Genomic DNA, 445,975 nt, shown 5'->3' on the forward strand with positions numbered 1-445,975 from the left:
CTATGGTTTGAAGACATATTATGCTTTGAATTTCAGTCTTACATAGCTTTTCTTCTATAGGTATCATTTATTTCAACTACTGGCACGTTATTAACAAAGAGTTTTACTGAGTACAGACATTATGTATAAACAACAGTAACCCCTTGGTAAACCAGTAGAGGGAAACCTCACACCTCTGCATACTGATGATAGGTTTTTGTTCAGTGAAACAGCCCACAGTTGAAATGTCAGCAAAGCTTAACAGGATAAGCTGATGACACAGTACAAAGACAGTTAACTGAACAGGAAATAAAATGCTGTCAAAGATTGCTTGAAATATTGATAGAAACAGGCCAAAAATAACCACAAATAATATTTTTGTTAGCAGATAATTAATAAATTCATATTTTATCAGTAGTATTCTGTCAGGAAAAGCAAAGCAATTTAAAGCTACTTTGATATCAGAAAGCACTGCCATAAAGCTCCTCGCCCGTCAGTTAATAAGTGCATCTATCCTTACAGTCATCTGTCAAAGCTGTGCTTATTTCATCTCATAGCAAAGTGTAGCGCAATCTGGTTACTGTGAATGATAACTGGAGCTGGGCAAACTGAGAGGTCAGTAACGTGTTCCTGGTCGTTTGCGCATGTACTTTGTAGATAAACTTTTGGTCTGTAAACTGATGGTAGATCTGCTAGAAGCTTGCCACATAGGCTTCCAGTGGCTCTGCTTTCCCTGTTCTGAGATCAGTTCTGACCTGCACTTCATATGGAAATACAGGTAGCATCAGGAAGTAAACAAGCTTTTTTTTTTTTGAAAAATCAAGATATAGGCCTGTGTTTCTGAGCTAATAAACAACTGTCACTACAAACACAAAATATGAAGCTTCACATTAAACACATAATAAAGTATTTAAAATTAGCTCAGCCGTATACAGCAAAAATATTAATCAATTTAACACTGATGGGAAACACTTTTATGTAGACTAATAATTATTATTATTGTTATTATTATTATTATTATTATTATTGATTTAAATTAAGCAATTATCCATCAATTATTTAATTTAATTTAAAAAACAACAAAAACTGTAATGGTCCTTGTGTCTCTTACCCAGCGTTTAAAGTTGGTTTTGGACTAATGATTCTTTCTGTTAATTTATGACTTAAGTGTTACTTCTTTATAGTTTAGTATTTTTCTAGTGTGTACTTTTAATATTCATTCTGTTTATCCCCACACATGTGTGTGTCTGTTAGTCCCTGTTTAATTTTCCTTCTTCTTCTTCTTCTTCTTCTTCTTCTTCTTCTTCTGTCGGTTTTAACGGCAGCTTGCATCCAAAGATGTTGCACTACTGCCATCTCCTGGCTTTTACTCTCACTTCACTTAAAAATCATTGTAGCCTCTTCTTAAAAAACAAAAAAAAACACAAAAAACAAAAAATGTTCCATTCCACCATTCATCTCAAACCTCAGCACTCTCCTTTGACTTACATACTTCCTGCAATTAATAAACACATGTTCAACCGTCTCCATAGCATTACACCAATCCCATAACCCAGTCGGATGTTTCCCAATCCTAAAAAGAATACCATTTAGAAAGCAAAGGCTCTTCACTTTCCTCTGACACTGTAGCCACGTTCGCCTTTTCCCTCGTTCAGCCATTTCTTTGGCAATGCACTCGAACACAGCCCGGAAAAGAATTGTCTCCCTATGGTAATCAAGTCCAAAACCTCAGTTTCTGTCCATTGACTCCCTCCGTCTCCAGTTTCCGCCGCCATGCTTTCTCGTTTGTCTTTGCTGATAATTGGTGTCTGTCTTGTGTAAGTGACGTAAAAGATGGATTGAATGATCATGACCATGAACATGACCATCCAAACAGCAGTCGCTTTCTAAAACATCAGATATGTATCGGACTCAGTACCACATACGAAAGTGACATAGGTGGGATTTGAAAATATCGGATTTGTGCTGTCCACACTGTCATACCATGATCGTATATGGGTCGCATAGGGTCAAGAAAGTCGGATTTAATGCGCTTTCGCCTGCAGTGTGAACGTAGCCTAAGTCTTGTGTCCAACCTCTGGCACCCACACAGCCACCATGATAAAAAAATACTAACATATGTGCTTAATGTCTTTTTGGAATATATTTCAAGTAGACAGATGAAATGCAATTGCAAAATAAATAATACATGAAAGAAGGAGACAAAGATCTTTCTCTGATTTTCCACTTCGATTATATTTTGCTGGATTGCTGTTCTTGAATAATAAAAACACAAAAAACATATTGACATATACTAAAAATATACTAAGCTGTCAATAAAATGTGGAATGAAAAAACCCCCACTAATGCTTATTTACAAGCCTATGAGGACACATGAGAAATGTACAACAGGTGAAAAGTGACACTATGTGTTGGAGTGAGAACTCAATGCAATCATCAAAACAGAGTTATCTGGATATTCCATCCTTTGTGGGACAGCAGGGCCCTCCAATATTGTTTTTTTCTTCCAAGCGAAATAGAGCGAAATTCCACTTAATGATATAATTACCACAGCGGCTTTCAAACCAAACACGAACCAGGAAGCACCTGTGCAGAAAAACAAAATATTTATGACAAGTTAGAGCGGTGAAAGAAGAGTCATTGTAGAATTTTGCTTATATACCATACTTTATAAGACAAAGGGAAAAAAACCATGAATTAATCCCCTTCATCAGAGTTAATCTTCCCTCTTTAATAATACCTTGGGTCATTATTGATGGCAGTTTAATCAAAGCGGATTATTTGACACTATGTTATTCTCCTTACCCACTGCAGTTTGTGTGGCCGTGGAAGGGTCTCCTGTTGGTTCGGGACAAAGGGTATTACTGGACTTGTGCACCCACCCTGACATCTGTGTCCCATTAAATAATGAGCAGCTGATGAAAACAAAGCCTATGAGCAGATAAAGAGATAACTTTTAAAAAAAAATTACACTAAGAATCAGCTTTTATCAGTATTGTTCTCACTCACCACAGGTAGATATCCTCTCTTCTTTGAAGGCATTACTGACATTGTTCCTGACTGAGCAGACCAGATGTCCTGAGACGTGCTGTTTCAGAGTGATGATGTTTGTCTTATTATTTCCAGAAAGGAGCTCAGCGTCTGTCAGTGTGCGTCCATCCAGAGTCCAGCTGTACTGAGGACTGTCCCCTCCCTCAGAGGAGCAGGACACCCTCCTCTCTCCCTGGGACAGACACTCAGAAACCAGCAGGACAGAGGACACAGGAGCTGAGAGAAACACACAGATGAGTTTAGATTTTAAATCAGAATCTCTGTCTTTTTCTATAGTCTCTAAAAAGAAACAAGGAAAGAACAAAATACATGTATTTGATATTTTGTGATATATTATTTAGTTTGCCAACAGAACAGAAAAAATACCTTGAATAAACAACTGTAAAATACGCTCGTCTGATTTTCTTCCATCTGAATCAAAGGCTTGAAGAGTATAATTATCACTGTCACTCCTGTTTGATACTAGGGCTGCTCGATTATGGCAAAAATGATAATCACGATTATTTTCACTGAAATTGAGATCACGATTATTTGACGATATTTATTTAACCCTTTAAGACCTACTATAGAACCAAGTCCACCAGAGCTTATATTATTTTTTTTACATGCTGCAGTGCCATTTGTGGGAGCATTTCAAGTTGCTATACATCAATACAACTGTTATAGCCCATATTTTAATAATATGTATGCATTAAGTCCATAGTAATTACATAAATTGCAAAAAAGTGCAATAAACTACAAAAAAAATTGAAAATCGCTTTTGTTTTGTTTACATATATTTCTACTTGGAGAAATTTAAGAGGCTTATCCCTCAAAACTTTAAATACAATAAAGTTGCAAAAAATAGTTTACAACAACAGGAAATTTATTTTGAGTGTCTTCATAGTTTTATTTTGGAGATACAGTTTTTATATACTGCAGGAAAAACAAAAAACAATCCTATGATGCAAATTTGCAAAGAAAACAGCATGTGCATCAACCTTTATTAGTCCCACACGTTGGAAATTTGTTTTGTCACAGCAGGAAGTGGACAGTGCAAAAGTTATGAGGCAAAAATTAGAATACAATAAGAATAAATACAGTACACAACTGTACAGAATAGAATAAAATAAAATACTATATACAGTAGAATAAAATAAAATAAATATACAATAAGATAAGAATAGAATACAAATACAAATACTATATACAACTGAGTAAAAATACAACGATGACAGAAAGGATTATTGCACTTAGTATTATTGCATATGTATGGATGTGTGTGCTTGATCAGTTAAAGTCTTTATTATGGAGTCTGACAGCAGTGGGGAGGAAAGACCTGCGAAATCTCTCCGTCCCACACCGTGGGTGCCGCAGTCTCCCACTGAAGGAGCTGCTCAGTGCTGTCACAGTCTGCTGCATGGGGTGGGAGATGTTGTCCATCAGGGATGACAGCTTAGCCGCCGTTCTCCTGTCACTCACCACCTCCACTGGGTCCAGAGGGCATCCTAGAACAGAGCTGGCCCTTCGGATCACCCTGTTCAGTCTCTTCCTGTCCCCAGCAGAGATGCTGCCGCCCCAGCAGACCACACCATAAAAGATAGCAGAAGCCACAACAGAGTCATAGAATTTCTTCAGGAGTGGGCCCTCCACTCCAAACGACCTGAGTCTCCGCAGCAGGTAGAGCCTGCTCTGCCCTTTCCTGTAGAGGGCGTCTGAGTTATGAGTCCAGTCCAGTCTGTTGTTCAGATGAACACCAAGGTACCTGTAGCTGTCCACAGCCTCAATGTCCATACCTTGGATGTTCAGTGGTTGCAGTGGAGAATGCTTGTGCCTGCGGAAGTCTACCACCAGTTCCTTGGTTTTACTGGCGTTGATCTGGAGGTAGTTCAGCTGGCACCAGTCCACAAAGTCTTGGGAAGTGTTACGAACAGCTGATGGATCGGCAAAGCGTGTTTCTGGAATATTATGTTTTTGTTCCTGCAAGCGCTTTTTATGCAATTTTTGCAAAGCTATATGTGGAAGGAAACCGTGACCGAGGACAAGCTGATGGCATCAGATGTAAGTACAACTCCTCCGGTTTCATATGCAAAACAAATTATTGTGCTAGCTTACACGGTTCAGGTTCTACAGGGATTTAAAAATAGTTACACAACACGGAGCGTGCTGCTCTGACCGGCTTTAAAGGGTTAACAATGACTTTAAAAAAATAATATAAAATAGTGTGCAACACCACTGAAGTTTTTTTTTTTTTTTTAACTCTCTTTTCAACCAGCGGCAGTCACTCTCCAAATAACTTCTGCTTAGCTTTCCGAGCTTCCCTCGGGTCCTCTTAATCAGCGGTCTCCAACCTTTTTTGCGCCACGGACGGTTTATGCCCGACAATATTTTCACGGACCGGCCTTTAAGGTGTCGCGAATAAATGAGGGAGGGGCTAATAATCGGCTCAGTCATTTTTAATGATCGTTGAAATTCCAGATCGTAATCGTGATTAAAAATTCGATTAATTGAGCAGCCCTATTTGATACTATACAGAGTTGGAAAGTATTTGTACTTTGTTATTGTACTAAAGTAGAATTCTCAGGTATCTGTGCTTTACTTGAATAGTTTTTAAAAAATTTTGTTCTACTCCTTACATTTTCAACACAGGCTTTTTATTATTGGTTTAACATATTTGAGAGGAGTTATTATTTCTCATCAGTACATGCGTTCAAACATCAAACCGATTTGTGCCTAAGCAGTAACGCATGGAATACAATCCTGTTTGTGTGTTAATCACCAGGGGATGTCGCATAAAAAGAGATCAAAGAGGAAAAACTGTGTGCCACAGTCAAGGGTTCAAGTGGCAGAGGAAGAAGAGATGTTAGATATAAAGTCAAGGACTGCTCAGTGGTATTTACCCAATTTCGCTGTGCAAGAAACTGCACAATGACAATAAAAAGCTCTAAGTCTAAAAAAGCTCTAAGTGTATTTGATCAACTGGAAATTAGAAGTTTACATGCAAGTCCTCATGTTTTTAAATCAGATTTATTAGGTCTTTGTATTATAATGATGATTTAAGTTCAAGTTTATACAGCTTTAGTCTTGTGTTCTTGTTTAGTGAGGCTCCTCTTGTGTCTTTGTCACACTCCTGTGTCGCTTGTGTGAGCCTGTGGTCTTATCTGTCTCCTTGTTTCTTCCCCCGCTCTTCTCCAGGTTTCTGTGTCACGTGTTTGTGTACTTCCTGTTTCATTTTGACAGTTGTTCGTCCCGAGATCAGTGCATTTGGTTTTGCTTCCCATGTGTTTCTTCTTCCCTAATCACCCTCATGTATATATTACATCCGTTTTCAGTGCGTTTGCTTATCCTTCCTTGTGTCTTTGTGTTTCCTTGGTTATTCCAAGCTGTTTTGATGTATTCCCTGTGTTTTAGGTTTTTTGTTTGTTTAGTTCTAGCTTCACAAGTTAAAGTTTTGAATGTTCTTCAAGGAGTTGGTGTTACTTTCTTACTTTGAGTACATTTCAAAGCTAGTACTTTTTTAAGCCATTTTAAATGTAGCAGGTTCCCAGTGTTTTTCTACAAGTCAGAACAAGTTTTTACATTTCATCTGTGAACTACATTTTAATGGTTTAATAGAGGTTGTTCAGTTGTTTTCCCAAAGGAAGGTGACTGTGCAAATGCAAGCTCTTTTAATATATTACTTATCTATGAATTTACTATTTATTAACCGATTTACTATAAAGCATTACCTACATTTTTTGGAATTACAAAGGTGCCCATCAAAAATGATGTCACTGAGTTTGTAACACAATATGAAACAGACACTTTTTTATAAGGCTGAAGCATCAGGTTACAAGTGCAAAAAATAATGCATCTGGCACTTTTTCAGCTACCATTGCACAGTTAACATTGTGGCTCAATACTTGATTAACCATTTCAGTTGTCAGGAAATCCAGATTGATACACTCCAAGTTGGTTTCTTCACTGAGCTTTGCTTTTTTATGGTTTCTGATTTATTATTGTGCTTATCTGTTATTCTTTCCAACCCTTTCTGTGAATAACCTTAATAAATGTTAATAAATGTGCCATGTAAATAAAGTTTATTGTTCTTATATACACGGTGTGCCATTTATATGGATACACTGTAATAACATGGGAATGGTTGGTGATATTAAAGTCCTATCTGTGGCACATTAGTATATGTGAGGGGGCAAACTCCTCAAGATGGGTGGTGACCATGGGGGCCATTTAGAAGTCGGCCATCTTGGATACAACTTTTGTTTTTTCAATAGGAATAGGGCCATGTGACACATCAAACTTATTGGTAATGTCACAAGAAAAACAATGGTGTGCTTGGTTTCAACGTAACTTTATTCTTTCATGTTTCTCTTTGTTCACAGCCATTGACATGTCAAAGAGGTTAACACGTGAGGAGCGGATCGAAATTGTGTTGATATCTGGTGAACGCAGTAACCGGGTCATTGCAGCAGATTTCAATGCAAGACACCCTACGAGACGACCCATCTCCCATGCTACAGTTAGCAAACTGCTTGCTAAGTTTCGTGAAACTTGTTCAGTGTTGGATTTGCCAAAATGTGGACGCAAGAAAACTGTCACTAATGAAGAAACATCAGTGGCTGTCCTAGCTTCATTCAGCAAGAGCCCACAGCGTAGCACTCGCTGCATGTCACTGGAGAGTGGCATTAGTCGAACATCCCTTCGGCGGATTTTAGCTACTCACAAATGGCACCCTTACAAACTCCAGCTACTGCAGCGCGTCAACGAGGATGACCCAGATCGGCGCACAGAATTTGCAGAATGGGCAAAACAAAAATTGGAACAGGACCCTCAGTTCACGCAGAAAATTTTGTTCAGTGATGAGGCAAACTTTTATGTGAATGGTGAAGTTAACAAACAAAACCACCGCTATTGGTCTGACACTAACCCACATTGGACGGATCCCTCCAAGACTGTTGGAACAACAAAAGTGATGGTTTGTCCATAGTGGGTCCATTCTTCATCAATGGAAACCTCAAGGCCACTGGATATTTGAAATTGCTACATGATGATGTGTTTCCCTCTTTATGCACTGAAGCTGGCACGTTCCCTGAGTTTTTCCAGCAAGATGGTGCACCACCACATTATGGGTGCCAGGTCCGAGCATTCCTAGATGAACAGTTTCCTGGAAAGTGGATTGGTCATCGTGGGCCAGTTGAATGGGCCCCGAGGTCTCCTGATCTGACCCCCTTAGACTTTTATCTTTGGGGTCATCTGAAGGCAATTGTCTATGGTGTGAAGATACGAGATGTGCAGCACCTGAAACTACGGATACTGGATGCCTGTGCTGGCATTTCTCCTGCAGTGTTGCTATCAGTGTGTGAAGACTGAGAGAAGAGGGTTGCATTGACAATCCAACACAATGGGCAGCACATTGAACACATTTTAGGAGTGGTCAGAAACTTGTAAATAACTCATGAAAGAATAAAGTTACGTTGAAACCAAGCACACCATTGTTTTTCTTGTGACATTACCAATAAGTTTGATGTGTCACATGGCCCTCTTCCTATTGAAAAAACAAAAGTTGTATCCAAGATGGCCGACTTCTAAATGGCCCCCATGGTCACTACCCATCTTGAGGAGTTTGCCCCCTCACATATACTAATGTGCCACAACAGGACTTTAATATCACCAACCATTCCCATTTTATTACAGTGTATCCATATAAATGGCCCACCCTGTAGATTAAACCTCAGCACACCACCATAGCTGGTAGTGTCAGACACCAATCAAAAAGACACACTGAAAACGTATGATACTTATATAGTTCTGTTTAACTTTATAACAATTTCATAAATATACAATAAAGAGTAAGTTGCATAACTTGCCTTCAACTTTTCCATTGTCTTTAACATCCAGCGTGAAATGAATGTTTTTCTCTTGGACTCCATTTGAATTAAAGACCTCAATGCTGTATCGACCTGAATCATTCCTCTTCACGTTTGTGATCTTGAGTGTCCCGTTCTTGATTATAAACGTGAGTCTGTTGCTAAATTCCTTGTCTGTCGTTATTTTTTCTTTCTTCAGATTGAACACAGTTATGTTCCCCCTCGGAAGCACCTTCAAACACTTCATTTCACGGCCACTAGCATCAGTCATCACTTGGATATACACAGTTCCTTCAAGAATAGGAGAGCATGGACATGTGTTCGTCCTGAGGTCACATGTAGTCTCATCGCCTGGAATGAGAGCTGGAGAAGACGCATTCAAATGAACGTGAGCTTAAGTTATTCACACTTCAAATGGAAATGATTGGCTCCGTTCCTGGCAAATTTTCTACTATAATACTTCTTCTTCACTGCTTAAAGTACTAATTTAGTGCAGCTAACACTAATCAATGACCACGTTTAACAGTCCAATGTCCCTTTAAAGTTAAAGATTAAATTATGAGTATGGATACCATGTGTGGTGAAAATAACTGGAAATACCAATAGAAAGACAAATACTATATCACAAAATTTTTCATTCATTCTCTTCAAGAATTTGAAAACATTGAGCAGCATGAAACATTTGCATCTGTCTTTGTAGTTTTTTTCCTCAGATCTTCTATCATTTGTTGGACAAGTGATTTGTACGGTTTTGCAGTTTTAGTGCAACATGATGCTTATATTTCTGATTAACTTTATAATAACTTCAAAATATATAACTTGCCTTCAACGTTGCCATTGTCCTCAACATCCAGGGTGAAATGAATATTTTTCTCTTGAACTCCATTTGAATTAAAGACCTCAATGCTGTATCGACCTGAATCATTCCTCTTCAGGTTTGTGATCTTGAGTGTCCCGTTCTTGATTATAAACTGTAGTCTGTTGTTAAATTCCTTGTCTGTTGTTATTTTTTCTTTCTTTATATTGAACACAGTTATGTTTCCCTTGGGAAGCACCTTCAAACACTTCATTTCACTGCCACTAGCATCAGTCATCACTTGGATATACACAGTTCCTTCAAGAATAGGAGAGCATGGGCATGTGTTCGTCCTGAGGTCACAAGTAGTCTCATCAACTGAAACGTGAGCTGGAAAAAAGGCATTCAAAAGAACATGAGCTTAAATTATTCACACTTCAAATGGAAATGATTGGCTTCATTCCTGGCAAATTTTCTACTATAATACTTCTTCTTCACTGCCTAAAGTACTAATTTAGTGCAGCTAACACTAATCAGTGACCATGTTTAAAAATTCAGTGTCCCTTTACAGTTTAAAGTTAAAGATTACATTATGAAAATGGATACCAGCCCATGTGTGGTGAAAATAACTGGAAATACCCATAGATAGACAAATACTATATTGCAAAATTTTCCATTCATTCTCTTCAAGAATTTGGAAACATCAAGCAGCATGAAACATTTGCATCTGTCTTTGTAGTTTTTTCAGTAGATCTTCTATCATTTGTTGCACAAGTGGGTACTGTTTTGCAGTTTTACTGCAGCATGATGCTGTCAGGGTCCCTGTTTCTAACCGGTCGGTTCAGTGTGACTACACATGTTTTTGTTTAGATTTTTTGCTCCTGCTCTCTCTCTCCCTCCCTCACTGTCCCTCCTTCCTCCTACTGCCTGGGGAGAGCTCACCTGTGGGCTCCCTCCCTTGGCCCACGCACCTGTTCGTAATCTCACACCTGTGGCTCATCACTCGACAATGTTCCAGTAACTATATAAGATGTCAGCTCTGTGTTTCTCGTCACTGGACCGTTGCCAACTCTTGTCAGTGTTAACCCCGGCCTTGTTTATTCTCGTATCTCTAGCGATCTTCCCGTAGTAATCTTCTCGTATCTTTGTGAATAGATTTCCCTGGACCTGTCCACGTGTTACCTGTGTGACTGAGTGTGTGAGAATTGGAGCCAGCTTTGTGTTTCTTGTGGATTGGTGGAGAGTGAAGAGGAGCATGTGGCGTGGAGCGTGAATGGAGTGTGGACCTAGGAGCGTGGACCTAGGAGCGTGTGTTGGTGCAAGTGTCTTTCCCTGTTCGTGTGGATTCCCGGAATCTGTCTTTTCACTCACTTTGTAAATAGCTCAACTGGTGTTTCTGTAAATAAACACTCTTTATTTTTCACGACCCAGAGCCTGCGCTTGAGTCCCTTCAGTCCCGTTGTGACAGATGCTTATATTTCTGATTAACTTTATAATAACTTCAAAATATATAACTTGCCTTCAACTTTTCCATTGTCTTTAACATCCAGGGTGAAATGAATATTTTTCTCTTGAACGCCATCTGAATTAAAGACCTCAATGCTGTATTGACCTGAATCATTCCTCCTCATGTTTGTGATCTTGAATGTCCCGTTCTTGATTATAAACTGTAGTCTGTTGTTAAATTCCTTGTCTATCATTATTTTTTCTTTCTTCAGATTGAACATAGTTATGTTCACACTGGGAAGCACTTTCAAACACTTCATTTCACGGCCACTAGCATTAGTCATCACTTGGATATACACAGTTCCTTCAAGAATAGGAGAGCATGGACCTGTGTTCATCCTGAGGTCACAAGTAGTCTCATCAACTGCAACGAGAGCTGGAAAAAAAGCATGAAAAAACACAAGTTTAAATTATTAATCCTAAAAATGTATATGTTTGTCATCTTTATGAGGAAAACCTTACCGAGTGTTCCTCCTGCTAATAGAACAATGATAAGAAACTGCTCCATGCTCTTCATTTATTGACTGGAAAATTATGAACAAATCCAGATATAAATCTGCAACAAACCTAAACCCAAACTGACAGGAAAAAGTAAATCGGTGACAACACATGATGTTTTCACTAAAACAGAAAAGAAACTATCACTTCTACTTGCCAGCACACAGAATAATGATACAGGCTGCTGTAGCAAACCGAAAGAAATATGTACCACATGTGAACAAATCATTTTCCTCCACTATTTCAATAACTAAGTTTAAACAACACTGAATTGGTCTTCACATAATGTATACTTTTGAAAACGACACACAAAAGCTAAAATCACAAGTTCATTCATAAGTATTACAAAAGTTCTTGTGAGGAGAGCTATACTGCTTAGTAAGCTTCATGGGTGTGCTGAAGAGACATTTTTATTCAGAAAGGATGGGACAATAATATTTCACTCAATACCTAGCCTGTATTAATTCATTAGCGCTTCATCAGTGTTACATAAACAATATATAAAGAATAAAATGTAGACAACCAGGTAAAAAGCAGCTTGTTAAAAGGATGCAAATCTTTGCCCCAACATGAATCTGTGAAGCAATGCTGTCCAGATAATATTAAAACACAGATATCCATCAAAGCACACTGTAAAAATATTATTTTGATAAAAGGAAATTAAAATGTATATTTTAAGCTTTACATCACTTGAAATGTGCTAATAGAATAGAATAGGCATGTAATAACACAAAACATTGAGTTAAATGTCAGACAGTCTGTATGAATGTAGTGTAATTAAATACTCCAGACTCTGTACAGTTACACACAGTAAACATAAAACGTGATGGTGAACGTCAACAAAAGAAGGATGCATATAACTTACTTACATTTGAATGGATGACCAAGCTAAGGCAGTAATACACATGCAACCACTTAACTGGAACTGAGAAAAACTCATTCGTGAGAAAAAAAACAACCTACATGGGTACTTCCCGTATTACAGAGCAAGGATGGGATCTTCTATTCTGAAAGCGGTAATAAAAGTTACAATTATACAACTATGTCTATGCACATGTCAGGCAACATACTTGTGTACAGCTGGGCATCTCATCAGTTTTTACCCTGGGACAATCTGGCAAAAATACCAGTTTTTTACAAATAATCAGGCCAAAATATATTAAGCATAGAAATTAGGGTTTACGTTTTGGAGGAGATGTAAACAGAACATACAAACGCACACACACACACACACACACACACACACACACACACACACACACATATATATATATATATATATATATATATATATATATATATATATATATATATATATATATATATATGCATTAATGAATGATGAAGTTTGTAATGTGACATTATAATCACAGATGAATCAAAACTCTGTCACTGCGTCCCAGGGTGGCTGTGGCTACAATGTAGCTTGCCATCACCGGTGTGTGAATGTGTGTGTGAATGGGTGGATGACTGGATATGTAAAGCGCTTTGGGGTCCTTAGGGACTAGTAAAGCGCTATATAAATACAGGCCATTTACCATTTGTGAAATAATCCTTACCAGTTGATAATAAACACACTAGTTTCCACATACTCACAGCTATAGCTTATAAAATGGAACCAGCCAATATTTTTGAACTTATAATGTTCATTTTGGTAACACATTATAAGCAGTATTTTATTCAAGCAGATCCAAAATAATAATAATGAAAACATCACTAGAGCCGGTCAGATTTTCTCTTTGGGAGACCAAACATTTACCTGCAGCTAGGAGATCAATCTTTTACAAACTTGACTCCTTGAGTGAAAACACATCTTCATAAGTTCCCACAACAATTTATTTACATGAATTTATTTATAGTGGATTAAAGCTTAAGATCAACACTTGCAACGTCCTGGTCTCACAGTACACAGGAGTATGCTGTGACCAGGGTGTGTGTGGCAGAGAAGATAAGCTAACAGTAAGGAGCTGGTGCCCTACATCAGTTGAGTTGAGTGGACAACATCAGAAGCATTGTTCATAGTTTGTAATAAAGAGTTACTCTGAGCTGGAAACGCTGCATCCTTTGCAGGTATGTTCAGGGACCAGATCAAGAAGTACATCACACATCACAGATAACATTTTTGTTAGCACTTTATTCTTAAAACAAATTCACAGTTTACTTTTTTACATTCTAAATCTACTTTTCTTGCCCCACTGATATAATTACTTATAATCTTGTGCATGCTGGACACTCAACTGTAAATCTTGATATTGTCAACTCTGCCACCTCCAGCTTTGTCTCTTGTTTCTGTCTCCAAATCAGCACTCCATCCATCATAGGAGGTCTTACTACCATCTTGGAAACTGTCCCTTTCATTCTAGCTCCAATATCCTTCTTTCAGAAATCACCCTGACACTCATCTTCACCCTCTCCACCCTGCCTGAACTTTCACCTACAGCTCTGTTGTGCATTGTCCATTGTTTTGAATGGCTGATTCAAAGATTTAAATGAGTCAAAGATCCTTTGGTGTTTCCTTTATTACGCAGTCACATAACGGAATTGCATGTGGTCAGCTTAATACCAACTAGTATACAAAGCACAGAAAGATACATAATATATAAATATACAGAACAGGAAAATACGGTAGCATTGTAGTTACATGTTCCAAAGTGCAGTTGTCCTGTGTGTGTGTGTGTGTGTGTGTGTGTGTGTGTGTGTGTGTGTGTGTGTGTGTGTGTGTGTGTGTGTGTGTGTGTGCGCACAGGGGGTGATAGAGTTCATTGTTCTAGGGGAAAGAGTGTGCTTCAGTCTAATGCTTCTTGCTTAGTCCTAAACCACCTTCAAGAAGGCAGACGGACAAACAGTCATTTACTCAAGTGCGTGGGATTTGCACCAAAGCAGCTGGCTTTCTTCTGGACACAGCAAGCATACACAGAGTCCCAATCTGGGAGAAGATTTCCCACAGTGCCCTGTGCTGTTCTCACTACCCTGGCCATGTCATTTCTGTCCTGTGCCGTGCAGCTGCCATGCCATACTGTCATACTACAATAGATGATGCTTTCTGTTGCATATCTATAGAAGTTTGCCAGCAGTCTAAAGAGCCTTTGCTGGGCCTTATTTACATTGATGCTTTATCACTGTTTCAAGTTTTTGCTGCACAGAAATTCATAGAAATGTTCACCACACTTTTTACTTTAATCATTTTCATTTAAAGGATGACTACAAACATGACCTTAATTCTATCAGAGCTTTAACACAATGCAAATGCAGACAACGCACATATTGCTTGTAATTAAACACGGAAGGAACCTAAAACTGGATGCATTGATGCTCTGTTTTAATCAGCTGAGCTTTGTGTATTTGCCTGATAATTAAAAGTGTCTTTAGGTGTCTTGATGTCACCTCCTCATGTGGACCTTCAGTGGTGCAGTCTGTATAAAGACACCGACCATTTAAATCACCTCATTTTACGGACTGTTGCATATAAATAATTATCTCCTGTTGGTTGAGTGTGTCGAGGTTGCTTTGGAAACTTGACCTGGGCATACTCCACTTCCACCTTTTTCTCTGCCTCTGTCTCACCCTCACCCTCATCTTCACTCTCAATCTCGACATCGAACTCCAGCTCAATCTCGGCCTGCAAATTCACTGCTGCTCTGAGCTCCACTTGGTCATCCTCTTCGTCTGCAGAGTAGTAAGATCAAATTAAAACATTAGTTTGACTTCTGATTTTCACTGTCATTTCTGATTCTGACTAAAAATCACAAACACAATGCCTTTATTATCCATTTCTGAATTTACATGACAGCGGCATCAACATAGTCTTAGCAAAAATATGATACTTCTGAGTGAAGTAAAAATGAGGTTTTGTACCTTTTTCTTTTGTAGGTTTGTAGTTTTGTTTTTTCCTCTGATCAAAGATGATTGCTATACCAATAACTAATAAAATTAGCAGTGCTAAGAGAACACCACCGATCACTTGCAAAATACCTGCTTCTGAAATAAAGTGACATAAAAAACAAACAAGTAAACAAATGCATGTTTTTACTAATTTACTAATATACCATTACAGCTGACCACTTGATTTACTGATGTGATATCACTGTTTTACTGATTGCTCATTTTAATTGAATGTACCTCAAACAGTCTGAGGGTTTATGAAAGTACAAATAATCAACAAAAACTAATTATCAACCTTTTTTCATCACGTTCTCACTCACCACAGGTAGATATCCTCTCCTCTTTGGAGACATTACTGACGTTGTTCCTGACTGAGCAGACCAGATGTCCTGCGACGTGCTGTTTCAGGGTAATAATGTTAGTCTCATTATTTACAGAAAGGAGCTCAGCATCTGTCAGTGTGCGTCCATTCAGAGTCCAGCTGTACTGAAGACTGTCCCCTCCCTCAGAGGAGCAGGACGCCCTCCTCTCTCCCTGGGACAGACACTCCAAGACCAGCAGGACAGAGGACACAGGAGCTGAGAGAAACACATACAGATGAGTTAAGTCTTTAAGTTGGCCTTTAATGAAAAACAGCAAAAGCAGAAAATTCTAAAGCTTACTAAAGCAATATTACATTTCTATTAATTAAAAGGAATTACCTTGAATAAACAACTGTAAAGTCCACTCGCCTGATGCTCTTCCATCTGAATCAAAGGTTTGAAGGGTATAATTACCACTGTCATTCCTGCTCATGTTAGCAATCCTATATGTTCCATTACTGGGAGAAAAGACAAATCTTTGTCCTTCAGCATTAGGAAGAACTTTATTATTTCTGACATTTAGTATTTTTAATGAATTTTTCATCAATTGGTATTTTGATGTCTTTGAGGTATTGTCCATCAGTTGAATGTCCACATTTCCACCTAAAGATCCATAACACTGAGCTCCATGCTGTTTAATGTCACAGCAAGTTTCCAAACCTGCAAATAAAAAAAGTAAACAAAAGCAAAACTGTAAACTTTTGGAGTATTCAGTCCCTACCAGAAGGATTGCAGCAGCTTTTGCAAATGTTTACCTAAAACAATCGTCGATGTTTTGTGCCTACTGTCTGTCTCACTTCACACTATGTGAAGAAATATTTAGTGCTCATGCCGATGAGCACTACACAGGTTTATGACTTAAACACAGCAAGGGTTCTATTTTACTTGTGCTGATCTTTTTCAAAATGAAAATTTGGAAATTCTAACTGGAAAATCGAAACTCACAAATGAAAATGAAAAAAAAAAGACTGACTCTTGTAATCTTTTGTATTTTGACCTTTTACAGATTATTTAATGATCTAATTTCTCAAAGCTGTTTTTACTGCATATTCATTTTGAAAGGATCTCAGAAAGAGGCATCAATATTTAAAGAAAAGCAAGCAAGTAAGTGGAAAGGTGCAACACACATCACATTAGCTGACACAGCACTTGGGCACTGAGCATGCAGTGATGGGAAGGTTACTTTTAAAATGTATTCCAGTAGCCCAAACCAGGATCTTTTCCTAAAATGAATCAAGTGGTTTTAGTGCTTGAAGCAAACAAAGAGCTGGTGAATACAGAGCTAAATGAACCGCCCTACTCAAAGTTTACTAAAACCGTCATTGTCTTTTACAGCTATGTGCAGCTTAATAGTAACAGTTTGGTTCAGTTAAAAAAATATTAGCCTGTATGTGAAGATGATTAGACTTTTATTCAAACACAAACTAAGTCTATGTATTTGCAACATAGAAGTTTCAAATGTGAAACGAGCCACTTGGTTTTGAGGCTGCAGAATTAGGTTAAAAATACAACAATCATAATGCCTGTGTGGTTTTCTGAGGTACCGTTACGCAGTTTACATTGGGGTCGAATACTTTATTAACTGACCCCAATTCGGGTGTCAGGAAATCCACGTTGATACACTCCAAGTACATCTTTTTCAGTGAGATTTGCTTTTTAAAGGTTTCCAATTTATTATTGTTCTCATCTGTTATTCTTTCCAACCCTATTTTGTGAACCCAGTTATTGAGAACTTCAGCTTTGTTTCTTCTTTGCTTTTTAATGGTTTCTGATTTACTTGTGTTCTTATCATCTGCTACAGTGCTTCTTTTTCCAACCTTAATGTTTAAATTTAATGCAACTAATAATAATCAATGACCAAGTGGAAAGTTTCAGTGTGCCTTTTAAGTTTACGTGGTAGTTACTGGGAAATAAAAGATGATTAATTTATGAATATGAGTAGTGGTCCACATGTTGCAAAAATAACTGGAAACATCAATAGATAGACAAATAATATATCAGGAAATGTTCTGTTCTATTCTGTTCACTGTACATTTGCTCTGTGCATATGCTTATTTTTTGTCATTTCATCTTCTATCATTTTGTTGCCCAAGTGATGGATACTGATTAACAGTTCTACTGCCACATAATGTTTACATGTCTGATTATCTTTATAATAACATCAAAACTATGCAATAAAGAATAAGTTATATAACTTGCCTTCAACTTTGCCATTTTCTTTAACATCCAGGGTGAAAACAATGTTTTTCTCTTGGACTCCATTTGAATTAAAGACCTCAATGCTGTATTGACCTGAATCATTCCTCTTCACGTTTGTGATCTTGAGTGTCCCGTTCATGAACTGTAGTCTGTTGTTAAATTCCTTGTCTATCATTATTTTTTCTTTCTTGAGATTAAACACAGTTATGTTCACCCTGGGAAGCACCTTCAAACACTTCACATCACGGCCACTAGCATTAGCCATCACATCACATTGGATATACACAGTTCCTTTAAGAAGAGGAGAGCATGGACATCTGTTTGCATTGAGATCACATGTAGTTTCATCAACTGGAAAGAAAGCTGAAAAATATGCATTCAAAAGAACATGAGCTTATAAGAATCACACTACGAATGTGAATGTTTGGTGTTTTTTATGAAGACAATCTTACCATGAGTTCCTCCTGCTAATAACACAACAATAAGAAACGGTTCCATCCTCTTCATATATCAACACTGTGGATTTAATCTTAAAAGAATAAAGATAATAGAAAAATATTAACAAATGCTGAACCTCCTGTGAACCTCAGGCAAACTGACAACAAACAGTAGATGATACAGACAGGGTGTTTTCACAAGAGCAGGAAATAAAGTGACTCACTTCTACTTGCCCACACAAATAGAAGTGACATAGAGAGAAGTGAGGCAGGCTTTTGCTTGTGTGCTGTAATGAACTGATCGCAAGAAATATCCTCAAATGTTAATGAATCTTTTTCCCTCAACTGGTGTAGTTTGGGGGAATTACCTATGCAATCTATAGACAATCTAGGCAATACTCTTTACTGGGGGAAAACTTTCAAGTGTCAATAAAGCCTTCACATATGGTCTAAGAAAAAAAACAGGAAGTAATTCAAAATAGACCAGAGGTTTCTGTGGGGAGAGCTTTGTTGTTTCATGGTCTTTACAATGTGTGCAGGAGAGACATCATTTTATGTTTGCAGGTTTGCGTAAGTTTGCTTTTTGAAAGAAAGAGAAATAAACAATAAAGAAAGAGTGTAAACTGTAAATACTAAATGGATGCAAATCACTACCACAACATGAAACTGTGAAACAATGTCCTCTAGACAAAAACAAAAAACATATTTTTTTTTACCCATCAAAGCAGACAGACTCAAAAGTAATAGAACTCGCTTACAGTATTTGAATAAAGAAAACAAATGAAAACAATGCAAATTTAAATCTCTCTCCGTAAACGGCTCGTAATGTGTTTAGAATGAATGTGTAATAACACAGGTTTTCAGTGGTAAATAGCAGAATGTCACTGAATGTATTTAAATTAAACACTGCAGACTCTGCACACTGGAGGCTTTGCAATTTTTCACTTACTTTTGATTACTCTCAGTAAGCACGAGGAGTGATGGCGAACATGCATAGAAGAAGAATCATGATCAAGAAACATAGGATGTAAATGATATACTTATGTTGCAATGGATGCACACATCAGCAAAGCCTAAGTAAGCAACATATTCAATTCAATTCAATTCAATTTTATTTATATAGCGCCAAATCACAACAAAAGTCGCCTCAAGGCGCTTCACAGATACAGAGAAAAACCCAACAATTACATGACCCCCCTATGAGCAAGTACTTTGGCGACAGTGGGAAGGAAAAACTCCCTTTTAACAGGAAGAAACCTCCGGCAGAACCAGGCTCAGGGAGGGGCGGCCATCTGCTTCGACCGGTTGGGGTGAGAGAAGGAAGACAGGATAAAAGACATGCTGTGGAAGAGAGACAGAGGTTAATAACAGATGTGATTCAATGCAGAGAGGTCATATATAAGCACTCTACTGGAAATGTGAAAAATCATCTAAGGAAATCATGGTTCACATACCCTAACTCCATCAATGCACTGAATACATCTATGAGAAAAGCAAACCCTGCATAAGTACTCTCTGCATTATAAAACAAAGCTGGAACCTTCAACTCTGAGGGGGTTGCAATGAAACTGTCCGAATGTTATGGCAGGACTATTGTTTTACATACTTCCTCTTACTCTGCCTTAAAAATGGAAGTAAGAACTATGTTTATGCACACGTGTCGACAAAACGTCCTGTTTTCTCAAATAAGAAGTTGAAAATATATTGAGCATAGAAGATATAGAATTGAGATATGAGATATACAATTTATTCATTTCATACTCTTCAGTTTGAAAAAATGTAAACAGAGTAGTTAAGAGGACAATCCCAATAAAGGAAATTAAGTTTGGTATATGTCATTACAATTGATGTCATGCTGACAAAACCACAGAGAAAAGACTGGAGGAACAGAAAGGAATCACAAAAGGGAACTACTGAACCCAAAATAATCCAAAACTCAGCACGAAACTAAAGAAACAAAAAACAAAGAAACCCAAAAAGTATCGGTGAATATGAATGAACAGAAGACCATAACCAACACAGAGTTAGAACAAATCCCTCGTCAAAACCACAAGAAATCATAAACTCGCAAAAACTCAAAGCATGGCGTTCTGAACTCAAATGTTTAGTTTCTTGACTGTATCCCAAATCCCATTTCATTTCTGCAGGAAGCCAGTGCGTGCATAGTTATACAAAGGTTTGATATTGTACAAGATCTCCAGCCTGGGCGATTCTTTTCCTTCACTGATGGCTTCCAACACATTATCCCCATCAAGCCTCTCAGTGAGGGACTCATCACAACCTGATAATCCCATTAGTGTGGGGTACCAGTCAGTAATGTGTACTGCTTTGCTCACCCTCCTTTTTGAGCGTAACGTGATCAGGCAGTTGGGCTGGAAAGGTCAGATCATGGATGGATTGTCAGATGAGTGTTGGAGTCCACTGTGCATTTTGTCATGTCTGTTTGGATTAAAGGGAGTGTATGGGGGAACTCTGCAGCACTGCAGACTGACACACGGGAGCTTTGTTAGAGGGGAATAAAGTGATTAAATGGCGTCCGAAAGGTCGATTTAATTAATTTTAAAAAGCCAGTGGGTGGTTAACAGTCTTACTTGAGTTGGGACTGAATGGAGCAGTGGAGGTAGTCTAAGGTCACCTAGATTAGCAAGGTTTCTGTGGAAGTACAAAGGAAGTAACTAAGAGAACTGAAAAGAGAACTGGTTAGCCCAAAACAGGCATTTGCAGGCAAGGTAACAGAAATGACTTAATGTTCCCTATTATGGCAACTATTGAGAGAAATATGTCTCAAACCTAAATGAATACTAATCACTACCCAGAATGTATTAAGTTCAAGTACTTTAAGCAGATCTGCCCCTGGTATTTATTCAGGTTTGGATGTATGCATTTGTAAAATACTTTTACATGTGGCCAAATTGCTTCAGATTTGTATGTGGATTGAAGCACGCACATGTGAGTCCTCAAAAGTTACACATGAATCATTGTACACATTTGTAAAGCCTAGTTTACGCTTGTGGGTCATATCGTACACATTTACAATGCTAATGAGACATATTTCTCTTAATAGACAATGATCCATGATCTATGATGAGAACTGCTGCAAGCTTCAATCTGAAATACTCCACAGTTGATTACAATATGCAAGGCAGGTGTGGAAAGCGCTGCTTGTGTGAGACAACACAGGAAGTCTGCACTTGTTACCAGACATGTTTAATTTCCTCGCTGATGTCAGCTTTAACTGACACCTTATAGTTTCTATTTGTTGTTGCGCCATCATCATTACTGGAACAACAGTTTATACCCCCGCACAAGGCCAAGGCATCCTCTCCCTTTCTGTTGTGTAAGCGTGTAGCAATTTCACCTAAAAACACTCAACTTTCTTACCTGTTAACCCTTCACACCATGGGATGCTTGTATCCTTCTAATGAGGAGTGTATTAACTCTATTATCAGTATAAATTGCAATTAATTTAAAAATGAAACATAATTAAACTTATTTCTAACAATTCCTTCCTTTCACAATGTCAGTTGTGAATCCCAATCATGCTTATCGTTTAACTCCTCCCTCCAGGATTCCCAGCCAGGTGTGATACTGAGCCTGAGGCCTTTCTCTCCTTAACTTGTACTGTGTCTCCCTTTCAGACAGGAGAGTTACCCTAAGAAGTTCAAAAATGTTGTTTAAGCATACTCAATAATTAAATCACTCACTGCCACCTTGTCCCTAAATGATGTCTCTACTGTTCTGTGGATCCTACCCACTCATCTTCATCTGAATCGCCACCCTTTTTATTATTACTGAGTCTTTTTCTTTCTTAAGCCTGTACTGCCTCTCCCTTTCAGACAGGAGAAATCTGTCTGATATAATAGCATCAATAACATTGTGATATTTAAAACATCCTAAAGGTATTTACAGTGCACTTTTGAAAGAAGGTTTAATCTGGTGGTTCAAAGCAAAATCATTTGTGAAATGACCACAAAATTCTTTTTAAGAGTTTCAAAGTGTCAGAAATCAGTAGATATAACAAAGGAACTTACAGCTAGTTGTTATATTTACAAGGGAAATGAGGATGATGCTCAAGTTTCTCAGGTGTTAGGAACTGGCATCACTGTATGAAGCAGTCTAGCTGCTATACAGAAGTGCAGGAGTCCAAAAGAATTTGTCAGTCAAGTAGCTGTGAAATTTGTATACTGAACCACTGCTGATAGTGGAGCCTGTCGCACAACATATTTGGGCATCCACTGTCAGCAATATGATCTTATGTCCAAAACTGTCTTTGTGATTTTGGAATGGACTGAATCGCTGCAGTCCTTTTTATACAGAGGGACTTACCATCTAATGTGATTACATGTCCCAAATAGGTTAATTACTCCGAAGCCCACTGTAATTTGGAGAGGCGCACTTTGTGACTGTTCTCAGTGAGGTGTTTTACAGCACTTTAGCAGGCCTGCTTATAAGGAGAACAGATTAATAAATGATGACATATGCAAAAATGTCTACCCCTCTGGAAGGATGAAACCTGACAGGTTTTCTTTAGGCGCCCTGGTTTAGGACATTTCATGTACATCCTGTTGAAGGACAGGACACCTGCCGATAAAAGTTGGATTTTTTTCCACCTGCTTAGGGATCATCAGATCACAGGTCAGGTACAGGCTAAGCAGGCTCATGATTGAGAAACTGATCAGAGCTGTAATGCCATGGTTCCTGTGACGCTTTAAACCATTTAAACTTGCTTGTATTCAGCATACTGTCTCTAAATCAGTGTGCAGTGAGACTCAGAGTGGTAAAAACCCTCATAAGATGTTGCAAATGGCCCCTTATGCACTTATTTGGCATGTTAAGGAACCTAAAAAACTAAAAAAAAAGCTACACCTCCATCCTCGCTGAGGCTCCAAACTGCCTGCGTCATTTGTGCTGTTGTAGTGTAGATCAGATTTGTTTTAGCTTTAAACCTTGAATCTTTTGAATAATTCAAGGCCATTAAGGTCAAACATGGCTAGATGACAAAAAGCAAACAACAAAATGTCACAGTTTTGAGTATTCAGTTCTTACCAGAATGACTGTGGTAACAGATGCAAATGTTGACCTAAAACAGAAATAGTGGTTTTGTGGCTCCCATCTGTCTCAGTTTAGACCATACAAACAAGTATTTATTGCCATACAGACACACACAGGTCTTAAAAACTTTCTCTCTCCTTCTCGCCACCCATTTTGGTAATAAAGGCTTATAATCATCTAAAACACTCTTAGTTCAATCTAAGAAATGCAGTGAAGCTTGATTGAAATGTGTTACCATCACTTCCACACTCATCGCAATGTGAAGCCATGTCCTTATTTAAACATTGTTTTTGAGATGTTTTATTTTTTGGAGTTGTGGATTCCCTGGATCCCTCCCTGGAGCACTGTTTCACATGCTACTTTGTTAATGTTAAATATATATTACTCCAGTGTAAATAAAATGCACTGAAGTGTGATCTCCTGAGTCCCTCTTCCCATTAGCCTTGACAGATTCAGATCATGTGAGCAAAGTACATATACAAAATAAAAGTAAATACTCTGATGGCCCACCAGAGGGCTCCACTCACACCCAGGTCGGGAGGAGGGGTTTCGCTGTGTTCAGTTCATGTTTTGTGGTGAATAAAGTCAGAGGAAAAAACTAGAGCACCCGTGTCGTCTGTGCCTTCATCCCACAATACAGCCACACTGTGCTGCCATTTCACACTTGTCTAAATGTCATGCTTTGTCTCTGTAATGTTCCTGTTGTGAAGCTCCCCTCAGTTGCTCTCCTCTGGTTAAATCATCCGATACTATTTATATGATTTAGAGAAACATGATGCTTTGCATGTAGGTTTTGTGAAGCTTTGCCCTGCAAGCACTGTTTTCATAATAATAAGTACACGTTTTTTTTAATAAGAAAGAAAGTAAGAAAGAAAGAATAAAAGAAAGAAAAATAAGAGTTTCTCTGACTCACTCACTGAACTTATTTGTAAGCAAATGCAATACCTCTGTAAACCAGTAGAGGGAAACCTGACACCAAAAAGTCTTACTGGGCAAACAGTTCAAATGACACATTAAATGACAATTTTCTGAACGGTTTCTAAATACAAAAATAACAGGAAACAACTATATTAAAGCTCCTGTTTTTAATACATCTCTTCTCACTGGTCAGTGTGTGCTGATGCAGTCAGCCGTGTCAGAGTGCTTCCTCACTAGTGACAGTTTAAGGAGAAAGAGTGATTATTCATAAACAGTTAAAATTACACCAAAAAAACATCCTCTTCCTTTGTACGTCAAAGTAAAAATTATAATGAATTGTTAATGCAGGGAGTAATCAAGTAATGCAGCATTATTTTTAAGGAAAATAGCGAGTAAAGTGTAATATATTACTTTTTTTGACTTATGACTCTAACAGTCTACATCAAAATCTATACAGGGGCTGTTTCTAATACCACCGGGGTAATTAAAGGACTCCTAATAGCATCAACTACAGTCCAAACACGGGTTCCTTCAGACAAACTCTCCTTTACACAGATGCAAACAGGCGCACCCTACACTGACCACGTTTCCTGTTCGTGACCAGTTTCACATCACAACATGCAAATTTAGATCTGGTAGGATGTGACTACTTTCACAGTATTTCAGTACTAACTGAAAGCATTTGTCATTATTGCCATTTCTTGTTATTACTGATCATCTTCAGATAAGAATGTGTGAACTCAGACCAGGCAGGATGTGACTAGAATAGAAATGCAGAGAAAGAAGCAATAAATGTTTAATTATTTTAAAACCTTTTTTTTTTTATCAATTATGTTGATGAACAATTGAAGTGAAAAAGACTCCAAAGAGATGAGAAACAACTAATTAATGGCATCATTCAACCATAGCAAAGTCATCAGTATTTATAAATATATGTCTGTGCAAAAGCAAACTGTATTAATATATAGTAAATTAAAATTCAGCAAATATAAAACAGAAGCTTTATTTTTAATGTCATAAAGAGATTTTAACACCAAGAATAATGGCACTGTCACTACATTTATGCTTAAATGTGTCTTTGGTTGTTTATCTAACATATGAACTGAACAAAGAAAAATCTGCAACATGATTACAGACACGGGACTGGGCTCCATAAATGTTGTTCTGCCTTTGAACATTTCTTTGATATTTGTACTGATGCTGATTTAAAAAACACTAGCACCTCTGAACAACAACAAAACTGTGTTAAACTTGCCCCAGGGGTATTGTAAGTCCAAATAAACTACAACAGTGTTGAACCTGTGCTGCCCCAGTGATCCCAGCCTGATGACCAAGTATCATAAATGCTGTTGGTATTATTATCTCTATAACAGGTAGTTTGACAGTGCTCAAATTTAATATACTCTAATGTTTTACTGTGTGATATTACTTGAGATGCTATGATTTGGCGCTACATAGTGACATCTGATCTGAACTGAATTTAAATTATGAAGCAAAAAGTGTTATGCAGCAATGAAACTAAATAACATGAAACAAAATGTACTTTGTTACGTCAAGTTCAAATTAAAAGAAAATTACAATCATAAACTTTGTTCTAGCAGAGGTTCATAGCAGGAACATAAGACTGGATGCATTAAAGCAGAATTCAAAATGTGGAAGAACAGTGAAATGTATGAAATTCAATATTTATGAGCTTTGATAATTTGTCTGATAGGAAATCTCATTATTTAATAGACCTTTCAGTATCTCGACATCACCTCTGTGGACCTTCAGCGGTGTAGTCTGTGTAAAAATGCTGATCACTTTAATCACCTGATTTTATGCATGCTGACATACAAACAATCGTCTCCTGTTAGTTCCTACCACAGGTAGATATCCTCTGCTCTATGTAGACATTACTGACATTGTTCCTGACTGAGCAGACCAGATGAGATGAGACATGTTGTTTCAGAGTGATGTTGTTAGTCTCATTATTTCCAGAAAGGAGCTGAGCCTCTGTCAGTGTGCAAAGTTCACCACAAAGAACTTCACACTATATGGCCCCACAATATAAGAAAAGACCCACCAGTAACAGCTCTCCTTACTAAATAGTGACTGAGAAAGAAGAGCATTTTTTATTACTTTAAATGAAAACAGCGCAAATCATGATGTATGTACAAAGGAAAGTATAGCATTAAAACAAAATTATATATACACTTTAAAAAGACAGGAAAAAAAATACCTTTTTTCAGATTGAGCAACAAAAGAAACTAAACAGAGGGAAATCCTTTTGACAGAGTTACTAGCATCCTGGTAACTCATATAGTGGTTAAGAGGTGGAAAGTAACAGAGTAAAAATACTTTGTTACTGTACTTAAATTTTTTTTCTGAGAACTTTTACTTTTACTCTCTACATATTTTAACATATATCTGTACCTTCTACTCACACAGACACACTAGGGTAGCTGTCCATAGCACTAAAACCCATGGTGTAGCTGTCTATGGTGCTGAAGTACATGGATGCATTGGTGTAGCTATCCATCGTGCCAAATCACGCAGATCTACATCAGATCTAGAACAATCTACATGGCTATCCGTGGTGAAAACACTCACTGTTGCTTTAAATAGCTAACTCTATGCACTACAAACCACCTACCTTGGGATAGCCAACCAGTCTGTAAGGGTCACCTCTAAAGCATCAAATCCACAGCAACAGTGGGTAGCTCTTCCCAACAGTCTGCGGTGCCGAATGATTTTAATGTACAGAAAGGGGTTTTTTTTTGTTGTTGATGTTTTTTTTTAATATATGGCTGTTTTGAAATCACAGGGGTACAGAGATGAGCGATTGGAGTGGAAAACAAAGCTCATTCTTGGGTGGAAGGCATCATGTTTAGTTTTATGAAGTTCATGAAGTTTTTCACTCTTGTTAGACTCAAAGAACACACTGAACTCATAATTATAAGAAGAAATGTGGGGGTGAAATGTATGTTTTATATTTAACTAATAATAATGAACTTCACTCAATACAGACGTTATCATAAGCAACAGTAACGCATCTGTAAACCAGTAGAGGGAAACGTCACACCTTTTCATACTTATCTGTTCACTTCTTACCTTTTCTTGAACAACTGTTTATCAAAATGGCAGCAAAGGCTTAAAAAAATTAATTTGTGGAGGACATCAGAAGGACAGTTAACTGAAATGTTTTAAATACAGAACAAGAAAAAACTCAATTAAACTTCCTACTTTAATTCTGTCAAATGTTTCATGTCATTACTGATTAAAATAATGATACTGAAAGGCCTACATCTGTAATTAGAATCATATGAGACAAATACATGAGTATATAATTGTGTAAAATTGTGAGGTTTCAACTAGTTTAAAATGGATAGTTACATATTTTCTATGGCTATGCTTATATTCAAGTATTAAAAATAACCGCAAATAATATTCTTGTTAGGACTTTGAGTAAAGTAAAGTAAAATTGTATTTATATAGCACCTTTCAAGACAAAAGATCACAAAATGCTTCACACAGAAATACCAAGGCATAAAACAAAGACAGATAGAAAGTTAACCAAAAGCAATTCTAAAAAGATGAGTTTTTAGTTATTTTTTTAAAAAAGACTACTGAGTCCACAGATCTTAAGCTCAGAGGGAGAGCGTTCCACAGTCTGGGGGCCACAGTGGCAAAGGGTTTCTCAGGGTGAAGTTTTCCCCTGTCTCCCTTAGTTCTCCGTCTTGTATGCTGTGTGTGCTGTGTTTTGAACAACCTGCAGACACTCAAGGGAGTTTTTGCATAGACATATAAACAGTGAATTACTATGGTCTAAACGTGATGAAATGAATGCATGTGTAACAATCTCCAGCTTGGTGTGAGATACAATAGGGCTTAATTTAACAATGTTTCTTAGATGATAAAAGCAAAACCGAAGCAGAAATTTGACATGAACATCCAAAGTGAGAGCCAAGTTAAAAGTTTACCTCTAGGTTGCTGATAGACAATTTCACAAATGTCAAAAGGGGACCAAGAGCTTTCATTGTCTTAGGTGCAAATCTGTCAGGAGCACATTCAAGGACTTTAGTTTTTCCTTCATTAAGTTGAAGGAAGTTGTCAGCCATCCAACCTTTAATGGAGTCTAAGCACTGATTTAGAATCTACAGCTTAGAAACATCTTGGGGCTTAAAAGAAATGTATAACTGTATGTCATTTGCATAGCAGTGATAGCAAATGTCCTTAAAGGGGTCAAAGTATGCTGAAGAGGAAGTAGATATATTAGAAACAATAAAGGTCCCAATACAGAACCACGTGGCACACCATAGGTAATGGAAGTGGAAGATGACCTGTACTTAGAAACCACCAAAGAAAAATAATTAAATAATAATATGGTCCATCTTATTTATTTCATACTATAATGGACTAAAACACAGTTCAGACTGTTTATTGAATGCATATGGGCAAAATCTTGGAGAAGCTAATGGCTCTGCAATGGGAATTGAGAGACCTGGTGACTAGTAATGGAGATTAGACCAACTGTAAAATTGGATGCAGTTTGTTCGCACTAACCAAAACAACTACCATCCTCAACTCATGCGGCCCCCCTGGCGCCAGCTGGTTGCTCAAGGCAAAAACTGGCAGAAATAACAAAATTCTCCCTTAGATAACAAGATTGTTGTTCTGACTCTCTTTCCCCCTCCCTTAAGGCCACCCCACGTCGACCAAAGATTGTTGACTTTTGCCTAACTGGGTGAAGGGACACTTTCTCTCAGCTGAACACGGAACACACACACACACACCCAATTTCCTTCAGGGCCAACCTTGGACCTGGAACCAGGATTAATACAATTTTATTGCATTGAATTGAGTTCAGCCAGAATTTAAAAACGGAACTCTGAAATAAAAGTAGGATTACTGCCTGTGACCATTTTATCCTTTCTATGCAGTAAATCATAACCAGCACTTCCTGTGACCTTCTATTGTTGGTGCACTGTTTCTGTTGCTTTACCGGGGAAACAAACACACACACACCCAAGGTAAACACAAATTTTAGCTTTGTCAAAAAGAAGAAGCATGAATTTTCCCTTCCTGTTTATGGGAAGTTTCCTTTCCTATTTCACAGGGTGATGATTGTAGATTGAAGTTATTGACATATCTAGTGTGGTCCTTATTAAAAATGTGCAAGTACACCACTTTAAGGAAAATAATGGGATAAAAATGGTTGCAGGAATAAACCAATGCAAAACAAGTAAAGCAAAATAAACCGTTAAGGTATAAGTGCAGGGCAACATGAGAGGAGCACAAACAAGAGGAGTGTAGTGTGAAAAATTGAGCTTGGTGTCATAACAGGAACAGAGAAAAAAAAAAACACGAGTTTGTGAACAACCTTCTTTTTCTAAGACGTACGTAAACCCAGGTAATTGTGATAATGATGACTAATAATGAATAATAATGAGGGTTTTTTTCTTTAAATGGCCAGCCATCTCATGGTAGACTGAAGTGATATAGCTCAATCACCACTAATGTTACAACTTTCAAGATGAGCTAAACAAATTTCTGATGTATTTTGTGATAACAACCATCTTATAAAAAGTGCACAACAGCGGACCAGCAGGTTAACAATCCCCCTGTTCTGAGGCTGAAAAAGCCTGGAAGTGTCCCTCTGTTTACTAATATCAGTGGCCAAATCCAAGTAAAATCCAACTTGCAGCAATTTGAAACATGTTTAGATGAAAAAGTGACTCACACACCTGTCCTTTATGTAATTTGAACATCAGTGTTTTTAATGAGGACACTTGCCAACTAAAGGTGAATTGTTGATATCTGGATGTCTTATAAACATCCAAATGTTCAGCCTTTTTACTTTATTTGTGTTTTAAGGATTCTTCGTATTATTGTAGGGTCTTTACCAAATGATATAAAGCTCCTTGAGGCAACATGTTGTAATTTGGTGCTATATAAATAAAACTGAATTGAGTTGGATGATCTGGTCCAACTTCTACCAAGTCAAAAACAAGTCAAATTCAAATGGAAAGAGAAAAATACAATACAATACAATACAATACAATTTTATTTATATAGCAAGTTTAAATTCAGGGGGTACACCAAAGTGCTTCACAGTAAGGAATAAACAGTAAAATGATTACACTAAACAGTAAGTCATTAAAACAAGGTAAAATAGAGAAACAAACAAAGGCATTAGTAAGTAGGGGTAGGGAGAATTCATGATAATCCCGAGAAATGAGTAACGATACAGCAGTTAGTGAGCGGTGAGAATTAGCAAGTTGGAAAAGCCAGGTTGAATAGGTAAGTTTTCAAGTGTGCTTTAAAGAATTGAATGGACTCAGAAACATGAATGGTAGCAGGAAGACTATTCCAGAGGTTTGGCGCTACAGAGGCAATGGCACAATCACCCGTAGTCACTGACCAGATGATAACAAAGAACAGCTGGGAGTATAAAGACTGAGGAGGTTGGTGAGATAGTCGGGCGCAAGGTTGTTTAGGCATTTGAAAGTAAGCAGCAGAACTTTATAATCAATACAAAATTTAATAGGCAGCCAATGTAAGTCAGAGAGCACAGGAGTAATGGAGGCAAACTTTCTAGTTCCGGTTAGAAGACGAGCTGCAGCATTCTGAACAAGCTGTAACCATTGGAGGTGAGCGAGCTGGAGTGCAGAGTAGAGAGAGTTACAATAATCTAATCTGGAGGTCACAAAGGCATGTATAAGTTTTTCAAGATCTTTGTACGGTATTAGAAGTTTGACCTTGGAAATTTGGCGCAATTGGAAGAAGCCAGATTTAACCACAAAGGAAACCTGTTTATCCAGTTTAAATGAACTATCCAGGAAAACACCTAGATTACTTACAGTATCGTTAAAAAGCAAGCAAAGGGACCAAATCAGGCAGCTAGCTGATCTTGTGGAGTGTGACTATCAAACACCATAATCTCAGTTTTCTTCTCATTTAAAATGAGAGAATTGGCTGACAGCCACTGGGAACTCTCTCAAGCTGTCAGACAAACGATTCAATGAAGCTGGCAGGTCATCAGACAATTGGAAATGGATTTGAATGTTGTCAGCATAACAGTGGTAGGAGATCTGATACTCCAAACAGTAGAGGGCCCAGCCTGCCGAGCACACTGGCGCCATCTTGGATTAACGATTAGATCCTCCCCTCAATAACCTAAATAACAATGTTCTATGAGAGCTTCCACAGAATATATGCAGAAAACACTCACAGTATTTGTGCAACATACTAAATCAAGATATTGGAAGTGCAATGAAAGTAAATATCAGTAAGTATTTATATCAGTAAGTATCACCTTTGATAGTCTATTTTTCTGATGGGAAATCACATTTAACGAAAAATAGTTAGACATCTTGACAGCAGCTCCTCACTGATCAGCTTTCAGCTGTGCAGTCTGTGTATAAGCACTGACCACTTAAATTACATGGCTTTATGGACGTTGCCATACAAACAAGCATTTCCTGTTGGTTCCGTCTGCCGAGGACGCTTTGAATACTTGACTTTGCCAAACTCTAGTTCAGCTCTTCTCTCCAGTTGTTTCGCCTGCCGTTTCACAACCCTGATATCAGCAAAGATTTCTTCCTGGTCATCTTCTTCCTCTGAGGAATAGCAAGTAGAGCGGTGGGCCGGCAGAAAAAGTTGGTTAGTTTTATCACAAAGACTGGAAATAATGTAAAATGATTCACACAAAATATGACTTTTGAAATGGGTTCATTAGCAAGCTTTAGACTTTATGGTAGGGCAGATCTGTCTTCTGTGATAAAGGTAGCTGGTTAAACACTATCCACGTATCTAACTGGCATATCTTGCTAAGTCATCAAAAAAGTTTCATTTAAAAATTTCCAATAATTATTTATTTTTATAAAAAGAGAAAAAAGCAATCTGAGCATTGTGAGTGAGGAAAAAGATGAAGTTTTGTACCTTTTTGTTTTTTATGTTTGCTGTTTTTCTTTTTCCGCTGAGCACAGATGACTGCTATACCCACAAGTAAGAAAATGATGAGCGTCGTGAGAACACCAATTAGTGGCAAATTTCCTGTTTCATAAATTTTTAAAAAAGAGCTGTTATTTGAGTCAGAAAACACGATTTTATGAAAAAATTAAATGGGGATAAATAAGAAAATGACACCAGTGGATGTAGTTAGTTTTCAATTTCTAATACACCATATGTCATCACTTATGGCAGCTCCGTTCTCCTTACCCTTAAAAATCTGTGCTGGTTCAACACACAGGGTGTTACTGGCTTTATGCACCCACCCCGATATCATTGTCCCATTGACTGTGGTGCAGTTAATAAAAATGAACCCTATGAGCAAAAGAGATAATTCATGACCATTATAAAAAGTGACATTAATTGTCAAAGTTGTGATTATCGCCTACTATCACTCACCACAAGTAGATATCTTCTTTTCTTTGGAGACATTACTGACGTTGTTCCTGACTGAGCAGACCAGAGTTCCTGAGACGTGCTGTTTCAGAGTCATGATGTTAGTCTCATTATCTCCAGAAAGGAGCTCAGCATCTGTCAGTGTGCGTCCATCCAAAGTCCAGCTGTACTGAGGACTGTCCCCTCCCTCAGAGAAGCAGGACACCCTCATCTCTCCCTGGGACAGACACTTAGAGACCAGCAGGACAGAGGACACAGGAGCTGAGGAAAAACACACAGATGATCTTTATTTTAAAAAAAAATCAGGATCTTTGTCATTCGTTGTAGTCTCTAATGAAAACCAAGTATAAAGCATGAAACACAAATATCTAAAATGTGAGATTTGTGAGATATTTAGATGACCAAAACAAGGTTAAATTCAGACCTTTTAATGGCTTAATTTCCCAACAGGGAAGCATTTACCTTGAATAAACAACTGTAAAGTCCGCTCGCCTGATGATCTTCCATCTGAATCAAAGGTTTGAAGGGTATAATTACCACTGTCTGACCTACTCAGGTTATTGATCCTAAATGTTCCATTACTGGGGAAAAGATATCTATGTTCTATGGTATTAGAAATAATCTTATTCTTTCTCACATCTAGTATTTTTAATGAATTATTTAACACTTTGTATCTAGATATTTCTGAGGTGTTGTCCATCAGCTGGATGTCCACGGTTCCTCCCAAAGCTCCGTAACACTGAGCTCCATCCTGTCTGCCATCACAGTGAGTTTCCACACCTGGAACTTTTGAAACATTAATAAAGAAAAACATTTGTAATTCGTTAGTTTCTGTAAAATAGTTGTACGTGTTACAAATATTTCTGAACTACCACATTGAAACATAATACCAAACTGCATATTTGAATAATCCATTATTTTGATTGAGTGTGTATAAAATGATGAGCATTGTACTACTGCCATAAATATATAATCTCAGACTACTTTGCAGAAGTAGTTTTCCAAGGTGCAAGTAATCACCACAGTAATGTTTCCAAGAGTGCAATCATGTTAATAACCAAGATAAACAGTTAAACAGATCCTCCACAGTTTTGGCCAAAGCGAACACCATAAAATTTGTTGGGCAATTAAAACTAAAACATGGATACCATGTCTATAGAAGAACTTTTCAGACTCTTTTCACCTACAGATAGTTATAGAGAGTTCAGTAGGTCAGTTGAAATGCTAATATTTTCATGAAAAAATACAAATAGATACAAAAATGGCACAATAACATAAAGTGCTTATATGAACAAAGTAACATTTAACAGAAACAACAAAAAGAAGAAAGAAGCAGAAACAAAGAACAGTCTTAAATTTTTAAAATCTCATTATTATGTTTATCTTACCACTGCTACTATCCATCCATCCATTTCCTTCCACCTATGCAATTATTGCTCAAATTTACACTGCAGATAAAGTAGTGTCACCAATTAACCTAATGCCTGTTCATCCATTTTCTTCAATTTATCCAATTCAGGGCCACTGCTACTAAAATTAGAGACATGTCCATAAAGAAACTAAAGCTCTTCTCAAAGGGTTACAAACTGTAGATTTTGCCAAAAAGAATATAACCTGATTTTTTAAAACAAATAAAAGCACAAATCTCTTTTTTCAAGTATTAGTAGAGCTGCTTTAACATCCCTTATTTTAAAAAATGGTATTGGTTCAAAACACATTGCTTATATGTAACATATTATTAATAATTATTTATATTTAAAAAAAAAACCTTGATCAGCTCACCATGAGGCACTCCCAGTAGAATCACCATCAAGCCAAGCACAGCTTCCATGTCTCCTCACTGTTCAATGTGTGTTGACATAGTTGGAAGTTGTCAGAGTGCTTTATTAAATGGCATGCACATATCTCCAATACTTATTGGTCATAAATGGCTCCTTGGAAATTGTGTTCTCACTGCATATGTGTAAATCTAAAAAAGGAAGTGAAAGCAACATATACCTTATTTGGCATAAATAAAAGGAAGCTCATAGAGCTTCCACAGGCTTTTTCAGTCATTATTTACATTGTCACTGGACTATTTTTAGATCTGCAACCAACTACCACTATCCCATCACATAGTGTCTATTACATTCAGCCACTGGCTTAATCCAATTCAACAAAAGTCTCATTTAAAGTTCATATTTTAGTGACTTACATGTAGTTTATGTTCCTCATGCAGGTAAATGCATTTACATCCACAGTGGAAGCAGAAACACCTTAAACCATTTTTAAAAATTAACCCTTGGATAGCCGTCAAAATTTACACCCTTTCACGGTCGCCGGGACCCAAAATGGTCCCCATCCAAAAGGTGATATAGCAATGGATTTTATGAATTTTTTTTCATTTTTTTTCACATCAGATCTTTTAAACAACTTCAGACCTATCCACTGATATAAAGTTTTTCATAATTTTTTTTTCATTTTTTAGGTTTTTATGGCTTTATTGTCATAAAAACCCCTGTTTTTTGGGGGGTAAAAAACCATAATATGCAATATTTTTAAAAAATGAGTTGCAAATGGAACTACTTGGCATGAGGTTATTAGAGCCTTGGATAGGTAAAAAATTCATAACAGAATTGATTTGGATACATTATTATTTTTGGAGCAATAAGAGTTTTTCAAATTTACACCCTTTTATGGTCCTCGGGACCCAAAATGGTCCCCATCCAAAAGGTGATATAGCAATGAATTTTATGAATTTTTTTTTCATTTTTTTTCACATCAGATCTTTTAAACAACTTCAGACCTATCCACTGATATAAAGTTTTTCATAATTTTTTTCATATTTTTTAGGTTTTTATGGCTTTATTGTCATAAAAACCCCTGTTTTTTGGGGGGTAAAAAACCATAATATGCAATATTTTTAAAAAATGAGTTGCAAATGGAACTACTTGGCATGAGGTTATTAGAGCCTTGGATAGGTAAAAAATTCATAACAGAATTGATTTGGATACTTTATTATTTTTGGAGCAATAAGAGTTTTTCAAATTTACACCCTTTTATGGTCCTCGGGACCCAAAATGGTCCCCATCCAAAAGGTGATATAGCAATGGATTTTATGAATTTTTTTTTCATTTTTTTTCACATCAGATCTTTTAAACAACTTCAGACCTATCCACTGATATAAAGTTTTTCATAATTTTTTTCATATTTTTTAGGTTTTTATGGCTTTATTGTCATAAAAACCCCTGTTTTTTGGGGGGTAAAAAACCATAATATGCAATATTTTTAAAAAATGAGTTGCAAATGGAACTACTTGGCATGAGGTTATTAGAGCCTTGGATAGGTAAAAAATTCATAACAGAATTGATTTGGATACTTTATTATTTTTGGAGCAATAAGAGTTTTTCAAATTTACACCCTTTTATGGTCCTCGGGACCCAAAATGGTCCCCATCCAAAAGGTGATATAGCAATGGATTTTATGAATTTTTTTTTCATTTTTTTTCACATCAGATCTTTTAAACAACTTCAGACCTATCCACTGATATAAAGTTTTTCATAATTTTTTTCATATTTTTTAGGTTTTTATGGCTTTATTGTCATAAAAACCCCTGTTTTTTGGGGGGTAAAAAATCATAATATGCAATATTTTTAAAAAATGAGTTGCAAATGGAACTACTTGGCATGAGGTTATTAGAGCCTTGGATAGGTAAAAAATTCATAACAGAATTGATTTGGATACTTTATTATTTTTGGAGCAATAAGAGTTTTTCAAATTTACACCCTTTTATGGTCCTCGGGACCCAAAATGGTCCCCATCCAAAAGGTGATATAGCAATGGATTTTATGAATTTTTTTTTCATTTTTTTTCACATCAGATCTTTTAAACAACTTCAGACCTATCCACTGATATAAAGTTTTTCATAATTTTTTTCATATTTTTTAGGTTTTTATGGCTTTATTGTCATAAAAACCCCTGTTTTTTGGGGGGTAAAAAACCATAATATGCAATATTTTTAAAAAATGAGTTGCAAATGGAACTACTTGGCATGAGGTTATTAGAGCCTTGGATAGGTAAAGAATTCATAACAGAATTGATTTGGCTGCATTATTATTTTTGGAGCAATAAGAGTTTTTACAGTATACATCCATTGGTATCCCTTGGGACCCAAAGGGGTCCCCATCCAAAAGGTGATATAGCAATATCATATATGAATTAATTTTTCATTTTTTTTCACATCAGATCTTTTAAACAACTTCAGACCTATCCACTGATATAAAGTTTTTCATAATTTTCTTTTACATTTTTTTAGGTTTTTATGGCGTTATTGTCATAAAGACCCCTGTTTATTTTTTATTTTGGGGGGTAAAAAACCATAATATGCAATATTTTCAAAAAATGAGTTGCAAATGGAACTACTTGGCATGAGGTTATTAGAGCCTTGGATAGGTAAAGAATTCAGAATAGAATTGATTTGGATGCATTATTATTTTTGGAGCAATAAGAGTTTTTCAAATTTACACCCTTTTATGGTCCTCGGGACCCAAAATGGTCCCCATCCAAAAGGTGATATAGCAATGGATTTTATGAATTTTTTTTCCAGTTTTTTTCACACCAGATCTTTTAAACAACTTCAGACCTATCCACTGATATAAAGTTTTTCATAATTTTCTCAATATTTTTTATGTTTTTATGGCTTTATTGTCATAAAGACCCCTGTTTATTTTCTTTGGGGGGTAAAAAACCATAATATGCAATATTTTCAAAAAATGAGTTGCAAATGGAACTACTTGGCATGAGGTTATTAGAGCCTTGGATAGGTAAAGAATTCAGAATAGAATTGATTTGGATGCATTATTATTTTTGGAGCAATAAGAGTTTTTCAAATTTACACCCTTTTATGGTCCTCGGGACCCAAAATGGTCCCCATCCAAAAGGTGATATAGCAATGGATTTTATGAATTTTTTTTCCAGTTTTTTTCACACCAGATCTTTTAAACAACTTCAGACCTATCCACTGATATAAAGTTTTTCATAATTTTCTCAATATTTTTTATGTTTTTATGGCTTTATTGTCATAAAGACCCCTGTTTATTTTCTTTGGGGGGTAAAAAACCATAATATGCAATATTTTCAAAAAATGAGTTGCAAATGGAACTACTTGGCATGAGGTTATTAGAGCCTTGGATAGGTAAAGAATTCAGAATAGAATTGATTTGGATGCATTATTATTTTTGGAGCAATAAGAGTTTTTCAAATTTACACCCTTTTATGGTCCTCGGGACCCAAAATGGTCCCCATCCAAAAGGTGATATAGCAATGGATTTTATGAATTTTTTTTCCAGTTTTTTTCACACCAGATCTTTTAAACAACTTCAGACCTATCCACTGATATAAAGTTTTTCATAATTTTTTTCATATTTTTTAGGTTTTTATGGCTTTATTGTCATAAAGACCCCTGTTTATTTTTTATTTTGGGGGGTAAAAAACCATAATATGCAATATTTTCAAAAAATGAGTTGCAAATGGAACTACTTGGCATGAGGTTATTAGAGCCTTGGATAGGTAAAGAATTCAGAATAGAATTGATTTGGATGCATTATTATTTTTGGAGCAATAAGAGTTTTTGCAATATACTTCCATTGGTATCCCTCGGGACCCAAAATGGTCCCCATCCAAAAGGTGATATAGCAATGAATTTTATGAATTGTTTTTTCATTTTTTTTCACATCAGATCTTTTAAACAACTTCAGACCTAACCACAGATATAAAGTTTTTCATAAATTTGTAAATATTTTTTATGTTTTTATAGCTTTATTGTCATAAAGACCCCTGTTTATTTTTTATTTATTTATTTTGGGGGTGGGGGGGGGGGGGGGAAACCCGTAATATATATTATAAATATATTCTCAATCACATTCACACCACTCTCTTATATCAGTTCCACTACATCGAGACTATTTTATGGTGGTCAGCTGTTTTATTGTCATGTATTTTGCATAATAAGATAACCATGTCCTGCATTCAAAACCACTGAAAATGTCTATGGTGGTGCTGTACCTAATATTGTGCTCATTGGATCCGAAACATATTTTTCCTTTATTTTGAAGCCTGAGGCTTAGATCCATTAGGTATTCACGAGAAAAAAATTATCACATGTCAGGATTACAGTATATCGAAAATATGTGATTATAATGGGAGTCAATGGGACCCAAAATGGTACGAGGACCACAGATGGTAACACTTATGTGAATCTCCTTTACTATACACAACACCATAGAGGGGATCAATGAATTTTAAAAATAATGCTAAAATGCAACTCCTAGCCAAGTTTCATGCAACTAGTCTTTAAAATGACTGATATATTGAGAATCAAAAATCCAAGGGGACCCAAAAGGGTCCCTATTTTGACGATGACCATCAGAGTTAACATCACCATTTTAAGGATTGTAGTTTATAGGGTGAATAGTGGTTTTCATGACTGTTGTTGCCAATATTCATTCATACCAGAATCTGAATACAGCCCTGCATTCAGTGGGAGAAATGTTTCATTGCTCATTCTCAGCTGTAAACACTACAGCTACATGATGACTGAAACTAGCACCATTGCCTGCCACAAGATCAGTTTCATGATCATTAAAATGTAAAATGTAACAACCCTGTCATAGTCCCTCAGTCCTCCCTGGCTGACTTCACCAGGTTGGCCTTCTGTCTGTCTCTTGTTGTTGTTGGCTGTGCTCAGGTGGGACTTATCCTGGATGCAACGAAGGCAAATATGTCTCAAAAGGATTCCAAATCTGTATGACATAATCCTCAAGCGTAAACTAAGCTTTACAAATGTATTGGAGGTAGTGTGTAGGCACCTGGCAATTATCAGAGAGTTGGGGGAGAAGTCCTTCTTGTGACAGTTTACAGAGAATTGGTGTCAGAACAGAAAATAGAGATAAATGTTTTTGCAAGCAGCAGTTGTCCAGATTGGCAAGGTTTCTGTAGAAGTACGGGGAAGTAACTAGGAGAACTGAGAAGAAACTGGGTTAGAACAAACAGGCATTTGAAGGCAACAGTTAACAGAAATGACTTAATGTTCCCCATAATGCTGGAAACTATGGAGAGAAATGTGTCTTTAAAGGGTTACACATGTGTATGATATGATCCACCTGCATAAAATAAGCTTCATAAATGTGTGCTATGATTTGTGTGTAACTTTTGAGGAGTCACGTGCATGTGTTTGAATCCACACTCAAATATGAAGCAATTTGACCACAAGTGAAACTATTTTACAAATGCGTACATTAAAACCTGGATAACTACTCATTATTTTATTAAGTTCAGCTCACCTATCAAAAACCTTTCTGTGTGTACAAATAATTAACATTGCTCTTGGTTAAAAAAAACGTTAAATTTGTGTGGACAAATAGCTTGAGATGCACATCACATTGCATGCCCAGTGGGGGTTTTGAGTAACATTTAATGCTGCCAGCTTCCCACAGATCCACAAATGTAAGCTGCTTTCAAGTTGCAGTGTAAACCTGGGACAACCAGGCTTCCACTATATACCTGCTGTCTTTTTCTCTTTTTTCCAGAGTGTAGTGTCTGCAGTTGATTAATCCATGTTTTTGAAGTAAAGGGCTATGAGCTGTTGTGTTCGTTTAGAAAGAAACGTCCATTTTATTTAAAAACAAACAAACACACAAACAAACAAACAAACATGTATTTGGATTATTGGATGCTTGTATTCCTTTCCCTTCCTCCCTGGAGCAGGATTTCCCCTTTTTGCACTGTGTTTAACATTATCGACTTCATTGTGAATAAACACACTGAACTTTTACTTTGAGACGTATGTTTGAGTTGAGCCTGCCTCATTGGCCATGAAACTTTGTTTAATTTTGGCTGTTTAATTATGAAAAATGTAACAATTAAATTAAATATTTTGGTGATTAAGTTTTAAAGCCTGACTATATCTACATCTGTAATTGTTGAAAATAAATTAAATGAGAGAAATAAATACAAGTAAAACATGTTGGATTTTGGGTTCATCATTTAGTTTTTTCCTTTGGAGCACAGGTGACTGCACAACTAGAGAGTACACCCGTCATCACTTTTTCTTTATGCAATACCAAATCTGATAAGCATGTGTCGGTAACCAAGCTCACTGGTCATGCTCGCCCTAACTTAAATGCATTCTTATTAAAAATATATCTTTGCCTTCTCACTGTTCAGTGTGTGTTGACACCGTCAGCAACAGCCTCCAACAGCATCCTGTTAGTGAGCAGCCTCACAGGAGGATGTGTGAAAACTCTGACCAAAAAGAGCATTGTTATATTCGGTGTATTGTTTGAAATGGGGTAAAAGCAGTTGACACATTACTTCTTCTTTAAACTTACAAGAATTGGAGATTTCTGAGACACCCATTTGGACTGACATGAAGAGAGGGAAATGATCTTCATGGTTGAGAAAACAAGAGCTGGCATTTTTAAAAAAGATCACACTACAATCACATCTGCATGTCTTTAAGTGTGCAGTTACATTTCTTTAGCATATTGGCAGGAAGTCAGATGCGACTCTTGTTACTGTTGTCTAGGGCACCAGTTTAGCTCACAGGGGTGAGGAGGTAACTATAAAACAAACCCTCACCCTTTGCTGAGTGTCCTCTGCACACTCCCTGCTTGCCTTTCTACTCTCCAATAAAGGCAAAAACACCTGATTTTGTTTGTTTGTTTTGTTGTTGTTTTATTTAAGGCTTATGTCAGTTATGAGACTGTTCACTTTGAATGAGTGTGACTGCAGAACCTCAATGAACCAACAGAGGGAAACATTACACCTACTACTGTTACAGGAATTTTACTCCAATCTAAAAAAAAAAATGCTCAACATACAATTAAGCTACAATTTGTGATTGTAAAAGTAGCTCATGAAAGCTAAAAACACCTGACAGGTCTCTACTCCTTTTTTTTAATGTTTGCTTTGAGAAAAGGAAAATAGAATTACACACTAGTAAGGGAACAACCTTTAAATATATAGATTTTTTTACGTTAAAAATGACAACTCTTATTTATATCAGTGAACAGTGGGCTATCATTGTTCACTGTTGTAAATTAGACCTAAACTCAAAAGGCTAATGTTTTAGTCGATTTTACACAAGTCTGTTGTTTTTTTTTTTTTAATGAAAGAAAAGCCCCTGACATCTCAAGCATGACCTAACTTCATACTGCTGACCCTTTTCATTTAGCTTTTTTATTTTTATTTTTTTAACTTTGCACTGTCCTGGTTGAATTAATGTATAAAGCTCCTTAGCCATTCCTAATGTCTTCATATATTGCTAGGATAATGAGAAACAGGTGCAGTGACTTGTTGAAATATGTGCAAACATGCGCTGAGAAAGCAAAGACAGTTTGCACAATTCTAAAGCACTTAAAAGTCAATTTTTTGGTATAACCACCTAAAGAAATGAGGGATAGTTCAAGACCTTTATATCGTACTGTATTTCAGCTCATCAACAAAGATCGGACTGCAGAAAAACAAATTACTAATGCATAATATGACATTATCAGACCTAATTTATGAGAGTTATTATAGGAGTTAAATAGTCACCAAAGTTTGCTACTGGATGCAGCAATAGATGCATGTCAATAAACAATCTAGTGCTTTTTAATGGATCCTGTGTCCCTGAATCACATGTTCACAGCCATATCACCAGGCTTCAGCGCTGATGTACTTAAATTCTTGATTTTGTATCAACTGAATAACCTAAGATTGTTGGGAATCATGAACTGAATTGCAGAGCAACAAAGAGCGTCCCCCTGTAACAATATTTATTTATCCTTGCATGGTAATGTGTGTAGACATTCTGAGAACACAAAAGGATAGCGACCATGCTATTGTTTAACCAAGACAAGCATGGTGTTTTCATAGTGACAGATATCTGGTTGTTTCTTGCCATTTCTTTCTTGCTAATATAGAAAAATATTTTTAAAAAAGTTTGTGTTTCAGTTACATGAAAAATAGACATGTGAAACAACATGAGAAGTGTGTGAATCCTTAGCTCAATGTGTGACTTCTATCAAGAAACATTCTAGAAGCACCGAGAGCCTCAGTGTCATGAAATGATCTGCCAGACCTAACGACACGCCTGGTTTCACCATACAAGGAGAAATCTTTATTGTACCCAGAGACTATATAAAGGAAGTGAAACACACTCACAAAAGGTCAACATAAAAACTGCAGTCGCACATGCAGTTTTTTCTGTTATGTCTTGAAATTTTAGTTAAAAAAAAATCAGTCAGTTAAAACCAGACTCATTAACATGCAGTCGTGATAGTTATAATTAAAACAGGTGTACTATCTGCATAAACTATTTTACAGTGTTATGCAAAAGTTTGGGCACCCCTGATAATTTTCATGATTTTCCTTCATAAAACACTGTTTGGATGAGCAATTTCATTTAAATATATCATATAGCAGACGAACGCAGTGATATTTGAGAAGTGAAATGATGTTTTTAGGATTTACAGAAAGTGTGCAATAGTTACTTAAACTAAATTAGGCTGGTGCATAAATTTGGGAACTAAATCTGAATCACATGATTAGTTCATTACCAGGCCTCTGGAGAACTGCAGGAGCTAATTTAGCCATTTAAATCAGTTGTGTTGGTTCAAGGACACATCTAAAACCTGCAGGGACACTGGCCCTCGAGGCCTGGAGTTGCCCACCCTGCCCTAAACTATGATGTTGAACAATCTTTGTTTTCAGGTCATTCGAGAGTTGTTTTAAGGCTGCTACTCAGAGAAGATGCAAAGAGGAGAAAAACTTGCAATTGGCCACCTTAAATACCCTTTCTTATAAGTGGATTCACCTGTGTATGTAGGTCAAGGGTCAATGAGTTTACCAAACAAATTTTGTGTTCCAATAATTAGTACTAAAGGTATTCAAATCAATAAAACGTCATGGGTGCCCAAATATACGCACCAGCCTAATTTGGTTTAAGTAACTATTGCACACTTTCTATAAATCCTATAAACGTTTGACTTCCCAAATATCATTATGCATGTATGCTATATGATATATTTAAATGATCCAAAAAAACAATGATTTATGAAGAAAAATCCTGAAAATTATCAGGGGTGCCCAAACATTTGTATACCACTGGATTTGGTTTCCTCACTGAGTTTATTGTTACTTAGAAAATGAAATAGAGGGGAAAGTTTCCTGACTGAAAGGGAAAACACTGAGTGAAATACATTTTGATTAATTTATCAAAAGAATGTTTCACTTAAAAAGATCTCTTCATAATGTCTATTTTGTTAATGTTTTTTTTATTCTTTTTATTCTTTCTTTGAACCATCCTGTTAAGTAAAAAAGTGCTCAGTGAATTAAGTTCATGCCTTCTTTGTTGTAACTTGCTAAACCTCACCATACTGCACCCCAGCTGGTTAGACACCCATGAAACGAGCGCAAATTTCCTGTGACAGAACCACACCAGCTATAATACATCATTTTCACAGCTTGTTGCACACATTCAGTGCTGCTAATAATAATCAGTGAGTGGAAAGTTTCAGTAATGTCAACAGTCATTTTGAATGTAGTAAAATTAAAAACTGCAGATTCTGCACTGATAGAAGCAAACTTACTCCTAATGAGGCTCACTGAGCATTATGAGTGATACATTAACAGAAGAAGAATCCTCATAAAATATAGAAGGATGTACCCGACTTACATACATTTTCATGGACACACAAAAACAGACTAAGACAGTATTACACAAATAACAGCTGGAACAGACAAAAACTCATCTGTTAGACAAAACAACTCCTGCATCACAGAACAGAAATGGAACTTAACACCTCTAAGAGGCATGCAGTGAAACTGTCTGAATAATACAAGGCTGTAAAATACTTGACTTTATTTTGAGTACTTTTTCTTCCCCAGCTCTAAAAATGGAGGCAAAAACTGGTTATGTGTCCCCAAGTGGCCTCTCCCTACTTCCTTTTTGTTAAAGTTAAGTTGAGCTGCTGGTTTTGGCATTGGAGGTTTCGGATTTTGGCCTTTTAAAAATTTGTGACATTAATGAATTAATATTTCATACCATCAATGATATTACTAATTTCTTTGTTTGTTTTGTTTTTGTTGGTTTTCTTTTGTTTGTTTTTTTAAATCTGTTTTCCTTTGTCTCATCATTTGATTTACTTCAAGAATAAATAAACTATTGGAATTTTTATTTCACACCTACTGTCTGCTTTGCTATAAATATAATATAAATAAGGCTTGGGCTTGATAGGCTTGAAACAAATAGTCATCACTGTCTGCCCTGCTTAGTTTATTGAGATGTTCCACACCCAGTAACATTTCTTTTAAGTAATGACCCAACAAGTCAACTAAAATATTTAATGTTTAATTATTATAAAGATGTATACATTAATAATGATAATAAAACATGGAAGTGAAACAAATGATGAACAAAGTTAAATTGAAAAGAGAAACTGCTCCATTGCAATCATATAACATTTGTTCAGAGCTTCAACAGAATAAAAATGCAGAAAACACTGACACTGGTAGTATTTAAACATAGAGGAAACTTAAGACTTGATGCATTTTCTCAAAATATTCATCAGTTTTAATATTTTGTATTCCTCTGATAGGAAATCACCTTTAGCTATATTGACACGGACCTTTTGTGCTCGTGGAATAGATACAATCAACTCCTGTTGGTTCAGTGTGTCGAAGTCGCTTTGAAAACTTGACTTGGCCGTACACCTCTGGCTTTGCCTCCACCCTTTGCTCTACTTGCTTCCCCTGCTGCTGCAGCATAACCCTGACATCAGCATACGTGACTTCCTGGTCATCATCTTTCTCTGCCTCTGCAGAGAAAATAAATTGAGCAAATAAAGTCAGTGAGTCATCAAAACAATAGTTTGACGTTTCATGAAACTTGATTTCTTAACAAGAGTTAAATAAATTAGACACACATATATATTACTGGTCACTTTGAGAATGAAGTCGAAATGTGCAAATTACATTTCTTGTTTCAAAACAATTGCCACGGCTGCTATACCCTCGACAAAATACCTCGTTTAGATGAGTCTTGTGATACAACAAACATGCGCTTTATTGCACAAGGGTGGAACCATCGCTATCCTTGCATCTGGCCATTGCCAACCATTTAAACCCAGTTAAAGACAGCGGGTATCAAAAAGATCAAAAAGAATCACAACTTTCTTGGTAATATTAAATAAAGGAAAATATTTTTTGTCAGACTGAAGTAAGTTAAAGGAAGTTTTGTACCTTTTTGTTTTGTAGAGAGTTTGTTCTGTTTTTTCCTCTGAGCACAGATGACAGCTACACCCACAAATAAGAGAAATACCAGTGCTGAGAGAACACCACCGATCAGGGGCAAAGCTGCTACTCCTAAAATGAAAGACATACAAAAACAAAACAAAAAAACTCAGTAAACACGTTTTTTGTTTTCGTTTGTTTTGTTTGATGGTTTTACAAATGTATTTGGAAATACAGTGGAAAAAAAGAGCCATTCACGTTAATGTCCCAGGTGCAAACAATGGGGAAAAAATGCAGCAAACAATTAGATGAGTTATGACATTTGTACAAAGTGTTCATAATCAATACAAACCGAATATTACCTTTTGTTTATAATAATCTCACTCACCACAGGTAGATATCATCTCTTCTTTGGTGACATCACTGACGTTGTTCCTGACTGAGCAGACCAGACGTCCTGAGACATGCTGTTTCAGAGTCATGATGTTAGTCTCATTATTTACAGAAAGGAGTTCAGCATCTGTCAGTGTGCGTCCATCCAGAGTCCAGCTGTACTGAGGACTGTCCCCTCCCTCAGAGGAGCAGGACACCCTCATCTCTCCCTGGGACAGACACTCAGAAACCAGCAGGACAGAGGACACAGGAGCTGAGAGAAACACACGCAAATGACTTATGTTACTATCATAGGATATTGATAATAATTTTCTGATCACCTGCTAAATTTGCAAGTTTGCTCACTTACGGACCCAAGACCTGCAGGACACGATTAGTCTCTAATTCTTATGGTAGTTTTATTATAATGAAGAGAGAACCAATCATCCAGAAAAAAACACATTACATGTTAGAATTTGATTTAAATTGATCGAATGTCATTCATAAGTATTTGATCTTCAAGCAAAGCATGACTTAGTACTTGGCGGAGAAACCCTTCTCAGCAAGCACAACAGTAATTCATTTCTTACAGTTGGTCACCAGGTTTGCAAACATCTCACAAGGGGGTTTTGGCCAACTCCACTTCACAGAAACTCTCTAAATCTTTTAGGTTTGTTGGCTGCCACTTGGAAACTGAAAGCTTCCTGTCATTCCACAGATATTTTATAGTAGTGAGGTCTGGATACTAGGCCACTTCATGACCTTAGCATTCTACTTTAGCCACTACTTTGCTGCCTTGGTTGTATGTTTTGGGGCATTGTCTTCCTGACAGACCTATCTCCTCCAAAACTTTATACGTTTTATTCATGTGCTTTTTTCTGAAATTTTTTTGGTTCAAAAATTCACACAAAATGTGTGTGAACAGTGAATAGTCTCTGGGCCAATAAGCACATGTTCAAATGTAACAAGTTGTGAGTTGTATTAAACATATCTGTTCTCAGAGTGTATCAACTACATAAAATTGTCTGTCTTTGAAATTCACTGTTCCCTAACCACAAATGAGAATATCAGTGCATAATTTAGTATTTGTAATTCAAGATTCTGCTTTTTCATTAATTGATCAATATCATTTTTAATCCAATGTTAAAAAATATATATAAAAAATTGTTATTTTCCACCCATAAAGGTATTTATAAATGTCTTTATTATATTCAACAATAGCCTTACAGTACTCATTTAAACCATGTGTCTGACCTGAATTCCAATTTTTGTTTCAAACTCAAACCAATTATGCTGTGTGCATTCATTTTTTGTTTGCATAAAATCGTCTGCAAGCATTTCTTTGTGTGTATCTTGTAGGACCTTTAATCATGCTCTACAATTTTTATTTTGATGTAATAATTTTAAGTTTCTGCCTATTTGCTTTGTTTAGTCAAATTGTATTCAATTAAATTGTATATAGTTTCATTACAACAAGAGTATATATTACATTCTCGAATTAAGAACAGGGAAAGTCCAAAATGCATGTATCTGAAATTTATTGGCATATATTATATACATAGTAAATAAAAATTTTAATTCGTGCTTCGTTTTCCAACAAGGAAAACTTACCTTGAAGAAACAACTGTAGAGTCCGCTCACCTGATGATCTTCCATCTGAATGAAAGGTTTGAAGGGTATAATTACCACTGTTATTCCTGCTGAGGTCATTGATCCTAAATGTTCCATTACTGGGAAAAAAGAGATATCTATGTTCTATGCTATTTGAAGAAAACGTATTATTTCTGACAGTTAGTATTTTTGATGAATTCTTTGACAGATCATATCTAGATATTTCTGCAGTGCTGTCCATCAGTTGAATGTCCACAGTTCCTCCCAAAGCTCCATAACACTGAGCTCCATCCTGTCTGCCATCACAGGAAGTTCCCATACCTGAAAATTTTGAAACATTAATAAATATTTGTCTCAGTTCACACTATGTGAAGAAGCATTTATTGGCATGCAGATTAACATTAACATTACACAGGTCTGTGAGTGAAGCACATTGTGTTAAGGCTCAGCTAGCAGCACTATTTTAGAATTAGTGTCACGTTTTGACATTTTTGTCTGGAAGTCCAAACAGTAAAATGATTTTAATTTAGCTTGTACATGCTGGCTTATCATTACTACTGAATCATCTACTGTGATACTTCAGATAGTACAACAGAGTATTATAGCCACATTAAGAAAATATATATATTGGTGATCAATTATAGTTGTTGCTACGGTTGCAAGACTCTCTACAAAATGCCTGGTGTAGATGAATTAGTGAAACAAACTAATCAGCCGTATAACATCACATAGCATACATCCTCTTTATTGCACAAGGGTGTAACCATCGATAGCCTTGCATCTGTCCATTACCAGCCATTTCCTTTCCAGCCAACTCCAGCAAGTTGGATTGTTTTTCCATCAGATACAACTTTCTGCACCATCTTTTCAAAGTCCTTATACTGATCACCACACTGTGTTTATGAAATAAAAGAGGAATCATTTCCTTCCTCGATTCTAAGGTACGATTTCACTAACTCAGTGAGTATAGCTAGTCTAGCGGTTTGTCTTAAAACAAGTGTACTCTCTTCATTTGGATTTGAAATAGATTTTGATATACCTTTATTAGTCCCACAAGGGGAAATTTCATAAGGCTGCCGACCTATTGCACGCAATGGCGGCGCCATCTTACCCTCCGACCATACATACATTACACAAAACATCACATGGGGAAGACAGGTCAGAGAGGTATAACAATGGAAAATGCACCACATGAGGAAAGATAAGGAGAAAAAAATAACTCCCCCCAGACTGAGCTCCAACAGGGAGATCAGTTTGAGAACAGAAAAAAAACACCTCTGCACATAGCACATGAAAAAATACACCAAAGAAACACATGACAAGCAACAGCGACCGCGACCGCCTTCGTCAAGAGCAAGAGCAAATGGTTTTCCACTTTAATCTCACAATTTGGACATTATTCTTGCAATGATCAGTAATATTTTTTTCATAATGTGGCTCTAAGCACTCCATCATAATACAGCCATTTTAAATGGTTGTGGTCTTTCTGCAAAATGTAAAGATGCCTGCTGTGACAAAAATGAACAGTTCCGACACTTTGATGTTTCAGTTAACTTGCCCCCATAATTATGACAAGTTGTTGTTAATGTGAAATCTGTTCACATATACCACAGTTGTAGTAGATACCCAAAATAAAAAATATGATATATTCCAATAAACAGTGTTTGCACTGATATTACACAGACAGTGTCTGAAAACTGCATTTAAAACACATTTATATTGTAGATAACTGAGGGCTTTTCCAAAATCTAAATAGATTAAATAAATAAAAATTCTAAAAATGGTACATCTTCCATCATATTTGATTATTAATAAAACTGTGATGGAGCTAATTCAGGTGATTAAAATTAGTTATATATTATTTAAACATTTCTTCTTCCATAACTGTATTTACTTTAAGTGCATATCCACATGAAATTGATATCAGAATTTGATATTATTATTACAAGGAACCAAACAGTGTAATTTAAAAACAGTTAAAGCATTCTGTAATTGTAATTATATTCAACAGATCTATTGTTGATTTTTTTCTGTGTTTGAGATTCTTCATCCATAAGAAAAAAGTCAAACTTTTTCACTGACTTTACTGGATCCCATAGCTGTAAAACATGTTATTCTATTTTGAAATGTAGAATTAAGCATTAATTTTAAAATGTTACTTGGCTCACCATGAGACACTCGAAAGAACAGCAACAATACAACAGCTTCCATGTCTGTTCAAGGTTCAGCTTCTGTTGATCCATACAGTGGCTTTCAAGCTTCAGCTCAGCGTATGCTGCTCTGAACAGACTGCTGTGTCCTGTTAGTGAACCGCCTCACAGAAACCCTTTGTGTTAGGTTTTATTGATGAGGGGATGGAAGGAGGTGGCATCAGTTTTTCTTCCTTTTTAGCTTTCAAGAAGAGAGGGAAACATCTCATTGATACTAAAAGGGGTTTTGAGAATAATTTCTTAAATTCCTAAGAAATCAGTTCACCTGTATTACAGAATTTAGATTTTAGTTATAATAATTTAGTTTTTATTAATAATAAATTTTCTCTCTCTTTCAACAAAAAGTCACTCCGGATGACCACTAACTTTTTAAACACTATGCAAAGAATTGATATATTTTATACTTATACAAATAATTATAGGTCATCTTTAAAGCTTGGCAAATCTCAAGTTTTAATAGTACAAATCTTAAAGTCCGATAAGCCACTAAAACACAGTTAATCCAGTAATAGCATGCTGCAAAATAGCACCATCTCTTGGTAAAGAATAATGTCAATGCCGCTGAGGCCAAGGGGCAGAATGGACCTAATATACAGATGGAAACACAGAGGCTCAAAAAATGGTGTGAATAACATTTATTTACAAAGATGTAATTTTTAAATATAAATGACAAATACTAGTGCACGGGAGCAGGGAACTGTTTACAGGGGCTATGTATATGAAGCTATGTATATCAGTGAAGGCAACAAAAGATCCTCAGCACTTAGCTCTTGCATTTATATACAGTGTTATGAAAATGTTTGGGCACCCCAGATAATTTTCATGATTTTCCTTCATAAAACATTGTTTGGATTAGCAATTTATCAAATAGCAGACGAACACAGTGATATTTGAGAAGGGAAATGACGTTTATAGGATTTACAGAAAGTGTGCAATAGTGCAACAGAAAAATCACATCAATATTTAGTAGATCCTCCTTCTGCAGGATTAACGTGGTGATTGTGGCTCAAGAGTTAGGCGTTCACCTTGTAATCGGAAGGTTGCCGGTTCAAGTCCCGGCTTGGACAGTCTTGGTCGTTGTGTCCTTCACCTGTTGCCTACTGGCGGTGGCGCCAGTGTCAGTGCGCCCCAGGATGGCTGTGGCTACAATGTAGCTTGCATCACCTGTATGTGGATGACTGGTTGTGTGAAGCGCTTTGGGGTCCTTAGGGACTAGTAAAGCGCTATACAAATACAGGCCATTTACCATAGTTGTCTTGTTGAAATATCCACCCCTGGCACAACTTCAACTTGGTGACTGATTCTTGAACATTGTTCTCAAAAATCTGCTGATTTTGACCAGAACCCATTCGACTCTCAACTTTAACAAGGTCCCAGTACCTGCACTGGCCACACAGCCCCACAGCATGATGGAACCACCACCAAATTTTACTGTGGGTAGCAAGTGTTTGCCTTGAAATGCTGTGTTCTGTTTCCACCATGCATACTGACTTTTGTTATGTCCAAATAAGTCCATTTTTGTTTCATCAGTCCACTGCACCTTATTTCAAAATCAAGCTGGCTTGACCAAATGTGTGTGAAACAGTGACTCTGTTTGTGCGAAAAGGCTTCTTCTGCATTTATCTCCCATACAGCATCTCCTTGTGCAAAGTGTGCTGAATAGTTGAACAATACACAGTGACACCATCTGCAGCAAGATGTTGTTGTAGGTCTTTGGAGCTGCTCTGTGGGTTGACTGTGACTGTTCTCACCATCCTTCACCTCTGCTTATCTAAGATTTTCCTTGGCCTGCCATTTTGGGCCTTAACCAGAACTGTGCCTGTGGTCTTCCATTTCCTCACAGTGGAAACTGACAGCTGAAATCTCTGAGATAGCTTTTTGTTTCCTTCCTCTAAACTATGATGTTGAACAGTATTTGGTTTCAGGTCATTCGAGAGTTGTTTTTAGGCTGCTACTCAGAGAAGATGCAAAGAGGAGAAAAACGTGCAATTGGCCACCTTAAATACCCTTTCTTATAAGTTTATAAGATTCACATGTGTATGTAGGTCAAGGGTCAATGAGTTTACCAAACAAATTTTGTGTTCCAATAATTAGTGCTAAAGGTATTCAAATCAATAAAACGACAATTTGGTGCCCAAATTTACGCACCAGCCTAATTTTGTTTAAGTAACTATTGCACACTTTCTGTAAATCCTATAAGTGTCATTTGACTTCCCAAGTATCACTGTGTTTGTATGCTATATGATATATTTAAATGAAATTGCTGATCCAAACAACCAATGATTTATGAAGAAAAATCATGAAAATTATCAGGGGTGCCCAAACATTTGCAAACCACTGTATATAAATGCAAGAGCTAAGTGCTGAGGATGTAAATCATAAAGAAAGCTATATACATGAATGTGAGCTAACGCTGATAGCAGACAATCTGGCAAAGAGTAGTGGTCAACACTGGTCTTAAATACAGCCGTGATAATGAGCTCCAGGTGTGATTCAAGGTAGGAAATGAGGTCAGCTAGAGGTGGAGACACGTAGCTCTATGGAAAAATGCTGCCACTCACCTGGACCATGACAAATAATACTGCTTCAGACTGATTTGGTGACCCCTTACACCTTTCTTAGACTTTATTTTGAATATTATAATAATCTCTTTCAGTGTGTTTTTATTTTATTTATATAGTCCGAAACACAACATATGCCACCACAAAATACCTTAATCACTAAGGCCTCCCAGACATAGACAACCTACAGGTCTCTTTATTAAACAGTATGGACCATAGTGTCTTCAGAGGTGGCAAAAGTACAGTTATTCTTTACTTAAGTAGACGTACTAATACATGCGTTAAAAAAACACTCTGGTTTATGTATTGATTCAACTTCTTTACTCGAGTAAGAATGAAAAAGTACAGGCAGCACAGGCTGTGGAATGTATTCAAAGTGAGAAAGTAAAAAGTGCCTCTTTGAAGGACATCTGTTTTTGTACAAAGATAACTGAACCACATGCTAGAGAAATCTAATGGGCCTATTAAACAAATACAAACATTTTTTGTTTGCCTACACACCTACACAGAAAAATGAATATAGTCATGAGCTCTGTTTTTGCTGCTCTAAGATGTACTGCTCTTTATGGATTTACATTATGCATTACGTTCTTGAAGGTTTTTTTTAGTCACAAGTTTCACTTGGAGCCCCGTCGGGGCGCAATTGTGTGCATCCCTGACCAAATTGCATGAATTACCTACCTTGTTTAAGAATTTGATTGGGCAATTCAACATCATTCACACATTGTCACAGCACAAGCATTTATGAAGACGAACTGGAACTTACTCATTAGCTCTTGACAGGATGGTGACTTCAAGTGCTGCTAATACAAAGTTAAATTCAGTTGTTCAGTTGGTATAAAATGGCTACTGGACCTCTTTAGGTTTCCTTGAAGATGTTTCACCTCTCATCTGAGAAGCTTCTTCAGTTCTAAGAGAAAGTGATGGAAAGTTCCAGATTGGGTAGTACCAGGGGAACAATATGAGAACAGCACCACCAAGGCTTTTGGTGGAGCAATACAGGAAGAGCATATTGGAGAAGGACCAACCCTTAACAGCAATGTTCAGTGGCTAGTGAATCTAAAAACAGATCACAGCAACCACCCTGAACAGGGTCCAGTAATTATCACAGTGGTAGACATCCAAGAAAGGGTCTCCAGTATCAAGAGTTGGACAGCACCAGGCCCCGACATAGTTCACGCCTAGTGGCTGAAGAAGCTAACTGCACTCCATAAGCATCTGGCAGCACAAATGAACTAGCTAGTCGATGGGAGACACTCAGAAAGGCCGGACAGCCCTGATCCTCAAGGACCCCCAGAAGGGACTGGTCCCATCCAACTACCGGCAAAGTTGGATGGGACCAGGCCATTTAAGATGAACAGGCACATGGCAAGAATACCAGAGGCCCAAAACATTAGCTCCTGGTAGACCGAGCAGACAGCCAAGATTGCAAGATTAGGCTAACCAACCTGTGCACTGGATTAATTACAAGAAGGTTTATGACTTCATGCCTCACACCTGGATTTGTCCTGCAGACAGACAAAATGGTGTTGGCTAACCAACCAGAAATAGTGGATGTAGAAACAGAAGAAGACAGCCGTAGTGATAGATGTAGCGATGACAGTAACATCCGAAAGAAGGAGAATGAGAAGTTTGAGAAATACCAAGGGCTTAGAGAGGAGTTTGAGAAGATGTAGGGGGTTAAGGTAACAGTGGTCCCAGTGGTAATCGAAGCACTAAGTGCAGTGACTCCCAAGCTAGGTGAGTGGCTCCAGCAGATCCCAGGAACAATATTCGAGATCGCTGCCCAGAGAGAGAAAAAAAGAAAAAAAAAAGAATACTGCTAGCATAATGGACAGGTTTTTGATGGGGGCTCTCACATAAAAGCAAAGCAGAGGTTGAAGCATCGCAAAATATGCTTCCAAACCAACTTTCTTCCAAGCCAAAGGCTAGAAAATATGATGATGCATATCTTGTATTTGGCTTCACCTGCACAACGACGGTGCCAATGTAGGTATACTGACAGAATTTGTTTTCCCTGCGTCGGGAGCACGCGCTGGGCTGTCCAAATCACGGACCAACAGTATCCCACATTATGGATTTTCAGTTCACAAACACTTCTAATAATAACATTTTGGCAATGTTGTAAAATAAAAGGGGGCCCAGCAAAAAAAAAAAAAGTTACAATGGAACCAGAGAGAAAAAAAGTACACTTTCTCCAGTCTGGAATCATTGTAATCTCATAATGTCAAATAAGGTATATGTTTTTCCGCTCCTATGCTTTTGTATTCCTGCCTCATCAGTACCATGTGGAAGAGTTTTTTCCAAAGCAGGAGAACTGATCTCAAACAAAAGCTTCTGATTTCTTAATAAAAATCTGCCTTTTCCCCTTACACACACAAGTACACAAGCACTCCCACAGTCAAAAGCACTTATAATTCCTAAACCAAACTTCCCCTTTATTTCACATTTTTCTCTTATACTTCCTTGCATAACAATAAAGTATAACGTATTTTTTCTGTTCTAAACATTACATACTGTATTAGTCAATTATATTATTTTTATTATATTGAAATTAATTGGAATATATAGACTTCTCTTTCATTTGGATTAGCACTTTATCATCAGCTGGTTTTGTAAACAGGAAAACAGATGTCAGAATAAATATACCTAGTTCAGTTTCTTGGCACAAGCTTTAGCCACTTTGCCGGCAATACTTCTTTTGTCCTGCAGATGTCGGTATTGAACGATACACTCCACTAGAAGTAATCTACCCATCATTACTCTCCGCCATATGTTAAAATAGCTAAGATAGCTCACTAAATGTAAAGCTATAACAGTTTTTTTTATTACACATTAAAACAACTAAATAAAAAAACTTTAAGTTTAGTTATTTTAATAAGGACTTGGACTTGGGCCCCTGATCGGCACCGGGCAAAGTGGTCTGGTGCGGACCAGGAGAAGGCCCATGGTGGATGTTGGCACAATGTGAATTCTGCCCAGTGCTCTGTCAAAGTGAAGAAATTCAATGAAGTGCGGGTAAACGGCGATAGTAACTATGATTCTCTATAGCCAAATGCTTTGTCATCTAACTAGTGAAGTGCGTTCAATTCCAGAGAGAGTTCAATTCCCACCATCAGGCTGGGGTCTTGTTGTGCTAGTCTGCATGTTCTCTCAGTGTTTCTCTCCGGGTACTCCAGCTTCTTCCCACAGTCCAATGACATGGAGTTAGTGAGGATAGGTTAATTGGAAACTCCAAATTGCCCATAGGTGAGAATGGTTGTCTGCTGGCGACCTGCCCCTGCACCCTGCCTCTCGCCCTAAGACAGCTGGGATAGGCTAAAAAAGATAAGTGGCAGAGAATGGATTGATGTAGTTTAATAAATTTTTGGCAGTGACAATAAGCATGAAACAGACTGAGTACAAAAATCCTTTACTGTTTAATGCATGATTATTTAGTCAACTAAAATATTTGTTCTCATAAATATTACTGAGGTGTATAACTATGTCTGTAAATCACCTAATGTACACTATAAATGTTAATATGTTATACAAAATTTTTTTGCAGTGTAGAAGTAGAAGTTAAAGCAAAGTATACAATATGAATATTTACTCAATTAAATGCAATCTTTAGTACAATGTAAACTTATTTTATAACATCGTATTTCGATATAGGATTTTCACTTCAGTAAGAGAAGAGTATTTACATCTTTATTTATTTGTCAATACACTGGCAAAAACATATTTAACTCTTCAAAATGCTGAATACATTTTTTCAACAAATTCCCAAATAAAAGGCAGAAAGCATCATAAAAAAAAACAGGTTTAAGATTCCTGAAATAAAATTTCGTATAAACAGCAGTTACAAGTGGGCTGATTCTTTTTGTTTATAGCATTATCTAATTTCAGCTTTACCTAGAAAAAAAAGTGGCAAATGACTATAGACTACTTTTCTTACATATTTTTTTCTATTAGTTTCCACAGAATCCAAATCCAAAAATACTCATCGCTTCACCAGATGAAATTTGCAACTTAGTGTTGGCCTAAGTTGCAGAACTTCTCATTTCGACCATCAAAACAGAGTTTTCTGGGAATTCTGCTTGTAGGGCAGCAGAGGCTTCAGCTTTTTCATTTTTCTTTTTCTTCCAAGTAAAGTAGATGGAAATCCCAATTAGTAAGACAATTACCACAACTGCTCTCAAACCACATATAGGCAAGGAAATATCTGTACAGAGACACAAAAAACACAAGCAAAGTTAAAGATGTGACAGAAGAGTTATCTGTTATATACTGTGGTTCATATCAGGTAAAATCAACTTTTTGCTGACTCCTTATTTACAAAGACTCACCACACCAGGTAGTGGCATGTATTTGATTTGTAAGATTTTTTATCATTCCAGATGCCCTTCCTAAAACAACCCTAAAGGAGTTTTGTTTCTTCTCAGGAGCCAAAGGTCTTTTGGTCATTAGAAAAATGTGCAAACTATTACACTAATCAGCCACTACCATTGTTCACATTAGTTAAATCCTTTTCTACCACATCAGTTGTGAAAGAGGTATTGTCCTCACCCTGCAAGGTGAGCTGCACAAATTAATGCGATTATATGAGAACGGTGAAACAGATAACATAGGTGTGGCTACTGGGAGGATGAGGGGTTCTGGTGGTTGCCAGTATGTTTTATTATTTGGGATCTTGAAGATTTGCAGACACACAGTCTATTGTTAGTTTAAGACAGTCTGTTTATGGCTGCAGGTGCAACACAATAAATTACACATAATATAATCATTAAGTTTTTCTCACTCACCACAAGTACATTTGCTTTGTTCTTTGTAGACTTCACTGACATTGTTCCTGACTGAGCAGGTCAGACGTCCTGAGACATGCTGTTTCAGAGTGATGTTGTTACTCTCATTATTTCCAGAAGAGAGCTCAGCATCTGTCAGTGTGCGTCCATCCAGAGTCCAGCTGTACTGAGGACTGTCCCCTCCCTCAGGGGAGCAGGACACCCTCATCTGTCCGAGGAATAGACACTCAGAGACGATCAGGACAGAGGTCACAGGAGCTGAGAGAAACACACAAATATGACTTTTGATACATCAAATGATACACTTTCATGCACTATGCACCTCAGCACTTGATGTCCCTACTGTGTGACTTCACATTGTCTGCCACTTAGTACTGAGTTTCTGTAGTTCCTGAAATCTTCCGCTCTCTTACAGTTGATTATGGAATATGTGGGAGGGAAGAAATATCTCAAAATAACTTGCTGAAAAGGTAGCATCCATGTTACACTAACATACACAACTTCAGTGTAATCTTTAGTACACTTGAGTACACATGTTCGCAAATGTTTGTAGAGGCAGACTGCATGGGTTTCACACATCTGTGGCAATGGAAGTGAAAACATCTGAATTTTAAGATTAAGAGATGTGGCCCAATACGTTGGTGTATGAAGTGCACATCATGTAGATTATATTTATTTCATGCACAAAATATATGTATCTTAAAATATGTGCTCTATATTATAAAGATTACCAAAACAATATTGCATTTACATGAATTAAAGGCTGCATTTCCCAACATTTACCTTGAATGAACAACTGTAAAGTCCTCTCGCCTAATGATCTTCCATCTGAATCAAAGGGTTGAAGGGAGTAATTACCACTGTCATTCCTGCTCAGGTTATTGATCCTAAATTTTCCATTACTGGGAAAAAATAGAGATCTATGTGCTATAGTATTATGAAGAAACCTGTTCTTTATGACATTTAATATTCTTAATGAATTCTTAAACAGTTGGTATCTAGATATTTCTGCAGTGGTGTCAATCAGCTGGATGTCCACAGTTCCTCCCAAAGCTCCATAACACTGAGCTCCATCCTGTCTGCCATCACAGTAAGTTTCCACACCTGCAAAATTTGAAACATTAAAAAGAAAAACATTTGTGATTCATTAGTTTCTAGCAAACAAATCACAATAAAAATTACATTAACATTGTCAGCAATCCAAAATTTACTGATGTGAGGACTTCTACTTGTTAAAAATATTTTTAGTATTACCATGTTTAAACCTAATTATGTTTTGGATAACCCAGTGCTTTGATTGATTGGTATCACATACAGTGGGGCAAAAAAGTATTTAGTCAGCCACCGATTGTGCAAGTTCCCCCACTTAAAATGATGACAGAGGTCAGTAATTTGCACCAGAGGTACACTTCAACTGTGAGAGACAGAATGTGAAAAAAAAATCCATGAATCCACATGGTAGGATTTGTAAAGAATTTATTCGTAAATCAGGGTGGAAAATAAGTATTTGGTCACCTCAAACAAGGAAAATCTCTGGCTCTCACAGACCTGTAATGTCTTCTGTAAGAAGCTTTTCTGTCCCCCACTCGTTACCTGTATGAATGGCACCTGTTTGAACTCATCATCTGTATAAAAGACACCTGTCCACAGCCTCAAACAGTCAGACTCCAAACTCCGCCATGGCCAAGACCAAAGAGCTTTCGAAGGACACCAGGAAAAGTATTGTAGACCTGCACCAGCCTGGGAAGAGTGAATCTACAATAGGCAAGCAGCTTGGTGTGAAAAAATCAACTGTGGGAGCAATCATCAGAAAATGGAAGACATACAAGACCACTGATAATCTCCCTCGATCTGGGGCTCCACGCAAGATCTCATCCCGTGGGGTCAAAATGATCATGAGAATGGTGAGCAAAGATCCCAGAACCACACGGGGGGACCTGGTGAATGACCTGCAGAGAGCTGGGACCAAAGTAACAAAGGTCACCATCAGTAACACACTACAACGGCAGGGAATCAAATCCCGCAGTGCCAGATGTGTTCCGCTGCTGAAGCCAGTGCATGTCCAGGCCCGTCTGAAGTTTGCCAGAGAGCACATGGATGATACAGCAGAGGATTGGGAGAATGTCATGTGGTCAGATGAAACCAAAGTAGAACTTTTTGGTATAAACTCAACTCGTCGTGTTTGGAGGAAGAAGAATACTGAGTTGCATCCCAAGAACACCATACCTACTGTGAAGCATGGGGGTGGAAACATCATGCTATGGGGCTGTTTTTCTGCCAAGGGGACAGGACGACTGATCCGTGTTAAGGACAGAATGAATGGGGCCATGTATCGTCAGATTTTGAGCCAAAACCTCCTTCCATCAGTGAGAACTTTGAAGATGAAACGAGGCTGGGTCTTCCAACATGACAATGATCCAAAACACACCGCCCGGGCAACAAAGGAGTGGCTCCGTAAGAAGCATTTGAAAGTCCTGGAGTGGCCTAGCCAGTCTCCAGACCTCAACCCCATAGAAAATCTGTGGCGGGAGTTGAAAGTCCGTGTTGCTCGGCGACAGCCCCAAAACATCACTGCTCTCGAGAAGATCTGCATGGAGGAATGGGCCAAAATACCAGCTACTGTGTGTGCAAACCTGGTAAAGACCTATAGTAAACGTTTGACCTCTGTTATTGCCAACAAAGGTTATGTTACAAAGTATTGAGTTGTATTTTTGTTATTGACCAAATACTTATTTTCCACCCTGATTTACGAATAAATTCTTTACACATCCTACCATGTGGATTCATGGATTTTTTTTTCACATTCTGTCTCTCACAGTTGAAGTGTACCTCTGGTGCAAATTACTGACCTCTGTCATCATTTTAGGTGGGGGAACTTGCACAATCGATGGCTGACTAAATACTTTTTTGCCCCACTGTAAGTTGTAGTAGCACCACTACCGTAAATCTGTCAGCTCTTACTGTTTTACTCAGAGTAGGTAGCAGTTTTGCAAATTGTAGGTAATAGAGGCTGAAGAACAAAATGCTGCATCCATAATTTCAAACACGAATGTGTCCAACATTTATTAATATATTAAGAACTAAGAAACACAGGTAGATACATTCTCCACATTTTAGACGAATGCAAACACTACATTCTTTTCATGAAAAAAAAGAAATGGGTGTTCATCAAACAGAAAAAAGGAAGCTATATTTCAGAAAAAAGAATCCTCAAACAAGCAGGATGGAGATGTTTATTTATGAAGGTAGCATTAAAATTGAAAGAGGAATGCAACCGAAACATTGTTCAGCATATCTGTAGTGACTGCATGACTTAAATAACTTAAGATGTGGATTCATAGTTACAGCCAAGCAAAAAGTTGAGACAGTTTCTTGAAAATTAGGCAGTCCATCAAAGTGAAAAATAAGCTTGATTTCTCTGATAAGGAGGGAAGAATAAAGTCCTCTAAAATGTCAGAACTCACTTAAACACACTGCAACAAGACTGCCAAGGTGCATAGTGATCTAAGATTTTACCACTGTTACTTAAACTGATAAAAAGAAAAAAAAGGAACTGAAGCTCTTCTCAAATTGTCACGTACTGCAATTGAAGCCAATAGATTCTTACATTAATTTATTAAAAGCAATCAAAGTACACATATATTAGCTTTTAAATTCTCTGATGATGATGTCAGATATTTTGTAAGGGTTAAAAAATAGATTCACTTGTTGGTTTAATAAACAAAGTCCTGTTGGTTTCATACTGACACCTGTGTCCTAAAGATTGAGGTGCAGTTGATAAAAATGAAGCCTATGCGTAAAAACAAATACTTCATGAATGAATGTACAGAATGACCGTAATGAACAAAGTCATGATTATTATTTTTAAATCAAAAATGTTCTCACTCACCACAGGTAGATATCCTCTCCTCTTTGTAGACATAACTGACATTGTTCCTGACTGAGCAGGTCAGACGTCCTGAGATGTGCTGTTTCAGAATAATGTTTTTACTCTCATTGTTTCCAGAAAGGAGCTCAGCATCTGTCAGTGTGCGTCCATCCAGAGTCCAGCTGTACTGAGGACTGTCCCCTCCCTCAGAGGAGCAGGATACCCTCATCTCTCCCTGGGACAGACACGCAGAGACCAGCAGGACAGAGGACACAGGAGCTGAGAGAAACACGCACAGATGACTTTGATAATATAATGAGATGCACTTTCATGCACTATGCTTCCTTCTGTGTAACTTTACATGGTCTGTAACTTAATGGCTGATTTTCCATAGTTCCTAAATTCGTCCGCTCTGCAATAATATCACTTTACATCAATTAAAGGCTGCATTTCCCAACATTTACCTTGAATGAACAGCTGTAAAGTCTGCACGCCTGATGATGTTCCATCTGAATCAAAGGTTCGAAGGGTATATATACCACTGTCTGTCCTGCTCAGATTATTGATCCTAAATGTTCCATTACTGGGAAAATAAGCTCTCTCTCCTATGGTATTAGAAATAACCTCATTCTTTCTCACATCTAGTATTTTTATTGAGTTCTTCAACAAGTAGTATCTATATATTTCTGAGGTGCTCCCCATCAGATGAATGTCCACAGTTCCTCCCAAAGCTCTATAACACTGAGCTCCATCCTGTCTGTCATGACAGTAAGTTTCCACACCTGCCAATTTTGAAACATTAAAAAGACAAACATTTGTGATTCGTTAGTTTCTGGCAAATAAATCACAATAAAAATTAAATTATGAGGACTTTTACTTGTTAAAAAGTATTTTAGTATTACCATGTTTATACCTAATTGATCCTAACCGATCATCACGATTAACGCGATTAAAATTCTTCTCACACTCATCCCGTCTGGAGCGTAGAAAGAACAGCCTTCGTACAAACTGCTTGAAATGCGTTAACAGAGACATTCCAGGGATTTTGAGTCAGTCTGAGCTCCAGGTGAGTTAAATGTTAATCGCGTTAGTCGCGATGATGGCGTTACCGTGCTTAATCAAAGTACACATATTGGAACTTTGTGTAAGTATTTGTCCTGCTTTAACATCCCTGAGTATGATGTCAGATATTTTGTACAGGTTAAAAAAAATATTAAGCGATAAGTGCCACATTTAAGAAGAACAGCTCACCATGAGACAGTCCCAGAAGAATCACCATCAATCCCAGCACAGCTTTCATGTCTCCTCACTGTTCAGTGTGTGTTGACACAGAGTATGTTAAAAAATGACATGCAAATATGTCCAGCAGTTAACAGTCAGAAATGGGTCCTGCTACTGATCTGTCTGTTTTAAAAAGCTCATCACATTAAAAAAGGAAGCAAAACCAACATACTTAAAGAACCAATAGAAAGACTGTTCTTGCTCTGTGTGTGAATATGTGAAAAAGGAAGTACAACTAGCATTTTCATTACTTAGCAGAATTTATTTTTTATTGTTATTATTACTCACACTGTCAATTGACTATTTTTACATCTGTAACAAACTAACACTATCCTGCCCATCACTCAGATCTACCTCAATTTCATGTATTTTAATGCAATTCAACAGCAGCCCCATTTATATTTCATCTTAAGTAATTTTGGTTCTGATCCAAAGTATATGATGTGCACATCTATGAAGAAAAAAGAAACACTTTCAAGCAACTTAAAGAAGTCCAGACGCTTTTCTTTGCAAGCTCCTTTGACTAAAAGACAGGAAGTGATTAGAACAGAGCTAAAGAGAGAGAAAAGAGAGAAGTTGTTTTTCAGTTTAGAGCAGTGATGTGCGGATCGATGCTGAAATATCAATTCCTCCGATACCAATCATTTATGTTCTAGAATTGATTCTCACATTAAAATATCGATATTTTAGTAATTTAGGTTAAATTTGTAGTTTATCATTAACAGGAACACAGTGGAAAGAAACTATAACATTCGGATTGTCTACATTCAAAGGAACTACTTCCTCTTCCGCCTTTCATAGTCATGTGCGAAATACGGCTGTATAAATATTTCGCAGCCCCTTGACATGCACACTCACAACAATGGCTGACCGTAATTGTGCAGAGGTATTTTACCTCCACAAACAGCTGAGACGTGGTTTGCGATACATGTGGCAAAAAAGTGAGGTGTTGTGGCCATACTTGCCAACATTGTGACCTCAGAATTAGGGAGAAATTCAAAAGGGCTGTTGGGGGGGGGGGGAGTAGAAATACATTTTATAGTGTTTATTTATCGGATAAAATACGCTAAATGTCACCGTTATTATTGGCTGGCCCGGAAACAGCGGGGGTGTCCAAATTCAGAGGCTGCTTCCACCTGAGGACCGGCCTTCGCGGTCTAAAGAAAGCCGGGTAGTACGTCATGAGCTCCCTCGGTGGAGTGAAACTCTGCCGTCTGCTCCTTGCTATCTAAAATATAACTGGGCGCTGACTTAAACTCTCGACTTTGTTCTTTGTTCATTTGTCTCTTTTAATTCTATTTTGTTGTACTTTTTCAACATGTTCAAAATAAAGATTCAATCAATCAATCAATCAATCGACCGTCTCACACTTTGTTTAATTAGTTTTCTGTTTGATGTTTATTCAGCTGTGTGAAAACCCTGAAGGAACCCTCCCGAGGGATTAATAAAGTTAAATTTGATCTAATCTAATAACTTTAATCTCAGCCAAACCGATTTACTCACGAACAAATAAAACACTGAAAAAGCCAAACAATAACATTTAACATTAAGTTATCAAAGTGACTTATATATCATGTTTAACCCGAGTAGTGAAAGACCGCTGGGGTTTGAAAACGATGTGTCGGTTGGCTCAGATATTTGAAGTTTACACAGCTACATTCTCACCTGAAAATATGTTAAAAGTTTTTTTGCGACCCAGAAAGAAAAATAAGAGTAATATTAAAACTAAGTAGCTGCCGCCATTGTTGGAAACTGGAATTGGCTGCTCCTCTCTAAAACAGCAATAAGGATCATTATTAGGCCATATGTAAATAACAAAATAACTTTATAACTTAAAGCAAAATTGGGAAATGTAAAGTCTGAAACAAGTCTTTATATTAAGGGCCATCAGTCAAACAATACTGTTTGGTCTGGGTCTAAACAGAGCGCGTTGTGTGTGACGTCTTCTGCGGGCTGCTTTGAGGGTTCACACTAGAGCGCGTTTGCTGTCACATTCTATTTGTAGTGTGAACAAGCAGACAAAAGAATCGAATTTGGTCAAAAAAAAGGAATTGAGCATTAACACCTGCAGTGTGAACGTAGCCTAAGTCTCAACATACAAACCACAAGTGTGCATGCCACTATAGGGATGCACCGATACCACTTTTTTGGAAACGAGTACGAGTACTTGCATTTCAGTACTCACCGATACCGAGTACTTAATAAAAACATGATTTAAATTTACAGGTAACAGCTTTAGTCCTATAATTTAACAAAAAAAAAACAAAAAAAAAAACAAAAAAAAAACAAAGGACTGGTTTGGAATTAAGAACATTTATTTAAAATGAAAAGCATGTTGTATGCAACATATTACAGAATAAATAATTATGAAAAAAAAATTTAAACAGTGACAGTGCAACTCAAGTATTTTTTTCAGTTTATTGTAAACTCTGCCGCTTTGGACAACACAAGGGGTATTAATAAACATCTTTGCCATTTAGTGCACAATATTTGAATAAACTAACAACATCGACCGACATAAAACTGTGGCAGTCAGTGCAATTGAAGTAGGTATTAACATCAAGTCTAAGATGACTCACTTAATGGAGAGAAAAAGTGAGTGGCAGGGTTTTTTTTTAAGAAAAGTAGCTTTTCTGCATTATCAGCAGTCAGACTGTTTCTGTTTTCATCTATAATGTGTGACACTGAGCTAAAAAGCCTTTCACTTTCCACACTGCTACATGGGGCTGAGAGTTATTTACGGGCTATTTTAGCCAAAGTGGGGAACCTGATTTTGTTGACACCCCAGTACTTCAGAGGACTGTCTTCACGAGGGCTTGGGGCCTCTCCGAGGTATGTGTCGAGCCTGGGTCTGGGCCTTGAGGAACAGTTTAGCAGGAGGTTCTGCAGCTTCTGCCCAACTCCCCTCTGCCTCAGCTCTGGACATCATCTGCAGCTCCTGCTTCAGGTGCAGCTTGGCCTCTGGAGCAGTGTTGTTGGAGAAGAAGCAATCTTTATACCTGCACAAAATTCATAAATGTATTAATATGTGGAAAAAAAGGACTGATTTTAGTTTCCCCTAAACCACTGTGACAAATGCCAGCCATTTGACTTTCTGGTAATAATAAGGGAAATGTATTTCATATTGTATATATTGTATACATTTGTATTTGTGTATTTTAGTTACAAATATATAATATTTCAGATGTAAAATAATCTTACATTTAGTACTGTAGCTATACTCATTGAATTAGAAGTCTCACTAGCACAGTCACAGCTGGAATGACATCAGAGGCTAGTGCGTCGTAGCTGCTCACTTTTTTAGTTAGTTCCTCAAAGGGGGCGAAGATGGCAACAGTCTTCTCCATAAGAGCCCATTGGTAAGCGGTGAGATAGTCAGGGAGTTCATACTCGGACACATACACGCCCAGCACTCGCTTTTGCTCAATGAGGGACTGGAGCATGTAATACGTGCTGTTCCAGCGCGTCTGTACATCCTGCTGCAGTCTCTTTATTGGCTGGTTGAGCTGTCCCTGAATGTCCTCGAGGCGGGAGTAGGCTAAGGTGGAATGTTTAAAATGCCCAACTATTTTCCGTCCCACTGCATCAGCTATGCTCCTCTGTGCTAATAAGCATGGGTAAATAAGCGTGGGTAAACTCTTTGTACTCGTTGTCGTGTTGGGATTTTAGGTGCTTGATTAAATTACTTGTGTTAAATGCGCTACCTTTTGAGCCTCCTCTAGACAATTTCGCTGAGCACAATTTGCAGTCCGCCTTTGTTTTCGCGTCTTCGTTCACTTTGAAATAGTTCCACACGGCTGATATGTCTCGCTTCGCCTTCTCCCAGCTCTGAGATGCAGCCGGGGCCTGGGGGCGGGCACTCGGTGCCTGTGATTAACCCCTTACATGCCGCTCAAACATAGACAGGTCTCAGACCGTGGTATCGGTCCTCGGTATCGGGGGACTTTTAACGAGTACGAGTACTTTAGAAAATGTGGTATCGAGGCCGATACCGGTATCTGTATCGGTGCATCCCTACATGCCACCTTTACCATGCAGAGCCTCTCTATGATTGTTCTTGGTTATATTCTGCTCCATGCCAAAACCTAGACTTGTCACAGCCAGCTTGGAGCTAGGAGCAAAGGAAGGATGACCTAAATTTCATTGTCAACCCCCAGCTCACAATAAAAACTGCTGGCTGGGTTCGTCTGAGCCTCCAGCTGGCCCAGATACGTGCTGTGCGAGTTCATGTGAGACCATAGTGGGAGCTGAAAGACTGAAAGACAATCTTAGTAATTCTGTTAGGTATACCTGGGTACATCATTTTGGATGTGTTGATGTTAGAGCCATTGTGCTGCAACAAAAATATGTTATTGTTGTTGATGTAAAAGGAATTCATTTTATTTATGTGTTATTCACATTATTTATTGTATAATGCTTTGGTGCCGCTGGTTTTTATCATGTCTCAGTGTCTCACACAATCAGGCTACGTCCACACCAGCTGGATAGATTGTTTTTCGTTTGAAAACGCATTAGTGTGGACGTAGCCTCATGCTGTTAACAGATAGTATCTCCGGAAGTTGTGGGGGAAGCATTCACACACAAAGACTCTAGAGTGGGGGGAAGAGTCTTTTGGTTTCAACTACTGTAAGAAGTAGCAAGGGAGTGTGAACTTTCTTTTTGGGGAAGACCAAAGGTGTGAAAACAGCTGTGTACAGCCTATTATTCCTGTAGGAAGTATTTAACCCAGGACTGTTCTGGGTTCAGGAGAGACTGCTGATCATTTGCCCTGTGCGATGGCTGCTCCCACCAAGCTTGGGTTTTTGTTTTTTTTTGGTTAAGGGATGTTAGCTGCCGCTCACCGTTTGTCTGCAGGCTTTATTAAATAAAAACTTCCAACACTGATGTCACAACATACGACTTATTTTGACAATTTATTGAAGTGAGAAGGAGTAATGGGAGGAGAATAATTGCATTTTTGTTCAGCGGTGTTTGTAAATTAAGAATTTTCCCAACTACATGTGCTGCTAGCCTGTGACCTTCTTTTTATGTGCACAGAGCCCAGAGGAGTCTGTGGAAACATGCAGAATTGAGGCAGTGCAAGGAGCTACAGATGGTACGTCTTCAGATAAAGTAGTGTATTATCCATCTATTATGTACATTACATCTAATATTCTGATCCAACAACCGCACTTTTTGTGTGTTTTAGAGGCCTCTTACTTTTGCTGCATCTGTCATGCTCATTTCAACGACAAGAGGAAGAACTCTATGAAAAATGGTGCGAGTGGTGTCAGTGTAGTGCATGTCAGCTGTGGTCACACATGGCATGTGGTTTTAAAAAGAACGTGTATTCATTGCCAGCATTAGACACCTTAATGTGCACTTGTAATTATGAAGACTCACAGTTGTCTTGCAGCTCTAATTTGCTTTAAGAAAATGTACTGCCAGGATGTGACTTTCCTAAATGTCTTCTCAAATTGTTCTAAATTATAACACATAACAAATTTTGTCTGCACAACACACAAACACCCTCTGTCCTTTCATTATGTGTAAAAACATGTTAAGTGAATTACAGTTTGAAGTTCATTTAAACCCAGTACATATGAACATGTTAATCCAAAAAAGTTTTAGACAACAGGAAGAAGCATGTCATTAGGGGAACATGTAACATTTAAAATATGTTACTATAACAACTGCACAAATGAAGGAAACCGGACTATCACTTTAATATTGACATGTACATGTCTGTATATGTATATATATATATATGGTTCCTCGGAGGAAGGCGAGGACCCATCATGGAAGGACAGGCCCCTGCACGGTATGTACCACCGGCAGATAGAGAAGGTGGCTGATATCCAGAAATCCTACCAGTGGCTGGACAAAGCTGGACTTAAAGACAGCACAGAGGCACTAATCATGGCAGCACAAGAACAAGCGCTGAGCACAAGATCCATTGAGGCTGGGGTCTATCACACCAGGCAAGACCCCAGGTGCAGGCTGTGTAAAGAGACAATCCAGCACATAACAACATGAGAGGTTTTTGGACCAATTTTGTGTTCTCCATTCTTTAAGCACCGGTTTGAGCACCGTTTGAGCACCGGCACCGTTTCAAAAGTACCGATTTGGCACCGGTATCGGATAAAACCTAAACGATACCCATCCCTATTTATTATATTTCACTACAGAAAGTAATTTAATCTCAAATGTAAGGGTTTATTTTGAAAAACTGAGTGGTGATGATCAGCACTCTCAACTGGTTTAGGATACATTCCAGTTCTGTTTGTAAAACCCAACAACTGTGATCTGTTTACAACTTCTCCAAAAAAGTTACTGTAAAATCAATATTTTTGTCTTTTGAAATATCAGTTTGATTGTGATTGATTAATCTATCATGATCAACTGTAATCTAAAGAAGAAAATCATATTTTTATTAGCTAAAAAGTTACATATCTTCTTAGTTTGAATTTTAAAAAGGGAAAAACATTATGAACTAAAACACAAAGTGTTTTGACCCAAACTCTTAACAGTCTGCTTTTTAAATAGCAGAGGTACAGTGGTGTCTAACACCACACTTTGGAAGGCAAATCTGTTCTTGACTAAAGATTCTTTAACACATTGTAGATTTGATTTTTTTTGGACACTTCCCCCCTTCTTTTCTCTTCAGGTGCACAGAGTGCTGAGGAGCACAGGTGGTACTGTAGTAATGCCGGCAGAGGGTATGTCTTCAGATTGAGTAATCTATAATGTTTGACATGTTTTACATTTAAATCTTAGTAATTCTGTTAGTTATACCTGGTACAAAATTCTGGACGTGTTGAGCCATTGTGCTCCAAAAAAATATGTTATTGTTAGCTTAAGATTCTCTGCTCACATTGCAGGTTTTCTGTTTGATTTACTAAGTTGGCATTTTTTTTTAGTATCTGTCAATTAAATATGCCATATTTTCATTGTATAGGAACTTATAAAAAAAAATGTGTGATACTTTCATTAAGCCTCCACAATTACACATATTGGTTAATTGGTTAAACATTCTGTAAGGAGAGACATTGAAAACAATGTCAACAACATATTGTAATTTTGTGTTTTATTTGGATCAGGCAGGGAGAGTGGACTTCGGACAGAAATTGTGGAAGATATTTTAGAGGCAGTGTTTGGAAACAAGTTTCTTGTATGTTTGTTTATTACTACCTTACATGTGGAAAAACAACAAATGACACGGTGGACCAACTGGCACCCATTTTAAGTTTCTTGTGACAGCACGTTATAAAATTAGAATTGTTCTAACAGCATTTTGAGTAGGAAAGGTTACTATTTAATCACCAGCTCAGCTGATCTACACATTGACATCTATCAGCAATTTCATGAGATGAAGTCATCAGTAGAAATTTGTTATATTCTCTAAATTTGTGATAAATTTCATAACGTTAGGGCACTGGTTTAGCTCACTACTTGACAAGATGACCATATGCCACATGGTTGAATGTAGTGGCCCAGGTTTGAGTCTGACCTCAGACCCTTCATCATTTAGAACACTAAGTAGTATACGGGCAGTATAGTACAATATGTGTTACTGTAACAGCATCTTTACAGGTCTACCTAAAAAATCAGTCAGACAACTACAGCTCATTCAGAACTCTGCTGCTCGAGTCCTCACTAAGACCAAAAAAGTGGACCACATCAGTCCAGCTCTGAGGTCCTTACACTGGCTGCCTGTCCGTCAGAGGATAGACTTTAAAGTTCTGATGCTGGCCTATAAAGCTCTGAATGGTTTAGGACCAAAATACATCAATGACCTCCTGACCCAGTATGAACCATCCAGATCCCTCAGGTCATCTGGATCCGGTCTTTTATCAGTTCCCAGAGTCAGAACCAGACACGGAGAAGCTGCATTCAGCTTTTATGCTCCTTATATCTGGAACAAACTCCCAGAAAGCCTCAGATCAGCTGAAACACTCAGTTTATTTAAATCCAGGTTGAAGACTCACCTGTTCTCAGCTGCATTTGAATAAAGCACCAAATCCACACTTTAAGCTTAAATTTCAAAACTTACATTTAACTACTGATTTTATCTACTGTTCTGATTTTATCTGTTTTGATTTTATATACTGTTTTGTTTGTTTGTTTGTTTGTTTGTTTGTTTGTTTGTTTGTTTGTTTGTTTGTTTGTTTGTTTGTTTGTGTGTTTGTTTGTTTGTTAATTAGTTAGTTAGTTTATTTGCTTGTTTTAATCAATTTTAAATCATGCTTTTTATTTGTTCTTGTTTCTAATGTCTCTGTAAAGCACTTTGAATCACCTTGTTGTTGAATTGTGCTATACAAATAAACTTGCCTTGCCTTGCCTTGCCTTACTTCCTTACCTTATTGGCTCTCTGTGTTAGGTTAGTGAAGGAAACAACACATTTTACTCAAGTGAGTGACTCAATATGCAATTAGTAAGTAGTTGCTGATGTCACAACATACTACTTATTTTCACAACATACTTACCTGTGAATCATACAGGGCAATTTCTTGAAGTGAAAAGTACTAATGGGAAGAAAATAATTATATATTTTGTGCAACTGCTGTTTGTAAATTAAGAATTTAGAGGAGTCTGTGGAAACATCCAGAATTGAGGCAGTGCTAGCAGCTAGGGATGGTATGTCTTCAGATAAAGTAGCGTGTTATCTGTCTTTAATATTCATTACAGCTAATATCCTGATCCAACAGCTCCACTTTTTGTGTATTTTAGAGGCCTCTTACATTTGCTGCTTCTGGCACGCTCATTTCAATAACAAGAGGAAAAACTCTGAACTATGAAGAAATGGCGCGAGTGGCATCAGTGTAGCGCATGTCAGCTGTGGTCACATATGGCATGTGGTTTTAAAAAGAACATGTGTATTCATTACCAGCATTAGACACCTTCAGCTGCACTTGTAATTATGAAGACTCACAGTCGTCTAGCAGCTCTAATTTGCTTTAAGAAAATGTACTGCCAGGATGTGACTTTCCTAAATGTCTTCTCAAACTGTTGCTACTTTGTTCTAAGTAGTTCTTAATTATGAAAGATATAACATTCATTACAATGGGAAGTAACATCTTGTCTGCACACCACACAAACACCCTCTGTCCTTTCATCCTGTGTAAAAATGTGTTGAGAAGATATATAAAATGTACCATGAAAGGATACAAGTGTGAATTGTTCTAATAAAATGAGACAGTTTTGTAAGTGGATTACAGTTTGCAGTTCATTTAAACCTAGTGCATATGCGTGTTGCTAGGACTGATCAGAAGCAAATTTCATTTCAAATGACCACCCAACAGAAGCCTTGATAAAAGTGTGGTTTTGTGCAAACTGTGCAAAAAGGAGTTGGCATACCATCGAAGCACTTCAACCTTACGGTACCATCTACCATCTAGACCACTATTAGTGGTAGAAGATGGGGGTTAAAAAACGTGCTAGGTGATCCAACTTTCCAACTGCTGTGCCGAAAGACTATTTCAAGTAAAATCAACAGGAGGGCAGGGGTGAGCCTCTGCCTGCATCTGTGAGTATTGCTTTCCCACTGTTGTGCGTCAGGTGCAGCTTTGCCGGGGGAGGGTCGCTGCGGCCGGGCCAACAACGTTGCTGACCCATGTCTGTCTGTTTCAGGGCGGTGCTACGAGGGAGGCAACATTTGCAGTAATCGAGGGCCCAAGTGTGGAGTGTGGCTGGACTGCGCGGCGATGCACCGTCAGGAAAAGACAGCTCCGTGATGGTAGCGTCGTCCTTTGTTTTCTGGCTGGCGTGGTCCCCATCTCAGAAGTGGAGTTCCTCTCCTGGTTTTAAACATAAGGAACATTTGCCCGAGTGTGGCTGGACAGAGGGATGACGGGACTGTGTGGGGAATTTTAGATAGTGTATATTCATTTCTGCCGACAGGGTTTGTAGCATATTGAGAAAGTTGTTTTTATTGTATAAGGGTATTTTAACATTTTATCTGTAATTGTATTTGTGTTCTGGTTTTTCTTCCTCCGCTGGAATAAATGGTGTGTCTAAGACCTGTTTAGTCTCTGTGCCCTGAGCGCTGATTCGCTTGCTCCTCTCGTCCCTGTATGCGAAAGAACGTTCAGGTGGGATATTACATACCCCTCCTCTTTGTGGTGCTCCGACATGTTTTCGATTCTCCACCCCAAAGCAGTCGGTTTTCCTCCCCAGGTTCCCTAACCCAATTTGATCTCCCACACTAAACAGTGTTCTTCCATGTGTCCTCCCCCTCCTCCTTCCACTGTGGTTTTCTCTCCTCCCCACTTTGGACTAGTCCAGTTACAGTCAGTTCTCTTCAGCTTTGTCCTGTGTAATCCAGCTGTCTTTTCCATTGCCATTTCACTCCAAATATGGCAATTATGAAACTCAGACAGTCTTCCCAAGGTCCATTCATGCACAGTGAAGTTGCCGCTTGTTGGAAATGCATCTCCATCCATCCAGTCCTGATGATGGGGTTTTCTCCATGCTGATGCCGTTTGCACATACTGCTGGTGCTGGACCTCTCACTGCTCAGGATACTGCTGTTTTCTCTTGACCTGCTGTCAGCTCTTGATGTCCGAAAACTGCATTACTTGTCTTTTCCTTTCTCTCCAACTGCTCTTCTACTTTTCAGCTGGTTGATGCTGAGTGATCCCTTTCCCACACAACCATTCAACCTTCTCTGCCATCTTACAACATACTTTTACCTACAGTTCTTACCATACAGTTACAACTGCCCAGAGCTTCTCATCTGGCTGAAGTGTAGTGCCTGCCCACAGCTGCCTCTTTAGCCCGCTAAGTTGGCTCAGCTACTTACTGGATCCAACTTCCCTTTACATTCAGAGCGTCCTCTGCAATGGCCTTCTTCCCTTCCCTATGTTCCCTTCTGCAGAAAAGTGATAAAATACCATCACTCCACGCACTGTAGTACGCAGAAATGATTCCCGACACTGGACTCGAACTATCATCCCTGCGATGGACCTGAACAGGTAAATAAAACTATTTTTAACTTATTTTTACTGTTTCTTCAAAAAGCTCTATAGTTGACAGTTACTGTGTAGATCTATAATGACTTTCCTGAATTGTCTACTACGGGTTTGTGACTGAGCTTCTTGGAGGTGAGACATATGTCTCACCTTGAGATTAGAGCTGCTGCCCACAAATGCAATGATTGCATTTAGACGGGCAGCAGGTGAGTAAGTGACGGAAGTGACGGACAAGGTAAGCGACTCATGTTGTAACTGACGTCAGACGCCGGAGATTTTGGCGGAAAATTAAAGCAAATGGTAGTTTAGATTTGAACAAATTCATTTAAGCTTCAGCATTACCAAATACACTTATCAATTGTCTTATAACTAACACTATTTGTCTAAATAATCTCCAACACCCTGGAGAACAACGAGGAGAGTTTAGAGACTCTCCAAGATTACATCGATCAGTGCTTTCAGGATCTCGTGATGAAGAAGACCCTGTGTGCAGCTTCCCCAGCCAAAGCTGAGACGCCGTCGTCGAAAAGACAACGCCCGGCAGATTCCCCCGGCTCAACATCGCCAGCCGGCAAAGATATTGCCGACATATTGGAGTCAATCGACAAGCGATTGTCCAGTTTCGACGCAAGGCTGTCCTTGGTGGAGATTCTTCACCGAGAATTTAAATGCTTGCGAGAATCCCTGGAGTACAGCCAGCAGCAGGTGGAAACGCTTGCTGCTGAAAATGCCACGCTAAGGGAGTCGGTGAAATGTCTCACAGATAATGTTACCCAGCTCAATAGAGAAAATAAAAAAATAAAAGAAACAGTTATCGATCTACAAGCTCGTAGCATGCGTGATAATCTGGTATTTTCTGGTATTCCAGAAGCCGCTGGAGAGGACGCGGAGACCACGGTAAAAAGCTTCATCAAAACCCACCTGAAGCTGCCGGAGGACACTGTGAAAAACATCGTCTTCGATCGGGTACATCGCCTCGGCCCCATTCGGGCTACGGCCGGGAGACCACGTCCTATCGTGGCCAAATTCGGCCACTTCAAACAAAAGCAACATGTGAAAAGCCGCGGCAGGGAATTAAAAGGAACGGACTTCAGCGTGAACGACCAGTTCCCCAAAGAGATCTTGGAACGACGCAGGGTCCTCTTCCCAATCCAACGCGGCTTCATCCAGAAGGGCTCCCGCGCTGTCATCGCTGTGGACCGGCTGTACGTGGACGGACAGCTCCACCGGGACCCCAACATCACTCCGTGGCTGTATTAACCTCACACCAGATAAGAATCAGCTACACCATTTCCCTATCCACTCACACTAACTTGCATTAACATCTGTTTAACTTACCAGTATCAAATCGCATCTTAAAGTGTGATTTCATAGCAGAATTAACACCGTCACTCTCCGTCAGTGATTTAATTGGAATGTTTACGTTTTGTTTCTGTTTTTTTTTTCTTCTCGTTTTTTTTATTTTTTTTTTATTTTTTTTATTTTTTTTTTCTCCTCCTCTCTTTTCCCCCTCTTGGTTTTATGCTGCTCACCCCTGTCCTTGGTTTCTTTCTTTATTCCTTTCACTGCCTCGATCACCTGCTTCGACACTCATCCACAAACATCCTTTATTTCGACACATACGCACCATGCGCTCAACGGCAGCACATTTACATCAGTCAGACAGCGCACACAGTCATATAAGATACACACACACTTAAGCCAAGCCTACTCATATTAGTAACTATGCATACACAAAGTCAGACTCAGGGAGCATCTCGCCACACATTTTTTCTCTCTCTCCTTCTCTTTATTTATGAACAAGTGACGTATTCTCTCCACCTGTCTAAGCGACGCACACAGCATACATCCCTAGTTATACACAAACATCTATGGGTACACTGAGGTTCATTACATGGAATATAAATGGAGCTGGCTCCAGAGAAAAGAGGTTAAAAATATTTAACCAACTCAAAAAACTACAGGCAGATGTTGTCCTATTACAAGAGACCCACAGACCTCTTAGAGGTTCGAATGAACTTAAAACACCTGAGTTTCCTAATGTGTTCTCAGCTTGTTATAATTCTAGACAAAGGGGAGCAGCAATTTTAATACATAAAAATATTAATTTCACAGTACTCGATACAGTTATAGATCCAGAGGGCAGATTCTTAATCATTAAACTATCTATACGTGATAAAAAGCTATGTATTGCAAGTGTATATGGTCCAAATGTTGATGATCCCTCATTCTTTCACGGTTTTTTCAGTGCACTCTCTGAACACTTAGATGGCACACTTGTTCTTGGAGGTGACCTCAACCTTGGACTAAATGAAGACATGGATAGGCTCAATACAGCGGGAACTCAGCGTAATTGGCAGTCCACAAATATAATCAAACAATATATGAGCGACTTTGGTCTTTGCGATGCATGGCGCTCCCTTCACCCCACCAGTAAGGAATATACTTTTTTCTCACATGTCCATCACTCCTACTCTCGTCTGGATTATTTTTTGGTCAGCAGCTCACTGCTGAACGACATTTCAGACACTGAGATTCACCCTATAGCTGTCAGCGATCATGGTCCTGTATCTTTAACACTAATGCACAAGAATAATACTACGCCAAGAAAAAACTGGAGATTTAATATATCACTACTTAAAGATGAAGACTTTATTAAATATTTTAAAAAAGAGTGGACTTCATATTTGGACTATAATGACACTCCCGAAACATCAGCTTCTGTTCTATGGGAAGCAGGGAAAGCTGTGATGAGAGGTAAAATAATTTCTTTCTCATCACATAAAAAGAAAAAAGAAAACAAAAATATTCAGGAATTAGAAAAAAACATCAAATCACTAGAAGAAGCCTACGCGTCCCACCAAGATCAGGAAACATTGAACAAAATACGCAAAACAAAACTAGAATTAAATGAGATAATTGATAAAAAAAAACAAAATTCTTAGTACAAAGACTACGCCTACAAAATTATGAACATGGTAATAAATCCGGTCAATTTCTAGCAAACCAGCTAAAAATAAATAAAGAAAAACAACTATATGTGCTGTTTAAGATTCATCTGGGAACACATTATATGAACCGATACAAATAAACAACATTTTCAGGGATTTCTATAAAACGTTGTATTCACCACAAATAAACCCATCTAAAAAAGAAATTGATCAGTTTTTGGACAACATAACTCTTCCAAAATTATTGGACACTCAAGCAATGGCACTGGATTCACCACTGACACCAGGTGAACTCCAGGAAGCCCTGATAAGTATGCACAATAATAAGGCTCCAGGTCCAGATGGCTTTCCTGCAGAATTCTACAAAGAATTCTGGTCGATTCTAGCACCAGTTTTCTACAGAACGTTGTTGGAAATTAAAGAAAAGGGCAGACTTCCATCAAATATGAATTCTGCAAACATTAATCTCCTGCTAAAACCAGGCAAAGACCCTGTATATCCCTCAAGCTATCGTCCAATATCCCTTATAAATGTAGACCTTAAAATAATCTGCAAAGCTCTCTCAAAGAGACTGGAGAAAATAACCCCCCTCTTAATTCATCCTGACCAAACTGGTTTCATAAAAGGTAGGCACTCATCAACAAATACACGTAGATTACTTAATTTGATAGACTACTCATACAGTAAAAACCTAGAAACTACAATATTCTCTTTAGACGCAGAAAAAGCATTTGACAGAGTTAACTGGAAATTTCTATTTGCAACTTTACACAAATTTGGTTTTGGATCCTCTTTCATAAACTGGTTAAAAATATTATATAATTCCCCAACAGCTTGTGTTAGAACAAATGACCAGACATCCTCCAGCTTCTGTCTCTTGAGGGGCACCAGGCAGGGATGCCCACTCTCCCCTTCACTATTTGCAATTTTTATTGAACCACTAGCAGCAGCAATTAGACAGAATTCAGTAATTAAGGGCATAAAATGAAAGAACGTGGAACATAAAATCAGCCTTTATGCGGATGATGTGTTACTCTTTCTCCAAAATTCACAAACCAATATCTCTGGGGTGATTGAATTGATAAACTCTTTTGCAAGAATATCAGATTACTCAATTAACTGGTCAAAATCTACAGTCCTACCGACTAATTGCTCCTTCCATAATTCCTCTTCTACACCACTGCAATCGGGAAATATAAAATATTTAGGTATTAATGTTTCTCCCAAGCTTGCAGATCTAACTAAATTGAACCATATCCCACTTTTAAAGAAGGTAGAAGATGATCTGGCTAGATGGAAATGTCTACCCATATCACTCATGGGAAGGGTTGCCGCTATAAAAATGATGGTCTTACCAAAAATAAATTATTTATTCTCAATGATCCCAACTAAACCGCCACAAGATTGGTTCAGATCTCTAGATTCATGTATGTCCAAATTCCTTTGGAAAAATAAACCCCCATGTATAAGCTTAAAAACACTACAAAAGACCAAGGATAAAGGAGGACTAGAACTGCCTAACTTTCAGCACTACTTCTTAGCCAACAGGCTTCAGTTTATCTCAGGATGGCTAAAACACACCCTCTTAGATGAACCTTGGCTAGATGTAGAACAAGCACTCTGCAATAATCTAGAGATCTCAGACCTACCATTTATCAGCTCAAACATCCAACGACATGAATGCTTTAAAAGCATCAACATCAGCTCTTCTCTGACAGCATGGTGGGAGTTTCTAAAATTGACGGCGTCTTCATTAATCCCATGCAAACGTACACCTATCTGGAACAACCCTGACATATTACAAAACAATAATATGATAAACTTTTCAGATTGGAGTGATAAAGGAATCAAATATTTAGAACATATACTAGAAGGAACAGAATTTATTTCATTTGACGGACTAGTTACACAATATGGGATCAACAAGAAAAGATTTTTAGAATATCAACAAATTAAATCCATAGTAAAAAAGAAATTTAAACCGGGTCAAGTTGAACTACAAACACCACCAAGTGTGGTTCAATTTCTTACTCTTAAACCCCCCAAATTACTATCCAAAATATACAGAATGCTTTCTAAAACAGATGAATCAATATCACTTCCTATTGCAAAATGGGAAGCGGATTTATCAGTTAACTTAGACCTAAACTTCTGGTCTCAGATTTGCTTAAAAACCTTTCATCTAATTAGAAATCCCAGTCTTCAATTAATTCAATACAAAATATTACATAGAGTACACTATACAGGTCATCGGATGTTCAAGATGGGCTTTACGTCTACCAACAACTGCTCACACTGCCAAACCAATTCACCGGACAATTATATCCACGCTCTTTGGTCCTGTCCACCAGTTCAGAAGTTTTGGCGCGAGATATGTGAAGACTTATCGAAGTGTCTGAAATGTAACATTCCAACTTCCCCCTTAGTGTGTTTGTTGGGCAGCTTAGATAATGTCACTTCAGAAAAGAATATCGCCCATATGGTTTTCACTGCCCTATGCATAGCCAAGAAAACAGTCCTCATGAACTGGAAAAATAAAAATAATCTTAATTCTAACCAATATAGAAATTATCTATTAGATTACATTAGTCTTGATACAGCCTCTGCCACCACATCAGATCAATTGCTCTGGGCTCCTTTGATCAGCTCCATCACCTAGTGGGGGTGGGGGGTCATAGTTTGGTCCCGCCTTCACTGTTGTGATTGGTGTGGGGGTAGGGACAGGCTTAGGGCGTCGGGGGGTTCCCCGGAGGCATCTTCCTTGGGGGGCTCAACCCGGGGTAGCGGTCATGTCCGGTTAGGGGCTCTGTTGGCTCTCCGGTGACTGTTTCCTTGCGGCTGCGCGCAGCGGGGCTAGGGGAGGGTCTGTGCTGACGGACGTGGGTTACTGACCTGGTAGCCTGGCTGCCCCTGGGTGGGTCCGGGATGGGCGTGAGGTTCTGGGGGCGCTCCGTCTCTGGGCTGGGACCCGGACCGGGCCTCGGGGGCTTGGGTCCTGGTTGGTGTGTTGCCGGGGTTGTGGGCGGGTGGGTGCATGGGGGCCCAGCCCTGGAGCAGGGTGCCGCCGGTGCGTCGAGCCACCTGGGGGGCTCTTCAACTGGTGGGGGAGATTGTCACATCTTGCAGGAGCTTTCCTCTCCTCAGGAGCTCCCTCTGCAGGAGGGGGAGATACAGGAGAGGTGGAGGAAGATCTCAGCCTGGGTGTTTATTGTCTTATGTAGTCTGGAAGATGAGTGGATGGTGGGGTGGGTGCAGTTTTCTCTGTGGTGGGGTTGGGTGGACTGTCCCGGGCTCTGTGGGGCCGGGCGGCGCTGCTGCACTGGGCCCGGTCTGGATGGGCCTGGGCCCCCCTTCCCTGGCGGGTCGCAGAGTATGGGGGTGCCTACTGGGGTCAGCGGGGGAGCTGGCCCCAGGGAGGGGTCACTTGCCCCTCCCTTCCTTCCCTCCCCATCTCCAGCTGCCTCCCTCTTCCCGCTCCACCACAACCACCCACACATGCAGGGCCTTGGAGTAGGGGTATGTCACCAGGGTGCAGAGGAGGCTACCCCCCCCCCCCCCCCCCCCCCCTCTGTCCCCTTCTGGCTGCCTCTGCCTCAATTTTATCCCACAACTTAGACATTCACATTACTCACACTCTCATTACACATACATATAGGATCTTGGGGGTGGGCACGATAAACGGAGTCCAAAGTACCATCAGGGTGTACACCCCACCCCTGGCATCGTTACCCACCTCTCAATTTTAAATACACGTAGACATTGAGGGCTAGCAGGAGGGACCATGCGCTTACCTGCTGCTCTCTGGCAGGTAGCTCCAAGCCCTCCTGGGTTTTAAATGCACCTTAGAACACACATGCATCAACATTACAATGAGCGGGTGGAGGGAGGTTTGGAGTCTTCTCTCACCCCCGTTCTCTGCGACCTGCTGGAGCAGGGGGGCTAGGACTAGGAGGAGGAGTTGGCCGTCCGACTGCGGTCTGGAGTGTGGAGCCTTCCTGCTGCTGCGGAGTCGGGGCGGTCTGCCTCCCCCCCACCGCAGGGAAAAGGGAAACACCACCTGGGTCTGGGTGCAGTTCCCCCCTCCAGGGGCGGGGGCACCTAGACCCGGTTTGTAGAGTACGCTTGGGGAGTGTGATCGTGTGTACAGCGTCTCTTTATGTCTGTCTCCACGTTGGTTGAGTGTGGAGTAAGTGCACATGAGAGCATGAGGGTGGGAATGGATGTTTGTATCTGTGTGTGCCTGTATGTCTGTGTCTATATGTCAGGTTGGGTGTCAGGCGCCACCTCTCTGGGGACATCTCAGGCCCTCCAAGGTTTGGAGGCCTATCTCCCCCTACCACCACTTCCCCTGCCAGTGGCGGACCCCCTCAGACATCGGTGCGTTGGTGGTTCTTTGTGTCCGGGGATGGGCGTCCAGGTACACACCGGCTCACTCCTTGGCGGCCGCTTATCGGGGCCTGGAGCCTGGGGCTCGCTCGGGCCACTTCGGAGGTGGGGTGCCCCCGGCCTCTCGGCCTGGGGCTCGGTCACTCAGGCGCAGCTGGCTGCCGGCGGAGCTCACGGGCGCGTCACTGCAACTCCCCCTGGCTTCTGCTCCGCGGCTGCTGAGTGAGCCCTCATCTGGGACTCTCCTCAGCTCTTTCCGGGACAGTGGCGCAGCTGCCCCTCTGTTGGTCTTCCTTAGTCTCTTGTGTTCTGGGGGCCTCTGGATGTCTGGAGTTTTGATCTCCTCCACACCTGCTTCACGCCCTGGAGGACGGGGCTGTGGCCCCCCCACACTCCCTAGCAGATTATTACATGAAGGAACCTTTTAAAAAACAAAAAACAAGCGCGTCCATGCTCACAGGTGTACACACGGGTGATCACACCCACAAACTACACCCTTTTTGGCTCCTACCTCAAAGCACACTGTGTTCTGTTGATCTTATGTGCTGCACAATAATGTTTAACATTTAGTATTTACTGTCATATTCCCATATATCATTGTGATGTTGTTTATTCTATTACTCTTGTTTTCTTCTGCTTGTTTTCTTTTTTCTTTCTCAACAGGTGATCCAGGTGATTGATATATGCATTTTTTTTTTCTCTGCCCGTTCTGTTGGTTTTTGTCTTTTGCCCTTCTCCCCCGTCCCTCTTCTCAGCTGTTTCTCTTTCCCTCTTTCTTTCTCCCCTTCTTTCCCCCAGTCAAGTCTGTCCCGTATTCAGTAAGTGAAAATAAAATAAACAATAAAAGGTGAATCAAATGGACCATTACGGCAAGGCTGGGATGGTCAGTTTGGTAAAGTAAATCCGTTGGGCATCTTTCTTTGCCTTTAGACAACAATTCTGATGGCAAAAGAGCCAAACGGAACAGGCCAAAAAAAAAAAAAAAAAAAAAAAGAGACATATGTCTCATGTTCAGTGGTTTTACCTGCTTCTAACACCTGCATCACCCCACGGAGATCTCTGATGATGACTCAAACTACATGGTAAAATTTAATACTGCCTTCACAAAGGACCAATCTCACCGTGTAGCTATACTCAACCATCAATGGCTCAAGATAGCTACTGTGCTTGACCCATGCTTTAAGGATTTAAAGTGTCTTGTGAGGGGAGAGCGAGAAGAGGTTTGGACCGGCCTTGAGGCCCTGCTGCAGGAACAGTGTAGATACAAAGGAGCCAGCAAAGACAAAGAACCTTCTCCTCTTTTGATTGTCATCAGATTCTGATTCAAATGGACAGTAAATAAGAATGGAGATATTGTGAGTCCAATAGTTTTTTTTGGGGTTTTTTTGGGGGGTTTTTTTGTTTTGTTTTTTGCACTAAAATGTTCGATAATCAAACTGTTTTAGCCTAATGTACAAAATAATTTTGGTTAAGGTCACTCAGAGTTTAAAGGTGAAGCTGGTCAAATAACCTGTTATGATTCTGTCTTATTTTTTTAGGAAGAAAAATGGCACTTTATGTTGAAAATTGTATTATTATTATTTAAAGACAATACCATTTTGAAAATGTACTTAAAATAGCACTTTATTTTTAAGACTGTCCAATTTTGGCAAGGAATAATTTTTTTTGTTTCTCTGTTTTGAATTGAAATGCAGTTTAAATGTTTGTTTGTTTTTGCAGAAATTAAAAGAGCTTGAGTTTACAGTATTCATGTCCATGTCTATTATTTGATTTTGTCGCCCACTAAAACCCTTTTAAATTAAAAAAAAAAAAAACATTTGTATTTTGGGGCAAATTTTCTTGTGCGATTAAATGCGAATAATTGAGATTAATTAAAAAGCCTATTATTACTTTAATTTTTTTTAATCGAGTCCCACTCCTAATCTGCTGTAAAAGTACGTGATATCAACATATGTGCAGATTAGGAGGATTTTCTTAATATTTATTTTTTATTACAGATTTTTTGTTCTGTAATAGGACTAACTAATATCTTTAAATGACAAGTTATGAAAATAAAAAGTCAGACTTTCAAAGGCCATTAGAATTGGTGTGTATCTCTATAGAAAGACTTGCAGTGATGCTTGGTGTATAATTCTTTCTAATCTATTAACATGGAAATCTTCCTAAAAATCTTGTTTACTGTTGCATCAGAAGGGGTCAAGCAGACCACTTGTTGTTGTCTACTGAATCATGAATTCTACTTTATCATTTTCTTCAAATGTGATGCTAGCTTCCAAGCTACAACACACCTTTACATCTAGTGACGGCAGAATAGCTACTCCATAAGATAAGAATCATAAGCCTCACAGGATCAGAGATTAAAACATTTTCAACAAAGAGCCGAACCAGACTTTCTGTATAGGCGAACTGGGCCTGCAAATTGACAATATTGCTTTTAAAAAAAATGTGCAAAGATATGAATTTCTCAATCCACCACATCCCAAAAATAGTGGTGGAGAAACTGAGATCTGGTGACGGCCTTAACAGTCACCAGATCTTCAGTATTTTCATGAGCCCTTCCAGTCCTTGTCTTCAGTTTCCTGTTCTTAGCTTACAGGAGGAGCATCGCAGCGACAACAGGTGTAGCAGAGTGGCTCCAGCAGAGTCCACAGGCAGGATTTTTAGCGCATGTTCTTATGAAGCTGAATATGCAATGGATAACAGAAAAATATCTTTTACTTAATTCCACCATAAGATATAAAAAAAAAAAAAAGATTTTCTGCCAATTGTCAGTTATCAAATCTGTATCTGATCTCTTCTCACACTTTAACAAGGTTAAAGTTTTGTTGGCATCAATTTCCCAAAAATTAACTTCTATTGTCCGACACTACACCATTTGTGAAGCACTTTGTGATTTTTATCTGTGAAAAGCGCTAAATAAGTTAATTTTACTTAATTACCACAAAGAGAAAAAGATATTCACTTTTAACTTCAATGTTTAAGTTTAACTTTTGTTCTTTTTTTCTCTTTTCATCTAAAGCACCAAGTTCTTACTTCTGTGTTCTCCATGGTCTCTTTTCTTTGACTCTTCCTGCATAGTTACCAGAAATAAACTCTTTTATTGGCACTTTATTCACACACTGACATCACATTGTCAGCTATATGGTTGATTATTTTAAAATGCAGCAACAAACAACAAATGGTGAAAACATCTGTACACAAATGTGTCCTTCAGCACTACAGATGAAATGTAAACACAAAATAAAAACTATGAAGGACAGAGAGTTTTTCCCACTTTGATTATATTTAACAGGACCTAAATATAAAATTACAGAAAGAACCACTATTTATGGAAAATTTATACACACTTGTTATCTTGTGAAAAAAAATGTGGAATGAATGAAAAGGAAAGGATAAACTCTAATCCTTATTTCCACACCTACACGGATATGTGACAAATGTACAGCAGGTGAAAGGTGACACTAGGTGTTGGAGTAAGGACTCATTTCAATCATGAAAACGGAGTTATCTGGAGATTCCACCTTTTCTGGGACAGCAGGGCCTTCCAATATTGTTTTTTTCTTCCAAGTGAACCAGATCCAAATCCCACTTAATGACAGAATTACCACAGCGGCTTTCAAACCAAATATGAACCAGGAAGTACCTGTGTTAGACACAAAAATGTTTATGACAAGTTAGAGCTGTGAGAGAAGAGTCACAGTAGAGTTTTCACTCATGTACCATAGTTTATAGAAAGGGGAAAAAATACGTGAATGCATCCCCTTCATCAGAGTTCATTTTTATTCATTTATATACCATGTGTCATCACTGATGGCAGTTTGATTAAAGAGGCTTATTTGACATGTTAGTCTCCTTACCCACTGCAGTTGGTGTGACTGGTGTAGGTTCAGTTGTTGGTTCAATACACAGGCTGTTACTGTCTGCATGCACCCACCCTAATATCTGTGTCCCATTGATTGAGGTACAGTTAATGAAGCCTGTGAGCAAAAAACAGATCATTCATGAAAGACCTTCAAAAGTGAATTAGTCGTTATTATCGACTTTTATTCAAAATGTTGTCACTCACTACAGGTCTTCTGTTCTTTGGAGACACTATTGACATGATTTCTCACTGAGCAGACCAGATGTCCTGAGACTTGCTGTTTCAGAATAATGTTGTTACTCTTATTATTTCCAGAAAGGAGCTCAGCATCTGTCAGTGTGCGTCCATCCAGAGCCCAGCTATACTGAGGACTGTCCCCTCCTTCAGAGGAGCAGGACACCCTCATCTCTCCCTGGGACAGACACTCAGAGACCAGCAGGACAGAGGACACAGGAGCTGAGAGAAACACACACAGATGACTTTTGGTACTATAACAAGATGCACTTTCATGCACTGTGCTTCCTTCTGTGTAACTTGGTCATGGTCTGAAACTTGGTAGCTGATTTTCCATAGTTCCTAAAATCTACTACTTTGCAACACTATCAGTTGGTTATGGAATATCTAGGAGGGAAGAAATATCTCAAAATTATTTGCTGCAAAGGTAGCATCCTGTTACAGTAACATACACAATTTCAGTGAGCTCTTTACAATTATTCATTAATTCACAAATGTTTGTAGAGGAAGACTGCATGGCTAGCTGCTTGGTTTTCATACATCTGTGCCAGTGGAACTATAAACATCAGAATTCAAAGATTAAGAGATATGGCCCAATACTTTAGTGAATGTAGTGTGCATCATGTAGATTATCATTATTTATGGTTTGCTAATTCAAAACAGGGGATGCACAAAGTGTACTTATTTGAAATTCTGTGCTGTATGTTATAAAGATTACCAAAACAATACTGCATTTACATAAATTAAAGTCTGCATTTCCCAACATTTACCTTGAATGAACAACTGTAAAGTCCGCTCGCCTGATGTTGTTCCATCTGAGTCAGAGGTTCGAAGGGTATATTTACCACTGTCATTCCTACTCAGGTTATTGATCCTAAATGTTTGATTACTGAGAAAAACGAGAGACCTCTGTGCTATGGTATTAGAAATAACCGTATTATTTCTGACATCTAGTATTTTTAATGAATTCTTTAACAGTTGGTATCTAAATATTTCTGAGGTGTTGTCAATCAGCTGGATGTCCACACTTCCTCCCAAAGCTCCATAACACTGAGCTCCATCCTGTCTGCCATCACAGTGAGTTTCCACACCTGCAAATTTTGAAACATTAAAAAGAAAAGCATTTGTGATTTGTTAGTTTCTACCTAATAAATTACAACAACAATTTGATTAACATGGTCAGCAATCTAAAATTTACTGATGCGAGGACTTTTACTTGTTAAAAAGTAGTTTTTGTATTACCATGTTTATACCTAATGCCTAATTATGTTTTGGATAACCCAGTGTTTTGATTGAATGGTATCAAAGTATTTGAAGTAGCACTACTGCCATAAATCTGTCAGCTCTTAATATCTAACTCAGAGTAGGTAGTAGTTTTGACAATTGTAGGTAATAGAGCCTCAAGAACAAACATACTGCATCCATAATCCCAAAGTTATCACACGAATCTGTCCAACATTTACTAATATATTAATAATTAAGAAATACAGGTAGACACATTCTCCACATTTTAGCCGAGTGCAAAAACTAAAGTATTTTCATGTAACCAAAATAAAATAAATGTCAAACAGAAAACAGGAAGCAATATTTCAGAAAAAAGAATCTGCACACAAACAGGACAGAGATGTTCATTTCTGAAGGTGGCATTAAAAATGATAAAGTAATGCAACCTATACATTCTTCAGCATATCTGTAGTGACTGCATGACTTAAATAACTTAACTGGATTCCTAGTTACAGCCAACCGATAAGTTGAGACAGATTCTTCAAAATCAGGCAGTTTATCACAGTAACAAATAAGCTTGACGTCTCTGATAAGGATGGAAAGAATAAAGTCCTTTAAAAAGTCAGTTTAAAACTCACTTAAACACACTGCAACAAGGCTCCCAAGGTGCATAGTGGGCTAAGAATTTACCACTGCTACTAAAACTGGTAAAAAGACAAAAAAAGGAACTAAAGCTCTGCTCAAATGGTCATGTACTGCAGATGTAGCCAATAGATTCTAACATTTAATTAAATAAAATAAATCAAAGTGCACATATTGTAACTTTGGGTAAGTATTTGTGCAGCTTTAACATCTCTGATGACGATGTCAGATATTTTGTACAGGTTAAAAAGGTATTAAATGATAAGTGTCACATGTAAAAAGAATATCTCACCATGAGACACTCCCAGTAGGATCACCATCAATCCCAGCACAGCTTCCATGTCTCCTCAATGTTCAGTGTGTGTTGACACAGTCGGCAGCCGTCAGAGTACTTTATTAAATAATATGCACATTTGTCCAACAGGTAACAGTCAGAAATGGCTCCTGCTACTGATCAGCCTCGTTTGAAATGCTGTTCTCATTCTGTGTGTGGAAATTTGAAAAAGGAAGTACAACTAGCATATTCATTACTTTGCAGAAATAAAAGGAACCTCACAGATCTTCCACAGACTTTGTTTAATTATTACTCACACTGTCACTGGACTATTTTTACATCGGTAACAAACTAACCATATCCTGCCCATCACTGTGTCTACAACATTCATGCAGTTTAATGCAATTCAACAGCAGCCCCATTTATATTCCACCTTAAGTCCATATTTTGTTGCTGATACAAAGTACCTTGTATACACATCCATGAAGAAAAAAGAAACACTTTTAAAACATTATAAAATGTACACTTTGCCCATATGGAAAACATATATATAAATCTTATAAAGTTTGTATCTGTCTTGTGTGAAACTTGTATGAAAAGCATACAAGAGTGAAAAAAAAATAAGATCCCTAGAAAAAATATATAAATGAAACTTGTATGTTTTGGATACTTACTAAAACAATATATGAAAGTGGCCACTTTCATGAGTAAATCATATAAGCCTTATATGATTCACTATATGAAGTAGGCCACATCTGATGCAAGTCTTTTATAAGTTTTTTCTATTTCTTTTCTATACGGGTGACTTTAGGGATTGTGGTATTTAGGCTAATTGGTGGTTTGAGTGGTTGTTTTGACCAATGCTCATTCAAACCAGTACAAGTTCTGAAAAGTGACACTATTATTCAAAAGTATGTTTTAAATACTGCATTCTCAATAATCCAGATATAAACATTTAAGAAAATTGTCTTAATCTGCACAAAGCATTTTCAGTGAGCGAAACATTTTGTTGCTCATCTAAGTGTTCATCTGAATCATAGGCCTGCTCAGATTGTCTGCCTGCGCAGGCTACTGATCTTAAATGTGAATCCCAACCTCAAAGGACAGTGTGTGAATACTTTGACGAAAAGCATTGTTATAATCATCTTATTATTCTTTGAAATGAGTAAAATAGTGAAAAGGTGTTTCTTTCTTTTTGTGATTGGTTTCATTTTGTGTTTGTTGGCCAAAGAAGACTGTTCAGTTTCAATTTGTTTAATACTGTGAAAGTAGAGCCTCAGTGAACCAAAAACTTTTTATGGGCATGCTGTGACTGCAGCATTGTGTTAATACTTTGACGAAAGCCATTGGTATACTCATCTTATTATTCTTTGAAATTCGTAAAATAAAAGTACTCTGCATATTTGTTTCTTTCTTTTTTGCTTTGTTTCATTTTTTGTTTGATTTTTTTTATTTCTGTAACTGCAGAGCTTCAGTGAAATAACAGGGCAAATCATCACACCTATGATGTCAGACGAAGTCGTTATTAAAATTATAAAATTATTTAAATCTAAAACTCTTGGGTTTGAAAGCTAGCTCACTAAAACTAAAAACAACTAGCTGTTTCTCTTCATCATCATTATTTTTTTCCACAAGGAGGAACCTGAATTAACATGATCAATAATTAACTATTTAAAATAGGACTACACTACTGATGATTATGAGCATGACAGTATGACAGAGTTTTATAGGAGCTCCCGCGTTCTGGCAACCTTCAGATAAACTACTCTAGTCTAACTACTGAAAGCAGCTGTCATTAGTGATCAGTTTCAGATAAGAATGTGTGAACTCAGAAAGAACGGAAGTGTTTAGAATGGAACTCAAGAGAGAGAAAAGACAGAAGTTGTCTTTCAGTTTAGAGATACTAATACTTTGAAACCAAATGTGTAATTTTCTTGTTCAGCTAATCATGCAGTTTCACTGACATTGTAATATTTAAAATTTAAAATAAATGCAATAACTAAAAAAAATTAAAATTAAAACAAGTAAGAGGTTTATATGTATTTTCAAGCCAGTTCAACACATACATGATAAAAAATTCCAATTTATGTTCAAGTTTAAATTACAGATTATTTCAAATCTCAAAACACTTTCATAGACATCAATGATTGTTCTGTTGTTCACTGGTTTTAAAGTGTTTTCTGAAGTTATGTATGTTGAGGTTACATGTTAGTTAGTTTCACCATAGAAGATATTTTGCACAGAAGGAAGTGAAATTGACTAGACTAAACCCTAACCCTAAAATTAACTCATTCACTGCCATTGACGTCTATAGCCGTCAATTGCAAAAAGATCCTTCTTTGACAGTTGACTTGAAATTCTCCACAAATTCCTCTTCTCTGAAACTAACACTACATGTCTGCAACTTCCGCTTCAACCACTGAAACATTTCTCTTGTGAACTCAAGACAGACAGTAAAGTGGTGCTGAGCACCCCAATACAGGAAGTAGGGATTGGCTGTCTGTTTAAAGAGTCCAAATCTCTGATCCTATCGATCTTACCCAGCAAACAGTGCAAAGCTTTGATGAAACCGATGTGTGAGGGGACTCACCCAGCTGTAACTGCCTCAGAAACCCAAGTTGCCCTGCTGTTGCCCTGCTGTCATCTGTTCTTGTAAAGTATAACCAAACTTTTGAGCGTTTGTGCCACTTAGTCGTTATGTTTCCTGTCGGCTAAATGACGCTATGCAACGTGGCGACGTCATTCAAAGGGACTGGAATCGATAGGGGAATCGTTTGCAAAAATGGCAAACAATTCCAATTAATTGAAACAGTGGGAACCGGTTCTCAACAAGAACCATCCGTACCTAAGGGTCTGTTAGTTTGGCTGGAGTAACCTGTAACATGGATAACAACACTCTGCTGGGTGCTTGGAATATTGTACTCAAAGGATGAAACACTGAAGAACTAGAACATAATTACAGTAAATATATAAAACCAAAGTAAATCATGAACCCACATAACTCAAAACACTTAGTCGGCGACCCAGGAACCATGACAGTTAATTCTAAATAGTATAAATAGCTCTTACATGTTACTCCAGCCCTTTGAAACTAACAGACTGTTAGTGCTGTTTTCCAATGCAGTGCATGGGGGTAAGTAACAGTTAACTTACCCCCATAATTATGACAAGTTGTTGTTTATGTCAAATCTTTTCACATATACCGTAGTTGTAGTTGACACCCAAAATAAATAATATATTCCAATAAACAGTGTTTGAATTACACTGATAGTGTCTGAAAACTGCATTTAAAATAAACTTACATTGTAGATAACTGAGTGCTTTTCCAAAATCTAAATAGATTAAATAAATACAAATGGTAAAAATGATACATCTTCCAAATAGGAATAGGTCACTCCGGATGTTGACCAATAACTATTTACAAACACTGTGTACTAAAATGATTGCTTTCATGTTTAAAAACTGAGGTTTTGTGAGAATATATACAAAAATATAATTAAAATAGTTACAGTTCATCTTTAAAATTTTAATAGTACAAATCTTGAAGACCTCTTCTTTACAATAAAGTCAGATAAGTAACTAAAAGACAGTTAAAACAGTAACAGAATACTGCATAATAGCACCATCTCGTGGGAATAAATAATAATACTGCTTCAGACTGATTTGTTGACCAGATACACCTTTTTCCCCTTTTTTGGACTATCATAAATTGTTTCAATAGGCTTTTGTTTTATGTATATAGTTCAAAGATATGCCACCTCAAAAGATAGCATCAGGTCTCCTTTTAAAGCGTCTTATGAGTCACTACCTGAGGTACTCAGTCACCGCTGGATCATTGAGGAACTTCAGTTAGTGTAACTCCGGGTCTTGTGCTGGTTTGTTGTGCTTCTTGTCATCTTGTGAAGAAACGTACCTGTCTCCTCTTGTGCACAGAAACCAGTGGAGAGCAGCCTGTTGAAGAGAATCACTGGCATCATGGAATCTGGATCATCGAAGCTGTGTATCGAGTTTTGGGATTGTTTGTTGCACATTTTGAAGCTTCTAAATAAATTAATTGTCCATCAAGTCCATCCAAGTCCTGCTTTGCCATATAGCAAACCTCACAGTCTCTTTCAAGTGATTCTCCAAATGGCAGCAAATACAAAGATGGTGACTCACACACCTTTCCCTTGAGATGTCTGGAGTTTTGATCTCCTCCATACCTGCTTCACGCCCTGGAGGACGGGGCTGTGGCCCCCCCACACCTTCGAGCAGATTATTACATGAAGGAACCTTTTAAAAAAAACAAAAAAACAAGCGCGTCCATGCTCACAGGTGTACACACGGGTGATCACACCCACAAACTACACCCTTTTTGGCTCCTACCTCAAAGCACACTGTGTTCTGTTGATCTTATGTGCTGCACAATAATGTTTAATATTTAGTATTTACTGTCATATTCCCATATATCATTGTGATGTTGTTTATTCTATTACTCTTGTTCTCTTCTGCTTGTTTTCTTTTTTCTTTCTCAGCAGGTGATCCAGGTGATTGATATATGCATTTTTTTTTCTCTGCCCGTTCTGTTGGTTTATGTTTTTTGCCCTTGTCCCCCGTCCCTCTTCTCAGCTGTTTCTCTTTCCCTCTTTCTTTCTCCCCTTCTTTCCCCCAGTCAAGTCTGTCCCGTATTCAGTAAGTGAAAATGAAATAAACAAAAAAAAAAAAAAAACAATAAAAGGTGAATCAAATGGACCATTACGGCAAGGCTGGGATGGTCAATTTGGTAAAGTAAATCCGTTGGGCATCTTTGTTTGCCTTTAGACAACAATTCTGATGGCAAAAGAGCCAAACGGGACAGGCAAAGAAAAGAAAAAAAAAAAATAAGAGAATGTCATCTGAATATCAGTGTCTCTTGTAAGGAATCTGTGAGGAAAACTGTTTATACTAGTGTGTTTTATCACTGTCCAAAGGTTTTGCTGCACTGAAATTTGTACAAACATTTAGCCATTTACTTTATTTATTTCTAATTTAAGGATCATCTGTTCCAACTTCTACCAAGTCAAAAACTAGACAAGTTCACATGAAAAAAGAAAAACTCCCACATCAAAATAGTCTATCATCATGTCTGCAGAATACAAAAGCAGAAAACACTCACAGTGTTTATATAACATACTATCTTTAAATCAAGAGATCATAAAAGAATACATGTGTTCTGGTATAATGCAGATTAAAGTAAAATAAATCAGTAAGTATTAGCTTTTTATATTTTTCTGATAGGAAATCACATTAAATTAAAGACCTTTAGACATTTTAACATCAGCTCTTCTCTCCATGGATCTTCAGTGATGCAGTCTGTGTGGAAGAACTGACCACTTAAATCACCTGAATTTATGAACGTTAGCATACAAATAATCATCTCCCGTTGGTTCAGTCTGCCAAGGACACTTTGAATACTTGACTTGGCAGAACTCTAGCTCTGCTCTTTTCTCCAGTTGTTTCGCCTGTTGTTTCACGACCCTGAGATCAGCAAAGATTTCTTCCTGATCATTTTCTTCCTCTGCAGTCAGAAGAAGAAGAAACGGTTGCTTTAAAAATAATAAATGAATAATTAGAGGAATAGTCGCACTTTGTATTAAACTTCATTTGCGAGCTTTAGACATTATGTTGGATTTTGTTAAGCTGTTTAACTTTTTTCTTTTTACATTTACTGTGTTAACTGTGGCTGCTTAACAATATTTAAGTGACATATAACAGAGATATAAATAAACTGTTGTTGAGACTGCATTAATTAAGTATATTTATAAAAAGAGTAAAAAAGCAATTTAAGAAAAGTGAGTAAGGGAAAAGAAGTTTTGTACCTTTTGTTTTGCTGTTTTGCTTTTTCCGTTGGGCACAGATTGCTGCTACAACCACAACTAAGAAAATTATAAGTGTTGAGAGAACACCACTGATCAGTGGCAAATGTCCTATTTCATAGAAAGAATTAAGTCAAACATGAAATGAAGAAAGGAGAAAATGATATCAATGGATCTAGCTGTTTTTTCAATTTCCACTGTACCATGGGTCATTCCTCTTACCCACTGCAGTTTGTGTGGTTGTGGTGGGTTCACTTGTTGGTTCAATGCACAGGGTGTTATTGGCTTCATACACCCACTCTGACACCTGTGTCCCATTGATTGAGGTGCAGTTGATGAAAATGAACCCTATGAGCAAAAAACTAATAATTTATCAAAAATGTAAAAAGTGATATAATTATCAAAGTTGTAACTATCACCTTTTTCACTCAACACAGGTAGATATCCTCTTTTCTTTGGAGACTTTACTAACATGGTTTTTGACTGAGCAGACAAGACTTCCTGAGACGTGCTGTTTCAGAGTGATGATGTTAGTCTTAATATTTACAGAAAGCAGCTCAGCAACTGTCAGTGTGCGTCCATCCAGAGTCCAGCTGTACTGAGGACTGTCCCCTCCCTCAGAGGAGCAGGACACCCTCATCTCTCCCTGGGACAGACACTGAGAGACCAGCAGGACAGAGGACACAGGAGCTGAGAGAAACACACACAGATGAGTTTAGTTTTAGATTTTAAAATCTCTCTAATAAAAAAAGGAGATATATAGATTACCAAAACATTGTTAAGTTTCTATCTACTAATTAGTGTCATTTCCCAATAGTAACCTTCAACTTTGAATAAGCAAGTGTTAAGTCTAGACATCATTGCTTATACTCTCCTAATAAAGAACAGGGTATGCACAAACTATATGTATCTGAAATTATGTAAGATATATACATTACGAAAACAATGTTAAATTGGTTATTAATTAATTTAATTAATTACTTATTAACATAACATTTACCTTGAAAAAGCAACTGTAAAGTCAGCACACCTGATGATCTTCCATCTGAATCAAAGGTTTGAAGGGTATATTTACCACTGTCGTTCCTGCTCAGGTTATTGATCCTAAATTTTCCATTTCTGGGAAAAAAGCTAGATCTATGTACTACGGTATTAGAAATAACCTTATTATTTCTGACAAATAGTATTTTTAATGAATTCTTTAACAGTTGGATTCTAGGTATTTCTGAGGTGCTGTCCATCAGCTGGATGTCCACAGTTCCTCCCAAAGCTCCATAACACTGAGCTCCATCCCGTCTGCCATCACAGTGAGTTTCCACACCTGCAAATTTTGAAACATTAAAAAAGTTTTTTCTTTTTCAGTGTTTCATGTTAACATGTTGTGAATCCAGTGTTTTGGATTAGCTTTGTATAAAATGATAACGTTTATCAAATTATTTTTAATAACACTACTGCCATGAGTACACGAGCTCTGATTATTTCACTCTGAGTAGGTGCAGGTAATAGAGCGTCAAGAGCACACACATTTAATCAATAATATACTCCCAAATAGGGCTGGGCGATATGGCCTAAAATCCATATCATGGTATAATTTGAAGCATATGCGGTAACTATATATATCATGATATATTCTTTTCTTCTGTATAACGTATTTTACACACTGTAAGGCACACTTAAAATCCTTTAATTTTCTCAAAAATCAACTGTGTGCCTTATGTATGAATTCTGGTTGTGCTTAATGACCTCGAACCAATTTTATGTAGTACACGGCGCGCAGAAATCTGTCAAAAAGTGTTTTAGTACGACTTTGGTAAGCTATGAAGGCACACCGCTTGATGGCTTGCCGCAGCATTAGGCTGCCGTAGTCAGGAGCCTTGCTGAGTAATCTGAGTCCAAAACTCCGTCTGCTTCAGGTCCCAAAGTCAAAGGAACACTGTGGCATCACTGAGATTTAAAAACTGTCTAAATTCTTTCATCTTTAATAAAATGATCAGTGTTGCTGCTTAACCACGTGTAACAATTAAGTTTAACATTCAGGCATCCATGAAAACAGATTTATTAAATTCAACGGAGTTAGAAGTTAGCAGGAAATTAGCTCGCTAGTTTCCACCTAAACATCATATGCCATGTTCTGACTGAGAGATTTCTGAAAAAATTAAAATGTACAGCAGGGACTTTTGTAGGGTTACTGAAGTCGGACTAGCTGGTATATAATGATGTCCTACGTGATCACTAGCAAAACAGCTACGTTAGCATAACATTAACACAGTGAAGCTGAAGGATGAACGCTAACTTTTTTCCACTTGATAAAAGTTAACGTGAGGGTTTCTGGTGGTTAGGGACAAATGCAATCGCATGGCAGGATGTTATAAACGGACCAAACACAAGCATAATGTGTTTACATGACAAAAGTACAGAAGAAGAAGATTTATGTTGACACCAAAGAACAAAACTAAAGAACAGACCAACAGTCGCGTCTCAAATAATGAAACTCATTGCCTTTTTACTTTACATTGAAGAATTTCTCTGTTATTTTATATATAATTTAACCATTTTTGCCTGCTGAAATATTTCTGTCCAATTTATTGCCTATAGTAGCACAGAAAAGGGCAAATTCAATGCCACGACATACAGCTACTGGACAAATTAACCTAAAAAGCTCCTGCCATCTCAACCAAAGTAACTAGTGCTGATCCTTTCCTGTTAAAGTGTAAAAGTGTAAAAGCTTGAATGCAATCACTTTATGAACCAGTAGAGAGAAACCTCACACCTACCAATATGTTTGTCCAGACGTTAAAAGTAATGTCGTTATATTGTTTACACAGCAATAGGGTCTCTCTTCTTCATAGCACCATTTCTAGTGCAAAATCATAACTAATGATTCTGTTTGACCTATTTTTAAGTGCAGAAATACATGTTTCTGTTTTTGACATATAGTATTTCCACAGATTCAATCATAGTCATATAAAGGTCCTCTTGTTTGACAGTAAGTTGAGTTATGTGCACTGTATAAAAATTAGATTTGAACTACATTTTACCTTAAAAAAACAGCTAACATATAAATATAACAATAAAGTTAACGCTTTTTTAAAAATTTAATTATTAATCGTAATTATTCATTAGCACCACTTACAAAGTGGTGAAATAAATTGGAGAAAGCTTTTGTGTGATGTCATAATTCACTTACAGTCAACTTCATTAAAACAATGAAGCTGACTGAGTGAATTCTGTTCTTCAGTTGCATGAGAAAATAGACGTGTGAAACAATGTAGAAGTTTGAGAATATTTTAGCAACACTGAGAGCCTCAGTTTCACCCTGAGGTCTCACCATATGAGGAGATATGTTCATTTTACACCGCTACTATATGAAGGAAGTGAAACGCAGACAATGGTCAACATACAAGCTGCAGGGACACAAGCAGCTTTCCCACAGAGTCCATCTTCATTTTATCCTGTCAATGTCCCTAGAGTCAGATCCACACTGATGAATATGTGGCCCTGTTAGTTATAATTAAAACAGTTATATTTATTTTCAAACTTCTTTAGGTTCATTCAAAGACACACTAAAGTGATAAAGCCAAAACCCACAAGGTTTGATATATCTTTTACTATATTTCTAACTACAGCAATATATTTATATATTTATATATATATATATATATATATATATATATACAGTGTTGGGGAGTGTGGTAGGACTCGACTTAAGCGGTCAAAGAAGTGCAGGAGACTGATGCTGTCCAGTGTAGCAAGTGATTTATTCACCATTCTGTGGCCCAAGAATATTTACAAAGAAACAAATAAGAAACTCAACTCTATAATAAACTCAATTCAAATAAACATAACTGAACTTAAATCAACGGAAATTAAGGTCAAACTGCACACAGCTACACTGACCTGAACCCTTCTCCTGAAACACCTGAGTTCGTCTGCTTAAATAGTCCCCTTAATCAAACACTTTCTCCTCTGGACTATTCCATTCAGTAGGTAGGTGAGATGAACATGATTATATTCATCCTCTACTACTCCTCTTGACTGGCAACATAAACTCTGGTGTAATCAATACATATCACAACATTAAATCTATTTCTTTATAAACCCTTTAAAATCAACTTTATTAAATTATAAGAATTCTTCCCCTCCTGCCCTTGGTCTCTTCCTGTGACCTCAGATGAACCCAGAAGGTATAAAGCAGGAAGTAGAACTACATTTCCTCCTTTTGCTTCTGGAAGACAGGTAGGTAAAGGTAAGTTCAAACAATACAAATTAACAGTTGAAATAAATAACATGTTAACTTAACAAACTTGCATGAATTGATTTAAACCAAGATGTTATATTATATAATCTGTAAAAGTGCAGAACATAAACAAACCCGGGATAGTAGATGTTTGCCTATTGCAGATTACATGTGAAATATGGTTAAATCAAAACAAGAATGTTAACTAAGAATGTAGACAAATGGTCTTCTCACCCACTTTGTCACAGGGAGTAACAGAATACATGTCCCGCCGTTACGTAGTTAAAATACAAATTATGAGTAACTGTATTCCGTTACAGTTACCGTTTAAAAACGTGGTATTTAGAATACAGTTACTTTGTTGAAATAAATGGTTTACACGGCGGTACTTCCCTGTTTCATATTGTGGCGGGTCAGGACTGTTTGGGTTTGTTTGACAGGTATGTTCTGTTGTTCCAGGCGGCAAGGTTACGGTTGCCATGGTTACAGGGTGACGCTCTCTCTCTGCGTGTTTCCTGGGTGCGAGAGCGCCTTTTTGTTGTTGTTGTTGTGCTAAGCTAATAGGCAGAATGCTACAGGTATAGCTCTAAAGAATGTAGCATCATAGGCAGTGTAGTCCATGCTGCAGGGAGAATGGACTGCCATACCTGTTATGTGTCTGTGAGCGAGGGAGGGAGAAAAAGGAAAAGTACGAGTTGTCATCGAGCAAAAACGGGAGCTGGAAGCATATAAATATAATAATAACCACTGCAGCCAAGAAGAGTGCCTGACGAGCCCAGTTGTAAGTAAGCTATTAAGACTCAACTGTACGCTGTGTTTGTGTTTTCCTCCGAAACAATAAGTTCCGTTGGAGCAGTCTTTCAACGCCTCTCTTTGTCTCTCGCAAGCAAAGTTGACCCAGACAACAAAGTAAAGCTATTTTTCAGCTACGAGCCCGACACGGAACCTGACGTATTAGCCAGAGGTCCCTTTACTACGGTTCGGAGCTGCGGACCTTCAGTAACAGTAATAAATCACAGCAATAGTACATTCACGTACTTGTAAACAGCATGATAATATATTAAGTATTCCAAAGTATTCAGAATACGTCACTCTCATCGAGTAACGTAACGGAATACGTTACAGAATACATTTTGGGGCATGTATTTTGTAATCTGTAGTGGAATACATTTTAAAAGTAACCTTCCAAACACTATATATATATATATATATATATATATATATATATATATATATATATATATATATATATATATATATATATATATATATATATATATATATATATATATATATATATATATATATATATACTTTTTTTATTTTTTTTAATCCCTACTAACTCACTGAAAAAGACTTCCCATTCATTTACAAAGTTTTTATTGTTATTTAAGGAATTTTGAATCAGGATAATATACATGACTGTATATTCTTATCTGATCTCCAAAATATGATTACAAAGCTGCAAGCATAACATTTTTAAATTGTTTTTGATACAATATGAAACTTCCACAGTCACCTCCTAACTGTTTTCATTTTCATTGATCCTCAGTTCAGTGTCCAGTGCTGCAGTGCTGATCATGAGTGAGTTCAGTTCACTAAAGCTCAGACTCACACTTAAGGTTTATGTTCTCTGTTTCACACCTGAGGCTGTGAAAGAAAAAAAATCAATTATAGCAAAATAAATACTTTTACAATTACCCATCAAATTATGGCACTGAAATGATGTAATTGTATATCAACCTCTTTTGATCATGGGCCGCCTTTTTAGAAGTCTTCTTAAGATGCTTCAGTTCCCGATACACAACACAGCATGACACTGCTATCAGGGGAGATCCCAGTGCAGCAAAGACTAGCCTCAGGTAAGGAAAACTGTGTGCTGATGAGAACACAGTGATAATTATAAGTACAGTACTTACAATTTATTCAAGCGTAAACTTTGGTAAGACTTTGGTATTATTATGGTTAACTAACTGTAAATATATAAACGTTTGGGCACAACCCCCACACACTAAACTATTATTTAAACTAAATAAAGAGATGGTGAAAGAAAACTGGAACAAAGGGGGAAAACACTCAAACGTGTAGCGTGGTCCTCCAGGTTCCTCCTTAATAAACGTGTACAATATTTATAGATGCTGTAGACAGAGTTTATTAACATTGTTTTAACGTTACTATTATGTTATAAAAACAGTTTAGATAATGTTTACAAATCTGTTAATGTTTTGTGACATTATAATTTTTATTGTATAAAAATTAACTTAAAAGTACTTGACTATGACTTTACTAACTTATTAACCAAGGTATGATGAAGTATTACCTACATGTTTTTATTTGGCTTTGACTAAAATGAAAATTCAAAGTAAATGTAAAATATGTTGTCAACCCTGTTTGCAACATAGAAGATCCCAATATGAAACAGGTCATTATCTGACCTGACCCAGTTCCTGAACACGTCACACCTTGTGATGAAAGCCAAACAAAGGCTATTATTCCCCAGGAAGCTAAAACGGACTGGACTCGCTTCTCTGCCTCTTATGAACTTCTACAGAGTGACAACAGAAAGTGTCCCCTGTCTTAGTATGACGGTGTGCTTTTAATAGTGTCTTCTTTGTGCTTATATGCATGTGTGTGTGTATATATGTGTGTATATATATATACATAACAACAATAAAAAGGATTCTTCTTCTATTATAATGCATACATGTCACAAGTTAATATGGTCATACAGTGCAGCTCAGGATATTCTATCACCAAGTGGAAAGTTTCAGTGTGCCTTTAAAGTGTAGGTGGTAGTTAAAGTGTAGTTACTGGGAAATAAAAGATTATTCAATCATAAAAAGTAATAGCAGCCCATGTGTGGCTAAATAACCAATAATACCTATACATAGACAAATACTATATCAGCATAGACTGTTCACTGTACACTTGCATCTTTCTTTCCATATGTTTTTCTGCATTTCTGCTTCTATCATTTGTTGCACAAGTGATGTGTACTGTGTTTAACAGTTTAACAGTTACATGTCTGATTATCTTTATAATAACATCAACACTATTCAATAAAGAGTAACTTACATAACTTGCTTTCAGCTTCATCATTGCCTTTAACATCCAGGGTGAAATTAATGTTTTTCTCTCGGACTCCACCTGAATTAAAGACCTCAATGCTGTATTGACCTGAATCATTCCTCCTCACGTTTGTGATCTTGATTGTCCCATTCCTGATTAGAAACTGTAGTCTGTTGTTAAATTCTTTGTCTATTGTTATTGTTTCTTTCTTCAGATTGAACACAATTATATTCACGGTGGGAAGCATCTTCAAACATGTCACTTCACGGCCACTAGCATCAGTCATCACTTGGATATACACAGTTCCTTTAAGAAGAGGAGAGCATGGACATGTGTTCGTCCTGAGGTCACATGTGGTCTCATCGACTGGAATGAGAGCTGGAAAAAACATATTTAATAGAACATGAGGTGAAATTATTCACACTACAAATGTGAATGTTTGGCTTCTTTATGAGGACAATCTTACCTTGAGTTCCTCCTGTTAGTAGCACAATAATAAAAAACTGTTCCATGCTCTTCATTCACCCACACTGTGGTTTCAATCTTTCAAAGATTCTAGAAAATTATGTACAAATCTGGATGTAAATCTGCTGCAAACCTGAGTCCTAACTGACAGGAAACAGTAAATGATATAGACAGGTTATTTTCACAACAGCAGGAAATGAACTGCATGTCTACGTGTTGTAGCGACCTGATTTCAAGAAATATCCATCAAATGCGAATAAACAATTTTCCCCTTGCTCTTGTAATTAAATACACAAAACTGAATCTAAACAATACACACTTTCAAATGTGTGTCAGGCACGCACTATTTTTTCTTCACGTTTACTTTTGAGAAAAAACGTGCAACATCTGAAGTGATAAGTTAAGTTACAAATCGTCTAGAGGTTCCTGTGGTGAGAGCTTTATTGCATAACAGTCTTTACAGGATGTCCATGACAGATGTCTTTTTATGTTTGGAGGTTTGCAGAGTTTGCTTTCTGAAATGAAGGGAGCGAACTCATGTAGAAAGAATAAAATGTAAGCAACCTGTGAAAAAGCAGCTTATTAAAAGGATGCAAATCATTAGCACAACATGAAACAGTGAGGCAATGCTTTCCAACAAACAAAGGAGCCTTTTATCTACCAAAAGAGGCTGAATTCAATATGAGAATTTCAGCTACACAACTCACAAGTATTTGGTAACAAGCACAGATAAAACTGTAAATTATATTTCCAGTGGTAAGTCACCTGTGGATAGAAAAACTGTGTAATAACATAACAAGATTTGAAATGTCACTGTGAATATAGTAAAATAAATAAACATAAATAAACACGGCATGATTCTGCAATGGAAGCAAACATTACAAATCTTCACTTTGTAATGTTTTCAGTAAGAACAAAGAGTGATGGTGAACATGAATAAAAAAAGAATCAAGAAAATCTGTGTTTCGTCAGGGAAAAGAAGGATGTAATTAGCTTACTTACATTTGAATGGATGCACATAGCAGCACAGGCTAAGAAAGTAACATGTAAGTGCTCAGCTGGAAGTGAGAAAAGTTCATCTGTGAAAAAAAAAAGACCCGTGTATGGGTACTTCCTGCATTACAGAACAGAGATGGAACTGTGTGTGTGGTCCAGGGCTTTTATAGACACTGAGGCTGCGCTGACTTTTATTTTGCATACCTCTTCTTATTCTGCCCTAAAAATACAATCGACAGCTAGATCTATGAACACCAAGATGTATGAATGTACATGGGCATACCCAGCTGGGTGGGCATCTCATAGGTTTTTACTCTGCCAGAATGTAATGCCACAACCAGTTCAACATATATTGAGGATAAAATTTTGATTTACATTTTGTAGGAGTTTCAGTATTCTATTCCATTCTATGATATTCTTATATACAAACTTTAATAGGTTATTCATATGTTATTAAATAGAAACGGGCAGTTTTGCATTTTGCAGCGCTGTGTCCTGCTTATTACACAGAAACTACCACAGTTGTTTCCATGTAAAACTTTTTAAGTTTACTGAAATTTTTAGGTTTGCAAGTATCAGGCTTGTAATGTGCTCCTCTGTCTTATAGTAATTCCAATTTGGATTCAGGAGACAAGAGTCTATCTCTAATTTTAAAATTAGAGATAAAACTTTCCTTTTTGCTAAAGCATATACTTAGGGCTGGATCAGGTGACCCTAAATTCCAGCGGCTCCCCACAGACAGCCTTTTTTACCTGCACAAATGCCACCTGGCACAGCCCTGTCCACTGGACCAGATCCAGAGCACCCTTTGGTTTTTAAAGCATATATGTGATGTAACAGTCTTTTGCATTTGATGTTTAGTTGAGCTGTATGTCCAGATTTTGCTCTTTTGCACCCTCTGGTGGTGAATTATGGAGGGTACAGTTGTTTGCAGTTTGGGTCTCCACCCAAATACTTTTTTGCCAGTGCAACTGGAGTCTGCATGCTGCAGCTCGTGGTTAGCTCCACACATAGAGAAAGTAATGTTCAAAGTTAGAGAAAGAGAAGAAATAAGTGAGAAAGAAGATGGAGAAGAAGATAATAAGCTCATAAACGAATATTATCCCCTCCTGGATGTCAGCTCACGGGGTTTGTGTACTGTAAATGTTTTATTTTCTGTGATTAATGACTTTTGATTGATTGACACCAAGTACAAGAGTGCATTTTGATGTGATGATTTTTTTTGTTGTTTTCGTCGGTAAGTAGTGCTCACGGGTTTTATAACTCTACATCATAGGTGTCACACTCTGGCCATACCAAATTATTATTAGAGCTGGCCTACTGATATTATACAGCTAATGTATATATTGTTTAGTATTAAGCTTTGCTTGTTCCATATTCAGTTTTTCAGCGAAACTTGTTTGAGTCCATAAGAAGAGATTCATTCTTAAATCTGGAGGAAGATTTTTTTTTTCAATAAATATTAATGTTAGCCCGCGACCTTGTTCCAGTTTTGAATTTTGGCCCACTGTGTATTTGAGTTTGACACCCCTGCTCTACATCATCCCTATGTCAGTCCTTGAGGTTGCTACATGTCATTTGATGTTTGAGCTAATGAATGGTAGGTCTGAAATCTCTATATTATCGCATGGTGCCTGTTCTACGTCTGGCCAGGGCTCATAAGAGGGTATGTTTTAACCATCCTGAGATGATTGTAGGCTGTTGGCTAAGAAGTAGTGTTGATATCAGATCTAGTCCTCCGTTATCCTCGGCCCTTTGTAGCATTTTAAAACTAATACGCTGGGGTTTATCTTTCCAAAGGAATTTAGAAATGAACAGTTCCAGAGTGCTAAACCAGTCTGGTGGTGGTTTACTTGGGATCATCGAAAATAAAAAATTGATTCTTGGCAAGACCATCATTTTTATTGTGGCAACCCTTCGATCCCATTAGTGATTTGAGCCTTCCATAATTCTTTTTCTATCCCAGTGCAATCTACAAATATAAATATTTAGGTATTAATGTCTCTACTAATCTTGCAGATTTAACTAACCTAATCCAAACAACATCCCACTTTTAAAGAAACTAGAAGGAGCAATTAATCAGAAGAACTGTAGATTTTAACCAGTTTGTCGAATAATCTGAAACTTTTGAGAAAGAGTTTATTAATGCATTTACCTCAGTGAGAGTGGTTTGTGAGTTTTGGAGAAAAAGCAACACATCATCCACATAAAGACTAATTTTATGTTCTACATCCTTGCATTTTATACCTTTAATCGCAATAGCCATCTGATGTGGTCTGAAGTGGAGTGTGGCCATCCCTGTCTCTGGAGACAGAAATTGTCGGATGTTTGGTCATTTGTCCTGACACATGCTGTTGGGAATTGTATAATATTTTTAACCAGTTTATGAAAGAGTTTCCAAAACCAAATTTGTGTAGAGTTGCAAATAAAAATTTCCAGTTAACTCTGTCAAACGCAAACATTAATAGTCTATCAAATTAAGTAGTCTACGTGTATTTGATGAGTACATACCTTTTATGAAACCAGTTTTGTCAGGATATATTATTAGGGGGGTTATCTTCCCTAATCTTTTTGAGAGAGCTTTGCAGATTATTTTAAGGTCAACATTAATAAGGGATATTGGACAATAGCTGGTGGGTAATACAGGGTCTTTGCCTGGTTTTAGTAGGAGACTAATGTTGGCAGACATGTCTTGATGCATGCTCAATCATCCAGGTAAGTAAATCTCCAAACGTTGATTCTGTTCATCTGGACGTAGGGTAAAATTGGGGAAACCTGCTTGAGTGACGAAACGTTTCTCCCACTGAAAACACTACGTCCAGATGAACAGAATCAACTTTTGGAGATAATGTTGGCAGAATTCATATTTGGTGGTAGTTTGCTATTTTCCTTGATTTCCTGCAACATTCTGTGGAATACTGGTGCCAGAATTGTCCCGAATTCTTTGTAGAATTCTGCTGGAAATCCATCTGAACCTGGAGCCTTATTATTGGGTATACTTCTCAGGGCTTCCTGGAGTTCACCAGATGTCAGCGGTGAATCCACTGCTGTTACTTGACTGTCTGGTCATTTCAGAAGGGCTACGTTGTCAAGAAACTAATCAGTTTCATTTTTTGGTGAATATAAAGTTTTGTAAAAATCCCTAAAAGTGTTGTTTATTCTTTCAGGGTCATATACTGTGCTCCCAGATAAGTCTTTAATGGCACCTATAGTTGTTGTTTCTTTCTTTATTTTTAACTGGTTAGCAATAAATTGACCAGATTTGTTACCATGTACAAAATTTTGCAAGTGAAGTCTTTGTACTAAGAATTTAATTTTTTTTCTATTAATAATTTCATTTAATTCTAGTTTTGGTTTATGTATTTTATTCAGTATTTCCTGTTCCTTGGAGGACACATAGTCATCTTCTTAAGATTTTTCTAATTCCTGAATATGTTTGTTTTCTATTTTCTTTTTATGTGATGAGAAAGAAATAATTTTACCTCTCATCAGAGCTTTCCCTGCTTCCCAGAGAACAGAGGCTGATGTTCCAGGCTGGTCATTACAGTCTAAATATAAAGCCCACTCTTTTTTTAAGTATTTAATAAAATCTTCAACTTTAAACAATGATGTATTAAATCTCCAGTTTTTACTTGGTGGAAAGTGTTAGAATCAAACACACATTAGCAGGATCACTGACAGATATAGGGTGTATCTCAGTGTCTCAAATGTCACTCAACAGTGAGCTGCTGACGAAGAAATAATCCAGATGAGAGTAATATTTTTGTGTATTAAAAATGCTACTCCCCTTTGTCTAGAGTTATAGCAGGCTGAGAACACATTAGGAAACTCAAGTTTTTGAAGTTTATCTGTAGCTGTGTCAGGTCTATGAGTCTCCTGTAATAACAAAAAAAGCGTGTTTGTGATCGTGCCGTGTAGATGTGTAAAGATTGAGGGTGTTGTAGGTGACTGCGTAGGAAAACAAGCGCAGTAAAAGAAGGGAGAAGGAAGAGAACCGTGAAAAAGGGCAAGCGGGAGGGATGAATGAAAAGGAAGAGGAGAATAATAGAAAAATGAAGCAGATTCTGTTGTTAATACAACCAGGGAGTGTTGCTGGGGTTGCAGTAGCGCTCTTCGAGCTCTTACTATCTCATCAGAATACTGATTGTTGTGTCGGACTTCTCATGTTATTCTTGGAATGTTGACAAACAGAATTCACACTTTTATATCAGAATTCTGGATTTCATCCCAGACTCTATCCTGGTTCTTAGAATTCTGAACTTTACTTAAGAATTTTCACTTTCTTCTTAGAACTTTGCCTCTTAGAATTCTCACTGAGTAATAGAAGCTCACACAACCATTATGTACTCCCATGTTATCCCAGCAATATGATCACCATAGAAATACAGTCAAACAGATCCTCCACAGTTGATTCCAAAGCAAATGCTGTAAGATCTGTTGGCCATTAGGACTAAAACACTGAAGTCAAGTCTATAGAAGACACATTAGACAGAGCAAAAATGCTATTTTCTTTAACCTCAAGGTAGTTTGTATGGAGGGTGTTTATGTAAAAAAGAACAAATGTGAATTGACACAAACTGCAGATGTAGCCAGTAGATACTTACATGAATTTATTAAAAGAAATGAAATAAATAAAGAACAAGTATTTGAGCTGCTTTAACATCCCAGAGAACAATGTGAGAATTTATGCATTTTTGCTTAAGTATTGCTGATGTATAGCATATTATTATGATTAAAATGAGATTAAAAAAAAACCCAAACAGTTTACCATGAGACACTCCCTGTAGAATCACCATCAGTCCAAGCACAACTTCCATGTCTCCTCCTTGTTCAGTGTGCGCTGACAAAGTCAGCACACTTTATTAAATGGCATGTACATCAAGGAGTTAAAAGTCACAATTGGCTTCTGATAAACCTCTAAGACAGTTCTTTCTGTATATGTGGAAAGCTGAAAAGGAACACCAGCACATATTTCACATAATCTACGTGGTAGAAATAAAAGGAACCCCTCAGAGCTTGTGCAGACTTTTTACTTATTGCTCACACTTTCACTAAACTACTTTTAGATCTGTAACAAGTTAACACTATCTTGCCCATCACTTAGTGTGTACTAATACAGCACTCCCCTTTCTATAATTCAACTGTTTATATCTCATCTTAAATGGGAAAATAAATATTTGATGGTCCACAGTATCAAATGGAGCAGATCATCTACGAGCACAACTGACTGAGCAGTATCAGGGTTACATAATAGATCATTACCCTCTAAAGTCAGAACTATGAAAATATTTTTTAAATTCACATTTTTTTAATCTATTTGCATTCATGACTTTCAAATTAATAATATTTACTGCATGCAGTATTTTTTTCTATTTATTGCTTACAGTAGCGCTGCATGTGTCTGATTTAATACATCAGCTTATTTGGGGAAAAAAGTCATCCTTATAATATCGTGGTCTCAAAACCCATGTACCAAATATTATACGCACGGCCTTAAAAGGACAAATTCCCTGCTGTGACATAATTAAAACTACAGTTGCTAGAAGACTCATCTCAGGTCAAGAGTTCATCCAAATTTAAATGCAACACCTCCATAAACCAGTAGAGGGAAACCTCACACCTACCCATATGTACAGGTCCAGATCATTAATTTAATTTTAATGTTTACACAACAATAAATGCTCCCTTCTTCTTACCTTGTTGAATTAATTGTATTTCTTGTGCAAAATCATAAGTATAATTCTGTTTGATCTATTTTTAAGTGCAGAAATACATATTTCTGTTTTTGGCTTATAGTATTTCCACAAATTCAGTCATACTCATCCTAAGTAAGAAAGTATTTCTGAAGGTCCTTTTGTTTTACACAGTAAGCTGAGTTATGTGACTAAGTAGGAATTGGATCTGAACAACATTTTACCTTAAAAAGCAACTAACATATAACAATAAAGTTACATTACCACTTCTTCTTAATGAAATTATTATTATTATTATTTACAGTCAACTTTATTAAAACAGTTACATTATTCTTCAGTTGCATGAGAAAATAGGCGTGTGAAACAATGTAGAAGTTTGTGAATATTTTAGCAACACAGAGCCTCAGTTTCACCCTGAGATCTCACCATACAAGGAGATATGTTCATTTTACACCACCACCATATGTAGGAAGTGAAACGCAGACAATGGTCAACATACAAACTGCAGGCCCACAAAGAGCCCAGCTATTGTACTTTTATTTCTCTTCATTTTTTCCTGTCAGTTTTCCTAATGTCAAATCCACACTGATAAATATGCCATCCTATTAGTTATAATTAAAACACAATTTTCAAACTTTTTTTATTCATACAAAGTAATATATGAATTAAATGAGGCACTAAACACAAGGTTTGATATATCTTTTAATATATTTCTAACTAGAGTGAAATATTTTTTTAAAAATGCCTACTTACTCACTGAAAAATACTTTTCCCATTCATTTACAGTGTTTTTATTGCTTTTAAGGAACTTTGAATCAACATAATATACATGACTCTATATTCTTATGTGGCCTGTAAAATATGATCACATAGCTACAAGCATAAAATTTGTATTGTTTTCAAGTCTTTTTCAACATTAAACACATACAATATGAAACTTCCACAGTCACCTCCTGATGTTTAAGCAGCTTGGAAAAGAAAGCAACTGGACTTCTTTAAGTTTCATGAAAATGTTTCATCTCTGGTCCAAGAGGCATCTTCACTTCTAAAAACAAATGGTGGAGAGTCCCAGGTGTTTAAACCCTGGTAGGAGTTGTCCCTTATGAGCGTCATTGACCCACGATTGATCGTGTGCTTCATTGCATGAGCCAAGGTGTTTAAAAAAACAAAGCATGAGTCCTTACCACCAGAGGTTTTGAGTGAAACCACCCTAAGCCCTTACCTAAAACTATTATGTGACCCATCACTTGACAAAGCAGGGATTGAGGAACCTGGGAAAGGATCTAAAAACTGGGTTGTAGGTGGCAGACACTTGGTGTTGTAATGGTAATGACTTACACCTTGGGTCATATGATGACGGACATGATTATTAGTGGGTCAAAGACCTTCTTAAGTGAAACACTCCACCATTTGGTTTCAGAACTGAAGAGGTTTGTCGGATGAGAGGTGAAGCGTCTTCAAGAAACTCAGCGAAGTCCAGTTGCTTTCAAGCCAAGCTCCTTAGATTACCATGACCTGGATGACTGAGAACCTACACAAACATACTCCTGATTGTTGTTTTTGAATTTCCTTTTTATTTTTATTTCATTGATCCTCAGTTCAGTGTCCAGTGCTGATTATGAAAGAGGTCAGTTCACTAAAGCTCAGACTCACACTTAAGGTTTATATTCTCTGTTTCAAACCTGAGGCTGTGAAAGAAAGAAAAAACAATTATAGCAAAACAAAGACTTTTACAATTACCCATCAAATGATGGTATTCACTGGAATTATGTAATTGTTTATTAACCTCTTTTGATCATGGGCCGCCTTGTTAGAAGTCTTCTTAAGATGCTTCAGTTCCCGATACACAACACAGCATGACACTGCTATCAGGGGAGATCCCAGTGCAGCAAAGACTAGCCTCAGGTAAGGAAAACTGTGTGCTGAGAGAAGAGAACACAGTGATAATTATAAGTACAGTACTTACAATTTATTCAAGCGTAAACTTTGGTAAGACTTTGGTATTATTATGGTTAACTAACTGTAAATATATAAACGTTTGGGCACAACCCCCACACACTGGGTACCCTTAAGCCTTGTTTCTTAAGATGTAGGGATGTGAGTTGATGTATTTCACGTCAATCTTTTTCTAAAACTAATCAAGTAACTTTAGTGACTAAACTAAATAAAGAGGTGGTGAAAGAAGACTGGAACAATGGGGGAAAACACTCAAACGTGTTGCATTGCCCTCCAGGTTCCTCCTCCTCCCTGCCGGTCTACCTGTCAGAGTCCTGGGTCTGTGGCCCAGTATGTGGAGTTGTTTAGTATCTATTTTCCATGTTATGGCTGTCTATGTTTTGAGTTTCTATTTGTAGGTCCTAGGTTTTGGCCCCGTTGCACCTCATGTTATCCTGTGCTCCCTCTGCTCTGTGTCTTGTCATTCCCTGCTGGTGTGTTCCCTCTGTGTAAGGCCCGTGTTTCTTAGTCTGTGTCTTTGCATGTGTGTTGAGTGTCCTGTTTTATTGTGAAGGTCTGTGTCAGTGTATTCAGTTTGCATCCTCCCTGTCTCATCAGATTCATTAGGTTCAGCTGTGTCTCCCTCCTGTGTGCAGTTTCCTCATTTCTTAGTTCTGTTTCTCACCACCCTCGCTATTGGTTGTATGTCATTCTCCTTCAATAAAGCTCACTCACACATCAGCCAATGCCTGTGCTTTGGGTCCTTCACAAACACCACATGACACTATCCATGAGCTCTACAAACATCTATAATATTTATAGATGCTCTAGACAGAGCTGATTAGCATTGTTTTAAAGTTACTATTACTTTACAATAACAATTCAGATAATTTCATAAAAAATTAACATATTTTTACACATTATAATTTTATTAAAAAATAAAATAGTTAAAAGTATTTAACTATAAGTTTACCATTTATTAACCAAGTTATGAAGTAATTTATGTTAAAGCAAATGTAACTGCATTTGCAACAAGGAAGATCTTAATACTCGTATGAAACAAGTCAGCTTGTTATGGGGTTGAGGATTCACTACTATATAACTAATAGTTAACATTATTACATGTTATTTAATACTTCATTAAGTGACCTCCATACAAGTATTAAGAACTTCAGCTTTGTTTCTTCCATAGCCTTTGCATGTTAACACTTTCTGATTCACACATGTTCTTATCTTTTATTCTTTTCATTCTTTTTGTGAAGCACATTGTGAAGGAAATTGGTAGATAGATAAATATTATTCTTTTTTTTATCTTTCACTAAACCTGACCATACCACACCAGAGCTGGTAGTGTTACACACTGAAGAAAAGCCACACTGAAAACTTGTGCTGAACAAGGGCAGAAATATTTTAGCAGATGCGGTTTTGTGACAGGAAATTTCCTGTCACAAAACCGCATCTGCTAAAATATTTCTTCTTCACAGCTTAATGTTCTCATTTAATGCAACTAATAATAATCAGTGACCAAGTGGAAAGTTTCAGTGTGCCTTTAGAGTTTAGGTGGTAGTTACTGGGTAATAAAAGATGATTAAATCATAAAAATGAATAGCAGCCCATGTGTGGCTAAATGACCACAAATACTAATAGAGAGACAAATACTGCATCAACATATACTCTGTTCTATTCTGTTCACTGTACATTTCCATCTTTCTTTCCATATGTTTTTCCCCCATTCTAGCTTCTATCATTTGTTGCACAAGTGATGTTTACTGTGTTTAACAGTTCTACTGCCACATGATGCTTACATTTGTAATTAACTTTATAATAACATAAAAACTAGGCAATAAAGAGTAACTTACATAACTTGCTTTCAACTTTGCTGTTGTCTTTAACATCCAGGGTGAAAATAATGTTTTTCTCTTGGACTCCATTTGAATTAAAGATCTCAATGCTGTATTGACCTGAATCATTCTTCTTCAGGTTTGTGATCTTGAGTGTCCCGTTCTTGATTATAAACGTTAGTCTGTTGTTAAATTCCTTGTCTGTCATTATTTTTTCTTTCTTCAGACTGAACACAGTTTTTGTCTCATTGGGAAGCACCTTCAAACACTTCATTTCACGGCCACTAGCATCAGTCATTACTTGGATATACACAGTTCCTTCGAGAAGAGGAGAGCATGGACATGTGTTCGTCCTGAGGTCACATGTGGTCGCATCAACTGGAAAGAGAGCTGGAGAAGATGCATTTAATAGAACATGAGGTGAAATTATTCACACTACAAATGTGAATGTTTGGCTTCTTTATGAGGACAATCTTACCTTGAGTTCCTCCTGCTAGTAGCACAATGATAAAAAAAAAACTGTTCCATGCTCATCATTCATCCACGGTGTGGTTTTAATCTTTCAAAGCTTCTAGAAAATTATGTACAAATCTGGGTGTAAATCTGCTGCAAACCTGAGTCCTAACTGACAGGAAACAGTCAACGGGAGATGATATATTTAGTTATTTTCAAAGTTAGGAAATCAACTTTCACTTCTGCTTGCCAACAAAAAGACTCAGATGAGTTGTTTGCGTTTTGTAGTGACCTGATTTCAAGAAATATCCATCAAATGCAAATAAACAATTTCCCCCTCACTTTTATACGCAAAACGAAATCTAGACAAAACATACTTTCAAAAGTGTGTCAGGCACACATACTTTCTTCACATGTACTTTTGAGAAAGAACATGCAACATCTGAAGTGACACGTTAAGTCACAAACAGTTGTTCCTGTGGGGAGAGCTTTATTGCTTAAGAGTCTTTACAGGGTGTCCAAGAGAGACATCATTTTATGTTTGTAAGTTTGCAGAGTTTGCTTTCTGAAAGGAAGGAAACAAATTGGCATAGAAAGAATAAAATATAAACAACCTATGAAAAAGCAGCTTACTAAAAGGATGCAAATCATGAGCACAATATGAAACGGTGAGGCAATGCTGACCAACAAACAAAGAAGCCTTTTGTCTACCAAAGGAGGCTGAATTCAATATGAGAATCTCAGCTACACAACTAAATAATAAACAACAATAATCAATAAATAAATGAACATGACGTGATTATGCGATGGAAGCAAACATTACAGATCTTCACTTTTCTAATTAGCCTCAGGTTAATTAGCAGGCCTTTAGCATGAGGAGTGATGATGAACATGAATATAAGAAGAATCAGGTAAACTATTGTTTAATCAAGGTAAAGATGAATGTAAATAGTTTACTTACAGTTAAATAGATGCACAGAGCAGCACAGGCTAAGGTAGTATGTAAGCACTGAGCTACAAGTGAGAAAAGCTCATCAGCCAAAAAAAAAGACCCATGCATTGGTACTTCCTGCTTTACAGAGCAGAGATGGAACTGTGTTTGGTGCAGGGCTTTTATAGTCAGTGAGTCTACTTTGACTTTTATTTTGTATACATCTTCTTATTCTGCCCTAAAAATAGAAGTGACAACTACATCCATGCGCACACGTCCATCAGAATGTACATGTTGGCATTAGTTGGGCATCTCATAAGTTTTTACTCTGCCACAGTGCAATGCCACAAAATAACCAGTTCAACATATATTCAGCATAAAATGTAAATATACAATTTCCAGGAGTTAACCAAGAGCTATTCTATTCTGTTCTGTTGTATTCTATTTTCCAAATAAAGTTCATGAGCCATACCATGAAGATATGAGAAAGAGTTGTTGAAGCTAGGTTAAGAGGAGAGGTGAAAATCAGTGAACAGCATTATGACTTCATGCAAAGAAAGAGCACTATAGATGTTTGCTTTGAGAGTGTTGAAGCGGTATAAAGAAGGTCAGAAGGAGTTCCACTGTTTATTTGAATATCTAGAGAAAGCATATGATAGGTGAAAGAAATCTCCGTCCCGGGTCATCCGTGGATCGGGTTTACCTCCGAGGCGTGGGCACCCATAAGCAGAGTTTTGTCTTTACCCTATAAGATTCAAAATTATTCAAAGTAACACTCAGGTATGCCGTTCAGCAGGTTAGTTACGACGTCGGGAGTAGCTTGGGAGAACAAGGAAACACAGACTGCTTCAGGTTGCCTTCCCAAACCAACTCAAAGTTTATTTGTCATACAACAGTTTATATAGAGGAAAAAGGTTCGTGTCTCAGCAGATTCTCAGTTCAAACTGGTACAGACCAAATAAGGAAGCGTCTTCCTGCCCTCTGAGCAAAGAAGTATCCTTTGTATAGTTTATCAGTTCAGCTACAATTTGTGATTATCCCAGCGAAATACACTCCTAGACATAGAATACAGAGTTCTTTCATTAGTGAATTCTGAAACAAACCACCTGGCCTTTAACAAGCCTTTTTCTAAGAGATAAAGAAGGGAGGATGGGAGTAAGGAAGTGATCTCTGTGGTGTTTTCGACCTTGAGGTACCAGCCTGTGATTCTTACACATTAATTCTTGGGTCACAGAGAAAGAGAAAAACAACTAGTAAATGGGCCTTATTGAGTAACAGTTTTCCTGTATAATATCACTATAAAACAATATCCTGTAAATGCTACCATGGTATCAAAATATCACAACAATAGGGTGCTAAGAAAAGAACTGCGGTATTGCAGGAGGAAGTCAAAAGTGGCATACAAATATGTGATTATGAGAGGGTGATGCGATGGATAAAGAAAGCAAGAGCGTGGTGTGCAGGTGTGCAGGTGATGAGATAGATGGGTTCAAGGTAGGGGTGGGATTGCATCAGGGATCAGATGGGAGCCACCTATTTGTGAAGGTGATACACAGGTTGATAGATGAGGTCAGGCAGGAGTCTCTGTGGATTTATGTTGTTCGCAGATGACATTTTGATCTGTTTAGAGAGTAGGGAACAGTCAGCCTGGAAAAGTGGAGGTTTTCTCTAAAGAGAAGAGGAATGAAAAGTCAGTAGAAGCAAGACAGACTAAATGTGTGTAAATGGGTAACAGTGACACTGCAACAAGTACAGGTAATGAAGGTGAAGTAGTTTAAATGTCTCAGGTCAATCATCCAAAGCAAACAGGCAAAGCATGCAGGCCAAGTGGAGTGGGTGGACATGACTGTGTGGGGTTATTTGTAAATAGCAGCAAAAAGGAAGGTTTATAAGGTTGTAGTGAGACCTACTATGATGTATGATTTGGAGACTGGCAATAACAAAAACAAAAGACGCAGAGTTGGAGGTGACAGAGTTTAATATGTTAAGATTTCCATTGGCAGTGACCAGAATGGACAGGATTAGAAATGAGTCTCTCATTTGGACACCTTAGACTGTCCAGTTTGGAGACAAAGTTAAAGAGACTGAGATCGTTTGGACATGTCCAGAATAGGGCTAGTGGATACAATGGACAAAGATAAGGAGCTACCAAGCAGGAGAAAAAGAGGAAGACCTCAGAGTAGGTTCATGTTTGTAGAGGAGGACGATATACACAGGGATCGTGTGACAGATGTTACAGGGATGGGGTGAGATGGAGGAAGATGATCTTTTGTGACTAAAGAGAGCAGCCAAAAGGAGAAAATAATACTAAATAGTCATATGATAGCTAAGTGTAAATAGTAAACATCTACCACAGTGATTCCCAAAGAGTGGTGTGGGGGGGCCTGGTGGGCCACAAAGGTAATGCAGGTGGGCCTCAGTAGTAACAGAAATTCTTTTTGAACTCCACTCAGAAAGATCTCAGCCTGATGGTGGAATTAAACACAGGACCTTCTTGTTGTGAGGCAACAGTGATAACCACCATGTTGCCCATAAACAAATATATGTATAATATATTATAATATAATAATATGTATTTATTTATATAAAAAGGTGAGCTAAAACTGGTGACAGAAGGTGATCATTTGGGGATATTGTTCCCCTGACCTAAATGTACTGCTCTGTAGTAGTGAAGTTTGAGTAGTGAAAATGTCTATGGTAATGTTTTTTATTAATGTCTGAGTTTGATAAGATAAGAACTAAAATATAAACAACTAAAATAATTTTTAAGATACAGACCTAACTCGGGCCTAGCTGACAACCTGTGTAGAATTGGCCTTGAAAGATGTGAGAGTGTGTGTGTGTGTGTGTGTGTGTAAAGACCTGGTAAAATCTGTGAGTCTTCAGTGTTAAAGGAAAAATGTAACTTTTGATGCCTAAAGTGGGGGTATGGGTGCTTGACTTTATCCTTTTAGAGGGAACCATCATTTTAAAGTAGTGTACGTTTTTTTTTTCTGATCAATCACCTCTTCAAGGTGAATTTAACATTTACAACGAAGAGGGTGAAAATAATGTAAGATGGCAGTGCCACTGCTGGCACTGACATCTCATGTGAGGCCCACTTTAGTGTTTAAGTAGTACACTAAAGTGTTATAAGTTATAACCACAGATTTGAATGACTGTCTTGTAAAAAGGTTTATCAGGAGTTAACTGTCCACTGAGGAATTATCTTTTTTAAAGACACAAATATAACAATATATGATTATTATCTAACAGTATCGAGAAAATTCCAGTCAGCTCGCTCAAATATTGTATTTAAAACAAGAACTATCATAAGGTGAGGTTTTTGATCATTTCAATCAATTTTTCCCTCTTATGAGCTAGTCTTTCTTTTCTTTTGTTCTCTTATGTATTTCTGTTTTTTGCTTTTAATTTTCTTTCCTTTTTCAAATTTGAAGTGATTTGTAGTCATTTAGTAACTATAATCTGTCTTATTTTATCCCACATTTTCTTTTTCTGGTTTCCATCTGGTATGGTGCTGTCACAGTGCAACAATCTGGTAGTCATACCTTTTTTATTCAGTAGTACTTCCATGGTGTAATGGTTAGCACTGTGGACCTAGAATCCAGTGATCTGAATTCAAAAATTGGTGAGACCTGCTTTTTGGAGATGAAACCATTCTGCATGTCTTCTCTGGCACACCAGAACTGTGCTACAATTGTGTTTTCAGTGAGAGGTGTATAAAATCAAGCAGCTAAACATGACGTCTGCCTTTACAAATACTTGTCAATCACTATGTGGTGCTAAAGAGCGGTCTGAAATTCAGTTGTACACCACACAAAGTTACACGGTGGGGTGTCTGAGTGCTGAGTTGTGCTTGTGCGTAATAGTCACAAACACTCTCCTGACTCACTGACTCCACATCTCTAAACCTCCTCTGACTTTAACATCAGCATGAAAACTGGGAACTGCGAGCTCCCTCTTTGGATGTCATCACATTGACATTTTTCATTTTTTATCATGAATCCCATCTCATTGTTGAAACTCACTTTTGGCTGGGCCTTGACCTCTTCTGTGCTCTTCTGTGTTGTGCCATCCTCTTCGGCAGAGGTTGTAGATAGGTAGGCAAATCGACCCATATCATATTATTGTGAAGATGAGCGTACTCCCTAAAATCCTCTTCTTATTTCAGAATATTCCTCTACTAGTACCTGTAGGTCTTTTTCTTAACTTAAAGAAAATTATTACCAATTTTATTTGGCAAAATCATCGCCATCGGCTTCGGTTAATTCTATTATATCTGCCATTTGACAGGGGTGGGCTTAAGGGTCCTAACTTTCAGTTGGACTATTGGGCTGCACAATTGCGCATGATGATATACTATTTCTCATCTGATCCACCTCCGACATGGGTTTACATGGAACCGTTCTTACTTAATTCAGAATACTTTTTGACAGGTTGCCACGACCTGACAGTATAGCCACTACAACAGGGGTTCCATGGTGTAATGGTTAGCACTCTGGACTCTGAATCCAGCGATCCGAGTTCAAATCTCGGTGGGACCTGATATTTGCGAGGTGAAACCATACTACATATCTTCTCTGGCACTTTGAATTTCTGTATGAATTGTGTTTTCAGTGAACGCTGTATAAAATCAAGCAGCAAAACACTTGTCAATCACTAAAGAGTAGTACTAAAGAGCTGTGTGAAATTCAGTTGCACACCACACCAAGTTACAGAGTAAAAGTCACAAACACGCTGCTGACTCAACAACTGTACAGCACTAAACCTCCTCTGTCTTTAACATCAAAAAACAAACAAGCATGAACATCGTGGTATTGGTTTCCATGGCTGAACAGCAGCTATGTGTTTTGTGAAGTATAATATTTATGTCTTCCAAAGTAAAGTTTTAAGCCCCACTTGTTTTAAATCTGTAGCATGTGTAACAGCAGCATGAGATGAAAATTTGATGATAACACGTGCATGTTTATGGTCGCCAAACAATTATGTATGTAAACAACACTTATCTGACTAAACCACGTTGAGCTAATGCAGATTTTATTCTTATTTTATTGGTGAGGAGAGAGGATGGAACCAAAAATGCATTTATCCCCGTGTTCTGTGTTGATGAAAATCACCCAACAGGAAAGCAGCTGGGCATTCATTTGAAACCAGTTGGGCTGCGGTTCCCCCTCTAGCGTCTCAGCTTGAACTTTCAACTGTGAACCTCTTAGATCCAACCTTCCCAACTGCTCATCTCGCAAAAGACAAAATGGAAGAACCCAGAATGTCTTTTTTTTACCTAATTTTTATACCTGCTCACGCTTTTTCACGCTTCCCTCACAGGACGTCACATTTCACACTTTGGCCGTCCAATCAAGTTGTTGACATCTAATCATTCCTGTCCACCCACACCTGATCTTTCTATTTCGATCTGACTTACAACATTTAACACAAACTTTAAAATCAATATATTTTCTTTGTAATTATTTTTTATTTGTTTTTGTTTATTACATGCACTTAACATACAAGTATGTCAAATGGAAATCAGCAACTGCGCGGGATTATTCAACTAGTAGTAAGTTTCAATATGTCAGGATGGCCGAGCGGTCTAAGGCGCTGCGTTCAGGTCGCAGTCTCCCCTGGAGGCGTGGGTTCGAATCCCACTTCTGACAATTGAATTTTTGCACTTCTTTCTTACTGGTACTCATGGGTCTTTGATCAATGGTCATGAGAATTTGCATAATCATGATGAAGGAACTGACCTCCGAGCCCACTGTTCCTTCAGGGGGCTGCTTTCAGTCATTATGCAAATATACTGTTTATAAGATTGGGGAAACCTGCAGTCAGCTGAGACTGAAGAAGTCACTTGGATGAGTGACGAGACGTTTCTCCCACTGAAAACGCTACATCCAGATGAACAGAATCAACCTTTGGAGACTTCTTACTGTTGTGACAAAATACACTTGAAACTGGCAACTATGAGAGTTGTGCACTGTTCATCCCTGACAGCAGTGGATTTTGTAATCATGCACAGTGTAACAACATTCTAGATAATTGTAATAAAATTCACTAGAGAGTGGATTTGTTCACACTGACACTGATGTGCTAAAAACCTGATTTTGTGAAGTCAAAACTTTCAGCAAGTTGAAACAATCTTTATCTTTTACTCCAACTATCCCAAAATAAGGACTGGTCCTTCCCATGTGATGGTATTAAAATATGAAAGGCTGTCATCATTTCGGATGTTTACTGTGTAAATGTTTGTTTGTTTGAATGTTTGTTTGTTTTTTTTTGTTTTTTTTACCTTGCCTTGCTTGGTATCATTCTTTTCAGCACAACCTCACGTGTCTGAATTTACAGTTATTTTTTCATTGACATACTGTATTAACACAACTGATCTGAAATCACACAAGAACATAAAATCCTAGTAGTAGTAATATTTTCTTCTTACTGTAAAAACCACAGACATGTTTAGTAAATTATCTTCATAACTTGAAATGCAAATAGAAATTGTGCATTTTTAAAACGTATGCAAAGATTTTGTCCATAAGTTTACAAATTTTGTGAACAACAAAGTTTTATACGACTATTAATCTTAAAATGCAGCCAATGCATCTGGCGTTCTTTTTCTTGTACAGCCATTTAAAAATACTACGACAATAATGCTGATATGATTTGTCGTGGTTCCACGGTGCAATGGTTAGCACTCTGAATCCAGCGAATCCAGTGGGATTTGCTTTTGGGATATGAAACCATAGTGCATGTCTTCTCTAGCACATTGTGCTTTCAGTCAGAGGTGTATAAAATCAAGCAGCTAATCATGACGTCTGCCTTTACAAAACACTTGTCAATCACTAAAGAGGTCCTTCACTTGTCAGTCACTATGTGGTACTAAAGAGCTGTCTGAAATTCAGTTACAACCCACACAAAGTTATAGATTGGAGTATCCGAGTGCTGAGGTGCGCTTGTGCGCAAAAGTCACAAACACTCTGCTGACTCTCTAACTGCACAGCTCCAAACCTCTTCCGACCTCAAAGTCAGCACAGAAAGTGGGCGCCACGAGCTTCGTAGTATGTGTTTACATGGCTGAATAGCTGCTATATTCAAACAAACGCCTCCAGAGAAGACTGCGACCTGAATGCAGTGCCTTAGACCGCTTGGCGACCAAAAACCTGCACAAGTTATCATTACGTGACATGCAGTATGGTTTCACCTCCCAATAAGCAGGTCCCACCGAGACTTGAACTCGGATCGCTGGATTCAAAGTCCAGAGTGCTAACCATTACACCATGGAACCGATGCGAAAGTGTGTGAACTGTCAGGTCATGGCAACCTGCCTAAAAGTATTCAGCCAAATGATCAATATGGATGACATTGTAGATTATTCGCACTACGTTTCCATGGCTGAACAGCTGCTATATGTGTTATGAGAGGGATAATGTTTGTTTCTTCCAAAGTATCTAACAGTGGTAACCTCCACCAAACTGACACTGCAATGTCAGAATGGCTGAGCAGTCTAAGGTGCTGCGTTCAGGTTGCAGTCTCCCCTGGAGGCGTGGGTTTGAATCCCACTTCTGACATTGAAGCGTTACTCTTCTTGATATTGTGACAAAATCCTCTAGGGTTAACCACGAGCTTTCTAAAAACTTGCATATAACAACTGTGCACCATTCATTCCTCATCTTTGCTGCCCATCATTACGACTTTGCTAATGATGGGCAGCAGGTTAGTGTCATGATGTCACCTCAGACATGGTTAAAAGCCCTGTTAACCTAAGTGCTTCTCGCTGGGTGCGGTGGCGTGTGCCTGTAATCCAAGCTACCGGGAGGCTGAGGTTGGAGGATCATTTGAGCTCAGGAGCTCTGAGCTGCAGCAGGCTATGTCGATCGGGTGTCTGCACTAAGTTTGGCATCGATATGGTGATCCCGGGGGAGCCCGGGACGCCCAGGTCGGAGACGGAGCAGGTCAAAGCCCCTGTGTCGCTCAGTAGTGGGATCGCACCTGTGAATAGATGCTGTAGCACAGCCTGAGCAATACAGCGAGACCCAATCTTTATACACATCCTTATACCTGTCTCTACTTCACACAGCAGCCTCATCAGCACGTCTTGGTCTTTTTAATTCAAGTCCAAAACACTCACAAATCTGCTGCTCTGCTTGTCCTGCACCACCTCCTCCTGCAGGACAGCTGCAACTACATCCTCCACTCTAAACACGCCACCGCCCAGCAGGTGGAGACAAACTTATACGTGTTGGTATAAATGAGCTTATGAGTAAGGTGAAACTTAAGTCACATGGTTTCTGGGAAATCATGTGGTGTAGCCATTCTACTTTGACTTTTGTTTTTTTTATTACTCATTTGAAACTCATGTACACTCCTTATACATCTTATATGACATCTCAGTTATTGGGAGGAGTTTGGGAGGAGTTTGGGAGGAGCAGAGCAAAAAAACTTTTTTGTTGCAAAGTCCGTGTGTTTGTAGTGATGTGGAAGGAGTGTTCTCACACCGGCCTGATTGAAGTGCCCAAGAGAAGCATTGATTAAACAGTACAGCGTGGATACGGCTTTACTCCAGTCTTAACCCTAAAGATAGAAACTGAGTTTTCAATTCCAGAAAAATAAGCAACTTTCACTCTAAAGCCTTTACTGTTTGTGTTGCAGCTAAAACCACTTTAAGAATAATACTGGAACAAATTTAGGTTACACTGGATTTTGGACTGCAGACAATCTATATGTGATAGCATTTCATGTTGAAATAAGTTCGGGCTTTGAAATACTGCTATTAAATAGATTAAATGGTGCTATAAGCAATATTTTTTAAATGTAAACAGAATACGGATAAAAATTTTGGTTCATAATTTTTATCGACACATCTTTACCACCAAACTCATTATAACTGGGTCAGCTGGGAGGAGTTTGTGAGGGGCAGACCTTTCATCAAATACTGATATCTGATCAGTATTTAATGATCTCTATATAAAGAACAGTGTCTTGTAGGATTCATAAGAAGGCAAGTGGAACTACAAAAAACAGAGGTGAGTTAATTATTATTTGGTAACATTTCTGTTGTGCGTGCGTGCGTGCGTGCGTGCGTGCGTGTGTGTACCTGTGTTTTGCCATCCCTAGTTTCTCTTCCAAAACTGTAAGAAGATGCATCAGAGCCAGCAAACCTGCAGCAAAGATAATTAATCACCTACATCATGTGATCTTCAGTCAGTTCTTCTTCCTGACATCATCACCTTGTGTCTGTTTAAGGTGCTGGAAAATAACCTTACTGTTTGTCATAACATCCCTCTCTGAGCCGATCTGATACTCACCTCCTCTCACCCTCACCGCCACCACTGTGTGACCGGAGCTCCCGCTCTGATGCCTGCAGGCGTTCCGCTGCAAAAGATGAGGTGTAATGATTTTAAACTGTCATGTGTGCTCCAGACAGACAGCGACATGTTGCTTTTACCCACTGGATTCTGGATTCGGGCAGAAGGCAGAAGCTGGGATCGGGGAGACAGTGGGAGAGACTCTGGCTGAAACACTTCGCTTCTGTTGCTCGATTATTTCCAGCAGTTGACCTTGGGCTGCAGCGCTCTGCCTGTTCAGCTCCAGGAGGCATTGCTCCACTCTGTTTGCACTGAAAGTGTTGAGTGATGTTGCCTAAGCAAAAAAAAAAAAAAACCCAGCAAAAAACAAGACACACACTGCATGTGAATCATTACTATATCTGAATGAGGAGAACACCTAAAGGCTCAGCGCAGTTCATTCCTCGACACACCTGTCGCATCACGCTATGAAGGGAGGATAAGAGCAGCCACTACTCCACTTCTAAAAGGTGAGCTGCTCTCAGAGAGCTTCAAACAACCCCTTAAATCTTACCTGTTGAGTCAGCTGTTGTTCTTCAGGAGTCCACACATGCTGGCTCCGCCTCTCTTTACAGCTGGACCCAGACATCCTGCTCTCTGCAGCGCTCTGAGGTGTTACTCTCTGCAGCTCAACCCTCTTCTCTCATTGCCACTGTCGAGCGATTCTCTGACCCCTGACCCGAGGCCCTTTGCCTGGCTGAGTTGAGCCCTGATAAGATCGGTCTCTCTGCTCAGCTGAGCAATCTCAGCTAGATTTAAAGACTCTCAGATTTAAAAACTCTTGTTAATGCTTCCATCAAGTTTAACAGTCTGCAGTTTATGAACTAACCTCAGCTGACACTAGCTAACAATGTTAGCTTGGTGGCGAGTAACCTTCAGTAATAGTAATAAACCACACAGCAATAGTACATTCATGTTGTTGTAAAAGGATGACAATATATCATATCACCAGTCTCCCTCTGTTCTTTGTCGTGTTCTCCATTTTTCCTATGTGGTGTTGTGTTAGTGCTACGTTCTCCAGTCACATCAAGTCGTTAGTTGTCAAATTCAAGATCCTTGGGTTTAGTTTAGCTTTTGTTTGTTTCTTTCAGCCTTGATGTTGTTTTAGTTCATTTTTTCCAGCAATAAAGCTGCCATCTTTAGTTAAGTGTTCAGTCTCCGACCCCTGTCTTCCACACAGCTTACCATAAAAATTATAGAGATTACTCACTGAAACTTTAATAATTATTTATTATTATTTTATCATAACAAAAAAGGCAATTCAACTGACATTTTAGAAGTGTAATTATTTCTAAAAGAGTAAATCATTAACGGTGATAAAACATGTAAGTGAAACAGACTCTAAAGAGATAAGAAACAAAGTAATTACATCATTTAGTCATGTCAAAGTATCAGTTAGTCAGAGAAAAGGAGACAGATGGGCTGATAATCAGGTGATCAGTGAGAGCAAAGCCAGGAAGAAAAGCTAAAAAACCTCATCAAGAAAAACTGAACATGAACTGAACTGAACTCTTTAAGCCTGAATCAAAAAAACAAACTGATGATGTTGAAGTCTCAGAAACTCTTAAAAAAACTGAACATGATGCAGTTTGTCTTTAAACGGTTAAACAAGAGCGTAACTAGAGGAAGCAGACAAGAAAACAGCATGAGCGATGTCGACAGAAATGAGGAAACACTGAAAGAAAAGGACAGAGATAAGACAGAAGGAGGAACACACTGGAAAGGGGAACTAACTAAATTTAAAGTCATCAGAGCCAAGAACCGATGGCACAAACGAAAAGGCTAGAAAAAAAAAACATATACAGACAAAGGAATAAACTATTATGTGAACAGAAAACTAAATAGTAAAAATAACGGAAACCTAATCCAAAGATAACCTAAAATCCAAACTTCAATACCGAGACCCAGGGACCATGGCAATTTCTGTAAATCACCAAATGCACAAAAATCAATGTTACAAATATGTTGTGACTGTGTAACTATAGAGAAGCAAAATATATAAAAAACCCAGTCAATTAAAATAAAACAAAAAACATCTTTAGCATAATAGAAGCATTATTCACAATACTATATTTTTGATTTAGCATAAAGAGATTTTTACACCATAACACTAACGAACACATATGTAGATCCCAGACTGATGACAAAACATTATCAATATGGTATTATTGTCACTATAACAAGTAATTGGCCGTGCTCATATCTGTATTATTGTAGGGTTTTTTGATATTTTATGATTTAGTTCTATATAAATAAATCTGAATTGTCTTTAATAAAAAGGTGGTGTGTCTTTGTTTACAGAGTAAAAAGTATTAATCATTGATGAAACCAAGTAACACGAAACAAAAGGTTTTCTCATATTCTGTAACTGTAACATCTGGATGTGTTGTCATGCTCAAAGCTGTTGCTCCACTTTAATTCATACAAAACTTCAGTGTTCTTACTTGAATTATTTCCATTTAAATGATGAATTTATGCTCTGTTATAATACAAAAGTAAAGATGAAGCAAAGAAAATCGCTTTGTGATAGAAAAGATGTTTAGGGATTTAGCATCACTTCCTCCCTCTGTGGGCATTTAGTGGTGCAGTCTGTATAAATGCACAGACCATCTAAATCACCTGATTTTAAGGATTTTGCGACACAAACAATCTTTCTGTACAATCATCACGTTGGTTCAGTCTGATAAGATCACTGTGAAAGCTTCACTTGGCCATACTCCACTTCCTCTTCTCTTCCCTTCACTTGCTTCTCCTGCTGCTGCCTGATCCTAACATCAGCGTACATTACTTCCTGGTCATCTTCCTCTGCATAGAAGCAAGATAAAATTAACATCAGTGATTCATTAGGGTAATAGTTTTTGTGAAACATGCTGTTCTGACCTGTTTTGATCATGTTTTTACTGCAGTAGAGCTGACTGGTTAGCAATACCAACATATTTCAATGAAATTATAACATTATGAAGAAATCATTAGCAAGAAAGCAAAAAAGTGTCTTCAAAAAAGAAGCATAATGTGATTCTGTATATCTACAAGAAGAGCAAAAGGCTGAGTGAGGTGATTGAAAAGCAAGTTTTGTACCTTTTTTTGTTTTGTTTTTTCTCCTCTCAAAACAGATGACAGCTACACCCACAACTAAGAAAATCACCAGTGCTGAGAGAACACCACAGATCACTGGCAAAATACCTCCTTCTAAAAATAAAAGGACACAGGAGCCAAGAGAAACACAAACAGATGACTTTTGACGCTAAAACACAATCTTGGACATACTTTATAGCCTCTAATGAAGAACAGCAAAAGCACAAACTACATTTATCATAGATAAGATAGAGAAGACAGAGAGATTATTTATTTATTGAATAAGTGACCAGTTTTTGTAATATATTTCTAGCACTATTGCCGTGAAATTCTCACCAGATGTCAGTGACAAGCCCGTCCAATCCACACACGCAAAGAAATCAAACCACAGATTTCCATAAATTAGGATATGTTTAATAAAGAGAAATGACACAGAGAAAACACACTTACTGAATTTACTACTTTGTACAAAAGCCTTTGTTGGTGCGTCCTGTATGGAGAAACCAGTTGCATGCTTGCTCATGAGTGATTTTGCCAATTCTTCCACACAAGAATCTCCCTATTCTATGATCTCTGAGCTTTATTTCTTTCCATAGATTTTCAAAGTGATTCAGGTCAAGTGATTGGCTGGGCCACTCTAGATTTTCCGTGGCTTTGTGTTTGAGATCATTCTCTTGCTGAAACGTCCACCCTCGTTTCATCGTCATCATCCTGGTAGATGGCAGCAGATTTTGTCAAAAATGTCTTGGTGCATTTTCCAGCATGCCAGTCCCGTATGCTGAACAACAGCTCCACACCATGATGTTCTCACCTCCAAACTTCACTGTTGATATGGTGTTTTGGGGGTGATATGCAGTGCCTTTTGATCTTCAAACATGGCATATATTATGGTATCCAAAGAGTTCATTTTTGGTTTCATCTGACCAGACATATTTTCCCAGTATTTCACAGGCTTGTCTAAATTTTGTTTAGTAAACTTAAACACGCTTCTTCAGCAATGCAATCTTGCATGGTGAGTGCACATACAGGCCATGGTGGTTGAGTGCATTACTTATCGTTTTAAACAATTGTACCTGCTGATTCCAAGTCTTTCTGTAGCTCTCCTCAACTGGTCCTATGAGAAGGGCCAGCTATCAGAACTCAAAGGATTATTCTTTTCACTCCTCTGTCTGAAATCTTCCGGGTGAACTTATTTTCTTTCCACTTCAGGATTATGGCTTCAACAGAGATCAGTAAACTTCAGTAGTTTACATTTTTGTCTGTAACCAATGCTATCAGTATGTTTTATTTAAAAAAATAAGGTTGTGAAGGTCTTGCTCATTTGTTTTACCCATTATGAGAGATTTCTTGTGTGACACCTTGGTAACAAGACACCTTTTTATTGGTTAGCAGTTGGAACTGAACCACCTAAAATTAATTTGCACTAAGTGACAGGACTGCTTTATTATTGCTGACAGATCTCAGCTGGTGTCATGATTTTCAATGCTTTTTTGCACCTTTTTCCCTTTGTCATTTCTCAATATTACACATAACATAATTAATGGACATCTGTGGTTTGTTTTTTTTTTACGTGTGTGGATTGGACAGGTTGTTACTGACATCCGGTGAGAATTTTATGTCAATACCACTTTTAAAATTAGATTTACTTAGAAAATTGGTGTTGTGTTCAAAACTTCTTTTTACACACTGTAAATATGCATATGAATTACCAGAACAATGTTAAATTTCGATCTAGTAATACAGGGAAAAATTACCTTGAATAAAAATTTGTAAAGTCCGCTCAGCGGATATTTTTCCATCTGAATTAAAGGTTGAAAAGTTATATTTACCGCTGTCTGTACTGCTCAGGTTATTTATCCTAAGTGTTCCATTACTGGGATAAAACAGAAATCTTTCATCTGTCGTATTATATCTAGAACTGTTGCTTCTCCTGAATTTTATTACTGATGTATTTTTTAATAGTTGGAATCTGAATATTTCTGAGGTGCTGTCCGTCAGTTTGATGTCCAAAGTTCCTCCCAAAGTTCCATAACAATGAGCTCCATCTGGTCTGCCATCACAGTAACTTTCCACACCTGTAAATAATAATAATAATGAATTAAAGAAAAGATATCACTCATTTCTGTGTTTAGTCGCCACCAGAACATTTATGGCAGCATTTCCAAATGTTTATCTGAAACAGAAATAGTGCGACCTATCTCAGGTCACACAAAGTGAATGAGCACAGTTAGTCAACTGTGCTTTTTTTTTTATAATTATATAAATTATAATTTATGTCCAAATAATAAAATAATTTGATGTTTCAGGTAACTGTTACTGCTGATGTTGCCCTATCATCATAACATCATGACCTATTGTGTTACTTAAGCTAGACCCATTTAAAATGTAAATAGTTCGGAGCCCCGCAGCGGACATGGGAGAAAAAAAAATTAAGACGGACTTTTGCAAGATCTCGCAAAACAAACTCGGGATCTCGCAAAAGTTTTATACATCTCCTAAAACGTCGGAGCACTTTTGCGAATATGTGATGTCTTGTAAACCGAGCCAATATCAACTTTTGCGAGATCTCGCAAAAGTTGAATTAGCTTTTCTACAAACAAAATAAATTTAAAAAAAATTATTATTCAAATATAAATTAATCAGCTCAACGGTCATAACTATATCTACTTTCAGCATCTGCAAGGATGTCAAGATCACCCACAATAATTATTTTATCTGAACTGAGCACTAAATCAGAAACTCTGAGTAAGGGCTATGTGGATGATAGATAATAACAAATAATTTATGTGTTGTGAGTTTAACAACTGATTTATGAGAGTTTTGACAATTAGGGTGGATGAGGCTAAGTATCAGGATTTCTAATGAATGAAAATTCTGTCTCTCTATGGTTGATTAATTAGCAAGAGTGGAAGATTGCTGCTATACAGACTGCAGCACACTGCATCAGTGTGCTCTAAAATCATTGGCCTGCCTGTCAAAAATCTGGCACAGGTTTTCAGCCAACAGGCCCTTAGACAGGCAGCCAAAATCATCAACGACCCCTCTCACATTCTTCACCCCACATTTCAATGGCTCCCCTCTGGGTGACGCCTCCGCTGGTTAGTTAGTAGAGTTGCCAACGGCTCCTTAAAAAATGGAACGGTAATATTACGCATTTCGTATTAAGCTGAGAAGAGACGCAGTTTGTCCCGTACTTCAGCTAGAATGAAAAAAAGACACAAAGCTGGAGTTATTCTGTGTGTTTACGCTGCACAGCTGCCTCTTCTTCTCTCATTCTCTAGGAAAGTTTTGCCAGGGGGCCAGGTGGGGCATTAACAGGGAAAGGGGGGCACAAAGAAATACTTTTCTTTCTTATTCTCATTTAAAATATCTAGCTCTTATTAAATAATTATCTGAATCTTGCAAACAAAAGTTTTATCTGACGTAAAATGTATAGAGCAGCATAGAAAGTATTTACTTGCTTTCAGGTTTCATTCAAATGTTAGTCTTTTCATTTGTTTCCCCACTTTTTTCCTTTTCAAAATCAAACACCAGTTTGTGAGAAGATTATCTTCTTTTTTTAATAGGCAGATAAAGTTTTGCATTGGCATTGGCTAATTTGCAAATTGTATGTTAAAAATGTTCGTATTTTAAAATTCAAAACTGTTTTTGCCCAAAACATATGTGCGCTATATGTCAGTAAAAATACTATGCAAATATTGCTGTACTTGAATGCTGAATAAACACCAACAAAGCACTGATTGTATCTCTTGTACTTTATCAATGCAGTATCTAAAACCTTTGCACCGTAGTGGTTAAAATCTCATTCTAATAAGAGTTAAAAGTGCGTTCGGTTATTAGGTTTATAGGGTTATTGAATTATGGTTAACAGTTGTTAAGATATTTTTTTAACATTATCTGCCAATTACATCTGCCACCCTTCTCCAAGTCTGTGCATCTACCTGCCCCCCCCAACAAAAATTTTCTAGACACACCACTGCCTGGAAGACATGTGACTGTGGTTCTCGCTGTCTCGAACTTCACGTTTCTCAAAGCAGCATCGCCAATAATCAAAATAATATTTACCCCACGGGGTGTGTACAGGGAGGGGACGGGGGTGTTTAGACTACAACAATATCCAGCACTGTTGCAATATCAGACTTTTTTAACTGATTGTACAGGATCCCGTGGCTGATTTAAAACAACAACAACAACAACACTTTGACTACAAAACGAAGTATTAACGAAGGACTACATGAGAAAATTTGAACAGCTCACCATGACAGACTCCAAACATCATCAAAAACAATCCAACTACAGCTTCCATGTCTGCTCACTGTTGATCCACTCGGCAGCTTTCAAAATAATTAAAAACAGACGCGTGTGCGGCTCTGAACTGAAGCCAAGCGTCAGTGATAAGCCTCGGACAACGGGTTTTCAAAGAAAGCTAGTTTCAAGTCTTATTGAATTTCTGTTTATCCTTTCATCTGCTGAGAGGATAAAAGGAAGTGACAAGTTCTTGTTCCGCTTTTTAGTTTGACGAGAATAAAAATATATCGCGATTAACAGGGAGGAAGAGAACGAAACATTCGTCATTTATTTTGAAATAAGTCTCAAAACTGACAGATTACGTCAACGAGAAAGAGAAATGCCTACTAACAGATATGTGGATAACAAAATAAGCACAGGATCAATTGTGGCTTATATTTTTCATCTTTAAGCGCAAAGTAAAAAGTAAAAACATGTCAGTCAGCATGGTGAGCACTGAGTGAAGAATATGTTTGCAGGAATATAAATATATAATATAAGTACAGCTTGTAACATACTATTATTTACATATACATATGTAGCAAGAGTGTGCTACATAATATGTGGTAAAGAATAATGATACTGCTTCACACTTTATTGTTGACCAGTTACACTTTTATTGCCTTTTTTTAGACATTATTTTTATTGTTGTTATGATTTAGTTTATTAGTTTTATTGATGTAGTCCCCAAAACATCAAAATATGCCATTTCAAAGGACGTGAAAAGGGAAAGACCATCTCTTCACCTACTCAACGACATATAAAAATCTTGCATGAAACAAAGATTTCACATTTTGAGTCATCAGTCCATAAAACTGCCTTCCAGTCTACAGTAGTCCATCAGATGTGTTTCATGGCCCAGGCAACCCTTTTTTTTAACTTATTCTGGAATCTTATAAATGGTTTTCTTGTTGCAACTCGACCTGTCAAACCTGCAACTCAAAACCTTCTCTTTACAGTCAAAACCGAAACTTGCTTACTATAATCACTATCAAGTTTTGAAGCTGTGGTCTTATTAAGTGTCTCACACAAGCTATTGACTTTCAGAAATGTATCTTCTGATTCTGTGTGGTTTGAGGTCTGCAGACCTCTTCCCCTCGGAGTGCCTCTTGATGGCAAAGGAAACTGCAGGCTGACATAATACTCACAAGGGAATGGTACCACAGCATGTTCCAACACTACTTTTACAAAAGCCTCTATCTGTAGGAGCAGGGCTGTAAGTAATCAAGAAAACTTTGGACGCATGTAGGAAATGGTAGCACAAACTTTCAAGGCTTAATCCATTTCCGTTGCTGCAGAACAGCTTTAAGTTGTTATACATAATGTGTAGCAAGAGTGTGGTACATAAATGCATGCCCTTGTGGTTAAAAAAAACAGAAAGTACTTCTTCAGACTTTAAATTTAGTTTTATTTATGTAGTCCCACAACGCAAGATATGTCTTCTCAGAGAACTTTAGCCAAGGCCCTTTTATATACAGTGGCTTGCAAAAGTATTCAGTCCCCTTGAACTTTCTCACATTTTGTCACATTACAGCCACAAACATGAATCAATTTTATTGGAATTCCACGTGAAAGACCAATACAAAGCATACCACATCATCTGTAAAAAACAGCGGAGGCATGTCATGGCTGCCAATGGAACTAGGACACTAGTGTTTATTGATGACACAGGACAGACGCAGCTGAATGTATTTTGAGGTGTTCAGAGACATACTGTCTGCTCAAATCCGGCTAAATGCCATCCAGTTGAAGTTCTGTTGCCCGATACTACACAACATAAAAACGTGACCCTTTTTAACTTGATTGTTAATGTTCAACTCAGATGTTATTTCAGTTCTTTAGCTCCTTTCCTCTAAAGTTTTTGCTCTCCCCTTTTCCATGGTCTTTTTTTTTCTTTGACTATTCCTGCTTTTAAGAACCAGAAATAAACATTTTTGTTACCTCTTTATTCACACACTGAAATCACATTGTAAACTATATGGTTTATTATAAAATGCAACACAAACACACCAAAGGGTGTAAACAAATGTGTCCTTGTGCACTACATATGACAAAAGAAAAAAGAACAAGAAGAAGAAGAACCTAGTCCTCATTTGCACACCTATAAGGACACACAGCGAATTTACAGCAGGTGAAAGGTGACACTAGGTGTTGGAGTAAGGACTCATTTCAGTCATTAAAACAGAGTTGTCTGGAGATTCCATCCTTTGTGGAACAGCAGAGCCTTCCAATATTGTTTTTTTCTTCCAAGTGAAGTAGATCCAAATCCCACTTAATGATATAATTACCACCGCAATTACCACTGCTTTCAAACCATGTATGAACCAGGAAGTACCTGTGTAGAGACACACACATATTTCTGAAAAGTTAGAGCTGTGAAATAAAACACACTTGAGAGTTTTCACTCTTGCACCATATTTTACAAGACAAATGTCACAGTCCTCCTCTGTATCCTGTTTGTGTGCTGGTGGCTGTGTGTGTATTCTCTCATCCCGCCTTACCTTACAGGGGAGGGATCTGCCAGGATCCCCATCCCCATATCAGATGCACCTGAAACACTCAAGCATGTGTGTGAAGCATCTGGCAATGACCTGACTCCTATTTCAGCTGGGATCTGACCTCTAATCTTTTCCTAAGTGTTGTTTAACTGTGATAGTGAGCTCCTCGCTGATTTGCAAGTCCTTTTCCCTGTTATATTCACAGATATTTCTAATGTGTCTCATGCTGTCTATATAACGGTTCAGCAGAGCCCTGTGAGAGAGTGTGTTGCAGAGGAGATTCTGTACAGGAAACTGAGAAGACACTCAGATTCACAGAACTTTCTTTCTGTCAGAGTTTGTTAATAAGAGGCTTTTGAACTTAGAACTTGTGAAATAATTTGTAGCGCTTGAATTCACTTTAGGGTGATGAGGGCGATTTATCTCTTTTTCTTTTCATGTGTTTGGTTGGATAGGTTGTTACTGACATCTGGTGAGAATTTCATGTCAATACCACCTTTAAAATTACATTTACTTAGAAATTTGGTGATGTGTTCAATACTTCTTTTTACACACTGTATATATGCATATGAATTACCAGAACAATGTTAACTTTCAATCTAGTAATGCAGGGAAAAATTACCTTGAATAAAAATCTGTAAAGTCCGCTCAGCTGATATTTTTCCATCTGAATTAAAGGTCAAAAAGTTATATTTTCCGCTGTCTGTACTGCTCAGGTTATGTATCCTAAGTGTTCCATTACTGGGATAAAACAGAAATCTTTCATCTGTCGTATTATATTTAAGACTGTTGCTTCTCCTGAATTTTATTACTGATGTATTCTTGGACAGTAGGAATCTGAATATTTCTGAGGTGTTGTCCGTCAGTTTGATGTCCAAAGTTCCTCCCAAAGTTCCATAACAATGAGCTCCATCTGGTCTGCCGTCACAGTAACTTTCCACACCTGTAAATAATAACAATAATAAATTTAAAAAAAGATATCACTAATTTCAGTGTTCAGTCGCTACCAGAACATTTATGGCAACATTTCCAAATGTTTACCTAAAACAGAAATAGTGCAACCTATCTCAGGTCACACAAAGTGAATGAGCATTACACAGGTCTGTGACTAAACCATAGCGAGGCTACAGCCAACTATTTCCTAATCAGAGTGAGTCTTTTTCATAACAAACATTTAAAAATTATGGGTTTCATGTCCAAATAATAAAATGACAAGACTGAACCTGATATGAAAGAAGGTTACTCTTCATATTGCCTTATCATCATAACATCATGACCTATGTAGATACTTAAGACAGACCAATTTAAAATGTCAATAGCTTAAATACAAAAAAAAAACATAGCAAGAATGAACAATTTTGATCATTTGATGTTTCAGGGAACTCCTCACATTGGTCTAGTTAAAACACTAAAAATGATCAAATAATGCAGAGTATTTGAATTACACTAACATAGTGTCTGTAAAATGCAATTAAATAAGTAATTGAGGGATTTTCCAAAACTTAAATGCATTAAATAAATATTTGAAAAAAGGGTACGCCTTTCATCCTATTTTATTATTGATATTATTATTCAAATATAAATTAATCAGCTCCAACAGTCATAACTATATTTACTTACAGCATCTGCAAGGATGCTAAGATCAACCACAATAATTATTTTATCTGAACTGAGCACTAAATTTTCTGGAGTGGAAGATTGCTGCCACACACCACGTGGACCTGTGCTTTAAGGACACTGTCAGGGCTGGACTGGGACAAAATTTGTGACTAGAGACCTGCTCACCAGGTATTATAGGAAAAACCATAAAGCCTTTGAATGAAAACAAACGTGATATATACTGTCTTGTTGGTATATATGTATCAATCTAATAAACTTAAACCTACACCATCCTCCCTATTCTAGTCTTCTAAACAGTACTTAGCCGAAACCCAAAGACTGCTTGGTTGAGTTAACTTCCTGAACTATCTACAACACATAGTGGAAACCTGAAATTAGAAGACTAGAGGTGAAACTTGATCATTACTGAATATTAAAAATAATAAATGACAGATTTAGTGATATTTTCATAAACTATTTATTTACCACATAAAAAAAGGAGCATGGCAGGGCAAAATATTTTTTCTAACATGGCAACCTTTAAAAAGTGAAAGAAGACAGCATGAACACACAGAATAATTCCAGCTTTGTGTCTTTTTTTCATTGTAGCTGAAGCACAGGACAAATTGCGTTCCTTTTCACCGCAATATGAAACGCGTAATATTTTCTCTACGAGAAGATTGCGTTCTCTAATAACTAACCTTATGAATAAAATAAAGTTTACCATTAGTAACATCGTAGCACCCGCCCAGCAGTATAGAAACTCCGTCATGCTGGCTAATACGCAGTGCGAGTTATTGTTACTGACTGTAAAAAGTTAGCACAACGAAAGTAAACTAAACTTGGTTTATATCTGACCCAGATAGACTGCAGGTCATAACTTCTCACCTGAAGTTCAGTTCCGCTGATACTCGGACCAGCGGTGAGGCAGGAGGCCCACCTGCTGGCCTCCACCACTTGCTAATGTTATTGAATCTGTGGAAGCTCTGCTATAGCCACCACCAAACAATTGAGTTATTTCTACACATCTGCCAGTATCTGGCCAATCCACCACCTTTCATTGTTTATACCGTTACGAAAAGAAAACCCATAAAAAATAAAAATCACAATCGGCCCACCTGGCAAATGCCCGGTATGCCCGATGGCCAGTCCAGCTATGGACACTGACAGTATGACCCGAGGTTTTGATTCATCTAATAAACTAAACATTCATCCTGCTGCAACCAGGTAAAAGGGACCTAATGTTCAACTTATCCACATTTAACTGTTTTACTCTTTGGTGGAGCTGCGGACCCTATAATGTTTTGTTGTTGCTGTTGTTGTTTTTTTTATTTTTTTATTTATTTATTTATTTATTTTTTTTTTTTGCTTTAAATCTCTTTTTACTTTTTGTCAGTCTCTAAGGGGATACCAGGAGGCGAGAAGTGACGCTGCTTCCTGGTCCCAACTCTGTTTAGCCACGTTTTGAGGTTTAATAAATTTGTCAAGGTTTGGAGAAATGAGAGTTGCTTCATCCAAATTGGGATGGATCCCCTTTCCCATAAAAAAAGACCAGGTTTCCCCCACAAAGTTTTGCAATTATATACAAAAAACATATTGTTTTTTAGGGCACCACTCGGACAGCCAGCAATTTTAGAAAAACTAAGATATCCTGTACTTGTTTGACTTGCTGGTAATGGTAACAAATGAACACTACAGAGTACAACATTGTTTTACCAAAGTTACACAACCATGCAATAGTTTTGTCACCTTCAATTGACTAAACCAGATGTCGTTACCGCTGGCGTCAAAAAAGATTTTACTGAATTTATGTTTACCGTTAGCCAAGCAGTTTTAAATTTCCCTCACCGTCCCCTGCTCTGGCACCTGGAAGACAATTGACTGTGGTTGCTGATGTCTATAACAAAGCAGCATCAGAATAATAATTCCTCTGCAGGTGTGTACCGGGGATTTGTTTAGACTACAACAATGTCAGACTTATTTTACTGATTCCCATTGCTGAAAACAACAACACATTGACTATAAAACGAAGTATTAACGAAGGACTACAGGAGAAAATTTGAACAGCTCATCATGACAGACTCCAAACATCATCAAAAACAACCCAACTACAGCTCCCATGTCTGCTCACTGTCGATCCACTCAGTAGCTTTCAGAATAACTAAACATGTAAGCGGCTCTGAACTGAAGCAAAGTGTCAGTGATAAGCCTCGAATGAGAGGGGTTTAAAAATATTTTTTTTAAAAGCTGGTTTCAAGACTTATTGAAGTTTTCTTTATTCTTTCATCTGCTGAGAGGATAAAAGGAAGTGACAAGTTCTTCCACTTTTTAGCTTAAAGAAAACAGAATTATGTCGTTACGGTCTGAGAGTAAGAGAACGAAACAATCTTCATTTATTTTAAAAGAAGTTTTGAATCTGAGATTATGTTAATAAGAAAACTGTGTTACTGTATTAAAGAGAAATGATCAGTTACAGATATGTGGATAACAAAAGCACAAGATCAATTGTGGCTTACTTTTCATCTTTAAACACAAAGTAAAAAGTAAAAACATGTCAGTCAGCATGGTGAGCACTGAGTGAAGAATATGTTTGCAGGAATATAAATATATAATATAAGTACAGCTTGTAACATACATTTATTTACATATACATATGTAGCAAGAGTGTGCTACATAATATTTAGTAAAGAATAACGATACTGCTTCACACTTTGTTGACCAGCTACACTTTTGTTGCCTTTTTTTAGACATTATTTTTTATTGTTGCTATGATTTAGTTTATTAGTTTTATTGATGTAGTCCCCAAAACATCAAAATATGCCATTGCAAAAGGACTTTACATACAGACCAGACGCTTTCTCTTACTTATTTGACGTATGCTGTTACACACTGAGGAACCATCCCTTCAGCATGAAACAAAGATTTCACATTTTGATTCATCAGTCCATAAAACTGCCTTCCAGTCTACAGTTCATTGCAATTTCTGTGTAGGAAATATTTTTAAATGTTATGATGGTCTGTCTTTCTTCTACACAGCAAATCCAGCATGTCCAAATTAACACTGTCGGATTTGATTTCAACACTATTAAAGTGTCTATATGGGTCCACACCAGAGAGTGTTAATTTAACTCTTTTTGGAGAGTTGGTACATTAACTCTGATTTAGTGTTAAACACCAAATCTGTCTGGAGTTGATAATTTAACACTTGGTGTTAAGAGTTTATATATTAACTCTCAAAGAGTATTTTAGTTTAACTACGTAAGAGTTATCTTCTAATTCATTCTAAAAAGCGGGAATTTTACTGTTCAGAACTTCTAGAAATTTCTTTTGGAAATAAACCTTTACTGAAAAGATGCAATGGTTTTTGGAAAACATTTATTCTGAACTGTGCACCACAATTTCAAAACATTTTCTGAAAGATGTAACAGTATACATGTTCTCACTTTCATTAGAATTTTGTTTATCAAAAGGTCTGACATGGTAAATGCAAATAACAGCATTCTCATCACTTATTTCTTCAATACAATATGCATGTCCTTCATTCATCCCTTTGTGGAACTTCAACGCACTTCTGCTCTCCCCCATATTCCATCTTCACAAGCATATCCTGTGCAGAGATTGAATAAAAATTAGTTGACACTAATTAATGGCACAAATAATCCAGTAAACAATTGCAGCACAGTAAAAAAAAAAAAGGAATCCTCTTTGAGCCATTACTTGTGTAAAGTATTTTCCCAAAAGACAAGGACACAGGCAACAGGTAATACTGAACTAAATGTAAAACCTCAACCTTTTTCATTTTTACCTAAACCGTGTGCACAAAACTCTGGAGGGATCTATGCTAACGTAGAACCCAGTCAGGACGTCTGCTACTGCTGTTTGCTCGTTTTTTTTATTTTTTTTATGGGCGATCGTTTTCAGGCTTCAAGTAGCACCATTATACCAACATTTCACATTCTAGACATTGTTTTAGGTGTATTTGACCAAAGGTTTGACTGAAAATTCACATGCAAGCTTTTTTCAAGGCTGTGGTATTTGCCCGCAAACAATACCTTTCAGCTAGCTAAAACAGAATATTATGCTATCAGCGAGCAACATGGCTAATGCCTTTCACACAGCTTTGTCTCAACTCCAAAGAGCCACAGAAGTAAAATCTAATAACAATTGAAACAATCTTTGAAAAAATGACTTACCAAGCATGGCAAACAACTCAAATATGTAGAGCAAAATGTTCTGAAACGGCTTCACTTCAGCTTCGATTGGAGCCGTGCTGGGGGCGGAGTCTGTGAATTTACTCTGTTGGTGTCATAGCCCCTCTAGGAGTTCAGAGTTAAGAGGTCAAGAGTTAATGTTTCCATTGTAACACCTCCAGATTTGACAGAGAAACACTCATTTTTAACACTCGATTTTAACTACTATCATTTTACACCTCAGAGTTACATTAAAAGAATGTGACTCTGCTTAGAGTAAAATTAACTCTACTTTTGCAAGGAGACTATTAACACCAAAAAATGTAACACTTTTGAATTTGCTGTGTAGGGTTAATTTCCTTTTTCTTGCCATTTTTATGGAAACACATGATCTTCTGCTGTACATTACAGTTCAAATAATACTCACAAGGACATGGTATCACAGCATGTTCCAACACTAGTTTTGCAAACGCCTCTATCTGCAGGGGCAGGGTTGTAAGTAATCAAGAACACTTTGGACGCGTGTAGGAAAAACTTTCAAGGCTTGAGTAACCCCCATTGCTGCAGAACAGCTTTAAGTGTTGGTGCTTCACTTCTTGTTCCCTGAAAAGGGAAGTGGTAACATACTATACATATATGCACATACATTAACATGTTGTGTAGCAAGAGTGTGGGAAATACTTGCATGCCCTTGGGGTAAAAAAAAAAATAGTAGTACTTCAAACTTTGTTTTTGACCAGTTATACTATGGTGTTTTTTATTATTCAGTCCCACAACACAAGATATGCCTCCTCAGATACCTTTACCCAAGGCCCTTTCACATAGGACATAGCATGCATTGCGCTGATCACTAGCTAGAGAGAATGATACATCATACAGCCATGTATACCAGCAATAATTTTGTAAATGACAAGCGTCACCAATCAGACAATATCACGTCAGACAGGTTTTTTTTTTTTAAAAAGAGTCAAAACTGAAAACCTGGAAACCAAAACTTTGTCAAATGTGGGTTTTTTTGCAACATTCTTTCCACAAACTCAAGTTTTCAAACAGTTGCAACATCTTCCACACTGTGTCAGTAGCTTCTGTACTGCATTTTCATCAAAATGGTGGTAAAAAAAATCGGCACAATTGTTCTCTCATGTCTTCAACCCAGCTGCGATGGCTGTGCGCAATGCGCCAAGTTACAAAAATCCAAAGGTGAATGACCAGCCGATGTACTGCCTTTAAATTGGTAAATTCAGGATGTGATCTCACAAATTGTCTTGCAACACCCGCAACACAAACAACACATCAAGCATAAAAACCCCATAAGGTCTCCCAGCAGCTCACAGAGAGAAAGCCACCAGTATCAACTGTCCATTAAATACTATGTGTTATAATCTCAGGATAATAATGCTCGAAAACTCAGGGTCCACTATCAGGACGTTTAATGACCACTTTCGGAGGCATCAACAGTTAGTCACAACACATACAGGAACATGTTTCCCACACAACATTCCGACAGGGAAAGCCCTGAAAAACCTCTGAAGGTTCCAGGGTGTAATGCCCCCAAACATACATTAACACCAACACTCTCTACAACACTATGGATCAGGTTAAATAGTTGTCATAGTATCTCAATGGCACAATGATACTGATATTATTGATAGTATTGTTATCAGTCTGGAGCATGGGTATATCATGGGTATATATGAATGTATTAGCATTACTTCTAGACTCATCACAGTGTTAGCCAGTGCAGAAGTTTAAAAATGTTTTGTTTATGACTGCCGATTTGATGTTGCTTTGTCATTCACACACAGGAAGCATTTACATGTACAAGGTGGTTCTCAAGCCAACTTAAATATTTAAAGGTTAAACAGAGTCACTCAACACTGGTCATGTTTGATTCAAAGAAACATGATACCGATATAATAGACTTAACATTGACTATTAACTGCAGCTACATTAAATAGTCATTTCTGTAAACTCAACCTAAACAAGAGGCAAGGGAGAACTACATTCCTAAAGCTTTACGTAAAGAGGTAATCTGACGATTTTATTCTCCTGTAGCTGCAGGAGAATAGAGGGTGCAGGAGGGATAGAAAGATATGTGAGTTAAACTGGCTTGACTTTACCAAGTCAAAAACTAGTCAACTTGAAATAAAAACAGAAGCACAAAAAACACTCACAGTGTGGGTAACACAGTGCTTCTAATCAAACCTAGAGAGAATATATTTGTCAATTTTCAGTACCCACCCCCCTGTACAGGACGGTGATTTTCTACTGGGTCTTACCCAGTAGATGATGCAGGGTTTAGCTGGAGCCAGTGTGGGTGAGGGGACTCGCCCAGCCTGACTGCACTGATGACCAGGTGTCTTCCCTGATTGCCCTGATATGAAGAAACCTGAGTACGCTTGCAGGTCAAACTGTATCATCTCCCCTCTTGATTGTGGTACTTGTTAACCTATAGCAGGGGTAGGCAACTCCAGGCCTCGAGTGCCGGTGTCCTGCAGGTTTTAGATCGCACCCTGGGTTAACACACCTAAATCAAATGATTAGTTCATTACCAGGCCTCTGGAGAACTTCAAGAAATGCTGAGGAGTCATTTAGCCCTTTAAATCAGCTGGGATGGATCACGGACACATCTAAAACCTCCAGGACACCGGCACTCGAGGCCTGGAGTTGCCTACCCCTGACCTATAGGATGCTTTTAGAAGCCTAGAGTGCAGCCTTCGAGGGTGTGTTACCTGGAAAGGCTAGAACAACCTACACAAGCTGTTTGGAGTAATAAGGATTAATACTCAGATTTATACCTTTATTTTCTTTTACAAAGGGTTAAGAGAAAATCTACAATTAAATTGACTCTAATTGTGAGAGATTTTATCAAAGCAACTTGGCACAAGCAAAGCAAAAGCACAAATTTTAAAAAATCAAATCGCATCCATCTAATTCACATATCTAATGAAGCTACTCTGAGCTAATGCTGATTTTGTTCTTATATTTGGGAGGAGAGAGATTCGAGGAGATCTAAAGAAGCATTTATATGCATGCAGATGAAAACGACACATGTTGCACACAGCTAGGGCTCAGGGATAATCCAATTTTTCTTATTATATTATTCTTTCTATGATTTAATCAGCTTTAGCGCATATTTATGTAAATTAGATCACAAATTGTTATGTTTAGTTCAAAGTTAAAATGATATTCACAAACTGAGGCTGTATTCATCTGATCTTTATCTGAATTTTAGGTGTTTTTTAAAAAAAATATTTCACTGTTATTCTTATAGATGAAGCAGCTCAAACATCTTTCAGTGATTTTATTGGATGTCATGGCTGCAAAACATGTTACTGATTTAAAATCAAGTATTTGTGAAAGACTACATGAGAATAGTTGAACAGCTCACCATGAGACACTCCAAACATCATCAACAACAGTCCAACTACAGTTTCCATGTCTCCTCACTGTTGATCCAGTCAGCAGCTTTCAAACTTCAAAACCAAACGTGTGTGTTTTGCTCTGAACAGACTGCAGTGTGTCCTGTCAGCAATCAGCCTCAAAGGAGAATGTGTGAATGTGTTGGTGTCAGGTTTTACTGAAGTTCTGTTTATCTTTTCACACACTGAGAGGAAAAAAGGAAGTGACATCAGTTATTCTTCCACTTTTTAGCTTTCAAGCAAATAGACTTCATGTGTGAAGGACTGTGAGAAGGAGAACAAAACATTTGTCATGTATTCTAAAAGAAGCTCTGAGACGGAACTTAAGCTGACTTAGCTTTAGACGTGATGTTCATTGGTTTTTTGTTCCCTTTGTACAGAGATGAGCTATCAAGAAAGCAACTCGCTAGTACTGACTATGTGAAAAATTTAGAGTGATCACATTAGATGTAATAGTAATACATTTCAGACTTTTTACAGTGTTACTCAGTGCAGCAGTTTTCAAACTGTTTTGATTATTGTAACAGATTCATTCACACTGTACTGTTTTTTCACACTTGTCTAAACTTCATGCTTTTTCTTTATAATGTTCCTTTTCTCAAGCAAAGTTTCTCACACCATCTTCCTCTTCTTTGCTCAAGTAAGGTTAGACCACCCAACAATGGTCATAAACCTACAAAGCCGACAGAGGAAGACGTGTGTTAAACTGGCTTCTAAGTACAAATAAGCTGACATAAGATTCAACATTTGACAGTGCACATGTTACGATGTGGTGCTACATATATAAATCTGATCTGGATTGTATTTAAATTAATGAGATCTGTTTTTGTTTACAATTCAAGTCAAAAAATAGTGGAAATGAAAAATGAAAGGTTTTTTGGAGATTCAACTTAGAGAAAACTCTGGCTTCCAGTAGTGTCTTGAAAGGAGTGCATATGAATGTGAGTGGCTATTTATTTTTCATAGCAATGCTATTTAGGTCTTGAATGCAGGGCCGGGGAGTTTTAGCCTTTTTATCAACAAAGAAAAACCCAGGTGAAGAGTTAGGGATGTATTTCTCCACTGCCTCTTGTTTATGTGGCAAGAGGTTATAGAGATGACTGGTAGGTAACGTAGCTCTAGATAACAGCAAATGTTAATGTCAGTTAATGTGTAACAATGTGGCATCATGTTTCTTTAAATAAAACATGATCAGTGTTGGGTGACATTGCTTAATATTCGTTACGCAAGCAAAAAAGAGGAAGATGGTGTGAGAAATTTAAGTTAGCTTGAGAAATGGAACTTTACAGAGAAAAAGCATGAGGTTTAGACCAGTGTGAAACAAGAGTGCAGTGTGAATGTATCTGTTTTACCACCTTGTAAATGCAAATCAGGTTCCTTTGTGTGGATCACAAAGCAAAATCAAATCAGCAAATTCATTTTTTCACACCAAAACGTTTTTTAAATAAAAACACAAGTTAAGACTTTGATGAGGCTACAAGTGATGCTAATAATCTGACCACAATTTCAAAGTTTTCAGATGCAAACAAGTCAGTACAAGAGAGATGATAAATTGTCAACATGTGATATCCCAAGGTCGCAGATTGATTACCGGTTGGCCGTGATCCCTACCTGCCTCAGGTACTCCAAGATCACAGCCACTCGCTGCACATGCACGCACAGGTGTCGCTTTGAATGATGTGTGTAGAAGAAGCATCCAGCCCATGAAGTGTTGGAGAGTTGCTTGGGGTCTGAGCAGAATGATCATGTCGGTTTTTACCTTCATTTTAATAATATTTCAGCATAGAAGCTCAGAGACATACAGATATACAGAGAGAGATGTTGGAACAGTTTAAAAACTTGAGCATTTGTAGAAAAAACTTGTAGAAAGTCTCGGCTTCTGGTTTTGACTTCTCCTCCTATACCAGCAGAATTGGCAAAAGTACAGACATTCAGTATTTAAGCAGAAATGCAGATACAAGTGTTGAAAAATTAGCTCTTTGGAGTATGTTTCTACCAGCTATTTTGGTACAAAGCTTACTGAACTTTTTGCTATATTAATGTAACAATCAAATAATATCAGTAGATGGCAGTAAAAACTTTATAATTACCACTGTCATTCCTGTTTAGGTTATTGATCCTAAATGTTGCATTGGTGAGAATAAAGAGAGATCTATGCTTTGTGATATTACGAAGAACTGTATTATTTATTATACTGACATCTAGTAGTCTATTTACTGAATTCCTGAACAGCATATTATAGTTCATCAGTTGGATGACCACAGTTCCTCCCAAAGCTCCAAAATCTGAGTCCCATTCTGTCTGCCATTACAGTAGGTTTCCACACCTGCATTTCCCAACCCCCTGAGCCATGGTCGCTCTGTAACCAGAAGGTCGCCGGTTCGATCCCTGGGCTCTCTGTCCTGGTCGTTGTGTCCTTGGGCAAGACACTTTACCCTACCGTCTACTGGTGTTGGCCAGAGGGGCCGATGGCGCGATATGGCAGCCTTGCTTCTGTCAGCCTGCCCCAGGGCAGCTGTGGCTACAACTGTAGCTTTCCTCCACCAGTGTGTGAATGCGAGAGTGAATGAATAGTGGTATTGTAAAGCGCTTTGAGTGCCTTGAAAAGCGCTATATAAATCCAATCCATTATTATTATTAAATAATGATAATCATCATCATCATCAAGTAAAGCAAAAATATCACCAGTGTGAGCGTTCGGTCTCTACTACTGTGGCAACATTTGCAAATGTTTAAATAAAACAGTGAGTGTCGTTTATAAAGAGCAAAAACAAGGTTAAATAAATACTTGAGTAAATGATTCATCTTCAGTCCAATTTTATAATGAATATTGTTATTTATATAGTTTAATCAGCTCAACTGTAATAACTGCATTTATTTTAGGTGCATATGTATGTAAATTAGATCATAACATTTGATGTTATTATTATTACAAGACACCAAACAATGTCATTAAAAACAACATTCAAATTATATTCACAAACTGAGACTGTATTCAGCTGATCTTTCTCCAAACTATTATTTTTTCAGTGCCTCATTGTTTCAAATGCTTCATCAATAAGAATATTATCAGACTTATTTCGCTGATTGTACTGGATCCTGTGGCTGCAAAACATGTTTTTGATTTTAAAATGAAGTATTAATGCAGGAAAAGTTGAACAGCTCACCATGAGAAACTCCATACATCATCAACAACAGTCCAACTACAGCTTCCATGTTTTCTCACTGCTGATTCAAGCAGCAGCTGTCAGACCTTTACTCTCAAAAACAAATGTATGTTTTACTCTGAACAGACTGCAGTGTGTCCTGTTAGCCTCAAAGGAGTTCAAACACTGGCAGGTTTTACTCTGTTCTGGGTTTTTTCGTATACTGAGAGAAAACAAGGAAGTGACATCAGTTGTTCTTCTCCTCTTTTTAGATTACAAGAGAATAGAATTAATGGACTGTGAAGAAAAGAATGAAACATTTAACATTTATTTTGAAAGACATTTTGAGACTGACAGCTTAAGTTCCTGAGAGCCCTATGTTTCTGTATTAAAAAGAAATTTCCTTTAGATGACAAAATAAGTATAAATTTAATTGTTTTATAGTTTTCATCTTTAAAAACCCTCCTTCTCTTGTGCTGTTTTGTAGCAGTGTATATACTTGAGACTGTTGACTTTCTCTCTGTCCTGCACTGTCTCTCTTTTTCTTTCTCTCTGATTGTGTAATAAAAGTATGAACATGTATTTATAAGTTACACTTGTGTTTGAATCCTGCAGCTTATCACACATTTGATTTCCATGTGTGACAACTGCAAGTGTCCAGAGTGAGGACAGACTGCGGGACCCGCTGCTGCACATCATCTGTGAGGCTTTGCACCCCTGATGATCCACCAGGACAAACTCAGCAGTGTGTGAGGAAGAGGAGGAGGAAGAGCCAGCAGCAGCTGACAGATGGAAAGAATAGACAGACTGTTCCCTGTTTGTGAAGGACTGCTAGAAAAGTTTAACATAACTAATTGTCTGTCCTGAATCAGTCTTAAGAGGTAATGTTCAAATAATTTTATCATCCAAGTGTTTTCAGTGTGGGAGAAAGTACTCAGGGCCTTCAAGTTACACACTATGAAAGGCAGCAACAAGTGTAATATTCAGAAACTTAAAGTATGTATCAGCAGCAGAATGGACCTAAAAATAAATGTCCATGTTTGTTTGAGTTCTATGAAGCTTTGAGTATTTTGGATTAGTAGCACTGCTGTGTTTGTTGCATCATATTGCTGTAATTGTTTATATGCTTTATATATTCTGAGGTAAGTTGATCTATAGTGTTACATCATATTCTATAAGGATGTTCTGTGTTTGTATACTTTCTGCCCAGTTTGACCCATTTAGCAGATGTCAGCCTGTTTAAGGCTCTGATATCTATTCTGTATGACTTAAAGCAGTTATGACATGGTCTGATTTTCACACCCAATAAAGGAATATTTCATATATCAGTCTACTCTTCATTTTATCAGAAACAGTTATCACAGCTCGTACATTTTCTTTTTACACATATATGTAAACATTGAGCCAAATTTAGTAATGCCAACATAATAACTATATAAATATAAATAACTGCAACTTTACTGAAGCTAGAGTTCACTGCTGTAATAACTAATAATGATTAATATAATAATAACTGTAATATTGGCCATATTATATTTACATTACCAAAGTGAGATGACTTTAGCTTCATTAACAAAATTAGCTGATTGTTATTTATTGGCTAATCTTAAAATGACTGTTCAGTACAGAAATTAAGCCCAACAATCATGTCTCAGCCTCGGATACTTTTCAAACAAAGCTCATACAAACAGATGAACAAAAACATTTTCTCCTTCATTTCTGTCAAACAATGCTGTATGAAACATTTCCAGCGGTGAGTATCATGGTTGCCATTTCACAAGCCTCGCACTTTTGGCCCTCTCGGCCTTTGACGTACATAGACCGCGAAGGCCGCGTCCTCCAAGGATGTAGACCCTGAATTTGGACACGCCATGTCTCCCCAGTCTCTGTCTTGAGGTCAGTCGGTGTGTTTCCTGTTTTACATTGAAGGTCTTTGTCTTATGTCAGTGTATTCTGTTTTGCTTCCTCCCAGTCTCATTTCATCTGATTAGTGTCAGCTGTGTTCCCTGCCCGTTTCCCCATGTTTCCTGTTCCTTGCCTCAGCTCACCGTCCTCAGGTTAATTTGTTATTTCTAGCTTTTCTCAGTATAGGTTCTGTTAGCTTTGTTTTGTTTGTTTATCACCAACTGTAAGTAAAAGCTCACTCTCAGAAAAGTCAGTGCCTGTACTTGGGTCCTTACTTACCTCTCTACATGACCTGATCATGACCGTGACAATGTTACTGTCAAGGTTGGTTAGGTGAAGGACTTAATTGCAAGACTTAAAGCTGGTTGAAAGTAAAAGGGGGTTTATTTACAGAGGAAAACCAGGTGAAATATATACATATAAACAGTACAGCAGGGGAAGAGGGGCTCCGGGGAAACCAGGGGAGAATGTCCAGTGCAGGGAAATATCCACACTCCTCTTTGCATTGTCTGTGACTACAAGCACTCCATATATATATATAAAAAAAAAAAAACACCCAGCACGCCCCTGTGGGCGGTTTATCCTTCAAGCTCGGGTCCTCTACCAGAGGCCTGGGAGCTTGAGGGTCCTGCGCAGTATCTTAGCTGTTCCCAGGACTGCGCTCTTCTGGACAGAGATCTCCGATGTTATTCCCGGGATCTGCTGGAGCCACTCGCCTAGCTTGGGAGTCACCGCACCTAGTGCTCCGATTACCACGGGGACCACCGTTACCTTCACCCTCCACATCCTCTCGAGCTCTTCTCTGAGCCCTTGGTATTTCTCCAGCTTCTCGTGTTCCTTCTTCCTGATATTGCTGTCATTCGGAACCGCTACATCGATCACTACGGCCGTCTTCTTCTGTTTGTCTACCACCACTATGTCCGGTTGGTTAGCCACCACCATTTTGTCCGTCTGTATCTGGAAGTCCCACAGGATCTTAGCTCGGTCATTCTCCACCACCCTTGGGGGCATCTCCCATTTTGACCTCGGGACTTCCAGGTTATACTCAGCACAGATGTTCCTGTACACTATGCCGGCCACTTGGTTATGGCGTTCCATGTATGCCTTGCCTGCTAGCATCTTGCACCCTGCTGTTATGTGCTGGATTGTCTCTGGGGCATCTTTACACAGCCTGCACCTGGGGTCTTGCCTGGTGTGATAGACCCCAGCCTCTATGGATCTTGTACTCAGAGCTTGTTCTTGTGCTGCCATGATTAGTGCCTCTGTGCTGTCTTTCAGTCCAGCTTTGTCCAGCCACTGGTAGGATTTCTGGATATCAGCCACCTCCTCTATCTGCCGGTGGTACATACCGTGCAGGGGCCTGTCCTTCCATGATGGTTCCTCGTCTCCCTCCTCTTTCTTGGGTTTCTGCTGCCTGAAACCCAAGAAACCCAAGCAGCAGGCAGCATATATATATATATATATATATATATACACGATACACAAAATTCACGGTTCGGTTCGGTTCGATAATTTGGTGTCACAGTTCGATATATTTTCGATACAAAAAAAAATGTTCATGCCTTTTTAATTTGTCATTTATTAAAATTATAAATATATATTTTAACTCAAAAGTACAGTTTTTAAATTTAACCCTAACCCTTGTGCGTGTTTTTTATTTTGACAGCGAATGCGCACCTGCGGACCACTTATGTGCAGCCCCGGTTATTTAGCTCGTATAGTGCGTGTGTAAAAGCAGCAGGATATATATCTTAGTTATGCTGAGCCAAATAAGACAGGTCAGGGTGAAGAAGTGACAGCCAAAGAAAAGCTTACCACAAAACGGAAAAGTTATGACAAATCAGACTATAAGGCAAAAAGAAAGTGCAGCTTTATGGTTCCATGGACAAAAGAATTTCTGTGGCTGCAATATGACGAGCTATATAACCGGGGCTGCACATAAGTGGTCCGCAGGTGCGCGCATTCGCTGTCAAAAAAAAAAAAAAAAACGCGCACAAGATATGAAGTTGCAAAGTGTGTTTGCATACATAAGATTTTCTGGAGGAGGACAGACATTTGTTTAGAACTCTTAAAGATGTCGAAGAAGCAAGCTCCCTTAAGCAATAACTTTGGTGTTCCTCCACCTCCAAACAAATGTCAGAAGGAGTCCGAACCACAAAAGAAGCACGTATTCTCGGAAGAGTGGTTGCAGGAGGTGAGCTGGCTTCAAACAAATGATGAACGCACAGAGATGTGGTGCGGAATGTGCTGTGAAAATCCCACTCTAGTGGACAAAAACGGTGCCTTTTATTTGTATGCAAACGCGTGTTGCAACTTCTTATCTGGTGCGCGTCTTTTATTTTGACAGCGAATGCCACATGCGGACCACTTATGTGCACCCGTGTAAATAACATAATGTTCTGCCGGGTGTGTTGTTGGTTTTCTCTCGATTTCTGAGTCGACAAGCGCCTTTGTTACTGGGACCAGTCATTTTAAGAAAGGCCCCCATTAGAACCCATGAGAAATGCAAGAAATGCATTATTGCTCAGTCTGCAATATCTTTCCCAGAACAAACACCAATTGCAAATAACATACTAAAAATAAACCTGAAAAATCTGTTTAGAACAGCGTACTATGTTGCAAAGAGTGAACTACCACTGGCAAAATTTATCAGTCTTTGCAAACTTCAAAAAGCAAATGGCCTAGATCTTGGTTCCACTTACCTCTGACCCGTGACTTCAGTGGAAATTTCAAATTCAGGATCTGACACAGACTGATTCATGTCCTACACAGTTCTTACAAGTTCATAGAAATTTCTGTTCAATTAGAACCAAGTATTTGAGTTGATGATTGTAATTTTTATACAATGTTGTAATTTGTTTTCAACAATTTTTTGATTAATGTTTTGTTTCCTTTACAATATTATACTTTAATGTATAATATTGTAAAGGAAACAAAACATCAATCAAAAAATTGCTCTCTTTTTTATTCGGGCTACTTACATTTATTTTGGGCTACCAAAAACTGAAGAGTCCCTGCCCGAAGGGCTACCAGGGATTTTGAAATTTTGAGAGCCCTGAGATATATTTATTTTTTTAATTACTTTTGTTTCAGCAACATTAAATTTAAAAACTGTACTTTTGAGTTAAAATATATATTTATAATTTTAATAAATGACAAATTAAAAAGGCATGAACATTTTTTTTGTATTGAAAAAATATCGAACCGTGACACCAAAGTATCGAACCGAACCGAACCGTGAATTTTGTGTATCGTTGCACCCCTAGTATATATATATACATGGTGGTGGCTAACCAACCGGACATTGTGGTGGTAGACAAACAGAAGAAGACGGCCATAGTGATCGATGTAGCGGTTCCGAATGACAGCAACATCAGGAGGAAGGAACACGAGAAGCTCAAGAAATACCAAGGGCTCAGAGAAGAGCTCGAGAAGATGTGGAAGGTGAAGGTGATGGTGGTCCCAGTGGTAATCGGAGCACTAGGTGCGGTGACTCCCAAACTTGGCGAGTGGCTCCAGCAGATCCCGGGAACAACATTGGAGATCTCTGTCCAGAAGAGCGCAGTCCTGGGAACAGCTAAGATACTGCGCAGGACCCTCAAGCTCCCAGGCCTCTGGTAGAGGACCCGAGCTCGAAGGATTGACCGCCCGCAGGGGCGAGTGGGGAATTTTTTTTTTTTTTAATATATTTATTTCATCTGATCTCTGTACGAGTGATGCAACAGGTTTGAGCTCATCAGACTTGTTAAAGTCTGACAAGTTCAGCAGTGTTGTTACAGATGTGTGTTTGTGCACACATGTGTGCCTTTTATAATGGCAGATCATTTCCAAGTTGTACACTAGATTACTAATGACCACAATAACAGAAACAGCAGTTTGTCTTTGGGTTTAAACTGATCTTTTGTTTGGTGACAAGGATACGTTCTCCAAGAAAGCTGGTGAGTGTCATTTCACAGAATAGAAGCACAGATATTTGCACAGTATGCTTGTACAGACTGTACAAACAGGAAGTGTTTGTCTGTGATGACTCAATGACCTTGAATTGCCTGTATAAATGTTTTATTTCATTTTAAATGTATCTTCGGGCTTCTTTTTGTTTCCTTTAGTACTTCTGTTGAAGCTGTTCCTCGAACACCTCCAATGCTGTCTGATTTTGTGATGTTACAGCATCACGTTGCTGCTTTGTGACTGAATTAGTTCTATGAAGATTTTTAGGCACAATCCAAACAACTGGTTCCTTGTTTTTACTGTCTGAAAATTATCACCCATTGTTTTAAAGAATGTTTACTCACGGCGGTTTCAATATTTGTTCTGTCAGCAGTGTTATCTTTTAAGGTACATGAGTGATGTGCTTGCTAACAAAGCCAGTGGCCAGCAAAGGTTGTTCTGCATTTATCCTCTAAATGTACATAAATAAATGTAACTAAATAGGGTTCTTGACTGTGCCCCACATTTTCTACAAAAGAAAAAACACCTGGGTTGTAATATGAGTTTTTTTTATACTGAAACTTGAAATGCATTTTTAGTCATGAAATAACCAGGAAAAAATAATGAAGTTTAATAACCATTGTTACATAAAATATCCCAAAAGTGTTTATGTGCATAGTCAGACACTAAAGAGTTGCTTTCTCCAGACTTTGCACAGAGCACTGCATTCATCAGATAGAGAAGGACTGCCTGAACAGAACAGAAGAGAGTAAAGTTTAACCTTCAAAAAATGCTTTGGAAGATTTCCCACATTTAAACCCCAAATTAATAACAATGGATTGCATTTGTATAGAGCTTTTTGAGGCCCTCAAAGCACTTTACAATTCCACTATTCATTCACTCTCACATTCACACACTGGTGTGTGTCAAGCTACAGTTGTAGCCACAACTGCCCTGGGGCAGACAGACAGAAGCCAGGCTGCCATATCGCGCCATCGGCCCCTCTGGCCATCACCAGTGGGTGAAGTGGCTTGCCCAAGGACACAACAACTTAGACTGTCCGAGCCGGGGCTCGAACCAGCAACCTTCTGATTACAAGACGAACTGCCAACTCTTGAGCCACGATCGCCCCTTTGAATTAAGTAAAGCAATTAAGACCAGATAGATCACGTATTCAATTAAATCTTGGAAGCATTGTAAAACAATTATTATCAGAGGAAGTAATGTCTTTGTGATGGCGGGTGTAGAAGAAAGAAAAAGCCAACAGACCATCCCTTTCATACCTGCACATGGCCCCTATACTTGAAATGATAACCTTCTAGAGGCCTCCCCTCATGTGACATGATAAAGAAACCACTGACAGTTGTCACACCTGTCAACCAGTTATTACCTAATAACAACCAGTTATTAGAAGCACTTCTTTCGTCCTGTCTTCCTCCATCTTAACATCTTTGGACGTGATTTCTGTGATTGCTGCTACTGTTGTGCATGTTGAAATAAACTGGCATTGACATGTTTGATGGGTTCATAAAGAGTTTGTCCTACCAATATAAAAATATAACCATTATAAACCAGCTAAACTGCACATGCAGACCAATGGTTCTGTTGTTTAACCTGCTCTCACAGACATACATGGGTAGATAATAGACAAAAAAAAATGTCGCCCAGTAAACCTGATACAGTACAACAGCACAAGCGACTGGAACCTTCAAAATGATCATACAGTGGCTGCTGCAGGACAAACAGACAGCCAAGTGAGATCCAAAACAAAGAAGTTTCATTAACATTCCCACTTTTTGCATTAAATATAGGGAATTGTTTTCGATTAGTCAGTATCACGAAAATGCATCATAGTAATTCTGAAGGATGTTACGTGACTGGTTTTGGTGTTTTGTTAGCAGGTTTATTCAAAATGGTAGGGAAGGATTTGCAGGAAATGTTTTACCAGAGGTGAGGCATGGCCTAGTGCAGAAATGATAATAAAGTTGAATTTGATTACAGATTTGTTTGTTTTTAAAATATTTACTATTTTGAGGAAAAGTAGGTAGTTGAAATCATATCATTATAAATAAATATCACACTCTAAAAGAAGTGTTGGAAGCGCCACGTCCGGTGTGGCAGACGTGTGGAGTTTGTAGAAAGGACCCAAAATGCAGCAGCTCTGGTGCAGGTGAGTATTTATTGAACAAAAGTGGATACAAACGGAAATGGCGAGGGTGAGCATGAACTAAGAAAACCTAAACTGGAAAAACTAACAGAACTAACCAGAAACCAAGATGCAGGGAGGTACGAGGAAATACACAAAGAGACGGACGGAGAGACGGACGGAGAGACGCAGGGAGACCGAGGGGAACAACACAGACGGGTGAACACACACTATAAATACACACACCAGTAATCAGAGGATGGGAAACAGGAGGGAAACACTCGGAGCAAAACAAAACAGGAGCACTAGAAGGTCACAAAACAGAACACGAGTCCAAAACCAAAAGAAGACAAAAAAAGAAACACACTGGGGCTCAAGAAAACAAAGTCCAAAACAGAACACTTCAGGGGGCCGAAAACACAGGAGCCCGAGGGCCAACCATGTGGACGGCAACGGCGGCGACAAGCAGGCAGTTCAGGGGGCCGACCGTGCGGACGGCAACGGCGGCGATGTGGAAACAGTTCAGGGGGCCGACCGTGCGGAAGGCAGCGGCGGCGATAACACTGGTCCGGGGGCCAGCCGTGCAGAAGGCAGTGGCGGCGACTCAGGCGAAGTGGGTCTGGGGACCACCCACGACGGCCATGGCGCCCGACCAATAGCCTGGAAAGTGGCCGGTTAACAGCAGACCCAGACAAGGCTGAACCAGGCGACGTTGAAGGCGAAGACACGGAGGCTGGACCAGGCGACGCTGAAGCTGAAGCTGAAGCTGAAGCTGAAGCAGAAGCCGAAGCCGAAGCTGGACCAGGCGATGCTGAAGCTGAAGCAGAAGCTGAAGCTGGACCAGGCAAGGCTGAAGCTGAAGCAGAAGCCGAAGCTGGACCAGGCGAAGCAGAGGCTGAAGCTGGACCGGGCGAAGCTGAAGCTGAAGCTGGACCGGGCGAAGCTGAAGCTGGAGCTGAAGCTGGAGCTGAAGCTGGACCAGGCGACGGCAAAGCTGAAGCCAAAGCTGGACCAGGCAACGCAGAGGCAGAAGCAAAGGCTGCTGCAGGCGAGGATGATGAAGCCGCTGCAGGCGAGGATGAGTCTGAAGCTGGACCAGGCGAGGGTGAAGACTCGGAGGCTGGCGGCACTGCTCCGGCCCGGGTCGACACCACTGATGCCATCAACACCGGTGTATCCGAGCAGTGGGAAAGAGGTGGAGGAGCTGCGTGGGGCACCTTGGCAACCGGAGGTGGTGGACGAGGTGCGTGAGGAGCCAGCAGGCAGTCACAGGATACGAAATTTTCCATCAGATATGTATCTTTTTTGAGTTTGTGTATTCTGTTTGTCTTTGGCGTTTATCTAAGGTGAAATCCTGTTTCCTGTTTCAGGATGTTGCACATCACGAGAAATAATTTGGCATCTTGCCTTAGTCAAACAGTATAAATAAATCAGGTCCCTGGTTTGCTGCACCATCGGCTCAGCTCTTCACTGAAACCAGCTCTAACACCATGCTGTCCTCCAGACTCAGCAGCACACTGTGTGAGTACAAAAAAATCTTTCCACCCAAAAGGTTGTTCTTAATGTATCATTTATATGATTTTTGTTTGATCAGTAAGTGGTGTATTTAACATCCATTTTTTCTTTGGGTTTTCTTTATTGTCATTTGTGTTTTGAGGTAAATTAAAGTCCATCTGAAACACTGTTAACTTAATACAGAAGATAAATGAATAAATCAGCTGTAGTTCATGCACCATCTAACACTGAGGTTTCTTTTTTGTGTTTCAGTGCTTGCAGCAACATGTGTACTCATGACTTCAGGTAATTGTTAAATGTTCAGCAATTGTTTATCCAAATGTGCCTTTCTTTTATCCCAATACTTTAGCCACACTAGTCATTTAAACCCATTGTTCTGTGCTTTCACTCAAGTACGATGGAGTGTTACGACCACATAAAAAGTAATATTGTTCACTTTGAGATTACAGTCAAAATTTCAAAATTAAATTGCAAATGCTCAGCACTTACTGTGTCTGTGATACAACATCCACCCTCTTTACTGCATGGGGCTGTGTCCATTGCTATCCTTACATCTGTTCATTGTATTTCTTCTTTTCTCTCAAAATGAACAATAATATTTTTCTTTTTGATGTGGCCCTAAGACTCCTTCATACTCCAAGTTTCTTCCAAAGAGGTACCCTGGATTTGCAAATTGGTTATGCTTTATGTACAGTATGGTGAATTTTGTGCTGTGTGAATACTTGAATGTGATAAGCCACTAACAACAAGAACCTCTGATAGGTTTTTAGTCCCATTACCATTAGGGATTAATCCTTTAGTTAAACTCTGGAAACTCTATTTGATTTATTGAGGTCTTGAGTGATAGGAACATTTCAGTAACCAATAATAGTTCCCTGTGAAACTGATGTTAAATTAGTGGTAGTAGCTTTTGGTAGTCATTAAAACGGTAGGGACACGTCCCCATTGTCGCTACCATAAGTTACTTCTGATTCACCTGCATCATGCTCAGCCATTTACATTACACATGAGACTTACTCAGAATTCATTCAAGAAGAACACTGATACTGTTGGGATTTATTTTATTTATTTATTTTTTATTGTATTTTTATTTATTTTACCTTTAAGGTTAATATCTCACAATTAGCATCACACATTTTATTCTTTACTGCACACAGTGTATTGTAGAATAGTTAGTAGAATAATAGAATAGTTTGTAGAATAGGATTCACTCTGATACTAACAGACTCAGCCCCCTTCACAAGAATGTGGATGGGGTTGTGGTACCCACAAGACAAGGCCATATATCAGGTGCTGTTATGGTGTTGGGTATAGACCAGGGGTATAGGCAACCTTTCTGATGACGTGTGCCATCTAAAATTTCCTCAGAAGTCAGTGTGCCATATGATTGCATTAGCAATAAATTTAATAACGCTCTATATTAACAGTTACACAATATATAGAACCACTTTATAGAATTATATTTGTTCGGAGATGTTTGCAGCTATCAGCAAATAGTTATCAAGTATTTTGAAACAAAAAAAAATAAAAAAGACACTTTTTATCCATAACAAGAACTCCATAACAGCAAATGAACTGTACAACAGAAAATGCAAATGCTATTCATGGTCTCCTCACAACAATGATAAGAAAAATAAACTGGGCCAATATGGCATGTTTGTTAATACATTCTAATCTCTGGTCTCTCACTCAGAGACACAGGTCTCCGAGTGTCCAGCATTCAGACTGCACTCTTCATGTGAGAGAAAATCTGTTCACATAGATATGTAGAGCCAAATACTGGCCTCTGCAATGTTCTGAAGACAGTTAAACTTGTCAGATAGTGATGTCCAGCAGGTGAAAATGCAAGCTCCATGAACACACACAGCTGTGGATTCCAGCTGCTTCGATGTTGCATTAACTGGCATTAACTCAGCCAGTTAATGCGAGACAAATCTAGCTGCTCATTAAAGCTTTCTGGTTTGATCAGAAAATAAAACGTGCTTCATCCTAGCTGAAGTACGGGACAAACTGTGTTCCTTTTCACCTCAATACGCGTAATATTTTCTCTGAATACGGGACGATTCCGTCTTTTTACGGGACGGTTGGCAACTCTACTAACTAACCTCATGAATAAAATAAAGTTCACTATCAGTAACATCATAGCACCCACCCAGCTGTATGCTAGCTAGCATGCAGTACGAGTTATTGTAACTGACTGTAAAAAGTCAGCACAACAAAAATAAACTCCACCTAAACTTGGTTTATATCTGACCCAGATAGACTGCAGGTCATAACTTCTTACCTGTAGTTCAGTTCACCTGACACTCGGACCAGCAGCCGCTTCGGTCTCTCCTCCTCCTGCCTCCCCTTTCTCTCATCCACCTGCTGGTCTCCACCACTTGGTAATGTTACTGAATCTGTGGAAGCCCCGCCATATCCGCCACCAAACAACTGAGTTATTTTCACACACCGGCCAGCATCTGGCCAATCCACCACCTTTCATTATTTATACCGTTACAAAAAAAAAATCATCGGTCCATAAAAATGGAAAATCACCATCGGCCCACTGAGCAAATGCCCAGTATGCCCGATGGCCAGTCCAGCTATGGTCGTGCCATCAGTTAACCCTTCGCGTGCCACGACTGGGTTGTCTATACCAGGGTTGCCGACCCCTGGTATAGACCTATGCATTCCTATGCAAGAAGGTAAGAGGTGGTTGCCATGGTAATGGGTGAAGCGGCATCTACAATAAGGTGATGCCGAGAAAGTTGCAGCGGAAGAGATGTGTGCTGGATCTCAGCCAAGTGAGGAGAACTGTGACTTTCCTCCAACTTTTGACCAATTGCCTTAATATCCTGTTTATCACACATAATAAAAAGCATTTACTGTCTGGGTGTGGGACGTTATATTTAACGAGCAACTGAGCGACTTTTTTTCTAAAAAGCGACTAGAGACAAATCTGGCGACTTTTTCTGGTGTTATTGGAGACTTATTTATGACGACTTTTTGACTTGAAAGCGCGTATCGCTCTTACTCTCAAACAGCAGCAGGTGCTGCCGTGGGCACCTCGCCCGTTCCAAAGCGCTATAGCGGTGCTATATTTTATATTCGTTCATATTTGCTTTAGGAGCAAACAGATGAATAAAGGCCCTACTGTAGTATGCTTCATTTATCCAAGACTTACTAATTATGGAGTTATTTTCCATTTCAGGCTTTCCTAGAACTGGTCCTTTAGCCCACTTCCCAGTGTCAACAGAGAGGGTGATCACCTGTGACAGCCCCGACAATGTACAACGCCTGAGCTGTGGTAACATGAAAATAATCTCTATGTTTAAGGTTTTTTATAGCTCTTTGCTATCACTCAAATATAAACCCAGTTGTGAGGTAATCTCAATTCTTTCTCATTTCCAGCAGGAGACGGCTTCTCTGGTTGTAAACAGAAGTCTGATTCTATGTCTGTAAGATAATTAGCTTACCCCCTGCAGATCTCTGACCTCAGTAAACACTTTGCTGAGGAGGATAACCTGTTAAGGTTTCAGTTCTTTTTGTGCTTTATTTAGTGAAACTACAGTTTATGCTTGTGACTCATATGATCTTTCAGATTCAATGTAATACCCCAGATCTACAGAAATGAAGGCATTCTCTGATTATTGAAAAACATAAAGAGCCTTGGGTTTTCCTCTTGTGCTGCACACCTTATGCATTTCTCATGAGTTCCTCCTTTTGAACTTTCTTTCCCATGCTTTCTGTAAAACAGAGAATGGGGTGATCATTGTGCAATCAGTTCTGTTCGGAAGGACAGATGCAGAAACCTGCAGTGTGGGGAGACCTGCAGAACAGCTTAAAAATACACAATGTTCCCAGGATGGCGCCCTGAAGGTTGTCAAGAGCAGGTACACAAATCTGAGCACTTTATATCAATCATTAATTGATCACTTTAACCCACCTTTGTCTCCCTGCAGATGTGATGGTCAGAAGGTATGTGAAATAAATACAGTCCTCTTCCATACTTCTGATCCGTGCTACGGCATTTACAAATACGTGGACACCACCTACGCCTGCTTCCCAGCCAGTAAATTACATCTGTAATAAGAAACTAATATTCAGTCAAATCTGTGAATGTCCATGTTTCTAATGTTCCTTGTTGTCACTTTGTCAGTCCACAGTGTGACATGTGACGATTCTCTGGCAAACCTTCAGTGCGGTGAGAGCACAGTTCCTCTTTCTTTGTGTGTCTCTGGATTCATCTGATAAAGATACAAATGAAGTTAAAGTTAAATACGTGTTTAAATCTTTAATGTTTGCTCTTCATCAGATGAAGGACAGGTTTTACTTATTCACAGAGCTGATTACGGACGTCATGATGCAACTACATGCTCTTTCAATCGTCCAGCCTCTCAGCTCCAAAATGTCCAATGCTCAAAGCAAATAAACAAAGTAGCCGAGAGGTACAGTTGCCGACTCTCTTTCTTCAGCCTTATATCTTCTCTTCACAACATATAGTTGGCCTCTGCCAACTCACTTTTGCCTGAATCCACAGCTGTAACGGGAAAAGCAGCTGTACTGTCAAAGTGAGCGGCTCTGTGTTTGGAGACCCATGTTATGGCACCTACAAGTACCTGGAGGTGGCTTACAGCTGTCACTGTAAGTAATTCAGATTTGTTTTTTTTCCTGCTCTTTAATTTTAGCATTTATAACAGCAAAAAGTTAAGCACATTCAACATTGAGAGGAAAATGTGAATCTGCTCTTAGACACCGTGCTTTTAGGTGGTTCAGGAAAAAACACTGATTCTTTTCTAAAACACTGTAGTTCGGTATTGAAACTCTGAAATAAAATTTTCTTTCAGTTGCAGATGAAAGCTGAATGCTGCTGAATGGAGGAAATCACTGACATCAAATACTATCAGCGTCTATTATCTTTAAATAAATTGTGTAATGAATCAATTATTAATCAAAAAGATCAATCAATATCCAGTGCAACGTATGGTCAAAAATATAATGACAGGTACTGATTTTACATGCATATCAGATTTATTCAAGACATGTCAACTTGTGGTCTGTGGTGTCTAGATATATTTGGCCTTTATTCTAAATGTAAAACTGATTTAAAACTGATTGCCTTAAATATTTTTTTCTGATTCACTCTTAATTTTGCCTTCAATAATAAAATAATCACAAACTGATCAACTGGATGGTGTGAGCTAAATGTGACAGAGGTCTGACTAATTTCCGAAGTGAATGTTGAAACGGTCGGGTGTCAAGGTAAAGTGAGAGGAGCATATTGTCATGATATTCAGAACCACAAAAATTCAGCTCTCAAAATAAACAACATTTATCTTTTTATCATTAAGGACACCAGGGTCATTACTCCAACAGTACTCATAGTTTGATAGTACAATAACACACATTACATGAAATGTGAAGTTCTGTTAAGTTCAGTTGTATTTATAAAGCACCAAACCACAACAATCAGATGACTCCCTGTGAGCAAGCACTTGGCGACAGTGGGAAGGAAGAAGTCTCTTTTATAACAGAAAGAAACCTCCAGCACAACAAGGCCCAGAGAGGGGTGGCAGTCTGCTGCGACTGGTTGGAGGTCAGGGACAAAATAAAATGTTGCAGCTGAGGTCTACTTTTGTCCAGTGTTTGTGTTCAGTATGAATTCTGAGAAAAGTTGTTCTGTTATCTAAAACATACAGAAACATAAAGAAATCATTCTAAAATATTTTTATCTTCATCTAAGGTTGATGCAAAAAAAAAGAACAAAGATACTTATACAGTTTGTAATTTATTTTATTATTTTAGATTTTTTTCTCATTTTAAATCTTTAACAAAATCTCCACTGTTTTGTTAAAACAGTGTTTTCCCACTGTATCCGCTCTTTTTTAACAATAGGCTGCAAGTTTCTGGAAACAAAGCAGAACATTTACTGCAGCTCTGAAAGGCCAGAATTTCATCTCCTTTACAACTCAGGGCCTCAAACTAGAGTCAAACTAGGTATGCAATACAACTTTGTGCCACAAGATTTATAAAGTATTCCGATTCTGAGTCTTATTCTGAAGATGTTGCAACAAGTGTAATCTAAGGAGCTTGGAAATTAAAACATGAGGACTGCTTTAAGTTTCCTTGAAGAGGTTTCACCTCTCATCTGAGAAGCTTCTTCAGTTCTAAGAGCAATTGGTGGAGAGTCCCATATTTTAGGCCTTTGGGAGTGTCCCCAAGAGGGTCATGGTCATTGATCCTCTGCCTAATCACACAAACCAAGGAGGGAAAACGGCTGTGATTCACAATCAGCCAAAGTTTCGGGTGAACCCATTGTGAAACCAGTCCAATCCTATGATGTGATTTATTGAGGTCAAATGGCCCAGAATGTGAGTGGGAATTAAGGTGTCTGGGAAGGGATCTCAAAACTGGATTATAGATGGCAGACAGTTGGTGTCGTAAACCACCGCCTCTGTTCAAAGATGGTCATTCACGGTGGACATAGATGGCTTCTTTCCCTCCTCTTTTAAACCATCTTTCTTGGGGACACATCCATAGTGCTTAAAATCTGGGACTCTCCACCAGATGTTACAACTATGGTGCCATGTAACCACTCTATCAAATTTCTTTTTTTTCTCCATCTTGTCGCTTCTGCTGTCTCCCTTTCTCTCCCTCTCTCCTCCTCTCTGTCTTTGTGCTGTCATCCAAAAGGTAAATGTTACGGTGAAACAGAATTTACAACTCAATAAAAGGCACAAAAAGATCCATATCAATTATCCATCCATGTTCAATATTCAGATTTAATGTTGAACTTGTACTGCTGGCACTCGACGTGAGGTAACATGCTTTTGACTTTCAACTTTCAAACCAGCATCTGTTTTTTTCCCCTCTTTTCATGGCACGATAATCCAGCACAAGTTCTCTTAATGAGGCAACACAATCACACCATTGTGCATCATCTGAAGAAGAGTAGCAGGTTAAGAGCTGTACAGCTCAGAGGCAGACTGCTGCTGTGTGAACATTCAAGCAACATGTTGAATGCTGCTTCTGACAAAGGTTCAGTTTCCTCTTCTGGCAAAATTACTGACACAAAGCTAGCATAGCCTACAATGCCACATGACACCATAACAGCTTCTTCTTCTTCTTCAGCTGGTGCTTTAGCTCTGTAGACGCGCTCTAGCTCCTGCATCAGATTCACAGGAAAGCTGTCACAGGTCTGTCTTCCTGTATGCTGCTGTAGCAGTGATGATGTCATAGAACAGTTTTCCTCACCAGTGAGTTCGATGAGGTTTCAACAACAGACTCAAACACATGTGTAATGGATTTTTCAGCTTCAGGTTTCCAGGATCATGATTTGGGTGTTTACAAAGGCCCTGTTCTTTATGTCCTCCAAACCTTTTGAATGATTGTGTAGCTGCTGTTTAATGGCATATCATGTTTTTTAGGACCTAGTTCAACAGTTCAGCAGTCAGAGTTGAAGGAAACTTCTTTCTAAATACTCTGAATCAGCGGTTCCCAACCCCCAGGCAACGGACTGGTACCAGTCAGTGAGTCATTTGGTACCAGGCTGCGAGAGTTGAGGCTCGGGTGTGAAATGTATGGTTTTCTGGGTTTTTATCATTAACTAGCTTTCTCTGGGTCTTTGTAGTTGTGTGTCTAATTTTGAAAGAAATATTTACGTTACCATAACAACCAGAGAGCATTAAGGGGCAGAAAGGAGGATGTTACTCCCAATGTTGTTGGCGCATTTTCAGGAGGACGCTGCTAATAAAGTTACACAATTACACAGTGAATTTGCGTTTCTTATTATATTTACAAAATAACACAGTTTTTGTCTTGATTGTATCATTTTATTGTGTTGTATTTATTCACGACATCTTAAAGGCCGGTCCGTGAAAATATTGTCTGACATTAAATTGGTCTGTGGCGCGAAAAAGGTTGGGGACCGCTACTTGATTGATTTTAATGCTCAGCTTTCTGTAAGGATGTTTTTCTCATGCACTGACATAATTACACCTTGACCCATGCTCCGAAACACTCTCCTTTTGCAGTCTCTGACCAGTGAGATGTGTGTGGAGATGTTCCTGCAAATCAGAATATTTTCCAATCCATTCCAATTTGTTCTCAAACTCACTCCTGCTGCATCCTATCTGTTACTGTTCATATTCTCAGTCTTTTTTCTTACCGTTTCGTCATTCCAAACATTCACTAAATTACAAAATCATCTGCTCTGCGACTGCTTTTTTAAAAAATGCTGAAATAAATTCCCTTCCATTGTATTTACATATCACCAAATCACAACAAAACACCTATAACTTATGGTGGCAGCGAGAGGCCAAACTGTCTGCAGCTTAAGAAAACACCAGCAATAAGAAAAATGCTGCAAAAGCACACAAAGCACAACAGAAATATGAAAAACGACAACAGAAATAGGGGGGGAACAGAAATAGGGAAAAACAACAACAACAGAAATAGGGAAAAACAACAACAGAAATAGGAAAAAACAACAACAGAAATAGGAAAAAACAAAGCAGAAAAAGGAAAAAACAGATTTCCAAAAGCACAAGGGAAGTGTTTCTGGGGAGACAATAACCCGATAGACCAGTGTGTTTTGACACTTCACTCGCATACCTACAACTGAGAGAGTGGAGACTTTCAGAAAATCAATACAGCAAGACAGATCCTTAGAAAACAGAACCAGCTTCACCCCTGATCAGACCTGCACACTGTTAGGCCTCTGCCTCTTCACCACATATTCTAAATACAATGAAGGTTAATACAGATACAAACATGAATGTGCCATGGGCTCTCCAGTGTCACCCACCGTAGCCAAACCTTACATAGAAGAAATGGAAAGTAAGAGCTTTTGAATCTTTCGTAGGGACAACACCTTGCCACTGGTAAAGATAAGTGGATGACACCTGGGTCAAAGAAGTAGAAACCTTTAACCTTAACTTACCTTCACATCAGCTCAGTGGATAGAAAAGTCCACCAGGGAAGACACAAAGAATAATAGTTTGTCATTTCTGGAGTGTGGTATGTGCATTGAAGAGGATGGAAATGCAATCAGGACCTGCTGTTATGTAATGCTCTCTTCTCCCCTTCTTTAACTCTACAAGCCTGACCGGAGGACAAGAGGTGGTTGCCATGGCAATGGGAGTGTTGCTAGGCAATGAGAAATACATGCCTAACTCTTTTCCTACAGAGATAATCTGACCATCCTCTTCTCTTGTAGGTGCAGGATTTTTCTTTGTTGACAAAAAGACCTGAATAGCATTGCTATGTAAAATAAATATCTACTGTGACGCATAAGCACTGCTTAATGGAATTCCTACTGGAAATCAAAGTTTTCTCTAGGCTGGATCTTCCTACCACCTGGAATCTAAGTTACTGTAAGAACAAATAAGCAGACAAGATATTCAGCATTTGACAGTGCTCAAATCTACAGTATAATACTCTGTGGGTATTATACTGTAAATTTGGGTCTTTAGGTTCTCAGTCATCAGGGTCAATGTAATCTAGGGAGACTGGAAAGAAAAGAGACTGAACTTGTTTAAGTTTCATCTTCAGTTCAAAAACATTCACAGTATTTGCAATTAAACACAAACACAATTCTATGACTTGGTGAATTTATGTCGTGTTATATGACAGAAATGCAGACCAGTGAAGAAGAGAGAAAATGAGGGAGAGGGAAACAATCTTTACTGTCATTGCACAGTCATACTTAGTACAATAGTACAACAAAATTGTCAGTACTAAGCAGAACAAAACGCAACATGGTAAACTTCAGAGTGGAAGAAAAATATATCAACAAAATATATTTTTTGACAAAAGGTATGAATAATAAATGAAAGAATGAAAGGTCATTGCAAATATATTGTATAGATTACCAAAATAACGTGAAATGTATCTATCAATGTCATTATTTCCCATCAGCAAAGAAATTACTTTGAATAAACAACTGTAAAGTCCACTCACCTGATGTTTTTCCATCTGAATTAAAGGTTTTTCATTCCTGCTCAGGTCACTGAGCCTAAATGTTCCATTTCCTGGAAAAATTAGACATCTCTGTTCTTTGATATTACATCTAGTATTTTTAATGAATTCTTTAACAATTGGTATCGATGTATTTCTGAGGTGCTGTCCATCAGCTGGATTTTCACAGTTCCTCCCAAAGCTCCATAACACTGAGCTCCATCCTGTCTGCCATCACATTAAGTTTACGCAGTGCAGCCCCACGCACGGGGCGATCCACGATAACTCGCTAACAGAGATTTGCCATGTTAATGTGGTTATGGTGTTAAAGTCATTTTAACGAGATTAATGCTGACAGCACTCGTATTTACAGATGACTATATATGCAAATATATAATATAATTAATAATTACTAAAAAAATAAGAGTTTCTTTTATGAAGCTTGGTAACACACTACTATATATACAGATACATATTGTATAGCAGTGAGACCAGTTTTCCCGTGTTCCACTCGTATACGTTAGTTTGAAGAGGAAAGAGAAAAACTTCCACAGGACTCCGATGTGAAAAGATATAACAAAAATTTATTCCACAGCTTGCAAATCTTCTTACAGGAGTAATCAGGTTTAACTTATCCTCAACAAAAAACAAATTTCTTCCAGTCAGAGATGTTGCATATAATTAAATTTTTGCGTGATGCATAAAGTTAAAAGATTAAAACTAATAAAACAAGTTTTAAAAAGAGACTTTTCCATTTGATTGATTATGCAGAAAAAGTAGAATTGGGCTGAAAGATCTATTGCTTTATTACCTATTCAGGTTGTAAATCGTGTTTTTAAAAAGTAACTAAGTAACTAAGTAATTCATTACTTTTGAAAATAAGTAATCAGTGAAGTAACATTACATAACAAACAAATTACTAATCAGTAATTAGTTACTGATTACTTTTTTCAAGTAACTTTGCCAACACTGCTTGTGAGTACGTCATCCTTTTTGTTTGTAATGTTCATGTTCTGAGGCTAACTTTAATTTCTCACGCCATCTTCCTCTTCTTTGCTTTTTTAGGGTTAGACGTCACCCAACACTGGCCATTATGACATAAAGAAACATGATGCTGGATTAATAGAATTTGACTGTGTGTGTTATACTGGCTTTTAGTTAACATTCAGTGGAAAAGGGCTGACAGTATGTTCAATATTTGGCCGTGCTCAAAACTAGAATATCCTAATATTATTTATGACATGATAGAGTACTAGAGTTTCTCATTTAATGTTTTTTCTTTATTTTCGTGACTATTTGCATTGTAGATTCTCACTGAAGGCATCAAAACTATCAATGAACACATATGGAATTATGTACTAACAATTACTGCTTTGCATACTCTTGGCATTAGAAATAGTTATGATTCGGTCATCATCATGTCAGTTTGGTGTAATGAGATAACTGTGAAAACTTGGCTTGGTTATGTAACACTTCTTCTCCTCCTTCATCTACCGGGTTCATGAACCTAACATCAGCATACATTACTTCCTGGTCTTCTCTGCAGAGAAGCAAGATAACATCATAACATATTTTCCATTGCAGACAGGAAAGCACACAGACTGGAGTAGACTAGACTAGACTTCCCAGACTTGGATGGATTTTTTTACCTTTGCACAGAGCTATTTTGTTTATCATTGATATGTTAAAGCTAGCAAGTTAGCTAACAAATTTAGCTGAAATCTGATGAAAAGATCAAGAAACCTTTAGCAAGAAAATATTTTTGTATATGTATAAAAAGTACCATACAAACCTGTGTTGTATTACCTCCTTGACAATTGCTTGTAATGTTTTCCATAAAGAGAATAATAATAACAATGATAATATTCTGTCATTAGTTTGGGATCTGGGTGCATCACATGTTAACTATGTGTCAGCTCTCTTGTTCTGACTCATTTGTATGTGACATTTCAAAGACTGAAATGTACTGCCATTATTTTGAGACTCGTCACAGTTTTAAGCCATGTATCAGTTTAAAAACTGTTCAGGAGGTTTTGTTTGTGAAACTGATGATTTGATGCTTTGTCATTCAGAGCTTCAAAGTGGGAAAGGAAGTAGATTCATATCTTCTTAATTGCAGAAGTGGACATACAGGGTGATGAAGTACATTCAGACAGTGCTGCTGTTTCACACTTTTCTGAAGCTAAGCTAAATTTCTCATATGAGCCTCCTCTCATTTGATTTCCTCTGGTTCAGTTACTTCACCCAACACTGCTGCTGTTTTTGCTACAGGTAGTTGTTAGCCTCTGTTAAGTGCTGTTAGCCGGTGTTAGAGAAACTTTCCTTGAAGTCGATCTAACATTGACACCAGTGGCGGAGCATGGGAGTGGCTTACTGGGCTTAAGCCCGGGTTGTTTGTTCAGAAGCCCGGGGTCTTTTGGAGTGTAATTTTTTCATAGTTAGATGCCTGGCTGACAACTGTATAAAGCAAAAAACTACACATAGTGCGCACTGTGGGAATTTATGACTGTGCGTAAATCCCCCCTAATATTGGTATGATCCGAGCTCAGACACTAAGCGAGGGGGCGGGGGGGAGCTGCTGCCTGTTGGAGAAACGGAGCCAGGCAGACAGAGGAGAACTGAAGTTTGACCAGGTACCAAAGCAAATCATTCGTACTGTACAAATAATGTAAATATGACGGTGAATCACGAAAAATTGATATCAAAATGATCACTTGACCCATATTACGTTACTCGCTCTTCAAGTGAATCAACAAATGGCAAAATAAAAAGCAGAGCCAATTACTCTTTCAGTCATTTATACCCCCCCCCAAAAAAAAAAAAATCCCACACAATCATACTACCCATTAGGGCTAAGCCCCAGGTGTTTCAAATGTCTGCCTCTGATTGACACTTAGCAAATAGACTTTCATACGATGTGAGAAATCAGGTGTCAAAATGTTGGCTTATAACCAGAGGTTATTGTTTAGCTGACTTAATGTCAGCTGTCCTGAGTTTGGAGGATGACACATCTAATGCTGACAATAAGTCAGTCATGTTTTCACTTCTTTAGTGAAAGGGACCCATTCTCAGATGATAAAACATAAAGGTATAATCCTTCATATGTTATGTTTGAAGGTGCAGACATGCACCATAAAGGTGATTAGGCAATATCCATCTCAGCCACTGGATTCAAGGTGGCAGGGCAACTTCTCAGCCTTCACAAATCAGCCTGCTCCTATTTGAGTAGTTTTAATGGGCAAATTCTGAGTTCACAAATATACTTTGGTTTGTTGTTGTGTTTGCTCCTGCAAGCATTATTGTATTCAAATATGTGCATGTCCTTTTTAGACACAATTTCATTTATGTACAAGCAACAGTAATACCGCCGTAAACCAGTAGAGGGAAACTTTACATCTCTTCATACTGATGATGAATCTTGTTCACGTCTCAGCTTTCATTAACAAAACAGTGCGTGATCAAAACGCCAGAGCATGTGACAACGCATACAAGGAGAATTACCTGAAAGGTTTTTGATTTAAAAAAAAGGAAATATATAAATTCAAGCTCTTGCATTTAAAACCAAGGAGCTGGTGGTAGACTTCAGCACACACAAACATCCTCCACTGCAACCATTAAACAGTCAAGTTATGGATATTGAGGCTGTGGACAGCTACCTTGGTGTTTACCTGAACAATAAACTGGACTGGACTCATAACTCAGACGCCCTCTACAGGAAAGGGCAGAGCAGGCTGTACCTGCTGCGGAGACTCAGGTCTTTTGGAGTGAAGGGCCCACTCCTGCAGACCTTCTATGACTCTGTGGTGGCCTTGGCCATCTTTTTTGGTGTGGTCTGCTGGGGCAGAAGCATCTCTGCTGAGGACAGGAAGAGACTGAACAGCTGATCCGGAGGGTCAGCTCTGTTCTTGGATGCCCTCTGGACCCAGAGGAGGTGGTGAATGACAGGAGAATGGTGGCTAAGCTGTCATCACTGTTGAACAGCATCTGCAACCCTATGCAGGAGTCTCTGACAGCACTGAGCAGCTCCTTCAGTGGCAGGCTGCGGCACCCACGGTGTGGGACGGAGAGATTTCGAAGGTCTTTCCTCCCCTCTGCTGTCAGGCTCTCACAAAACTTCGCAACTGACCAAACACACGCATCCACAAATGTGCAACAACACTAAGTGCAGTACTCTTTTTCTGACAACGTTGTTATTTTCTACTCAGTTGTATATAGTATTTGTATTCTATTTTATTCTATTGTATACAGTATAGTATTTTATTTTATTCTATTGTGTACATTTGTGTACAGTATCTTTTTCTTATTCTTATCCTATTCCAGTGTTTTTCAAATTTTTGCTATCTAACTTTGCACTGTCCACTTTCTGCTGTAACAAAACAAATAATAAAGGTTATCTTATCTTATCTTATCTTAATTTAGTTAAAGTTAAAGTTAATCATTAAAGTTAAAGTTAATTTAGTTAAAGTTAATCATTACTGTTTGTATTCATGGCAGCAGCAAACACAAAACTAGTGTAAAAATAAGGACCAGTTTTAACTTGATAGTTAAAAAAGTGAAGTGGCCTTCACCTACTTCCCTTAGTTTTGTTCAGATGGTTTTGTTTTTTTGTATTTTTAGAGTTTCCAATAAGATGCTTCTAAAATATTGGCATGAATAAAATATTTATATTCATCACATTTTATTTTTTTGACCTACAGAAGTGTGTGAAAAGCACTTCTAAATTCTTTAATATTTGCTGGAAAAACTGGAAATAAAGGCAGCATAAAAAGCAAAATAGAGATTGCAACATTCTAACATCAGTGCATACATTTAAGTTGTATAACCACCTTAAATCTTCAACCCAGCCTGAAGTCATATTTCTGCACAGGGTTGTTGTTGTTGTTTGGAGTCTTTAACACTCCCTGAGTCCAGGAGAAGCTGAGCAGAGGCTCCTCTCCACGCCTCAGCCTGACCACCTGTTTCTCATCAGCCTCATTTACAACCTGCATTTAAGGTCCCACTTGAGCTTGAGCAAATCTGCCAGATTGTCTGCTTCCTTAGTAGAAGCAGACATACACATTACATGCACATTACAAACACACTGTTAAAGTGTAGGTGTAAAAAAAAATTAGAAATGTAGTAACAATGTAGTAAAATAATTATAAAATGACATCTAGCTCAGTTCAACTTTTAGAAAACAAAGGAATAAATGATACATTTTTATCTAATATGTAAGTTTGCCAAAAACTGTACAAAAAAGATCTGTGAATAAAACTGAGGAATTTTTAACTCTTGTTTTTTAACAAGATGATGACAGTACAACTAGCAAAATTATCAACAATTGCTAAGTAAACCAGGAATCATGTCTTCTTTATGCAATATCAAATGCAATAGTCACGTATCTGATTGTGATAAAGCTGAGTGGTCATTGCTGTTGTAGCTTAAGTAGTAGTAGCAGCTTAAGAAAATTGATCTTTGTCATCATTTAGTGTGTTAACACAGTCAGCAACAGCTTCCAACAGCATCCTGTTAGCGATCAACTTCTGAGGAGGATGTGTAAAAACTTTGACCAAGAGTAGCATTATTATGTGCATCACACTTCTTTCTCTGAAACTGAAAAAAGCAGTTGTCTCTTTGCTTCGTCTTTGAATTAACAAGAACTGGACATTGGACAGTATTGGACCCAGGATTTAGAATTCTTAGTTTGTATTCTTCAGGTTAGGATTTTCTTTATATTTTCTTATCATAGTCGAGGTCTCTAGTCTTACTTATTGTTTATTTGAAATCTAATTAGGAAAATGGAGATACACAACAGTAAATAAGAACTGTAATCCAGGATGTGATAAAAGTGGTGATAAAGTTCTAAAGAAGTGAGCTTTGATAAAAAGTTGAATCTCCAAGTCGAATTTTTGAGACAAATTAAATATTTTACCGAGGTTCTTTTGGGGGGTCTAAGCTGATGGTTAATGGCATTAAAAACCAGGATTTCAGCTTTAAGGGTGACATCATTATGTGAAAGCCAAGTTTCAGCCTCAGGGCCTTATAGAAGAGGACCAGTTTGTCAGATATGGAACTGATTTAGAGCAGCGCTCGGATGCCAAAGCATTGCTCAAGACATAAATTATTATTTTAAGGTCCACTATATCAAATGTTTCAATTCATACAAGCAGAGCTGAAAAGTACAGGCTCTTTGCTGTGACACAATTTAAACAGCAGCTGGTGGAAAATGTGTTGTGGTTAAGTTTAAAAAAAAAACGTTGACCTTTTCCTGCTCGGTTTTTGGTTTTGTTGTTCTACTTTTTGGTAGGTGGAGGGTTATACAAGTACAATTTTAAACGCAACGCCTTTAAAAACCAATAGAGGGAAACCTCACACCTACCCATATGTATACCGAATCAGTCATAATCGTATTACGTAATAAGGTATTACTGAATTTTTATTGTTAGTTGTGCACTGTATTTGAAATGTTCACTGACATTTGTTATCCACTGGCACCAGTTCCAGTTGAGCCACAGAAAGCTTTCACTTGACGTCATAATTAATTCAAATTCAGCTGCAAGTAATAATTATAGTGAGTTTGTTGTCATGATCCTGAGTCGTTGGCCCAGCGATTTGAGTTTATTCTAGTTTCATGAGTCTTTCCTTGCATGAGGAAGACGATTTAAGTTTGTTTTGTACAGTTTAGTTCCTTTATTGAGTTTATTTGTATTTCTAGTTTCTTTTTTGTTAGGTTCCTTTTGTACCTTTGACTCGTTCCTGTGTCTCCTCTGAGAGTTAGTCGTGCCCTTTGTATTTATCTGTTTCCTTAGTCTTGTCTGTGTCTCCTCCCTCTGCTCCCTGTTTTTAGTCAGTCTGGGTCTCAGTGTGGGTTTCTCGTGTCTTCCTGTTTTGTTTTGATAGTCACGTGTCCTGTGTCCATCACGTTCAGTTGTTTGCTGTCTCGCCAGTTAGATCATGTCCAGCCCTGTTTCCCAGGTGTTTCCCCTCTGCACTTATTCCCTTTGTATAAATTGTCTGCATTTCCTTCTGTTTCTTGTCGTGATTTCTCTTATCCTCCACGTCTGTGTGCGTGCCATCTGCTTAATATATCTCAGTTTAGTTTCCTTATGAGTTCCTTGGTTAGCATATTTGGTAATTCAGCAAAAAAGCTACATTTCAGTTTAGTTTTGCCTGTGAGTCTACATTTGGGTTCTCAACTCTGGCTGCTTCACACAGTTACATGACAGTTGTATTTATATGACATTTTGTTTTTGATAGCATAGAATAGTCATTCTCAAAGCCAAATAACACAACACAAAGCATGACCTCAAAATATATGCAGTGATTATACTTGATACAGTATCTGTTGCATGTTTCAAAGAAGTGCGAAGGACACACCTTAAACCACTCATCACCTTAAACCCATCTGCAGCTTGTTTTTTCCTGTCTACTTTCCTGTTAGCAATCAGTTGTAGATAAGTGAATGGATGAACTCAAAAAGACATCACCACATGTAATTTTAAAAATATTAGTTGAAATTTGAAAAATTTTCTCTTCATTCTTTTATTTACTTTATTTAAAGGCCACTGTGCTGACATGAAGTGTTGCAGCAATCAAAAAACTGGAATCTCAGCACTTCAGATTTTTGATATATTTTCTGCAGTTCCGTGTTCTGAGATTCCATGTTAAGTTTTGCCATACAAGGAGTGATTTTCATTGTAAACAGTTACTACAGTTTGAAGGAAGTGAAACATGTCAACATACAAACCACAGGCATGCCTGCAGCATCTTCCACAAAATCTCATTTTGATCTGTTATTTCTTTTGATTTTATCCTGCCCCATTTGCCTACAGTCACATACAGTCCTGTCAGTTATAACAGTTTTAGCTTTTAAACTATTAATTTTTTTATCACATGTTTATTCAGTGAAAGAAACATATGAGTTAAATGACAAATTTAAAAAAAACTTTAAGAAATCAAAAGGTTTAATATACCTTTTATTATATTTCTAGCTAATGCTATACATAAAAAAATTACATTGAAATTTTGATTTATTTATTTATTTTTTTTACTTTAGTGTTGCATAATCAGGCTTCAGACAGGCTTTAGAAATGAACATTTTAATCATCTACATACATTTTTTGGATCAATTTCCATTCTGTTTTATTTATATTTCACCAAATCACAATTACAGTTGCTTCAATGTGCAATATATTGTACAGTAAAGACCCTACAAAAACCCTTACAGACAAAACCCCAACAAGTCTTTTTCAGTATGTACAAGTATAAAATGAAAATATCACAGTCACCTCCTGATTTCTTTTTTTGTAGTTTGATATTTTTTTTCCCCAATTTTTAGGAATCTTTAGTTCAGTGTCCAGTGTTGATTATTGAAGAGGTCAGCTCAGTCATCTTGTTGCTTAAAGTACAGGAGCACGTGAACCTGTAAAAATATAGAAAAGATACAGCAGAACAAACACTTTTTAACTTCCCCATCCAATTATGTTATTCAGTGAATGATGCAGTTGCTTATTGAGCATTGTTGATCATTAGACAGCATGTTACCTTGTTTACGATGGTTAATTTCTCTACACGCAAAACAGCATGACACTGCTATCAGGAGAAATGCCAGTACACAACAGGCTATGACCAGGTAAAGACACTTGTCTGCTGAGGGAAGATCACAGTGATAACAATTAGAAATTTATTTAAGTGTTCAACGTAAATGTCACTGTATTTGCAACATAGAAGATCCCAACATGAAACAAGTCAGTTTGTTATGAGGCTGAGGTATCAGATTACAGATATAAAAACATAATGAATCCTAGACATTTTTCTTAGCTACCATTATGCAGTTTGGATCATGGCTGAATACTTCATTAATTGATCTTGATACATGTATCAAGAACCCGAGGTTATGTTTCTTCCAAGATCTTTACTTCTTGACAGTTCCAGATTCACATTTGTTCTTATCTTTTATTCCTTTTCATTTGTTCTGTGAAACACTTAGTTAAGAAAAGTGTTATGTAGATAAAGTTTATTGCTCTGACTGTGATTATTTGCTAACTCCCACTAAACCACACCAGAGGTATAGTGTTAGACACTGAAGAAAAACCACACTGACAACTTCTGTTGAACCACCTGTTTCCTGTCATAAAACCACACCTACTACAACACATCCATTTCACAGCTTAATGTGCTCATATAGTGCAGCTAGTAATAATCAGTGACCAAGTGGAAAGTTTTAGTGTGCCTTTTAAGTTTAGGTGGTAGTTACTGAGAAATAAAAAGATAACTAAATTGTGGTATGAACAGCTGCCCTTGTGTGGCTAAAATAACTGACAATACCAACAGATACAAAAATGTTGTATCAACAAATATTCTGTTCATTCTTCTCAAGAAATCGAAAACATTAAACAACATGATACATTTGCATGTCTCTGCATTTTCTCTGTTTCATCTTCTATCATTAGTTGCACAAGAGATGTGTACTGTGTTTAATAGTTCTACTCCCACATGCTTACATTTCTGATTAACTGTATAATAATATTAAAAATATAAAATCATGAGTAAGTTACCTTCGAAGTTCCAGAGTGCCTTGCCTTCAAAGTTTCCATTGCCTTTAACATCCAGGGTGAAATTAATGTTTTTCTCTTGGACTCCATTTGAATTAAAGACCTCAATGCTGTATTGACCTGAGTCACTCCTCCTCACGTTTGTGATCTTGAGTGTCCCGTTGTTGATTATAAATGTTAGTCTGTTGTTAAATTCCTTGTCTGTTGTTGTTGTTTTTCCTTTCTTCATATTGAACACAGTTTTTGTCTCAGTGGGAAGCACCTTCGAACACTGCAGTTGACAGCCATTAGCATCAGTCATCACTTGGATATATACAGTTTCTTCAAGAAGAGGAGAGCATGGACATGTGCTCGTCCTGAGGTCACAAGTAGTCTCATCAACTGGAACCAGAGCTGGAAAAGATGCATTCAAAAGAACATGAGTGGAAATAATTCACACTACAAATGTAAATGTTTGGCATCTTGTGAGGATGATCTTACCATGAGTTCCCGCTGCCATTAGCACAAGAATAAGAAACTGCTCCATGCTTTTTATTCACCCACGCTGTGGTTTTAATGTTTTAAAATGAATCTAGAAAATTTTGGACACATCCGGGTGTAAATCTGCTGTGAACCTCAGCCCTAACTGACAGGAAACAGTAAACGGGAGATGATATAGGCAGGGTATTTTCACAGGGGCAGGAAATAAAGTGATTCACTTTCCTTGCCAACACAAAGAGAACTGAGACAGGCTGCTGTACTGAACTGATCTTAAGAAATATTTACCACATATGAACAAATATGTTCTCCTCTCTGTTGTAATTGCATGTGAAAACTTGAATCTAAACAACACTGGGAACTGCAGTCACACTTTCAGAACAGTCAGCCACACGTGGTACGTTGGTTACCACAGATAGTGTGAGAAAGAGCAAACCAAAACTAAAGTGACAAATTAAGTCACCGATAGTCCAGAAGCTTCTGTGAAGAGAACTTTATTGTTTAACAGTCTTTACAGGGTGTGCAGGAGAGATGTCTTTTTCTGTTTGTAGGTTTGCATAAGTTTGCTTTCCAAAAAGGAAGAGAAATGAAAGATATAGAACAAATAAAATGCAGACAACCTGGTTAAAAGCACCACACGAAAAGGATGCAAATCTTTGCCACAATATGAAACTGTGAGGCAATGTTCTCCAGAAAATATTAAAACACAGAATCCTCTTATCCAACAAAGGAGGCTGAATTCAATATGAAAAATCATGATTTTTTGACTCACAAGTATTTGGGTAAAGAAAACAAATTCAAATGATGCAGATTTATATGTGAATAAGTTTGTAATAGCACAATAAACTTTAAAAAGTAAATATCAAATAGTCACTATGAACATAGTAACATTAAACATTGCAGCTCTGCACAGGTGGAAGCAAGCTTTACAATTCTTCACTTACTCTTAATTAAGGTTAGTAAGCAAGAGGAGTGATGGAGAACAGAATAAGAAGAATAAAAATGATCATTAGAAAAGAAGAATGTACATTGCTTACTTACATTTTAATGGACGCACACAACAGGACAGGCTAAGGCAGTAACACACATATAATCACTCAACTGGAACTGAGAAAACCCATCTGTGTGAAAAAAAAAAAGAACCTACATCGGTAGTTCCTGTATTACAGCAGAGATGGAAGCTACCACTCTTATAGGGGTGCAGTAAACCTGTGCGAATAGTACGGGGCTTTTAAACACACTGAAGCTACTTTGACTTTTGTTTTGCATGCTTCCTCCTACCCTGCTCTAAAAATAGAAGAAACAGCTATGTCTGTACATGCATGTCCACCAGCATATATGTGCCCGGCTGGGCATCTCATCAGTTTTTATTCTGGCACAATGAGGCAAACAAGCCTGTTTTTTAAAACATATTGCTATGTTGCTTTGTACTGGTTTTTGCTAAAGTCCTTGCAATCGTTCAAGCTCATCGTGAATAGCTGTGACAAATGAAGAAGGAAGCCCTCTTCTAATATTCAGTGGAACAGGTAGCTGCTATAAAAAGTACAGAACAGCACAAAAAGAATCTGATGTGTACAGAAACAAAGAATATTCTTCCGGTAGAAAATATGTAAATACAATAATCCAGAGGCTAATTTAATGAAGGAAATAATGTCTACAATTAATGTCACATTGCCACAGAGGTAGTCATCATTTACATTAATCAAAGCTAGAAAGCTTCTGATGATTCCACCTTGTCATTCTTGTCAAGTACACAGATTTTGAGTTTGTAAAACAACCCTTACCTGTGCAACAGTAAACACACTAGCACCTGTAAAATGGAATTCGCTCATGTGTTTTTGAAGCTTATAATGTTCACTTTTGCAAAACAAACACTTGTAATTGAGATACAAACAAATTAATAATGAAAACATCACCAATCGGTTATTCTTACAGAAATCGAACATGCACCTGCAGCTACAGCTCGATCTTGCAGAAACCTGGCCCATGAGTGAGAACACATCTTCAGATGTTCTCTCAACTAAAGTAGCACCTCTTCATTAAACCAGTGATTTTCTTTTGGTTGTGTTCTCCTATACTATGTTAGACATGATCCGAGTTTTTAGTTTCCCGAAAAATGACCTGCTTTTGGATAGCTTTAGCTTCTTCTTCCAATCCATGCTTTTTTTCTGGAAAAAACTGCCCCAGTTGTCCTCCTCCTCATCTCCTACCCAAGGGACCCAGGCACCTCCATTCAGATAGGGGTCAGCCCGCGGATCCTCTGATGGGTACCTCACAGGCACTGCAGTGCGATTGTAGTACACCAGTCTGGCAAGCAGCTGCTTCACAACATCCGGTCTCTGCTCAGAAAGGTCATAACGTTCATAGGGGTCCCCGGAGATGTTAAAAAGCCACACTGTTTTTCGAGGACGTGTGTGACGCTCCTGCTTCCACCAGCTACTGGGGAAACCTGGAAGTATTTGTGGTGGAATCCAGTCTCCATAACCAGGGTCTCCTGTCAGAAGTTTCCAATCTCCAGCTCGTATGGAGGCCTGAATGGCTGTATTCCAAATGCCATATCCTTTCTGCAGGGAGCCAGTGTGTGCATGGTTATACAGAGGGTCGATGTTGTGCAGGATTTCCAGCCTAGGTGATTCTTTTCCTTCACTGATGGCCTCCCACACATTATACCCATCAACCCCCTCAGTGAGGGACTCATCACCACCTGCTAATCCCACTAATGTGGGATACCAATCAGTAATGTGCACCAGTGATTTGCTCACCCTCCTCTTTTTCCTTAACAGAGGGCTGTGGACGAATCCCAGACCCCGGATGCCACCTTCCCAGTAGGTTCCTTTACGTCCTCTAAGAGGCCAGTTACTTCCACCAGACAAGGGCTGACCTCCATTGTCTGTAGAGAAAATGATGACACTGTTCTGATAGTATCCATACTTGCGGAGAGCGTATGTTATATTACGAACCGCTTCATCTACAGCTGACACCATAGCAGCATACTTCCTGCGTGCCACATTTTCCAGCCCAAGGTAGGGGTAGATGTACTCATCTGGATATTGTAAGGGTGTGTGAACAGCTTGGAAGGAGAGGAAGATGAACAGCGGTTGGGATTGAGGATCATGGGTTGCCAGGATCTTGCGTACTCTCCTTGTGTACAGATGCGTGGAGTATTTTCCACTCTGACCCCAGGCAACTGACTCCCCCTCATGGAGATCAAAGCCACACAGCCCAGAGCCATCACAGCCATCATAGGTGTAGTAGTTAACACTCCCCGTTAAGGATCCAAAGTATGTGTCAAAGCCACGGCGAGTGGGTAAGCACTCCTTCTTATAGAACCCCAAGTGCCACTTCCCTACCATGTGGGTGGAGTAGCCGAGTTCCTGTAGCCTCTGAGGGAGCGTGACCTGGTCAAAAGGCAGGCAGTTAGGCTGGCGAGGTCGGATGATGGAGTGCTGAAGACCAGTGTGGATTTGGTACCTGCAGAATTTAAGATTAAGAAAATATTTAAAAGGAAAAATATATTGTTTGCATTTAGGGATAAGATTCGTTTTTGAGGTTGCATATCTTTTGGGCGCAATAATAAAGGAGGGAAATCTGATATCAAGACAGCCTTAATCCATATCATCCAATCACATCCAACAGGTTAAACAGAAATGTGAATAAGAGGGGTTGTAAAGAGGTTTAGAAAAATAGAACAGGGAGAAGGAGACTGCCCTGTTTTTCTCAAACAGGTTATGGTGATTGGCATGAAGATACACTCCAGATTTGTGTCTGTTTATATTTGTATGCCAGTCAAAACACAGACAGAAGGCTGTGTAATAGCAAGCACATCTTTTACATCCTTTTTCTTTAATTGGAAATATATAGTCGGAAATCACATGTTTGGACCTGATTGATAGCTTTGAAACATAAAAGCTGTACACTTTCTAGATTTGCCATTATCTCTAGAAGAGTGGTCTTGGTTCCACTGTCCCCATGCATTCAAATACAAGCTCACAAAACAGGAAGCTGCTTTAAAATCCAGTAGTTTAATTCATCAGGCAGCAGTTACATCTATGTTAAACATCAGTATGGTCTAATTCTAGGAATACAAAGCATTTATTTTAAATAAGGAGCAGTCCAGTCACAGGACACTTTACCTGCCAGTGATGAATTGACTTCTGGATGGGGTGCAGATGGGCTGGATGTAATAATTCTCCAGCTTCACGCCATCCGCAGCCAGTTTATCCAGCACCGGTGTCCTGATGTCTGAGCTATGATAGCCAATGTCATTGAACCCCTGGTCATCTGTCATAATGAAAATAATATGAGGGGGTTGAGGGACAGGAAATCTGCCAATAAAAGGTTTTTCTGGATCGTTTTCCACCTGGTTAGGGCTCATCAGATCCCAGGTCAGGTACCCGAGGCTCAGCAGGCTCATCATGGAGAAACCGGTGAGAGCTGTCGTTGCCATGGTTCCTGTGACGCTTTAAATTACTTAAGCTTGCTTGTATTTAGTAAGCTGGCGCTAAATAACTATGCAGTGAGACTCAGGGTTAAAAAAAATCCCCTCATAAGGTGTTGCAAGTAACCCCTTGTACACTTGAATGGCAGTTAAGCAACCTAAAACTAAGAAAAGCTACACCTCCAGCCTCGCTGAATCTCCAAACACTTTCTGCCACCTTTGAAAGCATTCCACTTTTCCAAGTGTTCCTGTTAACCCCGCCCAGTTGCCTTGCTGCCTCACTGAAATAATATCAGCCCCTACTGACCCCACTGCCAAAGAAAATACAGTATTTCTACTACATCCAGGTGTTAATGGAGAGTTTACATCTCACATTAGTGATACTTCTGCTGAATTTGGACATTGTGCTGCATTATTCTAGATATTAATGTAGCTTTGTTGGTCTTTGACTGTAAAAAATAGCTTTAAAAACATACTTAGTACTCAAAATAATTGCATCATAGACTCTCCTCTTCATTTGTGCTCCATCATGATCATCATTTCAATATGCCACCCTATAAACTTCAGAAAACCTTAGAAAGCAAGAGCAATATCTCCCCATCTGACCTGGTTAAAACACAGTTGACAGAGGGTCTACAGAAAAAAAAACACCATGTGTGGGGGAGATTTGAGTCTCAGGGTGGCTGTGGGGCCCTACAGACACAGGTCTCCACTCTACTCTGTACTGCACTCACAAACACTCTTATTTTTCCTGCTGTTTCTGCGCACTGCAGACCCTACGAGAGAGACAGAACAGACTTCTCTGACTGATAACATCTCCAGCTGGGCGTCATGGAAGCACTTTACAAATCATCCAGTGGGTCAACAGAAAGCAGCAGGACTGCACAGCCTCACCCACAGCTCCTGGAGGTATTTCTCCACAGTATCTGCACTGTAGATCACCATCATGATACAGGTTCACTTTGACTGGGAACAGTGGAATAGCTGTAGAGAACAGCTACAAATCAGACTATAAAAAGTAGAAAATAATTAATCTAACATACATTGGGTATTTGCCTGTCACTGTGAATCACAAGTGTTTTTGAGCTCTGGTGCTGTTGAAGCTAGGATCAGGCTTCATTTCATAGCAGAGCTAAAAGCACAAAGTGATTGACGCTGTTCCCTTCAGGGCCGTCTCCTTGCGAAACACTGCACAGTTTCCACTGAACATTGCACTCCTTCTTGAGGTCCTTCATTGGCAAAAATGGCAACAATGCAATTCTGGGAAACAGGGCGATTTTACAGGGAATCAAATTTGAAAAATAAGGCTGGTGGTTAATATTTCTTTTGCTTTAAATCTTGAATATAATGAATACTTCATGGTCACCAACGTCAAATGTGGCTAGCAGACAAAAATAAACTGATATACTGAAGCGAGGAGTTGGTCAACATAGTGAGATGTAAAACATCACACCTTGCAAGTGTTGATATTGAGGTTTGTGGGCATGGAGGTCGTGGGGTGCAAAAGGAAGAATGACCCCGCCCCCCAAAAGAGTATAAAGCTGAGGTTGATGGGCATGTTTGTCTTGAAGCAGGAAAGGCATCTTTAGAGCGGAGCTTTAGACTTTATGACAGAACAAACAGAGAAAGAGGGAGGAAAAGGGACCTGAAGTTTTATACGATCATGTTTATTCTCGTGCTGTTCTAGAGGGAATACATTACATATCATGATTGTGATATTACTGCTTTTCCTCAAAAGTATGCAAAAAATTAGAGGAAAGAGAGTTTCCTGGTCTTTGGGCAGCCACACTTATGAGATGTGACTCATCTGTTTTCTGCCGCTCAGAGCTGTAACTGCGGCAGCTCGCCAGGCTGACAACAACTCTGCTCACATCCAAGACCACAATGCAAACAACACGTATACGAACACTCACGTCTATCACATCCACAAATATTAACAGAGCCACGTCCCCAGAGACCCGACAGACTCTGAAGTCTAAAAAGACTGTGATAGGCCAATACCACAGATATATTCTTGCTCGCCTTCCACATTTGCTCTTTCTTTTGTGGATTGTCATATTGCCAAAATAATTTCACCACGAACGCAAGGCTAAGCCACAAAATGGTTTGATGACAGTATTTACAGAATGAGTAACCTTACAATGCACCAGTAATAGAATATCACGGACCCTGAATAAACATCGTGCTCGGTTTCTGGAGGTTATTTTTAAAGTTGTTTGTTTGTTTTAACTTATGTTAGGCTCGTGTTTTTAAAAAATGTAAATAAAAATGGAATTTCTTAATATCCTCGTAAACCACAGCTGTCTATTTCCAGTAAGCGGTCATTTCAGGCATGTTAAAAAAGGTCACTCTGCTTTAAGAAACCACTCATTCTGAGTTGTTGCTGTGGGAGTTAAATTTCACATTCTCAGACACTTATTTCACTATTTTAGTTATTGATTAACCAATTAAACTTGTTATGTGGTAACAACCTTTAAATCTGCTACATGGGAATTTCTCAGACTGAGATTTAATTGTGTTCACTGGCTGTTCATTACCCTCCTAATTTGCCAATTTCTTCCAGAGGATGTGAGCAAAGTGCTGTGAAGTAGGCTATCATAAATTTAACAACACTTCATTTTCCTACCCCGTAATTAACAGTGGAGCCATAAAACAGAATCCAGTTTCTTTAAGGATTTCTTAGCTTGAGCTGGAGAAAACCATTCATAAAGTTATAAATAGCAATGGTAGCTTTTGCTGGTACAGGTAGTTTTCAGCTCCTGTCTTGCTTCTGTGGTTTTTGCCTCTCTGTCACGTAAAGAGTAAATCAATAGCAGACCCACCCTAAAAGATTTGGATTTAGTAACACAAAATTATACTTTCACAGCATTTTCTCATCTTTACATCCCTGTCCAAACCGGTTCCAAGCAGGATTTTAAGGCCTTGAGAAATCCGACAATGAGTTTAAAGGGAAGTAGAGACGGCTGTGCCGGTCGGCAGCAGATGTTGGCTTTGGCTAAAGAAAGTGGTGCTGTTACTGAATACGGCTGCTCTGCTTCACTAGGAACACTACCCCCTTTCTAATCAACGCAGCCCTGCCGGTAAACCTCCACATTACCCCCACCTCTCACCCCAATTTTCTAATCTGAGTAAGACTGGATGGAACTGTTCTTTTTCCTCCTGTGTGCCAACTCTGAGGCAAAACTTGTACTTCAGCATGCTCAGCTTGTCATCTCTCCACTTTATACAATAGAAGCCTTGTTTCAGAATTTACTAAAAATGGCTTTTTCATCTTTTATCAATCTTTCAGCTACAGGTCATTTATTTGGGAGCAAAGTAAAGGCCAAAGACGCTTCCTCTCTCAGGTGAGTTTCATAAACAGTCCTCGACAACAACCAGGACCTACATACAGTTATATTAGCTATTCAAATGCAGAGAGAAGTAACTGAATAAGAGCACTGTAGATAAGAAAGTAGGGAGGTTAGTATGGTTAATTTGCGTAGGTTTTGACTCAGTTTACAAGTTACACAGAAGAAAAGAACTGTATTTACCAAAAAACAGGAACAGCGTTTAGATTCTGCTAACAGCATTATTATTGCCTCAGTTTCTCTTTGTGAACTTGTGTGGTTGCCTTTTACAGTGTAGTAGTTACCATGTCACAAGATCTGTCCCAGAATCAAGTGTTTAAGACTGATAACTTTAATTTCTAACTCAAATAAAGAGTAAACATTTCTTAGATTTCCTCTGTCTGGTGGGGTTTTAAAGTCCACATATCAGCCCTCAGCAGGTGGAAATCAGAGGAAGGGCTCAAACACATGGCCTTGGCCGTCGCTGAAGGTGTGTTTGATTTGGCTCATGTGGAGCTCCGGCAGCACCTGGTTGGCAAGGCTAGGCATAGCAGTTCATTAGGACCCTCCTGCAAAGCCCCTTGGATATACATCATAAGGGACTCGTTGAAGAATCCCTAAGGAGAGGGTGTTAAAAAAAAGTATAGCTCAGTTATGCTATTTTTTATTCTTTTATATATTTATTAATCACATGTGTGTAAGTGTTTCCACTTAACCAGTTTTACTGTTGTGCCAGTGTGGCAGCGATGACAGGTTGTGGCACCCAGACCTTGCCGTCTATAGCGGGTAATTAAATGGAGAGTGAGCACAGATGTGAGCTGTTAAATGTGTCCAGCGTAATTTATTTCCTGTGAAACAGGCTGCCATTTACAAGTGTAGCCTGTACAAATACTGCAGTCATTTTACAGAAACGTGCCATCAAAGCCGAGGGGAGCGTACTACTTCTTTTTCCTTGTGTTCAAGGATGTCTTTTGGTCCTCCCTCAAGCAGTAACTTTAGCTAAAATCCATTTTCTTACACTCGTCAATACCCAGTTTAATATATTGGAATGTTTGTTTGGAGTAAACATGAGCAAATTAAATATTACATTTTCTTTGCTCACTTTTAAATATTACAAATTAAAATTGTTTTTCTTCCACAAAACTTTGGTGGTCTGTCCCATCAACACTCTAAGAATGGGAGCTGAGTCAGCCTCATAACCTGCGCGTTGTCCAAACCAAATGTGTGTGTGTGTGTGTGTGTGTGTGTGTGTGTGTGTGTGTGTGTGTGTGTGTGTGTGTGTGTGTGTGTGTGTGTGTGTATGAGTGTGAGAGTGTGAGAGTGAGAGAGAAGAGTATGAGGGGTAGCAAGCTTGTGGAAGATGGTGAAATCAAGCTCAGTGAGACCCACTGAGTGCTGACGTTGAGCTTGGACTACACACTGCTTTCCTTTTCTGGTTTTCCCTGATGAATGAGTCTCTTTCAGCTGCCTTGCTCTTACTGACCCCCTGCTTACCCAATACTCTCCTTTAGTTTGACCTAAGATCTCACCGCCAGCTTTCTCAGATCTTTTCACTGGCAGCATGTACCCATGCCCAATCACCATTAATGTCCTCCCACACCAAAGCAAAAAGTTAGACTTATATCCAAATACACCTGATAGAGTTGACTGACCTTTCTGGCAGTTTCTGGGATATTTCTGACTTGTTCACTTGCTTGAATAGCTTGTGGATTGTCTGGCTATGTGGCTGGGTAATGGGTTTGTTTTTTTCGAACATGTGATTAAAAAAGAGAACTGAGTCAAGAAACCTAGAGCCACAAGAGCGAGCTAACAGAGACATAAAGGGTAGGTGTATTTTAAGACTTACAGTTATGTTTCCTGAATATGAGCAGGCAGTTTATGTTGGCTCTCACAGTTCATTTCTTGCCTTTTAACATATATGCCGAGGTAGATTTTGGTCTCTACAAATGTCCCGCTTTTACATATTTGTAAGGTTTGAGAACATCTCAACAGAGGGACAGGGTCTGTTACAATAGAGACACACATATACAGTCACTTCATGGGTACATCTGTTCAACTGCTTATAAACACAAATATCTAAATATAAGCCAATCACATGTGATCAACTCAAGATGAAGATGAAGATGCAGAAGTGCATCTCTGAACGCACAGCCAGTTAAACCCTAAAGCAGATGGGCTACAGCAGCAGAAGACCGCAGCAGGTGCAACTCCTGTTAATTATGACCAGGAAATTGAAACGTTGCTTCACATATGCTAACTGAACAATCCCAATTATTTTATTGCAACATTCAGATAGTAGATAGCTGAATTTGGCAAAATTTAGTAACGATGTGTGCATTGTTGCTGTCCCTTCATACCCAAAGTGTACCCATTTCGTGATGGCTACTTCCAGCAGGATAACACACTATGCCGCAAAGCTCAAATAATATGAAAGGGGTTTCTTGAACATCACAGTGAGTTCACTGTAGTGAAATGGCCTCCAGTCACCAGATCTCAATCCAATAAAGCACCCTTATGGGGTGTGGTGGAACAGGAGTGTCACACTGTGGATATCCAACCAAAATAATCTGTAGCAACTGTGGGATGATATCATGTCAATATGGCCCAAATTCTCAGAAAAATGTTTCTAGCATCTTGATAAATCTATGCCTGTTCTGCAGGAAAAAGGAAGTGGTGGGTGAATGTAACAGACAAAAGAGATCAAGCTTATCACACTATGCAGAACGCAAACGATCTTTTACACTGAAGACAAAGACTTATTACACAGCATGTTTTATCTGCTTCTACATGCAACATGCAGACAGTTGCACAGCGGAAGGAGCAATTGAAAGCAACCAGTTGTACACTTGGTGCTTTTAAGTAGTAGCTATAAAAAGACATTGCCCACTAGAAGCATGCCATGCCACAAAGCTGTCATATTGTTTGTTTGCTTTATATTAAAAGTGTTTATAGTAGCTGAACTGTAATGATAGAAGGGCAGATCAGATGTCTGCATTTTACCGGTAGAATCAGAGTAAATTTCCAGAACATCATTTATAAAATATGATTCGTCCACATCATGAAAATCATCCCCTCTTTGGGTAAAACTGAGCCTAAACTGGCCCGAATATAAGATAGTTAAAGGCAGATAGCAAAACACAAATATAAAAAGAAAATGATTTGGTTTAAATGGTTCAATGCTAATGTCAGTTTTCATTATAACATGGCTTTAAAATGCGGTGAAAAGACAGCTGAAAAAACCTCTGACACACATATGACTAACAGACTATATAAACTACTTTCCGTTATTAGCCCCTTATCGAAATGCATTGTGTACACAGGTTAAGTTTTCATTTGAATGCGTGATATTTTTGCGCGGACCGCTGACAGCGTTGCTACGCCCCGCTTACTACATCTCCCATAGTGCATTGCAGCGGTAGGAAATAATCACATCCTTGGGTCAGAGTTCAAAATGGTAACATGCGGGTTTCAGAAGCTGCAACTCTGAGCATCATGAGGATACTTTTAATATGAAAATACCACTTGCGTTAGCTTAGCCTTAGTTTGATTAATCCTTTTTTCGTTTCTCGAATATGTCCGTGAACGCATCAAAGCACGAGCTGATCCAGCTGATCTACCGCCACTTGAAGGAGCATGGTTATCGCTCAGCTGCAGATGAGCTACAGAGGCACAGCCCACAGGTCAACATTGTTCACCACACACACACATATCAACTGCAACTGTTACAATGTTTCAAATGCTGCTCCTGTGCTGTGCAATAAACCCCCTCTACTCACACCTCATGAAATTCCACAAAAAAACATTTTCTGAAGTGTGGACGGGGAAGAACGTTTGCTCAATTAAATCTCCCCATTTTTCGTAACAACTAGACTGCTACGTGTTTCTATTTTTCTGCATAAACATAGTTGTGTGTGTATATATAACTTTAAAGATCGTAAGATCCAAGAAATGTATCCTCCCCTTGCTGTGAGCTAAAACGAGCTCAATGTTAGGACTTATATACCACTTAAAAAAAAGTGGTGTGTGAGTGGGCCAACTTCTTGTTGCGTTCAATACTTGCCTAGACTAAGAACGTAACACTTGAAAGGCTTTCACCTTGTATAGACCTCTGTAAGAGGGACTGTGGCTGGAGGAAAGACAGAAAAAGTCAGATTAGTTTTAAAGGTAATCAAGTCCTTGACATAAAAAATACCATCAGTTAGACTCTACTCACCAAGAGCTTCCACCCAAAGTGGCTCAAATAGGATGTAGCATATGGCCAATTTAAATGAGTGGGGAGAGTGTGCGGCCAGGAAAAGCTGTTTGTGGTAAAGTCTAAGAAAAAAGCCCAGAGATTTGTATAAGTGCAGTCATTGCAAATGTAATACAGACCAAGAAGGCTTGTTGATTTTTCTTCCCCAAATGAGAACCATTTGGTCCCTCCACAGGTTTTTGAATTTGTAAATATTCCACAAAATGTAGTAGACTTTGTCCTTTTCTGTAAACGTGTTTATTATTCTAGTTTATTCATTTGTAATGAACTCAAGTCCTTCCTAACCACCTTCTTGGGGTCTGCTTTCATTCAAATTTGACACATAACCATAACAATGGCATGTTTTTATGTCTTTATATGCTGACATCTCCTTCAGACTACTGTACCATGTCCAAGAAATACTCCCACTGTATATTTCAAACTTCTTAATAAGTTGTAACATTTAATTTTGATTTTCTACAGGGGGAGACCAAAATATCAGTATCACTACTCGACATCTACACATCATGGTTGAAGTAAGGATGATTTCTTAGTGCTTTTCAGAAGCAACGCCCACTGGGTTAGATGTCTCATTTTGTAATAGCTTGGATACTAACTATTTTTTTTATTCCTGACAGTAACCCAAAAAATTCAGCAGATCAAGGAAGGACTCCAACTAAAGGTTCATATTTTTATTTTTCTTTGTTAAATACAAATTAAATTAGAAAGCTGAAGTTGGATCTGAGATACTACATTTGTTTATTTGTGTATATGTGTGTCCTGATCCAGCTGTTCATGCTTACAAAATTCTTAAGCAAGATTTGGAACTTCTGTACATTAGTTTGCTTTGAGTATTTTCATCTTACACCTGTACCCAAACATTCACACTCCTAACAACCTCCAATCAGATTCAAGATGAGGGCGACAGCTTAGTGAAAAAACTGACATATCAGAGAATGCAGCTCGGTTTGTAGCAGTAAACTCTTTGAGGCCAGAGGTTGGCGTATTTGAATGCATTTTAACACATTTGCACTTTTTATGTTTAGCAAAGTCTACAACATCAAAAAAGAAAAAGGACACAACTGCAAAAAAGGTGAATTTTTATTTTGTTTTAATTTCTTTTCGTGGCAGTTCTTGGACTATACCAACCACGCTAATCCTTCTTTTTCTTTTTTTTCCCAGTCTGTTCCAGCAAACAAGAAAAAAACTGAGGGAAAAGCTGCAAAAAAAGTCACAGGGGAGAAGAAATCAAAGAGCCGAACACCAGACAAAGTTGTGACTGCCGGTGCAGATGATTCAGACTCTGACAGCAGTCTGGATGTGGAGAAGTGGAAGAAACTGCTCCAACAGATGACAGGTGAGTCACTGAATGCATTATTCATGGGCGAGCGTGTCAAGGATGAGGTGATGAAAAGAATCCTAGAAAAATGAAGAGGGGGTTATGAGTGGACAATAAAGTGACCAAAGCCAGGCTAGAAATATTTGACTTGCCCAAAACACCTCACTTAAGGAGCAACCAGGGCACATCCAGTTCAGATACCTCAAACATTTCACATCAAATGAACCATATCTAAAAAAAGAATCCCATCTGCCCCTCTCAGAAGGAGCGGTTATTTGCACAGTAACTTTAGGATAGTTTTCCCTTAATGTAATGAAATTATTTTCAGTTGCAGGCTGTCAGCGCACACGTGGGTGAGTTTTATCTTTTTTCCAACAAGTTTGATCTGTTAGAGATCCAATCAGATGAAATTAGGCTTGTTAGAAGAGGGGTCCTTAACGTGGTCTGAGCTAACATAACCTGTTTCAGGAAAAGACTGTATTTTATATTTCAAATAAGATTTTATTGAAATGAGAATCATGCAAAGATACTCTAATGCAGGTTCTGAATTAAAGTGTAAAGCTGGAAATAAGCAAAATATGTCTCATTTGAGCTAACGTCAAAGCGCGCTATTGAGAGACTGAGATGTAGCATTCAGGCGAGGTGTTCATGGTGGAAGGAGTCTAAACTCAGGTGGAATAAACTGTGGAGGGTGTGGAAAATGTACAAAGTGATGGAAGATGAAGGGAAAGCTTGGTCCCTCCACTTAATGAGAGAAAGACAACCACCAGACAGTGCAGCACCACCCATGAACAACCTCACCATGGAAAAGAGTGATTTCATCCAAACAGAGCTGTGTACAGTTACTGTTTGCTCGCTGTTTATGTTTTCTTTTAGGCATTTGTTCCACCATGCACAGTTTGATGTTTTTACTGGGTTTTCTCTGTCCACAGATGCCGACATAGTCAAGATGAATGCCATCAATGCCCTGGACTCCTCTGCTCCTCAACCCCCGAAAAAGAGAGTCAGGAAACCCCGGGCTAAGGCTCCGGCGAAACCTGGAACCCCAGTTAAACCGAGTAACGGGACAGTGAAACACAATGACGAAGGTGGCGAGAAACATGTGACTGAAAAAAAAGCAAAGACGAGCTCGACCGAGAAGAATGTGACAAAAAATGTGACTTCTGTCACCTCAAGCACTCCGAGCCAAAAGCAAAACCTCTCATCTCCAGCGGACAAACAAATAAAAAAGGACAGGGAAACTGCAACTCCCAGTGAACAAACAACTGATGACAGAACATCTGAGCCCAAGAAGAAGAAGAAAAAGAAGGAGAAAATTGCAGACAAGGAGGAAAAGAATGAGACGGGTGAAGATGGAAAAGAGGAATGTGGCGAAGAGACGAGAAAGACCAAAGACACGAAGCAGGAGGAGGCTAAAAAAACTCCGAAGGTGAATAAAAAAGCAAAAGAAACCAAAGATGATGCTGAAAGAAATGAGACAGTCACGACTGAGACAAACACAAGAGGGAACGCTGATGAGAAAACCCTTTCAGAGTCAACGGTACAAGAAAAGAAACAAAAGAAGAAGAAGAAAGAGAAGGCTGGTAGTGAGGGAAGTTTGGCACAGACTGGAAATTCTGAGCAGGTATCTGAGGAAGTGAAAAATAACAAAGAGAGCAAACAGGAAGAAAACAACCAAACCTCAGAGCACATAGCAGAAGAAAAGAAAGCCAAGAAGAAAAAAAAGAAGAAAACAGAAAGTGAGGAAAATTCATTGACATTTGCAAGTGAAAGCATTTCAAAGCAAAAAGCTGAAGACATAGAAAATAATACAGAGCAAAAAACTGAAGAAATTGAGACTTTAGAGCAGACGTCTACAGAAAAGAAGGCAAAGAAGAGGAAAAGGGACCTTCTTAATGGTGAGGAAAATCCAGAACAAGTACTGCAGGAAAAGAAATCAAAGAAGAAGAAAAAAGAAAAAGCTGATGAAGAAAGAGAGCAGGTAGTTGAGGATATAATAGATAATAAGGTAGAGGAAACAACAGAGCAGGTCAAGAGTGTCAAGAAGAAAAAGAAAAATAATCCCGCCAACACAGAGCCGCTGCCGCCTCCTGACGTAGAGGCAACAAGTTCTCAAACGGAGAAGAAGAGAAGTGAGTAAACAACCCACATATAGCTTAAAAACATGTAATTTGATGGTTTTGTAAAATTGCTTTGCATTTGTCCTCAGAAAAAAGCAAATTGAAATCAGCCGACATCCCAGAAATACCTGTAGATTCAATCCAAGACGCCATGGCAACAGAAACCGCCTCAAGCGACTCCCACAAAAAGGTATCACGCTACTTAGAAAACAAATCTCGACGCTACTTAGAAAACAAATGTGTCCAGTCTCAACGTTGGCGGATCCTAACCCTCATGTCCGTCTCTCCACAGAAGAAGAAGAAATCATCAAAGAATCATCAAGATGTGTGACTCGTCATCCCGCAGACCCAGAGGACGAGGGTCACATCACGTCCTCCGATTTCCGATCATGTACACTGATCATATATCAGTAGTTAGAATATGACTTAAAACTTTAAAGATCCGTCGTTTATATTTTTGCTACATTTTTATCTTTTTATGGGTTTTGGGTTTGTGTTTTTTTACTTAAGTGTTTCTACGGTAGCTGCCATTTTCACGGCACGCGCATTTCGTGGTTGTTTTGGGGAACTGATGATCACCTGTTGAAATATTTCTGCCTCATAGTGAAATTCAGATGGGGTTTAATTGAGTAACGTCTGTTTTTATAAACATGGATTCTGTTTTGCTCTCAGGAATTTCCCTCGTGATAATCCTGAGCTAGGTTCTCTAAACCACCTTTCATATTTTTATGCAGATTTAAGTTGTAAAATGAAGTGAAACTGTGTGATTCTGATTAAGAGGTTTACTCCTGTCCTATAGCTGTCTTTTGGTATTTCGTTAAAAAAAATTACACACTTTTTTTTAACCAGATGTATATTTATTCAAATTGACATGTCAGCTGTTCTATCGTGGGAAAGGAGGGGAAATTCTATGTGTGTGATGAGCATTATTTTTTAAAGTTTTAAATGTTTGATATAAATTTTCTTATATAGATTGTATATTATGCTTTTAATACAAATTAAACACCATAGTTTTTTTTTGTTTTTATCAACTGTACCCGTCCCAAGTCTTACATCTGGTAAATCCTGTTCTTTGGGCACACAAACGCTGAACTTCTTACAAATTAAGGGAAAATGCTTGACTTGATGAGCTCTGGAGATTGTGCTGTGCTGTAGGGGACACTCTATATGTTTGTACGTGTCAGGGATCTCGGTGAGACAAATTAAGATTATTAAGAGAGACGAGGCCTAAAACTGCCTTTCCGCTGAATCGTGTAACGTGAGGGTGTCAAGTCTTTTTTAAGGAAACCGAGAAAACGACTGTTCCACTCCAATCCGGAGGGTGACGCTAATGCAGCGAAAAGACGTTTGTTTTACCACTGTTAAAGAAGAAAGAAGAAGACTGCCCCACTACCATAGCTACACACTAACCATACCATGAGTAACTGTCAGTGAAGTTTTACAGTTGCAGTTGTTACTGGCCGCCAAATGTGGAGGTTGAACAAAGTTCGTCACAAAGCCGGACAACAAGGCGGCAGCTTGGAGGAGCTCAGGCTGAAGAGGCGAGAGAACGAGAGAGGTGTGTCTGCTAAATACCGAGGCTCAGTTTCCCAAACATACTGTAGGCTAACCCTGGTCTTTAACTAAAACCCTGTTTATTCAGTAATGAGCTCATTTTTCCTTTGGCTCTGTGACTATGTTTAGTTTCCATAGAAACTAGCTGGAACTGTAGCTTCAACGTAACCATTATTTTATTAATCTCTTAATAAACTATTAGGTACACGTTGCTAGAGCCAAGTTGAACCCCCTTGTGTTTTCAGAATTGTCTTAATTCATCATGGCACAGATTCAATAAAGTGCTGGTATTCTATTAGTACTGGTATTGGTATTGTAGCCTCAGCTGTCTATTGCTGTAGGCCATCTACTTCGTGTTGGCGTTCATAGATGCTCTTTTGCATACCTTTGTTGTCATGGGCGGTTATTTGAGATATTGTTGCCTTCCCATCAGCTCAAACGAGTCGGCCACTCTCCTCTGACATCTGGCTTCACTAAGGCATTTTTCCTCTTTCTCAGACCGTTCTCTGTGAAAATTGGCTGTTGAAAATTCCAGCACGTCATCCGTTTATGGAATACACAGGCCAGCCAATTTGGCACAAACAGCCATTCCACATTCAGAGGCATTTAAATCACTATTCTTCCCCATTTTGATGCTCAGTTTAAACTTCAGCAGGCCATCTTGACCCTGTCTACATGTCTAAACCAACTCAGTTGTTGCTATGTGATTATCTGATTAGATACTTGTATTTACCAAGCAGTTGAACAAATGTGCATAATAAAGTGTGAAATAGGTTTATGTAATGTGCACATGTAATTTTTTTTTTAAAACTGTATTACAAAGATACAGCTCTTTTTTATGACACCCGTGAGGAACTGTTAGTTAGCTGTTACATCTTCATCTCCAGGCATTTTTACAACACATAAACAGCAAAAACAGTTCCTGTGCAGATATAGGTTTTCGTTTCTACTCGAAATTCAGTGTTTTTTTAAAAATTGAGATGTTCCCATGTACAGGTCTTAATATAAAATAGAGCAGTGTTGGTGACATACACTGGCGTAAAATGAGTCAAAACCTAAACGGATATGTTAGCATCATCTTAACTTCAGCTTCTTTATTTCCCCACAGGCATGGCCTCCCCATGGTGGCTTTATCTCAAAAGGACGCATGTTTTGCACAGCATATGTACACTAAACACAAGTATGATCACGTATGATCCCTGAAGGTTAAAGAGTTGTGACATGCCTCTCCCTGAATGCTTTAGCACTGAGACAGGCACGCAGAGACAGGCAGCTGGTGAGCAAGCGACTACTGCTAAATGAAGATGAGGAGCAGCCGGACGTTAGCATGGACACAGCCCCAGGAGGACATGTAAGTATCAGATATTGTGTTGGATCAGGGGTGTCAAGCACAAGAATTTCCCAGGTGCCAGAATTCTCCAATCTGGCCCACTTGAAGGCTGGAAGATGTAAAGGAGGGAATCAACTTATAGGCTATGTTTTCAGAAGTTTTACATCTTTTACTGCTGATAAAGACCTCCTACGTAGCCATTCACGCTAAACTAAAGGAATTATCTAATAGATAAATAATTAAATGACAGAAAAGTTAATGTTTTTTGACATCTTTTGAAATTTTGGTGGGAAAAAAAGAATATTTTCTGTGAATTAACAAAAACTTTGTTTTATAAGTACAGGACAGTCTAGAAAAAGAGCTACTGGAACCTTTCTGTAATTTTATTTTGCTGAAAAATTGAGACATATTGTTGAAATGTTTCTTCTTTGTCTCATTGTAAGGTTTCTCAGGGATTTAAAGTGTAGCTAAATATATTAACACTGACAGAATGGGGTGTTTTTACTACTCGAGCCAAACTGGGCCGTATTTGACCCACAACGTAAACTGATTTTGACATGCCTGTCTTAGATTATTTTTTTTGGTAGGTTCAGTAAAATGAAAGATCTGAACTCAGCCTGCCAGTCTCATATTTCCTCAGGACATTGTTAGTCTGCTCCACAAACTTCAACACAGCGGGACAGAGAAGGAGGCACACCTGAAGGCCTTGAGTAAAGTTCTGCGCGACCCAGCTGCACAGCTCACCTTTATCAAGTATGGTAGTGGCTTCTGTTGCCATATTGGAAGAGACTAAATTACGCTGTCACTTTTAAGTCACTTCCTCATCTTTGTGTGTGAAACTGTGTTTTCTTTCAGGCACGAGAACAGTATGCATCTGCTGGTCGGCCTCCTCACTGGCTCTAATGCTCAGTGCCGCCTGCAGGCCGTTCGGTGTCTTCACGAGCTCTCTCACTCTTCCCACACTAATGTGGCTCCAGCCTGTCTGCCTGCTACCCCTTACCTGCTCACTTACCTGTCTGGCCCAAGCACTAAGTTTACAGTAAGTCACCATGCAGTGCAGGCAGTTTGTGATATAGTATGACCTACAATGCAGAAGACTTTTGACTTCCTTATTGTGCGGAACATTATATGTACACAGGAGCTGTGTCTCTACACACTTGGTAACATGTGTCCAGACAGCGATGTGGTAAGAGAGAAGCTCCTGGCTCAGGGAATCATTCCCGCTCTGGCCAGCTGTATAGAGGTAAACTACGAAGGCTCACTGTCTACACTAATATCCTTACTGTACTGGCAATTCGTAGAATTGTTGCAGTTGAATCCAAATCTACTCAAACATCCAATTCATAGAGAGACAGGAGTGTGACTGCTGCACGTCTTTGTAACATGTTACTGTGTATTTGTCCAGAACCAACGGCACACACTTGCAGTAGTGGAAGCTGCAGCGTTCACCCTCTCTCAGCTTCTCCAGGCCAGAGACGCACCTGAGAAGATAATCCCGTAAATATATCAATAATGCACTTCTTCACGTCTTCAGCCTCTGCATTCCTCATCTCGCAGAAAATGTCAGAGTAATGTTTTGTTCACATTTAACCTTGTTGTGTTTTTTTGTCTTCCTCTGTGTCTGTAGGATAGTCCTGAAGTCTACCTTGCCTTCACACCTGTTATCCGTCCTTACCCCCGACCCACAGTTCGGCCTGGCTCCTGCCATAGAGTGTGCATGGTGTCTCCATTACCTCATATGCAGGTGAGAAGTTTAGGAAAGTGTCCAAAACCTTTTTTGTTTTTTTGCTGATTTGCTATTGTAGCTAATTACTGAATCTGTTTTGTGCCTTTTATTAGCACAGATGATAACAAAGAGCTGCTGGCTCAGGGTGCCCTGTCACAGTGCAGCTCCTTGTTAGTGTCACTAGGTGGTGCTGTCACCGAGGGAAACAAAGAAGATGGGATTGAGCTGGTATGGAAGTGAATGATCAAATCCAATATTTACTTTCAAAACTTGTTAAGACTTTTTTTTTTACTTTTAAGCAAACAAATTTGATAATTATCATTGAATTAATAATGTAGATTAGTTCATTTCATGCTGAGCTACCTCCAAAGATAGTAAAATGACTTAACTATTATTAAAAGTCAGTTGAAGAATCTAGGAACTGAAACAAAACAGCAACATCGCATATTTGCCTAAGCTTCAGAACAAAGTAAAAATAACAACTAGAGATGGCACGATACCACTTTTTTGTGTCCGATACCGATATCATAAATTTGGATATCTGCCGATACCGATATGAATCCGATATAGTGTTTTTTAATCAACAAAACTGTTTTTAAATATCTTGCTGCATTTTGTATAAGTTCATACTCAAGTTTAAAACAACAACTACACTAAAGCTATTCTGTTATACCTGCATGCAAAAAAAAATATTTCATAGTTCAGCAATACTGATCAATCTAATAAACTTAAACCTACACCATCCTCCCTATTCTGGTATTTTAAAGAGTACTTAGCATAAATATTAAGCAACCTAACTAATAGGGTTCCAACTCCCAGCAACAACAAAAATAAATAAATAAAAAATAGGGAACCACCCCTCACGCTCCACCTCATGATGCTTAATCGACGTAATCAACCTTAATTTGATGCAGTGTGAAAAAAAATGCACAGAAATCAATTATTTTTCAAGAAATATTAAATAGATTCAACATCTTTCTTCAACAAAATTGCAGACTGCACAGATGGTACCTTCCCAAAGGAAAAAGTACTATAGCTTACTAGGGTATATATATTAGACTTAATAGTTACTATTAAGTCTAGAAGTAATAGACTAAATGAATAGAAGTAATTGACTTCTATTCATTTTGCATCAAATTTAAACTTTGGGTGTCAGATAATTATTTATTAAAAGCTAGACATTTTAAATGAGAATAAGAAAGAAAAGTATGTCTTTGTGCCCCCTTTTCCCTGTTAATGCCCTATCGGCCCCCCTGTCTAAACTTTGCTAGATCCGCCCCTGCACAGTTACCAGCCGTCAGCTGCGTAGAAAAAGATCCTGGTGTAGAAAGTAATATTAAATACATTCTAACAACAGCTGATCAAGCTTAAACGTGCTGCTGTTGTTTATCCACTGGTTTCCTCTTTCTGGTGCAAACTGGGCCAAAAGCAAACTAGAGACACGGACTCGCAACAGAAAAGCCGATCAGCTGATCATTAAGCAGTTTCATGATTGAAGTAGCAGCAAGAAGAGGCAGTCGCTCCATATATCACTTGTTAAGCTTAACGCAGGAATGCTTTACAAACATTCAGAGATGGACTTACACACTTGCTTTACTTCTCTCGGGATAACTTTGTCGGAGATGAAATGCCGGGTTGCTAGCGAAGCTCCACATGCTATCCAGACCACCGACAGGTCCCGCATGCCACAGCCGCTCTATCACGTGATGCATACTGCTCCGACGTGCTAACGTTCTGAGGTGAGTTACGGCGTGTTGCAAGTTTTGTGAGGTGCTTTCGTGATATTTAATGGATCGGATTACATTTTTTATTTTTCTCCGATATCCGATCCAGTAATTTAGGTCAGTATCGGACCGATACCGATACGTAATATCGGATCGGTCCATCTCTAATAACAACTTTAGTTTTTAATCTGACTTGGATCACAGAAGCTTTTAATGTGTCTTCTTCAGCTCATCTGGCCTCTGTTGAGGTGTGTGGGAAACATCTTGTCCTCCTGCCCGGAGGAAGACCTGAATGCTCAACTGACTGATGCGCATCTGCCAGCTTCTCTGTGTGCACTTGTTCAAGCCTACCTGCACACCCTGCCAGCCTTGGCCAGAGAGACCGTCTGGGTCCTTAACAACCTCACAGGTACGGCTCTCTTGTTTTAGTCGTCTCTGAATGGGACTGCAGCCATACAGAAGTACACCTCATCATTACTAATAGAACCGTTTTGCAATATATTTTTCCTGCTTTGCTGCAGTTCAGTATAGATTTGTGCAAGAAAACATTGCATTTTTTTTTGGTGTAACTATTCAATCTATTCAAATACTGAATAAAATGCTTGTGGCTGCCTTGTGCATTCTCTGTGCACATCTGAGATTTGATGCATCATAATTATCAGGGTTTTCTGTAGTGTGTGTAACGTGCCCCATTGTGTTTTCTACCTCTCTCCATCCCAGCTCACTCCACCGAATTCTGCTCCGCCCTCTTGACTCTAAACTTGGTCCCAGGATTGATCCAACTTCTCCCATTTTCTCAAGGCATTAATACTATGGTTAGTACCGTAATTGTCGGGCTATAAGCCGCTACTTTTTGCACAAGCTTTGAACCCTGCGGCTTTTAGTCAGGTGCGGCTTTTCTATGGATTGTCCGTGATTTTTGTCATATCGTAAGACGATTTGTTTTGTTTGTTCCGCTGTTGTACGGCACTACGTTGCCTGGCGGAAGGGCATGCGATCAGACACACAGTATCGGGGTTCAAGAGTGGTATGTTGGTCACGTGTCCATCCGCCAGGCAACATAGTGCCGTACAAGTAGCGTGAAAAACCAACTTCAAATGAACGCTACGCATTCAGCGGGAGTCGTGGATGACGAGCGGCGATAAACTTGCGAAAAGCAAGTTATGCTCAACTCCACCGGTGGAATCTGACAGCGTGAAAAAGTGTGAAAACATCCATGATCACCAACGGATTTCGAAGGGCTGGACTGCTGCATGATGGAGAGGAGGACACTGCCACGGCCCTTCAGAGGGTGTTCGACTCTAACACTGACAACGAGGATTTCTTTGGTTTTGTAAGTGACAACGAAGGAACGAAGCTGAGAGTGGATGACGAAGCCATCCTGAGCCTGTTCGTATCCGACACTGGAGGAGAGGACTTTGGTGGTTTTAGTGCGCAGGAAGATGGTGGTGAATGACTGACTTTTCTTCTTGTTAAAGCCGTGTCACTGCACCTGAGCCTAAAAGGTAGTCCGAATCTATTTTTCTGGTGTGCTGTAGGTTATTGTTATGTACTACATTTGTTACTCATTTATGAAGCACAGTACATGTTTCGTACTTGTAATTACCGCTACTTGTACATATACCTAAAAAGTTATGCAAATATGTACCCATAACTTGTTTTTCAAAATATTAATAAAAGGGGTGTGTCTCCAAACAGCCATCTCTTTCCTGACAATTCGCTTTGTGCATATTCTCTTACATATGATAAGTCAACATTGAAACACCTGCGGCTTTTGGTCAGGTGCGGCTAATGTATGTACAAAACAGGATTTTCCCCTGATTTTAGCTTGTGCGGCTAATATTCAGGTGCGCTTTGTAGTCCGGGAAATACGGTACTATGATTGATATAAGTGCTTCTTGTAATATTAAGTCATTGTGGCATATAATAAGAAATCTTGTGGTTTTCTCTTGCATCCTTTTGGATGAAAAAAGTGTTTTTTGATTTTGTGTTTTTGTTGTTTTTTGTTTTTCTTGCTTGTTACACTCAGATTCTCAGGATTCTGGCTAATATTGCCCACAAGAAAAAGGTGTTCTGTGTGCAGCTCATGCAGCTTGGTTTACTGTCTGCACTCTGTGCCACGCTTAAAATGGCTGATCAGGAAATGGTGATTCAGAGCCTGGACATCCTGTTCATGATGACTGTCAGCAGTCCAGTGGTAAGTGTGGTAATTAGTGAAACTAAACTCTGTAATGATTGCTAAGCTGTGGCATGATGTGGTATTCTTCTTCTTCAGGTGGCAGAGGAGTTTGTCAGGCAAGATGGGCTTTCACTGTTGGAGGTCCTTCAGTACAATGGTGCAGCAGAGATGAGACAAAGGTCGACGTACCTCCTGGAGAAGCACTTGTTGTCCTACCAACAGCATATAACAGTAATTGTTATGCAGCCTTATTGTCTCTGTTGAATTTTTTTTGTAGTTTTTAGTTAAAAATGTCTGATGGGAGCTGCTGTCTTGCAGGTGGACAATATGCCGGATCCTTGAATCAACAACAAGACTTGTTGTGTTAGGAGGGCCCAGCTGAGGATAACAACATGTTTACATTTTGATATGATAGATATCAAACTTGTTTGTGCATTTGAAGTAATTAGTGATAAAACTGCTGTCTTGTATGTTTTTACTCATGGAATTTTAATCTATGCAAATATTAAATATTTTTATAATACTTGTACTGGTGAAGTACTTTTGCATAAAACTGTATTTATATTCAGATATGGCTTGACATATTTCGAGATGTTAAGATACTGAAGGTGGAACATATAACATTAGAAACATAATGTGTCTTTATCAACAAGACCTTGTCATCATGCCTGTGTAACGATTAAATAATTATGACATAATAAAACTCTTCCTTACAACAAATATGACTGCTGCTTTTTTTGGAGTATTTGCTGTTTGGTTTGATTTTTATTAAGAAACATTTAGTTACATTTAATCACAAAAAATCTTGGGACTTTTACATGTGATGCTGATGATTAGTGAGGGCAGCACAGACCGACCCAAAGTGGTGGCACTGCTATATGTATGTATGTTAAAAAAAAATAATCAGAAGTTGATCATTGTGATTGCTTCAAACTGCTGTTTAAAGCTGAAACTTGTAGAGATGATAAATATGCCCAATTAGAAAGTAATTTCAATAATGATAAAAAAAAAAAGAAAACATTAATGCAATCTGAATCCGTAATGTAAATAATTTTTAAAAAAGCCTCACTTAAAGACTTTAAGTAGGTAAAGTTGTTGTTGTTTTTTTATGTACACCTGCTTACACTTATAACACAGTCAGTGTGCACAGACCTCATGGAGTTTTCACTGACCACACTGTGGAACAGTTTCAGCCTGTAACTTCCAATCAAAGTCTTTGGCTCCTCCCCTTAATGAAAAAAACTGTCTCTTTCTCTTTCTACCCACAATAATCCCTTCCCGTTATCTTTCACGCTGCTTTTGCTGCATGAAAATCCAAGACGAGGTAAGAAGGACCATTGGGGCCAAATTAATACAAAACATATATTGCTGAAATTGAGAATAAAATCAAAATTTGGAGATCAAGTTACATAATGTTGTTTTGAGGAGGGAAAAAGTTAAAATACTATTTTGAGGAAAAAACTGGAAATGTGGAGATTACAGTTGTTGTTTCATGAAAGACTGCCATATTTGTTATACCCTTTACAGAATGCCTTGTTTAGATGAGTTAGAAGGACACATTGTTCTGCCGTGTTTTGATAGAATACACAACACGTTCTCACTCCCAAACACCAAACACTTCCCTAGATTACGAGATCGGAAAAATTAAGAAACATGAGAACAGTTTGGAATGAATCTACACATATGCGTTTATTTTATTTAAATCGCTTTGGAAAACACTAACTTCTTTAAAGTGCTGGTTAAGGTTCGGGATAAGGTTAGGTCAGGAACGCCTCTGGACTTGACAAATCGTCACGCGTGAGAACGGGCTGACATACATCCTCTCTGTTACAAGAGGGCGTTACCGGCCGTCTAGTATAAAGTGAGTATAAACAGTAAGCTGTCAGTGTAGAGAATAGAAATCTTGTGGAAATCTTAATAGAAATTATTGTGAGCTGTGATTCTTTTCCCCCACACTGAGCCCTTACCTGCTGAAACTCACTTTAACTTTAACTAATTTTTCTGTTTAGATGCAATGTCACACGCACTAGGTTCAATTAGCTTTGCACAAAAATAATACATACCAGGTTGTCAGTAGTTTCACTAACTCTGCCAATAATGCCGATCTACTTATAATACAGTAAGTGTGCACAGACCTAATGGGGATTTCATTTTAACTGAGTGGTTTACTCACTATACTGTGGAACAGCCTAAGCCTGTAACTTCCAGACAGTCTTTAGCCCCACCACTTAATAAAAAAAGAAGTCTCAAATTGCCACACTTCCTCTTTCCACCCACAACATTCCCTTCCTGTTATCTTTCACTCTGCTTTTTCTGCATGAAAATCTAAGACGGGGTGAGTCACGTTTTCTAAGACTTTTGAAAAATCTTGCATTCATCTGGCTTTTAAATGTTTTCTGCTACTCCACAGATATTCTGCCCCCAACAATCTGTGCTGCTGTGGGGAAGCATCCAGTTCAATTAAGTCTTTTTGACCCACAGCCAAGCACTGTGTGTAGTCTCCTGAAAATGGAGGGAACTCAGACAACGACTAGAGAGGAGGGGACAACAGAAAGAAATGGGGATCAGGGGACTAGCAGCAATGTGCCGATGTCCAGCAAACCTCTGCATCGCTTTGTCCGAAAGGAGCCCAGAAGTCTTGGGGTAACACATCAGATAAGCAAAATCTTAAATAAGCAGATTTATACACGAGGATAGCTATAAGCTGATGCAGCTGTAGACACTCTCATCCATTCTTCCTCTTCCCCTTTCCAGATTGTCATTCTGATGTTTGGCTGTGCTGAGTTGTTAATGGGATTTCAGTTCTCCAATGAAGAGTTCAAATTCTCTGCTCAACTCTACATTCCCTTTTGGCAGGGAGCTCTGGTACTTACTGTAGCATTTTACTGGCTAGCACTGACATGCTGACAGCTAAAAATGATTGAACTTGACTGGTCATATCTTCTGTGCAGTTATTGTTCAGAAAAGTTCAAAGTACTGCCTGTGCTATAAATATGAGGCTACAACCATCAGTTTGTTAGGTTAACAGCACAAGCATGACACACAGTCATAATACCAAAAGGTTTTAAAAATGCATCTGGTACAATTGCAATGCTACGTGTTAACTAGATCTTTCCAATGACAAATAAACATCAGCAAGTATTCATAGTTTCCTACAAAAGATGTATTGTATGAAGACAGACTCACACAGCTTCACACTGTGAAAATATCACCCATAAATCTACTGTGGGTTAAGGTCAAACAGCATCATTTGTTGTGATTATTTGCTCACTAGTTTCTTACCTGTGGAATCCTGTCAGTCTACACTGAGTTGCATCCGTCCAAGAAGATGGTACGTCATGGTTTTATTTCCTATTTGTGATTTTCAGCCTTGTTTATACTCCTACAGTCCTTCCTAATTCAGTGGCCTAATTAATTTTGATTAACTTATCTTTCCCAGGTGACTGTGTGCTTGGCCCTGTATGTGGTTTCCATCTTTGGAATCGTAATCTCTTTCATATACAGGATGATCCAGGTCATCTCTTATCCCTACTTTTTTTTTTTGCAATTTCATTTGAACAATGCAAGTGTGGTGAGTTACAGTACATATCTATTTTTTGATTATGATTGTATGACATGCATATCAATAACTCTCACTTTCTGTCACTGTAGATGCTGCTGAAAAGTATCGAAGCCATTTTACTGATCTCCACTATTTCAGTGTTAGTGATTCTCATTTTTCTAACCACTGTCGCAAGTTTCGCACTGAAATCCACACGCACTCAGGTAATAGCATATTTTATTTTTTTATTATTGACATACAAGCCTTCTGTCTACTTCAAAGAAACATGCCACAGAGTCCGATTTATCCCAGGGATATCTGCTGAAGGACAGTTTTCAATAGCTTTGGTCACTCATCATTTTATTTTTCTTCCACTTTCATGTTTTGTTTTGTTTTTTCAGGTCATCGTCCAGCAAATTCCACCACCGAGGACTGAAACGCCATCGGACTGAGGACATCTTTTTAAAGTATTATTAAACATTACACGACCTTACTAAAACACACTTGTTGGTCTCTTGCGACACTTGTTCTTGAACTAAAATCATTTATGTCATCACTGTGAGGAAAAACTATCTTAGAAGAACTTTTTCAGGAAGGCAATAACGACTAATCTGTCTGGCAACCCTTGCGTTTCCCTGCTGCACGTCTGCAAATCTCTTCTCATCGACTGAATGTGTTGACCTCGGCCAGATGTCATACACTATATGTTGGACAACATCTGGGCTATGCAACATTTGTTTGTGACAAGTGTCAAAATTCAGTCCAACCATAAAAGTTTTGATTTGTTTTAAAACATACTTGTTAGAAATTCCTTTTTTATTGTTAATATCTGAAAATTTCCTTCCTCATCAGACCTTTAGTCATTTGGAAGCCATGTAGAAAATCTGTTATGCGTGTCATCTTTTCAGAGACGTCCAAAATTTTCCATCTAATTGTATCTGCATTATTATTAGTGTCTTATTAGTAGTGTTTGACTGTCATTAAACGGTGCTTTGTACTCTGTACTGAATGTTTAACTGAAGACATTTTACAATATGACATGTTGTAACTGGATGAGTAAACTATTAGCTTTGACCTCTGGTTACAGAGGGAGCAGGTACTGCACTGTGATCTAAGAAGCCTCGGTATAAACTCTGTTTTTCCTGTTTGCGTAAAATCTTTTTATATTTTGTGCAGTAATTGTGTACTGATTTAAACATAAACTTTTGTTAAGCCAATATAAATATTCTCATTTCATTATGTTAATCTTTGCGTAGATTAGAGCTGTACAAACTCTGTTTTTGCCTTATAAATGATATTTTCATGTGAGTTTGTACATTTCAATAAATTGCTGCATCTCTCTCATTTTCCTACCAAAACTTGAAGTGAGAGATGGCTCAATACTTTTGCACAGTACTCTATATGTTTATATGTGTCAGGGAACTCAGTGTGACGAATTAAGTAAGATTAGTAAGAGAGTTAGCTTTTAACTCTCAGGGATGGCACAGTGTTTGAGTTTGGGAACTGAAGGGGAGTTTGGACCCGGAAACGGCTAATGACGTCAGATAGTTTGTTTAACCTCCACAGTGGCCATCAAATGTGGAGGTTAAACAAAGTTCGTCACAAAGCCGGACGACAAGGCGACAGCTTGGGGGAATTTCGGCTGAAGAGGCGAGAGAACGAGAGAGATGTGTCTGCTAAATACTGATGCTCAGTTTCCCAAACATACAGTAGATTAACTCAGGTGCACTGTGGCATTTAAACAATATTCAGTTGGTATTAAGGGTGCCAAATAAATATCCCTGACACTATTACAGCACCAGCGGCAGCCTGAACTACTCATACAAGGCAGGATGTATCACTTTTGTCATGTGTTTTATGCCAAATTCTCATCCTATCATCCAATGTTGCAGCAGAAATTGAGACTCATCAGAACAGTCGATGTTTTACAATTTTCTGTTGTCCCATGTGAATTTTAGCTACAGCTGTTTATTGCCATCTGCTTCAAGGTTTCACGTGTTGTGCGTTCAGAGATGCTCTTTTGCATACCTTGGTTGTCACAGGTGGCTATTTGACGTATTGTGGCCTTCCCATCAGCTCAAACGAGTCTGGCCATTCTCCTCTGACATCTGGCATCAGTAAGACATTTTTCACCCAGAGAACTGCAGCTAACTGGATCCTGTTTTTTTCTCTTTTTCATTTTGATGCTCAGTTTGGACTTCAGCAGGCTGTCTTGACCATGTCTACATGTCTAAAGAACTGAGTTCTTGCTATGTGATGGTCTGATTAGATATTTGTATTGCCAAGCAGTTGAACAAGTGTGCCTAATAAAGTATGAAATAGGCTGTACATAAAGATTAGACTCGACTGGACATTAAAAGTAGGAGTAATCTGCATTTTTTTTTAAACTGCATTACAAAGATGCTGCTCTTTTTTGTGACACCCCAGAGGAACTGAGCAACACATAAACAGTTCGCCCATCAAAACTGAGACGCACTCATGTAGCTTAACATTTGGTCTACATCAGAAACTTTTCTGTAATGCAGGTTTTAATATAAAATAGACATACACTGTCTTAAAAGGATAACAAAAAAAAACTTGAGTGGATATGTTAGCTTAACTGTGACTGAGGGAAACAAAGAAGATGGACTTGAGCTGGTATGGAAATACACTATTTTGGAAAATCTTTAAGACTCTTTAAAAAAAAAGAAAAGAAAAAAACCTTTAAATAAAAAGTAATACTGTAATTTTTTATATTCATTTCTTATTATTCAGACATTTAATTTAAATTATATGGCAGTCAAATTAAAGGCTACAAAACTTCTTTGAAACAGATATTTAATCAATAGTGATGCACCTAAAACATTTAGAATTATGCATAGTTATGGTGCAATTTTGGCTGGTGCGTTCAAGGAAGCCTCAACATCAGAGGTTTTCCTGCTAAAAAGCATTAAATTCATTGGCTAAATTTATGGCCAATTGTTACTCAAACAAAGTTGCCACAAGTATCCATCTTTGATTCTTTCTTACATTGCACAAATTCAGCATTTGTTAATTGTAATTGAATTAACATTGTAGAGTAAGTATTGTCATGCTAAACTACCTCCAAAGAAATTGAAAGAATTCATTATTACTAAAAGTCAAGTGATGAATCTAGAACTTAATTAATTAATTAATATTAAATATTAAAATAAGCATTAACTGTGAAGTTGCATCATACAGAATATTCTTATTGAATAAGGCCACTGGTCCATGGGCTATTCAACTTTCATCTACCGTATGAATCTTAGCCTTCATCAAAAAATAAAGTTTTATGACTTAAATAAAATGAACTATGAGATAAAAGATACCTTGAAATTTCAAGTTATTTTCAAGTATAACATTTGACCACTGAAACCCTTGTTTTTGCTGTAATTTGGCACTTTATTAAAATAATAGTAAGAATAATAATAATGCATTTTACTATTTTTTCAGTTTTTGTAAAACAGTAAATTTAAACATTCTAATTTGGTTTGGATAACAACAATAATTGTATTTTAACATTAAAAATATAACTCTAGTTAAGGAGTGTGTGTACTGATGGATTAACCACTACAGAAACATAAAAAAATATCTTTGGTAATTACCACTAATTTTCATTTAGTAAAGCTGTGGGATAAACATTACATTGTGAGGTGGTCGAATACATTTTTTAAGCAATGTAACTCACTTGAGATAATAATAATGTTGACATATCAACATTACGTCCAGTTGTTATCAGGGTATTATCAGGGCGGCACGGTGGCGCTGTGCACTGTTGCCTCACAGCAAGATTCTACCACCTGGTCGGAGCCTTTCCCTGTGGGGAGTGCATGTTCTCCCTGTCTTTGTGTGGGTTCTCTCTGGGTACTCTGGCTTCCTCCCACAGTCCAAAGACATGCAGTTAGTGAGGTTAGGTTAATTGGTCATTCTAAAATGCCCATGCGTGTAAATGTGAGTGTGAACCGGAGTGTGATTGGTTGTTTGTCTCTGTGTGTTAGCCCTGTGACAGACTAGCGACCTGTCCAGGGTTTATCCTGCCTCTCGCCTTATAGTAGCTGGGATAGGCTCCAGCGACCTGGTGACCCTGAAAATGATAAGTGGAAGAGAATGGATGAATGGGTTGTCATATCCACGGCTTTTTTTCCCTTCCCAGTGGTGGAAACAAGTTTTCATATATTAAGCCACAATAAGTGAAAATCTACTGTGGGTTAAAAGTCAAATAGCAAAAGTCAAATGTGATTATTTGCTCACTAGTTTCTTACCTGTGGAATCTGTGAGGGGAAAAAAAAAACTATCTTAGAAGAACTTTTTCAGGAAGATAACCAATCTGTCTGGCAACCGTACACATCGACTGAATGTGTTGAACAAGGCCAGATGTCATACCGTATATGTTGGACAACATCTAGGCTACCTAGCATTTGTTAGTCACACAACTTGGCTGTAAATGCCAAAATTCAGGACGGTACCTGGGACGGGTATAAACTATAAAAGTTTGGTTTTTAAAAAAAATTAAAAATTAATTAATTAAAAAAAACAAAACATACTTGTTAAAAACACTTTATTGTTAATATCTTCATCAGACCTTTGGTAATTTTGAAAATCTATTATACGTGTCATCTTTTCAGAGATGTCCAAGATTTTGCATCTAATTGTATCTGCATTGTTAACAGTGTCTTATTTGTCTTTGACTATCACTAAACTTTGCTTTGTATTCTGCACTTAAATGTTTAAACCTTTGATTTTATCCCCAATCAACATCTCAGGTGCCCCAGTGTTTTCTGTAGTAGCACATTAAACTTTATGTATTAAGAAACAGGAGTAGGTTTTCTAATATATATATATGTGCAAGGAATTTACTCCATCAGTGGTGGATACAACTCATGAAGACACTGATATCAAAAACATTTTGGTCTTTTATTTCGGGAGATTTCATTAAGTAGACAAACAGTAGTTGAACATTTTGACAGAAGTCTCCCCCTGGTGTTGGTAATGCAGGGAGGATGGGCACCCAGAAGGAGATTTTCTTGTAGTTATATTTGGTCCATGTGCAATTCTTGATTTGTTTTTCTTGGGTTATTGTCACAGTATTTAATATACATAGCTGGCAGTGTACAGAGACTGTGTGGAGGCCTGGCCAGCTGCACCGGTGGGCTTGTACTCTCCTTTGGAAGCCAGGCCATTGATCTGAGGGGAAGAGCAGAGGGGGAGGAAAAAAAGACAGGACAAAGTCAAATTGGAAAGTTAATTATCAGCCAAGTTACTTGTGTCACATTAGCGTAAGACTAAATAGAACGGGGGGGGGGGGGGGGGGGGAACCAACAACAATCATTTACTAGACAGTGTAAAGTTGGGCAATGCAAGATAAGCATTATTTGACAGCCAGTTCAGTAAACAGTCCTCAGCAAATTGATAACACTCGTTAATAGTATCTACTGAGGATCAGTACTACTCATTGACCTTGGCTCTGGTGATGAAAGTTTGCTGTGTGGCTGCCTTGTTTTCAGCTTTGCCCTTCCAGGCAGCAAGAGCAGAAGCCTGGAGTGCACGACCGTAAGAGAAGGTCAGCTTCCAGGGACGGTGCAGAGGCACCTGATTGATGGCGTTCAGGTTGACGGAGGCCTCCTCTTCACTCTGCCCTCCGGACAGGAAGCAGATGCCTTTAAAGAAACAGAAAAATAGTGTCATACTCATAATCAAATGAACTGCTCTGCACCTTCCTTAACTGTAATGTAAAAGCTGTCCTCATGCCACTTACCAGGCACTGAGGCAGGCACGGTCCGCCTCAGAGCAGTCACTGTAGCCATGGCAACTTCCTGAGGGGTGTACTTCTTAGTGCAGGAGTGTCCAGCAGTGACCATGTTGGGCTTCAGCAGAGTGCCCTCCAGGTACACATGGTGGTCAGACAGAGCCTTGTACACTGCAGCCAGGACCTAAAGATGACCCGGCAGATTTATTACTAGACACCCTTCCCATCTTATGTACTGGGAATATCCTTTGCTGCTGGTGGTCTTGCTTACCTTTTCTGTGGCGTACTGGCAACGCTGAAGGTCATGGTCTCCATCAGGCAGGATCTCTGGCTCCACAATGGGCACAAGGCCATTCTGGTGAATACAAGTTCAAATGAATGACTAGAATTTACCCAATTTGTCAGCCTTTTATGTAGAGTAATTTGCTATACACGCACCTGTTGGCAGATACTGGCATATCTGGCGAGGACATTGGCGTTCTCTGCAATGGCAAGAGCTGATGGGCAGCCATCTGAGATCTTGAGCACACACCTCCACTTGGCAAAGTCACAGCCGTCCTTTTTGTACTGGGCACAGCGCTCTGAGAGGCCATCAAGTCCTAGAGAAGCCAAAGAACATTAGCAACCCCGTCTTTGAAAGGCTTATTCTGCATCATTGTGATGAGATTTGCAGAGAAATGCACAAGGTGTTGAATCCGCGTTACCTTGTGTGGTGGTCTCTCCATCTGTTCCCATCAGACCAGCTGTGCCTTTGTCCACCTAAAGCAAGAAAATGCAAACATGTCAGCAAATTCTAAAAAAATCTTTATCTCTGAGATTCAAAGGGTCAGACACTGCTTGCTCCTTACTTTGATGCCAACAACAATGCCCTTTTCCTTGACGAGCTGGGGGAACAGCTTCCCACTGTCTGACTTCTGGTAGAGTGTCTCGTGGAAGAAGATGATGCCACCCACGCAGTTTGAGAAGGAGGCATCAGAGGAGAAGAGGATGTCACGGAAGCTGCGGCGGTTCTCCTCGGTGTTCTCCACGTTGATTTTCTGGAGCCGCTTCGCCATGGTGCCTTTAAAGAGAAACACAACACAGAAAATAATTTCACCTGCATGCACAGCATTTACCTCTCAGCATGGAGTACTAAATAAAAGGGTGGCTCACCTGTTGATTCATCTGCAGCCAGGATTCCCTTTCCTGGAGCCACGATCCTCTGAGCAATGTCAGAGAGCTCCCTCTTCTGCTCCGGAGAAAGGGATGGGAACGGATGAGTCATCCTAAGAGAAATAACAATACAGGTTTTTTGGCAGGTGTTTGGAAAGTCTTCAACCATTAGTGGTACGAGGAAGATTTAATCTTGTTTTCCATCTGACACAAAATCCAACAACATTCTGTTCTCCTTCAACACATCCAAGGTTAAAAATTTGGCTTGAAGGGTTGAACTTTGGCCTACAAAACACAACTGCTCCCTTTCATTGTGCAACATGTGTTCAAAGTTCACCCGCAGTTTTGGTCTAGAAGTTTTTGCAGTGCTGTCAGCAAATAATGCATTAAACAGGCCCATGTCATAGCCAATAATCAAGAACATCGCTTGCAAAGAATAAAGTAAGCGATCGTAAAAGACAGGCTGAACTTAGGCGCTTTTCAAATATTTGCGCACATCCAAGCATGCGCTCTGACGGCCATCTGCAGAAAACAGGTTTATGTTTGCCAAGCCTTTCAAAGTAAAATAGCCTCTAATGTATGATGCAAAGGAAAGTGAACTTCCTAAATGAACCGTGTACCGTGTGCACACACAAATTATAACACATTAAAACTTGCTACTTCAATCAGTAAACCCGCAGAGGCTTACTAATCCAACCAAAAATTCTAGTCTGCAACATATGACAATCTGCAATATCGCAAGTGTGCAAGAGTAAAACAAAACAACTAGTCTTACTTGACAGTTTTGTTAAACAGCGACGACAACTGACGTGGCAGATAAGCCTCTACAGACCCAAAGCAGCAACGACACTGACACACAACCCGAAAAGTGGATGAAAGGGGGCATTTAAAGGCTGTCCGGATCCACGAAGTAGGAGGTGCTCGTGATGTGGCGGGGCGTGTGTAACCCGGATAACTGCAATTGGCCCGTTTAGGCCCACACGGGGGCGGTCATTTTTTATGATGACTTTGCTACCAATGCACTATGTTCTTATCGGGTAAGTGGAAAACAACAGGGGAGCGATGTGTGTAATAAAAATCTAGGTCTGCATGTATGCACGCACCGGCATGCACTCATCACATGATCAAGAGAGGTGCCCCTCTGTCTCTGCTCACAGAGCTGCACACTGACAGATGCTGAAATGTGAGCCGCTGGCTGCAATGTTGCATTTCAGGTTTGTTTTTGTATTTCCTGGTGAAAATGTGAGTCGCAAAAGCATTCGATGAACTCTTCAGTTCTTTTTTTTTTTGCGTCGAATTTCTACATTTCTGCACGTTTATGTCTGAAGAGGTGTGTGTGTGTGTGTGTGTGTGTGTGTGTGTGTGTGTGTGTGTGTGTGTGTGTGTGTGTGTGTGTGTGTGTGTGTGTGTCATAAAAGCCACATCTCATATTGTGGAGAGTTTTTATATTATTACACGCAGAGACCACTGGTGCACCTCCACGTCCTTTTTCTTTTAATTCTGCTCGATTTATCTCATCGTGTTTTAGTTTGAGGTTTGGAAACAAGTAATATTCAGTTTCTTTCATTAAAAGTCACGTATAAGTGCATCACAGTGCGTGATAATCACGTCATGGATAGACAGTTTCCTTATCAGCTGCTGAAAGTGTTCCAAAAAGCTTTTGTGTTGGGGGAGTTTCTTGTGACCACCAGGCAATAGGTGACCTCATCAGATAGCTGTATTTGAACTCATGGCTGGAATGGATTTTAAACTCAGGATTAACTACAAGCCAGTTTTTACACAATCCGGACTCTGCACCATGAGCAATTTGCCCTTTGATATCTCTGATCGAGATCATTCTTTGTTCACGAATCCAATTTTACCTATTATACACAGGATCATCACATACATGCATATTTATTATAGATAACACTGCTTATCTCGCATAACATTAATGAAAAATATTGGACAGGAGAAATTACCCTTTGGTTGTTACCCTTTGACTGCTTGGTAATGACTCCAGTATCAATTCTGCTTTAGAAAAACACAGAGCAGTCTCAATTTGTGTTATAACATTTGGGAACTTGTACATTAATGCATGAGTTATGTATTAATAACCATTTGATTGCAGAAATTATTCAGCACGTCTTGGCTCAGAAATCTGGGTGTCATTTTTGTCTGTTCAGTGTCTCTTGAGCAATCATTCCAAACAGCTGGTTAGGGGCTGTTTTCCTAATTTAAGGAGTATTTCAAAACTCAGACTGCTGGTGTCAAAGGCTTTTATCTCTTCTTATTTGGATTATTTTGATTTTGATTTATTTTTTTTACTTGTTTTAGCAAATCACTCATTGACCTTTGCCAGACTGTTAAAAATGTTGCACTAGGACTTTTAACTAGCACCAACTAACATTCCCTTTTTGGCTTCTCTTCATTTGTTGCCAGTAAATTGAAGAATTTGTTTGAACATTTTAGTTTGAGCTGCTTCCTGGGATAATAGGTCATCAGGTCAGAGGTTGCTGCAGACCCCAAGCACTCAATCTGGTTTTCGATGTAGCGAGGACCAAGGTTGTACAATTTTCTTCCATTGTGAGGGTTGCACCCATGAAAAACTTGCCCAGTCTTCTTTGCCAATGCCAAATGGCTTATTCTGTGACCAACACAACCGCATCGGTTGTCTTGCAACAAATGTGTGCAGCCCACATACTCAGCTCTGCTGCTCAACCCACAAATTTGTTTTCCTTACAGATTCATGACCCTTTGAAGGGAATTAAATTTTCCAAGAGTATAAGATTTACTGCCAAGAAGCATTGTTACAAAAAGAAATAATTAAACACCTTCCCCTATACCTTTTGTAGTAAGTTTGTCTCACACCATCCCTTCTATGACACCAACCTTCTCATTACAACCATGAATGTTCTCCATGGTCTTCTTCTTTCCCTCCTACAACTCCATCTTCAACATCCTTTGTCCAGTATGTCCACTATCCCTCTTCTCTGCATGTCCAAAGCATCCACCAGCCATGCCTCTCTACATTCGTCTCGAAACTGCGCAACCTGAGCCCTCACTTTAATTTCTCCATCCATGCTTTGTTTTTTCCTCCATCCCACTGAAAATCTGAACATCTTCAACTCATTTTCAACTCTCCAGCTCAGCCTCCTGTCTTTTCTGTCAGGTCCATCATCTCCAAACCATACATCATGGCAAGCTCATCACTATCTCGTAAATGTTCCCTTTCACTCTCGCTGCTATTAAATTTGCTCGTGAAATTAAACATTTCGAATGAATTTTAATCAGATCAAATCAGTTAATAGTGATTGGCTTATGGGCAATTGTGCAACATGTATGACGTTTTATTTGATAATTTTTGAATGTAGAGTATCAGACAGTCTAAAAGTGTGGTGAAGGAGAGTTCGCAGATTTACAAGATGAGACCTGCTACGCTGTATGGTTTGAAGTTGATAGCACTAACAAAAATAAAGGAGGCCAAGCTGAAGATCTTACAATTCCCTTTGGGAGTCACCAGGAGGACCAACATTAGAAACGAGTGTATCAGAGGGAGAAAGATTGAGCAGTTTGGACATGTGCATCTTATTGGACAAAAGATGCTTAATATGGAGTTGCCAGGCAGAACGATAAGAGGGGAGACTACAGAGAGGATTAATGGATGTAGTGAAGGAGGACATGCAGATGCTTGGTGTGGCAGAAGAGGTTGCTAGGTATAGGGTGAGATATTGGTGTTGGGTGACTCTAACGGGTGGACTCAGTAGCAAAAACACACACAGGCTCGGGGGTTGCGCTGAATGCTGTTTTATTTACAGTTATAGGGGATATTTACAAGGGAAGGGGCTATTTACAGTGATCGGGTAAACGAGCGAGGACCGAGAGGGAATGAAACAGAGCAGGAGGATGGGTGGCGCACTGGAGTGACTTGATACACAGAAAATACAGACGCGGGCGGTGATCACAGCCAGAGGCGAGGTAAATCTCCGTCATAGATCCGGGAAGACAAACTCCAAAAGAACAGGCAGGCGAGCAGGCGGCGGAACAAGCTAGTGCAGGGGAAAAACGGGCAGGGAGACGAAGCCTGAACATAAAGCTCAAGCAGCGTTAATCTAGAGCAGGGGTGTCAAGCTCCAGGCCTCGAGGGCCCGTGCTCTGCAGGTTTTAGATCTCACCCTGGGTCAACACATACATACATCCCAATAGAAATCCAACAAACACTATACAGAGTAAGGATGACGGGACTATTAATGAACTTTTTATGGATATCAGCACGTTATGATGTCAGGGGAAATGAAGTGGCAGATAATGCTGAAAATGAGGCCACTGGAAAAAGATTAGTGGAGTTAATTATCAGCTTTGGTAAAAAAAAAAAAAAAGAAAGAAAAAAAAAGAAATAAGAAATATATTAAAACAGAAAATGACGGAGAGATGGCAAAAAGAAAGGACGATGGGTTTATAAAATTGGATTTCATTGATTTACTTAGAAAGTTATCAGGCGATTTTTAATTAAAATTTGCATGATAGGATCGAATACTTTAGTGAGGATTCGGTTCACACTCCATACCAATTGGTGGCGGCAATGCACCAGTTCGTTGTTTGCCATCCGCCAATAAGCACAAAGAAGAGAAAGAAGAAGAAGCCGGACGCGTCCCTTTGGTGAATTTGCGCCCTCCGTGGCAGCAGGGGGCGCACTGCCAAGTTAGCTTTAATCCATCATGACTGTGGAAACTTCCGTTTCCGAGAGCCAGGGAGCCGCAACATCAACATCCACAGACAGATTCAGTTACTAGCTTAAAAGTCTTAACGTTAAAAGCGGTAAGGTTTCTATTAGCTGTAGCTGTTGTTGACAGTATTACAGAGTAGTTGCACCAAAGTACGGGATCAGAATGAAGTTGATCGGCATTTAAAGCTGGCGTTAGCAAATGGCTAACGTTCTCCTAACCTTACAGTCACTCATTTAATCAGACTGTTGGTGAATTGAAATGTTACGAGGTCATTTGGGTTTGTTTCTTTCCTCCTCCCATCTCTTTGGGCGATATAGTATCAGAATAAGCACTGAGAGAGTTACCTGATATCATTTGATCTAGCTGGCTTTGTCGTTTACCCAGTTACTTTCATTTGAGACACACAGTTTCCTCCGGTTAGAATGAGAATTTTTTTATTCCTGTATTTGTTTCAGGAGTCCGACGATGTCGGGGCAAAAGCGTCCTGCCGACCCCAGCGGCCCTTCGTCCTCCGGTGCGCCGCCAGAGAAGCGCAGGGAGCGTGAAGGAGAGGACGGAGGTGCCGGAGTCAGCGCCGCTGCCGGAGGGAGCACCGCGGTGGAGACTGTCATTAAACTGGGAGGGGTGTCCAACTCTGTGAGTCCTCATCTATTATCCACTCTACCCTTAATATATCTATTAGCAACCGTCTTCTCGTATTGTGGATAAGTTTTCTTCTTTGTGCAGTCATGTTTCAATCAAATCTTTTTTAGGAAGAACAAGACATCAAAGCTCTCCAGACTAAGAACAGAAAGTTGGGAGAATCTCTCGATCAAAGACAGGTAAATTCATTCCCCGGTGTTGTTTTCTACCTCATCAGACTGTAGAAGCTGCACTTGTTTCTTGTCTTGTTAATCTAAAAGCTTTTGATCTGTTATCTTGTTGCGTGCAGGTGATTGAGGATGAACTTCGAGAGCGAATTGAGAGATTGGAGACCCGGCAAGCAACAGATGATGCCAGTCTTCTGATCCTGAACAGATACTGGAACCAGGTGACCCCTCTGTCAAAAATGATCATTAACAAATATCTTCTGTATGAAGATGTAAAATTCCAAATATTATGCTCTTTGGTCTCTTTCAGTTTGATGAAAACATTCGGCTGATCATCAGGCGTTACGACCAAGCAAGCAGTGAGCCTGAGAAATCTCCAACGGGTGAGGGGCGGAGCCTGAAGCCAGAAACTCCAGAACCCGATGGCGACTCCAACCAGGAGAGAGCCAAGGACCGAGGTAAGAACAGAACTTACCAACGAATCATCACTTTGAAAGCAGTGACGTTAAAAAAACCCAAAAACGGAATCTGTTATGTGGCTGTCATCCAGGCCACCAAGGAGAGACAAACAACTCCTTCCTGGCCACGCTGGCTAGCAGCAGCAGTGAGGAGATGGAGGCAGAGCTTCAGGAGAGGGTGGAGTCTAGCCAGAAGCAGGCTACCCGTGTGCTGGAGATCTATGAATCTCTGAAAAGCACCGTGGCTCAGCTCAAGGCTGAGTTGGACTCTGGAGCTGGTGAGATTCAATGTTTTGACGTTTTCTGTGAAGAGAGTTTTTCAGTGAGACAATGAGATTAAATGTGCGTGCATCAGGTTTTCTTTAAATGTGATGCTGTTGCTTTTCATTCCAGGGGGCAGTCTGTGGGTGGTAGCATCCAAACTGAACACTCTCCTGACCAGTGAAAACGAGCGGCTTCAACAGCTGACGGAGGACCTCAAACAGAAGTACACACACATGACGAGCGAGGTATGAACTGCGTCTTGAACTGGATTAATCCTCAGATCCAACTAACTTTTACACTTTTTAAACACTTGTTTTGAAGATAATATAAACTTCTTGAATGATTTGGTCATAAAGACTTGATTTTTTTTTCTCAGTAGTTAATTCTTTGGGTTTTTTCTGTGTCGCTTAGTCCCGGCTTCTGGCACGGGCGGCTAACAAGGCCGACCAGCGTGTCAGCGAGGTGCAGGCTTTGATCGAGGAGTTGCAGTGGGACATGGAGAAGATCCGCCGGCGGGAAAACAGACTGAACGCACACTTGATCGAGATACTGGAGAGGGTGAGGATAGCGCAGGCTGATTAGAAGCAGGGAAATGTCAGGAGATTATTTGTATGTTGTAACACTTCCTGTGTACTCCAGGTAAACAGCAAAGGCTACAAAGTGTGTGGAGAGGCCAGCAGTGTGTGTGGGACCATCACTATTAACAAGAGAAAGGTAGGATTCCCTTTTAAAGTTAAAGAGCAGCTTTTTGGACAGCAAAAAAACTATAGCGTGAGCATTTTTGTACTTTTCCTTGACACAGTTTGAGGAGATGAACAGTGAGCTGGAGGAGAACAGAGAGCTGGCGGAAAATCGTCTCATCGAGCTGCAGAAGCTCGAGCAAGACCTGCAAAATGTTCAGCAGGAGAACGGCAGCATGAAGGTGCTCACACTGAACGCAGCATTGCTTTGACATTTGTTTTAGTTGCTTGTGATTCATGAGCACTTTTAAAGTCCACTTTCATGAAACCAAACAACCAAACTGCTAATTTACCATCGTGTAAAAATGCTTTTTACTTGAAGCTAATTAAAAATGAGTGGATTCACATGAGTGTAACAGAAATGTGAGGAGGTGAAGTCAGTTTTTACACCAGAGTCTTTCTGATGAACCTCAAAAATGTGATGGAAATTATTCATCAGCTAATATTTTTCTCTCCGTTTTGTTGACTTTTCTCATTACCTCTGTTTTGCTCAGACGGAGCTGCTGAACCGAGCTGAAAGCTTGGTGAAAGAAACCGCAGAGTATCGCTGTCTGCAGTCACAGTTTTCTGTGCTCTACAACGAGTCTCTGATCCTCAAGGCTCAGTTAGATGAGACACGCGCTCGACTCAACACCACGAGGACGGCACGGCTACGACAGCTCGAGCACATGGAGGTAGGTTGTGTGTTTGGGCGGTTTCGTTTGTCTTCGTCACACCTCGTCTTACTCTCATCTTCTCTGTGTGCAGAATGATGAGGTGACTCTGCAGAGGAAGGTGCGCACAGAGGTGTTTCAGTTGGAGGACACACTGGCGCAGGTCAGGAAAGAGTATGAGATGCTGCGCATCGAATTTGAGCAGACTCTTGCTGCCAATGAGCAAGCAGGTAACTGATGGAAGTTTTGACATTAAAAGTGAATGAGATGCATTATTTGTATTTGAACCAAAACCTTCACCCTTGACTTCCTCTTACTTCATTCAGGTCCCATTAATAGGGAGATGCGACACCTGATCAGCACGTTGCAAACTCACAACCAACAGATGAAGGGAGAGGTGGTGAAATACAAGTTGAGACTTAGAGAAGCGCAAGCTGAGCTCAACCAGGTAAGTGAGATGGAGGCAAGAAGAGAAATGAAACAATGATGGCGTGCTTTCACAGTCACATCTTCTGGGTGAAGTGAAGCAGAACATGATGGCACAATCTGTTACCCTCATAGGTTCGCGCTTCAAAGGGCAACGCCCCCCTCCAATCTCAGTCCAGCACAGAGATGGATGTGAAGGAGGATATGACTTCTCCATCAACGCTAGCTGTTTCTGGGGAACCTGTGGTCAAGACGGAGCCTGACAACGGCTCCTCCACACCCAGCAGCACAGGTAACTCCCAGCTTAGCTAACTAATTCTAAAACTGATCTCATTTTATGTAGCTTTATTTTAGATAGCTTTTTATTTTTTCGCTAATTAGCCTGTCCCAGTTTACAATTCCTCCATGGCTTTCTCGCATCGTCTTTCTACAGGTGCCTCAGTGAAAACAGAGTCTGGTATAGAGCTCGAGGCAACTATAAAGGAAGAGGAGAAGGAGGAGAAGAAAGAGAAGGAAGAAAAGAAAGAGAAGGACATTATAAAGAAGGAGGAAAAAGAGAGAGAGAGGGAAAAGGAGAGGGAGAGGCCGACCCGGAGCAGCGGGAGCAGCAGCAGCAGTAGCAGCAGCATGATAAAGGAAGAGAAGGAGAAACCAGGGAGCAGCAGCCAGGCAGAGGAGTTGGCCGGGGAGCGTCTCTCTATGGTTGGAGGGTCAAAGAGGAAGGAGATGGAGCAGCTGAAGATCGTTCGCACAGAACTCAAGTAAGATACATTAGTGATTTTTATTTATTTATTTTAAGCTGTGTCAGAGATTATTCATCCATGCAGGATTTTTTCTGCTTTTCTTTTTTTTTGCACACACATAAATTAAAATTATACATTATAAAGAGACATATGACCAAGAATTTGGAAGCTGGAAAAATATTGTAAACTGTAAGTACTCAAACAGCCCATTATCATATTTTTGTTTCCTCAATCTGATTTTGGAGGGCTTGATTTCAGTGTTACACCTTTGTGTTCATATTTTCATATTATAGTATTATATATATGCTTCATATGTCACAGTTGTCAGAGTACAGTGGAAACATGTTTACTTTCATTGTTGTTGTGGATCTTTTGTTCTGCGGGTCAGCTTCAGGCTGCAAACGTCATGTGATTCTTTGAATCAACAGCAGTAGCACTCACTAAATGATGAGCTCTTCATTATACAGCAGGTAAACAAAGAATGTTGACATGTAAAACATGGGGGAACGGTCTTTTTGTTGTATATGGAGCTAGCATAGCTTGAGAAACTCCTTTAACTGTGTGTTGTGTGTTCGTTTAGGTGATAGTTTTGTTAAATATTCTCACTGTGGTTGTGCAGGAAAGCCCAGGAGTCCCAGCGGGAGATGAAGCTGCTGTTGGACATGTACCGCTCAGCACCCAAGGAGCAGAGGGACAAGGTCCAGCTCATGGCTGCAGAGAAGAAGACCAAGTCTGAGGTGATCAGCGCTGCACAATGCAGGCGTTTTGTTAACATGATCGGCAAAGTAGTGGAAGTGAATCTGTTTGGTCCACTAAGACGTTTCTGGCTTGATTTTTATGTATTTTTTTTACATGGATGGATGGAAGCAGGTAGTAATGTGCTTTGGGCTTCCCGTATAAATGTCCTGGTTTCAGGCAGAGGAGCTGCGGCAGAGGCTGAGAGAGCTGGAGGAGAGGGAGAGGAAGGAAGGCAAGAAAATGGCTGATGAAGAGGCTCTGAGGAAGATCCGTTCTGTGGAGGAGCAGATCGACATCCTCAACAAGAAGCTGTCCATAGCTAAACAGGTGCGGGACCTCATAATTTAGTTTTTACTCTTAAATACCTCTGCCTGGTTCTTTTCTTCCAACACTCTCGCCTCCTCCTGTAGGAGGAAGACGCTCTGCTGAGCGAGATGGACGTGACGGGCCAGGCTTTTGAGGACATGCAGGAACAGAACATCCGCCTGATGCAGCAGCTCAGAGAAAAAGACGACGCCAACTTCAAGCTGATGAGCGAGCGAATCAAGTCCAACCAGATCCACAAGCTGCTGAAAGAGGAGAAGGAGGAGCTCGCCGACCAGCTACTTACTTTAAAAACTCAGGTGAAGCACAAGGCGACTGCAGCACCCATGTGCGCCCCCCACCACGCATAGATTAATTGCTAATTAGTAATTGAATATAGTTAATTACTTTCTTTTAATGCACTGTGCATCATAGTGGTTTGTAACAAACATGGTAAAACATTTTCTGCTGAACAGTTTCCTGCTTTGTTCTTTTTTTTTTTCTTTTTTTTTTCTTTTTTTTCTTTTTTAAATAAAAGGGATTTCTTGAAATCGTTGTTTGCGCTGTACCTTACAGGTCGATGCCCAGCTGCAGGTGGTGAGGAAGCTTGAGGAGAAGGAGCGCCTCCTGCAGGGCACCATCAACACTGCTGAGAGGGAGCTGGCACTTCGAACACAAGCCCTGGACATGAATAAACGCAAGGTAACATATTGTTCCGTATGAAGGGGATAAAAGCCGAGGTGAAGGGCAGGAGAAAACCTGCTTGTCCAGGGATGGCAACCACTCCGAATGGCTACTCACTGTGATGCCTTTTCGTCTGACCTGACCTCGAAGGAAACAGAAGTCCATCGGAGGCCCAGCCTGTTGAGCTGAGCAGTCAGTTTTTGAGATTGTTATGTTGCCTTGGTACCTTCTCAAGATGTGCCAAAAAATCCTAGAGCCTTACAGCGAAACAACTTTTAACAAACAACAGTTGCACAGTGTTTAAATGGATCAACAATCAGCACCTTATAGACCCTCTGTGGTTTATCTGCTCAGTGTGCTGGAGAGTGGAGGCACTGCTGACATCAAAACTGGCATATCGCTTCCTGACGAACCCCCGCGCACATTTGCCCCCTGGAAATTTTATGATCTTTATTGTTTATTTCATATACCAGCTCATCCTAAATGTTATCGAGCACTCAGATCATACTGATGTAGGCGTTGCCCTCCTACGTAACGGGGAGGAGGAGAACACACCAATGCTTGATTTCTTCCTAAACTGTTGTGAGCAGTCAAATCTTGTCTATTGATTTTTAGCTGCAGGCTTCTAACAATACATCTTTCACTGGAGAGCCGGTTCAGCTCACTAGAAAGTGCCTTTACATTGTGCTTGATCATATGTAAAGCTTAAATAATGTGATAAAATGCCCTGTGACCATGCTGTAAATCAAATTTCCCTAAGAGGGCAGAATCAGAGCTACAAAATGAGCTCCTATTAAGGAATTTAAGCTTCCTTAATGCTATTTAGATGTACATAGTTAAAGTAAATAATAACTAAAATCACTTTCACATGCTGTACTGTGTGTGCACAGTGGAGTGCATGGGATTAGAATTTCCCCACTGACAGCTCTCATCCTCCTTCAGGCTCAGGAGTCGGCTTTGCTTTCGGAGGAGGTGCGAACTCAGCTGGAGCAGGTTCAGCAGAGGCTCAAGCTGGTCAGAGAGGAGGTCGTTGAGAACAGCATCTCCAGGGAAAAGGAGTCCTTCAATGCGCGACGAGCACAGGTACGCAAATCACCAAGTTTCAGTAAACACGGCAGTTTGAAATGCCGTCACATAATCATATGCACTGGGATTACAGACTTTAAAGCAATTTTAACTATACTGCTGAAAACAGCCCTACATGTTGATCCTCCACAGCTCTCCTGTATCAGATTGTACCATAAATCTAAACTGGATTTAAAACAATTTAATTTTCTGTCATAAGACTTTCGAGATGACTTTTTCTCAAAATACACAACATATTTTCTAATCCCTAATTGGATTTGTTTCCTCTATAATTCCAATATTTCCATTATGTTTCCCCCTCCAATGAAACGGTGAAAACTTCTCACATGACTGTTAATGCCACTTAATAGTCTCTTTTCCACGAGTACTTACTCTACTCTATGGGACTCGGCTCGGCTTTGATCGTTTTCCATTGCGATCGAGTAGCACCTTAAGGTGCCTGGAGTTGTTATAGCAACGCAGCTGCGACAAAAAGCGGCACAACAGAGAAGGACGTCGAAGCGAGGGTATACCTGCTGCTAAATCAAGGGTAAACATCTGCACCCGGTGGTTTGAACATGGTGTTTTTTGAAAGAGTTGCTCTCATGACTCTTTAAGTGACGCCACTGACTGGCCAATCAGCAGCATGCAGTCTGTTGATGTCACATTTTTGGATCGTCTTAGATTGCTTGGAACCCAGCAGAGCAGATATTAAAAATGACCTAATGGAAACCCCTGAAAAGTCGAGTCAAGTCAGTACAAAAGGGCTATAAGACTATTATAGTCATAAAGTCTGTTGTTAGATGAGCCCAAAATATAGGGAGTGTCTCCTGTCACTTACAGCTGTTACATCTCCCCATTGTGTTTTTTTTCAGGAGGACATTTCCAAACTGAGGAGAAAGATTGAGAAGGCCAAGAAGCCAGCTGAGAAAATCAGCAATGGAGACGATATTCTAAATGAAGAAATAAATGATTATAAGGTGGGTTTAGGTGGTGCAGAAGGTAACTGTTTTCATTCAGTCACAGCACTGAGTTTAGAGTGTTTGTTCATTTTAAACTTTTTAAAAACAATCAGCTGTCACACAGTCAACAAAACAAATATACACTTTACAATGCGGGAAGACACAAAGTCTCACAAGAATTTGACATTTTGGGAAAAAAACATTTATTTCATGCCTTGGATAGTTTTAAGGTAGATGAATTATTGCTGCTAATTTAGGAGTTGGGGCCTCCAGTCAGACCCTCAGCTTGGCATAAAGTCCTGCAGCAGACTAGCCTGGCTCTCAACGAAGGTGATCCGATGAGTCTGCCAGAACACTTAAAGCTCAGTGATGTGTGTATTGCATCTTTAGTGTAGAAATTGCAGCATTCGCAGGAGGTTATGTCTTTTAGACACTCTGGGAAGTTACCAGTCTCAACCAAGATAAAGCACAGCAACATAAACTCCTGTGCTTCTGTTCCCCATGTGTTCAGTCTTTGTGCTAATCTGAGCTCACAGGTTGCTAGCTATAACTTCCTATTTACTATAAAAACAAAATGAGGCTAACCTTGTGGCAGAGTTTCTCCTTTAGCTCTGATCTGATGACCATTGATAACTTTATGATTCTAATGCTGAAAAACATCTGAGGTCAAACTACAGTCTCACCAACTGTGGGAAAAAATACAGGCAGTTCCTGTTACACAAGTAATGTCTCATGGCTGCAAGCAAAATCCATAAACAAATACACTGACAGGTGTTATAGCTGAGTGTGTTTTTGGGAGTGTGATCAGAGTCTTTATGAGGACAGAATAGAACAACTGGAATTCAGTGGATCTGTTAGAAAACAGACTTGCTCAAATTTCAGATTCCTATAGGCCTGTGATCACATTTGTCCCGATTTATCCCCAGAGGCAGTACATATAATTATGATCTGAGTCTTTAGTGATACACACCTGCTTTACAGGATTTCTGTTCTTCTAAGAGAGTGGTTGAGTGTTAAGTCTGGTTTGAGGGCTTCACTCCTGCCCTAGATATTCACTTCCACTCATTAGGAACCATTCAGTCGAGAAAAACAATGTTTTTTTCAGTGTATTGTTCAAACCGTTCCTTGTCTCTCTCTCTCTCTCTCTCTACAGGCACGTCTTACGTGTCCGTGCTGCAACTCCCGGGTGAAGGATGCTGTGCTGACAAAGTGCTTCCACGTCTTCTGCTTCGAGTGCGTTAAGACGCGCTACGACACACGCCAGAGGAAGTGCCCCAAATGCAACGCGGCCTTCGGGGCCAACGACTTCCATCGCATCTACATCGGCTAAAAGCCACGCAGCTAAACTCGTGAGGAAGCGGGTCAGCGAGATGAGCTGGAGTAGAGACACTGCCTGGGGAAAAGGCTCAGCACGGCACTCACGTGCCCCCTCCTCCAATTATGTACTTCCCTTACACTCTGATGTGCAAGAGATTGTTGGTGAGGAGACAGTCGATGATTTCAGCTTTGTGTGGGCCGCAGTGATGCTTTGAAGATTTTTGTTGTTGTTGTTGTTTTATTTTAACAATAACCGAAGCTTCTCTCATCCAGTGTCCACTAATTAACTTTCTTTTTTTAATGCTGGTGCAGACAGAGGCTTGTTTGTGTGCACTCATTTGAAAGCAGCCCATTAAACCAGTTATCAGAGAAACAGCAGTGCTGTGGATGTTGGTGTGTATGTACACTGTGAATGCCGTTTTCTTTTTTTTTTATCTGCCTGTTTTTGCTCAGTGCTGCCCTGAAACAAGCTGACTTGGTGCTGTATAATTGCTGTTCTGCTAGTTATTAAAATTACATGAAAACTGTTCCGCTTCTTCTTCGTTTTTTTATTATTAAAACCATGTGAAGTCTTAACGTTTGATCCTGCAGCATTAAAATACAAGTCCCAGTGTGCAAATCTCTGTTTATCCCCGCTCAGCAGAGCTCTTTCCTCCCTCTGCTCCTCCTCCCCGAAGCCCCAGACGTGTTTGCACGTTGGAAACGGTCGTTAGAAACGCTGGAAGGAAGGGAGTGCCGAACGGGAACGGTGGCAAGAAGGGCTTTTTCTCTCTCGCTCTCTCACTCTTTAAATGTTATGCAACATAATCCATCACAGAAGTGCATTTTGATGCAAGTTCAGAGACAAAGGAGCACCAACCTCGATCGCTGTGGGGCTCAGAGCTGAAATAAGAGGCTTTAGGAGACTCGTGGCCAGCTCACACTCAGTTTCGGTCGTTTTCTTGCAGATCTGCCCAGGAAACAAACCACTTTTGGATTCATACACTGCGGGAGTTTTTTTGTTGTTGTTTTTAACTGTAACTTTCCATTACGTTTTGACTGATGATCTCATATCTCTATCGCTGCTGGATCTAAGCCTTTAACGGTTTCTTACCAAATATAGCTGGAGCGTCCTTGGGGAGCGCAGAGTTCCAGGATTGGATATTTTTTGCAGTGCAGCCAGAGTTTATAATTAAACACCAATAGTAATAATATCCTCCTGAAACCGAAAGGATTTTTAAACCTGTGTTTTATCTGAATTTCAAATTTTACACTTGAATGTCTTATTATTTTTAAAAGCGTGCGCCTTACTGCCTGTCCTTCTGCCTGTTGGTGCTACATGTTGATTTAAAACTCGGTGTGCAGTCAGCGAATGCTCCCAACAGAAGCCATTTTTAAGTCTGTGATTTTCTGTCTGAGTCACTGAACACGAGCTGCTCAACCTGCTCTGAGCTGCAGCGTGAACCTGTGCGCGTTCACTTGGCACATTTTCCACACATTGTTCTCAAACCTCCTTTCAGTGACTCCGTGCGTCTGGGCTGAGAGCGCAGTGGATGTGCCATGGCTCGGGTTTTTCTTACTATCTGTGTGTTGGCTCTCGGCTTGACGGTGGCCTGGGCTGGAGCCGAAGCTCGGGCTGAGCAGGCCAAGGCGGACAGCCCATCGGTGGTTACCCTGCGTACCGTTTTCACGGGAACCTGCCAGGAGATCCACCGGTACGCGGAGTCGTTAGTGGGAACCAGCGTGATACGATCAGCTGCTGAGGTAAAGAGGGGAGGTGCACCGCGGGATAACGCTCTTTTCCTCCTTGCACCAGGAAGTGGATTTGAATTGTTAAAATGCGGTGGTCTAACTTCACTATTCTCTCAGTATTCTCGCTCTGTGCTTAACTGTACCCGATTACTAATTCTGAAAGCTCCAACCTTTCTCTTTAACCTTTCTCCACCCATCACTTCACCCTCTACACACGCATTCCCCTCCATGTGCTCTTCAACTTGATAATCTCCCTTCCTGATCCCCCATCATCTTCTCTGCCCTCATTTTTGTGTCTTCTCCTCACCCCTTCGCACTCTTCCACACGCTCATCTCCGCCTCCCTGCTCCTTCTACTACTGGTGGCTCCCTTTTCCCTCAGAGTGCAGTGTTGTTTCTTGAGTCATTGCTTGGTCAGGAGAACGTCGGTACATTGGCCATGGTAAGCAACATTCCTGAGTGTTTCCATCGTGCTGCCCTGACATGGTGCCTTAAACAGAGCCCACTCACTTGGTTCAGTTTAGCCCCATGTCGTGTCATGTCATGTTACACCATATAGCGCTGAGAGTAGAGAAGCTGTGTGTTTCAGTACAGTGATATTTGCATGTAAGGGCTCACTTTACTTGTGAGCTTTTGTGTGTGTGTGTGTGTGTGTGTGTGTGTGTGTGTGTGTGTGTGTGTGTGTGTGTGTGTGTGTGTGTGTGTGTGTGTGTGTGTGTGTGGAAACGTCATTGTGCATTAGTAGTTCACCATGAATCACCTAGTGTGTCTGAATGTGTGAGTTAACTTCCCGCATGCAGTCAAACTGAAAATAAAGCCTGTTTCTGCAACTTCAGATTTAAGCTAAACAAAAGATCTGGACGCTGTGCTGATAGTTCCCAGTAAAATCAGTGTAAAAGAGCAAAATCTTTGGTATAATAGTGTAATAAGTAAATAAGCCCGATTTTACAGTTATGAAAGCTTTAAAAGTTTTGGAAATTAAAACCAATAGAAGGTTATTACACCTGTTTATGAGTTACACAGACACTGGCATGAAGTTCTTAAGTTTGTGGCCTTGTGTAGTGCAACAGGTGCAGATTAGATATGCGTCCAACTCGCTGGGCTCCCCTTGACCTTGCAGTACTGTGTCTGTGTGTGTGTTGTTTTGTGAGTCGGTGGTGGAGGGTGCACAGGAATAGAGAGGGGTGCTGTCCAGCTGTCACCAGCACGCACAGCTGTTTGTCCAAGTCGGCACATCTTCTATCTTAAGATGCCGCTCATAAGGGCTATTAAAGTTCCCAGCTGAATGCGATCAGTGAGTTTGTACCAGCTGCTCCTGTCAGCATTATGAATCACACTGCCTGCACATTGTCTTCTGTCGTCTCTCTGCATGGTTTTCAGTCTGGCCAGTATGCCATGTTACTTAATTGTGGCCTTGTGTAATAACAAATGTAAAGCATGTCTCCACCCTCCTTGCACACCACTCCAGTTTTTTGAGATGGTGATCCGATTCCTGGCCGAAGGAGCTGCCAGCGGCCTGAATGTCATCGCTGTTTACGTCACAGAGATCCTCAGAGTCACTGGATTTGATGGTGGGTAGCAGGATGAGCCCCTATGTGTGTGTCTGTTTGTGTGTGTGTGTGTGTGTGTGTGTGCTCACGTAAAGTTGAATCCATGGCAATAAAAAATGCAAGTGAAAATATGCAGACTTGCCTCTCCCTCCGGGCAATTTGTAAGCCACTCCTTTTTAATTGTAAGTGTTTGCTCTTGTTGCTTCCTGTGTAACAGAAAGTATTTTCAAGCTTTATTCTTTTTAACAACACGGCTAAGCTGGATTTCCTCCCTCCACAGCTACACTGAAACTGCCCCACTTCACTCCAGAGGGTGTGACGGCCGTCGCCCAGTGGGGTCTGGTGGCCCTCATTGGCTACTGGTTGCTGTCCATCGTTCTGCGTCTGCTGATTGGTGCGATAAAGCAGGTCTTCTGGATTATCAAAACTGTCTTGGGACTCTGGTTTTTTGGACTGATAGTGACTGATAAGCAAGCGTCCGCAGACACCACGGCAGTTCGACTGGCTGGCTTAGTGCTGGTATGCGTCTTTTTGACGCTGCTCACTTCGAGCTCTGAAAAGTCTTTTGTTGTGGAGGATCGACTGAGGCGCCTGGAGGGCCGAGTGAACGCAGTAGAGAGTAAGAAAAAGGAGTAGTGATGAGAAAAGGCAGACAGGAGTTAAGATGGACAAAGGTGATGGCAATGCAAGTTAAGAAAAATAGTAACTGATTTCTGTCAGCCTGTTTGTGTGAGATATGGGTAATAAAGTAATCTCTGGGATTTTTAATCAAAAATGTTCTTTTCGTCTGCAATCAAGCCACATGAAACTTGTTTACTATGACAAACAAAATGTATTGAAAGGCTACACAAGAAAAAAAATGACTGTGCATACAGGAAATAATTCCATAAATGAGATCATAACAGTCCTTTTCTGCCCTGTCTGTTGCACCATTTCAAACACAATAAAATATTTTACAAAATTTTCAGTTCAAAGAGAAAAGCTTCAGTCATGCAAACTCTGTGTGCATTTCAGCCAGCTGCTTACCATGACCACAGTTTCCACAGTGACAACTGAGCTAAATGAAAATGTTGTTTCCTTTGCAAGCACTGTGCAAAAAAGCAAAGTATTCTGTTCCTTTGGTACACATTCCTGGGGGTCAACCATCAAAGAATGATGAATGGTGAACCATTGAGATGCAAAAGTACAATCTTTGACCTTCTGGTATCACTAAGGGAAAGTCCATTACAGCAGCCAATCCAACTGATATTTTTGTCTGGGCTGAAGTGGTTGACCAACTGCCAGACCAGCGTAACCCAGCGTAATCAGGCAGCTATCCTGATTGAGAACCTTCCATGCACTGATGGCATCTTAGATTAGGCTTCATAAGCACAAGCATCAAGCAACACATCTTATATTTGATGACTTATGTTCAATTAGCTACAGCCATGCCTCTTCACTCCCATCTGCCAGGCTGGGTCCCAACGGCTCTGTCATCTGGAAGCTTTTTAATCCTTTGGGTTCTTACCACCAATCTCCACCCCCACTGTCACATCAAGGGAATGGAGCAACCTGACCTCAGTGCCAAAATTATCACTTCTGCTTGCTCCCCTTCACCATCAATAGTCAAAATCCTCCTACGCTGTTCTTTGGTGGAGTGCCAAGCAGACCAGATACAATTCTATTGTGAAATCAACCTTTTTTTTCTCACCACATTAGTGAAAAAAGGAGGAAACTGATAGAGTGTTGCAGCTAAATGTATCTAAAATGAATTTCTTTTAAAAGATTAAAAGGATAAAGCAAGAATTAGACACCAGCTCTTCCTCTCACAGCTCTGCAACCCTTTTTATGCATTTGGATTTCCCAGGCCACAACTTCACTTAATTATACAGAAATGGCAAACCGATTCAGCAGCTAGCTTATGAACACTTTAGAGCACCTAAAGAGCCAGCTGTTTCCCTTAACAGAATTTAGAGAGCGTTAAATATTGGGCATATGTTCACCAGGTGTCCAAAACACAGATAAATGCAGATTTTGCAACTCCTTCCAAACTTTTCTTAGTTACTTAAAAGAAAATCTTCTAGTTACACTTCCCCAAAAACTTAAAAAGCAAAACAAACCCTAACTCAAGCTGTGAAAGAATGGAAGTGGATATTTTCACATTTTTGTTACACAATAGCATACATACTATAGCCTTTATAGGATTCCCACGTCTCTGATATAACCTACACAGAGATTGCCAATTATTGTGGGAAAAGGCTAAACAAAAACATATTAATTTTAAGTAACTTTAAGAAATTAAATGAGTCACACGAGGTTTTAGTGCTTAGAGTTTTATTTTGTGTGTTTCTTCTGCTATTACAAAGTTAGTTTGAACACATACTCCAGTTCTTAAAGCATGAGCTGATAAACCTTTTTAAATATCTCTACACAGGACTACTTGTTGTGCCTGTCAGACAGGTCTGAGGTTCTGTTGTTTTTCTTCTCAAGACAGAAAAGCCTCAGTTGTAGTTTGAGTCCTGCTCTGCTTCCTGTCTTCTGTGAACCAGCTGCTATGGCAGAAAGGAATTTATGTGCTTGGATGGGCTTTTGGCTCTCTAGTGACACTGTTGGAGGTGCTTTAAGTATTAGTGAAGGTAAACTGTGCAGGGGAACAAATGCAAATACCAAACAAGTTGTAGAGGTAGGATAATGCTAGCTTTAATGTAACAGATGTCTAAATACATGCTGATATGTCCATAAGGGTTTTTAAAAATGTTTTACAGCATATAGTCTTCTCAGAAAGTGCTTAAATAACATACACACAATACACACAATCGACAGTACTTTCACAGGATGAAGGGGTATTGCACTTGTAACTAAATGTAACAGATCAAAAGTTCCCACATATGGACACAAATACATCAAATATATAAAAACAAAACATAAACCACATGTCAGGAGGGTAGGTCTTTGGTAAAGCATAGAAATATTTCCATATTGATGGCCCTTGCATTTCTAAGTTTGCTTTTTGTGTACAAGATATGATTAAATACTAAGATATGAACTCTTCATACAAGCAACAATAACAAAAAAGTCTAAAATAAGCGTCTTCATTAGCAGTCTCACATTTCATACAAACTGTGAATGCATCTTTCTCAGGAGCTAAAAACAGTTCCCTTATTTAAGTTAATATGACTCAGATTCCACATTTAACTGTAAAACCTCAGTTTTTGCAACGTGCCTACTGCATATATCTTCCCTGAAAATATCACATTCACAGTGGTCTGTAATGCATAACGTATTCTTGACAGAACTATAGAGAACAGAAAAATGTATTTACAGTAGTGTTAATTAATGTGCCGTATCCCTTAAAAATCACAACATAAAAAACAAAAAGACAGAGGAAAATCCGAAAATACATATTTTCTTTCTCCTTGATAAATATGGAACTACAGCAGGCAGCAGTGAAGACACAAGCTTCAAAATGTTTTTGGTTCTAAGGTTTTTTTTATCCATAAAAAACTATCTGTAGAAACATAAATTTGTAAATGTACCAGTGGTTACAAAACATTTTTTTTCTTGGCTCAAAGATGTCAGGCAAGCCTATTCCCTGAAATGTCAAATTATCCCTTCGTCACCGTACTAAAGAACACAGTTCAAAATCAAGACTTTTAGAAGAAGTTGAATTTTTCTGAGGTATAAACATCACAGTACGTTGAGGCTGAGCTGAGTGGCGGACCAGAATTGAAAATTGTCCCCTTCAATTCAAACCGTGGCTCAGGGTCGGAGGTGGGAGTGATGGTTGGAGCCTCTTCCTGCTTCGCCGGCGGTGTAACCTGGAGGAAAAAGACAGACGTGTCACTGCACATTTAGCCTTTAAACCAAGTCTCGTTTCTAAGTTTAAAGAAGTTTCAAAACTGCATTGAACATGCACTTAGGTCTCACCTCACAATAAGCAGGTGGAGAATCCGTAGCAGCAGAACTGTGTATCTGCAGAGTTCAACAACACACATTAATAGCAGGAAAGAGAGGAGAATAAAAATGGCTCAGGAGTTGAGTTCATACACTAACCAGCAGGTCAACTGGAGCATCAGGAGCCTCATCAGTGTTGGGTGGATTAGAGAGTTCACAGTGCTGGTTTGATCCCGGACCCACAGGCTCAAACTGCAGTTCGATTTAAACAGACAATATAAACACAACTAAAAAAAATAAATACACAAAAAGCAAAAAAATAGCAGATCATGTTCACCTCATGGTAATACACAGCAGGCTCGCTATCATTCTCTGCAGCTGCTTCTGAGTTCTCCTTTGCTGAGGATCTCTCACCACAACAGCAGTACTTGCAGCAACACCAGCACAGTGTGAAGAACAACGCACCACCACCAATACCGAGGTAAGCCTGACTGAACTGTGGCTCTGAAACAAAGTCTGTTAATCAGCCCAAAGCAAACTATACTGTATAATGAAAATGATCTTAGTTTATTTACCTTCCATTTCCAGGAAAACTACCAAGGCTTTGTCATCATTATCATCTCTGACTTCAAACCGTCCACTGCATGTCTTTTGGATGGCCTTGTGTACAATCCCACATGGCTTTAAAAGCTCAAACCCCACGCAATCCACTTGTTTCAAATCATGCTGCAGTCTGCCCTTAAGGACTATCGCAGTCTTACTGTTTTCGCCAGGGAAGAAGTAAATGTTGCAGGAGTGCGGTTCCAGATCAAAAGTGATGTTCAGGACTTGATTAGTCTCCAGGGTATAGCTCTTTGTGACCTCTGATAAGGAAAATATTAAAGTGATTTTTAAGTTAATGCACTAATGCATGAGGAATCTGTAGGAAGCAGGGGCAGCTCTAGGGGAGGGGTTGATGACGGGAAATCGTGAGGGACATACAAAGTGACACAATACAAATGACAAAAATTACATATGGAGAAATAAATAACAAGTTAATATTTCAACTCATTGTAGGGTGTCTATAGGACTTTTATCAACGTTTCCCCCTCAGTTGCACATGGTGATTTCCCCTGCAGTGGACGGGGTTTTTAAGTATATGATGTGTTCAACTTTGTCTTGGTTCGTGGTGTAAGTTTTTTGGGGGGTTTTGTGTCCGATTTAAGGAAAATTAAGTTACTGTCGTGTATGATGCTTCTGAAGATGAGCTGTGAGAATCTCCATAAAACCAGAACCTGTCCTTTTAAAAAGGCTTAAAACGAACCAACCCATATGTCCTTTACCGAGCTTTAGATTTGCATTGCTCTGGTGGACTTTATAAAATCCAGTTTACAGAGTATAGAGCTATATGACTTAACTAAATGCATATTTGTTATATACCGCAGTTTGGCTTTAGAGACTTTAAATGTGCTGTTACAGTAGTGTTACGCTCTCATTGATTTGTAGGTCAATCTAACTATAGGCTTGTGGTAAAAGTTTAGCACACCTGTAGAAAAAGAAAAAAAACATTAGATAAATCAAGGACTAAAAAGATCCACACCTTTTACGTCAATGATCTTCGCATGCATCAATTCCCCATAGTTGTCTTTGAATATGTAGCGGCCACTGTCTTTTTGGGCTAAAGAACTGATGGTATATAAGGTCTCAGTCATCTTCCATCTACTGCCCTCTTTGGGCTGATCTTCGTCACGTTCCCACAAGATCGTCCCTTCTGATTTGTTCTTGGGGATTAACTCGATAAAGTGAACCCTTCTTGACACCCTCATCCTGAATCTGTTTCCATACTCCACTTCATAATTTTCAACATTTTCAAGGCCTGGAGAGGAGAGAAAAATTATTAATGTATGTTGTTATTGCAAATTACTTTTGCTAATTCTGGCATATTTACATTGACATGTTCATAATTATACCGTGTTATCAGAGTTAAGAAAATTGCACTTAAATACAATAATAAAGGGTGATCCTGAGCACTGATGCTGAGTCCCAGACTTCAGCATTATTAAAGCTGCTTTACTAACGTGGAAATGAGCTTCCTTACTTACCAACACCAAGACTGGCAACTAGAAGCAGCAATAAGATCATGATGATGTGCAGGGATTCAGAGATTCCGAGTCTCGAATAAACAGTTAGGCACAAAGCACCCTGCGTTTGGGGTTCATTTGTACCTCTTTTAGTATATAGACTTCATATTACACCTACCCTACATAAATACATGGGTAGTAGAAGAAGGTTACAAAGTTAATACGCGCCGGTACGCTGTTAAAGTCGCAAAACGGAGAAACATTTTGTAAGCCCACCCAAAGGGCGTTTCCTTCAGCGCACTAGTGATGCGTTTAAGGGTTTTACGGAAATTATTGTTAAAATATCGAACAAGAGGGTTCGGTGTGACTCGGCCTCAGCCCCTCAGTTCGATAAAAGATTGGCGAGGGGCTGTTAGGTCCACGAACAATAATAATATTTTTTATTAAAGGTTAATTGTTGTTGTTGTTATTAATACATTTAATAATAATAATAATAATAATAATAATAATAATAATAATAATAATAATAATAATAATAATAATAATAATAATAATAATGCATTTTATTTGAGGGCGCCTTTCAAAAACCCAAGGTCACCTTACAAAAAACAAAATTAATAAAAGGAACAGTTGTCATAAAATACATAAAATAAGTTAAAATTACAAAACAGAGCTTGACAACAGATAAAATCAGCATTAAAGCGAATAAGCCAGTTTAAACAGATGTGTTTTGAGCTGTGTCTTAAAATAGAAAGGGAGTCAATATTTCTTAGTGCAGGAGGAAGAGAGTTCCAGAGCCGGGAAGCAGAGCGACTGAAAGCTCTGTTCCCCATAGTAATAAGGTGTGAGGACGGAACAGTAAGATGAATAAGACTAAGGACAAGGATGGCAGCAGCATGGGGAGTAAGGAAGGGACGGAGTCGGTTAATATTACGTTTGACATTTGACAATATTGTTCAAATTACATAGATAGAGAGATAGAGAGAGAGATAGAGAGATAGATAGAGAGAACCATGGAGAGGCTGCTAGGAAAGCTTCAAATGCAGAGAGTCAGGCAAGTCCCGAGGTGCCAGCTAAACAGTAAAAACAAGGAAGGAGGAAGAGGAGGAACCATCATGGGAGGATAGGCCCCTGCAGAGCATGTACCACCGGCAGATAGAGGAGGTGACTGACATCCAGAAATCCTACCAGTGGCTGGATAAAGCTGGACTTAAAGTCAGCACAAAGGATATTGGAAGCACAGGAACAAGCTCTGAGCACAAAATCCATAGAGGCTGGGGTCTATCACACTAGGCAAGGCCCCTGGGGCCCGTTCTTCGTACCTCGCTAAGTAGGTTAGCCGGATTAGATTGTTGACGATTTCGCGTGATCCTGGATCAGTCGGTTCCCCGAAGTTCATCCGGGACTTGCTGTCATAGCAACAGAGCCGTAAGCGTAAACCTGCTCGGGAGCAGGTTTACTTTATGTAAACAGGATTAGATCGCGGCCACGCAGGTATGTCCGCTTCATTTATACGAAAGCAACAGCGATATTCCACCACTGTTTCACCATAAATAAATAACATCAATGTAACTAAAGACAATGCAGCACCTGATCCATTTATTGATTTCACACAGGTCATTTCCTAAAAAAGGGAAATGTACTATTAACATTCTATTACATGTATGTGATTATTACAGATTTAATTCATATTTCAGAGTAGCAATTGTAAATTACTTCGTGTAATCAAGATGAGAGACCACGGCTATAAAAGCGAAGGTGGATTTGGGAAGCCTGTCGCAGCCATGTCCTGTCCGTATACGCGAGCCACCCATTGCGGAAGGTGCAAGATTGATAAGGAGAGTTTTCAGAATTCAGCGTATATTGCGGGACAGACAGGATCCTTTAGCTCAGCGCGACAGTGTGCTCATAGAGAGATATCGATTTTCCCGTGAGGGTATTATTCACTTAACCAACTTGTTGACGAGGGGGTGCAGGACCACCACCTGTCTTTTTTTCCTCTGCCCTTTTCTTGGTTGCTGTTATAAACAAACAGATTATTCCAGGGTCTCTTTCCAAGAGACTAAAAGCAATATAAGTGATAAATATTACCATTCTGTAGGATATTCTTATATTTCACTTTTACCTGTTCCCATGTTCTAGTGGGTCCTGTCGTGGCTCTAATGTGAAAGAGGATAAAATATAACATATTATAATATAATGTAATGTAATATAATATTGGATAATATAGTGTAATATAATAAATCTACCCTACCGCCTACTGGTGTTGGCCAGAGGGGCCGATGGCGCGATATGGCAGCCTCGCTTCTGTCAGTCTGCCCCAGGGCAGCTGTGGCTACAACTGTAGCTGCCTCCACCAGTGTGTGAATGTGAGAGTGAATGAATAGTGGCATTGTAAAGCGCTTTGGGTGCCTTGAAAAGCGCTATATAAATCCAATATATTATTATTATTATTATTAAATTACTTACGAGTTTGATTTGTCAGCAACTTTCTGCCAGCCCTCGCTCCTTGCTTTTGCAGCCTTTGCAGTGTTCCCTTGCGTTCTGATTAAACTCTGAAACTCCTGAAATCCCTCACTCAGGAGTTCTTGCTCTGCTGCCGAAAAATACCGAGCCGAGCGCACTCCTTCGACATTTTCGCCGACCAATCAGAGGGTTGCCGATCAATGTTTCTACTATCGATGCGTAGCCCCTTTTACTACACCCAGTGATGTCACATTACTGCGTCCAGCTGTAGTAATCGTCAACAGCAGGTGTGTTCGGGGAACCGGATTAGCGAGCTCACGGTTAGCGCGATGATTTGATCTTGGATGTGTCATTTGATCTTGGATGTAGTAAGCGACGTACGAAGAACGGGCCCCAGGTGCAGACTGTGTAAAGATGCCCCTGAGCTAATCCAGCACATAACAGCAGGATGCAAGATGCTGACAGGCAGGGCATACATGGGACGCCATATCCAAGTGGCCAGCATAGTATACAGGAACATCTGTGCCAAGTATGGCCTGGAAGTCGAGAGGGGAATTTATTTTATTATTATTTTTAGAATGAAATCAAAATTTCAAGACAAATTTTAAAATGTTATTTTGAGAAAAAAGCTAAATTTGAATTTAAGTTGAATTTAATCTCAAAATAGTATTTCAAGTTTATTCTCAAATTTGTATGTTGAATTTCTCATTGAAATACTATTTTGGAGAATTAATTGGAAATTTTGAGATTAAAGTCGAAATAGTATCTTGACTTTCATCTTGGATATCTTTTATTGTCATCTTTAATTTTAAGAATTAAGTCAACATTTCTAGATTAATCTTGAAACACTTCTAAGAAAATGAAGTTGAAACAGAATCTAATTACTTTGGTAATCTCCAAGCTTTTCTGCCACTACAAGACTCATTTTGGTTTTGAGTGAAATTTCCTTTTAATACACTTAAGATCCATGTACCCTTTGAGTGACTTATGGAAGCTTTATGTGTAGATTTACATAATATCCCAATTCAGCTTTGGCTGTAACAGAGTTAACGCTAAATAGCAAAGATATATATGGGGTCAGTTATGTGACAGACAGAGCTCATTAAGCAGGCAGGTGTGAGCCTGGTTGCTATAGCGACACCATCCAGTGGCACCACACACACACACACACACACACACACGCACGCACGCACGCACGCACGCACACGCACACACACACACACACACAAACAGACATACACCTCTCTGCTGCTGCTTTAACCCTTTAAAACCGGTCGGAGTTTGTTGTTGTTTTTTTTTACCTTCGGAGCCCTTATAAGCCTGTACTGGTGTTTTTAAAAGTCATGTTTGACTTCATACTTTTCTGAATAGTTTCTGGGATGCTTAGAACTCAAATTGCACTGCTGAAAATAGTTTATTTTGATGTACATGCTGTATTTTTGCAAATTTGCATTATGATATTTATTTTCATTTTTCCAGCAGTATATAAAAAATTGGTGTGAAGACACTCAAAATAAATTTCCTGTTGTTAGAAACTATTTTGTGCAACTTTTTTGTATTTACAAACTTCTTAAATTTCTCTAACTAGAAATATATGTAAAAAAAAAAAAAGATTTTCAATTTTTTGTAGTGTATTGTACTTTTTTGCAATTTATGTAGTTATTATAGACTTAATGCACACATATTACCTAATTTTGGGCTATAACAGCTATACTGATGTACAGCAACTTGAAATGCTCCCAAAAATGGCACTACAGCATGTAAAAATATAAATATAACTCTAGTGGACTTGGTTCTATGGTAGGTCCTAAAGGTTTAAATAAACAGAAAAGTCATTGTGAAACAAATGCTTCCCAAGAAAATACTACAAGTCGTATTGACAAAAATAAATGCTTTTCAGCATTCACACTAATAAAGATTTGAATAACAATGCTGTGAATGCTTTTCAGCATTCACACTAATAATAATAAAATAGTATAATAATAAAGATTTGAATAACAATACTGTCAATACTTATCAGCATTCACACTAATTAACAAAAAATCCAATTTAGGATTTTTTTTTAAACAAGAACAAAAGACAGGGTGAACTTGTATTTAGAAATGCATATCTAACAGGGCTCTGGAGGTAGAGCAGGTCATCCACTAATCAGAAGGTTGGTGGTTCAATCCCTGGCTGTTATAATCTGCATGCCAAAGGATTCTTGGGATACTGAACCCCAAGTTACTCACCGATATGATAAGTGTGAATGCTACATAGAAAGCACTTAAGTACAAAAACAGTAGAAAAAAGTACTTCAAGTGGAAAGGTTCTTTATAAGAAACAGTCTATCTAAAAAATTCTATTATCAAACAGATTGGTTGATGCAGGATAGTTTAATTCTCATTAAGATTTTCAGTTACACAACAATAGCTGCCTGCCACCAAATGAGATGTAAAAACAATTCCTGATCCTGATTCTATCACATTTGTAAAACAAATTGAGCCAGGGGAGTCCTGAATTGGGGTCCTTTCCCCGAAATGTAAACACATATACATTCACTCAGGTGAGAACAGATTCTATTTATCATCACATACCAGGGTTTAATGTTTTCCAACAGAAGACAGCCCAGACATAGTCACACGGCACGTGGAGCAGCTTACCTTCAAACATTTACCACAAATTTTGAGCCTCCTTTACTTGGACTGAACTGTACTGGTCCATAATAAATAAATAAATAAATAAATATATATATATAAAATCAGATGAAAAGTTTAATCCCATGCCGTAGCAATTATTCTCAGGCTTTATACCAGGAATGGACCAGGAATGAACAGGTAGACAGGTATTATTAATGTAAGTTAGAGAATTTTTCATGGAGTTCCACAGAGTTCTGTCCTAGAACCAATACTTTTTACATTATACGTTTCCCCTCATGCAATGTTATTACAAAACACATGCATTTTCATTGCTATGCAGATGAAACCAAGTTATATTTATCTACGAAATATGATAACACCATGCAATTACTTAAACTACATGCATGTAGGCAAAGGAACATCCATGCAGGAATTAACATCTGCACATCAACTTGCTATAAGAGCTGCATAGTAGCAAACTCTCCAAAACCAGCTTTTTTAAATGTCTGTCAACATACAAATGCTCTTATAATTAAATGAGTTACAGTTGCATTAGAAGCTATTACAACTGTAACGCTAATTGTAATGTTGAAAATCTAACCCTCCAGTTTCCATGCAAATTTTAAGGGGCTCTTCCATTTAGATTTTTTAAAATGTAAAAAGTAGTGGTGTTGTTATTCCACTGTGTCCCCACACGTGTGCATGTGTGTGTGTGTGTTAGAGAGAGAGTGAGACAGAAAGAGGGAGCGAGACAGAGGGACAGAGTTGAAAAATTCATATAAGCTCTTTAAGGTCTTTTTCAAATCATTACACTAATTCCATATTCAGACATCTTCATGCAATGCAAACAACTATCAGAATTTTACATACATTATATAAACGATACATGTTTTTCAATGCCCGATAAAACCTTTATACAAGCTTCTGTTTAAAGATATACAGAAGCAGTTATACTTGTATTGCATTTGAGAATTTGACAATATAAAAAGGCATATTTAAAAATTGCCCACCATCCCTCAAAACACAATGATAAAAGCTACAAACAAGTGATGTATGGAGCTGGATGCACATAACAGAGGTAGAAAATACCCATGGAAGCAAAAGCTAGCAACATTATCCAGCCTGATATCACGGCAAAGCATGTAATAGGCACGTTGGTCCACCGTATCTATTACACACTTTGCCAAGATACTGGACTACATTATCTGTCATTCCATAAATATCCATAAATAGCCTGTGAAGAGAAGCAAAGCAGACACTATTTCATGCAAGTAACAATTCTAATTTATTGTAAATGCGTTTATATTGCACAATTTAATAAAACCCTGATTCCTGTAATTCACACTTAAGCTGCTGTAACAGAATATTTGGAGGACAACACTGAGTGAGATTTATGTTCTCATACCTGAGGAAAATTTAGGAAAAAAAATAAAAATTCCAAAGCTTTCCAGAACCAAACTGTTTGCAAGACATGAACTTACAAATTTACAAGCAATCTTGTTAACTGAAAAAATATATTTGGAATCCATACATTTTACAACAGCACATCTTTGTGTGAAAGATAAAAAAACGGATCATGCATCAACACAGTGCGATTAACATCTGTCTGCATGGTCCTTTTCCTGTCCGTGTATGGCTTTGCAAAGATGAAAATGGAAACAATAATAAACTCTACCTGAATTTTCAGCATACTGTTTACGGAAAGTTTAGTTTGTCTGAGTTATAAACATCACAGATAGTTGTGTTTGAAGTAAGAGATGGTGCAAAAGGCATGTCTAATCCTTTCAGTTCAAATTGCGGCTCCGGGTCTGATGAGAGGAAGTCTGGACCGACTGAGGGAGCTGGAGTGGAAGCCTGGTTTTCAGGTACTGAAACCTGGAGACATCGGTAAAACGAAAAAAGGTGCATAAGCACAGTGGTTAAAATGAATCAGTCACTGACAGGCCAAAAATGCCTCTGAATGAGGAAATTTCTGTTCTTAGTTTTATGCATTCATGGGGATTTTTGTATGTTTGTTTGTGTGTATGTACCTCAGGCTGAGCGGGGTTCTCATGGATATTCACTTTGTGGTACAACTGTGAAGTTAGGAAAAAGCACATGAGTCAGAAGAGGAAAGAGGATGAGCGCTAATGTGAGTTGCCAGGCAGTCCCAGACGAGATAAAGACTTAGTGCCCCAATCCATAAATAACTACTATTTCTTTTTAAAACAACAAAAGTGGCTGAGTTCCTTTCACCTCTCTTTTATCTTTGCCTTGAATATAAATCAAGCTTTACACCTACCAGTGGCTCAGAGGAGGTAGCTGAAGGTTGTGTAGAAATATGAGAATTCACAGGCTGATAAGACAAAGCTGAAGGATGTGAGTAACTTGGGCACGCAGGTTGATTCTCAATCTGTAATTGGAATAAGAATTTTAAAATTTTAAAATAAGAACATCAAATATTAACACAGCTGGTCTTAATTTCCACTTAAAAGAATACTTACATGATAATATACAGCAGGTGCAGGTGAGGCTGCAGTCTGAGGAGCAGACTTGTCCCTTTTACAGCACTTTTTACAACAACAGCAACAGCAGATGATCCCGACGACAATCAAGGCAATAACGGCCATAAATATAAACTGTGGCAACATTTCTGTAAGAGTATGGAGAAAGTTAGGGAATATGGTGTAGAGGGTGGGGGTTGATGTTAGTTAGAACTTCTACTCTATGAGGAGAAATGCTCTGTTGCTTACCAGGGGTCACTTCAAGCCGAGCACTCAAGATCAGGTTGCCATCTGGGTCTCTGAACTCAAAGGTGCCAGAGTCTCTAATTTCTGTAGAATTTATAATTATGCCATCCATCACTGCATGAATTCTGCCAGAAAAGCGATTATCTTTTATGATCAGACTGCCATCCATCAGTGTTTCGGGATCCATTTGGCCCTCAGGTGTAAAAGTCACGGTCCACTTCTTAGGACCCCGAGGGTATTCAATGAGAATGTGCTCATTCCACCTTGTTTCATAGTGTCTGGTTTGTTCTGTTAGTGACACAGATCAGACTTCATTAGAACATTTAATCTGGTAAAATGCAGAAATCTCACAGGCAGCTTCTCACATCACCTTTTACTTTGAGCAGCACCTTGGCCAACACAGAGTGGTTCTTATCCATGAAGTTGTAGTACCCACTGTCTGCCTGAGTGAGGTAAGACAGCTGCCAATTACCGTTTTTCACCTCAGCTCTGCTTTCTCTGATCTGAGAGTCTGTGCGATTCCACAGGATCTTTGGCTGGTCCGGACTGTGAAGGGGAGTAAACTCCAGGATTTCAGCCCATCTAGGGATAGAGTCCTCCCACGTATAGTAGTAATCCCTTGTGACATTTTTAGCACATTCTTAAAATGCAGATTAAGAAAAAAAAGGAGGGGACTTGTGCTTAGGAACAGGTAGCTAAAACACATACCTATATATTTTTGATCTAAATATACAGTACAGTTCAAATTCTTACCCAAGACTTTCAGTTCAACAACATCTTGTCGCTGGTAGCCACCAGATGAGACAGAATAAATTCCTTCATCTCTTTTTTCTACATCTGTAAGATAAATTGAGCCAGGAGAGACTCTAAAGCGTGTGTCTTTTGCCTGAAAGATAGACAGCACATATATATTCCTCAGATTATAACATATTCTATATACTTTGATTTAATTGTTTCAAACATAGGCCCAACATTTATCATATTGCCGAAATGTAATGGTCACATAGAGGCTGCTCACCATCCCATTATTTATAACAACTTTTTTGGATCCCGTATTAGTTTCAGTAAAGTATATTGGTCCAGTATAACGTGAGGGTATATAATTAGATGGAAACTGCCACCTCCTGCCATAGCACACCTCATCAGTTTGTATACCAGAGGATGAACCTTTAATCAAAAAGATGCAAGAGAAGAAGAGACAGATGGAGGTAGTGTTAATGTAACTGAAACCACAAACATCTGACAACATAATATCAGTTGTTTCCATTAATATACCAAACACACACACACACATACCGGTATTTTGTTACACTCTGAAAGTAATTTTGAAGACAAGGTTCTGGAACCTCACTGAATTTACACAAATGCAGCAGCATAAAAAAGCATTCTCATCCCCAAAGCACGAGGCAGAGTAAAGTATAACTCTCAATCTGATGAATTAACTCACATTCGTCATAAAGCATCAGAAATAAACCAAGTTATTATTAGCTGAATGAAGGAAATACATGAACAACATCTCACATCAGTAAATTACCCTATTTTCAGCTCAGTCACCACAGCAGCTCCAAACCATTAAACCATTTCTGCCTTGCCTGTAACTTTGTCTCCAAACGGTTCAACCTGATTGGTCCCTCTGATGCACTCACTTCATCAGCCGCTATTCTCAAACCAGCAATGGCTGACCATCTTAGAACAGCAACTGGCCACTTTTAGATATCAGCACTACTGAGCCATTAACTCAAACCCATACATTACAAACAGCGAGGTGTATTAATGAAGCCAGATCTATGGCTTGACCAGCTATGCTGAGATGGCTAAGCTCAAAGTAAGAGTCACTGTGGTCATTTATGCTGGTGGCGGTCCTGGCCTGTTTGGCGCCCGGGGCGAACACTCCCTGTTTGTTTACTTGCACCGCGGTAACTGGAGCCTCGTCGTCTCGTCTCTCTATATACTGGACTGTATATAGCGGAGATGACAATAAAGTTTACTTTGACTTCAGCACAGCTACAAGCAGGCGCTCCTGCGCTCACTTTTCGCGTATAGAATTTCGAAAAAACATCGGTGCAAATTATAAGTCTGTATCATAATGTCTGGTGTTTTCGTGTTTGTTGTTTAGTTTTTATTTTGTTTTATTTTGCGAGTTGGTTATTAGATGCTGCTTCAGCCAGCCAGAGAATCCCCCGCCCTCTCCTCTCTGTGCCGTAAACAGCAGGCGCACCTCGCAAACGGAGGGCGCCCTTACTCCCAGGAAATGGGCGATAGAAAACCGATCGGTGCCTATGCCATTCCCAATATGCGCTGGCTGATGTCGGGGCAGCATGAGTACGAGCAATTTTTTATTTTTTGCCGATGCCCGTGATGCCGCCCCCCACCACGATGCCGCCCTGGGCAGCCGCCCGTTTCGCCCGTATCAAAAACCGCTAGGGAGCAGGTCAGGTTTCAATTTAAATCCTCCAGAAACGCAACGTGTTCACTGATTCTTTTATTTACAGCATGTTTTAGCTGTTAAGCGAAACCTTATTAAAAACCAATGAATGAAGCACAGAGTGTACAGGAATGTGCACATATAATTAATCAATTCGATATAAAAAGTATAAAAAAAATTTAGCAACAGATTAAAACCACGTATTGTTATATATAGGAATACGTGGTTTTAATCTGTTGCTAAGTTTCTTTAGCACTGCTGGAATTGCAGCTCCATGAACATTGAACATAAACCATGAACACCGTTTCAACTAATAAAATACCAAAAAGTTGACTCTGTTCATCTAGACACAGGATTAACTTTTTGGGATGTCCTTATCTGGATGATTGAGCATGCATCAAGACAACCAATAAAATAATTACACTTTGATCTGCTGACAAACTGCCATTCGGCAGAAACGCTGCCTATTCGGATATTGGACAATGGCCTTTAACGTTTAAATAGATCCAGTTTAAAGTTTCAGAGCTCTAATCTGCAGCTGTTACCTTAAACAGCAGTGATAACGTGATTAACTTGAATGGATATGATATGTTTTTTCTTTAAATATTATAAATGACCATTTTAAGCGCCACTCTTAGGGGATTATCGCATGCGGACGATGAGTCACGTGACGCTGCAAAACGCCCATATTTACGTGTGAGCGCTCACAGAACCGGAAGCAGAAGACAAATAAAGAATAAGAAAAAGTTGATTGCCACCGTCGTGCTACCCGTTATCTCTGACTGAGGTTATATGTTTTGTCAAACCAGCTAACGGAAAGAAATCTCGGCTGTGCTGAATTTTCTGGTTTCCGTCGTGTAAACATTTCCTTTCACTTTGCGGCTAAAGACATTAATGACAATGCATAAATACCGTGAATAGTTTAAAACACATAAATATGTAACTGTATATTTATATTTCAATGAAATTAATCAGATTATTGTTTTGTTTTCTTTCGAAAAACAATTAAAAAAAACCCAATATGCTTGCTTATTTATTTATTTTTATTTATGGGTGGATGTACGTTGATAGGTGTTTATGTTTCCCAAATAATTTATTGATAAATGAAATGCACCAAGCACTAATTCTGGGAATAGCAGATGGGTGTGGAGACAATGCGTATTGTTCTTCCTGTGTTCTGCTACTGATTTAAATTGCATTAGTCTACAGCAGCCCCACAACACCAAACGTCTTTTACTACAACATGCACGCACTTTAATTCGCTCCGGCAGAGTGCCACTTAACACCTGGCTCCACGGAGAGATTGGATAACTTTGTACATGCTGTATCCACGGAGTGTGTGGCATGGAAATCAATTAACGTTTGTTGTAAATAATCCCAAACCATCGAGCGTTGTATTTCAGATTTCAGGTGTTTATATGTTAGAATGTGGGAATGAGCTCTACTCACCGAAGAAGACAATGGAAAACATCAAAAACACAAGCGACATGTCCTGCAGAAAAAGAGCAGAGAGGTGACTTGAGGCTCTTTTTTCTGAGTGTTTTTTCCCTCAGCTTCCAAGACCAAATCCGTACCGCATTCCCTTCTATAATGAAATGTTCGGATAACACACAAAAATTAACCCCGAAAATAGCAAATCAGTGACACAGGTGATGTTCAGTATTAAAAAGCCTGACTAAGAAGAAGTTGTGGACAAACAGAAAAAGAATAATGAGACCGTACTTCTTTTGTGTGATTGAGTTCTGTGCGTCCTGCAGCTGCTGGGTGGAGAAAAGAAGGACTGGGCGTGGCTTAGGCTCCACCTCTCCCACTGTAACTGCATACAGGGCCCATCTCCCAGGATACTTTTCAATAACAAACCAGGCATTTGTGTTGTTTCTGCCTCCAAGATCGCTTTTAAAACCACCATATCATAAATAAAAGCAGTTTAAAGGGGATAAAAATACAACTTTTTGCACCGTTTTGTTGGCTGCCGTCCCATTTCAAGTGAATTCAGTAGGAATGAATTCTAAAGGAATCGCAGTCAAGACGTTTTTAAACATGTTACATAAAAACACTGGGAAATAACTGGTCCGGCACCATAAAACCTGCTTTATTTTAATCATGTATATAACCTATACTAAAAACATATTTAAAGTGTCAGCATGTGCACTGTTAAGGACTTTACTTATCTCATGTGACACTTATCTCATGTAAACCTCCCCAAATAAAGATAAACCACACACCCTACACTCCTGAAACAGCAAGTTTGCTCATTTACAAAGACACGAACAGTCTCTAATTTTTATGTTTGTTTCATTTCAACGGAGAGAGACAAACGTCAGGTGTGCCCATGTGGCACACAGATAAATCAGTTTTGTCATTTTACATTTATTTCTTATCATTTAAGCCAGAAGAGTTGTGCTGGGTGATTTCTATAGATTTCTATTGATTTCTATATATTAAAATAGAACAAAATGTCTTTATCATGTAGTAAAACTAAGATGTATCAATGAAATTGGACTTCTTATATTGAGAAATCTGAGGGATGTTGTCTACCTATTTAAGATCAAAGTAGGCTGTATGTGTAATATGGTGTAATAAGAGTTTGACATTCCTGCCATAGAAAATCAATAGAGCGTTTCTGTAAAGAGGAGTAAAAGAGATGAGTCCAAACGTGGTGACCAACTACAAGAAACATCTGCTGCGCTTGCCAACAAGGGTTTCTCCACAAAGAACTTGCTTATGTCGTTCTTGGGGATAAAACACTCACTCAATGACATGAAATCAATTTATTATTTTTATGTAATGTGTTTTTTCCTGGATTTTTGGTCCATATTCTGTCTCTCCCATTAAAATGAAACTACCATCAAATCTAGAGACTCTTTATTTCTGGGGAGCTGGAGATCAAGTAATTTTCCCTCACTGTAGAAACTAACAAGTTAATTTTGTTAATTAACTTTTGTTAATTTTTTAACAAGAAGGAAAATTTAAGTGAGAGGTGTTCCATGTCGCGTTATGATCTCTTATATTTTCTAAGATCATCTCATCATTTGCACGTACAGTCAGAATCTGACGAGTTACTACAGAAGTCTAAAATCTAGCAGCATAGTAAGAGGGAGGGAAAATATGTTCCCTTACAAGAACTGCAAAATGTGACGCACTTTGCGTATCAGCGGCCGAGAATACGACGTATCCATCGCCATAACAGAAGGGGGAGCAGTGGGCATGCGCGCTCTGCGGAGGTCGTCGTTATCCTCTTATCCTCATCCACAAAAACATTTTTTTTAAATTACCCTCACATCCTGCAGGTGAGTTCACATTACGCACAAACTGAGTAATCGTTTGTTGATGATCGGTAACTGATGACCCGGCAGCCAGTAGTAGCGCTACAATGGTTCAGAAGATGGGAAACATGCTGGACACCTGAGTGGACATGACTTCAAAGAGCGGACAGGACGTCATGGGGGGACATGAGTGTGTGCAGTGCGCTGAGTCCGCATCGACATCATTTGGGCTGTCGCTGAGCTCCCCGCCTTTTGCAGCTTGTTGATTAATGATCGCATGTCCCGTCTGGCCGCTTGTTTTCGGAGGAGGGTTGGTGTGAATGTCAATTACGTTTACAGATGAAACAATCCGCTGTCTTTTACAGGAGAAGATGTCCTCCTGCGTCCTCTACACTGCACTTTTCACCCTTCCTTTTGCACTGGGTAAGTGTGGCACCAGTTTTTAATAAGACTACCCGTAGTTTTTCTGTTTCTTTCTGCTTAAATAATTATTAATAATGCACTTACTGGTGCTTTATATTACGGTTAGGTTATTCGTAGTAAAAGTGAAGTCAATGTTACTATTTTAAAAAGTGACTAATTAATACATTTGTCGATAACGTCACCATTATCTGCAGAATGTTTCTAGAAAGCCATTTCATTAAAGGGTCTTGGATTAAATAAAACAAAGGCAAAGAAGAATGGCCAGCCCAGATTTGAAGAGCAGAGATTTTTGTTTTTTAGCACTTCAACTCTGAAATATAATTCTCACAAATATAAATTTCCAACATGCAAAACTATAATAAATGTGAGAGGTGCCCAGAGAAAATGCAGTGGAAAAATATGCAGTATAAAGTCAGTACGTGAACAGTAACAATTAATAAACGTGTACATATGCTGAATTAAAGAGCTTAAAAGTTAAATCACATAGCAGACTCTAAAAATCTGTTACAAAATAGATGACCTTAAATGACCTAATAACATAAAAGTAGGTCAACCTTTTTACATATGTAGGAGAGTTTACAGTCCGTATCTGAGGTCTGAAGAAAATTATTAATTATGTTACTCGTACTTTTCCTGCAGGTTGGGAATTACTAGGTGAGTCAAAAGTCACATTTTACCGCTCATGCATCCTTCTTCTGCAGCACATGGTCTCCAATGATGTTGCTGACTTTCATTTGCACCTCGACAGGTGACCGAGAAAAAGTTCAGACTGTTTGCGTCGGGAAGGAGTTTCGTCTACCGGTGGACTCAACGTCGCGAATCGTGACTTTTACACCGTATCCCGACGGGCCGAAACGCATCCTGCTGGAGAAAACCACTGTGAGTGGACGAGTGTTGACACTTGGGGTTTTTTTGTGTGTGTGTGTGTTTGGTTGCTGTGTTGCCTAAAAATGGATCTGCCATGCAACTGTAGGTTAAGGACCCACGGTTTGAGTGGACCAAAGATAAGTCGTTAGTCCTGAAAGAAGTGAGTCATGCTGACCAGGGAGTTTATGCCAACAAGCTGTCCATGGGCTTCACCTACGAGACTGTCCGTCTGATCGTTTCGGGTATGACAGTTGCCTCTCTTTGGCGAAATTCATTGCTTTGTGTCATGATGCAAAAGAGCCAGCTTTTTCAATGATCTGCCTCTCTTTGCTTGAAACATTAAGTTATTTAATAACTTAATGTGTCCCTATGCTTTGATGTCATAGGCAATCTATTCATTGCCTTAAAGCAGAGAAGTTGTAGCAACTGTTCTGACTCCGTGTCAGGTGTGTTTGTGTGTGTGTATATAACGTTTGCCAGCCACACCCCTGCTGCATAAAAAGAGGAGAGGTTAATTGGTATAAATATACAGCAGGTGTGGCATTACTTTACCTGCCACTGCCCCCTGAACCAATCTTTCCCACCTCTCCTGCAGCTGAACACTGCCGTAAGCATGCATAGCCTACGAATGGTCCCTACACAAGTAATGTCAGGAAAATGTACTCATCAAAGTATCATAAAGAAAGATATATTATCACTTTTCTTTTCGTTTTGATTTGTGATCATTTACAGTACACTGATGTGTGTTAGGAGTGGGTCTTTTGCAATATCACTTTCCTTTTCACCAGTTTAGTTAAAAAGAAAGTAACTTTTGCATCTCTAAATTGTACTTAAATAAACTTGTTCTCTTTCTGTCTTTCACTTACCTCGTGGTTCTTCGTCTTCCTTCAGAATGCATTAAACCCTACCGCAGAAACTATGGGGAGACCTTTGAGCACAGCATCCCCGAAAATGGCTCCCTGCTGGAGTTCTCTCACCGGGGCGCTCCGCCTGAGGCTGTGCCGGTCGTGCTTTGGAACCGGACAGACCCCGAAACCGGTAACGCTGGCCGGGGGCGGCTGCTAAGAGGGGGGAAGGTCTGGGTGGCGGAGAGAGTGACGCAAGCAGACCAAGGCAACTACACCATGAGAGACGACAACGGGAAGGTGCTGGGTCGCAGCACCCTCACCGTCCGTGGTGAGCAGAGCAGAAACGTGGGTTTTAAGAAGCTGACTGACTACCTTTAACTTTGTGACTTTACAGTGCTAATGGTTTTGTTTTATCCTTCCCTTTCTATCTGATGCCCTCTCATACTTCCACATTCACCACTACTCCATTTTTCATGATTTTACACATGGATGGATGCAGGGCATTCCTTCAACATCACACACTTTACCAAAGAGTCCATAATCCTGCCTCTATATCTTCCTCTTGCTCATGCCCATCTCATTTTTACCCCTGGCCATTTTCCTGATGAATCCTCCCTGGGCCCCTTTGACCCCAAACCCCCACGTGGCCCTGTGCAGCTCATCCGTGAGGGGCAGATAACGGACCATGACCTGCACTACAGGGGTATCATCTCACTGAGTAGGAACGGCTCCATCTACGAGGTGGTCATTGCAAGGCTGACCTCAAGGCATGATGGGCTGTATGAAGTTAAAGACAGGAATGGCAACCTGGTATCCTCCACCTACTTGCACGTGATCAGTGGGTATTGTGCCACGTTTTTGGAAGCATGTATCAATCAGAAGTTGTTTGATCCATAGTTGCCACTCCTCCTAAAATCCATGTGTCTGCCATCTTCTCAGACAAAAGGGGAGGGAGTTGGCGAGCGCTCCTCAAATCCGTTACTGTCCCTTCTGGCATGTTCGTGTCCCTGGCTGGTTTCATCCTGTTCATGAAACGTTACCCAAACTGTAGCCTCTCCCAACTCATCACGTGCTTTAGAACACACCGCACGCTGCCAGCCAACCCCCCAAGGGTCAACATCCAGGTGAGGAAACCAGGAGAGTCCACAGCTAAATAAATGATTACAAGCCGTCGAGCCAATCTTATTGCAGATGCATGCACTTTGACACCGACAGAAGCCACTTGTTGACGTTTTTTGACATTTCTTTTTTGCTCCAGAGAGTCTGATGAACTGAAGTATCTTTAAAAAGTATGGAGAAAAAAAACTTATGGTAGAAGCTCTTTATTCAGTGGGTATGTTTTATTTCAGATATCCATCCATCCATCCATTCGCTACCGCTTATCCTTTTCAGGGTCGCGGGGGGCGCTGGAGCCTATCCCAGCTGTCATAGGGCGAGAGGCGGGGTACACCCTGGACAGGTCGCCAGTCTGTCGCAGGGCTAACACACAGGGACAGACAACCATTCACACTCAGATTCACTCGCACATTCACACCTAGTGGCAATTTGAATTATCCAATTAACCTATCCCCTCTAATTATTTCAGATAATTTGTAGATATTTTTATATATTCTGTCCGAAGTATTTTGACTGAAGCTCCGTAGATGTCAGCGTGATGATGCCACACACATCACTAGCAAGGAGCAACCTGATATCACGGCTAAACATTTAACAGACACACCGGTCCACGATGATCACTAAAGGTCACATTTATTGTTTTTACGAGCAGTAACCGGTGAATTGTGATGGTCTGTGAGTCGGATGAGTTCCTAGGTCTTTGTCGTTATTGGTTTATTTATGTTTGTGGGGTTTTGTTTTTTCTTTTGCAGCACTACAGTCCCCCCTCTCCTCAGCCCCCAGGTCACTACAGCTACTCTCAGCAGACTGGAACACCAAGAAAATGGACCCCAAGAGCCAGTCCTGTTCACACTGTAAGACTGATTAACTAATATAATCTTCTTCTTTTTTAAGGGAGCTAAAATCATTCAATTGAATTGTGTCTTTGTGCATATCTGTTGTTGTTTGTATTTCTAGGGTTATGCTCCGGTAACGGTAGGGTCTCCAAGAGCCGAGAACCAGGATGTGCACAGAGCAACGGCTGGGAGTTCCCCTAGTCATAACTTAACTGTTGAGGTAATACAGCTCTCCAGCTGTGAATATTTAGATGCCACAGATTATTATGATATTTGCTTAAGCTTGTGTCTTCATCCCTTGCTAGCAGGCTAAATCTAATGAGGACGAGGACAGGATTTCCTTCCCTGTGCCCGGAGCTTCAGACTGCCTCCACTCATCCGAGGACTGCGTTCAGTTCCAAATCAAAAAGGATGGAGATAAGGGAAGGGGGAACAAATCACAAGACTTCTTTTCCACGCTGCCACTAGACACAGACACCTCTGAGTCCTGCAGTATTTACACGTCAAAGAATCTGAACTTTTCATAAAAGAGAGAACATGGAGAAATCACACAAACGGTGAAGCTCCTGACCGAGAAGAAGAACCTCACCTGTGCCTTATGCACGGTTTTAATAGTTTGCTTTGTGATGTAATTTTTCTGAAGCATGAGTTAGGGCTGCTCAATTAATCGAATTTTAATCACGATTACGATCTGGGCTTTCAACGATCATTAAAAATGACTGAGCCGATTATTGGCCCCTCCCTCATTTATCCGCGACACCTTAAAGGCCGGTCCGTGAAAATATTGTCGGGCATAAACCGTCCGTGGCGCAAAAAAGGTTGGAGACCGCTGATTAAGAGGACCCGAGGGAAGCTCGGAAAGCTAAGCAGAAGTTATTTGGAGAGGAGAGTGACTGCCGTTGGTTGAAAAGAGAGGTAAAAAAAACTTCAGTGGTGTTGCACACTATTTTATATTATTTTTTAAAGTCATTGTTAACCCTTTAGATCCGGTCAGAGCAGCACGCTCCGTTTTGCATAACTATTTTTAAATCCCTGTAGAACCTGGACCCTGTAAGCTAGCGCAATAATTTGTTTTGCATATGAAACCGGAGGAGTTGTACTTACATCTGATGCCATCAGCTTGTCCTCGGTCACGGTTTCCTTCCACATAAAGCTTTGCAAAAACTGCATAAAAAGCGCTTGCAGGAACAAAAACATAATATTCCAGAAACACGCTTTGCCGATCCGATCAGCTGTTCGTAACACTTCCCACAGTTAAACAGACGTCAGCGCGAACTGTCACATGTCCGCCATTTCCTGCCCGAAACCGGAAGTGACGTCATTTTCGCGGAAATTGTAGTTTTTTTTACTTGTAGGCCTTAAAAGCCTATACTGGTCATGTTTGACTTTTCTGAATAGTTTCTGGGATGCTTAGAACTCGAATTGCACTGCTGGAAATAGTTTATTTTGATGCTGTTTTCTTTGCAAATTTGCATCATAGGATTGTTTTTTCGTTTTTCCTGCAGTATATAAAAATTGCTGTATCTCCAAAATAAAACTATGAAGACACTCAAAATAAATTTCCTGTTGTAAACTATTTTTTGCAACTTTTTTGTATTTAAAGTTTTGAAGGATAAGCCTCTTAAATTTCTCCAAGTAGAAATATATGCAAAAAAAACAAAAATGATTTTCAATTTTTTTTTTTGTAGTTTATTGTACTTTTTTGCAATTAATGTAGTTACTATGGACTTAATGCATACATATTATTAAAATATGGGCTATAATAGTTGTATAGCAACTTGAAATGCTCCCACAAATGGCACTACAACATGTAAAAATATAATATAAGCTCTGGCGGACTTGGTTCTATGGTAGGTCTTAAAGGGTTAAATAAATATCGTCAAATAATCGAGATCTCAATTTCAGTGAAAATAATCGTGATTATCATTTTTGCCATAATCGAGCAGCCCTAGCATGAGTTGAGCATAATCCTTCCTGTCTCATATTGTACTGCCTGATGGTGCTCCTGAAATCTCCTGCCGTTACCTACCTCCGGACCCTCAGGACCAATATGATCTGCACTGCTCCTGTGTTTAAGACAGTCTCTAGGGCTACCCACCAGTTGTTGTGGTAACGTTTGATAAATTTCATTTTTCAATACTGTACAGCAATATAGACTTAACTTAAGTTCTCACCCATCATGTTGTCCATACTTAATTATTATTCTAAATAGCTCGTCTGCATTTTTAACAATTTATGCAGTGTATTAAATCTTTGGGGTAATTCTACTTATAATAGTTATGTGACATGTTTCACCAAATACTGCAGTTAATATTTGAATGTTGTGTGCAGGATAACCTTTTATCCCCAAAGCTTGTAATATTTTCATAATGTCAAAATGTCATCACTCAAAAAATAAAAAAATAATCTTTAAGAAACACATTTTAGATGATGTCGTCTTTACACTGTATGTATATTGGCCACCCAGGGGTGGTCCTCTTCTCTTTGCTCTTCTCTCTCTACGCAAATGACTCTTTCTCAAAAGACCTGTCAGTCAGAATTGTGATGTTTGATGACGGTCTGAAGTCGGCCTTATCAAGGACACAGATGTGGAGTTGAACAGCTGGCCCTGTGGGGCAGTCAGATCAGCCTAGAGCTGAATACGCTCAAAACTGTAGCAGTAACAGTGGAGTTGAGGAGTCCCTCTCCATTATGCCTGCTTGCCACAATCTTCCAAGATCTAAAGTGGTCACTCCGTATAGACACTATTATCAAAGAGGCAGAGCAGAGCCTGCGCCAGCTCAGGAGGTTCAACCTGCCTCAGGAGGTGATGATCTATTCAACTCTGGAATAATCCAGTTTGTTCTCTGCTCACTCATGTCGGTATTGTTTGGATCAGCATCCATGCAGGACAAGAACAGACTATGATGGACAGTGAAGTCTGCAGGAAAAACAAATCCAGAGTCAGGACACAAGCAGGCAATATCACTCCATACCCTCTGGTAGGTGCTACAGAGCACCGTTTGCCCAAAAAAGCAGCCATCTGTACAGTTCCTTTCCACAGGCCATCACTCTGATAAACATTTAGGACACTCACATAGTCTCTGTATTTAAAACATCCACCATACCTGATGCTGAATCAAAGCATACTGTATATACTGTTCTGTCCTGTTGTACATAGCTATATGCTGTATATATATTTATAGTCAATCCTCATGGGTATACTGTATATATACTAACTAGCTGTCCATCTCTTATTTATTCCAACAGATTTGCACTCTGCAACTTTGGACTATAAATATGCCATAAATGTATTATTGTCTGTGCCGTGTTGGTGTCATGTTGTTACTCTGCTTGTACGTTGGCTACTCTGTCATGTACACTGAGTGCAAAAACTCCTTGTATGTGTACACATACTTGATCAATAAAGCTGATTCTGACTCTTGTGTCGTGAGCGTCTATTTGGCTAAAACTCGTTCTCGTTCTCCTCAGCGCATGACGGTAGGTGGCAGAGTTTGGGACATTGACGCTAAGTCAAAGCGTAGAAGAAGAATCTTCGTTGTAGCGGCAATGAAAGAACAGCGTGCTACTTCCAAACAGAAGTAAAGTCTACCTTAGCTGCAACAACTTTAAAGTAAAGCGCGAGCATAAATCACAATTAAGACGAGACTTGTAGGACTCTGCTTGGAACATGGCTTTGGTTTGTGCAAGTAGGTGAAGCTGAATTCATTGATATGACGGAGGCCGGTTAGCACGGTACCGCGCTAATGCTGCTAGCTGATTTAGCTAGCGTTAGCGGCCATGCAGCACCGCCTTCTGCTTTTATATAGTTCAGCGAGCTCTCTTTTTTAATTGTGTGTTTATTTAAATTGCTGGTAGTTATGTGGTGTTAAAAAGCCGGAACTGAACTCTTTTACAGTTTCTAATGAAGTGCCAGAGCACCCGTGCGTCTCTCCGGTGTCCAACCAGGTGTTTGAACGGAGGCTGATCGAGAAGTACATCGCAGAGAATGGGACGGACCCGATGAACGGACAGCCGCTGTCCGAGGAGCAGCTCGTAGACATCAAAGGTGGGTTTCTGGGTGTTTTCTATAAGTCAATAGACCGTAATAAAGCTCATACAGAGTAATGCTACTTCCGTGAGAGAGGTCGTTATCAGTGGCATGATGCTCGGCTTTGGTTTAGTAGGCTGAAGTTTGCAGGCGTGTTGCATTGTACTGTATTGTATTTATTATATTAAAAAACCAAACAATACCTGAAAAATTAAAGTGAAGCGGAAAAATAAAACCTTCCAAACAAATCAACTTTTATTTTCAACTTCAGAAGAAGCAGAATATTCTACGTTTTAATTTTATTTGTGTGGCCTTCAGGGGTGAAGCAAACCTCGATTGGTGTTCGTGAACTACTCTTTGTGATATTCATAGAAACATAGAACATTATCAAGATTTATATATGAAAAGAAAATCAGTGCGTCATATGCCCTTAAATACTCAAATCTCATTGCAAATAAGCCTTGATAAGTTACTGAAGAGGTTTCCTGTCTTTTAGTGGCTCATCCTATTAGACCAAAGGCACCATCGGCAACCAGTATTCCTGCCATTCTCAAGTCCCTTCAAGATGAATGGGTAAGTCCTGTAAACTCTGAGATATCAAAGAACAGAGCACTTTATACTGTATCTATTGTATGTATCATTTTGTTTTTAAATTTATTTTTCTTATTAATGTTTAACACTACATCAACAACACATTACACACACACAACATTTAAGAACCTTTAAACAAGTAGGGAGTCAGCTATTAATCAATCAATATAAATTAATAATAATAATAATGGATTGGATTTATATAGCGCTTTTCAAGGCACCCAAAGCGCTTTACAATTCCACTATTGATTCACTCTCACATTCACACACTGGTGGAGGCAGCTACAGTTGTAGCCACAGCTGCCCTGGGGCAGACTGACAGAAGCGAGGCTGCCATATCGCGCCTTCAGCCCCTCTGGCCAACACCAGTAGGCAGTAGGGTAAAGTGTCTTGCCCAAGGACACAACGACCAGGACAGAGAGCCCGGGGCTCGAACTGACGACCTTCTGGTTACAGATCCGTTTCCCAACCCCCTGAGCCACGGTTGCCCCAAATTAGTTATAAATATGTAGAAGTAAAATCAATCTGTAGGGTGTTACATAGTTTAACAATTAAAAGTGTGTTACAGTGCACCATTTATCCCTCTCTGGCAGTTTTTAACAACAGGACAGTTGTTTTGGGTTTATTTTGTTTGTTTGTTTTCAATTGTGCATTGTATGATGGGTCACAACACATTATTATAAATCTAATCTGTGCCACAAAATAATAATCTAATGGAAGATTTGCCCCTTTCCTTTGTTGAATTGCAAGTTTTGTGACAAACCCTGGGTCTTTAGAATCAATTTTAATTCATTTCTATTAGTAGAGGATCAAAAAATATGTTTGTTTGGTACATTGATTTAAATAACTTGAATTCTTTAGCTGAGACCAAAAAAGCGAATTCGATCTTGTTATCCTCCTTTTTTCATTTAAACACATATTCCAGTGAGTCTGTTTGTTTTTGTTTGTTTATCTTCCTTTTTTAAAATTTGTGAAATAATACATGTGCTCCTTTCTCACTTTTTCTTTTTGATATCTGTTCTAGGATGCTGTAATGCTTCATAGTTTCACCTTGCGGCAGCAGCTGCAGACTACTCGCCAAGAACTTTCACATGCCCTCTATCAGCACGATGCCGCCTGCAGAGTCATCGCTCGACTCACCAAAGAGGTCACAGCTGCAAGAGAAGGTGGGTCGACAGCAGTTTGGGTTTCTACACAGTTATGAAACATGTAGAAATGGCTTTAATGTGATCGTCTGGTCCAAATGAACCTGGATTCATTGATATTATGTGTGTGTTTTATTTATTTTAATGAGTTGATTTCTTCTTTCCACAGCTCTTGCCACGCTCAAACCCCAGGCCGGATTGGTTGCCCCTCAGGCAGTGCCCGCCTCTCAGCCAGCTGCAGCAGTGAGTAGCTGGGCTTTATTTTCAGCTGATAAGACAATGATCAGACTGACAAATCATGCCATTTAAACAATATTTAATTCTGCCTTTTTTACACCAGGGGGCTGGTGGAGAGCCTATGGAGATTAGTGAACAAGTGGGAATGACTCCAGAAATCATCCAGAAGGTAATATTGATTTTTTTTTTAAAATTGATTATTTTTTACCATTATGACCTTTGTCATAATTGCTTGATGTTTTTAAATGAGCTTTTTTCTGTTTGCAGCTCCAAGACAAGGCTACTATCCTCACTACAGAGAGAAAGAAGGTATTATATTTCTCTTGTATTTAGCTGCTAATGTGCAAACACTTGTTTTACTTGTTTTGCCACAAGCTCTGTTTGTGCATAATTTACTCTCACTCTCATTTAATTGCTTTACTATGGTTCTCTACAGAGAGGCAAAACTGTCCCAGAGGATCTGGTTAGAGCCGAGGATCTTGGCAAATACCGCCAAGTGGCCTCCCATGCTGTAAGTATAGATTGTGCAGGATCACGAGGATGCGTTTGTTTCACAGAGCGATCCAATGTATCAACATTCTCTCTTATGTTGCTTTCAGGGTCTTCATAGTGCCAGTGTGCCGGGTATTCTGTCTCTGGATCTGTGTCCCTCAGACACCAACAAAGTGCTCACCGGTACACTGAATCAATCTTTCATTCTGTATTTCATTTGCTGGGATGCCAGACAAAGAATCTGATATTAAACCTGTTCTATCTCCCAGGTGGAGCTGATAAGAACGTGGTGGTGTTTGACAAGAACGAAGAGCAGATCGTGGCAACGCTTAAGGGTCACACCAAGAAGGTTACCTCTGTCATTTACCACCCATCTCAGGTAACATGTCCTCTGAGAACCTAAATGCAAACATTCACCTCCATTTTAATGGAGATGTGACTAACACGATTGTTCCTTTAATCCGTTGTTCCTCACTCGCTTGCCGTCTTTTCTCTTCTAGTCTGTGGTCTTCTCCGCCTCTCCAGACACCACCATCCGTGTGTGGTCTGTCACCGGGGGCAACTGTGTGCAGGTGGTGCGTGCTCACGAGGGAGGCGTCACTGGTCTCTCTCTTCATGCTACTGGAGACTACCTGCTCAGCTCCTCTGAGGATCAGGTGCGTGCTTGAAATTACCGACAGGCCATGAACTTAATCACTGAATGATCGACCTTTTTGCCATTAAACTGCTTCACCGCTCTAACTCTTATTATTTTTATCCTGTAGTACTGGGCCTTTTCTGATATCCAGACGGGCAGAGTCCTCACCAAAGTTACTGATGAAAGTGCTGGCTGTGGTAAGTTTCTCTTTGCTTGCTTAATGCGTTTGATAGTCATAATAACAGTCCTCTTCCAGGCATAATGTTTCTGATTGCACCCCTCAGCTCTCACATGCGCTCAGTTCCACCCTGATGGTCTCATTTTTGGCACTGGTACTGCGGACTCCCAGATTAAGATTTGGGATCTGAAGGAGCGCACCAACGTGGCCAACTTCCCCGGTCACTCTGGACCTGTCACCTCCATTGCTTTCTCTGAGAACGGATACTATCTGGCCACAGGTGAGACTGACTTGATAGCATTTTTTGCGTAGATTAGCCGTCAGTCTGTAATGTGCATAAACTTGTAGAGCTGCATGAACATTTTCTTTAGAGTATCAAAAGTGACTTGTGCATCAATGACTTGCATAGTTTTGGAGATTTCCCCGTGTCTTCAGCCTTACAAGAATAAAAATGGTGTGCCAATAGAAAAAAATTAACTTATCCTCGTTTGCTCCAGGTGCCCAGGACAGCTCTCTGAAACTGTGGGATTTGAGGAAGCTGAAGAACTTCAAGACCATTACTCTGGACAACAACTATGAGGTAAGAAATTTGGGATTTCTTCTTTCTAAAGGAATTTTTTAAGTGTTTGAGAAATAGTCTTAGCATCACCTGTAGGCTGTCATTGCACGCAGAGATAAATGGCTGTGGATGAAAAGTTGCATGTATAATTGTCAGGGTGCTGGTGGGTGGATTGTTTTAACTTCAGAAAGAACCAGATTATCAGTTTTTCACTGCGTTCTCTTTATTTTTACTAAGCCGAACTCCAGCGTTTCACTGTGGACCAGCTTTGAAGTTGTCCAACCCATCTTAGGTTTGCTTCTGAGCCTAATCCATTCATTTTTTGTTTCAGGTGAAGTCCCTTGTGTTTGATCAGAGTGGTACCTACCTGGCTGTAGGAGGGTCTGACATCCGTGTCTACATCTGCAAGCAGTGGTCTGAGGTCCTCAACTTCACCGGTATGAAGACAAACAAAAAAAAGTCAAATCTCTTTCGAGATTTTCAACTAGTATGCACGTGACATTTACCCCTGATCTTTTTCTTTTCAACCATAGACCATACAGGATTGGTGACTGGGGTGGCCTTTGGAGAGAATGCCCGGTTCCTGACTTCTACAGCAATGGACAGAAGCCTCAAATTTTACAGTTTGTAAAAAATAAAAGCAGAAATTCAAGATGAGGGGAGGAGGGCAACTAAGACGAGAACAGTCTGTGTCAGAGCTGCCGCTACCTCCGACACATTCATTATCAGAAAAGGAAGAAAAAAAGAAATCTGTGCTAACTTTGCATCTTTTTTAGTGAGTCAGTCCTCATATCCAGTGAAGAAATCTGTGAGATTGTCAGCGATTTGAAGCAGCATGGTTAGTGCGACATGTTTGTTGGCTTTATGTGTTTGAAATCTAAATGATGTAAAATGACATGAAAAGCCTCTAAGTTCCTTTCCTGTTTGCCAGCAATTATGATTTTACTGTAGTATTTTCTTTTTTTTGTGTATGTATGAAAGGAGAGGGGGTCTTTGGAAACTATTATTGCTTCTTAGTGTAGACCAGCTTCATTATAATATCGTTAGGGTAAGATAAGATACATCTACAGTCATGTACAGTGAGATCAACAGGTGTAAGAAATTGATGTACTTCTGTGAAAAACCTTTGCCACATTTCATTTCCTGTTTTATTGATTCCATTTAAACATTTTTGTCTTTTGTTTTCCCCCTGGGTGTGTATTTCTTATTACCTGCTGTTTTACCTGTTGCACATCTGCCCTTTTACAATTAAATAAAATATCTTTTGTATTGCCATACAAGTGTCTGTCCCTGTGGGGGTCCTCAGCTAGAATGGTTACTTTGTAGATACATCCAAAATATAAAGTTCCTTTCAAATCAAAATGCATTTTACTCATTGCTTTCTTGATGTTTGAGCTTTATACCAAACAATGAGAGTGATCTTTATTTTTGATACAGTCGCGGTCACCGGTTCACATACAAGGAGGATTGGATTGTTTTGTGTTTTTTACCCTCTTTTACGTACTTGCATTGATATTTGGTTAAATGTTTCCTTAGAAGGGCTTGCCTTGAGCAGACAATCTAGGTATCCATCAACAAGCTTCAGTTGAGCTTGAAGGTCTTGATTTTGGAGCAGGACCCTTTTTTTTTTCTTTTTCTTTCTTTTGACTGGCATCCTCAGTCTGTCGTGACGTAACACTCTAAAACTCACTTCACTGTGGACAGTGATGCTGCCTGTTCCAGCAGTTTCCAGTTTAATGGCATGCTTCATTGTAACCATTTTCCTCTTATCTGACAGTGACAGTTCAGGTCTTCCTCCAGACATACATGCAAACCCCCCCCCCCCCTCCCCCCCTGACAAAGTAGTGACACATTTGCATAACAAATCCCTTTTATGTTGGCAAAGAGGAACTCATGATCACATGAACAAGAAGTTAATATGCGCTGGCCTTTTCAAGTAAAAAGACAGAACCTTCAACACCAATTAATTAAAAGACTTGATTGTGTGTGGATTAGAGGAAATCCACAATAAATTCAAACATGCACTGAGTTCTTGTTTTTGTTTTTGTTTTTAAACCATTAAAGATCTATGTGTACAATCATTCCACCCTAGAGAAAGAATAGCTTGAAGAAATCAAAACGGCCATGGTTTTCACGCCTATGATACATATCTGCATGCTTAGAGGCTGTGATTTCTACGCAAATCCTACACAACATCTCAGTTGAATTTTAAGTGTTCATTGTTGTGAACTTCTACATTCTTCCTTTGCCTGCTGCATAATAATGAAACTACTAAGAAAGGAACTATTTTTCAGTTTCTTTAAATGTAACAGAACTGAATTAAAAATCACTTTAAATGTATGGTTGACTTTTACTTTGAATAGTGTCCCTAACGTTAGCATGTATCTTTTGGAGACATCACATGCTACAAATTATGGTACTGACCTTGGTTTGTATGTATTTAATAAAGTTAGGAGAGGAAAAAAACAGGGCAGGTCTGGGTTTATCAAACGCACGTGACTGCGGTTTCCAGATGACTGTACACGGCCAAACCAGCTTCTCCAGATGAGCTTAACTCTAATATCAAACCGTGAATTATTAATAATAAGCTTCTGACTTCCTGTCAGACTAAAATTCTAATAAAAAAAGAACAAAGAAAAACATCCACTTATTGGACTCGTTACCGCCATTAAAGATCCTAAAATCTCGACCTCTCGCGGTGGAGCGAGATTCAAATGGTAACTATCACGTGCCTCCTGCAGTAACGTGACTCTCACAAACAGGAAGTGCGGAGCCAGAGAACTTCTACCCCAAGTCTCGCAGACGCGTCTGCTTTGTCCAGGTTAGCAGTCCCGGGTCAGTCCGTCCCGCTGGGTACCAGACTGCCTGACAGACACCAGGTCGAACTGCAGCGGAGGTAAAGAGCCAGACAGGTGAGGTTTCCGACATTCAGCTCAAATCTGTGTTTTTATCAAGCGGGTTTATCTCCTATAGTTGTCGCCGAGACTAAACCAAACCCCTCTGTTACTTTTCTTTAATGTGGCTGATATTAATGGGTTAAATATTTTTTAAACGCTTCAGTGTTTCGGCTTTTCCTTCACTGGAGTTGTGTGCTAGCGATGATAGAGAAAACGAAACTTTGCCCCAGGCAACAAAAGCTGAAAAGCAGAGACAATAGTCGATAGATCGAAGAAGACCCGAAGTCAAATGCTTTTTCCTTAACAGCATGGATCTTTTTACATTTATAAACTGAAGCCATGCTCCTTTCATGTAACATCTATTTTATGATATAAGTAATTTTGTATATATTCTTAGTGGTCGGTTTCTCACCCTCATGACACTCTTAACGCTCAGTTTATGAAGAAACTGTTCCAATTCACCGCTCATTCCTCCAAATGAATGAGGTTAGTCTGACTATAGTGCGAGCAATGCTTTGAAAAATGATCCAGCGCTATAAGCTTTTTTAAAAAAAAGGATCAAACACTGTAACCTTCATAAAGGGGGGGTTTACTGTAGAGCGCTTGTACAAAACAGCTTTGTATGTAGCTAGGGGAAAGCAGTAATAATGCACCTTATTGGGCCCTTCTAAAATATAGTAATGCTTTTTAATATATATGTACATCTTTGATTAATTTATTTAACTAAAAAAGAGTCCCTGTGCTAATTTTGGCAGACACATGTACATGCAACAATGGAAACCCCACCTGATCATCTGGTCAGGAGGACCTGATGCTTCCTCTTTCTTAAGTTTCCACTTAGATACTTCTGCACTGATTAGTTTTTATTGCTCTAACTGAAAGTAGATGCCATCTGTTAACACCATTGTCTATCTTTTTTTTTTTTTTTTTAAATTCATATTCCTCTTTATATGGTGCAGTACTTTCACTCAGCTGTATCCAGAGGACGGTGTGTGTGTAAAGTTGTTTCTTTGGTGTTGTACAGACATGGGCTCCATATTTCGCAGCGAGGAGGTGTGCCTGGTGCAGCTCTTTCTTCAGTCCGGCTCGGCCTATAATTGTGTCAGCGAGCTGGGAGAGCTGGGCCTGGTTGAGTTCAGAGACGTGAGTCTATTAAACCCTTTATTCCGTTCTTCTTCTTCTTGGTGCAGTTCATGGAGTCCAGTGCAATTGTTAACCTGCAACAGACTGCGTCATGGGTTTTGGTGAAGGTCATGTAGACTCGCTCAGTAACCTTATTCTCTGCTCTCCGCTTTCAGTTAAACCCCAACGTGAACTCCTTTCAGAGGAAATTTGTCAGCGAGGTCAGACGATGCGAGGATCTCGAGAAGACTTTCCGTGAGTACTGACTCATAATGCTCCCCTTTACATTTCCATTCATCTTCTTTATTTTCCATGATTCATCATCCACCTTTTCCACCCTCCAGACTTCTTGGAGCAGGAGATAAATCGCTCGCCATCCTTAAAGGGTCCACTCCCTCCTCCGTGTCCGACACCTTCTGCCCCTCAGCCCCGTGAGCTCATCACCATAGAGGAGGAGAGCGAGAGGCTCGCCAGGGAACTCAAGGAGGTGAGTGCCAAAATAGAGCCTGAGGAGTTAGTCTTCGGTTTTTTGCTTAGTGCACCACGAGAGACAGAACAATTTTTGGGATTAATGAAATATCGTGTATGTTTCCTACTAGGTATCCAGGAACAGAGATAGCCTTAGGGCTCAGCTGACGCAGCTCTCCCAGTATCAAGGAGTCCTGACCAGAACTCACTCTCTCACGGCGTCACACGTGGTGAAAAACTCCATTTCTGCTCCATTTTCTGTAATTGTTGTCATGAGGAAAACTAAAAAAGAATGTTCTCTGTCTTATTCTCACAGGTGCCACCTGCAGTGGAGAGCCAAGGTCTGTTTGATAACCGCCAAGATGTCCGACTCAGGTAGGTCTCAATTAAATGTTAAAGAGTAAAATGTTGTCTTTTTCCTCTCTATATAACAGTTTTCCTCTCCCTCAGTTTTGTGGCAGGAGTGGTCCACCCCTGGAAGGTGCCCTCGTTCGAGCGACTGTTATGGCGGGCGTGTCGCGGTTACATTATTGTGGATTTTAGAGAAATGGAGGATCGACTTCAGCACCCTGACACTGTAAGAGCTCGGGGAAAAGGAGAGGGGATCGCAGAGAGTTTCTGCTGTGAGTTTCATTCCAGGTGTTTTACCACAGCAGTTTGCTCTTTCTCCATTTGCAGGGGGAAATGGTGCAATGGACCGTGTTCCTCATTTCCTTCTGGGGAGATCAGATTGGACAGAAAGTCAAGAAGATCTGCGATTGGTGGGGATTTTTTTTTCTTTCTTTTATTTTTGAGATTCTGAAACTGCACCTTGCTGTGTTTTGAACTTGAATTTCTTTGGATTTTCCCTCTTCGCAGCTTCCGCACTGAGATATTTGCATACCCCGAGAGCTCTGCTGAGAGAGAGGAGGTTCTCCAGGGACTTCAAGGTAGAATTGAAGATATCAAATCAGTGAGTGATTTTCTTTTGGTTTTTGATACTACATATTCACATCAAAATAATTAAAAGACTGTAATCTCTGGTTTTATAGTTTCTACATAGGATATTATATTACAGTGCTTCTAGAACATTCATCACGCCTTTTTTTGTGTTTCCTTCTGCGACTTCAGGTGTTGTCACAGACAGAAAGCTTCTTGCAGCAGCTGCTGATGAAGGCGGTGGCCGTTCTGCCCCAGTGGAAGGTGCGCGTCCAGAAATGCAAGGCGATCCAGTCGGTACTGAATCTCTGCAGCCCCTCTGTCACTGACAAATGCCTGATCGCTGAGGCCTGGTGTCCCACCGCCAAGCTGCCTGAACTGCAGAGTGCGCTGAGAGAGGGAGGGGTGAGACAACAGATGAGCAGAAACATAGAGCTGTAAAAAGCACAGATGAGCAAATCGCCTAATTTCCTGTTTTTATCCCACCCTGTTCTCTGACCTCAGAGGAAAAGCGGTAGTGGGGTTGACTCTTTCTACAACCGCTTGCCTTGCTCTACACCTCGACCTACTCTGTTTCCCCTCAACTCCTTCACAACAGGTTTCCAGAACATTGTAGATGCCTACGGAGTGGCAGCCTACCGTGAAGTCAATCCAGGTGCGTCATTAGATGACATAAATAATTTCTTCATGAAATGTGTTCAAAGTGAAGTCTTTCAGGTATTTGTCTTTGGCTAAATCTCGTCTCTCAATGCTCCTGCAGCATTGTTCACCATAATTACATTCCCCTTCCTGTTTGCGGTGATGTTTGGGGACGTGGGCCATGGTTTACTGATGACTCTGACTGCTCTCTGGATGGTCCTCGAGGAAAAGGATCCCAAACTTAGAAACAACAACAATGAGGTAACTTAGGAGAGGAGACACTCTGTATTTAACAAAATGTCTAACTTAAAGGCAACTTAATTTCAGACCAAGCAGCATCAGTAAAACAACAGACCACATTTAGATTGTTCCTCTGTTCCACAGGACCTGCTTGTCACCACACTAATAACCAAATGAACTCACTTCCTGTTTAACGGATGCCCCAAAAAGTGTACTGAAATTCCAGAATGCTTTCATAATCTGCGTGAGCCAAGGAATCCGCCAGTACCTTGTAAATTTTGCATGTGGTTTGAAATTTGCATGCACAAACATGCCTCTGGCTTCATTCTTTTAGTGGCATTACAAGTTGAACCAACATGAAAATCACCGAAGAGAAAAATGAGAGCAAAAGTAGCAATGGTTTCTGTGACCTCAATTCCAAAAACGTCATAGAACCTAAATAATAACAAAACGCATTCATTTGCAATTCTCATAAACCTATATTTGATTCACAGTAGGACATAGAAAACATGTTAACCGTTTAAACTGAAAGCATGTACCATTTTAAGGAAAACAAAACAAAACATGGCAACAAGATGACGCAAAATATTTGGGACTAAATCATTGCATTCTGTTTTTTGTCACACAGCTTCCCATTTATGTTTAAATGTAAAAAACAAAAAGTCAAATAATTCTAATGTACTAAAACATGTCCTTGACCACTTTGTGTGTCAGATCTGGAGGATGATGTTCGGTGGAAGGTATTTGATTCTGCTGATGGGACTGTTCTCCATCTACACGGGAGCCATTTACAACGAGTGCTTCAGCAAAGGCCTCGCCACCTTCAGCTCGGCCTGGCACGTCGGCCCAATGTTTGAAAAAAACATATGGAAGTAAGAACATTTTCGTGTATTCACCCTGCTTTTTTTTTTTTTTTTTTTTTTTTTCCAACAATGTGTTTATTGAGTTTTTAGTACACACAAAATACAGGTCAAATAAATCATAAACAATAATATAATAAGTAATATTTATTTTCTGTTTACTCCATTTTCAACACACTTTTTTACCTTCGTGGGGTCTCTTTCAGTTCATCGGTGCTGGCAGGGAGCCAGTACTTATCCATGGATCCTGTTGTGCCCGGCGTTTTCACAAGCCCCTATCCATTTGGCATTGACCCGGTGTGCCCATCATATTCATTGTCCTCCAATCAAATATGGACATAAATATGTATATATATGTCTCGATTGTAACTCCAGTTATTCTCTCTGATGTTGTCGTCAGGTCTGGGGGATGTCCAACAACAAACTAACATTCCTAAACTCTTACAAAATGAAGATGTCAGTCATCATCGGCATTATTCACATGACTTTTGGAGTCTGCTTGTCATTCTTCAACTACTGGTAAATAATCTTTACCCTTTGGTTGCATGTGTTTCGCTTGCACATGTGTTTTGTGTGTTTCAGATTAGCTCTGTGTTACCTTCACATCCTCATGTTCTTATCCTTGTTTCTCCCTGGTTGTTGTTTTTTTCTTTTTCTACAGGCACTTTCGCAAGTTCAGCAGTTTGATTTTTGTGCTGATCCCAGAGCTTTTCTTTATGCTGTTTCTGTTTGGCTACCTGGTGTTCATGGTGGTCTATAAGTGGGTTGCTTACGCTCCTTCTCAGTCCAAAAGTGCTCCCAGCATACTGATCCACTTCATAGACATGTTCCTGTTTACGGAAAACCCTGACAACCCTCCGCTTTATCATGGACAGGTGTGTGCGTCGTTTGTGAGCTTCACTAATAGGAACATATCGGGTTTGCTTTATTCATTTTCTTAGCTTCCCACTTCCCGAAACGTGTGTGTTAGTTGGTCACACTGAGCAGTAGTTATCATGAAATCTTATTATAAACTGAATGATAGTCTTTATGTATGTTGTTACCATATTTACATCTTTCAGTGGTTGTTTGTGGTTTTTATTTTGTGAAAGTCTAGCATGTAAATGCAGCACTGCTTTGGCAGGTCAAACCCCAGATGCCACATCTATTACAAGCACATGAACACAATAAGGGACTTTCCAAATATAGTAATCAGCACTTTAACTGCATTATCAAGCAACAGTGATGTAGTTGTGTGTCCGTTTTGTTTTTTGAATGACAAAAATGCTGCATTCATTAAGTAGATAAATACATGCAAGCCCTGAACTGAATAAATTAACGGTCAAATGAGGTTAACCTCTTCTCTGTAACTCTGTGTAGGCTATAGTGCAGAAGGTCCTGGTGATACTGGCTCTGTGTTCTGTGCCATTCCTCCTCCTTGGGAAGCCCACGTTTGAATACATTATGTTCAAGAGAAGACAACGTCGAGTCGTGAGTCTGCGTTTGGTTGGATTTTAATTCCTTTTATGTAGCTGCATTTACTTTTCTGACTGATCTTTAATTCTCTGCAGCATCTGGATGAAGACAGGCGTCCACTGGTGTCTGACGAAGGCTCGATCAATGTTCATCAGGGGGAAGTAGAAGGAAGGCCGCTAGTAGAAGAGGTGAGGGTGAAGCTAGAGTAACTAAATTAGTTTACCTGTTTTAATACGGTCTGGTGAACTCCTTTTGTTTTTGTTTTTTTTGTTGTTGTGCTTTCTGTAGGAGTTTGATGTTGCGGATGTGTTCATGCATCAGGCCATCCACACCATCGAGTACTGCTTGGGCTGCATCTCCAACACAGCCTCTTACCTCCGACTCTGGGCTCTCAGCCTGGCACACGCACGTCAGTGGCACTGCACATACAAACACAATGCTTATCTTCATACTCACATGATGCACACACACACACACACACGAGACTTCCTCTTTTAAAGGAAACTTACTCATACTGTTCTTCTTTTTTCTTTTTTTTTTTTATCCATTTTATTTCTCTAGTTATACACACTCATGTTGTTGTTTTCCAGCCAGCTGTGATTCTCTAACAGTGATTCACTTGTGTCTCCACAGAGCTGTCAGAGGTGCTGTGGGAGATGGTCATGCGTAAGGCGCTGACGTGGCAAGGTTACGTGGGAGCTGTAGTCCTCTTTGTGATTTTCGCCTTCTTCGCTGTGCTGACAGTCTGCATCCTTCTGGTCATGGAGGGGCTCTCAGCTTTCTTGCACGCGCTCCGTCTGCACTGGTGAGAATGACAGAAGGGTTGAGACGAAGGGGGAAAATAGCTTTGCTTAACTAAGATTTTTAAAAGAAATAGGCTGTATGATTGGACTGGGTAAAATCCTGAACCACTTTTTAATTTATTTTTTATTTCGGAGTGTGTGTCAGGTTTTATGTGTCTGTGCATTGTTTAAGCCAGCAATCCATGGTCACATGTTTTTGTTACATGCTGGTGTAAACATTGCACTCTATTTGCTGTCTGTCGTGTGACAGATGTAGTGAAGGCAATGACTGTGCTAAACAGACTTTACAGCTGCCTCTGGCAATAACCCTGCATGCAAAGTGGAATTTGACTGTAGGAGACACCACCTACAGTATGTAGCATTAATGCTGTAGTTTTCTCAGGATGGTGGTGCTGGAGAAAAGATTGACTTAACCTTTAGGAACAACAAGTCAGACTATTACCAAAAAAAAGTCCACTGTAGAATAAGAGTATGGTACTTGCTCTGAGGTTTCTGTTTGTTGCTGGAGATTGACTTATGCCCGTCTCTTTCACAGGGTGGAGTTTCAGAACAAGTTCTACAGTGGAGATGGTTACAAACTCACCCCTTTCTCCTTCACATCTATAATAAATGTCTCAAACCCTATATGATCAGCCAACGGGTTATTCAGGGTTGCTAGCAAAGTTAATTTATGTGTCTATGAATCAGAACGACCCTGTCTTAACAACGGTACTCGACCTTTGGTTCCCTTTTGCTATGAAAGGGTTTAGTTAACTTGCACAATGATCGATGAATGATGTACTCTTATTTTTGCATCAGTAGAATGATTCCCTATACGTTAATTTACCACTATATCATATCATATATGAAACATATATTTTGTATCCCCATGCTAATTATTTTTCAAAGTGTAATGTACTGCTTTCTAATTACTCTATCAGTAGCATGAGAAATTGTTGGTAATCATGTGCTTTTCACTCTCTCAACATTTATAATAAGCATCAATTTTGAAAAGGGAAAGTACACTAGTGAATGGATTTGTTTTGCAGTTTAAGGGAAAGTTTAAGTTTTGACCTGAAGTATTAAAGTGCAAGTTCTTTAGAATTCTTCAGATAATGACTTGGATGATTTTTATGAGCCAAAGATTTTCCCACATTGTCATGTCTTCCAACAACACCACACCAAGTATTTATTGATAAATACATTTTTCTCGGGTGCCTTACTAGGACTGTTTGTTTATACATTATGTGTTATGGACAGATGGTGTCTTCTATTGTTAAACCACCACTTTGTACAAAACACTGCAATGGAATGAATTTTCCCCTCCCTGTTTACACTGTAAAATTGAAGAGTTTTCAGCAGAAAATAAATTAAATGTTGAGTTTTATTAAATGAAGCACTTGAAGTATCTGTTGCCAGCCGAGTGATACCATTTATATGCCACAGTACTGTTTTGAGAAGTTACCACAGATGAAAGTACTGTGCAGAAGTCTAGAGGAGCCAACTGTTATTGTTTCATATTTGGCTTCTGAGGAACATTTTTTGTCTTTAGGTCGTTTTTTCTTAACAGCCTGTGACAAAAAAAAAACGATTTTTTTTTTTTTTCCATTTCTTTGATTCTATCCAACATCACACTAAGTATACATTTTATTTTTTTGTACCAACAAGGTGATTCTCAGTCTGTAGCAGCATAACAATGATCCAAAACACAATAGGACAACTATCAGCCATGGCTTGACCTCAACATTACTGAAGTAGTGTGGGATCATCTTGACAGAGAACTCAGCAACATCCAAATGAGAGCTTTGTTTGTCCTTCAAGATGTCTGGAAACTATTTGTGAAGACGACTTAAATAAATGACAAAAAAAGCTTGACTAAAAGAGTTCATAGAGTTCAGAGTTATTCCAAATTTTGACTTTCAAGCTCATAAGAATTGTAAAAACTCTTGTTTTTGTCTAATTTACTGTATTTCTATGTATGTTTTCACGTTTCAATAAATCACTGTACTAATTTCCCATTTTCCAAGTAACATACAGTATAAGGAAATGAGGGGTGGCTCGAGACGTTTGCTCATTAGTGTAAAAGATGTAAATACAACAATGTAACAACAACTCCTACACAAAAGGAGTCTGACATTAAATAATAGTAATAACTTCTTTTGCAGGGAAGAATCTTCAGATCACTGGTTACTCTTGTTGCCTGATAGTTTTAGTAGAATTAAAAAGTTGTTGGCGTTTCCCACCGTTTTAAGTTCCGGAGTTAGTGTAAACGGAACCTTAAGCGCGTGTTCGGTTTCTATCTGTGCTGTTTCCTAAGTAGCACAGAGTGAACCGGATATTATCGGAATGTCAAAGATGGGACTCCTCATGTAACGGTGGATTTTTCTTGAATAGTTTGTTTGCTTGTTTTTGGCGTCTTACCGGATGTTAACACATTGATTGGACTTTTTATTTGTGAGGGGAGCACTGCTCGGGAGGACATGGCTCTGAGCCAAGTTAGTCGCAGTGTGCGGCTGCTCTTAGGTCAAATTCAACACTGTCGGCCAGCCCTGCTTTCAAACCAGACGGGTAAGCAAGTAAAGCTAGAAAGCCTTAAACTTTCTATCTGCAGTCATGAAAGCTGACCAGACTCTAATTGTCACACAGCTCGGTGTCTGAGTCAAGCAGCTTCTCAGCCAGAGCCCTCCGCGGATGAAAATGAAGCCGTGAACCCGACCTTTGTAAACAGAAATCCCCGCAACCTGGAGCAGATGGCTCTGGCTGTGAAGGATCGGGGCTGGAAGACAACCTGGCCACACCGGGAGTTCTACCACAGGTCTGTAAAGGTTTAAGTTCTTACTGTGAAATCCAGAATCTGAGTACCACTGTGAGGGTGCATCCTGTTGATTTAAAGTGAAATTAGTCTGTGGAAACAGGTGGTTTCTCTATAACGGAATTCTGGATTCAGACGAATATTGCTCATATATGAAATTGTAAAGGGCTTTTACTTTGAAGTCCAAAATCAGAGTAACGTTATACTGACCGAGTAGCACTGCTAGGGTGTCTCTTGTTTATCTAAAATCACAATAAAATACCAGAGTGTTAAAAAAGAAAAAGAGTGAACCAAACGTTAAAAAAGATCAGTATCAAACCAGAAATTTGACATGAGCATGAGAAGTGAAAGCAAAGTTACCCCAAGGTTCCTGATACAAGATTTAGCAAATATCAGAAGGGGACCAATCTGTCAGGGGCACAAACAAGGACTTCAGGTTTTTCTTCATTATTAAGTAGGAGAAAGTTGTCAGCCATCCATCTTTTAATAGCCTAAGCATATATTCAGGATCTGTAGATTATAAAATTCTTGGGCCTTAAAAGACGACCTATAACTGAACTTCGTCTGCATAGCAGTGATAAGAAATGTTCATAAATGTTCAGAAGAGAGAGCAGATATAAAGGCCCCAATACAGAACCTTGTGGGACACCATAGACAGACCCCCCAACATGATTGCATTATAAGAGCTGTAATGTCACATTAGCTGTTGTATTTTTGTTTTTTTCTTCAAATGGCAGTTTTTAAATTTCATTCATATTTTAGTATTCCAGAAATAAATCTAGTTGTGATGAAATAAGCATAGTCGTGATACAGCTTACTGTAATTTAACAACTATTGTTAGTGAGGACTTGTGAATTACTTTCTAACTTTATAGTACCAAATGTTATGAGGTAACACATTGTTAGAAGGTTATACAATAACTATATCAGTGTAATTAGTAATGTAACCAGTTACCTTATCAAACTAAATTACACATTTAAAATGACTTCAGTCTATGAAGGATTATGACTTTGTAACAAGCAGTGACACAGTCATTGTTCTTGAGACGTGGTGGCGCACATGCATTGATCTAAAGAAACAGTCAAAGACACAAAATGAACAGAAAGATATGTTTAAAAGTGTAGCAGTTGTTGGTAACAAAATTCAAAGAGAAATGGAGACAACAGTCATGTGCATCAACCCCACATTGGATCACAGCTTACAGCCTACAAACAAGTATCTATTTATCTAAATTTATTAATTATTTTCTTAAATTAATGTTAAGTTGTATAACTAAAATTGGGAAACAAAGATAATTGTTTTTATATTCACTACTATTATTCTAGATTATACGAATATTCTGTATTTGTTCTACCCCATTGGGTTCAGAACTGTCAGTATGAAAGGACAAAAACGTAATGTAATCAGTCAGGTTGATATGAAACATAGCATATTCATGCATAAAGAACAATTATCTCTATTTAATTTCCTCTCATGCCTGTCATTGTTTCAGGTTGATGTTCTCCCGTAGCCAACACCATGTGACAGCCCAAGTGTTTTCCAGCTGCTCCCCTATTCCGGTGCTTTCTTGTTCGACCAAAGAGTGGGCTGTGAAGAAGGAGCTGGCTTCTACAAACTGCGTGGCAGCCTGTCAGGCTGTGGGCGAGGTGCTGGCGCATCGCTGCCAGCAGGCTGGCATCACCAGGATGGTGTATAGGGTGATTCCCTGGACATACCGCTCAGATTCTGTGAGTACATGCAGCAGGGACTGGAAATAAAGTTACTGTCATTTTCCTTCACTTAGGTAGCCATTTGCTTCACGTCTCTCTCTCTCTCTGGCTTTTCTGTTTTGCAGGTTCAGTCTTTCAGAGCTGCAATGAAAGCAGGAGGAATAATTCTAAGTGAACCCAGAAGGAAATACATTGGGACCTGACTTTAATTCATCAGTCAAATCAGCTGTTCTGTATAAATCTGCTCTTTATCCCCATTACCCCTCTCTTTTGTTAACTATTACTGTGCTGATATTAAGATTACAACTGCTACAGTAAAAAATAGGAATCAAAAGAAGGCTTGTCCCTGTGCCATGTCTCTTTTATATTAAATCAGTCTCCTCTGGTTTATTATTTAATCAAAAAATAAAGGTTCTTGTTTGGAGTACAATAATTTATTTTTTACTCAGGTGCATGTAAACAAGAGTGAGGTGCAGGCAGCAGAGAGTCTGTTACAATAAGGAAATGGATGACAATAAAAACCAATCACTGATCATTTTAATCATAGTACAGTGTGAAGTTGGCTCAGGCGGTGGGAACAGTGTGTTGGGATTATAAAGTGCATGTTTTCTTTTTTCCTCTTTTTTTTCCCTAATAGTGAGCATGCAGGTTAAATGCTTTCTTTCTTTTTAGCTTGGGTTCACTGGATAAAAAGTAATACCAGCATAAAATAAGAAATGTCCTCATCAGCATCTAGTGAAAACAGAACATGGAATAATTTAAGTTGATCCATTCAAAGTCCATATAAATACAAACTCAAACCCTGAACAGTGTCTTCTCACAGGCTGGTATAAAACACAAAACATGCACCCAGGCCATCAGCAATTATGTGACTATATATACTGTAATTGTGCACAAACTTGTAAAGTCACATTTATGATGACAAAAAAGTGGCAAATGGTACAAGAGAAATGCAATATATTACCACCACCTTGTACTTAAGCTAAAACATTAAAAACATCATTACAGAATCACTTTTCATTCTCAGGTTGAAGGCACTCATGTAGCCCTGGAGCCAAAATATAATGGATGAAAATAAAATGGGTGGGAAAGGTTCCTAGCAAACCGACATTTCCTTTAAATATATTGGCACACCGGCACAGAGGAATACAGTTTGGCAAACTGGCGTATGCCATAAAACTAGCCATGACATAATCCATAATGCACAGCTTAGATACAGTGAAATCCTCCATATCTGCACACGGTATGTGTTGTGAGAAGGAGGAAATGAACACTTTCTGCTTTGGGCTGGCAGGATACAGCCTCGTATAAGGAAATTAAAACAGTTATTGCATAGATACGTCTGAAGTGTTGAAAGGAGAGCTTAAAAAAACGGAAGAGGGACTGAGGGAGCTCGGCAGGGACATGCTGGTTCATATATGTTTGGATACCTTCATAAACATAAAACATAATAATACAATAATGCACAATGATTTCAGATATCCTGGCTTTCACTGGTACAGCAATACTGCAGCATGGCCCTTATAAAAATCAACTATCTACTATAGCTTTTATGAGGTGACATATGCAATCCAAGACCTGCAAAATATAAATTAAGACTTTAGGATCATTGTATAAAAACCTTGGCATGTTCCCAGAGCACACGTTCCTTCTTTTCTCCTCTGTGCCTCGTTTATAGTTCCTCTTGTACCTCCCTGCTTGTTCATCTTTTTAATCACTTTGCGGCTTGCTTTGGCCCGCGCCCGGCCGGCTGGATGGTTCAGGTGAAACATCCACACATGCTTTCTGGTGAGTGAGACACCGGCGCCCATAGCTACGCCTCCGCTGTCCTGGTGACCGCCTCGGACTGCCAGGCATCTTTGAAAAGAACAAAGTAGGAAAGTACAAAGTTATAACATTGGGATTAATTCTTCAGCAAGAAATCTACTCCACAGATACATCGCAACCCCAAATGCCTCTGAACGCTATGTGACTACCTGACGTAAACCTCAGTCGAAATCTAACTACACGTTGTAGCCGGCGACTACTGTGATTATCCTGCTTCAGTACCGTCAATACCTTCTATTTCTGGCTACTTATTCACAACAGTTTTTTAATTTATCAGAGATGGCATAACAGTCCTCGCTTCAAGATAAGGAATAACAACGAAAGGACTCACAAATGTCAAAACTATTGGAACTGATGTAAGGAAATGTACAAAGTAGACAAAAACTTGACAGATAAATATTTTTAACTGTAACTGTGAGATGATTAGCACCTAAAGCAACACAACCATAAATGCTGCCAAAAATAATGTTGACCCCTGAAGTGGATTACATCATAATCTCTAGAAAGATTCACACAGAAGACTAAATCAGCTACTATTTTGGTAGTATAGTTACTGGCAGGACACAAGGTGTGAAAAAGGGGGGATGGAAGGCCTTACAGGTCCTTATATAGAGTCAAACTAAAGATTTTGATTAAAAATGAAACCTAGTTTGGGTGTTTTTTCCAATATGTATGTCTGTAGAAATATTAACATAATCACAAGAAGAAAAAGTTGCTATAAAAACGGCCTCCAGTGCTACCCCTCAGTCTCCTAGTAGTAATGACAATATAAAAAAATCCTACATCACTTCATTCTTGCGGTGACGACAATGCTCCATCAGCCTTTTACAGCTGAGAGGTAAGAACCATGACTCATATAGTTAAAACCTTATTCATGAGCTATTTCAAACAACAGGCTTCGCTACATGTCCTCAATCTAAATTAGCCATTTCCAAACTGTCAGCTTAACTACAAAGAGGAGGCTAGAGAGACCAGCACTCTGCTTCTTTTACCTGATCATATCCTTTATCCACATCATCCATCTCGCTGATGGACTGCATTAATGAGTAGAGGTTCATTCTGCCACTACGATTAACACTCGGCATGACCTGGAGATTAAAGAGAAGTAAAAAGATGAGTAGCCTTTGATGCACTCTGCGTGAACATATGAGGACAAATGTAGGTCAGGCAGTCTGCTCACCTTTTCTGGTTCATTTACAGTAATCACAGGGCCTGTCTGCACAGGGTCTTGGATAGTGTCAGACTTTGGGGCAGGCTGTTCAAACACCTAGATGAGGTTGATAAGATATAAAGGAGTTAAAGCTGTAAAGGTAAAAAAATAAACAAATCCGGATTTTAAAAAGTGATAGATTGCTCAGGATCTGATTACCTCACAGTCTTCCCCTGAGTCATTTTTTTCATCTGGAATATCTACGCCATCATCCTCATCAAGTCCGTCATCGTCCTCATCATCTTCTTCCTCCTCCTCATCTTCTTCTTCTTCTTCACTTTCGGCTGTCTTTTCTTCCTCCCCTCTTTCCTCGTTTCGAACTGATTTTTGTCTTTGGTCTCTCGACTTTCGCTTCCAGAGAGCACTATGGCGCTGCTGGCTGGAATGATAAATGCACACAGAGCACATTCCTCAACTGAGCTCCCAAACTACAGAGAACAGGAAAAAAAGAGCACTAGGCCTAACCTTGCACTGAGGATGCCGCTGTAGGTCTGGAGCTGCTTCATGAAGCCCTCATTGGGCTTGATGATGGACCGGCGATCCCTGACATAGGTCAGTGCCACATCCAGTGTCCAGTGCTGCTGCTTCATAGCGTAGGCAATCACTGTAGACGCAGAGCGGGACACGCCCATCTTGCAGTGAACCAACACCGCCTGACCACTCTTCCTGTAATACACAAAGATGAAGACGTAAACTCACACCGTGATTTTGGATTTTACTTAACAAATATTAAGTCGTGAAGGGAGAACTGCTGGGATGTATACACACATGCAAAATAATGCTCGGCAGTAAAACGCTTCTGGTTTGTGAACATGTGGCAGCTTTAAAACTGGCTGAGGAGCTGAACAAATTTAAGATTTGCAGCTTTAATTGTAGGGTAGCTTGGCCTTCTCTCACAGGTTTTGTTTCAAGACTCCAAACTGTAAACTGAAAACACAGAAGCAGTATTTTTCTATTTTCATTGTGTGAATACTGCCTGTCATGATGTTTCACAACTCAGTCATCGTTTGTAGACATCATTCACACAGATTAGACTTGAAATGGGAAGCCGAGTCACAGTGTGAACTGCGAAATTGGTGGTTATTCCAATCTTGATGGAATTCAATATTTGAGGAAACGTAGCCTTTCATTTTCTGTTAAAAGTGGGCACAGAGACCGACAACACTCTCAGCAGTATCCATTAAATATGAAGCTGCATGAAGCAAGCATAGCTCATCATAAAGACTGGAAACAGGGGGAAGCACTTCGTCTATAAAGGATTAAAGTAACGCATATAGTGCGCCAGTGCTGCTAAATCTCTCTAACATTTTATATTTTACGCTCACTGGCCACTATATTAAGTACACCGTTCCAACTCCTCGATAATGCAAGATGGATGGAAGAATGGTGATTTCACCACACAAGCATCTCTGGGATTTACAGAGAATGGTCTGGAAAGACAAAATATCAGCTGAGCAGTGGTTCTCTGGATAAAAATGCTTTGTCAGTGTCAGAGGGGATTGCTTAGAGCTGACAGAAAGACAACAGTAATTCAAATAATAAGTTGTTAAAACTAAGGTATGCAGAAGAACATTTCTGAATTTATAACATGTCAGACTGTGAAGACTTGTACAGTCTTGTTGCAGACCATGGGAACATAGTGTACCCAGAGCATCTTCAGCTCTGCCACCTCCACCTCAGCCTTCTGTCTTTTTGTCACTGTCACTGTCAGGTCTCACAACCATCTTGCAAACCTTCCCCTTCACTCTTGCTGCTATCCTTCTTCACAAATAACCCCTGACACTCATCCCCACCCACGAAACCCTGTCTGCACTCTCTTGTGCATTTAAATCATCTACCTTTATTATCTCCACTCCTTTCTTCTTCACCTTTCCACCTGTCTCCCTCTTATTTACAGTATGTCATAGACAGACCTCTATGGATATTTAGATTCACACATTTCAGCCCCTAACCAAGCTTCTGTCCCACTGGAACAATTACAACCCTTTTTACAAGTCTCGATTTAAAAAGCCTCTGGTACCTTGCAGTGTTGATGAAGTTAAATGTAGCTGGCCAATGGGACAGCAAGTCTGTGGCTTCCACATCGTACACTCTGATGTTCATGTAATTGAAGGACTCTGGGAAAAAGTTGTCAATCTCCCTCGTCACATTCAGAATGTAGCCCACGCTGAAAAACGTGCAGAGACACACTCAGAGCCAGAGCAAAACATAGTGCATAGTTAAATATTACCCTTATAGTGAGTTAATGGGATACAGAGACAGACCACAACACACAGAGCTGCAGAAAGTGTTACAGGTTCAACTACTAACTTGTTTTTCTGCAGCTCCTCAAAGTTAGCTGCGTTCCACTCGGAGCCCTGAAACCAAATAAAAACAAAAAAGGTTAAAGAACGGTCAGAGAAGATGAAAAGGAAAGGGCTGACAGAGCCATCTTCCCTATCGCTGTCAACACAGATCTGAAAGGGGAAGTTACAGTCACATGACAACATCCTGGCACTAAAAGCCATGTCAATTTTTTTGACCAAACAAAAGTGGCTGTACATAATATGTCTTTTAACTCTATCTGACCTTTAACAATGACTCACCAGGTATAGATAGTCAAATATTTTAGAGGGCTTGTCCATCTGAGCCATGGTGACCAGGATCTCATTGTCGATGTACTCCTTGTAGGGTCTCATGTCAAAGCCTATCCTGGTCTCCAGGGTAGCGTGCACCTACAGCAGAGAATGAATGCATTTTGTCACATTTTTTCACCTCAGTTATGCTCTAATAATTTGACTTTTTTTTTTTCTAAAACCAACTTCCTGTCTCTAGCTTCCCACACTTCTCACCATTTTGGATGTGAGGTTGTCCAGGTCTTCAGTCCTCATGATGTCTCTCAGGTGTTCTTTGATCAGGATCTCACTGGAAACTCTCTCTGCCGAACTTCCCAGAGAACAAAAGGGAAATTTTAGTACCAACTGGCAGGGAGGCACAAGCAATAAGAACAGTTTCTCATTATTACTACATTAATAGCAACATTAAGCATTGAAAGTGCCATGTTTAATTAGTATTTTTGAGGTATTTTCCACTTGATGCTACAGCTGTTCCTTTTTTAAAACATGGGATTTTAAGCACACAACGTTTACGTGTGGTGGATTGTGAATTTTCCAACTCCGGGACCAATAACTTAAAATGATACTTTAGTAAATTATCTTAACGTACATTATTTTTTTCTATCACATCAACTCCCTTGGCTACTACAAATAAAAGCATACCTCTGTCCATCGCTGTCCTTACGGATCGACTCCAGGTCATTCATGACCTCCCACTCATTGAGGCAGTTGCGATCGGACTCGATGTGCCGGTGGTAGTGCCGAGCCCATTCCAGCCCAGAGCCTGGGATCAAAGCTGCCTTGATTGCACGCTCACAGCAGCCATGCAACACCTGCAGCACTGACCTTACAAGAGGAGAGAGGGGAGAGGAAAAGCAAACAGAACATCACTATGTGTATTAACGACTTATCTTGAAATTTAGAGTAAATGAAAGCTATTGATATGCAAAGTGAGCAGCTGGACGCTGCCACAGTGGGGATATAAGCATCGCTCACCACATGGTCTGCATGGAAACCGGTTTAAAGATTCTGGTCTCTTTTGCTGAGCTCACGCTAAAGCCACTACAGGAAACACACAGAAATGTGAACGCTCATTATTAAGCCTGACGACGAGAAAGAGAAGAACGAGAAATAAGACAGTAACAGTGTTAAGAAGCATCATTGTACTACATCACAGTCTGACACACAAGAGAGAAATAATTCAGTGTGATTAGAATTAGTTCTTGTTCTTGTGGAATGAAAACGCGAGGACAGTGATTGATTAGCACAGTTGGAGGTGTGATCCAGCCTGATGAGGGGGAACATACTGGTGTGACATGGCAAACACACTTGGATGACACTAAAGCATGCACGCGCATTTAAAACACAGCAGATTAAGCACTCCATCATGTTAGCCCAACTGTTTTTAAACCCGACACCTCTCAGTTTACTGAGAGATCAGCTCTTCTATCCTTTTTTGAGCATCAGCAGCCCAAACTGTTTTAATCAAGACATAGCCGGCTATTTGAAGACACACTAAATGTGCTGGAATGGACATTTGATGTTCTTCACGCACTACAATGCAGTCAAAGAATAAATTTATTAAGACTTTAAATCAGCTAAACTCACTAACCTTTCAATACACAGTCGCATAAAGAAACTAACCATACTTTACTTTCATTTCATTATTAAAAACACATGACCTCCATGCTTATGCAATGATGTGACTGAGTGACAGGAGCTGTTGTAGTTCACAGAGAATGATTCAACTCCAAAAATAAGGACATTACTCATTCATATTATCTCTGGCCAAAATCCCAGAAATCAGGCTGCACCGTCTGTGCAGCAGCCTACCAATCACTTCCTCACGCTTGCTTTCACACTGAATATAATCCTTAATCCTTCTTTAAAAACATGCTTCTTACCCATCTCCGTCCAGATAAACTTGTGTATTGCTCCATATTGGCAGTACCAGACCGATGGTGCAATGATCACTAGAAACAGAAGGGGAGGACACATACACACAAGACAAAGGAGGAAATTGTACTTGTTAAACCTTAACCAGGAATTATTAACAGAACAGAAATCGTATCTTGTGCAACTGTACACCTTCGTCTTGGTTACACACACCTGTCTGAGTTGGGGAAATCCATGCCCAGCAGGATGCTCTCATGTTTGTTGGCCAGTGTGGAAACCACGATCAGATACCTGACTCTTACTGAGCTAACAGAATCTAACTGCACCGCCTGCATGAAAAGATACACAGAGGGAGGGATGACAGGGAAACACACAACTTGTGAGCACTGTGTTTTACATGCAAAAAAAAAAATAATAATCATGGTTTTCTTTTTAAGTCTAAAGTTGCCAAATAAGGTTGGGTATTTGCAAGTGGTGTAAAATATCCTGCGTAGTTTATTTTCTTTGGCCTTAAAGGAAAACTCAAATCAGGGAAGTAAATGTTGTCTTTACAGAGATCATGGCTGGCTCCTGTCTGGTTAAAGGCCTCTACCTATAGTTTTGCTGAAACAAGCTGAAACGAGAAAAGCTACAAGTACAGTTTGTGACTTGGTGCTTTATAAATAAAATTGAATTGAATGAAATTTTGATGTGACATAAAAATATCATATCACCATTTCATTGCTATAGCAACACCATGCATTTACATTCCCTAGAGCAAGAATAAGACAAGCCCGGGCACGTCTGAGGGCAAGAGCCAGGTGTCCCTGGCAAAATATGCAAGTAAATTGTTCCCACTGAAGGTGGACAGAACAAAAGTTTTTCACCACTTTAGGGCAAAAATGCAACCTGGCTATAAAAGTGAAGCAGCTAGTGATGTGCAACACAAAAGTAAACAAATGTCTTACATCAACAATGCTGAAGCAAGCTTCATATGACAGGAAGCAGAAACAGTGGATGGAAATTACTAATATATATTGTTTGGTCAAAGCGATGATACCAATCCAAATGGAAAAGGAGGGCTATAAGCAACTTGCTGAAAAGCTCAACCCAAGAGACAACAACCCAAATGGAAAACATTTTTTAGTTTTCTTATGTGACAATATCATGCTCCCCTTGAAGAGTTGCAAGGTTAAGTTACTTCAGCTGTTATTAACCCAAAGAATAAAACAATTATCTTATACTTTAACTAAAAATTTTTTTTAGGACAAACACTACCTGACTTTGCCCCTATTCTGTGTTATAATGCTGCTGCTGGTACATTGTTTCACAATTCAAATTTGGAAAGACAGTAGCTCATTGGAAAACAAAGTTTGAAAATGCCTTTCATTTAATTACTCTTAAAACTCCAGCTGCCTGCAAGCATCAATAAAATGTTGTTCCGTATTTTTCTCCATACATCCTCAACAATGTTCTTGTCGCAAATTTGCTTGGAATATTGCGATATACTTTCAAGATTAAATTGCCCACCCATCACACGTGATATTTTACTGATGCTTCCTACCAGGCAGTTTCACACATGCACTGGTGACTGGATATTTTCGGGATCTTATCCAGGAGGAGCTTTATGTGCTGCTAATTTCATAGTACAAAGTCTGTGTGATGCCTTATTAAGCCAGTTTGAGATTAAGGCAGGTAGTTTTTTGGCTACTATACAGAAAATTAAATGGGAGTATTGTGCCTTTCTTTGTGAATGCTGTCATTAACACCAAATAATAGCTCTGTACATAGCCACAAATTTTCCTATACCATACTATAGAAATAGTACAAGAATAATATTTACGCAAGTTAGCTTGATGCTAGTGATACTGAGGACCAAAAAGCTGGTAACTCACTGTCTCTAAAGGTTTGTGACTTGTAGTGAGTCACTGAAATTTTCCCTTTAGTCACCTACCCTTTGAAAAAATCAATATGTGCAACAACACTCACCTTTAGGTTGTCTTAACATCATAAGCCATAATATTTACCAAAACTCAACATTTTGGAGTTACGGCCTTTGCCAGTGATACAATCGTATAAGTTTACTTGTTGATCAAAGACAAAAATAAATTGTTTCAGTGTGACATTTTTCTGATTTTGCTGATATGATCTGTAAAGACACGAGTCCTCACCAGCTTCACTGTATCTTCTGGTCTGAGGTGTTCAATCATTGCACGGAGATGTGTGTGGCGCATGTCTGGTGCGCCGCTGCTTTGCTTGACAGGAGAAGTCGGGGTGCGAGACATCTCCTGATGAAGGCTCCCGCTCTTGCCATCTTCCAGCAGGAGGACTGCCCCTTTAACGAGGGCAAAGCTCTCTCTACAGAGTTACAGAGAGGAGGTTACTGCTGCAGCCATCAAGTAACTGGTTATTGTCTTTCCTAGGTATGCAGTTTAGAACTATTTAAATGTCATGTGGGTTACAGCTACCTTTTCTGAAGTCTTCCTCTTCTTTGGAGGCCTTCATCCTTAGAAAATAAATACATTTAAAAAATAAATCTTCATCATCAGGAATCATGAACAAAAAAAAAAGTCTGGTTGGTTTGTATGTGTGCAGTTCACCACGTTAACTTTGATTTACCTATAATTACATTTACAAAGCCTGTAATGATTTTGTTAGGCAGGCTGTTGGCAACTACAATAAAGTGAAAATATCTAGCTCCCAAAAGAGGGTCAGAGAAGATGCTGGAGATTCAAATGCTACTTAAAATGAAAAACCTGTTACACAGTGTTTCTAATGCTCTCAGAATTAATTCATTCCAACTTAATAAAGACAACGGTCCTGAAAGAAGCCAACAAATATCCTGGAAACACTAGAAGCACTGTATGTACACATGTATGTACATGTTTGAGTGTGATGTCTTTCCTGTCTAAAATTTGGCCACAGAACAGTGGGGAGAAAAAAGTTCCTCGGGTGAAATGTGGTACAATACAGATAAGGTGCAGCAGTGAAGAGACAGACACAAAGAGCTAAGTGGCATAGGGGAGGTGGAGTAACATTAAGTAGGTAAACAATGAAATAACAGAAAAAAAATAACAGTAAATGAAAGAGAAATGCAATGCGTAAAGAGGGAAGGGGGGGAAAGAAACAAGAGAAGTAGCAGTAGTAACAAGGGTTTACAGAGAAAGAAACTTGAGACAGTAACATTACCTGTTACGCAACTGACAAGTCCAGACAGAGTCAAGAAAAAGAGAAAGAAAAAAAAGAAACAGAAGAGGAGAAGTGGGCAGGAGCCAGGAGCGGAACGATGAGGGTTTGAAGAAGGAAAAAAAAAAAAGGAGAAAACACAAGTTAAGATAGCAGAGCGTTTAGATTCTGTGACATAAATATGCAAAAAATGAGACTTGGAAGCACAGTAAAGTTATTTATGGTTTAATTTGCAATGATAGAGACCAGAGGGGAAAGCCAGGCCTTTGACATAATGCTGAAAAAAAAAATTATGATACAGCAGGAGAATGAGAGAAGAGGAGATGTGAGTGACAGAAGCAGATGATAGAGTATTGATGCAGTGGGCCTTTATATGCAAGTGATTTAATCACTATCTGACAATGCTTTAACAAGAGTTATATCTGTGGTATTTCTACCATGTAAGCCTATCAGTGCGATCGCATCCCTGTCTACAAGTGAAAAACAAATCTGCCTTGTTATCATTCAGGCAAATGTAGTGATGATATCCACAAAGGGACACATTCAGGAGCGGCTGCAGTTCACGCAGACCTTTTCAGGGGCTGGCATGAATGGCTTGTAGTCAACGTTCTGAATCATTCTTTATAAAAGAAAAGTAAACAACATAATATCTGCTGACACGATGCAAAATGTTTGTGTACAGCAAAACGGGGAGATAACTGAACTCACTGGCGTGGTGGAAATGGATGGGATCCTATGCAGGGTCAACAGAGCCATTGTGCAGGTCCGTCTGCACTTAACCTGCTGTTTCTTGCAGACCTAGACAGGCTCTGCTGGTTCCTCAGCCAAAACTGTGCCGTGGGTGGGGTCAGTACTAGTATTATTTTCTGAAATGAAACATGGATGTTTGGAATGCAGTTTCATTCAATAAATAAGCTTGGTATCAGTGTGGTTTTAGGAAGTCAGGAAAAATTGCTGCTGAACCATTTTCACAAATCCAGGTAAAGCGTAGTTGTGCAATATGAGGAAATACAATATCCATATATATATATATATATATATATATCCATATATATATATATATATATATATATATATATATATATATATATATATATATATATATGTGTGTGTGTATATATATATATATATATATATATATATATATATATACATATATATATATATATATATATATATATATATATATGTAGAGCATCCACGAGCATCCACGTGCTGTCATATTTCTGTACGGATTACACCACTAATGGCAAACCATGGCTATATTTACAACATCTTACCATAATTGACTTAAAGTACCAAGAACTTTCAGCAATATCTAAAAACAGCATGCTCATCTAATTATTCTATATATAAAAAAACGTCATATTTTATAGATTGTAACTTTTAATAACAATGGATCAATTACCACCATTCCTCCCACAGAAATCAAACGGCATGACTTTAGCGCTGCAAAACCCCCTATTGTGTACATAACAACACGAACACGATTAGAAGCAGCCACAAAAACAACACTGCAAATGGCATTATATTAAAACAGATAAACCGATAACTGAGCGTCATGCTCGTTAGTTTTGTGCTGAAACATGCAGTCTATATAAGGATGTGGCTGGGGTAAAAAAAAAAATATATCGGCCAATAAAGATTAAACAGAAATTTAGATAACTGCTGGTTCTCCGTGGTTTGCAGGTTCAGACGCGTTCAGCGTAAATGGTGTTGAAGTTAAAAGCATATTGAAGTTAAACTACTAGAAAAAAGAGAGAGAGAGAGAGAGAGCCTCTTGCCGCTACCTTGGCTCTATTATTGACACATGAACACCGCGGTAACGCCTTCGTAATATGACAGCAAATATGCGATACGGCTTCAGCTCGGTGCATGCGGACAATAAAGTTATTTCTTTCCTGGAGCTGTTATCGAGTGAGTTATCGTAACTACATGGTTGTAATACTGACAGACGGGCTCGACGCAAAGAGTAGCTCCTTTTGCAGTGATCACAAACAAGCTAGCAGTAATATGTAGCCTCTTACAGCCAGTCTTGGCATTCAACAGATAACCTCTAAAGCCTCAAGAAGGGCTTTTTCTTACCTCTCCAAGCTGGGTCCTCACTCTAATTTCCTGCTTCGGAGCCTGCTTGTTTTCCTTCCGTACCGAGAGCTCCTTATTCCGCCCTCTGTTGCTTTCTGAGGGTGAGGACTTGACCATTTACAGAGCGCAGAGGCTACTCCTCTGGAGAGTTTTTTTTTTTTTTTTAAACCAGCGAGCGAAGAGCAGCGTCGCGCGGAGCAGGAGGAGACGGTGACGTCTTACGCAAGCAAATTGTTCAGGCGAGTGAAGAAAATTATGCGTCTAGTTCATGTCTAGTCCACGAGTCTCTGGAGCAGTAGGCTGAAAGATTTTGCACGTTTTGCTTTTGCTGTGCTGCTGCAGAATCAAATAAATATGAAGCAGCAAAAGAGGAAATATTAAGTCAAACGGTTTGCACGCGGTAAGTGCATTTCACTGTAGGGGGCAGCATTGAGCTTATAGGGTGAGTCCCAACAAACTGCATGTGTTGGACATGTTGCTAACAGGGAGAAATCATTTTAGATATACAGTGGATATACGTTTTGAGCCACTCCTTATTTAACAAATAATCTCTATATTTTATAGATTGTAGGTGTTTCTTTTTAATATTTTCTTGGGACCATTTTGCCTTTATTTGACTTGTAGCGATAGTGGAGACAGACAAAAAGCTTGGGGGGTGACACACAGCAAAGGCTCACAGGTCTGATTCAAACCTGGGCCACTGCCTTCTGGCCTGCTCGCCCAGTGAGCTAACCTGAATCATTTCTGTCTTTTAACTTTAGCATGCAGTTGTGTGAATTAATTCTTTAATTTTTATTAAACTAAAAACATACTTGAAGCATCCATTATTTAAAAAAAACAATTGTCTGAGTTTTTTGTGTTGATTGTCAGGTCTATTTTATTTATAGCTTATAGCACATTTAACCAACATAAGCTGTTTGATTATGAATTTATATACACATGCCTGTAATGAGGATCCCCGGGGAAAAAAACTTTACAGTTGTGTACTTTGACATTACAATGCGCATGCGTTTTACGACCACAGTTTATTGTTATGGTTTTGTCCACTCCTTTCATTTTCATCCCGCCAGGTGGCAAGGGGTAAAATCGGAAGAGTGATGTAAACATTCCTTTGCTGGGATTCCTGTATGATAATCCTGTTATTGTACCCCCAAAAATGAATAAAAACACGTGGAAGCAGGCTTTGAACTCTAACCAATAAGATAACAGGCAGATGGATACATGTCTTTTATGGCTATCATTAAATTTTATTCGAATTGTATGGGAAAAGAAGTAGCGAGTCAAGTATCTGCACCCAGTCCCTACCACGCAGGCGCAGTGGTGTGAGTTTGACTACTTCCTGGCGTCTCGAGAGTAGCCCGGGCTCTGCTGACGTTGAAGGTTAAAAGCTTCAAGTTTCAGTCTTGAGTGTGCAGGTTTTCTGTCGTTAAAGTGGGATGCAGTCAGCGGGAAAACTCATGAAGGTTTTCATAACGAGGCGCATCCCGCAAGAGGGGCTGAAGATCCTGTCAGCGGCTGGAGTGTACGAAGTGTTTTTGTGTGTGAATGAACAGCAAGCTGTCGTTAACAGTGTTGTGCAGATCGGCTCATGCACGCTGTGATTCATGTTTATACACTCCTGTTGCCACACCATTACTCGAAGTTTTCTCTGCTTGCACAAGCTAGCCTGCATGTTTGAATGACATGCTACTTCATGCATCTCGTTCTTGTCGTGTCTCGTTGGAAGCAGGTGTGAGGTGTCTCAGTGGGACTCCGATGAGCCTGTTCCGAGGGCAGACCTTCTCAAAGGTATTCAGGGGGCTCACGGTCTTCTGTGCCTGCTGTCGGACAAGATCGATGCTGAGGTCCTGGAGGCTGCAGGTACGCACTGCCCTCAGGTGGTAGGGTGACCAGATCTAAGCAGACTAAATAAACAGTATGAGTGTGGGTGATTTTTAATAATGCTTTTGATATATTTATCACCAGAAAAAATAGTTTTTCCTATCTCCCTCTTTCTGCTAATCACCTCATGTGTGTTTTCCTAACTTTCATTCCCTGAGGGACCGTGGGGGTCAGGAAATATAAATGCTGTGCATTCCCACACAAAGTGGGGCACTTGATTACCCTGTGTAGTAGTACTGATTTGGATCTGTCTGTCAGGGTCTGTAGCACACTGGAATGGACAGGAGGCCAACTTTAACATGGGGGGGGGGGGGTTAGACTCCAACACGCTATACAAGATTGCAACCATACATTGTACACTCATAGAGTAATGTTTAAAAAGTTAAAACTAGCCGCTCAAGCACCTGTTTTTGGTTTCAAAGGGTTGCTGGAAGTCTGAGCTGGAAAGGCCTGTCCATTCAGCCACCTCAGCCATGCTTTGTTACCACAACTGCTGCAGAAGCAGTAAACTACTTTAAACCATGTGCATGAGTTAGAATTCCGCTGAGGGGGGACAGTGACTTTATTTATCAGGCCTGAACCCCTTAGGTCTGTCCATAATCACTGTTAATCATTCAGCTTATATTGTCTGGATGAAGATGGCCATTTTGTTGCTTTTAACCTCGGGATTTGATTACATTTATTTGACAGCTACGTGACTGCTTAGCTGTTTTGTCTTTGATTTCAGGGCCGAACTTGAAAGTGATCAGCACGCTGTCTGTGGGATTCGACCACCTAGCCATCGATGAGATCAAAAAACGGTGAACCAACTGAACTTCACTTTTAACCAATAACAGGACACACTATATGCCTCCTCAGTTATACCTATGTTTTGTTTTCAACAGTGGTATTCGTGTTGGATACACCCCGGATGTCCTGACTGATGCCACAGCAGAGCTGACTGTGGCTCTGCTGCTGGCCACTGCTCGCAGATTACCAGAGGGAGTGGAGGAGGTGAAAAAGTCAGTCTCACCTCAACGGTTGTTTCTCTAACCGTTCAGCTCAAATTGCTGATATTAGTTATACAATGATCACACTTTTTCTTCCTGTAAGTGGTGGCTGGAGCTCATGGAAACCTCTCTGGCTGTGTGGTTACGGTCTTTCTGGCAGCACTGTAGGAGTCATTGGACTGGGACGCATAGGTTGACTTTATAACCATATCTAATTTGCAAAGTCTGATCAGATTTTCCTCCTAGCATTTAAGACTTGATGGTAGTTGAATAACTGCTTGTGTTCGTGTGCAGGCATGGCCATAGCTCAGAGACTCATGCCATTCGGAGTAAAGAGACTTCTGTACTCTGGGAGAACAGCCAAGCCGCACGCTGCTGAAGTGAACGGAGAGTTTGGTAAGGAATGAATAGAGAAATGCACACAGCGAGAGGGGGATGATAAAGCACAGCAAGGTAGAAAGGGGAGGGCAGTAGTTGTAAACCTAATTTAACCCTGTTTCCAAAGGCATGTGGACACAAAATGTGAATTATACAGAATGCAATGTGTTGCACATCAGTTAAACCCCACATTTAACTGTAAATGGCTGGATTGAAACAAAGAAACTACAGTGAAGATGGCATCTGAGCTCTCGTGCAAATTTACACACAAGGCCTGTCCAAAGGTTTTATTCCTGGCAATTAATGATGTAGATTTAATACGTGGTAGATTTAATGGATGGATAGATAGAATAGAATAGAAAAATAAAGATCAAATCACAGTACTCTCAAGTTGCTGAAGGGATTAAATAAATTAGGATAACACCATCTTACATCATCACTAATACATCCACAAGCCTTGGTATTTCCATCATCTTTAGATGTGACAATAAGTGTAACATATTTACTTCTACTGCAGATTTCTGTCTGTGATAAATGCAGCGCTGCCCAAGGGCCCAGAGATCACAGACACAGCCTTGTCCCTTGTTTTGTGAAGCAGACGTGATTATTGTACTTTTAATGTTTTGTATGTAGTGTTTACAGAGTGGTGAACCTCTCTGTCTCAGTTTTACTCACATCCTCTTTTTTTATACCCAGTCAGGCCTTTTGTTCCTCTCCTTTTAAAGGCGATGCTGGCACTGGAAGCAAACACTTTACAAAAAACAGGATGCGTGTTCTCATATAGGGCTTAAATTGCTTTATATCCTTATTTACATTGTACATAACAATTTTTGGAGGAGTACATTCACATTTATATTCCAACAAACTGGGTTTTGGGAAAGACGTTCATTCAAAACAATAATGAAGTGATGTGGATGAAAAGAATAAGTCACGGTCGGGTACATGATCAGTGTTGGCTTCATAGTTTCATAGTGGATATTTTATTGATTGTTAATCTACGTGTTTGTCCTGTGTCACCTCTTCTGTTGATCAGTTCCCCTGGACACACTTGTGTCTGAGAGCGACTTCATTGTTGTTTCCTGCTCCCTGACACCAGAAACCCAGGGCATGTGCGACAAGAGTTTCTTCAGCAAGATGAAACCCACCGCAGTCTTCATCAATACTAGCAGGTACTTTTTTTTTTGTACTTTTTTAATAACAATAAATCCCCATCATCATACAGTGAATTATTTGATTTAGGGGGGCTGTGGTGAATCAGGAGCATCTATATGAGGCACTGAGCAGTGGACAGATAGCCGCAGCTGGACTGGATGTCACAACACCTGAGCCACTTCCAACAAACCACCAGCTTCTCACGCTAAAGAACTGCGGTGAGCAGAAAGCTTGTTCCCCACGTAGATGTCTGCTTCTGACCTCTAATGTTTAATTTACTGTTTAAAAAATATTTTCTGTCCTGTTTTTATCCCATGCAGTGGTGTTACCTCACATTGGCAGTGCCACCTACTCCACGAGAGGCGTCATGTCGGCATTGGCAGTGCAAAACCTGCTGGGTGGTCTGCAGGGCACAGACATGCCCAGTGAACTCACCCTCTAAGAGCCTCAAAGTGAGCCGCTGTGCCTCTTCTGCTGACAGCAGAAAACAATAATGAAGTAATGTGGATGAAAAGAATAGTAAGAATGTAGTTCAGTCACGGTCGGGGACATGATCAGTGTTGGCTTCATAGTTTCACTTTAATCTGTCATTTTTGACACCGATAGCACTTGTTATATTCATTGTGCATTTTTGAGGAAGGAAATGATTGGTGCATTTTTGTGAAATATATTCAAGTACTTAATGGCCTAAATAACAAACCATCGGCCCTTGTTAACCCTAAAACTTCTCAAAATACACTATAATGTATTCTTAAAACTCATCTCCCCCATTTTAAAATGCAATATTTACCACGATGAACTTACTTATCTGCACTTTCTCTGCTAATACTTCATGTCTCCCGTTACTGAAACAGCATAACACTCCAGTTTTTGTAATGAAATATGATTTTTCTGAAGAATAAAAAGCCAACTTTCATGCACAAAAGTGTGTAATTTTGTATTATCTCATGTTAAAAAATAGATTAGTGATCTATAAAAAAGACCAAATGAATTATTTATTCTCATTAACTTGTAGCACAGCAGCAATTTAAGCCATCATCAGTTCATTTGCATCAGTTTGGATACATTTTATAGACTTAATTTAATTAAATAGTAATAAATAACAGTCCATATTTAGAGCAAAGTGCCTGCCAAAGACTGGTCATCTTTCCAGTTTAAGCAGGTGTTCTTCGAGTGCTTATACAGGTGGGAGGACTGGCTGAAGCGCTTGCCACACTTGGGACAGGGGTAGGGCTTTTCTCCTGTGTGGACACGAATATGCTTCTTGCAGTCAGTCAAGTTCATGAAGGTTTTACAGCAGATTTTGCAGGCATATTTTTTCTCCCCTTCCACCAGTAGCACGTGGTCCTCAGCAGCTGCTTTCTTGCACTTGGAGAGAACATCCTCTGAAGCTCTTGTCAGAGGTGGCCGATCGGCGACGTCCCCCCCAGAGCCATGGGAAAGCTCTGTGCCGGCTTCTGATCCAGGTTGCGTTTTGGGGGCGATTCGACGGAAGGTTGTTGCTCCTGAGCTTTTCCCTGCCCTCGAGGGTTGGACGACAGGGGCTCCCGCACTGAGTGGTGATCTGACGGTGCTCAGGAACCCTGTTAGAGAGCTCTGGGTGGGCTGGAGGATGATGGTGTCACTAAATCCTGGACTCTGAGTTGGGAGAAGCTGCTGCAAGGGGACCGAGGTGACCGGAAAGATAAGTGAAGATGAAGAGTCTGAAGACTGAGCAGTAGAGGTGTTTGCCTCGTCTGACTTTTGATCGTGCTCACCTGCATCTACCAGAGCTGGAGGAGCTTCGCTGGCGGCGGCGGCAGCAGCTGTGGCAGCAGCTGTGAGGCTGGCTAGACTGTCATCTTCTTCCAGAGCTCCCATGACACTTTCAGTGCCGGGATTGAGGAAGCAGGAAAAGGCCAGGTCTGACAGGCTGTCCAGGCCCTCACCATCTGCCGAGTCCTCATCCAAATCTCCAGTTTCTCCCTGCTCCTCGGTGCGAAGATCTGTGCACAGCTCTGACTGTAAAGAGCCAACATTACATGTTGCTGGGCTGGCTGCAACCATCTTCTCGCCACTGAATTGTGCATTCAAATTATCTGTGCAGGCTTCCAGTGGAGACGGAGGAGAATTACTGGTTAACAAATCTGGAGAATATGAGCTTAGATTTTCTTTTTTCACCTCAATCACTGCCATCTGAGGTTTGTCTCCCTCTTCCTCTCCCACCTTTACCTTGACCACACTGTCTCCATCTGTATGTTCACACTTCTCCCACACACCTGCTATGCTGCTATCCGACTGGCTCGGCAGCTGGATTTCCTCTAATTCTCCTTTGGGTGCTTTGTACTTCTTCTCCTCATCATCACCTTGGTTTTCCCAGAGAGTGTCAGTGATCTGCAGGCAACCTGAAAACAACGGAGCTTCTCCTCTCTCCTCATGGCTCACACAGCTCCTGGTAACAATAGGCGAACACTCCTTATAGTTTGATCCAGGAAGTCTGCAGGTTCTCTTCTTGTCACTGAGCCTGTCCTCATGCAGCTTTCTCTTATGCCCCACTATCACCACACAGTCTTCATCCCCACCAGACTGACTCACCTCCTCTCCCATTTCCTCTTTATCGAGGTCCTCTTCCAGGCCTGATCTGACCCGTTGCTGTGAACTGCCTGCTACCTGGGAAGATGGACTTTCCTGCTCCTGCTGCTGCACAGACCTCCAACCTTTAGGCGCAGAGGCAGGGAAGTTTTTCCTGGACAGGTGTATCTTGCAGGCCTTGACCACGGCGTTGAGGTGCAGGTGCGATGCCGCCAGTAACACATCCATCACATTGGAGGTCCCTAGGGACAGAGTGGAGGTGTAAATCATATCGAGCAGGGTGGAGAAAGACTCTGGGGTCACCACCTCCGGATCGAGCTCTATCACATTGGGACCATCTCGACACCTGTCAGCCCCTGAACCTCCAGCCTCATCTGCAGTGTCGCTGGAGGTGAGGAGAGCCCTGAAGTGAGAACTGCATGCTGCCAGGATGGAGCGGTGAGCCTGAAAGGTCTGACCTCCAACCACCACTACACAGTCACACAGCTGAGCTTGGAGGCGCTGGTGGTTGAGCTGCTTGAAAATATGCTGGAAGTGACTTGGAAAGTTCATCACGGCCAATGGAGCTGGTTCTTAAACACTAAGGATATCAGATTATCATCGAGAATCCATCGGGCCGGTCGATCGATAAGAAACCGATCTTATCTCCTCATCCGCTGCGAACAGCCTCTTGGAGCACAGCTCCAGTGTTTAGCAGCGTTATTGTCTGATTCACCGGCTTTTCTAGAGATGTTCTGGAGTATGGGCGGGCCTGGTCCAACGGTAACACGGAGGAACGCGAAGGATCCCGCGTGCGCACAGCTGATGCTCTCCTCACCAAAACGAACCTCAAACTGCAGGCGTGATCACCCTTATGCGGTTGGTAAGCCACACAGCTCACACACAATAGCCCGGTTTAGCGTCCATTGCTGACGCCTCCATCACTTGCAGTCTCACTAGTCCGCAGACTTAAGTAGCAGCGCCCCCACATGGTACGATATAGGAAGTTCGGGCACAAACCAGCCAAAATATTTGATCAAATTTTTTAAATTGTAGCAACAATACAGCAATAATTTATCTTCAGAGAGCCAGAAATAGTTGTATATTATCTATAGTTTCATACTACATACATATTAGTGCTACTAATACGTGCTGTGTATTAAGTATATCTCTCAAATATTAGTTGCTGAAGAAACACTTTTACACTGGCAACATAAACATGGATTGACTTTATTATGACATCTGGAAGAAACTATTAAAGACAAAACATGTATAAACAAAGAGTGACAATGTGTTTTAATAATAATAGTTAAAAAAAGAAAAAAAAGTTTACAAAGTGAAACAAAACTGAATGTGTGTGAGCCGGTTTCTCCACTGCAGTGATGGACAAACGCTGGTAATTTTCCGCTGTGATTTTGTAATGGAACCAGCAGTCTGCTTCTGGACATCCATGCCGTCTCTGATGCAATCAGCTCTCTGTGAATGGATGGAGGAGGAGGAGGAGACCAGCTGCTCCGCTCATATGCTGTCCAGCTTCTTTAACACATACGGCGCTGTAAACACAGACAAACGTCATATAAGCTCAACCAGCACCAGTCCAAATAGATACACAGCTCTCAGGTACAGATGAACAGACACCGTCTTACCTGCTACAGGTAAACAAATTCTTATAGGAAGAGAACAGGAAAGACAGAAGCACGCACCAACACTAACATATACAGTACTGTGCACAAGTATTGAGTGACTAATCCAAATTTGGCATTTTGTGTTCAAATCATTGTCAGTATTTACAGAGGAGGTCAGGAGCTACACAAGTGTCATCTGTAAAACACGGTGGAGGCTTTCAAACTCATTAGAATTGAACTAACTGTGTTTTTCTGTTATATACCCCGTTTCTATGTATGTTTCCACATGTTTCGTTAAATCACTGCACAATTTCCCCCATTTGCCTAGCAATACATAAAGAATAAATGATGACCCTACACTTTTCCACAGTACTGTGTATCAAGCTCAGTACTCCCTGGCACGTGAGGTGTATGTGATTTATAAATACTGTAAACCACAACATAATATACCTGATTGTGGCAACATTTTGATGTGCTCGGGTTACTTCACATGCATGATTATTACAAAGAGAAGGTGAGCAAATGACACAGTTTACTGATAATGAGCTGCATTAGATACCCGTGAGCGGTCTACTCAGCTTTCAATGTCATCTGACGCTACTCACTGGCTCTAAGCAGAGCGACGTAAATAAGGAAGTTTCGTAAAGACAAGATGACATCTTGTCGCATTTTCTTCTTCATCTCCTCCGGGTCCATTTTGGGTCCCAGCCCTTCCAGTTTAAACATTGCTGCTGTAATTCTACTCGGTCTGGTTCGCCTGAAAAATTCACCGTTTCAGGCGCATGGACGAATTAGCTAAAACGGAAATACGCAACACCGGAAATTAAGACGAAATACGGTGCCTACATAGGGACAAACCATACAAAGGAATCAGAACGCGAACGTGTATAGTGGCGCCTTTATTAGACCTTAACAGTTTTATCGTATATTTAGTTAAAATTGGAATAGTTTAGTTATTTTAGTTATTTCTAATTATGTTTTATTTATTATATTATTCTTATGTATGCTCTGCTGGATACTTAAAATAGTCTTATCCAGTGTAATGCAGAAGAATTAATACTCCTCAGGAAATTGTCTTTCTGCTAAAACATAATATCATGTTAAGAAAATAAACTAATAATAATAATAATAATAATAATAATAATAATAATAATAATAATAATGTTGGTCTCTCGGGTGTGGTCCACAAGGGTCAATTTGACCCTGTTTTTCGGTGATTAGCTTTAAAAACATTTAATTTAGGAAGTGCATAGATCTTTTTGAGAGTGGCAGCAGCACAGGCTCCGCTTTGGGACCGTTGTTATTTAACTGAGTGATTATGTGTATGATGCCAGGCAAAGTTGTAATTAACTAAATTACCTGAGGCCAGCTGAAATAGCCTACAATAAATCGGGAACCCTTTGGGAACCCGGCCGTCTGGGGCCCCTGGCAAATTTCCTGTATAGCACAGCAGTCTATCTGTGCGTGTGGGCTGCTTTTAAAATTAAGATTATTTCAACACACACACACACACACACACACACACACACACACACACTATTATTATTATTATTATTATTATTATTATTATTATTATTATATGTTGATTTATTTGACAGTAAATCTAATTTTATGGTTTTGATTTGCTCTATAACTTCTTCACTTAACATACTAACCGAAGAACTTATCAGAAACGCCCAAATGAATCCTTACTGACTACAATGACTATAATAACTCATTTGCTGTAACTAACTGACCTTGTGGAGAAGGGGTGGGATGATCGGGTAGGGGGGGGGGGGGGGGGGGGGGTCCTCCCGGACAGACAGCGATGGAGGCAGCGAGGGGGTGGAGAAGGAGAGAAAGCGAGAGAGAGCGAGAGAGAGAGAGAGAGAGAGAGAGAGAGAGAGAGAGAGAGAGAGAGAGACGAGCAGAGAGAGGGGGTGGGTTATTTCTGAGCTCAGGGCCGAGGATTAGGCAGGGAGCAGTCCCAGTACGATGACAGCATCCAGCTTTTAGCCAAACCCCCCGCACACCACATCACCATCATCATCTGGCGCGGGAGGATATTTTCGAGAAACGGATTTCGTCTCGTATAAAATCTCTCGTCTTTTAGTAGAAAAGAGGGGGGAAGCCTAACCACCAATCCCCCCCTCCTTAGACTCCCGGTCTCCCGATCAACCACGAGGTGAGTCCTTTACTTATTTCGCGGCGTTTGCTGTCTGATGAAGGACAGGAGCGCCCGGCTGGTTACGCAGGCGCCGACCGTGGTCACTTTCCCATCACCCGCGGGCTACACCCGGGACCCTATATTTGACGGAGGTGGCGGAGATTTAAATCCGATTAAGATTACGCTGTAAGGGAAACAACAAAAGAGTGACGTTTCTTCTTCTTCTCTCTTTGTTTAGCCCCCTGGATTGAGGGGCATGGCTGATCAAAGTTAGTGTCTGGCCTGTGAGATGGCAGATATCGATGCTTTTAGGGGCATTCATGATGGGTTTGTGAGAGAGGCGCTGAGGTTAAATCTCACAACCCCCAGTATATTAATATTATATCAACACAATATAATATACAGTTATAGCAAAATCTCAACAAAATAGTGCTCGGTCTATAATTCACCATATTCTCAAACGCATGTGTTATGCATCGGTATTGGAAATCCACGCTGTCGTGTGCGCAGTGAAATCACCGTCACTAGCTACAGATGGGAAATGCACGGACGAAATCCTGGCTGATCAGAGGAGGAGGGGGTGGGTAGGTAGGGGGGATGCCAGGAGTCTGGGTAGTAAAACACGCACACTATGAATGGGCGTAGGCGATGTGCAGCCAGCCTGAGACAATCGTCTCTTCCGATTTTTTCTTCGCTCGTGTCCTTTGGCCATGCACCGCTCTCCCTGCTCTATCTCTCTCTCACGCTCCCGTGCCGTGTCGGGCATGACAAGCGCAACATAACTAGACCGGAACAATGCGTTTCGCTTGTTCTGGGGCCCTCCGTTTAACGCATGGCGTGATTTAATGTGACCGCTTTGTTGCGACCCAGACGTGTGTAGTAATGCAGCTTCCACTCATTGCTATCTTCTCATTGATATCTTCTTTTCATGCTTCTGTTTGCGGTCCGTATGGCGTTTTGGCGGATCCTAAACATAAAGCTGCTTTCACTCAGCGTGTATACATGTGAGCACGCCGCCTGCGCTCCTGCCAGCGCTGCAGGCTTTGTGCTATGACTCAGGGATGTATGCTGAAGCATGTGATGGGAATTGCTGCTCTGAGGTCACTCCGCCAGAGAAGAAAAGCGACGGGCAGAACTTGCACATCAGGAAAGACTTGATGCCTGGCTGCATTATCCTCGATCTTCTCTGCTGACTGCTCCTCTGCCCCACTTAACCCTTGTATGGTGTTCGGGTCTGTGAGACCCGTGTTCAGTTTTTTTCAAAAGAAAAATTAAACAATTAATTATTTTTTCACGTGTAAATGTGTTGTGTCTTTCCACTCACTCCACTTGATTATAACTGATTTATTTATAACATTTTATATAAAAGAAAAACGAGAAGCACATTAATTCATAAATGTGATCTAACAAAGGTAAAGGGAAAAAATTAACCATGTTTGCTGTTCATATGTCTTGTAATTGGGATGAAGTAAACATCTGTTGAGTAATTTAACATAAAATTGTTTGATAGTGTTAATTTGGAAAGCCAAAACTCTAGCGGGTCCACCAGACCCATGAACACTGGCTGAGTAACAAAAATACGAACACCACACAAGGGTTAACCAGAGCCAGTCTACCATCCTCTCCCTCTCTCTTCATCTTTAGTCTCAGCTCCATGTCTCCGGGGCAGACTGTGCTGCTGCTGAGCTGGTGTTTGGCTGCTCCTGCTCCCAATACGCTGACCAGTACGACCTGCTCAAGAATTCATCTTCAGTTCATGTTATTATAAAGAGGAAGATTTCCGCTAATTAGTAGTCACGGGTTGCCTAATGTGATTGTAGAGGCTGTTTCTGGTGGATATATGAAGGACTATATCCATGCATCATGGGTTTATTATTGAGTATTTTACACCTGTTTCTTCCTAGAGCTGTCGCCAGAGGAAACAGGAGACGTGACCTCATTCATGTGACAGCTCTCTGGTGATGCCACCACTGACTGGCAGTGATATCTTAATTTAGGCCAACCCCCCATTTCTGTGAACATATAGCAAAAGACTTTGAGAATGAAAAGAATTTTCCTTAAAAGCCCAAGCAAATCATCGGCTCCTAATAATCAGGTTTTCTGTTCTTAGCTGTGATATGAAATATTGAAAGCCTGCTGTATCTGCGTTATTACAGAACCCGGGCATTATTATAGCTTGTAGCAAACAGACTGAACTCTTATTGCTTTTACTTAAAGATAAGACTTGTATTGTGTTCCTCTTAAGGATCACCGACTTGAAGGAAATTGACTCAGACAGCAAAAGAAAAAAAGTGTTGCAGAAATTCCAGACTTGCTACATCTATCACCCTGGTATATCCAAAAGCTTTCCTCAGACATCAGACATCTCCTCTCTTTTTATGTCTGTCTGCATGTTTCCTTCTCTTTAGAACCATGAGAACCATTGATATAGATCTGTGACACAACACAACGTACCCATTATTTAATAGTGCACAGGGGAGCTCAAGCCTTGCCAGGTCGCTGATGAAAGGGGGAATGAAACAAGCGGTGCACGGTGAGCTCGGTCTCCATAATGCTAATGGAATGAGCTGACAGACGGAATGAGAAACAGAAGATGGGATTATGTCTGGAAGACAGGTTGCAGTAACAAACAACCAGCAAAACACAACATGCCATGAAGTTAAACAAGCAAACAAGCTGTTCCTTTTAAAATCGACCTTATCGGTGATTTTATTCCTTCTTATTTTTTGCAATTGCATAGCATGGACCACTGCCACATGCCGCATCATATAAGGAAAACACGCAACCTCCACCAATAGAAAGTCAACAAAAACCCCTACAGCTAGCTTTGGTGATGTTTCTACTTAATTTTATGGCAGACCATCACCTGGAAATTTTGTACAGCATTTTATGCTGGCATGCTTAGTGGATGTTGAATCTAAATATTTAATGGGCACAAGAAAGCATCAGCCTCATGGTAGCCCTAAACAAAAAGTCAAAGATTCTCCAGAGTCAGCTGGATTCATCATCCATGCGCCTCAAGAGTCTCCCCCAAATTCTGTGGTAATATTTGTAGACATACACATCATGGTGCCCACGGAGCCACAGCCAATCTGGCTAAAAATACAAGACTATGTAGGGACATCTCACAGGTTTGGTGGTTTGATCTCTGCCTCCTGCTACTTTGTATCCTTTTACTGGATATCAAAGCACCTCTAAAAACCTCTTCCAATCTATGTATGTATGTGTAATACCATATAAATACACACGCTTTAACTCTTTACCCCCTGAAAGTCTATTAAGAGCAACACTTGAAATGCTTTTCTGAACTGAGCAGCTTCTGTCATATTTCAGGCCTGCTTATAGAAGAAAATTACTGGGTGTGTATCAGAAATTAGTGAGGGTGGTCTCTACCTCTGCAGCTAACCTCGGAAAAGGCCGGAAACTGTCCTAATGGCAGTCAAACCACAGCTTTATTGATATATACTGAGGTGTCAAAAGCTGTCATTAAGGGTGCGGGGAAGGTCGTCAAATGTCGTCTTTATGGAGAAAAGAGTTAATGAAAAGCATCTGATGATTCATCATGGAGTCGCTTTTTAATTACTTTAACCAAAGTTGAACATTATTTTAGACACGGTCCATTTTAAGTTCTGTGGTTATACAACATCCACATATTGAGCTTCTTACACGAAGCGACTTACAGTTCCTTACTTACACGCATAGAGCTACAGTGAGCACTCAAAAGCGTCTTTTTATTTAGACATTCATTAGCAAATTTAATGAAATAATCAACTTTTTTTGACTTTCTAAGAACACATTGTGAGCGTTTCCCCACCTTATATATAAGCAGTCAAGCATTTATTTACTTTATTTTTAACCCTTTAAGACCTACCATAGAACCAAGTTCGCCAGAGCTTATATTATATTTTTACATGCTGTGGAGCCATTTTTGGGAGCATTTCAAGTTGCTATACATCAATACAACCATTATAGCCCAAACTTTAATAATATGTCTGCATTAGGTGCATAGTAATTACATAAATTGCAAAAAAGTGCAATAAACTACAAAAAAATTGAAAATCGTTTTTGTTTTTTTAACATATATTTCTAGTTAGAGAAATTTAAGAGGCTTATCCCTCAAAACTGTAAATACAAAAAAGTTACACAAACTAGTTTCCCACCACAGGAAATTTATTTTGAGTGTCTTCATAGTTTTATTTTTGAAATACACCAATTTTTATATACTGCAGGAAAAACGAAAATAAATATTATAGTGCAAATTTGCAAAATAACAGCATATGCATCAAAATAAACTATTTCCAGCAGTGCAATATGAGTCTTAAGCATCCCAGAAACGACACAGAAAGTCATAAAGTCAAACATAACTTTTTAAAACACATAACAAGTAAAACACAAGCTCATAAGGCCCCGATCGTAAAAAACTACATTTCCGCAAAATGACGTCACTTCCGGTTTCGGGCAGGTCATGCGGTCATGTGATAGTTCGGGCTGATGGACGTAGGAAGTGTTACAAACAGCTGATGGATCGGCGAAGCGTGTTTCTGGAATATCATGTTTTTGTTGCTGCAAGTGATTTTTATGCAGTTTTTGCAAAGCTATATGTGGAAGGAAACTGTGACCTAGGACAAGCTGATGGCATAAGATGTAAGTACAACTCCTCCAGTTTCATATGCAAAAAAAATTATTGCGCTAGCTTACTTGGTTGCAGAGCTACCGGGATTTAAAAATAGTTACGCAAAACAGAGCGTGCCCGCTCCGATCGGCTGTAAAGGGTTAAAGTCCTTCAGTATGAGTAAAGCAGGGCTGCCCAATCCCAGTCCTCGAGAGCTACTATCCTGCAGCTTTTAGATGCATCCCTAATCCAACACAGCTGAATCAAATGGTTTGATTACCTCTTCAGCATGCCATCGTGTTTGGCAAAGGCCTGATAACAAGCCATTCATTTGATTCGGGTGTGTGGGAACAAGGATGCATCTAAAAGCTGCAGGACGGTAGCTCTCGAGGACCGGGATTGGGCACCCCTGGAGTAAAGTATCTTGCTGCACTAAGTAAAAGACAAAGAACAAATCCTGCACTCTGACTGACTCTGGGGGGTTGTGTTGTCTGCTCTGCTTGTTGTTCTTCACGTTTACAACTTTGCATTTATGAAATCTGAATCATTTCAGCTGTCTCACATTAAATCCCCCCCCCCCAAACACCACCACCACCACCTCCTCCAGTCCTCCAAGTATTGAAACACGCAGTATTTTCTGCCAAGCGTGCTGCTGTTGGACTGAATGTTCCCTGAAGTCTGTGTCCAACTTTATTGGCAACAACTGTGAGCCAAAATGAAATGTGGAGTTGCTGAACCAACCCCTGCTGCCGCTGTCCTGCACCTCATGCGGTGCAGCTGTATTCGGCGTGTCGTGCTCGGCTTGGGAAGGGGGTTGGGGTGCGTATGTGTGCACGGGACAGATTGGGAACAAGATGTCCAAAACACCCAACCGGTCCTTTCTAAATAAAATCTGTTGTCGAGTCAGTGGATTCATGCCCTGATGCGACTTCTCTGTGCCACGTTCAGGTTTTTCTGTACCGACGTGGTTTAGCCCAGCAGTGCTAATTGGGCTTAAAACCATTTTCTCTTCAGCTGACTGCACAGGAACTGCCCGTTCAGTACCACCTCTCAGCCCCCCTGAGGATAGAGTCCAGAAGCCCAATTCTATGAACTGCATGCGTCCTCAAACTGGGATTAAATAACTGGCTGTTTTGTCAGCGACAGAGAGACATTGTGTGAGGAAAATGAGCAGACGGGGGAGGGATTGTCTTAGAGAAATCAGACACAGACAAAAGAGAGAGAAAAAAAGAGGGAAGACAGACTTTATTACCTAACAGCATTCTTCTACGTTCGCCATGTAAAGTGAAGGCTGGTGTAGGGGTGAGAAGGTGAAGGGAAAAAGAGGAGGGAGACTGAGTGAAAGGCCAGGCAGGCTCTGAGGCTTACTGATGAGTTGTTTGCATGGTGAGCTCGGGGATTTCAGGACGTGACAGTGCAGGATGGCATTTAAGATTCACTATTGATTCAGAGAGAGATTAAGGAGCAGACCCGTCACCGTCTTCCACTGTGCTGGGTTTGGATAAAATGAAGATGCTGGCACATATTGAGAAAACTGAAGCGATCTCTCACAGTCAGAGAGGAGGGTTCTACCAACGCTACAGGTCTGAGTGTTGTCTATCTGTTTGTTAACAGCTCCTTCTGTCTCACTGTTTGCTCTCAAACGGTGGTAAAAAACCTCGCCTTCACTTGACCACCCTTTCGCCCGCTCCTCCTGATGAACGGACTCTGTCACCTTCCACTTTTTCTTCTTTATTTCCCCGTCCTCTCCAGCAGCTTTCTCCTTTCATTTCTTTTGGCGCTGCCCTCTTCACCCTTTTTAAAACTCTCCCCCTTTTCTTTTCCCTCTTCAATATCCTGTCCTTTCTTTCTTTTCTTTGCCCTGACCAATTCTCTTTCTGTATCCCTGCCCCTTTTCTCAGCCCCCTTAGAGCCACCCCCCCCGCGCTCCTTTCTCCCCCTGCTTCCAACCCCCATTCGCCCTCTCTCCTTCTGTGCTCACTCTTCTTCTCCTGGCCTGTGTTGGCAAAGTGGCAGAAGGAGGCGGTTGGAGGCTGAGCTAGCTGCATTAGCCCCATACATTATTCATGTGCCCTGCAGTCTGTGTGGGTCCAGGTCCTCCTCTGCCTTGTCTGAGGGACACATGGGCCTCGTGAAAGAGCTCTGTGTGTGGGACACAGGGCCCGATGGAGGAGCTACATGATGGGACTATCAGCTCCTTGATTTCTGCTCCCTCTTGTAGAAGAAAGCAACAAAGAATGAGCGTTTACATCATAGATCAACATTCAAGTGCAGAATAAAGTGGTTTCCTTAGATGAGAGCAAGAATGTTTATCCAGTGTTTTCTCCTAATTCAAATTTCTCCTTGTACACATCAAAGCCCTTCATTTCCACTGAAAACCAGAGTCTGGCTTAGGTTTCCAACATATCTGCCCTGATGTTCACATGAAAGACTTGTCCCCTTTTAATATCGGCCAAGATCGCTGTTTGCCTGGCAGTGGTTCTCTCTCCAGCTCATCGGGATTCACAGGCTGTCCTCTCTGCTTTTAGAGCACACCCAGTTAACTGAACTGTTAACTGAACTGGGCTGTATGAAATTTTAATTTAGACAACCAGACGGAGATGGAGTGCCTCCTCTCTCCATCGCCATGAGCTTTTGAGGCTGTGGAGGAGCAGTGGATGAGAGCGAGAGAGCCTCTGGGACTAGAGGAGGAGCCTTTTTGGAAAACCACAACCAGATACTTGTTTCATGCTCACATCTGCTTTGCCTGACACACTTATGTGTTAACAAGAAAGTATACTGACTACTTGATTAGAATTCACTTTCTTTTAATGAACAGGTTAAAAATTGAGCTAATAGAGGTTAATCAGTCCCAGAAACCGGTTGTTTCCTGCTTCATTCTAATTATAAACTTGTCACGTGGATGTGTTTTGACAGGTTTTCCTGATAGCGTTCTGCTCTGCACAGGTGGTGTAGCTCCAGATTGGCATCGGCCCTGATGATCGCAACAACCCCTCTCCACCTCTTTTCAACCTACCCAGAGCTGATGTCTCAGAGGGCGAGGGGGTATGTTTGTTCCGGAGTCTTGAAGAGACAAGCTACATCACGGTGAGTCACGCACTCTCTGAGTCTTCAGTGAAAATGTGAAACACCGGGCTGTTTGCTTTCTCTCCTTTTTTCGAGAACTATGAGGGAAGTGCAGTCACAGTGTATTTCCTCTTGGATCTGCTAGACTAGCTTTACTAGTAAAGCTGCAAATGTGAGCTGCAGTTGATGATGGCCAAGATAGTAAACTCGTTGCTCCAGTGCTTAGGTTGTGTACAGTATGTATATAAAAAGTGCTGCCCACAGAGACTGTCACTGGAGATGACTACCTGACTCTGCAAGGGCAATGAAGGTGAGAGAAAGAGGGAGAAAATGACAGACAGAAGAGAGGAAGAATCATCTCACCCAGCACTTGAACGTGCACGTATTTGCCCATCCATACACCTGCACGTTTAACACATAGTGAATGTTTCTTCCAGTGATCAAAGGGGGAGCAGATGTAATACTAAGTGCACTTGGTTCCTCGTGTGCATTTGTCTACTACCTACTCTCACTCAGTCTTCTTCATCCATGTTTATCTGGCTCTATCCGGATAAGCAGGAGGTGCTAAAGTGACACCCTGACCAGTGCGGGCTTGTGCAGAGCGAGTACCTCTAATCCTCTTAAAGGACAAACCTACACTGCATGTTTTACTACCATTAAGGAGGGCTAGTCAGCGCTGGCCTCCATTCAGCAGAGACACTGAAGCAGAGGTGGGTGAATGTGAAGAAAAAGACAAATTCTATCCCATAGATGTACTTTTACACACAGTAGTAGTGCTTAATATCTACCGTTTACAGCACAACATGCATTGTTTTTACATAACTCAGAAGTACTGTGAGGTAATTCCTACTTTAATGACTCATCCTTCCTCATTTATTGGACACAGGCATGTTTTTAAAATGCTAGGAACAAGTGTGGCAGACGGCCAGAGCCCTGCCTCTTTTAAGCTCTTCACAGAACTGTTGGCATGCAGCAGTTTGATCCATATTTCCGAAGGCCGGTCAGACCGAGCACTTGGATTGGTTTCCCCCAGGCCAAGGTATGGATCATTAAGTTTCAGGAGGGCATTCATCATCGTTAGCCAAACAGATCAGATCTAGGTCACTGCTTTTCCCGTCCCTGCCAAATTTTCCCCTTTGTTTTCCCTCTTTCAGTGGGTGAAACCGCCCAGCATGGCCACAAACAGCAGATGAAGTATATCACGAGGGAGTATCTGCTGAAAACAAAACTCAGCATAACTTAATTCCCCTTCATGCCGCAAATAAAGGCTGTCAAGTAATTATCAGGCGCTCTACAAGCCTCTTCCAGCTGCAGAGTATTGATTGGCTGAAAGAAACAAAACCCTTTTGAGGGGCGTAGTAAGTCTTGAGATTTGGTTTGCGTTCAGTCGAACTCCCCAGGGTTAAAATGAGCCCTCCATCGCTCTTTATGTCCTCACCACTGCCTTGTTTAAGGGGCAAGCTCAGCAGAAAATGTACAGCTGCAGAGTGGTGGTGTTGTGAACGTTCATACTGGGGCATACTTGTGAGTCCTTTTATTGTGTGATGATGCAGTTGTTGTTGTTTTTGAGAATCAGGTCATTTCGCCATGTTTTGCTGCTCATGCTGACTAAACTCCACCCCTTTCTCTCACAGCCTTTTTTTTTTTTGCTTTCTGCTCACACATCTGATTATTCATAGTGTTCGAGGCAGGCTGCATGCGGTGCATATAAAAAAGGGCCTAGATGCAAATGTAGCTGGAGCACAATTCTCGCACTGATTGCACAGTCCAAAAAAGACAGAACTGAGCTCTGAGCTCAGTTTCATTTATTCCAACCAAATCCTTTCATCTTCCTCCCACGTTTCCCTGTTCCTCTGCGTGTTCATGCACTTTTCTCTCTTTGTCGCTTCAGATAAATGGAGGAGCAGGAGCGATGCAGGAGCAGGTCTCCGGCTCGGAGGGCCAGTCGGGTGCAGCAGGTGGTGGGGACAATAATACGACGCACTCGAGAGTCTCTTAGCAGGTACGGAATTAAAAGGAGTCTGAGCTGAGGGGGAAGATGTTTTTGTGGTGAAATCAGTGCAAAGGTGTTTAGAGGGTGGATTTTGATGGGAAGAAACTGAGTATGACAGAGTTTTAAAAAAATATATGCTTATATGCTAAAAACAACTAAACAATGTGTAAAGAGTGGAAGAGGAACTTTAAGCACGTCTAAGCCTGGTGCCAGATTCTTGAGTGACACAAAAATGAAAAATGTGGGAAGTGCAGGTGTGTATTTGTTCAGCATGCTGAGGAAATTTACTGACTCATTGTGAGTTAGCAATAGCTAAAAAAAAGGGTAAACAGCACGTGGAAAACAAAAAGAGGCAAAAACTGAAGAAGAAGCTGCCTTTCTCAACCTGTTATGGACGCACTAAGACACAAACACAAACCAAACCTCCTCCCTACACCCACACACTGAGCCACATAGCTAAGTACATATTCAAACCCGAACTGCCTGACTGTCCCTCTCTCATACACAAACTTGTCCCACAGCAAACCACAAATATGTTTTCAAGAATCCTTCATATTTGGCTGTCCGCTAAGACTCATTCTCAGCAATGAACGCGTTGCTGAGAAATCCCAGTAAACTTCCTCCTGGGAATTCCTGGCGAGAAGCATATTCGTAATCGTCCCCGAGGGGAATTTCGGTTCACAAATAGTTGTCATCACTGTCATCGCACATCATAAATAAACGACAAGCATACATTAAATGCAATCATGAAGAGAGCTGCAAATGCACTGAAAGTCCGCAGTTAAAAACTGTGTACTACCCTGGCCTGCAGCTTGTTTAGCAATCCAACAGCTGACAGAACAAATGATCTCATATATTTATTTGCTTTAGTCCTCCCCAGCCTTCTCATATGACTTGTGTTGAAGCTTTGCATAAAGAGGGTGTTGAAGGCCTGCCAGAGAGACCTTTGCCCTGTGACGGGGTCTTAGTTACCAAAACACAGCGAAGATCTATCAAGTTGGTGCAAATGATCTTTCACAATATTCTCCCGGCCTGTTTTTGTTAATCATGTTGAGGTTGTAAAACGCACAGATCACACCAAAACCTAAACCGATTCAATAAAAGTGCCAATGTCTGATGTGCCTTTGTGAAAACGTCAGACATTTTTTCATTCAGAAGTAAACCTATTTCCAGGGTGCATTCAAGCCAAGGATGTATGTTAATCTGTTGGTGTCATTTAATCAGTGTTAATAACAGATACAGCTTCTGAAAGGTGATTATATGATACTTTTCTCTAATTAGTTATAAATTAAGTGTATTTAATAATAGTGAACAGACAACAACATGTCACCTTGAATTCTATATCATTTTGAGATTCACTTTGGTTCATTTTGACCTTCCATTGCCTTGAAAATGTTCAAGGTTAAAGGTTCAAGGTAAATGTACACCACAGTAGTTATTGTGACTTGAATAAATGCTGTTATTTTACACCAGTAAAGTGAACTTAGCATGCTTTTCCATTATCTTTGGTTATATATATCCTCTTATGATGGTTAATGTTCATTTAGACAAGTTTCTAAATAAAGAGGTTAAATAGAGAGTATTCCTGACCTGAATGATCAAAACACTCGATTTTAGAAAGTTTCTTTCTACTGCAGCTCTCGGTGTGGGTGTAGCAATCCCACTTTTGTGAGGAACAGCCAATCAGAAGAAAGTTGACTTAACTGTAGAGAAGCTAAAATAAGTTGTCTTCAGACAGTGAGTGAAATGAGAGGCTGCATATGGCCTAAAATATATACAAGCTGTCTGAACTGTGGAGCCGGAAATACTGTGTGACACCGCAGAGAAGGTTCGCTTTACAGGATTTCTGTGCTACGTTTTAATCAGCAGTCACTGTGGAACAAATAAGAAACGTGATCTGGAAGAGCAAAGAGTAAACTTTCTCCTCTTTGAATACACTACTTGAATACATAGTATCTCTTCATGGCTGTCGTCGCCTCCAGTTGGATAACCCATCACCCTGTCTGACTTCCTCAGAGAGCGGTTGCTAGGCGATGGGAGGTCGCAGCGCTCCAACAGTCTGTCCAATCAGAACTTCCAGGCCAAGCTGACATTGCAGATTACCAGGGACCCGGTCCTGGACAGCAGCACTGGACATGGCTTCACCCTCACCACAAACGCACCCCTGCTGGTCAGGGACATCGCCACAGGTACATCGGCCGTGCAGTGGCTGTGAGTTAGCGTTACCAAATTGCCACCTGCTTTATGCAATTTTCGCTGCATGCAGCAAGCATATTTACACTTTACCACTCTCTCTCTATCTCTCTCACACACACATAACACGCACACACACATTCCTGGCATTCAGGCCCCGGGGCACGGTGCCAGAGAAGCCACGAAAACAACAGAGCCACCTGCTCATCCTTTCTAAATTCAATCACTTTTCATTTATGCAACTTTGATGGGGGATAGAGAGACTGATAAAGAGAGACAGAGTGCAGGGGGGAGAGAGGGAGAGATGCTGATCCATTACTTTATGTCTATCCTGTAAAATAAGCTGATAAATGCAGTGAGGAGGGTCCCACCCTGCCACTAGCGCTGTAGCTGCTGCCAAGGAAAAGGAGAGACGAATGAGATAGGGAGAGTGAAGTGATAACAGAAGACAAGATTTAATTGAGAGAGAAGATGCCAGCAGGAAGACCCAGAGGGAAATACACAACCAAAGTGCAAACATGGCTAAAGAAAGCAAAGTAATGAGCGTGAAAGTGTACAGAAAGTAGAGAGGGGATGAACAGTTGGTGACACTTAGGGATTGGGAATAGTCAGAGAGGCCATGTTGGTAGATGCTGAAGGAAAGTGAAGGATGATGAAGTAGGGTAGAAAGAGGAAGAGGAGGAATCGCTATTATGAAAGCTTAACAGGAGGGGACTTTGGCTTTTGGGTGTGTGTGTTTATGTGCAAAAGCTTGCCATGCTGTACGGCTTGCCTTCAGTGGGTCACAAATCAGGGACAGACGGGGCTTTGCCAGGCAGACTGGGTGTGTGAAAATTTGTGGGTGCATGTGTTTACGTGCACGGATGCTCAGCGTGTCTGTGTGCTTGTGTGTTAGAGTAAGCTGAAACTGCTGTGCCTCAGTCGTGCTCGCTTGCCTGAAGACAAATGAGTATAAATAGCTACAGAAAGCAGAGCCGAGCCGGGCTGGAAGACACCCAGAATAACCTTAACCCTTCACGTCCCGGAGAGCTCAGCCGAACGCTGTTGAGTCAGCCATATTGAACAAGCACGTGTGTCATTCTGTGTGTGTGTGTGTGTGTGTGTGTGTGTGTGTGTGTGTGCGTGTGTGTTTCCCTTTGTCTCCACGTACGCAGCTGTGGGTTTTTTTGTTTTATGCAAGCACTCACTCTTTTCATTGTGTGAATTTGTGCATCTGTGTGTGTGTGTTGATGGGAATGCGTGTGTTTAGGAAGTCCTGCAGATGGGATACTATTCCCAGGGGACCAGGTGCTGCAGATTAATGATACAGCGATGGAGGATTTGAGTGAAGAGCAGGTGGAAAATGTCTTAAGGTGAGGAGATCCATCTATCTATCTACAGTTGTGGTCAGAAGTTTCCATGCACTCATCATGGGCATGAATCTCAGGGTAATTTGGGGCTTTTAATATTTTATTTGAACTTTTCTTTTTCCAGGGTTGAATTAATGCCTTTAAAGACTTTTGAAAGCAAGAATTGGGTGCAAAAAATTATTTTCCATTTTTCTAAATCACACAGGATCAGTGGTATCCACACAGGCTCAAATATATAGCCCAACTAATATTTGGTTAAATGTCCCTTCTGCAACTTGTACTTCAACGAGATGCTTTAGGTATCAATCCACAATCTTCTGGCATGATTCTGGATATTTGACCAGTCTTTTTGGTAGAGTTAATATAAATGATCTGGTTTCCCTTCCAAAACTACTTTTGAAGTGTTTGGCTTGTCTATGTGGGAAGCTGCCTCTTTCTTGGTCGCCACCCTCTCAGTTCAAGGTGTTTCAGCAGTTATCAGTTCAAGATTGAGCCTTGGGTCTTGGGTTTTTCCTGAACATCCTCACCAATTTCCTCTTGTTTGAGAGGGACAGTTTGGGTCTTCTTCCAGAACAAAGTGGTGACACATCTCAATAATTTGTACTTATGATCGATGATTGTTTAGAAATCTTTCCAGCTTGTGTAAATCTCAAATTCTCCTTCTTAGAAAACTGTAGATTTAAGGGACTGTATGTATATAATTCAGCCTGTATGTGTACTTTCGATTATGTGTAAATTAGAGAAAATTCAAAATAAATTCTATTCTCGTTTTTCACAGTCATTAAAGAAATCAATGACAATTATTTCAGTTGTTTTCTGGGATTTTGACGCTGATTCATGTGTGACTGCGGGTGTAGAAGGCTTAGTGAGTTAGCGGTAGAGGTCAGAGCAGAAGATGCTGACTTAATAGCTGAGCAGAAAGGTTATGATCCCTCCTCCGTCTGTGTGAATGAATGCTTCTTCTCTGTGTTCAGGAACTTGGAGGATTGTATCAATGTGACTATCCTGCGGCACATGACAGTGAGTACAAAGAAGACATTAATGAGCTCCTCACTACACAGTCTGTATGCCATCGCTCATTTAAACATAAGCTGTCTGTGTGCTCCCAAGCATGTGACTCTTAGCTTGCCTCTTCTGACTGGATTAAGCACTTTACATTGTGCTGTGATGTATGTATCGACCGTCTGAGTACAGCTCTGAATGTTTGCATTTTAAAGCCTGCTGGCGTCAGTGTTACTCATGTGTGTCTTAGCCCATGCTTCATCCTTCATGTACAGTAATGGTGCTGATGTGTGTGTGTGCTACAGAATCCCAAGTCATCCATTATGTCAGCAGAGAAGAGAGCTCGTCTGAGGAGTAATCCAGTTAAAGTGCGCTTTGCAGAGGAGGTGGTGGTCAATGGGCACACTCAGGTGAGAAAACCTTATCTGATACAGAAGGAGGCTGCCAAACAAAAAACAAGCATTTACTGTAAGGCTACAAGCAGCAGTCAATTCACAGTCTTCCACATAATGAAATATTCTTCATTAGGGCTTATGGGCTAACATTTCTTGCAATCATTTAATATTTGATCTTTTCTCATCTGATATCGATTATGTCTGACCACATCGCTCACTTCTTTCCACCAGGGAAACTCTCTTCTCTTCCTGCCCAATGTTCTGAAAGTCTATTTAGAGAACGGACAGACCAAGGCTTTCAAGTTCGACAACAACACCACCGTCAAGGTATGTAATAAACAGGATTACCGGCCTAGTTAGAAAGTTTTACCCGAAAAGAGCATTTAGAGCTTTTACTTGGTGGCTTCATTGAGTGGCTCCATCGTATAGTACGTTACACGTTCGCCTAACCAGCAAAAGGGGGTGTGATCCTGGGGCAGGAGGAATGGGGCAAATCCATCCAGGGTTATGTTAGAAATGGCCATATCAAACACGCAAAATTACCTGCTCTGGAAGCCCTCGTGAATAGGAGAACAGCTGAAAGTAGCTCGCTCATCGGCCTGATGGACTTGTTTATCTTTTGATAGATATAGTAACTAAGTGACCCAAGAGATGCCTACATCATTCATGGTTGACATTTTTATTACATAACAGCAGTGTGCCCCAGTAATAAGAAGCCTGACAACAGCTATTTTTAGCGTAGTCTTGAGAAATAGTTCTTCTGGGTTTATAAAGGTCTTTCAAAGTTTACCTTTGGACTTTTTCACTCATATTCAGTCTAGTCCTTGTGTCTTTACACACAACAGAAAATTTGGAATAGACCATTTTCAAATTTGAATTTCAATCTATGAGAAGATAACACAGTTTGACTGGCATAAAATAGTATTTTTGCACCAACAAAAAAAACAATTAGCCAAAACCAAGGCATATCTCACCATGGTGTGCAGTGTGCCCTTAAAGAAACTGAGGAAACAGGGTCTTAATCTACTCTTCACTGTAGCCTCATCAGAAATGGTCTCAGTAGAAGGATGGCCTCCCCAGAGCGTGGACCTCAACAATATTGAAGCAGTGAGGGATCATTTTGACAGAAAACTGAGTAAAATGAAGCCAACATCCAAAGAACAGCTTTGAATGTTTTTCAAGGAGCCTGGAGAACTGAAGACTACTTAAACAAATTACAGGAAGGCCTACCTAAGAGAGTTCAGGCTATGGTGAAGAATAAGGGTGGTCACACCAAATACTGACTTTCAAGCTCATTAGAACTGTATAAACTCTATTGTTGCCCTATATATGGTATGTTTCATGTATGTTTGCATACATAACAATAAATTGCTGCACCTACTTACCATTTTCCTTGCAACATATAAAGAAATGACTCAAGACGGTCCTCTTATGAGCCAATAAAAAGCCCACACAGTTTCTTAAAACCACCACGAGACTGAGCACACAGGTGAATGTAGCTGTGAGATGCTTGGTAGGACCAGGTGGGACTATTTTGAAATTAAGTGCACCAGAAGCTAAGGTATGATTTCCCCCAAAGGTGTCACAGTGTGGGTTGGCTATAACAGTTGTAGTTCATTGGGAGATACTGTTTCTGAAAAAGAAAATTATGAAAAGGTCAGTAAGTCACCATCAGTAGGTACATGCTTCTGTCTTTATGAGCAGGGTATTATTTTTACAGCAGCTTTTGTATTTCTGTTTGTTTTCCCAGCTGAAGCAAATCTGAGACAGGGAATCAGCTTTGTCCCTTTGCCCTCAGTGGAGTGGGACGAAACATGTTTGTCTAAGAGGTGTGAGCTGTTGGTTTTTTTGTCATTCCAGGACATTGTTCTGACTCTGAAGGATAAGCTGTCCATCCGGGCCATCGAGTACTTCGCCCTGGTGCTAGAGCAACAGTACAGCATCACCAAACTGCTGCTACTGCATGAAGATGAGCTCATTCAGAGGGTGAAGGAAAAGAATCCATGTGGAGATATCTCGTAGATATGTATGAAGATTAAATGCTACAACTTTCCACCTCTATCTTTTGTCTTCACCAGGTGGTGCAAAAGAAAGACTCCCACGATTACAGGTGTCTGTTCAGGGTTTGTTTCATCCCCAGAGACCCAGGAGACCTACTGCAGGATGACCCCTCTGCCTTTGAGTACTTCTTTTTACAGGTCAGAGAAGCTCCTTTATTTGTTGTCACCATTACGGTCATGCATTGTTTATCTCAGAGACTTTTGCTGTGAATTATTTCGCAATTAGACTTTGGTCCTTTCTCTGCGTATGTACAGAAAATAAAATTTTGTACCCACTTTATGCTGAGTGTGCTCTGAAATTCTTCGAAAATATTGCAAAAGTAGCTCTGAAGTCAACATGCAGCCCCTCCTTATAGCTTCATGGCCTTATCCCTATAACACGTTGCTCACATTCTTTAGTCCTTCTTTTGTACAAAGCAGTTACATACTTGCTCTGATGATGCTAAGTCTTGATATTGTTACATGTGGCCTGTGCGTGTTTTTGTTGCTCACTAAAGCAGTGGAGAGTGCCGCTTATGTCATGCCAATTTACTGTTTCATTGTCTTCGCCGATTGTGTTTTCCCTGTCAGTGTCAGGTCGCTGGTTTACTTACAGATATGCTGATGAGCTACGTGCTTTGCAATGTCTGACATGCAGAGTATGCTGGGACAAAAATCAGGTCACTGTAAGGTGCGTGTGTATTATGTAATACTAAAACTGTGATTCTTTCTGCCTGCAGAGTGTTGGCGATGTGCTACGGGAGCGTTTCGCGGTGGAGATGAAGTGCAACACTGCACTCCGCCTGGCAGCCCTGCACATGCATGAGAGACTAGATAGTTGTGGACAGACCAGAACCTCAGTCAAGAGTATTACGTGAGTCATACGCGTGGGAGAGTTTCCGTTTAGGGGTCACACTAGTAGGACACTGTAATTGTGGTACTTCTCATTATAGGTTTTGAGTAATAGGGCCTTGACATTTTTTCACTGCTGCAATTACTGTGATTTGTCTAGGATGAGGCAGCTCACTAAATGCCTAATCTATTAATGTGATGGGAGAGGTTTAGTGGGTGTGTGGAGGATATTTGCCCCATTACTTGAGAGTGGAAGTGTCTCAAAATGCAAAGCAAACACCCATTTTTTCTAAGGATTGCGGCCTGGTTGTCATACATTGTTGTACATTGTATATATTGTAGTACAGAGCAGTTATCTGTACATTTCTATACTTATCCCACAAGTTATAATTGTGAAGACAACTTGCAATTAATGGGGCTGAAAGCTGAACTATGACTGTTTAGTAATATCTACTGGTAGTTTTTTTTTTTTTGGTTTGTTTTTTTAAAGAAATAAAGCTCAGTGAGATTTCTGAATTTAACTTCCGATATTAAGTGTATCTTTGTCCTTACATTACAACCTCTTTTCACTTTTCATGCATTTCTTTGTAACATTTTATTCACTGAGTACTTTCATGCCTCTGCAAATGTGGCGTTGACAGGAAGGAGTTCGGCTTGGACAGCTTCATCTCTCCTACGCTGCTGGGCAACATGAGAGAGAAGGACCTGAGGAAAGCCATTAGCTACCACCTCAAAAAGATCCAGTCCCTGCTAGAGCCACGCCAGAAGGTAAATGGATAAGTGGAAGGAAAATGTGAGAGGTGTAAAGAGACACATAGTGACAGCAGTGACTTCAGGCTACGTTTTAGCTGAGATGTATGAGGACTGCTAATCTTCCTAAGGTTTAAAGCGGTATATGGAAGAACAGCAGCTTGGAGGAAAAATAGATGTTGAGTAGGAGGCTAATTAAAAAGGTGAATAGTCAGTATCAGGCTTGGGTAATGCCACCCACCGCCTTTTTTGTCTGTCTTGCTCATACTGTATATCTTCTCTGTGGTGTTATAGGTAATATCTGCCAATCAGGCTCGTTTGGCCTACCTCACTCAGCTGGGAGAGCTCATTTCTTATGGGGGACGGTCGTACACAGCCACAATGATGGTAAGGGCTAAAGGCCTCATGTAAATTGGTGGATCCATTTGCTAAACGATGGAAATTGCAACCAATTAAAATGACTGCAACACTTATTTCCTTTCTTCCTTCTCCTTCCAGCTTCAGGACAGGGAAGTGCTGGTCACGCTGCTGGTGGGAGCCAAGTATGGGATGAGTCAGGTCATCAACCACAAGCTCAACGTGATCTCTACGCTGGTCGAGTTCAGCAGCATCAGCCGAGTGGAGCTGCTCACGGAGTCGGACAAAGTCAGCTTGCTGCGCATCTCGCTGCATGACATGAAGGTGAGGGGGCCTTAGGTGGGATATACATGTTCATCGAGTTGCAAGGCTGTATTATTCGTAAACATATAGACGTGGCACAGATGTTCATTCACCACACTATATTCATGAACATGACACTAAATATAGGTCAAGCATTCTTTCTCTACTATACATGCGATATATAACAGTATACAGCCTAAGGCTAGCTATATATAATGTTAATTCATGAATGCAAAGGTGACTGTCTCTCCTTCTTTCTCCCACTCCATCGCTTTCCCCCTCTTACCCTTTGGCTTTAAACACTACTACTTTACCTTTTTTCTGCAATACCCTCCCCCTCTCAGCCATTTGCCTTACTGATGGACTCTCTGGCAGCCAAAGACTTAGGGTGTCTGCTGGGAGGCTACTGCAAACTCCTGGTGGATCCCAATGTCAACGTCTTCCGTCTGGGGCGCCCAAAAGTGAGGGTGCACCGGATTCCTGCTGAAGAAGGTGTGTGTGGGAGGTTCGCCGTAATAGAGGGCGTGTGCTATGAATCCCTATCAAGTGAGCAAAAACTGTTTCACTTAAAACGTATGACTTTCTGGCTTTGGCCTTTTTGATAGCCTTTTTTTCACCTCACATGTTTATTTATGTCACCATCCAGTACGGATACGGATAAAAAAAAAAAGATAAGATGTCATTTTTTTTTTTTTACTATCAAAAATTAAATATTATTCTCCTTTATGAATGCACTAACACAGCTTTCGCAATGCTTGTCTGGTGTTTGTGCACTTTCTGGGTTTTATTAGGTTATGTGTCTCGCTGCTGCAGTGACTCAGACGACTCAACAGACGAGGATGACCCGATGGATTCTCAGAATTACAAACGCCCAGACCCAGCAAGTCAGGACTGGGAAGAGAGGAGAAGAGAGGAGGAAGAGAAGAGGAGAGAGGAAGAAAGAAAAGAGAGAGAGGAGCACAAAGGCAAACAGGAAGTGAGGATAATAGTGACAACAGAAGGTAAAGGAAATGAGAGTCCAGATGAAGGAGGAGCAACAGGAAGTGGTCTGCATAAATTCAGTGTTATGGATGAAGAAATGAACCTGGACTCTTCCTGGTACCACACTGACCTGCGAGTCACCAGCAGCTTCTCCAGCTTGTCCAGCAGTTCCTTGAGCACTGCACTTGAGGAGAGCAGTGCTGCCAGCAAATCCAAATCTCGCCTTCACGGGCCGCACGTAGGCGAGGATGTTCCGAGTTTTGATGTTCACCACCCCTACCTCCTGGAGCCAAAACGCCATCAAGGGCCACGTAGACCCACTAACCTCAATTACCGTGGGAATGACAACTCTTGCCTCTGCTTTGCTGACCTCTCCAAGTCTGACTTCCTACCAAGCCCGCCTGGGGCTACCAGTGATGACGATGATGACGATGAAGAGGAGGAAGATCGGGGCGCTGAGACACTTAGACGTATTTCTAAGATTCCTAGTTCAAGAGATTTGAGAATGATTGACAGCATACCCTTTCAAAGATCACCTATTAAAAGAAAGAAAAAGACCCCTCCCAAAGTCCCAGTAAGAACAAGTTCAATTCCTGGGAGCAAAGCAGGAAAGGCTGAGAACCGCCTATCAAAGGATGAAGACAGCATGTTTCTGACACCTTCACCCAACCCCAAGCCGAATCTTTTGGTCAAAGACAATGTCTCAGACTCTGAGGATGAGTTTTTCGATGCACAAGAGAGATTTACTCCTCCAGTTCCTGATCTCTCAGGTTTGTTTACAGCATGCTTGATAACTTAGTCCCTTGATGGTATATTTATCTGTGTACTGGTGACATGTGACAGCACTGTGACTACGATATGTTGAAAGGAGACGGGACAATTGTGAGAAGATGTGTGTCGGTCCATTAATACCTGTCTTTCTGTTGTTTTCATTTCATTTTTCTCATTCTCTCACAGATGCAGAGCTGGCTGACCGACGCAATGCTAATCGTTTGAGTGGAACCTGGAACAGTCTTCCAGCTGTCTCGCGGAAAGAGCCGTCATCTCCACTTGCCAATAAAAGCCAATCCTATAAAGCCAAGAAAGAAGCGGATACACTTAAAGCCCCTTCGAATCAACTCAACAACCAGCAAGGCAGTCCTTCAAAGCCATCACAGAAACCTGATGTTAAGGTCAAACCACCATTGGCACCGAAACCACAGCTGCCTCCCAAACCTCAGATCATTCCTCCCAAGTCTCCCCAGCATGGGAGATCATATGCCCAATGCAATGGAGATGCCTCTGGACGTTTGTCGTCGGAACTCCTTGAAATGGAGCCGGACACCATGGAGTTCAAGTCGGTCACATCAGGTGGATTGCCTATGTCGTCATCCTTGATCACAGCAGTGCGATATAGCAAGCAATCACTATCACAAGATGAAGAAAAGACAAAAAGACAGGAAAGCAGCACAAAACAAAGTAAAGATCTAGAAAATGGAGCGCGTGCTGTTTCCAAAAAAGAAAAATACATTCCTGATGAATCGCAAATTCCTGAAGCTGAGGGGAAAACCAGTGGAACTGACCTGCTAACAAAGAGGCCAGCAAGCCTAACCCCAATCACTCGCTCTAATTCAGGAACTAAGCTAACAATACCCCCTCCAGTGCCTCCCAAACCCACTTCACCAAGCAATCTTCACCCCTTATCGCTACCTGCCAGCTCTCCCGTCTCTCCTACTGATCCAAGCAAAGGGATCTGTAAGGATGGCGTCAGTACTCCAAATGGAATTCACCCTTGGAGCAGTCGTAATGGGAGCATCCAGTCAGGACCTAGAAGGGTCTCTCTGAGCCACGAGAGCCTTTCACCCAAAAATACAGATGCACCTCTTACAGTTACCACCTCGCTGACCTCAACCAATTCTAAAGGGGGCCTAGAAAGCAGAGAATCTGGAAGATCTGGTTCAGGATCTGACCTGAGAACCAGCTCCTCCAGTCTAGGAGGCAGGCTACCTGCCTCAGCCCTGAGAGGGAAGATTCAGGCCCTTCCTTGGTACATGACCCGTTCCCAGGAGATATTAGGAACTCTGGACTATCCGTCCACTAGTTCCATCAATGGCGACACATCTGGATTTGGCTCTGGTTTGTCTGTAGCCAGTGGCTTATCAGACCTAAACAAAACTCCTGTCAAGGACAAAGAGAGTGTGCCCTCAAAATCAGGAATCAAAGGGACCATTTTAGATGATGGAGCTGAAGTTGTCATAGCAACAATCAAAGAGGCCCAAGAATTGTCGGCACACATGAAAAAGGCCAGTGGAACAAACGGCTCCCACCCTAATCTAAGTTTTAGAGAAAATATTGCACGTAGCAGCAGCGTTTCATCAGAGCAGCCTCAATCGCGGTCTCACTCAGCAGTCGGGTTGGGAGGTGTGTCCAGCATGGAGATTGGAGGTGACTCACCGACCTCCTCACTGGCAGACAGCACTCCTCCACAGCAACACCGGGAGGCTTGTGGCTGCCGCACTGTTTACGCCAACTGTTTCAGCGGAGACACAGAGGATGGCGTTAGCTTTGATGATGAGCTCACAGTTTATGAGTTCTCCCGTCGCATACGCCCCAAACCTGTCCAGCCGGCACCTGCCCCATCTCCTACAACAACACCCTCTCTCAAACCCAATATTCTTTCACTGCTGAGGGACAACCCTCGCCCGCTGTCTACTTTCTCTACGACCTCTTCTGAACTCAGTCCTCTTGTTTCGTGTCCAGTTTCACCCACAACCTCATTCGGCGGCTCGCTTCGTTCCCTAACTAACAAGAATTATGGTGGGCTGAAAGGCGGCTTTGCCTCTCTGCGTCACGATATAGATCAGCTTCTTCTGGTCTTAGAACGAGGTGCACCTGAGCAAACAGAGCAAACATCATGCCAAGATGCAAAGCAAGATAGCACAAAGTTAAAAGTAGGGCCTGATCTAAATCATAATGGAACCGAAGACAGCCCTGCCCCAGAAGCAAGCCTAAAGTGTAATAGGATGACACCTGCTACCATGACAGAGGCCGAGAGGAGTCTTCTTCAGGCTGAGGCTCGACGGTTAGCATCTGGATGTCAACGAGCCACGCGGGTAGGCTGGGCGCCCGATGAAGCCCTGCGTTCTTTATCCAATAGTTTTAGTGCCCTGGTACAGCTGTCGGCAGCCTGTCTGCAAACAAACCCTTGCACTGGTTGTGACATGTGCCATAATACAAATCTGGTTCAAAAAGTTGAGGACAATGATGGCCAAGAGGCCATGGACAAGCTGAAAGAGATAGTGGGGCTGTATCGGGAGTTTGTTGGGGCTGTTGAGACAGCTGGAACTGGCGCTGGGGCAGTGGGTAGGAGCGGGGGCGTCAATGGGACCGTACAGGGTCAGGGAGAGGGCGACGGGGTAAGGCTGCTAGCCAAACGATGCACTGTGCTCATCTCGTCTGTATTCGCACTCACTCAGCTCTTCCGGACACCCACGGTAGAGCCCTCGGACACACCCGGACATGTACCTCTAAACTTTTGATCTGTGAACTTTTACCCACTAATAACGCACTGACTCTAGAGGTGAAGACAAGAAGAAGCAGCACAGAGCTATCTGGTGTGTAACGCTTGTGTTCTTGTACAGTAAGTGCCATGCACACCACACCACAGCACACACATCACACACACACCCACATTGAAACACAAACACCAAACACACCCCTAAAATGAAGCGATGTCACTTCGTTGCTAAACCTCTCCTTGGACGCATACGGACTATGCATTTGTACATATGAATTTTATAATTATCTCATAATTCTCTTATTTTATGATACAATATGTGTATGTATGTAATGATGAATTACCCATGTATGTATTTATGTATTTATTTTTACAATATTTGCACCATGATCTGTGACTGGCAGGTCTCTGGTGAGGAAAAAAAGAACTATGGATGTCACTGGAACTTTTTTTTTTTCCCCTCCCCTTTGAGACAGTATTACGTTATCTTTTTGCTGCTTTAAATATTGCTCCACTCCACAAGGTGTAATCTGTAAATTGTCATTTTCTACGTTTATGATTACGGTACATTTACTGACAAACTACAGGAACTATTCTGTATCTCACTTGCGAAATATAGTAATAAACTGATTTGTTTTATATGTGCAGGTTTTGCACCTTTGTAAGGATTTAGTTTTTCAACATTACAGTCACGACTATACCATTACACAGCAGGGAGAGCACTTTTGACTGTTACAGATTGCACCTTTTTTTGAGACATGTACCCTTGTGTAAACTGTTTTTCTGCCCCTTCCCGGTCCATACCTGACTTTGTGTGAATGCTTCCTGGATATAACCCCATTACCCAATCGTATGCAGTATTATAATATTACTCTAGTTTTCATCCAAAGGACACTACATACAGTATATATTTTCTGGGAATGTGTGGGTGAGGTCCACCCAAACAGGGGACCTTATTTATGTAGTTTTTTGTTTTTTTTTTGACGAGGCACAAGAGTGACTGTTAAACTCTATCCAGATGTAGCAAAGATCCAAAGTCTTAAAACACTGAGCCACAACTGTTCCCTGCCAATGTTTCGTCTTTGGGTGCACCACTTTATTAACTGAGTACTGACTGATGGATGGGCTGATGGTCAATGCTGGGGTCAGAACTGTAGATATACATTTATATCTCTGTGTCCTATTCTGTCCCTACTTTAGTTTATGGCTATGCAAACATAAACCCCTCAACCCCCCCACATACTCTGTTGTTTTTTGCGCTAACATTAAAAACAAACAGCAGCTGCATTATGTTTGCTTGAATATAATGGATGCTTTCTTTGTTTGGAATGTTGGTTTTTGTCTTGTTTCTGGAAAACTTTCTGCATTAAGGCATGCAACATTTTGCAAGGTTGCATGGCATTAGCATTTTGTCAATATAAAGACTTCTGTCTATACTGATGTCTGTGAACTTTCAGTAAAAGGACTACGTTGCTCAATCGGTTTGCTGATGTACAGTGTTCACTTATCAGCTCCTCCATATCACATGACGCCATCCGATTTGAAGGATTTACTCGAGCCACCTACAAACAACAGGAAGCTAATTAAGCCAAATCAGTCAGCGGTTGCTTATTCAAATATGATAAGGGGATTAGCTGAAATAAAGACTGCTTAAGTGCTGAGAAACAGCTGGTGAGGGGAAAGGTAGTGTATTTAATCTTCCAGACTGATGACTGAGGGAAATTTTGTTAAGGTAGTTGTGCAGCCATCACCATGCTAACGTCAAGACGTTGTGTCTCAGGAGGGTCTCCTGTTGTTCATTAGGCTGGCTCCATCAGTAAAGAGTGCCTGTGTCACTAACTCTTTCCTGTACGGGAACATTGTATGAACAGCATTTCATAGTCAGAGAGTCCACTGTGTTTCTACAGAAGCAGCCACTTTTCCATCCCCACATAAAACATGAAGTTAGTGTACCAAGAAATGTATTGTTTGGGAATAAATGAAACACTGACCTTAATAATGCTGTCTTGAATATTTGGGAACTGTGTGTACTTTCATTTACCAACAAGCAATTCATGAAGCTCCATTCACAAATATCGAGTGTTATTTATGAGATCATAAGAGATATCACTGCACACCGATATTCAACCCCATGGTGAATATTTCACTTCAGCAGATAAACTAATATTTATGAATCTCATAGCCTCTGTACCATCTTTACGCTCCAACTCCAAAAGTCTTGGGTCACCCCTTATTTCTTTATATGTTGCAAGGAAAACTGTAAATTGGTGCAACAATTTATTGAAATGTATGTAAAGATACATGAAACATACAGCATAAAATGCAAAAACTGAGTTTGCACAATTCTAGTGAACTTGAAAGTCAACATTTGGTGTGACCACCTTCATTCTTCACCATAGTGTGAACTCTCTTAGTAGAGTAAATTCTTTAAGTAGTGTTCAGGAATGGTTCTCCAGGCTTCTTGAAGAAATAGCAAAGCTATTATTTGGCTATTAGGTGCCTTTTGCTCCCTTCTGTATCAAGATGATCCGAAAACGATTGCTCAAGAGCAATATAACAAATCTGGTTTATTGGAAGCATAGTATAAAGAAATGAGGGGTGGCTCAAGATTTCTGCACAGTACAATAACGAATGAAGATTGTAGGATTGTTTTTTCAGTGTTAATTTCCTACAGTTTCAAGATGGCAGTGTTTGTCTATGCATGAGGCCACCCCCTCCCCTTTTTGCTTTTTTGGTACTGGTCTTCAAACTATGTGGAGAGCCAATTAGCAGAGTTCAAGCAATATTTCTGCTACTATGATTAAAAAGGATTTTTAGATAAATTTGCACATAAAAAAGTTAGATTTCATCTAAGACAGCAGTCAGAAGGACACTTGATGTGGTGCAAAGAGAGCTGAGAGGCTTTGAAGCAACAGCAGTTCAGCGCTTCTTGATCTAAAGTCCCTCTGTCAGATTGTCCTTAATCTGATCATCATCTGCTGTCAGACTTCTTGACACAGCAAGCTAGAAAGTGGTACTCTGTGCTGACCCAAAACTCAGTCTCACAGTGCTGACTTGATGTCATTTCTTTTAAACAAAAATCCTTGACAACACTTACGCACATTGCATAAGTGTTGTCACTTACAAAGAAGGGATTATAATTAATAAACGGGAAAAACAGGTCGAATAGTTTACACATTATCATTGTATGACTCATAGGTACAGAGCAATGAGGTCACAAAACAGACACAAAAACTGTTTCATAACATATGTGTGTCTCAGTTACGTAAAGGAAAATCTTTCTTCTCTCTAGGTGAAAAAATGACAGTCAGCTCATTTTTCCTGAAGTACTTCTGTATTTATTCAGGTTTTAACTGAGATTTAAAACATTTTAGCACAATTACTAACGTGACATTTCATTTTCGTAGTGATCCAGAAACTTTTGCTTCAGGAAAGTGATAAACAGCGTTATTTGATACACTTTTGAAGAGGATATTAGAATGAAAAGACTTGAAGAAATAGGCCGAGTGATCCATTTACATGGCAGCTTGAGCTTTTTGTGCCACTGAACATTACCCTCTGTCCCCGTCTTCTCTCTGTGCCACTACTATGAAGCCTCTCTCTCAAGTGTCCAAGCAGCATGCCTTTCCTCTTCGGGTTGTCGAACTCAGCAAGAGCTGCAGTATGGTGACTGCAGCTACTCAAGCTTGAAATCTGAGCCCATTATGTCAACAGATGTTACAGACAGAGGGGAGAGCAAGCGTGACAAGAGAAGATATTAAAGTGAGAGCAAAAGGGGGGAGAGATACTGCCATTTATTTTATTTATGTAAGTTTTAAAAAAGGAAACAACCAGTGAGGAACATTTGTCTCATAGCCAATAAAAGAGCAGTAGTGATGCAGAACTCAACCACAGGTCTTCTTCTCCTATTTGCCATCTTACACATCAAGACTGTTTTTTTTCCTCCCTGTATTTCAATTAAGAAAAAAAAAAAAAAAAAAAAAAAAAAAAAAAAAAACTGACAAGAGAGTACACCACAGGGCACTTATCAAAACACACACACACACACACACACACACACACACACACACACACACACACAAAAAAAACCCCCCAAAATAAACAAAAACAAAACCAAAAAAAGGAAAAGAAAAAAACCCCACACACTGGCAATAGCACTTCAGAAAATAAATCAAGACAAAACATTATTTAACAAAAATGTCAATTAACTGACTCACGTGTGAAAACTGAGACCTTTCTGTTGTAAAAAATAGAAAAAAGGGAAAAATCTTCTTATTTCTTTGTTCCTTTTGTTGAAAATTCCTAGACTTTGTGCACTGCTAATACTGATTTCAACAGTCACTTAAACATTTGCCGTCTTATGTCTTACTTCAATCTGAACTGGTGAGCACAAGAACAATGCTCTAAACATGGGGAAAAAGCACAAAACTGTTTAAGTGGCAGAACTTCTCTTCACAGGAGGCGGCGCTCTTGGACAAACAAACATCACAGCAAACAGCATGTCCACAGAGAGGGATTCTCCCACAAAACAGGAAATCACTCAAGTTTTAAAGTTTCCTTTTAAATCTTTGAAAAAGATTGATGGAGCTTTGTGTGCGTCCTCAAACTTTACAACACAGACCAAACACGGGCATATTAACTGGACCCTGGCACAAGTTTTGCCTGCTTTTAACACTTTGACAACAGCAGAAAGTAACAATAGCAGGCAGTTATCTTACAGTGACTGTTGGCCCCAGTCAGAAGTACAACTTTACTGTTATCTTTTAGTTCTGGAAATGTTGGACAGCAAGTGCACCGACTTTACTTTACAACCTCTCATTTGTCACTTTAGACTGGCTCTGTTCCTCCGCTCAACACCCCTCCCTTAAAACACTTTCTCTTCCAATCTAGATCTCATTTTTCCTCTCCATTCCTCTTCTCATAAGAGCTTCAGCAGCAGCTCATAGGTGGCATTGATGATCCCCCAGGAGAGAAGAGAGCGATGGTAGTTGAGGTGGGCTCCTCTGAACAGCATGGCTATACTGCCACCCCTCTCTCTCCACACTGTTAACAGCACCTCTCTGCAAGGATTGAAGGCTCCACCCACCTGAGACTGAGCCCGCGATTTGACGACATTTAACGGGTAGAACATGATGCCAAGGCCTGCCCCCAGCAACCCTCCGCAAACAAAATCATTAACCAAGTTACCTGCCTTGCTAGTAGCTTCTGGGAGCTGCTCTTTAATGGGTCCCCTGAGCCCAAAGAAGAGAACATTGCTAGGGCCATTGCGCAGTAGTATGGGCACGAGGCCACGGTAGCACTCTCTCACACCATACTCTGTCACAAGTGTCCGGAAGGTGTGTGCTGTGTTGTTGAAGCGCCCGTGGTGCCGGTGGTCTTGTAGGAGAGTCTGCACACGCTCAAACGGTGTAAGGATGGCCTCTGCAGTTCCTGCCAAAGCTGCAGCAAAGCTTCTTGTAATCAGCTCTGGCACGCCACTGCTCCCAGCATGGTCTAGTAAGACTCTAGAGAAGTCCTCATACAAGCCAAACATGATGGCTACTGTAGTGCTCTTTTGGAGAAGTGGGGGAAGTAAGCCCCGATAAAGATTCCTCAGTCCATCCCTCTGGAGCTGTCGCACCGCATCGATGGCCAACACGCCATGCAGCTGTTGGCGGAAAAGGACTTTCTGGATCGGAAAGGTCAACAATATATTGGTAAAAGCTGCAAGGGAACCGCAAACATAGTGCTTCCCTTGAGGTCCAAACCTGGCGGTCAGAATGCCAGCAGACAACAGGGAATGGCCTCCTTTTGTCAGGGCTTGGGTCTGAGGTGTCCGCGCTGACTCGGAGTCCATGGTGCTAACAGCCATCAGAGGCCCGGTGCACCACAGCCTTATCCTCAAGCATCACATCAACATACTTCTGTAAATTTATGAAACACATTAAAAAGAAGAAATATCAGCAGGTGGTTTTTTTTATATCTCTTCACCCAAACAAAGATATTAAGTATGACATTATTTGTGAAGTACAAATAAAAAATTTATCTGTGGCTCATATTCTCTAAATGTGGCCTAAAGCTGGCTGAACTTTTCCAACTCAATAACCTGCCTTAGACTTCTACAATTACACTGCAACAACTGCCAACTGATAAGAGTATTACACAACTTAGCAGCCTGATACGTGCATGCTACGTCATGAGGGAAGCAAACCTGTTATGTACAGACTACACCCTTTATTTGCCTTGAGCATTAAATTTAGTTATTTATACAAAACATGCAACGCATACATCTTGTAACATACAATAACAGCAGTACAAATGGATGTTCCCACCAAAATTATAAGAAATTGTCAAAAACATCTTTAGTATATAAAGCAACAGAAAGGAGAAGTGGTGGTAATGGTGCAAGGTCAGGAGAGGTCAAAGGAAATCTACCAAAAGACTCTTGACACAGTTTTAAGTCAGTATTACAACACGAGACGACCACATGGCTGCTTTTGCATGAAATTGCATTGTGACATTGAAAACACCTGCAAGTTTAAAGTAACCAATATTTTTGTGTCTCTGCGCCTCTTTGTTGCAGATTTGCTTCCATGATATTTTAGAAGAAATTACCCAACTTCCCTGCATGAAAAACGGACATTCCATATCCAAGCATACAGATCACTGTTAGAATTGTGACATCTAATCAGAAATACAGTCCAACCATCCCTTTTATTATGCTGCATCTTGCATGTTATTGCATAACTATAACAATCAGTACATTACATTTACTTTGGATATTCGACTGCACCTTCTTGCTTAAAACCTCTACATTTACTTTAAAATAAGTCATAATCTAACACAATAAGGTATTATTGTCGCACTAAATAAATTGTTAGTCATAATCTTATTTTGATCTTGATATTTTGACTCAAATTTGAGCGGAAACAAACCATCTTAACACAACCTAATCTTAGGCGAACACGCCCTCTGTGTACCGTTTCTTTAGGATTCAGTAACGTGTCGCATCAAGATTTTTCCAAGTTTTCCAAGACAAATAGCAAGACCTCTCGAACATAGAAACACTATTACTTGTTTTCTGTATGAATTACTTAGTAAGGACAAACACATCACTGAGGAGTTAGCACGCTTAGCGTAGCAGCCACACATAGAAATGATGGACTGGTTAGCTAGCTAGCTCAACGGTGCTAGTACCTGCACCCCTCGCTTACGTTTACGTTTAAGATAAAATGAGGAAGTGATGAGATATATAGTCACTGCATGCTACGCAAAGACAATTGTCCAACTAGCATGCTAAGTGGCTAGCAAGAAGAGAGTCAAACGGACAAGTGTTGATCCATGTTTGGTTGGAAATATCGTCCGCTGCCACTGAAAGTCAACAGGCAAAATAAGAGTCGCGTAGTTTTGGTAACATGAGGACCTGGCCCACAACTGAACCTTTACCTGCAGTGAAACCAGCCGCTGTCCTATCCCTGGACAGGTAGAGCGCTGCTTTCTGCTGGGTAATTGGGCCACTGCTGTAGGTCGCGTCTGCAGTCCTAACAAACGCAGGTGACAGCAGCGCTTTTCCACGCCTGCGCACTGCTGTCGATCCGAAACCTTATGCATTGGGTAACGGCTGATTCGGAGGTAGTTTTGAGATTTATTTTAGAATTTATTGTATTTAACAGTGCAAACCTCAATAACTTTAGTTGTTTAAATTTTCCTGATTGTTTTTAAAGTACGTCATATCAGAATAGTCGTGTTACAATTGTTCTTATTTTTGTTGTTGTATTTTACCTGATCCGGTAGCCATTCGACGTAGCTGTCGTAAAACGACACAACGCGTCGTGACGTCACTATCGTAAAGCTAGTGAGTGCGTCGGTAAATAGAGATTTATCTTTTACTTGCTTTCGCTTCTCATTATAAGTGTAGTAGTTGTATTGAAATAGAATAGTTGGATAATAGGCGGTGGTCTGATGATCAGTTATTGCAAATATGCCGGCTGAAAACCAAATAGCTGACGCTAGCTAGCTAGCTAATGTGGCTAACTGTAACGTTACATTTGGCTGCTACATTAAAACACGCATGCATATTTTGACATTTTGTCACATCCGGCACCTAAACCCAGAAGTATAGAATGTCAGCCCAAAAGGACTGTGAGTTTTTGGTGAAAAGAGCCCGGGAGCTGGTCTCTGATGATCCCTGTGCTGCCAAAGCCTGGCTCATCACTGCCAGGACCCTTTACCCTGCAGACTTCAACATACAGGTAACGCAAATCATCTCCTCTAGCTGCAAAAGCTGTCAGTAAAAACATCTTCTTACACATCGTGTTTCTGGACCTGTTTTTACAGTATGAAATGTACATCATTGAACGTAATGCAGAAAAGACAGCTTCAGCCGGGCGGCTGCTGTACGACATGTGAGTTACATTTTTAGCGTTAATGTCAAGTTTCCTATCATGAGTCTGACCTCTTACTTAGTTTTGATTTCCCTTTAGGTTCATAAACTTTCCAGATCAGCCCATTGTTTGGCGTGAGATCAGTGTTATTACAGCTGCCCTGCGGAGTGACTCTCAGGATAAGCAGGCACAGTTTCTGAGAGGTGAGAGGGTTTTAACCCTTCATTGCATGCATTAAAAAGTGTGACAATGAACAATGCTTCTTGTGAAAATCTAAAGACTATTTTTTTTTTTTTTCAGGACTTTTTGAGACACTGCCTGGTCGAGTGCAGTGTGAGATGCTGCTGAAAGCCACGGAGCAGTGTTTCAACACTTTGGAGAAGGCAGAGATGCTGCTGTTACTGCTGAAGCGCTTTCCAGAGTCTGTGGTTCAACATGGGGTGTGTAATATTAGTATTTGCATTGTCTTTTGAAAACTATATGTAATGTTAAAAGCTATTAAAGAACCTGATGTGCTGTTAGGTCAATTTAGGAGAGACATTGCTGGAAGCAGAGGCATCAGAGAATTTGGAGACTCCTGTCAACTGCTTCAGGAAGCTTTTTGGTGAGTACATATTGTCTTTGAATCCATTTCATTTCATCTGAAAAAACAAACAACACTTGCTTCATACAGTTTTTTCCTCCTACAGTGTGTGATGTGCTTCCTTTGGTTATAAACAACATGGATATGCGTCTGCCTGCCAGCCTAATGCAGAAATACATGTTGAAAGCAGCAGAATTCTACATTGGTTATGTTACCCGTGGGCCCTCGCCGGATGGACAGATACAAGGTGAAGATACACTGTGGTGAACTTGTTCTTTGCTTTCTATTTTAGGGCTGTCACAGTGGGATCACTTTCACTCTTAAAAATTTCAGTTCTCTAGTGGGCTTTATAGTGAAGCCTTTGAAATATTTATTTTTTCTATTTACTTTGTTTTTCTTGTTTTCTGTTTCAGGCTCTCAAGAAGGTGGGGCTCTGAAGTCACCGAGTGTGTCACGTGCTTCCCAGCGTTACGTGATTGATGGCCTGACAGAAAAATCGTCGGTGGTGGCAGAACCTTGGGAGAAACTGCTGGATATTCTTGCTGTGGTTGGGGCACGATGTGAGTGGCAGGGAGACAAGGGACAGAGGTAATCTATCACTTGGCCTGTCACATTGTTATTTAGCTACTGCTGTTGTTCCTGCACAAAGGTGACATAAAGTGTAGGATACTTTGCTCAGGGATACCTGATTTGTCTGATTTGGACGCTAAGTGGGGTCAGGCCTGGAGAGTTTGCCTGGGAATACCAGGTCCTGTAAGCACATGACCTTTGGGTGGTTGTGGCTCAGGTTGTAGAGAGGGTCATCTACCAACCAGAAGGTCGGTGGATCGACTGAATCGCAAGTTTCTGTCAGAGCGTCCATCAGAGTGCTGGTTGGTGTGTGAATGCTAGAAAGCACTTAGGCATAGGTAAAAGGGCTGTATGAATGTTTGTGCGATTTGATAGAGCACTTTGAGTGCTCGGCCAGAAGGGTGCTTATCAGTCCATTAGTTTAGTAAGTACACTGTGCAAGTGGCATTGTTGAATTTTGTTACTACATTATATGTGATGCAGAATTATAAATGGTACAGGAATACTGTTGCAGTTGTCAATTATGGCTTCTTTTGATTGTGTCTTTTTGGTTTTCTCTCATATGCTTTGTTATGCTGTGAGCTTTTTATGAGGTATTTATGTTTTCTCTGAGAAACTGAATGCTATTTGCTACCTTCTTGTTTTATGTTCATGTGTTGTAAATGTTGGATTGAGTGTTTAAGGACCCCAGGAAGAATGCCTTTTTTAAAATTACATATGAGTTACATTGTGGGTAATAAGTAAAAAAAAAACTTAATTTAATCAAAAGAAAAACAAAAACAAACACATAATAAAACAAATATAATGTGCCCACATGTAAAATGTAAATAATAGATGGTTAAAATGTGGATCGTTCAATGACTTTGAAGGGATTATTTAAAATTAAATTTTTCAAAGGAATGTTTTCATGTGTTTATTTGCACTGTAGGAGTTATATTGAGATGCTGCAGAGAGTGAAGGAGCTGTGTCGCTACCTGCCTGGTCTAGAAGGAGAGACGAGGGCCCGGTGCTGCAGTCAGGTGGTCATCTGCGCTGCACTTGTCCTCTTCCGTAGTGCCTTCTTCTACGTCTCAGCTGTACAGCCTGCACTGTTCCACGGTTAGCTTCTACCTTTGTAGATCTCCATCTTCATTTAATATATCTACGGTAATCTTTTGAGTAAAATGTTACAAATAGGTTTCAGTGTTATTTTTTTCTTTTTAGGAATCAGTGGGTTAAGTTCCGGGCCGTGGATCCTTGTAGAGGATTTGAGCTCAGTGTACAGTGATGTGGAGGTGGAGCGAGGAGCACTGAAACATGCGCATAAGAAACGCAAACTAGCAGATGGAAGAGAGAAGACTATGGTGAGAAAAGTTTAGATATAAGTAAGACACTTTAATTATCCCAGATTGGGAAATTCTTTTGATTATATTTGGATCTGTGTGTCATTATAGAGCTCAGATGATGAGGAAGGTTTGGGGAAAGGCCGTGGTCGACACATTTTAGTAAACAAGAATGACATGACCAACTGGTCAGAGACTTTGGAGAGCTTTCGCACAGCGAGAGAAAGCTGGGACCTTCTTCACTCCCATGATGGTCTGGAAGCTGGTAGGAGATTTTTATGTTCAGTCATGTTGTCACTACATCAAAAGGTTGTTATCAGAACAGCTGAAAATTGTACATTTTAATGTCTCTCAAAGAGTTCAAGAAGATCTGCGCCGCGTGGAAGACAGACAGCTGGCTGTGGTTCCGAATATTCCTCACCGACATGATTATATACCAGGCAAGAGTCGTTTTTAATTTACCTTTTCTGTTTGTGACAAATCATCTGCATCCCTTTTATTTGTTAGCAGCAGCATCTTTAGCTTATTATCTTAGCTTTAGGATCAAAATATACCATCATTTTAATACTGCTTTGAATTAAATAGCCCCGATCAACGTTGGGAAATGCAATTATTGCATAAGAAAGAACAGATTATACAGATGCAGGCACTCACTGACCACTTTGCCTTCAAAAATTCCCTGTGACATGGCATGTTATCCTGCTGGAAACAACCAGAGAAATCAGAAGATGGCTACTGTGGCAATAAAGGGATGGAGATGGTCAGCAAAAGTACTCAGTTAGGCTGTGACTTTTAAATGATCCTCTCTGGGGTTTTTTGAGTTACCATCATCTTCCTATCAGCTCAAAGCCATCTGGACCTTCGCCTCTGACCTACAGATATACCTAATAAAGTGGCTGGAGAGTGTACATTTTAAGTTATATAGAATTTAAAGAATGAGGCAAATGCACGCAATAAAACTGGTTGAAGTTGGCAGATGAAACTGGCTATTTTAATATAATTTAAATACACTTAATCTAACACATTAATCAACATTTGGATATAATATCTTTTCTAAGTTGTCTTTGGTTATATACTGATTATGTGCTAATGTATTATCTCCAGGGACAGTACCGCAAGGCCCTCTCTAGCCTGCACCAGATGGCTGCAGTGCAGCAGCCTCAGCCTGGGCCACAGAGTCCCTCAGGTCAGGCCAGTCTGGAGCACCACAGGGCCTTCATACAGCAGGCATCCTGCCACTACACCCTGGGAGAGTACAGGGTATACACATGCACACAAACACACTCTTAGCGTACATTATTTTGGTTTTGTCAGGAGACATGCATATGCTTATATGCCTTTCTTTTTCATAAATCATGTCAAATGTATTTATACAGTATGTTTTAAAACAAATGTAGCTGAGAGAAGTGATGAACTGAATTTGGGAATGTGCACACAATATTAAGGCAGAAAACTTAAATAAAGAAAATAAAGACAGTAATTGATTGAATATTTCAACTTTTTTATTTTTATTTTATGAAAGCACAGCTGGCAGGAAATATACTTTACTGTAACATTTATTGATTCACATTGAAACTTTTGATTTGTAATTGGTCATATATAATTTATTTGTTTGTTTTTTTTTTACATATATATTTACTTAAAATATGTGATTGTATAATAAAATGTTTTGCAGGCCATGTATGAAAAACAAATCAGTGACACCAACTGGCCTGAAGGTGGCACTACAGTTAAAATGGGTTAAAATGTCCTAGATTAAATTCAGGTGTTTAGAACAACTTGCATCACTTTTATTCAATTTTCTCTAAACCAAGCTGACAGACCTGGTCCATCACAGCTCTGTCATTTAGTCAGTTTTACTATATTAGTATAAGTTTCTTAGCCTAACAACATGTCCTTTGTCCAGTCAAATTGTGTGTAATAGTTTTGTATGGTGCTGTTTCTTTTGACAGATGGCCTGTGAGAAACTGCTTGAAGTTGTCAGTGGCCTACTACCCCCAAACCAGGAAGCACCAAAGACCCCAGAGGATCCGGTTAGAGTCAAGACCAAAACGAGGAAAGGTAAAAGTTTCCTGAATCTACTCACTGATTCTGTTCATGAACAGTTTTGATTTTTTTTTTTTTTCGCTAATCTGAGATATGACTACGTTTGTGGCGTCTTCATACAGAGTCTGTATGAAGACGTCTGTATTTATATGTTGCTTTGAGTACTGTTAACATTCCCTGTTCTTTGGTTTTAACCAGGTAATGACTTGCGATTACTTCCATGCACCAGCAAATCTGTGCTGCCGTTCTGTCTCCAGCTGATGCTTGCCTGCTTTAAGGTACATAGACAGGATACATCTGTGGAAATAAGTGGGTGCAAGGGCTTGGATACGTTTTCTTATGCAGACTTTGAGGAGACATGCTCCGTGCTGTAAGGCTTAATGAGACTGTGACAATCTTTGTTTCCTTTTTTCCCCCTTTTTTGGCCAATCAGCTACGTGCCTTCACCGACAGTCGTGACGACCTGTCCCTTGGTCACGTGGTGGTGCTCCTGCAGTACGACTGGCCACAGGGCGAGATGCTGTTTTTAAAGGCAGTGGACAAAATCTGCCAACAAGGCAGCTTCCAGTATGAGAATTTCTTCAACTATGTCACCAGTATCCTTTTTGCCTTGATTTCTTGCCTTTATTTTGGTGTAAATAAACAGTTCTCTTTGTGATTCCTTTATGTGTTGGATGTTGGTTTCCTTAAACTCATGGTTTTTCTCAGACATTGACATGCTGGAAGAGTTTGCATACCTGCGTACTCCAGAAGGAGGTAGAATTCAGCTGGAGCTGCTGCCCAATCAGGGAATGCTGATCAAGTAAGCAACCTCCTTCCCATTATGAGCGTTTCTTTAGTTGGCATCGTGACTGCACTCTCCCTTTCTGTTGGTGTGCTTTTAAAAGAGGACAGTGCTACTGACTGATCTACATAGACAAGGCCTGTGGGAAAAATTGACCTTTTAAACTGAAAAAGCTGTAAATGGAGTGGGCGTTTATAAAGAGAAGGAGTTCATGGTTTAAGTGAAGAAAGAAAAAACTGTTTTCTGACTCCTTCGTTCATTACTGTAGAAGTTCAGACGTTTGAATGCACCCTCACTGACAGTTGTTGAATGTTGCTGTCCCTCAGGAACCCTAGCCCTGCCCTGGGGATGGAGTTAAATACTCTCCTGCTACAAGGGGTGCAGACGATGGACAGGTACCCCAGGCCCCTCCTCCCACAGTCCCCATCCCGCCCCTACCACCCCACCAGTCACCCTTCCTTCATCCCCAGCTTCAAGGCTTGTCATCCCCCAGTTTTAATTTGGGCCTGTCATTTTACATCAAGAGTTAGTCGTTCTTTGATTTCTGTCGGCGTTTGTTTATTTGAGCCATTATTCGCCTTTCTGTGGTCATCACTGTTGTTGTTACAGAAGACGATGTTGGTGTTTTTGTATAGTGAATTTAGTTATTTTGCCTTGTCATAACTCTTGATCTCATTTCATGTGTGGACATGTTTCATGTGGTTTTGATTATTATTATAATGGAATGTTTTATTTTATGTTTTATTTGAAAAGACTGAAAATGCTGTTTGTCTGATTTATGTGTGTGTGTAAGGAAAATGTAACCTGAAGTATTTATGAGTTATTTTTATTGCATAGGTTATATAATCTAAGCCTCTGTTTATTTTAAGGTATCTCATAAAACCCTATTTCTGACCATGTCTATGTTTGCATTTATTTTTAAAAAAAAAGTATTTTTCCTCTTCCAGACACCACACAGTGACTCGAGGAATCACCAAAGGAGTGAAGGAGGATTTCCGTCTGGCCATGGAGAGGCAGGTGTCGCGTTGTGGGGAAAACTTGCTTGCTGTGCTTCACCGTTTCTGCATTAATGAGAAAATAATCATCATCCAGTCGCTTCCCTGACACCTGGACTTTAGCTTGTGAGGTTTCAGGCACAATTTAAATGCAAGTGGACTGACTTAATGACCAAGAAAGCTGATTCTCTGCAGACACATTTCCAGCTCTCTTGTCTTTCTCAGCCAGCACTGAACTCTTAACATGCAGGCTTATTCTTTACCTTCATAGTGAACTTCTCTTTTTAGAGTGTTAGCAACAATACTGATAGACAACTGCTTTCATTTTCACATTACAGTATGTGTATTTTTTCTTCATCAGTGGTACAAAGTTGAGATGGTAACATAAATAACCACCACATTTCATATTGTGATGTCTTGCCGGAGTCAGTAATGACAGAAAACTTAAAGTGCATTTTTGATACTTTTTGTTAGGTAATGTTTTTGCTACAATCTTGAATCAAATTGTTAGTTTGTATGGATGTTTCCATTAAATGTTACTTGAATGGTTTAAACAAGTTTATGTGTTATTTCATAATTTATACATTGCAATCATATCAGATGGTCATTAAATGCTAATTAAACAAATGAGATAAATTAACCCTAAAAGGTGCCCGGTCTTTAAAGGTGCAGGGTAGCTATGACGTATTTCCAGTGTATCCAAATACTTCTGTAGCCCTTTTTTTACCCCTTTAATCTGTGTCCCTCTTCAAGTCTTTCCTCTGCCCAATGCTCCTGTACTTGTGTGACTGGAGCATTGGGCAGGTCAGTCTGTAGGGCAGCTCTGAGGTTAGCCCAGAATAACCTTTGTTTTGCCCTGTCTTGAGGCCACTCCAGATATGTGTGGCGGTTCATCATGGACTTCAGCTGGTAGTACTTGGATGGGATTAGGTATTGAGGCAGAGGCTCAAGCAGTACCAGCACAATGCTGTCTGAGCCCAGAGTGAGACGTTGGTGGGTGGCGAAGTAGAGCTCGTAATGACACCACTCGCTCTTGACAAAGTGAGCAGAGAGGACAAACACAGAGCGCCTGCATTTCTCCACACAGCTGATGATGTTCTCAATGATCGTCTTTCCCGGCACAAAATGTTTCTCGTGATGACAGATTCTAAGCCCTCCTGCGGGGCCTTCGAGGTTGGGAAGAAGGGAATTGCGCACCCAGTCAACATCGTGCTGGCTATAAGACACAAACGCGTGGAACTCCAGACCCACCAGATCCTCGGGCCGAGCTTGTTGCAGTCTTGCACGATGTTTGGCTCTTGTCCACTGCCAGATCATGCCCATGTACCAGGGAACATCCAAACAGTGACACAGAATCACAATGGAAATAATCAGTGTCCCTGCTGGAACCAAAATTGCAACCACTAGAAGGCCAATGCTGCAGGAGACCTCTGGGATCGAGATGTCTCTTAAAGTTGAGTTTCTAACGTCCTCGGGGTATGTGCAGTAATAGCCCTGTGGCCAATTCAGCAGCTCAATACCTGATTGGTTGTTGTTGTTCTTTTCAGAATTGGTAGCGAGCTTTATGAAACCTCTGAGAGTGCAGGTACAGGTGAAGGGGTTAAAACTGACATCTAGGATATGCAGTTCGGGACAGCTTTCCAATATGTTCACAGATGGGGCATGGAGAGAATTTGACCTGAGCAGAAGCTTGTGGAGTGTGGGGAAAGTGCCACAACCTGGCAGGTCCCGCAGCCGGTTAGCATTTAGATTCAGAGTTGAAAGGTTTCTCAGTTTAAAGATGGATTGCGGAACCACCGAAATCTGGTTGTTCTGGAGGTCCAGTATCTGTGTCCCATTTGGTAGACATTGAAAAACTGACTCAGTCAAACTATTAGAAGACAGATTTATATTGGTGATGCTTGCTGGCCAGATGCACTGTGATGACTGGTCATACCCTATGGAGTTGACGCTGAGGTCCAGATGTTGCAGGGACGACATATATCGAAAACGTTGGCTCAGTAACTCAAGTTTTTTAAGACTGTTGCCTACCAGAGTCAAGTTCTTCAGGTTACGCAGGTTCTGACATTCAACTACGTTTTTACCCACCGCACTTGAGAAGATGGAATCAGACATAGCACCAAAGGAAAAATCCAGCTGGCGTATTGGACTCTGTGACTTGGGACAGGTCATGTGTATCATTGGTGCGTCAGTAATCGCAACACTCTCCACTGGCATGCTGATGAAAAAGTTGTATAAAGCCTCCTGTGAGAATTGGAAACTTGTTACCACTGCCTGGCTGGCTGTGAAAGAAATCACCTGTGATGTTTTGATCACTTCAGTTGTGTAGTGAGGAGGATTCTTTACATTCATTTCAGAAACACGAACATGTTTCAAAGTTGTATTTAGAGCCACATTTACATATTCAGTTAAGTCTTGCCATTTAATTGTTATGTTGGTGAGATAAAAACTCGTTGTGTGGATTTTCACCGTCTCTCTTAGCTGCTTACTTAGGTCTTTGTAGCCATTTATCATATTCATCATCTCCACTTCAGCAAACAGAGACAGAGCATCAGCAGTCAGATTACGGTCAATTTTTGGATTATGTCCAAAGGCTATCTGCAGCCTTTGAGCATGAACATCCTCCAGGCTGCCTGCTTCATAATAAAGTCCATCCTCTAGTAATAACGTCAATGTACGTAGTTTCACTTTAGCAATGTTCTTGAAGTCACCCACGCTGATGTTTTTTGCTCCAACTGTTAATCTTTCCAGTTTTACAAGAGAGCTGAACTCACTCCCCAATGTCATGGTAAGAAATCTGTTAAAGGCCAAGTTTAGCACCAGGAGGTTCACTGTGTGTAGCAGGTATTGTTGACCTGAGAGATTCTTGAGATTGTTATGCGACAGGTCCAGATGTTCCAGGAGAGGCGTGTCAAGAAAAGTCTGTGGATCGATCTCCTCCAAATTATTCCATGACACATTCAGGAACCTGAGGTGAGTGGTTTTTTGAAAGTCTCCATTGTGAAGCTGACGTATGTAGTTGCGAGAGAGGTCTAAAAACTCAGTCGTCTGTGGCAGGTCAGTTGGGACAGAGGAGAGGTTTTGGGATGATCGGTCTACAAAGTTGTCAGGTGATGAAGTGCTCTTCTGAAGTCCCACCAACACGGCTGCTGTCCAGAGTACGGCTGCTGTGACCCTCATTGTAGCTTGTATAAGAAAATATAGCCATTAAACGGGTAGCATTTGTCTGTGTGTCATTCTGTCTGTAAATATATAATAGCTTAAAATGATTTGAATAAATTCTGATAAATGTTTGTAATGTTAAAAAGTGGAGTCATGTTAACAATACATTATAATTTGGTTACATATACCAGGGTTATCAAGGTCAACTTAATAATAATTAACAATATTGATCAAAAATTTAAAAAAAAGGAGATTCTAAATATCACGTTACCGTGGATGTCTGACACTGAAGAAGAAGTCAGAAGATATGTTTAAAATTCTACTGCTTTTGTTCGTATTGCCAACATTTAGGGGAAGATACTGATGTTGTGGGATTTTAACGATCACATTATAGTTTGCATCCAAATTTCATTGCAAATTTGACCTCTGATCTCACATTTACATTTCACATCTGCCTTTCTTTTCAAGAGTTTTGGAGTCAATACAGCATTGGCTCCAAAATGCATATAATAATAATGCTCGGAGTCAAGTTCGTGACATATATAATGTAGTATAATGTCATATAATATGATTAAGTGATTTGTGTCCAGTCAATTGCAAATAACTAACTTTAAATTTTAATAAACAACAAAAATAAATGCCACACATGTACTGCACCTACATGAATACAAATAAGAAAAAATAATTATACTCAAAAAAATGTCAGGTATATTAAAATGGGTTTCAAACTAAACAAATATATACAAAACACAATATTATATCCTTAAAAGTAAGAAACTACCCAGAGCGTGAGCTGCCTTAGTGGAGGTTTGCACTCTTGGAGTAGTTTTTGTTTAAAATAAATGCTGTCTACCTTTTTGTTGGCTACAATTCTCAGAAACTGCTGGGGAGAAGTAAGGATTTGACTTAACGATCACTTTATAGGAAGCAGTGTGTAACAGTATCCTTTCTAAACTTGTTTAAATAAGACAGGATTGATAAAAGCACAAATCAGGTTTTTATCATCTGAGTGATAACAAAAATCTGGTATTTGGAAATCATCATCATGTGTCTGTCATGAATAAATAAATGTGTAAAATTAAATAAATGGTTCTAGTAGCTCATCGGTCAGATGTCATGCAAATATAAAACAAAGTTTTTGTTAATTGACAGATGTCCCTTTTTCAGAATTGTCTGTAGTAGATAATGAAAAAATAAGAACTTTTCTCCCATTTATTTGTTGATCTATCAGTTAATGACTCTGGTGTAGTATGAAGTACCATGGTGGAGGTCTTTATACAGCTGACATTTCACAGAGCCACCCAGTGTGATGGATTGGTGTCTTTACTGGGTCGATTCTGCCCAGAATTTGATTTTATTTATTTCAATCTAAATCTTAAAATAAAGAAAACCCAAAACCACATTCACATTAATTCAAAGGAAAACACAATTTTATTCAAAGATGGTTAAGAGTCCACTAACCTGTGTTGCCGTCTGATGGTCACATTTTGAAGTCTCAAGTACCAAAAATATCAGAGTCACAATGGTTCAAAATCTCTATATGGGAAAAGAAATGGAAATCAGTCAAACAAAACTGACTGATAGAGGAACATGTAGCAGCAAATGAAGTCTGGCTCAAATGTGACCAAAAGGCAAGCATCAGCACTGAGTCAACAGTTGCTAATTTTAGTTTCTAAGTAACAGTAAAAAAAACATGAAGTTGAGCAGAAACAGGCACAGAAATAAAAATAAGTTCCCAGGCTCTTCATCCTCTTTTACCTTCCCTTTTTATGCAACAGTGCATTTTATGGAGAGAAACTTATACAATAATGTATATTAAAAAATGGAGATAAAGTCCAGAAATTGGATTCAGTGTATATTATTGCCTTGAGGAGGGTTTTGCTCCTGGTCTCTAGACACATTTTTGTTTGTTTGTTTGGTTTTTAACACATTTTTTTTTGTGATGGGGAAGCTATGTGTGTGTGCAGACAGATAAACAGACACACACTCGCATTAACCCAGTTCCGAGCAATGTTTTTACTCTGGCAGTGCCAATCTTGCCTTGGGTCAGCGACTGCTACGCAAAAAGCAATAGGAGCTCAATTGAATATCATCTTATAAGCCAGTGTCACTAATCTCACCTGGAACAGTTTGATCAAATTCTAAAAGAACACTGCTGATTCGGTTATAGCAGCTTCTGGCTATAAGATAACAGAAAACTGGCTGTCTTTGTACAGCAAATGTAGTTATTTTGTCTTTTCATAACACTTGATTTCATTTGATATGTGAACATGTTTCATGTGGGTTTCATTATCATGATGCCATATTTTTCTTTTTTTAATTTGAAAACATCACGTTTTGCTAATTATGTGTGTGTATAAGGAAAATGGATCCTGCAGTATTTCTGACTTACTTTTATTGCATGGGCCATATAAATTTAAGCCTCTGTTTATTTTAAGCCAGCTCATAAAACCAGATTTCTGCTCATGTCTGTTTTCATTTATTACATGTATTTTTTTTTTTTTATCCTTTTCCTCCTCCAGAGAACACACAGTGACTTGATGAATTACCAAGACTCAAGAAGGATTTCTGTTTCTGTGAGAGTGACTCATTATGCAAATGTCCTGTTTATCAGACCCGTTGCCCTGACTTCACACCTGATGAAGACCATGGAGAGTGTTATGTATTTAGTAAAATCAGTTTATAGTTTGTGGTACTACTTTCTGTTACAAAGTAGAGAACACAAAGTGTGGTGTATGTGCGCATTGATATGCCTGCGCCTTTCCTTAGACTGGTTATTAAAGTAAATTACTACAACTAAAGAAGGCGTCGTTACTTACCAGTTAAGTTATAAGAGAGAATATAACAGACTGGCGACGAGGATTAAAACGGATCCCTGATGTGCATTGGACGACAGAGAGGGGGAAATCCTTGCCAAAAAGACACGAAAAAGGTTAGGGCCAAAACAACTAACCCTCCGTGTGGATGCTAGCTCACCTGCCTGGCTAAAGAGAGGACGTGAGTAACATCAATTCTTTTAAGTGAAGGACGCTTATAAAAATACCGAGAAAATGTCAGGAGGCGTTGGACAAATGGACGTTTTTGATAATGGCACAGAGGATTGGACAACATATGTAGAGAGAGTTGAACAGTATTGTCGGGCTAACAAAGTAGAGGATGAGAGGAAAGTTGCTGTGTTACTGAGTGTGATGGGAGCGAAAACATACAACTTGTTGCGCAGCCTCATCACACCGACCAAACCAGCTGACAAAAGTTTCAAGGAGATCACAGAAGTGCTCCAAAAACATTTCCAACCGAAGCCACTGGTTATAGCCGAACGTTTCCGATTTCATAAACGAAATCAATTAAAGAATGGATTTGGCATGCCTGGAACTGTACACAATGCAAGAGAAAGATAATGATGCAATATGGCTCACACCTAAAATACAAGGGATTGAGTTACAGATGGAACTGGACACTGGGTGTGCTCTCTCACTGATTTCATATGAAGATTACAGAAACAAATTCCCAATCTGAAACTGAAGCACACCTCAGTGAAACTGAAAACGTACACAGGTGAAAGAATAACTCCTCTGGGAAAACTAAAAGTGAAAGTGGAATATGAGAAAAAGAAATGCAACCTGGAACTTTATGTTCTGAAAAATGGAGGTGTGCCATTATTTGGGCGTGACTGGTTGAAACACATCCACCTCAACTGGAAAGAAATAAAGTCAATGAGACTAGAACGAGGCCTGAGTGCAAATTCTGTAGATGAAAGACTGAAACAGATCCTTAATAACCATGCCCAGGTGTTCAAAGATGGAATCGGCACCCTGAAAAATATTAAAGCACAGATCATACTAGAGGACAATGCAAAACCAAGATTCCACAAGGCACGCCCTGTACCTTATGCTTTACGCCCTAAAGTTGAAGCAGAGCTCCAACGCTTGGAAGAGCAAGGAATACTTACCAAGGTGGAATGGTCAGATTGGGCTACACCAATAGTATCAGTAAGCAAGAAAGCAAGTGACAGTGTGCGGATCTGTGGTGATTTTAAGGTTTCAGTGAACCCAGTTCTCCGCATAGATCAGTACCCACTTCCACGGATAGAAGACATATTCACAGCAGTAGCAGGTGGCAAACACTTTTCAAAAATTGACCTTGCCCAGGCTTATCTCCAGATGGAAGTAGAAGAGACATCCAGGAAATATCTGGTAATAAACACTCACAAAGGCCTATATCAGTACAACAGACTGGTATTTGGTATCGCCAGTGCCCCAGCAGTATGGCAACGTGCCATGGATCAGGTCCTACAAGGCATTCCAGGAACACAGTGTTTTCTGGATGACATAATCGTCACTGGTGTTGATGAGGAGACTCATCTGGCTAACCTAACAGCAGTCCTGGCCAGGCTAGAAAAATATGGACTGAGAGCAAACAAAAACAAATGAAAGTTCTTTAAGGATGCCATTGAGTATTGTGGACACAAGATCGACAGACATGGGCTCCACAAAACCAAGGACAAAGTTGAAGCAGTCCTGAAGGCACCAGAACCTAAAAATGTGAGTCAGCTACGCTCTTTCTTGGGCTTAGTTAATTATTACCACAAGTTTCTACCAAACCTTTCAACAGTCCTTCAAGCGGTCAATGAAAGCCAGTCGCACAGAGGGGAAGCCGCTACAACAGAAAATAGACAATTTCTTACTGGCTTACAGGAACGCCACTCATGCAACAACTGGACACACACCTGCAATGCTCTTCATGGGACGGAATCTGAGATCACGTCTAGATTTGCTGAAACCAGACATTCGCAAGGATGTCCAAGATAAACAGTCTTCCATGGTGGAAGCAACAAGAAACAAAACTAGATTCTTCAATGTTGGACAAAAAGTTCTCGCCAGGGACTACAGAGACCCAAGTCAGAAATGGCAGCCTGGCACGATTCTGTCACGGACCGGACCACTGACATACACTGTAAATGTTGGAGCCAACTTAGTCTGGCGTAGACATGTTGATCAGATTGTAGATGCGGAAAGTCACATGGTTCCACAGCAACCTGAGAGCACATCTACACCTCAAGATTCAGAAGAGTTTGCCCTCGCTTCACCACCTGAGGTTCAGGATTTACGTAAAACTACCCATGCTCAAACACCTGAACTTCCCACACAGAGCACTATGGAGTCTGACCAAACAGGCAGACGGTACCCTGAGAGAAATCGCAGAGCACCTCAGAGACTGAACTTATAGGTTTCAAGTTAATTTTGTAGGAAAGCAGTTCAAATGTTTAAGAGGAAACAACCTACCTCCATGTTGTAAATCACTGAGTAGGTGTCATATTTCAGTTCAAGTTAAATTATTGGTTTACAGCATTTATCTGAAAATATTTTGATTGTTTGGTACCTATTGTGTTCATCAAAGTTGGATGGGAGGAACTGTTATGTATTTAGTAAAATCAGTTTATAGTTTGTGGTACTACTTTCTGTTACAAAGTAGAGAACACAAAGTGTGGTGTATGTGCGCATTGATATGCCTGCGCCTTTCCTTAGACTGGTTATTAAAGTAAATTACTACAACTAAAGAAGGCGTCGTTACTTACCAGTTAAGTTATAAGAGAGAATATAACAGAGAGTATCATTCTACACCACCTTTGCCCACTAGTCGGGAGAGATCTAGACTCGCTGCAGTTTACCTACCAGCTGAACATCGGGGCGGATGACGCTGTCACGTACCTGCTGCATCGGGCCTTCTCTCATCTGGAGAGCACCAGGTGCACACTGAGTCATGTTTTTTGATTTCTCCAGTGCCTTCAATACAATCCAACCCTCAGTGCTAAGGGAGAAGATGCAGGGAGCTGGAGTGGACCATCAGCTGTCCTCATGGATTATTGACTATCTCACCAGTAGACCCCAGTATGTGAGGCTGCGGGACTGTGTTTCTGAGGTGGTAGTCTGTAGCACGGGGGCCCCACAAGGAACAGTACTCGCCCCTTTTCGCTTCACCCTGTACACTGCGGACTACAGTTATAACACGGACACTTGCCATCTCCAGAAGTTGTCAGATGACACCGCCATTGTGGGTCAGGTGTCGGAGGGAAATACAGTGGGGTCGTCAATGACTTCGTCAACTGGTGCGAACAGAACAGATCTTTGCATCAATGCCAGCAAGACAAAGGAGCTGGTGATTGACTTCAGCAAGAAGCCACCCCCTATTACACCAGTGAACATCCAGGAATTGGACATTGAAACGGTGGAGGAGTACAAATACCTGGGTGTTCACCTCAACTACAAACTGGACTGGTCCACAAACACAAATGCACTTTACAAAAAGGGTTTAAGTCGTCTCCACCTGCTACGGCGGGTGAGATCCTTCAGGGTGAACAGGACACTCATGAGGACATTTTCCGACACTGTGGTGGTGTCTGCTATTTTCTATGCTGTGGTCTGCATGAGTGGTGGAATGGCAGAGAGGGACAGGGGGAAACTCAACAAACTAGTCAGGAGGGCCAGCTCTGTCCTGGACTGTCCACTGAAGTCCATCGAGCAGGTTGGGGAGGAGAGGATGTTGTCTAAGCTAATATCCATCATGGACAACACCTCCCACCCCCTGCATGAAACTGTATGAGCACTGAGCAGCTCATTCAGCAGTCGAGTTTTACACCCACAGTGTAGGAAGGAGCGCTACCGCAAGTCATTCTTACCAGCAGCTGTCAGACTCTATAATGCAGCTTAACATTCTTTTGGTCATCTTACTCACCAGCTTGTTTGTTTACCACCTTGTGTCTTCCTTTTATATTTTATTGTCCTTTGCTGTAAGAGTTCTGTAACACCGAAATTTCTCATCCGTGGGATAATAAAGGTTTATTCTATTCTATTCACACCCCGTTCTCTGTTTACCATCGGGGAAGGGGGTGTACGGAGGAATTGGCCATCTGATTGGGGTCTGGATGTGGGGCCTCCCTGCTGCTGGGGGCGGGGGCGGCCTGCTTGTCTCCACCCCAGGGAACAGGGTATCATCTCCTGGGTCTAGGTACCATCACCTCTCTGAGGGTGAAGGTGCCTGGACCTAGGGTATAGAGTATGTTTAGGGATTGTGAGTGTGTGTACAGTGTCCATTTATGTTTGTCTCCACGTTTGGCGAGTGACAAGTATTTGTATATGTGCGCATGAGAGTGGGAATGTACACTTGTGTCTGTGTGTGCCTGTTTGTCTGTGTCTATATGTCAGGTCAAGTCTTAGACTCCACCTCTCTGGGAACATCTCAGGCCCTCCCAGGTGTGGGGGCCTATCTCCCCCACCACACTATCTGTCGTTGGCTGATGCCCTCAGACATTGGTGCATTGGTGGTTCTGGGTGTCTGGGGCCGGGCGCTCAGGTATGTACCGGCTCACTCCCGGTGGCTACCTAGCGTGTAAACCAACTGATTACATTTTAACATTCTACTAGAGTTTATTCATTCATTCAAGTGTTAAAGTCTAATGTGAACTTCAAAGAAAGTTTCAATGACGCTGGCCAGCAGCAATTGACAGTAGCGTTGAGCAACTGAAAAGTTAAGGATATCCTCAACAACTTACCTTGGTACCAGAAAAGAGTCATTTTTGTTGCATCTTTGTGCTGCCATCCTGCCCTGGTTAATATATCATGATGACCATGCTATCTTACCATTTTTGACAACAAAAGTTTCTCATTCAACTTGAGGGGTTTTTTTTGTCAGAAGATGCATGATTCTTCATGACTCTTCCATGGCAGCTGATATTTCACACACATGGTCTGGAACTGATTAGTTTCAAATTCACTGCACAGCAGGAACTGCAAAATGACACTGACCCTGATAATAACTCTTTCTTCAACATTAAAATCTGTTTTTATTACTCCCTGGACGACCAGTTTAATAGCACCATCACACAAGATAAATTTTCAATACTTCACAGTTTTACACTTTAATAACAACAGAAGCCTGTAGGCCAACTTTCACAACATCAAACATTACCCCAGTCACTTTGCACATATTTTAATACAATAGCTATATCATTTGAAATGTGTCACAACTGAAATTTTTATATGAAAAAAGAAAAAGGTTATTGTAATTTGTAGAACAACAGGCTCTAGTATAGTTGCATTTAATAGTTGGAAGAAAGACCTGGAATAAAATTTTACCAAAAACACCCACAAAAATAATGTTTATCTTTGGCAATGTCGATACTGATTTGTTGAATCCAAATTAGCACAAATCAACAGATGATTTTATCAACATATACAATATATACAGACTCAACTTATGTCCTAACCTCATTAGACCCGGCTGAATTCCTTCTCATTGTGTAACATATATTTACTAATAAAGAACATTCTAGAGAATAATATACTGAGTGCATTATTTAAAAAATGATATCAGTTACAACGTACCAGTATTTAAACGAACTGTTTTTAATGTAGCAATTTTCTACTCTGCTTGAGCACTCAAAGCACTTAGTACAACACATGCAGGCATCCATATAATCTAACATTCACTCACACTCCAGTGAATGCATTGCAGTTCAGTATCTTGCAGAATGATACTTTGGCATGATTTATTGGCAATGATTTATTGAATCCAAACAAGCACAATTTGACAGCCAAGCATCGAACCACCAGCTTTCCAATTGGCAGACAACTTGTCAGGGATATCCTTGTAAAGTAATTTCCCCTTGTGTTCTACATAGTTGTTAAATTCGCAATTTACAGTTTACAGGTGAAGATTTTTCCGCAATTTTTGTGAATCGCCTGTTTTTAACTTAAATAACTTATAGAATGCTAATAAAATAGTAAATCAATCAATCAACATTTCATAATTTATGTATATCATGTCAGAGCTTCATTGACTAGAAAAAAAAACTATAATTTTTTATATTTTTTATATTATTATTTCTTCTTTTAATTCATGCTACCTAGAAGAGTGGCATGGTGGTGAACACTGTTGCCTCACAGAAAGGTTCTGGGTTCAAATCAACCATCTAACTGGGGCCTTCCTGTGTGGTGCTTACTTTTTCAACCTGTGTCTGCATAGGTTCTCTCTGGGTATTCCAGCTTCCTCTCACAGTCCAAAGTCAAGCAGTTATTGGTGTTAAATGGTGAATCGAAATTGTGTTTATGAGTATGAATGATTGTCTATCTCTATGTGTTAGTCCTGTGACAGGCTAGTGACTTGTACCCAGCATCTCACCCTATTTCAGCTGGGATATAGGGTAAACCTGAATTGGATAAGAGGAATAGATGGAATAGATAGGGTATTAGGTGACCATGTCTTTAAAGATTCAGGGTAGCTACGATGTATTTCCAGTGTATCCAAATGCTTTTGATGCCTCTTTTTACCCTATTAACCCCTGTCTCTCTTCAAGTCTTTCCTCTGCCCAATGCTCCTGTACTTGTGTGACTGGAGCATTGGGCAAGTCAGTCTGTAGGGCAGCTCTGAGGTTAGCCCAGAATAACCTTTGTTTTGCCCTGTCTTGAGGCCACTCCAGATATGTGTGGCGGTTCATCATGGACTTCAGCTGGTAGTACTTGGATGGGATTAGGTATTGAGGCAGAGGCTCAAGCAGTACCAGCACAATGCTGTCTGAGCCCAGAGTGAGACGTTGGTGGGTGGCAAAGTAGAGCTCGTAATGACACCACTCGCTCTTGACAAAGTGAGCAGAGAGGACAAACACAGAGCGCCTGCATTTCTCCACACAGCTGATGATGTTCTCAATGATCGTCTTTCCCGGCACAAAATGTTTCTCGTGATGACAGATTCTAAGCCCTCCTGCGGGGCCTTCGAGGTTGGGAAGAAGGGAATTGCGCACCCAGTCAACATCGTGCTGGCTATAAGACACAAACGCGTGGAACTCCAGACCCACCAGATCCTCGGGCCGAGCTTGTTGCAGTCTTGCACGATGTTTGGCTCTTGTCCACTGCCAGATCATGCCCGTGTACCAGGGAACATCCAAACAGTGACACAGAATCACAATGGAAATAATCAGTGTCCCTGCTGGAACCAAAATTGCAACCACTAGAAGGCCAATGCTGCAGGAGACCTCTGGGATCGAGATGTCTCTTAAAGTTGAGTTTCTAACGTCCTCGGGGTATGTGCAGTAATAGCCCTGTGGCCAATTCAGCAGCTTAATTCCTGATTGGCTGTTGCTCTTTTCAGAATTGATAGCGAGCTTTATGAAACCTCTGAGAGTGCAGGTACAGGTGAAGGGGTTAAAACTGACATCTAGGATATGCAGTTCGGGACAGCTTTCCAATATGTTCACAGATGGGGCATGGAGAGAATTTGACCTGAGCAGAAGCTTGTGGAGTGTGGGGAAAGTGCCACAACCTGGCAGGTCCCGCAGCCGGTTAGCATTTAGATTCAGAGTTGAAAGGTTTCTCAGTTTAAAGATGGATTGCGGAACCACCGAAATCTGGTTGTTCTGGAGGTCCAGTATCTGTGTCCCATTTGGTAGACATTGAAAAACTGACTCAGTCAAACTATTAGAAGACAGATTTATATTGGTGATGCTTGCTGGCCAGATGCACTGTGATGACTGGTCATACCCTATGGAGTTGACGCTGAGGTCCAGATGTTGCAGGGACGACATATATTGAAAACGTTGGCTCAGTATCTCAAGTTTTTTAAGACTGTTGCCTATCAGAGTCAAGTTCTTCAGGTTACGCAGGTTCTGACATTCTACAAATTTATCATCCACCACACTTGAGAAGATGGAATCAGACATAGCACAATTAGAAAAATCCAGCTGGCGTATTGGACTCTGTGACTTGGGACAGGTCATGTGTATTATTGGCGTGTCAGTAATCGCAACACTCTCCACTGGCATGCTGATGAAAAAGTTGTATAAAGCCTCCTGTGAGAAGAAGAAACTTGTTACCACTGCCTGGCTGGCTGTGAAAGAAATCACCTGTGATGTTTTGATCACTTCTGTTTCAACTCGAGGAGGCTGCATTATGTGCACATCAGAGGCATCAAGATGTTTCAAAGTTGTATTTAGAGCCACATTTACATATTCAGTTAAGTCGTGCCATTTAATTGTTATGTTGGTGAGATAAAAACTCGTTGTGTGGATTTTCACCGTCTCTCTTAGCTGCTTACTTAGGTCTTTGTAGCCATTTATCATATTCATCATCTCCACTTCAGCAAACAGAGACAGAGCATCAGCAGTCAGATTACGGTCAATTTTTTGATTATGTCCAAAGGCTATCTGCAGCCTTTGAGCATGAACATCCTCCAGGCTGCCTGCTTCATAATAAAGTCCATCCTCTAGTAATAACGTCAATGTACGTAGTTTCATTTTAGCAATGTTCTTGAAGTCACCCACGCTGATGTTTTTTGCTCCAACTGTTAATCTTTCCAGTTTTACAAGAGAGCTGAACTCACTCCCCAATGTCATGGTAAGAAATCTGTTAAAGGCCAAGTTTAGCACCAGGAGGTTCACTGTGTGTAGCAGGTATTGTTGACTTGAGAGGTTCTTGAGATTGTTGTGCGACAGGTCCAGATGTTCCAGGAGAGGCGTGTTAAGAAAAGTCTGTGGATCGATCTCCTCCAAATTATTCCATGACACATTCAGGAACCTGAGGTGAGTGGTTTTTTGAAAGTCTCCATTGTGAAGCTGACGTATGTAGTTGCGAGAGAGGTCTAAAAACTCAGTCGTCTGTGGCAGGTCAGTTGGGACAGAGGAGAGGTTTTGGGATGATCGGTCTACAAAGTTGTCAGGTGATGAAGTGCTCTTCTGAAGTCCCACCAACACGGCTGCTGTCCAGAGTACGGCTGCTGTGACCCTCATTGTTGCCTAAATAAAAGATATAGGTATTAGCTTTCATAATATTATTTATTTTTACCATCAGTTGTCAGAGTGTTGGATACATCAAAAAGAAATGTTCAAAAGTCCTACAATAAATTCTTTGTGGTGGTTATAATGCTTAGTAATTGCTGTAGAGAGGTGTGGATTTGACGTAATCATTTTAAAGGATTCAGTGTGCAATGCCTTAATTAAACAGTTTAAGTTTTTAATTAGGGTAGACAAATTGATAAATGTACAAATTAGGTTTTTATCAACTGAATAATGCAAAAATTGGAAACTGAAACTTCAGTAGAGTGTTAGAAATAATTGTTACGTCTCAAATTAAAACATTTTAATTTGAAGTCAGACTTGCACTGTTAGAAAAATCTGTAATTTCAGAATTTTCATATAAATTTTACAGCATTTTCCTGTCATTTTAAACACATGAAATATCAGTAAAATTACAAGAAATATTCTCTGCATTAACATATCTGATTTAATAAAAAATAAATAGAGAAGTGTACTTATGAATAAACATGTTTTTTTACATGCATTTACAGAAAATGTATTCATTTTTACACATAAAAAGAGTGTAAAAATACAGTTGCAAGCTTAACATGATTTATAGAAGAAAATAGAATAGAACAGAATGCCTTTATTGTCTCTATACATTTGTACAATGAGATACAGAGCATCTCCTACTCACTTGGTGGGGGGTGGGGTGGGGTGGTGGCACAGTTCTGCAGCACTATATACAAATATACAAGCCAGTTTTAAAAAGTAATATGTAATAAATAGTGTTATTGCACATAGAATTTGGTATTGCACAGTGGGGAAACTGTTTTTGAAGAAAAAGAAACTGTGGGGAGTCGGTGCTCAGTGTGTGAGAGGAGGAGAGATAAGCTATGATACTGATCACTTATAAGCTATGTTTATTTAAAAAATATTACAGCTAAATTCTAATTTAATTCTAGAACTACATCCAAATTTTGATTCATTTAGTATAAAATTACACAAAACTGACTGATGAATGATGCAGGGTTACTTTACAGATAAATATGACAAGTACTGTAGTTAATGTCGTCTTGATAATAGACTTCAGGTTCTTCCCTCAGTGTTTTTCACTCTCCATGAGGTCCTTTGGTGTTAATTGTTATCATTATTATTACGTATTGTTATAATCTCTGTGTATTCCTGTTTCAAATGATTCTCTCTTCCAGTTTTTTGTTTTTGTTTTTTGGGGGGTAGTCATTTCTCTCCTGTGTCTTGCATTTAGTTTTGCTTCCTTTGTATCATTTCCTTTGTTCATGTTCAGGTCATTCTTTAACCTCCACTCATGTGCTCCCTGTTCTCCAGATGTTTTTATTTTTTCCCCGTGGATATTCTGCATACATTCTAATTAAATTGTAGGTTTCACTTTCATTTGAAGTACTGCATTTCTATGCCTCTCACTCGATCCTTCATGACAGATCACACATGCATATGCAAATGCTGCTCACGCTGTTACACAATATAATTAATTTAGACTTTCCACTTAACCTAAACTCTTTACATACACACTACTCTAGTGCAAGAATAACTCTACAAAAACTTTGCAAACTCTCAATGATTTGCTTGGTGATATATCAAAAAAATATATATTAATGTCAGTATCAATGTAATTGTAACCTGGACGTGTGTCCCTCTATCTATAAAGAGATGATCTATACTGCTCACCCAAGTGCAATGTCTACAATATCCGAATCTAGGTTTGGGAAGGAGATTGGCAGTAGCAACTCTGTAAGAGCAATAAGACTTCCAACCCACATAACACGCACAACCACAGGTTTATGAAACAAAGTTTGCTTTATATATATTTCCTTTGGATCAGTTCCCTTTACTCATCCTCAATGTAGGGATAACTTCAAATGCAGTAACTATCTCAAATGCATCACAAAAATAATTGAAACAATCAAAATAGATGTAAGACAAGAAACAATATTTCAACACCCCAAAGAAAAGGAAAAAGAAAAGAAAATAGCATGTGAGTGTCCAGTTCTTTATGGTGTCAGTTTATTTAGTTACCCACTGTCCTGGGTTAAGAACTGAAAACGACCTGAATCTCAGGCGGGGAAAAAGTAGCAAAAGAAAATGATAAGGTATCTCTCAGGTGGGCTTCCTTTTGTTTTTTTCCCTACCGCCCTCCTAGTACGGCAGGCATCAACGTGTCGGCGTCCTGACACACAGAAGGCCTCCACAACAGCAACAGTGTCTTAGACTCATGATACCAGCTCCTCACTCGGCACACATGGAACTGTACCTCAAAAAAAAAAACAAAAAAAAAAAACAGTCTGCACACAAATACGCAGAATGTTAGATGTCCACATTCCTTAAATGTCCTTGTTCCTAATGTCCTTGGTTCTTTTTAAATATTAAAATAAATTTGCATCTTGTGACACCTTAAAAGTAAATACACCGGTATTACTGTGCATCACCCGCAGTTACAGCTACAGCACAGCTATTGCACGTGAACTGCGCATAACCACTTAGCTGGCCGCGGCTGAACTAGCAGGCCCAAGAAAAGAAAAACACTAGACACTCATAATAAACAAAACTGTCACAACGTCACAATACTATAAAAACACATCTTAAACATCATTAAACACATTTACTACTATTCTGACTGGTTAGTTCTTTTTTTCAGTGCATTGAACTGCAATCCGGTTCTTCAGTCTGACGTCACTAGCCGTGTCTGGGTCTAAACTCCGCTGTAGGTCCATATATCAAATGATCACTATGGCATTACTGAGAGTTGAAAAACTGTCTAAAGTCTTTCATCTTTAATAAAATGATCAGCGTTCTGCTCTACCAGGTGTAACAATTGAGTTTAACATCCAGGCATCCATGAAAACGGAATTTATGACATTTAACGGAGTTAGAAGTTAGCAGGGAGTTAGCTCGCTAGCTTCTATCTAAATACAATATAGCATGTCCTGACTGCGGGGTTTTGGAAACAAATTAAAACGTACAGCTCTGTTATCACTTCCAGCATAAATGAAGACAGAAAACTAAACAGCAGTGACGTTTGTAGGGTTACTGAAGTTGGGCTAGCTGGTATATAATGATGTGCTACGTGACCGCTAGCGACACAGCTATGTTAGCATAATATAAACAAGCTAACCTTTTTTCCACTCGATAAAAGTTAACGTGAGTGTTCTCGGTGGTCAGGAACAAATGTAATCGCATGGCAGGATGCTGTAAAATGACCAAACTTCAGCCAGGAGAACAACTGAGATAATCCATCCACAATACGAGGTTAGTCCACATCTCCTCAGACCTGACATGGGCTGCCCACATTCAGGTCCAGACCAAAAAGGCTAGGCAGCGCCTGTATCACCTACGACAACTGAGGAAGTTCAGGGTCTCTCCAAAGATCCTCAGGATTTTCTATACAGGCGCTGTGGAGAGCATCCTCACACAGAACATGACATCGTGGTTTGGGAACAGCTGTGTGAAGGACCAAAAAGCTCTCCAGAGAGTGATCCGTACAGCAGAACGCTGCTGCAGGATTGCTCTCCCCCCGCTTCAGGACACCTACACCAGGAGATGCCGGACTAGAGCAGCGCAGATACTGAAGGACCCGTCCCATCCTGGCAACAAACTGTTCCAACTTCTGCAATCTGGTAGAAGGTTCCGCATCTTCCGGGCAAGGACAGAGAGACTCAAGAGGAGCTTCTATCCCCAAGCCATCCGTGCCCTAAACACACACACCCGCCCTCTCACATCATCTATAATTGACTGAGTCAGGACTCTTCCAGACACTAAACCAAGGCACAATGTACATTTCAATTCCTTTAATTTTAAATATGTTTATATTGTCTATCCTGTAAAATAGTCAGATGTCTATTCATATTAATGTACAGAATTCACCTGCTTGCTGCTACTACTGCACATTCACCCAATGTATATACTATATACTATATATATATATAATGTTCTTCCTCTACACCCCCCCCCAATTTTTTTGCACATGTCGAGGAGCGTGTCAGGCTACATTTCACTGTGTGTTATACTTGTATAACTATGCATGTGACAAATAAAGAACCTTGAACCTTGAACCTAGTCATTCATATACTGCTGCATGGGATGGGCTGTAGTTAGGGCTGCTCAATTAATCGAATTTTAATCACGATTACGATCTGGGCTTTCAACGATCATTAAAAATGACTGAGCCGATTATTGGCCCCTCCCTCATTTATCCGCGACACCTTAAAGGCCGGTCCGTGAAAATATTGTCGGGCATAAACCGTCCGTGGCGCAAAAAAGGTTGGAGACTGCTGATTAAGAGGACCCGAGGGAAGCTCGGAAAGCTAAGCAGAAGTTATTTGGAGAGGAGAGTGACTGCCGTTGGTTGAAAAGAGAGGTAAAAAAAACTTCAGTGGTGTTGCACACTATTTTATATTATTTTTTAAAGTCATTGTTAACCCTTTAGATCCGGTCAGAGCAGCACGCTCCGTTTTGCGTAACTATTTTTAAATCCCTGTAGAACCTGGACCGTGTAAGCTAGCGCAATAATTTGTTTTGCATATGAAACCGGAGGAGTTGTACTTACATCTGATGCCATCAGTTTGTCCTCGGTCACGGTTTCCTTCCACATAAAGCTTTGCAAAAACTGCATAAAAAGCGCTTGCAGGAACAAAAACATAATATTCCAGAAACAGGCTTTGCCGATCCGATCAGCTGTTCGTAACACTTCCCACAGTTAAACAGATGTCAGCGCGAACTGTCACATGTCCGCCATTTCCTGCCCGAAACCGGAAGTGACGTCATTTTCGCGGAAATTGTAGTTTTTTTACTTGTAGGCCTTAAAAGCCTATACTGGTCATGTTTGACTTTTCTGAATAGTTTCTGGGATGCTTAGAACTTGAATTGCACTGCTGGAAATAGTTTATTTTGATGCTGTTTTCTTTGCAAATTTGCATCATAGGATTGTTTTTTCGTTTTTCCTGCAGTATATAAAAATTGATGTATCTCCAAAATAAAACTATGAAGACACTCAAAATAAATTTCCTGTTGTAAACTATTTTTTGCAACTTTTTTGTATTTAAAGTTTTGAAGGATAAGCCTCTTAAATTTCTCCAAGTAGAAATATATGCAAAAAAAACAAAAAAATTTTTTTGTAGTTTATTGCACTTTTTTGCAATTAATGTAGTTACTATGGACTTAATGCATACATATTATTAAAATATGGGCTATAATAGTTGTATAGCAACTTGAAATGCTCCCACAAATGGCACTACAACATGTAAAAATATAATATAAGCTCTGGCGGACTTGGTTCTATGGTAGGTCTTAAAGGGTTAAATAAATATCGTCAAATAATCGAGATCTCAATTTCAGTGAAAATAATCGTGATTATCATTTTTGCCATAATCGAGCAGCCCTAGCTGTAGTTATATCGTAAGGTTTTAAAAACTGAGCTTAAATAAATGATTAGCGGTAATAAAAGCAGAGGGAGGTCAACAGTGATCACTGACTGTTTTAGGAGCTTTTTGAGATTAAATAGAAGAAAATACATAACATTAAACATGTTAACAACACAAAAGCCATATTAAACGCAGACTACTTTAGGCCCGGAAGTAGGATTCCTCACGTCATCACTTAACAATCGGATAGCGGTGCTAAGTGAGCTAGACTAACTCACCAGAATAGTTCAAAAAGTTCAAAACACTCCGACTCCTTTGAGGTAGGTACCCGTCTGTGGTTCACCGCTAACGACAGCGCTCTCACAAATGTTAATAGAATCTCTTTTCTCTCTTTCAACTGGGAAAAACCGTGCTCGCGGCAGCATGGAGTTTTTCCTTGCCGTCCTTTTCCCCCTACACCACACCTTCACGCGCACCGAGCTGCAGATGATGCCTTCAGGGCAAGCCCGGAAATTAAACTATCAAACAAGAACTACGATGCATTCAAAGAACCCTGTACTTCTGATTGCTGTAAATCTTACCAGGGTTACATAATTAAAGTCAATGTTTACTTACTAACTACAAATTATTTTTTTGTTTGTTTTTTGTATTTAATTCAAATGATGCTTCTTGAAGATAAATCCTAGCACAAGATGATATAGAGAAGAACACTTTCAGCAGCCATCTTCCCTGAAATGAGAACATTTTCTCATCTTTAAGGAGAACTGGATGCTAGTCTGGTTCTGATATTCTTTGGAGAATGTCAGATGATTTTCACAGTGCGGTACTGTGAGCACGAGTCCCACTAAAAGGCTGCCAGCATTTATTCTGTACCTTTTTGCACAAAGAGATAGGTCCTAAGGCTCAGTCCTGTCCTGTCCTGCTTCCCTCATGCAATAGCCTCTCCCCTGGTATCCCCTCTACCACATGCAAAGCTTTTAAGAAAAAAAAAACTAAAAGCACAGAGCTGCAAAAAAAAGAACTAGGTTGCAGGGCTGGCATTACCAAACTGTTAAATGGTGCGTTATACCCATTTCCCGGTGTGTACATTCACATGCATCTGAGGGAATTTTACCACACGTGCCTAGCCCCCACAACAAGCGACTGTGCCGCCACTAAAGCAAAATCAAAAAGAACCTAGAAGTTGTGGCATACAAAACAGCAAACAACTCAGGAAATAAAATATAAGGAGACAAGAACAAATGCACACACTCTAAAATACAACTCCTTTTAAAAGCACAATTACAATATAACAAACAGTTAAGATGAAAACACCATAAAACAATGAACCAGTCAATGCCAGTCCATAAATAACAGCAAAGCAACAACAAGGCTACAACAAGACAGCAGCAGTGTGTAGGCCTGTAACAAGAGAGGGAAAACAATCATCCAGTGTCCACCCTACGATAGATAACCCATGAGGATCCTACTTACCCTTTAATAGTTATACATATTATTATTATAGTATTATTATTATATTCCTCCCTGCAGCTGTCAGACTGTACAATCAGAACTGTACTGTACAATCAGAACTGCTCCCAAAAAACATAGATGTTTACATCTGCACTGTAACTGCAATAAGTTAATTAACCGATTCGCACTACAACCTGGTTTGCCTCTTACCTGTAGTTATTTTTATTTAATTTAATAACTGTACAGTACTCTGTTTATAGTAACCATTGTCCTTAATGTAAGAAAAATTGTGTATGTTTCTGTTCCGTGTCCTGTGTACTGTTTGTTTGTATATGTGTCTTTTTGGCTGCTGTTACAACCAAATTTCCCCTTGTGGGACAATTAAAGGATTATTCTATTCTATTCTATTCTATTCTATTCTATATTAACCAGTTGCCAGGGGAAATGAATGCGGTCTGCAATACTTAACAGGCTGTGATCTTTGCCACCTTGAACAGAAATTAGTGCAAACTGCCAGAGCTCAGGAGTAGACTACAGTTGTTCCTTATAACCAACATCTGATTAACAGCTAAGGGAGAGGTTAATGTTCATGCTGCATTCACAGAAAGCATGTTTGAACCAACATCCACCACATCTAACCCACTACATTTACTTTTACAAATTGTTAGGAGTTTTCTGTATTAGTGCATTACAGCAGTATTATGAAATTATTACACAAAGTAAATTTAGTGTTTTATTTAGCTAAACTCTTTCAATATTCACATCCATCAGTATGCACTTGATAAGATCTGTAATGTAATTACAATAACATTTTCTGTATATTTCTAATATTGTTTAATTTCCATTTACACCTAAAAGAACTGTATTTTAATGTAATACAACGTAAAAAAAAATATGGACTTTTTTGTGTATTTTAATTATAGACAATTTCTGTGTTTTTACATGATGACAAATGTAAACACGGTAAATTTCAGTTATTGTGCGCTATTTTTCTGCTGCTAGAATATTACTGGGTTTTATGGGTTTAAAAAAAAATAGTTTATGTAACACTTTTTGATTTTAGTCAGTATACTAAAAATATGCCAGACGTGTATTAAAAGCATCAAGGCTAAAAAGAAATTTGGCTGAGCAGAAAGATGAAAGAAATTTAAGGAACAGGCCAGAGTGATGTGAAAACATCATTTTGAAAGGAACTTACCTGGAACAACACTGGTTACTTTCTTTAAGATCAGACTTACTTTTAATTTTTTTGAACTGGTTAAATTCTAATTGGTTTGGTTTACCGTTTTTTCTGGAAGTGAGTTTTTCCTTTGTGAATGTGGCTTGCTGTGTGCTTATCATGGAATTGTTGCTCTGTTTTCTTTAATTCCCGTGATTTTCTTGGTGTCAGTTTTGTTGGAATCTTTTTATATATATATATATATATATATATATATATATATATATATATATATATATATATATATATATATATATATATTGTTGGGGACAACAAAGAAAGCAAATAGACATTTAGAAAAGCTGCTTTTTCTAAATATCAAAAAACAGTGTGAGCAAAAAGGGAATGTTAATACTGTCATAAATATAAAATACTGCCATTTCATATCATGGTATGAGTTTATGATTATTTATGCATTCATAAATCCCACCAAAACTTTAAAAGCAGACATTTGACATCGTCATATTTTAGATTACTTTCAATTAAGTGTTTTTCTTGACTCATGTAATCTAGATATTAAAATAAAATAAAAAAATCCAAAACCACAATAAAAAAACCACTCTGGAAAACACCATTTAGTTCATAGACGGATAAAAAAAAGAGCACTAACCTTTATTGTGGTCTGATGGTCACGTTTTTAAGTCTCACGTACAAAATCATCAGAGTCACAGTGGTTCCAAATCTCTGGATATGGGGAAAAAAGGAAATCAGTAAGACAAAACTGACTGATCGAGAAAGGTATACCACCAAATAAAATTTGGATTAAATGTGACCAAAAGTCATGCGTTAGCACTGCTCCAGCAGTAGTTGCTAATAGTTTTTAAGTTACAGTAAAAACAACATGAAGCTGAGCGGAAACAGGCATAGAAATGAAAGCAATTCCCAGACTACTTATGCTTTTCTCACTTCAACATCCTCTTTTCACTTCCCTTTTTATGTAACAGTGTATTTTATAGAAGTAAACTGTGATAAAAATGTATAAATAAGCGGAGCTAGTGAAAGTAATGAAATCAGTTCCTTGGATTTAGTTTACGTTATTGTTTTAAGCAAACTAATACTTCAGATTTTGTTTTGTTTTTTGTTTTGGCACCCTAAAAGACGTTGGTCTGTAGTTTGAGAAACATGAACTGATTTTAAAATATTCTAAAAATCAATGAAATGGGCCTTTACTAAGCAATGCCATGAGTATACTGTATCTTTAGTTTGTTCTACTATGTTGTGAAAAGTATGAATGAGAAGGCTAAACTACAGTGTTTCTGAGGTAGCTCTCTTGTATCATAGCGACCACACCGAGGTCACCTGGGTAGTACATGAACATTTTCCAACTCAATTGACTTATCGCACTAATGCCTTGAGGCAGAGTGGCTTCAGGTCCACTGTGTTGTTTACTCTAGACACTGTGTTAATGAAGGATGATGAGAAAGGGTTTCTTTTAAAATGGCTTTTTATTGTGATAGGGAAGCTATGTGTATGTACAGACAGACAGACACACAGACACACACACACACACACACATATGCATGAACCTTCTTCCCAGCAGTGTTTCTAGCCTGGCAGTGCTAATCTTGCCTTGGGTCAGCGACTGCTACGCATACAGCAAGTGGAGCTTAATTGAATATTGTCTTATAAGCCAGTGTCACTAATCCCACCTGGCACAGTTTGATCAAATCCTAAAAGAACACTGATGTGATTAGAAGCTTCTGGCTGTAAGAAAACAGAAAACAGCCTGTTTTTTCAGCGTCACAGTGTAAGATTATCTCTTATTTAATAAATGTGTCAAAATGTGCCATTGCTGATTTGTTAGAAAGCTGAAATCCCCTAATGCAAGTGATTACAAAATACAGTGTGTGTGTTTGTAATGTGCAGTAAGTCTTACTTATGAAGCTAAGATCAGAGTACAAGCTAATTATTGACACAAATGTTCTTTACAGCAATCAGCATGTGCCTGAGAGCTCTGAGTCAGTCTCTATGCACCCTTTGAAAGATAGCTCACTATTATCTTTATTAGCTGTGTTGAATTATGACTCTTTATTTATTTATTTTTATTAATTTGGCTGAGATCCAAGAATAATCAAGCGCTTTTTGAAGGACGGGTTAAATTAATGAGCCGGAATGGCCTCGGTAGTAAAACAAGTATGTGAGGACATGAGTCAACCTTTGTATGTGTGAACGTTATGTGGTAGGGAGGGGTTGAGTGGGAGCAGAAGTACACTGGGAGTGAGAGATAGGGACGCAGGGTGTCAGCTGGAGAGCGCAAAACCTCGAAGCTTCAAATGTTCCACTCTGCTCGCTTTGATCACTTCAGCCTCTTCTTCACCCACATTATGGATCTCTTATCAGTCATAAAGGAATGCATTATTTTCAAACGTGCGCTGACGGACTGACATCAGCTGTCTCATTAAGGTGGATTTTGGAATCAAGGTAGAAACCTTCAGTATGCTGAACCAGCCCAAATGTCACTTCCTCTTGTCTTCTCTCCTGTTTTCCTTATATTCTTGGAACAAGGCAACCTGCTCTCTTGGGAAGGGCAGGGATATTTGGCAGCAGCCCAAACCGGATCCCACACTCAAAGGGCAATCTTTTCTACATGACACCTTCCCTCTAGGCTTCCTCTGGGGCTCTGGAACTTCTGCTTTCCAGACAGAAGGAGCCTGGAACCAGAATGGGAAAGGTGCCTCAATTTGGGACAGTTTCACCCACTCCTCTGTCAGTGGCAGCTTGGACAGAGAGGCTGCCAATGTGGCAAGTGACAGCTACAACAGATGGGAAGAAGATGTGAAAGCATTGGAGTATCTAGGTGTAAGGTCATACTCTTTTTCTCTCTCCTGGCCCAGACTCTTTCCTGATGGAAATGCCAGAGGTCAGCCCAATACTGCTACTGTGAAGCATTACAGCTACCTCATAGAGAGGCTTCTGGAAAAGAAAATTGAGCCCATCGTCACTCTCCATCACTGGGACCTGCCACAGGTGCTGCAAGAGGATTATGGAGGCTGGAAGAACGAAACTGTGGTGGAACTTTTCGAGGAGTATGCTACTTTTTGTTTCCACACTTTTGGGAGTCGTGTTAGGTATTGGCTCACAATGCATAATCCCTACCTGGTGGCTGTACAGGGATACGGGACAGGAGTCCATGCTCCTGGAGAAAAAGGGGGACCTGCCACCTCTCTTACTGTGGCACACAATCTGATAAAGGTCAGTTACACATGGGGACCTAGCAGATTTTGTCAAATTTCTCACAAGTATGTAATTTTTACTCTTCGTGTTCCTCATCTGTTTTGGTTGCAACGCCAGCGATATGAAGAATATCTCCAGTTACACACATACACAAACTGTGTAAACTTTGAACTCTCACAGCTTTATCATTTTACGATAGACAGTGAATCTGTATATTGCTCGAGTGATTTTAGGTCAGAGGACAGTGAAGCAAGAAAGCCCTGATATTTCATTTTAATACAATCAAATTGGTCAGGGCGTATAAAACTAGTGCAAACAAGTGCAAAACCTGGCTGCTTGCTTTGTTTTGTTTTTTTGTTTTATCTCCTTGATGACTCGTCAATTTTATTTATATTGATTGGCTTGTGATAAACACGACAGTTAAAGAGACACTGCGGTCAAAGTCCACCACATCAGCACTTGTCTACTGGAGAAAAATGGTGTGTGTCAGGAAGTCGGGGAGACATGCCTCATTAATAATCACTTTCAGTTTACGCAAAGAAGCACAGATGGTGTACCTGCAGCGCCCAGTGAGCAAACAAAACCAAAAAAAATTCAAATAAAATAACCATTTATATGTAATTGTTTTCATAATTACTCTCTTATCTCTCATTTTCCCTCTCCTTATCCAGAATTAACTATGTTATGTATACCTGTGCTTTTCATAGAGACACAGTAAATTTTGCTGAGTCAAATAAGTTTATTTTACAGTGAATATGTTCAGGAAAAAAAACAACAAAACTAAAAACATCACACTAATGTGTCTGCTGTTATTTCCAGGCTCACGCTAAAGCATGGCATGCCTACAACGCCAACTTCCGCACAACTCAGAAGGGTAAAGTGTCCATTGTTTTGGGCTCCCACTGGGTGGAACCTCAAAGAGGCAAAGCCATTGATGCAAGTGCTGAGCTCTGTCAGGAGTCAATAGAGGCAGCACTGGGCTGGTTTGCCAGTCCCATCTTTGGTGATGGGGACTACCCAGTCTCTTTAAAAACCAAGCTTGGGGCTCTTCTGCCAGCATTCACCCCTGAAGAGAAGCTCTGGGTGCAGAAGACAGCTGACTTTTTCGCCCTATCCTTTGGGCCTAACAACCTCCGTTTGGGGCAGAGTGTAATCAGCTACGGGCAGACGGTGACTCCAGACCTAAGACGACTCCTGGGCTGGATAAAGTTGGAATATGGGAATCCAAGTGTCTTAGTAGCTGAGGGAGGCTGGTTCTCTGAAGCCACTGTAGGAAAGGAAGACACAGTGGGCATCTATCTGATGAAAAGCTTTATCAACCAAGTCTTACGAGGTAAGCAGAACGCTGGGAAGAACAAATAAATATGAGTTAGACAATAAAGTCATTGAGACACAAACATTTGTCTATCTTACTCTATTATTACTTTGTTTTCTTTCATAGCCATTAACCTTGACGGTGTACGGGTGTTTGGATACATGGCCTGGTCTTTAGTGGATGGATTTGAGTGGAATTATGGGTATAGTATTAGACGAGGCCTTTTTTATGTGGACTTCAGCCAACCAAACAGAACTAGGAGCCCCAAGAGCACCGCTCAGTACTACAGAGAAATAGTTAATGATAATGGCTTCCCAAGTGATGAAACCTCGCAAGAGGTGAAAGGCTATTTCCCCTGCAACTTTCACTGGGGTATTGCAGACTCCACTTTACAGGTAACATGACTTTATGATTATCAGCTATGGAAGATGTTCAATAATGCTCCGGACGCCTAAAGAACACATTTTAATTGTATTGTTTTGTTTTGTTTTTGTAGGTCAACTTCTACCCTTTCTCCCCACAGTTTACTGACCCTCATTTGTACAGTTGGAACTTGACAGGTGACGGATCGTTGCATCAGGTCCCAGGGGTGAAGCTCCAGACCAGGCGAGCACAGTGCACAGACTATTTGGCTATCCGTGATCATCTTAACCTGCTGGAATCGACAAGGGCATCTCACTATCGCTTCGCTCTAAACTGGTCTCTGATTTTACCCCAAGGAGACCTCTCTAATGTAAACACAGAAGCTCTGAGGTAAAGATGCGCACACACACACAGTGACAATTCAAATAACACAATTCATGTTATACCTGTAACTTTACCTGAGTCACACCCCGGTTATTGACAGAGCAATTTCGAGTTCATACGCACTTACTTTGCCTGAATCAGTCTCTCTGTGTCTACACTCTTTACTTTTACAAAGATACTACCGCTGTATCGTGACCGAACTCAAGAAGCGGGATCTCGAGGCTCTTGTGGTTATTTATTACCCAACACACCGATCTCCAAATCTGGGTTTACCTGTGCCGCTGCATGCCTCAGGTGGTTGGCTCAATTACAGCACAGTGAACGCTTTTCAGGAATATGCAGCACTTTGTTACCAGGAGCTGGGTCCCTGGGTTCAGAACTGGATCACTATTAATGAGCCAAACAGACTTGTAGACGTTTATTCGAGTGGGGAAGACAAGCATCTGGCAGCTCATAACCTTCTTCTGGCTCATGCAAAAGCCTGGAGGTTATATGAGAAGGAACATTACAGTCAACAGCAAGGACTGGTATCGTTAGCACTACATGCTGACTGGGCCAAACCTGCTAACCCCTTCCTGGAGTCACACACAGTGGCAGCTGAAAGATTCCTTCTGTTTGAACTTGGTCGCTTCTTAGACCCATTGTTGGGGACTAGACGTGAGGAGAAGCACAACATGGGGGACTACCCACAAGAAATGAGAACGTATCTAGAAGAGAGAGCTCGAGTAATGGGCCTTCCTGGATCTCCTCTTCCTAATTTTACTGAGACTGAGAGAGAGGAACTGAGAGGGGCCTTGAGTTTTATCGCACTAAACCATTTTACTACCCGTTTGGTCTCCCCGCGTTCCCACACACAGGACAGTTTTCAGCAGAAACCACCTCCTGATCATGACTGTCTGATTCTTTCTGATCCAACATGGCCCTCTTCTAGCCTGCGGCAAGCTATTGTGCCGTGGGGCTTGCGTAAGATGCTAAAGTGGGTTAGCCAGAGGTATGATGGAGCTATACCTATCATTGTCACCGGGAGTGGGATTGACGATCAGGCTCCTGTTGAGGATAAACTCCGGCAACACTACCTAAGGAGTTACCTGCAGGAGGCACTCAAAGGTAGGGCAAACATTTTAGACAATTTTCTACCTCAGTCCAGGATGTGTTGTGTAACAATATTTGGCAAGAATCAAAATAGAGTCTGCAGTGTTCAGGATGTTGAGACAGAGATACAGTTCCACATGTGATACAGGCTTAATGACCTTATTGCTTCCTACTATAAAAAGCTTTATATACTGAGAAACCATGAAAACCATAAAAGCAGAAACGAGGGACGAGGACAAACAGTGCCATAAAGGCCATATTGCCCTTTATGGCACTGCCCTTTATGACTCACCTGTATTTGCACATGGAAGCAGTGTAGTTTTCTAACACAATAAAAGCCGTGTTTTTTAGATAAAGTATTCATCTTACTTTTCTGTTGTTATATTTCTATTTCTTTGCAGCTTACCATCTTGATGGAGTCAACTTGCACGGCTTCTACGTGTGGAAACTCCAAGATCGACACGTACCGCAGTATGGCCTCTTCACCTCAGCCCAACACCAATCCAAAGCCAAAGCCTCCATTAATGTGTACAGAGAAATCATTGCTCTCAGCGGATCCCCTAACAATGACTCAGTGCAGCCCTGCAGGTTTAGCGAGCTGCATGAGCCTTGCTCTATATGCGCATGGATGTTCACAAACAAAGCAATGCTGGTTTTTGGGGGGTGCCTCCTAATAACAGCTGCAATGCTGGCAGCGCTAGTGGTTTTTGTCATAGTCACCAAAAGAAACCAAAGACATGGCAGAGGAAAAGCGAAAGTTGGGTTGAGCAGGAGGAGAAGAAAGGAAGGAGTGTGTTTGTGTCCACCTGGTGTAAAGCGATAACACTAGGAAAGACTGACTCATTCGTGTGTCATAAAAAACCCTGTGGCTCACTGACTGGGAAGGGCAACGACTTGTGTACGCTCCATTTGTGTCTGTTTCTGCTCATGTGACGAATGTGTGATTAGTTGTGTAAAATGTAAATAAAAGCAGAATGCAATGATTTGAAAATCTCATAAGTTTTATTCACAGCAGAGCACAGGAAATATATTAAATATTTAACAGTCCATTAAGATCTAGAAATCGAGAAGACCAGCTGTTCATCATTTAGGAGAGGAATATTGTCCCATTCATGTCTGATATAGCATTGTCTTGCTGAAATATGCAAGGCCTGACGTCATCTGGACGGGATCATATGTTGCCATAAAACTGTATATACCTTTCTTGTTTGATGGTACTTTTCCATACGCACTAATACACTTTCATACCATATGAGATGCAGGCTTTTTAAACTGAGAGCTGACAACAATACGATACTATTGGATATGTGAAGATCACGGGTCTTGTCTCTTGCACATAGGGATTTCTCCAAATTTTCTGAATCTTTTGATGATATGTAGTATAGATCAGTAGATATTCAAAACTTTCTGTATTTTACCTTGAGGAAAAATATTCTGAAATTGTGCCACAATTTGTAATCACAGTTCTTTTCCAGAGTGGTGAACTTCTACCCATTTTTACTTCTGAGAAACTGCCACTTTAAGATGTTCTTTTTATATCCAGTCATGTTACTTAACTGTTGCCAATGAAGTTAAACAGTTGTATCATGTTTCTCTACCTGTTTCTTAGTGGTACCACTTATTTTTCCGGCCTTTTCTTGTCACTCTCCCAACTTTTTGGGACTTGTTGCATTTTCACAAAATTGTAAAGTGTCTCAGTTTAAATGTCGGATATTGCCAAATCATTGCATTCTGTTTTTATTTACATTTTACACAACATCCCAATATTTTCAGAATTGTTTTTGTGAAGCTATTTTGTTTTATTGTTTCTACATATTTAAAAGACTGTAAAATGGCAACAGATTTAATGACTGTTGCAGTGAGAAGCTAGGGCATGTGTGAGTTTTTTATAACCTTACGTAAGTGATTACGTCAGCTCTATGTTTTATAATAAACAAATATGAGAAAACATACCAGTGCAAAACATCTCATAACAATAAAATCTAATAAAAACATGATCTCAAATCACCAATCAGTTTTATAAAAGTGGCTTTCTTTTCATAAGACAACAAAGGCATTTATTATAACATGTTTTTTTCATAGACTGGATGTTCATGGGGCAATGATGCCCCCTAGTGTGACTGTTTGCAGGTATGATGAAACACTATGAAACACTTCTCTGTTATTTGTTTAAAAAAACATGCATATTTCTCATGTGTGTCCTGTGATAAAGCAGTGTGGCTACAGAATGGGGTTTGTGTCTGATTGCTGCACAGCGCAGTTTAACTGACAAAAAAGTCACAAAAGCACAGTGGGGTACTTTTGGTGTTATTATATATATACATACATATACAATATTATACATGAAGATTAAAGATAAGTATTCCACCCTGATTACAGCATTTAGCCATGTTAGTCTGTAAAGGTTTGCTGATGCAGATATTTAAGACTATAACATAGTAGTTAATTTTGATCTGATTTTAACTGGGTTTTGACTCTTTTCTGAAGATATAATGAAAGTCCGATTTGACCAAAACGGAGCATAGCATTTTCCTTCTCATTAATAAACATATATTTTTTAATGTTCCTATATAAAAATCACTTCTTTTTTTAAAAAAATAAAAGATGTAACGATCTTGTTTCTGATAAATTATGGTCCTAGGTACTTTGGACTATTCGTTGGGCTCATTTCAAACAAGTTACATTTGACTGATTGGTTTATAACTTTGTTAAGTTTTGAGTTATTAGTAAAAAGAATATTTTCGGTCTTCCTCAGATGAAGTGACAGCTTATTTTCCTCAAGCCAAATGTTAAGAGATTCTAATTCCTGACACAATTTGATATCCTTAGGATTTGTTCCCACTAACTCTAAAAGCAGAATTAGAATACAGCTAAGCAGGATCACATCTGAATGGCCACAGTGGCCTTTTAGTTGTTTCATTTTTGTTTTTTATTCTTTCTACACTTTTTCTACGCATATGTTTGTGTCGCCAAAATGCATAAGAGCTTTGCTCTGATCATCAGATGAAAACACCTCCTCATTTCTGTAATGTGTTAGAGGCAGTTTTCATACTGCATGTGGTGCTTTAACAGTAATAGTTATCAACAGCAGAGTTGTCAATTTTGACTAAAAGGAAGTTATCACATTTTACTGATTAAATGTAACCGTAAATGCATGCCCCCCACGGACACCCTAATATATTCATTGTAAGCCGATGAACCAATAGCAGAAGGGATTCGGGATGGCAATACTGATCACATGACCCCTCTCCTCCAGACTGCATGCAGTTTGGTATTAAAATGTTTTCAGTAGCCCCAACCATTGTGTTCTTATACATTTGAGATGACAGACAGACGTTGAGACATTTTGGCGAATTATAACTTTGTATAAATAGCGAGGACTGACGGCGCTCGGCGGCCAGCAGCCTTCCTGTTGTTATTTTTCAGAGTGTATTTAAAACGTGCAAAGGTACTGTAGGCAGAGCAAGCTAGCTTTAGCTTACGTTAGTCAGGTCGGACGGCGACGAGGCCCAAGCCGGACGGGAACACGGGTGAGCCATGGCTAACATCGCAGTTCAGAGGATAAAACGGGAATTCAAGGAAGTGCTTAAAAGTGAAGAGGTGGGTTGTCATGTTTGCCACTCGAAGCTGTGGCTTTAATTCTTTTCTTTCCTCTTTCCGTGACTGCGGGGGCTGAATGAGAGTGACGCGTCGCTGGCTCAGCTGTCAGACTGCTAATCACCGAACTGCTAGCTTGAGCTAGCAGCCTCGCCGATAGTTATTAATACACCACAGCGTGGAAGATAAAGCCAAGAAATTAACTTTTGCTCCAATTTGGAAGCATGACCGCATTAAATCATCCACAACTTCTTGTTGCTAGCAGTACTCGGTAGCTTACCATGCCTTCTGTGATGGTAAAGCTAATCGGGATAGCCATAGCAAAGAGTGTAAGGTGGTGTCCGCATGTTTTATTGAAGGTGTTCTTTGCACATTTACCCTGTACAAGCTCTTCCCTATTTAGATTAGTGTGTATATCAAACCTAAATCCAAAGGATTTGCGCAACAAGTTGATCAACTTTAGTTAACGCCTGTGGGGGGTGTTAACTTGTGCTGCATAGTCTTGTTTTATATTTGGTGACTTAACACCTTGCGTTTTCCTTTTCTACTTAAGCCATAACGCACATTTGGTTTTCCACCTTTCAGACTAGCAAAAACCAGATAAAGGTGGACCTGGTGGACGAAAACTTCACAGAACTTAAAGGAGAGATAGCAGGGCCACCTGACACGCCATATGAAGGTGAGGAGCTTTGGGGGACACGCTCTCGGCTCTCGTGAATACATGGTTGCATAACTTTTGTGATATTTATCATCACTGAGAAAAGGTTGATCCTGAAGTCTGCCAAACTCTTTAAATGCTTGAATTGTTCTGTATGATATCCCCATATTTTCTTCCAGGAGGTAGATATCAACTAGAAATTAAAATCCCAGAGACGTATCCATTCAATCCACCCAAGGTAGGGCTCAATGTCTCCTTCTCATACAGTATGAAATACTCTTGAAAGTATTCCCCTCAGAAGTTCTCATTTACTGTAAGAATCCAGCAATGCTTTTCTTCTGCGTTTTTCTCATCTCAGGTTCGGTTTATCACGAAGATCTGGCATCCCAATATCAGCTCAGTCACAGGTGCAATATGTCTGGACATTCTTAAAGACCAGTGGTGAGTAAATGTGCTCCAAGATTCTTGACATTCTTCATCTGTCAGACATCCATTATGAAATATTTTGTGAAATTTAAGGCCAACTGCAGGTTGCTTCTAATGCCTACATGATCAACAGTTGAAATTAGCACAAAGCTTTTGGATGGTAATTTAGGGAAAATGACTAGATATAAATAGGATTAAATAAAAGATTGTTTAATGCATTTTTTTTTTAGTCATAATATTTAGGCCTTCTAAGAAAACTTGCAAGTGTCAGAGGCCACGGTGTATAGGTACTATGAATAGTGGTTGCTTTAAAAACTGCGTGCATGTCATTTCAGGGCGGCAGCTATGACACTGAGGACAGTTCTCTTGTCATTACAAGCCTTACTGGCAGCCGCAGAACCAGATGATCCACAGGATGCTGTGGTAGCTAATCAGGTGGGTGTGTATTTATGTTTTCACTTCTTTTCCTGCTTGAACATGATGCATCTCTACTAGCAATTGTTACTAAATATGTATTCACATGTATACCATACTACAGACGTGCCTCATAGTGACTAACAGTACTACAGTATTGCTGTAATTTGGCTGATATATATGCAGTATGTTATTTATACTGAAAATTGAAAAAATGTGGGGTCATTGTGTAATTTTGTAGCGTTCTATTTAACTATTTAGTTACGTACTTTGAGGCCTGGTTGATTCTGCACCTTCTGATCACTTGCAGTGGAGAGTGTGTTCAGAATATATCAGTTTTGTTTTTAGCCACTTGTGTTAGCTTTACAGTTTGAAGCCCTGGATTCTTCCCTCAAAGACACAGTTTGGTGTTTTCTTACTGGTTGAGCAATGTTCAGTGGTATACCAATACTGCATGTAGGTTTAGTTTCTTTTTTGGTTGTCATAGTAAATAAAGTTTGCTACCAAAAACAGAGTATTATAAAACATGATCATTTTGGGAATACAGTCAAAATTTTAAGAAGAAATGAAATTGTATCCAGAAAAAGTCAAAATGTGCAGATTTCTTTTTGTTTATGTGCTGAAATAAAATTTTGTGTAACTGATTCTGTAATATGATTTCACTAACTCTCTAATCCACCTTGTAGAGGGTATAGCAGCCATGCTCTAATCTCCACATATAGGCTTTGTTTTTTCTCAAAATGGTATTTTCTTAATGTGGCCCTAATACTCTGTAATTTACTGGGATTTTTTAGAGAAAAGGAGGGGAAAAAAGGCCTCCCAAGCCCTTGGACTTTACATTATTTTGGCTTTGTATCAAATACTTTTATTCTTCCCATACACGGAAAATAGCAGCCAAACCCTGTAAAACTTGGCAGTTGATCCCTTCAAAGTTGATCGCAGTTATTTTTTAAGTGTAGGAAATGCATTATCCTGCGATCCTGTGAGAGGTTAGTGGGCAGTGTCTTGTCTTTTTATTTTAAAAGATTTCATTTTCTAGTAATCAGTGTAGCAATGGCATCCAGCCTATAATCTTTGGAAGGTATGTTCCTTCACCAGCTATTCCAGTTTTATAGTTAATAGCTTTTCTAGTTAACAAATGCAATCCTACTCTGAGCACATTACTAAACCTACTGTTACTAATCACTTGTACAGTTAATTTATCCTTTGGTGAACAAAATGCACTCCAATGAGAAACAAAGTAATGAAATGAGGTTAAATAAGAGGAGTGGTATAAACGTTTTTGATATGTATATCACAACAGTGAGTTTTTCTTTTTTAAGTTTACACTAAAAAGCGTTTCAAAGTTGATCGTCTCTTATAGTACACCAGTTTCAATGGCAAAGATTAATTTCTGTGATGTACAGTAACGGAAGTATCAGTTCCCTGAAATTGTTTATGACTAAAGAAAACTTCTAAAGTGCATCTGGGTAAACTTTAAAGAATCATATTACCATGTGGGATAGGTGACTCGTCAAAGCGCGTTAAAGGGATATGAATGCGCTCCCTATATGTATTTTATTACCCGACCCATCTACCAGCCACAATTGCATCAAACGATTTCAATAATAATCATGTTTTAACATTCACCAGACGTGAAGTTTGTGGTCTTGTTTTGTTTTTTTGTTTTTTTTTTCGATTTTATTCATGAGATTAGAATTATTGTATTGCTTGAAAAAAACGTGACATACTGCGCTGCTTCATCATGACTACATTCCTGCCTCCTTCACCTTTGCACTGTGGTGCATACTTGAATGCTTCTATTTTGATAGAGGTGCTTAACCTTCAATTTTGAGGAAGTGGAACTGGCAGAGAAAGAAGTCTAGTAAGCAGAGCTGATGGCAAATGATTATGCTGGTGGCCCTGGGAGACATAACTTGGTGATTGTCAGTACACACACCTAAAAGGACAAGCATCCTGATCATACTTCTGCTAACCTAAATCGACTTTAGAAACTGAAACTTCATAGCTAGGGACCTGGCTCTCCTCACCAGCAACAATCCTCTACATGTTAGTTGGATTAGCTTCAAAGAGAAGTTGTTTTCTTGCTGTTTGAGGTAAATGCTGAAAATGCATTTTTGCAAGTATTGATACAGATCCTCTAGAGAGCAAGAGATAAATGTCCTCACCATTGTTGGGTATTACCAAAAGTTTCCAATCCCCCCCCCCCCCCCCACCCCAAAAAAGAAAGAAAAGAAATTGTATTAACAGGAACCTGCGTCTAATGTCTTATTCACTTAGCAGCTTCGTTGTTAATAGTTTATAGTGATGAGAAATCTACACTCTAAATTTCAGCTGAATAATGCCTACACAGCATGGAAACGGAGCGCTTGGCAGAATTGGCTACCTGGCAAAGTACAGCTCTACCACTTCCTCTGGCCCTGAATTATCATGTTAGTAATTTGTTGTGTACAGAAGAGTGACTATAGCACTTGCCCCAAAATATATGTTAATTGTGACACTGAATATTTAATTTCTTAACACAATGCCAACATGGTGCTTTTTAAATGTTTCAAATCTAGATAATTCTTCTCTTGGCATTGATGACCTATATACAAGAGTTTCTGTTATGGAGGGTGGTGTGCATTATTTTAATTCAAATGTAAAGCTGTTTTTTCCATTTGTTTTTACCGCGCAGTACAAGCAGAATCCAGAGATGTTTAAACAGACAGCGAGACTCTGGTCTCACGTCTACGCAGGCGCTCCCGTCTCCAGTCCGGAGTACACACGCAAAATAGACAAACTCTGTGCCATGGGCTTTGAAAAAGTAAGCGTCTCGAAATCTTGTCTCTCCTGCTTTGAATCGCGATGTGAAACTCTCGCAGAATAAATCAGCATGTGTGACTGGTTTTGTTTTCCTCCGCAGAATGCAGTAATAGTGGCATTGTCGTCGAAATCCTGGGATGTGGAGACGGCGACAGAGCTGCTGCTCAGTAACTGAGTACTTCTGGCACCTCCTTCATCTTCCACTTAATCCCAATCTCTCCTTCCTACCAAACACATCCTCTCTCTCTCTCGAATTCCCACTGTCTGAAGGCGTCTCTTCCCTTAATGTACCCTCTGTTTTAAAGTGGACTCCTCACATCTACACTCGCCCTCTTCTCCAGCCCTGCCTTTATCCCCTCTGTGTTTCATCTCTCATCTGCACACGTCACCATCTGCTGTACAACACTCCAATCAGCCGCTCTGTGAGCTCTTATCTCTGGTTTCTGAATTCATTCAACATTCCACTCAGAGCTACAATCAGAAATTCAATCACACCTCACCACCTTTGAAGCAAATGCCAGACTTAAGACCCCGCCCACATCCGCCAATCTCCCAGCTCTTACTGGCTCTGTGCAAGAAGCAGCTGACAGCAGCTTATCCTTGCCTATGCAGTGCATTTTACTTTAATTTGTGAAAACTTTGGTGGGAGAGAGTCAAGCCATTTAGGGGAGGGGCTCTTTTGGACCTGGTCCTGATTTAACGCACTTTTGGGCTGTTTTTTCTGGACAAGGATTAAGCTGAGATTTTGAACTTTTCAATTGGAGACTCAGTCAAAACTTTCTTGCACTGTTTCCAAACCATACCTTAATCCCTTCACTATCCCAAAATAAAAACTTAGTAATGTTGGCGTCATTTCTAACAGCATAGATTGCTGAACAGAGAATTTATAATTTTAGGTGTAATATTAGGATTTTGAGAATAAGTTACTGGAAGTATCTAATTACAATCATAGACATATTTGTTATATTGTGGGAGTTTTCAGGGCAATAACAGTGCTTTAATTGGACATAAAATTGAGGGGAAAGTCACAAAATGCAACAAAGTAAATGCAGAATGCGTGCATCAGCTTATTCCGTGTTCTAGAAATCAGTTCATCAAGTGTCAAAAGGTGTTCACACAGTAGCCATATTCATTTTCATGCCATGTTTCACCCTCTTAAGCTGTTGGCAATTGACCCAAAATCCAGGCAATCTTCAGTTACTGTCCTCACAACCTGTTCTTCACTTGGCTTACTTCCTTTCTTCCTTTACCCCCACATTTTTTTTTTTTTTTTTTAAGAAAAAAATCGTGTTTTATTTGGATATGACTTCTACAGGAATACATTTTGATTCTTGTTTTTAAACGGAGAGAAAATAAACGCATTCAGCAGTAACACAACCTGTCACAAGTCTGGATTAAAAAAAAATGGTTCAAAATGATAGAAAAATATAGCATCAACCTACCTAGGCCAACAGATAAAATGTCAATGATTCATCTGTAAATAAAATATTGAAGTCTGTGTAAATTAATCCACCCTCTGTCCTTTCTGTGTTGCCTCTCTCACGCACACCACTTGACAGTAATGTGAAGTTCAGTTTTAATGGATTTTTTTCAATCATTTGTGGCATTTTGAACATTTCTTTTGCTTTGTGTGAATTTGAATAAAAACTAGACTGAGCCACTAAAATTGCTATACTAATGTCATATAATAGAAATGTAATTACAGGGATTCAAGTTCCATACTGAAATTCAATTTTCAGTGTTTTGGGCATTAGTATTATAGATCATTTGTCCTTGCTCAAGAAGGTAAATTTTCTGTGCAGTCAGATCTTCAACGAGCAAAAGGATGCCGGAATTCTGATAATATTCAGAGCCTCTTTTTCATAGTGCAGATAACAGGTGGCCTGCTTGGTACCATGTTGTGCCATGTTGAACCTATCCAAGAAACCCTGGCAGTAATCTGAGGGCTGTTTCAGCCTGCACATTTGCACCACAAAGACAAGAAAAAAGCAACCTCTGATATTTGTATTGTAATCCAAAGGGGATATTGTAGATTTAACTGTACAGCCTTCACTGCACAGTAAACCAGCCTCAGGCATCCTAAATAGCCAAAGCTCATTTTCTATCCTTTCATTAAAAGCTGACGTGTCTCTCGCATCTACCATCTGGAACTTTTTATAACATCCCCTAATCGACGGAGCCGCTCTAATCTGAATACGTGACACCGAAATAGTAAGCTTCCTGGCTCAGGTAATGGCACTGAGATAATCATTGTGTTATTAAAATGACACAAAATAAAGTAACTCGCTGCCTTATTAAAGTCCTGAAGGGTTCAAAGCAGCTGATTTCACCGCAGCTGCGTCACTTTCTGTCAGTCGTTCTGCCATAGATGATCGGTGTAATATTCAGGTGCATGGGAAGCAAAAGGCCTTATTAAATATTTTATCATGGCAAAACTAAAGCGCACAGCTTTTAACATCCTGACGCGGTGTTTCAGCGAGTTAAGAGTAGTGTTTCCACTGTGAGCATGTACTTTCAGCAGAAACTGCAGGGGTTTCTTTTCGTGGTGTATAAAAGCCCTGTGCTGTGCTTTGTGTGGCTGCCATCTTTCTGGAAAAGGGCCATATTGCATCAAATTCCAATAAGACATTACCAGTGTGATATATGAAGCTAAAGGAAATCCCTCAGCTGTAAAGTGAAAGGTGACACTTTGTTAATTGTGGGGAATAGATGCACACTAACAGCACCCCAATCACAAGCATTTCAGGAGTGTTATAATAAACATACATATTTTTCTCTAATTAATGATGAAAAATGTATTTTTATATTTGTATTGTAAATAATTGTTTAAATTAAAATGAGTATGCCTTTCCTATTTAAAAGCCTGGGCCTTACAAAACCTGCTACTTTAGGTTCTACTTTAGCTGATATGAAATGTTCATTTTTTATGAAGTCGATTCCAGTTGAAAAAATGCTACTTCTCACTTTTTCATTATGCCTTTCATTAATTTCAATGATTTGCTGCCAATCTGTACTTTGCTTGATTGAATGATAGATTTACAATCCCCTGAATTTCAAATTCCCATCTTTCCTCCGTTGACATAACAGCAGCATGTTGCAGGAGCAGACCAGTACCCCACCTGACTTCACAGGCGAATAGCCCCTTGTGTGGCGAGGCGATGATTCGTGGGCATCCTGTTTCTCTTGATCTGCTGCTGCTATGTGATAGCTGGAGTTTTATTCCGTGTCTCAGTCAGCAGACATGCTGCCTCCCCTGCCAAACATTAGGAGCTGGCCTTACAGCAAAGACGGCCAGAGGAAACAGCTCGCTGCTATCTGCATCTGAGTTCAACTGGGGTTGAATGCTCATCATGTAGATCTTGAGGAATGAAACCAAGAACTGTTAGATTACTTGTCGAGGCCACCTTTAATTTCTTCTTTGGAGTTATTAGTTACCAAGAGGCTTGCTAGCAATGTTCCCAATAATCTTTCTGGTGATGCTGCTTCCCAAAGGTGAGTCAAACTTAAGCCTGTCTTCCTTTGGGGAAAAAAAGAGACCTCTCCATTTTGCTTTTAATTCATTAGACTAGATTATATCATTTAACTCAGGTTTACATTATTTTTCATAACTGTATAAAGTCACAAATGCTTGCACTTTTACCACCTATAATAGTTTAAAATATTTTCTTCACGTGGCCTTAAAATGTATTGTTTTAACAAATGGCAAGAAAAAGTAAACCAATCATTTGTGACTAGAAGGAGCTAATTTAACCTCCTGCATGTTGACAGATGACCACTTGTGTCTCCTCTCAGTGATTCACTCTGCTCAGGGTCACTATGCCCAGAAACTCCTGAATGATTTGATGGAGAACTACTCCAGTGCCCTGCGGCCTGTAGATGACACAGACAGAGCCCTCAACGTCACCCTGCAGGTCACCCTCTCTCAAATCAAAGACATGGTGCGTGCTCTCTCATCAGCAAGTCTTGGTTCGTGTGCGACGCATTCTGGTTAAAGGCGAGTTATAAATGGAAGAGGTTAATTATGTCCACGACTAAAATTAAACACCTCACTGAGAGTCATAGCATTTCTTTTAAATAGTCTAGCTGCAGAAACGTAAAAATACACTTTCTGTTTTAGCGGTTAAGGTGATTTATGCACACAAACGGGGCATCAGCATCTGATTTATGTATGTTGAATAATATGTGGTAATCACGAATAGCGTGTTCTGCTTACAGCATTACTGTGCAGTCAATAGTTGGCATATAATGTATTGGCCAATACATTAGCCACACTGCAGTAAAACTGACATCGATTTAGCAGAAAACATGCAAATGCGAAGAACTGAGTTTTTTAACTTGACACTGAGCCCAGCATGAAGGAAAGCATGGAGGTGAACAGACCTTTTATTCTTAACGTTGTCCATGACCTCCTATTGTACAAATCGACCGGCTGGTGGCTTACACGGCTGGGTCAGGTTCCCGTTTGGGTTCAGTGCTGCGTCACTCACTCCACAGTGAATTGCTAATTCACTATGGAGTGAGTGTGGGTTTGGGCGTGCGTAGTTGAAGACACAAAACCAGCTGCTGAATGTAATGTTTCCATATAATATCTGGGCATTTGTTGTCGTCACTCTGTCATACTTTGGAAGAAACGGATGCGAGCCAGACAGCAAATGAGTGTGTGTGCACCCTGGAGTGTCCTGTTACCAAAGCGGTTATGTGTTCCCCCAACCTCCTGTACTGTGCTCATCCACCTGATATTGACAGACGGGTCTGGATTTCAGCCACTGTGAGGCTTTGTGTTTGTCCACCTGGTGTTGATGAGCAGTGAACCGAGAAGATCAAGAGGGATTTTTTTCTTACTGTCTGTTGTGTGTAGATATACAGTTATAAGACACAGTAACTGAGGCATGTGCAGAAATTCACAACCTCTTATAGACCTTAAAAGTTTTTAGCAGTTGTGGATTTGACATTGGGAGTCTAGTGTTAACTGGTAACTGTAACCACTCATCAACAATTAGTTCTTCTAAGCATCCGAGTGAAGATGCTGAGAGAAATTCAAAGTTATCAAAGGTATCTTTGATGGAAAAATAGAGGAAGTATTTAATGTTAGGCTTTGGGTTATATGACAGCAATATGCACACGCTGCAAGAGTCAAAAATATAAAACTAAAATAAGGCCATATCCTGTCAGAGGACGGTAACCATAAACAGGCCTCAAAACTCACCACAAACTACTAAAGGAAAAACAAGCTGTAGCTGGTGTTTTTCACAACTGCCATGACATGACCATCAGTGGTCATGTCATTCTTGCAGATTGCAAGCATGCACTATGTCACATGGTCTAAAAATATCCCAGAGCTCTAAGCAATGTGGAACTATAATAGAGAATTTCTAAATGAAGAAGCTGGCAATAAAGTTTCTGCAAGGTGTGATATACGTCAATGAGGCAAATACCACAGTTCCTCTTTTTTCTGTCAGTTTCTTATTATTTTCATGTAGTATAAATTATAAATTGAAATGATCAGTGCAATAACATTTAATTTAGCATTATGAGCTGCAGGGATCATTGTGTGTGTGTGTGTGTTTTTTTTAATATCTTCACACTTAAAGTAATCAAAAACAAATTCTCCCAGAGGCACCAAAACGGTTGCATGCTAGTTTGTGTTTGCATACATTTGCAGGTCCTTTTTTGTGACTAGTATGACTGTGACCGTAGGATGAAAGGAACCAGGTGCTGATTGCCTACCTGTGGATTAGGCAGACGTGGCATGACGCTTACCTGAAGTGGAATAAGGAGGACTATGATGGACTGGATGTGATCCACATCCCTAGCAGCCTGGTGTGGAGGCCTGACCTCGTCCTGTATAATAAGTATGCTCACATAGATGAATTTTCCAGGAATGCAGAATGTGGACAAATCTTCTTGCTGCCATTAATGTCTCTTATATTATAATTCAATATAACGTTTATTCACAATGTTTAAAGACTACATGGTTATCTTTAAAGACTACTTGTGAGATTATAAATACTAGCAATTAGCAACAGAAGACGCTGAATCTGACCACTGTTTAACCAAATCACACACATGACTTGCCAGTTAGTCTCAACTTGTTTTCCTCCTCTAGAGCTGATGATGATTTCTCTGGGCCCATGGACACCAACGTGAGGCTGCGCTACAATGGGGAGATAACCTGGGATGCTCCTGCCATCACCAAAAGCTCCTGCGTGGTGGACGTCTCCTACTTCCCCTTTGACAGCCAGGAGTGTAACCTCACCTTTGGTTCCTGGACTTACAATGGCAACCAGGTCTGGAGAAATACTGCCCATCTACCATACCTTGTTTAACAAAATGTAGATGGAACAACATGCTGTGGAGGATAAACCCATATTGAGTCTCTGTAGCTTACATTTCCTTTCAGGATAGTGGCAATCTGGGACACCTAAATTTACCAGGCCCTTAAAATGGTTAAATAACACAAGACCCAGCTCTTGCTGTGACTCTGGCCTCTGTGTTAGATCAGAGAGTAACTGAGATTGACCTTTTTGACATGTAGATCAGGTACACATTGCTCATTGTATTTGTCATCATTCATCTGTGTATACGTATACATACGTTTTTCTCAGTAAATGTGTCCCTCCCCTCTATTTCCAGGTAGACATCATTATGGGCATGGACAGCGGTGACCTGTCAGACTTTGTGGAAAATGTTGAGTGGGAGTGCCGTGGAATGCCGGCCACCAAGAATGTAATAATGTATGGTTGTTGCTCTGACCCGTATCCAGACATCACCTATACAGTACTCCTGCAGCGTCGCTCCTCCTTTTACATCTTCAACCTCCTCCTCCCCTGCTTCCTCATCTCCTTTTTGGCCCCTCTGGGCTTCTATCTGCCTGCAGACTCTGGGGAAAAGGTTTCCCTGGGGGTGACAGTTCTTCTAGCTTTAACGGTGTTCCAGCTCATGGTGGCTGAGAGCATGCCGCCCTCAGAAAGTGTGCCTTTGATAGGTAAGAAGGTTTTGTTTTTTTTAGAAATATATTTAATAACTTGTTTTTGTTGCATGGTTTATGTTTCTGTCACTCTATTATTAAAAAAAATATACCAGAAATCGTACAGGCATGCATGGTCCAAAAATGACCTATGATCTAGTGATGCATTGGTATGTTTTTAGTTTTCAAATTAAAGGTACCCTTAGGAATTTTACTGTTAAAACTTGGGCCATATTTATCTATGTAGCAATGTAGCATAGCACAAGGTTACACCTTTAAGGGTCACAGGGGCAGACACTGAATGAGAGGCAGGTGTACATGCTGGAGAAGATGACATTCCATATGTTACAGGACGAACATGTCCAAATATTTATAGCACACCCTATAATCTGACCTGGAGTTGGAAATTTTAAAATGTGAACAAAAAGTATTTGCTCGTCTGCTTTCATATGCATATGAACTTGAGTGACATCCCAATGCTAATCCATAGGGTTTAATAATGATGTCGGGCCACCTTCTAGTACCTACAGTGTGTTAATGGTCATGGACTTGTCTTCCATCTGTTTTTTGTTCCTTCCTGTTACACAGGGAAGTACTATATCGCCACTATGACAATGGTCACAGCCTCCACATCTCTCACCATCTTCATCATGAACATTCACTTCTGTGGTGTGGAGGCCAAACCAGTTCCACACTGGGCAAAAGTCCTCATCATTGACTACATGTCAAAGATTTGTTTTGTTTATGAAGTGGGTGAGAACTGTGCCTCTGCCTCGTCTTCGTCTTCTCGCTCCACCCAGGATGAAGTCCGTCACCAGCAGTTCAACACTCACATTCATTCAAATGGTAAACCTGGTAGGCAAAGTAGCCGAGAGGACCGGCATAGCGACAAGTATCCCAGATCCCAGAGCTCCAAGCTGCAGCAATATCCAAGAGTTCAGCACCACATCACCAGAGATGAGAGCGCCCACATATCTACTTTTGAACCCGGAAAGTATGAAAGCTCTAATGGTAAAATTCAGATAAACGACTACTATAAAGAAGACCATAAGGTGCTGTATTGTTCTGAGGACCAGAAGATTCCCTGCTGCCCTGAGGATAAAAAGCCTCTACCTCAGGGTCCCACTGTAACCTTTGGCCCCTGTGTCTTCTGCACCCATGGCAGTGGCTTCGCTGGTATGGACACTAAGCTAGTGCGCAATGTTGAGTACATAGCAAACTGTTTTAGAGAGCAGAGAGCCACGTGCGCCAAGGGGGCAGAATGGAAAAAGATAGCTAAGGTCATGGACAGATTCTTCATGTGGATTTTCTTTATCATGGTTTTCCTCATGAGCATCCTCATCATCGGTAAGGCACCATGACCAAACTGTGGTTCTACAGATTTTTTTTTAAAATTTGCATATTTATACAGAAGGTCAATTGGGACTATTTTCCCTTTTTTTCTAAACAAATGGGACAATCAAACATATGTGAACTTTCCAGCTTTTCTTTATTAATCATCGAAAAAACAAATTTCAGCTGTCATTCATTGTTTTGTCCACACGCATTCAAGCCACTCTGCATTCCTTACCTTTAAAAATATGTTTAACCTATTATGTCTTCAACACATAATGATTTCATGTACTGTACATAGTGATATAAGTTTTTTGTTGTTGATCTAAAACGCAACAAAATAAGCCAGATCATGACACATTCAGTATGTGCAGGCAATGCCAAATAACAGATCTATTGAAACCACAGTTCATAACTCATTGCTTTCAGTTTACTTCATCTCGTTAATACATTCGATTTTACTACTTTGTCAGCTATACAGTCTATAGCATCTCAATGTGTAGCTCGCTACAGCCTCCATCAATCATACCTTTGATGTAGGAGTACTTCATCATTTGACCATTGAATACATTTGAGGGGATCAGCTGTCAAGTTAAAATATGACCGGTGGAGACTGCACATGTCTTATTCACAACTGTGTAATCAGACGCCTGGGGCCGAGAGACGCAGCGCCAGTGCTAGCTCCTGATCGGCAGAATCATTTTTCTGTTCAAAATCATCCAGTGAATAGTTAATGAGCAAGATTTGTTTGTAGCACAGCCAGGGCCGTCAGGATGTAAGGTAATATGGAGCATCAATTATGTAACACAATGTGCGCACTCTGACACCCCCGTTCTCCCGAAGGCCCATCCCTTTAACTTTGAAAGTCAAGTGAATGTGTTTGTGTGTGTGTGCATGCCTGAACACTGGAAAGCCAAGTAGAAAAGGAAGAAATAAAAGAGGTTAGGGCAAAAGGAATGCAGGAAAAATGAAAAGCAATCAATAAGAGGTTGAATGCAAATAATTGTATTCATTTTCTGAGCCTTGTATAATTGAAATTATTTGCATTTTTGCTGAACAATACAGTTACTCATACTACATTTTACATGGAAATAGTCTCCCAGAGTTCTCACCATAATAAATAGAAGACGTATTATGGCAATTCTATAGTTTAATACTTCCTCAAAGCAATAACTGGTCTATCTCAGTTTACTTTATAAATGTCCTAGTTTGTTTCAGTTCAGGGATGAAATTAAAATACACACTACAACACTCAAGCTGAATGCAGCGATGCATTATGTCAACTGGCACAATGAATGCCCACTGATATGTTTTAATAACTTTGGACAACATTAGAGCCTTGGGCCAACACTTTGAAATAAACTTGCACTTTAGTAAAATTACACTGTGATATACTTATTTAGGCGTGTAAATGATGGCTGCTTCTTCTTCGTATGCATTCTCATAAGTTTTCATTATTCCTGCTAAGAGCTGCAAATATGAAGAAAAATGAGTCGTATTCTTTAATTTCACATTACCTTAAGCTCACAGTAGAGGGCGCTCACTTCCCGCATACCATTGTAGTGGTGGTGGATGCCCCAAAGCTTACTGTTTGAAGCTGCATGTGGCAACAGAAGTGTACAAGATCTGCAGCTCAGAAGCATCCCCACTCATTTTTCATCTTCTACAGAGACCCGCTCACATAACTTCACTACTGAGAGGAGGCAAAAAATATTTGGAGAGTATTCATTCCTCTGGTACTCTGGGGTAGAGTATGGCAAGTGGCTATAGCTCTGTGTCTCACTCACTTCCATTCTGTAACCAGTTCATTAATTTTAATTGACCTGGAGGCTAATAATTAAATTAATTTTCTAAGTAAAAAGGTTTTAGCAGTAGGTGGCATAACTTTTGATTGTTCTGTGGGCTCTGTTTGACAGAATTTGATGGAGATGGTGAGATAGTGTTGTGTTTTTTCCCTCCACCTCTCCAAAGTGATTGTCATGGTGAAGCGGAGAGAGAGGTGAACCATGTAATCTGGGCAGGCTCAGAAGCTCAGGCACTCTGGGAAACAATGCTTGGGAAATTACCAAGAGCCTGGCACAATTTCACTTGAAAGCATTATTTATCTTTAGGTTGTTTTGTACAAAACAACAGAAATACAAAAATAAGGATCACTGTGATACGGTTATTTCACCAGTGAAAAGTAACTGCTTTCATGGCATTTTGTACTACTTTGAGATACTTTACAAAAGCCTTTATGCATCTAATGCATTTTAAAGACTGCACCATTTCTGTTTAATAGAGCTTTACACAAATTACACACATAAATCCATCCATCCATCGATTTTCTTTTACTTATCCATTTCAGAGTTGAGGAGGGAGCTGAAGCCTGTCACAGAGCGAGAGGCAGGGTACACCCTGTACCGGTCATTAGTCTTATCACAGGGCTCAGTAATGACATATAATAAATGTTAATCATTAATCTTTGATGTAAATTCATCGTTTACATCAAAGGAATTACAAAAGACCAAATACCCCACAAATACAATTAGCAGTTTACATCCTGTATGGGCGACTTTTGGAAAAAAAAAGGAGGATACTTTTATTTATTGTATTTGTGTGTAGCAGGGAGGATCTGTTCTGGGTAAATTACAGTAATGTCTCTTAAAATGTTTAATAATTGTGAGGTGTTGTAAACTTGGACGTGCTCTCAGTAGAGTCAGATTTAGTGTGTCATAGAAAAAAATGGATTCTGTCATTGCATTTAAATACAATGGTCCTCTTGGTTATTGTCAGAGCTATAAAAATGAATGGTGTAGACTCCTGTCTTCTTTGAAGTATAGACAGCTCCCTGGATGACAAATGAATGGGCAGGGAGGGATGCTGAGGCTGACGATCTCTGATGGATGTTCATGACCTTTGGCCACAGTGTTTGAACCGGAGTGCAGAGAAAGCGATCAGTTGAATGTAGACAATGCTGACATGTTACTTGTGACCCATCTGGTGCATTTTTGGGGCATTGTCAGCTGTTCATTTTTGTCAAAATACAGAATACTATACAAATCCTTCAAGACAGAATCTGTCTGGCACCCTTGTAGGTGGCCTATTTAAATTAAATGGAGAGATCCAAAACTTTAATGGTCACAGTAGATAAAAATGTCAAGCGCAGATTTACCATTCTAATGTAAAACAAATAAATAAATAAACCAATAAAATTTGAGTGTGTTTGTTACAAATAACCTGCATTTATTTGGCATACGATAAACAGTACTGTGCCAAAGTCTTCATTATTTCTTTATATATTGCAAATATAAATCACTGCACAGGAACATGTATTCATAAATAGAATGCAGCATGTAAAAACTTGCTGCCATTCTAATGAGCTTGAAAATCCATAATTGGTATGAGCATCCTCATTCTCCAACACAGCCACAACTCTTTTTTTGGCAAGCTTTCTTATCATTTCTTTAAGTAGTCTTCAGGAGTAGTTTTCCAGCCTTGAAGGACAATCAAAGCTCTTCTTTGGATGTTGGCAGCCTTTTGTTCTGTTCTCTGTCAAGATGATCCCAATAATGCTGAAGTCTGCACTCTGGGGAGTCCAGTTCATGACTGATGGTGTTCCTCTGTGTATGTTTTCTAACTACATATGCTTTTTCTGCACCTGTAGTGCATTTAGGAACACTATCATGCTGAAAACACTGAGTCATTGGCAATCAGATTCTTTCCAGATGGTATTGCAATCAAATTTTGGAAAATCTGACAGTACCTTTCTGCATTAATAATTCCATTAATGTTGACAAGATCCCCAACACCAAACTCTGACAGAGCCTCTGAGTAGACACTGACTATTTGTACCTTCTCCAGACTTCTTCCCTACATATTCATGACGATTTGTACCAAAACTTTGCAAATTTGCATCATCAATCCATAAGACCTGTTGCTGCTGATTTTCAGTCTAGTTCTTGTGTAATTTAGAGACAGTAACTCACCATTAAGATCATTCACTGGTGAGTTTTCAGAGAATGAAGACCAGATGCGTCTCTCAGGTCCTGTTTCTTCTCTAGAATTTTTTTTCCCTAATTCTTAAGGCCATGACTTTCAGGTAATTCTCATCTGCTGTAGATATTTTTTATTTATTTATTTATTTATTTTATGTCTGCCAGATCTTATTTTGTCCTCTATTTGTCCAGTTATTTTAAATTCCTTAAGCACACTGCATACCATGCCACTAATAGCTCTTTGGGAATTACCTTGTGTATGTAAATACTATTTTATGTCTCTCAAAGGCTTTGTGTTGGCATTTTTTGTAGATTTAACTAAACAAATGGAACAAATGATGTGTTTTTTGATGAGCTGCTGGTAACAAAGTACCAAAAGATTTACTAAGTTGTCTGTTATGTGTAGACACAACACTTGATTTGAGTGTCTTTTTGTGCTTGAATGAGTCTGTGTTAAGTAGCGTAACAAACAAGCAAAAAGAACAGGACTGGACTGAACATGAACAGAAACAAAAAAGCAGTTACATACAAAGAAAAACTTCGAAAAAACTAAAAAAAAGGTCCAGCTTATACAAAAGTATACAAAAAACATCATATGAGTTATTAAGTATTAAGACTTAAATGCAGGGCAGCACAGAGAGAAATTGAAGGTGGCAGAAAGTCCCCCCCACCTCCCCAGGGGGCAAAGGAACCAAGGCTTTTTATTTACGCCACTGCTTTTCTATTAACTTCCCTTGGATGAAACAACAGCTGCGTGCCATCTGCAAGCGATCTAATATTGTTAGCGGTTTTCTGACATAATGCCCTGTAAAATTTTAACAAGCCCATATGCTCTAGATAGATGGAGGGCATCCAGCGTTAAGGAGACTCTTGATCCGTGAAGGACGGGGCATTAAAATTAGCATGCTGTTGCCCTGGTGACGGAAGCAAGCTAACCCGAAGCTGCACCGTAATGTTGACGTTTAGAAAGTTTATTTGTAAGTGGAGACTCTGCGGTGTAGCATTTTTATAAATTACCCATTCAAGGCTGCCGGGGGGCTAGCAGTAAAACCCGAGGAAACCCCTGTTACTGCTTGGTAAGGGGTCAGGGTTTGTGTGTGTGTGTAGCGGGGAGTTGGCAATTAAAACTTGCTGAGCAGCTAGCAGCAGCGCCACTACCGTTAAGCTACCTGCGCAGGAAAATACGGAGAATCTCGGATAACGGGAGGCCGTCTCACAAGGTAACGAATAACAACACGAATTTTCCAGCTCTGCTACTACAGAAAGTGAGGTCTGCTTTGTTAAATCACTGCTGTGGTAAATGGCGAAACATACATAGCAATTACACACGTGTTTTGAAAATTGTAAGCAACGGTGAAACATGATAACAATTACTCCATATTATTTATTGGTTCATTTAGGGTCATTTTATTGATAATCTAATCTGTAATATTTTTATTTAAACTGGTTAAAACGTTTCTCTTTTTAAGGCTAACTGAAACTATTATAGGTATTTATATATTCTATACATTATTATTGTTACTTAATAAAATAAATTAATAAATGTGTTTGTATTGGCTTACAAACTTTGCATTTGGAATTTAATGTTGCCTTCTTACACTGCAAAATGTCGTGTTTAACTATTAAATTCAACTAAACGTAATGTCATCAGGGAAAAAAGTTTTAATTAATACACTTGTGAGATCATGTTAATAAATCTTTAGTTTAATCATGTCCTTTATTCTGGCTGTATTGTGGCTTTTATTTACAGATATCCTGTTTCACTTAATTAACCATCATATGTACAAAATAAAATCTCTTTTTTTAGGTAAAGTCGAGTCCATTATGTTTATATTGCCCCAAATCAGAAAATCTCTGAGCTTCAAGTTTAAATTTTTCAGTGCATTGTTTAACTTTAATATTAAGAGAGTCCAGCTTTGCATAAAGACTTTTCTATTTGTGTCTATTTTCTTATAATAACTAATATAACCATAGTCCAAGAGTGAGTATTTGAGTAGGGTAGGTAAGTCTAATTGCCTGAGGGTAAAAGCTCCTCAGAAATCTTTCTGTATTGGCCGCTGGTACGCAGGAGTATCTTCCTGATGGGAGCATATGGTATGATGTTTTTTATAGTGAAGAATAACTAAAATCAGGGGTGAAAAAGTCATTATAGTTAGCTTTAGCTTCTAAATATAACACCTTAAAATGAATCTCTGGAAGCAACAGGAAACTTGAATAAATCAGAAACAAAAGCAACTAAAAATAAATGCTAATTTTAAAAAAAGAAACTATGATAACTCTGCACGGCATGCTTTCAGGTGTGCAAGAGAAAACCTGACCTTAGAAGATGGTGAAAAAAAAAAATGCCAAAGGGCGTCACAGGTGCCCTTTCACAGACAAGACACAAAAGTCTGTTTCTCACATCGCAAGCAGCAAAGACCTGATCCAGCTGGATGATGAAGCTGAAAGTGACACCTCTGCAGCTCCTCCACAGCCCCACATAACCATCCAAAGCTGCCAGGGCTTCCCAGACAGAGTTTACCTGCTGGCATCAGTAATCTATCAGAATAACCATCTGGAAAAGCCCGCTGCACAACGGTTAGTGAGTTATGGCAAAGAAAGAGGACTCCGGTTACCTGAAGTCAAAGATGAGGAGATGCATCGTGCAGCTTATGAGTTGGCCTTCAGCACACTAAAATGTAAGTTGGCAATTAACTGTTAGCTCAGGGTTATTTCTCGAACCTTTATTATTCCTTTTTTTGCCTTTCTCTGCCCGCCTGCCATATAAACATAAATCAACAATCTCATATGAGGAGCAGCTGATGTTTCTGTTCATAGTTTGTTTAGTTTGTTTTTGCCTTGAGATGATCTTTCACAACACTACAGAAGGGAAAATGTCTTAATAAACATTACTTTCTAGCATCTGATTGTTAGAATCTGACTGGTATTAGATCCTAATGTGGCAGTCTAATTGAGATCATGGGATGAGTCGTTTAAGGGCCTGAAACAATTAAAGTCTCATTTAACCATTAATAAAATAAGTCACTGTTTGCTGTGGGTGGATAACCAGTCTGTTACCTCAAGTGCAGCACAAAGCATACAATTTTTTATGATTAAGAAACTGAGATTGTCCTTTGATATAGTATTAAAAGTCATAAAAGTCAATAACAAAATACCAAGACTGCATCTTCTCTGGGCCTGTGAAGCTGTGCTGACCCTCGACTTAAAAGTGTTAAAAAAACAAACAAACAACAAACCGACAGATTAAAGCGATTCCTAATTTTTGATTTATACCTCTTGGTAATGGTCTGTGGTTTGGGTAAATGTGAAGCGACATCAGGAAACGTTTTCATCAGCTCTCATTTTGAATCATTTCTCTTTCTAGAAATTGCAAGCAAAATTGATTTGATTTCTGGCAAACAAACAGCTTTGGGCAAGTTAATTGACAGGTAGAATTGCATATAGATAGACTGATGAAGGGCGAGTAGAAGAGGGGGAAAAAAATGCTCGAGTGGTCATGGGGGAATTCTGCGTCATGCTACAAATCAATTTGTCCCTTAATCTGTTTGCTGGGACTAGGGTGAGGTCTGGGTGACCGAAGTCACAGGGTGTGTAATCACCATGGCAATAATGCAGAGGAGGCGAGCCAACAGCCAGGGCAGGAAGCCGGCTGGAATCGATTTAACGTGTTTTCAGTGGATGCCGAGGTCAGGTTGCTAGAACACCCCCATGGCCATGGATGATTTTTTTCATCTTCTCGCTGTGTGTCCACTGAATCTGGATGAATATCAGACATACATGTTAAACAATTAATGCAGATCACCTCAAAAATATCCATCATCACCAGCTCCAGCACCTCATTTGAGTAACTTATATTAGATTTGTAGCTCTAGGTCATCACAGCCTGCTTGCATTACCAGGCGAAACTAGGAAGATTGCTAAGGATAATAGAAGAGAAACTAGCAACTAGTAACTAGTTACAAAATTTAAAGAAAGGAAGGGTGACTCAAGACTTCTCCACATTTTACTCCACATTTTACTTGTTTTTTTAATCACTCCTTTCTTATTATTTTAAAGATAAATACTGTTATAAGTTTGGACTAGACAAGGTAAGATCATTTAAAGAAGCTGTGGAGCCTCACCTCCTTGTGTTGAGTACTTGAGATAGATCAAGTCATTTTTACAGTAGGTGTGTATGTATATATATGACTATTTTGTGTTGCAGAGACATTGCTACTGACATACTTTAATCATGTATGTGTTTTGGATTCGTGTTTGTATTTTTGTGACGTTTGCTGTGTAGATGAAGCGACACACCCTCGAAGCGTCTTAGTTTTTCTTCTTCCTCCTGCAAACACGCCAGCTTTTTGTGCAGAATTTGATTTTCTCCTGACACGCAGCACTAGGATGCTGGGAGTCATGACAACACACATGCATCTTGTAGGTACATTCAATGACCGATCCAAAACTGAACAAAGGTCAGATGTTAACCTAAAGAAGAAGCGCTTCACCAGTGAAAAGCACACAGAGCAAAATGTCAGTGAGTATGAACTGGTATTGATCTTTGTGATTATAACTCTTATCTGTTCTAAACAAAAGGTTCAGTGAGCTCCATGTCGGTGGCGGAAGACACAGACACTCCCTTTCGGGGTGTTGTGAGGAGTGTCGAGCAATGCTCAATGTTATGGGGTTGGTGTTGAGGTTGATCTTTACCCTGGTTTAGAATTGCCATTTCATAAACAAAAGACAAAGCTGTTGGGATTTTCTCCACATCTTCTCCTTCTCTTACACTTCATTCTCACTCTTTTCTTCTTCTGTGCCTTCTTTTGTCTCTTAAAAAAACAATTTTCCAGTGTAGCTCTGCTAGATCAGCGACCTAAAGGCAGGTTATGTTTTCAAGGTTTCATATCTTATTCAGTGGTCATGCAGTGTGCTGTCATTGCTTGAGGAATACGCTCGTGTTAAGCTGTGTAAAGTAATTTTTGTGGGAATGTGGTAGAAATTCATTTGACCTTGTCAGTAGCCATAAAAGTCCTCCCTCCTCCTCTTTTTTGCCTCTTTCTACTGGCTCCTCTGAGTATTTCTGTCTCATTGTCCACTGGCCAACTGGGCTGCCAGGCTGTCAAATGACTGAGGCTGCTCTTCTCTCTATGCAATGAGAAAGGGCCACTCTGTGTGCTATGCTGGACTTGGAGTATAAGACAAAGAGAGAAAGATTTGTCTTTTATTTTTTTTTGTCCTTGACCACAATCAGGGCAGTTATCACCACTATGCCTCAGCAAATATTAAATTGTCAAGATGCATAATACGTAAGATAGATTGAGCATTTAGCCCAAAGGTGAATGTATAACTTACTGCAGGTACCTTCAATGGCTGTTCCAATGTTAGATTAATGTGCAATTGGGTGTACTGATGCAGAACACTGTGAGACAAAGACCTGCTGAAGAGGAAAAAGAGACGCCATTCAGGTCTGGCTCTTGTGCTGAGCATTTGTTTGACTACAGGCACCATCAGTCACTGCTCATTGTGTAACACCTGGATGGAAGCCACACGACACATAACCTCAGTTCTGCATCCTACAGTGCCTCCTGCTGATTGAGGATGCATCATAATTTATTTAATTTTTTTTTGTTAGACTCATTTCAAGCGACTGTTGCTTGTCAGACTTAAAAGAGTTTGCATCATCCCCCAGGTAAAAACCCAGCGTGGCATCTGCTGTGCAAAGATGTCTCCTGTAAGTGATTTATAGCAGAATTCCCTCTGTGTTTTGCTCAAATTGCAGTGTGTGATTTATAGCATGTTAAAGACCATGACCTCTGCAGAATGAGGCGTCATGGCCTCTTTAGAGATCTGTTTTGCCGTGTACAGTGAGCGGTTATCTCTTAAGAGATTGTCTTTAAGGACTTCTGCAGTAATGGGGACAATTCTAAACCTTATTCACCTGCATCTGCAGTAAATTACACCACTGCTGATGTTGTAGAGTTCTGTTTCCTCAATTAAAGATAAGCTCTATCATGTGAAAACAGTTGTTTGTGTAGCCGCCAGTGTGTGTGTGTGTGTGTGTGTGTACCTGCATGCAGATGCTTGCCTTGCCCTACACTGTATAGGGGTGCCCAGTGTGAATTTGTGATGTTGCGATAAGTTAACAGCAGTATGTGGTTTCCGTGGTGTCTCGGTGGATAGGGTCTGGTTTTAGATCCTATTTGCAGTCTTAGAGGTGTGTCTGTTAGGAATAGGAATCAACCAAAAGGCAAACCACCCTTGTGACAGACAAAATTTCAAAACTGTGGTTTCACACTTGAAGAAACACATGCATCTTATTGACAGCTTTCGCAGTTGTCTGTTTCTTCACTAGATGCGCATTCATATTAGAGAAATTATCCTTTTGCCCCATTCATTCACTGTGCAGAGAGCAAATGCTACCTGCAGAGAAACTTTGGAAGCAGCGGTTCTTTAATCCTAACATGATAGACGGGCAAGTGTTCCTGTCTCTCCATCTCATGCATATCGAAAAGGAGAGCCTGCTGTTCACAGATGGGAATGGTAAGGATAAGCCTGTTTGTTTTTATGTATATTTTAAGAGAAAGAATCCTGTTGGTTAGTGGGGCAGTTGCTGCTTTTATGATACGATAGCGTGGGTATGGGGGTGGAAAACCACTATAAACCGAGGAAAGATATCTGATAGCGAGCTCTCACCTTTTAGCAGTTTAAAGTCAGCCCTTTCAGACTTCTGTCACCTTTTTCATAAAGAAGGTCAAGAAGAGTTTCCCTGGACTAAAATGACAGAATTAAGTTATTGATTGCACCATAGCGGTGTGCAAATAATTTTTATAGGACAGCAAAGTATAGATGAGCAGGTACCTCTGTAATACTCTGTATACAACAAATTACAGCATCCCCATAATCAGGATGGATTTTTTTTTAATCCTTTCTTACTCCTGTTAAAAATTAAATATAATCAGAGATCGTGCAGTCAAAATGAGATGCCTCATTAAGGAATAATTACTATAAAAGCAAAAGTGAGCAAAAGTAGTGTTATGGGAAAAAAAATATATCCAAGGTCATAAATGTTCCCACACTACCTTGTGTTATCCTTGGTAAAAACGTTCTAGGAGAATTAGACTAGAAATATCATAATGACGTGCATATGGTTAGATATACTTGGGATCATAAATTACTTGGTTACTTGAGGGTTAATTAATGGTGTGAATAAAATGGAAAATTGAATCATACTGGCACATACTAGCCTGGTATGAAAAACACGCTCGCGCTCTATGTTTGGCTTCACTGATTATGTCTCGATCTGACCTTTTCATTATTTTATATGTCATTGGTGTCATTATTCCTCCAATTAAATGGGCTCTCATAGCAAAGACACACTAAGTGAAAGAAAAGAACCAAATGAAGAATCAGATTAGGTCTAATTAAACACCAAATAAGCATTTAATCACGGGAAATTAAACCCCCGATCTAATTGAATTATCTTTTGAAATTAAATTGCTATCATTCGGGGTGCCTCTAGGAGACTCTTTTGTTCTTTGTCTTCATCTCCTTTAGCTCTTTTTTTTGTGTGTTTTCTTGTTTTTATCATTAGATGTGGATTCATTAATGGATAGGAGTAATTTATTGTGCCTTTGTCTCCTCCTCCAAATGGAGGAGTCGGGATTGGTTTCGAGGGATAATTAGACATTGATATAAAAGATGCATTAATATGCATCATCGTTACTCACTCACAATTAGTTATTGAAATCTCTGTTATTACATTTCTATCCTTTTAACCTTGTTTTATTATTCCTGTGCAGATCAAGAACTGCTGGAGGACATGATGATTGACAGCTGCTGTTATCTTACTCAACCAATGGTAAATCATTTCATATAATTTTATATGTCCGTAATTTCTCAGTTTACCTTGTTATCCCTCTGTGTATAGTTTTGTTTACCTTAGTGCTTCCACAAACACTCTCCAGTGTTCATGTCTTGCTGTTTACACTCCACATATTGTTTGTTCTATTCTCTCTGATGTTATAATCAGTAACAGTAATATTGATTTATTGCACTGACATGCTCCTCTCACCAACTCACAAAGCGTCTCGTTTTGTTCATATTCCCTCCTCTAATCAATGACAATGTCTCCCTTTGGAGTAAAAAACATCTAAACGTTACTATGTGGCAGAACATATCTGGCTGTGTATTATCCTTTATTACACCCCATTAATTAGCGATGAAATCAAAACAACCCAGGGGCAGTGAGTTTGTATGTACCATCTGAGTGTATTCTGCACAGTGTGTATGCTGTATTTGTCCTCTAACCAATTTTTATTTTGTTATGATGCTGTGTACTCGTAAAAGAAAGCTTTGTAGCACAGCCGTGAACCTACAGCCTTCTTAAATGAAGAGGTATCCTCTGGAGGAGGCTGGCATGTACTTTTGCCCTACTTTTAACACACCACATAAAAGATTCTGAGCAAAGAGGAGGGCTGCTTAAGCTGTTTTCTCCGACGTTCTGGATGATGATAAAACATGGGCAGAATACAGAGCGACTGCATGGCTGGTGAAGCAGGTGAAAGAGACGCGAAATGAAAGCGAGCGGCGGTGAATGTGCAAACAGAAAACAGAGCTGTCATAGAGTTTACAGATCGAAGATAGCCAGTGTCTATTTCAGCGAGGGCCTAAGCATATCCGGGCACATTAATACACATGAATATATGTGTTTGCAGTGTAATCCCCACAGGCACACAGATGTACACTTGCATCGTAGCCTTGTGAAATATGGCCCTGGGTGAAATGAATGGCTCTCCCTACGGGATAGTGGCAGGTCGTTACTCTGCATTTCTCTAGCTAGACAATAAAGCCCAGACACAATGAGACAGTCTTTAGAGCTCACTCTCACCTTCTTTTACACTCCTGGCATCTATAAAGTTCAACCTTGGTAGAGAAATAGAGACGGGAGAAAGAGGTGAATGAGAGCGAATAGACTGCATGTAAAAAAGGGGGTACATGAGGGTATTGGATAGGGAAGAAAAAAAAAAAGTAGAACGGAAAAATGAGGGTATACATAGGCTTTGAGCCTAAAGCACATTTGATCACAATGGAGGAGGAAAATGAAGCCTAAATCCCACAGAGGATGGAAGTAACCTGAATAAATTCTAGTCAGGAAGACAGAGAAGGTAGAAAGCATTTGACATGACAGAGTTCCAATCCACGTGTAAAATGAAGCATATGAAACTTTAATAGTAGATGCATTCGGGATATTTCATCTATAGTTTGTTCATTTGTGTTATATCAGTAATACACTACTGAATTGAAATTAGCCCTGAAATTAAACAGAGTGAGATGAAGACAGTCTCAAGAGACTGGGATAAGAGTTGCTAAGCAGAGCTGACATGTTTACTGTTTCCCACCATGGGACACTGTTTCCAGGCAAGCTTAGTGACTGGGAATTTCCCCACACCCAAGTGTTTAACCTTGGTGAAGGACAAGTGGAATTTGAGGTAATGAGGGAAGTCGAGTGAGCTAAAAAGCAAAGCGCCACAACCTGTCTCAGAAATCGACCTTTCAAAAAAAGAAAAGAAAAAAAAAAGAAATTAAAGGCCTCTGTACCGAATAATAAGGACAACCTAATTCCTCCCCTAAAACAGAAACCTTTGTAGCGTTCTAACTTCTCTGCCCATTAGCCCAGTTGTGAGGATGTGGCAAGCTGTTTCTGCAATGGAGCACCATCTGCCACTAATGCGGCTGGTGCCCTCCCACCCTCAGGGGGAGAAAGGTGGGGTTAGAGAGAGGAAAGGACAGGGATATGGAAAGAAGTGGAGAGAGGAAGATAGTGAGTTTAAGGGAGAGCGATAATTGTAGGGGAGTGGTGGAAACATAACTCAGACTTCCTCCGAGTTTTAATTAAGTACCAAACTTTGGGTCATGGCAGGACATCCTTGAGCTACTGTGTGTGTGTGTCAATTGTGTAAATGAGAAACAGTTCAGTCACTGAATCAATACAGATAAATAGTATCAGTCCACAGTTCTCCTCATTATGTAGCTGAAATAGGGCCATTTAAAAACCACTGAACTACACCGATGCAGGTGTAAATTCTGGACATGCAACATATGCTGACTTTTGAGCCGTTACCACTGAATAAAAACAAGGTTGTTCCTCAAGTTATTAAAATGAGAAATATTTCTATTATGCCTCTGCTCTTGTTCTTGCTTTTAAATGAAACGTGGTGCCTTTTGCTCTTACACTCTAGCCAGACGAACAGATGAGCCTTGTTGCCGTCATGCTCTATGACTTCCAGAACAGGAAGTTCCTCCCTCGGGAATGCAAGGTGGACGAGATCGTACAGGAAGTTAGACATGTGGAGGACTACCTCCTCAGGTGAGGAAAAAAACAAACCAAAAAACAAAAGCACAAAAAAGCTGAAATCACTGCGGGTGAAATTATTAAAAGACAAACACAATAAAACATGAGGAATTTTAGATAAAGTATTTAAAATCTACACAGCCTGGCTGGTATTGTCTTCATGTACATTTGCCTGTGTGTGGGTTTGTCATCACGTGTTTCTGTATTTGTTCTGTTTTTTTTTGTTTTGTTTTTTTAAATCTGTTTCATTGTCTTCAGAGAGATTTTGTAAAAGCAAACCCCAAACAAACCATGATAGCTCTGCAGCTGTGCAAAACACAGTGACAAAACTTTACAGAGATAAAAGAAAAGGTCAATTTGGCAGATGGAAGTAGTCCAACCCATGAGTACTGAGCAAGGGGAGTCAGAAGAAAGGAAGCCAAGAGCTCACTGGTTACCATTCACACATTCTTTTTTTAATCTGTAATGTATTTGTAACTTTCCATGTAAGGTATCTGGTGGATAAACATAAAAAATGTTCAAAGTTCAAAGAGAAATCTGGCTTGTGTGCTGTCATCACAAGGATGCCCCTAGTGGTTTTTTTTTGTTTGTTTGTCTTGTGTGCAGGTTTAAAACCAAACTGGCTGCCTCTCTGGCCCGCTGCAGGATCAAACATGATCTCTTGTCCATTGAGTGTATCCTGCCAGAGAGTGTGAAGAAGAAGCAGCAGAGGTCGAGCAACCTTCCACTTTACGCATGGGTCAACACGCTGAAGAGCAGGTCAGCTGAGCATGCTGAGAGTACATGCTCACCTTCCCAGAAGCAGATAGCACACACTTATACATTTACACCTGTACATAAACACAGACGTGCACTGTAAGCATACCCAGGATGTGTCCACACACACCTGCATTTACACAGACCTTTAACTTTGGGCGCTATCCAGTGTTTTATGGGCCAGGTACCCGGCTGACATCCAATTAAATGCTCGCCCTACACGCTGTGTGTGTGCAAGCGCTAATGTGTGTTCTTGCCTGGGCCTGACAGCCTGATTCAGTTAGGTGTAAATCCTGCTGCTGTAGACAGATTCAATCAGCAGCAACCCTCAGTGAGCTCTGGGACTGTAAAGGTCACCTGTTGGGACTAATGGTGTGTATGTACATGTGCACGTGTTTGTATGTGTATGTATGAATGTGTGTGTCTTAATGGCTTTTATAGACCATATTACTATTAAAGACTCTTAAAAGGCCAAATAGCAACTCTGACACTCTAACATTATTATTATCGAATAATGAGAGATAATAATAAGGAGAGGAGAGAGCCTTCCTCTTTCTGCTACCTCTGACCTTCGTCTTTTATCCCTTCTCTTGGGCTTCCGCTAATCTGCTCTCTCCTCTCTCTTCGCCTTATCGCTCCTCTCCTCTTTTACTTCCAGTCTTGATGAGGTCCAGAGTGTCCTGAAGAGCGCAGGTTTCTCTCAGGTCAAATCGATTGGGCAGTTGGAGGGCCAGACCTTCTGCCAGGATCCCCACTGTGGGGATATACTGGTCTTCCCTGCACAGCTGAAAGCTCAGCTGTACTCCACCAAGCTGCTCAGCGATCACAAACTCATCATCCAGGTACTAGGTGCACTGAGAGACGAGGTTTCTGACAATATCAGCCTCCTCTCTGAATACTCTAATATAGCTGTGGAATCTCTTTAGCTCCATCAGTCTTCTGTGATATTTATGATTTCACTTTGATAATGGACTTTCTCAAATTGATTGTAAGACTGAAATCGCTTATGCCAAGAAAGATTAGTTTGCCCAGATACAAATATTTCACATCACTTCCACTCATATGGGTGTGCTTCACTTTGAGCCATAAAGAATTATCCTGTTTGGGAGGATTGGACAGTTTAATCATTTAATTTCTGCTTCATAAAAGTCAAGCTGCCACATAAACTGTGAACAGTACGCAGCACCACAACACAAGTAAATCAGATTTTTGTGACCAGATTCAATCAAATATTCACTGCCTCTCCCTAATTAATCATCTCTCCTTTATATTTGTTCACTGACTCTCCATCACTCTTTCCATTTTCTGTTTTTCTGCTTTTTCTCCTCCTTGGTTTGTCTCATAGCATTGCTGCAACAAACTAATACTTCCACTCCCTGTGCCTGTAGGATAAGTCATGCAGCTTGGGCCCAAATGCTGTGTGCTCCCTGCTACACGAGGAAGGAGATGTTCTCATGGTGGGCTCCTTCTCCAGCCTCACTGTCTCCCACACTGCTGCCCTAATTGCAGAAAAGTATAAAGCCAACAGCATCAATTGGCCCAGCGTCTACGTTTGTGTCAACAACTGCACAGATGCTCAAAGGGAGGAGCTGGAGCTCACTGTCTCTGCAATGGGCTGCAACAGTAAGAGAAAACAGATGTATGTCCTTGAGTGGGCTGTCAGTATCGGTTTGTGTTTGTGTTGGAGACAAAAGAGGCGACAGAAGAAGATGGAACAAAAGAAAGCACCTGGCTGTTAACTGTCTTTGTCTTTAAATGAAGTGAAAACTTAATATAGACCAACAAAGACTGGGCGAGTTCTAGTGAGAAAAATGGATGTTGCTGTCAACAAAAATCCTAGGGACTCATATAAACTCAGTGTGCTTTAAACCAGGTTATTTTGCTGATAGTGGCTGCCACCTCAGCTAGTCATTAGAGAAATAAAAAAGGGGAAGGAACAAAGTTGACATTTTTATGATTGCAAACGACGCCTTCAGGCACAGAATTTTTCTATAAAGAAATATAGTGGGACATCATGGATTTAAGCACGGAGAACATGTGCATGCCTGGTGCTGATTATCATTATACTGTCTGTGTCTGGCGCTCAGATGTGAGACTGATACTGGAGGAATTCCAATCTTTGCACACCGGTGACAAGCGACTTCAAAGAGTGCGCGTTATCCTGTTGACCCCCAAGTGTTCTGTGTCTGCAGTTAGCAACCCAGTTGATTTCATACTACAAGAAAATGGAGGTAACGATTTAAGCACTGAGCCATACACTGTGGGCTTATTTACTATACTGATATAGACCTGGGAACATACAGTTGGTTAATGTGCACAAATCAAGATGTTGTGCACACTGGATATACTGTAGGATGTGATATATCAAGCTTACATTGTTTAAATGCAAATTATTGCTATTGCTTATCCTGTGCAGTTGTTGCAGTTGCATTCATAAAAAGTAAAAAACAAAAGCATGTCCTTAATGTTTTTATGCAACAGCTTAAAAACACTAAACTAGCTCTAAACTAGCCTTAATATTATAAATTGAACATTTTCACCCTGAACAAATATCTGATGGAAGTCTTTCTTTGTGGCATAACAACTAGCGGATAACATACTTACTTAAAGATGCTTTTACACCCACTCGAAGGCAACATTAATAAAGTAAAGATTATTCTCTTCTGAAGCTCCTCTTTGTTTTTTCAGATACAGACCTGCTGCAGGACCTGTCCCAAGGCTCCATAGCCCAAAGCAAACTGGAATCCCTGGTAGCACAGCAGAGGAAGGATATTGATCATGCCTTGATGTGTGAGCGTACAACCACCCGCTCTCGTACGCGCACCACATAATCTGAGTTTCAAGCATGCAGCCTCTCTGACACGATGTTGCTTACACTTCCTAATTATCTAATCTCCTATGCCATTAGGCTGAAGTCTGTGGTGTTCCTTGGAGATTCTCTGAGTTTTAATTAAGGACCCTAATGTTACACTGTGCTGGTCATTCGCTGTCTTCTGCAGCAGTCTTTGCATATTTCAAAGTGTTTCGGTGTCCCGCTTTGTGTTGTATAAATTGTCTAGAGGTGATCGTGATAGAAGTATTCTGTTTTATGCCGATGCTACTCTTTTAATCTGCTGTCAGTGTGTTTTTGCTCAGTTGTATTCTACTGTATATATTTATACGCTGCATTTTCCTCTGTTCAGCAGTCTGTATCAGCGAGTTATGCTCATTAGCTTCAATCCATCTTGTTTTGTTCAGGGGATCCTTCTGTCTCTGCTCTGGGATGTGTTCATTGAGCAGGTGGAGTCTGTAGGTTGGGGGAAATGTAAACTAGCTTCTCTAATTAAGGAGCTATTGATCAGCCCTTGTCTGTGGTTTTGCCAGTGCAGATGCTTTCTAATAGGACTAGTAATTAATGGCGGGTATGTATCGAGTGCCGTGGTTCAGTTGTGTCGATGGTCTCATTTCAGCGTCTCTCACACTCACACACACAGACACACACACCTCCAAAGCCTTTTGTGTCTGTTGTGAAGCATCTAATTGCAGGACACCTGAATGACATTTTGGCCTGGTTCTAATCTTTTTGTCTCCTTTTCACCTCTCTCCAAGTTATATTTCACATTTGATTGGAGCCGATTTGCCACATCTGAGCAGGTTTGCTTCGTTATCAGCCGAGTGTTAATTATTTCTGTCTGGCAATAATTAGCGAGCAAGAAAGAAATCAAAGCTCAAATAAAGGGAGTCAGACTGCCAGCAGCCAAACAAATCTTCAAGCCAGTCGCAGTTAAATAAAATGAGCAATGTACATGCATAAGCAGCGCGAAGAAATTAATATTCAAGAGCATATTTCTTCAAAGCGAGCAGTTGATGAGGAGGACGGCTCAGCTTGAATAATCAAATTTAATTGTTGTAAATAGGGATGAAGGGATGCTTTTTAACTAAATGTGTGTGTTTTTGTGTATAGTCCCCAAAGTTTTGGCAATTGTCTACGCCACATGCTCGTCATACCCAGAGGAAAATGCGGACTTGGTTAGAAAAGCGTTGCAGCAAGCCCAGGCCCGTGCAGACCAGGAGGGGGAACCAAAACAAGCAAAGTTCAGGTCAGCCTCACTCTCTGCACCCCAGTGTGCTTTCTGCTTCTGTCTCCATCATTGCCTTTCTTTGTCTGTTTGCATTGCTGTCTGTCTGTCTGTCTGTCTGTCAGCTTTGCAAGTTGTTTGTCTGCTTACCTTTAGACAGGCTTCTGTCAAAGCCTCAGCACACCTCAGACAGGAACAGAAGGAAATTCGGTGAAAATATAATCAAAGGTGCCATTTCATGTCTTTAAATGCTCTGTAAAGGCCACGGAAGAAACGATTTTCAGTCAGCTCGCCTTCCTGCTTTTTTTTTTTTCCAGGATTCTTTTCTTTGTTTGTGGGGTTAAGAGCTAGAGTCTGGTTGAAGTTTTTCAGTCCTGTTGACTTGAATGCATCAAGGCTGAATCCTCTCTGCAGCAAGCTGGCCTGGTGTGCTGGCAGTGCCTTAGGCTAGCGTAAATAAAACAAAGGTAGTATTTCTGGTAGGGATCATACTGGTTTTACCCAGACATCTACTCCTGTGTGCAATGTTTGTGGATTTCAAATAACAAAGTAATAAAAAATTATAATTATAAAACGTTTATGTCAGTAATCAGAAAAAAATATCTTCAGCTGTTATTCCAATGTGTTTTCTTAATGTCACTGGTTATGTTTTTTTAAACTGTATTTTCCTGTTTTGCTGCGTATGTGTGTGTGTGTTTCATTCAGGCCAAGCCCTTCCCCTTTCATGTCCTCTGAGTATCCAAAGGCCATGGATGAAACAGCCAGTTTCTTCATGCTGGAGCCAACAGAGCACACCAATGGCTCCTTTCTGGCTGTTCTTACCAGAGTGGTAAGCATCACTTTAGCAGATGAGCAAAGGAATTCTCTAATAAGCCACAATATACGCACCCTTGTTAGTAACTACTTTATTTATCCTGAGAATATACTGATGTACAACAGGACCTCCGTTTTAATAATGTGTTAAGGAGAGTTGTGACCACACAAAATTAACCATTTAAAGCCGGTTGGAGTAGACACGCTCCATTTTGTGTAACTATTTTAAAATCCCGATAGCACTGCCACCACGTAAGCTAGCGCAATAATTATTTTTGCATATGAAACCGGAGGAGTTTTACTTACATCTTATGCCATCAGCTTGTCCTAGGTCACAGTTTCCTTCCACATATAGCTTTGCAAAAACTGCATAAAAAGCATTTGCAGCAACAAAAACATAATATTCCAGAAACACGCTTTGCCGATCCGATCAGCTGTTTGTAACACTTCCTACGTCCATCAGCGTGAACTATCGCATGTCCGCCATGACCTGCCCGAAACTGGAAGTGACGTCATTTTGCGGAAATGTAGTTTTTTACCATCAGGGCCTTATGAGCTTATACTGGTGTTTTTAAAAGTTATGTTTGACTTTATGACTTTCTGTGCCGTTTCTGGGATGCTTAGGACTCATATTGCACTGCTGGAAATAGTTTATTTTGATGCATATGCTGCTTTTTTGCAAATTTGCATTATAATATTTATTTTCGTTTTTCCTGCAGTATATAAAAATTGGTGTATTTCAAAAATAAAACTATGAAGACACTTAAAATAAATTTCCTGTGGTGGGAAACTATTTTGTGCAACTTTCTTGTCTTTACAGTTTTCAGGGATAAGCCTCTTAAATTTCTCTAACTAGAAATATATGTTAAAAAAACAAAAATGATTTTCAATTTTTTTGTAGTTTATTGCACTGTTTTGCAATTTATGTAATTACTTTATGTAATTACTATGCACTTAATGCAGACATATTATTAACATTTGGGCTATAATGGTTGTATTGATGTATATCAACTTGAAATGCTCTCAAAAATGGCACTACAAGATGTAAAAATATAATATAAGCTCTGGCGGACTTGGTTCTATGGTAGGTCTTAAAGGGTTAATGTACATGTACACAGAAAACACTTCTCATAACAGAGCAGCGCAGCTCCTATTGCTCCTTCATGAAGTCAGTTTGAAATCTTACAAAGCTGCTGTTTCCTTGTTGATGTCTGAGTGCTGCAACCACACTGTAAAAAGCCGCATCTGTCCTCGCATGCAGAGTCAACACTTTGTAATGTTAGCTACATTTTGCTTCTTACATGGGATCAGTGATAACTAAGCTCTGTGAAAATGAAATTCCTCCAGGCCACTGCTGCTGCTACTTTTAGGCAGTGCAGCCAAAGAGATAAGTACAGGCAAATGTAGCTCATTTACAGTACTGTGTAAATTCTCGAGTGACCCGTCGTGTCTTTATATTTTGTTTCCAAGGAGTCAAACTTTTTTGAGGAGTAAATCTGGCAGCTTAATGGTTTTTGGTTCAAATCAATGACCGTAGAAGGTCAGGAGGCTCTGTCACGATTTGGGGCTTCATTTCACCCGGTGGTGTTGGGGATCTTGTCAAAATTGATGTAAGTATTAAGACAGTAAAGTAAAGTCAGATTTTGATCCACTATGCAATACCATATTGAAAGAATCTGATTGGCAACAGCTTCATTTCTCAGCAAACACACACATTTTAACAGGGAAGGGAAGAAAAGGCACCAACATCCAAAGAAACGCTTTGGATGTCTTTCAAGAAGCCTGAGAACTATACCTTAAGACTACTTAAAGAAATTAAAGAAAGCTGCCTAAAAGAGCTCAGACTGAAAGAATGAAGGTGGTAAATTGACTGGTTCTTATGTAGTGCTTTTCTGCTCTAACTGAGCACTCAAAGCACATTATTCCAACATTCCACAATCACCCATTCACGCAAGCACTTTTTTTTTTCTATGCTTAAGCAACTTGGTGTTAGTGTAGTGTCTTGCCCGAGGATATTTGGCACGTTGACTGGAGCAGGCAGGGATTGAACCGCCAACCATTCGATTAGTAGTACTGCTCTGCCTCCTGTACTACAGCTACCCCAATTATTGGCTCTGAAGCGCATTAAAAAAATGTCTATTTTTGCCTTATATATTCTATTTTCTTTGTACATGTTTCAATTACTTACAGCAGCCTTTTCTAATTTTACTAGCAAACCATAAAGAAACAAGGAATGGCTCAAGACTTTTGCACAGCACCGTTAAAATGATAAACTGTTTAAAAATAAAAGATAAAAAGATGAATCAATAATGATTAAAGGAGATGCTGTGGTGTGGTGAATGTCACTCTGCCATTTATGACTGTCTCAGTATCGTGTAATGGACTTTAAATGTCTAAGTATTAACACATACTTGGCTGTATTCCCAATACGCCACTAAAACACACAGATGAATGTTTTCTCATTTAGGGTTAATATAAGAAACAGTAGAGAAATGGGAACAGTAAAAAGAGGAAATGATAGTTTCCTACAATCTCTACATATATTTCTCATTTTCCTAGCAAACTATAGAGACGTAAAGGGTGTCTGAATACTTTTGCACAATACTGTAGCATCCGTCACTGGCAAGCTGTCTGGTTTCAAGTGACAGATAAGTTCCATCATTAGTCCTGGACCTGACTGTGTGCCTCGCCGGTATGATACCAGGGTGTCATGCTGCTGACTTTTGTAAGACCGGCTGACAGTTTATTCAGCCTTCAAAATGAAAATGCTGTGTACCGACAGAGGTTGTGTGTGTGTATGGTTTTCACAAGCACAGACAGAATAGATTGGGTGATCCTTTATTTATGTCTGCAGAGAAAATATCTTGTTCTTCTTCCCCTGAGTCAGTCAGCTCTCTCATAGATAAACACAGACAACGGTGAAATAAGTTTAATTGGCGAAGCTTATTAGTGTGGGGAATTGTGATGAAGTAGATACACTGAGCTGGCTGCAGTCTGTCAAAAACAAGCAACTACCGGGAAACTGAAGCATGAACCATTTGAGTTGTTATGATATTTGGAGAGAAGGCAGGCAGTGCATAGGGACAAAGCAGCAGAAGCTGAGATTGGGTGAACATGAGGATCACAGTGTGTGACGGGCACTTGGTGAGACCCTTGAGGAAAGGGAAAAAGAACGGGTGGAAGGAGGTCACGGTGCTAGAGGAAATGAGAATGTCGAGTCAGAGATGCAGGCGTCTTTTCCTGGTTTACTTGGCATCTAGACCGAAGGTGTGACACGTAGGTGAAGAAAGAGAACATTGCCTGAACACAAACGCATAAGTCTGAACATGAGAGGCCAAAGTCAGTTTGAGAGCAAGTTGTTAAGAGTCAAATCTTGGGTTTTGCAGCCCAGAGAAGAAAAAAAGGGCAGAGAGAGGGATTTAGTTTTGTTGCTGTAATGTGTTTGAGAGCAAGTTTTGATAATTTTGGGACTTTTCTGTGAACACTGGTAATTGGGATGCACTCTGTCTCTCTCAAATTCTTTTGTGGTTTCTAGTCACGGGCTTTGATTGCTTAATAAAGACTCTCCCTCAAACGCATCTGCTCTCCAATCCACTTTCATTTTCTTCTCTTTGCCTGTTCTCCCTGTCTTCCTCGCCCTCGTTTATTTGTGTAGGTGTCTCTTTAGAGAGACTCTGTCCCAACTGGCTGCGGGTGCGCTGTGTTGCACTGGATCTTCAGGGTTGTTTTGGTAAAGGTGCATCAGCAATTCTCATCAAGTGTTTGTGACCGTTCTTCCCCACATCCTCATAATTCACAATATAGACCACCCCTCCCCATTACCGCCACAATATTATGAAATCTGCTTTCATGCTTTTGATGCCAGCGCGAGGTTATTAAGCCATCTTACCCCCACCGGGTGTGACGGAGCTCTCCCGCACCGTTTCCCTCTGACCATCCATCATGTTTTATACCTCCACAGATAGGAATGAAAAGATAATCAAAGTGCTGTAATGGTGCCTCAAACATGATTTTTTTCTTCTCGCCATACCTGCAATAAACTCAGCTAATCAAAAGTTATTGTGGCACACTGAAAAGCGTCATAAAAATAGCAATTATATAAGTGTTTGAATGCTGTCTGGCATATATTGCCTGTTGTAGTGGTGCCCACTGAAGTTCTTTATGAGCGGGAACAGCTGGGGACAATAAAGATATTCAAGTGATGCGTTTCTGGCCTAATTTCCCGAGAAAGCGACCCACGTCACAGGTGGACCTTTATCTAAAAAAACAAACTGCTGCTGCTGACGGATTAATTTGGACAGTATTAATGGGAGAGCCAATGCCCTTCAACATTGTCTTTATTTTCTTTTTTGTTCATAAATTTGGAAGCTGTTGACGAGATTCATTTCGGACGTAAATGTTAACAAAAGAGTGAGTTCAAATCCAGGAACTGCTGTGGCAGCTGAGTTTGGCAGAGAGTAGACGGAAGCGAGAGATTTACAGAGTATGGCATAGTTGGTTAGTGGAGATGGAGTAAGTGAGATTTACAGAGGTGAAGGGGAAGAAAAGGAGGCGAGGGAGAGAATCTGTTGAATAATTCAGCGCCCCCTCCGTCTGTATGAGTTAACGTCAGTGAAGTTCAGGGCGTCCACCAAAGACCGCATTACTGAGGTGCTTCTAGAACCATGTTTACCTGCCTAGAGTGCATCGAAGCACGCGGTGTCACACAGGTGCAAGATTCCCACCTTGACACAGTGTGCATGCACACATACAGAGAAATGATGTAGACTTATGGACAGCTTGTACAAACGCCTAAATGCATTTGCATTAAAGCACAGGCAAACACTCAAAAACTAAATACACACAAAGACTCACGCAGGCTGCATGTCCCTGTAGTGTGCACTGTGCTTGTGAATAATTCAGGCATTGAGGAGAGCAGTGGGCTGCTGCTGAGACAGCAGGTGACCCTGCAGCCAGCAGCAAGGACATGGTGGCTTCCTTTCCTGTCCTCTCTCCTTTTTCTCTCCTCTCGTTTCCAAAAATTTGTTTTTTGAATAAACATTAAATACAGTTAAAATGTACCATTCAGTGCGCTTCCCTTTCCATGCTAATCACTTAAAAGAACAATGTCCATTAACAAATTTTCATGAAACGCTGCATTTTTCATGTCCCTATTCTTTTTTTCAATTCTCAAAAGCCTGAGCCAGCAGTCAAAGAGGCACCAAACGAGGTGATCGCCAGGGCAAATGCAAAAGGCATACTGGACAAACTGGGCTCCAACCACCTTACTAGAAAAGAACAACACGAAAACAGCAGCAGGATGAAAAAAGCAGCCAGTGTTCGCACTACCCAGTCCCAGCTCTCTGTCAGCATTCAGCCCAAGCATCATCAGACCAAGAGGAGTGACAGCGCTGTGCTCTGTGGACATCAGGATTTTACTAACATGAAGCAGTCTTCACAAGGTGGGTGTGCACCCAACAGTCAAATAACTCAAGTCAACTGAATGTGCAGTGGAGAGAAAAGACAGATACCACTCTCATGTGTCCATTAAAACTAAGCTAATGACATCTAAGTTAGAATAAAATGTGGAAATGAATCTCTAAAAAAGAAAAGAAATAGGCTGTGGATAATTAAGTGTCACTGATTGGTTGCATCATCTCTATTTAGTAAATTTTTTTTTCAAGCTGGGATTTATAGATGTTGTGTACCAGTAGTAATGTTTAGTTTGGTTGGAATGAGTTCAGCCTTTTCTCCCTAGCCTCCTACACTTTATTTCAAAATGATAAATTCCTTTTTTGTCCCATCTTATTGTTTTTATCCTTTAGAAAAACCCAAATCACTGCGCTTGCAAGCCACAAAGGGCACCACATCAAGCTCGTTCTCTTACTCCAGACCAGAATGCAACAGCGCTTCCTGTTCCTCCTCCAAACTAGAAAAAAGCTTACACACTGCTCCTGTCACCACCACTCTGCGTTATTCTTCTTCTTCTGCCGCTCCTGCGGTCCCAGCGGCCCGCTCACGTGGACCTCAAAAGGAGGTGCTGAAACCTGTGCTCTTCGTCCTGCCTCCCGTTCACTTCCCCAACTTTTTTCCACCCCAGCACAGCCGATCCAGATTCAGCCCCAGCCTCAGCTGCAAGTGGAAGAGACAGACTCCGATCGTTTCCTCCTGCTCCGGCGGCAGTCTCTCCAAAGATGCTCAGGAAATTCCCGTCCTCACATGTTTTGACCTCACAAACACAAAGAAGAGCATAAAGAAGAGCTAGCCTTTGTATCAAACGTCTAATGAAATAAAGCTAGCAGTGCCTAAAACCTGCACGAGAAGTTCTGCGTTGTTAATGAACTGCTTCATGACACACAGCATGTGAATGTTGTCTAACTCTAAACATTATTACTTATTGTAATTTAAGTGTCATTGTGTGCCATAAAGAACAACCTAGTCAAGTCCAGTCAGACTGTATATATTTATATTTCTGTGCCGTGTCATTTCAATGTCAGTACATGATGAAGGCCTATATTTCTGCACTTCTACTGACCTGAAAAATTAAAAAGGACATTTTTTTTTTCTTTTGGTAATGCATTTATTGTCACAACAGCTTACATTTACATGGTGTGGAGATGGGTGAAGAGCAGAAATGAAATGATTTATAGCATCTCTCTAGTTTGTTTAGTGTGGTTTTCATTTAGATCAGACTGCATTCACAGAGTTCACACTGAGTGCAGGTGGTGGCCCCGGGCCAAAGGAGCGCCGTTAAAAACTTTTGACAGCAGTGACAGCTGACACTCTCTCTCTCTCTTTTTTTTTTAAACTGCTATGAGTGCATATCTGTGTGTGAATACTTGTTTGTGAGTGGGAGGACACTGGCTGGATTTACTGAATTTCTCCTCAGCTTATGGCACAAATCTGATCTTTTTTGGTGTCCAGCAACATGAACACGCTTCACATCTGCCAAGTCGAGCGGAGTTTCTTGCTTCTTCGTACATTTTAGGTATATGTGGTAAAGTTTCCTGAGGAATTTAAGTTGAAAAGAAGCAATGTTACATTCCTTTTCATAATGTATGCAGGAAAAAAAATACAATCTTAACTGATTTTTAGCACATTAAAAACTTTCTTTTGCTGATGGACCCATTTGTTAAAACTCATTAAAATACAATCCTTATTTGTGTGTTGTAAATTAGGCAGAAAGCAAGCTTTTAATTATGTTTGGTAAAAGGCCGGATTATTTTTATTATTTTCTTTTTGTGCCAGTGTGTAAATCCAGTTATGGTCAAGTGGAAATGAATTGTGCCGATAGCATCTATTTTTCTTTTTTTTGTCTTCCCAAATCATCAAGATAAAACAAACCCCATCAAGAAAACATGCAAAATCAAACTCTGCTTCTGTCTCATTATTTTAGTCACCAAAATCTTATGTCACTCTAATATCCACAAGCTTTATACCCTAAATTGTCTCTTCCCCCATACAATCATTTACATATGCTCGATTATTACAATCACTTCATTCGTCGTTAAAGGAGATGGTAAGTTTTTGCCTTTTCTTTTTTTTTTTGAAGTTTCTCATTCATCGAAACGATTGAAACATTTTTATGCCATTTGGTGGGCAGCTGCCAGCTGCATGATCTTGGTGCTTTTCTCATTCATCTGTCAGATATCCGTGACCACAGTCCTGGGAGGCTACAGCAGCTCATCCAGTTGAGTTCAGAAGGAGACAGAAGTGGAAAGAAAAACTGGCGAGGGCTTCCGTTACTAGTTTGTAAATAGAAATGTGATTTTTGTTTTCATCTTCTTGGTAATCCCGTATCCTGTCTGTATGATGCGCGATCGAGTAATCCATCTGTCTCAGAAATCCACATACAGGAGGAATTATGTTCCACGTGGACAAAGTAGTGTCAAAGTTCAACAGTTGACGCCAGCTTTTCCCTTCTTTCACACAAAACAGGTGAATTTTCTTTTTTCTTTTTTTCTTTTTTTTAATCGTCAGGCAAGAATGGTTTTTCTTTCCTTTAATCTGTGTTGATGTTTGTTATACTGTATGTACATCGTTGGTTACCATGGCTGGTACTGATTAAGTGCTATTGTGGCGAAAGTGTGAGTGGCTTCCAGGCTGGGGAGGGGTGCAGTGGTCAGAGGTGACGGTCATTGCTGGGGGAGTTCTGATGGCTGTTTCTTGGGTTTCAGAGTGTCTATGAGAGACTGGACGCCGCGTTTCACGCTAGTGGTCACCCGCCGGGTCACTGAGTCTGCAGACGGCGAGGAGGAAGAGCCAGCACGCTGGGAGGGCGGCCGTGCTACCAGGCACTTCTGGTACCGAAGCTGAGAAGGAGAAGGGAAAGGTTTTTGTGAGGAAGTGTTGGAAATATTCCAACCAATGTCAAAAGTGCTAAACAAAGAAGAAAAAAATGTGAAACTAGCTGCAACAAAATCCAACACATACACTTTTACACTTCATTTTTAGTGCTTACCACACAAGCTGCCTGGACAGCCTCAGATACACTGCCTGCATTGGGTTCACACCAGAACACGTGACACTGGAAATGCTGGCTTCCAGTGTCCATAATGAAGGCAAATGAATGAACATCCCGTCCCACGCCCATGAAGGACAGAAAACGGACACGACACTCCACCAGTACCTCCTCTTCCTCCTCCTGCGCAGCCATGAAAGAGGACAGTTAGACTTTGCTCTCTGCCTGACAAGTACATTCACAACAAATATTCCCTTGCCTTTTCTTTGATGACTGCCAACGTGGTATCAGCGATGCTCAGTATAACAGGAGTCCAGTCCTCTTTGCCTGTAGAGGACACGAGGCTGTCTATGGCGCCATTTATGATGTCCATACCTGGTGACATAACGCAGGAGAGTCTCAGCAGTTTAGGATCTAAGAATCTACTACACGAGGTCTTCCAGTGGGTGTTTGAGTTTACCTATAGGTCGAGACACAGACGTCATCCCCAGATAGTGCACATGAAACTTTTGCACCAACTCGGTCTTTGGCATGGGAAACTCTGCAGGGAGAAACACAAAAACACAAATTTTAACATTCTCTCACACACACACACACACACACACACACACACACACACACACACACACACACACACACACACACACACAGCCCCCAAGAGATTTAATCACGTGACAACATCTAAAGCAAATTTTCAAAAGAGTAGTCCACACATGATAATTGGCTTAAAGTGCAGAAATAAACAAACACTGCTGAATATTTTAATATACTGGGGCACTGTTCACATGATTAGAGCACAAAAAACACAGAAGCATGTAAGCTTAAGCGAGCTGGAGTGGTTTCCCTATGAAAACACAGCTTTGCCTGCTTATATGATCGCCTTTAGGCAGAAAATAGTGTCGTACGCAATGTTGTTGTATCACCTGCATCTCAGTTGGCACAAATGTTTGCATCATCTATCTAATAATGTGTGTAATTAGCTTTAAAAGTTATGGAAAACTCTTTGACTGTCAGTACGGGGTTTAAATTTGTACACACAGAGGCTTTAATGTGCAGTACTGTACAAAAGCCTTGAGACATCCCTCATTCCTTTATATTTTGCCAGGAAAAAGGAAAATATTTAAAAACATACATGAAAATACAGTTTAACAGGCAAAAACAGACTCTGTACAATACTAACTGGCTTAACAGTCAATATTTGGTAAGAGCACCTTTATATTTCTACACAGTCTGAATTCTCTTAGGGAAGATTCCTTCTAATTTCTGTAAGTAGTCTTCAGAAATAGTTATCCAGGCTTTTTAAAGGACATTCAAAGCTCTTCTTAGGATTTTGGCTGCCTTTTGTTCTGTTCTCTATCAAGGTGCTCCCACACTGATGATCTGGGGAAGCAACTCCATGACTGATAATGCTGCATTGTGTGTTTTCCAGTTATGCCTTTACTGCAATGATAGTGTGCTTTTATCATTATCGTGCTAAAAAATTATGCCATTGTTAAAGACTTTCCACATAGTATTGCCTGATCAATAATCTGACGATACTACTCGTACGTTCAGAATTGCATCAGATCTCCAAGAGGAGCTCCAACAATAATGGATAAAATAGCCTGCATTGTGTTTTACACAGTCCTGTGTCATGTCTTTGCTAGATATTTCGCTTAATGAGATGATTTTCACGTACACGTCACTTCTTTTTTTGTTCTCCACTTGTCCAGTTTCTTAATTATTAATGATTAAGGAGATTCTGCACATCATGCAAAGATATGCAAAGTTTTCAGCTAATAGCTCTTTGGGAATCATGTTGGTGCAAACGTACTATTTTATGCCTGTCAAACCATATTATTTTTGGCATTTTTCACAGATTCAACTCAAGAAATGGGAAGAAATGATGTGTGAATTTAATTTGCTTCTCACATAAAAATTCTTACATAATCAGGCCCCATCTTCTCTTAAAGACCTCATCAGCATATCACCCCAATAGAGCACTTCACTCTCAGCCTGCAGGCTTACTCGTGGTTCCTAGAGTATTTAAATGTAGAATGGGAGGCAGACCCTTCAGCTTACATGCCCCTCTTCTGTAGAACCAACTCCCAGTTTGGATTCAGGAGACAGACACACTGAATCCTCCCTTAGTTATGCCGCAATAGGTCTAGGCTGTTGGGTCTTCCACTGAGTGTTTTTCTTCTTCATTCCACTTTTTTCACTTATTGCATGTTTATTCACCACTCTGAATTTATTCATCAATTATTATTAATCTCTAGCTCTCTTCCACAGTATGTATTTGGTCCTGTCTTCCTCCCCTCACCCTCAATAGCTTGCAACAGAAAATTCAAATTCAAATTCAAATTTTATTTGTCACGTACACAGTCATACACAGTACGATATGTAGTGAAATGCTTGGACAACTGCTCGTGACCTAAAGAAAACAAAAAAGGAAAAGGCTATGAATAAGATAGGAAATAAATATGAAAAATTAAAAAGGGTAAATTTAACTAGGAAGGAATAAAATATAAATTAAGGTTAAAAATGAAATAACTGTACAACACAAATTAGAATGAAGGGTAAATTTAACTGGGAAGAATAAGATAAAGATAAATATATAAATTAAAGTTGAAAATAAAATAACTGTACAACAAAATACACAATACACAATATAGAACTATATAAGAATGTATGAAGAAATCTAAATATAAATAAATATATACACAATAACAGCAGCTGTACAAGTATTAACCGGAAATGAAGAATATAGTGACCAGTGTTGAGCAAAAACAATGTCCAGAAAGTCCAGTGTGTGTGTAAGAACCATATGTGTGGGTCAGTACTGTGTGGTGGTGTGATTGAGAGACCGTATCGCCTGCGGGAAGAAGCTCCTCCTCAGTCTCTCTGTGTTGGTCTTCAGGGAGCGGAATCGCTTTCCTGACCTCAGCAGAGAGAACAGTCTGTTGTTGGGATGGCTGAGGTCCTTCACGATCTTCCTGGCCTTGGTCCAGCACCGCCTGCTGTAGATTGAGTGCAGGTCAGGGAGCTCGGAGCGGATGGTGCGCTCAGCTGACCGCACAACCCTCTGTAGAGCTCGTCTGTCCTGCATGGTGCTGTTCCCGAACCAGGTTAAGATGTTTCCCGCCAGGATGCTCTCTATGGTGCACGAGTAAAAGTTCCTGAGCACCTTGGAGGGCAGTTGGAAGTCTCTCAAGCGTCTGAGGTGGTAGAGACGCTGTCGGGCCTTTTTCACCACGGTGTTGATGTGACAGGTCCTGCGTGATGTGAACTCCGAGGTATTTGAAGCTGTCCACTCTCTCCACTGGGCACTCGTTGATGACGGGGGTCTGGTAGTTCCTCTCCTGCTTAGTGCTGAAGTCCACTATCAGCTCCTTTGTCTTACTGACGTTTAGAAGGAGGTTGTTCCTCTGGCACCAGTTCTCCAGATTCCTAATCTCCTTCAGGTAGGCCGTCTCGTTGTTATCAGAGATCAGGCCCACCACGACGGTGTCGTCAGCAAACTTGATGATGGTGGTGGAGCTGGTAGTGGCCACACAGTCATATGTGTACAAAGAGTACAGCAGGGGGCTCAGAACACACCCCTGGGGGGCTCCAGTGCTGAGAGTGGTGGAGGCTGAGACATGTCCGCCCATCCTTACTGCCTGTGGTCTGCCAGTTAGGAAGTTGGAGATCCACTGACACATAGATGAGCTGAGTCCCAGATGCTCCAGCTTGGTGGTGAGTGTGGAGGGAATTATGGTGTTAAATGCAGAGCTGTAGTCTATGAAGAGCATTTTAACATAATTCCCCCTTCTAGTGTCCAAGTGAGTGAGTGATGTGTGGAGGAGATGAGAGATGGCATCGTCTGTGGAACGATTTGGACGGTAAGCGAACTGTAGTGGGTCCAGTGTGTCTGGTAGTGAAGAAATGATGAAGTCTCTGACCAGGCGTTCAAAGCACTTCATCACTACTGAGGTGAGGGCTACAGGGCGATAGTCATTGAGAGAAGCAGGGTGGGGTTTCTTCGGGACAGGAACAATGATGGACTCTTTGAAGCATGTGGGGATCACCGACTGAGATAAAGAGATGTTGAATATCTCAGTGAACACAGGAGCTAGCTGGTATGCGCAGTCTCTTAGGATACGACCTGGGATGCCGTCTGGTCCTGCTGCTTTCCTGGTGTTCACTCTCTTGAAGGCTCTCCTTACTTCATGCTCGGAGATGACGAGCACGTTTCCGGTGCTGGCAGTATCTTCCTGTCTGCAGCCGTTAGCGCCGCTAACACTAGCATTGTTGGAGACCTTAGCTGCAGCCTCGAAGCGAGCATAGAAAGTGTTCAGCTCGTCTGCCAAAGTCACGGCCGCGTTCGTCATACCGGTTGTTGGTGCTTTATAGTCCGTTATTGTCCTTAGTCCCCGCCACAGGCTCCTAGAGTCACTCTGTTGGAGTTGTGACTCTAGTTTCCTCCCGTAGCGCTGCTTCGCCTCTTTCACCGCCCTCCTGCTCTTCCATGAGCCTAGTTCTGCTGGAAGTTTCTTCCTGTTAAAAGCGAGTTCATCTTTCCCACTGTCACCACGTGCTAGCTAGTTCGTAAGTGGTTGTCTGATTACTTGGGTTTTCGCTCTATTATTTTAGGGTATTTAAAATACAATATAAAGTGGTCTCCTTGAGGCGTTGTTGCGCTATATACATAACACTGAATTAATAATAATAATAATGGATTGCATTTATATAGCGCTTTTTCGGGACCCCTCAAAGCGCTTTACAATACCACTATTCATTCACTCTCACATTCACACACTGGTGGAGGCAGCTACAGTTGTAGCCACAGCTGCCCTGGGACAGACTGACAGAGGCGAGGCTGCCATATCGCGCCATCGGCCCCTCTGGCCATCACCAGTAGGCGGTAGGTGAAGTGTCTCGCCCAAGGACACAACGACCGAGACTGTCTGAGCCGGGGCTTGAACCGGCAACCTTCCGATTACAAGACAAACACCCAACTCTTGAGCCACGATCGCCCTGAAATAGGAACTAGGGCTGCTCAATTAATCGAATTTTAATCACGATTATGATCTGGGCTTTCAACGATCATTAAAAATGACTGAGCCGATTATTGGCCCCTCCCTCATTTATCCGCGACACCTTAAAGGCCGGTCCGTGAAAATATTGTCGGGCATAAACCGTCTGTGGCGCAAAAAAGGTTGGAGACCGCTGATTAAGAGGACCCGAGGGAAGCTCGGAAAGCTAAGCAGAAGTTATTTGGAGAGGAGAGTGACTGCCGTTGGTTGAAAAGAGAGGTAAAAAAAACTTCAGTGGTGTTGCACACTATTTTATATTATTTTTTAAAGTCATTGTTAACCCTTTAGATCCGGTCAGAGCAGCACGCTCCGTTTTGCATAACTATTTTTAAATCCCTGTAGAACCTGGACCGTGTAAGCTAGCGCAATAATTTGTTTTGCATATGAAACCGGAGGAGTTGTACTTACATTTTATGCCATCAGCTTGTCCTCGGTCACGGTTTTCTTCCACATAAAGCTTTGCAAAAATTGCATAAAAAGCGCTTGCAGGAACAAAAACATAATATTCCAGAAACACGCTTTGCCGATCCGATCAGCTGTTCGTAACACTTCCCACAGTTAAACAGACGTCAGCGCGAACTGTCACATGTCCGCCATTTCCTGCCCGAAACCGGAAGTGACGTCATTTTCGCGGAAATTGTAGTTTTTTTTACTTGTAGGCCTTAAAAGCCTATCCACAGTATTTCTGATTTCGCGCCATTACCCCGATTCATAGCGGAAGTCGGTTTTTTACTTCCGCTTGCGCTGTTGTTGACAGTTGCGGGGTTACACCTTCACTGTTGATAAAGATTTCTCTCACTGCAGTTTCTTTTACCTGGATTAAATGGCAACACATCGAAGGTGGATACACAGTAGAGCTGTTTTAAAAAGCAGCGAGGACAGTTCAGTTGCAGTGCCTCACCCGTCACTTCTCACGGAGTGGGTAGATGACATGAAACTATGGCATCGACATTATTAATAAATTAATTATTAATTATTATTAATTAGCTTGTATTTTCCGAAGGAGTTGATGGCGAGGAATTACGTAATTACAAGAGCAGCGAGGCGTATAATTACCTGCACAGCAACAAAATTGATAAAGTACTGCTCAACAAACAAGGCGACTTTATTTTTCTTAAAGCAGCTGTAGAGCCGAGCCAGAGTATTAATCAAGCGAAACACTTAGCATGGGCAATGCTAAGAGAAAGTGGAGTAGTGGAGACAGTCGGCTGTTCCTGTATCGCCGGATTAGGGAGATCATGTAGTCATGCGGCTGCTATTCTGTGGAAGGTATATCACTTATCTGGATATCACAATGTTTAAATCACTGAAACAGAAACACTGGACTGGTCAAAGGCTACTGTGTTTTTGTTCGTATTACTGGAAGCTGTCACACTCAAAGTGGTCCGAGTGAGCTTTCTTCTTTTCTTCGGTGGGGGTCGGTCATAGCCCAGATAAAGCTCCGGGTCGGAGTGTAGCTCTGTGGGCTTTTTATCGATAAAATGAAAGGAGCAAACATAAACTCTCTTTGGAGGGTGTTTGAGTTTTAAAGCTGCCAGCCACGCTAGTTTCCGATCCTCCTTCCGTGGCATAGAGTGCAGTGCGTAGGGCGGTGGGCACGGACAGGCCTTTCTAAGTTGTTGATGCTCAAGGCAAAATGTTTCTAATGCGTTTTTCAGTTTTCTTGAATTATTGTGGCAGCCGACGACAGCACACGTTGAACCCGAGCTCATCTTCGAACAGGTAAAGCCACTTATTACCGCACAAAGTAACTGATTTTGTTGTTAGCAATGACTGAACGCTGGGTCTCGCTTTGAGAAACCGGAAGTATAAAACCGGACAACGGAAGAAGTGGTCTGTCATGGCAGCCTACGTACGCTCTTACAGAAACCTGTGGATACTGGTCATGTTTGACTTTTCTGAATAGTTTCTGGGATGCTTAGAACTCGAATTGCACTGCTGGAAATAGTTTATTTTGATGCTGTTTTCTTTGCAAATTTGCATCATAGGATTGTTTTTTTCGTTTTTCCTGCAGTATATAAAAATTGATGTATCTCCAAAATAAAACTATGAAGACACTCAAAATAAATTTCCTGTTGTAAACTATTTTTTGCAACTTTTTTGTATTTAAAGTTTTGAAGGATAAGCCTCTTAAATTTCTCCAAGTAGAAATATATGCAAAAAAAACAAAAATGATTTTCAATTTTTTTTTGTAGTTTATTGCACTTTTTTGCAATTAATGTAGTTACTATGGACTTAATGCATACATATTATTAAAATATGGGCTATAATAGTTGTATAGCAACTTGAAATGCTCCCACAAATGGCACTACAACATGTAAAAATATAATATAAGCTCTGGCGGACTTGGTTCTATGGTAGGTCTTAAAGGGTTAAATAAATATCGTCAAATAATCGAGATCTCAATTTCAGTGAAAATAATCGTGATTATCATTTTTGCCATAATCGAGCAGCCCTAATATTAGGAACTTTTGTGACAGGCTGCTAGAAACAAAGTGCCTAAAGATATCATTTAAAATTGGTTCTTTATATGTAGAAGCAACACTGGTTCACCCATGGAGTTTGTTGTATTTTATGTTTATAGTTTATACTTGAATGATTCAATAAACAAAAACATTCCTCTGAAAATGAGGGAAAAAGCAGTCAATGTTCAAAGAAAACCTTTACAAAAACCTGGAGATCTACTGCTGCTTTAAAAAAACTACAAAAAAGCCACTACTGGCTACTTCGAAGCAACATAAAGAAATGAGTGCTGACTCTGACGTTTTGCACAGTATAGTAACAATAAAAAAAATAGTGTTTTAATGGCCTTTGGTTACATGTGACCACACTAAGCCAAATCGATGTGTTCAGAGTTGAGCGCTCTTGCACCTGAAGCCAAAGCCAACAGTGACATCATGGACACAAGCAACTTAATTGCAATAGGAATCAGATAACATGGGAAGGTAGTAATTCAGAAATCTGAGCATATAGATTTACATGCGCTTACGTTGTCTCACCTTTTCAGGGCGCTAAAGCTTTCCGAACTGTACTTACACGAACAATGAATTGTGAAAGAGTTTTCTTACATTAATTCTGTTTTAAAGCAGAGCTCAGACAGGCCTGATCCGATGACAACACCGATGCGATTATCCTAGTGCTGGTGCTCATCCCAAATCATTTGGTGCTAATCTCCTCAATTGTGTCCCAACACAGGATTATGCGCTAACAGCTACCCAAAAAAGAGATCTAATCCAGGCGAAAACTGTTCCACACACAGAAGGAAAAATAAAAACCCAGCCAAGTTTTCAAGCTAACAGGCCGTTCTATCCATTTCAAGGGCAACACCTTACACTGTACCAACATTTTTAATGAAAAGTGTATGAGTTCAATCTATGAGTTCACGCAAGTTACAGCTACAAAAGATGTGAGGGATCCTCCACCATGAAGTTCTTTGATCCTGGGTTTGGGATGGGAGCTGTGGAGTACCAGGCCTCGCCTCAAAGAAACACTAATTGGGTTTTAATGAGGTCGACTGCCTCTGCGAGTGAAGAGCCGATATAGTTCTTTTATATTCTGATGTCAGAGCATCCCCCCCAACCATCATGCTCAGCAGATACGCATGGCAGCTGAAGTTATAGCAAAGGATGAATTGTGTCGTGGCTTTTTCTGCTGTCTTCCTATAATTATTTGGGACTAAAAGGAACAAGCAGTGGGAATTAGTGAAATGGAAAACAGTGAATAGAATTATTGTGAGGATAAAGCTCTGTTGAGTGAGGAGTTTATGGCGAGGAGTTATTCTGGTGTCAGCGTTATGTGAATGTAAGTGAACCTAACACTGCTGTCTTTTCTTTTAACAAATGTTCACAGCTGATTCTCAGGCAGTGAGGCCATTTTTTAAGAAGCATATACGTGGTTTCAGATTTGGATAAATGCTATAAGAGAAATGATAAGCTTACAATTCCAAATGCACATAAATCTCCTTAGAGAGTTACATGAAGTTACTTTTTTTTCTCTCTTCTAAGGATAAAAAAATCCTTATCATGTAATGCTTATGTTGAAGTTCTTGGCATTATGGTTATAGTTACCCTAATTCTTTTTTCTAATGTCCTCTGAAGTGATAAACACATGACTGTGCATGCATGTACCTTGCATGGGTACGTCGGAGCCGTTCTGGGAGGAGCTGCCAGCTGCAGCCTTGGCACTTTTCCTCTCAGCCATGATCTAACGAGGAGAGAAAAATTGAAGAGTGTTTGGGTGAAAACAGGGTGAGAGGAACAGAGTGCAAAGGAAAAAAGAGGAATTTGAAAAAAGGGAACACAAGAGGACTGCAAAAAAAAAAAAAATGGAGGAAAGTGATGAAAAAGGTTTGGTTTTAAAACAGGGACAGGAGTGATAAATATTAATAAGACTAGATCATCTGACAAATCTATTTTTATCAAAGATTTACAGTTAAAACACACCAGTAACAGACTGGGTATTAGTTAGTACTAGCAGTAAATAAGTGTTTCTACTAAAGACTGTATAATAAAGATAGTTGTAACCATCATGTTTTTGCCGATCAGTTTGTGAAGACTTGTTAACATCAAAAGCAAAGGGATGATCTCAATGGAAAAAGATAAGAAGCATTTCTTACTCATATTGTAGCTAACAGTCAATCAGAAGGTAACCACTCCCTAAATCATATTTATTTTTTATTCTAAATGTGATCATAAACCATAAAATGAACATCATGCTGTGACAAATAAATTTGAAACCACCAGCTGAGACCACAAATTAAATGAGAATAGTTTCACTAAGCTCATAAAGCAAGTAAAACTTTGACTATTTGAAAGATTTTAAAAATGCATTAGCTTCACCTTTGCAACGTCCTTCTTTTATATACAGTCTGTGCACTCCTTAAAAACAGGCTACAAATAAGCAGTTTCATGTCCTTCAAAAGGTAAAAAAAAATCTCATAAAACAATGAAGCAGCCAAATTTTTTAGCAAAAGGAGTAAGAATGCTATTTGCAAAGGACTATTTTCAGCCTTATAGTTGGTGCACTATTCTGAATATTTAGGTAAGCCAGGGTGTGTGGGACTGAATCCAAGTAGACTGCAGTGCTCATTTGATTGCAATGAAAGACGTCACTTCAAATAACAGTGCAGCATATTGATTTTGGAAAAAAAAAAAGTTAAAACATAATGGAGAAATCAGTATTTTACATCAGTTATATGTAGCAGCTGTTTTGGTCTTCTCAGTGACATCACCTGTTACTTCTTTCCCAATTATACTTCAGTTCTGCACTTAAAGAATGGTCTTTTCTCTCTATTTTCTTGCTTTCTCTTGTGCTGCAGTGGACACACTCTTTAAAGAGTGTTGAATATTTTGCATGGTCCCTGCACTCGAGCTGCTGCACTCTTTTCCTGCTACAGATACTTGATTAATTGGAGGTGTCATTAATCAAAGTCTGTGGTGAGTCTGCAACTCTGCTCACAGGGGAACATGCAAGAAGGCACACTCACTCCCACCCTCACACACACACACCCACACACAAAGGAGGGCCATTCAGCGTGCTGCGCAGCTGCAAGGCTCAGGTCACCAAGTTTTTCCCCTGCAGTAAAGAGAAAACTACCACTGTGTTTAAAATAGGTGGCGTAAAGGTGTGAAGAGTCATGGTCACATCCAAATGCACTGATGCACACTCTTCCTTCGGTTTGGGGTTCGAGATAAGAAGAAATTAAATCTTCTCTCTAAATGGGTCGATGTGCCTCAAAGGGAGTAGATCTGTTGTTCCGGGTACAGTCATTCTTCACAAGGTCAGCGCTGGCCTGAGGACACACTGATTTCTCTTTGTACATAAAGCATTATGAGTCAGTGTGTGTGTCAGTGTGAAATCTAAAGTCTCTAAACAAGTGAACTATGTCACTGACTAGGAAAAGTGCTGTGTTAGTGTTGAAAATAGTATTTGCTCTTTATGCATTACACTGCAGTACACATTGCAAGATAACACACAACTCTCCAACCATACACTCCCTTGTGGATGAGCACACGGACACCTTTGGACATCACAGATGCGCAGTTGTTCTTATTATACTTCTTTCTAGTTGGCTTGGGACACACTTGCACGTGGTGCCCTGTTAGTGAAACAGCTATGCTGGCAGCTGAAAGGTATGCGGACGTCCATGAGGAGTCACTTATTTACCCTCCGAGCTAAAAGTATGATATAAAAAGAGAATTTAGAGCTCTATAAAGTTTCAGAACTGTATTCTGTGATGATGGATGTTTATGTAGTTATGACTATGACAGTTATCAGCAGGTTGTTCTTTTTTAATATTTATTTTTTGGCCTTTTTACTTTGTTTTACTGACATAGTGACAAGCAGCAAGCAAGCAGGTCAAACCTTGGCCACTGTGGTTGCATGCAGCGCACGTTCTAGAGGATGAGTTAAGTTTCTGCGTTTGTACATGTAAACATTAGCATCCATGGAGTAGGCTAAGAGCAGAACTTATGTTGGGTTTTGATTAGGAATAGCTGAGGTATTTATCACTCTTTTATGGACCAAAATGTCCATAAAAAAATGTCCATTCCCATCCCACACTTTAGGGACATATATTGAAAACTAGCACTGCACATACTCTGCAACTGCAAACTTATCATCTCGCTGTAAAGGCTTTCTGCTATCTCTCCTCACAGCCCTACTTCTCGGGAAGAGAAATCAGAAATCTTATCAGGGCACTGGAACACGCATGTGCGAATATCATCTAAGATACAGGGTTGTTATAATGACACCCCCCCCCCTTATAACATCTGAGCTGATTAAAACTTCCTAGCTTGTTTCAGAGCAGGAGATAAGGAGGCAGGAGAGGTTATGATACAAACCTTGGAACAGATTTCGTGGAGACTTGTGGCGATGGCTGCGGCAGGGGTATCACATCGGAACACGTGGCACTTCAGCACCCGTGTGTTTTTGTCTCTGGCCACATAGGCGAAATCCCTGAAGCACAGACAGAAGACACATGCAGATGTGACACTCAAAGTTTATCTCAAGGCACCCTAAAAGCAGTTGAACCAAACTCTTGTTAAAGGGACAGTATTTAAAAATCTTTTAAGCTTTTTTTACAGATGCTCTCTAACATTTATGATTAGAAGACAAAGGACAACTTAAAAAAAAGTGGGACAAGATAATGAAATGAAAAAGGAAGGAGCATCCAGAAAATTGAGGCACATATCTTGAGGTGAGCAACAAAGCCATTAGGGAAAAGAAATAAGCCGTGGGATGCTGAATCACTGAATTAATTTCAATATGATTCCATCTTTTCGTTTATTTACATTTTTTCTGCAGTGATATTTCAGTCTAACGTGTCTTAATTCCAGATATTTGTATGCAGGAGAGTAAGGTTTTATCCACTTAGGTTTAATGCACTTAATAGCTCCTGCAAGATGGATTTTTATCAAATAGATGATATTTTTCTGCTCAAAGGCGCCTGGTATTATTCCTTGGAGATCCATGTTTGAAAATTGTTGAATATTGTGATCAAACACTCTTTAAGGGCTTCATACATCCCCCTGCAGCCACTTAGCTCAGGGACAATATGGATTCATGATCGCTAATTTGTATATTACTGTTCCTTTAGCCGTTTTTGTTTTGTTGTTTCTTGGGTTCAATTTTATCCTCATCTACAGTGTGAATATATTTGGATTACTTGCGACATCTAACACAGTGTTTCAACCAATTGTTTTCTCTCCTTTGTAACAACAGCTTTTTACTGAACTGGGTTTTACATCTTTTCCCTCTTCTGTGTTGTTAGGAGGTGATGCTTGTCCTTGGACCTGTCCAGCCCTCTCCCTGCACCTGTTTGCTTTATCTTCTGTTCAGCGATGTAAAAAGGGGCTAGAAAAGAGAACACGCACAAGAACTAAAATCCACAAATGACAGCAACATTATTATGCCCATTTTGCATCATGATGTATTTACCTCTTCTCTAAGAACTTCTTTTGGGGCTGTGTCTAATTAGCTGAGTCACAAACTGCAGCTTCATTATTTGCGTCATTTACATGTTGCCTCGAGCTGTGCAGGCATTCATGTTAGGACCAGTCTCTTCATAGCAAAAACTGTATATAAAAGATGGGCATGTATTATGGGGTCTGAAAAGTGAAGCTATTACAGGAAGTGTTTTAAATCTGCATTCTTTTGCAGATTACGACTCATTTTTCTTAATGTATTACCTCAGTAAACATGCTTTTGATGAATTTATGATGTCATTCAAGTCTAATTTAGTATAGTATAATATGATTTCTGTAAATTATTACTCAACTAAGTGTTAAATTGATGCTAAACCATTGCGGTGTGGCTACCTTGCGACTGACTAGTTGCTACCAAATGCACATGCAGTGTCCACAGCTTTGCTGGTCATATCCACACCCTGCTTATAATGTCTAACAACCAAGATGGTGACAAGCAAATAGCTTGCTGTGAATATGTCCATCTTTTATATACAGTCTATGGTTCATATTGAACTGAACTGGAGGTGGCAGTTGCCAATATTGGATAAAATGACAAACACTTGGGCTTATGCAAATATTTAGGCAGACGTGTGTGTGTGTGTGTGTGTGTGTGTGTGCGTGTGTGTGTGTGCGTGCGTGTCCTTGAAGAAACTTCATGGCAAGAGCTTCTCAGTGGTGTCACACTGCAGCGTAAAATGAGGAGTATGAGAGTGATATTGAGGGAGGAAACTCGGCTAAGAAAGAAACTTTATTCAGTGTGGGTGGCAGATGAAAACCAGCCACATGTGGGAAATGCTACATACACACATACGCGCACAGACAAGATGAAAGACACATCTCTTCCCCATTAACAGGTGAGACAAGCGGAGGAACAAAAGGTAGGAGGATGTGTTTCCAGCTAGAACAGAAACAAATGAGTAATCGGTGAATACAGAGTGAAGCCAAAACAGATGGCAGTGTCACCAGATGCACACACATACATTGAACACTTCAGAATAACCACAGGCACAAACAGAAATACGCCAAACACTGCCATTTATCACAGCAGGCTCTTTGTGTTTATGAGTCCATTATCTGGCCCGTCTCTTCTGCTTAATTGTGTGCTCACACACTGTAAGTCGATAATGCTCTCTGATTGTGGCCACAAAGGAAAGTGCAATATGATGTGTGACTGAGTGTGTGTGTGTGTTTGGTGTCCAGTACACTTCATTCTGGGACATCTGAGCAGTGCGTCACCAAAGCAGCATGAGTGGCCTTGCTTCGCATACTACAAATGGTTCTTTTATAACTTCTGTATCCTCTCTCAGGGATCACAATGCTATAAAACAGCATGCAACTCTTAATAGGAAACAGCCCGTGGCCAGTCTGGCTCGCTGACGATTTGACACCAGTGATTTAGACTTTCAGTAGTCGGTCCTGCACTCTTGTAAAGAGCAACAGTGACTCTAGGCGAAGCAAAGCCACTGATTTGAAGCCTGAAGTGACAAATGTGATCGCACACAAGGGCGGGAGCCCTGACACAACGATTACAGAAAACAGCTGAAGAGCAAGATCGCACGTGAGCACGGCACAAAGAGCAGTTACCTTTCTCTGTGTCCCCGGAAGCAGAAGGAGGCAGAAGGAGGGCAAGAGGGGTTGTTGAAGAGATGGTGGTTGAAAATAGAAAGAAAGAAAATAAAGGTGATGGTTGTAAAGGAAACATAACATAAGGAATAAGAATAAATGTGTTAAAGGAAGAGTGTGGGACATAAAAAGACACATAAGAGTGGTGGGATGGGAAAGTTATATTATGGGAGAAGATGAAAACCAACAAAAAAGCAAAGTGAAAATGATGGTGAGGATAGGGAAGGCAAAGACACAACAGCAGCGTTAATACACAAAACATACAGAGTCAAAAACAGAGACAATGTTCTTTCGCTTCAGTCACCGCCTTCCCGTTAGGTGATGTATGTGTGTACTTTTCATTTCAGCGGATTAGCATTCTGCAACATTATATCGCAGGAAACCTTTCTTGTGGCTGCATACTTGCGTACCACACACACACACACACACACACACACACACACACACACACACACACACACACACACACAGGCGCGTGAACCCACCCTACCCCATTTCCCTCTACCTTTTCCTTCTCCCAGTGTCTTTCATTCAGCTCTTTGCTTCTGCTCTTTAATCTTGCTTTCACTTCCCTGAGCCGTCTCCATCTCTCACTCTTTCACTCACTTTTTCTTCCACACCAGGAGACATCCACCTCACAAAAAACCCCCAAAACAAAACATGCAACATAGAATGATTCACATCGAGAGCGTAACTCATCACAGCTGCACGCAATATAGGCTGTGATGCTCTACTATCAGAAACACTACAAAGAGGCACAGGCTGAATGAAGAACAGAGGGCTAATTCAAACATTGACTGCCTTTGATTCTTTGATGATCCACTTTGTAAGAAGCTGTGCGTGTGTGTGTGTGTGTGTGTGTGTGTGTGTGTGTGTGTGTGTGTGTGTGTGTGTGTGTGGAGGGTAGAACAGCTGGTAGATTATTTCAAACAGGAATCCTATCTTCATTGTCAGAGCATCAGAACTGCTGCTGATCTCCAAACAGCCTTTATTCATGCAGACCTACTAACACACACACACACACACACACACACACACACACACACACACACACACACACACACACACACACACACACACACACACACACACACACACACAAGTAGAGACACATGGAGACTAAATCAACACTTGTAGAAACTACCTAAAAGCTCTAACTCACCACATGTAAATGCATCTGCACACGTTTTAAAATGCATTGCTTTCTCATTGTGTTTGAATTTCATTCATGATTTTTTTCCTCACCCTGTTCCCATTATCTCGGATTCTACGGCCTTCTGTTCCATTTCAAATTCAGGCTCCCTGCTTTATTCGCTGTCTGTCACTTTGGAATTGCATTTCAGAGTCAGAAATTCTGAATGGCCCAAAAGTGACTGCTCTCCATTTACTTCAAAAATGAAAGCCTGTTGTTCTCGCGCCAGAACTAATTCATGTGTCAGTCTCAACTAGTTACAAGTGTTTTATTACTGATGAAAAAACTACATGAAAAGCCAAATAGAGTCTCACATTAACAAAACCTACAGTACTGTCACGATCACACCACATATATTTAGACTTTTACAGCCAGTCTGAGGATAACTTGGCTACATTTTTCTTCCTGCGGTGTCATTTCATTAACACTCAGCTGCATTTTTAACAGTTGCATGTGTTGTTTTTTAAAGAGGAAAAGATGACATTTTCTGATGTAACTTAAGTGTTTCGGGTGTCTCAGTTCTACAGTCACTCATTGAAAATGTCAGTAAAGCCACTGACCCACAGTGGGTGTTTTTGAGTTTGGCAGGTGACTTTTGGTAACCTTTGTAAGCTGTAATCACAGCACTAGTTTTAAATTACACATCTGTTAAACTGTATGACAAACAGAGACAACTAACATGTGAACTTGGCTTTCCTCCAACACTGTGCGAGTTTCTAAAGCTAGTTTAAGTGAGCCAGAAGCAGATGCAACTGACTTTAACTGGAACCCAGTCCCCGGAATTACCACCTCCAAGTCTAAGGACATGGTTCTCAGCTGTTAAATCATGAGTTCTGCCTTAAATTTTAATCACAAGTTAGGAATATGCAGTTCACTATTTAATGAGGATGTTTAACTTGTCAGTAGTGGTGAAGACAGAGTTGGGCGAGGCCAAAATATCTGGGTAGTGACCAAAAAAATAATAAGATTGTGGATTCAAGCAGCAGAAATGAGTTTCCTCCAAAGGGCTTCTTGGTTCGAAGCTCAGTCATTTGATAGGAACTTAACAACTACTCCACATCGAAAGCTCAGGTGTTTCAAACATGTCGAACTTAGAGGAGACCCCAGGATAGAACTAGGACATACAGGGGGTTTGGGCATGATTAGACTTTTGGCCCTGCAACCCAGATGCAGGTAAGTGGTAAAAGATGACTCAATCTATCCATTTATCTTGTAAAAAGGAAAAGGATGAGGATTGTTGCTTTTAACTGAATGACACACAGATTTCATAGACGTCGGAGGGCATTTTAGAGGGAAAAGTTAAGGAAGAGGATAGAGAGGTAAGATCTCAAGAGAGGAGAGTTATTGGCCAGAAAGTCAAAATGAAAGTGGGAGTGGAGAAGAGAGGAATGGAAATAGGGCTGGATGGTGAAGGAGGAGGTGGAAAGGGGAAAAAAATAGGTAAAAAAGAGGTACGAGATGAAAGGTGTGAAAGCACCAAAGCAGAAAGATGAGTTAAAGCAAGCCTCCCACCACTCGTGCGTTCTTTTTTTCTCTCTCTCTGTGCCGCACACACCTCCAGAGCTCAGTAAAGGATGACTGACTCACTACTACCAATCGCTCTTTGATCCTGATGGCTGCGAGGCAGCCTCGGCTGAAGACGATGTGTAAGACTCCGAGAATAAATGAGGTCACGGCTGCAGATGTGCGCTGAACTGGGTTTGAGAACGTCACAAAGAACTGTCAGTGTCTGCAGAGATGACAACTGTCACCTCCATCATGGTTCTAAGAGCACGATGTGTAGTACTAGTCTACAGCTGAAGGAGAATCCCATCCTGGCATGCCTAAACATGGCTTAGGTTTGTCATATTAATACTGGGATCATATCTCCATTTTATAAGATTCTGATTAAAAATGTAAGGGGAAAAAAGTTGGATCAAAAATGTATAATCCACAACAGTCTAGATCTAGTTCCAGAGGGTGGATGTACAACTCGTGTCTTAGGATACATTTATAATGGGTAAAGAATTTGCAGTCAATATGGTTATTAATTGGAAGTGTAAAAGCCATACATGTCATTAACCATATTTATTTATTTATGCTAATGAGTACATTTAATGTGACTTTGCAAAGTTTGTGGTTTTGTACACATACACACACACAAGTGAGGAGTAAGGATGGCGCAACAGGACACAGGAAGCAAGAGAAAGATTTCAAATAGAAATGTGCACATCCACAGTCTTTGTTATCTACACACACACACACATACAGTAAATCAAGTATTGAAGGTAAATTAGCAATAACTTCTTTCAAAAGTGGGGCTGGGAGAATAATTTCTTTAGATTTTTCGTCAAACAGCAATCAAAATGCTCGATAATTTTGCTGACAGCAGGATATTATTTAAATTTAAGTAGTTTTGAAAACTTTACAGTAAGCAGCTTCACAATGCATCTTCGGTTGCAGGAATGGTGTAATAAAGCTAAACTGTCCCAATACTGGTGCAGTAAAAGAGGCTGTTTAAGAGGCAGTCAAAACAGCACACATGTAACTAGTCCCCGACCAGCTCTGCAGCTCTTTCTTCTGCTCTGTAGCTTCCAGTATCGCTCAGTAGAGACTCATGTCTCCTCCAAACCATCTGTCACACACACACACACACACACACGCACACACACACACACACACACACGCACACACACACACTAACCCTAACGCACAGAGCACCGTGGCATCACACAGACTTCAATTATCAAACGGCTTTGCAGAGTGTCTGCATACTGCTGGCCGCTATGCTAATGCACTTACATATGCTAATTGCAAAGCCAAATGCTGATTTGAAACGTCTGGGCGCTCCTGTCAGCAAAAAAGTCCACCGAGAGCCAAGGTCCACACCGAGGACCAGGTGTGTGCGTCGTATGCATGTGTTGTGTTACTCTTCCTATTGACTGCAACAGAAAAACTTCCTTTTATTATTGATACTGTTGTGACGTTGGCTGGAGTCCAAAGCAGACGTGGATCTGATCCATTTTCAGCCCCGAACTGTGACAGATGTGCGACACTGAAACAACAGCTAGAAAGCGATTTAGAGGATTGCCCTTTCATCATGCTGCAAAGAGAATAACAAAAGAGCTGTCAGGTATATTGATATTTGGAAACAGTTTCCTTCCAATTATTCTACTTTTTTTGAACTGTTGAGTGAGTCTCTTTGTTTGCTAGCTTACTTGAAAATCTGATGCAAGATAAAATCATCCACAGTAAGGAAATGCACAATTAAACCTGACTAATTTTATCAGTGCAAATTCTCGACTTCCATAAAAAAATTGATGTTAATACTGGAAGACAAATTTAGAGATAACAGTTCTGTTTACTGGTCTACAAATGCTTTCATAGCCATTCTAAGCTGCTTACAGACAATTATAATCTGCACATGTCAGTCAAAACTCAGTTAACTTTCCAGCACAAAAGCTGTTTTGTTTTTTTGTTTTTTTTAAATTGGACCCCTGAGTGTCGATAATTGTGTTTGCAAAAAACAGCAAATGTGGCTCATCACGGCAGTAAATTGTAGTTTATTGTAATGGAATGCAGAATATGGTGATAAAAAAGGGCATAAAAATCAAAGATAAAAACCAGATACATGAGGCACAAAGTGCACACTTTACAAAGCCTTTACAAATAGGACTGTACTGAGCTGCTGACAGTAATTAGCTTAGTTTTATTGCAGTATTGATGCTGTGTTGTGGTGCGCAGTCAGGTATTTACTGCACCGACTTATCAACAGAACATCAGCATTGGCTGATATTCGCCTTGTTGACTGCCATTTACTGATGGCAGAGGCTGCCGTTTATTTGTTGTGTGTCATCAGTTTTGTAGTCCTCGTGTCCGTCCGGTGTTTTAAATAGTCACAGTCACGTAAAAAGGGAAGTACATCCTCTTTTGATTCTAAGATTTTATGCGTCTGGGTGAACAATGATAAATGACATATTATAGTATACCGTTACTGCGCGCATAGAAACTAACAGGGTGAATCAAATACCTCTGATTAACTGATCGTAAGGAGGTCTGAGCACCTTTATAAAAGCAGATGTTTTGGAAGTTTGTTGTGTTGGTTAATAAAATGCCAAGAAACAGAGAAATCAGCAGCGATCTTAGAGAAACTGTTGCCGCCCATCAGTCTGGGCAGGGTTATAAGGACTTTTCTGAACAATTTAACTGTAGATTTTCCATAATTCTACAGTAAAAAAGAATTTTCACAAGTGGAAAACATTCAAGACAGCTGCCAAACTTCCCAGGAGTGGGCATCCCCGGAAACACACCCCGAGGTCATGCTCAGACTGTACAGGCCTCAGGTAGCATGTTAAATGTTAAAATTCATGATGGTACAACTGAACAGGTATCGGTTGTGTGGAATTGTAAACAAATATCAACACAGTGTTTTAAGTTATGTGTTCGTCTGAGGTGGAACCATATTTTAAACCTAGTATAAAATCCAGATAAATCTAGATAAATTATTATTATGTCTTGATACATAAAATCTTAGAATTTCTTTTTCACATGACACAATTTATGAGTCGATAAATTAGTTGTGATCAGGATTTGTTTGTTTCACCGCACAAAATGAGAAAAATGGGAAAATCCAGTTGTAGAAAACATGCATCTCCAGTATTTTTAGTTGTGTATAGATTAGTAAAAAAAAAATCAATCATTGCCCATTTACACCTTTGATAATTAGTTGATATAATTTTGCATAATGACTTGGATGAAGTGGCCCATTAGATATTTTATTTAGAAATATGTGGTTAATAGCAGCAGTTTTTAACAGAAAACTTTGTGCTGAAATATAGAGGAAAATAACATTTATAACGCTCGATCTTATAAGTGTTAAAGCTCCCAGTACATTTTTTGTTACTACTTGTGTACTTTTCCTTTGTCATTCTTTTTCTTTATGTTGGATTTCGCTGCACTTTCCGCCTTCTCTTACCTACAGAATCATATCTTTCAGTTCTTTGGAGAAGACATAACTGTGATTTAGGACAATGTAACTAAAGTTGACTTGCTGACATGTAGCTACCTCATATATGTTGTTGGCATATGCTTTTGCATATAAACTGAAATATCTGAGGTGATGAGCAGAAAACGTGGAACTGCTCCTTCTAATAGCAGGCATCAAAGTGATAAAAAATACAAAAGAGAGTCCATGTTTTGAGCTAATTTGGAACTAAGTGAAAGCAGCATCACTTAAACCTCTTCCACAGTTGCACTCCGACACTTAAACCTGTGTGCGACAGCTGAACAGGGTAAACCCCTCTGCGACCTGGTGAATTAGTCATGACCCACAGCCATTAGAGCCTAATGTAAAATGTCTGCACGTAATTACCATCCTACACCGTAAACTTGTTTACAGCACCAAGATGAGAAGCAAAACGAGCACCCGGGGCTTGAGTCCCCCCCCTCCAACCTCCTCTGCATCAGAGGTACCACGTGACACATACTCCTTGTTTCTCTAGGCACACATATACACACTCACAGGCAGAGAGACAAGAACACACTATCACCAATATTGCCAGAGGCGGCAAAGAACTGGGACAAAATCAAGTCGAAATAAAAATAAAACTCTTGTCTACGGTGTATTAAGCAGCGAACGCGGCGCACGACGCTGCCTGTGCGAATTGAGCAGCCAGTTGATGTTGTTTACAGCAGCAGCTACGCCTGCATTTGATTCATCCTCAAGCAATCTGAACACATGTAAAACATTTTACAAATGACAATCTGAATGGTTATTAATATTTTACGCGCAGAACGCCAACTTCACAGATCTTCAGACGGCTTTCTGCGCATACAAACGCCTCAAAATATTTGAGCATCTTCTGCCTTGGCGGATAAATATGTGCACGCTCACACATATCCAAAAAAGCTGCGTTTAAATTGGGTCATATAGAGTGGATTACAGAGGGGTGTAATTTCTAGGAAGACTTTTTTTTTCATCTAAATAATAAACATTTTCTCCCCCCTTGATTACAGCTCAGACATTTCCCCCCTGTATACACTCTATACGGCACTATATACAGCATGGTTTTAAATGACTGAGCACAAGGATAACTCAAAATACATTTGAGGCCAATTTCTCTTCACAAAAAAAAAAAAAAATGTTATACTGAGAGGAAGGAAAACACGCAACCCCAGTTTATTTTGATGCAGCTTTGTGACCCAAATCCGAGCATTCGTTGAGGCAGAGAGGCAAACGAGGGAGGGAAGGAGGGGCAACATGCAGAGGGAGCACACACAGTACCCATGTGTCAACACTCGTCATTTTTCATTACATATTTAAGAGTAGAGTTAGGTGGGTGGGTGAGACAGACAGACAGACAGAGAGAGAGAGGGGAACAAGAGATGAGTGGGGGGAGGAAAAAAGAGGGATGCTGGGTGGACGAGAGAGCAGGGGAAAGATGATGTCCTGCTGTTCTCTCTGCTCTTGATCATTTATACATCACAATTCACTGGTATGTGCAACTATGTGAGCGCGTGCGTGTGTTTTCGTACATGAGCGCAATATTCTCGACAAAGCTTCAGTGAGATGTCACATCAGTGAGACGCCCCTCTTCATGTACCCTACCAACATGTGTCACAAAGTGTGGGAGAGAGCGCAGGGATTCGGTGACTAGTGGAGTGGAGTTACTGTGCCGTTTGGATCATTTGCATGTAACCTAATTAGCTGCATGTGCCATAAATCACTACATTTCCTGCACATGCGATATAGTAAACTGGAGTACACTGGATTTGCTGAATTCCTCAATGGAGCAAACACAATGCAGATAGTTGTTTTAAAGATACAGGATGCTGTGTTCAGCTTTAAAGAAATGTTGCTGCTGTTGAATTTTTCAAGTGGATTTTTTTTTTTTTTTAAAGAACGGATCATCACTATTTCATTCCCATCTTTTTTAGCTGCAGGCAGAAATATCTGAGACCTAGCTCTTTAAATCATTGGTTCTCAAACTGTGGCATGGGCCCCACTGGTGGGGCATAGAGCCACTGCAGGTGGGGCAGGCAAAACCAGCGAAAAAATACAGAGTGGTAGTTCTTCTTGTTCTTCTTCTTCTGTTGGCTGTTCCCTTTAGGGGTCGCCACAGTGGATCATCTGCCTCCATCTCACCCTACCCCTCGCATCCTCCTCTGTTACATCAGCCCTCTGTGCGTTCTTTTTCACTACATCCATCAATCTTCTCTGTGGTCTTCCTCGTTTCCTCCTGCCTGCCAGCTCCATATTTAGGTTTGGCCAACCTAAGCTGTCCATCTGATAAATTGAATTACTAATCCATGTCCATTCTGGTCACTCCCAATAAACACTTTAACACCTCCAGCTCCACCTCCTGCCTTTTTTTGTGCCATCGTCTCCAAACCATACATTATAGCAGGTCTCGCTTTCTCTTTCCCTTTTACTGCTATCCTTCTGTCACAAGTCACCCGTTACACTCATCTCCGCCCACTCCACTCTGTCTACACTTTTCTCTACCTCTCTTGTGTACTGTCCATTGCGTTGGGTAGCTGTCAGCCTGTCCATCACCACTGCAAACAACAAGAAGCTCAGTAGGGAGAATGATCGATATTCTCTCCCTAGGAAAAACAAAAAGTCACCTGGATGCTTTTATCAATAGCAGTTGTGATGTTAGACACTACTAATGCTATATTTGTTGTAATTTAACTAAAAGGCCTAATAGAAGATATAATTGAAATGATTAGAAAGTCCATCTGAAATAGTTTCATATAATATTAAAGTTTGTTTGATTTTTTGGGTATGCATTATTGGTAGACATCTGAAGATGTCACTGTGAGCATAAAGAACACTTTCCAGCGTTTTACTGGCACTTTGTAGATAAAAAAGATGCATTTTAGAAAATAATAATCATTTTTCATTCATAATGAAAAGAATCGTTAATTACATACCCACTGAATTATTTGAGCTGTACAATTAAATGCTGTTAGATTTTCAGAGCAATTAAAACTATACTTGATTAGGGTTCCTTTATAGTTGGCTTGTAAAAGTCCACACAAGCAACAAGGGAAACAGACTCTGAGCTTTCAGAGCCGACCAATTATCCATTTAATGTTCAGCTTAGTGCTGTTATCAAATCAAGTGGACCACGAACATGTTTACCAATTAGAGGTTTTAAATCATTTCTTTGAGTTTTTGTGAGTAGAGGGAGCTGAGGTAATATTTCTAAGAAACATTAAATGTGTAAACTTTGAAAATAAATGACAGGAGGTTAATTTACCACCTGATATAGTCATCATAGTAGACATGTCTGCTGCAGGCCGGCTGAAAACGTAATCAAAAGCTCAAACAAAACAGTGTTAAAGTATTCAAATATATTCAGCTTAAACAGTCTCTGTAGTCTGAATAAATGGAAGAGCTACAGGCAGACACTGACTGCACAAGGGTCCTGCTGCGTTCAGCCTTGTATGATCAGCTAACATCAGCTCACATCTGTGCCCACCATGGCTAGGACCAGGGAGAGTTTTATCTGTGAGGAGATTTATTGGCTGGCGGGGCCAGGGAGGGAATCTATAGGGGGAACGGGAGGAGTAATCTGTCAGGAAGACAAGGATTACAGCAGGTGTGCCTAACAATGCTAATGTAAGACAGAGAGTGAAAAAGCAAACTGAGAGAGAAAGAAGGAAGCTTTTTTTGCAAAGCTTATTGTTTGTAATTCTCTGTCTGTGTGAATGCATGTGTGTGTCTGTGTGTGTGTGTGAGACATTGGACTGTGGGTTGGAGAGAGATGAGGGGACACAACATCATAATGACCCTTTGGAGAATGAGGGTTTCTGGGTTGCTGGGTGGACACATCCTGACAAGGGCTGCGTGTATGTGTGCGGAGAAGTGGGAGTGATGGATTGTGGGTAAATGGAAGGAGCTGACGCAGAGGAGCGATGACTTGCCGGGAAAGAAAGACGTAGGCATAGGGCTCAAATCGGTGCAGGACTGGGGAGGAAAGGTCATCAATCACTCTGGCGTCTATCGAGTGGGTCTAGGTGTTCGGGCTCTGTCCCTGTGGGCCATCAGTGGGGTCTTGCATGTTAATTAAAGCCACAAAGGCCTTGACATCAGCAAACAGGCTGTGGTTACACTGGGGCATCATGACTGAAACAGCTCGAAGAGCGGATATGAAAAGTCAAACACGCACATGCAAACTCATTTCACTGACATAAATGGAGGAGAACGCAAGAGTGTGTTCAGCATTAAAACATTTATGATACACGGGCTCTCTTCTCTTCTCTTCTCTATGCCATGCCTGTCCATAGAAGGTCAAGCAGTGGGGGGAAATAAGCGAGCGCTGGAGGGAATAGGCGAGCAGGGTCTCACTGCTCCCCACTAATGAATATGAATGAAATGTGGAATCAGTGTGCATTTGTTGGAGTGTGTTGGTATGATATGTTTCTGCTTGTGTGTGTGGGTGTGAACTCGAGCATCTGCCGTTGAGCCATTAGTGAAAACAGGTAACATTAGTTCATTTAAATAGTAGAAAAAGGGACATAGACAGCAGGCTGGCGCAAAGATACTATTAAAAACGTACATTATTGGGTTTTCAACGGCGTTGTCTCAATCCTAACAAGTGTCACATGCCAAAGACACGAAAACAAGAAGACAGGGCCTCTCTGATGCCATAAATCATTTCTCTGTGGCTTTTTGTTCTACGCTTAGTGCTTCCCTGCTCATCCCTCTTCCCGCTTTCTCCTCCTCATCCTCTGCTAGGAGAGAGAAAGGGAAATTCCCTGTATGCATATAGTAGCTTCTGCTATGCACACACACACACACACACACACACACACACACACACACACACACACACACACACACACACACACACCTAGGTATTTAAACTAATTAAGGTTTAAGCTCATGATGTATATGTCTGCAGAATACACACACACACAAGCCTACACACCCATACACACACATATCAAACAGCTCCAAACAGCCATGACAGACACTTTAAAAAATCCCTGCAGCATATCCAAACCCGTTAATCCTGTCTTTCTCATCCCTCCTTTGCCTACTTCATCTTTTTCTTTTCTCTTTTGCTCTTATGCCTTTTCTTTCTCATCTGACTCCCTGAATGAATGTCTTGCTCTTGTCTCAGTGACTCTGGCTGCAAACCTGCTGCCGACAGCCTGCATCCCTACACCTGCTGGCAAGCCAGAGAGAGAGAGAGAGTCAGAGGGACAAGGTACACAGCTTGAAGTCAAACACACAGCAGGAAGCTGAGACGTAAATGAGTGAAAAAATCAAGGGAAAGCTAATTAGAAAAAGTAGGGCCAAGGGACGTGTGCTGTGTCCTTTAAACAAACGGAGCAGTTAGAAATCATCAGAAAGGCTAGAGAGGGTGATAGTAAGGTGGAAAGAGAGGTGGTAATGGGTCACTGTAAGTGTATAGATGGCTTTGTGGATGGATGGATGGATGGATGGATGGATGGATGGATGGATGGATAGATAGATGGGGAATAGAGGACTGAATGAACTACAGATCAGAGTACTCACACAAGCAGGCATCCTCGACCCGTTACCGACAACTACTTCTCTGCCTCGTTAGCTCCTTCGCCGCGGTGACATTGCTACAGCCCCTTCGCAGCAGTACCCCAGGGTAAATCTCTTCCTGTCTGCTTCCTCTCTTTTTCTTCTTATCCTTTTTTTTAATCCTCTGGGGCTTCTTGCCCCTTCTCCTCTCCCTCTTTTCTTCCCCTCCCCCTTCCTTCTCCCACTCCTCCTCCACTTTTTTCCGCTACACCTTTTCTCTCTCTATCTTCCCCTACAGCCGGCTTCCCTCGCTTTGCTTGCCTGGTCCGGAGAGTGTCCTGCGAGGTCCTGCTGTGTAAAGTGCAAGCAGGGAAGCATGCCTCTCTCCCTTTCTTATTGGCTTTCCATCACGCTGATCATTCCCGACACACTCTCTCAAAAGCAGTGCCGCGCTTTATTCCCCGTTCTCTCACTGTTTGTCTTGAGTATCTTCTCGCCTTCGTCCTATCTTTGTCTCTCCTTCTCTTGTCTGAGTGAAACTGGGAAAAAAGAGGGGGCTTCAACCCCACTAAAGTGCAGTGGCAGGACAAAGAAAGAGAGTCAGAAAGAAGAAGTAGAAGAAGAAGAAGAGGCAAAGCTGTGCAGCCAATGGCACAGGAGGGAGGCAGAAAGAGCGCTGGAGACAAAGAGTGGAAATAGCACAGACAGAAAGATGGGATGGGAAAAGTGGGGGAAAACACATGCACACCCACTCATTCACCATCACACACAAACAGAGCGCTCCGGATTTAGACCTATGACTTCATCAGTTCAAGTCCGCATGCATACACATAAATGTGAATAGCGTGCACGCGCAATTTGGGCGTGCACGCGGTCAGACTTGCTGAGTGCTCCAGATATAGCCTCATGACTTCATCGAAGCGCTAACCCCTCCTCTACCATCGTCCCGCCCTGCTTACGAGACGGGGGGACTCATTCATATTGAATCAAGCTGAAGGAGAGCGAGAGAGCGAACATTCGGGACAAGACTGGGAATATTCCACAGATAGATGGTTAAAGAAAGAGACAGCTGATGGAGAGAGAGCAAAGTGCGAGCTATCTTCTATGCTTGCTTTCAGAAACAGCCTTTATCTTTCACCTCTGCCTCCTCCTCTTTCCCTGTCAATTTATGGCCTTTTAAACATAATTAAGAAAGACATTTCTCTTCTGCATGTCTTTCACCGCCTACCAGCTTCAGTCAGTTAACAATATTACCAGTCTGACTTTATACACACACAGTGTGCAGGCAAGTAAGTCAACCACTTAGGCAGCACACTGAGCTGCCAATCATACAAAACATATAGTGGACTACCAAAACCTGGCTATTCCTAAAGTTTTTGCTATTACAATCTCAGCTCTATGGAGACTTTTCAAACCTCCCTGCAGGAGTTGCTTCTATACAGACCTGGCTCCAGTTTAACCACAAAGGGATTAGATGTGGTTAATGTTAGGGTTTTGTGTGGGTCAGTCATTTTTTTTTTTTTAGACAGAGCACATAACATTAAAAATAAGAAGAATAACCAAGCAACGCATGACACGAAGAAGCTGACGTCAGCAACATCTCGCCAACGCTTCACAGGATCACAGTATCACTCCAAGACTGTCACAAAATAACTGAGCAAATTAACAAATGCAAAAATATTAATCACTCAGTAGTGACAGAAAAAGCACACTCCTACAAGAATAAATAAAAATCACAGCTGTAAAACAAACAACCAAGTTTTTCATTTTTCTACTAATGCTGTTTAACAGGCACTGTTTAAAATAATCAACCCGGGAGAAAATGATCATCTCAGTCCACAGGAGCAGGGGTGCTCACATATACTTTTGAGGATTCAGCTGCAAGCTTCTCTCCATGAGCAGGCTTTGATTACAGTGCACTCTAGTGGCAGGACTAACAGAGCAAAAATTCCAACCTGTGGCAAAATAATCTCAGATACAATTGCACACGCACAAACTGCAATGCAGGTTGCTGTAAAACAATTTGCTGCATACATGGAAAAGCTTTAACACCCTGTGCTGGTTTGAAGGCCAAGCTATCCAGTTTTTCACATCAGTCCCAAACAACTTATCACCATGAAAGCAGCTTCACAAAAAATCCCAGTGGATTCATCCTGTCCCCTGGACCACATGCTAAGCACTTTACTTCTTAAATGGATATCGAAAGCATTGAAGAAAATATTGTTTTAGTTACTTATGTATGAACATGTATCTAATAGAGTGAATGTAAATGTTTTCCTTTTTGTGACGTATGAGAGCAAGAGTGTTTCTGACTTTTTCATTCTGATTGTGGTACATCCAAAAGTCATGAGCGTAAAACCAAGCAGAGGAATGCAAGACTGCACCCTGCAGATTTTAAAGAGCTGCTGGGTGAGGTGGGGGTGGTGGTGGTGGTGGGGGAAGCTGTAATGTTATAAGTGAGAGAAAGAGATGCAGTGAGGGAATAAAGGATAAGAGGGAGAGCTATCCTGAGATGACCCTCCCCTCCTCTTTCCACTACACGCTTTATCCATTACCGCTGAGAGAGACAGCCACTGAAAGTTTCTCAATCCTCGGAGATGGAAGAGGGTGGAGGGACTTTCTTTCTTTATTTCACTCTCTTTATCTCACTCGCACACATACAGCTAATGTTGCTGTAGTGTTGTTGGGGGAAGTCAAAAAGGAGGAAGACAGGAGGGATGGAGAAGAGTGGGAGGATGAGAGGGATGCTCTGAGAGAGAAAGAGAGAGAGCGAGAAAGAGACTATAGCAGTACTTAAAAGAGAAAGACGGAAATAAGATAGACAGAGAGACACTGAGGCAGGAAGAAGGAGAGGGGGTAACAAGCATGGCTGAGTGCGAGTGAGCCTTTTACACAGACTCTATTTTAAACTCCATTTTCACCCGATTCTTTAACAGCTGATTACACATGTCAGGACCCGACCGTTTCTTGGACTGAAACCTCCAGCCCATCTTCTCGTTTGATTTCATTTGACACATCTTTAAAGTAAATCCTCAAAAAAAAAAACCAAAACGTTTTAAAGTGCTTAGATTTTTAGCATTTTGTGTTCACAAGACTTTTGCTCTGTCTGTGCTAAGCTTCCAAATGCACATAGGTGTCTCATACATATGAAATCCATGCATGCCATGCATCAGCGCTAACGTTTCCACACGAGTGTATAGGTTAATATGCAGGTTAATGGAAACCCAGAGCGGCTCATATCAATGAGGGCTTGGCCAGCTCCCCTCATTAGCAGCTACGCTGCCCTCAGCACACTGTCAGCTCAATGGTGAGAAGTGAAAACCAAGACTATGGGATATTGCCAAATGACTAAAGGCCCCATAGGTCCTCAGTGTGGAAGTGAAGCATTAGGAATAATTGTGGAGTTTTAGCACAGTCTGTGAAAATACAGACTGAATAATAACAAGGCTGATGCTGTTCTCTGATGATTAGTTAAAACTCCTGAGTGTTTTACACACATGCAGTTTAAAAGGTTCCCGTATAAAACTGTGTTTGCACATATACAGAAGGATTATCTGCTCAACATGTTTGTGTGGGTTCTTGTCTGTTTCACTAAGAATGGCAGTCATTAACTCTTTACTCATGTCTATTAGGAGTAACCCTTGAAACTCTTTTTTAACTGAACAGTTTCTGTCATATTTCAGGGCTGCTTATACAACAAGATTACTAGGTTTGTGTCAGAAGTGAATGAGGGTGGCCCTTCCAGTTACCCTTTGGAAAACCTTAAAACTATTTTAATGGTTGTTAAACCACATGTTTATTGAAATTCATCAGGGAAGGTCATCAAAATATCGCCTCCACAACGGAAGAGTTATAAAAACAGAACAGCATGGTTTTAGTAAAGATTTCTGTAATGTCCTCCCTACCTGTCATGGTCTCTGCCAACACCCCAGACACGGATGCTGCTGATTGGCTGAGAGTGGAGCAAGCTGCGATCATCAGGGTCAACAAGAGTTAACATGCGATCCTGAAGCACTAAAAGCATCCCTTTGCCCTGCAAGATAGCAACCAAGGATACATCAGTGCTGTCATCCACAAGCCAGCCAGAGGTTTTTGTGAGGTAAGTTATATAATTTGTTGCAACATGATTTAAAAAAACAACTTGACAGTACTTTGAAAACTATAGAGCCGGCTCCTTCGGCTCCGAACCGGCTCTTCAGGTTGTTATGTTGCTTTAATTAATTTATTAATAACAATAATATAAAATTATGCACAAAAGGAATTACTAATGTAAAAAAAAGTGGTTTTATTTATATATGTTTATATATAAATATATGCGGTGGCCCCTAGAGACAAAACACATACAAACTCCAAAACACATTTCTAGCTTTAACTGAACTTCCAAATCAGAGCTACCTAGATCACTTAAATTACACAATTGAAAGCATGTGTGTATTGTTTGTGTATTTATACACAAGCACTCATATCTATTAAAATAATTAACTACTACCACACACCACGTGCTTCAGAGTTCGTAACTGTTTTGAATACAAAAACCAACTGTTCACATTTCAACTTTTAACTATTTAAATTTTCAGCTTTTTCCTTTTAAACAAATTTAAAGTGAAACAACACAAAACACTGCAAACCACAACACAATTAAATATAAATTAAAATATGAAAACAAAAAGAAGATGCATATTCTCTGTCATATGGACCTGCATGAATAAACTTTCTGAATCCTTTATCGTCTGCAACTGAAAATAGTTGTGGATGATTACTATACCTTTCTAATGTGATGCTGTTGTCCCTGGCTCTCTTTCTCTCTTTCCCTCCTGCTCTGTTTCTGTGCTACTGCGAGTGTAACTACCGCCCCTCCCCCTCTTCCCAGCGCAAAGCACAAGGCTCGCATGCGGAGTGAAGCAGAAAAAAAGTGCGAGAGAGAGAGAGGGTGAGAGAAAGGAAAAAAAAAAAAACGGCTCGCGATAAGAAGCCGGCTCGCGTCGTTCACATCAAAGATCCGGCTCTAAGAGCTATTTCGTTCGCGACCGACACATCACTAATAGCCAGGAACAACAGTTCACTGACTTCACATATACATCAGAGGTTGTGCACTCATAAACCTTCTTCCTACAATGTGTGCCTGCGAGGCATTTTCAGTTGGACTCAAGGAACTATTATGATTTCACATCACACACACACATCACTGTAATTTAATTTATGCACTATTTGTGACATCATTTCAAACAAATGTCTAATAGCACAAAATTATAAATTGATGGACATCAATGTACAAAGCAGCCGGCAGTAACGCTGGTTCTCCACTGACACGCAGCAATACTGACTCATAAACATGTAAACAGTGTAAATACTGTATGTTGAGCTGATCTCTTTTGGACTGACCTCTCCCCAGACACCGGCCGAGTCTCGTATGTCCCTCCTGCAGTAGGACAGCTGTCTGATACAGTGGTGGACAGCCACGCTGCTCCTCCCTTCACACAAATCCTGCTCGGCCATCTCCACCCAGCCCAGAGATCTCACTGGAAATGACTGGAAGAGACACAGACTCTGTGATATCGCTAATAATCAGCACAACAAATATGTGTACGTGTGTGCACAACTACAGCACACGAGTGAGGTCCAGGATGTCACTCCACAGACTGTCATGATCAAGTTTACTGGATATGTTTGGTGATCATTTTAAAATAGGTTTAAGCACTCTGGTTGTTTATTTAAAACCTGTGTAAGTGCTCGTGTTTCTTGTTGTTGAATGCTACCATGATTAAAGATCTCAGGATGTAACATGATGGTTATAATCTTATTATAAGTACAAACAAAGGTGCACAAAACACTTCAATGATTACTGTTATCATTTATTTAAATTTTAACCAAGGTACACAAATCCACACAGCGCATGAATATGAGACACACACACAGAAGTTTCAGCTGTAATTTAATAATGCTTACAGTGAGAGAGTGTAGTGTGCAGGAACAACTCAGCAGTAACTGAGAGCTGCCTGACGTGAAAGACAACACATAAACTATGAAAGACTGTGTGTGTGTGTCTGTGTGTGTGTGTATCCGGGGGGGGGGGGGGGGGGGGGCAATTTTGATTGCCTCAGGTCAGCAGCTATCACCATCCTCTCTTCTCTTCCTCACTCACTAACATATCAAGGAGGTTTCTTTTCTGCTGAGGAGAGGAGGCATCTCTTAAGCTGTCACACACACCCACACGCACAATCTTTTTTCCACTGGCCATAAAATTCCCTTTGGGTTTCTTCCTCAATAAACGTTCACACTTTCTAAGTCCATATCTTAATCCCCACAATTCCCTCAGAGCTATATAAATGGGGTGGGGGATATATAAATATAAATAATTTTGCTGTAATATACTCAATTTTGTTCCATCTGAGCCAACAACTTCCACTCAAAAGACTGCTCTTTCTGTTGTTCTTTATCTCTATTGTTATATGTTAAGTAGCATCCCCTTCCATTAGACTGCTCTTATATTCAGGCATCACAGCATCTCTATGCTTAAGCATGTGTACATGAGATTCGTCCACAGGGGGGCAGCTAAAAATACTTTTGCTGTGAATGCGTTCACCATGTGTCAGTTCATGAAGTGACCACTGCGTGGCACTGCAGCAATCAGAAAGAGAGAGCAAGGAGCAGGTGCATTACATCATTGCATGCACTGCCTGGTGACTTCCTCTCATTAGCAGTATTTTCTTTTTTTGAAAGGTTCAAGTTTTTAAAGTGTAAATAAAACCACGCACATGCACACACACACACACACACGCACACACACACACAAATGTAAGCTATTCATAAGCCTCCTCACAAATGACATTACTTGTTTTGGGGCCTTTAACTGTATTGTAAATGCCTGTAACTTCGCCCCTGCTGGCTATAGTAAACCACAAGAAAACAAATAATCAAACTATAAAGAACGCTCTCTATTCAGTGAGCATTTTTATTTAGTAAAAATCCCAGCATATTATAGTTATTTCAGATGCCATTATAAAGCCTGTGTTATTATATGTTGTTGTTTTGAACTTACCATTGCCTCCGGATCAGAGAATGTGCTGTTAAGGTCCACTGTCTCTAGCTGGGCAGGAGGGCTGCAGAGAAACATCAGGGATTAAAACAGCCACATTAAAATCACATTTTACACGTGAATACATGCAAAATATCATGACTGAGTCCTTGCCACACAAGAAGAAAGTCTGTAGCACTAAGTGTGAGTATGTCTGTGACTATTACTTGAGCTTGAGTGAAGCATAGCGAAGAGTAGCTCCTTCAAATGCCTTAAGACTGGGATCAGGATAGACTGGATAGTCCTTTAGATCCTGGAGCATGAAAAAAAAAACAGATATTCAGAAAGGAAATAAATCTTTGTATTTTTAAACAACCGACTTCTTCTCAAATAAAAAAAGAGACAGTTTCAATAATTGTGACTTACGGTGGCTGTGCAGGTGGTGGTGGTGTTGAGACTTTGTACAGAAGAGGTGATGTCATTGAAAGGGGTGGAGGAGGAGGAGGAAGGGGAGGGGGAGGATCCAGAGGGCGAGGGTACCGGCTCCACGGAGCTGTCGGATATCAGGCTGCTGGGGCGCTGTGGGAGAGACAGATGGGTGATGACAGAGAGACCGTAAGGGATCCAGGGTGAGAGACACAGAGCTGCACAAACAGACTGATGATGGAAGGTACATCATTGATCAGCAGCAGCTTTCATATATGGAGGATTCTTTCTAAACACAACACAGAAGATGGTAAAGCCTGTCTTTTAATTTGTGTTGGGTTTTTTTACAAGCCACTACATGGACTTGTTCGAAAAAGCAACATTTTTTTAAAATAAATTTGTAAATTGAAGCTTTTTCAGACCTTTCAACCACATCTTACTGTTCATCAGCATCTGCTTGTAGTTATGTAGTGTAAAAAGTGTAGGGTTGACATCTCCAAAGGACGAAAATCCCATATAGTGAACATCTAAACATAAATTTCTCTCAAAGAAAACGCAGGGAACTTTTTAAAAGTATCTGCATTAATACATTATATTTAAACATCTGCATCTACATCTGTTTGCTGCGGTTAAAATTCAGCAGAATTAAATCCTGACTGAGAGCGTTAAGATACATAATGCTGTTAAGATCTTATACATAAAAGATCTCATTATACTTTTAAACGTGCTTTTAATCTTGAAGTCTATTTAGTTCTCTGGGTCGTCTCACCTCATTGGGTGGCTTAAAGGAGTCCTGTGTGACCTGTTGTGGGTCATTCTCAGCATCATTGCTAGAAACGGTGTGTTTGCTTGAGGCAACAGGTCGGTCGTACTGCGTAGTGCCGGTGGGCACGTGCCAAAAATAGACCTCTGATGAGTCTGAGATCTCCCGCCAGCCTGGGGGCAGCTCCCCTTCAACCCATACATCTGCTGCAGGATGACAGTGACAAATAAACACATACTATCATTCAGATAGTATTACACACAGATGGGCTCTGCAAAAATAAAGCAAACAAAAAAACAACAAGATAAAAACACATATATAACACAAGATAGATGTGGTCAGCCTGTCCCTGAACTTGTGCTTTATACTCTACAATAATATTTTACTACAGCCAGCCCTCCTCTTCTCTTCTTCCTGAATTCTCTTCCATCTTCGCAAACTGCTATCTGCACTATCCTGTCATTATGCCCATCCTAATCATCTCTGCACCACATGGGGTTTACAGGGGGCTTAAAGGTTCCAGCAGTATTTCACTGGAGTAAGTGACTTGCTTACAGTCTGTAGGAGGTAGAGAAATGGAGAGAGAGGAGGAATGAAAGGAAGGTGTAATTGAGGCATGATTAAAGGCTGACACAGCTATGGAAATTTTTCAAGGGAACGATCAGATGGCAAGACAAACACACACACACACACACACACACACACACACACACACACACACACACACACACACACACACACACACACACACACAGATATATATACTGAACCTGTCTCTTTTGGAGTCTGTGGAGAGGGTGACTCCTGAGATAGGGTGGTCCAACTGGAGTCTTCATCTTCTGATGGAGTCTCAGGAGTGAGATCCATTCTTAAGCCCACTTTTGGAAGGCCGGTTTCTGGTTCAGGCTGAGGAGGGGGCGCACGATTCCTGGTAGGCGTGGTCTTCTCTGCAGCTCTGGCCTGTTTAGGTGAAGAGGGTGGGTACTGCTGAAGAAACTGGTTCTCGTTGTTGGGGTGTAGCTCCACCTTGATCACCCGGGGCTGGGTGCTTCGGGGAGGCTTTGCAGGGCTGCGTGGGCTAGCCTGAACCTGGGCGCAGAGCTCCTCTTTGACCTGGGCTGGAACTTGGTTCTGCAGGTGGTTGTGGTTGTCTGGAACCCACTCTGGGCTGTTACTAGAAGAAGACGGGGTGGAAGAAAGAGGGGCTTCGACTACCACAGGTAGCAGTGGCTGTCTTGCCGTTGGTGTGGGCTCATCATTTTCTTCATCCTCCTCCGCCACCGGCTCAACCTCCTCCTTCTCTTCCTGGCAGGTTTGCTTGCTGCTGGCCTTCTCCTCCTTCTGACTCTCCCTTTCTTTCGCAGGACTAGCCTGTTCCTTCTCTGGGGAGGGCTGCTGCTTCTTTTCCCCCTTGTCCTCTTTGTTTCCCTGGTTTAGGTCCAGATCCCAGCCCTTTCCATGGTACTCCAAGAAGCTCTTGGTCCTTCTTCGAAAGGGCGGAAGCTGCGAGTTATCTTTCTCAAATTCTAGCCAGTCTGAAGTGGGATTATTGATGAGATCGTTGTCAATTTTGCCCTCTGTATTGGCCCTGCTGAGCTCCAGCTGCTGGCTCTCAGCTCGTCTCTGCATGTTGGCGCCATTCTTCACCAGTTTGGGGTTAGTTGTATTAAACAGCGAGGAAGAGGAAGAAGAGGAGTAAAGGGCGGAGCTGGAGGAGGACTTGGTGGGAAGGCCGCGTCCTCTGGTTACAGGTTGGTTTTTAGACAGCAAAGCCAAGTTGTCACTTATCCCCATGGCGCTGCGCACGCTGGTCATCGCGTACCTCTGGCGGCTCTTCGGCAAGGTGGCCGAACTTCCGGTTTCCATGGACTCTTTAATGACATCTCGTCCAAGCAGCTGATTGTATGATGAGCGAAGGCTGAGAGAGGTCGGAGGGGTGGCAGAGGCCCCGCTGCGATTCGCTAGACCAACGGTGGAGGGCGAGGAGCCAGAGCGGGAGAGGGGAGGAGTTTTTACTGACATCATGGCTGACTGGAAAATCACTGCAGAGATAGAGCTGATGATAGAGGAGATGGCCTGTTAGAGGTTAAGTAACACATTATAACCTGACCTACAGCTTTATATGTAATTATTATTATTTTTGCCAGTATTGATTAAGCATGAAGAGGAGCTATTTTTGGCTTCTGCCACGTTTGCCGCAGCAGATTTTTAACACCGGATGCTCTTCCCGACTCAACCCCAAAAGGGTTCACTGACTATACTACCTTAAAAAGTCTTGGTGATGTTTTGGTCTTTCCAAATGAGGCACTTTGAGCTATGTAGTCTAATTTAAAAAGGTTTATTGGGTCAAATAATATATGGATTGACAAAAACATAACATAAAACCACATTAATGATACACTTATTTTACATATGTTTTTAAAATAAAAGATTTATAAATATCAACCAGCCTTGAAGCCTTACTGCTCACTCACTTTATTTTAAGAGCTTTTTTTGTGGTTGCAAGATTCTTTTACGCCCACTTACTCTACAACTGCCTATTGTTTAGTCACTGGGTTATTATATTTTTAAAATCCTTGTTTCTCTGGACTCTCCTGCTTGCATGCTTCCCCAAATAATTACTTTTACATATAACATGATATAATTTAGTTTTTTTAACGTTACTTGCTTAGAATAACTGCTCACTGACATCATTCAATGTGCAGCATTATCACGCTGACACATTTCCCCAGCCTCACAACTGATCATCTCTCTTCCTGTGGCTTGACCAGTCTCAGAGGCTTTGATCAATGCACGATGGTGCAGATCTTCTTCCAGCCTCACACCCCTTTTACACACAAGGTGTCACTTCTGAAGTGTTAAAAAGAAACACTGCATCAAAGTCATGTAGCTGGAATGCATTTATATGATATCTGGAGTGGGTCAGACCCTCAATTTATTCAACTAGGACTGACATTCAAAGCCCGAGCTGAGCGGTAAGCTGGTCTGTGGGGAGGAGAAGTGCCAGCCAACTCCTGCTAACTAGCTAGCCGTGTCTCTTTTATCTCTGGGTGGATCAGCTTTGTGATGCGGAATGCAGGCAGATGGATAGAAACAAAGACAGCGGCGGCAGAAAATCACCTTGCTCTTAAGATGTGACACGTAACACGGCTTTTTAGATAATTTAATTAGGCTCCCACCCTGCAGAAAGCTTGTAAACAACTAATAGATGCGGGGAAAAACATGCCCAGACACGCAATCTTAATATATAAACATCTTTTCACAAATGCACACATCTCAAACAATGCTGGAGTCATCACTGGCACCTCTACTTAGAAACATGGAAAAGTCAGACACAGCAGATTTCAAAGCTTGACAAGATCCTGGGAAAAGATGGAGGCGGTAAGTTAAAGAGAGCAGATTCCCCGGACAGTGCACTTTTGTCCATGCGGGGACCCCTATCTGCTCTCCTCCCTCTGGGTGGTTGTTGTCGCCTCTGTAACCCAGTTTGTGCTGAACCTGCACTTCTCTCTTCACGCCTGTGACTCAGACATAAACACAATCAAGTCAGGTCAACAGGTGCAGACTGTGCCATGCCATGTCTCAAGCAATGCTCTTTTTCTACTGTCATTTACAGGTCCATAAAGCCACATTTTAATGCTATGTCCTAAATTCTCTTGCCTGTAGTTTCACATACAGACGCACTAATATATGACTAAAACACACAAAATGGGACATCTGAGCAATACAAGCCTTAAATTAGATGGAAACAAAATATGCTGCAACCTACTGAATATAAAAATCCTAACAAATACACTGATTGAATCAACACAACTCCAAATCATCCCTTTCACCCATATTTGTGTCGGGTATGAGCCGCAGACAAACTGGATCATCTTAAACAGAGATTACGGCCTTTTCTTTTCCTTCTCCTCTTCCTCTACAACAGCACAGGCAGGTCTCTGCCGCTTAAATAAAAGTGGAGCAAGGAGAATATGTGAAGTGTGCGGAGGAGAAAGGATGGTTATAAGAGGGATAAAGCGGGGAGGATGACACAGCAGTTTGCTGGACAGTGAGGGCACAGTTAACACACGGAGGTAGTGAAACTGTTGTCCTCAATAAATCTGTTGTGCTGTGTAACAGCAGAGGTCATTCATGAGATGCACAAGATGTTAGCAGCTAGTCAGCAACGTGGATCCTTATTAAACAGTTGGGTCTCAGTCTAGTTGTTCATGCTGTTGATACTTGCCGGGCGCTGCATTGTCTGTTGTGATGATGCAAAATGTGAACGTGACACCAAAGTTAGTGAGGAAATGAGCAGATTTACATGGATGACAAAGGAGACTGCTAAAAAATTTTTAAAAGGTACTGACAGGAAAAGCATACTAGTACTAGTTTTGGAGGTAAGTGTTAGATTATGACTCTTATTTGCTCATTTGTTGCATAAAAGTGTTTTCACCTAAAGGTCATCAAAAAAGGAAAAGATCGGTTTCCTGTGTGTTATAGCTTTAGACATTAACACATAATTTCTAAATCTATATATATGTATATACATGTATAGATATGTTGGGAAACCACCTTGTTATGGTGGGCCCTCCTTTCCTCAGCGCAGAAGCAAGTGCAACAGATGAAAGCTCAAGCAGGAGGGGAAATGAACTTGAAAAAGTCGATGATGTCATGGGTGGAGTATTCTAGCTCCCCGCTTCTTGCTGCCTCCTTAATAAACTCCCCTCACTGACAAATCGGAAGCACCCCATCTTTAAATCTAGAGAAATACGCGGATGGATCGCCGTAAATGCCATTATTGCGGAAGATAATCTGTTAATATGTGAACAGACGCAGTGAATCTTTAGCATCCAGCCTCCCCTCCTCTCTCTCTAGCCCCATCACCACCACCAGCACCACCGCCGCCGCCGCACTGGGAGGGGAGCGCATCCCATCGAGAGCATCTATTTACATCCACTCACCGCTTCGGTCAGCCTCCGGGGCTTCTGCGCTTGCCTTTCCTCCGACGACACGCAAACACAGTAGTGAGCAGGGCTGAAGTCAGCGGCCGCTTTTTAACTGCCGAGTCCGCCCGTAACAGCAGCCGGCCGCCCGTATTATCATATCACATCACATCATAAACCCTCCCAGCCCGGCTCCTTGCTCGCAGGCGGCCAAGCTGCGCTTTCTCTCTGCGCCAGAGGATCCCGGAGTGGCGTGGCGCTGTGGAGCTCTTCAGCCAGCCGACCAATCGGAGCCGAGAACGCAGGACGCTCGGGTGCACGGAAGGAGACGCAATCGCAATCAATATACCGGTGTTATTTTGCGACTCAGGTAATGGAAT

General features: G+C 39.9%; 33 protein-coding genes, 3 non-coding genes and 1 pseudogene across 48 annotated transcripts; 20 read left to right on the forward strand and 17 right to left on the reverse strand.

The window, feature by feature from the left end:
* Positions 1–2,383: 2,383 nt before the first annotated feature.
* Positions 2,384–11,692, reverse strand: LOC146638724 (uncharacterized). The gene is made up of 8 exons (XM_085364463.1): positions 11,638–11,692; positions 11,189–11,551; positions 9,697–10,059; positions 8,874–9,236; positions 3,397–3,498; positions 2,989–3,246; positions 2,785–2,910; positions 2,384–2,565 (listed from the first exon to the last, which is right to left on the reverse strand). The coding sequence occupies exons 1-8, from the start codon at positions 11,690–11,692 to the stop codon at positions 2,384–2,386; spliced, it is 1,812 nt and encodes a 603-aa protein (XP_085220589.1).
* A 3,420-nt stretch (positions 11,693–15,112) lies between these two features.
* On the reverse strand, positions 15,113–50,356 carry LOC146638725 (pregnancy-specific beta-1-glycoprotein 4-like). 2 transcript variants are annotated; one of them, XM_085362317.1, is made up of 8 exons: positions 34,694–34,742; positions 33,374–33,691; positions 32,915–33,172; positions 26,904–26,912; positions 16,257–16,577; positions 15,876–16,133; positions 15,529–15,651; positions 15,113–15,339 (listed from the first exon to the last, which is right to left on the reverse strand). In XM_085362317.1, the coding sequence occupies exons 1-8, from the start codon at positions 34,740–34,742 to the stop codon at positions 15,113–15,115; spliced, it is 1,563 nt and encodes a 520-aa protein (XP_085218443.1). The 2 variants fall into 2 exon arrangements, with proteins under 2 accessions (XP_085218443.1, XP_085218452.1); XM_085362326.1 differs by lacking the exons at positions 15,113–15,339; positions 15,529–15,651; positions 26,904–26,912; positions 32,915–33,172; positions 34,694–34,742 and adding exons at positions 48,146–48,466; positions 50,314–50,356 and having other exon boundaries at positions 15,868–16,133.
* Positions 50,357–56,938: 6,582 nt separating this feature from the next.
* LOC146638726 (uncharacterized) lies at positions 56,939–62,868 on the reverse strand. The gene is made up of 6 exons (XM_085362337.1): positions 62,820–62,868; positions 62,033–62,350; positions 61,590–61,847; positions 58,484–58,804; positions 57,701–57,958; positions 56,939–57,120 (listed from the first exon to the last, which is right to left on the reverse strand). Exons 1-6 carry the CDS (start codon positions 62,866–62,868, stop codon positions 56,939–56,941), a joined length of 1,386 nt encoding a protein of 461 aa, XP_085218463.1.
* A 21,728-nt stretch (positions 62,869–84,596) lies between these two features.
* On the reverse strand, positions 84,597–87,438 carry LOC146638727 (uncharacterized). Its single transcript, XM_085362463.1, has 5 exons — positions 87,390–87,438; positions 86,002–86,322; positions 85,202–85,453; positions 84,993–85,112; positions 84,597–84,778 (listed from the first exon to the last, which is right to left on the reverse strand). Exons 1-5 carry the CDS (start codon positions 87,436–87,438, stop codon positions 84,597–84,599), a joined length of 924 nt encoding a protein of 307 aa, XP_085218589.1.
* Positions 87,439–92,728: 5,290 nt separating this feature from the next.
* LOC146638728 (uncharacterized) lies at positions 92,729–129,544 on the reverse strand. Of its 3 annotated transcripts, none has more exons than XM_085362381.1 (6): positions 129,496–129,544; positions 94,206–94,526; positions 93,634–93,895; positions 93,398–93,567; positions 93,209–93,313; positions 92,729–92,907 (listed from the first exon to the last, which is right to left on the reverse strand). In XM_085362381.1, exons 1-6 carry the CDS (start codon positions 129,542–129,544, stop codon positions 92,729–92,731), a joined length of 1,086 nt encoding a protein of 361 aa, XP_085218507.1. The 3 variants fall into 3 exon arrangements, with proteins under 3 accessions (XP_085218507.1, XP_085218515.1, XP_085218523.1); XM_085362389.1 differs by lacking the exon at positions 129,496–129,544 and adding an exon at positions 106,741–106,789 and having other exon boundaries at positions 93,209–93,316; positions 93,428–93,567; XM_085362397.1 differs by lacking the exons at positions 93,398–93,567; positions 129,496–129,544 and having other exon boundaries at positions 93,209–93,324; positions 93,640–93,895; positions 94,206–94,446.
* trnaq-cug (transfer RNA glutamine (anticodon CUG)) lies at positions 117,298–117,369 on the forward strand. Its single transcript has one exon. It is a non-coding gene; the product is annotated as a tRNA-Gln (tRNA).
* Positions 118,397–118,479, forward strand: trnal-cag (transfer RNA leucine (anticodon CAG)). Its single transcript has one exon. It is a non-coding gene; the product is annotated as a tRNA-Leu (tRNA).
* On the reverse strand, positions 120,033–120,104 carry trnaq-uug (transfer RNA glutamine (anticodon UUG)). Its single transcript has one exon. It is a non-coding gene; the product is annotated as a tRNA-Gln (tRNA).
* Positions 120,593–120,862, forward strand: LOC146638732 (signal recognition particle RNA; annotated as a pseudogene).
* A 24,280-nt stretch (positions 129,545–153,824) lies between the features above and the next one.
* Positions 153,825–158,507, forward strand: LOC146638733 (L-rhamnose-binding lectin CSL2-like). Its single transcript, XM_085364473.1, has 8 exons — positions 153,825–153,879; positions 154,126–154,158; positions 157,067–157,162; positions 157,613–157,748; positions 157,818–157,927; positions 158,015–158,059; positions 158,171–158,303; positions 158,396–158,507. Exons 1-8 carry the CDS (start codon positions 153,849–153,851, stop codon positions 158,505–158,507), a joined length of 696 nt encoding a protein of 231 aa, XP_085220599.1. The 5' UTR covers positions 153,825–153,848.
* A 17,387-nt stretch (positions 158,508–175,894) lies between these two features.
* On the reverse strand, positions 175,895–178,269 carry LOC146638734 (arylsulfatase I-like). The gene is made up of 2 exons (XM_085370751.1): positions 177,956–178,269; positions 175,895–177,293 (listed from the first exon to the last, which is right to left on the reverse strand). The coding sequence occupies exons 1-2, from the start codon at positions 178,267–178,269 to the stop codon at positions 175,895–175,897; spliced, it is 1,713 nt and encodes a 570-aa protein (XP_085226877.1).
* A 6,833-nt stretch (positions 178,270–185,102) lies between these two features.
* On the forward strand, positions 185,103–189,686 carry LOC146638735 (uncharacterized). 2 transcript variants are annotated; one of them, XM_085370764.1, is made up of 8 exons: positions 185,103–185,266; positions 186,301–186,353; positions 186,456–186,499; positions 186,864–186,910; positions 187,000–187,174; positions 188,089–189,288; positions 189,366–189,466; positions 189,569–189,686. In XM_085370764.1, the coding sequence occupies exons 1-8, from the start codon at positions 185,159–185,161 to the stop codon at positions 189,605–189,607; spliced, it is 1,767 nt and encodes a 588-aa protein (XP_085226890.1). In that variant the 5' UTR covers positions 185,103–185,158; the 3' UTR covers positions 189,608–189,686. The 2 variants fall into 2 exon arrangements, with proteins under 2 accessions (XP_085226890.1, XP_085226898.1); XM_085370772.1 differs by having other exon boundaries at positions 189,572–189,686.
* Positions 189,687–190,669: 983 nt separating this feature from the next.
* Positions 190,670–198,172, forward strand: tmco6 (transmembrane and coiled-coil domains 6). The gene is made up of 13 exons (XM_085370784.1): positions 190,670–190,834; positions 192,075–192,181; positions 192,801–192,913; positions 193,016–193,199; positions 193,299–193,403; positions 193,566–193,657; positions 193,788–193,904; positions 194,000–194,114; positions 195,839–196,019; positions 196,331–196,425; positions 197,640–197,807; positions 197,886–198,020; positions 198,108–198,172. Exons 1-13 carry the CDS (start codon positions 190,744–190,746, stop codon positions 198,129–198,131), a joined length of 1,527 nt encoding a protein of 508 aa, XP_085226910.1. The 5' UTR covers positions 190,670–190,743; the 3' UTR covers positions 198,132–198,172.
* Positions 198,173–199,058: 886 nt separating this feature from the next.
* LOC146638737 (uncharacterized) lies at positions 199,059–202,587 on the forward strand. Its single transcript, XM_085370794.1, has 7 exons — positions 199,059–199,113; positions 200,200–200,432; positions 200,544–200,654; positions 201,064–201,120; positions 201,229–201,360; positions 201,441–201,554; positions 201,732–202,587. Exons 2-7 carry the CDS (start codon positions 200,298–200,300, stop codon positions 201,780–201,782), a joined length of 600 nt encoding a protein of 199 aa, XP_085226920.1. The 5' UTR covers positions 199,059–199,113; positions 200,200–200,297; the 3' UTR covers positions 201,783–202,587.
* Positions 202,588–206,225: 3,638 nt separating this feature from the next.
* aldob (aldolase b, fructose-bisphosphate) lies at positions 206,226–209,097 on the reverse strand. The gene is made up of 9 exons (XM_085362499.1): positions 209,004–209,097; positions 208,229–208,341; positions 207,925–208,136; positions 207,781–207,835; positions 207,515–207,675; positions 207,348–207,431; positions 207,086–207,260; positions 206,788–206,987; positions 206,226–206,514 (listed from the first exon to the last, which is right to left on the reverse strand). The coding sequence occupies exons 2-9, from the start codon at positions 208,338–208,340 to the stop codon at positions 206,419–206,421; spliced, it is 1,095 nt and encodes a 364-aa protein (XP_085218625.1). The 5' UTR covers position 208,341; positions 209,004–209,097; the 3' UTR covers positions 206,226–206,418.
* Positions 209,098–212,962: 3,865 nt separating this feature from the next.
* Positions 212,963–222,593, forward strand: rnf20 (ring finger protein 20, E3 ubiquitin protein ligase). The gene is made up of 22 exons (XM_085370806.1): positions 212,963–213,025; positions 213,390–213,570; positions 213,687–213,755; positions 213,866–213,964; positions 214,054–214,201; positions 214,294–214,479; positions 214,595–214,710; positions 214,877–215,023; positions 215,105–215,179; positions 215,268–215,387; positions 215,700–215,879; positions 215,953–216,088; positions 216,185–216,306; positions 216,420–216,576; positions 216,718–217,045; positions 217,647–217,764; positions 217,943–218,092; positions 218,176–218,388; positions 218,645–218,770; positions 219,695–219,835; positions 220,693–220,797; positions 221,933–222,593. Exons 2-22 carry the CDS (start codon positions 213,400–213,402, stop codon positions 222,107–222,109), a joined length of 3,084 nt encoding a protein of 1,027 aa, XP_085226932.1. The 5' UTR covers positions 212,963–213,025; positions 213,390–213,399; the 3' UTR covers positions 222,110–222,593.
* A 191-nt stretch (positions 222,594–222,784) lies between these two features.
* LOC146638740 (uncharacterized) lies at positions 222,785–226,312 on the forward strand. Of its 2 annotated transcripts, XM_085370817.1 has the most exons (4): positions 222,785–223,839; positions 224,209–224,268; positions 225,295–225,397; positions 225,657–226,312. In XM_085370817.1, exons 1-4 carry the CDS (start codon positions 223,636–223,638, stop codon positions 226,010–226,012), a joined length of 723 nt encoding a protein of 240 aa, XP_085226943.1. In that variant the 5' UTR covers positions 222,785–223,635; the 3' UTR covers positions 226,013–226,312. The 2 variants fall into 2 exon arrangements, with proteins under 2 accessions (XP_085226943.1, XP_085226952.1); XM_085370826.1 differs by lacking the exon at positions 224,209–224,268.
* Positions 226,313–229,008: 2,696 nt separating this feature from the next.
* Positions 229,009–231,370, reverse strand: LOC146638741 (uncharacterized). Its single transcript, XM_085370852.1, has 7 exons — positions 231,331–231,370; positions 230,829–231,104; positions 229,825–230,112; positions 229,587–229,753; positions 229,409–229,501; positions 229,283–229,327; positions 229,009–229,173 (listed from the first exon to the last, which is right to left on the reverse strand). The coding sequence occupies exons 1-7, from the start codon at positions 231,368–231,370 to the stop codon at positions 229,009–229,011; spliced, it is 1,074 nt and encodes a 357-aa protein (XP_085226978.1).
* Positions 231,371–238,088: 6,718 nt separating this feature from the next.
* Positions 238,089–243,293, reverse strand: LOC146638742 (uncharacterized). The gene is made up of 10 exons (XM_085370840.1): positions 243,270–243,293; positions 242,997–243,039; positions 240,141–240,289; positions 239,876–240,008; positions 239,493–239,762; positions 239,126–239,410; positions 238,877–239,025; positions 238,675–238,785; positions 238,424–238,468; positions 238,089–238,268 (listed from the first exon to the last, which is right to left on the reverse strand). Exons 2-10 carry the CDS (start codon positions 243,034–243,036, stop codon positions 238,089–238,091), a joined length of 1,362 nt encoding a protein of 453 aa, XP_085226966.1. The 5' UTR covers positions 243,037–243,039; positions 243,270–243,293.
* A 1,891-nt stretch (positions 243,294–245,184) lies between these two features.
* LOC146638743 (uncharacterized) lies at positions 245,185–249,430 on the forward strand. 2 transcript variants are annotated; one of them, XM_085370865.1, is made up of 10 exons: positions 245,185–245,236; positions 245,876–245,890; positions 245,985–246,115; positions 246,210–246,345; positions 246,995–247,279; positions 247,451–247,789; positions 247,891–248,075; positions 248,820–248,921; positions 249,025–249,123; positions 249,209–249,430. In XM_085370865.1, the coding sequence occupies exons 1-10, from the start codon at positions 245,185–245,187 to the stop codon at positions 249,428–249,430; spliced, it is 1,566 nt and encodes a 521-aa protein (XP_085226991.1). The 2 variants fall into 2 exon arrangements, with proteins under 2 accessions (XP_085226991.1, XP_085226998.1); XM_085370872.1 differs by having other exon boundaries at positions 249,212–249,430.
* A 3,023-nt stretch (positions 249,431–252,453) lies between these two features.
* On the forward strand, positions 252,454–257,897 carry prpf19 (pre-mRNA processing factor 19). The gene is made up of 16 exons (XM_085370882.1): positions 252,454–252,592; positions 252,802–252,951; positions 253,430–253,506; positions 254,549–254,690; positions 254,839–254,912; positions 255,010–255,075; positions 255,174–255,215; positions 255,343–255,417; positions 255,506–255,581; positions 255,668–255,777; positions 255,899–256,054; positions 256,163–256,232; positions 256,320–256,493; positions 256,711–256,793; positions 257,104–257,209; positions 257,306–257,897. Exons 1-16 carry the CDS (start codon positions 252,574–252,576, stop codon positions 257,401–257,403), a joined length of 1,518 nt encoding a protein of 505 aa, XP_085227008.1. The 5' UTR covers positions 252,454–252,573; the 3' UTR covers positions 257,404–257,897.
* Positions 257,898–259,552: 1,655 nt separating this feature from the next.
* On the forward strand, positions 259,553–267,040 carry tcirg1b (T cell immune regulator 1, ATPase H+ transporting V0 subunit a3b). The gene is made up of 21 exons (XM_085370894.1): positions 259,553–259,684; positions 260,694–260,812; positions 260,968–261,046; positions 261,136–261,278; positions 261,391–261,486; positions 261,576–261,634; positions 261,710–261,836; positions 261,938–262,020; positions 262,118–262,211; positions 262,370–262,582; positions 262,682–262,832; positions 262,938–263,077; positions 263,771–263,928; positions 264,123–264,213; positions 264,317–264,435; positions 264,578–264,791; positions 265,276–265,386; positions 265,467–265,559; positions 265,660–265,780; positions 266,005–266,176; positions 266,710–267,040. Exons 2-21 carry the CDS (start codon positions 260,696–260,698, stop codon positions 266,801–266,803), a joined length of 2,475 nt encoding a protein of 824 aa, XP_085227020.1. The 5' UTR covers positions 259,553–259,684; positions 260,694–260,695; the 3' UTR covers positions 266,804–267,040.
* A 1,450-nt stretch (positions 267,041–268,490) lies between these two features.
* mrpl18 (mitochondrial ribosomal protein L18) lies at positions 268,491–271,300 on the forward strand. Its single transcript, XM_085370915.1, has 4 exons — positions 268,491–268,721; positions 268,800–268,968; positions 270,458–270,692; positions 270,800–271,300. The coding sequence occupies exons 1-4, from the start codon at positions 268,634–268,636 to the stop codon at positions 270,875–270,877; spliced, it is 570 nt and encodes a 189-aa protein (XP_085227041.1). The 5' UTR covers positions 268,491–268,633; the 3' UTR covers positions 270,878–271,300.
* Positions 271,301–271,695: 395 nt separating this feature from the next.
* Positions 271,696–283,577, reverse strand: LOC146638747 (protein phosphatase Slingshot homolog 3). Its single transcript, XM_085370905.1, has 17 exons — positions 283,452–283,577; positions 282,075–282,232; positions 280,649–280,686; positions 280,352–280,538; positions 278,415–278,530; positions 278,210–278,278; positions 277,302–277,367; positions 276,969–277,151; positions 276,543–276,636; positions 276,297–276,425; positions 276,022–276,068; positions 275,732–275,878; positions 274,177–274,377; positions 273,871–274,090; positions 273,682–273,768; positions 273,494–273,589; positions 271,696–272,531 (listed from the first exon to the last, which is right to left on the reverse strand). Exons 2-17 carry the CDS (start codon positions 282,120–282,122, stop codon positions 272,385–272,387), a joined length of 1,875 nt encoding a protein of 624 aa, XP_085227031.1. The 5' UTR covers positions 282,123–282,232; positions 283,452–283,577; the 3' UTR covers positions 271,696–272,384.
* Positions 283,578–284,803: 1,226 nt separating this feature from the next.
* Positions 284,804–288,766, forward strand: grhpra (glyoxylate reductase/hydroxypyruvate reductase a). Of its 2 annotated transcripts, none has more exons than XM_085370926.1 (9): positions 284,804–284,973; positions 285,178–285,311; positions 286,060–286,132; positions 286,217–286,333; positions 286,425–286,513; positions 286,616–286,717; positions 287,733–287,868; positions 287,939–288,069; positions 288,172–288,766. In XM_085370926.1, the coding sequence occupies exons 1-9, from the start codon at positions 284,888–284,890 to the stop codon at positions 288,291–288,293; spliced, it is 990 nt and encodes a 329-aa protein (XP_085227052.1). In that variant the 5' UTR covers positions 284,804–284,887; the 3' UTR covers positions 288,294–288,766. The 2 variants fall into 2 exon arrangements, with proteins under 2 accessions (XP_085227052.1, XP_085227061.1); XM_085370935.1 differs by having other exon boundaries at positions 285,181–285,311.
* Positions 288,767–288,964: 198 nt separating this feature from the next.
* LOC146638749 (zinc finger and BTB domain-containing protein 5-like) lies at positions 288,965–291,007 on the reverse strand. Its single transcript, XM_085370946.1, has one exon. It carries the CDS (start codon positions 290,972–290,974, stop codon positions 288,965–288,967), a length of 2,010 nt encoding a protein of 669 aa, XP_085227072.1. The 5' UTR covers positions 290,975–291,007.
* A 640-nt stretch (positions 291,008–291,647) lies between these two features.
* Positions 291,648–292,826, reverse strand: tomm5 (translocase of outer mitochondrial membrane 5 homolog (yeast)). Its single transcript, XM_085370958.1, has 2 exons — positions 292,632–292,826; positions 291,648–291,954 (listed from the first exon to the last, which is right to left on the reverse strand). Exons 1-2 carry the CDS (start codon positions 292,750–292,752, stop codon positions 291,920–291,922), a joined length of 156 nt encoding a protein of 51 aa, XP_085227084.1. The 5' UTR covers positions 292,753–292,826; the 3' UTR covers positions 291,648–291,919.
* A 1,215-nt stretch (positions 292,827–294,041) lies between these two features.
* Positions 294,042–317,839, forward strand: frmpd1b (FERM and PDZ domain containing 1b). Its single transcript, XM_085362511.1, has 17 exons — positions 294,042–294,190; positions 301,731–301,871; positions 303,742–303,852; positions 305,860–306,032; positions 307,286–307,388; positions 308,360–308,405; positions 308,693–308,797; positions 309,014–309,109; positions 310,643–310,768; positions 310,861–310,980; positions 311,562–311,695; positions 312,315–312,441; positions 312,718–312,810; positions 312,922–313,104; positions 313,428–313,575; positions 313,875–314,834; positions 315,022–317,839. Exons 3-17 carry the CDS (start codon positions 303,746–303,748, stop codon positions 317,580–317,582), a joined length of 5,082 nt encoding a protein of 1,693 aa, XP_085218637.1. The 5' UTR covers positions 294,042–294,190; positions 301,731–301,871; positions 303,742–303,745; the 3' UTR covers positions 317,583–317,839.
* A 4,009-nt stretch (positions 317,840–321,848) lies between these two features.
* Positions 321,849–325,086, reverse strand: slc25a51b (solute carrier family 25 member 51b). The gene is made up of 2 exons (XM_085370970.1): positions 324,986–325,086; positions 321,849–323,463 (listed from the first exon to the last, which is right to left on the reverse strand). Exon 2 carries the CDS (start codon positions 323,409–323,411, stop codon positions 322,479–322,481), a length of 933 nt encoding a protein of 310 aa, XP_085227096.1. The 5' UTR covers positions 323,412–323,463; positions 324,986–325,086; the 3' UTR covers positions 321,849–322,478.
* Positions 325,087–325,397: 311 nt separating this feature from the next.
* ints10 (integrator complex subunit 10) lies at positions 325,398–332,641 on the forward strand. The gene is made up of 17 exons (XM_085370981.1): positions 325,398–325,791; positions 325,877–325,944; positions 326,023–326,126; positions 326,224–326,363; positions 326,446–326,527; positions 326,613–326,753; positions 326,920–327,094; positions 328,005–328,174; positions 328,280–328,419; positions 328,510–328,663; positions 328,756–328,838; positions 329,503–329,658; positions 330,351–330,459; positions 330,643–330,722; positions 330,878–331,040; positions 331,153–331,246; positions 332,176–332,641. Exons 1-17 carry the CDS (start codon positions 325,663–325,665, stop codon positions 332,330–332,332), a joined length of 2,145 nt encoding a protein of 714 aa, XP_085227107.1. The 5' UTR covers positions 325,398–325,662; the 3' UTR covers positions 332,333–332,641.
* Positions 332,642–332,946: 305 nt separating this feature from the next.
* Positions 332,947–335,403, reverse strand: LOC146638754 (toll-like receptor 1). The gene has a single exon (XM_085370992.1). The coding sequence runs from the start codon at positions 335,401–335,403 to the stop codon at positions 332,947–332,949; it is 2,457 nt and encodes an 818-aa protein (XP_085227118.1).
* Positions 335,404–344,707: 9,304 nt separating this feature from the next.
* On the reverse strand, positions 344,708–355,902 carry LOC146638755 (toll-like receptor 1). 2 transcript variants are annotated; one of them, XM_085371023.1, is made up of 2 exons: positions 355,845–355,902; positions 344,708–347,167 (listed from the first exon to the last, which is right to left on the reverse strand). In XM_085371023.1, exon 2 carries the CDS (start codon positions 347,159–347,161, stop codon positions 344,708–344,710), a length of 2,454 nt encoding a protein of 817 aa, XP_085227149.1. In that variant the 5' UTR covers positions 347,162–347,167; positions 355,845–355,902. The 2 variants fall into 2 exon arrangements, with proteins under 2 accessions (XP_085227149.1, XP_085227142.1); XM_085371016.1 differs by lacking the exon at positions 355,845–355,902 and adding an exon at positions 351,750–351,842.
* A 1,768-nt stretch (positions 355,903–357,670) lies between these two features.
* Positions 357,671–362,385, forward strand: klb (klotho beta). The gene is made up of 6 exons (XM_085371003.1): positions 357,671–358,426; positions 359,228–359,741; positions 359,850–360,118; positions 360,220–360,476; positions 360,646–361,577; positions 361,964–362,385. The coding sequence occupies exons 1-6, from the start codon at positions 357,671–357,673 to the stop codon at positions 362,383–362,385; spliced, it is 3,150 nt and encodes a 1,049-aa protein (XP_085227129.1).
* Positions 362,386–364,842: 2,457 nt separating this feature from the next.
* Positions 364,843–370,954, forward strand: ube2ka (ubiquitin-conjugating enzyme E2Ka (UBC1 homolog, yeast)). Its single transcript, XM_085371035.1, has 7 exons — positions 364,843–365,162; positions 365,745–365,838; positions 365,997–366,055; positions 366,176–366,258; positions 366,579–366,678; positions 369,335–369,463; positions 369,563–370,954. The coding sequence occupies exons 1-7, from the start codon at positions 365,100–365,102 to the stop codon at positions 369,635–369,637; spliced, it is 603 nt and encodes a 200-aa protein (XP_085227161.1). The 5' UTR covers positions 364,843–365,099; the 3' UTR covers positions 369,638–370,954.
* A 1,957-nt stretch (positions 370,955–372,911) lies between these two features.
* Positions 372,912–377,790, forward strand: LOC146638758 (neuronal acetylcholine receptor subunit alpha-9-II). Its single transcript, XM_085371046.1, has 6 exons — positions 372,912–372,954; positions 373,255–373,400; positions 375,160–375,314; positions 375,569–375,749; positions 376,096–376,447; positions 377,018–377,790. The coding sequence occupies exons 1-6, from the start codon at positions 372,915–372,917 to the stop codon at positions 377,788–377,790; spliced, it is 1,647 nt and encodes a 548-aa protein (XP_085227172.1). The 5' UTR covers positions 372,912–372,914.
* Positions 377,791–384,064: 6,274 nt separating this feature from the next.
* On the forward strand, positions 384,065–403,942 carry LOC146638759 (protein NSUN7). Of its 2 annotated transcripts, none has more exons than XM_085371060.1 (12): positions 384,065–384,416; positions 389,520–389,578; positions 391,959–392,086; positions 392,678–392,830; positions 393,486–393,669; positions 394,216–394,450; positions 394,915–395,058; positions 395,516–395,641; positions 396,771–396,906; positions 397,591–397,714; positions 402,875–403,139; positions 403,503–403,942. In XM_085371060.1, exons 1-12 carry the CDS (start codon positions 384,065–384,067, stop codon positions 403,940–403,942), a joined length of 2,346 nt encoding a protein of 781 aa, XP_085227186.1. The 2 variants fall into 2 exon arrangements, with proteins under 2 accessions (XP_085227186.1, XP_085227194.1); XM_085371068.1 differs by having other exon boundaries at positions 395,516–395,617; positions 402,881–403,139.
* A 1,870-nt stretch (positions 403,943–405,812) lies between these two features.
* On the reverse strand, positions 405,813–442,692 carry apbb2a (amyloid beta (A4) precursor protein-binding, family B, member 2a). 4 transcript variants are annotated; one of them, XM_085371097.1, is made up of 14 exons: positions 441,438–442,692; positions 440,674–440,873; positions 439,906–440,057; positions 439,706–439,798; positions 439,503–439,563; positions 437,846–437,992; positions 436,369–436,496; positions 420,747–420,752; positions 418,038–418,152; positions 415,323–415,398; positions 406,599–406,679; positions 406,398–406,513; positions 406,139–406,321; positions 405,813–405,989 (listed from the first exon to the last, which is right to left on the reverse strand). In XM_085371097.1, the coding sequence occupies exons 1-14, from the start codon at positions 442,690–442,692 to the stop codon at positions 405,813–405,815; spliced, it is 2,790 nt and encodes a 929-aa protein (XP_085227223.1). The 4 variants fall into 4 exon arrangements, with proteins under 4 accessions (XP_085227223.1, XP_085227230.1, XP_085227215.1 ...); XM_085371104.1 differs by having other exon boundaries at positions 439,706–439,791; positions 439,905–440,057; XM_085371089.1 differs by lacking the exon at positions 420,747–420,752 and adding an exon at positions 440,430–440,447 and having other exon boundaries at positions 439,706–439,791; positions 439,905–440,057.
* Positions 442,693–445,975: the final 3,283 nt, after the last annotated feature.

This window comes from Diplotaxodon limnothrissa, linkage group LG2, assembly GCF_057381915.1.
Source record: "Diplotaxodon limnothrissa isolate DT_005_m linkage group LG2, D_limnothrissa_male_GT1.1, whole genome shotgun sequence".
In the NCBI taxonomy this organism is placed as follows: Eukaryota; Metazoa; Chordata; class Actinopteri; order Cichliformes; family Cichlidae; genus Diplotaxodon; species Diplotaxodon limnothrissa.

Bases quoted from the DNA above. Each gene is read 5' to 3' on its own strand.
- LOC146638749 (XM_085370946.1), bottom strand. From the start codon at position 290,974: ATGAACTTTCCAAGTCACTTCCAGCATATTTTCAAGCAGCTCAACCAC.
- LOC146638755 (XM_085371016.1), bottom strand. From the start codon at position 351,842: ATGTTTTTGTTCCTGCAAGCGCTTTTTATGCAGTTTTTGCAAAGCTTT. The intron at 347,168-351,749 runs GTAAGTACAACT...TCTTTTATTTAG, and splicing joins ACAAACTGATGGCATCAGAT to GCAACAATGAGGGTCACAGC.
- mrpl18 (XM_085370915.1), top strand. From the start codon at position 268,634: ATGGCTCTGAGCCAAGTTAGTCGCAGTGTGCGGCTGCTCTTAGGTCAA. The intron at 268,722-268,799 runs GTAAGCAAGTAA...ATTGTCACACAG, and splicing joins CCTGCTTTCAAACCAGACGG to CTCGGTGTCTGAGTCAAGCA. The intron at 270,693-270,799 runs GTGAGTACATGC...TCTGTTTTGCAG, and splicing joins GGACATACCGCTCAGATTCT to GTTCAGTCTTTCAGAGCTGC.
- rnf20 (XM_085370806.1), top strand. From the start codon at position 213,400: ATGTCGGGGCAAAAGCGTCCTGCCGACCCCAGCGGCCCTTCGTCCTCC. The intron at 214,202-214,293 runs GTAAGAACAGAA...GCTGTCATCCAG, and splicing joins GGAGAGAGCCAAGGACCGAG to GCCACCAAGGAGAGACAAAC. The intron at 216,577-216,717 runs GTAACTCCCAGC...GTCTTTCTACAG, and splicing joins CTCCACACCCAGCAGCACAG to GTGCCTCAGTGAAAACAGAG.
- ube2ka (XM_085371035.1), top strand. From the start codon at position 365,100: ATGGCTAACATCGCAGTTCAGAGGATAAAACGGGAATTCAAGGAAGTG. The intron at 365,163-365,744 runs GTGGGTTGTCAT...TCCACCTTTCAG, and splicing joins AAGTGCTTAAAAGTGAAGAG to ACTAGCAAAAACCAGATAAA. The intron at 366,056-366,175 runs GTAGGGCTCAAT...TTCTCATCTCAG, and splicing joins ATCCATTCAATCCACCCAAG to GTTCGGTTTATCACGAAGAT.
- LOC146638725 (XM_085362317.1), bottom strand. From the start codon at position 34,742: ATGGAAGCTGTGCTTGGCTTGATGGTGATTCTACTGGGAGTGCCTCAT. The intron at 16,134-16,256 runs GTAATTCCTTTT...TGTTTCTCTCAG, and splicing joins TTTACAGTTGTTTATTCAAG to CTCCTGTGTCCTCTGTCCTG. The intron at 15,652-15,875 runs GTGAGTGAGAAC...ACTTTATTTCAG, and splicing joins GGAGAGGATATCTACCTGTG to AAGCAGGTATTTTGCAAGTG.
- LOC146638737 (XM_085370794.1), top strand. From the start codon at position 200,298: ATGGAGGGAACTCAGACAACGACTAGAGAGGAGGGGACAACAGAAAGA. The intron at 200,433-200,543 runs GTAACACATCAG...TCCCCTTTCCAG, and splicing joins AGGAGCCCAGAAGTCTTGGG to ATTGTCATTCTGATGTTTGG. The intron at 201,121-201,228 runs GTACGTCATGGT...TATCTTTCCCAG, and splicing joins TGCATCCGTCCAAGAAGATG to GTGACTGTGTGCTTGGCCCT.
- apbb2a (XM_085371089.1), bottom strand. From the start codon at position 442,692: ATGATGTCAGTAAAAACTCCTCCCCTCTCCCGCTCTGGCTCCTCGCCC. The intron at 418,153-436,368 runs GTAGGGAGGACA...TCTGTGCTTCAG, and splicing joins GTTGGCAGAGACCATGACAG to GGATTTCGCCTATGTGGCCA. The intron at 405,990-406,138 runs GTAAGCACTAAA...TCTCCTTCTCAG, and splicing joins CTGTCCAGGCAGCTTGTGTG to CTTCGGTACCAGAAGTGCCT.
- LOC146638742 (XM_085370840.1), bottom strand. From the start codon at position 243,036: ATGTCGCTTGTGTTTTTGATGTTTTCCATTGTCTTCTTCG. The intron at 239,411-239,492 runs GTGATGTGAGAA...TGTCACTAACAG, and splicing joins GGTGCTGCTCAAAGTAAAAG to AACAAACCAGACACTATGAA. The intron at 238,469-238,674 runs GTAGGTGTAAAG...CTAACTTCACAG, and splicing joins CTACCTCCTCTGAGCCACTG to TTGTACCACAAAGTGAATAT.
- tcirg1b (XM_085370894.1), top strand. From the start codon at position 260,696: ATGGGCTCCATATTTCGCAGCGAGGAGGTGTGCCTGGTGCAGCTCTTT. The intron at 260,813-260,967 runs GTGAGTCTATTA...CTCCGCTTTCAG, and splicing joins GCCTGGTTGAGTTCAGAGAC to TTAAACCCCAACGTGAACTC. The intron at 265,781-266,004 runs GTCAGTGGCACT...GTGTCTCCACAG, and splicing joins TCTCAGCCTGGCACACGCAC to AGCTGTCAGAGGTGCTGTGG.
- grhpra (XM_085370926.1), top strand. From the start codon at position 284,888: ATGCAGTCAGCGGGAAAACTCATGAAGGTTTTCATAACGAGGCGCATC. The intron at 286,718-287,732 runs GTAAGGAATGAA...TCTGTTGATCAG, and splicing joins TGAAGTGAACGGAGAGTTTG to TTCCCCTGGACACACTTGTG. The intron at 288,070-288,171 runs GTGAGCAGAAAG...TATCCCATGCAG, and splicing joins TCTCACGCTAAAGAACTGCG to TGGTGTTACCTCACATTGGC.
- prpf19 (XM_085370882.1), top strand. The intron at 252,952-253,429 runs GTGGGTTTCTGG...CCTGTCTTTTAG, and splicing joins GCAGCTCGTAGACATCAAAG to TGGCTCATCCTATTAGACCA. The intron at 257,210-257,305 runs GTATGAAGACAA...TTTCAACCATAG, and splicing joins TGAGGTCCTCAACTTCACCG to ACCATACAGGATTGGTGACT.
- slc25a51b (XM_085370970.1), bottom strand. From the start codon at position 323,411: ATGGCTGTTAGCACCATGGACTCCGAGTCAGCGCGGACACCTCAGACC.
- LOC146638733 (XM_085364473.1), top strand. From the start codon at position 153,849: ATGCTGTCCTCCAGACTCAGCAGCACACTGT. The intron at 157,163-157,612 runs GTAACATGAAAA...TCTGTAAAACAG, and splicing joins TGTACAACGCCTGAGCTGTG to AGAATGGGGTGATCATTGTG. The intron at 158,060-158,170 runs GTGAGAGCACAG...GCTCTTCATCAG, and splicing joins TCTGGCAAACCTTCAGTGCG to ATGAAGGACAGGTTTTACTT.
- ints10 (XM_085370981.1), top strand. From the start codon at position 325,663: ATGTCAGCCCAAAAGGACTGTGAGTTTTTGGTGAAAAGAGCCCGGGAG. The intron at 326,364-326,445 runs GTGTGTAATATT...ATGTGCTGTTAG, and splicing joins AGTCTGTGGTTCAACATGGG to GTCAATTTAGGAGAGACATT. The intron at 331,247-332,175 runs GTAAGCAACCTC...TTCCTCTTCCAG, and splicing joins AATCAGGGAATGCTGATCAA to ACACCACACAGTGACTCGAG.
- LOC146638743 (XM_085370865.1), top strand. From the start codon at position 245,185: ATGTCCTCCTGCGTCCTCTACACTGCACTTTTCACCCTTCCTTTTGCA. The intron at 248,076-248,819 runs GTGAGGAAACCA...TTTCTTTTGCAG, and splicing joins CCCCAAGGGTCAACATCCAG to CACTACAGTCCCCCCTCTCC. The intron at 249,124-249,208 runs GTAATACAGCTC...ATCCCTTGCTAG, and splicing joins GTCATAACTTAACTGTTGAG to CAGGCTAAATCTAATGAGGA.
- LOC146638728 (XM_085362381.1), bottom strand. From the start codon at position 129,544: ATGGAAGCTGTAGTTGGATTGTTTTTGATGATGTTTGGAGTCTGTCAT. The intron at 93,568-93,633 runs GTGAAAAAGGTG...ATAAATTATTAG, and splicing joins AGGATATCTACCTGTGTTGA to TTTTTTGCTCATAGGGTTCA. The intron at 93,314-93,397 runs ATTGAAAAAACA...ATGAAATAGGAC, and splicing joins TGACCCATGGTACAGTGGAA to ATTTGCCACTGATCAGTGGT.
- tmco6 (XM_085370784.1), top strand. From the start codon at position 190,744: ATGTGGAGGTTGAACAAAGTTCGTCACAAAGCCGGACAACAAGGCGGC. The intron at 190,835-192,074 runs GTGTGTCTGCTA...TGAATGCTTTAG, and splicing joins GAGGCGAGAGAACGAGAGAG to CACTGAGACAGGCACGCAGA. The intron at 198,021-198,107 runs GTAATTGTTATG...GCTGTCTTGCAG, and splicing joins CCTACCAACAGCATATAACA to GTGGACAATATGCCGGATCC.
- LOC146638754 (XM_085370992.1), bottom strand. From the start codon at position 335,403: ATGAGGGTCACAGCAGCCGTACTCTGGACAGCAGCCGTGTTGGTGGGA.
- LOC146638734 (XM_085370751.1), bottom strand. From the start codon at position 178,269: ATGGCAACGACAGCTCTCACCGGTTTCTCCATGATGAGCCTGCTGAGC. The intron at 177,294-177,955 runs GTAAAGTGTCCT...TAAATTCTGCAG, and splicing joins AGTCAATTCATCACTGGCAG to GTACCAAATCCACACTGGTC.
- LOC146638759 (XM_085371060.1), top strand. From the start codon at position 384,065: ATGGTGAAAAAAAAAAATGCCAAAGGGCGTCACAGGTGCCCTTTCACA. The intron at 392,087-392,677 runs GTGAGGAAAAAA...TCTTGTGTGCAG, and splicing joins GTGGAGGACTACCTCCTCAG to GTTTAAAACCAAACTGGCTG. The intron at 393,670-394,215 runs GTACTAGGTGCA...CTGTGCCTGTAG, and splicing joins ATCACAAACTCATCATCCAG to GATAAGTCATGCAGCTTGGG.
- LOC146638740 (XM_085370817.1), top strand. From the start codon at position 223,636: ATGGCTCGGGTTTTTCTTACTATCTGTGTGTTGGCTCTCGGCTTGACG. The intron at 223,840-224,208 runs GTAAAGAGGGGA...CTTTTCCCTCAG, and splicing joins TGATACGATCAGCTGCTGAG to AGTGCAGTGTTGTTTCTTGA. The intron at 225,398-225,656 runs GTGGGTAGCAGG...CTCCCTCCACAG, and splicing joins CAGAGTCACTGGATTTGATG to CTACACTGAAACTGCCCCAC.
- LOC146638747 (XM_085370905.1), bottom strand. From the start codon at position 282,122: ATGGCTCTGTTGACCCTGCATAGGATCCCATCCATTTCCACCACGCCA. The intron at 274,378-275,731 runs GTACCAGAGGCT...TGTGTATTACAG, and splicing joins AACTTCATCAACACTGCAAG to GAAGAGTGGTCAGGCGGTGT. The intron at 273,590-273,681 runs GTGAGCAGACTG...TTTAATCTCCAG, and splicing joins CTGTAAATGAACCAGAAAAG to GTCATGCCGAGTGTTAATCG.
- aldob (XM_085362499.1), bottom strand. From the start codon at position 208,340: ATGACTCATCCGTTCCCATCCCTTTCTCCGGAGCAGAAGAGGGAGCTC. The intron at 207,432-207,514 runs GTGCGTGTATAG...TGTATTCACCAG, and splicing joins ATGCCAGTATCTGCCAACAG to AATGGCCTTGTGCCCATTGT. The intron at 206,988-207,085 runs GTAAGTGGCATG...GTTTCTTTAAAG, and splicing joins CGTGCCTGCCTCAGTGCCTG to GCATCTGCTTCCTGTCCGGA.
- tomm5 (XM_085370958.1), bottom strand. From the start codon at position 292,752: ATGTTTAAACTGGAAGGGCTGGGACCCAAAATGGACCCGGAGGAGATG. The intron at 291,955-292,631 runs GTGAGTAGCGTC...CTGTGTTTACAG, and splicing joins CGTCGCTCTGCTTAGAGCCA to CGCCGTATGTGTTAAAGAAG.
- LOC146638726 (XM_085362337.1), bottom strand. From the start codon at position 62,868: ATGAAAGCTGTGCTGGGATTGATGGTGATTCTTCTGGGACTGTCTCAT. The intron at 61,848-62,032 runs GTAAATGTTGGG...TGTTTCTCTCAG, and splicing joins TTTACAGCTGTTCATTCAAG to CTCCTGTGTCCTCTGTCCTG. The intron at 57,121-57,700 runs GTGAGTGAGAAA...GTCTCTGTACAG, and splicing joins ACAAAGCAAATGTACTTGTG to ATATTTCCTTGCCTATATGT.
- LOC146638758 (XM_085371046.1), top strand. From the start codon at position 372,915: ATGTTCCCAATAATCTTTCTGGTGATGCTGCTTCCCAAAG. The intron at 372,955-373,254 runs GTGAGTCAAACT...GTCTCCTCTCAG, and splicing joins GGTGATGCTGCTTCCCAAAG to TGATTCACTCTGCTCAGGGT. The intron at 373,401-375,159 runs GTGCGTGCTCTC...CTGTGACCGTAG, and splicing joins TCTCTCAAATCAAAGACATG to GATGAAAGGAACCAGGTGCT.
- LOC146638741 (XM_085370852.1), bottom strand. From the start codon at position 231,370: ATGATCTTATTGCTGCTTCTAGTTGCCAGTCTTGGTGTTG. The intron at 231,105-231,330 runs GTAAGTAAGGAA...TCTCCTCTCCAG, and splicing joins AGTTGCCAGTCTTGGTGTTG to GCCTTGAAAATGTTGAAAAT. The intron at 229,502-229,586 runs GTGAACATGATC...ATCGAACTGCAG, and splicing joins CTGCTGTGTATTACCATGAG to TTTGAGCCTGTGGGTCCGGG.
- LOC146638724 (XM_085364463.1), bottom strand. From the start codon at position 11,692: ATGAAGAGCATGGAGCAGTTTCTTATCATTGTTCTATTAGCAGGAGGA. The intron at 9,237-9,696 runs GCAAGTTATATA...CGTCTTCTCCAG, and splicing joins GGACAATGGCAACGTTGAAG to CTCTCATTCCAGGCGATGAG. The intron at 3,247-3,396 runs GTATTTTTTCTG...TGTTTCTCTCAG, and splicing joins TTTACAGTTGTTTATTCAAG to CTCCTGTGTCCTCTGTCCTG.
- klb (XM_085371003.1), top strand. From the start codon at position 357,671: ATGCTGAACCAGCCCAAATGTCACTTCCTCTTGTCTTCTCTCCTGTTT. The intron at 358,427-359,227 runs GTCAGTTACACA...TGTTATTTCCAG, and splicing joins TGGCACACAATCTGATAAAG to GCTCACGCTAAAGCATGGCA. The intron at 361,578-361,963 runs GTAGGGCAAACA...ATTTCTTTGCAG, and splicing joins CCTGCAGGAGGCACTCAAAG to CTTACCATCTTGATGGAGTC.
- LOC146638735 (XM_085370764.1), top strand. From the start codon at position 185,159: ATGTCCGTGAACGCATCAAAGCACGAGCTGATCCAGCTGATCTACCGC. The intron at 186,500-186,863 runs GTTCATATTTTT...TTTTATGTTTAG, and splicing joins AGGAAGGACTCCAACTAAAG to CAAAGTCTACAACATCAAAA. The intron at 186,911-186,999 runs GTGAATTTTTAT...TTTTTTTCCCAG, and splicing joins AGGACACAACTGCAAAAAAG to TCTGTTCCAGCAAACAAGAA.
- frmpd1b (XM_085362511.1), top strand. From the start codon at position 303,746: ATGGAGGAGCAGGAGCGATGCAGGAGCAGGTCTCCGGCTCGGAGGGCC. The intron at 306,033-307,285 runs GTACATCGGCCG...GCGTGTGTTTAG, and splicing joins GGTCAGGGACATCGCCACAG to GAAGTCCTGCAGATGGGATA. The intron at 313,105-313,427 runs GTGAGGGGGCCT...TCCCCCTCTCAG, and splicing joins TCTCGCTGCATGACATGAAG to CCATTTGCCTTACTGATGGA.
- LOC146638727 (XM_085362463.1), bottom strand. From the start codon at position 87,438: ATGGAAGCTGTGCTGGGATTGATGGTGATCCTACTGGGAGTGTCTCAT. The intron at 86,323-87,389 runs GTGAGATATTCT...CAAAATTTGCAG, and splicing joins CCTACTGGGAGTGTCTCATG to GTGTGGAAACTCACTGTGAT. The intron at 85,454-86,001 runs GTAAATGTTGGG...TGTTTCTCTCAG, and splicing joins TTTACAGTTGTTCATTCAAG to CTCCTGTGTCCTCTGTCCTG.